At 42.1% G+C, this 576,716-nt stretch overlaps 2 protein-coding genes, 1 non-coding gene and 1 pseudogene across 4 annotated transcripts; 2 read left to right on the top strand and 2 right to left on the bottom strand.

Annotated features, from left to right (window-relative positions):
- Window positions 1-238,056: 238,056 nt before the first annotated feature.
- LOC124551745 (trypsin-1-like) lies at window positions 238,057-490,770 on the bottom strand. Of its 2 annotated transcripts, XM_047126464.1 has the most exons (7): window positions 490,706-490,770; window positions 300,405-300,490; window positions 289,745-289,845; window positions 272,887-273,022; window positions 266,148-266,264; window positions 248,450-248,605; window positions 238,057-238,281 (listed from the first exon to the last, which is right to left on the bottom strand). In XM_047126464.1, the coding sequence occupies exons 1-7, from the start codon at window positions 490,758-490,760 to the stop codon at window positions 238,135-238,137; spliced, it is 798 nt and encodes a 265-aa protein (XP_046982420.1). In that variant the 5' UTR covers window positions 490,761-490,770; the 3' UTR covers window positions 238,057-238,134. The 2 variants fall into 2 exon arrangements, with proteins under 2 accessions (XP_046982420.1, XP_046982421.1); XM_047126465.1 differs by lacking the exon at window positions 248,450-248,605.
- Window positions 257,989-258,106, top strand: LOC124552372 (annotated as a pseudogene).
- Trnad-auc lies at window positions 458,463-458,536 on the bottom strand. The gene has a single exon. It is a non-coding gene; the product is annotated as a tRNA-Asp (tRNA).
- Window positions 490,771-535,427: 44,657 nt separating the features above from the next.
- LOC124597696 (sialin-like) lies at window positions 535,428-575,217 on the top strand. Its single transcript, XM_047135954.1, has 6 exons — window positions 535,428-535,640; window positions 546,974-547,207; window positions 559,129-559,261; window positions 564,807-565,048; window positions 570,266-570,386; window positions 575,120-575,217. Exons 1-6 carry the CDS (start codon window positions 535,428-535,430, stop codon window positions 575,215-575,217), a joined length of 1,041 nt encoding a protein of 346 aa, XP_046991910.1.
- The last annotated feature ends 1,499 nt before the right edge of the window (window positions 575,218-576,716 follow it).

Below are 576,716 nucleotides of genomic sequence, written 5' to 3'. Positions count from 1 at the left end.
TATAGGTCATCGTTACACTTTTCATGTAGATGAACCAAATTTTCGAAATTTAAACTATTCATACAGAAGCGAATTGCAAGCCAGCATTTCGTGGTGACACGCCTACAGTCGTGAACAAATATTTCAAAGTTGAACTAGAGTGACCTGGGTTTTGAAGGCTTCTTTTTTTGAAATAACGTAAGGACGTATGGACAGTGAAACTGATTTATTTTGTAAAACTCATTGAGTAACAAATTACTTATTGGTGCCATTAAATTTTAACCACATAGTATCTGGTGCCCAAAGCATCGACAGGTATTTTCTGGTACGTATTAGGAGATATGAATCTCACACCTATAACGAATATTTTGTAATAGAAAAATAGAGATCCAAAATACACGCCTAACGAAACTAAAGAACAAGATGGAATGGTAGTCTTGTAGGGCGCCTGACTCTTATATGGTGCAAAGAAATGTAGATCCTGTTATTTCCACAGGCTTGGTACATCTAGATTCACATAAATGTCAATATTTATGTTATCAAAAACGATTAAGCTCACTCTCAGATTATTATTATTTGACACGCGCTCCTAACGTAGTGAGACGTAAGAGAGTCTGCTTCCCGAGTGGACACGATTCGTCATGGTGTGCGTTTGGCTACTAAGAGGTCGTTGTTGTCTTCAGTCCAAGATTGATTGGATGCTAGCCTACCCTATGAGGACCTTTTTATCTCAATATAAGCAAATCATCTCCATCCATATGCATTCAAGTCTTTGTCTTCCTCTACGATACTTTTAGTCAAGTTATGCTGCAAATTTCTTTGTATCCACTTCGGTTCAGTACGTTTTCTTTCGTTACTCGATCTACAGAACAAATTTACAATATTCTTCTGTAGCATAAACTTCAAAACTTTCAATTCTCATTTCGACTAACCAATATATCGCGAAGATTTCACTTCCGTACATAGCTGTAATACAGACGAGTACCTTCGGAATAAACTTCGTGATATTCAAATTCATCGTTTTTCAGACATCAGATTCTTGCTGCTGTCAGTCTACATTTTATATTGTCTTGACATCGGCCATCATCAGTTACTTTGATGCTCATGTCAGAGAAGCACCCAGAAATGGAGCCGAAAACGCAATGAAACTTCACTGGTCGAGAGTGTCCCTGGTGTTATTTCAGAGATTACGTAATCGAGTCAAATTTACAAAGAACTTTCCGGTACTATACCACTTTTCAGTTGACTTTACGCATCTTCTCGTCTGGATATAGGAACTACTGTTCCTGCAAATGTGTCATGAAGCCGTTGAAACCCCAGCTGAGGCAACGCGGGCCACAACTGCTGTACCTGGTCCTTGATGTCCTACGTGCTGACACATGGAATAACTTGACGCTCGAGTTGGTCCCACATATGTTTTTGTAAAAGCCTCGTCGGCAGATTTGTAAAGGGCTAGTCGCTGCTACTGTGGAAGCCGAGGTTGTGAGTTCGTGAAACAGCTTCTGGTGCAGTACAACGCAAAGACAATTTCTTCCTGCGTCTATTACACAGCTGTGCCCCAGGGTCAGGTAACATGTTAGAAGAACGAAGGGTATACAACACTCCAATGAATCACTAACAAAATCACACAAATGAGTGTAGGAATGCGTATTTAAATACAGAGATATGTACACTGGCAGAATACGGCGCTGCGGTCGGCAGCGTCTATATACGCCAACGACTGTCTGTTGCAGTTGTTAGATCAGTCACTGCTGTTAGAATGGCAGGTTATCAAGATATAAGTGAGTCTGAACGTGGTGTTATAGTCGGCGCACAAGCATTGGGACACAGCAAGTGGGGGTTTTCCGATAGGCCCATTTCAAGACTGTTTGCTGAATATCAGGAATCTGTTAAAGTACCAAATCCTCGACATCGCTGTGGCCGGATAAAGAGCCTGCAAATCGGGACCAACGACGACTGAAGAGAATCGTTCAATTTGACAAAAGTGCAGCACTTCGCCAAACTTTTACACATTCAAAGCTGGGCCATCAACAAGTGTCAGCTTGCGAACCATTCTTCGATATGAGCTTTCGGAATGGAAGGCGCACTCATGCACCCTTGATCACTGCATGACAAAAAGATTTACGCTTCTCCCGAGCCCGTCAACACCGACATTATACTGTTGATGACTGGAAACATGTTGCGTGTTTGGACGAGTCTGGTTCCAAACTGTATCGAGCGGATGGACGTGTACGGCTATGGTGAAAACCTCATGAATGCATGTACCCTGCATATCAGCAGGGGACTGTTCAACCTGGCGGAGGCTCTACAAGGGGGTGGGGAGTGGGCAGTTTGAGTAGTATGGGATCCCTGAAACGTCTAGATACGACTCAGACATGTGGCTTTAAGGCAAAAATCTCATGAAGGGTGCATCTTGCAGTATTTCCACATCGGAAATGTGTCAACAGTGCATACCACACAAGCACACACATACATACTGTTACACCATGAATTATGTGTTAAGCAGTAATAGCGAACTCTAAGCATGATCTGTTACTGGTATAATGCACAGCAGAGCCTCAATCTACTTTCCTCACCTAAATTCATCTATCATGCTTACCAAGAGTCACGCTGATCTTTAAAAATTTATAAATCTCGAAGAGATGCGTCAGCAATACAAATAACTCAGTGTTTATGTCAAATGTACAATGTTATTGCCCTCATATTAAATATCTTCCACATCTAAACTGTTTTATGAAGCTCGAGAAGGGTCACAATGAACTTTCAACACCTCAAACTCTGCAGTAACACGTCTGCAAGCAAAAAATGTGACGATCACCTCAAGTGTCACATTGTTATTTTACACAAACACACACACACACACACACACACACACACACACACACACACACACGTCAAACTGATGCGTAAAACATCATTTGGGGCTCTCTAAGTAGGAGTCTCAACGTTATTTCCATGCCCGAACACTAGTGGCAATAATACCTTGCTAAACAGACGCTGACATTAGAAGTTAGGCCTAACTAATGACGGAGGAAACGCTTGATACGTAAAATACTGCGCTAATCAGGAAAGCACAAAAACAAATACTCAGTCTGAAATAAGATCAGCCACTGGAAGGAGGTAAATATTTCCGTTACATTGGCTTACTCTTGGTGAAAGATAAAGTGGACCTGCAAATTAAGTACTTCCACATATTACTATTTCTGTTGTAGTTGGTGAGCATTACAGTAGTACTTTTACATCCAAAATTCGTTAAAAGTGTTCTCAGTCCAATCTGAGGTTCATAGAGGTGTAATCACCTGTCAGCATAGAATGTAACGTTTCAGCTAATTAAACCATTAGAGGATGGGGTGTTGAGGTTCTTGTTTTCAGTAGACAATATATTCGTCGATTTTGATATATATTAATTACGTTTTGTTACAACTGATAGGACACAGTAGACAAAAGCAACATCTAAGGAAGGCTACAATATAAAAAAATCAGATATGCGACCTCAGAGCTCTCTAAACCTGCATTACCCACAGTCAGCTATTAAATAAAACCGAAATTTGATCAAAATACGCAATGTAAAAAACATACACTTACTCGCAACGTAAATTATAGAGAAACTGACTAAACACAATTTAAGGACGGGAGGTTGAAACTGTTTTGATTAGATTTTTTAATGAGATACATCATTTAACCTCGCAATATTTCCATAATGTACAAGGAGCACTTCTGCTGTCTTTACATTCATCAGAACACTGCAAAGACAGTACTGGAACAAGATAGAGATGAAGCTTAGCCATAGATGACTGTGCAACAAAACAAAGATGGAAAGTCTATAATTCGAAAGTTACAGTTGGTACAAATATAAAATTATTTGTTATTTATCGGGCACAAACACACACACACACACACACACACACACACACACACACACACACACACTCACTTACATGCATGTTGCTTATCCTATGTATAATTACAGATCTGTGATCATAAGCGAAAATTTGTATCTAAATGAAATAATTACGTTGTTTGTCGTATGGAAGACTTCCAATACAAAACATACGTGGTACTACAGTTGTAATTTAATCATTCTACAAAATTAAAAAATACGCGCAACTTGTGTGCTGGCACTACTGACAAAAATTTCAGATTAAGTAGCACTTGTTATCGACCTAACTTTCTTGAACCGTTTGGCTCTCAAACACCAAAGACGTGCAGTGTGACTGCCCAACGTTTCTGCGATATGCTTCGCCATCATGTCATACCCGCCCTACAGGAGACAGAGTCATTGATCTCAACGTATTTCATGCAAGATATGGCCCCACTTCATATCGCTTCTGAAGTTCCCACGCATCTCTGGAAACTATCGAATTATCAGCCGATAGCTTCCAAATGCTTGGCCGGCACGGTCACCTGCCTGTGTTTTCTGGTTGCGGGGCTACCTGAAGGGCAGGGCTGGGTTTACCATGGGAACATTCAAACAAGTGCTGATCTGCAGCGCAGCATATCAACAGCGGTAGCCACCATACCTACGGACATGTTTTGTTCTGCTGTGAAGAACGCAATCCTGCACTTTCAGACTCTTCTGGGCACTGATGGGAGCCATATTGAGCCCACTTTGTGTAGCAGTAATGATACAGGAATGTAATTGTATGGTGGACTGCAGCAGCACATGGAAAGTGTTTCAATTGAATTGATCCTGCATTACTTCTCTTCCCCATGCCCTTGACATTAAAGCTACCGAGTTCGGTACTCGAGCGGTAATTATTTTCCTTGTTATAACGTGTTAAACACGGAAAGTTTAATGATAACCACCAGGTACAGATAAAGTTTTCAAAACACCCTACAGTGAGTGCGTGAATCTATCCAGAAGTTGTCAGCTGCACAGGTGGAGGAATGGAACACCCCGCCACAAGAACTTGCCAGTCTGTCGGCGAGCGTGGGAGCAAGTTACAGAGCATCTGCTGCTGTCCCTGGTGATCACACACCCTATGAAAAACCACATCTTGTCATTTTTAATGTCCAGGGCAGCATCACAAATGTCGGTGACTTCAGTGTAATGATTGTCCTTAAATTAACAGTAATGTGGCAGATACTGGCAGGACAGGGCTCCTTCGAAAGTCTTGTTGCGGTAAAAAGGGCGCCATTTGCGGCTGTTGGACGGAGAGATAACAAGACTCCAGACCCAGCCACCAAAGAACAGCACACACTGGATGTCCACAGCTGTTGTCCCTATGTGGCCGTGTTCTGTCAACCGTGTGAAATGGTTACCCTGGGCTCGGGCAAAGTTAAACGCTACCTTATGAATCGGGGATTGTTCTTTCAGGCCTTGGTTGGTATTTGGAGCCAAGGGGTCCGGGCCTTGAACAAAGGAAAAGTTTGAACGGTGAAAGTACAAGGCAAACTGCGTCTCGTTGTTAAAAATACAGTTGTGAAGCCATTCTGTGCCTCCACTGACGGCGCCGCGCCAACAGGTGAGCCATTTTTTCCATACAATGAGGAGATCTCGTCATCAGTTTCCCCCGTTGCACACTACATCCTTCCCACTTCTGTTTCGCTCTTGATAAAGCACTCCTTTGGGTTAACAGAAATGGTAGGGGAATGTGCTGTTTCTAGGTTTCCTGTAAAATGCGTGCCACACGCACATGTTTGCGTGTTTGTGTGTGTGTGTGTGTGTGTGTGTGTGTGTGTGTGCGATGCAATCACGTGCTCCAATCTATTGTCCCAGTTAAATTCAAGGTACCCGTTGCCCGCAGGTAGACGCTTTAGTATAACGAATACGGCTGTATGATAGCCCAGTATCAGTTACGTTTTCACTGCTGAAGGCGTTAATAACCTCAACACATCTGCACGGATACAACTCTCATGTGCAATAACAGATATCATTAAGTGAAATACGAAGAAGCAAAATAAAATTTTTCAGTTATACTCGCGGATTCTCATGACCGATAATTACTCTACCATGCAAACATTGGGGTTACACTCGTCTGGTATGAGACGTTCCCAGTGGCTCCACTGGCGGCCGAACCGCCCAATAACCCTGGGTTCGGTATGGGTCGGCGGTGGGATGGGTGGACTGCTGTGGCGTGTTGTGGGCTTGTGAACCACTGACGGCCATGGCGGGACTAAGCCTCTCCGTCGTATCTAGGTCGCCGGTTCAATACACAATACACGAATTGTAAATGTACAGAAACAGAATATGAGTACGTCGAAACGATAAGAAAACTTCAATGAGAGAAAGAAGACGATACCAGTTGAATGTTTTACAGATTTGGTGAAGGGCAAGTGATACTGACATGGATGTATCTTGCAGAACAGTTTGTGATAATAGTAGAGTTGGACCGTTACTATCATGAGGAACCTACTTGAGTACCTCTTTACCGATGGATGAAGGTCTGTTTGTCTTCTTATCCTGTCTTTTTACGTGGCGAGTCAGTCGGGATCACAGTATAGAAATTTTATTAAATAGCGCTGCAACGTAAACTGAAACTGTAAATGATACTCTATGGAGGGAATGAGTTTTTCTGCTCTTCTTTTTTCTGATAGAATGCTTGTTAAGAATTAACAGAAATGGTCGCAATAGTAACCGCTGACACTATGCAGTACCTACGGTTGCATGCACGCTTGTCTTTACGACGATAGCTGCATACAAAGCGTTGACGAAATGACGCTTCTCATGTAAGGACACAAGTGTTGATACCCGAAGCTGATGTATCAGCTGTTCTAAAAGGGCCCAGTACAGTATTTATTTTTGTATTTTTCTAAGTCTCCTAAGGACCAAGTATAGTTTTGTAGTACATATAACGACCTTTTAAGAGTTACGTTGTTAGATCAATACCTAGCACTAGTGATTATTTTCTTTACAAATTTCTCTTCGTTTAATAACATCAGCCGCTTCTAAGCCTCCACACAGTCCACCTTGAACACCACAGCTACCGATCGGATATGAGTACTGGTGGATACCCAACGTAAAGTCATGCTCATCTTTGCTTCGTTCAGTCTCTGTTGACAGTAATGTTTGACTGTTTCGTGATGAGTTCCACTGGACCCTTTGACATAACGATATGATTCAGTATTGTGAATATGGAAATGCAATTGTTACATTCTTACAGATACATCGTGAAGGAGAGTGTTCATGTGAACCAATTACCAATAGAAGTATTGCAATAACTATTGGAAATTTAGACATTCTAGCAGTGTAAGTCTAGTGTGACGTCCTTTTGGGATTCGTCACGTCACATACAAAGGAAATTGCATATATATTTTATATATTTTTATTTTTAATTTATCGGCATGCTTCTTTCTCTCAGGAATATTGTCTTTTCTTATCACTTTTACTTACGTGCATAAGTAAATATGAAACGGGTTCTTGAAGGGCCTCAATCATTCATGTACAAACTTTAGATTTTGAACGTGATGACTAAAATATAGTTGCCGCTAAATGAATTGGATGTAATTTTGATAATTTATATTTATTGATTGCAAAGTAAGGCTTGAGAGAATTTCGATTGTTGCCGTGGAGCGGCCAAGATAAAACTTACTGAACTCATGGAATTTGTATAGTTTAAAAACATGAACTTTAACGTAAATTAATTATCTGTTGCAATTTAAAAAGGTTCTTATAACGAAATCTCTCGCATTTACAGTTACTGTTAACACTGAAAAATAAATTAATACTTCAGCGCGTAGTGGCCGACCAGAGGCTGCATCTGAAGATGAGCTTCTGGCAGCGCAAATTACTGAAAAAATGCTTATTAAAAATAATTAGCCACTGCGAGCATATGAGGTGACAACTATTACAAAGAAATTCATTTTGTAATAATAATAACAAGTTTATTTTAGTAATAAATACTTATAACTTACATAAAATATGTGTAGCCGCTCAATGGCTGCCTTCCATGTAGCGAAACAAAACAGTGTGTGTACCAACAAATACGTCCTTCCTCCTCGGCCGTACAATTGGGTCTCTTTCGATCCTTTTTTTTATTTTCGTACACATTAAATAAAGATGCTATCGCTGCATATCAGTTGTTTCAAGAACATTAACAATATCTTTTACACTAATTATATTCATAAAATACGTAAACTACGATTTATAACCGCTAAAAATGTCAATATTTATGTGACGTACCGTCACACTAGGGACCGATGACCTCAGCCGTTTGGTCCCTTAGGAATTCGCACACACATTCTCATCCACAGCAGTGCTTCCTCCATTCTTATAAAATGATGACCAAGCCATCCGTGTGGTTCAGTAGTCAGTTGAAAAAATTGTAGGTCCGTCGCTTTGTGCCATGTAGAATAGCACGGCAGTATTCCGTGGCGCCAGGACTGTCGTTCCTAGCCACGCGGTACTGGCGCCAGCAGGCGGCTGCCATTGTGAAACATGCGGCGGAGGGGATCGCCACAGTGGCCGTTGCTATAGAGAGGCACGGACAGAGCCGCATTGGCGGACTATGGGCCTAAATTCTGGCAGGCCATGAAACATATAGGAAAACCCCCTTTCCTTCCCTTTTAATGGACGCACATCCAGCACTCCTAACGACCAGTAGTACTACTACTACTGCTACTACTAATACAGTAATAATAACAAAATAATGACACTCATTTTAATTTACAAACAACCTGGTAGTGTGGGCGTATCAGTGTTGTTAGTTGTAAAACAACCTAACTCGAAGATCCCACTTTTTCTGGCTCTTCTGATGACATCTGCATCTACAGCTACATCTACATGATTACTCTGCAATTCACATTTAAGCGCTTGACAGAGGGTTCATCAAACCACAATCATACTATCTCTCTACCACTCTACTCCCAAACAGTGCACGGGAAAAACGAACACCTAAACCTTTCTGTTCGAGCTCTGATTTCTCTTATTTTATTTTGATGATCATTCCTACCTATGTAGGTTGGGCTCAACAAAATATTTTCGCATTCGGAAGAGAAAGTTGGTGACTGAAATTTCGTAAATAGATCTCGCCGCGACAAAAAACGTCTTTGCTTTAATGACTTCCATCCCACCTCGCGTATCATATCTGCCACACTCTCTCCCCTATTACGTGATAATACAAAACGAGCTGCCCGTTTTTGCACCCTTTCGATGTCTTCCGTCAATCCCACCTGGTAAGGATCCCACATCGCGCAGCAATATTCTAACAGAGGACGAACGAGTGTAGTGTAAGCTGTCTCTTTAGTGGGCTTGTTGCATCTTCTAAGTGTCCTGTCAATGAAACGCAACCTTTGGCTCGCCTTCCCCACAATATTATCTATGTGGTCTTTCCTACTGAAATTATTCGTAATTTTAACACCCAGTTGAATTGACAGCCTTGAGAATTGTACTATTTATCGAGTAATCGAATTCCAACGGATTTCTTTTGGAACTCGTGTGGGTCACCACACACTTTTCGTTTTTTAGCGTCCACTTCCGCCTGCCACACCATGCAGCAATCTTCTCTACGCTTTGCAACTGATACTGGTCTTCGGATGACCTTACTAGACGGTAAATTACAGCATCATCTGCGAACAACCTAAGAGAACTGCTCAGATTGTCACCCAGGTCATTTATATAGATCAGGAACAGCAGAGGTCCTAGGACGCTTCCCTGGGAAACACCTGATATCACTTCAGTTTTACTCGATGATTTGCCATCTCTTACTATGAACTGCGACCTTCCTGACAGGAAATCACGAATCCAGACGCACAACTGTGACGATACCCTGTAGGCCCGCAGCTTGATTAGAAGTCGCCTGTGAGGAACGGTGTCAAAAGTTTTCCAAAATCTAGATATCTAGAAATACGGAATCAACTTGAGATCCCCTGTCGATAGCGGCCGTTACTTCGTGCGAATAAAGAGCTAGCTGCGTTGCACAACCATGCTGATTACGTATCAATAGATCGTTCCCTTCGAGGTGATTCATAATGTTTGAATAGAGTATATGCTCCAAAACCCTACTGCAAACCCACGTCAATGACCTGCGCAATTTTCCAATCTGTAGGTACAGATCTATCGTTGGGCGAGCGGTTGTATATGATTGCTAAGTAGGGAGCTATTGTATCAGTGTAATCTGAATGGAACCTAATCGGTATACAATCTGGACCTGAAGACTTACCCGTATCAAGCGATTTTAATTGCTTCTCAACCCCTAAGGTATCTACTTCTAAGAAACTCATGCTAGCAGCTGTTTGTGTTTCAAATTCTGGAATATTCAATTCGTCTTCCCTGGCGAAGGAATTTCGGAAAACTGCGTTCAATAACTCCGCTTTAGCGGCACTGCCCAGCGAAGGTATTGACTGCGTCTTGGCGCTTGTGTACTTTACATACGACCAGAATTTCTTCAGATTTTCTATCAAATTTCGAGACAATGTTTCGTTGTGGAACCTATTAAAGGCATCTCGCATTGAAGTCCGTGCCAAATTTCGCGCGTCTGTAAATTTTAGCCAATCTTCCGGATTTCGCGTTCTTCTGAATTTCGCAAACTTTTTCCGTTGCCTCTGCAACAGCGTTCGGACCTGTTTTGTGTACCATGGGGGATCAGTTCCATCGTCATATCATGGGTCTCGGCTTTCAAGAATTCGCAGTACTGGTTTTTCAGCTGAGGTACAACAAGAGCCGATAAGCGGCTACAACATACCGTTCTTCACACATGTTTCACACACGTTTTAGACAAGGAGGTCTCCTTTCAGCTGAAGTACTTGTTGCAGGAATATTAGCAATTGGGCAAAATAGTCCGTAGGCCCTTACTATAACTTTGCACTCGGCACAGGTCGATAGGGCGAACAAGCGATTGTGACGTGTTGCGAGAGCGAGTGTCGAGATGCGCCAGAGTGGTTGGCGGGAATGGTGTGTGTGTGGTGGCCATTATTGGAATACAGGTTTTTTTAACCGAGAAGGGTGTCACCATCGCCGTGGTTAGACCCTTAAATAATAAATAAATACCGGTAAAGTGATGAAGTATCTTTATAAAAGTGATCAGTGAAGTTACTAGTGCCGATATTTAGTTTCGCGTCTACCGCACCGACCTAACCTTGGATTAGTGTTGGATGCAGTGATGGATTAGCGTGTGACGATAATGGCAAATGAAGAAAGCCTGTGCTGAGATTAGCCGTAAATAGATACGTATGACGAAGGCAGTGGCTGTCTCCTTTATGTGTTTTGAGAAGAATATAAGTTCGTGGATAGTAAAACTGCTTTGGTGTTCCTTATTACAATATATTCAGTATTATAGTATTGAACAGGACGAACTGGAAAGTAACAACTTCCGTAGCAGTCAATTCCGATTACCAGCCCAATTAGGTTCACAGTCATGTTAATAATAAATATTGGGCTGCTATCCGATCAGATCAGGTCGGGATAAAAACGGAGGTGTTAGACCTTGGCTCACTGTGAAAGGACAAGTGCAATCTTCGGACAAAAAGTAAAGAACAATAGGTAATTTTATCTTGCTTAACACGAGAAAATATTTTCCAATTTCGGATGAAGACATCATGTAAACGTTAAACTTGTGGCAATAAATTCATTCGGGTTACATATGCATAGGTAAATGCAAAATTGAAACTTTAAAACAGTGTTTCGATGTGTAGGACCTTATAAATGGTTACCGTAGTTAAAATTGCGTAACCATAACGAATGCTGGACAGTGGACAATGTCTACAGCACGTTTTGCAAAATTAAAAATCGCGACGAGAAACAGTGCATCTTGAACAATACGAATTAATAGCATCTTACGATTGTGAATAAACTGATTTTTCACCATATTAGATAAGAGTAGTAGTGTCGATAAACTGTGTTATAATGTGCAAACGCGTAAATCCGTGCGAAAAGCTGTGAAAATTGAACACCAAAGAAAGACATGTGTGAACATTACCACAGCAAAACGAGCCAAGAATTCGTCACTAAAGCTTTTAAAGAAGTGTTTAATAGTAATGTTATGACCGAAATTGCTTTTAGATTGATGAAAATCGAGCAACTTCATATGGACCCATAAACTGTTATGCAGGCAGCAACTTACGTGGCGACGCAATTGTTGAATGACGTCACACAGACCCATGCAGCAGCGGCGCCAAAGTGCTTCGATCCACGAGGCGATTTCACACATCATCCCAACTACCTGTGCAAGGAGTAGGTCAGATGCAGATGCACTACACTGGACAGCGACCAGCACGACTACGAGATACACCGAGCGTCAACCGAGCATCTAGCAGCCGAACTACAAACTACGCCCGCCCGCAGCGCCACGGAGTGGCCGACTGAGAACTACAGTGACTCACCACAGATCTCCAGCGTGACTTCACACGGCTCCAGCGGCAGTACATTCAGCAGCGCATCACAAAAGCGCCACGCCCACTTCAAATGTCAAAACATCGCGACTCGTGGTAACGTCAGTTGGTGAGTGAAGACAACTTGTTAGCATAACATTAAATTGCAATATACTATCTTCACAATAAATAAACAGTTTTAAACTGTGTTTTGCCTTAGGACAAGTGCCCAGTTACAGTAATGTCAGAAACTATTACGAAAGGTATTCTGAAATATAGCGTGATTACTTATGCATATTGTGCTGCCTAAACAGTGATTATGCAGATATGTTAATTGTTTTTGGAGATAGATTTAGTGAATGGTGTGATTTGTCTTATTTAAATCATTTTACATAAACTGTGTATGTCAAAATTGATATTTGAATTTATTATACTTTGAGAGTCCATATGTTCTGTACTCATATGTATTGTATCAATTTTGGCATTAACTGAAGATACTGCAGTTACTGTTTCATTAGTTTATCGGTAATTAGGAGTGTTTTGGGTTACAAGAGGTTATTTTACATTACTTGCTTGTGCATTAAAAATAAACCAAACATGTCTACTGAAGATCAGCAGGAGGTTTGTGAGGCAGTAGCTGAAAGGAGAGGGATAGGACAGGAAGACAGAGATAATTCAGGAATCAGCGATTATGGATTGTCATTAGAAAACCCAATTAGCACATTCAACTACTTACCCCGAGACACCAGGACAAACAACGAGAGATAAGCCAGTTTGACAGGGTGAGTATGTACGGTTGATGTTAGCAGACTTGTTAAAGGAAACCAAGGCAACAAAAGAAAAATTAGAAGAAACTAAAGAAAGGGAAGAAATGTGCCGTAAATCATTAAAGGATGATTCACAAAAAACCAAAGAAAGCTTAGAAAAATCATTTAAGGAAACTCTAGCTCAAGAGATCAAAACAATACAAAGGAATATAGAATATAATCTGAAGAAGAAAATGTGAGAGCTACAAGAACGACTGAAGATGGAAATCAACGAGAGAGAGAGTAAGCTACAGAAGAGCATAGACCAAGTCCAGGGAGACGCGGGGAAGATGGAAGGAAAGTAACAAAAGAGGTAGAAGGCGACATTAAAGAAACTAAAGCCGAATTGGAAGAAAGAATTACCGAAGTTGAAATAAAGTGCAATCATCAAATCGCTGAGGTGACGCAGATGCAGAAACAATGCAATGATGTGGTTAAGGGGATAGGAAATAGGCAAAACCAACTGGCTGTCCATTTGAAAAATGCAATAGCCGTGCAACAACAATAGTACAACAAGAGGGTCGCCATGGAGCTCAGGTAATTACAACATGGAGTGCAACAATTGGAGAGCAAGACAGAAGAAATTGATAAACGAATTAGCAATGCAACTTTAACCGTTGGGGAAGGTAGAGTCGTTACCTTGATGAGTGGTGGTAGTCGGTACGTCCAAAACAATACAGGGCAGAAGTATAAACCGAAAAGAGGATTGCACCCAATGATATTTATGAAATGGTTAAAAGGAGTTTTCCCAGCACATTTCAAGGACGCAGACAAGATTCAATTTGCAATAGATAGGATGGAAGATGAGGCCTCACTTGGGGAGTCAGGAAGAAGGAAGGGATTACTAATTATGGTCGCTTTGAAGGGGAATTCTTGAAGAAATACTGGTCCAAAAGTCATCAGTGTGCAGCACTTGAGGACCTACTACACTGCAAGGCACTTAATACATGGAGAGGGACGTTGAGAGAGTTTGCCAAACATTTGCGGGAATTAAATGAGACCTTGGAACAACGCCTGAGTGATGACATAATGATATCAGCGATAAAAAGAAGGTTGAGCTGGAGAATGCAAGAAACTGTATCCAGGAGCCTAATTAAAGATAGGGAGATGCTGGAACAATTGGAATCTGTTCAATCACTGGAACACAACCAAGCTAATGATCAAAACCGAGAGGGAAGTGGTGACCAAAGTAATCATTTTAATAATTCGTCTAACTATAGAGGAAGAGGTGGTGGCCGTAAGTATAGAAACCATGGTGGTGAAAGGCAATGGAGAAATGATTAGAGAAGGAGTGAAGAACCGAGAGATCGTGAGAGAGAAAGGGATAGGCGAATGAATGACACAGTGCATATAGCCAGCCAGGGTGGCCGAGCGGTTCTAGGCGCTACAGTCCGGAACCGCGCGACCGCTACGGTCGCAGTTTCGAATCCTCCCTCGGGCATGGATGTGTGTGATGTCCTCAGGATAGTTAGGTTTAAGTAGTTCTAAGTTCTAGGGGACTGATGACCTCAGAAGTTAAGTCCCATAGTGCTCAGAACCATTTGATTTTTGAACAGTGCATATAGAAGAGGCTGAGAGACCAGAAAACTGAACGACATTCCAGATAAGGTCCAGTCAGGAGTGAGAGCTACAAGGACCAGAATAAACCAACTAAGACACGACAATGGTGGAGATATAAGAAGAGATCTACTGGAGGAAAGAAGTAGGATTCCCAAATAACCCATACTACCCATGATAGGGATCAAGCTATGTGGACAGAATATTGAGGCATTAGTTGACACAGGAAGTGAAGCATGTGCAATATCCAAGAGGCTGTATGAACAGGTACTGAAGGTAAACCTTAGCTTCCCTGGTTTCCCAGTGAGTGGAGTGAGAATTGTGAATGCATTAGGTGCAAGGAGTAAACATATTAAAGAACAAGTGTTGATTACCTTCGAGATAGAGGGAGAAGAATACAAAGCAACATATTTGGTGGTGGCTGGACTGAACACATCAATTATTTTAGGAATAATGAAGTTGAAGCGATAGTGAGTTTTGATGAAGGTACTATCAAGGTCAAAGGAAGAAAGCGAGAAGAGAACAGGTTAAAGTTTGCTGAGGGTAGTGCAATAAAAGAAGAGGAAGAATTTAAAAGGATAAGTTTGTGTTATTAAGAGGAACCCACAGTAGTATATGGGGAAGAGGAACTAGAAGAAGAAGTGTTGGTGTACTTTAAGGGATTAGCACGAGAGGGTCAACAAAAGAGGATAAGACCAGTAAAAAGTTGGAGGAAATGACACACCTAGAGGAGGAGATTAAGAGGAAATTAGCCACAGTATTATACAGGCGTTGTAAGGTATTTCCTCAATGTCCAGGTATCATGAAAGGGGTGGAGTGTAAGCTAAAGATAAAGAACCATAAACCGCTCAATATAAAACAGTATTCCATTCCCTAGGCGAAAAGAAGAGCAGTAGATGAGGAGATACCTTGGTGTTATATAAAGGGCCAACAGCCAATATAACAGCCCCCTATTTGTTGTTGATAAGAAGGATGGAAAGGTGAGGATATTTTTAGATGCAAGGAAGGTTCACTGTGATAGGATGTTAAAGTAGTCTACTATTTGCTATTGTAATTATGAGCTGTATAGATTATTTCTTATTCCTTTTTTTGAACTGTCATGTTTTGTATGAGATACGGCAGGTACAATCAACAGCACATGTGTGGGCTGTATATAGAAAAGGGATAAATGTTGATGCTGTATGTGTAGAAAACTAGGGTGTATGACTGTATGTTTTTTTAGAACAAAGATTCATTTATTACCAATTGTAACAACAACAACCCTGTACTATTGTACATATAAGTAATTTTTTTGCCATCTGATTTTTCGATAAACTAGTGTAATTGATGTTCTAATTTCATTTCTTTTTTGTTACATGTCATTGTGTTGAGAGAACTGTAAACAAGTTTCAATGTGAAAATTAATGTTTATGTCAAATGTCAAGCAATATTGTAATAGAATTGAAATGTAACAAATGTTGAGACTGTTGTAAGATGTTTAAAATTGTAACTGTGCGTCTAGTGCATATGTAGGCAATGTGTTAGGATATGTAGAATGCAAAACTTCGGGTGAATACCCGGCCTGTCAGGGAGCGGTAAAAGGTGGATGGCAGGCGAGCGCAGGGAAATGCACGCGGGCACTGCACGGCACAATGGGCTCAGCAGTAGTAGTTGGAGTTTGGCATTGGTCTGAGCAACGCCTTCTGGAGCGAGGAGGCTCTCCTGGAAGACGTAGTTTCACTGAGCCTTGGGTATGCTGTTCCAACGCCCACACAGCATGGCAATATTCCATAGGCACTAAATGGAAAAGTATTGCGATGCTACGAAGAATTAAAGTGCCGATACGTCAAGAGCCATAGCTGTGGTTGTATGTGTACTCTGTGCTGGCTCAAAATGGTTCAAATGGCTCTGAGCACTAAGGGACTCAACTGCTGAGGTCATTAGTCCCCTAGAACTTAGAACTAGTTAAACCTAACTAACCTAAGCACATCACAAACATCCATGCCCGAGGCAGGATTCGAACCTGCGACCGTAGCGGTCTTGCGGTTCCAGACTGCAGCGCCTTTAACCGCATGGCCACTTTGGCCGGCTGTGCTCTGTGCCTCGCCATCTCGCCGCCTGCCAAATGCCGCATCGATACAAGCAGGTTGAAACTTTTAGTACTGTATGCGTATGGACCATAGAGTGAACTGTTCAATAATAACCTAAATTTTACCAGAACTTTCCCCTCATTTAATTATCCTCACAACTAACCTAGGCAGGGTCCTTTCCAAATGTTGTGCAATCCGTGTGTCCCGCAATGAAAAATTAAATTTCGTGTTAATAATATTTACTTGCAGACCTAGTTGTGTTAGAATGGTATTTAAAGAACTGTTTTGTTAATGGACCAGTAAATGAATAACGAAGGTTTAACGCAGTTGAAAGATAACTTTAATATTGATATAGTTATGAAGTTTAATTATTTCGAGACAGATATAAAGGTATTTATATGAGAAGTAAGTAAGATAAAAAGAGTAGTAACTCATATACTGGAAATCTTGAACGCATCACTAATTTCAGTAACCAATTTTTTTATATAGTAATCATAACAGTTTCAGGGTCCCCCCCTTTTTTTATTGATTTGAATTCTGAAGTGTTCCACATTGGTTTGACCAGCAAAAGTTAAAGTCAATATATAAGTCAAAATTGATCAGTGTGTTATCTTTTCAAAATTGACATTTTGTGTGTGGCTCGAAAGTGCTATTCCTTGGGTAACCTATGCCCGATTTTAATTAGATCAATAGACAGTATAGAGTCGTGTAGTATACATTATAGTACAGTGTTATGTATTCACGATTTTTCCATATCAGTACAGAATGTGAAACTATCAGTTCAATAGATTTTCTGGTTCTAAAATTCTACTATATTATGCACTGTTACTACTTGTTGTTTTGCATGAATATACATCAACCTGTACAGGGAGGACACTCAGTTAATGCCTAATTAGGCTGTCGACCGTATTATTATCAAATTGGTAGCATCTTCAGTGTTGCTTTTGGTACATACTGACGTGTAGTTGCATTTTGAACTTACTTGACGGATCATTGTTAGTACAGAGTGGGTGTAAGTCTGATTTGCCACCATTCAGGTACACGCGGTCAATATCTATACGAAAATTCTGCCTCGTAAGGTGAACCCCGCTCACTTACCATAGTACAGGCTTTAATGAGTATTGTGTGCCCCACGCGCACGTTACACAATGTATCTAATAGATCATACATCTAATCAATGAGTATTTAAATACTGTAAGACTATCCTTTTGTCTGTAATGTTGCAAGATGCACGGAAGGGTCTGACTGATTGGGTGGCATAGCGCTGAGGTGCTCATGCAAAACGCTCCCGTACCGCATGAGAGTGCAGGAGGCCAAGCTGATGTCGCCATGGGAGAGGCTACAGAGCCACTGCGCTCCCCACTCCATTGTCAGTCAAGGTACACTCCACACGCCCGCTACAACAGGTCAACGGCCTGGGGCGACACGCACCTACCACTGGCCATTCATTAGTTGCGCCACCCTTACAACTGGACACAGTATCCCTCAGAGGCAACAGCATTTGGTTTTTCTGCTCAACGGCTCGCGTGGCGGCGGCGCGACGGCAGAATGAACGACACGCGGCAGAGTCTGGTGGGATTTTTTAACAGCAAATATTAACTAGTACTGAACTGTGGAGCCGTGATACAAGATGACTGCTCGTATTCTCAATAAGTTTGAAAGTGAAGGACTGGTGGTTCCACATTGCGAGTGGTGGAAAAGATTTTGTCTTTAGCAGACAGGACGATTGTTTTGTTTTGTCCTGACCACTAAACGGTGGGATCCATAAACCTTTGGGAGTGACTTGTTAAGTGTGCTTTGGAAAATGCATGTGGGACACTTGGTATACATAAAGAGGACAGTTGTCGTTTGGTGACTAATTATTGTCTGAACGAAAGAAACTAAAATGGGACATTGACGTTTGAATTTCTAGTAGGAGACATTTCTTTAATTGGTGCGGGAATAAGTGCTGTTTGTTGGAACTTAAGATTCTTAATTACACCCTGGACTGAAAGTACAGGACCGTAGGTAATAGTAGTTGTAGGGCCATTTCTAGACGACCAGATACGTGTGGATGGTAATCTGAGAGTGACTAAGACATTTGTGTTTAATGTGAGATACAGTTTACTGTTCAGTGCGTGTTCAAAATGCCGATTTGAGTGACCTAAAGACTTTCGTCTGGGTAACCATGGGAGAGCTTTGACACTGACACAGTGTTTCTAGGAAAACTGTCAGCAACTTTTTGACCCAAGAAAAGCACAGAATGAAATGATTCTGTGTGACTTGCAAGATAGGGAATGATATATTTATATTTGTAATTGTGTAAATGTTTTGTATGTTTATTCCTGAAGGGACAGCAAGTGTAATTGTATTTCATTAACAATTTTTTGAGAATAGTTAGTGTGTATTTTTTGTTTTATCTGGGTTATCAAGTTCACGTAGCATGTTTATTAGAATATTTGGTACAAGGATGCTTTAATTATTAGCCCGTGGCGCAATAATAACCTAGCGGCTCTTGTTGCATTGGTCAGTAAGTTTGTCACAGGGGACAAGAGTTTGCATTTCATAACAAATATCGGAATTAACTGATGCATTTTGATGTCGTGGACAGTAATAATCTTGTTGGTGTGTTGACTGAAGCCACTTATTTTCATTATCACAGTGGTGATATTTCACATAGAAGTGTAATGGAGGCTAGTCGAAATGCTAGTTCTTGTCGTCTAAATATGTAACAACAGAAAAATGAGCAGTAGAGCAAAATACGAGAGCTACTGGTGGATTCAAGCACTTATTGCTAACTATTTACTGCCTGTATTGATTGAAGTTTGTGGACTGACTGCCTCAGCAGCAGGTATTTGTACTGGTGGACAAGGATAAGGTTAAACTCACAGTCGTGTAGTGGTGGTATTTGCTTAAGTGATGATAGTTAATGAGGTAGGCATGACGTCTTAGATGGACTACATTACACAACCATTATGCAACTTGTGGTATATTTCTTCTTTTCTTTCAGTTTTATTTCTCTGTCGGTTTGATGTACGTTTTAGAGTAATGGTATGGAGCCTGACATTTCACATGTAACTAGTGCACACAATTTCTTCTCTTTTGTTGATTTTGTTTTGTATTTAGACATTGCCGGGCAAAGATTATTACCCTGCAATTTAGGAATGTCAGATTACTTGCTCAGTGTTTGGATGGTGAGCTACTTAAAATTTCCTGAGTACAACTAGTATTTTTTAATTGTTATAGAATTAGTGAAGTTTGGATTACTTCTAAAAAAAATAATGGAGATCCCAATAAATAAGCAAATTTTTATGTCGTTATTATTTTTACTTTATGATGTAATGTTTTATTTGTCATTTGGATTGATGTAAGTTTGTATGTGTATGTTACTCCGGATTGTGGAGAGTATAATAATGCAATAACTGTGTGAATAATTTGGTGAAGTTACAGTATTTGGTCGTCTATTTGAGGTCACCAGGGGCTAAGGTCTCCTCCTGGTTATTATGATGACATGCTACGTTTGTTCGAATACAGTTTTCTTTAAAAAATGTTCCGAACTACCCTCGCATTGCAAGGATAGTACCATGCCATTTTTTACCTGGATGGGTAGCCGGTGGTAAAAGGGTACAGTACCCCCCGACATTGAAAATAGGTACAACGTTCCTCGTTATTCTTGTCAGAACAACATACTTTTTGTAATAATAACTCAATTTCACTTAATACACCGAAGCCGGATGCCAGTGTAGGAAAGAATGACAATTTATTTCTTCAATTGATCACATGTGCAATCCCACAAAATAAATCCCTATTTCCAATTTGGTGAGATCTGTGAAATGAATGAATGTATGGTCGTCTGCTAACGGCAGATAGTGAATGTGCAATATATGATCATCTTTGAGATGGTCCTGTGGTCACCTTTGGTGGAACCAAAGAGATGAAATTTACCTGAGCTTTGAGCACCTGAAATGTGGCTGGCCAATATGGTAGCATGGTGGTCCCCCGCCTTGATGGAGCTGCGAGATGACCTCAAGAATGGCCCTGTTTCAGCACTCTGGCACTGGATATTGTGTTGGTTAGACCTGTCTTAGATGTGCTCTGTAAAGACAAAAGAGTGGAGAAAATGGTATGCGTGTGAAATACTTAATAGTAGTTTGGAATAATTATTTCTGCATTTCAGGAACTTTTTGGGGGGGAGGCGGGAGGGGATTAAATGACAGGCAGGTAATATTAACGGGATCGTAGTAATCTTTGGAAGTGACCAACGGTCACAGTGAAACCACATGTAGCAATAAGTTTAAATACCTGAGAGTGCTAGTACTAAATTGAAATACTTCCGAGTGCTAAAGTTAAGCTGAATTACTGGCGTGTGTACTATAAGTTGGAAATATTTAAGAAATGGCGTGTGCAGGACTTGAAACTAGAGACGAGTACTTCCATGTGGTGAGTACTGTGTGAGTCTCAATCTGTGTATGAGAGAAAGGATAAAGAGAAGTATTCGTCCATGGTATCAGTTGAGGACTCACGTGTTCGACGAATATGTTCTTAATATTACTTTGCGAATTATGATTCCATGTGACACTGGATTAAAACTTCAATACTCTGAGAGAGAAGCAAGGTGAGTCAGCCGTCTATCCAGCAACGCCACTTGGCTTGCATTGCATAGGAAAACGTGCATATATCCTCCAGAGTTCGTAGTAGGAAAGAAAAGTTACGGAGTGGGGCAGTGTCGAGTGAAACTGGGATGAATACTAATTGAAGTGGGAAAGCTGAAAGTGAAGTGATTCTAACGTTGTGACTATTCTTTATGATGTATGTTGCCAGTGTGATGTGTTTCATGTAATTTAAGTATGTGTGGTTTGCATGGGAGAGTAGCAAGATAGGTTCAGAGGCAGTGGGTTATGCATGTTCCTTTTTGTACCGCTCGGTCTGGAGGAAATTTTCGTGAAGATGGGTGTGAGAGTCGAAGTGTGAGATATAGCAAAAGATCCACCATCCTATCCAGAAAGAGCATTGTAGCCTTAGATCATTACGAGACCATAAGATAGAGAATCACCAATGTAAAGCCATGCCCACTGGGAGGAGTTTCTCATGTGTAATTGTTGTATAAAATGTAATGGTGTGTTTAACTTATCTTTGAATCATAATAGAATTTATCGGAATAAGAGAAAGATAGTGAAAAGAAAATGATTGGTGGCCTTGTTCTTCGAATAGTGTGTAATCATGATACCCAGAATTTATAATGTGTGCGCCATTCACATTCAGTGCGATGGCCACGTGTTGATCAAAGACATTGGGTGAGAAAGAAAATCTATTGCCAGAGCGTAGTGAACAATCAGAGTTGTGTAAATTACTAATAGTCAGATGTGCGTTATCCGTTTCCGTTCCGTAATATTAAAACAGGAGAATAATTTGTAGCTTAACTGTGGGTACTAGAGCTCACAATCAGTCATTGACGTTTTGCGATAAATAAGAATAAATCCGCTCGCTTGGCAGACCACTCATATTGCAGTCCTGACTGCTTGATGCCACAGTATGCGCATGGCATGTGGGTGCCTCTCAAGATGATTACTGTGAAGCCGAATAAAAGGTTTTGTTTATAACTCTGGTTTATTTTTGTTTCTGAGACTACTCACTGAACGTTTCAGATGCACCTTGCATATGTAACTTGTATACTGGTCACATAGACGTAAAAGTAGTTAGTTGAGTAGTGTATTGATAGGTGATGTGTAGGTGATTGGGAGACGTTAGTAGCAGCCAGGCTAGAAGTAGCTAGTAGAGATTTTACCCAGCATTCAGTAACAGATAATTCAATTTTTTCTTTAAAATAAGTGACTATTGTCATAATTACTTAGGACTGCAGGCCCTAAATTGCAAAACGTTACACTGTGTAAAAGCTGCCTGTGTGGAACAGGATTTAATGATTTGTATTACTTATTATTATTATTACTTTAAGAGGACGTTTCGTTTTATTGCACATCCGTTCAAGTTTCTTCGAACCACGAACAAGAGTTACATCGTATGTAGTTGTCTGTGTCGGAATATATTGAATTGTTTGTATTATTTAATACTATCATTTTATGAAGAAATTTTATCTTATTCAAGCTCTCTTCACGTTTATTCGTGCCAAAATGGAACTTTGGTTTTACAGTAATGTTTTCCATCTTGTTAAGTTTGTGTTTTGCATGGTAAATAAAGCCTTAATAAACTATCGAGCTCCATGTCTGCACAAGTCACAGCCACAGCCCGAATAACACTCGTCTTAAATCCCCCACTACATCCTTAAAGACTGGCATCGTTTCGCCTTTCAGGCAGCAATTTTTAACGAGTACAAGCAGACGATCCTCACCTACGGTAACATCAACTGAACAACGTAGTGTGGCGCAGTGGGTCCGAATATGTATTAAACTTGATGTGCCTTAGCTACCAATCTCCTCAAGGTCTCCATGAGAGGCACGTGTCTGAGTAATTATCGTGAACCAGCACAAAAAAATTCATCTCCTTATTTCAGTCTGTAGCACGCGCATACATAATCACACGTGGAAAAAATGCGATCTTTAACGTACCTCCATGCTTTGACAATTATAACGACTAGTGATAGTTTCGACTTCCAGTCATATACAAACTTTACATCACATCGTTTTATATTCAGACAACTGCTACTGACTACTGGTGAAAAATATTTGGATAGTTACCGTCGCTTCGTGTGCAATCAAGAACAATGATATCTATGTGTTTAACTCCAGGTCATCACAGAACTTCAAACGTACCCACACCTCGCTGCTGGTTAAATAAATCGATATTTTAACGATCTATATTCTGACTATAAAAGATCCGCGGTGGTTGCCGAGTTGAAATATCTTGGTGAGTCAAATCAATTTTGTTTCGTCATATCGATTCAGTTACGTCGGTGCTGGTAAAAATTTTGATATCCAACATTCGACGGTGCTTAATTAACAGTCGTTTCGGTTCTGTGTTCAGGTAGTCGTCCAGCACAAAAGTTTGCGCCAAGTCATTTCAAGTTAAGCTTGTGGACACTCTGTTACTTGTGAATCAACAGTATTGAAGACTACCCCATTTCAATTGTCTTGGTGCCAGATATTTGCACTATCGAAATGTTAACTAGCATGGCGACTCATTGTCGTACGGAGGATTAATATCTGATGGTTTCTTGTAGTAACCATTTCGTACAGTCAAACGACTGTGCCAAAAAGAGATTATAAGATTTGCAAGGAAGTTGGGTTCTATTGGTTGCATAAAAATCAGGTGGAAACCAATTCAGGTCGTTCTGATACTTTTGACTATGATATTACCGTACATTCCTAGACAAAGCGACATTCTGTTATTTATGAAAAAGCCTGGGATTAAAGCAACAGGCCTCTATTCTAACACTGTTGTAGTGACACACGTAATTTTTTCCTCCTGAACTTTTAAGTCAAATTTAGTAAACATGCCAAGTGAACCGTTACAATGAAGTATAGAATATGGAAGAGACAGAACTGAGACAAAGTTTACATTGAATACTAGGTTGTTTAGTGATTCAGGTGAGAAATTCCCGTGTTAACGATTGCTTAATCTACTGTTGTTAATAGTTTGAAGAATCACGATCGTGGTAAAGCAGTTACATATAACGTACGATCAATAAAAATCTGTGGTACCGACAAAGCGATTGCAGTTTTTTATTATCGGTCCAGGACAACACTCTCAACAATGAATTATCGCGTGATACGTCACGAGCAGTTGCCTGGCATCATTGCGATACTTATTCGTGACGAGTGAACTCTTTCTGAGTTGCTACTTGTGCTGTGTTAAGTGTCGTGCGCTATTTAACTAACATCTTACAGTGGTACTTGGTTTCTAAGCGTCTGTGAACTTTCTCGGGTTCTTGGAAGAAGACAGAAAACCAGTATCTGAGGAGATTCTGTCGAGGAACAGGTAAGCGAGCAGTCATTTTTACTTTCCCCTACGTACAGATGGACTTTTCTGTTGTCAGGTTAACTTGGCGGTCGTGGTGCTGTTGTAAAATTGTACCAGGTGTAGGTACGCAGACTAAAATGGTAGGTCATTCCTGCGAGCACGCTCTCATTGGCCAGCAACGTGTTACGTCACTTTGCAGCCAACGTTGGCGTCACAGGGCACTCGCTAACGGGATTCTCGCGTCTCTTTTCATTCGATTTTCGAAACTTCATTGACGGGGTTCAAAACGAATCGAAAGAATTATTATCTGAAATATGTAAGACGTTATAAATAACATTTTTCAATATCCGAAGCTAGCTGCTGATGCTCATCACAAACACTTACAGCTTAAGAACCTCACTACGTCGAATATTTTATAGTTTTTTGTGCTACTTCGTTCAGACGTGTTTAGAGAATATTAAGATAGAGATGACGAATTTTACATTCTGATGGTGACCTGGATAACTTTACTCAATTCTACTGCCGAAGAGGCAGTCCAGATAACATATCTTTTCGCGAAAGCCCTATTCATTTCATTCCATTTGGCCTTTAACTCAAAAATTTAACACTCATGCAAGTTCTCCTACATGATGAAATTAATGACTTATTCTTTAGATTTAGGGATACCTTGATTGTACAGGTACTGTATTGCGGATGAGGAGGCAGTCTAGAGATCATGTATTTTCGCAGAAGACCGCTTCATTCCATTCCATTTGTCTCTTTAACTAAAAAATCTGAAAGTTCTCATACTTGCATGCAAATTACAGATTTCTTTCTTTGGATTTCATGATATCTTGATTATACGTATACTGTTAATGATTCTATCCCACGTTTGCAGCGTGAAATACTTGCTCCATGAAAACAAGCAAAAATAATTTCCAAATATGATATTGTAGCAATCTACTCAGGTAATTGAGACGTAAGTCCACCTGGATCTAGAGGAATGTTCGGTACTAGCCGTCAGATTTAACCTGTGACGTAATGGCTGCTATGGCGTAACGTTTTGGTGCGTATTCTGAAATGAATTTGTGTGTAGCCTTACATTCTGTCTATCGTAATCTCTTTGATTAGTACAGAAAGTAATTTATTAATCTCTGAGCAGGATTTGAAATTGCTCTTCAAATATTAGTAACGTCGATAAATATGTACCAAAAAAACAGTGGAGTCTTTGTTTTGGGACAGAGGTGCAATCTTCTTTTCTATTTTAATTTTTGCAGTTGCTCCTGTTTCGTTAATTTTGTTTCATGTTAGGTTTTAAATTATTAGGATGGTTACCTATAAACTATTAGAAGTTCATAGGTAGCCTCGATTTCTTGAACGTCAACCTATTGGCGATACTAATCCGCAACTAGTAAGCACGGGTGCGTACTCTGTTACCGTTATTTTCATTTCTGTGCTAGTTTTGTGTAACAGCGACTTGCTCTGCGCCGATTCCTTCATTGAGTTTTGCTGCAGGCAATTATTTGACATGATAGCAATTGAGTACATGCCGAGAGGGGGTGGAGTAAAAAGAGAAATGTACCTCGTGAGAACAGCTTAATGTCGAAACAATGGATTGGTTTTACTGGAGGTCTAGGTTAGAATGTGACGTGATGATTTGGATGTGAGTTGGCAAAGCTAACGAATCCTACTGTTGTGGACACTGATCTGTAGCGTAACCTGAGGTCTGGTTTAGATTACACTGCAACCGTTTGGTTCGGAGTTGGCCAAGCCAACGACCGTGGCAGTGGAAAAGATTCCAGTGGTGACAGACTGTTAGGTAGCGTTGCCCGAGATCTAGGTTAAGTTGGATTGCAGCAGTTTGGTTGTGAACTGGTGAAGCCAACGAACCTGGCAGCGGAAAACCTTTCTGTGGTGACAGATTGATCTGTAGCTTAGTGCGAGGTCTAGGTTAGTTTATAATTAACAGTTTGCTTGTTATAGCCGAGAAAACGACAAGAGACTCACCTGTAGTGTAGCATAAGATATGTGTTAGGTGTAATGTGCAAACTTCACTGAGGTGTCGAAGGAAACGAATGCCAACAAGAATGTATGGTGCCTGGTTGATCTGTATCGTATATCATGATATATGATGCCCTTCGCAGTATCCTACGTGTATTTGCCAGTTTACCGAATATCTGGACTACGTGGTTGAGTTACGAGTTATTAGTAGTAAACTGTAGGTGATGTTATCTACAAATGTGTATTGTCATTGGCTAACAACATACCTTACGGTTTAACGTTATCAGATTGTTCTGTGTGATGCTTGTTTAGCTTACTTCCAAATATGAGTCGATTCACTGTTTCCGAGTACAATAATTATGAGCTACAGTTATTCCTAAAGCAAATATTATTTACGAGAGTCATGGGAGCTATTGTGAACGGCAGCAGACTTTCGAAAAGTTGTTGTTCCTGTGAGTGTAATTCTAGTTCATTTTTTCATCATATTTTTGAGGTTCCCGTTTAGCAGCATAGTTTTTTCCCGATTATTCAGGCTGCCTTTTGAGAAAATTAATGTGTATTTCTTACGTTGGTAGTTTCTGACTCTTTCAACAGATACAGGTAGTTATAGTACTAGGTTACGTTTCAGTTTATTTTCCTACACTTCACCTAAAGTATTTGTAAATTCTTAACGAAATCATCTTTTGTTACAAATATAGCAGAGATGTACTTCGGAGTGGTCTCCATTTTTACCAGAATCATTTCGTTCCACTTCATATTTTACGTTCTGACGTCCAGTATAGTGACAGAGCCTGATTTTACGATAGGGCCTACTGGATGACATTTTCGTTCTAAAAACTATTTCTTTCATTAGAATATTCGTAATCCGAAAGTTTGTTTTGCTTTCCATTTCTTTTCTCGTTTTTTTCACCTTCTGGTTCTGTCCGTTACGTTGAAGAAATCAATATTGACATGACGTCAAATTGTGCATAATATTTACAGCGTTTGACGCATGTTTCTTGTGTTTCTAGTCACCCGCCAAAGCCAACGACTCCAATCGAAGAGCTCTTTTTATCTGCCCACCTTTCATAGGTTCAGATATCCATTCTTGTTTCGCTGTTAATTTTGTATCGGCATGGCTTTTTCCTGTTGTAATTCCTAATGAACTGTCCATATTTTTGCACCTGAATGCGATGTATTCCAACACGTATCTGAGCGCATAGCGAGTAACTTCTTCACTGGAGCTCGCTGAATCACTAAGATCGCAATCTCCAAGAAAATCTTCTTCATCTGAAATATTGTGATGTCAAGTTTCGGTTTCTTTGTTTCGTAACTCACTAGGGAAAATTCTCAAATTCGGCCATTATTTCTTCTGCAGAATTTTGGTCTTTGTCCTCTTCAATGGAAGCACCAAGGGACACAGGTAGATTTGTCGCATTATCAGACAATCTTAGTAGGCGTATTCCACTTTTCACCTCAAAATGGCATAGGATTACTATAAAATGCACCAAAATCATTAATTCTAGAAAAAAATTTCGAGACTATGTTAACACAGTCTGGCAGTCAGTCGTTTTTCACGTCTCCGAAAAGTCCAAATAATTAGCTTATTAATGAAGCAAATTCTTTATGGAACGGTTTGAGACTATTTCTGTACCCTACTCGCATATTCGAGAAAATTTCCAAAAAGCTCTTCAGGGAATTCTCTTGGCTTCTGAGGTTGAAACCACAACCACTTATATGGGGTGTATTCTGATCATGAGTGTAACCCGAGTTCAACATATGGAAATAGTCGTTTGTCAGTTCTATCAAGCTTACTTCACGAGCTTTGTGGAGGACAATCTCACAGATTGGACAGTCTCACGTGAAAATCGCCGTGCAGCCATTCTAACGTTTTGACGTGCACGACCACTCACATTCATGAGAGCTTCCAACATGTGACAGGCGACCGAAAGATCATTTGTCTGATGGTTAGAAGATCTTCTATTACAGTTTTTGTGAATACGATACCGTTAGACAATGTGATTCCATCGGCAAAATAGCGATTTCTTAATAATTGTAGAAATTGCAGTGTGTCGTAAAAAACATTCCGCCGATCACTACTCAATTTATAGAAATGTTTCGTGGTTCATTTTATGCTACATGATTTTTTAAATTTAGTACTACTTGAATGATATGCATAACTTGTGCTTCCTTCTTTACGTGTAATTTAACACATAGCTGTATGTGCTGCGTGATTATAAAAGGGAGAAATTTTAATATCTTATGCGACAGATATTGAGCAGTGTATAGACTCCCGATTTTCTCTGAAGAATAATCACTAAGGTTGCAGCATTTTTTTTTCTGTAATAGAATGACCAGTCAAGCTGAAACCATGTAGAAAGTGTTAACTCAAAACTACGACAGTGACTTCAGCTGGCGACGATGTTGCCACTTATGTTATCCGAGTAGGATCCTGGCTAAACTTATTACTTCAGTTTCAGTCTCCCTCACTCCAACATTTTGTCGTTGTTTGTTATGGTCTTCAGTCCTGAGACTGTTTTGATGCAGCTCTCCGTGCTACTCTATCCTGTGCAAGCTTCTTCATCTCCTAGTACTTACTGCAACCTACATCCTTCTGAATCTGCTTAGTGTATTCATCTCTTGGTCTCCCTCTACGATTTTTACCCTCCACGCTGCCCTCCAATGCTAAATTTGTGATCCCCTAATGCTTCAGAACATGTGCTACCAACCGGTCTCTTCTTCTTGTCAAGTTGTGCCACGAAATCCTAGTCAATTCTATTCAACACCTCCTCATTAGTTATGTGATCTACCCACCTTATCTTCAGCATTCTTCTGTAGCACCACATTTCGTAAGCTTCTATTCTCTTCTTGCACAAACTATTTATCGTCCATGTTTCACTACCATACATGGCTACACTCCATACAAATACTTTCAGAAATGTCTTCCTGACACTTAAATCTATACTCGATGTTAACAAATTTCTCTTCTTCAGAAACGCTTTCCTTGCCATTGCCAGTCTACATTTTATATCCTCTCTACTTCGACCATCATCAGTTATTTTGCTCCCCAAACAGCAAAACTCCTTTACTACTTTAAATGTTCTCATTTCCTTATCTAATTCCCTCAGCATAACCCGATTTAATTCGACTACATTCCATTAACCTCGTTTTGCTTTTGTTGATGTTCATCTTATATCCTCCTTTCAAGACACTGTCCATTCCGTTCAACTCCTCTTCCAAGTCCTTTGTTTTCTCTGGCAGAATTACGATGTCATCGGTGAACCTCAAAGCTTTTATTTCTTCTCCATGGATTTTAATACCTACTCCGAATTTTTCTTTTGTTTGCTTTACTGGTTGCTCAATATACAAATTGAATAACATCGGGGAGAGGCTACTACCCTATCTCACTCCCTTCCCAACCACTGCTTCCCTTTCATGCCCCTCGACTCTTATAACTGCCATCTGGTTTCTGTACAAATTGTAAATAGCCTTTCGCTCCCTGTATTTTACCCCTGCCACCTCTAGAATTGGAAAGACAGTATTCCAGTCAACATTGTCAAAGGCTTTCTCTAAGTCTACAAATGCTAGAAACGTAGGTTTGCCTTTCCTTAATCTTTCTTCTAAGATTAGTCGTAAAGTGAGTATTGCCTCACGTGTTCCAGTGTTTCTACGGAATCAATACTGATCTTCCCCGATGTCGGCTTCTACTAGTTTTTCCATTCGTCTGTAAAGAATTCGTGTTAGTATTTTGCAGCTGTGACTTCGGTAATTTTCACATCTGTCAACACCTGCTTTCTTTGGGATTGGAATTATTATATTCTTCTTAAAGTCCGAGGGTATTTCGCCTGTCTCATACATCTTGCTCACCAGATGGTAGAGTTTTGTCAGGATTGGCACTCCGAAGGTCGTCAGTAGTTCTAATGGAATGTTGTCTATTCCCGGGGCCTTGTTTCGACTCAGGTCTTTCAGTGCTCTGTCAAACTTTTCACGCAGTATCGTATCTCCCATTTCATCTTCATCTACATCGTTTTCCATTTCCGTAACACTGTCTTGAAGTACTTCGCCCTTGTGTAGACCCTCTATGTACTCCTTACACCTTTCTGCTTTCCCTTCTTTGCTTAACACTGGGTTTCCATCTGAGCTCTTGATATTCATACAAGTGGTTCCCATTTCTCCAAATGTCTCTTTAATTTTCCTGTAGGCAGTATCTATCTTGCCCCTAGTGAGATAAGCCTCTACATCCTTACACTTGTCCTCTAGCCATTCCTGCTTAGCCATTTTGCACTTCCTGTTGATCTCATTTTTGAGATGTTTGTATTCCTTTTTACCTGCTTCATTTGCTGCATTTTTATATTTTCTCCTTTCATCAATTAAATTCAATATTTCTTCTGTTACCCAAGGATTTCTACGAGCCCTCGTCTTTTTACTTACTTGCTCCTCTGCTGCCTTCACTACTTCATCCCTCAGAGCTACCCATTCTTCTTCTACTGTATTTCTTTCCACCATTCCTGTCAATTGATCCCTTATGCTCACCCTAAAACTCTGTACAACCTCTGGTTTAGTCAGTTTATCCAGGTCCCATCTCCTTAAATTCTCACCTTTTTGCATTTTCTTCAGTTTTGATCTACAGTTCATAACCAATAGATTGTGGTCAGAGTCCACATCTGCCCCTGGAAATGTCTTACAATTTAAAGCCTAGTTCCTAAATCTCTGTCTTACCATTATATAATCTGTCTGATACCTTCTAGTATCTCCGGGATTCTTCCATGTATACAGCCTTCTTTTATGATTCTTGAACCAAGTGTTAACTATGATTAAGTTATGCTCTGTGCAAAATTCTACCAGACGACTTCCTCTTCTGTTTCTTACCCATAACCATATTCACCTACTATGTTTCTTTCTCTCCCTTTTCCTACTCTCGAATTCTAGTCACCCATGACTATTAAATTTTCGTTTCCTTTCACTGCCTGCATAATTTCTTTTATCTCATCATACATTTCATCCATTTCTGCATCATCTGCAGAGCTAGTTGGCATAAAACCTCTACTACTGTAGTAGGCATGGAATTCGTGTCTATCTTGGCCACAATAATGCGTTCAATATGCTGTTTGTAGTAGCTTACCCGCACTCATATTTTTTTGTTCATTATTAAACCTACTCCTGCATTACCCTTATTTGATTTTGTATTTATTAACCCTGGATTCACCTGACCAAAAGTCTTGTTCCTCCTGAAATCGAACTTCACTAATTCCCACTATATCTAACTTTAACCTATCCATTTCCCTTTTTAAATTTTCTAACCTACCTGCTCGATTAAGGGATCTGACATTCCACTTTCCGATCCGTAGAACGCCAGTTTTCTTTCTCCTGATAACGACGTCCTCCTGAGTAATCTCCACCTGGAGATCCGAATGGGGGACTATTTTACCTCCGGAATATTTTACCCAAGAGGACGCCATCATCATTTAACCATACAGCAAAGCTGTATGCCCTCGGGAAAAATTACGGCTGTAGTTTCACCTTGCTTTCAGCCGTTCGCAGTACCAGCACAGCAAGGCCGTTTTGGTTAGTGTTACAAGGCAAGATCAGTCAATCATCCAGACTGTTCCCACTGCAACTACTGAAAATGCTGCTGCCCCTCTTCAGGAACCACACGTTTGTCTGGTCTCTCAAAAGATACCCCTCCGTTGTGGTTGCACCCGCGGTACGGCCGTCTGTATCGCTGAGGCACGCAAGCCTCCCCACCGACGGCAAGGTCCACGGTTCATTGGGGTGAAGCAAATTTTAGTTTCGTTTCTATCCTTTTCCCCAAGAAGACATTTACTCACTGTCGTTGCAAAAAGGGAAGTATCTGTGTTGAAATAATCGTGGGGCACTCGCAGTTTTTATATGCCTTGCAGTACCGGTAACTTTTGCCTTCTTTTGTAGACTGGCGTCACTTACTGAATTTGTGAATGTTAACAAGCGCAGAATTCAATGCTGTAATATCAAGTCGCCAGAGATACAATCACCATTTTCTATGTTAACGATTGTCTCGTGACAGAGTGATCCAGTTTCCCATAGACTTCAACAAAATGTTTCCTTTATGTGTGACGCGGAAGTTGTCATCCGTTGTTCTGCTACATAGTACCACGTGAGCTGCGAAACAGTAGACAGCACGGGTCTAGCGTAGGACTTTTTCACACATTTGACTATAAGACTCTGAGCAGTTACTTAGCCAGAAATTTATTTCGTTACTTTCGTGTTCCATGGAACAATTTGCATGATAAACCATAATGATGTCATACATTTCATTTTACATTCTCACTGCAAATTAATTTGTACATATAGTTACTTTTAAGTTTGTGTTATGTGAAAAAGATGTTATATGGGGGTTAGTAGCTCCTGGCTACCATCTTTTATACATTACTATAAAAGATATTGTCCTCCGGAATATAAGTAGTTGTTGAGAAGATGTTTTCTCCGTTTGTTTTCAAATGTTACTTTGATTTATATCATTGGGCAAGTGACCAAATATTTTTATTTCAGCCCAGTGCGCCCTTTTTGTGATAAAGGCAACGTTAATGTCGAATAATGAATGTGATTTATTTCTCTTCTGGGACTGTATTTATGTTTGTCATTGTTCCATTTAATCTGTCGTGGATTCCTTACAACAGGCTTCATGACTGTGAAGAAGTAGTCAGAATTCCTTAAAGAGATGTCTACAACATGATATTGGGTGAACACTACATGTCATTCACACAACAAGTTTAGGAGCTACGAGGATTTTGTTTCTTAAAGAATAGTTATCCCAGAACATTATTCCATATCACATTATTGAATGAAAATGTGCAAAATATGTCAAAATTCTGATTTGTCTCTCACCTAGATCTGCGGTGACCCTAGGTGCAAATCTGACTGAACAAAGTTGGTTCAGGAGTTACAAGATGAGCTTTTTCCAGTTTAATTTCTCATCGATAAGGACATTTTAGAATTTCGAAGTTTCTACCCCGTTTACAATTTCCTTACATGTGTTATATTTATAAATGGTAGAGTATCCCTAAATGTGCAAAACTAAGTATGTTGTGTCTTTTTAAAATAAAGACCACTCGCAGAGAAAGCGTTTTTTTCCGGTCATCAGTCTTCTGACTGGCCTGATGCGGCCCGCCACGAATTCCTCTCCTCTGTTTCCTCTTCATGTCAGCCTATGTGCTCAACCTACGTCCTCAATTATTTGCTGGATGTATTCCAATCTCTCTCCCTCTAAAGCTTTTTCCCTCTACAGCTCCCTCTAGTACCATGGAAGTCATTCCCTCATGTCTTAACATATGTCCTATCTTCTTGTCCCTTCTCCTTATCAGTGTATTCTACATATTCCTTTCTTCTCCGATTATGTGCAAAATCTCTTAATTCCTTACCTTAACAGTACACCTACATTTCAACACTCGTCATTAGCACCACATCTCAAATGCTACGATTCTCGTATGTTCCGGTTTTCCCACAGTCTACGTTTCACTACCTTGCGTACCAGACGTACATTTTCAGAAATTTCTTCCTCAAATTAAGGCCAATATTTGATATTAGTAGAGTTCTCCCGGCCAGGACTGCCCTGTTTGCCATTGCTAGTCTGCTTTCGATACCCCCTTGCTCCGTCCGTCATTGGTTGTTTTACTGCCTAGGTAGCAGAATTCCTTAACCTCATCTACTTCGTGACCATCAGTCCTGATGATAAATTTCCCGCTGTTCTCATTTATACCACTACTCATTGCGTTCTTTCTTCGATTTACTCACAATCCACACTCTGTACTCATCAGATTGTTCATTCTGTTCAGCAGATCATGTACTTCTTCTTCACTTTCACTCGGGATAGCAATGTCATCAGTGATTCATATCATTGATAACCGCTCACCTTGAATTTTAATTCCACTCCTGATCCTCTCTTTTATTTCAATCATTGCTTCCTCGACGTACTGATTGAAAAGTGGTAATAATCCTTTTAACAACTTTGGTTATCATTCCTTCTTTTTCTGTATGCATGCTTGAACTGATTGCAATACTAGTGTCATCTCCCAAAATAACTACTTCTGTTTGTTGAATACTGGATGGCTGTTCCCTTACTTATATAAGGAACAATAGTGGCCCTAAGACTGAGTTGGGTACGCCATACATTATTTCTCCCCAGTCAGAACCATGTACTCAGAGCAAAATGGTAGAATTGCTATGTTCTGCTCTCTATATTCTTTTAGTACGATATATTATCCATTCGTTGCTTATATCATCAGTGCGAAGCAACATATTTTATGTGGGAGAATACTATGATTCACATAGTCAAATGCTTCAGATAGGTCACAAAAACAGCAAACAGCACTGTTTTACTATTTAATGCTCCTAAAATCTGGTGAGTGAACATGTAAATGCCATTCTCAGTACAGCAACTCTTCTGAAAACCATGCTGTGATTTGATGAGGATATCATTGTTGGTAGGGTTCTATTCTACTGCTGTTATAGAATATATCCTCTTCTCAAAACTTTTTGAAAATAATGTCAGCAGTGAAACAGTTCAGGAGCTTTTGACAGCTCTCTTATCATCTTTCTTAAAAGAGGTTTTACAGTGGCATATTTCAGTCCCTCTGAAGTTGATGAGAGGTATTTATCCAGCTTGCTAGTGAGATTTTCTCTAGGAGTATTCGACCCTAAACTTTCTACTATACTTATGAAAGGAATACATTTGCCACCTGTGACTCATAATTTATAGCCCTTCCATTCAGTTCAATGGTCATGTTATCCTGTTCTGTACAAATACATTTGCCACCTGTGACTCATAATTTATAGCCCTTCCATTCAGGTCAATGCTCATGTTATCCTGTTCTGTGACTGGTTGTCCTGTCACACATAACCCTACGTTCCGTATAGCCTTCGTTCTGTTGATGAAATTACTGAGTTCTCATATTATGTGCATATTCCCTTAATATTAATAAGCTCTTTCATTAATTCTCAGTTGTTTTTGCAGTGTGCAGCAGTTGAAGGATTTCTACTTCTTCTTGCCAGAACATGAATTTCATCTTTCCTTTTAGAAGATAGTTTAATCTCTCTAGTAGTCCATGGTTTTTTAAATGGCTGTTTAATGTCATTTCTGATTAGCTTGTGCAGAAATTTAATTTCAGATGATCATTTGACTTTATAAGGGAATAGATTAAATTTAATGTTACGATTTGGCTCAGTATAAATTTCATCCCATGTTACTTCAACTGTTCTTAAGAAAATTTGTCCTTGAGTCACTAATTATTCTGATTTCCACTGAGCTGTATCGATGCTCAAAGGCGCTGTGTTATTTATCCTAACTAAATGTGCATTACGTAAGAGAGAGCATGTCTTACTGGGTGAACAGATATTTTCTTCCTTTGAGCTTCACCAAACAAAATGTAATCCATTAGTGTTCTATTGTTGGATAGCTAATTTTTGAAACCAAATTGTACGATATAATATACTTTCCAGGTCATTTTTCCTGACAGAATCCTTTGGAAAATCTACATTCAGGTCACCAAAGACTATTAACTGCTTGCTGTTGTCTGACATAAAGCACATTAAAGTATCCAGACTCCTCATTAACAGTTCAAAATCTCCCCGTATGCATCTATATGCAGTTACATACAGTTGTACATGAATGAGTTTTCTGTTTCTGAAATTCTATTCTGTTTTAATACACGTAACAACTACTTTTTTCTTGTATTAGTTCTGCATGACTAAGCCTTCAGAGTGTAAGTTTTTTGTATATAAGTTAACTAACCCTTTGGTTATATTTTGCTGATACAGGCACAGAATGTCTATCTTTCCATAGCTCTCTAAATTTTCCAAACTCACAAGAAGCTTCTAATTTGTTTCTCAGTTCTGTAATATTTTTATGAAATAAGCTAATCTTACTTTTATGTGTATTCGTAAGCATTTTGCGGGGCGCCTCTGTTGCTTTGATTTCCTTCAAAACAGGCTGATAACAGAAACCTGTTTCCTTCAAAACAGGTTTCTGACATCAGAAACCACTGAGATCTTGTTCTGTGTGATGGTGCGACCCTTGCACCACTGTATACTGTTGTCAAGAAGTTCAGTCAATCTGTCTGTCCCTAGCAACAGCCATAGCACTAATATGAGATTTCATTTCATTCAACAGCACTTCCAACCTCTGCATTCAAATGGTGCACAGCTCCGCACTGAAACACCTAGAACCGGCCGGCCACAGCAGTGTTATCTCACGGCTGGATATGGCGTAGCAGGACCTCCACAATGCTTTTCCTTACACTTGCAAGAGTAGTTGCTACTCCTATTTAATCCAAGTCATTCCTAATGGTTTAATTACCGTTCTTAGCCAAGCTCTTCTCTTATCTGCCAATTACAATAACCTGACCCTCTTTGCCAAAACCTTTGCACAAATGCAGTATGTCTCATGTCACCTGCTTAATGCTAGCACTTGGCTTCACAATATTCGATTGCTTTTGACGTGTAGACATCAGTGCATATGAGGTGAACCTCAGTAAATTCCGGCGCATCCAATAGACCCCATTGCTTCTACTGTTTGAGAGAAATTTCGTAGTTTCAAGCGTGAATCACGTATTATTTAACAGAAGTTGAAACGAAAGGACAAATTTTTTAATGGTGTACTTCTGGTAGTTCTCCCGAGCTATCTTCATTTCATCTATAAAATAGAAACAACAACGGCGAGGTACACGCAGAAGTACACCATTAATCGTAATGGACTAGCTATCGAGATAAAGAGTTCACCCTTTATCAGTCTGAATTAATTTCGTCAAAATATTAATTTTTCTGCCTGCTTAAAACACTCAGTCGCTGTCTTTCTCTATCGTTGCTTTCGATATGGAGTTCCAAACTGTCAGAATATTAACATATCAGCGTTGATAGACATTGTAATAACTCATAGAGTTATCTCTAAGCACTGTCACTGAGTCTCTTTTCAAATAAAAACACAGTAATAACGTTTAACCAGATTGAATACCGTTCGTTAATTATCAAACGAAATCTGTATGTTTGTCTCCCAAAGATAAATTTTCGATAAATTTTTGTACTCATCCGTCAAAATAAACCATTCTATTATTTCACACCAAACTGAATACTACCGGCTGGTCCCGGCGGAGGTTCGAGTCCTCCCTCGGGCATGGGTGTGTGTGTTTGTCCTTAGGATAATTTAGTTTACGTAGTGCGTAAGCTTAGGGACTGATGACCTTAACAGTAAAGTCCCATCAGATTTTACACACATTTGACCACTTTTTTAATACTACCGATCACTACCAAGTGACAGAGCATAGTTATAAGGAAGATATAATTATCTTATGGCCAATGTTGCAGTCCGTGTACTCAGTATACTCAAACTACTAGCGATTTTCGTAGGTTTTAAATCGAAGGTAAACAGCCTTTCTCACAATACGGTAAGAACAAAACAACGAAAACAAAACAAAGTCCTAAATGCCACCGCCACTTTGTACCATAACCTTACATTAACATTCATTCAAAAAGTGCGATTCTAAACATCTTCAACCGTTGTCGATACGCATCCCCTTATAATCATCAGTTAAGCATTCAAGTAGTAACTCGACTTTTTTATAAATTTCCAACTCTGAATATTGCTATGCATTTTGTACTGGTGGTTCCCTGAGGTGTATAAACTTTCAAACAACCAAATCTGTCAAAGGTGCGATTTCAGTTCCTTTAAGATAACAACTTGAAAGCGAGTAAGCTAAATTTGTGGATGTTACTGTTGGTGCCACACCTAAACCACAACCGCAATGGAGACATTACCTCACTCAATGCATCAGTACATCACACAACCCAGTAACATAAATTTTCATCTACACTGTTACCTCTGGCAGAGTGAAAATGCGACCTAAAAGTTCATCACAGAAAATTTGACGATTGCGGCACCATAAAATACCATTCCAATAACAAACACTGACATTTGTACTAACAATCATATACACGTGACCCACTGTCAATACAAAAATTAATGTACCCTCTCACCAGCTTAAAATTTCACAAATGGCCCTTGCCACATCTAAGATATTTCGTAGGAGCTGAACTTTATTTTTGGAACCTAGACAAATAAAAATTAAACATAGGTCTTCACGGGATATCAATCCAAGTAACTAAAATCATTGGTACTCATTTTCATTTCGACATGCCACACAGTGTGTCTGCACTAAAACTTGTATGACCCCAACAGATGTCAACTCCAAATATCTGCTGAACTTCTGCCTACGATTAGCGACATACACAATTCTACGAAATTACGTTTAGCACCCCTCTCGCGCAGCTATAGCGAACAACTCTGTAGTTTCCATGCTAAATTCAAAAGGAAACCATCAAAATTGACCAATGCATAGTACTTATTCGGTTTTTGACACTCCATTAACTATTAGAATCAGACGTCGGGGATTTCTTGAAGAGGTCATCTCTTCGGCAGTGTTGTATCATCTCTGAAGTCTGCGCTGTCCAGTGGGTGATTTCTGCTACGTCTTGCGTTTCACAATGGACAAGGTACAAGGATGGCGGATCTAGAACATGTTCACATCCATACAGTAAACTACTTACACGCATAATTGCGATCATACCACAGCGGTTTTTCGCAAGTGAATGTCAAAGAATTTCTCATATGTGCTTGACACAGCACAACGGATGGAGATGAACGCTAAACTCGGACCAATTAACACATATTTATTTATCTATTTATTTCCTATTAGCCTGACCAGATCAGGTTCTTAAATCTGAAAACGCAAACACGTACAAAAATTTACATAAAAACACAATAATGTTAACGCACTATCAAAAAAATTATAGTAGGAATGCTAATAATAGTAGTAGTACAACTAATAATGATGATCAAATAATGGACGAATTAGGAATGAGATTAATTAGCTGTTACACAACAAACTCAATAACAGCATTATTAACAAAAATAATAATTCTAAATAACAATAATAATAATAGTATCACTAACAATAATAATAAATCAATGGCGGCATTACAATTTTAATGATTAGTTTAGCCTTTTTGAAGCCTTGTTTGGTATTGGAGGAAGTGGAATGGATTATAAAGCAGGAGAGGATTGAAATGAAAGTGTCACTGGATGCTAGGAATGAAGAAAATTTCAATAGAGAACTCTGTAGACAAGGGATGAGAAAAGAGATGGAGGAGGGAGCGTTGATGAGAGTCAGCTCAAGAAGAGAGAACCATTCTGACCGAAGATGGGCCGTTAGCTAACTTTCGAAATTTGAAAGGACTTTAATTTCTCTCATATTTTGAGGGAGATGGTTCCAAAGCCGGGTTCCTGATATACGAAATTAGTTAGAGAATGTGGAAGTGTTGTGTGCTGTTACTGAGAGGATTGTACTGTGCTGAGAACGAGTATTGCCGTTGTGTTGTTCAGCCAGTAGTCTATAAGAGATGAAGATAAATAGAAAGGTACGCAGCGATTGACAAGAACCTGCAGCAAACACGGCGTGTAGTCATGATAAATGTTCATAGCCAGGAGTGATACGATCCGAAGTATCGTACTTCACAAATGTATCCCATGCTAGCATTCATTGCCAGTTCCAAACGATATGAACTCTCGTGTGAAAGTCCTTGGAGAATAGGATCACCATAAACAAAAATGGGGAGTATTTGTGTTACCTACAGCGCTTCTCTTTTAAGCTAGAGACGAAATACTTTTCTATATTTGTGTAATGAATAATGTGATGCCGACACCTTCTTACAGACTGCAGATATGTTTTCAGACCAGTGTAGGTCCTGGTCCAAAATTTTCGCCAAATTCTCTGCAGAAGAAGAAAAGGCAATTTTGTGCTTTTCGGCATTAGGACTACAATAGATTCTTTGAGTTGAGGAGTTACAAGTCTTTTGAGAGAGACTAAGATTGCTTGCACCTTAGATGGGTAAGTCTCAAAACTACATTCTACGCACTTTCTGATAAAGCAAGTAAATCAACTTTCACATTCTGGATGGCTGTGTGCAGTTTTTTTAGGCTTGCACGTTGGTATAACTCAAGGTCGTCAGCGAATATATGATATTTTCAATGGGAAAAAGGGTCATCACATAATTAGCATATAACAAGAACAGTTCAAACGGTTCAAAAGGCTCTGAGCACTATGGGACTCAACTGCTGAGAACTTAGAACTTAGAACTAGTTAAACCTATCTAACCTAAGGACATCACAAACATCCATGCCCGAGGCAGGATTCGAACCTGCGACCGTAGCGGTCTTGCGGTTCCAGACTGCAGTGCCTTTAACCGCACGGCCACTTCGGCCGGCTAACAAGAACAGTAATGACTTCAGTACTAACTCTTGTGGGAGCCCTGATAACTACATTCCTAAATTGCGACCTCTTTATTCCAATCATTACACACTGCTGACGATATGTAAGGTATGAGTGGGACAGTTGTATAGAATAAGGCGTTACTGCGATTCATTTTCCAAAAGAAAAAGTCGGTGCCATGTGGAAGCTTAATCCACATCATACTAGGCAGCCGAGTCTCAGTTACATGTGTCACAATATCGCAAACATTTCGTAACGTTCACACACTTTCACAAGAGATAATATTAGATATAGGCAGGTAGAGTGCACATATTCCGTTACGTGGAAGGAGGGGGACGGGCAAGCGAGAGGTGGCGAGTAATACAGCTAGTCAGCCTCTACCTGTAACATTGACATTTATTTGAGCCATCAGTCTTCTGACTGGTTTGATGTGGCCCATTAAGAACTCCTCTACTGTGCGAAACTCTTCTTCTCTGTGTAGCACTTGCAACCTACGTCCTGAATTACGTGCAGAGTATATTCCAATTTCTGTCTTCCTCTACAGTTTGTGAACTCTACAGCTTCATATACAACCATCGAACTCATTCCCATCCTCTTGTCAGTGTTTTCCACATATTGCTTTCCTATCCCAGTCTGCACAGACCCTCCTCATTCGTTACCTTATCAATTCAACCAATTTTCTACAATATTCATACTTCTGAAGCACCACACCTCAAATGCTTTGATTCTCTTTTGTTCCAGTTTTCCAACGGTCCATGTTTCACTACCATACAGTGCTGTGCTCCAAACGTACATTCGTAGGAACGTATACCTCAAATTAAGGCATATGTTTGACTTTAGTAGATTCCTCTTGAATAGGAATGATCTTTTTCCAGTGTCGGTCTCTTTTTGATATCCTTCTTGCTCCATCCATCACTGGTTATTTTGCTACATTGGTAGTAGAATTCCTTGACTTTATCTACTTCGTGACCATCAGTCCTGATGTTAAGTGCATCACTGTTCTTATTTCTGGTATCTCTCATTACGTTCGTGTGTCTTTCATTTCCTCTCAGTCTATTTTCTGTACTCGTTACACTGTTAATTCCATTCAGCAGACTGTGTAATTCTTCTTCACTTTTGTTCAGGATAACAATGTCTTCAGCGAATCATATTACTGATATCATTTCATCTTGAATTTTAATTCCGATAGTGAACCTTTCTTTTACATCCATTACTGCTTCTTGTATGTACAAACTGAACAAAATAGACGAAGGATTACATCCCTGTCTTACCCCGTTTTAAATCCGAGCACTTCGCTCTTGGTTGTCCACTATTATTAATTCCCTCTTAGTTCTTGTATATATTGTAAACTACCCGTCTCTCTGCATAACCTACTCCAATGTTTCGCAGAATTCCGAACATCTTGCACCACTTTACATTGTAGAACATTTTATCCAGGTCGACAGATCCTAAGAACGTGTTCTGGTTTTTCTTTAGTCTTGTTTCCATTATCAACCGCAATGTCAGAATTACCTGTCCGGTGGCATTACTTTTCCTAAAGCCTAACTGCTAGCCGTCTAACCCATCCTCACTTTCCTTTTCCGTTCTTCTGTATATTATTCTTGTCAGCAACTGGGATGCATGAGCTAGTAAGCTGGTTGTGCTATAATTCTCGCACACGTCAGGTCTTGGAGTCAACCGAATTGTGCGGATGATATTTTCCCGAAACTCTGATGGTATGACGTCAGACTTACACACTCCACACACCAACGTCAATAGTCATTTTGTTGCCATTTCTGATGGAATGTTATCTATCCCTTCTGCCTTCTTTTATCTTAAGTCCTCCATAGCTTACTTAAATTTTCATTCTAATACTGGATCTTCCATCTCTTCTAAATCGACTGCTGTTTCCTCTTCTATCAAATTAGACAAAACATCTGCCTCATAAAGGCATTCAATGTGCTCTTTCCACCTATCTGCTCTCTCCCCTGCATTTCACAGTGGAGTTCCCGTTTCACGCTTATTGTTACCATCCTTGCTTTTAATTTAACGGAAGCTTGTTTTCGCTTTCCTGTAAGCTGAGGCATCCTTCGGAAAAACATTTCTTTTTCGATTTCGTCCCGTTTTTCATGTAGCCATTTTGTCTTAGTCTCCATGCACGTCCTTTTTATTTCATTCCTCAGCGACTTGTATTTCCGTATTCCTGAAATTCACTGAGCATTTTTTTACTTCCTTCTTTCATCGGTCAGCCAGAGTATTAATTCTGTTACCCGAGTTTCTTCGTAGTTACATGCTTTCTATCCATCTTTATTTTTCCAACCCCTGTGATTGCCCTTTTTAGACATGTCCCTTCGTTTTTTTCTGTACTACTTAGTGAGCTATTTCTTATTGCTGTATCTATAGCCTTAGAAAACTGCAAACGTATTTCGTCGTTTCTTAGTATTTTCGTGTCATACTTCTCTGCAAATTGACTCTTCCTAACTAAACACTTAAACTTCAGCCTACTCTTCTTCACTACTACATCGTCTGATTCTGGCGGCGCCTTACAGTCCACTATTTTATTTCGGAATCTCTGTTGACGATGACGTAATCTAACTTAAATCTTCCCGTATCACCCTGTGTTTTTCAAGTATACGTCCTCCTCTTGTTATTATTGGACAAAGTATTCACTACTTGTAGCTGAAGTTTATTACAGAAAATATTAGTTTTTCTCCTCTCTCATTTCATGTCCAAAGCCCATACTCTCCTGCAACCTCTTTTCATCAACTCTTCCCCTACAACTGCACTCCCTTCCCCCATGACTAAGAAATTCTCATATCCCCTTGCGTACTGTATTACACTTTCAGTACCATCATATACCTTCTCAATCTCTTTATTTTCAGCTTGCGACATCGGCATGTATAACTCAACTGTCGTTGTTGCTGTTGGTTTGTTGTCGATTCTGATAAGAACTGTCCTATCATTGAACTGTTCAGAGTAACACACTCTCTTCCCTACCTACCTATTCATAACGAATCCTACTTCCGTTACATCATTTTTAGATGGTGTTGATATTACTCTATACTCATATTACCAGGAGTCCTTCTCTTCTTTCCATTTCACATCACTGACTCCTACTATATCTAGATCGAGCCTTTGCATTACCCTTTCAGGACTTTCTAGCCTCCCTACAATGTCCAAGCTTCTGATATTCCAACCCCCGACTCGGTGAACGTTAATGCTTTCTTTGGTTACTCAGCCTTTTTCTCATGGTCACCACCCCCTTGACAGTCCACACCCACTGATCCGGATGGAGGACTTTTCCGGAATCTTTTGCCAATGGAGAGATCATCATGACACCTTTTTGATTACAGACCACACACCCTTTGGCTATTCTTTGTCTTTTATGCAGTGGTTTGCATTGCCTTCTGCATCCTCATGCCGTTTATCATTGATGATTCTCCTGCCTTTATGGGCAATGCCCCACCCCAAGGACAAAAGAGTGCCCTGAACTGCTGTCTGTTCCTCCGGCAACTTTGACAAGGCCGTTGGGTTAATAACTGTGAATGCTTATGGCGAAGTCTTTGGCCTACATTGCTGATTATTAATCAAAATTTGAGTGGTAGCTGTACTGATAACGTTTTGATTTCTAATCAAGGTCATCACCCCTAGACCACAGGAGCCTCCGACCATTGCCGTATTCACATTAATTTGCCGACCCAGTAAACACACGCGATAAGCCTGAGACAAAAGCAGAAGAATCCGAAACTTGGAAGCTTTAGTTACAGATAAATTTAAACAATCTTAATTACCATCTCAAATTTTGCCACTTGCATTAAAGACGTTCTAGAGCTTTCTTAGAATTTCAGTCAAATCGCAGACTGTGGTGTCAACATAAGACACCACGCTAGAAGTTGCGATAATCGATAGTGGTCCAGCACTTGCAACCTCTCTGGATTCGCTGGCGCTTGCAGCGCCGCGGTATGTCTCCGACAGGGACTTGCAGATCACACCGGCCAAGTAAGCTACTGCTCGTGAGCGAAGTCAGTTTGGAATAGTCTTCCGCTCGCTAGGTTCGCAGCCTCTAGTTCGCACATGTATTACGCACTTAATAACGGGATTGTGTTATCTTGCTTGTTGTATAGTGCAGTTAATGTCTGTTAATGAGTCCTTTGTATTAAGAAGCTGACCGTTGTGACCAAACGGTTCTAGGCGCTACAGTCTGGAACCACGCGACCGCTACGGTCGCAAGTTCGAATCCTGCCTCAAGCATGGATGTGTGTGATGTCCTTAGGTTAGTTAGGTTTAAGTAGTTCTAAGTTCTAGGGGACTGATTGTAACGTCTCCGCTCCGCGTACGTTAACTCTTTAAAGCCTGTACTATGATAAGTTGACGGGCTTCACCTTATAAGAAAGGATTTAGTAAATATGTTGACCGCGTGTACCTGAATGGAGGCAAAATCAGACTTACGCCCACTCAGTAACAACAATGATACGTCAAGCAAGTCTAAAGTGCAACTACACGTTAGGACGGGCAAGAAACATACCCAGCAGATGCTACCAATTGTTAGTAATACGGTTGCCAGCCTAATTAGGCATTAAGTGAGTTTTTTCCTTGTACAAGTGGATGTACGTACAAGCATAACAACACGTAGTAATACTGCATTATATGGTAAATTTTAGAACCAGAAAAATCTACTGAACTAATATTTTCCCTTTTTGTACTAATTTGGACAAGCTATAAATACACAACATTACACTATAATGATTACTACAAACTGCGTTTTGTCTATTGATCTGACTGAAATCGGGCATAGGTTACCCTAGAAATAGCACTTTTGAAACACATAAGCAATGTCAATTTTAATAAGGGTAAAACACTGATAAATTTAGGTTTTATATTGACTTTAACTTTGCAGGTCAAATCAGTTCAGTACACTCCAGAATTTAAATGAATAGAAAAGAAAAGAGTGGAGGGGGGGGGGGGGGGTGCCTGAAACTGTTATGATCACTGTGTTGAAACTATTAACTATTGGAAACATTAAGCACTCAAGATTTACAAAATATGAGTTACTACTCTTTTAGTCTTATTACTTCCTCATTTAACTACCATTATTTTTGTCTCAAATTATTTAAGCTTCATTACTAAACCAATTCCAAAATTATCTTCCAACTTTGTCAGACCTTTGTTCTTTGCTTATATTTTCATTAACAATAAGGCTCCTTAAACATCTTTCTAGCATAGATAGGTCTGCAGGTAATTCTTATTAACATAAACTTTAAATCTTCATTTCGGGACACTCGGATTGCACAACATGTGGAAAGGACCCTGTCTCGGTTAGTGATGAGGATAATTAATTGATAGGGCAATTCTGGTAAAAGTTAAGTTATTATTGAATAGTCAGGAACAAAATTAGCACTGGTCCACACGAATACAATTCTAAAGATTCAACTTGTTCGAGTCGATGCGGCGGTTGGCGGGCAGCGAGATGGCGAGGCGCACAGCACACATACAATCACAGCTATGGCTCTTGCTGTATCGGCACTTTGCTTCTTCTTAGCGTCGCAATCCTTTTCAATTCCGTGCCTATAGAATATAGCCATGCTGTATAGTCGTCGGAAACGGCACATCCGAGACTCAATGAAACCACTTTTTCCAGGATAGCCTCCTCGATCCGGAACGTGTTCCTCAGACCGATGCCCAACTCCGACTGTATTGCTGAGCCCGTTATGCCGTGCCGCGCCCGTGTGCATTTTCCCGCGCTCGTATCCCATCCACCCTTTACCGCTCCCCTACAGATAGGGTATTCACCAAAGGTTTTACATTCCACATATCCTAATACATTGCCTACGTATGGACCAGGCGCACAATTACAATTTTAAACATGTTACAATAGATTCAACATGTGTTACACTTCAATTCTGTTATAGCATTTCTTGAAATTTGACATAAATATTAACATTCACATCGAAAGTTGCTTACAGTTTCTTTAACATAATGACACGAAAAGAAAAAGAAATGAAATCAAAACATTGCTTACATTAATTCATCGAAAATCAGAAGAAAAATTATTGTATGTACAGTTGTTGTTGTTACATGATGACCTCAGAAGTTAAGTCCCATAGTGCTCAGAGCCATTTGAACCATTTTGTATTCAAGAAAGATAGTTGTTATTAGTTATGTTCCTGGAGAGCAGTAGCAGGACAAAGTTAAGTAAAAGCTATTTACTAACGTATTCCAGTACAAATTATTACAGAATGTTCCAGAACCCTACAACCACCCCACTTGTGCTAGCCTCTATCATCCCACTGCAAATCCCAGGGGTACTGATCGAAAAGCATCCAGCATTTGTGTGAGGTCATGACATGCTGCCATCGACCTTCACATCACAGACCTGATGACAAGAGAAAGGGAAACTGGGATGAGCACCACACCCACAGTCTGACTGGACAACGAAGTGACAGTAAAGGGACATATCTCTTTCGAACCCAATTCTAAATTAATAAGACACGTGTGTGCCAACCATCTTACCAAAGTACTAGCTGTTCTTACTCAATCACAACACAATAAATACGCCACATCGTGGTTCTGATTCATTAATAAGATGGGGCTGGTGTGTTTACAACAGGTGTCTCGGTTTTGTTTTGGTGCAATTTTGGGACAGACAGACCGTAACGCTTTTACATATCATAATTGCTTTTTACTGGCAAGTCTAACTGAAATGAATCTTCTCTTTTTCTTAATGAACAAAACTCAACGTGTTGTTGTTGTTGTGGTCTTCAGTCCTGACACTGGTTTGATGCAGCTCTCCATGCTACCCTATCCTGTCCAAGCCTCTTCATCTCCCACTACCTACTGCAGCCTACATCCTTTTGAATCTGCTTAGTGTATTCATCTCTTGGTCTCCCTCTACGATTTTTACACTCCACGCTGCCCTCCAGTACTAATTTGGTGATCCCTTGATGCATCAGAACATGTCCTACCAACCGATCCCTTCTTCTAGTCAAGTTGGGCCACAAACTTCTCTTCTCCCCAACTCTGTTCAATACCTCCTCATTGGTTATATGATCTACCCATCTAATCTTCAGCATTCTTCTGTAGCACCACATTTCTAAAGCTTCTATTCTCTTCTTGTCTAAATTATTTATCGACCATGTTTCACTTCCATACATGGCTACACTCCATACAAATACTTTCAGAAACGATTTCCTGACACTTAAATCAACACTGGATGTTAACACATTTCTCCTCTTCAGAAACGCTTTCCTTGCCATTGCCAGTCTACATTTTATATCCTCACTATTTCGACCATCGTCAGTTATTTTGCTCCCCAAATAGAAAAACTCCTTTACTACTTTAACTGTGTCACATTTCATAATTTAATTCCCGCTGCATCACCCGACTTAATTCGACTACATTCCATTATCCTCATTTTGCTTTTGTTGATGTTCATCTTATACCCTCCTTTCAAGACACTGTCCATTCCGTTCAACTGCTCTTCCAAGTCCTTTGCTGTCTCTGACAGAATTACAATGTCATCGGCGAACCTCAAAGTTTTAATTTCTTCTCCACGGCTTTTAAAACCTACTCCGAACTTTTCTTTCGTTTCCTTTAGTGCTTGCTCAATATACAGATTGAATAGCAACGAGGAGGGGCTACAACCCTGTCTCACTCCCTTCCCAACCACTGCTTCCCTTTCATGTCCCTCGACTCTTATAACTGCCATCTGGTTTCTGTACAAATTGTAAATAGCCTTTCGCTTCCTGTATTTTACCCCTGCCACCTTTAGAATTTGATAGAGAGTATTCCAGTCAAACTCAACGTGATCACGTGTTATGGCGGTTCTCCAACTCTACAGGCTCTTTGGTTCTTTCAACCGACTGACCCTGGGTGCTTCGAGATGTACTCACCAACTTAGGGATAAGCCACACAAAACGGTGTCTTAGTATGAGATCCCGAGACTACCACGGTATTACTAATTATTCATAAGCCCTGACGTGACTTACTGAAATGCACCTAAGCAGAAGAAGTGGAGGGAGAGAAATTTCATAACTATGACAGGATTCGGAAAATTCACGGCTAACACTCAATAAGCCCTGACTTGACGTACTGAAATGTGTCTAAGCAGAAGAAGTGGAGGGAGAGAAATTTCATAACTATGGCAGTATTCGGAAAATTCACGGCTAACACTCATTTAACAGACTTTCTGTAAACGTGACTTGGTTTTGACGTCACGCACAATAACGAAAACAGTAGTAACTGCTGTCGACATTCGGTAGCTTTCGATACGGGGCTCTCAGACGACTTCATGTACGTGTGTCCGAGATTTATGAAAATACGACGCTCTTAGTACGATTTTTTATAATTATTGTTGCAATTAAACTTTATACAATAGCCCGCATCTCGTGGTCGTGCGGTAGCGTTCTCGCTTCCCACGCCCGGGTTCCCGGGTTCGATTCCCGGCGGGGTCAGGGATTTTCTCTGCCTCGTGATGGCTGGGTGTTGTGTGCTGTCCTTAGGTTAGTTAGGTTTAAGTAGTTCTAAGTTCTAGGGGACTTATGACCACAGCAGTTGAGTCCCATAGTGCTCAGAGCCATTTGAACCATTTGAACTTTATACAATAGTTTTTCGAAGGTTATCTCCTTCATACAAGAATTTTCTCTGAGGAGTAAGCTGCTGTCAATAACAATTAACAAGTGAGACACACTTTTATTATAATTGCTGTATTCTACTTAAAGAAACGATCCATTCATAATTTATCACAAACATGCCACCAATATTGTTAAATGGCAGTTAAATAGTGCATCAACGATATAAGCCTTCAGGACATAGTAAGATAACCAAGAGAGGGGACTAAAACTCCATGACAAACTGCGAGCGTAATAGATAATGTGGTGGTATATGGAGTCGCAGGATGTAGGAACGCATCCCACTACACGTAAATATATGTGTTTTTTTTTCCTCTTAGTGTTTTTAACACATTTTGTGACATTTAATACAAGTATGTTTTGCGATAGTCGACTATATTTACATTTCCGTTTGATTACAGAACGAAAAATGAAGTGCATATCTGGTTTACCTTTGAATACATCACGGGAAAGGCAGTGATCAATGTCTTACAAATATTTACTATTAAAAACAGTGTTGATCACGATTTATTTATCAAGGTGACCGGTTTCGACCATTACTGTGGTCATCTTCAGAGCATTGAGTAGGAACCTCTTTCTGTTGGAGAAAAATAAAAATGTTTGGTGAAATAAAATTACAGTGTAAAGATAAAATATTTCCTAAAAGTCTTAATAATTTTTAAAAAAATTTAAAAAACAAAGGACAGAAGGGTAAACATTCTAAAGCGGATCATCGAAAAGCTCAAAGAAATGTTTGTTTTTGAACTGAAGTTGTTCGTTTAAAACAGACAATGTATTACTTTTATGAAGTGAAAAGATTTCGATTTCTTCTAAGGTATTTAGCAGTGGTCCTTTTGGCACAGTATGTAATATTTTCAAATTGTTGGAGATGCAACCCTCAGAATGATTGTATCCATCAAGATGTTGACCAAATATTGATTTGGTACGTTCAGTACCAGTAGTATGTTCTTTGAAACGCGTTAAAAAGTTACGGCCAGTTTGGCCAATAGTAGTGATTCTCCAGCAGAAAGAGGTTCCTACTAAATGGTCTAAAGATGACCACAGTAGTGGTCGAAATCGGTCACCTTGATAAATAAATCGTGATCAAGACTGTTTTTAATAGTAAATAAATATCTGGTGATTTCCGAGTGTGTGGTTAGACAGGACCCGAAGAAAACAACCAGAATTGCTGGGCGGGAAATGAGGAGCATTAACATTGATATTCATCCTTGTGACAAACACGATAGCTGGTCTTGCGGTTGTCGATGCTGCGCGTCGTGTATTTTCAGAACGAACTGTAACATGAGTGTTACACAAAATTCACCGAAGTCGAATAGTAACATTTTTAGTTAAGTTCGTATTCTTTCATCAGAAGAAATCACCCAAGTCCAAGTTATTAATCACTTCCAACAGAATTAAAAATCAACATTTCTTTATTTTCTGGCCACGAAAACATTATCGTGGAACTGAAAATCCTAACTATATTTCAGTTTCAGTGCAACATTAAAGAAGAAACCCATATTTATAATTTGGCTGTGTATGGATTCGAACATGAACTAATGCAGCACAGCACTGAATTTTATTTTTCTAACATATTATGAAGTCCAATGTGCGGCATACGCGATTATTTGTTCTTTAACGCTCGCCACATTCTCGCTCGGCCGTGGGCTATCCGCGGTGCTTACTGATAAAAACTGTGCTTTCTGCAACATATATTTCGCATTGATTAAACATAGAATCTCCCGCATTTTTGACCTTGGCTGCGCTCTCAACTGTCCCTTTATCAACCGTCATCTCCAAACTAGCAAGTCACAGGATTGCCTTAAAATGTAAATTACGTCAGTTTGGTGGTTCACTTTTCTCGCGCATACTACGTGCCATGTGAAATTATTCAGCTATTTGCTTGCCACTCATGTCAAGTATGACATATTTTTTTACATGTCTTCCGGTTTTATTGACTCTGTTTCAAAGGACACTATCGGGTGAATCTTGTTTTGACGTTGACACACCATTGTTTTGTACGTATTTCACTTCTGAAGACGACAGTGTAAACTGTCGAAACCAGTAAAGAGAAACAAACATGGTTTTCCTGTCCATTTGACAACTGAACTTTTTGTCCTGGTAGTAAATTACAACAATCTACATCTACATCTACATTATTACTCTGCAATTCACATTTAAGTGCATGGCAGAGGGTTCATCGAACCACAATCATACTATCTCTCTACCATTCCACTCCCGAACAGCGCGCGGAAAAAACGAACACCTAAACCTTTCTGTTCGAGCTCTGATTTCTCTTATTTTATTTTGATGATCATTCCTACCTATGTAGGTTGGGCTCAACAAAATATTTTCACATTCGGAAGAGAAAGTTGGTGACTGAAATTTCGTAAATAGATCTCGCCGCGACGAAAAAGTCTTTGTTTTAATGACTTCCATCCCAACCCGCGTATCATATCTGCCACACTCTCTCCCCTATTACGTGTTAATACAAAACGAGCTGCCCTTTTTCGCACCCTTTCGATGTCCTTCGTCAATCCCACCTGGTGAGGATCCCACACAGCGCAGCAATATTCTAACAGAGGACGAACGAGTGTAGTGTAAGCTGTCTCTTTAGTGGACTTGTTGCATCTTCTAAGTGTCCTGCCTATGAAACGCAACCTTTGGCTCGCCTTCCCCACAATATTATCTGTGTGGTCTTTCCAATTGAAGTTATTCGTAATTTTAACACCCAGGTACTTAGTTGAATTGACAGCCTTGAGAATTGTACTATTTATCGAGTAATCGAATTCCAACGGATTTCCCTGGGAAATCATGTGGATCACCTCACACTTTAAGTTATTTAGCGTCCACTGCCACCTGCCACACCATACAGCAATCTTTTCTAAATCGCTTTGCAACTGATACTGGTCTTCGGATGACCTTACTAGACGGTAAATTACACCTGATATCACTTAAAGTTTTACTCGATGATTTGCCGTCTATTGCTACGAACTGCGACCTTCCTGACAGGAAATCACAAATCCAGTCGCACAACTGAGACGATACCCCGTAGGCCCGCAGCTTGATTAGAAGTCGCTTGTGAAGAACGGTGTCAAAAGCTTTCTGGATATCTAGAAATACGGAATCAACTTGAGATCCCCTGTCGATAGCGGCCATTACTTCGTGCGAATAAAGAGCTAGCTGCGTTGCACAAGAACGATGTTTTCTGAAGCCATGCTGATTACGTATCAATAGATCGTTCCCTTCGAGGTGATTCACAATGTTTGAATACAGTATATGCTCCAAAACCCTACCGCAAACCGACGTCAATGATATAGATCTGTAGTTCGATGGATTACTCCTACTACCCTTCTTAAACACTGGAGCGACCTGCGCAATTTTCCAGTCTGTAGGTACAGATCTATCGGTGGGCGAGCGGTTGTATATGATTGCTAAGTAGGGAGCTATTGTATCAGCGTAATCTGTAAGGAACCTATCGGTATACAATCTGGGCCTGAAGACTTGCCCATATCAAGCGATTTGAGTTGCTTCGCAAACCCTAAGGTATCTACTTCTAAGAAACTCATGCTAGCAGCTGTTCGTGTTTAAAATTCTGGAATGGCGACAATCGATCTGTTATAGTGTCCATGGCCCCTGGGCTATCATATAAATTGAAGAAACCTACTCTCTGACAAATATGATATGGGAATGGTTTCTAGACTCCGTTGTGTTTCACGTTAAATATATCGTGGAGGCTTTAATGAAAAAAATTGGTTACACATATATCATTCAAAGTATTTTCCATGGTTGGTCACTACTTTCTCCCATCTTTCGGGCAGTGTACGAATCCAGCGTCGAAAAAATTGTTCATCTTTTGAAGCGACCCACGAATTAATCCGAATTGTGACTTCTTCATAAGATGGGAAGTGTTGGTCAACCAGGACATCCGTCACTGATCTAAACAGGTGATAGAGGTAGCAATGTCTGGAAAATGCGGCGGGTGGGGTAGGACTTCCCATATTAACGTTTCCAAGTAGGTCTTGATCTCTTTTGCAACGTGGGGTCGACCGTTGTCGTGCTGCAAAATCACTTTATCGTGCCTCTTGCTGTATTCGGCCGTTTGTCTTTTAATGCTCTGCTCAAACGCATTAATTGCATTCGATAACGAGCACCTGTGATTGTTTCCCTCTGTTTTAACACCTCACAGTACACGACGCCGAGCTGGTCCCACCAAATGCAGAGCATGATCTTGGAGCCGTGAATATTCCATTTGTCCGTCGACGTGGAAGCATGTCCGGTATATCCCCACGATTTTTAGCGTTTTGGGTTATCGTAATGAAACCATTTTTCGTCACCGGTCACAATGCGATACAGAAATCCCTTCCGTTTTTGCCTCTGAAGCAACTGTTCACAAACACACAAACGCCGTTCGACGTCTCTCGGAATCAGCTCACACGGGACCCAAGTTGCTTCTTTCTGAATCCTGCCGAGAGGATTGACATGTTTCGATATGGCTTGCTGTGTCACTCCTACTAATCGTGCCAATTCTTGTTGAGTTTGAAGCGAGCCTTCTCTCATCAATCTCTTCAATTTAGCATCTTCGAAAACTTTCTCTTTTCAGTCACTATTCCGGTATACGACACTTCATATATGTATACAATTCTTTTATCTTCGCAGATGTTCCGCAGAGCTCTCGCCTTTTTCTGTCTCCCTTGTGGACGGGAGACAGACCCCGAAGATCTTCGTGTCGTAGCGGTCTGCGACGACGACGCAGACCCTGTACTATTGGACCCACAGGTGAGCAGCGTCGAGGAGTGCGAAGAATGTAACACAGGCTTAGGGGAACACAGATTCTACATTATCACGGTGGTGATTAATTAACACATCACATTTGAGATTACCGCGAGAACGTCTGCATTTCCTAAAGTTGGCACAAGTATCGGTAGCTAAAAGCGAGCAATCACTTACTGATAGCTCTAAGGTTTGCTTCTGTACTGGGCTAGAACTTAATTTTACTGGCTTACTGTTACCGGGGCCAATGGGTCATTAGATGTATCACACGGAAAACCTCGGTTCAGCTTCCGGAAATTTCAGTGAATTTTCTTAGACGGGAGGACGGGAACGGGTTACTCAGCCTCCTGAGACCAATCGAGCAACTACTGACACCGAGAAGTGGAGGCTGCAATACACGGACACTGACAATGACCTGGAAAACGGTGTGCTTATCCCATGCCCTTCATAACGCATTCAGTGACGCCAATTGCAGGGGATGGTCCGGCGATTGGACGGTATCCATGGTCTGTGGGCGGAATCGGCGTTTTTACTGTGTTGCCACTGTGTCGGCACGGAGGGGTGTCGGACGTGATGGAGGTGCCTCTGTCCACCGGTGATCCCTGAAGAAACTCCGTCTGGTATATGACCGATCCGTATATTTTTGTCTTTTATACAGTCAGTTATCTCCCAGCCTCGATTTTACCATTCCTACAACATTCTTCCATTCATGTTAGATTTCATCTTAGCTCCAGATGGAGTATGCAATGAATGGGTGAATGGAGACTTGCTTTTTACGCACTTAATTGCCAGCTAACCACACATCTTTAAATAGAATACGCCGACTATTCATTGTCTGTGTTAGTTTCCTCTCAATTATGATGTAACAGAACATTAATTACATCCACATTCCCTGAAATATGATCAGAATTTGATGCCGGATAAATGGAAAATCTTGAGGAGGGTGGGGAGGGGGGTGGCGGGGGGGGAGGGGTAAGGCAAGCTAAAAAGCTAAACTAAAGCACCATTTATTATTGTTATCACTTTGCTTTGTGGACAGAATACATATTAAGTACGTGTTGTAATCGTTGAAAAAGATGTTTATCGGCAATGGACCCATTTCCGTGAGAATTAGGGTTCATGTTGCTTAAGGGACAAATGCCTCCTCGTTCCCTTGCTGATTAGTGTCTTCTGCACAGCAGCACATCCTGTCGTGTGACCTCCGCCGTGGTCAGGTCATTGACTCCCTGTCCGAACTAAACTGAAATCCGTGAAACGGATGATTCGTGTTTCGGTTTCCTCGCTAAGCATCGACATATAAATGGACATGATTGAACCGAACCGAGGGAGAACACCAGTACTGAGGCCACAGTTAATATTAGCGGGTCACCATACTCGGCATTGCCGTTAAGTATTCCACGAAGTCAACGAGATGCTCTCAGGAAATCGGACTTTTATGATATCCACTGAGAACATTACATGACTCTAGATACGTAATGATAAAAACACAGTACCTTGTATAGGAAAAGATGAGTGTCTTAGATTATGGTTAAATATTGAGAAATAAATAAAGTGAAAGCAATAAATGAAAACATGACGACTCAAACCAAACTCCCACAGGATTTCAACGTGGTGTGGATGCGGTTCCGTTTGGGCCCCGGTCAAGAGGAAGGTGTTCCTCCGAAGTCAGAAGAGCCGCAGAAGATGCCGATGTCAGCTGATGCTGCAGACGTCAGTCCTGGGCTACCGGACACACAGCAGGAGGAGCGCACCATGGGAAAGGTAAGACGACATTGTGATTACCAGGGAGGGCAAGAATATTGAATGTATTATTTGAGCAACCTTGTTTCTTATCAGTCCACCTAATTCTTAACAGTCTTCTATACCACCACATGTAAAACGCTTAGATTCCTTTCCGTTTCAGTTTTCGTACGGTGAATGATTTACTGCTCTCCTCCAAACGCACATTCTTTTTGTTTGTTACCAGTAGGCTTCTCTTGACCACATTTGCTCTCTTTTACTCTGATGCTTTGGTTTTTATGTCCTCCTGGAGTCTTCCATCATGGGTTATTTCCATTCCAAAGCAGCAGAAACCCCTAAATTCACCTCCATCGTAATCGTAAATTTTGACGTCAAGGTTCTAGGTATTTTCGTTTTTCCACTTCTCATTATTTTTCTTATTTTTCAGTTTACTCTCAATCCACGTCCTGCACTCATTAGACTGTTCATTCCATGCAACAGATCTATTCTTCTTCTTCATTTTCACTGAGGATAGCATTGTCATCAACGAATATTGTTATTCATATCCTTTAACCTTGAATTTTAGACCATCTTTTGAATCTTTCTTTAATTTGTGTTATTGCTTCTGTGCTGTAATGATTGTAAAGTGTGGCTGTAAGTCAGCGTCCTTTCGTACACTCTTCCTAATCCGAGACCCGTAAGATTTGTCTTTCGACTTTGGTTTATGGTTTATTCCTATGTCTCTCAGAATTTCGAAAGTCTTACACCATTTCACATAGTTTTACGATTTTTCCACGTTAATTACACTACGACCGTGTCTTGATTCTTCTTCAGCCCTTCTTCCGTTGTCAATCAAAATGCCAGATATTCCTCTCCACTTTTCGGTATATTATATCTATATTCTCGTCAGCTGCTTGAATTCACGAGCTGTTGAGTAAACTGTACGGTAACTCTCGCACTTATTTGCCCTTGCTCTCCTCGGAATTTTATGGATGACATTTTTCCATATATCGTGTTCATGTAAGAAGCCGATAGTATTAGAATGCACATCTACACCCCCAGGAAATTTACAGTTAGTACGATGGAGTATTTACTTCAATGAGCGTCTTTCGCCAATGCATAACGGAGGAAGTTCTTCCACGTACTTTATGCTTCTTTAACAATTGTAGGGAATTGTAAGCACTGTCTTAGAGCAATGAATTTCATTGGTTTACAGCTGAAATGGAATAAAAGAGGGCCAAGAACTTTACATTCACATCTCTTGTTTGAAAGCGCTGTTTGTGGAACACTGTTTTTACTGTTTATAGAAGTTGCTCCTAGTGGTTTAGAACCTTGTACTGCAATGTATTAATAATATTAATGTCATCTTAAACTTACGGTTTCTTTTACTTTGTTTACTATTTGGGAATTTGTTGTTGTTGTGTTATTCAATACGAAGACTGGTTTGATAGAGAGCTCCATGCTATTCTATCCTGTGCAGGAACCTTCATCTCCGAGTAACTTCTGCAACCTACATCCTTCTGAACCTGCGCATCGTATTGATCTCTTAGTCTCCTCTACGATTTTTACCCCCCGTGCTCGCCTTCATTGGTGAATTGGCGATCCGTTAATGTCTCAGAATGTGTCCTAGCAACCGATTACTTATCCTAGTCACTTCTTGCAACGAATTCGTTTTCTTCTCAATTCAGTACCTCCTCATTAGTTACGTGATCTACCAATCTAATCATCAGCATTTTTTTGTAACACCACATTTCAACAGTTTCTACTGTATTTATTTCTTCTATTTTATGCATTTTGGAAGTACCTCATTGTATGGCCAAGTAGTTTTCGATGACAGTGTCCCAAGGAATGAAACGAATTAATTGAAACAGAAAAGAGTAATTAAGTCGACCACTCACAAGTATTTAAAGAAAATCAAAGGCCGAGTGGGATTACATTTATTTTTCAGAAACAGTAGCCATCTGAAACAGGCGTTACTCTCTTCGCTCACAAGTATTTAAAGAAGATCAAAGGCCGAGTGATGTTGCATTTCTTTCTCAGAAACAGTAGCCGTCTGAAACAGGCGTTGCTCTTTTCGCGTACGAAGCAATAGACTATGCACAATGTTGATCACTCATCACTCAGACAGGGTCATCAGCACTTGACCGTTAACGATTCCATTCTAAAGAGCGGGGGAGCGCAGTGGTTAGCACACTGGACTCGCTTTCGGGAGGACGACGCTTCAAACCCGTTTTCGGCAGTCCTTATTTAGGTTTTCCGTGATTTCTCTGAATCGCTTAAGGAAATGCTGGGGTGGTTCCTTCCAAATGGCACGTCCGCTTTCCTTCTCCATCCTTCCCTAATTAGAGCTTGTGCTAGGCCTTGTAAGGTACCCTCTCTGTTATTGTTTTTTTTGTTTGTTATTGTCTTTTGTTATTGTAGATGTAGAGATATGAAATTATTGTAGCGGTTTGTTTAGTCAGCCGTACTTCGGAATTTTTGGACATTAAATGGAGCCTGAAACTTGCTTAATAAATACTTCGCGTGAAGTGCGATTTGCGGCATAAACAAAAATTAATTGCGGAGATGCAATTCACAGAATATTAACAGATAAGCTTTACAACAATGCGCACGACTGACTAGACACATTCAGAGGATACGTACATTCGCGTACGAGTGGTTGCGATCTGATGAGAAAGATCTATCTTAATTTTTTTTGTGTGTGAAATAATTACGTCGTAACACACTCGGAGATTGTGAACGTAAAATCAGGGTAGAGGCACGTACTTTTTGTCATTCCCCGTGGCCTGGGTAAAAGAATTGCAATTATTTAAATTTAAGAATATTCCTTTTTCAATCGGACTCCTATTTTTATACGATAAGGAAGAATGCAGCTTCTGAATGTCTCGGCAAAAACACATCGCAATTCATCTTAGCGGCCACCAAAGGAAAGTAGTGAGCACAATCACGTACCTCTATTGTTGAGCATCGCCGTCGTAAAGATCGTCGCCTCCATCTAAAATTCGCCTTCTCGAATTAACAGAATAATTTGTACTCCATTGGTATGGAATTTAGGCTTGATCTTGACAGAAATTATAATACTAGAAGTAATAAAAGAAACTCGAAATTAGTCCTTTGTCTCTCAGTGATAAAAAGTTTTTTAGAGTATTTCTCTGGTATGACAGTCGAACAAATTTTCTTCTTGTATCTTTGAGATTAAATTACAACATTTTTTAGTTCCTTTTCAGCCTCTGATGACCTCGTTCTTGACGGGATGTTAAACACTAATCTCCTACTGCTCCTCCTCCTCCGATTCCGTTCTGAGCCGCGAAACAATCTCTTGCACGGAAATGCAGAAATATTTTACCACTATTTCGTACCGGGATCTAAATGGCCAGTATCTCCGAGTGCAGTGAAATGCATGATAATCCACACAACAATCGCGAACTATGTAACGTGCCGGCACATGTCCTTATTTTAGTGCCACTTAAAGTTCACGTCACAACCGGATGTACCGGTACTGAAACATTTCCTCACCCAGTAGATAGTGCGCAGTATACTCGACCTACCTTGCTTTGTTTATTCAATATTATCTTCCCGGCAGCTACGTCCGTCTCACCTAAATCACACTGAAATTAAGAAGCCAGGATCCTACGTTAAGTTTTCCAAAATCAAAAGTCAGGATCGTATTCATTGTTTAACATTTATGTCAACCACAGTACGATTTATTTGTTATCACTCGCACACACAATATTCATGTGACCAGGCCTCTTACACTTAATCGTCGCATTAGGTAGGTCAAAAACTTCCAGTCTTTAACAAAGTTCACGATTATAATTACCGAAAAATTAACCGACTTGCCGCATTTTTGCTCCAAGAGAATCTGACCGAGAACTAACTGAAAACTGCACCAGCTCGGGCCTTATATAGACGAGCGCTTGAATATTTGACTATTTCTGTTAATATATTATAGTTTATAATTTCCCAGGGTTAAAATGATCCTTTCTAACTGGTTTTGAAGTTAACTATTGGGTTTTATTATTTAAATAACATGAGTGAGCTGTATCAGTTTAAATACGCGGAACTAACTTATGCATCCACCGTGGGAATTCCCGACTTATAACTATGGCAGCCCTCTTGAATAATAACTTTTACATATCCAAATTTACTTAATTCATGATTAATGCACTTACAAAGTTGATACTGGAGCCATTTTACGTAAAAAAATATAGGTAGCAAAAGTATCAAAACAGATCTCGGAATTATACAGTAGTTTGGTCACAATTGGCACTGAAAGTCATACAGGCTACAGATTTCTAGTCATAATATTTATTTAACTAATATACTTTCGGTTAATTTAAACACTTTGCTGGAATCAGTAAAATTTAGGCTTTCTTTTGGATGCAATCTTATAGCTGAATTCGATCTATTTGCTCACTGGAATTTTACTTAATATGTATTGCACAAAATACGTTATTGTTCATAACTTTTAATAGGATGCATTTCCAATCAAATTAATTAGCTTATTATTTTCAGAATAGACATTAGAATGAACTGAAATAATAGATTTTACTAGGGGAATTTTATTTAAACTATTTCTGAATTTTGTACTATGAGGCTGAAGGCCACAGAATCTGCAGTCGGAATCTGAGTAGTGAAAATAAAAAACATAAAAGTTCATTGCTTAACTAAGTTACTGAAGGAGTGTAAAACCAAAACAGGATAGCAGTATGCAACCCTCCTTCGTTACAACTACGAGACAGTTGTCAACATCTGGAGACATAAATAGTGTGTAGTCAACTGATAGTAATAACACAAGATTTGCGTATTGTATTCTAAATTCAAACTTACGCTCTTAGAGCAACACCCACCGCTAATCTGAAGTAGATCCTCAGCAGTGTCCTATTGCAAAGTCAAATATTCCCTTTCTCCAGAACGCTTCTTGTGTTGTACCTACATAAAATTACATATTCGCGAACAGTCTACTTTTCAGCATTTCAATGTGAGTACTCGTTTTCTGTGCAGGTGTCTGACGCGACTGCTGTCTCGACGGTCGCCGTGGTGCACTCCATCGCAGACGATGGCGCTTCCAGTGAGGGGGAGGTGCCGCCTCCAGCTCGCCGCAGACGCGGCTGCCGCCGTTGCTGGGCGGAGAGACTGGGCGAGAAGGTGGTCGCTCTGCCACACGGTCGCCAGGGCTACCGCCTAAGTAGGAGATAAAACTTTTTCATGGGGAAGGAGAACTGAAAACCTGCAGAAACTTCAAATTTGTGGTCATGTGAAAATGATACAGTTCACAACAACAACAAGGAAGAGAGCTTCTAAATCTTTCCATGACATATTATGGAATAATTTTTTTCGGCAGGACGCTAAGGAAGAAATATTTTAAATTACGGTGGAGAACATAGTTCTGTAAGGAGCAGAGATGTGGCCTGAAACGGGGAACGTTACGGAGATTATCAGAACATTGGAAAAGAAAATATATGAGAAGACGTCTGCAGGCGACGTGACAAGATAAATTACGAAATGAAGTGTGGAGGCCAATGGAGATAACGTGCTTCGAGCAAAATCTTTGCACAATACAGAGTTTCACTGGTACCGGTACGTCCGAAGATTAATTAAAATTAGTCGCCAAGGAAGGTTTTAAACTGGGAGCCGTGTGGAAGAATGAGAAGAGACCAGCGTTAAAATGGGAAGAATACAGACAAGAAGCATTGGAAGACCGGAAGACTGGAACAGCAGCAGCCTGTCGAGGTCGAAAACGGCTAACTGTTAGGATCATGTGACGTCTAAGAAGATAATAACATTTTCGCCGCTCAGCTTCGATTTATCGCGCAAATTGAAAAAATGATAGTGAAGGAACAAAGGGTGATTTTGTGAAGTGTTGGTCACCGGTTCGTTGTTTGTCATCGATGAGGATATTGGCAACCAGTTATGGATGACATTAAATCCAAGTAACAACGTAACAGTTGAGCTTTCGTGTATGCAGCAAGCAGTTAAACGAAGGAAATTGCTTCAGTGGAGCGTCCGTTGTTACTGGAAAGAAGTCAAAACATTTTTGGTTTTGGTGCCACTTTCGGGGGAGTCATGTAAATTGATGTTACTAAAGCCAGTTTTTTCTGTACTAACAAACCATTTGCTAAACACTCAATAAAATTTTAATGGTGATATAACATCAAAGATTATTATCGGTTTTTGTAAAAATATTAATAGAGTCTTACAGCATTAGTTGTTTATGACAATGTGTTGCTATTGAATAGCCAGCCGGAGTGGCCGAGCGGCTGTAGGCGCTTCAGTCCGGAACCGCGCGACCTCTACGGTCACAGGTTCGAATCCTGCCTCGGGCATGGATGTGTGTGAAGTCCTTAGGTTAATTAGGTTTAAGTAGTTCTACGTTCTAGGGGACTGATGACCACAGAAGTTAAGTCCCATAGTGCTCAGAGCCATTTAAAACATTTTTTTTTTTTTTTTTTTTTTTTTGCTATTGAATATTCTGTGAGTTAGTTCAAATGTTCAAATGTGTATGAAAACTTATGGAACCTAACTGCTACGGTCATCACTCCCTAAGCTTACACACTACTTGACCTAAATTATCCTAAGGACATACACACCCACATCCATGCCTGAGGGAGGACTAGAACCTCCGCCGGGACCAGCCGCACAGTCCATGACTGCAGCGCCCTAGACCAATCAGTTAATCCCTCGCGGCTGTGAGTTACTATGTAACTCTCCTTCATAAGGGCTAGGCGAGTCAAGCTGAGAAAATGTCTATGGATTTTAAGATGCTATGACAGAGAATATCACTCTCTCGGAATAATTGGTTTGGCTTCATTCTTTCGCACCTATATGAATTTGGAATGTTTCAGCTGTCATAATTTAATCGGAAATCGGCTGTCGGCATTACGTTCAATTAAATGAAGAGAATTTTCTAAACAATTACACTAAAATACGTAATTATGGCTTCAATGTCCCCTATACAAATTTCGCCCAATCCGGATATTTCTATTTATAAAACAGCACCCACCCAACTTTCACTTGGTAATCTCCTAATAACATAAGAGAGAGATTAATTTTAAGAAAGATAAAATACCAGTCATTACTGGTAGGGTACAGATAATTATTCGCACCAATACATTTTCAAAGATATGTACATCCTAACACACCAGAGCCAGGTAGAAGAAAGAATCGAGGGAACTGACAAAGAAGGAAGAGGCAAATGATAAACATCACTTCAAAGATATAAACTCGATCCATTCCTTTGAAAACAGTACGGATTTCTTTCACCAATAACACTCCTTTCTTGGTTAAATTGCTTAGCGTATAATTCATCAGAATAATTACCAAAGTAAACGTATTAGGACTTCGTTATATGTACTAGCTGAGAATATATTTACAGATAGGACCAGTTAGTTAATTGCTGATGCTAAACTCTGGAAACAAGATGTGCACAAATTAATGAACCACTATCAGTTCACAATCTATAAAACCGTTTAATTTATAGTCAAAACTTTCGATGAGTTTTAAATTTGTCACGAACCACATAGAGGTATAGAAAGAAGTTATCACATTAAAATTGTGGAATGATACAAGATTTCTTTACTTCGTGTCAAAACAAACGTGAAACATCGCTGCGGCTAAATAAATAATTAAATTAATGTTTCACAGTTATTGCAGAAGTATGATACAGGAACACCTTCATCTATATTATTACTCTGTAAATCTCAATTAAGTGCCTAGCAGAGGTTTCATCGAAGCACCATCAAACTATTTCTCCATTACTCCAGTCTGCTCTTGGACAGCGTGAGGGATATAAGAACAGCTAAATCTTTTCGTGTGAGCTCTAATTTCTCTTACTTTATTATAAAAATCACTTCTCTCTGTGTAGCAGAGTGCCAATAAAATATATTCGAATTCGCAGAAGGAAGTTGGTGATTGAAATTTCATGAAGAGATCCTCCCTCATCGAATAACGACTTTGTCTTAATGAAAGCCATCGAAATTTGTGTGATATCCGTGACACTCTCTACCGCTGCACTTATTTGAACATTCCCTACATTCTCATCAAATCTCATTCGATACGGATCCCACACCGCACAGCAACACCCGAGAAGAGGACGAACAAGCGTAGTGTAGGCTGCCTCTCTTTAGCAGACCTGAGTATGACATTGGATACACATCACTATAACTGTTATGCAGGCTGCTTGATGATCAAATTCGACAAGATTGAAGGGGCACTTGTAGCAGAAATTGTGGAACAGAAACGCACATTATACGAAATGAATATAGTAACAGCAGGGATGGTTTTCCATACTGCCTAGTGCTTCGTGATAGTTTACAGAAATTAATTCGAACCAAAACTCAAGTAAACTACCTAGTTTTTTTTCAGTGTAATTACCTACTAACACATAGTACCACTGCATACCATCCTATTCCCCCCACCTTAGACACGCATAGTTTCAAACACGAACACACACCATTCATAGGAATTGTTATAGCTGCTAACACCTTAATTTACGCTGCATGGTTTGAAATAGGTAACCGATAATTTGGGATTACTGAAGAATAGGATACTACCCGTCGGCTTTACCAATGATTTCGGAAGTTATCACAGATAATCTATCTCACAGATTTAACAGCAGCGACGAGTGCTAAGAAACAAAAGAATTCATTATACAGAAAACATATGGTAGACATGTAACTTGTACATTCATATTGCGAACATAATGTTAAGTATATTGCTTCTTTGAGTCCTAGCACCCTATTCTTCAATTGACCTATATAGCTCAAGTGATGAATGGAACAAGAGCGCAAAAAGAAAAAAGAAAGAAGTAACGTTAGCATGGTGCACTGTAGTTGACATATACGAGTTGTATCCTGAACTTCAGCTGACCTTTATAGGTTACCTGCAGTACGGGATGCAAATTTAGCGTATGTCGACTTTTTCGCCTTCGCTAGCACTAGTATCAGCTGAAGAATAGTCTTCAGTTGATCTATAATTATAGGTCGACTGAAGTACGAGATACAAATTTTACAGGTGATGCTTTTTTTGCCTCCGGTGCTACTGACATCCAATTGTTCACCTATGCAGTTGACCTATATAGGTCAACTGAGGTACTGGATAAACGACTCAAAAATATCGTAGTAATAGCAGTGCTAGCGAAGGCACGGGATACACGACTGAAAAATGCCATAGCAAATGTAGTCATAGCGAAGCCGAAGAAAAGCGACAACTGCAAAATTTCTATTCCTTAATACAATTGACGATCCCTGCTTCAAGTTTTCCGTATTCATAGGAATAGGTAAATCCGATACTACAAACAGAAATCAAACAACAAAAATTGTATAGAAATAACAACAAATCTTCCAAAATATCTCAAACTCGCTAAGAATGAGAATCTGCCTTTTAAAAACACATTCATTTATTTCACTTTACAATGATAATGTTACGCCACGAAAGATAACAGATTTATTATCTACGGTTCGAAAATAAAGACTCAAATATCGATGTGTATAATATGACGTCATTGTTCAAAGCTGACGGGTTGTACCCCATTCTTCAGCTGACCCGATAATTTTGATCCAGTATTCTGCAAATAAATATTTATACTTGATAATACCGCTAGTACCATATTTCCATCAAATTGTTCTATAGGTCAACGTTACACTTTTTATGTCGATGAACCAAATTTTCAAAATCTAAACTATTCATACAGAAGAGAATTGCAAGCCAGCACTTCGTGGTGACACGCCTACAGTCGTGAACAAATATTTCAAACTTGAACTAGAGTGGCCTGGGTTTTCATGGCTTTTTAGAAATAACATAAGGACGTATGGATAGTGAACTTGATTTATTTTGTAAAACTCACTGAATCACAATTACTTATTGGCGCCATAAAATTTTAACCACGTAGGATCTGGTGCCAAAAGCATCGGCAGATATTTTCTGGTGCGTATTAGGAGATATGAATCTCACACCTAAAACGAATATTTTGAAATAGAAAAATAGAGATCCAAAATACACGCCTAACGAAATTAAAGAGCAAGATGGAATGGTAGTCTTGTAGGGCGCCTGACTCTTATATGGTGCAAAGAAATGTAGATCCTGTTATTTCCACAGGCTTGGTACATTTAGATTCACATAAACGTCAATAGTTAATTTATCAAAAACGGTTAAGCTCACTTTCAGATTATTATTATTTGACACGCGCTCCTAACGTAGTGAGACGTAAAAGAGTCTGCTTCCCGGGTGGACACGATTCGTCAAGGTGTGCGTTTGGCTACTAAGAGGTCGTTGTTGTCTTCAGTCCAAGATTGATTGGATGCTAGCCTACCCTGTGCGAACCTTTTTATCTCAACATCATCTCCATCCATATGCATTCAAGTCTTTGTCTTCCTCTACAATACTTTTAGTCAAGTTACGCTGCAAATTTCTTTGTACCCACTTCGGTTCAGTACGTTTTCTTTCGTTACTCGATCTACAGAGCAAATTTACAATATTCTTCTGTAGCACAAACTTCAAAACTTTCAATTCTCATTTCGACTAACCAATATATCGCGAAGATTTCACTTCCGTACGTAGCTGTAATACAGACGAGTACCTTCGGAATAAACTTCGTGATATTCAAATTCATCCTTTTCAGGCATTAGATTCTTGCTGCTGTCAGTCTACATTTCATATTGTCTCGACTACGGCCATCATCAGTTACTTTGATGCTCATGTCAGAGAAGCACCCAGAAATGGAGCCGAAAACGCAATGAAACTTCACTGGTTGAGAGAGTCCCTGTGGTTATTTCAGAGATTACGTAATCGAGTTAAATTTACAAAGAACTTTCCGATACTATACCACTTTTCAGTTCACTTTACACATCTTCTCGTCTGGATATAGGCAGTACTGTTCTTGGAAATGTGTCATGAAGCCGTTAAAACTTCAACTGAGACAACGCGGGCCACAACTGCTGTACCTGGTCCTTGATGTCCTATGTGCTGACACAGGGAATAACTTGACGTTCGAGTTGGTCCCACATATGTTTTTGTAAAATCCTCGTCGGCAGATTTGTAAAGAGCTAGTCGCTGCTACTGTGGAAGCCGAGGTTGTGAGTTCTGTAAACGGCTTCTGGTGCAGTAGTACAACGCAAAGACAATTTCTTCCTGCCACTATTACACAGCTGTGCCCAAGGGTCAGGTAACGTGTTAGAAGAACGTAGGGTCTACAACACTCCAATGAATCACTAACAAAATCAGACAAATGAGTGTAGGAATGCGTATTTAAATACAGAGATATGTACACTGGCAGAATACGGCGCTGCGGTCGGCAGCGCCTATATATGCCAACGACTGTCTGTTGCAGTTGTTAGATCAGTTACTGCTGTTACAATGGCAGGTTATCAAGATATAAGTGAGTCTGAACGTGGTGTTATAGTCAGCGCACAAGCGATGGGACACAGCATCTCCTATGTAGCAATTAAGTGGGGGTTTTCCGGTAGGCCCATTTCAAGACTGTACGGTGAATATCAGGAATCTGTTAAAGTATCAAATCCCCGACATCGCTGTGGCCGGATAAAGAGCTTGCAAAACGCGACCAACGACGACTGAAGAGAATCGTTCAATTTGACAAAAGTGCAGCACTTCCCCAAACTGTTACACATTCAAAGCTGGGCCATCAACAAGTGTCAGCTTGTGAAGCATTCATCGATATGAGCTTTATGAATCGAAGGCGCACTCATGCACCCTTGATCACTGCATGACAAAAAGATTTATGCTTCTCCCGAGCCCGTCGACACCGACATTATACTGTTGATGACTGGAAACATGTTGCGTGTTCGGACGAGTCTCGTTTCAGATTGTATCGAGCGGATGGACGTGTACGGGTATGGTGAAAACCTCATGAATGCATGGACCCTGCATATCAGCAGGAGACAGTTCAACCTGGCGCAGGCTCTACAAGGGCGTGGCGAGTGGGCAGTTTGAGTAGTATGGGATCCCTGAAACGTCTAGATACGATTCAGACATGTAGCACTTATATAGGCATCCTGTCTGATCACCTGCAGACTTTCATGTCCATTCCAATGGACATTGGCAATTCCAGCAGGACAATGCGACAACCCGTACGTCCAGGAAAGCTATAGAGTGGCTCCAGGACAACACTTCTGAGTATAAACACTTCCAATGGCCACCAAACTCCCCGGAGATGAACATTAATGAGCGTATCTGCGATGCCTTGCATCGTGCAATGTGTGGTGTCAGGAAAATAAGAACCGAAGATGGCGATTGTGTAAAAATTAAAAAGTAATATATTGCTAAGCAATTCCGATTTTGATTTTATGCCTTCTGCGCTATCTTCCTCCTCATTGCGAATGTAGTATAAAAGTGAAACAATGACAATACACAATTTTAGTAGGCATTCAATGAATTCCCAAGAGTACGCATCTTGGTCGTGCTCAGAAGCATCTGACTTATTTCAATTTTTGCAGATTGTTCAAAAGGTTTTAAGGCAGAAGTCTGAGGAAGGGTGGATCTTGCAGTATTTCCACATCGGAAACGTGTCAACAGTGCACACCACACAAGCACACACACACATAATGTTACACCATGAATTATGTGTTAAGCAGTAATAGCGAACTCTAAGCATGATCTGTTAATGGTATAATGCACAGCAGAGCCTAAATTTACTTTCCTCACCTAAATACATCTATCATGCTTACCAAGAGTCACGCTGATCTTTAAAAATTTATAAATCTCGAAGAGATGCATCAGCAATACAAATAACTCAGTGTTTATGTCAAATGTACAATGTTATTGCCCTCATATTAAATATTTTCCACGTCTAAACTGTTTTATGAAGCTCGAGAAGGGTCACAATGAACTTTCAACACCTCAAACTCTGCAGTAACACGTCTGCAAGCAAAAAATGTGACGATCACTTCAAGTGTCACATTGTTATTTTACACAAACACACACACACACACACACACACACACACACACACACACACACACACGTCAAACTGATGCATAAAACATCATTTGGGGCTCTCTAAGTAGAAGTCTCAACGTTATTTCCGTGCCCGAACACTAGTGGCAATAATACCTTGCTAAACAGACGCTGACATTAGAAGTTAGGCCTAACTAATGACGGAGGAAACGCTTCATATGTAAAATACTACGCTAATCAGGAAAGCACAAAAACAAATACTCAGTCTGAAATAAGATCAGCCACTGGAAGGAGGTAAATATTTCCGTTACATTGGCTTACTCTTGGTGAAAGATAAAGTGGACCTGCAAATTAAGTACTTCCACATATTACTAGTTCTGTTGTAGTTGGTGAGCATTACAGTAGTACTTTTACATCCAAAATACGTTAAAAGTGTTCTCAGTCCAATCTGAGGTTCATAGAGGTGTAATCACCTGTCAGCATAGAATGTAACGTTTCAGCTAATTAAACCATTAGAGGATGGGGTGTTGAGGTTCTTGTTTTCAGTAGACAATATATTCGACGATTTTGATATATATTAAATACGTTTTGTTACAACTGATAGGACCCAGTAGACAAAAGCAACATCTAAGGAAGGCTACAACATTAAAAAATCAGAAATGCGACCTCAGAGCTCTCTAAACCTGCATTACCCACAGTCAGATATTAAATAAAACCAAAATTTGATCAAAATACGCAATGTAAAAATTATACACTTACTTGCAACTTAAATTATAGAGAAACTGGCTAAACACAATTTAAGGACAGGCGGTCGAAACTGTTTTGATTAGATTTTTTAATGAGATACATCTTTTAACCTCGTAATATTTCCATAATGTACAAGGAGCACTTCTGCTGTCTTTACATTCATCAGAACACTGCCAAAGAAAGTACTGGAACAAGATAGAGATGAAGCTTAGCCATGAATGACTGTGCAACAAAAAAAAGATGGAAAGTCTATAATTCGAAAGTTACAGTTGGTACAAATATAAAATTATTTGTTATTTATCGGGCACAAACACACACACACACACACACACATACACATACACACACACACACACACACACTTACATGCATGTTGCTTATCCTATGCATAATTGCCGATCTGTGATCATAAACGAAAATTTGTATCTAAATGAAATAATTACGTTGTTTGTCGTATGGAAGACTTCCAATACAAAACATACGTGGTACTACAGTTGTAATTTAATCATTCTACAAAATTAAAAAATACGCGCAACTTGTGTGCTGGCACTACTGACAAAAATTTCAGATTAAGTAGCACTTGTTATCGACCTAACTTTCTTGAACCGTTTGGCTCTCAAACACCAAAGACGTGCAGTGTGACTGCCCAACGTTTCTGCCATATGCTTCGCCATCATGTCATACCCGCCCTACAGGAGACAGAGTCGTTGATCTCAACGTATTTCATGCAAGATATGGCCCCACTTCATATCGCTTCTGAAGTTCCCATGCATCTCTGGAAACTATCGAACTATCAGCCGATAGTTTCCAAATGCTTGGCCGGCACGGTCACCTGCCTGTGTTTTCTGGTTGCGGGGCTACCTGAAGGGCAGGGCTGGGTTTACCATGGGAACATTCAAACAAGTGCTGATCTGAAGCGCAGCATATCAACAGCGGTAGCCACCACACCTACGGACATGTTTTGTTCTGCTGTGAACAACGCAATCCTGCACTTTCAGACTCTTCTGGGCACTGATGGGAGCCATATTGAGCCCACTTTGTGTAGCAGTATTGGTACCTGGATGTAATTGTATGGTGTACCGCAGCAGCACATTGAAAGTGTTTCAGTTGAATTGATCCTGCATTACTTCTCTTCCCCATGCCCTTGACATTAAAAATACCGAGTTCGGTACCCGTGGGGTAATTATTTTCCTTGTTATAACGTGTTAAATACGGAAAGTTTAATGATAACCACCCAGAACATATAAATTTTTCAAAACACCCTACGGTGAGGGCGTGAATCCATCCAGAAGTTGTCAGCTGCACTGGTGGAGGAATGGATCACCCAGCCAACAGAACTTGCCAGTCTGTCGGCGAGCGTGGGAGCAAGTTACAGAGCATCTGTTGCTCTCCGTGATGATCACACACCCTATTAAAAACCACATCTTGTCATATTTAATGTCCAGGGCAGCATCACAGATGTCGGTGACTTCAGTGTAATGATTGTCCTTAAAGTAACAGTAATGTAGCAGATACTGGCTGGAGAGGGCTCCTTCGAAAGTCTTGTTGCGGTAAAAAGGGCGCCATTTGCGGCTGTTGGACGGAGGGATAACCAGAGTCCAGACCCAGCCACCAAAGAACAGCACACAGTGGATGTCCACAGCTGTCGCCCCTATGTGGCAGCGTTCTGTCAACTGTGTGAGATGATTACCCTCGCCTTGGGCAAAGTTAAACGCTACCTTATGAGTCGGGGATTGTTCTATCAGGCCCCACCCGCCTTGGTTGGTTTTTGGAGCCAAGGGGTCCGAGCCTTGAACAAAGGAAAAGTTCGAACGGTGAAAGGACAAGGGAAACTGCGTCTCGTTGTTAAAAATACAGTTGTGAAGCCATTCTGTGCCTCCACTGACGGCGCCGCGCCAACAGGTGAGCCATTTTTTCCATACAATGAGGAGATCTCGTCATCAGTTTCCCCCGTTGCACACTACATCCTTCCCACTTCTGTTTCGCTCTTGATAAAACCCTCCATTGCGTTAACAGAAGTGGTAGGGGAATGTGCTGTTTCTAGGTTTCCTGTAAAATGCGTGCCACACGCACATTTTTGTGTGTTTGTTTGTGTGTGTGTGTGTGTGTGTGTGTGTGTGTGTGTGTGTGTGTGTGCGATCTATTCCAGCTGCAATCTATTGTCCCAGTTAAATTCAAGGTACCCGTTGCCCGCAGGTATACGCTTTAGTATAACGAATACGGCTGTGTGATAGCCCAGTATCAGTTACGTTTTCACTGCTGAAGGCGTTAATAACCTCAACACATCTGCACGGATACAACTCTCATGTGCAATAACAGATATCATTAAGTGAAATACGAAGAAGCAAAATGAAATTTTTCAGTTATACTCGCGGATTCTCATGACCGATACACGTAAGAAAGGAAGTAGTACAGCAAGAAACAAACGAACTACAACATCCAGAACTAACATCACTTTCTAAACTGACAAACTGATATTATATGGGAATACACAAAAATAAACAGGCAGACAATATGTGGAGACATAACGGACTTGTCCCAGTAGACAAGTTCACACAAAAGCTGAAAAACCTGTACTATCAGGCGCCTGACTGACAGAGAGGAAATTCGCAGAGGCTTACAGAGTATGGTTGTACATATAGACTTGGTATGACTGTAGAGACCGAGATATGAAGGTGGGAAGGACATGTCACCTTGAAAATGAATAAAGAAATTCTTTGAAAGATTACAAGATGTATGAAAATACGTAAATGAAAACCTAATGAACGGTGAATAGATGACATTCGAACAAATTCACGGGCAGTCTCGACGTAAATACTTGAAGACAAATACAGGGGAAAGCCTGATGCACGACTACATGGAGCAGTGGATGTTGCCTGTTAATTCATATCACAATATGTAGTGCAGAATTAGAATTTCTAGAAACGTGTTTGTCCTGGCTGGATGTTATGCACATTTAATAGACAGTTCTAGAGTTGTAGGGAAGAAAGATAACGCAGCGAATATATTAACGTAACATCAGATATAAGCAAACAGCAGGCAGATACCAGGCTTCAAACAGTCACTACGAGGATTGTCAGTGAAGATTTTTGCAAATTGCTAGAGACATCGGCAATGTTTTGCATTTAATATTTGAAATAATGACTAAGGTGCATAGCTACAAACAATTTTCTTAATTATAAAATTCACAGATTTTATTCAACTGACACTAGCCATAAAAGCCTCCTCACTTACACCAAGCAGTACAGACGATATTGTGCGTGGTATACGTGAGGTTATGAAAAAAATTGGAGACAGATAAGAACACACGAGGTCTAATCACTCGAAAGTCAATTGCATTAAAAACAGTAACAACAAACGACAGTGCTTTAGTACCGTAGCACAAGTGCATGTAACACGCTGTCACATTCCTCCGATCTCGAAATCTTGGCCATGTAGTCTGTTTACACCAAGATCCAATGGCTCAGGTAGATTTCGGCTGATGTTGCAAGATTTTGATTTTTCAGTTCCATAAAACATTTTCAAAGGCGAAATTTGTGTTAACTACCGGAAATAGGTTTGAACTCTAAAGTCTCGGACCTGTTTCAATTTCAATCGATGATAATAATTTTTATATTACTGACACTGACAGTCTCAAGGTGGAAAATAATTTTAATAAGTGAAGGTAGTAAGTAATAGTAAATGTTGCCCGCCCAGCTAGACGCACGGTCTAACGCACTGCTTCCCGAGTGGGAAGGAGTGCCGGTCCCTGGCACTAATCCACCCGGCGGATTAGTGTCGAGCTGTGGTGTGCCGGCGAGCCTGTGGATGGTTTTCAAGGTGGTAGTCCATCTGCCTCTGCGAATGCGGGTTGGTTCCCCTTATTCCGCCTCAGTTACACTGTGTCGGCGATTACTGCGCAAACACTGTCTCCACGTTCGAGTACACCATAATTACTCTACCATGCAAACACTGGGGTTACACTCGTCTGGTATGAGACGTTCCCAGTGGCTCCACTGGCGGCCGAACCGCACAATAACCCTGGGTTCGGTATGGGTCGGCGGTGGGATGGGTGGACTGCTGTGGCGTGTTGTGGGCTTGTGAACCACTGACGGCCATGGCGGGACTAAGCCTCTCCGTCGTATCTAGGTCGCCGGTTCAATACACAATACACGAATAGTAAATGTACAGAAACAGAATATGAGTACGTCGAAACGATAAGAAAACTTCAATGAGAGAAAGAAGATGATACCAGTTGAATGTTTTACAGATTTGTTGAAGGGCAAGTGATACTGACATGGATGTATCTTGCAGAACAGTTTGTGATAATAGTAGAGTTGGACCGTTACTATCTTGAGGAACCTACTTGAGTACCTCTTTACCGATAGATGAAGGTCTGTTTGTCTTCTTATCCTGTCTTTTTACGTGGCGAGTCAGTCAGGATCACAGTATAGAAATTTTATTAAATAGCGCTGCAACGTAAACTGAAACTGTAAATGATACTCTATGGAGGGAATGAGTTTTTCTGCTCTTCTTTTTTCTGATAGAATGCTTGTTACGAATTAACGGTAATGGTCGCAATAGTACCCGCTGACACTACGCAGTACCTACGGTTGCACGCACGCTTGTCTTTACGACGATAGCTGCATACAAAGCGTTGACGAAATGACGCTTCTCATGTAAAGACACAAGTGTTGATACCCGAAGTTGATGTATCAGCTGTTCTAAAAGGGCCCAGTACAGTATTTATTTTTGTATTTTTCTAAGTCTCCTAAGGACCAAGTAAAGTTTTGTAGTACATCTAACGACCTTTTAAGAGTTACGTTGTTAGATCAATACCTAGCACTAGTGGTTATTTTCTTTACAAATTTCTCTTCGTTTAATAACATCAGCCTCTTCTAAGTCTCCACACAGTCCACCTTCAACACCACAGCTACCGATCTGATATGAGTACTGGTGGATCCCCAACGTAAAGTCATGCTCATCTTTGCTTCGTTCAGTCTCTATTGACAGTAATGTTTGACTGTTTTGTGATGAGTTCCACTGGGCCCTTTGACATAACGATATGATTCAGTATTGTGAATATGGAAATGCAATTGTTACATTCTTACAGATACATCGTGAAGGAGAGTGTTCATGTGAACCAATTAACAATAGAAGTATTGCAATAACTATTGGAAATTTAGACATTCTAGCAGTGTAAGTCTAGTGTGACGTCCTTTTGGGATTCGTCACGTCACATACAAAGGAAATTACATATATATTTTATATATTTTTATTTTTAATTTATCGGCATGCTTCTTTCTCTCAGGAATATTGTCTTTTCTTATCACTTTTACTTACGTGCATAAGTAAATATTAAACGTGTTCTTGAAGGGCCTCAATCATTCATGTACAAACTTTAGATTTTGAACGTGATGACTAAAATATAGTTGCCGTTAAATGAATTGGATGTAATTTTGATAATTTCTATTTATTGGTTGCAAAGCAAGGCTTGAGAGAATTTCGATTGTTGCCGTGGAGCGGCCAAGATAAAACTTACTGAACTCATGGAATTTGTATAGTTTAAAAACATGAACTTTAACGTAAATTAATTATCTGTTGCAATTTAAAAAGGTTCTTATAACGAAATCTCTCGCATTTACAGTTACTGTTAACACTGAAAAATAAATTAATACTTCAGCGCGTAATGGCCAACCAGAGGCTGCATCTGAAGTTGAGCTTCTCGCAGCGCAAATTACTGAAAAAATGCTTATTAAAAATAATTAGCCACTGCGAGCATATGAAGTGACAACTATTACAAGGAAATTCATTTTGTAATAATAATAACAAGTTTATTTTAGTAATAAATACTTATAACTTACATAAAATATGTGTAGCCGCTCAATGGCTGCCTTCCATGTAGCGAAACAAAACAGTGTGTGTACCAACAAATACGTCCTTCCTCCTCGGCCGTACAATCACGTCTCTTTCGATCCTTTTTTTATTTTCATAGAAATTAAATAAAGATGCTATCGCTGCATATCAGTTGTTTCAAGAACATTAACAATATCTTTTACACTAATTATATTCATAAAATACGTAAACTACGATTTATAACCGCTAAAAATATCAATATTTATGTGACGTACCGTCACACTAGGGACCGATGACTTCAGCCGTTTGGTCCCTTAGGAATTCGCACACACATTCTCATCCACAGCAGTGCTTCCTCCGTTCTTATAAAATGATGACCAAGCCATCCGTGTGGTACAGTAGTCAGTTGAAAAAATTCAAGGTCCGTCGCTTTGTGCCATGTAGAATAGCACGGCAGTATTCCGTGGCGCCAGCACTGTCGTTCCTAGCCACGCGGTACTGGCGCCAGCAGGCGGCAGCCATTGTGAAACATGCGGCGGAGGGGATCGCCACAGTGGCCGTTGCTATAGAGAGGCACGGACAGAGCCGCATTGGCGGACTATGGGCCTAAATTTTGGCAGCCCATGAAACATATAGGAAAACCCCCTTTCCTTCCCTTTTAATGGACGCACATCCAGCCCTCCTAATGACCAGTAGTACTACTACTACTGCTACTACTAATACAGTAATAATAACAAAATAATGACACTCATTTTAATTTACAAACAATCTGGTAGTGTGGGCGTATCAGTGTTGTTAGTTGTAAAACAAGCTAACTCGAAGATCCCACTATTTCTGGCTCTTCTGAAGACATCTGCATCTACATCTACATCTACATGATTACTCTGGAATTCACATTTAAGTGCTTGGCAGCGTGTTCATCGAACCACAATCATACTATCTCTCTACCACTCCACTCCCAAACAGCGCGCGGTAAAAAACGGACATCCAAACCTTTTTGTTCGAGCTCTGATTTCTCTTATTTTATTTTGATGATCATTCCTACCTATGTAGGTTGGGCTCAACAAAATATTTTCGCATTCGGAAGAGAAAGTTGGTGACTGAAATTTCGTAAATAGATCTCGCCACGACGAAAAACGTCTTTGCTTTAATGACTTCCATCCCACCTCGCGTATCATATCTGCCGCACTCTCTCCCCTATTACGTGATAATACAAAACGAGCTGCCCGTTTTTGCACCCTTTCGATGTCTTCCGTCAATCCCACCTGGTAAGGATCCCACACCGCGCAGCAATATTCTAACAGAGGATGAACGAGTGTAGTGTAAGCTGTCTCTTTACTGGGCTTGTTGCATCTTCTAAGTGTCCTGTCAATGAAACGCAACCTTTGGCTCGCCTTCCCCACAATATTATCTATGTGGTCTTTCCAACTGAAGTTATTCGTAATTTTAACACCCAGTTGAATTGACAGCCTTGAGAATTGTACTATTTATCGAGTAATCGAATTCCAACGCAACTCATGTGTATCACCTCACACTTTTCGTTTTTTAGCGTCCACTGCCGCCCACCACACCATACAGCAATCTTTTCTACGCTTTGCAACTGATACTGGTCTTCGGATGACCTTACTAGACGGTAAATTACAGCATCATCTGCGAACAACCTAAGAGAACTGCTCAGATTGTCACCCAGGTCATTTATATAGATCAGGAACAGCAGAGGTCCTAGGACGCTTCCCTGGGAAACACCTGATATCACTTCAGTTTTACTCGATGATTTGCCATCTATTACTATGAACTGCGACCTTCCTGACAGGAAATCACGAATCCAGTCGCACAACTGTGACGATACCCTGTAGGCCCGCAGCTTGATTAGAAGTCGCTTGTGAGGAACGGTGTCAAAAGCTTTCCAAAATCTAGAAATCAACTTGAGATCCCCTGTCGATAGCGGCCGTTACTTCGTGCGAATAAAGAGCTAGCTGCGTTGCACAACCATGCTGATTACGTATCAATAGATCGTTCCCTTCGAAGTGATTCATAATGTTTGAATACAGTATATGCTCCAAAACCCTACTGCAAACCGACGTCAATGATCTGCGCAATTTTCCAGTCTGTAGGTACAGATCTATCGTTGAGCGAGCGGTTGTATATGATTCCTAAGTAGGGAGCTATTGTATCAGTGTAATCTGAAAGGAACCTAATCGGTATACCATCTGGACCTGAAGACTTACCCGTATCAAGCGATTTTAATTGCTTCTCAACCCCTAAGGTATCTACTTCTAAGAAACTCATGCTAGCAGCTGTTTGTGCTTCAAATTCTGGAATATTCAATTCGTCTTCCCTGGTGAAGGAATTTCGGAAAACTGCGTTCAATAACTCCGCTTTAGCGGCACTGCCCAGCAAAGGTATTGACTGCGTCTTGGCGCTTGTGTACTTTACATACGACCAGAATTTCTTCGGATTTTCTATCAAATTTCGAGAGAATGTTTCGTTGTGGAACCTATTAAAGGCATCTCGCATTGAAGTCCATGCCAAATTTCGCGCGTCCGTAAATTTTAGCCAATCTTCCGGATTTCGCGTTCTTCTGAATTTCGCAAGCTTTTTCCGTTGCCTCTGCAACACCGTTCGGACCTGTTTTGTGTACCATGGGGGATCAGTTCCATCGTCATATCATGGGTCTCGGCTTTCAAGAATTCGCAGTACTGGTTTTTCAGCTGAGGTACAACAAGAGCCGATAAACGGCTACACCATACCGTCCTTCACACATGTTTCACACACGTTTTAGACAAGGAGGTCTCCTTTCAGCTGAAGTACTTGTTGCAGGAATTTTAGCAATTGGGCAAAATAGTCCGTAGGCCCTTACTATAACTTTGCACTCGGCACAGGTCGATAGGTCGAACAATCGATTGTGACGTGTTGCGAGAGCGAGTGTCGAGATGCGCCAGAGTGGTTGGCGGGAATTGTGTGTGTATGGAGGCGATTATTGGAATACAGGTTTTTTTAACCGAGAAGGGTGTCACCATCGCCGTGGTTAGACCCTTAAATAATAAATAAATATCGGTAAAGTGATGAAGTATCTTTATAAAAGTGATCAGTGAAGTTACTAGTGCCGATATTTAGTTTCGCGTCTACCGCGCCGACCTAACCTTGGATTAGTGTTGGATGCAGTGATGGATTAGCGTGTGACGATAATGGCAAATGAAGAAAGCCTGTGCTGAGATTAGCCGTAATTAGATATGTATGACGAAGGCAGTGGCTGTCTCCTTTATGTGTTTTGAGAAGAATATAAGTTCGTGATTAGTAAAACTGCGTTGGTGTTCCTTATTGCAATATATTCAGTATTATAGTATTGAACAGGACGAACTGGAAAGTAACAACTTCCGTAGCAGTCAATTCCGATTACCAGCCCAATTAGGTTCACAGTCATGTTAATAATAAATATTGGGCTGCTATTCGATCAGATCAGGTCGGGATAAAAACGGAGGTGTTAGACCTTGGCTCACTGTGAAAGGACAAGTGCAATCTTCGGAAAAAAAGTAAAGAACAATAGGTAATTTTATCTTGCTTAACACGAGAAAATATTTTCCAATTTCGGATGAAGACATCATGTAAACGTTAAACTTGTGGCAATAAATTCATTCGGGTTACATATGCATAGGTAAATGCAAAATTGAAACTTTAAAACAATGTTTCGATGTGTAGGACCTTATAAATGGTTACCGTAGTTAAAATTGCGTAACCATAACGAATGTTGGACGGTGGACAATGTCTACAGAACGTTTTGCAAAATTAAAAATCGCGACGAGAAACAGTGCATCTTGAACAATACGAAGTAATAGCATCTTACGATTGTGAATAAACTGTTTTTTCGCCATATTAGATAAGAGTAGTAGTGTCGATAAACTGTGTTATAATGTGCAAACGCGTAAATCCGTGCGAAAAGCTGTGAAAATTGAACACCAAAGAAAGACATGTGTGAACATTACCACAACAAATCGAGCCAAGAATTCGTCACTAAAGTTTTTAAAGAAGTGTTTAATAGTAATGTTATGACCGAAATTGCTTTTTGATTGATGAAAATCGAGCAACTTCATATGGACCCATAAACTGTTATGCAGGCAGCAACTTACGTGGCGACGCAATTGTTGAATGACGTCACACAGACCCATGCAGCAGCGGCGCCAAAGTGCTTCGATCCGCGAGGCGATTTCACACAACATCCCAACTACCTGTGCAAGGAGTAGGTCAGATGCAGACGCACTACACTGGACAGCGACCAGTGCGAATTCGAGATACACCGAGCGTCAACCTGGCATCTAGCAGCCGAACTACAAACTACGCCCGCCCGCAGCGCCACAGAGTGGCCGACTGAGAACTACAGTGAGTCACCACACATCTCCAGCGTGACTTCACGCGACTCCAGCGGCAGTACATTCAGCAGCACGTCACAAAAGCGCCACGCCCACTTCAAATGTCAAAACATTGCGACTCGTGGTAACGTCAGTTGGTGAGTAAAGACAACTTGTTAGCATAACATTAAATTGCAATATACTATCTTCACAATAAATAAACAGTTTTAAACTGTGTTTTGCCTTAGGACAAGTGCCCACTTACAGTAATTTCAGAAACTTTTACGAAAGATAGTGTGATTACTTATGCATATCGTGCTGCCTAAACAGTGATTATGCAGATATGCTAATTGTTTTAGGAGATTTTACATTTATAGACTTAATGAATGGTGTGATTTGTCTTATTCAAAACATTTTACATAAACTGTGTATGTGAAAACTGATATTTGAATTTATTATACTTTGAGAGTCGTTATGTATCAATTTTGGGATTAACTGAAGATACTGCAGTTATTGTTTCATTAGTTTATCGGTAATTAGGAGTGTTTTGGGTTACTAGAGGTTATTTTACATTACTTGTTTGTGCATTAAAAATAAACCAAACATGTCTACTGAAGATCAGCAGGAGGTTTGTGAGGCAGTAGCTGAAAGTGGAGGGATAGGACAGGAAGACAGAGATAATTCAGGAATCAGTGATTATGGATTGTCATTAGAAAACCCAATTAGCACATTCAACTACTTACCCCGAGACACCAGGACAAACAACGAGAGATAAGGCAGTTTGACAGGGTGAGTATGTACGGTTGATGTTAGCAGACTTTTTAAAGGAAACCAAGGCAACAAAAGAAAAATTAGAAGAAACTAAAGAAAGGGAAGAAATGTTCCGTAAATCATAAAAGGATGATTCACAAAAAACCAAAAAAAGCTTAGAAAAATCATTTAAGGAAACTCTAGCACAAGAGATCAAAACATCACAAAGGAATATAGAATATAATCTGAAGAAGGAAATGTAAGAGCTACAAGAACGACTGAAGATGGAAATCAACGAGAGAGAGAGTAAGCTACAGAAGAGCATAGACCAAGTCCAGGGAGACGCGGGGAAGATGGAAGGAAAGTAACAAAAGAGGTAGAAGGCGATATTAAAGAAACTAAAGCCGAATTGGAAGAAAGAATTACCGAAGTTGAAATAAAGTGCAATCATCAAATCGCTGAGGTGACGCAGATGCAGAAACAATGCAATGATGTGGTTAAGGGGATAGGAAATAGGCAAAACCAACTGGCTGTCCATTTGAAAAATGCTATAGCCGTGCAACAACAAGAGGACAACAAGAGGGTCGCAATGGAGCTCAGGTAATTACAACATGGAGTGCAACAATTGGAGAGCAAGACAGAAGAAATTGATAAACGAATGAGCAATGCAACTTTAACCGTTGGGGAAGGTAGAGTCTTTACCTTGATGAGTGGTGATAGTCGGTACGTCTAAAACAATACAGGGCAGAAGTATAAACCGAAAGGAGGATGGCACCCAATGATATTTATGAAATGGTTAAAAGGAGTTTTCCCAGCACATTTCAAGGATGCAGACAAGATTCAATTTGCAATAGATAGGATGGAAGATGAGGCCTCACTTGGGCAGTCAGGAAGAAGGAAGGGATTACTAATTATGGTCAGTTTGAAGGGGAATTCTTGAAGAAATACTCGTCTAAAAGTCATCAGTGTGCAGCACTTGAGGACCTACAACACTGCAAGGCACTTAATACATGGAGAGGGACGTTGAGAGAGTTTGCCGAACATTTGTGGGAATTAAATGAGACCTTGGAACAACGCCTGAGTGATGACATATTGATATCAGCGATAAAAAGAACGTTGAGCTGGAGAATGCAAGAAACTGTATCCAGGAGCCTAATTAAAGATAGGGAGATACTGGAACAATTGGAATCTGTTCAATCACAGGAACACAACCAAGCTAATGATCAAAATCGAGAGGGAAGTGGTGACCAAAGTAATCATTTTAATAATTCGTCTAATTATAGAGGAAGAGGTGGTGGCCATTGGTATAGAAACCATGGTGGTGAAAGGCAATGGAGAAATGATTAGAGAAGGTGTGAAGAACCGAGAGATCGTGAGAGAGAAAGGGATAGGCGAATGAATGACACAGTGCATATAGCCAGCCAGGGTGGCCGAGCGGTTCTAGGCGCTACAGTCCGGAACCGCGCGACCGCTACGGTCGCAGGTTCGAATCCTCCCTCGGGTATGGATGTGTGTGATGTCCTCAGGATAGTTAGGTTTAAGTAGTTCTAAGTTCTAGGGGACCGATGACCTCAGAAGTTAAGTCCCACAGTGCTCAGAACCATTTGATTTTTGAACAGTGCATATAGAAGAGGCAGAGAGACCAGAAAACTGAACGACATTCCAGATGAGGTCCAGTCAGGAGTGAGAGCTACAAGGACCAGAATAAACCTACTAAGACACGACAATGGTGGAGATATAAGAATAGATCTACTGGAGGAAAGAAGTAGGATTCCCAAATAACCCATACTACCCATGATAGGGATCAAGCTTTGTGGACAGAATATTGAGGCATTAGTTGACACAGGAAGTGAAGCATGTGCAATATCCAAGAGGCTGTATGAACAGGTACTGAAGGTAAACCTTAGCTTCCCTAGTTTCCCAGTGAGTGGAGTGAGAATTGTGAATGCATTAGGTGCAAGGAGTAAACCTATTAAAGAACAAGTGTTGATTACCTTCGAGATAGAGGGAGAAGAATACAAAGCAACATATTTGGTGGTGGCTGGACTGAACACATCAATTATTTTAGGAATAATGAAGTTGAAGCGATAGTGAGTTTTGATGAAGGTACTATCAAGGTCAAAGGAAGAAAGCGAGAAGAGAAGAGGTTGAAGTTTGCTGAGGGTAGTGCAATAAAAGAAGAGGAAGAATTTAAAAGGATAAGTTTGTGTTATTAAGAGGAACCCACAGTAGTATATGGGGAAGAGGAACTAGAAGAAGAAGTGTTGGTGTACTTTAAGGGATTAGCACGAGAGGGTCAACATGAAGAGGATAAGATCAGTAAAAAGTTGGAGGAAATGACACACCTAGAGGAGGAGATTAAGAGGAAATTAGCCACAGTATTATACAGGCGTTGTAAGGTATTTCCTCAATGTCCAGGTATCATGAAAGGGGTGGAGTGTAAGCTAAAGATAAAGAACCATAAACCGCTCAATATAAAACAGTATTCCATTCCCTAGGCGAAAAGAAGAGCAGTAGATGAGGAGATACGTTGGTGTTATATAAAGGGCCAACAGTCAATGTAACAGCCCCCTATTTGTTGTTGATAAGAAGGATGGAAAGGTGAGGATATTTTTAGATGCAAGGAAGGTTCACTGTGATAGGATGTTAAAGTAGTCTACTATTTGCTATTGTAATTATGAGCTGTATAGATTATTTCTTATTCCTTTTTTTGAACTATCATGTTTTGTATGAGGTACGGCAGGTACAATCAACAGCACAAGTGTGGGCTGTATATAGAAAAGGGATAAATGTTGATGCTGGATGTGTAGAAAACTAGGGTGTATGACTCTATGTTTTTTTAGAACAAAGATTCTTTTATTACCAATTGTAACAACAACAACCCTGTACTATTGCACATATAAGTAAATTTTTTTTCTATCTGATTTTTCGATAAACTAGTGTAATTGATGTTCTGATTTCATTTCTTTTTTGTTTCATGTCATTGTGTTGAGAAAACTGTAAACAAGTTTCAATGTGAAAATTAATGTTTATGTCAAATGTCAAGCAATATTGTAATAGAATTGAAATGTAACAAATGTTGAGACTGTTGTAAGATGTTTAAAATTGTAACTGTGCGTCTGGTCCATATGTAGGCAATGTGTTAGGATATGTAGAATGCAAAACTTCGGGTGAATACCCGGCCTGTCAGGGAGTGGTAAAAGGTGGATGGCAGGCGAGCGCGGGGAAATGCACGCGGGCACTGCACGGCACAACGGGCTCAGCAGTAGTAGTTGGAGTTTGGCATTGGTCTGAGCAACGCCTTCTGGAGCAAGGAGGCTCTGCTGGAAGACGTAGTTTCACTGAGCCTCGGGTATGCTGTTCCAACGCCCACACAGCATGGCAATATTCCATAGGCACTAAATAGAAAAGTATTGTGACGCTACGAAGAATTAAAGTGCCGATATGTCAAGAGCCATAGCTGTGGTTGTATGTGTGCTCTGTGCCTCGCCATCTCGCCGCCTGCCAACCGCCGCATCGATACAAGCAGGTTGAAACTTTTAGTACTGTATGTGCATGGACCATAGAGTGAACTGTTCAATAATAACCTAAATTTTACCAGAACTTTCCCCTCATTTAAATGTCCTCACAACTAACCTAGGCAGGGTCCTTTCCAAATGTTGTGCAATCCAAGTGTCCCGATATGAAATATTAAATTTCGTGTTAATAATAATTACTTTCAGACCTAGTTATGTTAGAATGGTGTTTAAAGAACTGTTTTGTTAATGAACCAGTAAATGAATAACGAAGGTCTATCAAAGTTGAAAGATAACTTTATTATTGATATAGTAATGAAGTTTAATTATTTTGAGACAGATATAAAGGTATTTAAATGAGAAGTAAGTAAGATAAAAAGAGTAGTAACTCATATACTGGAAATCTTGAACGCATGATAATTTCAGTAACCAATTTTTTTTATATAGTAAACATAACAGTTTCAGGGTCCCCCCCTTTTTTATTCATTTGAATTCTGAGGTGTTCCACATTGGTTTGACCAGCAAAAGTTAAAGTCAATATATAAGTCAAAATTGATCAGTGTTTTATCTTTATCAAAATGGACATTTTGTGTGTGGCTCGAAAGTGCTATTCCTAGGGTAACCTATGCCCGATTTTAATCAAATCAATAGACAGTATAGAGTTGTGTAGTATACATTAAAGTGCAGTGTTATGTATTCATGATTTTTTCCATATCAGTACAGAATGTGAAACTATCAGTTCAATAAATTTTCTGGTTCTAAAATTCTACTATATTATGCAGTGTTACTACTTGTTGTTTTGCATGAATATACATCAACTTGTACAGGGAAGAAACTCAGTTAATGCCTAATTAGGCTGGCGACCGTATTATTATCAAATTGGTAGCATCTTCAGTGTTGCTTTTGGTACATACTGACGTGTAATTGCATTTTGAACTTACTTGACAGATCATTGTTAGTAAAGAGTGGGTGTAAGTCTGATTTGCCACCATTCAGGAACATGTGGTCAATATCTATACGAAAATCCTGCCTTGTACGGTGAACCCCACTCACTTACCATAGTACAGGCTTTAATGAGTATTGTGTGCCCCACACGCACGTTACAAGTGGCTTCCAAGTGACAGGACATCCAGTGGTTTTCGGTCAGAAATTAAGGTGAATACCGAACAGTGGATGTTCAGGGGCACGAATTGAAATAATATTCATTAAAGTAAATAGCAGTGAACGTCAAGTACGGTAGTAAGGTGTAATTTGCATTCGGTATGGACAAGAACGTAGACACAGTAGATGTGCCGAGCATAATGAAAGATGGCAATGACAGGAGTTTACGCGGCCAGATAACAGATGGCGTTAGCGGTAGACAATTGGCGTACATAGAATACCACGAACATGTTAACGAACAGATTGAAATGTCGAGATTGCCTCGAACACACCAAGGAATAAAACATGTAGTAGAGAATGACTTTGTAGATGATAGTGGGTACGTGAACGAATCCACTGACATGTTTGATTCACCACAGATAAAGAAAGAATGGAAAGAAAATTTTGAAATAGGATCGGAATACACCGATTCCGTAGAACAAAACAGTGTGAAAATTTTAAGCAAGAACGACTTATTTGAACGATTAACCAAACAAGTTGCAGGACAGAGTGAGCAGCTCAAAGCACAGAATGATCAGCTTAAAACACACGTTGACGAGCAGCTTAAAACACAGAATGATCAACTTAAAACACACGTTGACGAGCAGCTCAAAACACAAGTTGGTCAGCTTAAAGCACAGGTCGAAGAACAAGGAATTAAAATTAGTAAACAAATACAACAGGTAGAACCAAAAGTGGGTAATTTAAGCTCTGTAGTAAATACTATGAAGTCTGAAATTGACACAATTAATAAAAATATGAATACTATGCAGTGGGAAATTGACAACATTAACAGTAGGTTTGATGTTGAAATTCTCAACATCCAAGAGAAAGTAGAGCCTCTAGTTGAAACAAAAGTAGACGAAAAAGTTTTCGGTCTTAAAACTGAGATCGTAAACGAATGCCAACATGGAATCTCACAGTTGAAGAAGGTAGTTTCAGATACTGAAAGAAATTTAGGCGAAAAATTTATCGGATGTGTGCAAAAGTGTGAACAAAATACATCGAAAATTCATGGCAAAATTTTCGATCTCGAGAGTAAAATCGAAAATAGGCCTGGTGTGGTCTGTAATGGCACGCCACTTACGAAGCTGTTGGAGGGTGAGGAATGCTTCGATCCCGCCAAAAAATATAAGTGATGGCATTCGTTGGATTTCATCAAAAATTGCGAGAAGATATTTCCTGAACACTTGTCTGGTCAGGAGAAGATAAACGTAGTAATTAGCGCCTTAGCAGGTGCCACTAAGTGCTGGGGAATTAACTTGAATACCGTACTAATGACGTTCGAAGAGTTTAAACAAAAGTTTACGGAAGAATACTGGTCCGAACAAAAACAGGATCATTTGTGGCGCGAGTTTATCATGGCCAAACTTCATGATAACGGGGGCAGGAATTCTTTGAAAGATTTATGTGAATATTGGTACCGAAAGTTGACACATTTAAGAGGAAGAAGATCCGATTCTGAAATCGTATGGGAGCTATATAAAAAGCTTCCAGAAGATTCGAAGAGATATGTGGGAAGCAATCATCACAGCTTCCAAGCGTTTCTCGAAAGGGTCGAAGACGAAGATCACTGGCACGAAAGTCGTGCCAATTATCAGAATTTTAGTAACAGGAATAACCGCAATAATGACGGGAGGAATGACGGCGATGGTTTTCGCGTCAACATGGTAGAGGTGGAGGAAGAGGAAGAGGGAGTTATCCAGGTCGCGGTAGAGGGTATACCGCGCAAAATCATAACGATGCGGGAAACTGATTTCCGCGAACGTTGCGGACCAAACGGAAGAGGACAGAACATACTGGCACCGATTTAAGAAACATTACCGGACTGACAGTAAAGTTATGAGACAGCTTAGAGACAGGCGTGGAACGACGCAGCATGTTGTTGCGAAGCAAGCGTCAGGTGCGTGCGCAGATGACTCATCTCCGCTGTGCAGAGCGATACATGTTAACAGGCAAGTGGAGCATCAGAGGGCAACGGCCCAGCCTAGCAGAACAGCTGTTCAGACAGACGTCGCTAGCAAGGCGGCAGAATTAGGTACGAACATTGCCGTAAGAGCTGGCGAATACGTTACGAGTGGTAATTCCATGGCGAGGGAAATAATAGATGGAACAGTGGATACACAGAGAGGTGCGATTAGCAGTGTTAGCAATGAAGTAAATGGCAAGAACGAATTAGCAGAAGTAACTGATTAGCGTGTGCAGATCGACGATCTGTACAAGGGCCTCAAGCAATGTGAGTGGGAGGATTTTAAGAAGGAATATGAGGCAAGGAGGTTAATTAGGGAAAAAGGAAATAGTAGGGACATCGATAAGGTGACGTGGCCCGAATTTGAAGAGGAGAGAGTAAATAGCGCCGCGCAAAGTACGCGTGATGCCGATAAGACAATGGTTAAAGTTAGGAAGGAATTGGTGGATGAAATCCTAAGCACTGACGAGGAAGTAACTTCCGTTAACGATCCGCCAACAGTACAAGCTGTTACCGAAAGGCACCATGGGGAAGGGGCAGGTAATTACCTAAGAGTAACTGAAGTCCATGAGGATTACACTAAATATGAAGTGACAGTGGATGTGAGTAAAGCTGATAATGAGGTCGTTTTGCCAAAAGAGGATATTGAGTTAAAATCAAAGCCTGACGAAAAGGCAGAGGAACAAATTAGTGCCTGTCTCACAAAAGCTTTCATGTTAGAACGTGAAAGCGATCCAGAATCTTCGGATTCTGAAGATAGTTCAGATGACGAGTATGTTGGTACTAGTGAAAATTATGGGAATACAGCTAATTGCGATATTGTACCTACTGATGACGAAGTTTCAAATCAAAACCCAGATGTTGAGACTGAGCACACAAAAAAGGAGCCACTGGACGACTCAGTGTTATTGTTACAAAGAGTTCAAGTAAGCAAAGACTTTGAACTCCAGAAACCGAGAAATCCACGAGATATAAATGGTTCACAGGTCAGGAACGTTTCTTGGAAAGATGTCACAGTCGACCAAGGTGCGTTGCGGAAAAAACAGGAAGGGGCATGATTTAGAGTCTGGGGCAGATTTATATAGGACTTTGAGAATGTCATGAACACCTTACATCACGAAACTGCTGGGTTCCCACCGGAAGAAATTTTGTTTGGCAGCAGAAGTAAAAGTTTAATTGAGGAAAAATCTAGAGTTTCCACCTTGCACAAGCTTGGGGTTGAGTCAAAAGAAAGAATTAGTCAGAAAAAGGGCAAAACAAAAAGCTGAATCTAGATCTAAAAGACATGATAAAAACCTGAAAGTTTCAAAATTTAAAATTGGAGATTATGTTCTTTTAAAAACCCTCGAAAAATCTGGTGAACTGAACCATGAAATTTCCAAATTTAAATATATTTATAATGGATCGTATATAATACAGAACATTCCACACGATAGTGCTTACTACCTGATCTACCCAAAATCCAAGAGACCTTTAGGTGTAAGACACGTTGTGGACCTGAAACCGTATGTTCCTAGGAGTGAGTAACCTAAGTACAATCAGAAAGCAATTTGCAGTAAATGTGCTGCATCTTATGCTGAAACTATTTTATTCTAAATGTAACAAATCTTTGTAAGTGTATGTATACCAATGTCAGCGTGCCCATGTACTTATGTGAGATTCAGATTACCAAATGTACTATAAATGTAAAGATGTATGGAGAAAAGGGCTGAAAACAAAGGGTAAATGCTGCAAGCCAAATAAAAGATGGGACTGCCAAACACCAAAGAGGGCAGATAAATAATCAAAGGAGAATTGTAAGGGTGGTACAGGTGATGTGATAAAATGGTGTGAAATGGACTGCCAAATCTGAATAATAGGCAGAAAATATGTATAGTAATTTTTCTAAATAGTACCGTGTTTTATTAGTAAATAAGGAAATGACTGCCATTTAATGCAAGCAGCAACAAATTGTCTTATAGTGCATATAGGTATTTGTATCTGCTTTGTAGTTAAGTGTTTGTGTTCCAAATTTTTTTTTTATTTCTCTGAGAAATTTAATAATAATGGGTAATTTGCTACTTAAATGATGTTGTGATAGGAGGTTGGACTGTGCCAAAGGCACTTAAGTAAATGATAGGTAAATGTTCTCGATATATTAAAAAGTATAGACCTATATGATGTGAGTGAAAGGAAGTTTTGTGATATAAAATTTTATGATGGCACATTCACGTAAAGATTCAGAACCCCTGTATAATTATAAAGTTTAGTGTTCCCATCAAATTTGCACTTAGTGAAATTTACTGGAAACAGGGGCATGTGTAACAACAACAACGCTGTACTGTTGTACATATAAGTAATTTTTTTTCCATCTGATTTTTCGATAAACTAGTGTAATTGAGGTTCTGATTTCATTTCTTTTTTGTTTCATGTCATTGTGTTAAGAAAACTGTAAACAAGTTTCAATGTGATTATTAATGTTTATGTCAAATGTCAAGCAATATTGTAATAGAATTGAAATGTAACAAATGTTGAGACTGTTGCAAGATGTTTAAAATTGTAACTGTGCATCTGGTCCATACGTAGGCAATGTGTTAGGATATGTAGAATGCAAAACCTCGGGTGAATACCCAGCCTGTCAGGGAGCGGTAAAAGGTGGATGGAAGGCAAGCGCAGGGAAATGCATACGGGCACTGCACGGCACAACGGGCTCAGCAGTAGTAGTTGGAGTTCGGCATTGGTCTGAGCAACGCCTTCTGGAGCGAGGAGGCTCTCCTGGAAGACATAGTTTCACTAAGCCTCGGGTATGCTGTTCCAACGCCCACACAGCATGGCAATATTCCATAGGCACTAAATGGAAAAGTATTGCGATGCTACAAAGAATTAATGTGCCGATATGTCAAGAGCCATAGCTGTGGTTGTATGTGTGCTCTGTGCTGGCTCAAAATGGTTCAAATGGCTCTGAGCACTATGGGACTCAACTGCTGAGATCACTAGTCCCCTAGAACTTAGAACTAGTTAAACCTAACTAACCTAAGGACATCAAAAACATCCATGCCCGAGGCAGGATTCGAACCTGCGACCGTAGTGGTCTTGCGGTTCCAGACTGCAGCGCCTTTAACCGCATGGCCACTTCGGCCGGCTGTGCTCTGTGCCTCGCCATCTCGCCGCCTGCCAACCGCCGCATCGATACAAGCGGGTTGAAACTTTTAGTACTGTATGCGTATGGACCATAGAGTGAACTGTTCAATAATAACCTAAATTTTACCAGAACTTTCCCCTTATTTAATTATCCTCACAACTAACCTAGGCAGGGTCCTTTCCAAATGTTGTGCAATCCGAGTGTCCCGCAATGAAAAATTAAATTTCGTGTTAATAATAATTACTTGCACACCTAGTTATGTTAGAATGGTGTTTAAAGAACTGTTTTGTTAATGAACCAGAAAATGAATAACGAAGGTTTAACACAGTTGAAAGATAACTTTAATATTGCTATAGTAATGAAGTTTAATTATTTCGAGACAGATATAAAGGTATTTAAATGAGAAGTAAGTAAGATAAAAAGAGTAGTAACTCATATACTGGAAATCTTGAACGCATGATAATTTCAGTAACCAATTTTTTTTATATAGTAATCATAACAGTTTCAGGGTCCCCCCTCCTTTTTTTATTCATTTGTGTTCTGAAGTGTTCCACATTGGTTTGACCAGCAGAAGTTAAAGTCAATATATAAGTCAAAATTGATCAGTGTTTTATCTTTTCAAAATTGACATTTTGTGTGTGGCTCGAAAGTGCTATTCCTTGGGTAACCTATGCCCGATTTTAATCAGATCAATAGACAGTATAGAGTCTTGTAGTATACATTATAGTGCAGTGTTATGTATTCATGATTTTTTCCGTATCAGTACAGAATGTGAAACTATCAGTTCAATAGATTTTCTGGTTCTAAAATTCTACTATATTATGCAGTGTTACTACTTGTTGTTTTGCATGAATATACATCAACCTGTACAGGGAGGACACTCAGTTAATGCCTAATTAGGCTGGCGACCGTATTATTATCAAATTGGTAGCATCTTCAGTGTTGCTTTTGGTACATACTGACGTGTAATTGCATTTTGAACTTACTTGATGGATCATTGTTAGTACAGAGTGGGTGTAAGTCTGATTTGCCACCATTCAGGTACACGTGGTCAATATCTATACGAAAATCCGGCCTCGAAAGGTGAACCCCGCTCACTTACCATAGTACAAGCTTTAATGAGTATTGTGTGCCCGACGCGCACGTTACACAATGAATCTAATAGATCATACATCTAATCAATGAGTATTTCAATACTGTAAGACTATCCTTTTGTCTGTAATGTTGCAAGATGCACAGAAGGGTCTGACTGATTGGGTGGCATAGCGCTGAGGTGCTCATGCAAAACGCTTCCGTACCACATGAGAGTGCGGGAGGCCAAGCTGATGTCGCCATAGGAGAGGCTACAGAGCCCCTGCGCTCCCCACTCCACTGTCAGTCGAGGTACACTCCACACGCCCGCTACAACACGTCAACGGCCTGGGGCGACATGCACCTACAACTGGCCATTCATTAGTTGCGCCACCCTTACGACTGGAGACAATATCCCTCAGAGGCAACAGAAGGTGGTTTTTCTGCTCAACGGCTCGCGTGGCGGCGGCGCGATGGTAGAATGAACGACACGCGGCAGAGTCTGGCGGGATTTTTTAACAGCAAATATTAACTAGTACTGGACTGTGGAGCCGTGATACAAGATGACTGCTCGTATTATCAATAAGTTGGAAAGTGAAGGAGTGGAGTTTCCATGTTGCGAGTGGTGGAAAAAATTTTGTCTTTAGCAGACAGGACGATTGTTTTGTTTTGTCCTGACCACTAAACGGTGGGATCCATAAACCTTTGGGAGTGACTTGTTAAGTGTGCTTTGGAAAATGCATGTGGGACACTTGGTATACTTAAAGAGGACAGTTGTCGTTTGGTGACTAATTATTGTCTGAATGCAAGAAACTAAAATGGGACATTGACGTTTGCATTTCTAGTAGGAGACATTTCTTTAATTGGTGCAGGAATAAGTGCTGTTTGTTGGAACTTAAGATTCTTAATTACACCCTGAACTGAAAGTACAGGACCGTGGGTAATAGTAGTTGTAGGGCCATTTCTGGACGACCAGATTCGTGTGGATGGTAATCTGAGAGTGACTAAGACATTTGTGTTTAATGTGAGATACAGTTTACTGTTCAGTGCGTGATCAAAATGCCGATTTGAGTGACCTAAAGACTTTCGTCCGGGTAACCATGGGAGAGCTTTGACACTGACACAGTGTTTCTAGGAAAACTGTCAGCAACTTTTTGACCCAAGAAAATCACAGAATGAAATGATTCTGTGTGACTTGCAAGATAGGGAATAATATATTTATATTTGTAATTGTGTAACTTTTTTATATGTTTATTCCTGAAGGGACAGCAAGAGTAATTGTATCTCATTAACAATTTTTTGAGAATAGTTAGTGTGTATTTCTTGTTTGTTCTGGGTTATCAAGTTCACGTAGCATGTTTATTAGAATATTTGGTACAAGGATGCTTTAATTATTAGCCCGTGGCGCAATAATAACCTAGCGGCTCTTGTTGCATTGGTCAGTAAGTTTGTCACACGGGACAAGAGTTTGCATTTCATAACAAATATCGGAATTAACTGATGCATTTTGATGTCGTGGACAGTAATAATCTTGTTGGTGTGTTGACTGAAGCCACTTATTTTCATTATCACAGTGGTGATATTTCACATAGAAGTGTAATGGAGGCTAGTCGAAATGCTAGTTCTTGTCGTCTAAATATGTAACAACAGAAAAATGAGCAGTAGAGCAAAATACGAGAGCTACTGGTGGATTCAAGCACTTATTGCTAACTATTTACTGCCTGTATTGATTGAAGTTTGTGGACTGACTGCCTCAGCAGCAGGTATTTGTACTGGTGGACAAGGATAAGGTTAAACTCACAGTCGTGTAGTGGTGGTATTTGCTTAAGTCATGATAGTTAATGAGGTAGACATGATGTCTTAGATGGACTACATTACACAACCATTATGTAACTTGTGGTATATTTCTTCTTTTCTTTCAGTTTTATTTCTCTGTCGGTTTGATGTACGTTTTAGAGTAATGGTATGGAGCCTGACATTTCACATGTAACTAGTGCACACAATTTCTTCTCTTTCGTTTATTTTGTTTTGTATTTAGACATTGCCAGGTAAAGATTATTACCCTGCACTTTAGGAATGTCAGATTACTTGCTCAGTGTTCGGATGGTGAGCTACTTAAAATTTCCTGAGTACAACTAGTATTTTTTTAATTGTTATAGAATTAGTGAAGTTTGGATTACTTCTAAAAAAATAATGGCGATCCCAACAAATAAGCAAATTTTTATGTCGTTATTATTTTTACTTTATGATGTAATGTTTTATTTGTCATTTGGATTGATGTAAGTTTGTATGTGTATGTTACTCCGGATTGTGGAGAGTATAATAATGCAATAACTATGTCAATAATTTGGTAAAGTTACAGTATTTGGTCGTCTATTTGAGGTCACCAGGGGCTAAGGTCTCCTCCTGGTTATTATGATGACATGCTACGTTTGTTCGAATACAGTTTTCTTTAAAAAATGTTCCGAACTACCCTCGCATTGCAAGGATAGTACTGTGCCATTTTTTTCTGCATGGGTAGCCGGTGGTGAAAGGGTACAGTACTGCCCGACATTGAAAATAGGTACAACATTCTTTGTTATTCATGTCAGAACAACGTACTCTTTGTAATAATAAATCAATTTCACTTAATACACCAAAGCCGGATACCAGTGTAGGAAAGAATGACAATTTATTTCTTCAATTGATCACATGTGCACTCCCACAAAATAAATCCCTATATCCAATTTGGTGAGATCTGTGAAATGAATGAATGTATGGTCGTCTGCTAACCACAGATAGTGAATGTGCAATATATGATCATCTTTGAGACGGTCCTTTGGTCACCTTTGGTGGAACCAAAGAGATGAAATTTACCTGAGCTCTGAGCACCTGAAATGTGGCTGGCCAATACGGTAGCATGGTGGTCCCCCACCTTGATGGAGGTTCGAGATGACCTCAAGAATGGCCCTGTTTCAGCACTCTGGCGCTGGATCTTGTGTTGGTTAGACCTGTCTTAGATGTGCTCTGTAAAGACAAAAGAGTGGAGAAAATGGTATGCATGTGAAATACTTAATAGTAGTTTGGAATAATTATTTCTCTATTTCAGGAACTTTTTTGGGGGGAGGTGGGGATTAAATGACAGGCAGGTAATATTAACAGGATCGTAGTAATCTTTGGAAGTGACCAACGGTCACAGTGAAACCACATGTACCAATAAGTTTAAAATACCTGCGAGTGCTAGTACTAAGTTGAAATACTTCCGAGTGCTAAAGTTAAGCTGAATTACTGGCGTGTGTACTATAAGTTGGAAATACTTAAGAAATGGCGTGTGCAGGACTTGAAATTAGAGACGAGTACTTCCATGTGGTGAGTACTGTGTGAGTCTCAATCTGTGTATGAGAGAAAGGATAAAGATAAGTATTCGTCCATGGTATCAGTTAAGGACTCACGTGTTCGACGAATATGTTCTAAATATTACTTTGCGAATTATGATTCCATGTGACGCTGGATTCAAACTTTAATACTCTGAGAGAGAAGCAAGGTGAGTCAGCCGTCTATCCAGCAACGCCACTTGGCTTGCATTGCATAGGAAAACGTGCATATTTCCTCCAGAGTTCGTAGTAGGAAACAAAATTTACGGAGTGGGGCAGTGTCGTGTGAAACTGGGATGAATACTAATTGAAGTGGGAAGCTGAAAGCGTAGTGATTCTAACGTTGTGACTATTCTTTGTGATGTATGTTGCCAGTGTGATGTGTTTCATGTAATTTAAGTATATGTGGTTTGCATGTGAGAGCAGCAAGATAGGTTCAGAGGCAGTGGGTTATGCATGTTGCTTTTTGTACCGCTCGGTCTGGAGGAAATTTTCGTGAAGATGGGTGTGAGAGTCGAAGTGTGAGATATAGCAAAAGATCCACCATCCTATCCAGAAAGAGCATTGTAGCGTTAGATCATTACGAGGCCATAAGATAGAGAATCACCAATGCAAAGCCATGCTCACTGGGCGGAGTTTCTCATGTGTAATTGTTGTATAAAATGTAATGATGTGTTTAACTTATCTTTGAATCATAATAGAATTTATCGGAATAAAAAAAAGATAGTGAAAACAAAATGATTGGTGGCCTTCTTCTTCGAATAGTGTGTAATCATGATACCCAGAATTTATAATGTGTGCGCCATTCACATTCAGTGCGATGGCCACGTGTTGATCAAAGCTGCTCGGTAAGAAAGAAAATCTATTGCCAGAGCGTAGTGAACAATCAGAGTTGTGTAAATTACTGATAGTCAGATGTGCGTTATCCGTTTCCGTTGCGTAATATTCAAACAGGAGAATAATTTGTAGCTTAATTGTGGGTACTGGAGCTCAGAATCAGTCATTGACGTTTTGCGAAAAGTAAGAATAAATCCACTCGCTTGGCAGACCACTCATCTTGCAGGCCTGATTGCTTGATGCCACAGCATGAGTAAGACATGTGGGTGCCTCTCAAGGTGATTACTGTGAAGCCGAATAATAGGTTTTGTTTATAACTCTGGTTTATTTTATTTTCTGAGACTACTCACCGAACGTTTCAGATGCACCTTGCATATGTAACTCGTATACTGGTCACATACACGTAAGAGTGGTTAGTTGAGTAGTGTATTGATAGGTGATGTGTAGGTGATTGGGAGACGTTAGTAGCAGCCAGGCTAGAAGTAGCTAGTAGAGATTTTACCTAGCATTCAGTAACAGATAATTCAATTTTTTCTTTTAAAATAAGCGACTATTGTCATAATTACTTAGAACTGCAGGCCCTAAATTGCAATACGTTACACTGTGTAACAGCTGCCTGTGTGGAACAGGATTTAATGGTCGTATTACTTAGTATTATTATTAATTTAAGAGGACGTTTCGTTTTATTGCACATCCGTTCAAGTTTTTTCGAACCACGAATAAGTGTTACGTCGTATGTAGTTGTCTGTGTAGGAATAGATTGAATTGTTTGTATTATTTATTACTATCATATTAAGAAGAAATTTTATCTTATTCAAGCTCTCTTCACATTTATTCGTGCCAAAATGGAACTTTGGTTTTACAGTAATGTTTTCCATCTTGTTAAGTTTGTGTTTTGCATGGTAAATAAAGCCTTAATAAACTATCGAGCTCCATGTCTGCACAAGTCACAGCCACAGCCCGAATTAACACTCGTCTTAAATCCCCCACTACATCCTTAAAGACTGGCATCGTTTCGCCTTTCAGGCAGCCATTTTTAACGAGTAGAAGCAGACGCTCTTCACCTATGGTAACATCAACTGAACCACGTAGTGTGGTGCAGTGGTTCCGAATATGTATTAAACTTGATGTGCCTTAGCTACCAATCTCCTCAAGGTCTCCATGAAAAGCACGTGTCTGAGTAATTATCGTGAACCAGCACAAAAAAATTCATCTCCTTATTTCAGTCTGTAGCACGCGCATACCTAATCACACATGGGAAAAATACGATCTTTAACGCCCCTCCATGCTTTGACAATTATAACGACTAGTGATAGTTTCGACTTCCAGTCATATACAAACTTTACATCACATCGTTTTATATTCAGGCAACTGCTACTAACTACTGGTGAAAAATATTTCGATAGGTACCGTCTCTTCGTGTGCAATCAAGAACAATGATATCTAGGTGTTCAACACCGGGTCATCACAGAACTTCAAACGTACCCACACCTCGCTGCTGGTTAAATAAATCGATGTTTTAACGATCTCTATTCTGACTAGAAAAGATCCGCGGTATTTGCCGAGTTGAAATATCTTGGTGAGTCAAATCAATTTTGTTTCGTCATACCGATTCAGTTATGTTGGTGCTGGCAAAAATTTTGATATCCAACATTCGACGATGCTTAATTAACAGTCGTTTCGGTTCTGTGTTCAGGTAGTCGTCCAGCACAAAAGTTCGCGCCAAGTCATTTCAGGTTAAGCTTGTGGACACTCTGTTACTTGTGAATCAACAGTATTGAAGACTACCCCATTTCAATTGTCTTGGTGCCTGATATTTGCACTATCGAAATGTTAACTAGCATGGCGACTCATTGTCGTACGGAGGATTAATATCTGATGGTTTCTTGTGGTAACCATTTCGTACAGTCAAAACACTGTGCCAAAAAGAGATTATAGGATTTCCAAGGAAGCTGGGTTCTGTTGGTTGCGTATAAATAAAGTGAAAACCAATTCGGGTCGTTCTGATACTTTTGACTATGATATAACGGTACATTCCTAGACAAAGCGACGTTATGTTATTTATGAAAAAGCCTGGGTTTAAAGCAACAGGCCTCTATTCTAACACTGTTGTAGTGACACACGTAATTTTTTCCTCCTGAACTTTTAAGTTCAATTTAGTAAACATGTCAAGTGAACCGTTACAATGAAGTATAGAATATGGAAGAGACAGAATTTAGACAAAGTTTACATTTAATACTAGCTTGTTTAGTGATTCAGGTAAATTCCCGTGTTAACGATTTCTTAATCTACTGTTGTTAATAGTTTGAAGAATCACGATCGTGGTAAAGCAGTTACATATAACGTACGATCAATAAAAAGCTGTGGTATCGACAAAGCGATTGCAATTTTTTATTATCGGTCCAGGACAACACTCTCAACAATGAATCATCGCGTGATACGTCACGAGCAGTTGCCTGGCATCATTGCGATACTTATTCGTGACGAGTGAACTCTTTCTGAGTTGCTACTTGTGCTGTGTTAAGTGTCGTGCGCTATTTAACTAACATCTTACAGTGGTACTTGGTTTCTAAGCGTCTGTGAACTTTCTCGGGTTCTAGGAAGAAGACAGAAAACCAGTATCTGAGGAGTTTCTGGCGAGGAACAGGTAAGCGAGCAGTCATTTTCACTTTCCCCTACGTACAGATGGACTTTTTTGTTGTCAAGTTAACTTGGCGGTCGTGGTGCTGTTGTAAAATTGTATCAGGTATAGGTCCGCAGACTAAATTGGTAGGTCATTCCTGCGAGTACGCTCTCATTGGTCAGCGACGTGTTACGTCACACTGCAGCCAGCGTTGGCGTCATAGAGCACTCGCTAACGGGATTCTCGCGTCTCTTTTCATTCGATTTTCGAAACTTCATTGACGGGGTTCAAAACGAATCGAAAGAATTAGTATCTGAAATATCTGAAACCAAATGTAAGACGGTAAAAATAACATTTTTCAATATCCGAAGCTAGCTGCTGATGCTCATCACAAACACTTACAGCTTAAGAACGTCACTACGTCGAATATTTTATAGTTTTTTGTGCTACTTCGTTCAGACGTGTTTAGAGAATATTAAGATAGAGATGACGAATTTTACCTTCTGATGGTGACCTGGATAACTTTACTCAGTTCTACTGACGAAGAGGCAGTCCAGATAACATATCTTTTCGCGAAAGTCCTATTCATTTCATTCCATTTGGCCTTTAACTCAAAAATTTAACACTCTTGAAAGTTCTCCTACTTGATGAAATTAATGACTTATTCTTTAGATTTCAGGATACCTTGATTGTACAAGTACTGTATTGCGGATGAGAAGGCAGTCCAGAGATCATGTCTTTTCGCAGAAGACCGCTTCATTGCATTCCATTTGTCTCTTTAACTAAAAAATCTGAAAGTTCTCATACTTGCATGCAAATTACAGATTTCTTTCTTTCGATTTCATGATATCTTGATTATACGTATACTGTTAATGATTCTATCCCACGTTTGCAACGTGAAATACTTGCTTCATGAAAACAAGCAAAAATAATTTCCAAATATGATATTGTAGCAATCTACTCAGGTAATTGAGACGTAAGTCCACCTGGATCTAGAGGAATGTTCGGTACTAGCCGTCAGATTTCACCTGTGACGTAATGGGTGCTATGGCGTCACGTTTTGGTGCGTATTCTGAAATGAATTTGTGTGTAGCCTTACATTCTGTATATCGTAATCTCTTTGATTAGAACAGAAAGTAATTTATTAATCTCTGAGCGGGATTTGAAATTGCTTTTCAAATATTAGTAACGTCGATAAATATGTACCAAAAAAACAGTGGAGTTTTTGTTTTGGGACAGAGGTGCAATCTTCTTTTCTATTTTAATTTTTGCAGTTGCTCCTGTTTCGTTAATTTTGTTTCATGTTAGGTTTTAAATTATTAGGATGGTTACCTATAAACTATTAGAAGTTCATAGGTAGCCTCGATTTCTTGAACGTCAACCTATTGGCGATACTAATCCGCAACAAGTAAGCACGGGTGCGTACTCTGTTACCGTTATTTTCATTTCTGTGCTACTTTTGTGTAACAGCGACTTGCTCTGCGCTGATTCCTTCATTGAGTTTTGCTGTAGGCAATTATTTGACATGATAGCAATTGAGTACATGCCGAGAGGGGGTGGACTAAAAAGAGAAATGTATTTCTTGGAATTATTGATGAAGTTCGGAACTTCCGAGTGCGTAGCTACTTCGTGAGAACAGCTTAATGTCGAAACAATGGATTGGTTTTACTGGAGCTCTAGGTTAGAATGTGACGTGATGATTTGGATGTGAGTTGGCAAAGCTAACGAATCCTACTGTTGTGGACACTGATCTGTAGCGTAACCTGAGGTCTGGTTTAGATTACACTGCAACCGTTTGGTTCGGAGTTGGCCAAGCCAACGACCGTGGCAGTGGAAAAGATTCCAGTGGTGACAGACTGTTAGGTAGCGTTGCCCGAGATCTAGGTTAGGTTGGATTGCAGCAGTTTGGTTGTGAACTGGTGAAGCCAACGAACCTGCAGCGGAAAACCTTTCTGTGGTGACAGATTGATCTGTAGCTTAGTACAAGGTCTAGGTTAGTTTATAATTAACAGTTTGCTTGTTATAGCCGAGAAAACGACAAGAGACTCACCTGTAGTGTAGCATAAGATATGTGTTAGGTGTAATGTGCAAACTTCACTGAGGTGTCGAAGGAAACGAATGCCAACAAGAATGTATGGTGCCTGGTTGATCTGTATCGTATATCATGATATATGATGCCCTTCGCAGTATCCTACGTGTATTTGCCAGTTTACCGAATATCTGGACTACGTGGTTGAGTTACGAGTTATTAGTAGTAAACTGCAGGTGATGTTATCTACAAATGTGTATTGTCATTGGCTAACAACATACTAACGGTTTAACGTTATCAGATTGTTCTGTGTGATGCTCGTTTAGCTTACTTCCAAATATGAGTCGATTCACTGTTTCCGAGTACAATAATTATGAGCTACAGTAACTCCGAAAGCAAATATTATTTACGAGAGTCATGGGAGCTATTGTGAACGGCAGCAGACTTTCGAAAAGTTGCTGTTCCTGTGAGTGTAATTTAAGTTCATTTTTTCATCATATTTTTGAGGTTTCCGTTTAGCAGCATAGTTTTTTCCCGATTATTCAGGCTGCCTTTTGAGATAATTAATGTGTATTTCTTACGTTCGTAGTTTCTGACTTTTTCAACAGATACAGGTAGTTATAGTACTAGGTTACGTTTCAATTTATTTTCCTACACTTCACCTACAGTATTTGTAAATTCTTAACGAAATCATCTTTTGTTACAAATATAGCAGAGGTGTACTTCGGACTGGTCTCCATTTTTACCAGAATCATTTCTTTCCACTTCATATTTTACGTTTTGACGTCCAGTATAGTGACAGAGCCTGAATTTACGATAGGGCCTACTGGATGACATTTTCGTTCTAAAAACTATTTCTTTCATTAGAATATTCGTAATCCGAAAGTTTGTTTTGCTTTCCATTTCTTTTCTCGTTTTTTTCACCTTCTGGTTCTGTCTGTTACGTTGAAGAAATCAATATTGACATGACGTCAAATTGCGCATAATATTTACAGCGTTTGACGCATGTTTCTTGTGTTTCTAGTCACCCGCCAAAGCCAACGACTCCAATCGAAGAACTCTTTTTATCTGCCCACCTTTCATAGGTTCAGATATCCATTCTTGTTTCGCTGTTAATTTTGTATCGGCATGGCTTTTTCCTGTTGTAATTCATAATGAACTGTCCATGTTTTTGCACCTGAATGCGATGTATTCTAACACGTATCTGAGCCCATAGCGAGTAACTTCTTCACTGGAGCTCGCTGAATCACTAAGATCGCAATCTCCAAGAAAATCTTCTTCATCTGAAATATTGTGATGTCAAGTTTCGGTTTCTTTGTTTCGTAACTCACTAGGGAAAATTCTCAAATTCGGCCATTATTTCTTCTGCAGAATTTTGGTCTTTGTCCTCTTCAATGGAAGCACCAAGGGACACAGGTAGACTTGTCGCATTATCAGACAATCTTTGTAGGCGTATTCCACTTTTCACCTCAAAATGGCATAGGATTACTATAAAATGCACCAAGATCATTAATTCTAGAAAAAAATTTCGAGACTATGTTAACTCAGTCTGGCAGTCAGTCGTTTTTCACGTCTCCGAAAAGTCCAAATAATTAGCTTATTAATGAAGCAAATTCTTTATGGAACGGTTTGAGACTATTTCTGTACCCTACTCGCATATTCGAGAAAATTTCCAAAAAGCTCTTCAGGGAATTCTCTTGGCTTGTGAGGTTGAAACCACAACCACTTGTATGGGGTGTATTCTGATCATGAGTGTAACCCGAGTTCAACATATGGAAATAGTCGTTTATCAGTTCTATCAAGCTTGCTTCACGAGCTTTATGGAGGACAATCTCACAGATTGGACAGTCTCACGTGAAAATCGCCGTGCAGCCATTCTAACGTTTTGACGTGCACGACCACTCACATTCATGTGAGCTTCCAACATGTGACAGGCGACCGAAAGATCGTTTGTCTGATGGTTAGAAGATCTTCTATTACAGTTTTTGTGAATACGATACCGTTAGACAATGTGATTCCATCGGCAAAATAGCGATTTCTTAATAATTGTAGAAAATGCAGTGTGTCGTAAAAAACATTCCGCCGATCACTACTCAATTTATAGAAATGTTTCGTGGTTCATTTTATGCTACATGATTTTTTAAATTTAGTACTACTTGAATGATATGCATAATTTGTGCTTCCTTCTTTACGTGTAATTTAACACATAGCTGTATGTGCTGCATGATTATAAAAGGGAGAAATTTTAATATCTTATGCGACAGATATTGAGCAGTGTATAGACTCCCGATTTTCTCTGAAGAATAAATCACTAAGTTTGCAGCCATTTGTTTGCTGTAATAGAATGACCAGTCAAGCTGAAACCATGTAGAAAGTGTTAACTCAAAACTACGACAGTGACTTCAGCTGGCGACGATGTTGCCACTTATGTTATCCGAGTAGGATCCTGGCTAAACTTATTACTTCAGTTTCAGTCTCCCTCACTCCAACATTTTGTCGTTGTTTGTTATGGTCTTCAGTCCTGAGACTGTTTTGATGCAGCTCTCCGTGCTACTCTATCCTGTGCAAGCTTCTTCATCTCCTAGTACCTACTGCAACCTACATCCTTCTGAATCTGCTTAGTGTATTCATCTCTTGGTCTCCCTCTACGATTTTTACCCTCCACGCTGCCCTCCAATACTAAATTTGTGATCCCCTGATGCTTCAGAACATGTCCTACCAACCGGTTTCTTCTTCTTGTCAAGTTGTGCCACGAAATCCTAGTCAATTCTATTCAATACCTCCTCATTAGTTATGTGATCTGCCCATCTAATCTTCAGCATTCTTCTGTAGCACCACATTTCGAAAGCTTCTATTCTCTTCTTGCCCAAACTATTTATCGTCCATGTTTCACTACCATACATGGCTACACTCCATACAAATACTTTCAGAAATGTCTTCCTGACACTTAAATATATACTCGATGTTAACAAATTTCTCTTCTTCAGAAACGCTTTCCTTGCCATTGCCAGTCTACATTTTATATCCTCTCTACTTCGACCATCATCAGTTATTTTGCTCCCCAAATATCAAAACTCCTTTACTACTTTAAATGTTCTCATTTCCTTATCTAATTCCCTCAGCACCACCCGATTTAATTCGACTACATTCCATTAACCTCGTTTTCCTTTTGTTGATGTTCATCTTATATCCTCCTTTCAAGACACTGTCCATTCCGTTCAACTCCTCTTCCAAGTCCTTTGTTTTCTCTGACAGAATTACAATGTCATCGGTGAACCTCAAAGCTTTTATTTCTTCTCCATGGATTTTAATACCTACTCCGAATTTTTCTTTTGTTTGCTTTACTGGTTGCTCAATATACAAATTGAATAACATCGGGGAGAGGCTACTACCCTATCTCACTCCCTTCCCAACCACTGCTTCCCTTTCATGCCCCTCGACTCTTATAACTGCCATCTGGTTTCTGTACAAATTGTAAATAGCCTTTCGCTCCCTGTATTTTACCCCTGCCACCTCTAGAATTTGAAAGAGAGTATTCCAGTGAACATTGAAAAAAGCTTTCTCTAAGTCTACAAATGCTAGAAACGTAGGTTTGCCTTTCCTTAATCTTTCTTCTAAGATTAGTCGTAAGGTGAGTATTGCCTCACGTGTTCCAGTGTTTCTACGGAATCAAAACCGATCTTCCCCGAGGTCGGCTTCTACTAGTTTTTCCATTCGTCTGTAAAGAATTCGTGTTAGTATTTTGCAGCTGTGACTTCGGTAATTTTCACATCTGTCAACACCTGCTTTCTTTGGGATTGGAATTATTATATTCTTCTTAAAGTCTGAGGGTATTTCGCCTGTCTCATACATCTTGCTCACCACATGGTAGAGTTTTGTCAGGACTGGCACTCCGAAGGTCGTCAGTAGTTCTAATGGAATGTTGTCTATTCCCGGGGCCTTGTTTCGACTCAGGTCTTTCAGTGCTCTGTCAAACTTTTCACGCAGTATCGTATCTCCCATTTCATCTTCATCTACATCGTTTTCCATTTCCATAACACTGTCTTCAAGTACATCGCCCTTGTGTAGACCCTCTATACACTCCTTACACCTTTCTGCTTTCCCTTCTTTGCTTAACACTGGGTTTCCATCTGAGCTCTTGATGTTCATACAAGTGGTTCCCTTTTCTCCAAATGTCTCTTTAATTTTCCTGTAGGCAGTATCTGTCTTGCCCCTAGTGAGATAAGCCTCTACATCCTTACACTTGTCTTCCAGCCATTCCTGCTTAGCAGTTTTGCACTTCCTGTTGATCTCATTTTTGAGACGTTTGTATTCCTTTTTACCTGCTTCATTTGCTGCATTTTTATATTTTCTCCTTTCATCAATTAAATTCAATATTTCTTCTGTTACACAAGGATTTCTACTAGCCCTCGTCTTTTTACTTACTTGCTCCTCTGCTGCCTTCACTACTTCATCCCTCAGAGCTACCCATTCTTCTTCTGCTGTATTTCTTTCCACTATTCCTGTCAATTGATCCCTTATGCTCTCCCTGAAACTCTGTACAACCTCTGGTTTAGTCAGTTTATCCAGGTCCCATCTCCTTAAATTCTCACCTTTTTGCAGTTTCTTCAGTTTTAATCTACAGTTCATAACCAATAGATTGTGGTCAGAGTCCACATCTGCCCCTGGAAATGTCTTACAATTTAAAGCTTAGTTCCTAAATCTCTGTCTTACCATTATATAATCTGTCTGATACCTTCTAGTATCTCCGGGATTCTTCCATGTATACAGCCTTCTTTTATGATTCTTGAACCAAGTGTTAACTATGATTAAGTTATGCTCTGTGCAAAATTCTACCAGACGACTTCCTCTTCTGTTTCTTACCCATAACCATATTCACCTACTATGTTTTTTTCTCTCCCTTTTCCTACTCTCGAATTCTAGTCACCCATGACTATTAAATTTCGTTTCCTTTCACTACCTGCATAATTTCTTTTATCTCATCATACATTTCATCTATTTCTGCATCATCTGCAGAGCTAGTTGGCATAAAACCTCTACTACTGTAGTAGGCATGGACTTCGTGTCTATCTTGGCCACAATAATGCGTTCAATATTCTGTTTGTAGTAGCTTACCCGCACTCATATTTTTTTGTTCATTATTAAACCTACTCCTGCATTACCCCTATTTGATTTTGTATTTATTAACCCTGTATTCACCTGACCAAAAGTCTTGTTCCTCCTGAAATCGAACTTCACTAATTCCCACTATATCTAACTTTAATCTATCCATTTCCCTTTTTAAATTTTCTAACCTACCTGCTCGATTAAGGGATCTGACATTCCACTTTCCGATCCGTAGAACGCCAGTTTTCTTTCTCCTGATAACGACGTCCTCCTGAGTAGTCTCCACTTGGAGATCCGAATGGGGGACTATTTTACCTCCGGAATATTTTACCCAAGAGGACGCCATCATCATTTAACCATACAGCAAAGCTGCATGCCCTCGGGAAAAATTACGGCTGTAGTTTCACCTTGCTTTCAGCCGTTCGCAGTACCAGCACAGCAAGGCCGTTTTGGTTAGTGTTACAAGGCAAGATCAGTCAATCATCCAGACTGTTGCCACTGCAACTACTGAAAATACTGCTGCCCCTCTTGAGGAACCACACGTTTGTCTGGTCTCTCAAAAGATACCCCTCCGTTGTGGTTGCACCTGCGGTACGGCCGTCTGTATCGCTGAGGCACGCAAGCCTCCCCACCGACGGTAAGGTCCATGGTTCATTGGGGTGAAGCAAATTTTAGTTTCGTTTCTATCCTTTTCCCCAAGAAGACATTTACTCACTGTCGTTGCAAAAAGGGAAGTATCTGTGTTGAAATAATCGTGGGGCACTCGCAGTTTTTATATGCCTTGCAGTACCGGTAACTTTTGCCTTCTTTTGTAGACTGGCGTCACTTACTGAATGTGTGAATGTTAACATGCGCAGAATTCAATGCTGTAATATCAAGTCGCCAGAGATACAACAACCATTTTCTATGTTAACGATTGTCTCGTGACAGAGTGATCCAGTTTCCCATAGACTTCAACAAAATGTTTCCTTTATGTGTGCAGCGGAAGTTGTCATCCGTTGTCCTGCTACATAGTACCACGTGAGCTGCGAAACAGTAGACAGCACGGGTCTAGTGTAGGACTTTTTCACACATTTGACTATAAGACTCTGAGCAGTTACTTAGCCAGAAATTTATTTCGTTACTTTCGTGTTCCATGGAACAATTTGCATGATAAACCATAATGATGTCATACATTTCATTTTACATTCTCACTGCAAATTAATTTGTACATATAGTTACTTTTAAGTTTGTGTTATGTGAAAAAGATGTTATATGGGGGTTAGTAGCTCCTAGCCACCATCTTTTATACATTACTATAACAGATATTGTCCTACGGAACATAAGTAGTTATTGAGAAGATGTTTTCTCCGTTTGTTTTCAAATGTTACTTTGATTTATATCATTGGGCAAGTGACCAAATATTTTTATTTCAGCCCAGTGCGCCCTTTTTGTGATAAAGGCAACGTTAATGTCGAATAATGAATGTGGTTTATTTCTCTTCTGGGACTGTATTTATGTTTGTCATTGTTCCATTTAATCTGTCGTGGATTCCTTACAACAGGCTTCATGACTGTGAAGAAGTATTCAGAATTCCTCAAAGAGATGTCTTCAACATGATATTGGGTGAACACTACATGTCATTCACACAACAAGTTTAGGAGCTACGAGGATTTTGTTTCTTAAAGAAGAATTATCCCAGAACATTATTCCATATTACATTGTTGAATGAAAATCTGCAAAATATGTCAAAATTCTGATTTGTCTCTCACCTAGATCTGCGGTGACCCTAGGTGCAAATCTGACTGAGCAAAGTTGGTTCAGGAGTTACAAGATGAGCTTTTTCCGGTTTAATTTCTCATCGATAAGGACATTTTAGAATTTCGAAGTTTCTACCCCGTTTACAATTTCCTTACATGTGTTGTATTTATAAATGGTAGAGTATCCCTAAATGTGCAAAACTAAGTATGTTGTGTCTTTTTAAAATAAAGACCACTCGCAGGGAAAGCGTTTTTTTCCGGTCATCAGTCTTCTGACTGGCCTGATGCGGCCCGCCACGAATTCCTCTCCTCTGCTTCCTCTTCATGTCAGCCTATGTCCTCAACCTACGTCCTCAATTATTTGCTGGATGTATTCCAATCTCTCTCCCTCTACAGCTTTTTCCCTCTACAGCTCCCTCTAGTACCATGGAAGTCATTCCCTCATGTCTTAACATATGTCCTATCTTCTTGTCCCTTCTCCTTATCAGTGTTTTCTACATATGCCTTTCTTCTCCGATTATGTGCAAAACCTCTTAATTCCTTACCTTAACAGTACACCTACATTTCAACACTCGTCATTAGCACCACATCTGAAATGCTACGATTCTCTTATGTTCCGGTTTTCCCTCAGTCTACGTTTCACTACCTTACGTACCAGACGTACATTTTCAGAAATTTCTTCCTCAAATTAAGGCCAATATTTGATATTAGTAGACTTCTCTTGGCCAGGAATGCCCTGTTTGCCATTGCTAGTCTGCTTTCGATACCCCCTTGCTCCGTCCGTCATTGGTTGTTTTACTGCCTAGGTAGCAGAATTCCTTAACCTCATCTACTTCGTGACCATCAGTCCTGATGCTAAGTTTCCCGCTGTTCTCATTTATACCACTACTCATTGCGTTCTTTCTTCGATTTACTCACAATCCATACTCTGTACTCATCAGACTGTTCATTCTGTTCAGCAGATCATGTACTTCTTCTTCACTTTCACTCGGGATAGCAATGTCATCAGTGATTTGTATCATTGATAACCTCTCACCTTGAATTTTAATTCCACTCCTGAACCTCTCTTTTATTTCAATCATTGCTTCCTCGATGTACTGATTGAAAAGTGGTAATAATCCTTTTAACAACTCTGTTTATCATTCCTTCTTTTTCTGTATGCAAGCTTGAACTGATTGCAATACTAGTGTCATCTCCCAAAATAACTACTTCTGTTTGTTGAATACTGGATGGCTGTTCCCTTACTTACATAAGGAACAATAGTGGCCCTAAGACTGAGTTGGGTACGCCATACATGATTTCTCCCCAGTCAGAATCATGTCCTCAGAGCAAAATGGTAGAATTGCTATGTTCTGCTCTCTATATTCTTTTAGTACGATATATTATCCATTCGTTGCTTATATCATCACTGCGAAACAACATATTTTATGTGGGAGAATACTATGATTCACATAGTCAAATGCTTCAGATAGGTCACAAAAACAGCAAACAACACTGTTTTACTATTTAATGCTCCTAAAATCTGGTGAGTGAACATGTAAATGCCATTCTCAGTACAGCAACTCTTCTGAAAACCATGCTGTGATTTGATGAGGATATCATTGTTGGTAGGGTTCTATTCTACTGCTGTTATAGAATATATCCTCTTCTCAAAAATTTTTGAAAATGATGTCAGCAGTGAAACAGTTCAGGAGCTTTTGACAGCTCTCTTATCATCTTTCTTAAAAGAGGTTTTACAGTGGCATATTTCAGTCCCTCTGAAGTTGATGAGAGGTATTTATCCAGCTTGCTAGTGAGATTTTCTCTAGAAGTATTCGACCCTAAACTTTCTACTATACTTATGAAAGGAATACATTTGCCACCTGTGACTCATAATTTATAGCCCTTCCATTCAGTTCAATGGTCATGTTATCCTGTTCTGTACAAATACATTTGCCACCTGTGACTCATAATTTGTAGCCCTTCCATTCAGGTCAATGCTCATGTTATCCTGTTCTGTGACTGGTTGTCCTGTCACACATAACCCTACGTTCCGAATAGCCTTCGCTCTGTTGATGAAATTACTGAGTTCTCATATTATGTGCATATTCCTTTAATTTTAATAAGCTCTTTCATTAACTTTCAGTTGTTTTTGCAGTGTGCAACAGTCGAAGGATTTCTACTTCTTCTTGCCAGAACATGAATTTCATTTTTCATTAGAAGATAGTTTCATCTCTCTAGTGGTCCATGGTTTTTTAAATGGCTGTTTAATGTCATTTCTGATTAGCTTGTGCAGAAATTTAATTTCAGATGATCATTTGACTTTATAAGGGAATATATTAAATTTAATTTTACGATTTGGCTCAGTATAAATTTCATCTCATGTTACTTCAACTGTTCTTAAGAAAATTTGTCCTTGAGTCACTAATTATTCTGATTTCCACTGAGCTGTATCGATGCTCAAAGGCGCTGTGTTATTTATCCTAACTAAATGTGAATTACGTAAGAGAGAGCATGTCTTACTGGGTGAACAGATATTTTCTTCCTTTGAGCTTCACCAAACAAAACGTAATCCATTAGTGTTCTATTGTTGGATAGCTAATTTTTGAAACCAAATTGTAGGAAATAATACAGTTTCCAGGTCATTTTTCCTGACAGAATCCTTTGGAAAATCTACATTCAGGTCACCAAAGACTATTAACTGCTTGCTGTTGTCTGACATAAAGCACATTAAAGTATCCAGACTCCTCATTAACAATTCAAAATCTCCCAGTATGCATCTATATGCAGTTACATACAGTTGTACATGAATGAGTTTTCTGTTTCTGAAATTCTATTCTGTTTTAATACACGTAAAAACTACTTTTTTCTTGTATTAGTTCTGCATGACTAAGCCTTCAGAGTGTAAGTTTTTTGTATATAAATTACCTAACCCTTTGGTTATATTTTGCTGATACAGGCACAGAATGTCTATCATTCCATAGTTCTCTAAATTTTCCAAACTCACAAGAAGCTTCTAATTTGTTACTCAGTTCTGTAATATTTTTATGAAATAAGCTAATCTTACTTTTATGTGTATTCTTAGGCATTTTGCGGGGCGCCTCTGTTAGTTTGATTTCCTTCAAAACAGGCTGATGTCAGAAACCTGTTTCCTTCAAAACAGGTTTCTGACATCAGAAACCACTGAGATTTGTTCTGTGTGATGGTGCGACCCTTGCACCACTGTATACTGTTGTCAAGAAGTTCAGTCAATCTGTCTGTCCCTAGCAACAGCCATAGCACTAATATGAGATTTCATTTCATTCAACAGCACTTCCAAACTCTGCATTCAAATGGTGCACAGTTCCGCACTGAAACACCTAGAACCGGCCGGCCACAGCAGTGTTAGCTCACGGCTGGATATGGCGTAGCAGGACCTCCACAATGCTTTTCCTTACACTTGCAAGAGTAGTTGCTACTCCTATTTAATCCAAGTCATTCCTAATGCTTTAATTACCGTTCTTAGCCAAGCTCTTCTCTCATCTGCCAATTACAATAACCTGACCCTCTTTGCCAAAACCTTTGCACAAATGCAGTATGTCTCATGTCACCTGCTTAATGCTAGCACTTGGCTTCACAATATTCGATTGCTTTTGACGTGTAGACATCATTGCATATGAGGTGAACCTCAGTAAATTCCGGCGCATCCAATAGACCCCATTGCTTCTACTATTTGAGAGAAATTTCGTAGTTTCAAGGGTGAATCACGTATTATTTAACAGAAGTTGAAAGGACGAATTTTTTAATGGTGTACTTCTGGTAGTTCTCCCGAGCTATCTTCATTTCATCTATAAAATAGAAACAACAACGGCGAGGTACACCCAGAAGTACACCATTAACCGTAATGGACTAGCTATCGAGATGAAGAGTTCTCCCTTTATCAGTCTGAATTAATTTCGTCAAAATATTAATTTTTCTGTCTGCTTAAAACACTCAGTCGCTGTCTTTCTCTATCGTTGCTTTCGATATGGAGTTCCAAACTGTCAGAATATTAACATATCAGCGTTGATAGACATTGTAATAACTCATAGAGTTATCTCTAAGCACTCTCACTGAGTCTCTTTTCAAATAAAAACACAGTAATACCGTTTAACCAGATTGAATACCGTTCGTTAATTATCAAATGAAATCTGTATCTTTGTCTCCCAAAGATAAATTCTCGATAAATTTTTGTACTCATCCGTCAAAATAAACCATTCTATTATTTCACACCAAACTGAATACTACCGGCTGGTCCCGGCGGAGGTTCGAGTCCTCCCTCGGGCATGGGTGTGTGCGTTTGTCCTTAGGATAATTTAGTTTAAGTAGTGTGTAAGCTTAGGGACTGATGACCTTAACAGTAAAGTCCCATAAGATTTTACACACATTTGACCATTTTTTTAATACTACCGATCACTACCAAGTGACAGAGCATAGTTATAAGGAAGATATAATTATCTTATGGCCAATGTTGCAGTCCGTGTACTCAGTAAACTCGAACTACTAGTGATTTTCGTAGGTTTTAAATCGAAGGTAAACAGCCTTTCTCACAATACGGTAAGAACAAAACAACGAAAACAAAACAAAGTCCTAAATGCCACCGCCACTTTGTACCATAACCTTACATTAACATTCATTCAAAAAGTGCGATTCTAAACATCTTCAACCGTTGTCGATACGCATCCCTTATAATCATCAGTTAAGCATTCAAGTAGTAACTCGACTTTTTTATAAATTTCCAAGTCTAAATTTTGCTATGCATTTTGTACTGGTGGTTCCCTGAGGTGTATAAACTTTCAAACAACCAAATCTGTCAAAGGTGCGATTTCAGCTCCTTTAAGATAACAACTTGAAAGCGAGTAAGATAAATTTGTGGATGTTACTGTTAGTGCCACACCTAAACCACAACCGCAATGGAGACATTACCTCACTCAATGCATCAGTACATCACATAACCCAGTAACATAAATTTTCATCCACCGTGTTACCTCTGGCAGTGTAAAAATGCGACCTAACAGTTCATCACAGAAAATTTGACGATTGCGGTACCATAAAATACCACTCCAATAACAAACACTGACATTTGTACTAACTATCATATACACGTGACCCACTGTCAGTACAAAAATTAATGTACCCTCTCACCAGCTTAAAATCTCACAAATGGCCCTTGCCACATCTAAGATATTTCGTAGGAGCTGAACTTTATTTTTGGAACCTAGACAAATAAAAATTAAACATAGGTCTTCACGGGATATCAATCCAAGTAACTAAAATCATTGGTACTCATCTTCATTTCGACATGCCACACAGTGTATCTGCACTAAAACTTGTATGACCCCAACAGATGTCAACTCCAAATATCTGCTGAACTTCTGCCTACGATTAGCGACATACGCAATTATACGAAATTGCGTTTAGCAACCCTCTCGCGCAGCTGTAGCAAACAACTCTGTAGTTTCCATGCTAAATTCAAAACGAAACCATCAAAATTGACCAATGCATAGTACATATTCGGTTTTTGACACTCCATTAACTATTAGAATCAGACGTCGGGGATTTCGTGAAGGGGTCATCTCTTCGGCAGTGTTGTATCATCTCTGAAGTCTGCGCTGTCCAGTGGGTGATTTCTGCTACGTCTTGCGTTTCACAATGGACAAGGTACAAGGATGGCGGCTCTAGAACATGTTCACATCCATACAGTAAACTACTTGCACGCATAATTGCGATCATACCACAGCGGTTTTTCGCAAGTGAATGTCAAAGAATTTGTCATATGTGCTTGACACAGCACAACGGATGGAGATGAACGCTAAACTCGGACCACTTAACACATATTTATTTATCTATTTATTTCTTATTAGCCTGAACAGATCAGGTTCTTAAACCTGAAAAAGCAAACACGTACAAAAAAATTACATAAATACACAATAATGTTAACGCACTATCAAAAAAATTATAGTAGGAATGCTAATAATAGTAGTAGTACAACTAATAATGATGATCAAATAATGGACGAATTAGGAATTAGATTAATTAGCTGTTACACACCAAACTCAATAACAGCATTATTAAAAAAATAATAATTCTAAATAACAATAATAATATCACTAACAATAATAATAAATCAATGGAGGCATTAAAATGTTAATGATTAGTTTAGCCTTTTTGAAGCTTTGTATGGTATTGGAGGAAGTGGAATGGATAATAAAGCAGGAGAGGACTGAAATGAAAGTGTCACTGGATGCTAGGAATGAAGAAAATTTCAATAGAGAACTCTGTAGACAAGGGATGAGAAAAGTAATGGAGGAGGGAGCGTTGATGAGAGTAAGCTCAAGAAGAGAGAACCATTCTGACCGAAGATGGGCCATTAGCTGTCTTTCGAAATTTGAAAGGACTTTAATTTCTCTCATATTTTGAGGGAGATGGTTACAAAGCCGGGTTCCTGATATACGAAATTAGTTAGAGAATGTGGAAGTGGTGTGTACTGTCACTGAGAGGATTGTACTGTGCTGAGAACGAGTATTACCGTTGTGTTGTTCAGCCAGTAGTCTAAGAGATGAAGATAAATAGAAAGGTACCCAGCGATTGACAAGAACCTGCAGCAAACACGGCGTGTAGTCATGATAAATGTTCATAGCCAGGAGTGATACGGTCCGAAGTATCGTACTTCACAAATGTATCCCATGCTAGCATTCATTGCCAGTTCCAAACAATATGAACTCTCGTGTGAAAGTCCTTGGAGAATAGGATCACCATAAACAAAAATGGGGAGTATTTGTCTTACCTACCGCGTTTCTCTTTTAAGCTAGAGATGAAATACTTTTCTATATTTTTGTAATGAGTAATGTGATGCCGACACCTTCTTACAGACTGCAGATATGTTTTCAGCCTAGTGTAGGTCCTGGTCCAAAATTATCGCCAAATTCTCTGCAGAAGAAGAAAAGGCAATTTTGTGCTTTTCGGCATCAGGACTGGAATAGATTCTCTGAGTTGAGGAGTTACAAGTCTTTTGTGAGAGACTAAGATTGCTTGCACCTTAGATGGGTAAGTCTCAAAACTACATTCTACGCACTTTCTGATAAAGCAAGTAAATCAACTTTCACATTCTGGATGGCTGTGTGCAGTTTTTTTAGGCTTGCACATAGGTATAACTCAAGGTCGTCAGCGAATATATGATATTTTAAATGGGAAAAAGGGTCATCACATAATTAGCATAATAAGAATAGTAATGACTTCAGTACTAACTCTTGTGGGAGCCCTGATAACTGCATTCCTAAATTGCGACCTCTTTATTCCGATCATTACACACTGCTGGCGATATGTAAGGTATGAGTGGGACAGTTGTATAGAATAAGGCGTTACTGCGATTCATTTTCCAAAGGAAAAAGTCGGTGCCGGTGGAAGCTTTTTCCATATCAAACTAGGCAGTCTAGTCCCAGTTACATGTATCACAATATCGCAAACATTTCGTAACGTTCACACACTTTCACAAGAGATAATATAAGATATAGGCAGGTAGAGTGCACATATTCCGTTATCTGGAAGGATGGGGACGGGCAAGCGAGAGGTGGCGAGGAACACAGCTAGTCAGCCTCTACCTGTAACAGTGACATTTATTTTAGCCATCAGTCTTCTGACTGGTTTGATGAGGCCCACTAAGAACTCCTCTGCTGTGTGAAACTCTTCTTCTCGGTGTAGCACTTGCAACCTACGTCCTGAATTTCGTGCAGAGTATATTCCAATTTCTGTCTTCCTCTACAGTTTCTGAACTCTGCAGCTTCATATACAACCATCTAACTCGTTCCTTTCCACTTGTCAGTGTTTTCCACATATTGCTTTCCTACCCCATTCTGCACAGACCCTCCTCATTCGTTACCTTATCAGTTCATCCAATTTTCTACATTCTTCATACTTCTGAAGCACCACACCTCAAATGCTTTGATTCTCTTTTGTTCCAGTTTTTCAACGGTCCATGTTTCACTACCATAAAGTGCTGTGCTCCAAACGTACATTCGTAGGAACGTATACCTCCCGTCTCTCTACATTACCTACTCCAATTTTTCGCAGAATTCCGAACATCTTGCACCACTTTACATTGTCGAACATTTTATCCAGGTCGACAGATCCTAAGAACGTGTTCTGGGTTTGCTTTAGTCTTGTTTCCATTATCAACCGCAATGTCAGAATTACCTGTCCGGTGCCATTACTTTTCCTAAAGCTTAACTGCTAGTCGTCTAACACATCCTCAGTTTCCTTTTCCGTTCTTCTGTATATTATTCTTGTCAGCAACTGGGATGCATGAGCTAATAAGCTGGTTGTGCTATAATTCTCGCACACGTCAGGTCTTGCAGTCAACCGAATTGTGCGGATGATATTTTCCCGAAACTCTGATGGTATGACGTCAGACTTATACCCCCCCTCACACCTATGTCAATAGCCATTTTGTTGCCATTTCTGATGGAATGTTATCTATCCCTTCTGCCTTCTTTTATCTTAAGTCCTCCAAAGCTTACTTAAATTTTCATTCTAATACTGGATCTTTTATCTCTTCTAAATCGACTGCTGTTTCCTCTTCTATCAAATTAGACAAAACATCTGCCTCATAAAGGCATTCAATGAGCTCTTTCCATCTATCTGCGCTCTCCCTTGCATTTAACAGTGGAGTTCCCGTTTCACGCTTATTGTTACCATCCTTGCTTTTAATTTAACGGAAGCTTGTTTTCGCTTTCCTGTAAGCTGAGGCATCCTTCGGAAAAACATTTCTTTTTCGATTTCGTTCCATTTTCCATGTAGCCATTTTGTCTTAGTCTCCATGCACGTCCTGTTTATTTCATTCCTCAGCGACTTGTATTTCCGTATTCCTGAAATTCACTGAGCATTTTGTTACTTCCTTCTTTCATCGGTCAGCCGGAGTATTTATTCTGTTACCCGAGTTTCTTCGCAGTTACATGCTTTCTATCCATCTTTATCTTTCCAATTTCTGTGATTGCCGTTTTTAGACATGTCCCTTCGTTTTTATCTGTACTACTTAGCGAGCTATTTCTTATTGCTGTATCTATAGCCTTAGAAAACTGCAAACGTATTTCGTCGTTTCTTAGTATTTTCGTGTCATACTTCTCTGCAAATTGACTCTTCCTAGCTAAACACTTAAACTTCAGCCTACTCTTCATCACTACATTGTCTGATCCTGGCTGCGCCTTACAGTCCACTATTTTATTTCGGAATCTCTGTTAACGGTGACGTAATCTAACTTAAATCTTCCCGTATCACCCTGTGTTTTTCAAGTATACGTCCTCCTCTTGTTATTATTGGCAAAGTATTCACTACTTCTAGCTGAAGTTTATTACAGAAAGAACTAGTATTTCTACTCTCTCATTTCATGTCCAAAGCCCGTACTCTCCTGTAACTTTTTTCATCTACTCTTCCCCTACAACTGCACTCCCTTCCCCCATGACTAAGAAATTCTCATCTCCCCTTACGTACCGTATTACACTTTCAGTACCATATTCCCTCTCAATTTTTTTTATATTCAGCTTGCGACGTCGGCATGTATACCTCAACTGTCGTTGTTTGCTGTTGGTTTGTTGTCGATTCTGATAAGAACTGTCCTATCATCGAACTGTTCAGAGTAACACGCTCTCTCCCCTACCTACCTATTCATAACGAATCCTGCTTCCGGTACATCATTTTTAGATGCTGTTGATGTTACTCTATACTCATGTTACCAGGAGTCCTCTTCTTTCCATTTCAATTCACTGACTCCTACTATATCTAGATCGAGGCTTTGCATTACCCTCTCAGGACTTTCAAGCCTCCCTACAACGTCCAAGCTTCTGATATTCCATCCCCCGACTCGGAGAGCGTTATGCTTTCTTTGGTTACTCAGCCTTTTACTCATGGTCACCACCTCCTTGACAGTCCACACCCACAGATCCGGATGGAGAACTTTTCCGGAATCTTTTGCCAATGGAGACATCATCACGACACCTTTTTAATTACAGACCACATGCCCTGTGGCTATTCATTAAGTGTCTTTTATGCAGTGGTTTGCATTGCCTTCTGCATCCTCATGCCGTTTATCATTGCTGATTCTTCTGCCTTTATGGGCAATGTCCCACCCCAAGGGCAAGAGAGCGCCCTGAACTGCTGTCTGCTCCTCCGGCAGCTTTGACAAGGCCGTTGGCATAATAACCGTGAATGCTTATGCCGAAGTCTTCGGCCGCCATTGCTGATTATTAAACAAAATTTAAGCGGCAGCTGTACAGATAACGTTTTGATTTCTAATCAAAGTCATCACCCCTAGACCACAGGAGCCTCTGACCACTGCCGTATTCACATTAATTTGCCGACCCAGTAAACACACGGGATAAGCCTGAGACAAAAGCAGAAGAATCCGAAACTTGCAAGCTTTAGTTACAGATAAATTTAAACAACCTTAATTGCCATCTCAAATTTTGCCACTTGCTTTAAAGACGTTCTAGAGCTTTCTTAGAATTTCAGCCAAATCGCAGAATGGGGTGTCAGCATTAGACACCACGCTAAATGTGCGATAATCGATAGTGGTCCAGTACTTGCAACTTCTGTGGACTCGCTGGCGCTTGCAGCGCCGCGGTCTGGCTCCGACAGAGACTTGCAGATCGCACCGGCCGAGTAAGCTACTGGTCGTGAGAGAAGTCAGATTAGAATAGCCTTCCGCTCGCTAGGTTCGCAGCCTCTAGTTCGCACATGTATTACGCACTTAATAACGGGATTGTGTTATCTTGCTTGCTGTATAATGCAGTTAATGTCTGTTAATGAGTCATTTGTATTCAAGAAGCTGGCTGTGGTGGCCGAGCGGTTCTAGACGCCTCAGTCCGTAGCCGCGCGACTGCTACGGTGCACGCCCGATTCCTGCCTCAAGCATGGATGTGTGTGATGCCCTTAGGTTAGTTAGGTTTAAGTAATTCTAAGTTCTAGGGGACTGATGACCTCAGATGTTAAGTCCCATAGCGCTCAGAGCCGTTTGAACCATATTGTATTCAAGAAAGATAGTTGTTATTAGCTATGTTCCTGGAGAGCAGTAGCAGGACTAAGTTAAGTAAAAGTTATTTACTAAAATATTCCAGTACTAATTATTACAGAATGTTCCAGAACCCTACAACCACCCCACTCGTGCTAGCCTCTATCATCCCACTGCAAATCCCAGGGGTACCGATCGAAAAGCATCCAGCAATTGTGTGAGGTCATTACATGCTACCATCAACCTTCACATCACAGACCTGATGACAAGAGAAAGGGAAACTGGGATAAGCACCACACCCACGGTCTGACTGGACAACGAAGTGGCAGTAAATGGGACATATCTCTTTCCAACCCAATTCTAAATTAATAAAACACGTGTGTGCCAACCATATTCCCACCGTACTAGCTGTTCTTTCTCAATCACAACACAATAAATACGCCACATCGTGGTTCTGATTCATTAATAAGATGGGGTTGGTGCGTTTACAACAGGTGTCTCAGTTTTCTTTTGGTGTAATTTTGGGACAGACAGACCGTAACACTTTTACGTATTATAATTGCTTTTTACTGGCACGTCTAACTGAAATGAATCTTCTCTTTTTCTTAATGAACAAAACTCAACGTGTTGTTGTTGTTGTGGTCTTCAGTCCTGAGACTGGTTTGATGCAGCTCTCCATGCTGCTCTATCCTGTGCAAGCTTCTTCATCTCCAAGTACCTACTGCAACCTACATCCTTCTGAATCTGCTTAGTGTATTCATCTCTTGGTCTCCCTCTACAATTTTTATCCTCCACGCTGCCCTCCAGTACTAATTTGGTGATCCCTTGATGCCTCAGAACATGTCCAACCAACCGATCCCTTCTTCTAGTCAAGTTGTGCCACAAACTCCTCTTCTCCCCAATTCTATTCAATACCTCCTCATTAGTTATACGATCTACCCATCTAATCTTCACCATTCTTCTGTAGCACCACATTTCGAAAGCTTCTATTCTCTTCTTGTCTAAGCTATTTATCGTCCATGTTTCACTTCCATACATGGCTACACTCCATACAAATACTTTCAGAAACGACTTCCTGACACTTAAATCTATACTCGATGTTAACAAATTTCTCTTCTTCAGAAACGCTTTCCTTGCCATTGCCGGTCAACATTTTATATCCTCTCTACTTCGACCATCATCAGTTATTTTGCTCCCCAAATAGCAAAACGCCTTTACTACTTTAAGTGTTCTCATTTCCTTATCTAATTCACTCAGCATCACCCGATTTAATTCGACTGCATTCCATTATCCTCGTTTTGCTTTTGTTGATGTTCATCTTATACCCTCCTTTCAAGACATTGTCTATTCCGTTCAACTGCTCTTCCAAGTCCTTTGCTGTCTCTGACAGAATTACAATGTCATCGGCGAACCTCAAAGTTTTTATTTCTTCTCCATGGATTTTAATACCTACTCCGAACTTTTCTTTCGTTTCCTTTACTGCTTGCTCAATACACAGATTGAATTGCAACGGGGAGAGGCTACAACCCTGTCTTACTCCCTTCCCAATCACTGCTTCCCTTTCATGTCCCTCGACTCTAATAACTGCCATCTACTTTCTGTACAAATTGTAAATAGCCTTTCGCTCCCTGTATTTTACCCCTGCCACCTTTAGAATTTGGAAGAGAGTATTCCAGTCAAACTCAACGTCGTCACGTGTTATGGCGGTTCTCCAACTCTAGAGGCTCCTAGGTTCGTTCAACCGACTGATCCTGGGTGCTTCGAGAAGTACTCACCAACTTTGGGTTAAGCCACACAAAACGGCGCCTTAGTATGAGTTTCCGAGACTACTACGGTATTACTAATTATTCATAAGCCCTGACTTGACTCACTGAAATGCGCCGAAGCAGAAGAAGTGGAGGGAGAGAAATTTCATAACTATGACAGGATTCAGAATATTCACGGCTAACACCCAATAAGCCCTGATTTGACTTACTGAAATGTGCCTAAGCAGAAGTGGAGGGGGAGAAATTTCATAACTATGGCAGTATTCGGAAAATTCACGGCTAACACTCAGTAAGCCCTGACTTGACTTACTGAAACGTGCTTAAGCAGAAGAAGTGGAGGGGGAGAAATTTCATAAGTATGGCAGTATTCGGAAAATTTACGGCTAACACTCATTTAAAAGACATTATGTAAACGTGACTTGGTTTTGACGTCACGCACAATAACAAAAACTGTAGTAACTGCTGTCGACATTCGGTAGCTTTCGATACGGGTCTCTCAGACGACTTCTTGTGCGTGTATCCTAGATTTATGAAAATACGACGCTCTTAGTACGATTTTTTATGATTATTGTTGCAATTGAACTTCCGACAATAGTTTTTCGAAGGTGATTTCCTTCATACAAGAATTTTCTCTGAGGAGTAAGCTGTTGTCAATAATAATTTACAAATGAGACACACTATTATTATAATTGCAGTATTCCATTTAAAGAAACGGTCCATTCATGATTTATCACAAACATGTCACCAATATTGTTAAATGGCAGTTAATAGTGCATCAACGGTATAAGCCTTCAAGACATAGTAAGATAACCAAGAGAGGAGAGTAAACTCCATCACAAACTGCGAGCGTAATAGATAATGTGGTGGTATATGGCGTCGCAGGTTGTAGGAACGCATCCCACTACACGTAAATATATGTATATATTTTTTTCCTATTAGTGTTGTTACTACATTTCGTGACATTTAATACAAGTATGTTCTGCGATAGTCGATTATATTTACATTTCCGTTTGATTACAGAACGAAAAATGAAGTAAATATATGGTGATTTCCGAGTGCGTGGTTAGGCAGGAACCGAAGAAAACAACTAAAATTGCTGGGCGGGAAATGAGGAGCATTAACACTTATATTCATCCTTGTGACAGAGACGATAGCTGGACTTGCAGTTGTCGATGCTGCGCGTGGTGTACTTGCAGAACGAATTGTAACATGAGTGTTACCCAAAATTCACCAAAGTCGAAGAGTAACATTTTGAGTTAAGTTCGTATTCATTCATCAGAAGAAATCACCCAAGTCCAAGTTATTAATCACTTCCAACAGAATTAAAAATCAACATTTCTTTATTTTCTGGCCACGAAAACATTATCGTGGAACTGAAATTCCTAACTATATTTCAGTTTCAGTGCAACATTCAAGGGGAAACCCATATTTATAATTTGGCTGTGTATGGATTCTAACATGAACTAATGCAGCACAGCACTGAATTTTATTTTTCTAACATATTATGAAGTCCAATCTGCGGCATACGGGATTATTTGTTCTTTAACGCTCGCCACATTCTCGCTCGGCCGTGGGCTATCCGCTGTGCGTACTGATACAAACTGTGCTTTCTGCAACATAGATTTCGCATTGATTAAACATAGAATCTCCCGCATTTTTTACCTTGGCTGCGCTCTCAACTGTCCCTTTATCAACCGTCATGTCCAAACGAGCAAGTCACAGGATTGCCATAAAATGTAAATTACGTCAGTTTGGTGGTTCACTTTTCTCGCGGATACTACTTGCCATGTGAAATTAGTCAGGTATTTGGTTGCCATTCATGACAAGTATGACATTTTTTTTTAGATGTCTCCCGGTTTTATTGACTCTGTTTCAAAGGACACTATCGGGTGAATCTTGTTTTGACGTTGACACACCATTGTTTTGTACGTATTTCTCTTCTGAAGACGACAGTCGGAACCGGTAAAGAGAAACAAATATGGTTTTCCTGTCCATCTGACGACTGACCTTTTTGTCCTTGTGGTAAATTACCACAATGGCAACAATCGATCTGTTACAGTGTCCATGGCCCCTGGGCTATCATTTAAGTTGAAGAAACCTACTCTCTGAGAAATATGGTATGGGGATGGTTTCTAGACTCCGTTGTGTTTCACGTTAAATATATCGTTCATACAAAATTTCTAAACGAACTTTGGGACCAAACTACAAGGTGTACAACTTTGCTTCCGCCGTTTTTTCCCCAACATTTAAGGCTTTGATGAAAAAAATTGGTTACACATATATCTTTCAAAGTATTTTCCATCGTTGGTCACTAGCTTCTCCCATCTTTCGGGCAGTGTACGAATCCAGCGTCGAAATAATTGTTCATCTTTTGAAGCGATCCACGAATTAATCCGAATTGTGACTTCTTCATAAGGTGGGAAGTGTTGGTCAGCCAGGACATGCGCCATTGATCTAAACAGGTGATAGTCAGAGGGAGCAATGTCTGGAAAATACGGCGGGTGGGGTTGGACTTCCCATATTAACGTTTCCAAGTAGGTTTTGACCTCTTTTGCAACGTGGGGTCGAGCGTTGTCGTGCTGCAAAATCACTTTATCGTGCCTCTCTCTGTACTGCGGCCGTTTGTCTTTTAATGCTCTGCTCAAACGCATTAATTGCTTTCGATAACGAGCACCTGTGATTGTTTCCCTGTGTTTTAACACTTCATAGTACACGACGCCGAGCTGGTCCCAACAAATGCAGAGCATGATCTTGGAGCCGTGGATATTCGGTTTGGCCATTGATGTGGAAGCATGTCCGGTATATCCTCACGATTTTTAGCGTTTTGGGTTATCGTAATGAAACCATTTTTCGTCCCCGGTCACAATGCGATACAGAAATCCCTTCTGTTTTTGCCTCTGAAGCAACTGTTCACAAACACGCAAACGCCGTTCGATGTCTTCCAACATTCTGCGTGCTGTCTGTTGTTCTAAGTCGAGTCCCCCTACCACTTTCGCGCAACGTCGCACTGATCGTGTTTTTTTAGGGAACTGACTGGTTTGAACCTGGGACCTGTTGCTGGTAAGGAGACGCCAGACCACACATGACATGTAGAGTTCAGAAGAGTTCAATGAGACTAGCGATGATATAACCAAATACTTAATGATTTCAGCGTCAGCTCCACTGCACTCCCAGTAAAAGAATCTTAATACTAACTAAATTTAGTGGAAGGGGTTCAAGGCTTTCCTATTTTTAGTTAGCTGGTAAAATAACGTCGAAAAAGCAGTTAAGTTTACCGTTTGAAATTTTATTCTAATCACAAAACATTGTTTACAAATTGCACTATTGATAAAAGGAAATGTTTTAATACAGGATGATAAAAACCAACTGTGTTCAACAAAAATGTGAACGAATATTCCCTGAATGGGTTTCCAAGTTCTACAATGGCTCGAAGGATGACCTATGCCATATCACATCTATAATCTCGGTTTAAATTAAGTTTCACAAAAGAGAAAACTCTCAAAATGTTCTGCAGTGACCCTCAACTATCTTTAATTACTCATCTAACTTGTCGTAAATTACAGTGGCTGGTGTGGCTTCTCAATAATTATATAACAGAAAAATCATTGCGTTTCAGATTTTAACTTACGTAGCAAATGTGAATACCATGAGCTTCAATTGACGATCGACACTAGTATTGCGTAAAAAGGGGATGTAACATATGAGACTTCTGCAGTTCTGAGTGAAGCCTTATGCGCTCAAAAATGCGACATCGTTTGCATTCATTACCTTGGCGGCGGCGGGCGGCGGCCGGGCGCAGCGGGGCGGCGGCCGGCGCAGCTCCATTCAGCTCTCCGTCTCCGAAGCAACTCTCTCCTAACTTCTCGTTACTACAGTTTACCGAAGTTGGTTTAAAATAACTATCTGGCTGTGTTTTCATCTGACCAATCAGGGTCTCAATGTTAACCTTAAGCTCCACCTACAAAAATTCTGTCTATCCAATGAGAAACGTTATACTTTTCGTGGTGGGGCAATGTTTTTAAAGTTTGCAACGTAACAGAGACGCGAAAAAGTCTCACGCTAAAACTTGCAGCTGGTGTGGCCCTTTTAGTGTTATCGTAAGATCTATACTGTTCTTCTGGAGAGCACTATCTTTTAACATGGGCTGGGGGGTGGTCCTGGAGGTTGCTTTTCATGGGGGGAGGGGCAATGTTTTTAACGTTTGCAACGTACCAGAGACGCGAAAAAGTCTCACACTGAAACTTGCGGCTGGTGTGGCCCTCTTTGTGTTATCGTAAGATCTATACTGTTCTTCTCGAGATCTCTAGCTTTTAACATGGGCTGGGGGTGGTCCTAGCGGTTAGCTGGCGACGTGGGTGTCCGTCCCTTATCGTAGGGCCTTCTAGCTTAACACAGTTCTGCTCTCGGCTTCTGTTCTCGTTTCTCCCCTCGGAACTGCGTCTGTCTCACCGTGGGAAGGTATGACATGCATTTAGGCATTCTTGTGTTAGTCTGTGGTATTCCATTTCCTCACTCATTACTCGTATTACTTTGGTTAATTTAATGTCACGATTTATTCGGAGCTATGTGACATTCTACTGGATTTGCTTATCATGTCAGGGTTTTCATGGAAGGTGTTGGATTTGCCTGACACCTTACAGTCTCTCGGATTTAGCTCACACGGGACCCAAGTTGCTTCTTTCTGAATCCTGCCGATAGCATTGAGATGTCTCGATATAGCTTGCTGTGTTACTCCTACTAATCGTCCCAATTCTTATTTAGTTTGACGCGAGTCTTGTCTCAGCAATGTCTTCAACTCTGCATCTTCGAAAACTTTCTCTGTTCAATCACTACTCCGGTCTACGACGTTAAAATCGCCGTTCTTGAAGCGTTGAAACTACTCACGACCCCTTCTTTCACTAATAGGGTCCATACCATACGTACTTGAGAGCATTCGATGAGACTCAGTCGCTGTTTTCTTCATATTGAAACAAAGAGTAGTACCTCCCGCAAACGACGAGAATTAGGCTCGTAAACTTACATTTTCAGTAAAGTGCTGCAACAACTCACTCTACTTGAAACAATAATATCCCTATTCAATAAATACGTGTAACTTTGGTAGTAAGCGCTGCTGATTTGCTCTGAGGTCAAGGCGTGGTTTTTGTAAGAAAATATTTAATGTCGACCAACATCATACATTAACCAGAAATTCTTTAACTTTCATAGCTTCGCGTAGCATGTTGATGAGGCGTGGATTTTCTCGTAAAACGCAGTCGCAGCACCCATCCCAAACATTGAGATTGGCTTACAATCCACCTCTGCGCCGCAGGCATTCTGCTCGGCTAATTTATGAATCTAGGGCAACACTTCATATATGTTTACACTTCTTTTATCTTCGCAGATGTTCCGCAGAGCTCTCGCCTTTTTCTGTCTCCCTTGTGGACGGGAGACAGACACCGAAGATCTTCGCGTCGTAGCGGTCTGCGACGACGACGCAGACCCTGTACTGTTGGACCCACAGGTGAGCAGCGTCGAGGAGTGTGAAGAATGTAACACAGGCTTAGGGGAACACAGATTCTACACAATCACAGTGGTGATTAATAAACTCATCACATTTGAGATTACTGCGAGAACGTCTGCATTTTCTAAAGTTGGCACAAGTATCGCTAGCTAAAAGCGGGCAATCACTTACTGATAGCTCTAAGGTTCACTTCTGTACTGGGCTAGAACTTAATTTTACTGGGTTACTGTTACCAGGGCTAACGGGTAATTAGATGTATCACACGGAAAACCTCGGTTCAGCTTCCGGGATTCCAGCGAACTTTCTTTGATGGGAGGACGGGAACGGGTTACTCAACCTCCAGAGAGCAATTGAGGAATTACTGAGACTGAGAAGTGGGGGTTCCAACACATGGAAGCTAACAATAACTTGGAAAGCGGTGTGCTTATCCCACTGCTCTTCATACCGCATTCAATGACGCCAAGTCAGAGGATGGCCCGGCGATTGGACGGTATCCACGATCTGGGGGTGGAATCACTGTGTCGGCACGGAGGTGTGTCGGACGTGATGGAGGTACCTCTCGCCACAGGCGAACCCTGAAGAACCTCCGTCTACTATATGACCATACCGTACATTTTTGTCTTTTATACAGTCATTTATTATCTTTGGCGTCGATATTACTCTCCCAGCCTCGATTTTATCATTCCTACCACATTCTCCCACTCATGTTAGATTACATCTTAGCTCCAGATGGACCATGTAATGCAAACGTGAATAAAGACTGACTGTTTACGAATTGCCAACTAACCACACATCTTTAACCTGAAGCCGACTATTCATTATCTGTGTTAGTTTAATCTCAATTCTGATGCAACAGAACAGTAATTTCATCCACACTTCCTGAAACATGATCAGAATTTGTTGAAGGATAAATGTATAGATCTTGAGGAGTGGGGGTGGGTGGGTGGGTAAGGCACGTTAAACAGCTAATCAAAATTACGAATTATTTTTGTTATCACTTTGCTTTGTGGACACATTGCCGTGAGAATGAGGGTTCATGTTGCTTCATGGGACTGCACGTTCCCTTGCTGATTAGTGTCTTCAGCACAGCAGCCCGTCATGTCGTGTGACCTCAGCCGTGGTCCGCCATTGACTCCCTGTCCGAACTAAACTGAAAATCGTGAAACGGATTATTCGTGTATCGGTTTCCTCGTTAAGCATCGACATATAAATGGACATGATTGAACCGAACCAGGGAGTGACACCAGTATTGAGTCAAAAGTTAATATAAGCGGGTCAACATACCCGGCATTTAAGACTTCGTGTTGGCTGGGTTTGCCGTTAATTTTTCACGAAGTCAACGAGATGCTCTCGTCCGCATTGCCATAAAAACCCTTCAGCATGCCGTATTAACCTGATATACGTCTTACACAGGAAATCGGACTTTTATGGTATCCACTGAGAAAATTACATGACTCTAGATACGTAATGATAAAAACACAGTACCTTGTATAGGAAAACGTAAGTGTCTTAGATTATGGTAAAATATTGATAAATAAATAAAGTGAAAAACAATAAATGAAAACATGACTAAAACCAAACTCCCACAGGATTTCAACGTGGTGTGGATGCGGTTCCGTTTGGGCCCCGGTCAAGAGGAAGGTGTTCCTCCGAGGCCAGAAGAGCTGCAGAAGGTGCCGATGTCAGCTGATGCTGCAGACGTCAGTCCTGGGCTACAGGACACACAGCAGGAGGAGCGCACCATGGGAAAGGTAAGACGACATTATGGTTACCAGGGAGGGCAAGAATATTGAAGGTATTTTTTGAGCAACCTTGTTTCTTATCAGTCCACCTAATTCTTAACATTCTTCTATACCACCACATGTACAACACTTAGATTCCTTTCCGCTTCAGTTTTCGTTCGGTGTATGATTCACTGCTGTCCTCCAAACGCACATACTTTTTGTTTGTTACCAGTGAACTTCTCTTGACCACATTTGCCCTCTTTTACTCTGCTGCTTTGGTTTCTATGTCCTCCTGCAGTCTTTCATCATGGGTTATTTCCCCTCCAAAGCAGCAGAAACGCCTAAAGTCACCTCCGTCGTAATCGTGAATTTTGACGTCAAGGTTCTACATATTTTCATTTCTCCACTTCTCATTATTTTTCGGTTTACTCTCAATCCACGTCCTGTACTCATTAGACTTCATTCCATGCAACAGATCTATTCTTCTTCTTCATTTTCACTGAGGATAGCATTGTCATCAACGAGTATTGTTATTCATAGCCTTTAATCTTGAATTTTAGACCAACTTTCGAATCTTTCTATAATTTCCGTTATTGCTTCTGTGCTGTAATGATTGTAAAGTGTGGCTGTAAGTCAGCGTCCTTTTTTACACTCTTCCTAATCCGAGACCCTTGAGATCTGTCTTTCAACTTTGGTTTATGGTTTATTCCTATGTCTCTCAGAATTTCGAATGTCTTACACCACTTCACATAGTTTTACGATTTTTCCACGTTTAATTACCCTGCGACCGTGTCTTGATTTTTCTTCAGCCCTTCTTCCGTTGTCAATCAAAATGCCAGATATTCCTCTCCACTTTTCGGTATATTATATCTATATTCTCGTCAGCTGCTTGGATTCACGAGGTGTTGAGTAAATTGTACGGTAGCTCTCGCACTTATTTACCCTTGCTGTCCTCGGAATTTTATGGATGACATTTTTCCATATATCGTGTTCTTGTAAGGAGCCGATAGTATTAGAATGCACATCTACACTCTCACGAAATTTAAAGTTAGTACGATGGAGTATTTCCTTCAATGAGCGTCTTCCGCCAACGCATAACAGGGGAAGTTCTTCCACGTACTTTATGCTTCTTTAAGAATTGTAGAGAATTGTACGCGCTGTCTTAGAGCAATGAATTTCATTGGTTTAGAGCTGAAATGGAAAAAAAAGAGGGCCAAGAACTTTACATTCACATCTCTTGTTTGAAAGCGCTGTTGTGGAACACTGTTTTCACTGTTTGTAGAAGTTCCTCCTAGTGGTTTAGAACCTTGTACTGCAATGTATTAATAATATTAATGTCATCTTAAACTTACGGTTTCTTTTACTTTATATACTATTTGGGTATTTGTTGTTGTTGTGTTATTCAGTACGAAGACTGGTTTGATAGAGCGCTCCGTGCTATTCTATCCTGTGCAGGAACCTTCATCTCCGAGTAACTTCTGCAACCTACAACCTTCTGAATCTGCGCATCGTGTTGATCTCTTAGTCTCCTCTACGATTTTTACCCCCCGTGCTCGCCTTCATTGGTGAATTGGCGATCCGTTAATGTCTCAGAATGTGTCCTAGGAACCGATCACTTATCCTAGTCAGTTTGTGCAACGAATTCGTTTTCTTCTCAATTCAGTACCTCCTCATTAGTTACGTGATCTACCAATCTAATCATCAGAATTTTTCTGTAACACCACATTTCAAAAGTTTCTACTCTATTTATTTCTTCTATTTTATGCGACTTTGGAAGTACCTCATTGTATGGCCAAGTAGTTTTCGATGACAGTGTACCATGGAATGTAACGAATTAAATTAAAACAGAAAAGAGGAATGAAGTCGACCACGCACAAGTATTTAAAGAAGATCAAAGGCCGAGTGATATTACATTTCTTTTTCAGAAATAGTAGCCGTTTGACACAGGCATTACTCTTTTCGCGTACGAAGTAATAGACTATGCACAGTGTTGATCACTCATCACTCAGACAGGGTCATCAGCACTCGACCGTTAACGATTTCGTTCTAAAGAGCAGGCGATCGCAGTGATTAGCACACTGGACTCGCTTTCGGGAGGACGACGCTTCCAAACCCGTTTTCGGCAGTCCTTATTTAGGTTTTCCGTGATATCTCTGAATCGCTGAAGGAAATGCTGGGGTGGTTCCTTCCAAATGGCACGGCCCCTTTCCTCCTCCATCCTTCCCTAATCAGAGCTTGTGCTAGGCCTTGTAACGAACCCTCTCTGTTATTGCTTTTTTTTTGTTTGTTATTGTTTTTTGTTATTGTAGTTGTAGAGATATGAAATTATTGTAACGGTTTGCTTAGTCAGCCGTACTTCGGAATTTTTTGACATTAAATGGAGCCTGAAACTTGCGTAACAAATACTTCGCGTGAAGTGCGATTTGCGGCATAAACAAAAAGTAATTGCGGAGATACAATCCACAGAATATTAACAGAAAAGCTTTAGAACAATGCGCACGACTGACTAGACACATTCAGAGGGTACGTACATTCGAGTGCGAGTGGTTGCGATCTGATGAGAAAGATCTATCTTAATTTTTTTGTGTAAAATAATTACGTCGTAACACACTCGGAGATTGTACGTTCGCAATCAGGGTAGAGGCACGTACGTTCTATTATTCCCCGTGGCCTGGGTAAAAGAATTGCAATTATTTAAATTTAAGAATATTTCTTTTTCAATCGGACTCCTATTTTTATACGAAAATGAAGATTGCAGGTTCTGAATGTCTCGGCAAAAACACATCGAAATTAATCTTAGCGGCCACCAAAGGAAAGTAGTGAGCACAACCACGTACCTCTATTGTTGAGCAACGCCGTCGTAGAGATCGTCACCTCCATCTAAAATTCGCCTTCTCGAATTAACAGAATAATTTGTACTCCATTGGTATGGGATTTAGGCTCGATCTTGACAGAAACTATAAAAACACATTTTTCGTCATTTAACATCCTCATTTAACACCGACATAGACATGAAACTATACAGTACGTCTTTACGCCAGTACATTTAGGCTTGATCTTGACAGAAACTATAAAACACATTTTTCGTCATTTAACACCTTCATTTAACACAGACATAGACATGAAACTATACAGTACGTCTTTACGCCAGTAGATCAGAACAGGTAGTTAATACTAGAAGTAACAAGAGAAACTCGAAATTAGTCCTTTGTCTCTCAATGATAAAGAAGTTTTTTAGAGGATTCCTCTGGTGTGACAGTCGAACAAATTTTCTTCTTGTATCTTTGAGATTAAATTACAACATTTTTTAGTTCCTTTTCAGTCTCTAATGACCTCGTTCTCGACGGGATGTTAAACACTAATCTCCTACTGCTCCTCCTCCTCCAATTCAGTTCTGAGCCGCGAAACAATCTCTTGCACGGAAATGCAGAAATAATTTACCACTATTTCGTACCGCGATCTAAATGGCCAGTATCTCCGAGTGCAGTGAAATGCCTGATAATCCACACAAGAATCGCGAACTACAAGACAGTTGTCAACATCTGGAGACATAGATAGTGTCTAGTCAACTGATAGTAATAACGCAAGATTTGCGTATTGTATTCTAAATTCAACTTACGGTCTTAGAGGAACACCCACTGCTAATCTGAAGTAGATCCTCAGCAGTGTCCTATTGCAAAGTCAAATATTCCCTTTCTCCAGAACGCTTCTTGTGTTGTACCTACATAAAATTACATATTCGCGGACAGTCTACTATTAAGCATTTCAATGTGAGTATCCGTTTTCTGTGCAGGTGGGTGACGCGACTGCTGTCTCGACGGTCGCCGTGGTGCAGTCCGCCCCAGACGATGGCGCTTCCAGTGAGGGGGAGGTGCCGCGCCCAGCTCGTCGCAGACGCGGCTGCCGCCGTTGCTGGGCGGAGAGACTGGGCGAGAAGGTGGTCGTTCTGCCACACGGTCGCCAGGGCTACCGCCTGAGTAGGAGATAAAACTTTGTCATGGGGAAGGAGAATTGAAAACCTGCAGAAACTGCAAATTTCTGGTCGTGTGAAAATGATACAGTTCACAACAACAACAGGGATGAGAACTTCTAAATCTTTCCATGACATATTATGGAATAATATTGTTCGGCCGGACGCTAATAAAGAAATTATTAAAGTGTGTCGGAGAACATAGTTCAGTAAGGAGCAGAAATGTGGCCTCAAACGGGGAGATTTAGGGAGATAATTAGAACACTGGAATGGGACTATATGAGAAGACGTCTGCAGGAAACGCGACAAGATAAATTTCGAAATAAAGTGTGGAGACCAATAGAGATAACGTGCTCCACTGCAAAATCTTTGAAGAATACAGCCCTCCACTGGTACCGGTACGTTCGAAGATTAATCAAAATTTGCGCCGAGGAAGATTTCAACGTGGAAGCGCGCGGAAGAAAGAGGAGAGACAAGCGTTAAAATGGGAAGAATACAGACAGGAAGCACTGGGAGACCGGAAGACTGGGACAGCAGCAGCCTGTCGAGGTCGAAAACGGCCAACTGTTGGGATCATGCGACGTCTAAGAAGAGAAGAACTTTTTCGCTGCTCAGCTTCGATTTATCGTGCAAATTGGAAAAATGATACTGCAGGAACAAAGGGTGATTTTGTGAAGTGTTTGTCACCGGTTCGTTGTTTGTCATTGATGAGGTTATTGGCAACCAGTTATGGATGACACTAAATCCAAGCCACAACGTAACAGTTGAGCTTTCGTGTATGCAGCAAGCAGTTAAACGAGGGAAATTGGTGCAGTGGAGCGTCCGTTGTTACTAGAAAGAAGTTAAAACATTTTTTGTTTTGGTGCCGCTTTCGGGGCAGTCATGTAAATTGATGTTCCTAAAGTCAGTTTTTTCTGTACTAACAAACCATTTGCTAAACACTCAATAAAATTTTCATGGTGATATAACATCAAAGTTTATTACTGGTTTTTGTAAAAATATTAATAGAGTCTTACAGCATTGGTTGTTTATGACAATGTGTTGCTATTGAATATTCTGTGAGCTAGTTCAAATGTTCTAATGTGTGTGAAATCTTACGGGACTTAACTGCTAAGGTCATCACTCCCTAAGCTTACACACTACTTAACCTAAATTATCCTAAGGACAAACACACCCATACCCATGCCTGATGGAGGACTCGAACCTCCCCCAGGCCCAGACGCACAGTCCATGACTGCAGCGCCTCAGACCGCTCAGTTAATCCCTCGCGGCTGTGAGTTACTATGTAACTCTCCTTCATAAGGGCTAGACGAGTCAAGCTGACAAAAAGTCTATGGATTTTAAGACGCTATGACAGAATATCACTCTCTCGGAATAATTGCTTTGGCTTCATCCTTTCGCACCTATATGAATTTGGAATGTTTCAACTGTCATAATTTAATCGGAAATCGGCTGTCGGCATTACGTTCAATTAAATGAAGAGATTGTTCTAAACAATTACACTAAAATACGTAATTATGGCTTCAATGGCCCCTATACAAATTTCGCGCAATTCGGTTACTTCGATTTATAAAACAGCACCCACCCAACTTTCACTTGGTAATCTCCTAATAACATAAGAGAGATTAATTTTAAGAAAAATAAAATACCAGTCATTACTAGTAGGGTACAGATAATTATTCGCAGCAATACATTTTCAAAGATATGTACATCCTATCACACCAGAGCCAGGTGGAGGAAAGAATCGAGGGAACTGACAAAGAAGGAAGACAGGCAAATGATAAACATCACTTCAAAGATATAAACTTTTGTGGCGGTGTTCGTAGCGACAAACACTTGGCTGTAGAAATGGCTTACGAAGTCACCGCCACACTTTTAATAGCGGCCGACCGGTCCGCTGGAACAGTAAACAGAAAGATGAAACCCCAAACACTCTGATTAAATAAGTCGGTACTTATCTTTATTCATGAAGATACAGAAACACAGTAGTGAACTCGGTGTCTACAGAAATCTGTCTAGTTCGAGTCGGAGCGGCTAGGTCAGCGTCGGCTGACGACAAACAACAACTCTGCTGCGATGAACACACAACTGACTAGCAAGTCCACAATTTGGTGGCGAGTATACAACTGAGCGGCGAATTCAGAACTGTCCTAGCGCTCGCGACTCCAGCGCCTAAGAAACCAGAAGCCAGCGGTGGCGCGCGCAGACTTGCGGCGATTTGCTGTCTCGCTGGCGCTGCTTATGCGGACGGCGTCCGGACTTTGATGCTGCCAACCTTTTGGCAGCGGGCTCGGTTGGCATTACTGGCTAGGACATAACACTCCTCCCCCCCAAATCGCCGCACCGTCGTGGAATAATGACGTGGCGAGCGTCGACGGCGGGGGAGGGGTCTGGCCGCAGGCGTAGCAGAAGAGACCGGGGCGGAGACTGTTGTCGGTGGCAGTCCCCGGTCCGCACCCCAGCATTGGCTGCGCGGGGCCTCGGGAAACACCGACTGAAAACCGAGGTCAGGGCGCACGCCTGTGACCACGGACGCAGCTTCTGGTACTGGACGCGACGGGGCGTCGGGACCCACGAAGAGAGGCAGCGTCTCCTGACGCTGCGTCGACGGCTGCTGAGTGGGCGCCGGACAAGGCGCTGCGGTGTCAGACTCCTTGGGGGTGCCCAAGGAAAGCGGCTGCAGGACAGGCTGCACAGCCACCGCTTGGGAAGGCGGCCCGGCTGAGGGGTCGACGTCCATCTGCTCCGAAGGCGGTGGCGACTGAAGGGGGACCGCAGGCGCCGGAGCGACCGCTTGGGGCGCTCCCGGATGAAGCTGCGCGGGAGGCATCAACGGGACGGGCTGTCGGCGTGGTAGCGGCGACGGCGGCTGCTGCTGCCCTGGAGGCGGCAGCGAAGTCGGAAGGCGCGGCTGGAACCCGCCGCGGACCAAATCTGTGGACAAAGAACGAGCGGCAGAATCCGGGCGGCCAGCGCGGCGCAACTGGTTCTGATGCCTCCTGTGCACCCCAGTAGCACCTTGAACAGTATAAAAACCGCGACCCTGGACACTTATCACGGTGCCTCGTTCCCAACGACGGCGACCGTGATAAACTCTGAAAAAAACGGCGTCGTTGCGCTGAAAACGCGTGCGATGCTCAGAAGCGGCGGGACGATCCGGGGGGTGCAACAACCGTAGTAGGGTGCGATGACGACGGCCGTGGAGAAGCTCCGCAGGCGAAGGGCCGTCGCGTGGCGTGGTCCGGTACGACGACAGGAACGTGATGAGGGCCTGCTGACGAGAGTGCGTAGCACGAAGGCGGTCCATATGATCCTTGAATGTGCGTACAAAACGTTCCGCTGCACCATTCGATTGAGGGTGGAACGGCGGAGTAAGAACATGGGGAATGCCATTGGCAGAACAAAAACTTTCAAATTCAGCAGAGGTAAATTGTGGACCATTGTCAGACACTAAAACTTCTGGAAGACCCTCAATACAAAAAATTGAAGTCAACGCCTGTATAGTTTGTGCAGACGTTGTAGACTGCATGGGCACAACAAACGGAAAATTACTAAATGCATCTATCACGATGAGCCAACGAGAATTCCAATATGGACCAGCGAAATCAATATGTACTCGCTGCCAGGGACCGGCAGGGCGTGCCCACTCAGAATAGCGTTGAGGCGGAGCATCTTGGTGTTCGGCACACGTCGAACAATCTGTAGACATCTGCGTAATCTGCTTATCAATGCCGATCCATGTACAATGACGGCGGGCAAGCTGCTTGGTGCGGACCACTCCCCAATGACCTTGATGCAATAAGTCGAGGACCTTGGATTGGAGCACTTGGGGAACCACTACACGAAGCTGGTCATTCTCGGTGAACAGCAAAACTCCGTGCGAAACAGACAACAGATGACGTTGCGGATAATAGCGACGAACCACAGGATCCGATATGTCCTTTGCCTTGGACGGCCAACCACGTTGAACAAAACGTAATAGTAAACTCAGATGAGGATCCGTAGCTGTCTCACGTGCCACCTGGCGATTATCAATCGGAAAATCCCGGAGGGATTGATGCTCATCGGCGTCAATCTGATGGCAAGAGTCTTCGGAGGAATCAAAGACATCATCCGCAGCAATCGGCAATCGAGAAAGCGCGTCAGAGTTTGCATGCTGAGCTGTAGGGCGATACAGTATCTCATACTGGTATTGTGATAACAAAAGAGCCCAACGTTGTAGTCTTTGAGCTGTCCGCTGAGGAACTGGTTTAGACGGATGAAACAGTGACGTCAGGGGCTTGTGATCCGTTACTAAATAGAATGGTCTATCATAGAGGTAGTGATGGAATTTTGTGACACCGAACACAATAGCCAACGCTTCCTTGTCCAATTGGCTATAATGACACTGAGCTTTGTTTAGCAATTTGGATGCGAACGCAATAGGACGTTCGGTGTTACCGACTCGGTGAGACAACACAGCACCGAGGCCGAAAGAAGAGGCATCACAAGCTAACACCAGAGGCTTGTTAGGGTCGTAATGGACCAGACAACGATCATTCAATAAAGCCTCTTTAAGCTGCTGAAAGGCTGACTGGCAATCAGCTGACCACACAAACGGAACATTCTTACGGCGGAGACGATGCAACGGTGCAGCAATCTGTGATGCATTAGGGATAAACCTAATATAATACGTCAATTTGCCAAGAACTGCTTGCAATTCATGCAGATTGCGAGGGGCGGGCAAATCACGAATAGCTGCTAAATGTGACTGGGAGGAATGAATGCCTTGAGCATTAATAACATGTCCCAGATACTCCATCTCCGTAAGGAAAAATGAACATTTATCGATGTTGCAACGTAGGCCTGCCTGAGAACACTTTAAACAAACACTCCAAATTACGGAAATGTTCAGCAGGCGTCCGACCGGACACAACAATATCGTCTAAATAGTTGCAACACGATGGCACATTAGCCAGAAGTTGTGACAAAAAACGCTGAAAAACAGCTGGAGCTGACGCACAACCAAAAGGCAAACGCAGAAAACGGAACAACCCCAACGACGTGTTTATGACAAAATACTGTTGTGATTGCTCGTCGAGGGGCAATTGCAAATATGCTTCACGGAGATCAATTTTGGAAAAGAAACGAGCTTCCCCTAACTTATCCATCAGCTCGTCCGGTCTAGGCAAAGGAAAAGAATCAATGACAGTCTGAGGATTAACTGTCGACTTAAAATCAGCACACAAACGTAACTTGCCAGATGGTTTCTTTCTAATAACTAAGGGAGAAGCCCACTGGCTCGCTGAAACGGGTTGAAACACCGTTGTTTTGCCAACGACGAAGTTCATCTTCTACAGGTGCCCGGAGGGCGTGAGGCACTGGACGAGCACGACAAAATCGAGGCTGAGCATTATCTTTTAACGTAATATGAGCGGCAAAGTTCGCAGCACAACCCAGTTCGTCTTTAAATATGTCACTGTATCGTTTACACAAATCGGTTATGCTGTCTTGAGGAACAACAACAGAATTAATTTGCAACACATTGTCTTGAATAGACAGGCCAAACAAGTCAAAACAGTCCAATCCGAAAATGTTTACACTGTCTGTAGCGCGGAGCACTGTGAATGAAACTGTTTTTGTATTGCCACGGAATGTGGCTGGCACGCTACATACACCTAACACAGGAATGTGTTCTCCACTATAAGTAGCCAAAGAATGTTTTGCCGCTGAAAGTTTAGGACGGCCGATAGCCGCATACGTAGCACTATTTATGAGAGTCACAGACGCACCAGTGTCTAATTGAAAATTGAAAGTCTTATCCTGGATGCGTAGCTTCACAAATAGTTTATTACACTGTCTCTGGATCGGTGCAGTGGAGGCGGAAGACACCAAATCAGCGCGTTTAGCGCGTGTTCGCTGCTTACGACATCTCGTGGGTTGGGCGGGTGGAACAACAACTCCCGCTTCACTTGCAGTCTGTACATTACTTTTTACAGCGTTTGAATTACGCTTGGGTCGCATAGCAGAGGGCTGGGTGGGTGGCTTATTGCGAACAAGTTTATTACCCACACGAACCGTGGAAGAGTCTGTAAACGCGACCTTCTGGGCGGGCTGGCTTTGAAGAACATGAATATCCATGGGCTGGGCAGCACTAGAATTGTTCTTGCGTTTACGCAAACAAACAGTCTGGATGTGTCCTTTCCTTTGACAAAAGTGACAAACCGCGTTTCTTAACGGGCAACGTTCACGAGGATGAGCCAGAACACACTTAGGGCAAGACTTAACTCTATCATTTTGCACACGCGGCTGACGAATGTGTTTAACATGACGCGGCCGGCTAGTGTTTACAGTCTGACTCTGCCCGTGGGGCCGCGGGTGTGACAGAACTTGCTTAGCACAGGCAATTTGAGAAATACATGGCTGATCTAACTCACACTCAGCATAGTCAAAAGTATCTTGGGTTTCAATGATGTTCATCACAGTCTCTAATGACGGGTCCGGCAACTTTAAGATAGCAGCACGAATACGAGAATCTGCAATGTTTTGAGTAATAGCGTCTCGTAGCACGACATCACTGTAGGAAGATCCACACACACAAATCGGCACTGACGGGTGAGGCCCCGTAAATCTGTTAACCACTGTTTATTAGATTGATGTGGCAGTTTCTTTAATCTGAAGAACTTGAATCTGGCTGCTGCCACATGAACTCGCGACTCGAAATACTCAGCAAGCTTGTTAACAACAACGTCATAGTCTAAAGCTTCTGGCTGGGATTCCGGGAACAATTTACAAAGTAGTCGATAGATTTCCACGCCTGCAGTGGAAATTAAATAAAGCTGCCGCTCAGTACCTGTGATTTTGTAGACTGACATGTGCGCCTGCAACTGCGCGAAATATTCTCGCCATTCTTCTCTGGATTCATCAAAAGCCCGGAACGGTGGTGCTGCCTGTGCTTGTTCCTTTTGTGTTGGAGGATTAGCCGCTTGTTTGGCGATTGCTTCCACCAGACTTTGTATTTGCTGACTCTGTAACAAGATCAACTGTTGTAATTCGGCAGACATAGTGAACACAAATTAAACCAGCCCCCAAAAGTTTATCGCTATAATTAGTATAACAAGAACAAGTTGAACCAGCCCTGCACACGAGTTCGGAAGACCTCGTCGCCAGTTTTGTGGCGGTGTTCGTAGCGACAAACACTTGGCTGTAGAAATGGCTTACGAAGTCACCGCCACACTTTTAATAGCGGCCGACCGGTCCGCTGGAACAGTAAACAGAAAGATGAAACCCCAAACACTCTGATTAAATAAGTCGGTACTTATCTTTATTCATGAAGATACAGAAACACAGTAGTGAACTCGGTGTCTACAGAAATCTGTCTAGTTCGAGTCGGAGCGGCTAGGTCAGCGTCGGCTGACGACAAACAACAACTCTGCTGCGATGAACACACAACTGACTAGCAAGTCCACAATTTGGTGGCGAGTATACAACGGAGCGGCGAATTCAGAACTGTCCTAGCGCTCGCGACTCCAGCGCCTAAGAAACCAGAAGCCAGCGGTGGCGCGCGCAGACTTGCGGCGATTTGCTGTCTCGCTGGCGCTGCTTATGCGGAAGGCGTCCGGACTTTGATGCTGCCAACCTTTTGGCAGCGGGCTCGGTTGGCATTACTGGCTAGGACATAACACAAACTCGACCCACTCTCTTGAAAACAGTATGGATTTCTTTCACCAACAAGACTCCTTTCCTGGTTAAATTGCTTAGCGTATAATTCATCAGAATAATTACCAAAGTAAACTTATTAGGACAGGAAACGGAAAAACGTTAGTACTTCGTTATAAGTACTAGCTGAGAATATATTTACAGATAGGACCAGTTAGTTAATTGCTGATGCTAAACTCTGGAAACAAGATATGTAGAAATTAATGAACCACTATCAGTTCACAATCCGAAAACCGTTTAATTTATAGTCAAAACCTTCGATGAATTTTAAATTTGGTACGAACCACACAGAGGTTTAGAAAGAAGGTATCACATTAAAATTGTGGGATGATACAAGATATCTTTACTTCGTGTCAAAACAAACGTGAAAAATCGCTCCGGCTAAATAAATAATTAAATTAATCACTTCTCCCTGTGTAGCAGGGCGCCAATAAAATATTTTTGAATTCCAAGGAGGAACTTGGCGATTGAAATTTCATGAAGAGATCCTCCCTCACCGAATAACGCCTTTGTTTTAATGAAAGCTATCGAAGTTTGTGTGATATCCGTGACACTCTCGAACCAAAACTCAAGTAAACTACCTAGTTTTTTTCAGTGGAATTACCTACTAACACATAGTAGCACTGCATACCATCCAGTTCCCCCTACCTTAGACACGCATAGTTACAAACACGAACACACACCATTCATAGGAATTGTTATAGCTGCTAACACCTTAATTTACGCTGCATGGTTTGAAATAGGTAATCGATAATTTGGGATTACCGAAGAATAGGATACTACCCGTCGGCTTTACCAAAGATTTCAGAAGTTATCACAGATAATGTATCTCACAGATTTAACAGCAGCGACGAATGTTAAGAAACAAAAGAATGCAGGACACAGAAAACAGATGGTAGACATATAACTTGTACATTCATATTGCGAACATAATGTTAAGCATATTGCTTCTTTGAGTCCTAGCACCCTATTCTTCAGTTGGCCTATATAGCTCAAGTGATGAATGGAACAAGAGTGCAAAAAGAAAAAAGAAAGAAGTAACGTTAGCATGGTGCACCGCAGTTGACATATACGAGTTGTATCCTGAACTTCAGCTGACCATTATAGGTTACCTGTAGTACGGAATACAAATTTAACGTTTGTCGACTTTTTCGCCTACGCTAGAACTAGTATCAGCTGAAGAATAGTCTTCAGTTGATCTATAATTATAGGTCGACTGAAGTACAGTATACAGATTTTACAGGTGATGCTTTTCTTTGCCTCCGGTTCTACTGACATCCTATTGTTCACCTATACAGTTGATCTATATAGGTCAACTGAGGTACGGGATAAACGACTCAAAACTATCGCAATAATAGCAGTGCTAGCGAAGGCACGGGAAAATGCAATAACAATTGTAGTCATAGCAAAGGCGAAGAAAAGCGACAACTGCAAAATTTCTATTCCGTAATACAGTTGACTATCCCTGCTTCAAGTTTTCTATATTAATAGGAACAGATAAATCCGAACCTACAAACAGAAATCAAACAACAAAAATTGTCATGAAATAAAAACAAATCTTCCAAAATATCTCGAACTCACTAAGAATCAGACTCAGCCTTTTAAAAACACATTCATTTATTTCACTTTACAATGATAATGCTATGCCACAAAAGATAACCGATTTATTATCTACGGTTCGAAAATAAAGACGCAAATATCTATGAGTAAAACATTACGTCATTGTTCAAAGCTGACGGGTTGTACCCCATTTTTCAGCTGATCCGATAATTTTGATGCAGTATTCTGCAAATAAATATTTATACTGGATCATACCACTAGTACCATATTTCCATCAAATTGTTCTGTAGGTCATCGTTACACTTTTTATGTAGATGAACCAAATTTTCGAAATTTAAACTATTCATACAGAAGCGAGTTGCAAGCCAGCATTTCGTGGTGACACGCCTACAGTCGTGAACAAATATTTCAAAGTTGAACTAGAGTGACCTGGGTTTTCAAGGCTTCTTTTTTTGAAATAACGTAAGGACGTATGGACAGTGAAACTGATTTATTTTGTAAAACTCACTGAGTCACAAATCACTTATTGGTGCCATTAAATTTTAACCACATAGTATCTGGTGCCCAAAGCATCGGCAGGTATTTTCTGGTACGTATTAGGAGATATGAATCTCACACCAATAACGAATATTTTGTAATAGAAAAAATAGAGATCGAAAATACACGCCTAACGAAACTAAAGAACAAGATGGAATGGTAGTCTTGTAGGGCGCCTGACTCTTATGTGGTGCAAAGAAATGTAGATCCTGTTATTTCCACAGGCTTGGTACATCTATATTCACATAAACGTCAATATTTATGTTATCAGAAACGGTTAAGCTCACTCTCAGATTATTATTATTTGACACGCGCTGCTAACGTAGTGAGACGTAAGAGAGTCTGCGACACGATTCGTAATGGTGCGCGTTTGGCTACTAAGAGATCGATGTTGTCTTCAGTGCAAGATTGACTGGATGCTAGCCTACCCTGTGTGAACCTTTTTATCTCAACATAATCAACATCATCTCCTCCATATGCATTCAAGTGTTTGTCTTCCTCTACAATACTTTTAGTCAAGTTATGCTGCAAATTTCTTTGTACTCACTTCGGTTCAGTACGTTGTCTTTCTTTATTCGATCTATAGAGCAAATTTACAATATTCTTCTGTAGCACAAACTTCAAAACTTTCAATTCCAATTTCGACTAACCAATATATGGCGAAGATTTCACTTCCGTACATAGCTGTAATACAGACGAGTACCTTCGGAATAAACTTCGTGATATTCAAATTCGTCCTTTTCAGACATTACATTCTTGCTGCTGTCAGTCTACATTTTATATTGTCTCGACTTCGGCCATCATCAGTTACTTTGATGCACATGTCAGAGAAGCACCCAGAAATGAAACGTCACTGGTCGAGAGTGTCCCTGGTGTTATTTCAGAGATTACGAAATCGAGTCAAATTTACAAATAACTTTCCGGTACTATATCACTTTTCAGTTGACTTTACACAACTTCTCGTATGGATATAAGAACTACTGTTCCTGCAAATGTGTCATGAAGCCGTTGAAACCTCAACTGAGGCAACGCGGGCCACAACTGCTGTACCTGGTCCTTGATGTCCTATGTGCTGACACAGGGAATAACTTGACGCTCGAGTTGGTCCCACATATGTTTTTGTAAAAGCCTCGTCGGCAGATTTGTAAAGGGCTAGTCGCTGCTACTGCGGAAGCCGAGGTTGTGAGTTCGTGAAACAGCTTCTGGTGCAGTACAACGCAAAGACAATTTCTTCCTGCCACTATTACACAGCTGTGCCCCAGGGTCAGGTAACATGTTAGAAGAACGAAGGCTATACAACACTCCAATGAATCACTAACAAAATCACACAAATGAGTGTAGGAATGCGTATTTAGATACAGAGATATGTACACTGGCGGAATACGGCGCTGCGTTCGGCAGCGCCAATATATGCCAACGACAGTCTGTTGCAGTTGTTAGATCAGTCACTGCTGTTACAATGGCAGGTTATCAAGATATAAGTGAGTCTGAACGTGGTGTTATAGTCGGCGCACAAGCAATGGGACACAGCAAGTGGGGGTTTTCCGGTAGGCCCATTTCAAGACTGTGTGCTGAATATCAGGAATCTGTTAAAGTATCAAATCCTCGACATCGCTGTGGCCGGATAAAGAGGCTGCAAAACGGGACCAACGACGACTGAAGAGAATCGTTCAATTTGACAAAAGTGCAGCACTTCCCCAAACTGTAACATATTCAAAGCTGGGCCATCGACAAGTGCCAGCTTGCGAACCATTCATCGATATGAGCTTTCGGAATCGAAGGCGCTCTCATGCAGCCTTGATCACTGCATGACAAAAAGATTTACGCTTCTCCCGAGCCCGTCAACACCGACATTATACTGTTGATGACTGGAAACATGTTGCGTGTTCGGACGAGTCTCGTTTCAAACTGTATCGAGCGGATGGACATGTAAGGGTATGGTGAAAACCTCATGAATGCATGTACCCTGCATATCAGCAGGTGACTGTTCAACCTGGTGGAGGGTCTACAAGGGCGTAGGGACTGGGCTGTTTGAGTAGTATGGGATCCCTGAAACGTCTAGATACGACTCAGACATGTGGCACTTATATAGGCATCCTGTCTGATCAGCTGCAGCCTTTCATGTCCATTCCGACGGACATTGGCAATTCTAGCAGGACAATGCGACATCTCGTACGTCCAGAAAAGCTATAGAGTGGCTCCAGGACAACACTTCTGAGTTTAAACACTTCCACTGGCCCCCAAACTCCCCGGAGATCAACATTACTGAGCGTATCTGCGATGCCTTGCATCGTGCAATGTGTGGTGTCAGGAAAATAAGAACCGAAGATGGCGATTGTGTAAAAATTAAAAAGTAATATATTGCTAAGCAATCCAGCTTTTGATTTTATGCCTTCTGCGCTATCTTGCTCCCCTTTGCGAATGTAGTATAAAAGTGAAACAATGACAATATACAATTTTAGTTGGCATTCAGATGAATTCCCAAGAGTATGCATCTTGGTCGTGCTCAGAAGCATCTGACTTATTTCAATTTTTGCTGATTGTTCAAAAGGTTTTAAGGCAAAAATCTCATGAAAGGTGGATCTTGCGGTGTTCCCACATCAGAAATGTGTCAACAGTGCATACCACACAAGCACACACACACATAACGTTACACCATGAATTATGTGTTAAGCAGTAATAGCGAACTCTAAGTATGACCTGTTAATGGTATAATGCACAGCAGAGCCTCAATCTACTTTCCTCATCCAAATGCTTCTATCATGCTTGCCAAGGGTCACGCTGATCTTTCAAAATTTATAAATCTCGAAGAAATGCGTCTGCAATACAAATAATTCAGTGTTTATGTCAAATGTACAAGGTTATTGCCCTCATATTAAATTTTTTTTCCACATCTAAACCGTTTTATGAAGCTCGTGAAGCGTCACAATGAACTTTCAACACCTTGAACTCTGCAAGTGTCACATTGTTATTTTACACACACACACACACACACACACACACACACACACACACACACACACACGTCAAACTGATGCATAAAAGATCATTTGGGGCTCTCTAAGTAGGAGTCTCAACGTTATTTCCATGCCTGAACACTAGTGCCAATAATATCTTGCTAAACAGGCGCTGACATTAGAAGTTAGGCCTAACTAATGACGCAGGAAACGCTTGATACGTAAAATACTACGCTAAGCAGGAAATCACAAAAATAAATACTCAGTCTGGAATAAGATCAGCCACTGGAAGGAGGTAAATAATTCCGTTACATTGGCTTACTCTTGGTGAAAGATAAAGTGCACCTGCAAATTAAGTACTTCCACATATTACTGGTTCTGTTGTAGTTGGTGAGCATTAGAGTAGTACTTTTACATCCAAATACGTTAAAAGTGTTCTCAGTCCAATCTGAGGTTCGTAGAGCTGTAATCACCTGTCAGCTTAGAAAGCTTTTCAGTAATGTTTCAGCTAAGCAAACCATTAGAGGATGGGGTGTTGTGGTTCTTGTTTTCAGTATACAATATAGTCGACGATATTGATGTATGTTAATTACTTTTTGTTACAACTGATAGGACCTAGTAGACAAAAGGAACATCTAAGGAAGGCTACAATATAAAAAAATCAGAAATGCGGTGGCAATGCTCTCTAAATCAGCATTGCCCACAGTCAGCTATTAAATAAAACCAAAATTTGATCAAAACAAGCAATGTAAAAAACATACACTTACTTGCAACGTAAATTATAGAGAAACTGACTAAACAAAATTTAAGGACGGGAGGTCGAAACTGTTTAGATTAGATTTTTTAATGAGACACATCATTTAACCTCGTAATATCTCCATAATGTACAAGGAGCACTTCTGCTCTCTTTACATTCATCAGAACCCTGCCAAAGACAGAACTGGAACAAGATAGAGATGAAGCTTAGCCATAGATGACTGTGCAACAAAACAAAAAAGGAAAGTCTATAATTCGAAAATTACAGTTGGTACAAAAATAAAATTATTTGTAATTTATCGGGCACGAGCACACACACACACACACACACACACACACACACACACACACACACACACTTACATGAATGTTGCTTATCCTATGTATAATTACAGATCTGTGATCATAAGCGAAAATTTGTATCTAAATGAAATAATTACGTTGTTTCTCGTATGGAGGACTTCCAAAACAAAACATACGTGGTACTACAGTTGTAAATTAATAATTCTACAAAATTAAAAATACGCGTAGCTTGTGTGGTGGCACTGCTGATAAAAATTTCGGATTAAGTAGCACTTGTTATCGACCTAACTTTCTTGAACCGTTCGGCTCTCAAACACCAAAGACGTGCAGTGTGACTGGCCGGCGTTACTGCGATATGCTTCGCCATCATGTCATACCCGCCCTACAGGAGACAGAGTCATTGATCTCAACGTATGTCATGCAAGATACGGCCCCACTGCATATCGCTTCTGAAGTTCCCATGTATCCTGAAATACATTTGGAAACTATCAAACTATCCTGCATTACTTCTCTTCCCCAAGCCCTTGACATTAAAGCTACCGAGTTCGGTACCCGTGGGGTAATTATTTTCCTTGTTATAACGTGTTAAATACGGAAAGTTTAATGATAACCACCCGGTACAGATAAATTTTTCAAAACACCCAACGGTGAGGGCGTGAATCCATCCAGAAGTTGTCAGCTGCACTGGTGGAGGAATGGAACACCCCGCCACCAGTACTTACCAGCCTCTCGGCGAGCGTGGGAGCAAGTTACAAAGCATCTGTTGCTCTCCGTGGTGATCACACACCCTATGAAAAACAACATCTTGTCATTTTTAATGTCCAGGGCAGCATCACAGATGTCGGTGACTTCAGTGTAATGATTGTCCTTAAAGTAACAGTAATGTAGCAGATACCGGCTGGAGAGGGCTCCTTCGAAAGTCTTGTTGCGGTAAAAAGGGCGCTATTTGCGGCTGTTGGACGGAGGGATAACCAGAGTCCAGACCCAGCCACCAAAGAACAGCAAACAGTGGATGTCCACAGCTGTTGTCCCTATGTGGCCGTGTTCTGTCAACCGTGTGAAATAGTTACCCTCGGCTCGGGCAAAGCTAAACACTACCTTATGAGTCGGGAATTGTTCTTTCAGGCCTTGGTTGGTATTTGGAGCCAAGGGGTCCGAGCCTTGAACAAAGGAAAAGTTTGAACGGTGAAACTACAAGGCAAATTGCGTCTCGTTGTTAAAAATACAGTTGTGAAACCGTTCTGTGCCTCCACTGACGGCGCCGCGCCAACATGTGAGCCATTTTTTCCATACAATGAGGAGATCTCGTCATCAGTTTCCCCCGTTGCACACTACATCCTTCCCACTCCTGTTTCGCTCTTGATAAAGCACTCCTTTGGGTTAGCAGAAATGGTAGGGGAATGTGCTGTTTCTGGGTTTTCTGTAAAATGCGTGCCACACGCACATGTTTGTGTGTGTGTGTGTGTGTGTGTGTGTGTGTGTGTGCGATGCAATCACGTGCTCCAATCTATTGTCCCAGTTAAATTCAAGGTACCCGTTGCCCGCAGGTAGACGCTATGTTTAGTATAACGAATACGGCTGTGATAGCCCAGTATCAGTTACGTTTTCACTGCTGGAGGCGTTAATAACCTCAACACATCTGCACAGATGCAACTCACATGTGCCATAACAAAGAGCATTAAGTGAAATACGAAGAAGCAAAATAAAATTTTTCAGTTATACTCGCGGTTTCTCATGACCGTTACACGTAAGAAAGGAAGTAGTGCAGCAAGAAACAAACCAACTACAACAGCCAGAACTAACATCAGTTTCTAAACTGACAAACTGATATTATATGGGAAGACATAAAAAATAAACAGGCAGACAATATGTGGAGACATAACGGACTTGTCCCAGTAGACAGGTTCACACAAAAGCTGGGTAACCTGTACTATCATGCGCCTGGCTGACAGAGAGGAAATTCGCAGAGGCTTACAGAGTGTGGATGTACATATAGACTTGGTATGACTGTAGAGACCGAGATATGAAGGTGGGGAGGACACGTCACTTTGAAGATGAAAAAAGAAATTATTTAATAGATTACATGTATGAGAATACGTAGACGAAAACCTAATGAACGGTGAATAGATGACATACGAACAAATTCACGGGCAGTCTCGACGTAAATACTTGAAGACAAATACATGGGAAAGTCTGAAGCACGACTACATGGAGTAGTGGATGTTGCCTGTTAATTCATATCACAATATGTAGTGCAGAATTAGAATTTCTAGAAACGTTTTTGTCCTGGCTCGGTGTTATGCACATTTAATAGACAGTTCTAGACTTGTAGGGAAGAAAGATAACGCAGCAAATATATTAACGTAATATTACATATGAGCAAACACCAGGCAGATACCAGGCTTCAGTCACTACGAGGATTGTCAGTGAAGATTTTTGCAAATTGCTAGACACATCGGCAATGTTTTGCTTTTAATATTTGAAATAATGACTAAGGTGCATAGCTACAAACAAGTTTCTTAATTATAAAATTATCAGCTTTTATTCAACTGACACTAGCCATAAAAGCCTCCTCACTTACACCAAGCAGTACAGACGATATTGTGCATGGTATACGTGAGGTTATGAAAAAAAATTAGAGAGAGATAAGAACACACGAGGTCAAATCACTCGAAAGTCAATTGGATTAAAAACAGTAACAGCAAAGGACAGTCCTTTAGTACCGTAGCACAAGAGCGTGTAACGCGCTGTCATATTCCTCCGATCTCGAAATCTTGGCCAAGTAGTCTGTTTACACCAAAATCCAATGGCTCAGGTAGATTTCGGTTGATGTTGCAAGATTTTGATTTTTCAGTTGCATAAAACATTTTCAAAGGCGAAATTTGTGTTAACTACCGGAAATAGGTTTGAACTCTAAAGTCTCGGACCTGTTTCAATTTCAATCGGTAATAATAATTTTTATGTTACTGACACTGACAGTCTCAAGGTGGAAGGTAGTAAGTAATAGTAAATGTAGCCCGCCCGGCTAGCCGCGCGGTCTAACGCACTGCTTCCCGAGTGGGAAGGCGTGCCGGTCCCTGGCACTAATCCGCCCGGCGGATTAGTGTCGAGCTGCGGTGTGCCGGCGAGGCTGTGGATGGTTTTCAAGGTGGTAGTCCATCTGCCTCCGCGAATGCGGGTTGGTTCCCCTTATTCCGCCTCAGTTACACTGTGTCGGCGATTGCTGCGCAACCACTGTCTCCACGTACGCCTACACCATAATTACTCTACCACGCAAACATTGGGGTTACACTCGTCTGGTATGAGACGTTCCCAGTGGCTCCACTGGCGGCCGAACCGCACAATAACCCTGGGTTTGGTATGGGTCGGCGGTGGTATGGGTGGACTGCTGTGGCGTGTTGTGGGCTTGTGAACCACTGACGGCCATGGCGGGACTAAGCCTCTCCGTCGTATCTAGGTCGCCGGTTCAATACACAATACACGAATAGTAAATGTACAGAAACAGAATATGAGTACATCGAAACGATAAGAAAACTTAAATGAGAGAAAGAGGATGATACCAGTTGAATGTTTTACAGATTTGGTGAAGGGCAAGTGATACTGACATGGATGTATCTTGCAGAACAGTTTGTGATAAAAGTAGAGTTGGACCATTACTATCTTGAGAAACCTACTTGAGTACCTCTTTACCGATGGATGAAGGTCAGTTTGTCTTCTTATCCCGTTTCTTTACGTGGCGAATCAGTCGGGATCACAGTATAGAAATTGTATTAAAAAGTGCTGCAACGTAAACTGAAACTGTAAATGATACTCTATGGAGGGAATGAGTTTTTCTGTTGTTCTTTTTTCTAATAGAATGCTTGTTAAGAATTAACAGTAATGGTCGCAATAGTACCTGCTGACACTATGCAGTACCTACGGTTGCACCCACGCTTGTCTTTACGACGATAGCTGCATACAAAGCGTTGACGAAATGACGCTTCTCATGTAAAGACACAAGTGTTGATACCCGAAGTTGATGTATCAGCTGTTCTAAAAGGGCCCAGTACAGTATTTATTTTTGTATTTTTCTAAGTCTCCTAAGGACCAAGTAAAGTTTTGTAGTACATATAAGGACCTTTTAAGAGTTACGTTGTTAGATCAATACCTAGCACTAGTGTTATTTTCTTTACAAATTTCTCTTCGTTTAATAACATCAGCCTCTTCTAAGTCTCCACACAGTCCACCTTGAACACCACAGCTACCGATCGGATATGAGTACTGGTGGATACCCAACGTAAAGTCATGCTCATCTTTGCTTCGTACAGTCTCTATTGACAGTAATGTTTGACTGTTTTGTGATGTGTTCCACTGGACCCTTTGACATAACGATGTGATTCAGTATTGTGAATACGGAAATGCAATTGCTACATTCTTCCAGATACATCGTGAAGGAGAGTGTTCATGTGAACCAATTAACAATTGAAGTATTGTAATAAGTATTGGAAATTTAAACATTCTAGCAGTATAAGTCTAGTGTGACGTCCTTTTGGGATTCGTCACGTCACATACAAAGGAAATTGCATATAATTTTATATATTTTTATTTTTAATTTATCGGCATGCTTCTTTCTCTCAGGGATATTGTCTTTTCTTATCACTTTTACTTACGTGCATAAGTAAATATGAAACGGTTTCTTGAAGGGCCTCAATCATTCATGTACCAACTTTAGATTTTGAACGTGATGACTAAAATATAGGTGCCGCTAAACGAATTGGATGTAATTTTGATAATTTCTATTTATTGATTGCAAAGCAAGGCTTGAGAGAATTTCGATTGTTGCCGTGGAGCGGCCAACATAAAACTTACTGAACTCATGGAATCAGTATAGTTTAAAAACATGAACTTTAACGTAAATTAATTATCTGTTGCAATTTAAAAAGGTTCTTATAACGAAATCTCTCGCATTTACAGTGACTGTTAACACTGAAAAATAAATTAATACTTCGGCGCGTAATGGCCGACCAGAGGCTGCATCGGAAGATGAGCCTCTCGCAGCGCAAATTACTGAAAAAATGCTTATTAAAAATAATTTGCAACTGCGAGCATATGAGGTGACAACTATTACAAAGAAATTCATTTTGTAATAATAATAACAAGTTTATTTTAGTAATAAATACGTATAACTTACATAAAATATGTGTAGCCGCTCAATGGCTGCCTTCCGTGTAGCGAAACAAAACAGTGTGTGTACCAACAAATACGTCCTTCCTCCTCGGCCGTACAATTTGGTCTCTTTCGATCCTTTTTTTATTTTCATAGACATTAAATAAAGATGCTATCGCTGCATATCAGTTGTTTCAAGAACATTAACCATATCTTTTACACTAATTATATTCATAAAATACGTAAACTACGATTTACAACCGCTAAAAATGTCAATATTTATGTGACGTACCGTCACACTAGGGACCGATAACCTCAGCAGTTTGGTCCCTTAGGAATTCGCACAAACATACTCATCCACAGCAGTGCTTTCTCCATTCTTATAAAATGATGACCAAGCCATCCGTGTGGTTCAGTAGTCAGTTGAAAAAATTGTAGGTCCGTCGCTTTGTGCCATGTAGAATAGCACGGCAGTATTGCGTGGCGCCAGCACTGTCGTTCCTAGCCACGCGGTACTGGCGCCAGCAGGCGGCAGCCATTGTGAAACATGCGGCGGAGGGGATCGCCACAGTGGCCGTTGCTATAGAGAGGCACGGACAGATCCGCATTGGTGGACTATGGGCCTAAATTCTGGCAGGCCATGAAACATGTGGGAAAACCCCCTTTCCTTCCCTTTTAATGGACATACATCCAGCACTCCCAATGACCAGTAGTACTACTACTACTGCTACTACTAATACAGTAATAATAACAAAATAATGACACTCATTTTAATTTACAAACAATCTGGTAGTGTAGGCGTATCAGTGTTGTTAGTTGTAAAACAAGCTAACTCGAAGATCCCACTATTTCTGGCTCTTCTGAAGACATCTGCATCTACATCTACATCTACATGATTACTCTGCAATTCACATTTAAGTGCTTGGCAGAGTGTTCATCGAACCACAATCATACTATCTCTCTACCACTCCACTCCCAAACAGCGCGCGGGAAAAACGGACACCTAAGCCTTTCTGTTCGAGCTCTGATTTCTCTTATTTTATTTTGATGATCATTCCTATCTATGTAGGTTGGGCTCAACAAAATATTTTCGCATTCGGAAGAGAAAGTTGGTGACTGAAATTTCGTATATAGATCTTGCCGCGACGAAAAACGTCTTTGCTTTAATGACTTCCCTCCCACCTCGCGTATCATATCTGCCACACTCTCTCCCCTATTACGCGATAATACAAAACGAGCTGCCCGTTTTTGCACCCTTTCGATGTCTTCCGTCAATCCCACCTGGTAAGGATCCCACACCGCGCAGCAATATTCTAACAGAAGACGAACGAGTGTAGTGTAAGCTGTCTCTTTAGTGGGCTTGTTGCATCTTCTAAGTGTCCTGTCAATGAAACGCAACCTTTGGCTCGCCTTCCCCACAATATTATCTATGTGGTCTTTCCAACTGAAGTTATTCGTAATTTTAACACCCAGTTGAATTGAATGCCTTGAGAATTGTACTATTTATCGAGTAATCGAATTCCAACGGATTTCTTTTGGAACTCATGTGGATCACCTCACACTTTTCGTTTTTTAGCGTCCACTGCCGCCTGCCACACCATACAGCAATCTTTTCTACGCTTTGCAACTGATACTGGTCTTCGGATGACCTTACTAGACGGTAAATTACAGCATCATCTGCGAACAGTCTAAGAGAACTGCTCAGATTGTCACCCAGGTCATTTATATAGATCAGGAACAGCAGAGGTCCTAGGACGCTTCCCTGGGAAACACCTGATATCACTTCAGTTTTATTCGATGATTTGCTATCTATTACTATGAACTGCGACCTTCCTGACAGGAAATCACGAATCCAGACGCACAACTGAGACGATACCCTGTAGGCCCGCAGCTTGATTAGAAGTCGCTTGTGAGAAACGGTGTCAAAAGCTTTCGAAAATCTAGAAATACGGAATCAACTTGAGATCCCCTGTCGATAGCGGCCGTTACTTCGTGCGAATAAAGAGCTAGCTGCGTTGCACAAGAACGATGTTTTCTGAAACCATTCTGATTACGTATCAATAGATCGTTCCCTTCGAGGTGATTCATAATGTTTGAATACAGTATATGCTCCAAAAACCTACTGCAAACCGACGTCAATGATCTGCGCAATTTTCCAATCTGTAGGTACAGATCTATCGGTGAGCGAGCGGTTATATATGGTTGCTAAGTAGGGAGCTATTGTATCAGTGTAATCTGAAAGGAACCTAGTCGGTATACTACCTGGACCTGAAGACTTATCCGTATCAAGCGATTTTAATTGCTTCTCAACCCCTAAGGTATCTACTACTAAGAACCTCATGATAGCAGCTGTTTGTGTTTCAAATTCTGGAATATTCCACTCGTCTTCCCTGGTGAAGGAATTTCGGAAAACTGCGTTCAATAACTCCGCTTTAGCGGCACTGATAAGCGAAGGTATTCACTGCGTCTTGCCGCTTGTGTACTTTACATATGACCAGAATTTCTTCGGATTTTCTATCAAATTTCGAGACAGTGTTTCGTTGTGGAAGCTATTAAAGGCATCTCGCATTGAAGTCCGTGCCAAATTCCGCGCGTCTGTAAATTTTAGCCAATCTTCGGGATTTAGCGTTCTTCTGAACTTCGTAAGCTTTTTCCGTTGCCTCTGCAACAGCGTTCGGACCTGTTTTGTGTACCATGGGGGATCAGTTCCATCGTCATATCATGGGTCTCGGCTTTCAAGAATTCGCAGTACTGGTTTGTTATGTGTGTGTTATATTCAATATGGACTGTAGAAGATTATTGTTGCTTGATTGAAAATTGTGATTTGGACAATGCCATGTTTGTGAGATGTAATGACCTTTTGTAGAATATTATTATGGAGGCAGCCCACTACCAGAGTCGATGGATTATTTGGTAAATTGTAATTTCATTAATTATTTACACTGTGTGTTTTGTTCAGATGTAATAATATCTAGTTTCTTTGCCGATTCTTTTAGGCCAGAGGCTCCAAAGAAGTCTTCTAGGGCGGGGATGTAAGGGGTCCGTAGGCTTTTAGTATAACTTTGCACTCGGCACAGCTCGATAGGGCGAACAATCGATTGTGACGTGTTGTGAGAGCGAGTGTCGAGATGCGCCAGAGTGGTTGGCGGGAATGGTGTGTGTGGTGGCCATTATTGGAATACAGGTTTTTTTAACCGAGAAGGGTGTCACCATCGCCGTGGTTAGACCACTAAATAATAAATAAATACCACAAAAGTGATGAAGTATCTTTATAAAAGTGATCAGTGACATTGCTAGTGCTGATATTTAGTTTCGCGTCTACCGCGCCGACCTAACCTTGGATTACAGTGTTGGATGCAGTGATGGATTAGCGTGTGACGATAATGGCAAATGAAGAAAGCCTGGGCTGAGATTAGCCGTAATTAGATAAGTATGATGAAGGCAGTGGCTGTCTCCTTTATGTGTTTTGAGAAGAATATAAGTTCGTAATTAGTAAAACTGCGTTGATGTTCCTTATTACCATATATTCAGTATTATAGTATTGAACAGGACGAACTGGAAAGTAACAACTGCCGTAGCAGTCAATTCCGATTACCAGCCCAATTAGGTTCACAGTCATGTTAATAATAAATATTGGGCTGCTATTCGATCAGATCAGGTCGGGATAAAAACGGAGGTGTTAGACCTTGGCTCACTGTGAAAGGACAAGTGCAATCTTCGGGCAAAAAGTAAAGAACAATAGGTAATGTTATCTTGCTTAACACGAGAAAATATTTTCATTCGGGTTACATATGCATAAGTAATCGTAAAATTGAAACTTTAAAACAGTGTTTCGATGTGTAGGACCTTATAAATGGTTACCGTAGTTAAAATTGCGTAACCATAACGAATGTTGGACGGTGGACAATGTCTACAGCACGTTTTGCAAAATTAAAAATCGCGACGAGAAACAGTGCATCTTGAACAATACGAAGTAATAGCATCTTACAATTGTGAATAAACTGTTTTTTCGCCATATTAGATAAGAGTAGTAGTGTCGATAAACTGTGTTATAATGTGCAAACACGTAAATCCGTGCGACAAGCTGTGAAAATTGAACACCAAAGAAAGACATGTGTGATCATTACCACAACAAAACGAGCCAAGAATTCGTCACGAAAGCTTTTAAAGAAGTGTTTAATAGTAATGTTACGACCGAAATTGCTTTTTGATTGATGAATATCGAGCAACATCATATGGACACATAAACTGTTACGCAAGCGACAACTTATGTGGCGACGCAATTGTTGAATGACGTCACGCAGACCCATGCAGCAGCGGCGCCAAAGAGCTTCGATCCGTGAGGCGATTTCACGCATCATCCCAACTACCTGTGCAAGGAGTAGGTCAGACGCAGACGCACTACACTGGACAGCGACCAGCACGACTTCGAGATACACCAAGTGTCAACCCGGCATCTAGCAGCCGAACTACAAACTACGCCCGCCCGCAGCGCCACGGAGTGGCCAACTGAGAACTACAGTGACTCACCACAGATCTCCAGCGTGACTTCACGTGGCTCCAGCAGCAGTACATTCAGCAGTGCGTCACAAAAGCGCCACGCCCACTTCAAATGTCAAAACATCGCGACTCGTGGTAATGTCAGTTGGTGAGTGAAGACAACTTGTTAGCATAACATTAAATTGCAATATACTATCTTCACAATAAATAAACAGTTTTAAACTGTGTTTTGCCTTAGGACAGGTGACCAGTTACAGTAATTTCAGAAACTTTTACGGAAGATATTCTGAAATATAGCGTGATTATTTATGCATATTGTGCTGCTAAACAGTGATTATGCAGATATACTAATTGTTTTTGAAGATTTTACATTTATAGATTTAATGAATGGTGTGATTTGTCTTATTTAAAACATTTTACATAAACTGTGTATGTGAAAATTGATATTTGGATTTATTATACTTTGAGAGTCGTTATGTTCAGTACTCATATGTATTGTATCAATTTTGGGATTAACTGATGATACTGCAGTTACTGTTTCATTAGTTTATCGGTAATTAGGAGTGTTTTACGTTACAAGAGGTTATTTTACATTACTTGCTTGTGCATTAAAAATAAACCAAACATGTCTACCGAAGATCAGCAGGTGGTTTGTGAGGCAGTAGCTGAAAGGAGAGGGATAGGACAGGAAGACAGAGATAATTCAGCAATCAGCGATTATGGATGGTCATTAGAAAACCCAATTAGCACATTCAACTACTTACCCCAAGACACCAGGACAAACAACGAGAGATAAGCCAGTTTGAGAGGGTGTGGATGTACGGTCGATGTTAGCAGACTTGTTAAAGGAAACCAAGGCAACAAAAGAAAAATTAGAAGAAACTAAAGAAAGGGAAGAAATGTTCCATAAATCATTAAAGGAAGATTCACAAAAAACCAAAGAAAGCTTAGAAAAATCATTTAAGGAAACTCTAGCACAAGAGATCAAAACATCGCAAAGGAATATAGAATATAATCTGAAGAAGGAAATGTAAGAGCTACAGGAACGACTGAAGATGGAAATCAACGAGAGAGAGAGTAAGCTACAGAAGAGCATAGACCAAGTCCAGGGAGACGTGGGGAAGATGGAAGGAAAGTAACAAAAGAGGTAGAAGACGATATTAAAGAAACTAAAGCCGAATTGGAAGAAAGAATTACCGAAGTTGAAATAAAGGGCAATCATCAAATCGCTGAGGTGACGCAGGTGCAGAAACAATGCAATGATGCGGTTAAGGGGATAGAAGATAGGCAAAACCAACTGGCTGTCAATTTGAAAAATGCTATAGCTGTGCAACAACAAGAGGATAACAAGAGGGTCACAATGGAGCTCAGGTAATTACAACATGGAGTGCAACAATTGGAGAGCAAGACAGAAGAAATTGATAAACGAATTAGCAATGCAACTTTAACTGTTGGGGAAGGTAGAGTCGTTACATTGATGAGCGGTGATAGTCAGTACGTCCAAAACAATACAGGGCAGAAGTATAAACCGAAAGGAGGATGGCACCCAATGATATTTATGAAATGGTTAAAAGGAGTTTTCTCAGCACATTTCAAGGACGCAGACAAGATTCAGTTTGCAATAGATAGGATGGAAGATGAGGCCTTTACTTGGGGAGTCAGGAAGAAGGAAGGGAATACTAATTATGGTCAGTTTGAAGGGGAATTCTTGAAGAAATACTCGTCTAAAAGTCATCAGTGTGCAGCACTTGAGGACCTACAACACTGCAAGGCACTTAATACATGGAGAGGGACGTTGAGAGAGTTTGCCGAACATTTGTGGGAATTAAATGAGACCTTGGAACAACCTCTGAGTGATGACATAATGATATCAGCGATAAAAAGAAGGTTGAGATGGAGAACGCAGGAAACTGTATCCAGGAGCCTAATTAAAGATAGGGAGATACTGGAACAATTGGAATCTGTTCAATCACAGGAACACAACCAAGCTAATGATCAAAATCGAGAGGGAAGTGGTGACCAAAGTAATCATTTTAATAATTCGTCTAATTATAGAGAAAGAGGTGGTGGCCATTGGTATAGAAACCATGGTGGTGAAAGGCAATGGAGAAATGATTAGAGAAGGAGTGAAGAACCGAGAGATCGTGAGAGAGAAAGGGATAGGCGAATGAATGACACAGTGCATATAGCCAGCCAGGGTGGCCGAGCGGTTCTAGGCGCTACAGTCCGGAACCGCGCGACCGCTACGGTCGCAGGTTCGAATCCTCCCTCGGGCATGGATGTGTGTGATGTCCTTAGGATAATTAGGTTTAAGTAGTTCTAAGTTCTAGGGGACTGATGACCTCAGAAGTTAAGTCCCATAAGTGCTCAAAACCATTTGATTTTTGAACAGTGCATATAGAAGAGGCAGAGAGACCAGAAAACTGAACGACACTCCAAATGAGGTCCGGTCAGGAGTGAGAGCTACAAGGACCAGAATAAACCTACTAAGACACGACAATGGTGGAGATATAAGAAGAGATCTACTGGAGGAAAGAAGTAGGATTCCCAAAGAACCCATACTACCCGTGATAGGGATCAAGCTATGTGGACAGAATATTGAGGCATTAGTTGACACAGGAAGTGAAGCATATGCAATATCCAAGAGGCTGTATGAACAGGTACTGAAGGTAAACCTTAGCTTCCCTAGTTTCCCAGTGAATGGAGTGAGAATTGTGAATGCATTAGGTGCAAGGAGTAAACCTATTAAAGAACAAGTGTTGATTACCTTCGAGATAGAGGGAGAAGAATACGAAGCAACATATTTGGTGGTGGCTGGACTGAACACATCAATTATTTTAGGAATAATGAATTTGAAGCGATAGTGAGTTTTGATGAAGGTACTATCAAGGTCACAGGAAGAAAGTGAGAAGAGAAGAGGTTGAAGTCGCTGAGGGTAGTGCAATAAAAGAAGAGGAAGAATTTAAAAGGATAAGTTTGTGTTATTAAGAGGAACCCACAGTAGTATACGGGAAAGAGGAACTAGAAGAAGAAGTGTTGGTGTACTTTGAGGGATCAGCATGAGAGGGTCAACATGAAGAGGATAAGATCAGTAAAAAGTTGGAGGAAATGACACACCTAGAGGAGGAGATTAAGAGGAAATTAGCCACAGTATTATACAGGTGTTGTAAGGTATTTCGTCAATGGCCATGTATCATGAAAGGGGTGGAGTGTAAGCTAAAGATAAAGAACCACAAACCACTCAATATAAAACAGTATTCCATTCCCTAGGCGAAAAGAAGAGCAGTAGATGAGGAGATACAGAGGATGATGGACCTTGGTGTTATATAAAGGGCCAACAGTCAATATAACAGCCCCCTATTTGTTGTTGATAAGAAGGATGGAAAGGTGAGGATATTTTTAGATGCAAGGACGGTGAACGAGATCATCGAGCTGGAGCAGGACAAGCCTGAGACAATAGAAGAACTGATTCACAATATTTCGAGGAGCGAAGGTACTTAGTAGTATCGACTTAACTGCGGTTACTGGCAAATACTATTGGCCACAGAGTCCCACCAGTACACAGCATTTACTTATGGAGGGAGGTGCTATCCATTTAGAGTGTTGCCATTTGGGCTTAATGTATCAGTGTCTGAATTCATAAGAGCAATGGATAAGATACTGGGTGAGGAGTTACTTAAGAAAGTCACTGTTTATGTGGATGACCTCTTGATAGCAAGTGAATCATGGGAAGAACATTTGGATAGGTTGGATGCAGTCTTGGAAGCCTTTGAAACTGCAGGGGTAACCGTAAATCTGGACAAGTTGGAATTTAGCAAATCAAAGAGAAAATTCCTGGGCTATATAATATCAGAGGAAGGTAGCTATCCTGATCCTAGTAAAATGGAGGCTATTAGAAATTTTCTGACCCCCCATAGTAAGAAGCAGTTGCGAGCGTTGTTTGGGGTTTTCGAGTTTTATAGAAAATTTTTCAAGGGATCCGTACTTAATGCCCCGAATATGAGGGAATTGACCAAGGCAAGAATGATGTGGCATTGGAGTGCATAGTGCCAAACCGAGTTTGAGAATATGAAGGAAGCACTATGTAGTGCAGACATATTGTATCACCCAGATTTTTCCAAGGAGATTTATTTGGGAGCGGACGGTTCTGACTATGGACTGAGGATACATTTGTACCAAATGGGGAGGAGCAGAAATGGTGAGAGAGTAAGAACAATAACGTTTGGTAGCAGGAGTTTAAATGCTTGGGGATATAAAATATTCGATTACTGAAAGTGAGGCATTGGCAATCATATGGGGGTTTCAGCGATTTCGTTATTATTTGGCGGGGCGGCATGTGAAAATGGTGACTGACCATAAGGCCCTTACATTTCTGACCACAAGCAAATTGAGGCATAGCAGACTAACACGATGGGCCCTGGCATTACAGGACTATTAGTTAGAGATAATTTATGATGCAGGAGCAACCCATATAATACCTGACGCCTTGTCAAGATTAGCAGCTGTCTTGAGAGGAATGTTGGTGGACTGGCCAGAAGGAGAAGAATTTAGAATTAACTTGATGAAAGGAGTACAGTACGAAGAATTCCTAAAGAATGTGTGCAAAGAACAGAACGAGGACAAGAAATTAAAGACAATTAAAAACAAATACAGGTGTGTGGGAGAGGAAAGAATTTGCACATTTTATTATATTCACAATGGGATACTTTATAAAAGAAACAAGGAGAGTGAGGAGAACTGGAAACTCTGTGTGCCTGAGCATGTGGTAGAGTAATTTATTTGGTATACGCACTATAGTAATGCGCATTATGGATCAAAGAAGTGTCTGGAAAAGTTGAACTCAGATTGTGCATTCAGCAACATGGGAAGGTGTATACATAAGATACTAAGTACATGTGACACTTGTCAAAAATCTACAACGACTACAGTACAGCACAAAGGGTATATGCACCCAGTTGTACCAACAGTGATTAAGGACATAGTAGCAGTGGATCTCTTTGGGCCACTTCCTGCCTCACAAGGGAATTACACACAATTCTCAGTAGTGGAAGAACTGGTTTCCAAGTACATAAAATTTTACCCGTTAAAGAAAGCCACTAGTAGAGACATCATTAACCAGTTTGAGAAAGACTATTTTCAAGAGGTGTGTATTCCAAAGCAAATCTTGAGTGATAATGGGTCACAATTTAGGCCAAAGGAGGGGAGAGAGATGCTAAATAAACATAAAATAGAGCAAATTGTCATTTGTAGATATAGCCCAGCTTCTAACCCAGCAGCACAAACAATGAAGGAATTGAACCATTTATGCCGAACATAATGTCATAGGAAGCATGGTTCATGGAAAGAATGTTTAGAAGAATTTGAGCAGGTCAAGAATCACCTCCCGCATGATTCTACAGGGTTTGTACCATGTGAAGCATTGCTAAATCAAGAATCTGACAGTATTTTTCATGAGTTGCTAGTCTACCCACCAGGAAGTTCATTGACTTGGGAAAGGGATTTGGAACTAGTGGAATTAAGTAAGAAGGAGAAGGCTAGGAAAAGATGGGAGAGACACGACAAGCTAGTGAAACCTATAACTTACCGAGTGGGAGACTTAGTACTAGTAAAGGTTCATGCAAAATCAAAGAAAATAAACTCTGAAATACACAAATTCAACCACCTTTATAAGGGACCATACGGGATTATAAAAATTGGGCATACTAACACGGTGGAGTTGGAATATGCAAGACCAAGAGAGTGCATGGTAAGGAGCATGTGGTAAACATAAAAAGGTACTACTCAGACGAGAACAGGAATAACCCAGATGAGGAAGTGGAATTCGATTAGGGCGAATGTCTGAAATGGGCTGTTCAAGCTCCATGATGTAGTTGGGTAAGACATGTTTGGAACGTTTAGTTGTTAATCGGACATTTGAAAAAGGGGAATGTTTATGTGCATTGTATTTTCTGACGTATTATAAATAGAGCTTCATATTTCATATCAATAATTACTTGAGAATGGCTGTAAGACCTGTAACAACTCAATTGTAATATAATAACTCATATGTCATATGTTCACACAATAATTTTTGATTGTATGTTGTGTGTTATATTCAATATGGACTGTAGAAGATTATTGTTGCTTGATGGAAAATTGTGATTTGGACAATGCCATGTTTGTGAGATGTAATGACCTTTTGTAGAATATTATTATGGAGGCAGCCCACTACCAGAGTCGATGGATTATTTGGTAAATTGTAATTTCATTAATTATTTACACTGTGTGTTTTGTTCAGATGTAATAATATCTAGTTTCTTTTCCGATTCTTTTAGGCCAGAGGCTCCAAAGAAGTCTTCTAGGGCGGGGATGTAAGGGGTCCGTAGGCCTTTACTATAACTTTGCACTCGGCACAGCTCGACAGGGCGAACAATCGATTGTGACGTGTTGTGAGAGCGAGTGTCGAGATGCGCCAGAGTGGTTGGTGGGAATGGTGTGTGTGTGTGGAGGCCACTATTAGAATACAGGATTTTTTAACCGAGAGGGGTGACACCATCGCTGTGGTTAGACCACTAATTATTAAATAAATACCACAAAAGTGATGAAGTATCTTTATAAAAGTGATCAGTGACATTACTAGTGCCGATATTTAGTTTCGCGTCTTCCGCGCGGCCTAACCTTGGATTGCAGTGTTGGATGCAGTGATGGATTAGCGTGTGACGATAATGGCAAATGAAGAAAGCCTGTGCTGACGAACTGGAAAGTAACAACTTCCGTAGCAGTCAATTCCGATTACCAGCCCCATTAGGTTGATGATAATATTGGCGGACCGAGTAGTATCGCTTAATTTAAGAAAAAGCAGCTTATCACAATGTGAAAACTTTGTTCCCAGTTGTGACACAATATTATCCAGTTCCTAGAAATACTCCGGTTGTAGTTTGACATCAAGGGATTCCCAATGTTTTCTTCCATCATTTCAGCTCTATTCATGGAAGCTTCAGCTTGCGAAGCACTCAAGTGCATCGTGGAATTTAAAAAGTCAGTCAGTTTATATTCATGTCTTGAATTTTTTAATGTAAGCTATGCATCCTGTGAAAGAATTGTTGCAAAACCGTTCATCACTGTTTTATTTTTCCGAACAAGCATTTAAATCTTTAAAACTATGGTTTCATAACGGAGAGAAGAAAAAAATTCAAAGTCTAGGAGCTATTTTTCAAACCACAGGCTTCTGTTGAAGCCGTTGGTCTATAAAGTCTGGACTGCTCGATAATAGCAGTTAAAACCTAAATTAGTCCCGGATTGTTTTCGTGAATGACAGATTTTTTGGTGTTGCAGTTATGGCTCGTCTCCTTCATAGTTCGTGTTTTCTATCAGCAGCCTGAAGTGATTCCAGTCACGTATTATTTCTTCTGTAAAACATATTTTGTTGCTATGTTTCCTTACTGCTTCTATTCATCCTACAGTTTTTTTCAGCTTACTAACGTAACTAAATTTTTTTGTAATCCTTGTTTCTTCCACTCTTGTTCAATGTTCATAAACTTTTATTTGTCTCTTCCTCAGTGTATCTGTTATCTTTTCTGTATTTTTGTATAAATCTTCATTTCCCCTTTTAATCCATCTATTTTCATTGTTTTTTTTCAGAACCTAGAATTTTTCTTACTATTTTTTTCTCTCTTTTTTCTAGTTCCCTTAATTCGCCTTTCTTATTCTGATTTAGGCACTCTCATCCATATGTTTCTTCTGTCCTAGTAACTGAACTATAATGTCTAATCTTAGCTTGTATGGCTTGGTTTTTTATTATAGTAGTTTTGTGTTCATTTCTTTGCAAATTCTTTTTTATTTTTTCTTTATGTGTTGTGTTATCCAGTCCATTGGCTTGAATCCACACTCCAAGGTATTTGAATTTATCAACTCTTTTAATTTTTACATACTTTGTTTTCATACACTTTTCTATAATATGTTTGTGTTCTATATACTTGGGTTTATCATAGGAAATTTTTAGCAAAGACTTTTCAGCAATCTCATGTAAGAGATCAAGCATAACTGTGTCGTCAGTTCGGTTTTCAGTTATCAATGCCATATGATCCACAAAGGCTAAACGTTTCACATCAATTTTATTTTTTCCTTAGCCCATGCTTGTATCCTTTGTGCCTCTGTTTTTTAATGTGCTTTCCAATGGTTTTATCTAAAACCAAGTTAAAGAGAATTGGGACAGTCCATCACCTTGTCGAACTTCTGTTTTGATTTTGAATGGTTCAGAACTATCGACTTGAAACAAAAGCCTTGATGTTGCATCTGTGAGCGTTTGTTCAACAAGTCTTCTGGTGTTTTTGTTTATCCCTCATTCATAATGTATCTGGAATAGTGTTTGTCTGTCATTTGAGTTGCAGCTTTCTTGAAGTCTAAGAAAGACACTACTGTATTATTATTTTGTATAGCTCTCATTCTCAAAATTGTTTTTAAATCAAGAATCTGTTGTGCACATAATCTACCTTTTCTAAATCCTGCTTGATAATCTCCTGTATTAGATGCTACTTGTTCTCTACTCTTTTTAAAAGCGCTTTAGACAGTATTTTTTATGTTACTGGTAACAGGGACATACCCCTGTAGTGAATGGTATCTGTTTTGTCTCCTTTTTATGGAGAGGATGGATCATTGTTTGTTTCCAAACACTTGGTATGATTCCTTTTGTCCAAATGTCTTTAATTACTTTGCAAATTTTCTGCCATGTGGATAAGCCCATTAGTTTCCACATTTCTGCTACTATCCCATCCACTATGGGTGCTTTGTTAATCTTCAATGCTTTGATAATCTTTTCAATTTCTTCTACTGTAGATGGATCCAATGGTGGAGTTTCATATTGTGGATTTGAAATTTTAGTGTCATTAGGCTCTTCACAATTTAATACATTATCAAAGTATTCATCTAAGATTTGGCAGTAATCGTTATTGCTTTAAAACATTTTCCATTTTTATCTTTAAAATGTAAACTGGGTGACTGGAATCCTATTAAAACTTCTTTGTAAGTCTTGCCGAAGCCTGTAGTGTTGTTCCTTTTAAAGACTGAATCCATTTCTTGTAATGTGTCTTTGTCATATTTTCTTTTCACTGATCTGATTATTTTTGCTGTCTTTTACCTTTCTTCTTTAAACTCTTCCCAGTATTCACGTTTCTTATTACAGTTCCATTTTTTCCATGCCTTTAGTCGATTGTCAATTGCTTCATCACACAGCTCGTTCCACCATCTGTGTCTTGGTGTTGTTGGTGGTTGTCTCATTTCCTTAATTGACTCTATCATAGTTGCTTTAATTTCTTCCCAGTCCTTTTTTTCTTTTCTTCAATATGTCACAGAATTTGTCCTGATATTGCATGGGAAATTTAGTGTTTACCGTTGGATATCTTCTTGTTTTGGTTTAGGTTTTTTCGGTTGGAACATGGTCTTTAATTCCATCAGATAATAATCTGAGTCTATGTTTACACCCTTCCTCCCACTGACATCCAAGATTTCCTTGTAGTTACGAGTCGTTATATTCACATGATCTAATTGATATTCACCTTGATTTGGATTATGTGATTCCCACGTTTTTTTCTTTCCTGCAAGTTTCCTGAAAAATGTCGACATTAGTTTTAGGTTAAATTATTTACGTAAATCTACGAGTCTTTCCCCATTTCTGTTTATATATTTTTTTCACAAATATCCTCATTTATGCATTCAGCCAGTTCGTCCTGTATGGAAAACCCCAGATCTAGCCCATTTTCTTCCAGTGTACTTTCAGATCTTCGTCTTTGTTTAGTACAACTTTAAAAATGGATTTCTGGGGACAGGCGGTTCTCCATCAATATTCAGCATGGGACCAGCAGGATAATGGTTGTGGCCGAAGTTGGAGGCTCACCTCCTCTCGGAGATGAACGGTCAGTGATGGGTATTTCTGGAGAGACACCAAAGAAAGGAGTTCTGCACGAAGATAATCTAAGACTCTCGATGCATTTTCATGTGTATCGACTCTAGATTAACATGCTAAGCATGGTCAGATCTGGCGTGTGGACAACAACCTGTTGGAGCAGGTCCCGATTTTCCTGTTCACACACACAGCATTACAGGAGGTTGAGGAGCAGCTCCAGCAGGTCTCAAGGAGCACAATCAGAGCGATTTTCCAGTCAGTCTGGTATGCAGGTGCTCTACTGTTCCTGCCAATTAACAGTGTAACATGCATGGGTGCATTAAGTGGAGCTACTTGTAGTCCACATCATAAAGAGAGTTGTGAGTGTTGAGTTGCGGCTTGTTGTATCTGTTGCACATGCGGCTCTCCTGAGTGAATACTGCGTATTGCACGTAGCGTATGCTGAAGTGAATATTGTGTCCCAAAGAAAGTTGTGTTATTGTGCTACACGCAGCGCACATGATTAGGCAAAATTTAAACGTAAATTAAAAACTCGTTACAACTGTGGATCTCTTCCATACTCTGTGGTATTAATGTTGATTCAGTATGGAATTTTTTATTGTACCTGCGGTTCAGTCGTATGTATTGTGATTTGGTGTATTATCTTATAAGAATGACATCTTTATACAAGGTGAATATGAGAAGTTTGCTAAATTGTGCCATAACAAAACGAAAACTAGACCTACAAGCAAAGTACCTTTACTGGCGTTCAAAGTAATCACCATTAGCTACAACACACTTCCGACTTCACTTTAAAGCCGTTGGAAACTGTCAGCAAGCATTACTTGTGGAATAGCTCGAAGCATCATGCGACGCGTTGTCGAACCCTCGCATCATCATTGATGCTATGACGTATTTGGGTTCCTTTGGGGGACTAGACTGAATTTCTTGAATTAATTATTGTTATTATTTTAAGACGATATTTTATGTTATGCAACGCATTTTGAAGTTTGTTCAAGCCACAAATGACAATTGGCGTTAAAGGACTGTTTTGAATCTTGGTACTAACATTACAATCCTGAGACAAAGTGATAGTCAGTGGCACGGTGCTCATCGTCTTGCCCGCCACCCAAAAGTATCGTCTGACGAAATTAAATATTAATATAATGATTATTTTCTTTAATTTAATACACTGAAGCCAGATACCAGTGTAGGAAAGAATGACAATTTATTTCTTTAATTGCTCACATGTGCACTCCCACAAAATAAATCCCTATATCCAATTTGGTGAGATCTGTGAAATGAATGAATGTGTGGTCGACTGCTAACCGCAGATAGTGAATGTGCAATATATGATCATCTTTGAGACGGTCCTTTGGTCACCTTTGGTGGAACCAAAGAGATGAACTGTAGCTACACTTTCACTGCATACCTGACTTAATCCAGACTTGCCCGCGTCGTCGGGAAAAGCCCTCGATTGTGGACAAAGCCCGCCGCCTAAAGGATCACCAAGCCGCGGTCCGCTGATCAATTCAGCCCCTTCTGAATGTTTACCGTTCTCGCTCATTAACCCGAAGTCTACACGTACTTCCTGCTCCACTATGCCGCCCGCTACGTTCACCCCAGAATCACTCTTCTCCATGGTGACTACACTTTTCGACTGTGACCTAGTTACAACAGACAATATGCAAAAAAAAGTTTATAGAACGATTTACCAGCCTTAGGCGACGTAGTAATCAATTAAAAAAAAACAAAGATCCTCACCAATCCAGAAAGAAATTGCAAACAAAAAATTTTACTTCTCAGCGCTACCACAATATACGTAAAAATCTTGACAAATCCCATCAAAAAAAATCTTAACAGCAAACTCTGACAGCACAATCCTGGCAGGGTCGAAATTATGAGAGGCACCCACATGCCTTACTCATGCTGTAGCATCAAGCAGTCAGGCCTGCAAGATGAGTGGTCTGCCAGGCGAGTGGATTTATTCTTATTTATCGCAAAACGTCAATGACTGATTCTGAGCTCTAGTACCCACAATTAAGATACAAATTATTCTCCTGTTTGAATATTACGGAATGGAAACGGATAACACACATCTGACTATTAGTAGTTTACACAACTCTGATTGTTCACAACCCTCTGGCAATACGACATTTTCTTTCTTACCCAATGGCTTTGATCAACATGTGGCCATCGTACTGAATGTGAATGGCGCACACATTATAAATTCTGGGTATCATGATTACACACTATTCGAAGAACAAGGCCACCAATCATTTTGTTTTCACTATCTTTCTTTTATTCCGATAAATTCTATTATGATTCAAAGATAACCTAAACACACCATTACATTTTATACAACAATTACACATGAGAAACTCCGCCTAGTGGGCATGGCTTTACATTGGTGATTCTCTATCTTATGGTCTCGTAATAATCTAATGCTACAGTGCACTTTCTGGTTAGGATGGTGGATCTTTTGCTATATCTCATACTTCGACTCTCACACCCATCTTCACGAAAATTTCCTTCAGACCGAGCGGTACAAAAGGAACATGCATAACCCACTGCCTCTGAACCTATCTTGCTACTCTCCAGTGCAAACCACACATACTTAAATTACATGAAATACATCACACTGGCAACATACATCAGAAAGAATAGTCACAACGTTAGAATCACTACGCTTTCAGCTTCCCACTTCAATTAGTATTCATCCCAGTTTCACACGACACTGGAAGCGATGGATAAAGATAATAAGGAAAGATTGGAAGCGATTAATAAAGATAGTAAGGAAAGATTGGAGGCAATCGATAAGGGAAATAAAGAGGCAATGAGGAAGCTACACTCAGTTATCGATGAGCGTCTGTCCACAGTTAATAATCGGTTAGATGAGGGGGAGAAGGATCTGGGTGTGTTGAAGCAAGTATGTGACGCCATAAAAGAAAAAACCAATAATTTGGAGGTACGAATAATTGCAATATAGAGTAATATTACAGAACGCAGGGACGTGTTGCCAGATGAGCAAATTAAAGAGTTAGTGGAGGACTTACTTGCAGCCGGCCGAAGTGGCCGTGCGGTTAAAGGCGCTTCAGTCTGGAACCGCAAGACCGCTACGGTCACAGGTTCGAATCCTGCCTCGGGCATGGATGTTTGTGATGTCCTTAGGTTAGTTAGGTTTAACTAGTTCTAAGTTCTAGGGGACTAATGACCTCAGCAGTTGAGTCCCATAGTGCTCAGAGCCATTTGAACCATTTGACTTACTTGCAGATAAACAAGGGGCATTAGACAGCGTGGAAGCTCAAGTCATCCAGCAGGAAGTGGCGCTAAATAAACACAGGGATGAAGTCGCGGAGGTAGTGGTCAGAACGAATACGATTAGTGCAGATGTAGAAAAGATCAGTATAAGAGGCGAGACAGGCTCTGACAGTACGCAGCGAGAGGTTCATGCCGACCAGGAGGAGATACAATCACTATTACAGTTTAAAGAGGAGCAATTAGAAATAAGTAGGAAACATAGGGAAGAACTAGCACAGTTGCAATTAGCGTGCAGTAGCGAAGGTGACACACCACCAGGTAGATTGCAGAGGGAGAGTGAGATAAATTCAAAAAAAGAAAATAGGCAGAAAGAGGTAGACGAATTCAGAGAGTTCGAAGAACGGTTGTGTCGCATAAAACAGGTGGCAAACCCAACTGGGTATAGTCCAAAGTCGGAAAACGTAAATGTGGAAGAAGAATGTAGGCAGCACTTCGTGTCGGTACAAAAATACACTTGTTTTCCGCATCCTGATAACTACCACCATCCATGCCTGTGGCTGTCTCAATTTCAAGATCCATTACCTTCATCGTGGGGACCGCTCCTCAAAATGAAGTTTGTGTGTAACCATTTGAGGGACGAGGCTAGAACGAAAATGCTTGAAGTTATTAAGGACTGTAGTAGCTACAAGAAATTTTGTGACAAGTTTTTAAATGAATTCTGGTCGAAAAGTAAGCAGGACCAGGTTAAGCAAAGCATATTGGTGATGCCAAATTGTACAAAGGTGGTATAAGAGATCCAGTGGCTTGCCATCAGGAAATGCTGAGACGAAATAGGTATCTGGATGTGCCATATGAACCTGGGGAGCTCATTAGGATCTCTATAACGAAGTTGCCAGTGAAATTGCTCAGAGATGTAGCGATAGCAGGTAGAGGCTTAGACGGTTCTGCGTCATTTCAGCACTTGTTACAGGAACTGGGTAATGAGAGCAACATCGTTAATGGAGAAACGACTCATAGGTCAGACAGAGTCGAGGACAGGAACTGCAGAAACTATCAGAATGGCAGGAGAGCATGGAATCCTGGCATTTCATTCTTGTCATAATGGATTGATGGATAGGAGAAAGTAATCCAACATATCAGCCTTAGCATGTCGCCGTAAAACACATGTCGCTGGCACTGAAAATTGTCTATGTAGCAGACATACTCTACTGATATGTAGGAACGCAAATACAATATTTCTGATCATAGAATAAGAAATCAGTAATGGCATCTGTTAGGCTGGTCTCTCAGAGAAAAAAAGACATTAAGGCTTACAAAAATTTGCAAATTTTGATTTGGAACACTAAAGTAAAAGGACTGTTTCCTCAAAAACCAGTTACTAAAAACGTTATGTAATAATGCCAATGAGTCAATTTTAATTAATGCGATTTGACTATTGCAGGTGCTTAACACGTAATGTAAAAAGTCAACATTGTGATCTGTATAGGATGGGCTATATTTATACTGCTGTTACAGGTAACATCAACAACGTGATCGAATTTTTTAGATTAGATGCCATCTGAACTATAGTATCTCATTGTAGTGGTGACAATTATAATTTAATGCTGCATATGGTTGTTCGGAATCTGGTGTTAGGAAAAGAGGCCATTGGCACCAAAGTTTCTAACGCTTGTGCTGTCCCTTTCTCCCGGTTTGTATATTCTCTGCACTTATTTAATTTTCATGTAAGCACAGATTCCTAACTAGCAAATTCTTTACTGTGTAAAGTGGACCATTCAGAGTGAGGCGGATTGTCCATGAAAATGCTGTACTGACTGAGGAAAACGATCGCGTGAGCTTCATCACGTTTCTAACATCAAATTATGGAAAAGTAAGTATAGATCAAAAGTAGGCAAGTTATGGTAGATAGTCAGTGTATTTATTTGTGGTGTTTAATGTTGTGCAGGGTCAAATCGAACATAAGAATTTTCAGGCGGGATGTCAGGAACTATGACGGAACAAACTGGTCGAATGAGTCATGAACAGGAGTCGACAGAGTGATGTATGTACGTATTTTTTGTCATATGAATAAGGATCAAGCAGAGACGACGTGGTGATTAGTGAGTGGATGAAGATGGTGGATAGAGAGAGAAGCAACGTGATAAATAGTAGTGGATAAAGGTGTTATTTAAGGAGAGAAACGACGTGAAGCAGTATGATTAATAAAGAGAGATTCGACGTGATGAAACAGTGGTAAATAAGGGTGAGTAGAACTGAATAATGTGGAGATGTCTTAGATGTGTGTTACAGAGAGGCCTGTTTATGCTGCAATCGAGATTGATGGGAATGGCGAAGGAAGACCAGGAAATGATGGAGTAATGGATGGACGGAGAGCCGAAATACGAATGAAGAGATGAGGACAACTGAACAACGTGAAAGGACATAAAGGGAGTATGAGATCCAGGTGGTGAACGTTGTGGAATACTGACGTAAGATGTAATATAAGTGTAAATCTAATTCTTACCATAACATTTGCAATATGGCAAAAATACAGTATAACTAATAAAAACGGTAACAAGAATGTGTACAGTTATTTTGCAGGATGAATAATTTGTGTATTTTTTTTCTTAGATGAAATGTCGCAGTCCTAAGTTGATATTTAGTAGGATAAATAATCGGTAAAGTGAATGCAGAGGTTAGCCGATGGATAGTGGCGCCAGAGTGAAAGGACGAAATCGGAGACTGGAATGCTATCTCCAAAAGAATTCCATGTGTTATGTGGTTCAGTATAAGGGAGCAAAGGTATGGTATGTTGATGTGAGTGTGGTGGTCTTAAGGTTAGCTAACTTCTAGACCTATTCTGTTGCTGTATTAATGGATTGAATGAGAAGGAAAGTGCGGTGTCAGCTGAGTGAGAGTCGTAGAGTAGTGTGATAAATGGACACACTCCTGTAAAGGGGATGCTACCGATCTATAAGTAATACATTATTGTACTTTATTGTTCGATTTGGATGAACCTCGATGGTAGGTCAGGATATCACCTCATGTGGATGGTACATACATGTCCTAGAAATGTTGATATATAAAATAAAAAGTAAAATATGTAAAGAGATACCAATTTCTGTCTGTCACAAGAACAGAGGTGCATTGTATGTTGTAGATTTAGAGTCATCAGTTTCTAAAATGTTTATTGTGTTAGGATGTTAAAGTAGTTTATTATTTGATATTACGTAATAGGTAATTGTGAATTGTATAGATTGTTTCTTATTTTTTTGTTAGAACACTTTCAAGGGGTATTAATTTCAGTCTGTCACAAGCTCAAAGGTGCTGTAGTTTTAGAATCAACAGTTTTTGATATGTTCACTGTGATAGTCTACTATTTGCTATTGTAATTATGAGCTGTATAGATTATTTCTTATTCCTTTTTTTGAACTGTCATGTTTTGTATGAGGTACAGCAGGTACAATCAATAGCACAAGTGTGAGCTGTATATACAAAAGGGATAAATGTTGATGCTGTATGTGTATAAAACTAGGGTGTATGACTCTATGACTTTTTAGAACAAGGATTCTTTTAATACCAATTGTAACAACAACCCTGTACTATTGTACATATAAGTACATTTTTTTCCATCTGATTTTTCGATAAACTAGTGTATTTGATGTTCTGATTTCATTTCTTTTTTGTTTCTTGTCATTGTGTTGAGAAAACTGTAAACAAGCTTCAATGTGAATATTAATGTTTATGTCGAATGTCAAGCAATATTGTAATAGAATTGAGATGTAACAAATGTTGAGACTGTTGTAAGATGTTGAAAATTGTAACTGTGCGTCTGGACCATGCGTAGGCAATGTGTTAGGATATGTAGAATGCAAAACCTCGGGTGAATACCCGGCCTGTCAGGAAGCGGAGAAAGGTGGATGGCAGGCGAGTGCGGGGAAATGCACGCGGGCACTGCACGGCGCAACGGGCTCAGCAGTAGTAGTTGGAGTTTGGCATTGGTCTGAGCAACACCTTCTGGAGCGAGGAGGCTCTCCTGGAAGACGTAGTTTCACTGAGCCTTGGGTATGCTGTTCCAAAGCCCACACAGCATGGCAATATTCCATAGGCACTAAATAGAAAAGTATTGCGACGCTACGAAGAATTAAAGTGCCGATACGTCAAGAGCCATAGCTGTGGTTGTATGTGTGCTCTGTGCCTCGCCATCTCGCCGCCTGCCAACCGCCGCATCGATACAAGCAGGTTGAAACTTTTAGTACTGTGTGCGTATGGACCATAGAGTAAACTGTTCAATAATAACCTAAATTTTACCAGAACTTTTCCCTCATTTAATTATCCTCACAACTAACCTAGGCAGGGTCCTTTCCAAATGTTGTGCATTCCGAGTGTCCCAAAATGAAAAATTAAATTTCGTGTTAATAACAATTACTTGCAGACCTAGTTATGTTAGAATGGTGTTTAAAGAACTGTTTTGTTAATGAACCAGTAAATGAATAATGAAGGTCTACTGCAGTTGAAAGATAACTTTAATACTGATATAGTAATGAAGTTTAATTATTTCGAGACAGATATAAAGGTATTTAAATGAGAAGTAAATAAGGTAAAAAGAGTAGTAACTCATATACTGGAAATCTTGAACGCATGATAATTTCAGTAACCAATTTTTTTTATACAGTAATCATAACAGTTTCAGGGTCCCCCCCCCCTTTTTTATTCATTTGAATTCTGGAGTGTTCCACATTGGTTTGACCAGCAAAAGTTAAAGTCAATATATAAGTCAAAATTGATCAGTGTTTTATCTTTATCAAAATTGACATATAGTGTGTGGCTCGAAAGTGCTATTCCTAGGGTAACCTATGCCCGATTTTAATCAGATCAATAGACAGTATAGAGTCTTGTAGTATACATTATAGTGCAGTGTTATGTATTCATGATTTTTTCCATATCAGTACAGAACGTGAAACTATCAGTTCAATAGATTTTCTGGTCCTAAAATTCTACTATATTATGCAGTGTTACTACTTGTTGTTTTGCATGAATATACATCAACTTGTACAGGGAAGAAACTCAGTTAATGCCTAATTAGGCTGGTGACCGTATTATTATCAAATTGGTAGCATCTTCAGTGTTGCTTTTGGTACATACTGACGTGTAATTGCATTTTGAACTTACTTGACGGATCAGTGTTAGTACAGACTGGGTGTAAGTCTGATTTGCCACCATTCAGGTACACGCGGTCAATAACTATACGAAAATCCTTTCTCGTAAGGTGAACCCCGCTCACTTACCATAGTACAGGCTTTAATGAGTATTGTGTGCACCACACGCACGTTACAAGTGGCTTCCCGGTGACAGGACATCCAGTTGTTTTTCGTCACAAATTAACGTAAATACCGAACAGTGGATGTTCAGTGGCACGAATTGCAATAATATTCAGTGCAATAGCAGTGAACGTCAAGTACAGTAGTGTGGTGTAATTTGCGTTCGGTATGGACAAGAACGTAGACACCGTAGATGTGGCGAGCGTAATGAAAGATGCGGCTGGCAATGACAGGAGTTTACGCGGCCACTTAACAGATGGCGTTAGCGGTAGACAATTGGCGTACTTGCAATACCACGAACATGTTAACGAACTGATTGAAATGTCGAGATTGACTCGAACACACCAAGGAATAAAACAGGAAGTAGAGAATAACTTTGTAGATGATAGTGGGTACATGAACGAATCCACTGACATGTTTGATTCACCACAGATAAAGAAAGAGCCGAAAGACAATTTTGAAATAGGATCGGTATACACCGATTCCGTAGAACAAAACAGTGTGAAAATTTTAAGCATGAACGACTTATGTGAACGATTAACCAAACAAATTGCAGGACAGAGTGAGCAGCTCAAAACACAGAATGATCAGCTTAAAACACACGTTGACGAGCAGCTTAAAACATAGAATGATCAGCTTAAAACACACGTTGATGAGCAGCTTAAAACACAAGTTGGTCAGCTTAAAGCACAGGTCGAAGAACAAGGAATTAAAATTAGTAAACAAATACAACAGGTAGAACAAAAAGTGGGTAATTTAAGCTCTGTAGTAAATACTATGAAGTCTGAAATTGACACAATTAATAAAAATATGAATACTATGCAGGGGGAAATTGACAACACTAGAAGTAGGTTTGATGTTGAAATACTCAACATTCAAGAGAAAGTAGAGCCTCTAGTTGAAACAAAAGTAGACGAAAAAGTTTTCGGTCTTAAAACTGAGATCGTAAACGAATGCCAACATGGAATCTCACAGTTGAAAAAGGCAGTTTCAGATACTGAAAGAAATCTAGACGAAAAAGTTATCGGATGTGTGCAAAAATGAGAACAAAATACATCGAAAATTCAAGGCAAAATTTTCGATCTCGAGAGTAAAATCAAAAATGGGCCTGGTGTGGTCTGTAATGGCACGCCACTTACGAAGCTGTTGGAAGGTGAGGAACGCTTCGATCCCGCCAAAAAATATAACGGATGGCATCCGTTGGATTTCATCAAAAATTGCGAGAGGATGTTTCCTGAACACTTGTCTGGTCAGGAGAAGATAAACGTAGTAATTAGCGCCTTAGCAGGTGACGCTAAGCGCTGGGGAATTAACTTGAATACCGAACTAATGACGTTCGAAGAGTTTAAACAAAAGTTTACGGAAAAATACTGGTCCGAACAAAAACAGGATCATTTGTGGCGGGAGTTTATCATGGCCAAACTTCATTATAACAGGGGCAGGAATTCTTTGAAAGATTTCTGCGAAAATTGGTACCGAAAGTTGACACATTTAAGAGGGAGAAGATCCGATTCTGAAATCGTATGGGAGCTATATGAAAAGCTTCCAGAAGATTTGAAGAGATATGTGGGAAGCAATCATCGCAGCTTTGAAGCGTTTCTCGAAAGGGTCGAAGACGAAGATCACTGGCGCGAAAGTCGTGCCAATTATCAGAATTTTAGTAACAGGAATAACCGCAATAATGACGGGAGGAATGACGGCGATGGTTTTCGCGTCAACATGGTAGAGGTGGAGGAAGAGGAAGAGGGAGTTATCCAGGTTGCGGTAGAGGGTATATCGCGCAAAATAATAACGACGCAGGAAACTGATTTCCGCGAATGTTGCGGGCCAAACGGATGCGGACAGAACATACCGGCCCCGATTTAAGAAACATTACCGGACTGACAGTAAAGTTATGAGACAGCTTAGAGACAGGCGTGGAACGACGCAACGTGTTGTTGCGAAGCAAGCGTCAGGTGCGTGTGCAGATGACTCATCTTGGCTGCGCAGAGCGATACATGTTAACAGGCGAGTGGAGCATCAGAGGGCAACGGCCCAGCCTAGTAGAACAGCTGTTCAGAGAGAAGCCGCTAGCAAGGCGGCAGAATTAGGTACCAACATTGCCGTAAGAGCTGGCGAATACATTACGAGTGGTAATTCCGTGGTGAAGGAAATAATAGATGGAACAGTGGATACACAGAGAGGTGCGGTTAGCTGTGTTAGCAATGAAGCAAATGGCAAAGAATGAATTAGCAGAAGTAACTGATTGGCGTGTGCAGATCGACGATCTGTACAAAGGCCTCAAGCAATGTGAGTGGGAGGATGGGAGGATTTTAAGAAGGAATATGAGCAAGGGGTTAATTAGTGAAAAAGGAAATAGGGACGTGGATAAGGTGACGTGGCCCGAATTTGAAGAGGAGAGAGCAAATAGCGCCGCGCAAAGTATGCGTGCTGCCGATAACACAATGGTTAAAGATAGGAAGGAATTGGAGGATGAAATCCTAAGCACTGACGAGGAAGTAACTACCGTTAACGATCCGCCAACAGTACAAGCTGTTACCGAAAGGCACCATGGGGAAGGGGCAGGTAATTACCTAAGAGTAACTGAAGTCCACGAGGATTGCACTAAATATGAAGTAACAGTGGATGTGAGTAAAGCTGATAATGAGGTCGTTTCGCCTAAAGAGGATATTGAGTTAAAATCAAAGCCTGACGAAAAGCCAGAGGAACAAATTAGTGCCTGTCTCACAAAAGCTTTCACGTTAGCACCTGAAAGCGATCCAGAATCTTCGGATTCTGACGATAGTTCAGATGACGAGTATTTTGGTACTAGTGAAAATTGTGGGAATACAGCTAATTGCGATATTGTACCTACTGATGACGAAGTTTCAAAACAAAACCCAGATGTTGAGACTGAACACAAAAAACGGAGCCACCGGACGACTCAGTGTTATTGTTACAAAGAGTTCAAGTAAGCAAAGACTTTGAACTCCAGAAACCGAGAAAGCCACCAGATATAAATGGTTCACAGGTCAGGAACGTATCTTGGGACGATGTCACAGTCGACCAAGGTGCGTTGCGGAAAAAACAGGAAGGGGCATGATTTAGAGTCTGGGGTAGATTTATATAGGACTTTGAGAATGTCATGAACTCCTTACATCATGAAACTACTGGGTTCCCACCGGAAGAAATTTTGTTTGGCAGCAGAAGTAAAAGTTTAATTGAGGAAAAACTAGAGATTCCACCTTGTACAAGCTTGGAGTTGAGTCAAAAGAAAGAATTAGTAAAAGGGCAAAACAAAAAGCTGAATCTAGATCTAAAAGACATGATAAAAACCTGAAAGTTTCAAAATTTAAGATTGGAGATTATGTTCTTTTAAAAACCCACGAAAAATCTAGTGAACTGAACCATGAAATTTCCAAATTTAAATATATTTATAATGGACCGTATATAATACAGAACATTCCACACGATAGTGCTTACTACCTGATCTACCCAAAATCCTAGAGACCTTTAGGTGTAAGAAACGTTGTGGACCTGAAACTGTATGTTCCTAGGAGTGTGTAACCTAAGTATAATCAGAAAGCCATTTGCAGTAAATGTGCTGTATCTTATGCTGAAACTATTTTATTCTAAATGTAACAAATCTTTGTAAATGTATGTATACCAATGTCAGTGTGCTAATGTACTTATGTGAGTTTCAGATTGCCAAATGTACTATAAATGTAAAGATGTATGGAGAAAAGGGCTGAAAACAAAGGGTAAATGCTGCAAGCCAAATAAAAGATGGGATTGCCAAACACCAAAGAGGGCAGATAAATAGTCAAAGGAGAATTGTAAGTGTGGTACAGGTGATGTGATAAAATGGTGTGAAATGGACTGCCAAATCTGAATAATAGGCAGCAAATATGTGTAGTAATTTTTCTAAATTGTATTGTGTTTTATTAGTAAATAAGGAAATGACTGCCATTTAATGCAAGCAGCAACAAATTGTCTTTTAGTGTATATAGGTTTTTGTATCTGCTTTGCAGTTAAGTGTTTGTGTTCCAAATTTTCATTTTTATTTATCTGAGAAATTTAATAATAATGAGTAATTTGCTACTTAAATCATGTTGTGATAGGAGGTTGGGCTGTGCCAAATGCACTTAAGTAAATGATAGGTAAATATTCTCGATATATTAAAAAGTATAGACCTATATGACGTGAGTGAAAGGAAGTTTTATGATATAAAATTTTATGATGGCACATTCACGCAAAGATTCAGAACCCCTGTATAAATATAAAGTTTAAGGTTCCCATCAAATTTGCACTTAGTGAAATTTACTGGAAACAGGGACATGTGTAACAACAACAACGCTGTACTGTTGTACATATAAGTAATTTTTTTTCCATCCGATTTTTCGGTAAACTAGTGTAATTGATGTTCTGATTTCATTTCTTTCTTGTTTCATGTCATTGTGTTAAGGAAACTGTAAACAAGTTTCAATGTGAATAATAATGTTTATGTCAAATGTCAAGCAATATTGTAATAGAATTGAAATGTAACAAATGTTGAGACTGTTACAAGATGTTCAAAATTGTAACTGTGTATCTGGTCCATACGTAAGCAATGTGTTAGGATATGTAGAATGCAAAACCTCGGGTGAATACCCAGCCTGTCAGGGAGCGGTAAAAGGTGGATGGCAGGTGAGCGTGGGGAAATACACGCATGCACTGCACGGTACAACGGGCTCAGCAGTAGTAGTTGGAGTTTGGCATTGGTCTGAGCAACACCTTCTGGAGCGAGGAGGCTCTCCTGGAAGACGTAGTTTCACTGAGCCTCGGGTATGCTGTTCCAACGCCCACACAGCATGGCAATATTCCATAGGCACTAAATAGAAAAGTATTGCGACGCTACGAAGAATTAAAGTGCCGATACGTCAAGAGCCATAGCTGTGGTTGTATGTGTGCTCTGTGCCTCGCCATCTCGCCGCCTGCCAACCGCCGCATCGATACAAGCAGGTTGAAACTTTTAGTACTGTATGCGTATGGACCATAGAGTAAACTGTTCAATAATAACCTAAATTTTACCAGAACTTTTCCCTCATTTAATTATCCTCACAACTAACCTAGGCAGGGTCCTTTCCAAATGTTGTGCAATCCGAGTGTCCCAAAATGAAAAATTAAATTTCGTGTTAATAATAATTACTTGCAGACCTAGTTATGTTAGAATGGTGTTTAAAGAACTGTTTTGTTAATGAACCAGTAAATGAATAATGAAGGTCTAACGAAGTTGAAAGATAACTTTAATATTGATATAGTAATGAAGTTTAATTATATCGAGACAGATATAAAGGTATTTAAATGAGAAGTAAGTAAGATAAAAAGAGCAGTAACTCATATACTGGAAATCTTGAACGCATGATAATTTCAGTAACCAATTTTTTTATATAGTAATCATAACAGTTTCAGGGTCCCCCCCCCTTTTTATTCATTTGAATTCTGAAGTATTCCACATTGGTTTGACCAGCAAAAGTTAAAGTCAATATATAAGTCAAAATTGATCAGTGTTTTATCTTTATCAAAATTGACATTTTGTGTATGGCTCGAAAGTGCTATTCCTAGGCTAACATATGCCCAATTTTAATCAGATCAAGTCTGACTTGCCACCATTCAGGTACACGCGGTCAATATCTATACGAAAATCCTGCCTTGTAAGGTGAACCCCGCTCACTTACCATAGTACAGACTTTAATGAGTATTGTGTGCCCCACGTGCACGTTACACAATGTATCTAATAGATCATACATCTAATCAATGAGTATTTAAATACTGTAAGAATATCCTTTTGTCTGTAGTGTTGCATGAGAGTGTGGGAGGCCAAGCTGATGTCGCCATGGGAGAGGCGACAGAGCCGTTGCGCTCCCCACTCCACTGTCAGTCAGGTACACTCCACACGCCCGCTACAACACGTCAACGGCCTGGGGCGACATGCACCTACAACTGGCCATTCATTAGTTGCGCCACCCTTACGACTGGAGACAGTATCCCTCAGAGGCAACAGAAGGTGGTTTTTCTGCTCAACGGCTCGCGTGGCGGTGGCGCGATGGTAGAATGAACGATACGCGGCAGAGTCTGGCGGGATTTTGTAACAGCAAATATTAACTAGTACTGGACTGTGGAGCCGTGATACAAGATGACTGCTCGTATTCTCAATAAGTTGGAAAGTGAAGGACTGGTGTTTCCACATTGCGAGTGGTGGGAAAGATTTTGTCTTTAGCAGACAGGACGATTGTTTCGTTTTGTCCTGACCACTAAACGGTGGGATCCATAAACCTTTGGGAGTGACTTGTTAAGTGTGCTTTGGAAAATGCATGTGGAACACTTGGTATACTTAAAGAGGACAGTTGTCGTTTGATGACTAATTATTGTCTGAACGCAAGAAACTAAAATGGGACATTGATATTTGCATTTCTAGTGGGAGACATTTCTTTAATTGGTGCGGGAATAAGTGCTGTTTGTTGGAACTTAAGATTCTTAATTACACCCTGAACTGAAAGTACAGGACCGTGGGTAATATTAGTTGTAGGGCCATTTCTGGACGACCAGATTCGTGTGGATGGTAAGCTGAGAGTGACTAAGACATTTGTGTTTAATGTGAGATACAGTTTACTGTTCAGCGCATGTTGAAAATGCCGATTTGAGTGACCTAAAGACTTTCGTCCGGGTAACCATGGGAGAGCTTTGACTCTGAGACAGCGTTTCTAGGAAAACTGTCAGCAACTTTTTGACCCAAGAAATTCACAGAATGAAATGATTCTGTGGGACTTGCAAGATAGGGAATAATGTATTTGTATTTGTAATTGTGTAAATTTTTTATATGTTTATCCTGAAGGGACAGCAAGTGTAATTGTATTTCATTAACAATTTTTTGAGAATAGTTAGTGTGGATTTTTTGCTTGTTCTGGGTTATCAAGTTCACTTAGCATGTTTATTAGAATATTTGGTACAAGGATGCTTTAATTATTAGCCCATGGCGCAATAATAACCTAGCGGCTCTTGTTTCATTAGTCAGTAAGTTTGTCACATGGGACAAGAGTTTGCATTTCACAACAAATATCAGAATTAACTGATGCATTTTGACGTCGTGGACAGTAATAATCTTGTTGGTGTGTTGACTGAAGCCACTTATTTTCATTATCACAGTGGTGACATTTCACATAGAAGTGTAATGGAGGCTAGTCGAAATGCAAGTTCTTGTCGTCTAAATATGTAACAACAGAAAAATGAGCTGTGGAGCAAAATACAAGAGCTACTGGTGGATTCAAGCACTTATTGCTAACTATTTACTGCGTGTATTGATTGAAGTTTATGGACTGACTACCTCAGCAGCAGGTATTTGTACTGGTGGGCAAGGATAAGGTTAAACTCAAAGTCGTGTAGTGGTGGTATTTGCTTAAGTGATGGTAGTTAATGAGGTGTGACATGATGTCTTAGATGGGCTATATTACACAACCATTATGTAACTTGTGATATATTTCTTTTTTTTTCAGTTTTATTTCTCTGTCGGTCTGATGTACATTTTAGAGTAATGGTATGGGGCCTGACATGTCACATGTAACTAGTGTGCGCATTTTTTTCTCTTTTGTTGATTTTGTTTCGTATTTAGACATTGCTGTGTAAAGATTATTACCCTGCAATTTAGGAATGTCAGGAATGTCAGATTACTTGCTCAGTGTTTGGACAGTGAGCTACTTAAAATTTCATGAGTACAATTAGTATTTTTTAATTGTTATAGAGTTAGTGAAGTTTGGATTACTCCTAAAAAAATAACGGAGATCCCGGTAGCTAAGCAAAATTTTATGTCGTTATTACTTTTATTTGTATGATGTAATGTTTTATTTGTCATTTGGATTGATGTAAGTTCGTATGTATATGTTACTCCAGATTGTGGAGAGTATAATAAAGCAGTAACTGTGTCAATAATTTGGTAAAGTTACAGTATTTGGTCGTCTATTTGAGGTCACCAGGGAATAAGGTCTCCTCCTGGTTATTATGATGACATGTTACGTTTGTTCGAATACAGTTTTCTTTAAAAAAATGTTCTGAACTACCCTCGCATTGCAAGGATAGTACCGTGCCATTTTTTTTCTGGATGGGTAGCCGGTGGTAAAAGGGTACAGCACCGCCCGACATTGAAAATAGGTACAACATTCCTCGTTATTCTGGTCAGAACAACATACTTTTTGTAATAATAACTCAATTTCACTTAATACACCGAAGCCGGATACCAGTGTAGGAAAGAATGACAATTTATTTCTTCAATTGATCACATGTGCAATCCCACAAAATAAATCCCTATAGCCAATTTGGTGAGATCTGTGAAATGAATGAATGTATGGTCGTCTGCTAACCGCAGATAGTGAATGTGCAATATATGATCATCTTTGAGACGGTCCTTTGGTCACCTTTGGTGGAACCAAAGAGATGAAATTTACCTGAGCTTTGAGCACCTGAAATGTGGCTGGCCAATACGGTAGCATGGTGGTCCCCCACCTTGATGGAGGTGCGAGATGACCTCAAGAATGGCCCTGTTTCAGCACTCTGGCGCTGGATCTTGTGTTGGTAAGACCTGTCTTAGATGTGCTCTGTAAAGACAAAAGAGTGGTGAAAATGGTATGCATGTGAAATACTTAATTGTAGTTTGGAATAATTATTTCTCTATTTCAGGAACTTCTTTTTTTTTGGGGGGGGGGGGGGGAATTAAATTACAGGCAGGTAATATTAACGGGATCGTAGTAATCTTCGGAAGTGACAAACGGTCACAGTGAAACCACATGTAGCAATAAGTTTAAATACCTGAGAGTGCTAGTACTAAGTTGAAATACTTCCGAGTGATAAAGTTAAGCTGAATTACTGGCGTGTGTACTATAAGTTGGAAATATTTAAGAAATGGCGTTTGCAGGACTTGAAATTAGAGACGAGTACTTCCATGTGGTGAGTACTGTGTGAGCCTCAATCTGTGTATGAGACAAAGGATAAAGACAAGTATTCGTCAATGGTGTCAGTTGAGGACTCACGTGTGTGACGAATATGTTCTTAATATTACTTTGCGAATTATGATTCCATGTGACGCTGGATTCAAACTTTAATGCTCTGAGAGAGAAGCAAGGTGAGTCAGCCGTCTATCCAGCAACGCCACTTGGCTTGCATTGCATAGGAAAACGTGCATATATCCTCCATAGTTCGTAGTAGGAAAGAAAAGTTACGGAGTGGGGCAGTGTCGTGTGAAACTGGGATGAATACTAATTGAAGTGGGAATCTGAAAGCGTACTGATTCTAACGTTGTGACTATTCTTTGTGATGTATGTTGCCAGTGTGATGTATTTCATGTAATTTAAGTATGTGTGGTTTGCACTGGAGAGTAGCAAGATAGGTTCAGAGGCAGTGGGTTATGCATGTTCCTTTTGTGCCGCTCGGTCTGAAGGAAATTTTCGTGAAGATGGGTGTGAGAGTCGAAGTATGAGATATAGCAAAAGATCCACCATCCTAACCAGAAAGTGCACTGTAGCATTAGATTATTACGAGACCATAAGATAGAGAATCACCAATGTAAAGCCATGCTCACTGGGCGGAGTTTCTCGTGTGTAATTGTTGTATAAAATGTAATGGTGTGTTTAGGTTATCTTTGAATCATAATAGAATTTATCGGAATAAAAAAAGGTAGTGAAAACAAAATGATTGGTGGCTTTGTTCTTCGAATAGTGTGTAATCATGATACCCAGAATTTATAACATGTGCGCCATTCACATTCAGTGCGATGGCCACGTGTTGATCAAAGCCGTTGGGTAAGAAAGAAAATGTATTGCCTGAGCGTAGTGAACAATCAGAGTTGTGTAAATTACTAATAGTTATCCGTTTCCGTTCCGTAATATTCAAACAGGAGAATAATTTGTAGGTTAATTGTGGGTACTAGAGCTCACAATCAGTCAGTGTGACGAATATGTTCTTAATATTACTTTGCGAATTATGATTCCATGTGACGCTGGATTCAAACTTTAATACTCTGAGAGAGAAGCAATGTGAGTCAGCCGTCTATCCAGCAACGCCACTTGGCTTGCATTGCATAGGAAAACGTGCATATATCCTCCATAGTTCGTAGTAGGAAAGAAAAGTTACGGAGTGGGGCACTGTCGTGTGAAACTGGGATGAATACTAATTGAAGTGGAAATCTGAAAGCGTACTGATTCTAACGTTGTGACTATTCTTTGTGATGTATGTTGCCAGTGTGATGTATTTCATGTAATTTAAGTATGTGTGGTTTGCACTGGAGAGTAGCAAGATAGGTTCAGAGGCAGTGGGTTATGCATGTTCCTTTTGTGCCGCTCGGTCTGAAGGAAATTTTCGTGAAGATGGGTGTGAGAGTCGAAGTATGAGATATAGCAAAAGATCCACCATCCTAACCAGAAAGTGCACTGTAGCATTAGATTATTACGAGACCATAAGACAGAGAATCACCAATGTAAAGCCATGCTCACTGGGCGGAGTTTCTCGTGTGTAATTGTTGTATAAAATGTAATGGTGTGTTTAGGTTATCTTTGAATCATAATAGAATTTATCGGAATAAAAAAAAGATAGTGAAAACAAAATGATTGGTTGCCTTCTTCTTCGAATAGTGTGTAATCATGATACCCAGAATTTATAACACGTGCGCCATTCACATTCAGTGCGATGGCCACGTGTTGATCAAAGCCGTTGGGTAAGAAAGAAAATGTATTGCCTGAGCGTAGTGAACAATCAGAGTTGTGTAAATTACTAATAGTTATCCGTTTCCGTTCCGTAATATTCAAACAGGAGAATAATTTGTAGCTTAATTGTGGGTACTAGAGCTCACAATCAGTCATTGACGTTTTGCGATAAATAAGAATAAATCCACTCGCTTGGCAAACCACTCATCTTGCAGGCCTGACTGCTTGATGCCACAGTATGAGTAAGGCATGTGGGTGCCTCTCAAGGTGATTACTGTGAAGCCGAATAAAAGGTTTATTTTATTTTCTGAGACTACTCACCGAACGTTTCAGATGCACCTTGCATATGTAACTCGTATACTGGTCACATACACGTAAGAGTGGTTAGTTGAGTAGTGTATTGATAGGTGATGTGTAGGTGATTGGGAGACGTTAGTAGCAGCCAGGCTAGAAGTAGCTAGTAGAGATTTTACCTAGCATTCAGTAACAGATAATTCAATTTTTTCTTTTAAAATAAGCGACTATTGTCATAATTACTTAGAACTGCAGGCCCTAAATTGCAAGACGTTACACTGTGTAACAGCTGCCTGTGTGGAACAGGATTTAATGGTCGTATTACTTAGTATTATTATTAATTTAAGAGGACGTTTCGTTTTATTGCACATCCGTTCAAGTTTTTTCGAACCACGAATAAGTGTTACGTCGTATGTAGTTGTCTGTGTAGGAATAGATTGAATTGTTTGTATTATTTATTACTATCATATTAAGAAGAAATTTTATCTTATTCAAGCTCTCTTCACATTTATTCGTGCCAAAAAGGAACTTTGGTTGTACAGTAATGTTTTCCATCTTGTTAAGTTTGTGTTTTGCATGGTAAATAAAGCCTTAATAAACTATCGAGCTCCATGTCTGCACAAGCCACAGCCACAGCCCGAATAACACTCGTCTTAAATCCCCCACTATATCCTTAAAGACTGGGTTCGTTTCGCCTTTCAGGCAGCCATTTTTAACGAGTAGAAGCAGACGCTCTTCACCTATGGTAACATCAACTGAACCACGTAGTGTGGTGCAGTGGTTCCGAATATGTATTAAACTTGATGTGCCTTAGCTACCAATCTCCTCAAGGTCTCCATGAAAAGCACGTGTCTGAGTAATTATCGTGAACCAGCACAAAAAAATTCATCTCCTTATTTCAGTCTGTAGCACGCGCATACCTAATCACACATGGGAAAAATACGATCTTTAACGCCCCTCCATGCTTTGACAATTATAACGACTAGTGATAGTTTCGACTTCCAGTCATCTACAAACTTTACATCACATCGTTTTATATTCAGGCAACTGCTACTAACTACTGGTGAAAAATATTTCGATAGGTACCGTCTCTTCGTGTGCAATCAAGAACAATGATATCTAGGTGTTCAACACCGGGTCATCACAGAACTTCAAACGTACCCACACCTCGCTGCTGGTTAAATAAATCGATGTTTTAACGATCTCTATTCTGACTAGAAAAGATCTGCGGTATTTGCCGAGTTGAAATATCTTGGTGAGTCAAATCAATTTTGTTTCGTCATACCGATTCAGTTATGTTGGTGCTGGCAAAAATTTTGATATCCAACATTCGACGATGCTTAATTAACAGTCGTTTCGGTTCTGTGTTCAGGTAGTCGTCCAGCACAAAAGTTCGCGCCAAGTCATTTCAGGTTAAGCTTGTGGACACTCTGTTACTTGTGAATCAACAGTATTGAAGACTACCCCATTTCAATTGTCTTGGTGCCTGATATTTGCACTATCGAAATGTTAACTAGCATGGCGACTCATTGTCGTACGGAGGATTAATATCTGATGGTTTCTTGTAGTAACCATTTCGTACAGTCAAACGACTGTGCCAAAATGAGATTATAAGATTTGCAAGGAAGTTGGGTTCTGTTGGTTGCATATAAATAAAGTGAAAACCAATTCGGGTCGTTCTGATACTTTTGACTATGATATAACGGTACATTCCTAGACAAAGCGACGTTATGTTATTTATGAAAAAGCCTGGGTTTAAAGCAACAGGCCTCTATTCTAACACTGTTGTAGTGACACACGTAATTTTTTCCTCCTGAACTTTTAAGTTCAATTTAGTAAACATGTCAAGTGAACCGTTACAATGAAGTGTAGAATATGGAAGAGACAGAATTTAGACAAAGTTTACATTGAATACTAGCTTGTTTAGTGATTCAGGTGAGAAATTCCCGTGTTAACGATTTCTTAATCTACTGTTGTTAATAGTTTGAAGAATCACGATCGTGGTAAAGCAGTTACATATAACGTACGATCAATAAAAAGCTGTGGTATCGACAAAGCGATTGCAATTTTTTATTATCGGTCCAGGACAACACTCTCAACAATGAATCATCGCGTGATACGTCACGAGCAGTTGCCTGGCATCATTGCGAAACTTATTCGTGACGAGTGAACTCTTTCTGAGTTCCTACTTGTGCTGTGTTAAGTGTCGTGCGCTATTTAACTAACATCTTACAGTGGTACTTGGTTTCTAAGCGTCTGTGAACTTTCTCGGGTTCTAGGAAGAAGACAGAAAACCAGTATCTGAGGAGATTCTGTCGAGGAACAGGTAAGCGAGCAGTCATTTTCACTTTCCCCTACGTACAGATGGACTTTTTTGTTGTCAAGTTAACTTGGCGGTCGTGGTGCTGTTATAAAATTGTATCAGGTATAGGTCCGCAGACTAAAATGGTATGTCATTTCTGCGAGTACGCTCTCATTGGCCAGCGAAGTGTTACGTCACACTGCAGCCAGCGTTGGCATCATAGCGCACTCGCTAACGGTATTCTCGCGTCTCTTTTCATTCGATTTTCGAAACTTCATTGACGGGGTTCAAAACGAATCGAAAGAATTAGTATCTGAAATATCTGAAAGCAAATATAAGATGGTAAAAATAACATTTTTCAATATCCGAAGCTAGCTGCTGATGCTCATCACAAACACTTACAGCTTAAGAACGTCACTACGTCGAATATTTTATAGTTTTTTGTGCTACTTCGTTCACATGTGTTTAGAGAATATTAAGAGAGAGATGACGAATTTTACCTTCTGATGGTGACCTGGATAACTTTACTCAAATCTGCTGACGAAGAGGCAGACGAGATAACATATCTTTTCGCGAAAGCCCGATTCATTTCATTCCATTTGGCCTTTAACTCAAAAATTTAACACTCATGAAAGTTCTCCTCCTTGATGAAATTAATGACTTATTGTTTAGATTTCGGGATACCTTGATTGTACAAGTACTGTATTGCGGATGAGGAGGCAGTCCAGAGATCATGTCTTTTCGCAGAAGACCGCTTCATTTAATTCCATTTTCTCTTTAACTAAAAAATCTAACGCCGACGAAGGTTCTCCTACTTGCATGCAAATTACCGATTTCTTTCTTTCGATTTTATGATATCGTGATTGTACATATACTGTTAATGATTCTATCCCACGTTTGCAACGTGAAATACTTGCTCCATGGAAACATGCAAAAATAATTTCCAAATATGATATTGTAGCAATCTACTCAGGTGATTGAGACGTAAGTCCACCTGGATCTAGAGGAATGTTCGGTACTAGCCGTCAGCTTTCACCTGTGACGTAATGGCTGCTATGGCGTCACGTTTTGGTGCGTATTCTGAAATGAATTTGTGTGTAGCCTTACATTCTGTTTATCGTAATCTCTTTGATTAGTACGGAAAGTAATTTACTAATCTCTGAGCGGGATTTGAAATTGCTCTTCAAATATTAGTAACGTCGATAAATATGTACCAAAAAAACAGTGGAGTTTTTGTTTTGGGACAGAGGTGCGATCTCCTTTTTTATTTTAATTTTTGCGGTTGCTCCTGTTTCGTTAATTTTGTTTCATGTTAGGTTTTAAATTATTAGGATGGTTACCTATGAACTATTAGAAGTTCATAGGTAGCCTGGATTTCTTGAACGTCAACCTATTGGCGATACTAATCCGCAACTAGTAAGCACGGGTGCGTACTCTGTTACCGTTATTTTCATTTCTGTGCTAGTTTTGTGTAACAGCGATTTCCTCTGCGGCGATTCCTTCATTGAGTGTTGCTGTAGGCAATTATTTGACATGATAGCAATTGAGTACATGCCGAGGAGGAGGTGGACTAAAAAGAGAAATGTATTTCTTGGAATTATTGATGAAGTTCGGAACTTCCGAGTGCGTAGCTACCTCGTAAGAACAGCTTAATGTCGAAACAATGGATTGGTTTTACTGGAGGTCTAGGTTAGAATGTGACGTGATGATTTGGATGTGAGTTGGCAAAGCTAACGAATCCTACTGTTGTGGACACTGATCTGTAGCGTAACCTGAGGTCTGGTTTAGATTACACTGCAACCGTTTGGTTCGGAGTTGGCCAAGCCAACGACCGTGGCAGTGGAAAAGATTCCAGTGGTGACAAACTGTTAGATAGCGCTGCCCGAGATCTAGGTTAGGTTGGATTCCAGGAATTTGGTTGTGAACTGGTGAAGCCAACGAACCCGGCAGCGGAAGACCTTTCTGTGGTGACAGATTGATCTGTAGCTTAGTAAGAGGTCTAGGTTAGTTTATAATTAACAGTTTTCTTGTTATAGTCGAGAAAACGACAAGAGACTCACCTGTAGTGTAGCATGAGATATGTGTTAGGTGTAATGTGCAGACTTAGCTGAGGTGTCGAAGGAAATGATTGCCGACAAGAATGTATGGCGCCTGATTGATCTGTATTGTATATCATGATATATGATGCCCTTCGCAGTATCCTACTTTGCTGAATATCTGGTCTATGTGGTTGAATTACGAGTTATTAGTAGTAAACTGCAGGTGATGTTATCTACGTTTGAGTATTGTCTTTGGCTAACAACATACTAACGGTTTAGCGTTATCAGATTGTTCTGTGCGATGCTTGTTTAGCTTAATTCCAAATATGAGTCGATTCACTGTTTCCGAGTACAATAATTGTGAGCTACAGTTATTCCTGAAGCAAATATTATTTGCGAGAGTCTATCTAAAAACTATTTCTTTCATTAGAATATTCGTAATCCGAAAGTTTGTTTTGCTTTCCATTTCTTTTCTTTTTTTTTCACTTTCTGGTTCTGTCCGTTACGTTGAAGAAATCAATATTGACATGACGTCACATTGCGCATAATATTTACAGCGTTTGTCGCATGTTTCTTGTGTTTCTTAAGTCACCCGCCAAAGCTAACGACTCCAGTCGAAGACCCCTCTTTATCTGCCCACCTTTCAAAGGTTCAGCTATCCATTCTTGTTTCGCTGTTAATTTTGTATCGGCATGGCTTTTTGCTGTTGTAATTACTAATGAACTGTCAATATTTTTGCACCTGAATGCGATGTATTCTAACAAATACCTAAGCGCATAGTAAGTAACGTCTTCACTGGAGCTCGCTGAATCACTAAGATCGCAATCTCCAAGAAAATCTTCTTCATCTGAAATATTGTGATGTCAAGTTTCGGCTCCTTTGTTTCGTAACTCACTAGGAAAATTCCCAAATTCGGTCATTATTTCTTCTGCAGAATTTGGTCTTTGTCCTCTTCAATGGAAGCACCAAGGGACACAGGTAGATTCGTCGCATTGTCAGACAATATTAGTAGGCGTATTCTACTTTTCACCTCAAAATGGCATAGGATTACTATAAAATGCACCAAGATCATTAATTCTAGAAAAAAATTTTCGAGACTATGCTAACTCAGTCTGGCAGCCAGGATGTAGGTTGCCCCGTCGTTTTTCCCGTCTGCGAAAAGTCCAAATAATTAGCTTATTAATGAAGCAAATCCTTTTTGGAACGGTTTGAGACTATTTCTGCACCCTACTCGCCTATTCGAGAAAATTTCCAAACACCTCTTCAGAGAATTCTCTTTGACTTCTGAGGTTGAAACCACAACCACTTTTAATGGGTGTATTCTGACCATGAGTGTAACCCGAGTTCAACATATGGAAATAGTCGTTTGTCAGTTCTATCAAGCTTACTTCACGAGCTTTATGGAGGACAATCTCACAGATTGGGCAGTGGGACGTGAAAATAGCCGTGCAGCCACTCTAAAGTTTTGACGTGCACGACCACTCACATTCATGTGAGCTTCCAACATGTGACAGGCGACCGAAAGATCATTTGTCTGATGGTTAGAAGATCTTTTATTACAATTTTTGTAAATACGATACCGTTAGACAATGTGATTCCATCGGCAAAATAGCGATTTGTAAATAATTTTAGAAAATGCATATGTCGTAAAAAACATTATGTCGATCACTACTCAGTTTATAGAAATGTCTTTTGTTTCATTTTATTCTACATGACTTTTTTAAATTTAGTACTACTCGAATGATATGCATAACTTGTGCTTCCTTCTTTACGTGTAATTTAACACATAGCTGTAAGTGCTGCGTGATTATAAAAAGGAGAAATTTTAATATCTTATGCGACATATATTGAAAAGTGTGTGGACTTCCGATTTTTTCTGAAGAATGAATCACTAAGTTTGCAGCCATTTGTTTGCTGTAATAGAATGACCAGTCAAGCTGAAACCATGTACAAAGCGTTAACTCAAAACTACGACAGTGTCTTCAGCCGGCGACGATGTTGCCACTTCTGTTGTCCGAGAAGGATCCTGGCTAAACTTATTACTTCAGTTTAAGTCTCCCTCACTCCAACATTTTGTCGTTGTTTGTTGTGGTCTTCAGTCCTGAGACTGGTTTGATGCAGCTCTCCATGCTACTCTATCCTGTGCAAGCTTCTTCATCTCCCAGTACCTACTGCAACCTACGTCCTTCTGAATCTGCTTAGTGTATTCATCTCTTGGTCTCCCTCTACCATTTTTACCCTCCACGATGCCCTCCAATGCTATATTTGTGATCCCCTGATGCCTCAGAACATGTCCTACCAACCAGTCCCTTCTTCTTGTCGAGTTGTGCCACAAACTCCTCTTCTCCCCAATTCTGTTCAAAACCTCCTGTATTCTCTTCTTGTCCAAACTATTTGTCGTCCGTGTTTCACTTCCATACATGGCTACACTCCATACAAATACCTTCAGAAACTACTTCCTGACACTTAAATCTATACTCGATGTTAACAAATTTCTCTTCTTCAGAAACGCTTTCCTTGCCATTGCCAGTCTACATTTTATATCCTCTCTACTTCGACCATCATCTGTTATTTTGCTCCCCAAACAGCAAAACTCCTTTACTGCTTTAAGTGTTCTCATTTCCTTATCTAATTCCCTCAGCATCACCTGACTTGATTCGACTACATTCCATTAACCTCGTTTTGCTTTTGTTGATGTTCATCTTATATCCTCATTTCAAGACACTGTCCATTCCGTTCAACTGCTCTTCCAAGCCCTTTGCTTTCTCTGACAGGATTACAATGTCATCGGCGAACCTCAAAGCTTTTATTTCTTCTCCATGGATTTTAATACCTACTCCGAATATGAAAGAGCGTATTCCAGTCAACATTGTCAAAAGCTTTCTCTAAGTCTATAAATGCTAGAAACGTAGGTTTGCCTATTCTTAATCTTTCTTCTAAGATAAGTCGTAAGGTAAGTATTGCCTCACGTGTTCCAACATTTCTACGGAATCCAAACTGATCTTCTCCGCGGTCGGCTTCTACCAGTTTTTTCATTCGTCTGTAAATAATTCGCGTTAGTATTTTGCAGCTGTGACTTATTAAACTGATAGTTCGGTAATTTTCACATCTGTCAGCACCTGCTTTCTTTGGAATTGGAATTATTATATTCTTCTTAGAGTCTTGCTCACCAGATGGTAGAATTCTGTCAGGACTGGCCCTCCGAAGGCCGTCAGTAGTTCTAATGGAATGTTGTCTACTCCCGGGACCTTGTTTCGACTCAGGTCTTTCCGTGCTCTGTCAAACTCTTCACGCAGTATCGTATCTCACATTTCATCTTCATCTACATCCTCTTCCATTTCCATAGCACTGTCTTCAAGTACGTCGCCCTTGTATAGACGCTCTATACACTCCTTACACCTTTCTGCTTTCCCTTCTTTGCTTAGAACTGGGTTTCCATTTGAGCTCTTGATATTCATACAAGTGGCTGCCTTTTCTCCAAATGTCTCTTTAATTTTCCTGTAGGCAGTATTTATCTTGCCCCTAGTGAGATAAGCCTCTACATCCTTACATTTGTTCTCCAGCCATCCCTGCTTAGCCATTTTGCACTTCCTGTCGATCTCATCTTTGAGACGTTTTTATTCCTTTTAACTTAACTTAGGCCCCGGTTAAGTTAAAATTCGTTGTTTTTAAAAAGGCCTATGATTGCATACATCGCAAGAGCCTACTAAACTTTTTAAGGGAGTTTGGCATAGCACAGAAACTCATCTATCTGATAAAGATCTGTCTGAACGAAACACGTGCAAAGGTGAAAATGGGATATCGCGTAACTGAGGAGTTTGAAATTGTGACAGGACTCAGGCAAGGAGAAGATCGTACGCGAGACCTTCCAAGAGAACGAAGGGATTGAAATCGAAGGAAAGAGACTGGCATACTTATCCTATGCAGACGGCATCTGCTTACTCTCTACGTCGGAAGAGGAGTTGGAGCAAATGACCAAAACACTAAAGGAGGCTGCCAGCAAATTTGGGCTAAACATAAACAAAGCCAAGGCAGAGTACCTCGTTATGACGCGTGGTCATTGTCAGACTGCTGATCATCTACAATCACTGCAGATTGGGGACCATTCCTACAAGAGAGTGCAAGAATTCAAATACCTAGGGGCACTTTTCCCTGAGAGCTCGTCACGTGAAGCAGAGATCAATGCCAGAATACAACAGGAAACCGATCTTACCACAGCCCAGCACAACTGCTTCGGTCCAAATATCTCTCCAGGCAATTCAAGATTCGACTGTACAAAACCCTGATCCAGCCTGTTGTTCTATATGGCTGTGAGACATGGAGTATCCGGAAACAGGACTTCCATAAGCTCCTTGTTTTTGAGAGAAAAGTGCTTCGGAAGATCTTCGGTCCGGTTCTGGATGCAGATACAGGGAAATAGAGGATCAGATACAACCAAGAGCTTGAGGAACTATACCAGCAGCCCAGCATAGCAGGAACTGTCAAAGCCAAACGAATGCAGTGGGCCGGCCATGTGGCCCGGATGGAGGATGACAAATGGCCTCGGAAGCTCCTGGATTTCACACCTACAGGAGGGAGAGCGCCAGGGAGACCCAAGATGCGTTGGAGGGATTAGCTCCATGAAGATTTAAACCAAGTGTCAATAGATGTGGACGATTGGCGGATAGCAGCAATGGACAGAATACAGTGGGGGAGGAAATTGTAGATGTGTGCGGTCCACTGGGCCTGATAACGTAGAAGTAGTAGTTGTATTCCTTTTTGCCTGCTTCATTTACTGCTTTTTTATATTTTCTCGTTTCATCAATTAAATTCAGTACTTCTTCTGTTACCCAAGGATTTCTACTAGCCCTCGTCTTTTTACCTACTTGATCCTCTGCTGCCTTCACTACTTCATCCCTCAAAGCTACCCATTCTTCTTCTACTGTATTTCTTTCCCCCATTCCTGTCAATTGCTCCCTTATGCTCTCCCTGAAACTCTGTACAACCTCTGGTTCTTTCAGTTTATCCAGGTCCCATCTCCTTAAATTCCCACCTTTTTGCAGTTTCTTCAGTTTTAATCTACAGTTCATAACCAATAGATTGTGGTCAGAGTCCACATCTGCCCCTGGAAATGTCTCACAATTTAAAACCTGTTTCCTAAATCTCTGTCTTACCATTATATAATCTATCTGATACCTTCTAGTATCTCCAGGATTCTTCCATGTATACAGCCTTCTTTTATGGTTCTTGAACCAAGTGTTAGCTACGATTAAATTATGCTCTGTGCAGAATTCAACGAGACGGCTTCCTCTTCCATTTCTTACCCCCAGTCCATATTCACCTACTATGTTTCTTTCTCTCCCTTTTCCAAATCTCGATTCCAGTCACCCATGACTATTAAATATTCGTCTCCCTTCACTACCTGAATAATTTCTTTCATCCATTTCTGCATCATCTGCAGAGCTAGTTGGCATGAAACGTCTACTACTGTAGTAGGCATGGGCTTCGTGTTTATCTTGGCCACAATAATGCGTTCACTATGCTGTTTGTAGTAGCTTACCCGCACTCCTATTTATTTATTCATTATTAAACCTACTACTGCATTACCCCTATTTGATTTTGTATTTATAACCCTGTATTCACCTGACCAAAAGTCTTGTTCCTCCTGCCACCGAACTTCACTAATTCCCAATGTATCTAACTTTAATCTCTCCATTTTCCTTTTTAAATTTTCTAACCTACCTGCTCGATTAAGGGATCTGACATTCCACGTTCCGATCCGGAGAACGCCAGTTTTATTTCTCCTGGTAACGACGTCCTATTGAGTAGTCTCCGCCTGGAGATCCGAATGGGGGACTATCTTACCTCCGGAATATTTTACCCAAGAGGACGCCAACATCATTTAACCATACAGTAAAGCTGCATGCCCTCGGGAAAAATTACAGCTGTAGTTTCACCTTGCTGTCAGCCATTCGCAGTACCAGCACAGCAAGGCCGTTTTGGTTAGTGTTACAAGGTCAGATCGGTCAGTCATCCAGACTGTTGCCCCTGCAACTACGGAAAAGGCTGTTGCCCCTCTTGAGGAACCACACTTTTGTCTGGTCTCTCAACAGATACCCCTCCGTTGTGGTTGCACCTGCGGTACGGCCGTCTGTATCGCTGAGGCACGCAAGCCTCCCCACCAACGGCAAGGTCCACGGTTTATGGGGGGAAGCAAATTATAGTTTCGTTTCTATCCTTTTCCCCAAGAAGACATTTACTCACTGTCGTTGCGAAAAGGGAAGTATCTGTGTTGAAATAATCGTGGGGCACTCGCAGTTTTAATATGCCTTGCAGTACCAGTAACTTTTGCCTTCTTTTGTAGACTGGCGTCACTTACTGAATGTGTGAAAGTTAACATGCGCAGAATTCAATGCTGTAATGTCAAGTCGCCAGAGATACAACCACCATTTTCTATGTTAACGGTTGTCTCGTGACAGAGTACTCCATTTTCCCATGGACTTCAACAAAATGTTTCCTTTATGTGTGTAGCGGAAGTTGTCATCCGTTGTCCTGCTACATAGTACTATGTGAACTGCGAAACAGCACGGGTCTTGTGTTGGACTTTTTCACACGTTTGACTATCAGACTCTGAGCAGTTACTTAGTTAGAAATTTATTTCGTTACTTTCGTGTTCCATGGAACAATTTGCATGATAAACCATAAAGATGTCATACATTTCATTTTACATTCTCACTGCAAATTAATTTATACATATAGTTACTTTTAAGTTTGTTTTATGTGAAAAAGATGTTATATGGTGGTTAGCAGCTCCTACCTACCATCTTTTATACATTACTATAACAGAAATTGTCCTACGGAATATAAGTAGTTGTTGAGAAGATGTTTTCTCCGTTTGTTTTCAAATGTTACTTTCATTTATATCATTGGGTAAGTGACCAAATATTTTTTTTTTCATTCCAGTGCGCCCTTTTTGTGATAAAGGCAACATTAATGTCGATTAATGAATGTGGTTTATTTTTCTTCTGGGACTGTATTTATATTTGTCATTGCTCCATTTAATCTGTAGTGGATTCCTTACAACAGGCTTCATGAATGTGAACAAGTACTCAGAATTCCTTAAAGAGATGTCTACAACATGATATTGGGTGAACAGTACATGTTATTCACACAACACGTTTAGGAGCTACGAGGATTTTGTTTCTTAAAGAAGAGTTATCCCAGAACATTATTCCATATTACATTATTGAATGAAGATGTGCAAAATATGTCAACATACTGATTTGTCTCTCACCTAGTCTGCGGTGACCCTAGGTGCAAATCTGACTGAACAAAGTTGGTTCAGGAGTTATAAGATGAGCTTTCTCCAGTTTAATTTCTCATCGATAAGGACATCTAATAATTTCGATGTTTCTACCCTGTTTACTATTTCCTTACATGTGTTGTATTTATAAATGGTATAGTATCACTAAATGTGCAAAACTAAGCATGTTGTGTCTTTTTAAAATAAAGACGACTCGCAGGGAAAGCGTTTTTTTTTCCGGTCATCAGTCTTCTGACTGGCCTGATGCGGCCCACCACGAATTCCTCTCCTCTGCTAACCTCTTCATGTCAGCCTATGTCCTCAACCTACGTCCTCAATTATTTGCTGGATGTATTCCAATCTCTCTCCCTCTACAGTTTTTTCCCTCTACAGCTCCCTTTAGTACCATGGAAGTCATTCCCTCATGTCTTAACAGATGTCCTATCTTCCTGTCCCTTCTCCTTCTGAGTGTTTTCTACATATTCCTTTCCTCTCCGATTATGTGCAGAACCTCTTAATTCGTTACCTTAACAGTACACCTATATTTCAACACTCGTCATTAGCACCACATCTCAAATGCTATGTTTCTCGTATGTTCCGGGTTTCCCACAGTCTACGTTTCACCACCTTGCGTACCAGACGTACATTTTCAGAAATTTCTTCCTCAAATTACGGCCAATGTTTGATATCAGTAGACTTCTCCTGGCCGGGAATGCCCTTTTTGCCATTGCTAGTCTGCTTTCGATACCCCATTGCTCTGCCCGTCATTGGTTGTTTTACTGCCTAGGTAGCAGAATTCATTAACCTCATCTACTTCGTGACCATCAGTCCTGATGTTAAGTTTCCCGCTGTTCTCATTTATACTACATCTCATTGCGTTCTTTCTTCGATTTACTCACAATCTATACTCTGTACTCTTCAGACTGTTCATTTTGTTCTGAAGATCATGAACTTCTTCTTCACTTTCACTCAGGATAGCAATGTCATCAGTGATTTGTATCATTGATAACCTCTCACCTCGAATTTCAATTCCACTCCTGAACCTCTCTTTTATTTCAATCATTGCTTCCTTGATGTACTGATTGAAAAGTGGTAATAATCCTTTTAACAACTTTGTTTATCATTCCTTCTTTTTCTGTATGCATGCTTGAACTGATTGCAATTCTAGTGTCATCTCCAAAAATAACTACTTCTGTTTGTTGAATACTGGATGGCTGTTCCGTTACTTATATAAGGAACAACAGTGGACCTAAATCTGAGTTGGGTACCCCATACATGATTTCTCCCCAGTCAGAATCATGTCCTCAGAGCGAAATGGTAGAATTACTATGTCTCTACTTTTAGTAAGATATATTATCCATTCGTTGCTTATATCATCAGTCCGAAACAACATATTTTATGTGGGAGAATACTATGATTCACACAATCAAATGCTTCAGATAGGTCACAAAAACAACAAACAGCACTGTTTTATTATTTAATGCTCCTAAAATCTGGTGAGTGAACATGTAAATGGCATTCTCAGTACAGCAACTCTTCTGAAAATCATACTGTGATTTGATGAGGATATCATTGTTGGTAGGGTTCTATTCTACTGCTGTTATAGAATATATCCTCTTCTCAAAAATTTTTGAAAATAATGTCAGCAGTGAAACAGTTCAGTAGTTTTTGACAGCTCTCTTATCATCTTTCTTAAAAGAGGTTTAACAATGGCGTATTTCAGTCCCTCTGAATTAGATGAGAGGTATATATCCAGCTTGCTTGTGAGATTTTCTCTTGGAGTATTCGACCCTAAACTTTCCACTATACTTATGAAACGAATACATTTGCCACCTGTGACTCATAATTTATAGCCCTTCCATTCAGTTCAATAGTCATGTTATCCTGTTCTGTACAAATACACTTACCACCTGTGACTCATAATTTATAGCCCTTCCATTCAGGTCAATGGTCATGTTACACTGTTCTGTGGCTGGTGGTCCTGTCACACGTATCCCTATGTTCCGTATAGCCTTCAGTCTGTTGATGAAATTACTGAGTTCTCAAATTATGTGCATATTCCTTTAATTTTAATAAGCTTTTTCATTAATTCTCAGTTGTTTTTGCAGTGTGCAACAGTTGAAGGATTTCTACTTCTTCTTGCCAGAACATGAATTTCATCTTTCCTTTTAGAAGATAGTTTCATCTCTCTAGTAGTCCATGGTTTTTTAAATGGCTGTTTAGTGTCTTTTCTGATTAGCTTATTCAGAAAGTTAATTTCGGATGATCATTTGACTTTATAATGGAATAGATTAAATTTAATGTTACGATTTGGCTCATTATAAATTTCATCCCATGTTACTTCAACTGTTCTTAAGAACATTTGTCCTTGAGTCACTAATTATTCTGATTTCCACTGAGTTGTATCGATGCTCAAAGGTGATGAGTTATTGATCCTAACTAAATGTGCATCACGTAAGAGAGAGCATGTCTTACTGGGTGAACAGTTATTTTCTTCCTTTGAGCTTCACCAAAGAAAACATAATCCATTAGTGTTCTATTGCTGGATAGTTAATTTTTGAAACCAAATTGTAGGATATAATATTGTGTCCAGGTAATTTTTTCTAACAGAATCCTTTAGAAAATCTACATTTAGGTCACCAAAGACTATTAACTGTTTGCTGTTGTCTGACATACAGCACATTAAAGTATCCAGACTCCTCATTAACAGTTCAAAATCTCCCAGTATGCATCTATATGCAGTTACAGTTGTACATGAACCATTTTTCTGTTTCTGAAATTCTATTCTGTTTTAATACACGTAAAAACTACTTTTTTCTTGTATTAGTTCTCCATGACTAAGCCTTCAGAGTGTAAGTTTTTGTATATAAGTTAACTAAACCTTTGGTTATATTTTTCTGATACAGGCACAGAATGTCTATCTTTCCATAGCTCTCTAAATTTTCCAAACTCACAAGAAGCTACTAACTTGTTACTCAGTTCTCTAATATTTTTATGAAATAAGCTAATCTTACTTTTATGTGTATTCTTAGGCATTTTGTGGGGCGCCTCTGTTACTTTGATTTCCTTCAAAACAGGCTGCCTGAATCCTAATTATAACCCACAGAGATCGATCTCTGACATTAGAAACCACTGGGATCTTACTTTGTGTGATGGTGACACCCTTGCACCCTTGTAAACTGTTGTCAAGAATTTCAGTCAATCTGTCTTTCCCTACCAACAACCATAGCACTAATACGAGATTTCATTTCAGTCAACAGCACTTCCCACCTCTGCATTCAAATGGTTCAAATGGCTCCAAGAACTATGGAATTAACATCTGAGGTCATCAGTCCCCTACAGTTGGAACTACTTAAGCCTAACTAACCTAAGGAGATCACACACATCCATGCCCGGGGCAGGATTCGAACCTGCGACCGTATTAGCAGCGCAGTTCCGCACTGAAACACCTAGACCCGCTCGGCCACAGAGGCCGGCCTCTGTATTCACACAGCTCACAGCAGTGTTAACTCACGGCTGGATATGGCGCAGCAGGACCTCCACAATGCTTTTCCTTACACTTGCAAGAGTAGTTGCTGCTCCTATTTAATCCAAGTCACTCCTAATGCTTTAATTACCGTTCTTAGCCAGGTTCTTCTCTTATCTGTCTATTACAATAACCTGACCCTCTTTGCCAAAACCTTTGCACAAATGCAGTATGTTTCATGACAATTTGACCTGTACCATTTCGCCTATATCCATCCTATGGCTATTACCTAGCAGGAAGCCTCTTTTCTCCCTACTGTTCTTGATACTAACCTACATTGAGTAGATGAAGTTGAAGAGCTCCTCCCATTTCGTCCATTGCTTGGTACCTTTACCCAGTCCCCATGCTTTATTTTGCCCATTAACCTATCTTGTACAAATTTCGCGACGTCTGCTTGGGCCTCAAGACCACCAATCTTTGCCTCCTGTACAGCGATTCTCTTCTCTTTTTTGAGAGTCTACAGTTTCATGTGAAAGCGTCTTTGAGATACCCATTAATTTCCATCCTAAAACCACTCCAGTGAAATTAGAAGCAAAGTCTGCAGATATCTCTCCTTCTCTGAGTATCCGACAGTATTATCAATCATTTTCGTAAGCAACAACAGAGATTGCACGCTTAAAAATAGAATGAAATCACCGAACTCACTTTACACTACATGAATTTTTATAATTTATTAACAGCATGTTAGCCTTCGTATGTACGATATAACGAAAAAAGTATTTATTTCCTCTCTCAGCAAGGTCTTTGTGCTCACTTATATGCAGTATTTGTTAATTATTCACAGTAGGATGTAATTTTACTGTGGACAAACTGTATATAAACAAACGAATAGTGTTAAAGTTTCTAAATGAAACAACTTAAGACTTTCGCTTTTTTCCCCCTGAAGTATGAAGTTAGTAATGAATGGACACGCTCAAATTAAATTGTTGAAAAAAAAACAGAACAATTCAACGGGATTCTTTACATTTAGCGTACCAAAACGTAAATGAAAGTGTGATGGCAACCGGATCTTACGATCTTTTCGCCTTTTTTTTGTGGACTAATACGTAAAGGAAAGTGATGCCTTTAGTATTAAACATGAAAACGCACTAATAAACGTATTTATGATTAATTTGATTAAACTAATTCTTGTTACATTCTAAGTAACTTATCTTTACGAGGGCGTTAAACATCGGAAGTCTCGCCTCGCGCTGGGCTGCCACCACATGAAGATATTTACGTGTATTTCTTTGAGAAAAGAAGGGTAATCATTTATTGTGCTGCCCGACTACGTCTCTTATCATCTTTTATCGGTTGCTTTTGACGTGTAGACATCAGTGCATATGAGGTGAACCTCAGTACCAGATACCGGTACTCGTAAATTCCGGCGCATCCAAAAGACCCCATTGCTTCTACTGTTTGAGAGACATTTCGTAGTTTCAAGCGTGAATCACGTATTATTTAACAGAAGTTGAAACGAAAGGACAAATTTTTTAATGGTGTAGTTTTGGGAGTTCTCCCGAGCTATCTTCATTTCATGTATAAAATAGAAACAACAACGGCGAGGTACACGCAGAAGTACACCATTAATCGAAATGGACTAGCTATCGAGATAAAGAGTTCTCCCTTTATCAGTCTGAATTAATTTTGTCAAAATATTAATTTTTCTGTCTGCTTAAAACACTCAGTCGCTGTCTTTCTCTATCGTTGCTTTCGATATGGAGTTCCAAACTGTCAGAATATTAACATATCAGCGTTGATAGACATTGTAATAACTCATAGAGTTATCTCTAAGCACTCTCACTGAGTCTCTTTTCAAATAAAAACACAGTAATAACGTTTAACCAGATTGAATACCGTTCGTTAATTATGAAACGAAATCTGTATCTTTGTCTTCCAAAGATAAATACTCGATAAATTTTTGTACTCATCCGTCAAAATAAAGCATTCTATTATTTCACACCAAACTGAATATAACCGGATGGTCCCGCCGGTGTTTCAAGTCCTCCCTCGGGCATGAGTGTGTGTGTTTGTCCTTAGGATAATTTAGTTTAAGTAGTGTGTCAGCTTAGGGACTGATAACCTTAACAGTTAAGTCCCATAACATTTTACACACATTTGACCATTTTTTGAATACTACCGATCACTACCAAGTGACAGAGCACAGTTATAAGGAAGATATAATTATCTTATGGCCAATGTTGCAGTCCGTGTAGTCAGTAAACTCAAATTACTAGTGATTTTCGTAGGTTTTAAATCGAAGGTAAACAGCCTTTCCCACAATACGGTTATAACAAAACAACGAAAACAAAACAAAGTCCTAAATGCCACAGCCACTTTGTACCATAACCTTACATTAACATTCATTCAGAAAGTGCGTTTCTAAACATCTGCAACCGTTGTCGATACGCATCCCCTTATAATCATCAGTTAAACATTCAAGCAGTAACTCGACTTTTTTAAATTTCCAAGTCTAGATATTGCTATGCATTTTGTACTGGTGGTTCCCTGAGGTGTATAAACTTTCAAACAACCAAATCTGTCAAAGGTCCGATTTCAGTTCCTTTAAGGCAACAACTTGAAAGCGAGTAAGCTAAATTTGTGAATGTTACTGTTAGTGCCACACCTAAACCACAACCGCAATGGAGACATTACCTCACTCAATGCATCAGTACATCACATAACCCAGTAACATGAATTTTCATCCACCCTGTTACCTCTGGCAGTGTGAAAATGCGACCTGAAAGTTCATCACAGAAAATTTGACGATTGCTAGACCATAAAATACCATTCCAATAACAAACACTAACATTTGTACTAACTGTCATATACACGTGACCCTCCGTCACTACAAAAATTAATGTACCCTCTCACCAACTTAAAATCTCACAAATGGCCCTTGCCACAACTAAGATATTTCGTAGGAGCTGAACTTTATTTTTGGAACCTAGAAAAATAAAAATTAAACATAGGTCTTCACGGGATATCAATCCAAGTAACTAAAATCATTGGTACTCATCTTCATTTCGACATGCCACACAGTGTATCTGCACTAAAACTTGTCTGACCCCACCAGATGTCAACTCCAAATATCTGCTAAACTTCTGCCTACGATTACCGACATACGCATTTCTACGAAATTGCGTTTAGCACCCCTCTCGTGCAGCTGTAGCGAACAACTCTGTAGTTTACATGCTAAATTCAAAAGGAAACCATCAAAATTGACCAACGCATAGTACAACTTCGGTTTTTGACACTCCATTAACTATTAGAATCAGACGTCGGGGATTTCGTGAAGGGGTCATCTTTTCGGCAGTGTTGTATCATCTCTGGAGTCTGCGCTGTCCGGTGGCTGACTTCTGCTACGTCTTGCATTTCACAATGGACAAGGTATAAGGATGGCGGATCTAGAACATGTTCACATCCATACAGTAAACTATTTACACGCATAATTGCGATCATACCACAGCGGTTTTTCGCAAAAGAATGACAAAAATTTTCTCATATGTGCTTGACACAGCACAACGGATGGAGATGAACGCTAAACTCGGACCGCTTAACACATATTTATTTATCTATTTATTTCTTATAAGCCTGACCAGATCAGGTTCTTACATTTGAAAAAACAAACATGTACAAAAAAATTACATAAAAACACAATAATGTTAAGCACTATTAAAAAAAATTATAATAGGAATGCTAATAATAGTAGTAGTACAACTAATAATGATGATCAAATAATGGACGAATTAGGAATGAGATTAATTAGCTGTTACACAACAACAGCATTATTAACAAAAATAATAATTCTAAATAACAGTAATAATAATAGTATCACTAACAATTATAATAAATCAATGGAGGCATTAAAATGTTAATGATTAGTTTAGCCTTTTTGAATCCTTGTTTGGTATTGGAGGCAGTGGAATGGATAATAAAAGAGGAGTGGATTGAAATGAAAGTGTCACAGGATGCTAGGAATGAAGAAAATTTCAGTAGAGAACTCTGTAGACAAGGGATGAGAAAAGTGATGGAGCGTTGATGAGAGTAAGCTCAAGAAGAGAGAACCATTCTGACCGAAGATGGGCCGTTAGCTGTCTTTCGAAATTTGAAAGGACTTTAATTTCTCCACATGGTTCCAAACCCGGGTTCCTGATATACTAAATTTGTTAGAGAATGTGGAAGTGTTGTGTACTGTTACTGAGAGGATTGTACTGTGCTGAGAACGAGTATTGCCGTTGTGTTGTTCAGCCAGTAGTCTAAGAGATGAAGATAAATAGAAAGGTACGCAGCGATTGACAAGAACCTGCAGCAAACACGGCGTGTAGTCATGATAAACGTTCATAGCCAGGAGTGATACGGTCGAAGTATCGTACTTCACAAATGTATCCCATGCTAACATTCATTGCCAGTTTCAAACGATATGAACTCTCGTGTGAAAGTCCTTGGAGAATAGGATCACCATAAACAAAAATGGGGAGTATTGGTGTTACCTACCGCGTTTCTCTTTCAAGCTAGAGACGAAATACTTTTCTATATTTGTGCAATGAATAATGTGATGCCGACACCTTCTTACAGACTGCAGATGTGTTTTCAGCCCAGGGTAGGTCCTGGTCCAAAATCTGCAGAAGAAGAAAAGGCAATTTTGTGCTTTTCGGGATTAGGACTGGAATAGATTCTCTGAGCTGACGAGTTATAAGTCTTTTGTGAGAGACTAAGATTGCTTGCACCTTAGATGGGTAAGTCTCAGAACTACATTCTGCGCACTTTCTGATAAAGCAAGTAAATCAACTTTCACATTCTGGATGGCTGTGTGCGGTTTTTTTAGGCAACCACGTAGGTATAACTCAAGGTCGTCAGCGAATATATGATATTTTCAATGGGAAAAAGGGTCATCACTTAATTAGCATATAACAAGAATGACTTCAGTACTAACTCTTGTGGGAGCCCTGATAACTACATTCCTAAATTGCGACCTCTTTATTCCAATCATTACACACTGCTGACGATATGTAAGGTATGAGTGGGACAGTTGTATAGAATAAGGCGTTACTCCGATTCATTTTCCAAAGGAAAAAGTCGGTGCCATGTGGAAGCTATTTCCACATCAAACTAGGCAGCCTAGTCTCAGTTACATGTATCACAATATCTCAAACATTTCGTAACGTTCACACACTTTCACAAGAGATAATATTAGTTATAGGCAGGTTGTTGTTGTTGTGGTCTTCAGTCCTGAGACTGGTTTGATGCAGCTCTCCATGCTACTCTATCCTGTGCAAGCTTCTTCATCTCCCAGTAACTACTGCAGCCTACATCCTTCGGAAGCTCCTTAGTGTATTCATCTCTTGGTCTTCCTCTACGATTTTTACCCTCCACGCTGCCCTCCAATACTAAATTGCTGATCCCTCGATGTCTCAGAACATGTCCTACCAACCGATCCCTTCTTCTAGTCAAGTTGTGCCACAAGCTCCTCTTCTCCCCAATTCTATTCAATACCTCCTCATTAGGTATGTGATCTACCCATCTAATCTTCAGCATTCTTCTGTAGCACCACATTTCGAAAGCTTCTATTCCCTTTTGTCTAAACTATTTATCGTCCACGTTTCACTTCCATACATGGCTACACTCCATACAAATACTTTCAGAAACGACTTCCTGACATTTAAATCTACACTCGATGTTAAGAAATTTTTCTTCTTCAGAAACGCTTTCCTTGCCATTGCCTGTCTACATTTCATATCCCCTCTACTTCGACCATCATCAGTTATTTTGCTCCCCAAATAGCTAAACTCCTTTACTACTTTAAGTGTCTCATTTCCTAATCTAATTCCCTCAGCATCACCCGACTTAATTCGATTACATTCCGTTATATTCGATTTGCTTTTGTTGATGTTCATCTTATACCCTCCTTTCAAGACACTGTCTATTCCGTTCAACTGCTCTTCCAAGTCCTTTGCTGTCTCTGACAGAATTACGATGTCATCGGTGAACCTCAAAGTTTTTATTTCTTCTCCATGGATTTTAATACCTACTCCGAACTTTTCCTTTGTTTCCTTTCCTACTTGCTCAATATACAGATTGAATAACATCGGGGATAGGCTACAACCATGTCTCACACCCACTGCTTCCATTTCATAGCCCTCGACTCTTATAACTGCCATCTGCTTTCTGTACAAATTGTAAATAGCCTTTCGCTCCCTGTATTTTACCCTTGCTACCTTCAGAATTTGAAAGAGAGTATTCCAATCAACATTGTCAAAAGCTTTCTCTAAGTCTACAAATGCTGGAAACGTAGGTTTGCCTTTCCTTAATCTTTCTTCTAAGGATAAGTCGTAGGGTCAGTATTGCCTCACGTGTTCCAACATTTCTACGGAATCCAAACTGATCTTCCGCGAGGTCGCCTTCAATCAGTTTTTCCATTCGTCTGTAAAGAATTCGCGTTAGTATTTTGCATCTGTGACTTATTAAACTGATAGTTCGGTAATTTTCACATCTGTCATCACCTGCTTTCTTTGGGATCGGAATTGTTATATTCTTCTTGAAGTCTGAGGGTATTTCGCCTATCTCATACATCTTGCTCACAAGATGTAGAGTTTTGTCAGGACTGACTCTCCCAAGGCTGTCAGTAGTTCTAATGGAATGTTGTCTACTCCCGGGACCTTGTTTCGACAGTGCTCTGTCAAACTCTTGACGCAGTATCATATCTCCCATTTCATCTTCATATACATCCTCTTCCATTTCCATTATATTGTCCTCAAGTACATCGCCCTTGTATAGACCCTCTATATACTCCTTCCATCTTTCTGCTTTCCCTTCTTTGCTTAGAACTGAGTTTCCGTCAAAGCTCTTGATATTAATGCAAGTGGTTCTCCTTTCTCCAAAGGACTCTTTAATTTTCCTGTAGGCAGTATCTATCTAACCCCTAGTGAGATAAGCCTCTACATCCTTATATTTGTCCTCTAGCCATCCCAGCTTAGCCATTTTGCACTTACTGTCGTTATCATTTTTGAGACTTTTGTATTCCTTTTTGTCTGCTTCATTTACTGCATTTTTATATTTTCTCCTTTCATCAATTAAATTCAGTATTTCCTCTGTTACCCAAGGGTTTCTTCTAGCCCTCGTCTTTTTACCTATTTGATCCTCCTATCCCTTCACTATTTCATCCCTAAAGCTACCCATTCTTCTTCTACTGTATTTCTTTCCCCCATTCCTGTCAATTGTTCCCTTATGCTCGCCCTGAAACTCTGTACAACCTCTGCTTTAGTCAGTTTATACGGGTCCCATCTCCATAAATTCCCACCTTTTTGCAGTTTCTTCAGTTTTAATCTTCAGTTCATAACCAATAGATTGTTGTCAGACTCCACATCTGCCCCTGGAAATGTCTTACAATTTAAAACCTGGTTCATAAATCTCTGTTTTACCATTATATAATCTGTCTGATACCTTCTAGTATCTTCAGGATTATTCCATGTATACAACCTTCTTTTATGATTCTTGAACCAAGTGTCAGCTATGATTAAGTTATGCTCTGTGCAAAATTCTACCAGACGGCTTCCTCTTTCATTTCTCCTCCCCAATCCATATTCACCTGCTATGTTTCCTTCTCTCCCTTTCCTACTCTTGAATTCCAGTCACCCATGACTATTAAATTTTCGTCTCTCTTCACTACCTCGATAATTTCTTTTATCTCATCATACATTTCATCAATTTCTTCATCATCTGCAGAGCTAGTTGGCATATAAACTTGTACTACTGTAGGAGGCATGGACTTCGTGTCTATCTTGGCCACAATAATGCGTTCACTATGCTGTTGGTAGTAGCTTACCAGCACTCCTATTTATTTATTCATTATTAAACCTACTCCTGCATTACCCCTATTTGATTTTGTATTTATAACCCTGTATTCACCTGACCAAAAGTCTTGTTCCTCCTGCCACCGAACTTCACTAATTCCCACTATATCTAACTTCAACCTATCCATTTCCCTTTTTAAATTTTCTAACCTACCTGCCCGCTTAAGGGATCTGACATTCCACGCTCCGATCCGTAGAACGCCAATTTTCTTTCTCCTGATAACGACGCCCTCCTGAGTAGTCCCCGCCCAGAGATCCGAATGGGGGACTATTTTACCTCCGGAATATTTTACCCAAGAGGACGCCATCATCGTTTAACCATACAGTAAAGCTGCATAGGCAGGTAGAGTGCACATATTCCGTCACCTGGAAGGAGGGGGACGGGCACGCGAGATGTGGCGAGGACGACTGCCAGTCAGCCTCTACCTGTAACACTGACATTTTTTTGAGCCATCAGTCTTCTGACTGGTTTGATGTGGCCCACTAAGAACTCCTCTGCTGTGCGAAACTATTCTTCTCTGTGTAACACTTGCAACCTACGTCCTGAATTTCGTACAGAGTATATTCCAATTTCTGTCTTCCTCTACAGTTTCTGAACTCTACAGCTTCATATACAACCATCGAACTCATTCCCTTCCACTTGTCAGTGTTTTTCACATATTGCTTTCCTATCCCATTCTGCGCAGACCCTCCTCATTCGTTATCTTATCAGTTCAACCAATTTTCTACATTCTTCATACTTTTGAAGCACCACACATCAAATGCTTTGATTCTCTTTTGTTCCAGATTTCCTACGGTCCATGTTTCACTACCATACAGTGCTGTGCTCCAAACGTACATTCTTAGAAACGCATACCTCAAATTAAGGCCTATGTTTGACTTTAGTAGATTTCTCTTGAATAGGAATGATCCTTTTGCAGTGTCGGTCTCTTTTTGATGTCCTTCTTGCTACACCCATCACTGGTTATTTTGCTACATAGGTAATAGAATTCCTTAACTTTATCTACTTCGTGACCATCAGTCCTGATGTTAAGGATATCGCTGTTCTTATTTCTGGTACCTCTCGTTACGTTCGTGTGTCTTTGATTTCCTCTCAGTCTATTTTCTGTACTCGTTTCACTGTTAATTCCATTCAGCAGACTCCTTAATTCTTCTTCACTGTTATTCAGGATAACAATGTTTTCAGCGAATCATATTACTGATATCATTTCATCTTGAATTTTAATTCCGATAGTGAACCTTTCTTTTACTTCCGTTATTGCTTCTTGTATGTACAAACTTAACAAAATAGGCGAAGGATTACATCCCTGTCTTACCCCGTTTTAAATCCGAGCACTTCGCTCTTGGTTGTCCACTATTATTAATTCGCTCTTAGTTCTTGTACATATTGTACACTACCCGTCTCTCTGCATAACCTACTCCAATTTTTCGCAGAATTCCGAACATCTTGCACCACTTTACATTGTCGAACGTTTTATCCAGGTCGACAGATCCTAAGAATGTGTTTTGGTTTTTCTTTTGTCTTGTTCCCATTATCAACCGCAATGTCAGAATTACCTGTCCGGTGCCATTACGTTTCCTAAAGCCTAACTGTTAGTCGTCTAACTCATCCTCAGTTTCCTTTTCCGTTCTTCTGTATATTATTCTTGTCAGCAACTGGGATGCGTGAGCTAGTAAGCTGGTTGTGCTATAATTCTCGCACACGTCAGGTCTTGCAGTCAACCGAATTGTGCGGATGATATTTTCCCGAAACTCTGATGGTATGACGTCAGACTTACACACTCCACACACCAACGTCAATAGTCATTTTGTTGCCATTTCTGATGGAATGTTATCTATCCCTTCTGCCTTCTTTTATCTTAAATCCTCCAAAACTTTCTTAAATTTTCATTCTAATACTGGATCTTTTATCTCTTCTAAATCGAGTGCTGTTTCCTCTTCTATCAAATTAGACAAAACATCTGCCTCATAAAGGAATTCAATGTGCTCTTCCCATCTACCCGCTCTCTCCTTTGCATTTAACAGTGGAGATCCCGTTTCACGCTTATTGTTAGCATCCTTGCTTTTAATTTAACGGAAGCTTGTTTTCGCTTTCCTGTAAGCTGAGGCATCCTTCGGAAAAACATTTCTTTTTCGATTTCGTCCCATTTTTCATGTAGCCATTTTGTCTTACTCTCCATGTACGTCCTGTTTATTTCATTCCTCAGCGACTTGTATTTCTGTATTAATGAAATTCACTGAGCATTTTGTTACTTCCTTCTTTCATCGGTCAGCCGGAGTATTTATTCTGTTACCCGAGTTTCTTCGCAGTTACATGCTTGCTATCCATCTTTATCTTTCCAGCTTCTGTGATTGCCCTTTTTAGACATGTCCCTTCGTTTTCATCTGTATTACTTAGCGAGCTATTTCTTATTGCTGTATCTATAGCCTAATAAAACTGCAAACGTATTCCGTCGTTTCTTAGTATTTTCGTTTCATACTTCTCTGCAAATTGACTCTTCCTAATTAAACACTTAAACTTCAGCCGACTCTTCATCACTACTATATTGTCTGATACTGGCTGAGCGTTACAGTCCACTATTTTATTTCGGAATCTCTGTTGACGATGACGTAATCTAACTTAAATCTTCCCGTATCACCCTGTGTTTTTCAAGTATGCGTCCTCCTCTTATTATTGGACAAAGTATTCTACTTCTAGCTGAAGTTTATTACCGCAAGCATTAGTTTTTCTCCTCTCTCATTTCATGTCCAAAGCCCACACTCTCCTGTGACCTTTTTCATCTACTCTTCCCCTACAACTGAACTCCCTTCCCCCATTACTGAGAAATTCTCATCTCCCCTTGCGTACTGTATTACCCTTTCAGTAACATCGTATACCTTCTCAATCTCTTTATTTTCAGCTCGCGACGTCGGCATGTATACCTCAACTGTCGTTGTTGCTGTTAGTTTGTTGTCGATTCTGATAAGAACTGTCCTATCATTGAACTGTTCAGAGTAACACACTCTCTTCTCTACCTACCTAATCATAACGAATCCTACTTCCGTTCCATCATGTTTAGATGGTGTTGATATTACTCTATACTCATGTTACCGGGAGTCCTTCTGTTCTTTCCATTTCACTTCACTGACTCCTACTATATCTAGATCGAGCCTTTGCATTACCCTATCAGGACTTTCTAGCCTCCCTACAATGTCCAAGCTTCTGATATTCCACCCACCGACTCGGAGTACGTTATGCTTTCTTTGGTTACTCAGCCTTTTTCTCATGGTCACCACCCACTTGACAGTCCACACCCACAGGTCCGGATGGAGGATTTTTCGGAATCTTTTGCCAAAGGAGAGATCATCATGACACCTTTTTAATTACAGACCACATACCCTGTGGCTATTCATTAAGTGTCTTTTATGCGGTGGTTTGCATTGCCTTCTGCATCCTCATGCCGTTGATCATTGCTGATTCTTCTGCCCTTATGGGCAATGTCCCACCCCAAGGACAAGAGAGTGCCCTGAACCGCTGTCTGCTCCTCCGGCAGCTTTGACAAGGCCGTTGGCATAATAACCGTGAATGCTTATGCCGAAGTCTTCGTCCGCCATTGCTGATTATTAATCAAAATTTAAGCGGCAGCTGTACCGATAACGTTTTGATTTCTAATCAAAGTCATCAGCCCTAGACCACAGGGGCCTCTCACCATTGCCGTATTCACATTAATTTTCCGACCCAGTAAACACACGCGATAAGCCTGAGACAAAAGAAGAAGAATTCGAAACTTGCAAGCTTTAGTTAGAGATAAATTTAAACAACCTTAATTGCCATTTCAAATTTTGCTACTTGCATTAAAGGCGTTCTAGAGCTTTCTTAAAATTTCAGCCAAATCGCAGACTGTGGTGTCAACATTAGAGGTTGCGATAATCGATAGTGGTCCAGCACTTGCAACCTCTCTGGACTCGCTGGCGCTTGCAGCGCCGCGGTCTGGCTCCGACAGAGACTTGCAGATCGCACCGGTCGAGTAACCTACTGGTCGTGAGCGAAGTCAGATTAGAATAGCCTTCCGCTCGCTAGGTTCGCAGCCTCTAGGTCGCACATGTATTAAGCACTTAATAACGGGATTGCGTTATTTTGCTTGTTGTATAATGCAGTTAATGTCTGTTAATGAGTCATTTGTATTCAAAAAGCTGGCCGCGGTGCCGAGCGGTTCTAAGTGTTTGAGTCCGGAGCCGCGCGACTGTTACGGTGCAGGCCCGAATCCTGCCTCAAGCATGGATGTGTGTGATGTCCTTAGGATAGTGAGGTTTAAGTAGTTCTAAGTTCTAGGGGACTGATGACCTCAGATGTTAAGTCCCATAGCGCTCAGAGCCATTTGAACCATTTTGTATTCAAGAAAGATAGTTGTTATTAGTTATGTTCCTGGAGAGCAGTAGCAGGACAAAGTTAAGTAAATACTAAAGTATTCCAGTACTAATAATTACGGAATGTTCCAGAACCTACAACCACCCCACTCGTGCTAGCCTCTATCATCGCACTGCAAATCCCAGGGGTACCGATCGTAAAGCATCCAGCAATTGTGTGAGGTCATGACATGCTGCCATCGACCTTCACATCACAGACCTGTTGACAAGAGAAAGGGAAACTGGGATGTGCTCCATACCCACGGTCTGACTGGACGACGAAGTGACAGTAAATGGGACACATCTCTTTTGAACCCAATTCTAAATTAATAAGAGATGTATGTGCCAACCATCTTACCACAGTACTATCTGTTCTTTCTCAATCACAACACAATAAATACGCCACACCGTGGTTCTGATTCATTAATAAGATGGGGCTGGTGCGTTTACAACAGGTGTCTCGGTTTTCTTTTGGTGTAATTTTGGGACAGACAGACCATAATGCTTTTACGTATCATAATTGCTTTTTACAGGCAAGTCTAACTGAAATGAATCTTCTCTTTTTCTTAATGACCAAAACTCAACGTGTTGTTGTTGTTGTGGTCTTCAGTCCTGAGACTGGTTTGATGCAGCTCTCCATGCTACTCTATCCTGTGCAAGGTTCTTAATCTCCCAGTACCTACTGTAGCCTACATCCTTCTGAATCTGCTTAGTGTATTCATCTCTTGGTCTCCCTCTACGATTTTTACCCTCCACGCTGTCCTCCAGTACTAAATTGGTGATCCCTTGATGCCTCAGAACATGTCCTACCAACCGATCCCTTCTTCTAGTCAAGTTGTGCCACAAACTCCTCTTCTCCCCAATTCAATTCAATACCTCCTCATTAGTTATATGATCTACCCATCTAATCTTCAGCATTCTTCTGTAGCACCACATTTCGAAAGCTTGTATTCTCTTCTTGTCTAAACTATTTATCGGACATGTTTCACTTCCATACATGACTACACTCCATACAAATACTTTCAGAAACGACTTCCTGACACTTAAATCAACACTGGACGTTAACAAATTTCTCCTCTTCAGAAACGCTTTCCTTGCCATTGCCAGTCTACATTTTATATCCTCTCTACTTCGAACATCATCAGTTATTTTGCTCCCCAAATAGCTAAACTCCTTTACTACTGTAAGTGTCTCATTTCCTAATCTAATTCCCTCAGCATCACCCGACTTAATTCGACTACATTCCATTACCCTCGTTTTGCTTTTGTTGATGTTCATCTTATACCCTCCTTTCAAGACACTATCCATTCCGTTCAACTGCTCTTCCAAGTCCTTTGCTGTCTCTGACAGAATTACAATGTCATCGGTGAACCTCAAAGTTTTTATTTCTTCTCCACGGATTTTAATACCTACTCCGAACTTTTCTTTCGTTTCCTTTAGTACTTGCTCAATATACAGATTGAATAGCAATGGGGAGAGGCTACAACCCTGTCTCACTCCCTTCTCAACCACTGCTTCCCTTTCATGTCCCTCGACTCTTATAACTGCCATCTGGTTTCTGTACAAATTGTAAATAGCCTTTCGCTCCCTTTATTCTACCCCTGCCACCTTTTGAATTTGGAAGAGAGTATTCCAGTCAAACTCAACGTGGTCACGTGTTATGGCGGTTCTCCAACTCTACAGGCTCTTAGGTTCGTTCAACCGACTGACCCTGGGTGCTTCGAGATGTACTCACCAACTTAGGGATAAGCCACACAAAACGGCGCCTTAATATGAGTTCCCGAGACTACTACGGTATTACTAATTACTAATAAGCCCTGACTTGACTTACTGAAATGTGCCTAAGCAGAAGAAGTGGAGTGGGAGAAATTTCATAACTATGGCAGTATTCGGAAAATTCACGGCTAACACTCATTTAAAAGACTTTCTGTAAACGTGACTTGGTTTTGACGTCACGCACAATAACGAAAACAGTAGTAACTGCTGTGGACATTCGGTAGCGTTCGATACGGGGCTCTTAGACGACTTCATGTACGTGTATCCGAGATTTATGAAAATACGACGCTCTATGTACGATTTTTTATAATTATTGTTGCAATTAAACTTCATACAATAGTTTTTCGAAGGTTATCTCCTTCATGCAAAACTTTTCTCTCAGGAGTAAGCTGTTGTCAATAATAATTTACAAATGAGACACACTTTTGTTATAATTGCAGTATTTCATTTAAAGAAACGGTCCATTCATAATTTATCACAAACATGTCACCAATATTGTTAAATGGCAGTTAATAGTGCATCAACGATATAAGCCTTCAAGACATAGTAAGATAACCAAGAGAGGAGACTAAAACTCCATGACAAACTGCGAGCGTAATAGATAATGTGGTGGTATATGGAGTCGCTGGATGTAGGAACGCATCCCACTACACGTAAATATATGTATATATTTTTTTCCTTTTAGTGTTGTTAACACATTTTGTGACATTAATACAAGTATGTTCTGCGATAGTCGATTATATTTACATTTCCGTTTGATTACAGAACGAAAAATGAAGTAAATATCTGGTGATTTCCGAGTGCGTGGTTAGGCAGGAACCGAAGAGAACAACCAAAATTGCTGGGCGGGAAATGAGGAGCATTAACATTTATATTCATCCTTGTGGCAAAGACGATAGCTGGTCTTGCGGTTGTCGATGCTGCGCGTGGTGTATTTGCAGAACGATCTGTAACATGAGTGTTACCCAAAATTCACCAAAGTCCAAGAGTAACATTTTTAGTTAAGTTCGTATTTATTCATCAGAAGAAATCACCCAAGTCCAAGTTATTAATCACTTCCAACAGAATTAAAAATCAACATTTCTTTATTTTCTGGCCATGAAAACATTATCGTAGAACTGAAAATCCTAACTATATTTCAGTTTCAGTGCAACATTCAAGAAGAAACCCATATTTATAATTTGGCTGTGTATGGATTCGAACATGAACTAATGCAGCACAGCACTGAATTTTATTTTTCTAACATATTATGAAGTCCAATCTGCGGCATAGGCGATTATTTGTTCTTTAACGCTCGCCACATTCTCGCTCGGCCGTGGGCTATCCGCGGATGGTGGGCAGTTGCCGGTAGTAAGTCTGAAAGCGGTGCTTACTGATACAAACTGTGCTTTCTGCAACATATATTTCGCATTGATTAAACATAGAATCTCCCGCATTTTTGACCTTGGCTGCGCTCTCAACTGTCCCTTTATCAACCGTCATCTCCAAACGAGCAAGTCACAGGATTGGCTTAAAATGTAAGTTACGTCAGTTTGGTGGTTCACTTTTCTCGCGCATATTACATGCCATGTGAAATTAGTCAGGTATTTGGTTGCCACTTATGACAAATATGACATATTTTTTGAGATGTCTCCCGGTTTCATTGACTCTGTTTCAAAGGACACAATCGGGTGAATCTTGTTTTGACGTCGACACACCATTGTTTTGTACGTATTTCACTTCTGAAGACGACAGTGTAAACTGTCGAAACCGGTAAAGAGAAACAAATATGGTTTTCCTGTCCATCTGACGACTGACCTTTTTGTCCTAGTAGTAAATTACAAGAATGGCGACAATCGATCTGTTACAGTGGCCATGGCCCTTGGCTACCATTTAAATTGAAGAAACCTACTCTCTGAGAAATATGGTATGGAGACTCTGTTGTGTTTCACGTTAAATATATCGTTCATACAAAATTTCTAAACGAACTTTGGGACCAAACTGCAAGGTGTACAGCAGTGTCTATTCGGTTTGGCCGTCGACGTGGAAGCATGTCCCGCATATCCCCACGATTTTTAGCGTTTTTGGTTATCGTAATGAAACCATTTTTCGTCCCCGGTCACAATGCGATACAGAAATCCATTCTGTTTTTGCCTCTGAAGCAACTGTTCACAAACACACAAACGCCGTTCGACGTCTCTCGGATCCAGCTCACACGGGACCCAAGTTGCTTCTTTCTGAATCCTGCCGATAGCATTGAGATGTTTCGATATGGCTTGCTGTGTCACTCCTACTAATCGTGCCAATTCTTGTTGAGTTTGACGCGAGTCTTGTCTCAGCAATGTCTTCAATTCTGCATCTTCGAAAACTTTATCTGTTCAATCACTATTCCGGTTTACGACGTTAAAATCGCCGTTCTTGAAGCATTGAAACCACTCACGACCCGTTCTTTCACTAATAGGGTCCTTACCATACGTACTTGAGAGCATTCGATGAGACTCAGTCGCTGTTTTCTTCATATTGAAACAAAACAGTAACACCTCCCGCAAATGAGGAGAATTAGACTCGTAAACTTTCATTTTCAGTAAAGTACAATTTTATGATGCAGACACAGATCGACTAATTTTTGAATGAGTTTATGTTGACCGAGGTCCTAGCTAATTGCTTGACATCGGCGATATGTTTCTTTCGACCGCTACGTACCGTTGTCGCCACCTATTGGCAAGTGGCGGAAGCAAAGTTGTGCACCTTGTATCTTTACGTGAAAATAGTTTGTTTTTCCATTTATTCGTTAGTATAGTGCTGCAACAACTCACTCTACTTGAAACAATAATATCCCTATTCAATAAATACGTATAACTTTGCTAGTAAGCGTTGTTGATTTGCTCTGAGGTCAAGGCGTGGTTTTTGTAAGAAAATATTTAATGTCGACCAACATCATACATTACCAGAAATTCTTTAGTTTTCGTAGCTTTGCGTAGCATGTTGATGAGGCGTGGAATTTCTCGTAAAAGTCGCAGCACCCATCCCAAACATTGAGATTGGCTTACAATCCACCTCTGCGCCGCAGGCATTCTGCTCGGCTAATTTATGAATGTAGGACCACACTTCATATATGTATACACTTCTTTTATCTTCGCAGATGTTCCGCAGAGCTCTCGCCTTTTTCTGTCTCCCTTGTGGACGGGAGACAGACACCGAAGATCTTCGTGTCGTAGCGGTCTGCGACGACGACGCAGACCCTGTACTGTTGGACCCACAGGTGAGCAGCGTCGAGGAATGTGAAGAGTATAACACTGAGGGTTAGGGGAACATAGACTATACATAATCAAAGTGATCATTAATTAACACATCACATTTGAGTTTAGCGCGAGAACTTCTGCATTTTCTAAAGTTGGCACAAGTATCGGTAGCTAAAAGCGAGCAATCACTTACTGATAGCTCTAAGGTTTACTTCTGTGCTGGGCTAGAACTTAATTTTACTGGGTAACTGTTACCGGCGCTAATGGGTAATTAGATATATCACACGGAAAACCTCGGTTCAGCTTCCGGAAATTTCAGAGAATTTTCTTAGACGGGAGGACGGGAACGGGTTACTCAGCCTCCTGAGACCAATCGAGGAACTACTGAGACTGAGAAGTGGAGGCTGCAATACACGGACACTGACAATGACCTGGAAAACGGTGTGCTTATCCCACGCCCATCATACCGCATTCAGTGACGCCAATTGCAGAGGATGGTCCGGCGATTGTACGGTATCCATGGTCTGTGGGCGGAATCAGCGTTTTTACTGTGTTGCCACTTTGTCGGCACGGAGGGGTGTCGGACGTGATGGAGGTGCCTCTGTCCACCGGTGATCTCTGAATAACCTCCGTCTGCTATATGACCGATCCGTACATTTTTGTCTTTTATACAGTCAGTTATCTCCCAGCCTCGATTTTACCAATCCTACAACATTCTCCCACTCCTGTTAGATTTCATCTTAGCTCCAGATGGAGTATGCAATGAATGCGTGAATGCAGACTTGCTTTTTACGCACTTAATTGCCAGCTAACCACACATTTTTAACCTAAATACGACGACTATTCATTGTCTGTGTTAGTTTCCTCTCAATTATGATGTAACAGAGCAGTAATTACATCCACACTCTTTGAAACATGATCAGAATTTGATGCCGGATAAATGTAAAATCTTGAGAAAGGGGGGGGGGGGGGGTAAGAAAAGCTAAAAAGCTAAACTAAATCACCATTTATTTTTGTTATCACTTGTCTTTGTGGATAGAATACATATCAAGCACGTGTTGTAATCGTTGAAAAAGATATTTATCGGCAATGGACCCATTTCCGTGAGAATGAGGGTTCATGTTGCTTAATGGACAAATGACTCCACGTTGCCTTGTTGATTAATGTCTTCTGCACAGCAGCACATCCTGTCGTGTGACCTTCGCCGTGGTCAGGTCATTGACTCCCTGTCCGAACTTATCTGAAAATTGTGAAACGAACGATATGTGTTTCGGTTTCCTCACTAAGCAAGGACGTATAAATTGACATGACTGAAAAAAAAAGAGGTTCAAATGGCTCTGAGCACTATGGGACTCAACATCTGAGGTCATCAGTCCCCTAGAACTTAGAACTACTTAAACCTAACTAACCTAAGGACATCACACACTTTCATGCCCGAGTCTGGATTCGAACCTGCGACCGTAGCGGTCGCGCGGTTCCAAACTGTAGCGCCTGGAACCGCTTGGCCACACCGGCCGGCGACATGACTGAACGTAACCGGAGAGTGACATAGGTACTGAGTCCACAGCTAATATTAGCAGGTCAACATACTCGGCGTTTAAACTTCTTCTTGTCTAGGGTTGCCGTTAAGTATTTCACGGAGACAACGAGCGGATGCTCTCGTCCACTTTGCCATATAAACCAGTCAACATGCCGCATTAACAAGATATATGTCTTACACAGGAAGTCGGACTTCCATGGTATTCACTGAGAAAATTATATGACTCTAGTTACATGATGATAAAATCACAGTATCTTGTATTGGAAAATATGAGTGTCTTAGATTATGGTAAAATAATTGGAAACAGCTGGCCAGGGTGGCCGAGCGGTTCTAGGCGCTACAGTCTGGAGCCGCGCGACCGCTACGGTCGCAGGTTCGAATCCTGTCTCGGCCATGGATGTGTTTGATGTCCTTAGGTTAGTTAGGTTTAAGTAGTTCTAAGTTCTAGGGAACTGATGACCTCAGAAGTTAAGTCCCATAGTGCTCAGAGCCATTTGAACCATTTGAAAATTGGAAACAAATAAAGTAGAAACAATAAATCAAAACATGAACACGAAAACATAACCCCCACAGGATTTCAACGTGGTGTGGATGCGGTTCCGTTTGGGCCCCGGTCAAGAGGAAGGTGTTCCCCCGAGGTCAGAAGAGCCGCAGAAGATGCCGATGTCAGCTGATGCTGCAGACGTCAGTCCTGGGCTACAGGACACACAGCAGGAGGAGTGCACCATGGGAAAGGTAAGACGACATTATGATCACCAGGGAGGGCAAGAATATTGAAGGTACAATGAAAGTAAGGGCAGTCAAATTCCAATTCTGAATTCGTGCACGCTGGGGAGTAAGCTGTTCTTCTATCTCGTATTTACTGTGAGTGCCTCCCGCTTGGGTCACGACCACATTATTCGAAAAGCACGTTGGTAGCTCTCGTAAACATAATAACTTTAAAAAGGGATCCTCGGAAATACAGTTCAATGTCACTGTCCGGAGCATCTTGCTGACGCAACATTTTAATGCAACAAAGTCATGAGATAATTATGGAAGTTTCTTTTGCGACAGGGTACAAATATAAGAGACTAATTTGGGAAAAGTTCTTTATTTTTGAGTATCTATACCTTGAACTGCAGGGGAGCAGAAACTAAAGAAATACCGTTTCTAAATCTAAACCATATCGATTTAATGTGACACAAAATCTAGAAGAGAACCAAAGCAAATTTTTTATGTTTGAAAGTGTGCATCCCTGAAATCAAAATGTGCTACTGAATGAGTCTACATTGCGCAGCTGAACTGTCTATTGTACGTTGCTAGGAACATCCTAGGTATGCTGTCCAGAAGATGGTCGTAATATACCTGCATAAGCCTCTGGCAGTCCTCAACATTGTTCATCCAGACGTCATACAGTGTTTGGAGACAGTACTTCCAAACGGTCGCTGCACGTTGCAACACGTCCCAAGCATGTTCTACTGTTCTGAATTAATAGTCTACTGACTGCTTTGCTGCGGCGCTCCACGAACTCCTCTTCTGCTATAACCTCCTCATGAAGAAGCAGGATATGCACCCAACGCCCAAAATTTTTCGCTGAATGTACCCCACCTTCTATCTTCTACAAGGATTCTGTTCTTTTCCGCACTGGTTTTCGTACAATGTATGATTCACTACCATGACAATGCTGTCCTCCAAACGCACATTCTTTTTGTTTGTTACCAATAGACTTCACTTGGCTGTATTTGCCCTCTTTGACTGTGCTATTTCCGTTTCTATGTCGCCTTGTGGTCTTCCATCATGGGTTATTTCCCTTTCAAAGTAGCAGAACCCCCTAAATTCACCTACGTCGTAATCCCGAATTTTGATGTCAGGTTTCTTGGTACTTTCATTTTTCCACTTCTCATTTTTTTCTCATTTTTCGGTTTACAGTCAATCCACGTTCTGTGCTCATTTGACTGTTAATTCCGTGCAACAAATCCGTTTTCCTTCTTCACTTTCACTGATGATAGCATTGTCAGCAGCGAATATTCTTATGCATATCGTTTTACCTTGAATTTTAGACCAACTTTTGAAGCTTTCTTTAATTTCCATCATTGCTTCTGTGCTGTAATGATTGAAAAGTATGGCTGAAAGACTGCGTCCTTTCTTATACTCTAAACCGAGACCTTTAAGCTTCGTCTTTTAATTTTGGTTTATGATTTATTCCTATCTCCCTCAGAATTTAGAATGTCTTACACCACTCCACATAGTTGGACAATTTTTGAATGTTTACTTACCCTACGACCGTGTCTTGATTTTTCTTCAGCCCTCCTTCCGTTGTCAATCACAACACCAGATATGCCTCTCCACTTTCCTGTATGTCATTCCCGTCAGCAGCTTGGATGCAAGAGCTGTTGAGCATATTGTGTGATTTATCAAGCACTTATTTACCCTTGCTGTCCTCGGAATTTTATTGATGACATTTTTCCATATATCGTGTTTATGTAAGGAGCATATACCATCAGAATGTACATCTACAACTATCATGAAATTTGCATTTAATATGACGGACTAATTTATTCAATGAGGGATTCCGACGTTGCATAAAGGAGCGAGTTTTGCCACTTACTGAAAGCTTTTATAACAATTGTACGCAATTGTATGCACTGTCCTAGAGCAATTAATTTCAGCAGGCTTAGAGCAGAAATGAAAAAAAAAGAAGGCTTCAACTTTACATTCACATTTCTTGTTTGAAATCTCTGTTTGTGGGTCACTGGTTTTATTGTTTACAGACTCTCCTTGTATGGGTTTAGAATCTGCCACTGTAATGTATTAATAACACAAATGTCATCCTAAACTTACAGGTATTTTATTTACTATTTCGGTGTTTGTTGTTGTTGTGGTCTTCAATCCGAAGACTGGTTTGATGGAGCTCCTCAAACTACTCTATTCTGTGAAAGGACCTTCATCTCACAGTAACTACTGCTACCTACATCCCTCTAAATCTGCTTATCGTATTGATCCCTTGGTCTCGTCTACGATTTTTACCCCTCCCCCCTCTCAAAGCTCCACACCAGTGGTAAACTGGTGGTAAAATTTATCCTGTGCAACAAATATGTTTTCTCCCCAATTCTGTTCAGTACCTCTTCATTAGTTACATGATCTACCCATCTAATCTTCATCGTTTTTCTGTAACACCACATTTCAAAGCTTCTACGGTATTTATTTCTTCTATTAAAGCGATTGTGGGAGAACCTCAAATAGTTGTCGATGACAGTGTCCCAAGGAATACATCGAATTAAAAGAAAAAAGAAAAAATTAATGAAGTCGGCAACTTACAAGTGGTTTGAAGGAGACCAAAGGCCAAGCGATATTACATTCCTTTTTCAGAAACAGCACTAGTTTGAAACAGATCTTGCGCTTTTCGCTTACGACGTAATAGACTATGCTCAATGTGGATCATTGATTACTCAGACAGAGTCATCATCACATAACCATTAACGATTCCTTTGTACCGTGCAGAGTAGCACAGTGGTTAGCACACGGGACTCGCTTTCTGGCCGTCCTGAGTTACGTTTTTCCTGGTTTCTCTAAATCACTGAAGGAAATTCTGGATTGTTCCCTACGGAAGGGAACGGCCGCTTTTGTCCTCCATCCTTCCGTAATCAGACCTTGTCCTCGGCCCCCGATGACCATGTTCTCGACGGGACGTTAAACACTAGTCTCCCGTCATCCCTCCTCCTCTGATTCCGTTCTGAGCTGCGAAACCATCTCTTGTACAGAAATACAGAAATATTTTCCAAAACGCTTCTTAAGCCGTGCGCACATCAAATTACATCTTCGTGAACATTCTACTACTAAGCATTTCAAAGTGAGTACTCGTTTTCTGTGCAGGTGGGTGACGCGACTGCTGTCTCGACGGTCGCCGTGGTGCACTCCGCCCCAGACGATGGCGCTTCCAGCGAGGGGGAGGTGCCGCCCCCAGCTCGCCGCAGACGCGGCTGCCGCCGTTGCTGGGCGGAAAGACTGGGCGAGAAGGTGGTCGTTCTGCCACACGGTCGCCAGGGCTACCGCCTAAGTAGGAGATGAACTTTGTCATGGGGAAGGAGAACTGAAATCCTGCAGAAACTGCAAATTTCTGGTCGCGTGAAAATGATACAGTTCACAACAACAACGGGGATGAGAGCTTCTAAATCTTTCCATGACACATTATGGAATAATATTGTTCGGCAGGACGCTAATAAAGAAATTATTAAAGTGTGGTGGAGAACATAGTTCTGTAAGGAGCAGAGATGTGGCCTGAAACGGGGAGATTTAGGGAGATAATTAGAACACTGGAATATGACTATATGAGAAGTCTGCAGGTAACGTGACAAGATAAATTTCGAAATAAAGTGTGGAGACCAATAGAGATAACGTGCTCCACTGCAAAATCTTTGAAGAATACAGACATTCACTGGTACCGGTACGTTCGAAAATTAATCAAAATTTGCGCCGAGGAAGATTTCAACGTGGAAGCCGCGCGGAAGAAAGAGGAGAGACCAGCGTTAAAATGGGAAGAATACAGACAGGAAGCATTGGAAGACCGGAAGACTGGAACAGCAGCAGCCTGTCGAGGTCGAAAACGACTAACTGTTAGCACCAAACGCTGTTGAAGAAGAGAAGAAATTTTTCGCTGCTCAGCTTCGACTTTGGTGCAAATCGAAAAAAAATTATGCTAACGGAAAAAGGGTGATTTTCTCAACTGTTTCTCACCTGTTCGTTGTTTGTCTTTTATGAGGCTATTGGCAACTGGTAACGGAAGACATTAAATCCGAACAATTACGTAAGAGTTGAAATTTCGCATATCCAGCAAGCAGTTAAACTGTGGAAAATGATGCAGTCCGGTGTTACTGAAAAGAAGTCAAAACGTTTTTTGGTTTTGTACCGCTTTCGGGAGAGTCATGTAAATTGATGATACTAAATTCAGTGTTTTGTATATTCACAAACCATTTGCTTAACACTTAATAAAATTTTAAAGGTGATATAACAACAAATTTTTTTGTTTTTGTAAAGTATTATTAGTCTTACAGCATTTACGGTTTATGAAAATGTGATGCTATTGAATATTCTGAGAGTCAGTATTTAACTCTCCTTCATAAGGACTAAGCGAGTTAAACTGACGAAATGTCTACGGATTTAAAGATCCTAGGACACAAAATAACACTCTCGGAATAACTGGCATGGTTTCGTCTTTTCGCACCTGTATGAATTTTTAATGTTTCTACTGTCATAATTTACTCTGCAATCGGCTGTCTGCGTACGTTCAATTAAATGAAGGCAATTTTCTAAATAGTTACGTAAATATGTAGTTATCTCGTTGAAATGGCCACAATGGCGGCTGTACTAATTTCACGCAAGCCGGTTATTGCGGTTTATGAAACAGCTTAACCCACTTTTCACCTGGTAATCTCTTAATAACTTAAGAGAGAGATTAGTGTTAAGAAAAATAAGATATCGTTCATGACTGGTACGGTACAGATAGTTATTCGCACCAATAAATTTTCTAAGATATGTAGAGTCGTGCTCAAAAGTATCCGAACGACCTGAATTGCATTTCGCCTGATTCACATGCAACCCACATAACGCAGGTGTCTAGCAGGTCCTCTAATCGCTCCTCGGTACAGTCGTTTGACTATTAAAAATGGTTCCAACAAGTCACCATTAGAAAACACTGCTCTGTATCGCAATAACTGTCTAGCAGGTCCTCTAATCGCTCCTCGGTACAGTCGTTTGACTATTGAAAATGGTTCCAACAAGTCACCACTAGAAAACACTGCTCTGTATCGCAATAACTCAAGATGTAAAGTAATACCAAGGCACTACAAATATCAGGGAACACCTTATCACAGATAAGACTGTTCTTAAGGCTTGTAAGCTCACATTTATTACAATAAATGACACACCTAAAATGCTACCATTCTCATCATTATGTCAGATAGGTAATGCACATAGTAAATTCGTCGTATCCATGATTTTCTCTTCAATGTGACATACCGTACTTATTATTTAACACAAAATGACATTAAAAATTTAAGCTATTCACGAGGAGCAAGTTGAGAATATGTATGAACTTCAAATGACACCACGAACCGTCTGTTCTGCATATGGATTCAAACCCAGATCATGCAAACTAAGCGAAGACTTCGCGACTGACGAAAACTAACAGTCATTCCTGACTAGGCATACAGAGAGTGATATACCTCGATTTCAGACAGTATCAACTTAAAATAACATAACGTAAACATTTTTATCGGATGCGAAATTCTACGTAGCATCTACTGTCCTTTTAACGAACTACGAGAGATCTTAAATATTGCTTCTTCACAAGTAACTTACTTGAGATGCCGTGAGGTAAAGCTTTGTGGTGGACAGGGATTCGAACCCAGAACTTAATCGGATTGTTATCGAAGCACGATCTACTGTGCCATATCGGATTTTCTCGGCAGTAGCTAGATGTTCTAACTGAAATGACGAGACGAAACATAAATTTTTTCCTTCCCAGTGTAATTTTTCCTCCTATCTACGTAATTCTGTAGCTCTCAATTCGTTCGAGCAATCAATCATTCATGATAGGAAATACAGTCATAGCTCAGTCACTCAAAATGATTCTGAAATTTTACTTGTTGGAATGAAATCAGGCGATGATTCTTCTTCTCTGCAGGCTCGTGCTTTGCGGCAGTCTGCTAATCTGCACAAATAAAATGCCTCGTAATTTTGGGAGCGTTGTATAATCAGTCGGGAAACCTCAGATCAAGCGGATATTTGGCTTTGATGAAGTTTAACCTTCCGAAGAAGCAATGGAGCTCTTGGATTATTAAGTGCAGGTTCGTATCCAGTCTTTCGGAAGTCCCTTCTGATTAACAACTACGCAATATATCGATAAATATCATTAATTCTCAAATTTAAAATACACACCATTTACTTGAAGGAGCCATCTATATATATTTCCATTTAATCGTACAGTTCATATCAGTTATCTTCTGTAATAAATCTCAATAATCAGATTACAGTTCTTCCAAACCAAGCACAGGCTAATCGGCACGAAGACAATCTCGGAAGCTCCCTTTCCTTTTTTTTTTTTTAACAACCACCAGAGAGAGTACTACATAGAATACTTATGCGCTCATGGCATAGCTATTGTATGAGCTACTTTTCGCATGGATTCCGCGAGTATGAAGATAGAAAATTAGTAAACGGCATTCAAGGGTAGAATTGTATCTGAATAATTCATCGAATATAAAGAGATATTACAATTGCCCCTCGCAGCGAGCAAAGTTAATGATAATACACTTTGCGAGCTAACAGAAAAAAATTTGTTGGGTTGTTTATTCAAAAGAGGAATATTTTGAATTCGTAGACTTTTACTATAGAGAGTATGGGTAACATGTTAAGACAATAAGTTACGAGAATACCTAAGCTGTAGCTTTTACATGTACCGGGGTATACCCGCATCCCGAGTACATAACCAGGGAAGATGTAGATTGGTGTAATTACGAAAAAGGTCTACCCATTTGAGAACTGGCCTTCACAGGGAAACCCTGGAAAACCCGGAAGAATAGACCCCAGCTCAGGTATTAAAGAAGATAGGAAAGCCTAAATCCAGTAATTTTGAAATATATAGAAGCTCTATAGATTAGATCGAAGGAAAAGTGCCTCATAGCCAAAAAAAATTTTTACAATATTGCTCAAAAAAAATTTTCAAAATTCTTCTTTCGACGATGTAGCCGGCGATCTCGTTGTGAAGTCGATGGAACAGGAACACTGGGTACGGACACCGGGTAGGCGACGTACAGCGTTTGGTGGACGCGGCACGGAGGACAGGCGATGGCTTATGGTACAGGATAGAAGCTGGTAACGTGCCGTAGAAACAGGAAGATGATCTCAGGAACAGATGGTCAGGTACGTGAACATGAAACAGGTTTAAAGTGGAATAAGAAAAGGTTCTGACTGAATAAATCCCTGGAAGAGAGTGGATTAAGGCAACGAAGTCCATATTTCATCGTTGAACTCAAAATCGGAGTGGATCCCTACATTCTTCCATCTGTACTAGACTGGAACATCCATCAGTCCTGACAATCGCGATTTTTTTTTTTTTTTTTTTTTTTTTTTTTTTTTTTTTTTTTTTTTTTTTTTTTAGTCCTCAATACCAAAGTTGTTTTGCATAACAACTGCTGATTGTCCAAAACATTGCCATATGGACCGTGGGCATTTAAATTTTGTTGTAGCTCATATCGAATGTATTCCTCTCAAAAAAAATTTTTTAATCATATCTTCGTTTTGTTATAGTGCAGGTGGAAGTAGAGCATTGAATCTGTCCGAGGTTTGCTTTCAATTACGAAATTATGGATAAAATTTAAGTTTACACCTGATGAAAAATTTTAAACATAGGCATATGACACTGACTCCACAAAAGGAATTATTTGAAAAATTTTCATTATTCTTATAATTAATTGATTTATAGATCCACTTGCAAATAAATATCATTAATGATGACGTATGTTCATTTAACAAATCATCCACTCGTAGAATCTTCTTCATCCTCTCATGAACATTTATGGAAATATATTTCAACAATTATGTCCATAACATGAAACACACAAACTGCTATTCTTAAAATGTTAGTTAAAATTCTTAAATTAATTCTCCTGGTAAAGAAGGCATAATTAAAAAATCAAAAAATTATAATAATTTTCTCTCGCGCAACCAGAGAGTTTCTTCAATTGTTTGCAACAGTGACATTATCGACTGTTGCTTCATTTCACAGTTCATTTGTTTTCTTGCGCGAACAGCGCACATCATACACACAGCGTATTTACCTACATATCCCACACTGTTCAAGTTTCACACGCAATTCTCACATAAGTGCCGTGTCTTGAGGAAATGTAGATGCACTTTCATTGTATATCACTGTGGCTCCTGCTCATAGTCCACACTTACAAACACTAGTAATTAACAAATTCTTCTACCTATCTAAAAAATTTTGTGCTAAACTATCACAGGAGTAATCTCACTGTCTCTTAACCTATCACAGGAGTAATCTCACTGTCTCTTAACCTATCACAGGAGTAATCTCACTGTCTCTTAACCTACCACAGGAGTAATCTCACTGTCTCTTAACCTCTAGACAACATAAACTTCTTGATATTTATACGCACATTCGACTCATAGTCAAATTCCACTCTAAATTCTTCTCCATATTTGGTATCACAGATCTACGATCCTTCAAAAAATTTCTTAATATCATTATGCGGGAATAATCCCTTTATTCTTTTCGATTTGGGATATGCCAACAAGTATGATCCAGGATTTGGTATATTTACAATAACATATGGTCTGGTAGAAATAAGATTCCATTTCTTTATGTTCTTCACCAGTTTCGAGGAATGGATGTGTCGCCTCAATAAAACCTTTTCTCCAAGATGAAACGTCTGAATCCGGTGAATCCGTTTTTCATATATCAATTTCCATTGTACTGCCATTTTAGTTAAATTGGCAAGTGCGAGTCAAATCTTTTCTTCCCATTTTAAATTCTGGTCTTCATACTTTTCGTCCGTTGCCTCCAGGTTTTGGAACGACTAAGAGCGGAGAACAATATGGACTAGTTGATGGCTCAATCAAGTTCCATCCTAACATTCTATTTATCTCCCTTTGAACGGATTGTTCTAAACGCCAGGGGATCGGATAGTGCTTGTAACAGTAAGTCTGATGTGGCTTCACTTGTAGGTGACAAATATACCCTTTAATAATTCCTGGTTTCTCATCAAAAATCTCTTCATATGCCTATAACAAACAATGAAGCTGCTGCATTTGTTCTCCGGTAAGCTGATTTGAGTCACTAGCTTTTATCATTGTTGTTTGGTTAAAGTCCTCCTGTTGTATCAAATCCTTTGAAAGCTCCTTCCAACGACCGTTTGTAGTGTCAATTAATTGAATTATGGCACCGCGACAATATTTCTCATGCACCGTATCCTTTCTATTTAAATCCAGTGCTATCTCTTCTCCATTTAATCTAAATTTAACTATTCCTTCCAAAAAATCTATCTGACAATCGTACTCCTGCATACTCCCAATACCAAGAATACAGTCCACTAATAACTTCTCCACTACAAGGAACGTGCATTTTATTGCTACATTTCCCATTTTCATCTCTAATTGTGTTTGTATTTTGACATTGGGAGAGCGTGCTCCAACAGCTCCGATGATTTTGCAGTTCTGTACTGGCAAAATTTGTACCTTCTTCTTCCTAATAATTCTCCGAAAAAGAGCGCCTGAGATGACATTGGCGGAAGCGGCGGAGTCCAATATCACATTCGTTGGAACTTCCTCTATTTCAACACATACTTCCGATACCGGAACACTCGATCTGTCATTATGACACGTTATTAAATCCTTTGTTAACTCTTCAGTCAACAGCTCACCATCATTATATCTTAACATTTGTAATTTTACTGTTTCGCCCCTAACAGATCCCCTGACCGCTCCTCCGGGGCACGATGCGGTCATGTTTAGTTTGACTGATTATTGGTCCGATTGGTATTTATCTCTTCAGCTACTTCAGTGATTATTGGTTGTTGTGGTGAATTCGGTCTATATTGTCTTGCTTGATTCGTGTAATTATTGTTGTTGTTTTGCTGGTGTTGATAGAACTGTCCTGTGTTGCCATACATTGGATCATATCGATTAAAATTCCTACTGTTCCTAAAATAGCCCCTCGCTGCACCATTACTAAAGTTTTCATTATGGTAATAATTATTGTTTGCATTTTGTCCATTTCTAAGTCTCCTCGGAGAGTGTAGTTGGTTATGATTATTGTTACTGCTACCATTACTGCCATTCCCACTCGAGTTGCAGCTCGGATTCGCTTCTATTGCTCTTCTTTGATATGACATTTCTCTTGCCCTTTTATTGTCCTCCTCAATTATATCAATACGATCAAGCGTTGTCATAAATGAGTCTATATCCTTATCATTTGTATATAACAGCTGATTCCTTATACTGGTGGGTAGTCTGGACTTGAGTAGTCTAAGTATATCCGGCAAAGGAATCGGTACATCCCAATACAAAGATTTATTAATGTATTTCTCAAAATATCTCTTTAGAGATCCTCTAGAAAACGAGAAAGGCTCAGGATATAATACTTCCTGCCTAAGTCTTTCTTGTATTCCAGCAGACCAATATTTTGCTAGAAAAGCCTGCTCAAATTCTTTGTAACAGTTACAAGAAGATGTTTGTTCGGATGCCCACAATGCTCCTGTTCCTTGTATATATCCAGATGCAAAACTAATCTTTTGCCATTCTGTCCAAGATCGTGGAAATAGACCATTGAAACTTCGAATAAAGACTACAGGATGAACATTCTTTTTGTCGGGGTTAAAGATTTGAAATTGTCTCTGTTTAATCATCTTCTCCTCAACGCTACTACGATTCCAAAAATCATCCTGTTCGTACTTTTCCCTGTGGCTATCCGTTATATCGAATCTTACTTGTGACGTTCCAGTTCTGTCTACATCGGATCTTGACGTGGACGGAATGTCACGCACAGATTGAGAGTTTTGTTTCCTACTTCTCGGTGTTTCTAAATCCTCCTGCGAGAGATTTAGTGACCTTTCGATATTTTCTTTCCAACGCGAGAAATCTTCGCCAAGTTGTTCTCGAACTTCCTTTAACCCTTTGTTAAAAAAATTATCCTCGGAACTCTCTGAAATGGACTGTAAAGCTACTTTCACAGTTTCTTCTATGGTTTCCGAAGGAGAATTTTGCCGCTCTAATGTCATTTCTGAAAACTTTCCCGCAAGTACATTCATTCTATGTTCCACTGTCTCCTGTTTTTCCTTCACTTCGTCAAATTGCTTCTTTAGATTATCTTGGGATTCTGTTATTTCTGGTATCATAGCTACGGAACACTGTATGTCCTCTTGAGCTTGTATTACTTGAGGAAACAGTTCTACTTGTTTTTGTATCGTGTCAATTTTGACGGATACATATTCGGTTAGTTCCGCTTTTAATTTACTATTGTTTTCTTGGCATTGTCGGCGGACCTCCTCAATTCGAGCAATAAGATTCTGTTCGGTCTTTTCTGCCTGTTCTTTTATTTCCTGTGTCTGGGTATTTAATCTCTGATCTAATTCGGTAAAGGTTGCTCTTAACTGATTTTGTAATTCTGTTTGATTTTCGGCTAGTTGATTTTTGAATTCATTTTGTATAACGGATAAGTCTCGTTTTACCTCTGCTTGGCCTTCGGCTAATAGAGACAACTGTTGCATAATAACAACTAATGTGTCAACAACAGTCTGATCAGCTGTTGTATGAATGTTTTCTGAACCAGCGGGATTATTTATGTTGCTACCGCTAGCCACAACAGTCTCAGAATTGCTATCCGTGGCCTCTGCTTCTGTGCAAACAGCTGAAGGCTGTTGCACGTCTCGTTGCTGATTCAATGACATTTTAAATGCCGCTCTAGTCAATACCATTAAATAACTGTCAATATCAGGTTCCAGTCACTAAATACAGTTTCAAATTTACTGTCGTAGACACACTTAACTTTCAAATTACTTCACAGATGGTATAAAGTTCAATGTCCAGATACGAAAATCACACAATATACAGTTCTACAATCTAACTACTATCTGGAAAAAAGTTCTTTCTAAATTGATTTCAAACTATATTAACTACAGGAAAAAAAAATTAGATTTCTCTGGCCTTGTTCTGTAGTCTCGGTGTTGTCCAATAGTTGAAATCGTTTCTTGGTATCAGCAATCTTTTACTATGGGCACCGAATCTCTCTTCAGATTAGTTACCTCTCGTTCTCGTTGGTTTTCATGAAACAAAAAATACATATATTATATAACAATCCAAGAGAGTCCTGTCACACTGGCGCCACTGTAATTTCTCCTCCTCATATCTTTTCTACGTGATTATGTAGCTCTCAATTCGTTCGAGCAATCAATCATTCATGATAGGAAATACAGTCATAGCTCAGTCACTCAAAATGATTCTGAAATTTTACTTGTTGGAATGAAATCAGGCGATGATTCTTCTTCTCTGCAGGCTCGTGCTTTGCGGCAGTCTGCTAATCTGCACAAATAAAATGCCTCGTAATTTTGGGAGCGTTGTATAATCAGTCGGGAAACCTCAGATCAAGCGGATATTTGGCTTTGATGAAGTTTAACCTTCCGAAGAAGCAATGGAGCTCTTGGATTATTAAGTGCAGGTTCGTATCCAGTCTTTCGGAAGTCCCTTCTGATTAACAACTACGCAATATATCGATAAATATCATTAATTCTCAAATTTAAAATACACACCATTTACTTGAAGGAGCCATCTATATATATTTCCATTTAATCGTACAGTTCATATCAGTTATCTTCTGTAATAAATCTCAATAATCAGATTACAGTTCTTCCAAACCAAGCACAGGCTAATCGGCACGAAGACAATCTCGGAAGCTCCCTTTCCTTTTTTTTTTTTTAACAACCACCAGAGAGAGTACTACATAGAATACTTATGCGCTCATGGCATAGCTATTGTATGAGCTACTTTTCGCATGGATTCCGCGAGTATGAAGATAGAAAATTAGTAAACGGCATTCAAGGGTAGAATTGTATCTGAATAATTCATCGAATATAAAGAGATATTACACCAGGACTCCAACGTGACACCTATGTCTGTTATATTCCAGAGAAAACGAACGTTAAATATGGGTTTACTACACCAGCAGTGACATGTGAACATGTTTGAACTACAAAAAATTTGACGAAGAGTTCAGTGGTGACTGGGAATCGAACCCCACAAATATCGTTGTTGATTGCACACAAAGAGACGTCAGCTACCGAATTTTTCTCCACCAGCAGCTCGGAATAACATCCTTGAACTTACAGTGATCTCCAAATAGTTCTGTGTCTCACTGGGAGTCAAAAACGTCATATATCGTTAGTGTTGATGTTGAGGAATCTGCAGTTTTAAACAAACAACAAATTGTAGTCGAGCTCTATTGTCACGAAGGGATCAAATTCCGCGTTAAGGGCGAGCTGAGTTGCATTCCCAGTGTTCCGTCACTAGAAATAAATAACTAGTATAAGGAAGGTTACTGCTGATAGAGTTTCTACATGTCGCCACTCATGACTTTATTGTAGTTCAAACTAACGTCTACTTCGTAAAGAAGGAATATCATGATTAATGTGAATTTCAGACCACAATGCCATTATACCTTTTTCACTTGGCGTAGCCAGAGGAGAATAGAATCTGTCTCTCCTTATCAAAAATCATCAGTAGAGGTTGGCATCGAACCCATACCTTGAAAATACGAACCTATCATCAATCCAACAGACCAGCAAAACTTCTTCCGTATGGCTCATTTTTCTATCAAAACACCGTTGCGCCACACTGGATGAGAATTCTGACACACAGGCTCCCTGTAGTGGTATGCAGCATGTTCAGTAAATTCATTTACTTGGTTGACCGAATCGCCATGAACTTGCTGCCTCAGCTACCCAGTGCATACTTTGGATTCTATTTTGTAATCAACGAAATAAAATCATATAACTGAAACCTACACAGAACTGTCAGCAGTGCAGGATGATGAAATTTAAATAGGAAGTGTTCCTTTCCAGTCTAGTGCGCTTACTGTTTGTTGAAAACGTCGTGCATTGCAAAAGAAAAGCTGTAACTGTCTGTCTCTCAGAAGTCTAGATCCGACCATATGCATTATCTCACAGCACTGTGGTATGCGGAAGTTCTGGAGAAATTGTTGTTGACTTCTGCAACTGCTGTAGCTACATCTGGGCTAGTAGCTTAACGGTCGCCGGACGGCATAGTGTTAATGTACCTCGCTCGCCGCTAGACCAGCCGAAACGAAACTGCGCGACTCACCTGCACTTTGTTAAAGAACTGCGCTACCTTGTTGCCGGCTGGGGTGGCCGAGCGGTTCTAGGCGCTACAGTCTGGAACGGCGCGGCCGCTACGCTCGCAGGTTCGAATCCTGCCTCGGGCATGGATGTGTGTGATGTCCTTAGGTTAGATAGGTTAAAAATGGTGGCACGGTAGCTCAGCGTGTTCGGTAAGAGAGCCGGTTTGCCTCTGTAATAAAAAAAACTGAGTGGAAGGATCAACCACCGAACTTGAACAGGATGTCTTGCGACGTATGAAACGACCAAGCACAACGATCAATAACGAACAAAATGAAAAAAAAAGAACGGTAAGTGTCGGCCACTGAAGATGAGATGTCGTGAGTTCGAGTACATTCACTGCTACATTTTTTAAAACGCAATGCTGCTGTCTGCTGAAGTTATCAGTTTAATGGAACTTTGAACATAATTCTCTTCACTTCTCAACACAAAATAGTCGCATGTGGAAAAAGGGCTAACTTCTGCGACATTTTGTTCTTTTCAGGTTTAATAGACTGCCAGGCAGCAGATGCATCTCGAAACTTTGGTAATATGTATGGCGAGAACGCATCGTGCCAAAATACGTCAGAAAAGTATTTTCTACATTAGCTGTCGTATGTTTGTGGCATTTTATTCTTCATCAAACCTTGTTTGACAGCTTTAACTCAGAACAAGTTTTCTACATGCATGTAATCAATAAACTGCATGTGCATTGTCAGACTGTTATAGATAACATAAGAGAATTCGCATATATCGTTGATGATTAATTTCTCTCTCGTGTTTACTATTGTTTTAACAACACTAAAAGAAACCTTACGAAAATTTTGAACTGCATTATAAGAAATGGAATAAAACTACCCACGATAATCGTACGGCGAAAGTCTGTTTCAATAAAACTGAGTATCTGTACACAAGCTTGCCTCTATCGCCACGAATTAGTAAAATACTACTCACTAAGATTTCGACTGAGTCTGTGTTTGATTGGTATGCTGTGTCATACTCAAGTGGTATGCAAATGTGGCATTTCATAAATAAAGTTATGTGTTCCTACAAAACCAAAATTTGCTTGTCAGCAGCGGAGAGAGGCGTTGCCTGTTATGCAGCATTGTAAGTTTTTCAACATTTCACTATGAGCCGAAAGTACTTCCTTGCGATTTCCTTATCGATGTTTGATCTGACTGCTTGTAGCTCTTTCACAGAAGAGATAGAAACGTTACACTCGACAAAACTGGAACGACAAACCACAACAAACGATTCTTCGCAAGTCAGCACGTTACCACATAGCTAGGGAAGAGACCTGTGGCTACATGTCCTCTTACGAGGCCAATAGTGCCTAGAACTCGTAAACCGCTACTTAAAGGAAGAGATTACTTGCGATTTACGCGTGCAACGACTTTCCTGGGCTGAAAACCATAAATTTACAATCTTTTGTTACACCTCAAGCGGTAATAACTCAGATTATTCAATGGAAATGACAGGAAAAATCAAGTGAACTTTGAGGCTCAATTCCGTGCACACCAGGAAGTAACTCGTCGATCACAGAGTTGCCAAACATACCTTGCCTTGTTGCCAAATCTTAGTTACATTGCCTGGAGGAAGAAGACAAACCAATGTGATCCTACAGCGGGCTGGGAAGTGACCATAGCTGGCGTCTCAAAGCTGCTATGGCCTGGAATACGTAATCCGACTGATTCACATTTCTGTAACTAGGTTTAGGGACTGGAGCGTAGTTACTAATAATACTCAGAATTGACTGCAAACTAAGCATCATAAATCAGTAACTCTCATAGTTGTTTTTATATTTCTTTCGTAAGTGTACTCAAAACTAAGAAACTCATTGACGGACGTTTTCGTGCCTCGCAGATAGTCCAGCACAACAAACAAATAAAAATAAGAATGTGTGTGTGTGAGACAGCGAGAGAAAGAGAGAGAGAGAGAGGGGGAAATAAAAAAGAATGAGAGAGAGAGTAAAAAAATTGTTGTAAAGAAATTGAATCATGGTATGTAAAGAAATCTTTCATTAAAATGACACGTTCCACATCATTACGAAATGTCGTATTCATGATCTATGGAACAAGTACTAATCTAATCAAATCTAATGTAATCTAGTCATATCATATTACTGACTAGCCATGAAGAGGCATGAATTACCGAAATTTTTGCCAATATCAATAATCAAATCTAAACTTGAAAATAAAAGGTGACAGTTTTTGTAATGACTCCTATCAAGACCCTTTCGGCCCTGTTAACTAACCACAAAAGATTTCTGATATACCTCCGTTCAAAAGTAACAATGTATGCTTGCATTTAAAGATGAATCGCATGGTGTGAAGTTCTGTGAGGGAGATACGAACCCAACACGTAATTGGATTGTTAACTAAGTAAAATCAAATGTTACATATTGGTTTTTCTTACCAGCTGCTAGGTGTTTGAATCTAAAGTAAGGATACAAATTTTTGTGCCTGAGCGACAATCGAACCGCACACCTACCGTCCTTCTTTATCATCCACGAATACAAGGTAAGTATCAATTGCTTACTCACCAACAGTAAGATGTGTGCGTGTTTGACCAGTAATAACGACACCTATTGCAAATGTTGGCAACACATGAACAGACATTAAAAATGCACGTTAATTTTCAGTAGCGGGCCGGTGTGCACGTGATAGGGCTTGAAATGAAATTATGAATATTTTTGTACTGGATCAGGATTCGGACGCATATACTTACCTTTGGAGTATTGCAATCTTGGGAAAAGGAACGAAATGATTGAACTATACTGTTCCGAGAGATTCAGATCCTCGAAAGAGGAGATACGAATTCGATTTACAGTCCAGCACCAAATTTTTCAACGTCTCTAGTTGAATCAGGTACGAGTAAAATAAGAGCCCTGTTCCTTTAAATGGCAATCGGTTCATCAAATAAAATAAAATTTTCTAATGTAAGTAAGTTTACTGGCGACTGTATTTCTGTTTACCATGACTTCCGCCTATGTCATTCCCCAGTTGGTATTGAAGGAACGTGATGTTTAATGCGGATTCTGGATTATAACATCTTTCTCTTGAGCTTACCAGAGGTAAAGTAAGTCTGTTTGTGCCTCTTAAAATTAAACGCCTGAACCCACGCATAGCACCTGTGATAGTTCGTTCCACCAGACCATTTTGGCCACATTTCCCAGCCCCAAGAGTGTGCTGTAACGGATGATCTGCTTAGCTTACGAAATTAGTCACGGTGGAAAACATGCGAGTCTATTAAATGTTTAAGTAGAAGCAAGCTTCTGACGCGGGGATTATGCTATTCTCATGTCAGCAGGATGTAAAGACTCTTCTAGGCATCATAGCCTCGATGTGAGGCCATTTGGAAATTTTCATTAATTCAGCAAATTTCGAGAAAATCCACTGTGAAGCGTGAAGTTACCGGATAACTCGATTAATACCGTCGTTATTACTATCATTTTCTTCATACCGCTGCTGAAACACATGTGTTTGAAGATCGTATAATGCCTTTTGGTCATTATAGAAGTAGTTGCCCAAGAATAGGTTCTTTTCCTGTCACGGAATCCCTTTCATCTTAATATCAAACATCAGAAATTACTCGTAGATTACATTAAAACTAAAGTAATTGATGAAGACTTTACTTGAAAACAAAAACGCGTTGCCTTTCTTCATTTACTAGCTCCTAGAAATGGCTGTCGAATACTGCCAAACCAAAAGCCAAGGAATCTTACTGCCTTCCCATATACGTCGCTGTCATTTCTCCCACATGATTAGGCCGACGTTACCTGCTGAAAAACACGCATCTGACTCATTGACCCTACACTTAGTCGCTGACCATAAATTCTAGCTCAGAGTGACACCAGTATAAGTTTTCATTATGTATTATTAAGCTCTAGCATGAGGACACCTATCTGCTGGTGGATAATAATTTTGATTTTTAATGTATTTTCTTTCGTTGTCAACACTATCGATATATGACGTTTTTGACTCCAAGCAAGACACAGAACTATTTGCGAGATCACTGTAAGTTCAAGGATGTTATTCCGAGCTGCTGGTGGAGAAAAATTCAGTAGCTGACATCTCTTTGCGTGCAGGCAACAACGATATTTATGGGGTTCGATTCCCAATCACCACTGAACTCTTCGTCATATTTTTTCTAGTTCTAACATCCTCACATGTCGCTGCTGGTGTAGCAAACCCATATTTAACGTTCGTTTTCTCTGAAATATAACAGCGATAGGTGACACTTTGGAGTCCTGGGAAGGAAAAAATTTATGTTTCATCTCGTCTTTTCAGTTAGAACATCTAGCTACTGCCGCGAAAAACCGATATGGCACAGTAGATTGTGCTTCGATAACAATCCGATTAGGTTTTGGGTTCGAATTCCTGTCCAAATCAAAGCTTTACCTCACGGCATCTCAAGTAAGTTACTTGTGAAGAAGAAATGTTTAACATCTCTCGTAGATCGTTAACAAGGACAGTAGATGCTGGGTAGGAATTCGCGTCCGTTAACAATGTATACGTTATGTTATTTTAAGTTGATATTTGATAACTGATACTGTCTAAAATCGAGGTATATCACTCTCTGTATGCTTCGTCAGGAATGACTGTTAGTTTCCGTTAATCGCGAAGCCTTAGCTTAGTCTGCATGACCTGGGTTTGAATCCATATGCAGAACGAGACGGTTCGTCGTGTCATTTGAAGTTCATACACATTCTCAACTAGCTCCTCGTGAATAACTTAAATTTTTAATGTCATTTTGTGTTAAATAATAAGTACGGTATGTTACATTGAAGAGGAAATCATGAATACGACGAACTTACTATGTGCATTACCTATCTGACGTAATAATGAGAATGGTACCATTTCAGGTGTGTCATTTATTGTAATAAATGTGAGCTCACAAGCCTTAAGAACAGTCTTATCTGTGATAAGGTGTTCCCTGATATTTGTGTTGCCTTGGTATTACTTTACATCTTGAGTTATTGCGATACAGAGCAGTGTTTTCTAGTGGTGACTTGTTGGAACCATTTTCAATAGTCAAACGACTGTACCGAGGAGCGATTAGAGGACCTGCTAGACAGTTATTGCGATACAGAGCAGTGTTTTCTAGTGGTGACTTGTTGGAACCATTTTCAATAGTCAAACGACTGTACCGAGGAGCGATTAGAGGACCTGCTAGACACCTGCGTTATGTGGGTTGCATGTGAATCAGGCGAAATGCAATTCAGGTCGTTCGGATACTTTTGAGCACGACTATACATAAGTAGCTTGAAAATAACCTGCTCGTCGATTTCTACTGTGTTTCTCAGCAAAAGTTCTATAGTTTTCTAATATTGCATGTTAAGTAACGTTTGTTCTACGCAATAACGAGACTGCTTAGTAAAATAGGATGACGTGTGATGTCTAAGTGGTGGAACACACTCTTGACTGAACTGAATTACATTTTGTATTTTATTGTCAGTTGTTCACATGTTTGTACTTATGACAAGATGGCATACGTAATACATTAAAACTTTGCTGTAATCAGGAAGCGACCCACAGCCATTGTTAGGCGGTGATGTACTGGTTGATCCAGTCCACATAGCTGGACACGCGCGTGAATACGTCTGGATAGGGTGGCTCGCCGCAGTTGTAGGACCACGACACGATGCCCACCAGGACTCCCTCGTGGAACAGCGGCCCTCCAGAATCAGCCTGTAGGTATCATTTCCAATGTAAAATTTTCAATATTTCAAAGTGCATAATTTTGCTGTATTTATATGTGGTGTCTGTTCTTTCTGACATCATTCTAGTTCTGAAGCCACTGTGAGTCAAAGCACACAGGAATTAAAGACATTAGCTGCCAATAGTCACTGATTTATATCAATGGGGCAAGCTGAAAATTTGTGCTGGATCGGGCTTCGAAGCAGGGTCTCCTGTTTACTAGGTAGATTCGCTGACCACTACGTCGTCATGGCACGGACTATCCTACCCCACCTCCTGTCGGACCCAAATTCTCAGCTTATCCACACATTCCCCATTATCCTCATTACTCGTGACATTTCTCTGATTGCCGTAAGCGTACGAGCTTGGTGTGCATCTACACTGAAGGAATCATTGGCTTTTCTCGCCTTAGTTACGTACAGGATGACAATTCCAGAACCATATAAGGAAAAACGTAAATTAGTTACAAACTGCGGCGTACACACACCTTATCTAACATGTTAACGACACTACAGATATTCAGATTTAGGTTATGACATGCTCGATATGCCTGCCATCATTGGCAATGATGTAGCGCAGATGAACAGCGAAATTCCGCATGACCCGCTGATGTGTCGGAACATTGATACTCTCGATGACCTCCTGAGTGGCCGTTTTCAGTTCAGCAGTGGCTTTGGGGCTATTGTTGTACACCTCCTTTTTAATATAGCCCCACAAAAAGGAGTCGCGTGTGTTCAGATCTGGAGAATATGGCTGCCAATCGAGGCCCATGCCAGTGGCCTCTGGGTGCCCCAGAGTCAGAATGCGGTCGCCAAAGAGCTCCTCCAGAACATCAAACAATCTCCTGCTTCGATGGGGTCGAGCTCCGTCTTGCATGGACCACTTTTTGTCGAAATCAGGGTCACTTTGGATAATGGAGATGAGATGATCTTCCAAACCCTTCACTTACCGTTCGGTAATCACCGTGCCGTCGAGAAATATCGCACCAATGAGTGACTCGACATTACACGCCACATAGTCACCCGTTGAGGCTAAAGAGACTTCTCGGCCGCGAAATGCGGTTTCTCAGTTCCCTAATGTGCCAATTTGGCTAGTGACGAACCCATCCAAATGAAAGTGGACTTCGCCTCTAAGGCAAACCATACGGCGCTTACTAATTCCCAACACGCCCCGCGGCCAACCGTGCAGTTTGAACGTCATAATGCAAAACGTTCAGAAGTTATGACGATTTTACTTCATGTAGTTCAATAATTGTCACCCTGTATGTCTGAAATACATATATAGGGTGGTCCATTGACCGCGACCGGGCCAAAAATCTCGCGAAACAAGGGTCAAACGAAAAAACTACAAAGAACGAAACTTGTCTAGCTTGAAGGGGGATGGCGCTTTGGGTGACCCGCTAGATGGCGCTGCCATAGGTCAAACGGATATTAACTGCGTTTTTTTAAATAGGATACCCCATTTTTTATTATATATTCGTGTAGTACGTAAAGAAATATGAATTTTTTAGTTGGACCACGTTTTTCGCTTTATAATAGTCACAAACATATGGTTCACAATTTTACACGAACATTTTATTTCGGTTGTTCAAAAAAATGTTCAAATGTGTGTGAAATCTTATGGGACTTAACTGCTAAGGTCATCGGTCCCTAAGCTTACACACTACTTAACCTAAATTATCGTAAGGACAAACACACACACCCATGCCCGAGGGAGGACTCGAACCTCCGCCGGGACCAGCCGCACAGTCCATGACTGCAGCGCCGCAGACCGCTCGGCTAATCCCGCGCGGCTTCGGTTGTTCCAGTGTGATACATGTAGCTTTGTGTACGCATGCTGTTACAGCGCGATTACCTGTAAAACCCACATTAACGTAATAAATGCTCAAAATGATGTCCGTCAACCTCAATACATATGGCCATACGTGTAACGACATTCCTCTCAACAGCGAGTAGTTCGCCTTCCGTAATGGTCGCACATGCATTGACAATGCGCTAACGCATGTTGTCAGGCGTTTTCGTTGGATCACGATAGCAAATATCCTTCAACTTTCCCCACAGAAATAAATCCGGGGACGTCATGTCCGGTGAAAGTGCTGGCCATGGTATGGTGCTTTGACGACCAATCTACCTGTCATGAAATATGCTATTCAATACCGCTTCAAACGTACGCGAGAAATATGTGCCGGACATCCATCATGTTGGAAGTACATCGCCATTCTGTCATGCAGTGAAACATCTTGTAGTAACATCGGTAGAACGTTACGTAGGAAATCAGCATACATTGCACCATTTAGATTGCCACCGATAAAATGGGGGCCAATTATCCTTCCTCCCTTAATGCCTCACCATACACTAACCCGCCAAGGTCTCTGATGTTCCACTTGTTGCAGCCATCGTGGATTTTCCGTTGCCCAATAGTGCATATTATGCCGGTTTACGTTATCGCTGTTGGTAAATGACGCTTCGTCGCTAAATAGAACGCATGCAAAAAATCTGTCATCGTCCCGTAATTTCTCTTGTGTCCAGTGGCAGAACTGTACACGACGTTCAAAGTCGTCGCCATGCAATTCCTGGTGCATAGAAATATGGTACGGGTGCAATCGATGTAGATGTAGCACTCTCAACGCCGACGTTTTTGAGATTCCCGATTCTCGCGTAATTTGTCTGCTACTAATGTGTGGATTAGCCTCGACAGCAGCTAAAACACCTACTTGGGCATCATCATTTGTTGCAGGTCGTGGTTGACGTTTCACATGTGGCTGAACACTTCCTGTTTCCTTAAATAACGTAACTATACGGCGAACGGTCCGGACACTTGGATGATGTCGTACAAGATACCGAGCAGCATACATAGCACACACCGGTTGGGCATTTTGATCACAGTAGCCATACATCAACACGACATTGACCATTTCTGCAATTGGTAAATGGTCCATTTTAACACGGGTAATGTATCATGAAGCAAATACTGTCCGCACTGGCGGAATGTTACGTGATACCACGTACTTATACGTTCGTGACTATTACAGCGCCATCTATCACAAAGTGAAAAAAGTGGTTCATTCATATTTCTTTACGTACACCACGAATATGTAATAAAAATGGGGGTTCCTATTTTAAAAAAACGCTGTTGATATCTGTTTGACATATGGCAGCGCCATCTAGCGGGCCATCCATAGCGCCATCTGGTTTCCCCTTCAAGCTGGACTAGTTTCGTTCTTAGTAGTTTTTTCGATTGATGCTTTGATGCTTATTTCGTGAGATATTTGGCCCGGTCACTGTCAATGGACCAAATGGACCACCCTATATATATATATATATATATATATATATATATATATATATATATATATATATATATGTATGTATATAGCTCGAATTCTTACAGGAATCAGAGAAATGTAGCGGGTAATGAGGATAGGGGGACTACATGCGTAATGTGTGGATAAGTTGAGAATTTGGGTGCTAGGGTAGTCCGTGCCGTGACGGCGTAATGGTCAGCGGATCTACCTAGTACACAGAAGACCCTGCTTTGTATCTCGGTCTGGCACAAATTTTCAACTTGCTCCATTGATATAAATCAGTGCCCACTGGCAGCTAATGTCTTTCATTCATTAGTGCCTTCACTATTTTTGTGTCATCAAAGATGTTGATAATTAACTACCTTACCCATGGCAGTAACATATTTTATTTATTTACTCATTCTACTAATGCATTTATCTTAACAGAAGTGATTAGGGCTCACATGCCCTTTTTTATATATAACCGAACTACCTGGTGAGTAAACGTTACAATATGTATAGAACTGTGTAATATACAGGCTGATTCAAAAGTAACTGTACACGTTTTGTGGATGTAATGTATGCATCAAAGTAAGAGTAACACTTAAAGCAACTATTTCAGAGTTATGCAGTAGAATAGGGATCACAAGTGCAACGGAAGCAACACAGAATTGATTCTTTTCAGAAAACAACGACGCGAAGAGACCTGAAATTCAATTCAACTACGTACTGTATGTTTACCTCAGGACACGTTCAGAGTGATGCCCATAGAGATGAAGACACTGACGTGCTTGAAGTCTTACCGCTCCTGGGGGCTCCGCTCATCCCATTCTGCACAGTTCACTGCCGTAGTTGTGCTACATTCTCGATTACAGCACAATACACGAGCTCCTTACAACAGCCCCGAGGGTAGAAGCCCAGGGGTTAAGATCCAGAGATTTGGCGGCCCCAGCATCTGGTCCTGCGCGACTTGTCCACTTATCGGGATAAGCAACTTTGAGATATTCTCTGGCACTCGTCCGAAATATGCAGGGACACTATCGACAAAGCAACATCAGTCGATACGCAGGCGTACACGACACGCTAGAGCCTTTACTGGCCCATGATCTAATGTCTACCACAAATGGCATTATGAGTCATAACTCGGAAATAAAGCAATTTCAGGCAAAACTTTATGTAACATTTTATTCTTATATTGAACCATACATTACACCAACAAAGAGCTTACGGTTACTTTTGAATCGCCCCGCATAATGATAATAACAATAGTGAACTCATCTGCTGTGATTACTGTTTCAATCAATATGTATAATAATAATAATCCATAACATATAGTAGTGAATATCAGGAATTTAAAAAATGTCGCCCATTCATCCCTCTTGGACTATATGTTGTATAGTGATATAATTGTGTAGGCACATTCAGCAGCATACGTGAATACTGTCTGAAAAATGTGTTACGAGTAGAGGCCGGCCGCGGTGGTCTCGCGGTTCTAGGCGCGCAGTCCGGAACCGCGCGACTGCTACGGTCGCAGGTTCGAATCCTGCCTCGGGCATGGATGTGTGTGATGTCCTTCGGTTAGTTAGGTTTAAGTAGTTCTAAGTTCTAGGGGACTGATGACCACAGCTGTTAAGTCCCCTAGTGCTCAGAACCATTTGAACCATTTTTTTGTTACGAATAGAGTCAGTAGCAGCGAAGAAACTAATTTTAACGTCATGTACGATGCGGTAGTTTTTCACGTATCTCATTGTTTATTACGGCATACCTCCTAAACTATGTGCCGTACAATGTTATAATTTTTCAAATAGTTCAAATGGCTCTGAGCACTATGGGACTTAACTGCTGAGGTCATCAGTCCTCTAGAACTTAGAACTACTTAAACCTAACTAACCTAAGGACATCACACACATCCATGCCCGAGGCAGGATTCGAACCTGCGACCGTATCAGTCACGCGGTTCCAGAATGTAGCGCCTAGAACCGCTCGGCCACTCCGGCTGGCTATAATTTTTCACTTATACTAAGTGTGCTATAGTGCATACCGTCTGTAAAATGTGTCGCGAACATATTCAGTGATAAAGAATTAATAAATTATAACGTCATGCCTCATACGGTACTTTCACTGTATGAACAGCGGAAAAGTAGCATGTGTTAAAAAAAATTCCTGTCGAAATAATTAAAATGCCAAGATCGCTTAAATACTGTTTACTAGATTACCGGTTTTAACACACTAAAGGTGGCATCATCTGATCTGAATGTAGCTTAACATGTATAAATCATTTGGATGTAACGATATATTTATACATGTTAAGCTACATTCAGATCCGATAATGGCACCTTTAGTGTGTTGAAACCAGTCATCTAGTAAACAGTATTTAAGCGATCTTGGCTTCTGAATTATTTCTACAACAGAGTGATCGCCCCACAACACACTATGTGTTCACCGCAAAATTTTTCCTGTCGTCATTTAGTAGGGATTGTCAGCAATAAAAAGTTTCGTTAAGGTTTGAAGTTATGTGTAAAGTTCGTTGAAAGTCGCTAAGTGCTCTCATTCTGAAATATTGGATGAATAAAGTCTGGGAATTCATCCTTTGCGGGTTATGCTCCTTCTACTTCCCCCACCCTTATTATAGGTACGTGGTTCTTACCTCCACAACGATATTCGCCTGACAGTAAACTATATGAGTATCAAGTTTGATTGAAAGCGGTCCATAGGCTTAAGAGGAGATGAGAAACACACACACTCACTGACACACACACACACACGCACACACACACACACACACACACACACACACACACACACACACACAAACACATAATATGTATGGATTAGAGTTGGTTCTTATCCAATTGGTTGGGGGGGGGGGGGGGGGGGGGGCATGATTACTCAGAAATTCACAGTTAAGCTCCTGGCAGAGGCTTCCTCGAACCACCTTCAAACTATTTCTCTACCGCTCCACTATCGAAACGTGTTTTTGAAAAACGAACCCTTAAATCTTCCCGTAAGAACTCTGACTTCTCTTATTTTATTATTATGATAATTTCGCCCTATGTATGGTGATAATTTCGCCAACAAATTATTTTCACGCTCTTAGAAGAAAATTGGTGAATGAAATTTCAAGAGAACATACTGCTGCAACGAAAAACGTTTTTGTTTTAATGATTGCAACCCTAACAAGCGTATCATATCTGTGGCACTCTCCTCCCTATTTCATGGTAGTACAAACCGAGCTGCCCTTCTATCAACTTTTTCGACGTCCTCCGTCCGTCTGATTTTGTCATATTATGTGACCAATCTGTTCATATCTCCTTCGCTTTATTTATTTCCGCTGACTGAATCAACTGAACTCCGACGGTCACTGTGCTTACACCTAAGTGTGACCTGCCTGCACCATTTTGTTTGTCTCCACAAGCTGAAGTACGAAACGAACATGTGGGTGTGAGGGGTGTACGCCGCCATGGGATGAAAGAATTGGTTGACGAGTAGGAAAAGAGACACAAAGTGGAATTAAGTGAATGATATATGTTTCGTATGCGTCGTAGTATTGGGCATTAGTCAGTTACAAATGTGTAAATAAGAGAGCCACAGAAAATTACTGTTATGGTCGTGCGCAGCAGGCACAAGAACTGTATATATAACGTATACATAATCATTGTATTCCGGTTAATTATATGCTCCACTATATAACTTACTTTATACTATCACAGATCTGATTATGACTTCAATAGAGACATATTCGCTTTTAGAGTCAATAAACAGCGATGCTTACAGAACAATCGTTTGCAAGTCATAGGCCGAGAACGCAGAATAAGGACTATAGAATGTATCGTACTGGAAGTAAAGACGAAGAGTTTGATTCAGGACACTTGTGATCTATAAAACCGGGGAAAAACCTCAATTTTTCCTGCAGGGGCCACCTAAGCTGACCACATGAGCATCATGCGACATTTTGAATACCCTCTCGCCCTCTTTATGCAATCGGCTTAGTTGGCCAGATTTTTGAATTTTTTTGTTTAGTTTGTTAAGTAGTTTAAACTTTCCCAAGAGGGTAACGAGGAGAAAAAAGACATTTGTAAACATAATGCAAAAACTAATTAAGAAACAAAACGGTTTAGCTGACATAAAGTTTACGCAAAAAGTCAGTTGTTCAATTTGTTAGCGCAACAACAACGTGTGCTTAACATTCAAGGATGATTTTAGCGAGAAAAAGAAATGAGCTTCAAACAGTTAGGACTGGCTAAGCTGGTGACGTAAGAGGTTCTAGAGCATTTTAAAATCTCGCTCAGAGTGCATGCGCCGCAGTTTAGGTGCATTTTATAGGCGAGTTCTGTGCTGTTTCCCTGACTTGATAGACCACAGTGTCCTATATCAAATTGCTTCTTACGACTTATCCGACATCATAGTGGTACGATGTTCTACAAATGATACAGTGAAAACTTTCAAGAAAAAGGAAAAAGATACACCATCACCTATTCAAAAGAAATCCGTACCTATGACTAACGTTCCTAGTGTTATTACACTGCCATTATTTACGAACATCTAGTCAAAATTCGTTTTTCAATTAGAAATTTCACTTTGAAGCTAAAAAATAGTTTTCACAAACAGCACATATAGACTGAAAATAAATGTGCACACAGCTCTAGAACATTTGCCATACTTGTTCAAATACTGAATGTGTAGCCACCAAATTTATGTTATATACACAGAGAACTGTACTCTATCTGCTGAGTTACTCATTATTGTCACATTTACTATATGGAGGTAATTATAAAGCAGTCAATATAATCCTTAAACACGATACGATCCATTCAAAAATTCACACGCACTGTTGCCTATGGTTAGGCCACCAACCACACAATGGTGTAGTGCTGGTTGCCGCCATTCGCATACGCCAGCCGCACTAGCGCGGGAGACCGACCACACCTGCGGCAGTAAACCCATCGCTGTAAAAAGAAAAGCCTCCCAACAAAAAAGGAGTAAATCAAAAACAAGAGAGCCAGAAAACTATGCCTGTGACCAAAGCTGTGGCAAGTACACAAAAAAAAGCAAATATGAGGAGACTGACTCCGATTCTGACATCTTTTTAAAAATGGACGAAAGCATGGAGGTTCGCTTCAGAAATTCCACACCATAATCAGCACATGTAGGTGGAGGAAATTATATCTGCCTAAATTTAGAGGGGGAAAGACGAATTAATGCAGCTACAGAGATGTCCGTACCATACAAAAAATACTGGAAGAGTACCTAGAAGTCATGTCTCTAAAGCCTCTGGACAAGGACAAAATAGTTTTCCAGTTAAATTAAAAAAGATATTTCTCTTATCAATAAGAGTTATGTGATATGGAAATGGTCAATTCCTCATATTGGTACTGGGGGTGAGAAATATCAAACGAGGACTCTACTTTGTGCATAATGGTTCTGCTGATTTTCATGAAAGAATACAAGTCAGTGATTCTCTTTTGCGTATGTCTTTTTTCTATATTATTGTCAATATATTAAGTAGAATTGTAAATACTTCTTGCCCATTGCTGGTTGAATTCATAGTTGTATTTCTCTCCGAAGTACGTTTCGCACCGTAAATATTCTAGAAGCATCGCCCACAAAAAAAATCCCTGTTATACACATGTATTATTTCGTGTGTTCTCTACCTCATTTATAAGATCTCAATTTTCTATCTTTAGTGTACATAACGATATCACACGTATATTATATATTTGATGAAACATTATTAAGAATTTCTGTCCCAAAAAATACACTGCTACTATTTTTTCTAGTCTTCATTTGTAACTTCAGAAATTAAATACTCTGTAATAATTACATTTTTCCCCAACAGTTACTCTTTTACTTTCAAAAATACAGAATAATTTTTTGATTTTGCATCATATTTAAGAGGGGAAAGGACGTCAAACGGGCCGACTTGGAGCACGAGAGGTAGCACAGGACATTTTAATTTCCACTGTCTATGTTTTTACAATAAATTCATAAAACTTTGTCAGCATGACCAGGAAGGATTTACGATTCACACTCATAGCAGTGGAAGTTCAAAACCATAGTAAAATAATTTTTTTACATGTCAAATTTCATCATTTTTTCACTTACTATTGGCTACATTTGTTGCTATAGGTACACTATTCTTCATAAGTAAGAGAAATTCTTCTATGAATTTTGCACAGCATCCAAAACATACTTACAGGTGTACAAAACTCTAGAATTTTTTTAATTTATGAAAAAGTGAATGAGCTGTTACATTTTAAACTTAATGGTTAGAAAAAGCTCAAATTTTATAGTCTGTTTGTAAACACAGAGCGATAAGCAGGTGCGTAATCACTGAGGTCAACGCTCACACAGAGTGACTCCCATGTGGCTGATGCAACACGCTCAATAATTAAGTAAGCAATGAGTAGTTTTTTGTAAGGGTAAGGGAAAGGGAATAGGCCTACTTTATTTGATAGGTTTGGAAAATTCTAGAGTTTCATACACCTGTAAGTATGGTTTGCATGCTGTGCAAAATTTATTGAAGAATCTCACTTACTCATGAAGAAAAGTGTACCTATAGCAACAAATGCAGCCAACAGTAAGTGAAAAAATGATGAAGATGCACACGCAAAAAATTTATTTTGTTATGTGTTTGAACTTCCACTGTTATGAGTGTGAATTCTGAATCCTTCCTGGTCATGCTGACAAAGTTTTATGAATTTATTTGTAGAAGTATAGACAGTGGAAATTAAAATATCCTGTGGTGCCTCTCCTCCTCCAAGTCGGCCCGTTTGACGTTCTACCCCCCTTAACTGACCTTGCCCTGTACACCCCGAAATGTAGAAACTTAAGCTACATTTAGGCAACGTTTGCACACTAATATCTGTGCACACTCACACTGCAGGAGCCAGCTTGCTGCTCGACGCCACCTGCGCAGATCATGGTGGGGTAGACCGGGTACTCGAAGCCGTCCCAGTAGAGAGACGAGCATAGCTCCTGGTTCCACACCACGATGTCCACTTTCTGCAGCTCAGCCGGAGAGCTTCCACCGAACTGCAAAATGTGTTACTTCTCGTTAGAGCGTCCCGAAACTACAATGAAACTGTTTACAGCTCGAGCCGTGGTAAAATTTCCTGTTTTGAGAGAGCGCCGCAGCGCGTAGTGTGTAGCAGTCGCCCTCCGTTTCTGGCGGTGGCACCGCTGTGGCAATCACAGCTTTGGTGTCTCCCTCTGGTGGAAAGCGGGAAAGTTTGCCTGTTCACGTGCATTTAAGGGGCGCTATAAGCTCGCCAGGAGATCCCTCCAAAACCCAGGCAATCATTGTAGGCAAAACCACCCCTTCCTTCCGCCTCCTTGATTTCTACATCACCATATATGGCCGTCCTATCGCCCTCACTCCCACCCTTAAGTACCTTGGCGTCACCCTTGACCGTCGCCTCTCCTGGACTCCCCACCTCCAGACAATCCAAGCCAAGGCACGCTCCCGACTCAGTCTCCTCAAGCTCCTCTCCAGCTGTACGTGGGGTCTGGACCCCTCCACCATCCTCCACACCTATAAATCCCTCATCCGCCCTATCGTTTGTTATGCCCATCCGGCTTGGATCTCCGCCCCCCCTCCCTTTTATAAATCCCTCCAAATCCTTGAACGCCATGCTCTCCGCCTCGCCTATCTCATCTGTCTCCCCTCCCCCACACGGATCCTGTATGATCTCATCCCCTTCCCCCACCTCCTCCTTTTCCTTGAAAGGATACGGATCCTGTACACCTCCCGTAAACTCGACCCTCCTCACCCGCTCGTCTCCCTGATCCTCACCCACCCCCGCCCGCTGCCGCACCTGTATTCCCATGTCCCACCCGGTCTCCATCTCTCCACCCTCCTTACCCTCTCCCAAGGTGGCTTCCGCCAGCTCCCCCTCCCTGATGATGTCCTCCTCCCCTGCATCTACCCCTCCTATCAACTTTGATCCTCCCCCCCCCCACCTCCTGTGTCCTTTCCTTTAGGCACCCTCCCTCCCCCCCTTTCCCTTCCCTTCTCTTTCCTTTCCCCCCTCCCTCCTCCCCTCTCCCCCGGGCTTCCCCTCCCCCTTCCTCCCTCCCCCTCCCTCCTTTGCCCATGGCATCTCTGCTCTCCCCTCTCCCATTTCCCCTTCCTCCTCCTCCACCTCCTCTCTTGGCAGGTCCCCGGACTCGTACACGCTCAGTGAACATTCGCGCGCCGGAGATCATCGCCATCAGTGTTTAATGTGTGTGCATCGTTTTGTGTTTCGTGCAGTTACAACTCAACTGTTCACATGTGCCGTCGCTGTTCTCCGTGTTTTGTGCGCCGTGTCTCCAAGTGTTAGTGTTTTTTTTCGTCCAACGTGAACGGCTTCTTGTTTGTTTTTTTTTTTTTTTTTTGTATCTCCATTTTTTTGCCCGCCGTTTTTTGTATTGTATATATCACCTCTCTGTCATGTTTATTGTTCCACTTAAGGCTGAAGAGCAGCGTACTATGCTGCTGACAGCCCGCCTGTATAGGTGTTTAAAATTACAATAAAGGAAAAAAAACTCGCCAGGAGTCAGTTTGGACTCTCGGCGAGTATAGGCAGTTGGTCAGTCACTCGTCACCGGTTGCTGGTCTGTCTCTCGTTCGCATTTGTGCGGCAGTCAGTGTCTGGCTGTCGTCCGGAATGCTAATATGTGTTAGGCCGCCAGTCTGCTCGAGTTTGTTCAGGCAATGGGCATTGGCGGTTGGATCGATCGGTTGGTGGGTCGCGCAATGGGACACAAGATGACTTGTCCGTCTTGAGCGTCGGTGCATGTGAGGTCGCCACGTGAGTCCAGTGGGCCGCGCCGTATAGCGAGGGGTAGTAGCTTCGCGGCCGACACGAGAGCAACAGGAGCCAACCTACGACATCGGTCTGGCCGGTGCGAGCTGCGACGCCGTGAGATGGGAGATCGGCGCGCCTTCCTGCGTCCGTTGAAGCAGCTAGCAGCGGACGGTTCAGGAGAGCGTTTTGGGGGTGCTGCGCCATGTCTTCGCCAGACATCGCAATTTATTAGAAGTGATTCGAGATATGTTGTTTCATTAACTTGTTAAATTCTACTTGTTCTCTTGGTCAGTCTCTCGTCCCCAGCTTGCTCGTCTGTCTCCCGTCCGCATTCGTTAGGCAGTTGGTGTCTGTCTGTCTGTTTGTCGATCTGCCGTACGATCATAGCTGCCTCTGTCATGTTTGTCGGATTCGGTGTTAACGAATTTATTGCTTAAGGTGTAAAGGCCGAATTCCTGAAATATGTTTTATCTTGCTTATCATCTTGAGAGGCGGTATATGTGTAATATAGAACATGTTTGTACATTTTATGTAAGACTGCATTTCATGGGATTTTATTCGCCACCCTTCCACCGTAAGAGTTTTCTTTAAAATCAAGTACCACCTTCGGTGGCAAGTTAATTTTTTAATGTTAGTGTTTTGTACCATTTCCATCCCTCTTACGGTGTGCATAGTTTGTGTTTGTGTGAGTTGTTAAAATTTTTAGTTTAAAGTAATCTGGTGTGTTGCAGATTTGCATCAGTGTAGTCTTTCAGAGGTTGTTGTACGCGGTCGTGACTACGGCCGTGTTAAAAGGGAGCGGCAAGGTTCTCAGCCCAAAAACTCATACTATATAAAAAAAATTGTTATTTCTGCCTCTGAATAAATTGTAACTTGCTATTTACAGGGTGCTTTCTGATTATAATTTTAAATCTATTTAAAAAAAAGGGCTTTTATGAATATAATTTCCATTTATTAACAATTATTTTTTAAATTTGTTTCATCAGTTACCAATTGGCAAATACTTCCACATTCACATAGTGTGATTAAATGTGTTAATGTTCTTGATGAATCGCTAGTAAATAAATTCTTAAGAAAAGGTTTTGAAATTAAAATTCACGGTTCAAAGCTATCGAACACTCACACTCAAAAACAGTTTCACTCCAAAGAGCTGAGTAAAACTGTCAAAATGTTTTGAGTAATTCACAAATCAATCGATATTCAACCCATCCTTGTAAACTGTTCGCTATTCAAAACCAATTTACACAACATCTATATGTGTGACAGCTTGTAGACTCAGATTGAAAGAAAACGGAGTCTGAAAACATACTCTTTATGAAACACAATAGATATTACCATGAAATGAATATCAGAAACATGCACTCCAGAACACTTCTTAGAGGATATTAAAATGGGGTGTGTCGACCTTTCACCTTTGTGACGGCTTGAATGCTACAGGGTGCACTCTCAACGAGGTGCCGAATGTATGTCGAGGAACGGCGGCCCATTCTTCCTCATAAGCTCAAACCAGAGAGCGTAGTGATGTTGGTCGCTTGGGGTTTGGAAGAAGTCGAAGTTGCGACTCATCCTAAAAATGCTCCATTGTGTTCAAGCCGAGACTCTGGATAGGCCAGTCTAATTCAGGAATGTTATTGTCTACAAACCATTGTCTCAGTAATGCCTTTTTATACAGTAAACGTTGTTCATATTGATACAAACCATATCGTCTCCGCACTGTTGATATACTGGATGCATCACACAATGTTGTAAAATGTGTTCTTATCCAGTTTGTTTGCTTGGTGATCAGCTGATCTGAGTTTTGATTTAAATGTTCTGTGGAGGGGTTCGTGGACAACTGAGTGAAAAAGTGTCGGGTGATATTATTATTATTATTATTATTATTATTATTATTATTATTATTATTATTATTATTATTTTCTTTTGGAATTTAATTCTATTATTTTATCTATAAATGTAAACAATGAATTGTTTGGCAGTTGTACTTGATCATTCAACAGGGTTTTCCTTTCTGCTGATAAATCATCAAGTATATAGGCCGAACAGTTCATTGTTTACGCTAATAGATACAATAATAGAATGACACTCCAAACGAGGATTATTATTGTAGTAATAGTAATAACACAGAAAACCTTTTCACTCAGTCCTTGAACCCTCTACAGAACATTTAAACCAAACTCAAAGTTGATCACCAAGGCTTTCAACCACTCTCTAACAGCTATTACATTCACATTCAACACTCTAAAACACAAACCATCAAACCCATCCCACACACATTATGTATGTATACTGGGTGATCAAAAAGTCAGTATAAATTTGAAAACTTAATAAACCACGGAATAATGTAGATAGAGAGGTAAAAATTGACACACATGCTTGGAATGACATGGGGTTTTATTAGAACAAAAAAAAACAAAGTTCACAAAATGTCCGACAGATGGCGCTGGACAGCAAAACGTCAGTGACTACGCATGACAATCGTGTATAAAGTAGAAAAGCAGCTGTAATGAGAGAGAGAATCAGATGCGCCAGCAGTCGCAGCATGTTGACATTACCTGAAAAGGAGCTTTTAGTAAAGCTGTATTATCAGAATGGGGAATGTGCCAGTTCAGCGTTACGATCCTATCGCCATAGGAAGGGGATTCGAACGGGTAAAGGTCCGTTGACAAATGCAGCTGTGGCGAGAATGATTTCGAAGTTCGAAGCCACGGGTTGTTTAGACGATAGACCCCGTAGTGGCCGACCGAGCACAAGGCGTAATGCTGCTGAGACAGTTCAGGGCTACGGTCGCAGGTTCGAATCCTGCCTCGAGCATGGATGTTTGTGATGTCCTTAGGTAAGTTAGGTTTAACTAGTTCTAAGTTCTAGGGGACTAATGACCTCAGCAGTTGAGTCCCATAGTGCTCAGAGCCATTTGAACCATTTAGAACAGTTCAGGAAGAAATGGAGACTGTAGCGGGCTCGTCTATGCACGGGGAAGTCAGTGCTCGTGCAGTCGCACGTCGCACCGGCATTCCACACACTACTGTTTGGTTGGCACTGAGGCGTACCCTCCGATGCTATCCGTACAAAATCCATCGGCATCATGAACTGTTACCTGGTGATTTAGTGAAGCGGAGGGCATTTGCGGTGTGGGCGTTTCAAAAGATGGCGAAAGAGACGATTGGTTGAGTAACGTGTTGTGGACCGACGAAGCTCATTTCACGCTCCGGGGGTCTGTCAACGCCCACAACTGCAGAATTTGGGCTACCGAAAATCCTAGAACTGTCGTGGAAACTCCTTTGCACGACGAGAAAGTCACGGTATGGGTTGGATTTACCACATCTACCGTTATCGGGCCTTTTTTCTTCGAGGAAATGCGTGATTCTGTTTTTGTAACTGCTACCGTGACGGGTGAGAGGTGCGCCGATATGTTACAGAATCGCATCATCCCCAGCCTGGCTGATAAGGACCTGCTGGAATGCACGATGTTGATGCAGGATGGCGCTCCACCCCATATTGCTAGACGCGTGAAAGATCTCTTGCGCGCGTCGTTTGGTGATGATCGTGTGCTCAGCCGCCACTTTCGTCATGCTTGGCCTCCCAGGTCCCCAGACCTCAGTCCGTTCGATTATTGGCTTTGGGGTTACCTGAAGCCGCAAGTGCATCGTGATCGACCGACATCTCTAGGGATGCTGAAAGACAATATCCGACGCTAATTCCTCACCATAACTCCGGACATGCTTTACAGTGCTGTTCACAACATTATTCCTCGACTACAGCTATTGTTGAGGAATTATGGTGGACATATTGAGCATTTCCTGTAAAGAACATCATCTTTGCTTTGTCTTACTTTGTTATGCTAATTATTGCTATTCTGATCAGATGAAGTGCCATCTTGCGGACATTTTTTGAACTTTTGTATTTTTTTGGTCCTAATAAAACGCCATGTCATTCCAAGCATGTGTGTCAATTTGTACCTCTCTATCTACATTATTCCGTGATTTATTCAGTTTTCAAATTTATACTGACTTTTTGATCACCCGGTATATACATAGATATATGCTCTTCAGCTCACTCTCTCTCTCTCTTTCACACACACACACACACACACACACACACACACACACACACACACACACAAATGTAACATCATGAATAGACGTTCGCTTTCAACATATACTTCGTCAGTTTGGCAACATGTAGGTGAACAAACCAAACAGGAGGAAAAACACATAATGAACTCACAAGAATTACGCCTTTAAAAGCACAATGTTCGAACAAATGGCTATAACTAGGGCAAAAGAATAATAGTGCAGCACAAAGAAGAAGGAAAACATGGTGAACAGCGTGAAATAATAAAGTTTGGAATAGAAAATTGTGCTTACGCTTCGGAATTGAAGCAGTACTGCGACCTCCAGACCAGATGAGAGGAAACGCAGATGCCAAGAACCTGCAAGTGAGTACTTACTTAGGTAAAAAAGACGCGACGTTAACTGTTTGATAATCTAAAAATAACAAAAATGCATCGTTCAAGATGCCACTGAAGATGCCTTAGAGTAAGAAAAAGACGAAACGCGTCTGGGAAAAATAAATTAAGTCGCAGTGGACTACATCTTGGACATTTTGAAATTAAGTCGCAGCAAGGAAAGGCGGTTTTATTTACAAAAGAAGTTTTCATGTCCTTCCACTTTTAGAGTTTTCTTGTGCGCGATAAGAAGACCACGTAGTAATACCCCAAACACCACAACGCCACTTCCTCTGCGCTTCACCTTTGGCACTTCACATGATGGCAAGTAACGTTTCCGAGGCACTCGCAAAACCCAGCGCCTGCCATCGGATTGCCACAGGGCGTAGGGTGAATGATCATTCCAGATGACGCGTTCCCAGTCATCCACTGTCCAGTGGCGTCACTCTTTCCAGCGCTTCAAGTGTCGCTAAGGACTAGCTACAGAGATGTGTGACGTATGAGGAACCGCGCGACCATTGTACCACACACTCTCGTAACTCGCTAGGCACAGCCATTGTGTGAGCTGGACTGCTGGTTGCATTTTGGAATTCGCGAATGATGGCATACGCTGGTTTCCTGTTATTTTTTACAACCATTCCATCTATGAAGCTTTTTGAAATATATAAACAAGTGTGAGCCTTGGCTGACGTAATGTGTGACTTCGTAACAGATAAATCAACGTCAGCTGGCTTTAAAACGTTAAAAATAACCTTCCCTGATTTTCCGAACATACGTTTCGCATCAACTCAGTCAAGAGCAGAAGTGAAAGATGTGTTAAAACGATTTGCACCTGCAACCGATTCACTACGGTACCTCGCATGGGATACTTCCTAATACTGTGCCAGTGTAGTGGAACAGCTTGACGTGGCATGGGCTCAACAAGTCTTTCAAAGTCCACTGCAGAAATACCGAACTGCGTTGCCTCTACAGCCGTCCATAGTTGCCGAAATGTTGCTGGTGCAGTGTTTTGGGTACGAACTGACCTCTCCATTATGGCCCATAAATGTTGGAATTAAGTCGGGTGATGCTGAGGGAATTAGATTAGGAAATGAGACACTTAAAGTAGAAAAGGAGTTTTGCTATTTGTGGAGCAAAACAACTGATGATGACCGAAGTAGAGAGGATATAAAATGTAGACTGGCAATGGCAATGAAAGCGTTTCTGAAGAAGAGAAATTTGTTAACATAGAGTATACATTGAGGAGTAAGTAAGTCGTTTCTGAAAGTGTTTGTATGGAATGTAGCCATGTATGGAAGTGAAACATGGACGATAACTAGTTTGAACAAGAAGAGAATAGAAGCTTTCGAAATATGTTGCTACAGAAGAATGCTGAAGATTAGATGGGTAGATCATATAACTAATGAGGTGGTACTGAATAGGATTGGGGAGAAGAGAAGTTTGTGGCACAACTTCACTAGTAGAAGGGATCGGTTGGTAGGACATGTTCTGAGGCATCAAGGGATCACCAATTTGGTATTGGAGGGCAGCGTCGAGGGTAAAAATCGTAGAGAGAGACCAAGAGATGAAAACACTAAACAGATTCAGAAGGATGTAGGTTGCAGTAGGTACTGGGGGATGAAGAACTTTCACACGATAGAATAGCATGGAGAGCTGCATCAAACCTGTCTCAGGACTGAAGACCACAACAACAACAACAAATGTTCGATGGGATTCAGGTCGGGCTATCTGAGTGGCCAAACCATTCGCTCGACATGTCCAAAATGTTGTAGTCCGGTGACATGGTGCATTGTCATCCATAAAAATGCCATCGTTCTTTGGGAACATTAACTCCATGAATGGCTGCAGATTGTCACCAAATAGCTGAAAATAGCCATTTAAAGGCAGTTATCAGTTCAGTTGGATAAGAGGACCTAATCTATTCCATATGAAAACAGACTACACCATTATGAAACCACTAACAGCTTGCACAGTACTTTCTTCATAATTTGGGTCCACGGCTTCGTGGGGTTTGCGCCACACTTGGACGCTCTTGCTAACCGATATCGGGATTCATCCGACTGGACCACAACTTTCCAGTAGTCCAGGGTCAAATCGATGAGGTCTTGTGCCCAGGAGAGGCGGTGCTGGCGATGTCGTACTGTTAGCGAAGGAATTATAATTAAATAAAGACCCTAATCTGCCGACAGGCGTTGATATACATCAACGGGGACAGCTGAAAATGTGTGCCCCGACTGGGACTCGAACCCGGGATCTCCTGTTTACATGCATGAAGCTCTATCTATCTGAGCCACCGAGGGCATAGAGGATAGTGCGACTGCAGGGATTTATCCCTTGCACGCTCCTCGTGAGACCCACAATCTTAACTTAATGTCCACACACTACATTCGTAGTGCCCCTGCCCATTACACTCATTACTCGCGGCAGACCATCTTACCAAGTCCCGTAAGAGTTCGGGCAATGCGTGTGCATCCAGCACAGAAGAAGAAGGTCAATGGCCGGCAAGCCTTAACTATATGAAGATGGTATCCGTTCTTTCGGACATGTCATCTTCGTATATGTTAGCGAAGGCTCTCTCGCCGCTCGTCTGCTGCCATTGTCCATTAATACCAGATTTCGCCACACTGCCCGAACGGATACGTTCGTCGTACATCCCACATTGATTTCTGCGGTTATTTCCCGCAGTACTGCTTGTGTGTTAGCACTGACAACTCTATGCAAACGCCACTGCTATAGGTCGTTCAGTGAAGGCCGTCGCCCGCTGCGTTATCCGTAGTCAAAGGTAATGCCTGAAATTTGGTAAACTCGGCACGCTCTTGACACTGTGACTCGCGGAATATTGTATTCCCTAACGATTGAGGAATAAATTTCTGAGAACTTACGTTTGGAGCACTTTATTGTATGCCAGTGAAACAGGGACTGTAAGAAAACCGGAACAGAGGAGAATCGAAATGGGGTGCTACGCAACAACGTTGAAAATTAGCTCAACTTATGATGTAAGGAATCAGGAGGTTCTTCGCAGAATCGGCGAGGAAAGGAATATATGCAAAAGTCTGACAAGAAGAAGCTACTGGGTGGTAGGACATCTGTTAAGACATCAGAGAATATCTTTCACGGTACTGGACGGTAAAAACTGTAGAGGAAGGAAACAGATATTGGAATGCATCCACCAAATAAGTGGGGGCAACGGCCTTGCCGCAGTGGATACACAGGTTCCCGTGAGATCACCGGAGTTAAGCGCTGTCGGGCGTGGTCGGCACTTGGATGGGTGACCATCCGGGCCGCCATGCGCTGTTGCCATTTTTCGAGGTGCACTCAGCCTCGTGATGCCAATTGAGGAGCTACTCGACCGAATAGTAGCGGCTTAGATCAAGAATACCATCACAACGACTGGGAGAGCGGTGTGCTGACCACACACCCCTCCTATCCGCATCCTCAACCGACGATGACACGGCGGTCGGATGGTCCCGATGGGCCACTTGTGGCCTAAATATGGAGTGCTTTATCCACCAAATAATTGAGGACGTTCGTGCAAGAGCTAGTCTGAGATGAAGAGGTTGGTAAAGAAGAGGAATTCGTAGCCGGCTGCATCAAACCAGTCAGAAGACTGATGATTCAAAAAAAAAAAAAAAATGCGAACTGGAATATTTCTTGCGTCTAGCTTCAACTAACATTCCGCATGCACTGCGTCGGTTAGGGAGTGTGTCATAGAACTGTTGTATCTTCACCTGAGGCAAGCTTGCACACAGCTATTGTGACTGGCCCTTGATATAACGGATACTGGCGCTGGGCGAAACTGACGCTCTAATTGGCTCCACACTCTTTCTGTCTGGGGCAGATCTTCGCAGCTTAAGTGCCTATTACACAATGCGCGTAAACCGTACACGTATGCACCAGCGCCCCAAGCGCGCACATCTGTGACTACAGGCTGGTTCACGTAGACCTATTACACCATCCACGCGTGATGTACCCAGCGCACATGCGCAGGAGACAGTGATAACGCGAGAAACGCAAATAGGTCTGTCTGATCTCTTGTAAAGTCTTTCGGTCTAACGCGCCAAACACATCCCGGCTTGGAGGAAGAGACCAAACAGCGAGGTCATCGGTCTCATCGGATTAGGTAAGGACGGGGAAGGAAGTCGACCGTCCCCTTTCAAAGGAACCATCCCGGCATTTGCCTGGAGCGATTAGGGAAATCACGGAAAACCTAAATCAGGATGGCCGGACGCGGGATTGAACCGTCGTCCTCCCGAATGCGAGTCCAGTGTGCTAACCACTGCGCCACCTCGCTCGGTGCGCCAAACACAAGCGGGACCGAGTGACATATTTTAACGTCATTCGTTCAAATTATTTAATTGAGCTCAAGGTTACTATTTAATAAGAAATTTTTTATCATTATCTGAATTACAGACTCAACAGTTAGTTTTATATTATGACACTTGGTCACTCAGGTATGTGTATATCCAAAATTTTCATTTATACAGCATTTTTCACATGAGGGATCCACTTGTTTTTGGAGCTATTGCCCTGGCAGTGACAGTAAATCTTCGGATTAGGGCAGAACGACGATGAAAACGAAAAACCAGACGTTGTTGAGTTCGACCCTGACTGAAAAGAATGGACGAAGGCAGGGGATTATATTCACTGCCAAAGAAAGAACTGAGGCCCGAAGATCCGCAAGAATTTCGGAACTTCGTGAAGATGGACATGGCCTGTATCGAGAAGCTGCTGTCTATGATAGAAGGTGGGATTAGGAAGTGTGACACAGCCAACAGGGAGGCTGTCTCACATTCTCGAAAGTAAGAATTAAATCATTTGTTTATACGTTTCGTGATCATACCAGCCAAGATCACGAATAAAATTCTGATAAATGCCCTGTTATGATGCAGGCTGGTTGTTACACTGCATTTCCTGGCGACTGGGGAATCTCTTACAAGCCTGGTTTTCGGCCACCTTTCATTTGGCCACCATTTCAGAAGTTGTTATGGATGTACGCACTCGGCGATCACTGCCAATTTCTCTTTCCTGGTGTGCTGAAATAAAGCAAGAGATGCAATCAAATCAAACATGAACTTACGTAGGCTAAGGCATTACGACACAAATCCAAAATCACCGTGTAACGTTTTATGCATATTACTCAGAAAGAAACGATTGTCGACTGGAAAAAATACTTTTCTGCATTTATGAAAACCTACTTACTGAAAAAAAATGTGGAAAACCCCCAACACAAAAATCTGAAATTAGCCACTAGTCACCTAATAATAAGCAAATAACAAGAAGAAAGCACTGCGATGCCCCTTCTGCGCATTCGCAAGTTATCGCTGCCTACTGCGCATGCGCGAATCGACGGCAGTTTAGAACTGCTCTCTATTCTGACGCGCAGATTATGAGTTTGCGAATTTTCGTAGTTTCACCCGTTCTACCGCTAGATGGCTGTCGCGCTAGACCAGTGCCGTTCTGGCGGATCTTCTTGTAATACCCCCTTTACTGACCATGGGAGTCCCTCCCCATCAGGCGGACAGCTCATATAAAAAACTATCATGCGTGGACGACCGTTATCCTGTTGGAAAATGTCACGACGATACAAGCACAAGAGGTAACACGGGATGACTCAGCATGTCCGTGACATACTGTTGTGCCATCAAAATCCCCTGAGTAATTATCAGCACTGACCTGAAGTCACACTCGATTGCACCCCACTCAGTGACGTCAGGAGTAACATCGCAGCGTCTCTCTAAAACAGCGGAAGTATGGAATCTCACCCCAGGTCCCTGCCATACTCGCCGACAGTCATCATCCGGGATAGTACAGAACGAAATGCGACGCCGTTCGTCAGCATTCCATGCTTCCCAATCACGGGACCACTCCAAATGCAGCCGTTTGTGTTGTGGTGTTAATGACAGGCTCCGCGCGGGATAGTAATATCCTACTACAGTTACTGCCAGTCTCTAAACAATAGTGCGACGTGGCACAGAATTTTGCAGTGTGTCCATTACTTGATCACTCACCACACTCCCCCTGAGATTCATCTCTGCTCGCACGAATCGCTAATTACGAGGACAATATTTTCGCACAGACAACGTGCTGTAGACCAGCGTAGAGGATTGGAGGAAAGCACAGGCGGCTGACCTTCTGTGACAAGGGTGTTGAAAAGTTGGTACTACCTACGACAAATGTCTAAGTTGGAGTGGCGAGTATGTAGAGAAGTAGCTGGAAGGTTTATGTAACTGTTGCAAATAAAACCTTTTTGACTTTCGTCGTGGTTTCCATTTCGGCACCTATCGGACCTTACATTCCGAATAGCCCTCGTACGACGTGCTTGGTGCACAATAAATGAGGGAGTACTCTTGAGTACGCACATTACTACTTCGAACAATTTGTAAAAACATGTCAGTAGTGGAATTAGGCGATAATTGTTTAAATCTCTCGTGTCACTTTTCTCATAAACAGACGTACTTTAACCGGTCGGGAAAAATTACCTGTGCCAGTGAGGCCTTACATACTTTATTGAGGATATTATTTACTCAGTTAGAACAACTTTTCAGAGCTCTGTAATGCCAACAACACCAAATGAACCTTTGCTTTTGTGGAACTCTTATAATTCTGTTAATTTTATTGAAGGATGTTGATGATACTTCTAGTTGTTTAAAGTATTGTGGAAAGACATTTTTAGTATAGTCTCTTGTCCTTCAACTGAACCATTTTATGCCGGCCAGAGTGGCCGAGCGGTTCTAGGCGCTACAGTCTGGAACCGCGTCCGCTACGGTCGCAGGTTCGAATCCTGCGTCGGGCATGGATGGATGTGTCCTTAGGTTAGTTAGGTTTAAGTAGTTCTAAGTTCTAGGGGACTGATGACCTCAGCAGTTAAGTCCCATAGTGCTCAGAGACATTTGAACCTTTTTTTAACTTTGTCATCCTTTTGCTGCTACATTTAGAAAGTGTAAGTGTTGTTGAATGTTGTATGTTAACCAGGGACCTAGAAACGACAGAAAGGCTCCGTCCCCTCCGCAGCCGAAGTGGTCCACAACCCCACGATGACTACCGCAGTCCACGTCACCCCTCTGCCGCCCCACTCCGAAATACTCTTTCAGGCTTATTGTGCATTTCCCCTGTGGAGCCCTCCTGGGAAAACCTCACACCAAACAAGTGTAGCCCCTGTATTTGCGTGGTAGAGTAGTGGTGATGTATGCGTACGTGGAGAACTTGTTTGCGCAGCAATCGCCGACATAGTGTAGCTGAGGCGGAATAAGAGGAACCAGACCGCATTCGCCGAGGCAGATGGAAAACCGCCAAAAAACCATCCACAGACTGGCCAACTCACCGGACCTCGACACAAGTCTGCCGGGCGGATTCGTGCCGGGGACCAGGCGCTCCTTCCCGCTCCGGAAAGCCATGTGTTAGACCGCTCGGCTAACCGGGAGGGCAAATGTGAGTAGTCTTTACTTGTGATTGTGTTATCGTAAATACGAACCTGGAAATGTTAATTGACAACGTAAATGTGATACTGAACTCAAAGCCACATCACTTAGATGAATCTGATTTTATTCATAAGCAAATAAATAAACAAACCAATAATTTCACCCTCAGTAGACTTCCTCAGTGCGAACTGTTTGAAAAAAACGTAACTGCACAAAAAAGCACACCAAATTATAATCTCGACCTATATAAGAATGTGCCCTGTAACACACGACAACACTGACATATGGGTCTGGTAAAATAAAGAAACTGACAGAACCTACATTGCGCAAAGGAAACTTATTATGAATCTCACCTGCAAAATAAAGTACTGGCAGAAACAGCAACATAGAAAGAGTCCACAATAGTCCGCAACAGCTAAAAAAATACTGCTAATACTTAACTACAGTTGGTCGAGGGAAATTGGGCTCATAATCTTGAGACAGAATGCCACTGAAGCACATGACCCAACCTTTAAGTACTGAAATTTCAGTTAAGAAGGAACTTATTAAAAAAAAGTTATAGAATATGACAAATATAGAATATGAAAATTCTTTTAATCTAATAACTTCTGTGGTACAGTAAATTAACTCAGAAGATCAATCAATAGAATAGTTATCAAAAACTCGACTGTGACGAAGGTGAAGTGACCAACAATACAAGTCTACAAAAATAAAAATAAACTTTTTACATTATCAAATAATACTTTGTTCTTCATTTGAAAACCTTTTTTATGTTTTTTATGCCATCCAACCATTGTTATGAGTCATTATTCCTCCTCGTAATATATCTGAAACTCACATAGTTCCGAAAGTAGGTCCATGCATAATACTGTACACTCAAGGAATCGCGCCTGCTGCACACCGCAGCTTTCCACTGCTGACTGCCAAAGATTTTAAGATTCCACAGTGATGCCATCGAAGACACACATAGTGTTGGCTAACAATTGTTTCTCTGACCACAATTCTTCAGACACATTATTTTCCTTTACAAACATTAATACATCCAATAACTTCATCCTAAATAGCCATATTACAAAATTGATTGTTACAACCACTTGCAACTTTTCACTAATCAGTCACAATTTTGTCAGTTAGTTTAATTGTTATGGTACCTTGTTCTCTGACTGGCTGCCCTATCTCCCGTTTGACAATATCCCATACAGATCTGATGTAATTAAATTTTCCTTGAAAAATTTGAGTCTCATTGTTATCTACGTTAATGACAGAAGCTAAATAAATGAGTTGTTGATATTTGCGCCATGGCCAGGACTTAAACCCGAGTTTCCTTACAACTAGCTGGGAATTATACCCGTTACACCACTGTAGTAATACAGGTAAATTCATTTCTTCAGCTTCAATCATTATGGTAGATAAAGTTAAGACTCAAATGCCTCAATGAAAATTAAATTGTATCAGACATATAAACCACCTACGCTTGAGGTACTGGCAGGATTGCCCCGCTATTTCCAGTGGTGGTGTGCTATTCCAGAGACTCGACAATAGTGAGGACTTAAGAAGGGGAAAAGTAAGCTGAAGACTAGAAGTTTGTGTTGGAGGAGGGGGGGGGGGGGGGAGCATTGGACTAGGCTAGTCCGTGCAGCAGTGTTACCTATAGTGCAATGGGGCTGTAATGGCTAGCTCCACTTCCCTAGCAAGCAAGAAATTTCAGGCTCAGGTCCTAGACGCGACACAAACTTTGATTCATTTCTTCAGCTTCTATCATTATTGTATATCTCATATAGTTTTAATCTTACGATCTGCGTTATTCATATCTGTCAGGACCCGTATACTTCTGAACATTTTAATGACTTTCCTTAAAACATAAACAGCATTATCTGTAGTACGCAAGTAAAATCGGATCTTGACTTATTCTGGCCTTTATATAATTTCCCTCATCCTCTTACACGAGATTTTAGTTCCAATAGTTATCCGTGGCTTAATTGTTGGTGTAATTAATTTTCTGGATAACTCTTCAGGAAAGCTACTTTCAAATACGGACACAAATTTACGATGGAATACACTGAATTTGACATTAGCGTTTCTTTCTATATATACTTTATCCCACAACACCTTTTTAACTTACAGTGGCCCAGACCCCTGTCGAATCCCCGCGGCGCATTCACGACCGTGGCTGAAGTACTGGCCAGCCTGACTGCGGTTTTCCAGTCGGTTCCCACGCCCGTTGAAGCAAATGTTTCGTCTCATAATACACGATGGACCAACAGTTAAAAAAATACTATTACACAGAGAGCAAAGTTTTCGCTGTTCATCGATAGGGGTCACATACAGTGATGAGCCAAAAGATTATGACCACCTGCTTCATGGCTTGTTTGTCCGTCTTTGGAACGAAATACATCACTGATTCTGCGTATCAGGAATACCACAGTTTGTTGGCAGGTTTTTGGAGGTATGTGGCATTAGATGTCTACGCACAGGCCATGTAATTCGCGTAAATAACCCGCCCCTGACTATTGTACGCGGTGATGGTGCCAGATAGCGACCCAGGTGGATTCCATAGGATTTACATCAAGCAAATTTGGTCGCCAAGACATCAACGTGAGTTGACTATTATACTCCTCAAACCACTGCAGCGCGGTTCTGCCTCCGAGACACGGACAATTATCCTATTGGAGGATAACATCACCGGTGGGAAGACATCAAGCATGAACGGATGCAGGTGGTTCGCAGCCGTCAGCGTGTCTTCGATTACCACCACAGGTCCAATGAAAGTGCAGGATAATGTCTCATGTAGCATAATCCTACTCCCAACAGAATCCGTGCGTGGCGCGCTCCATGTTCCGAGCCGCCGCTTATCTCGATGACGGCGTTTGTGGAGACGACCATCGACCTAGTGTAGCAAAAGTGTGATTCAACCGGACATTGATCGACGGTCGAATCCTGACGGACCTGTGCCCACTGCATTCGTGATTGACGACATCGTTGGGTCAACATGTGGACACGTAGAGATAGTCTGCTGCAGAGCTCCATGTTCAACAAGGTACGGTGAATGGTGTGCTCCAAAACACTTGTGCGTGCACCAGCATTGTGCTTGGTTCAAATGGCTCTGAGCACTGTGGGACTTAACGTCTGAGGTCATCAGTCTCCTAGAACTTAGCACTACTTAAACCTAACTAGCCTAAGGACATGACACACATCGATGTCTCGGGCAGGATTCGAACCTGCGACCGTAGCGAGCATTGTGCTTTTTGGACAGGGATACCACAGATCACCATCTATCCTACTTAACAGAGCAAACAAGCCTCCGAACCACACATTCTGTGAGAGTCGTGGACGTCCGACCATTTAGCGCCTTTTGACTGCCTCTTTCCGAACATGCTCACGACAGTAGCACGTGAACATTTGACCAGCTTCACCGTTCTCGAGATACTCGTTCACAGTCACTGCTTAATAATAATCTGCCCTTCCTCAAAGTCGCTTGTCTCAATTTATTTCCCCCGTTTACAGCCCATATCTTCGCTAGAGTGATCCCACGTCCGTCTCTGGTCCGCTTACATACTTTTGTTACCGCGTCACGCGCCCGCAACACCAGCAAGCGACATCCAATGTCGCGGTGGACAGCCCTCAGAGATTTTTGGTGATCATTGTATACAGAGACTTCCCTCCCTTAGCTTACTGATCAATGCGGCAACAGGAAGACATTCGGCCACAAAGTTAAATGAAATACGTTTGTGTAAAATTGAGTACAGTGGAGACTGTCGTAGATGGGGTGGGGGAACGCTAACGAGAAGAAGAAGATAGGAACCTCGTTGGTGATAATCCAACAACATTTTCTTTGATGATTAACTTCAAAGGCTTCTACAGTTTCCTACTCACCACAAAGTGAGGAATCGCAATGAAAGAGCAGTAAGGAACACATTACGTACGGAGGTTGTACCCCAGCCGATAACAGTGACACTGGAGCCCTCTGGAGTCTCCTGTCCTTGCGCTGGAAGCTGTACAGTTCCCATCGTGGTGCCGTCCAGGACAAAAGGTGTCGCTACCTGTAAAAATATTATCGGGTCAGATAATGGTAGACAATTACTCGACACAGAATACGGAGGACAGCAGACTGCAGCTAGCACTCAGAAAGGCTGGCTCACCTTTTAAATAAAATCGCCGTGTAACATATGAAGGCTGTTCGGAAAGTAAGTTCCGATCGGACGCGAAATGGAAACCACTGTGAAAATCGGATGGGTAGTGCCTCTCTAGTACGTCCGTCAATTGCGCCACTTCGCTCTTTTCAGTTCTAACCGTGCAGTGACCACGTAAAGATGCCTAGAAAGTAGTGTCCCCTGCCAAGTGTGAAGGCCTGCTGAGAGATTTCAACTAATGGCGTGCAGCCCACACAACGTAACTCTCATGCATGCCCTTCTTGATGACAATTCTCGGCCGCACTCTTAAGGAGCAATGAGAACGGTTGGTTGGTTGGTTGGTTTGGAGGAAAAGGAACTGAACGGCAGAAAAAATGCTCCTGCAGCGTTTTCGATGGGAAGTGTTTGGTCAGCCACGACACAGCCCGTAATTGGCTGATCCTGAGTTTCATCTCTGCTCACGTGAACCGCTGGCTATGATTCAAATGGCTCGGAGCACTATGGGACTTAACATCTGTGGTCATCAGTCCCCTAGAACTTAGAAATACTTAAACCTAACTAACCTAAGGACATCACACACATTCATGCCCGAGGCAGGATTCGAACCTGCGGCCGTAGCGGTCACGCGGTTCCAGACTGAAGTGCGTAGAACCGCACGGCCACACCGGCCGGCCGCTGGCTATGATGACAACATTGTGACACAGACAACGAGCTGCAGACGAAGGTAGAGAAATTGGCGGAAAGCACAGGCGGTTGCCTTCTATGAAAGAGTATTGGAGAGTTGGTACAACACTACGACAATTGTCTAAGTCGGATCGGCGACTGTGTGGAGAAGTAGCTGTAAGGTATAGCTAACTGTTGGAAAGTTTTGGTTTTCAGAGTGGTTTCTTGTTTCGCGACCGATCGATTAGTCCTCGTATTGGTAGCACGCAAAAATGGCACAGCGATCGCTAGGAGCGCTGTGGGTGGTGTATAACTGGTACCTGGTCACGTGACATAAAACCGTTGGCGTAAATGACAGTGAAATGCAGCGTGCGTGTCGTCCGGTTGTATGGAATCACAGCAGTACGATTGGTCGAAAATGGCTCTGAGCACTAAGGGACTTTTAACATCTGAGGTCATCAGTCCCCTAGATCTTAGAACTACTTAAACTTAACTAACCCAAGGACATCAGACACATCCATGCCCGAGGCAGGGTTAAAACCTGCGACCGTAGCGGTAACGTAGTTCCAGACTGAAGCGCCTAGAGTCGCTCGGCCACACCAGCCGGCTACGATCGGTCGACGTGACAGGGAGGCAGAAAGAAGCTTTCGCATTTGGATCATACTGCAAATGAAGCTGCCCGATTTGTTGCTGTACCAGCGCGGAAAATCCATTTATCTTCGAGCGAACATTAACAACTGAACTGCATGCTGGTTTACATGTTGCCAAGGCTCTTCGGAGTACGCTGCAAAAGTTTCGCTGGGAACACGACAGCCTACTGTAAAGGGAAGACACACTTTATTCAATCACCAAACACGCGACTGCGTACGCACAGGCGGCGGCTAATATCTGGTCATATTCGTATTGACAGCTGAAATCATCTACATCTACATCCACACCCACATGGATACTCAGTAAATCACATTTAAGTGCTTGGCGGACGGTTCATCGAACCATCTGCACAATAATTCTCTAGCATTCCAATCTCGAACAGCGGGCAGTAAAAACGAACACCTATATCTTTCCGTGCGAGCTTTGATTTCCCTTATTTTATTACGGTGATCATTCCTCCCTATGTAGGTCGGCGGCACCTGAAATAAGTTTGCAACCCAGCGGCCCAACTTCCCCGAACGGGGTCTCCCGGCAATGAATGCCACACGACCATTTCTCCATAACGTACACCTACTTCTGTTCATTCTTCTCTTAGTTCTTTCAAACTTCCGCCAGTAACAGGATTACAAGGTCTGAGCTTCTTAGCACATATTGCAACATACTTTGCTGTTACACTACTTTTTTATTACTCTAGGTATACTTGAAGGAGCTCTATCAGTGTGTCTTTTTTTTTTTTTTTTTTTTTTTTTTTTTTTTACACTTCTAGTTCCGTAGGACCAAATTGAGGAGCAAATCTTCATGGTTATGGAACGTGTTATTACATGAAATTACAACCTAAAAGTAATAACAGATAAAATAAAACGTTAAGGAACCCAAAAAATACAAGCCATAAGTATATATAAACGCAATCAACAATATAAGATAGGAATGAGCTTAATTTTTCAGGGAACTCCTCGTAAGAATAGAAGTGACCCATGAGCAAACTCTTCAGTTTAGATTTGAAAGCGCATGTATTACTGCTAAGATTTTTGAATTCTTGTGGCAGCTTATTGAAAATGTATGCAGCAGTGTACTGCACACCTTTCTGCACAAGAGTCAAGGAAGTGCGATCCAAATGCAGATTGGATATATATATATATATATATATATATATATATATATATATATATATATATACGACAGAATAAAATTCAGAAACATCATTAAGAAAAGTAAACCACATGAGATACAACGTGACAAACGAGCAGGCATAAAATGGACCGAAGAACGCAAGCAAGATCACAGCCAGAAGATGAAAGAAATATGGGCAACCAAAAAGGCAATCAAGATGAAGCCGAAGACACAAATCCGACAAGAAGCATGGACAGAGGACCGGAAACAGAAACACAGCGAGCGAATGAGGGAAGTTTGGGCAGCAAGGAAGGCAGCAAAAGGAACTGGCCATGTAGTTCAGTCCAAATGCGCTCTTTGAGGGCAAAACACCAATAATATATATATATATATATATATATATATATATATATATATGGTGTTACAAAAAGGTACGGCCAAACTTTCAGGAAACATTCCTCACATACAAATAAAGAAAAGATGTTACGTGGACATGTGTCCGGAAACGCTTAATTTCCATGTTAGAGCTCATTTTAGTTTGTTTTGCCACCTACGCTCAATGGAGCACGTTATCATGATTTCATACGGATACTATACCTGTGTTGCTAGAACATGTGCCTTTACAAGTACGACACAGCATGTGGCTCATGCACGATGGAGCTCCTGCACATTTCAGTCGAAGTGTTCGTACGCTTCTCAACAACAGATTCGGTGACCGATGGATTGGTAGAGGCGGACCAACTCCATAGCCTCCACGCTCTCCTGACCTCAACCCTCTTGACCTTCATTTATGGGGGCATTTGAAAGCTCTTGTCTACGCAACCCCGGTACCAAATGTAGAGACTCTTCGTGCTCGTATTGTGGACGGCTTTGATACAATGCGCCATTCTCCAGGGCTGCATCAGCGCATCAGGGATTCCATGCGACGGAGGGTGGATGCGTGTATCCTCGCTAACGGAGGACATTTTGAACATTTCCTATAACAAAGTGTTTGAAGTCACGTTGGTACGTTCTGTTGCTGTGTGTTTCCATTCAATGATTAATGTGATTTGAAGAGAAGTAATAAAATGAGCTCTAACATGGAAAGTAAGCGTTTCCGGACACATGTCCACATAACATCTTTTCTTTCTTTGTGTGTGAGGAATGTTTTCTGAAAGTTTGGCCGTACCTTTTTGTAACACCCTGACGTCGGCCTCGAGGCCGATGTCAGGATACCCACACTAGTGAATGGGTGTCGACCAGGGGTTCGCGAAGTGACACCACTAACTGCCCGAACCGCCAGTTTCTGAGTCAAAAATATCCTTTGAGAATGGGAAGAATTATCCCAAAACTTATAAGCGAATGAAAATAAACAAAGTAGACTACTTTTCGTGTCGAACTATTACATACTTCAGATACCGTTCGAATAGTAACTGGCAGCATGAAGTCTCTGAACAAGATCCTGAACGTGGGCTTTCCACGACAAACCCGATCTACTGGTAGACTCAACTGGCGCTACTGCAATGTGAGCCATGCCCTCCGCCATCAGTGCCTTCTCCAGCCCCATGGTAACACACCTAACAGCAGCATTAAGATGTGGCCGACGCTGAAACACGTGCACGGAGTGAACATTAGTGCCACTAATCTGAGTAGCTATCTTTACCAACTGTATTTTTTTACATGAGTCCTTTGCCACGCGGAGTGGCCGCGCGGTTTGAGGCCCCATGTCACGGGTTCTGCGGCCCCTCCCGTCGGAGGTTCGAGTCCTGCCTCGGGCATGGGTGTGTGTGTGTGTGTTGTTCTTAGCATAAGTTATTTTACGTTAATTTAAGTAGTGTGTAAGTTAAGTACCGTTGACCTCAGAAGTTTGGTCCCTTAGGAATTCACACAAATTTGAACGTTTTGAACATGAGTCCTTCCCGACAACTACGCAAAGCAGTTTGTGCGCTATACGTTTCCATTAGACTTCCGGTTTTCGTGTACAACCAACAGAAATTTATTCATTCGTCGCTTGTTAGATCCCTTCCGCCCCTTCAGCGTTCACACATTGGTTCCTGTCTCGCTTCATAGTTTACTGATTTCCTCACGCTACACGATTACAGACACACACAAACCATCAATGAGGAACTTGTGCTGGCTGTTGCTGTACGCGAATAACGACGCGATTAAGGTCTTTGGAGTCAAACATGACGTTGGATTTGGTCATGGCTCCTACGCTCCGCCACGAGAATTAGTGCGGGCAGCCTAGTAAATTAGGATGTGTTCGGCCCTCCTTGTATATTGTGCTCGTTTATTCGATCATACAGGGTTTTAGTTCAGCTACTACAGTTATTATAGCAGTGGATGTGTACATTCAATATTTTTAACTGCTTATATGAATGTTGATATCAGAAAACCTCGTAAAACCAGGTCTCAATGTAACAAATCTTCCTGAAAAAGAAAGTGGGATACGTTTCTGGGCATTATACACATCTCAAGCTATAGACTGTGACGCTACAACGCAGTCCTTGCTATGAATTTTTTCCCTTACTTAACACATGAAACTGTTTGTATACGATGTATTGCCTAGTGTAAATATGTATTGTAAATACTATGTTTAAATTATGTAATATTTAACACTGGCAAGTCAGGGCATATTTAGTTAACGTTGAAATCAGAGAGATTGTTTTGTCGTGCCGTTGGGCGCGGGAGCGCGCCAGCGGGTAATAGTAGCAGTAACGCCGTGCTCGGAGGAAGAAGTACAGTTGAGTGCTGCTAGTCCTAGCTGTGTTACTCGTACATCTAACGGCTAGTGTGTGGGTCTAAGTACGACGGGAAAGTAATGGTCGGCATATCTCGAAGCATGGCCGGGCAAGTTATTATGGATTAATGGGCATAGTGCTGAAGAAACGAGGACTTAAATGTGAAGCGCACTGTGGGCCCAAGTCGCAACAGTAAAAGCCCGATGCCACATTGTGTCGCAGCCGTGGACTTCCGTCGATCCACCGAAAACGAGGGAAGTAAGATCTACGTAATTTTCGAAGGATAAAATTGTAGAAGGCTTGCCAGTGACTGTGCTTTTCTCTAAAGTTGAACAATTAATAACAAGCACTTTATAATCGAAGTGTTGCAGTTACATTCCGCACGACAATAACACCAAGTAGGTTCCTTCCAATCCTTACGTTATTGAACCGAGGGTGTCACGCCATTATCAAGAGAAACTACGTTAATTATCAAATTATTTGCATAGACGGTGAAGAGTAAATTTCAGACTGATTATCGTAGTTAATTGTTGCACTTAATAATCTTACGCCAACCGTAGTAACTTAATAATAGACTGAAGTAATAAATTTGATTATTAAGATTTATTTCAACCCATATTCAGCTGAAGTTAATTCAAGGATATTTCATGAAACTATAAAGCTTATTCCACCTGACGATACCCCAATTAATGAATTATTATCACTCAAAACATAGTTAATCCATTATTGACAATATATTTCATTATTAGTAGATTAAACTGTGCAAAGTACCTAATTTTAAAGACAGAATGACAGTCCATTATTCAAAATCTCGATAGATAATTATCTGTGTTGTCAGCATTGCACTTAGCTGACAAATTATGAACAAAATAAGTGTAGTTAGATTGTTATGACATTGTTTTATATGACTACTGAGCCTGACACAGCACTTACGTAAAAGTCCCCGTTCCACCTGCTGCGCTACAAGCAGGTAAACTTTATTTTTGACACAATTATTCACGCACTTAACAGTACTGTCGCTCATCAGTTGAGCTGGCGACCGATTTTTTAATTGCTTTTAGAACTTAATCATTTCTTTCGGCAAAATTTCCACTGGCAAAATGTATTTCCAAATTATTTCCATTATCTCATTTACCGATCGTTATTGAATGAAATTACTCATTCAATAAAGATCAAGTTATAACGTCTCCTGTTTCCCGCGGAATAATCATTATTTATTTCGGATTCGGATGCCTTATCCCGACACTGGTCAAAATTCATAATTCACGGTCATTGTCAACTTGCAATTTCGCAAATCCCGGGAAGCAGGGGGGTGTTATAAGACCAACGGCGAAACTTAATCTAATAAAGATTTTGTCTTACCGTCATATGTTAAGTTCTGTGCCTACCTTGATTAAGGCGATGTCGTTGATCCAGGAATTAGAACTGTCGTATTGAGGATGGATTATAGTCTCACTGATGTTTATCATGGAACCACCCTGCACGAGACTGGTTGTTCCTGCTAGGATCGCATAGTAGCCACCCCTACAAACAAGAAAACAAGACATTACAAGAGAAAGGAGATTGCCACACAGTGCCGAAATTTGTTACTTCGCTACGATATTGTAAGATTTGTATCATAATTGACAGTCCAGAGATCCACCGATCATATGCCGAATTTCTCTCTTTGATGATGGAAATGTTACGTCTCGTGTATATTTGTGCATAAGTACATACTGATCGTTTGTTGGTGTGACTGTATATATTACATTTAATTTTACGTTTGTTTTATCAAATAAAACACACACACACACACACACACACACACACACACACACACACACACACACACACACACACACACTACCTCCTAAAATATGTATAGTGTGTACAGAGATGACCATCAAAAATGATTTCAGTTAATTTGACAGATTTTTATTCTTGACTATCTGCACATCACGTACTCATAACACGCTAGGTTCGTGTGTGGGCCCCTTCTGCCTGTCATTTGCGATATGCACTCTTTCATCAATTTGACGGCCCTGTGGCCTCTATTCTACTTCGCAGCTGTTGGTATGCATAACCCACTGCAGTCCAGTCCACACCTGACTGTAACATGGCGCAGAATATTGCACAAAACTAACTTTCCCTATCCTAAACAGTGGTGGCGCTACACTGTAAAGAAAAGTAAAGGTGTCATCGTTGAAACTTGTTGTAATACTGTATCTTTCATAGCATTTGAGCTGTTATTTATTCATCAACCCTTCTCAGCATCAAATGGTCATTAACGTCATTGTCTGGCCAATTTCAATTTCGGATTAATTATACAATAATTCGAAGCTATTTGGTCACTTACCTAAATACCCGGCCATTGACGTTGCTTTCTGCTTTACTTAATTGTCCAAAACATATACTGGGCTGTTATAATTAAACTTTCCCTATATAACACGTTATAACACGGAAACTAATTACTGTACGAGTACCAGACTTGGTAGCATTAAGGTCCAGAATATAGGGTGCACGATTTCCATGCATCACAGCGCCACTGTCCAGTTCCAACTATGGCCACCAGATGCCGTGATTAGTCATCGTGATTCATAGTCTCACACACCCTACCAGTCGCAGTGCACATGTTGATGTGTCCACATGGGCTTGAACGAAAGGAGGAGGGCATTATTGCTAAAGCTCTATTATCAAAGCAAAGTAATGCTGCAGCTGCAGCTGAGAATATCGGCGGCTGAAAGGATTATGGAAGGGTCCTCTTTCTCCACCTGCTGTGTGCAGCATGATGAAGAAGTTCGAATCCACATGAGAACTGGGCGTCGCTCCGAGAAGAGGCCGACGACTGGTTGCATCACAGGTGTCTGACAAAATCGCTGTTACTATGGCAGACAACGCTGCGCGTAATTCCCAATTGTCAGGCAGGGCTCGTGCTGTTGAACATCCCGTGGTCCACTGTACGGAAGGTGCTTCGAACCATTCTCAAATGGTGTCCGTACAAGATCCATGTCGTACAGCAGCTTGCACCACAGGACGCACAACGATGTGTTGACTTGGCTCTCCATTTTCTCGCAAGGATTGAAACTGACTAGGGCTGCCCCTGGACAATCCTATGGATAGACGAAGCTCTGACAGGTGAGGTGCACTCACAGAATTTCCTAGTGTGGGGGGTCTTCACCTCCAGTCACTGTTCATGAAGTACCTCTGCATGATGAATGTGTCACTGAATGGCGTGGATTCAGAGCTACGTTCATCGCTGGCCCATTCTTTTTGGAAAAAGTTGGTGCTCAGAAACAAAAGATGTGCAGTGCGACTGGCCAACGTTACTTCGATGTGCTTCGCCAGCATGTCATACCCGCCCCACAGGAGAGAGACACATTGAGCTCAACAGTTTTCAAGCTAGGTACGGTCTCACCGCACACCACTCGTGAGGTTTACCTGCTTCTCCAATACACATTTGACGGTACGATCACCTGATCTCACTCCCTGTGATGTCTGGTGGCGAGGCTACCTGAAGGACAGGGTTTACCAGGGAAACATTAACACATGTGCTGGTCTGAAGCGCAACATATCAAGAGAGGTAGTCAGTATACCTACGAACATGCTTGGTACTGCTGTGCAGAATGACATCCCGAGCTTACAGACGCTTCTGGACACTGATGGGCGCCATATCGAGCCCCTTTTGTAGCAGTAACCGTACTGGTGTATAATGGTAGATGTACCGTAGCATCACATTAGAAGTGTTTCAATTGAACTGATTCTGCATTATTTCTCTTCCCCATGTCTTTGACATTAATGCTACCGAGTTTGTACAGTAATTAGTTTCCGTGTTATAACGTGTTAAATAGTGAATTTTTAATTATAACCACCGGGGTGAAAAGTATTTTAACCGACAAACTCTGAGAAGTTATAGGGGGCATCAAAACAAACATTTTTCCCTAATGTCATTTTCTCCTATGATGAGTATTTAAACCGGTAGAGGAAGATTCCTCTGGCGGCAAATTAATTAAACCAGCAAACACTTTTCCATTTTTTTACGACCAAGAGACAACACATTAACACAACCCAATTTCAATTACAGTATATTTTCAAAATTGCCTCCATTGACACGTAAACAGAGGTTACACCGTCGGATCATGTTCTGTCTGACAGGGCAAAAAACCCCGGGAGTATCCTGAATTGTTCCTGCTGCTGCTACTATCCGGGCTACCAGATCCTCTTTTGATGCAACACGAGTTGCCTAAACAAGGTTGCGCGTCTCTCCCCACACAAAAAATTCCAGAGGGGACATGTCTGGGGATCGAGCAGGCCATGGTACAGGACCACCTCTGCCAATCCGCGTTTCTGGGAACCGTCGGCCAGGAATCGACGCACACGACGACTGAAATGTGCCGGCGCCCCGTCATTTTGGAACCACATGCGTTGTCTTGTAGGGAGCGGGACGTCTTCCAGCAATTCTGGCAATGCTCTGGCGAGAAAATTGTAATACTGCCTGCCATTTAATTGCCTAGGTAGCAGATACGGCCCAATTAAACAGTCCCCAACAACACCGACCCACACATTAACGAAGAACTGCACTTGACGAGCGCTAGTAACTGTGGCATGTGGGTTATCCTCACTCCAAACATGCGAATTGTGCATGTTGAAGACTCCATCACGCCCGAACGTTGCTTCATCGGTAAACAACACAGGACGCATTTCACATTGTTCCAGGTACGACTGCGAAAACTGTGCTCTGGGTGGATAATCAACTGGTTCCAGGTTGTGGACACGCTGTAAGTGAAATGGACGTAACAATTGCTCTCGAAGGACTGTTCTTACATTCGTCTGATTCGTCCCCATGTTAAGTGCAGTTGCACGAGTACTGATCGAAGAATCCCGCTCCACATGCTGCAAGACAGCTTCCTCAAATTGCAGCGTTCTTACCGTGCGACGGCGTCCCTATCCAGGCAATCTGTTAAATGACCCGGTCTCAAGCACCAACCATATCAGAGTACTCACTCCAGGTGTATCGCTCCATTAGTAAACAGAGACAATGCACTACTACACTGTTTGACAGTAGTTGCCTACAACTGAAGAGCGTAATACGCCCTCTAATAACTGAAGATCGTAATTCGGCCTCTAACAGCTGAAGAGCGTCAAATCGAAGACTTGCACCCGGCGAACGGTCTACCCGACGGGAGGCCCTAGTCACACGACATTTTTAACAGATGTTTGAGATTTCGCGTTTGCACTGTGTAACTGGAGTCAGCCCCAACAAATGTCAACAGAAAGAGTCGGTTTGTTTCCCATTACAAACAAAAAGTTTGTAAAAACCGGAATATTACGTGCCCATTCGATAGAACGCTCCCAAATTAGTCTATTCCGACATTCGTTTCAGCGATATATATTAGCAAGTACAATAAAAAACACGAAGAAAGCGATCCACCAGCGATTCAGTACTGCTGCGTGCAGCCATCGCGGGCCAAGGCAGTGTCGTCATTGCTCGAGTACTGGATAGTCTTCGAGTTTTACTGTTATTTGGATGGGCGTCTAAATTCCAATTTACAAATCATTTTGTTTCTAACGGGAAATAATCCGACGCTTTCCGTGGACACTGGGCGATGCATGAAAGACGTGATAAGCGGTGTTTGTTTGGGCTGACTTCATCTACGCAAAGCAAAAATGAAACTGCAAATATCTGATAAAACACCGCAGAAAATGCGCCTGGCGTCTATCAGGGGAGACACCCCGAATATATATGTTCTTATCCCGTCTATATATACAGAAGAGCTAAAGAAACTGGTACACCTGCCTAATATCTTGTAGAGCCCCGCGAGCACGCAAAGGTGCCGCAACACGACGTGGTATGGACTCGACGTCGTATGAAGTACTGCTGGAGGGAACTGACACCATGACTCCTGCAGGGCTGTCCGTAAATCCGTAAAAATACGAGGGGCTGGAGATCTCTTCCGAACAGCAAGTTGCAAGGCATCCCAGATATGCTGGGTAATGTTCATGTTTGGGGAGTTTGGTGGACAGCGGAAGTGTTTCAACTCAGCAGTGTTCCTGCAGCCACTCTGTAGCAATTCTGGATGTGTGGGATGTCGCATTGTTCTCCTGAAATTTCCCAAGTCCGTCAGAATGCACAATTGACTTGAATGCATGCAGCTGATCAGACAGGATGCTTACATGAATGTCACCTGTCAGAGTCGTATCTACACGAATCAAGGGGCCCATATCACTCCAACTGCACACGCCCCACACCATTACAGAGCCTCCACTAGCTTGAACAGTCCCCTGGTGACATGCAGGGTCCAAGGGTACACGAGTGGGCCTTCAGCTCCGAAAGCCCATATTGATGATGGTTTGTTGAATGGTTCGCACGCTGACTCCTGTTGATGACCCAGCATTGAAATTTGCAGCAATTTTCACTTATGTCACGTTGGACGATTCTATTCAGTCGTCGTTGGTCACGTTCTTGTAGGATTTTTTTCTGGACGCGGCGATGTCAGAGATGATGTTTTAGCGGATTCCTGATATTCACGGTGCACTCGTGAAATGGTCGTACGGAAAAATCCCCACTTCATCGCTACATCCGTGATGTTGCATCCTATCGCACGTGCGCCGACTATAACACCACGTCATTCATATCTTGATGACCTGCAATAGTAGCTGCACGATGGTCACGGGACGTGGTAGGAATTGGTATGCACTGTATGGTTTGGTTTAGCGACGAAGCCCACTTTCATTTGAATGGGATCGTCAATAGCAAAACCTGCGCATCTGGGTGTCTGAAAATACGCATTTCGCGATCGAGAAACCTCTTCACTCTCAACGGGTGACTGTGTGGTGTGCAATGTCCAGTCACAGATTAATCTATGCGATGTTCCTTGATGGTACGGTGACTACCGAACGGTACGTGAAGGTCTTGGAAGATGATTTCATCCCTATTATCCAAAGTGATCCTGATTTCGACAAGATGTGGTTCATGCAAGACGGAGCCGGACCACATCGAAGCAGGTTGTGTTTGATGGTCTGGAGCAGCACTTTGAGGACCGCATTCTGGCTCTGGGGTACCCAGAAGCCACTGGCATGGGCCTCGATTGGCCACCATATTCTCCGGATCTGAACACTTGCGACTCCTTTTTGTGAGGCTGTATTAAAGACAAGATGTACACGAATAACCCCAAAATCATTGCTGAACTGAAAACAGCCACTCACGAGGTTATCGACAGCATCGATGTTCCGACAAATCAGCGGGTCATGCAGAATTTCACTATTTGTCTGCGCCACATCATCGCCAATGATGGCAGGCTTATCGAACATGTCATAACCTAAATCCGAATCTTTGTAGTGACGTTTACATGTTGAATGAAGTGTGTGTTCGCCGCAACTTGTAATTAATTTAGGTTTATATATGAAAAAGGTGTATATACCCAATTATTGAACCATATCGAAAAAATGTAAATTGGTAATAAACTACGGCGTGCACACAATTTATTCAACATGCAAACGTCACTAGAGAGATTTAGATTTAGGTTACGACATGTACGATATGCCTGCCATCACTGGCGATGATGTGGCGCAGACGAATAATGAAATCCTGCATGACCTGTTGACGTGTCGGAACATCGATGCTGTCGATATATACATACTTACTTAACACAGTACACGACAGATATTCGGTTCCAGACATATCGTTATAGAAACTTTTCTTCTAGTTTTGACCAATACTACTTCCTGTAGAAATATGTGACATTTTTAAACTCCCTTTGTATGCAGGCAGACAACATCAAAACAAATAAATTTAGTTATAGCATGCGGTCCTCCCTCCCTCCATGAACCATGGACCTTGCCGTTGGTGGGGAGGCTTGCGTGCCTCAGCGATACAGATAGCCGTACCGTAGATGCAACCACAACGGAGGGGTATCTGTTGAGAGGCCAGATAAACGTGTGGTTCCTGAAGAGGGGCAGCAACCTTTTCAGTAGTTGCAGGGGCAACAGTCTGGATGATTGACTGATCTGGCCTTGTAACACTAACAAAAACGGCCTTGCTGTGCTGGTACTGCGAACGCCTGAAAGCGAGGGGAAACTACGGCCGTAATTTTTTCCCGAGGGCATGCAGCTTTACTGGAATACTGTCTTTAAAATTCTGAAGGTGTCAGGGGTAAAAGACAGGGAGCGAACGGCTATTTACAATTTGTACAGAAACCAGATGGCAGTTATAAGAGTCGAGGGACATGAAAGGGAAGCAGTGGTTGGGAAGGGAGTGAGACAGGATTGTAGACTATCCCCGAAGTTATTCAATCTGTATATTGAGAAACCAGTAAAGGAAATAAAAGAAAAATACGGAGTAGGTATTAAAATCCATGGAGAAGAAATAAAAACTTTGAGGTTCGCCGATGACATTGTAATTCTGTCAGAGACAGCAAAGGATCTGGAAGAGCAGTTGAACGGAATGGACAGTGTCTTGAAAGGAGGGTGTAAGATGAACATCAACAAAAGCAAAACGTGGATACTGGAATGTAGTCGAATTAAATCGGGTGATGCTGCCGGAATTAGATTAAGAAATGAGAGACGTAAAGTAGTAAAGGAGTTTTCTATCTGGGGAGCCAAATAACTGATGATGGTCGAAGTAGAGAGAATATAAAATGTAGACTGGCAATGGCAAGGAAAGCGTTTCTGAAGAAGAGAAATTTGTTAACATCGAGTTTAGATTTAAATGTCAGGAAGTATTTGTATGTAGTGTAGTCATGTATGGAAGTGAAACGTGGACGATAAATACTTTAGACAAGAAGAAAATAGAAGCTTTCGAAATCTGGTGCCACAGAAGAATGCTGAAGATTAGATGGGTAGATCACATAACTAATGAGGAAGTATGGAACAGAATTGGAGAGAAGAGAAATTTGTGGCACAACTTGACTCGAAGAAGAGATCGGTTGGTAGGGCATATTCTGAGGCATCAAGGGACCATCCAATTTAGTATTGGACGGCAGCGTGGAGGGTAAAAATCGCAGAGGGAGACCAAGAGATGAATACACTAAGCAGATTCAGAAGGATGTAGGTTGCAGTAGGTACTGGGAGATGAAGAAGCTTGCACAGGATACAGTAGCATGGAGAGCTGCATCAAACCAGTCTCTGGACTGAAGACCACAACAACAACATGCGGTCCTCAAAGTGCTCCTCCAGTCCATCAAACACTGCCTGAAGGCAATTTCTGAAGCTGGGGACGAGTTACACAGAAGGCAGTTTAGCATGCTAGTTACAGCAGTGGTATTCACGGGAATTGTTCGAATGTGCGACCATTGGCCTTTATGTAGCAGTGCATCGTCAGACCATTGACTGTCCGTTGGAAGATACCTGACATGTCCGCAATACTAGCAGCAAGGACGACAGTTCTAACAACAGAGGTGTTCTTCTGTTTCGAAAACGGTTTCATACACCAGCTGCTTCATATGCCCCTACAGGAAGAAATCCAAGACACGTGAGGTCACGTGACACGTGGGGAGGCCATAGGGCCACTTCGGCCGATCCATCGATTGCCGAAGGTGGCTCTCAGATGATTCCTCACAGAACTGCTGAAATGGTTTGGCGCATCATCGCGTTAATACTCCTTTGTCTAACATTCAGAGGTACATCCTCCAGCCGTTCTGGTAACACATGTTCCATAAAGATGAGATATCTCCGACCGTTGGGGCAGAATGGAACAATGTATGGGCCAGTCAAGCTACAACTGAGAATGCGGACCCACACACCACCGAATCGCTGTTGACGAGCACGAAGCCGAGTGAGTCATGGATTCACACGTGCTCAAACATGCGAATAGTGGACGCTGAAAAGCCAAGTGAGTGCACAAGACCTCGGTTGGAAATATAGCGTACAGCGCAGTCCGTTCTAAAAACAATTGTACGAACTGTACGTGTTAGGGAAAATCTTCGGTTGGTTGTGCTACCACACAAAGAATATGGAAAGCGTGAAGCCGCTGTTCATGTAATACGTTCCACACTAGGTTATGTCTGACGCCAAGAATGTGTCAACACGTCGTGTAGGCTAATTGTAGATGGGGAGTCTTCAACATGTCGTCGCAGAATCTCGTCTTCCATTTCGGGAGTTCACACTGTTCGATTCCGACTTGCATCATACAGTACTGCGCGGAGAGTATTTGTTTCACGTAGCACGTGATGAACAAGTCCGAACGTTTGGTGGAAACCGTTACTTTGGAAAGCGCTATCGATACTGCCTCACTGCATCACGTCCATTTCCGTTCACAGTCACGTATAATAGATGCATGTCAGCCATTTCATCGTACGCGAACCGCTCTATGTACGCTGTTGCTGTCACAGGCCGATAATGACTGCGACTGAATTGGTTTGTTTACAAAATAAGTCACCTTTGTTATCCCAAGGCGGTGATGCTTGCGAATGTATCGATGTGTTTCCAAGCAGACGCCAGAACCAACCATTCGTACACATAGCAGTTTTGAATGGCAGTACGCATTTCCAGTCAGTGACATCAACAAACCACTTTACTTCAAAACCACTAACAAAATATTCACTACCATTAAAAAATGACTTCAGAGACCGTACTTTCCTAACCTAAATACACTGAAAAACCAAAGAAACTGGTACATCTGCCTAATATCGTGTAGGGTCCCCGCAAGCACGCAGAAGCGGCGCGCGTGGTAGCTGCGCGGTCTGAGGGGTCTTGTCACGGTCCACGCTGCTCCCCCCGTCGCAGGTTCGAGTCCTCCCTCGGGCATAGGTGAGTGTATTGTCCATAGCGTAAGTTATTTTAAGTTAAATTAAGTATTGAGTAAGCTTAGGGACCGATGCCGCAACACGATGTGGCATGGACTCGACTAATGTCTGAACCAGTGCTGGAGGGAATTGACACCATGAATGCTGCAGGGCTGTCCATTAATCCATAAGTGTACTAGGGGGTAGAGGTCTCTTCAGTACAGCACATTGCAAGGCATTCCAGATATACTCAATTATGTTCATGTCTGGGAAGTTTGGTGGCCAACGGAAGTGTTTAAACTCAGAAGAGCATTCCTGAAGCCACTCTGTGGGAATTCTGGACGAGTGGGGTGTCGTATTGTCCTGCTGGAATTACCCAAGTCCGTCGGAACGCACAATGAATATGAAAGGATGTAGGTGTCCAGGCAGGATGCTAATGTACCTGTCCCCTGTCAGAGTTGTACCCAGGCGCATCAGGGGCCGCAAATCTCTCCAATTGCACTCGCCCCACACCATTACAGAGCCTCCACCAGCTTCAACAGTCTCCTGCTGGGATGCAGGCTCCATGGATTCATGATGTTGTCTCCATACCCGTACACGTAAATCCGCTCGACACAATCTGAAACAAGATTCGCCCGACCAGGCAACATGTTTCCAGTCATCAAGAGTCCAATGTCGCTGTTGACGGGCGTAAAGCTTTGTGTCGTGCAGTCATCAAGGGTACGTAAGTGGACCTTCGACTCCGAAAGCCAATATCGATTATGTTTCGTTGAATGGTTCCCACGCTTACTCTTGTTGATGACCCAGCACTGAAATTTGCAGCAATTTGCGGAAGGGTTGCACTTCTGTCTCGTTGCACGATTCTCTTTAGTCGTCGTTGGTCCCGTTCTTGCAGGCTCTTTTTCCGGCCGCAGCGAAGTCGTAGATTTGATGTTTTACCGGATTCCTGATATTCACGGTACACTCGTGAAATGGTCGTACGGAAAAATCCCCACTTCATCTCTACCTCGGAGATGCTGTGTGCCATCACCTGTGAGCCGACTATAGCACCACGTTCAAACTTACATAACCTGCCATTGTAGCAGCAGTAACCGATCTAACAACTGCGCCAGACGCTTGTTGTCTTATATAGGCGTTGCCGACCGCAGCGTTGTATTCTGCCTATTTACATGTCTCTGTATTTGAATATCCATGCCTGTACCAGTTTCTCTGGTGCTCCAGTGTATATAACCGCGCTGTTGTTCTCTACTTCCTACATTAATTTGGACGAATAGTTTCGCAACGCCTTGTATAACCCTCATAAAGAAAATTGTGCCACGTCCTTATAAGAGATACACAGGTCAAAAAGTAGAAATAAAGATTCTATGAATTATTGCCCAGGAAAAATAATCGTTGACACATAGGCCAGTCATGTTAGCCACCGTCTATTGACGCTACAGGAGCTGCCCGTTGTGCTTACTATTCGTTCTTACATATCCTCAAGCCCTTTTCCTCAATGAGTCACAAAATAGTGCGAAAAACTGGCTGCCCTCGAACTTGGGCGCATGCTTGGGAGACTCCGTGCTGTGAGTTGTGCACTTTGCTGACGAGCATGGAATACACCAGTGTGTTTAAAATGTCCCTTCAACAATAAATTTAAGGAATTAGGATCAGGTGAATGGGGAAGCCATGCTTTTGGTTTTCCTCGATCAATCCATCCCTCATTAAATATTTGTGTTAAGCACTGTCGTACTGGGCGTAGAAAACGTGGTGGCACCTCTTCGTCCGAAAACCACATCCATTGACGTTCTCGAATAGCCGTGGTAAAATGTCGCAATGCGCTTCGTGATAAGCAGCGGCGTCTGCTTTCTTGTCTGCTAAGGTGTATGGCTCTGTGAGTCTGTCGCATAATTAGTCCGTGCCTACTCATCAATATTGAAGCAATCCTGATATCTTGCTTCCATAGTCACGCAGCATTTTGCATCTTCCACACGTCGCTGCTGTGAGAAGTTATTACATCTATAAATGGTCTTTTGTTGGTTATTTTCTCAGCAGTTATTGTTGGTTTTCCCGTCTTAAGCTTACTGCTTTCATTGATGAAGCACCTTCTGTGGTCATTCTGGAATTGTAGCAAGAATAAAACGGCTGTACATTTTGGTATTTCCGGATTAAAAACAGTCATCCAGTAAAATGCTTTTTTAGCGATCTTGACTTGTGATGTTACATTGCAGATCGTTCCCAGACTGATCATGTAAGGAATAAATTACTTAGGTTGTTTTTGCCTCTTGTTTATATTGTATGAAGTCCATTGTTTTTCCTTCATTTTTAGCGAAACTTGAATTTGCAAGAAACCTGTTTGCACACATTTACTTACACTGCATTTGTGGTTTTTTTTCTTCGTCTTACTTTTGCAAAATTCATAAGAGAAATAGTACCATAGTTTCACGTATTCTACACTCGACGTAATGTTTTACGTTTATTCATTTGTGTTCCGTCTAGGTTGTGAATATCGCCACCTTGTAAATTAAACTGTTTTTTTCTTGTGTGTGTGTGTGTGTGTGTGTGTGTGTGTGTGTGTGTGTGTGTGTGTGAGAGAGAGAGAGAGAGAGAGAGATAGATATGTAACGCCAGTCTGCAGTCTGCGGAGATTGTCATCACAATGGTATTTAGCGTACCATGCCAGCAAGTCAGCCAGTGGATGACTGAAGTCAGTTAGAAGATGAAAATCATTAATGGGAGAACAAGGGTGACTGACAAGGTAGACGAAAAATCCACCAGTGATTTTCACTAAGAGAATCAGACCACTTCCCTTAGGGGCAGATTTTTATCTGTTTCGCTCCCCACTTGTGCACTCTCTGAGATACCATCGCTCTTCTAGTTTTGTCCCCTTGGTCGTAACTAATCCAGTTTTCTCACAGTGGTTGAACCTGTTACTGATAATTTAGTTCGGCACTACATGTTCTGTAGATTTCTACAATTTCTTCCGAAATAATATGGAATCACATACATGATTTGTTGCTGTGTATGGCTGGCTTCTTGCAGATGACTAAGTAGAGCACAGTGGCTTCCATGTAAACAAATTAACATAACTGTCTTTGTCACTACTCACACTACATCTGAAATACAATTTTAACGGCAAAGTAAAGATCTTTGTCTATTACACTCACACGGATTGACATGTTACCAGCAAACAGAATGTTGCACTTCGGTCCCAATGGAGAAAAATCTTCAGCAGTAACAATAGCTTCGGGGATACCGCAAGAAACTATTCACTAACTCCACTGAAGAGCCAAAGAAACTGGTATAGACATGCGTATTCAAATACAGAGATAATTAAACTTAAGACAACAAGTGTCTGGCGCAATCGTCAGATCAGTTATTGCTGCAAAAATGGCAGTTTATCAAGATTTACGTGAGTTTGAACGTGGTGTTATAGTCGGCGCACGAGCGATGGAACACAGCAACATCGAGGTAGCTATGAAGTGGGGATTTTCCCGTACGACCATTCCACGAGTGTGCCGTGAATATCAGGAATTCGGTAAAACATCAAATCTCTGACATCGCTGCGGCTGGGAAAAAGATCCTGCAAGAACGGGACCTACGGCGACTAAAGAGAAACGTCCAACGTGAAAGAAGTGCAACCCTTCCGCAAATTGCTGCAAATTTCAGTTCTGGGCCGTCAACAAGTGTCAGCGTGCGAACCATTCAACAAAACATCGTCGATATGGGCTTTCAGAGCAGGATGCACATTCATGTACCATAGATGACTGCACAACACAAAACTTTAGACCTCGACTGGGCCCGTCAACACCGACATTGGACTGTTGATGACTGGAAACATGTTGCCCGGTCGGACGAGTCTCGTTTCAAATTGTATCGGGCAAATGGACGTCTACGGGTATGGAGACAACCTCATGAATCCATGGACCCTGCCTAACCAGCAGAGGACTATTCAAGCTGGTGAAGGCTCTGTAATGGTGTGAGGCGTATGCAGTTTGAGTGATATGGGATCCCTGATACGTCTAGATACGAGTCTGACAGGTGACACGTACGTAAGCATCCTGCCTGATCACGTGCGTCTATTCATGTCTATTGTGCATTCCGAACGACCTGGGGTAATTTCAGCAGGACAATGCGACACCCCACACGTCCAGAACTGTTACAGAGTTGCTCCAGGAACGCTTTTCTGCGTTTAAACACTTCCACTTGCCAGCAATCTCCCCAGACATGAACATTATTGAGTATATCTGGGATGCCTAGCAACGTGTTGTTCAGAAGAGATCTGTACCCCCTTGTATTCTTACGGATTTATGGACAGTGCTGCAGAATTTAAGGTGTCAGTTCCCTCCAGCAGTACTTCAGACATTAGTCGAGTCCATGCCACGTCGGGTTGCGGGACTTCTGCGTGCTCGCAGGGGTCCTACACGATATTAGGCAGGTGTACCAGTATCTTTGACTCGTCAGTTTATGTAAATGATCTTTTTGGACCATGAGTGTTCTGATCGGTTTCATGCGGAGCGCCACGAATTACTCTCCTGTGCCAACCACTTCATAGTAGAACACAACCGACGTCTTTCAATATTCGTTGGAGATATTCAAATCTCTGTCTTCTCCTACACACTCCCTCAAGTACCATACAAATTATTCCTTGGTGTTGTAAAGCATGTTATGTCGTTCTGTCCCTTCTTCTTGTCAATGTTTTTCTACAGCCGCGCGGAGTGGCCGCGCGGTTTGAGGCTCCATATCACGGATTGCGCGGCCCCTCCCGCCGTAGGTTCGAATACTCCCTCGGGCATGGGTGTGTGTGTTGTTCTTAACGTAAGTTAGTTTAAGTAGTGTGTAAGTCTAGTGTGTAAGTCTAGGGACCGATGACTCAGCAGTTTGGTTTCTTAGGAATTCACACACATTGGAACATCTACATCTACATCTACATACATACTCCGCAATCCACCATACGGTGCATGGCGGAGGGTAGCTCGTACCACAACTAGCATCTTCTCTCTCTTTTCCACTCCCAAACAGAACGAGGGAAAAATGACTGCCTGTATGCCTCTGTACGAGCCCTAATCTCTCTTATCTTATCTTTGTGGTCTTTCCGCGAAAAATAAGTTGGCGGCAGTAAACTTGTATTGCAGTCAGCCTCAAATGCTGGTTCTCTAAACTTCCTCAGTAGCGATTCTCGAAAAGTACGCCTCCTTTCCTCCAGAGACTCCCACCCGAGTTCCTGAAGCATTTCCGTAACACTCGTGTGATAATCAAACCTATCAGTAACAAATCAAGCAGCCCGCCTCTGAATTTCTTCTATGTCCTCCCTCAATCCGACCTGATAGGGATCCCAAACGCTCGAGCAGTACTCAAGAATAGGTCGCACCAGCGTTCTATAAGCGGTCTCGTTTACAGATGAACCACATCTTCCCAAAATTCTACCAATGAACCGAAGACGACCATCCGCCTTCCCCACAACTGCCATTATATGCTTGTCCCATTTCATATCGTTCTACAATGATACGCCCAAATATTTAATCGACGTGACTGTGTCAAGCGCTACACTACTAATGGAGTATTCAAACATTACGGGAATCTTTTTCCTATTCATCTGCATTAATTTACATTTATCTACATTTAGAGTTAGCTGCCATTCTTTACACCAATCACAAATCCTGTCCAAGTCATCTTGTATCCTCCTACAGTCACTCAACGACGACACCTTCCCGTACACCACAGCATCATCAGCAAACAGCCGCACATTGCTATCCACCTTATCCAAATGATCATTTATGTAGATAGAAAACAACAGCGGACCAACCACACTTCCCTGGGGCACTCCAGATGGTACCCTCACCTCCGATTAACACTCACCATCGAGGGCAATGTACTGGGTTCTATCACTTTAGAAGTCTTCGAGCCACTCACTTATTTGGGAACCAATTCCATATTCTCGTTCCTTAGTTAGGAGTCTGCAGTGGGGCACCGAGTCAAACGCTTTCCGTAAGTCAAGGAATATGGCATCCGTCTGATACCCTTCATCCATGGTCCGCAAGATATCATGTAAGAAAAGGGCGAGTTGCGTTTCGCATTAGCGATGCTTTCTAAAGCCGTGCTGATGCATGGACAGCAACTTGTCTGTGTCAAGGAAATTCATTATATTAGAACTGACAATATGTTCGAGAATCCTGCAACAAACCGATGTTAAGGATATTGGTCTGTAATTTTGAGGATTCGTCCTTCTACCCTTCTTATTTGTTTCTCTACATGTTCCCCTCTTCAACGATTCGACGAGATACATCCTTATTGCTAATCAGTCCACATAATTTTCTAGGTTCTTCTATGCAACCTACCCAAACTCTTCGATTGTCTTCTTTTCCGGTTTCCCTATAGTCTGTGGTTCAGACTCATCCAACACTGTGCTCCAAGTGCACATTTTCAGAAATTTCTTCCTCGGGTTAAGGCCGATGTTTGACACTAGCAGATATCCCTTGGCCAGGAATGGTCTCTTTGCCTGTGCTAGTGTGTTCTTTATGTCCTCCTTGCTTTGCCTGTCATTTGTTATTTTGCTTGCAGTGAAACGGAATTCCTTCACTTCGTCCACAGCGTGGTCATCAATTTCAAAGTTAAGTTCATCAGTAGTCTCATTTCTGCTATTCCTGATTACTTTCTGTTTACTCTCATTCAGTATTCTGTACTCATTTGTACATTCTATTGAACAGGTCCTGTAATTCTTCTTCACCTCCACTGAGGATAGCAATGCCATCAGCTGACATTATCATTGATGTCATTCCATCCTAAATTTCCCACTCCTAAATCTTTCCACATTGGTACTTCGATGTATCGACTGAACAGTAGGGACGAAACTTTTGTGTCTTATTCTCTTTCTAACCCGAGCACTTTTTTCTTAGTCTTCTTATTTTTCCCTCTAGGTTCTTCTATCTATTACATGTCACCCGTCTTTATCCGTAGCTTACACCTATTGCTTTGAGAATATCGGTCTTGCACCATTTTTGCATTGTCTAACGCTTTTTCTTAATCAACAAACCCTATGAACGTCTCTTGATTTATCTTAAGTCTTGTATCCATTATCTAGAACAGTTTCTAAATCATATCTACTTTAAATTATCCATTTTTTAAATCTTTATTCCTACTTCCAGATTTTGCATTGTCTAACGCTTTTTCTTAGTCAACAAACCCTATGAACGTCTCTTGATTTATCTTAAGTCTTGTATCCATTATCTAGAACAGTTTCTAAATCATATCTACTTTAAATTATCCATTTTTTAAATCTTTATTCCTACTTCCAGATTAAAAAGATTTTCATATGCACATGCACAACTTACCTATTCCTTCTTTTTTGATGGTTCCTTGGAGTTCTTCACTTACGTATTCTTTTTCGTAGCTCTTCATTTAGTGCTTTGTCGGCCCCCACAGTTCAGTGCAATTGGATACCATCCTGACATGCTCTTGCACTGTTTCCCCACTCTCTCCCTTTCTCTTTCGCGTACACGAGGCTACATCACCTACGATTTGGGAATGAATCTATTGTCTACATTAGTCGTTTCGTTTCACACGTACTTACATTTCGAAACAGTGGGCCGCGCTAACAGCCCAGAACTCGTTGAGGATAGACGCGCCACAGGCGTGAATGTAGGTGCCGAGAAAATCAAGTTGCACCGACAGCTGCAACAAAACACAACGCGTTCTAATAGAGAAATAAAAAGCGCTCAGTTGTTGCTACCTACTAGGCTGCGAAGCAAAAATAGAGAAAAATGCATTTCTGAACACTGAGTGCGAGCTGAAGGTCTCTGTACGTCTTTGAAACCCTATCAAGATCTGAGGGAATATTTGTGCAGCTTTTTTTAGGACAGTATTTTTTTACAGATAACTGCATTATCTGCAAAAGGTCTGAGGATTCTATCAATATTGTCTGTCAGGTCATTATTATTCAGTATAAATATCAATGGTCCCAACACATTTGCCTGGGGTGCTTCTGAAGGTACTTCCGTATCTGTCAATGACTCTTCATACAAAATAACACATCAACCCTCGCATAGTAAACCTCTGTGGCATTCAATACAAACTGGTGTCCAAAATTAAAGCAACAAACTGCTATTTCCCTGCCCTGTGTCTAATTCGCGATATAACCATGCAAACTGTCAACAGATGTCCGTACGATCGTGTTGTGCACGGACTACGGCATTCCGAACGACAGACAACCACGCCAGCAATGACGTCAGGGCACCTATCAAGCGAGGTAGTATTTGCAGGGTAGTCTAACATCCACAGTCGCTGTGTACACAGTCGCAGACGATGCATTGTGGCACAGAGAAGACGCCTAAGACTCTCTGATGTGAAGGGCCAAAGCAAGTGGCCCGATGGCTAAATGTGAATCGTCCTGTTGTTTCTCGTAGCTGTATCCCGGAGACCAGGACAGGACCAACCACGTGTGACATCAGAAACAATGGGTCGTTATTTGGCTGTAAGGGGCTGACGGTACCGCCTTACTACTGCACTGTAACTGGCATCTGACCTCGCAGCATCCTCTGGACGTGTTGTATAGAGGCAAACAGTGTACAAAAGTCTTCAGAAGAGTTGCCTTTAGTGTTGGAGACCTACTGTCTGTTTACCCCTGTCGTGTCTTCACAGAAGGGAACGTCTATATCGGAGCTGTCAACCTGTCGCCTGGATGGTCGAATGGTGGGCCAACGTTCTTTTGCAGATGAGAACCGATTTGGTCTGGAGAGTCATTCTGGACGGATTCGCATCTGGAGAGCACGTAAAACACCTTTTCGGCACTCAAACATTGTGGAAAGAGACCGATATGGAGGAGGATCCCTACTGATATTGACAGGGATTATGTTGAAACTTCCTGGCAGATTAAAACTGTGTGCCGGGCCGAGACTCGAACTCGGGACCTTTGCCTTTCGCGGGCAAGTGCTCTACCAACTGAGCTACCGAAGCACGACTCACGCCCCGTCCTCACAGCTTTACTTCTGCCAGTACCTCGTGTTCTACCTTCCAAACTTTACAGAAGCTCTCCTGCGAACCTTGCAGGACTAGCGCTCCTGAAAGAAAGGGTATTGCGGAGACATGGCTTAGCCACGGCCTGGGGGATGTTTCCAGAATGAGATTTGCACTCTGCAGCGGAGTGTGCGCTGATATGAAACTTCCTGGCAGATTAAAACTGTGTGCCGGGCTGAGACTCGAACTCAGGACCCTTGCCTTTCGCGGGCAAGTGCTCTACCAACTGAGCTACCCAAGCGCGACTCATGCCCCGTCCTCACAGCTGTACTTCTGCCAGTGCCATTCTGGAAACATCCCCCAGGCTGTGGCTAAGCCATGTCTGCAAGGTTCGCAGGAGAGCTTCTGTAAAGTTTGGAAGGTAGGAGACGAGGTACTGGCAGAAGCAATGCTGTGAGGACGGGGCGTGAGTCGTGCTTGGGTAGCTCAGTTGGTATAGCACCTGTCCGCGAAAGGCAAAGGTCCCGAGTTCGAGTCTCGGTCCGACACACAGTTTTAATCCGCCAGGAAGTTTCATATCAGCGCACGCTCGGCTGCAGAGTGGAAATCTCATTCAGGGATTATGTTGACCACTCGAATACTTCTTCATGAAATTGTACAGGTGAATCAGGAAGATTCAACTGCTGTCAGGTACCAGGAGATCTTAGAATATCATCCACGGTTGTTGCGAGATGCTGTGGGCCCAGACCTGACTTCGTACTGATGGAGGATAATGTTCGACCTCATAGAGCAACAGTGGTTGATGGTTTGTTGGACACTGAACGCATGGCGCGGGCTGCTCGCTCTCCCGATTTGAATCTTATAGAGCATGTCTGGGATGCACTAGGGAGACAGGTTGCGTCACGTCAGTATCCATCAACCACTCTCTAAGACTTGCGAGCAGCTCTGCAGGAAGAATGGGCGTTATTGCCTCAACATGAGACTGGTGACGCAATTCACAACATGTCCCGTTGTTGTCAAATGGTTGAAATGGATCTGAGCACTACGGGACTTAACTTCTGACGTCATCAGTCCCCTAGAACTTAGAACTACTTAAACCTAACTAACCTAAGGACATCACACACATCCATGCCCGAGACAGCATTCGAACCTGCGACCGTAGTGGTCGCGCGGTTCCAGTTTGTAGCGCCTAGAACCGCTCGGCCACCCAGACCGTCCGTTGTTGTCAGGCCCGTATTGGTGCCAGAGGTGGTCACACTCCATACTGAGAACATTGACGGGTTGTCAGAATGTATGTACATACCTGTTAACTTGGAAAAAAAAAACGAAGAACATTTATGTCTACTGTTATGCATGTTGCAGTTAATTACGTTCTGTATTCTTTACATTGTCTCTACTTAAGTATCTCCTGTTGATACTGTTTTGTGGCAAAATAAACGCAACCTTGCTGAATTTCCGTTTGGTGCTTTAATTTTGGACACAAGTGTAGATTTCATTCTTATTCATTCGAGAAAAATTCTGTAAAATGAACCGAAACGGATAATTACGGTATATTATTCTGATATCTAAACAATAACCAGACTCAGTAGTACACGCAAAGTACTTCTTTTCATATGATTAATAAGAATATGGATGTCACGTTTTTGAACAAAGAACCTCAATTACATCCCCACATGATTAAATCCACAGTATCCGAAAAATTGTGGAATACAGCTACAAAATATTCACAAAAATATTTATTCATATTCTCATAAAGTTAGGCTGAGAACGAACATCAAAGATATGAAATAGAAGAGAAAGTCAGAACGACTGAGATATTTCTGTTGGATATTAACAACAACAACAAAATGTACTCATCGAAGTGGAGAAACAGAGAGTAATCCATCCTACAAGGGAACTGTTAGAACTTCACCTCAGTGATTTGGTTGGTACTGACAGGGCGCGTGGTGCTTCAACATCTGTAAAAAGGAACTCGCAACTCTCAAGGGTTATGGAGAAAACCGGCTTTGAACATTTTAGGCGTACCTATATACTTTGTGTGGTCGCAGCTGAGCGGTCTCATAAACGCAGTGTCTCTTGTTCGGATCTCGCTGCCGGCGCTACCACTTTTTGTGAACTATCTACACCAATATTCCGTGCTGCGCTGCGATATTTGCGGTACGCCATGAAATTGTGTGACGACCGAGAACCGTTTATGAATACAAATCATGTTTGTTTTGAAATAGACACACAAAAAAAACACGAATATCCAAAAATTCAGCGTTCATTACATCTGCTGTAGGTCGCGATGATTATTGTTATCCATGTTCTTAAGCCAGTATCATCCTGATTCGTGCAGTCCGGCACAGGTTACACGTTATACTTGTGGTAAATGTGGATACAATAATGCAAATAAAGTGACTACACTGATATGAATGAAAGTTCTCGTGTATTCTGTTTTCATTTCCAGTCTCCGTAACAGAAAGGACTTTTTCTCCTTTTTTCGTGTTGAAGATTAGGAAAACAGTAAATGGCTCAAATGGCTCTGAGCACTATGCGACTTAACTTCTGAGGTCATCAGTCGGCTAGAACTCAGAAGTAATCAAACCTAACTAATCTAAGGACATCACACACAACCATACCCCAGGCAGGATTCGAACCTGCGACCGGAGCGGTCGCTCGGTTCCAGACTGGAGCGCCTAGAAAACAGTAAATGCCGGTCGGGGTGACCGAGCGGTTCTAGGCGCTTCAGTCTGGAACCGCGCGACCACTACGGTCGCAGGTTCGAATCCTGCCTCGGGCATGGATGTGTGTGATGTCCTTAGGTTAGTTAGGTTGAAGTAGTTCTAAGTTCTTGGGGACTGATGACCACAGATGTTAAGTCCCATAGTGCTCAGAGCCATTTTTTGAAAGCAGTAAATGTATGATTAAATATTGACACTTTGCAGGGTCATAATAAATCTGTTGTTAGAATGACGTTGAAACGAAAAATAAAGTATCGGCAGCGAGATCCGATACGGAGACCTCGCATATGTGAAACTAAGCGCTTATTCCCTCAGCTACCGACTTTCTAATCACTAGCGCTTGTACTAAGTACACACAGTATAAGCATGCCTGCAGTTTTCAAACTCGGGTTTTCCAAAAACGCTTGAGGGTTGCGTCTTACTGTCTACGTATGTTGAAGCCTAGTTGTGCCCTTGACACACTGTGATTATGAATCGAATCGGTACGCCTTATTAGACGCCATCTACAACACTTCGTTTGTTAACAAAACTTCTCGTTTGATGACTTTACTGGATTTATTGCATTATTTTTGTGCCTTCTATTTATTTCGTTAAGGTAACTGACAAGAGAATATCCTCATCGTACCCCCCCCCCCCCCCCGCCCCTCAGATTTAGTGGTAAGAGGGTCCAGTGGACCGCCCGTCTAAAGCTGAAAACAGGGGGAAGTGTTCTGAACTGTGAAAAAAAAGCAAAATACACTACTGGCCATTAAAATTGCTACACCAAGAAGAAATGCAGATGATAAACGGGTATTCATAGGACAAATATATTATATTAGAACTGACATGTGATTATGTGGTGTCACCGCCAGACACCACACTTGCTAGGTGGTAGCCTTTAAATCGGCCGCGGTCCGTTATTATACGTCGGACCCGCGTGTCGCCGCTATCAGTGATTGCAGACCGAGCGCCGCCACACGGTAGGTCTAGAGACACTTCCTAGCACTGTCCCCAGTTGTACAGCCGACTTTGCTAGCGATGGTTCACTGACAAATTACGCTCTCATTTGCCGAGACGATAGTTAGCATAGCCTTCAGCTACGTCATTTGCTACGACCTAGCAAGTCGCCATTATCATTTGCTATTAATCTTGTGACGCATGTACCGTCAGACCGATGTTCACCAATTATGGATTAAAGTTAAGTATTCCAGAAGCTACGTACCATTTTTGCTACTACAACTGTTCCAGACCTCACGCCAGCCTGCGTGAGCTTAAACGCGTGCCTTTCGGCTACCCGTCACAGTGGATTGGCTGTCTTGCCAGTCCACAAAAGATTACATTTTCACGCAGTTTAGGTACACAGATCCTGAGAAATCGGTACCCAGAACAACCACCTCTGGCCGTAATAGCGGCCTTGATACGCACGGGCATTGAGTCAAACAGAGCTTGGATGGCGTGTACAGGTACAGCTGCCATGTAGTTTCAACACGGTACCACAGTCCATCAGGAGTAGTGACTGGCGTATTGTGACGAGCCAGTAGCTCGGCCACCATTGACCAGACGTTTTCAATTGGTGAGAGATCTGGAGAATGTGCTGGCTGGGGCAGCAGTAGAACATTTTCTGTATCCAGAAAGGCCCGTACAGGACCTGCAACATGCGGTCGTGCATTATCCTGCTGAAATGTTGGGTTTCGCAGGTATCGAATGGAGGGTAGAGCCACGGGTGACCGAGACGTGTAACCAATGGCACCCCATACCATCACGCCGGGTGATACGCCAGTATGGCGATGACGAATACACGCTTCCAATGTGCGTTCACCGCGATGTCACCAAACACGGATACGACCATCATGATGCTATTAACAGAACCTGGACTCATCCGAAAAAATGACGTTTTGCCATTCGCGCACCCAGGTTCGTCGATGATTACACCATCGCAGGCGCTCCTGTCTGTGATCTAGCGTCAAGGGTAACCGCAGCCATGGTCTCCGAGCTGATAGTCCACGCTGCTGCAAACGCCGTCGAACTGTTTGGCAGATGGTTGTTGTCTTGCAAACGTCCCCATCTGTTGACTCCTAGATCGCGACGTGGCTGCACGATCCGTTACAGCCATGCGGATAAGATGCATGTCATCTTGACTGCTAGTGATACGAGGCCGTTGGGATCGAGCACGGCGTTCCGTATTACCCTCCTGAACCCACCGATTCCACATTCTGCTAACAGTCATTGGATCTCGAGCAACGCGAGCAGCAATGTCGCGGTACGATAAACTTCAATCGCGATAGGCTACAATCCGACCTTTATCAAAGACGGAAACGTGATGGTACGCATTTCTCCTCCTTACACGAGGCATCACACAACGTTTCACCAGGCAACGCCGATCAACTGCTGTTTGTGTATGAGAAATCGGGTGGAAACTTTCCTCATGTCAGCACGTTGTAGGTGTTGCCACCGGCGCCAACCTTTGTGTGAATGCTCTGAAAAGCTAATCATTTGCATATCACAGCATCTTCTTCCTGTCGGTTAAATTTCGCGTCGGTAGCAATTCATCTTCGTGGTGTAGCAATTCTAATGGACAGTAGTGTAGTATCAATTAACGGTCCAAGAATAAAAGTGCAGTAAAGAGCAGCTTGGAACAGGAACGGCGTCGTAAGTGATCATGGTGTTGGATTGCCAAACGAGCGAGCCCTGTTCGAAACTACCTCGTGCAATTTTTTTTATTTTTTTTCACATCATCAGCTGCTTGTCCGGTCATTGAAATATTTCTCCTCTTTCTGTAGTCTTGGCAATTGTCATACTGTGCATTGGTTATAGAAAATGAGTCATGTGGTAAGAACACGTTACTGTCGCAAGTAAATGTGATGAATAGTGAGAGCAAGCGAGATACCACACAGACGTCTCACAGAAATGAAAACAACAATTAAACGAGTGTGAACTATGTTACGACAAATGAATTCAAGAGTCAAAACTTCCAAAAGCTAACGCAACTTCAAAAACGTTAAAAGCCTGTGTTTTGACAGAGCACAGTAAAACTGTGTGATTGTGAAACTGTTGCGTTCATTTGCTGCAGCTTATATTTTCATCTTTTCCTTGGGAGTGTTCACATTCACAATCATATATGTGCAAGGTACAAATTAGGTGCGTCGGTAAGAGATTCCTATCACATGACACACTTACTGTCACTAATGCCATGTATGACAAACCAGACGTGTTTTCTGGTAGAGTATTCGGTTGACTTGTCGCCTCGTCATCAAACGTTTGCGGTTCCCACTCGAAAGCAGCTTCCGTTCGGCTACTAGCAGAGTAGTTCTGCAGAATCAGCTGTCATTGTAGGTCCCCTATCTTACATCTCGCTGTTGCAAACGGACATTGCACCACGACACAGACCTGAATAAAGGGAACACTGAAAAAAAAAAATTGGTAGAAGGGAGGTTTGAACGCGTCTCGCCCGTCCAACACAGCAATCCCTTAACCACGACGACATTTAACTTCCCGCTTGCATCATATTGCACTTCTTATTTTTGAAACCTACACTGTTTCTGTTCCGCCTTTTTTTCACTGGTTAGTACATCACCTTATTGTTTTCATGTCTGATCTAAATTCAGTTTTTGACGGGCTGGCCAATGGGCTCTCTTACCACTAAATCTGAAGAGGGTTGCAATGGGGAACTTCCCTTGTGAGAAGTGGCGATGGACATGTGCACTGCTGCCATATTTTGGTTGTGTTGGCAGTCCGTACATCAGCGTGTTCGATGGGTCCCTTTCTGCAGCTCGATAAGGGCGATACGAGGAAGTACCAGAGAAACACTGAAGGCACTGTTTCAGCACAGTCCCTCAAAGGTTCACATCCTCCTTGACTAGTGAACAGTGCCAAAACCGGTTCTCCAATTAGGAATCGGTGTAATTTCTCTGGAACAGCGTGAAAACTAAACAAAGGCAAGTTATATGTAGTGACTGCTAAAGTCACGGCATTTGACGCTGTGGTTGTTAGCTTCAACTATGCAGTTTAGCAGAGTCCTAGACAGTCATGGCTAGATCTCAGCGAGAATTCTGTGATGACTAAAAATCCTGTTGCTAGATTCTACCAGCAAAGGCCAAGAGCACCCTCTTTCCTTCCCTTTTGGACGCCTATGAGATCGCCAGGAAGTGCAAAATGGCTAAGCAGGGATGGCTAGAGGACAAATGTAAGGATGTAGAAGCCTATCTCACTAGGGGTAAGATAGATACCGCCTACAGGAAAATTAAAGAGACCTTTGGAGATAAGAGAACGACTTGTATGAATATCAAGAGCTCAGATGGAAACCCAGTTCTAAGCAAAGAAGGGAAAGCAGAAAGGTGGAAGGAGTATATAGAGGGTCTATACAAGGGCGATGTACTTGAGGACAATATTATGGAAATGGAAGAGGATGTAGATGAAGATGAAATGGGAGATATGATACTGCGTGAAGAGTTTGACAGAGCACTGAAAGACCTGAGTCGAAACAAGGCCCCCGGAGTAGACAATATTCCATTGGAACTACTGACGGCCGTGGGAGAGCCAGTCCTGACAAAACTCTACCATCTGGTGAGCAAGATGTATGAAACAGGCGAAATACCCTCAGACTTCAAGAAGAATATAATAATTCCAATCCCAAAGAAAGCAGGTGTTGACAGATGTGAAAATTACCGAACTATCAGCTTAATAAGTCACAGCTGCAAAATACTAACACGAATTCTTTACAGACAAATGGAAAAACTAGTAGAAGCCAACCTCGGGGAAGATCAGTTTGGATTCCGTAGAAACACTGGAACACGTGAGGCAATACTGACCTTACGACTTATCTTAGAAGAAAGATTAAGGAAAGGCAAACCTACGTTTCTAGCATTTGTAGACTTAGAGAAAGCTTTTGACAATGTTGACTGGAATACTCTCTTTCAAATTCTAAAGGTGTCAGGGGTAAAAGAAAGGGAGCGAAAGGCTATTTACAATTTGTACAGAAACCAGATGGCAGTTATAAGAGTCGAGGGACATGAAAGGGAAGCAGTGGTTGGGAATGGAGTAAGACAGGGTTGTAGCCTCTCCCCGATGTTGTTCAATCTGTATATTGAGCAAGCAGTAAAGGAAACAAAAGAAAAATTCGGAGTGGGTATTAAAATTCATGGAGAAGAAATAAAAACTTTGAGGTTCGCCGATGACATTGTAATTCTGTCAGAGACAGCAAAGGACTTGGAAGAGCAGTTGAATGGAATGGACAGTGTCTTGAAAGGAGGATATAAGATGAACATCAACAAAAGCAAAACGAGGATAATGCAATGTAGTCTAATTAAGTCGGGTGATGCTGAGGGAATTAGATTAGGAAATGAGGCACTTAAAGTAGTAAAGGAGTTTTGCTATTTGGGGAGCAAAATAACTGATGATGGTCGAAGTAGAGAGGATATAAAATGTAGGCTGGCAATGGCAAGGAAAGCGTTTCTGAAGAAGAGAAATTTGTTAACATCCAGTATTGATTTAAGTGTCAGGAAGTCATTTCTGAAAGTATTCGTATGGAGTGTAGCCATGTATGGAAGTGAAACATGGACGATAAATAGTTTGGACAAGAAGAGAATAGAAGCTTTCGAAATGTGGTGCTACAGAAGAATGCTGAAGATTAGATGGGTAGATCACATAACTAATGAGGAAGTATTGAATAGGATTGGGGAGAAGAGAAGTTTGTGGCACAACTTGACCAGAAGAAGGGATCGGTTGGTAGGACATGTTCTGAGGCATCAAGGGATCACCAATTTAGTATTGGAGGGCAGCGTGGAGGGTAAAAATCGTAGAGGGAGACCAAGAGATGAATACACTAAGCAGATTCAGAAGGATGTAGGTTGCAGTAGGTACAGAGAGATGAAAAAGCTTGCACAGGATATAGTAGCATGGAGAGCTGCATCAAACCAGTCTCAGGACTGAAGACCACAACAACAACAACAACAACAACATGATATCGAACGATGTCTATTTGTGACTGTGAGAGACAATGAAGCCTTTGTTGAAAGAAGCTGTGATCGTAATATTCTTCTACATGTTAAGCCTTTTGCATATTTTTTAAATGAACACACCGCCATTTGACTGTATTGTTATCTATTTAATTACGACCCAGGCTCGGCCTTTTATGCCATTTTCAAGCGATTGAGTGTTTGTCATTAACATACGAGTATACTGCAGGACATCAAGCTCGAAATTGGCCATAATTTAAGAAAAATATTGGTTCCCCACGAAATGCCAAAAGTAAAATCACCATCTTGTTAAAAGATCATTTTCTTAATTTATGGCCAATTTTGAGCTTTATGTCCTGCGATATATGTTAACGACATAAACTTAGTCACTTGAAAATGGCATAAAAGACCGAAATCTGTGTCGTAATTAAATAAACAATAATACAGTCAAATGGTGATATGTTTCCCAAAAATTATTGTATGACTGTTGCTCAGCAACATCAAAAACTGTCTTTTACATATCATGTGTGGTTTAAAAGAGCTTTCTATTAAAGTTGTCACACTAGCCATGCAATATATAAGTTGCATATTTTGTTATATTTATGTTGCTGGGGACCTTGACCTGGAAAGGGAACTCTCCTGGGGCTGCGTCCACGCCGTTGATAATTCGCCCCCGCTCAGTAGACACCGTCCGTGGTACAGCGCCACCTGCAACACACAAGAAGTAGAACTACAACCTAACATAATATTATACAAGTGCGATGCGCGCTGCGTTGAAAGCTGTCGCCGTCCGGCAGCTGGAGCGAGGGCTAGCGCTGCAGTTGGCGAGAAGACCAACCATACTTTAACGCCATACAAGCTGTAAAGACAATGTTTGTTTTTATTTCTGTTCTCCCTGATTTACGAAGTAATTATTGTACACGATGTATCAAAAAGAATCATCCGATTTTTTACAAAAATCATAACTATTATGCTATGTGAGATATGTGCGTGAACAACGTACTGGTAGAAAGAGCAAACTCTCGGGTTTTACATGGTTACCGCTAGGTAGCAGCACTGTGTGCCCACTTCAGTTCTAGTAAAAATGGTATCGGGAGAACAATAAGCGTTTTGTGTTCTACGTTTTGCACAGTGAGAGTCAGTAATAACTGATGACTAACTGACACCCTCAGCTGCCGACAGGTGTTGTTGTTATACTCGTACCTCGATGTGGACAGCTGAAAATGTGTGCCCCGACCGGGACTCGAACCCGGGATCTCCTGCTTACATGGCAGACGCTCTATCCATCTGAGCCACTGAGGACAGAGATGAATAGCGCGACTGCAGGGACTTATCCCTTGCACGCTTCCCGTGAGACTCACATTCCCAACTGTCCACAATTCTACATATGTATTGTTCCTTATAGACATTTGCCCACCCACTCGTTACTCGCGCACGCTTTGGCGATTCCCGTAAGAGTTTGGGCAACCTGTGTGCATTCGCACAGACGAAGGTCAATAGCTGGGTAGCCTTTAAGGCTACCACGGATTCGTCTCCTGTGCCAACCTTTCCATCTTGGAGTAGCAGTTGGAACCTACGTCCTCAATTATTTGCTGAATATATGGCTCAAATGGCTCTGAGCACTATGGGACTTAACATCTTAGGTCATCAGTCCCCTAGAACTTAGAACTAGTTAAATCTAACTAACCTAAGGACATCACACACATCCATGCTCGAGGCAGAATTCGAACCTGCGACCGTAGCAGTCGCCCGGTTCCGGACTGCGCGCCTAGAACCGCGAGACCACCGCGGCCGGCTGCTGAATATATCCCAGTCTCAGTCTGCCTCTATAGTTTTTAACCTCTGCAGCTCCCTCTAGTAGCATGGAAGTCATTCCCTGATGTCTTAACGGATGTCCTATTGCCCTGTCCCTTCTTCTTGTCAGTGTTTTCCACATATTCCTTTCCTCTCCGATTCTGTGCAGAACCTCCTCATTCCTTACTTTACCAGTCCACCTATCTTTCAACATTCGTCTAAAACGCCACATCTCAAATGCTTCATTCTTTTCTGTTCAAGATCTACCACAGTCCACGTTACACTACCGTACAATGCTATGCTCCAAACGTACATTCTCAGAAATCTCTTCCTCAAATTAAAACCTAAGTTTGATACCAGTAGACCTGTCTTGGCCAGGAATGCCCTTTTTGCCAGTGCTAGTCTTCTTTTGCTGTCCCTCTTTCTCCGTCCGTCATTGGTTATTTTGCAGCCTTGGCAGTAGAATTTCTTAACTTCATCTACTTTGTAACCATCAACTCTGATGTTAAGTTTCTCGCTGTTCTCATTTCTGGTATTTCTCATTACCTTTGTACCATTACCATTACCTATTCGGCACTCATTAGACTGTTCATTCCACTCAGCAGATCAAGTAATTCTTCACTTTCACTCAGGATAGCAATGTCATCAGCGAATCTGGTCATTGATATCCTTTCTCCTTGAATTTTAATTCCACTCAGGTGCCTTCTTTTATTTCCATCACTGCTTCTTCGATGTATAAATTGAACAATAGGGGTGAAAGACTATATCCCTGTCTTACACCCTTTTTAATGCGAGCATTTCCTTCTTGGTCTTCAACTCTCATTATCCCCTCTTGGCTCTTGTACATGTTGCGTATTACCCGTGTCTGCTAATACATTACCCCTATTTTCCTCAGAATTTTGAACATCTTGCACTATTTGTCCTCGTCGAACGCTTTTTCCAGGTCGACGAATCCTGTGAACAGAGGCAATATTTATTTACACAGGGCGATGACTGATTTGAATGTTTTTCGAAAAACCGTTAAAAGACAGCGCCTAAGCCATTAATCAATGACAATGAGGCCCTCTCACACACACCATCGGCGCATGCGCAAAGCCTCGCCAACGTCCGCAGTTCTAGACAGGAGTCTTTGCCTTCGTTCATCTTCTAAATCTATATCGCAGGTCCCACTCACACCACTCTATATTGGCGGCGGTGCTGAGCGGTGTTTCAAACTTGTGACGCCATGCTACCAAGGTAATGAATAGCTCAAGATGATCGAGTCTGCCGAGCGAAATTAAAATTAAATAATACGATAACTTTAGCGGCTTATCTCTATATTAGTCAAAGCCGTCACTGTGTCTCCTGCAGACGATCCCGGTCTTTGCTAAAACGAAATAGTTGTCTTCCTCCTCCAAAATCAGAATGAATCCACAATAAATTTACACGTTATTGTTTATCACTTTAAATTAACGCCTTGTAGCAATTCAATCCAGGATGGTTTGACGCAAATCCAGGGTGGTTTGAAGCACAAACGTCACCGCAAAGCACTCTAACGAAGCTTCACACTAGTAGTTTAGGTGAAAATTTTACGCGCCATCTGTACTTCCGCTGAGAAATGTTCTCAAGCAGGAACGCATCAAACTGAATAACGCAGGACTGACTTGTTTCAGGGGTAGTCGCATTCCGCCATTAACACGTGGAGTTTGACAACAAGCTATATGTACGTATTAATTAACTCTTCTATTCACAATTTCCCCCTAAATTGTAGCATTATTCTCTTGATTTTTTTATATAATATAGTTTTTTTCCTAAAATAACCATCCACAAGACGAGCTGCATTTCGTCATTTATAGAGGTATCGCGGAGGTGCAAAATCCATTTCCTATTTACCCGTTGCGACATATTTCTTTTATTTCCCTATTCCACTATGAAATCATTAAATTCTGCATAAGACAGCAATCAACTTGATGCTCAAAACTGAGACATCTTACACCTTATAACAACTGCTTAAGCTCGTAATAACAATCCAAATTCACGATCGCCTAAGTGGCAAAAATTTTATTTCGACGCTCTCATATTGCCGCGCGTTTAGGGCCGTCATGTCACGGATTGCGCGGCCACTCCAGCCGGAGGTTGGAGTCCTCCCTCGGGCATGGGTGTGCGTGTTGTTCTTGGCACAAGTTAGATTAAGTAGTGTGTAAGTCAAGGGGCCGATGACCTCAGCAGTTTGGTCCCTTAGGAATTCACACACATTTAAACATTTTTGGTCTCATGTTTTATCTGTCATACAATGAGGCAGTCAGTTAGTAACATAGAAAATAGCTGCTCATCAGTATTTTTTTGGCTTTCACAAGCCAAAGACTTCACACAGCCCTATCCTGCGATTGGAATATCTGTTGTTCACGTGCTCATAGATATAAATATCGAAGTGGGGTGATGCATTGCCGTGTTGAAATCTCATCCTCTCGCAGGCAACGACTTAAGCTCGTAGCAGCGATCCATAGTCAAGATCGCCCAAGTCTCCAAACTTTGTGGAGGCGCATCTAGAATGAACTGCAGGTAATAAGATACCATTTCTTAATCCTGTGCAATTCCTGCAAACAAGTTTATAGAGAATCATTGCAGATCATCTGAAATCAGCATGTCGTACTGGTTTTTACCACTCCACACGAGGATTTTGTGGTAGTTGAAAATGCCGAGGCGCCCTCTGTGAAGTTGCTTTCACTGCAGTCCTACACTGGATAATACTTTGAAATGTGGAATCGTTTGGCTGCACTGCTAGAGCGCCCTAATTGGGATACGGACGTACTGTATTTTCAGTGTGTGCATTTCACGGACAAGGTGACTGGTACATTTTGATCCAGTACAATCTCCTCAAATGTTATTGTTTGAACGATCCTTTGTGTAGACGTTTGGCCAGCATTTCGAAACTTGCATGACACAGTTCCCTGTGGTGCTTTACATGAATGAACAAGAAAGATAATCGTCATTTCTTTCTGTTTTCCGTCGTTCCTTAGTTGCTTAAAAGTTGGTGGAGGTATGTTCCGTCCATGCAACTAGCTGAAGACAGTTTGTTTATTGCCATACGCGTTCCGCTTCTTTTATTTGTGAAGCACCTTCAGTGGCCTATAACAGATATTTCTATTTATACATATAATAAATGTATTATCTGGTAGTTACAGTGCGTTAATATGTCACATTTTCTCATGTTTTTCTCTTGTTTCTTAGGTCAAAATCAACTTCTGCAGCACAAATCTCATGATGTGAAATTATCGTTCGTTGTTACTTGCGACTTCCAGTGTCATTAGGCCACTTGTGTGAACCTGGTGATGTGTTCATTAGATTCCATGCTCCATTTGGCGGATTTCCAGCTTCTATCACCCACATTTGATTCAAACACGTCGCATACATCACTTACACGTTATATTTGTGTTCGACGTGTATCTGTTTTCGGCGTGTAATGTTTCCAACTGTGGCTATGTGTTTATCCCTCGCCTTTTGTTTGTACCGTATGTGTGGTTTGATATTTTCATTTGTTTTGTATGTGTGCGTGTGCGTATTTTGTTGTGTGTAAATGTGTCGTTCTTTGTGAGAGTATAATTTTGATTTCTTATTAATTAAACGGATATTTGTGTGCGTATCTGCGTGTGTGTGTGTGTGACAGAGAGAGAGAGAGAGAGAGAGAGACAGAGAGAGAGAGAGAGACGATCAACATAATATAAAAAACTGAACACATCGCAGCAAGAGCACCGCAATATACACAGAACAAACACAAATCATAACACTCTCTAACAAAAACAGATAGAAAAGCACGAAAAAGTACAACACTCACACCAACATAAATTTCACACAAAACTCATAAATCCTACAGATACAGAATTAACAGAGAAAGAAAGACACTTAATAGAGGAAGGGCTCAAACACGACAGCAGTACAAAAATAGATACCCACTTCATATAAAATCTGATTCTAGGGACAAAAAGAAGGGACAAAAGAAGAGAAAAGAGAAAATAACAGTATAAATATTGGGCTAACACGAGAACTAGTGAAGAAATTAATAAACAACGTAATCACCATGTTAAAGAACGAGCAAAACAGGAAACTTCAAGCAGAAAACAACACCACTAAGAAATTAAAAGAACAACTACAAGCTGACAACATAATCGTTACAAGAGCTGATAAAGGGAACAGCACAGTATTGATTAATAAAGAAAAATATAAAGAAAAAAATTAAAGATTTCATCTCCTCTAACAATATCACACAAGTGGAATCTGATCCACCAGCACGTTTCCAGACATACATAAAGAACAAACTCAAAGACAGCAAAGACATACTCACTGATAAACAAAAATAACACATCACACAGAAGAAGCCAAAAGCACTGACACTCAGAAACCAACCCAAGGTCCACAAACCCCTTATTCCATTTAGGTCTGTCATTAATTTCATGAACGCACCACCATGCCATGTGGCAAAACACTTGAACAAAATTATAATGCAACATTATGAAATGAAGGACAGCAGAACACAAATGTTCTCATAACACATCACACAGACAGCATCGCCTATTTCTTTCAACACAGAGAACATGTACATTTTAACAACCATTGCTGACACAATAAACTAATTCAAGAAAACTTACTGACATACAACAAACTACCTACAAACAATGTTAATGAAATATCTAAAACGCTCAAAGCAGTCACATCCTAAAATTACTTCCAATTTGAAAAGGTTTTTCTCACACAAGAAATTGTGCTTCCAACAGGAGCCCCACTATCAGGAACATTGGCAAAAATATTCATCAGCCACGTAGAAAACACAATTTTTGATACAGTCGTCACAAAGAAAGGATGCAAAATTGTTCAGTAGTACAGATATGTGGTTGACATAATCTGTATGGTAGATGAACCAACAGAAAAAATTGATAAACTTCAAACAGACATAAACAATATACATAAAAATTTCAATTCACCATGGAAAGAGAAACCCAAAAGCAAATACATTTCTTAGATATAACAATAAAGAGAGACAACAACAAACACACATTGGACACCTTCAGAAAGCCTACATCCACAGACGCAATTGTACATGCTTCATCCAACCACCTGCAAAATCAAAAATTAGCACTCCTACGACACATGTTACACTTACTAAATAAGATCCCACACAGCAAATAAACCTATGAAAAAACAATACAACTCATAGCCATAAACAGTGGTTACAGCACCCAAGTAGCAAGAAAACTCAACCTCAACATTACAATACAATTAAAGAAAAATGAAAACAAGCAGAGAAAACAAACACCTAACAACCCCACAGACACTGCAGCACACGGAAACACAAAATAGTAACACAAACAACAGACAAACCAGATAAATACCAAAGAGCAGATATATACAAGCTAGAGCGCCAAGAATGTAAGTCATTATATCTAGAGATGACAGGTAGGAACTTAAAAACTAGATACATGTATAAAGAACATATAAGAAGTTGGAAACACGAAAATAGCGATTCTACCTTCGCCGAACACCTGATAAAACATGGACATGAACTATCCAACATTGAACTTATGACGGTTGTCAGATTGAATAATCACAACAAAAAGCTCCTGACATTGCAAGAAAACTTTCACGTTCAAAGAGCCATCGCATGAAAAAGAAGGTACTCGATCACCAAAATCATATAAACAATATCTCAATGATCATGTTAGCCACATAAACAATAACAAACGGAGATCTTGAAATAACCAGATTAAATAATTAATTAATCTTCCTCTCTTAGCCCCTTCTCTCCCTCCCTCCCTCCCTCCCTCTCTCTCTCTCTCTCTCTCTCTCTCTCTCTCTCTCTGTCTCACACACACACACACACACACACACGACACAAACAAAAAACAAAAGACGAGAGGTAAACACACGGAGAAAGTTGGTAACGCTATACACCGAAAACACACACACATTCAGTACAAATATAAAGTGTAAGTGGTGTATGTGATGTGTTGAATAAAATGTTGGTGAAAAAACGTTGGAAATCGGGCAACTGAGCATGGAAACTAATGAACACATCTCCAGGAACACAGAAATGGGGTAAATACGCTGTGAATCGGAAGTAACAGCGAACGATAATTTCACATCACGAAATATGCGCTACAAAAGTTGATTCTAACCTAAAAAACAAGAGAAAGACATGACAAAATGTAACACAGCAACATAATGTAACTACCACATAATACATTTACTGTATGTATTAAAAGAAATATGTATTACAGGCCGCTGATGATGCTCCACAAGTAAAAGAAGCGAAACGCGTATGGCAATAAACAAACTTCCTCAATTAGGAATTGGGAAGAAGTGATGAATAAAGCAGGAAGAAAAGAAAGATTTTGTTTTGTTGGCTCGGACTGGGGAAGGAATTGGAAGAACTGATCGTGTCTTTTGCAGAGGAAACATCGCGACATTTGATATAAGCAGTTTACGACATCTACATCTAAGTTTACATCTCGAATATATATCTAAGTCTACATCTACGTGATACTCAGCAGTTCACAATTAAAGTACCTGGTAGTTGGTTCAACGAACCACCTTCAACGTATTTCTGTATCGTTCCACTCTCGAACAGCACACTGAAAAAACGGACACTTGAATCTTTCTGTGCGATCTCTGATTTCTCTTATTTCATTATAGTGTTCATTTCTTCGTATGTAGGCGGGCCCCAACGAAATATTTGCACACTCAGAGGAGAAACTTGGTGACTGACATTACTTGAGAAGATCCTGCCGCAACGGAAAACGCCATTGTTTTAATGATTGCCATCCTAATTCGCGTATTATGTCCGTGGGACTCTCTTCCCTATTTCGCAGTAATACAAAACGAGCTGACATTCTTTGAACTTTTTCAATGTCATCCATCAGACCTATCGGATGCGTATCCCACATTATGCAGCAATATTTCAACAGAGAACGGACAAGCGTAGTGTAGGTAATCTCTTTAGTAGACCTACTGCATTTTTTGTTCAACCAATAAATCGCAGTCATTGGTTCGCTTTCCTCAGAACATAACCTATGAGATCGTTCCAATTTAAGTCATCCGTAATTTTAATCTCTAAGTATCTAGTTGAATTGACAGCCTTTAGATTTGCTGGCTTCATCCTGAAACCGAAATTTAACGCATCCTTTTTAGTACTCATGTGGATGACTTCAGTCATCTGATGAATTTATAGGATGATAAATGACAGCAAAATCAGGAACGGTAGAGGGCCTGTAATACTTCCTTGGGGAACTGCAGAGATCACTTCTGTTTTGCTCGATGACTTTCGGTCAGTTACTACGAACTGTGACCTTTCTGACAGGAAATCACAGATCCAGTCGCGTAACTGAGGCGATACTCCGCAGGCGCGCAATTTTATTAGAAGTCGCTTGTGAGGAACGGTGTCAAAATCCTTCTGGAAACCCAGTAATATGGCATCAATTTGACGTCTCCTGTCGATAGCAGTCATTACTTCGTGAGAATGAAGACCGAGTTGTGTTTCACAAAAACGATTTTTTCTGCATCCCTGTTGGCTATTTGTCAATAAATTCTTTTCTTCGAGGTAATTCATAATGTTCGATCACAGTACATGTTCCAAAATCCTACTTCAAATCGACGTAAGTGATATGGGCCTATAATTCAGCGGATTACTTCTATTTCCTTTCTTCGGTACTGGTGTTTCCTATCCAGCTTTCCGGTCTTTAGTTAGGCCTACGAATCTTTCGACGAGCGAGCTGTTGTAAATAATTGCTGAGTATCCGCAAGAGACCTAATTTGGATATATGAACAAGGTTATCCCCAACGCAACAGCAGTGTCTCAATGTTCTAGCAGTGATCGAAAAATATGTGGATATTCCAGCAACTCGTCAATGGTCTCTGGTCAAAGTACTTGCAAGCGTGCAACTAACCACACGTAACAAAAAGTTATTTAGCCCTACGAGACATCACAGTAACACCGCGTAACACCAACTCTAGTTTAGATAACAGCTTCAGTTCGTCGAGGAAGAGAGTCCACAAATTCTTCAGCTGTGTCATATCGAGCTAAAGTAACTCATCGATGATTGCACCCTGTAGAGCTTACAAATTGCGAGTATATTAATTGCTACGTTTCGCCCGTTGTTACCAGTAGTTCGAGGCGTTTATTGGCTCTGAGCACTATGCGACTTAACTTCTGAGGTCATCAGTCGCCTAGAACTTAGAACTACTTAAACCTAACTAACCTAAGGACGTCACACACATCCATGCCCGAGGCAGGATTCGAACCTGCGACCGTAGCGGTTGCTCGGTTCCAGACTGTAGCGCCTAGAACCGCACGGCCACTTCGGCCGGCCGAGGCGTTTATTCTGGGGTTGAGGTCGGGTTAATTGGGGGGCTCAGACGATGTGCGCTAACGTGCGAGAGTGTTTGGCGACCAGAAACGGATACTTAGTCCTGTGAACAGATCTCTTCCGAAGGCAGGAATGTCCACAGCCCACTCATCATGAGGATGAGAAGATTTAGAAGAATACTCAACATATACTCACCGAAGCGCTCACTGTTTCATGTTAACGGCAACCTAGATTAGATTAGATTAATACTAGTTCCATGGATCATGAATACGATATTTCGTAATGATGTGGAACGAGTCAAATTTTCCAATACATGACATAATTAAGTTAATTTAACAACATAATTAAGTTAATATAACACCTTTTTTAATTTTTTTGTTTTTTTTAATTTTTTTTTCTTAATTTATGTCTAAAAATTCCTCTATGGAGTAGAAGGAGTTGTCATTCAGAAGTTCTTTTAATTTCTTCTTAAATACTTGTTGGTTATCTGTCAGACTTTTGATACTATTTGGTAAGTGACCAAAGACTTTAGTGGCAGTATAATTCACCCCTTTCTGTGCCAAAGTTATATTTAATCTTTAATAGTGAAGATCATCCTTTCTCCTAGTATTGTAGTTATGCACACTGCTATTACTTTTGAATTGGGTTTGGTTGTTAATAACAAATTTCATAAGAGAGTATATATACTGAGAAGCTACTGTGAATATCCCTAGATCCTTAAACAAATGTCTGCAGGATGATCTTGGGTGGACTCCAGCTATTATTCTGATTACACGCTTTTGTGCAATAAATACTTTATTCCTCAGTGATGAATTACCCCAAAATATGATGCCATATGCAAGCAATGAGTGAAAATAGGCGTAGTAAGATAATTTACTAAGATGTTTATCACCAAAATTTGCAATGACCCTTATTGCATAAGTAGCTGAACTCAAACGTTTCAGCAGATCATCAATGTCGAGTGCCGATCTTTTTATTTCATATCATACACTGAAGCACCGAAGAAACTGATATAGGCATGCGCATTCAAATACAGAGATATGTAAACAGGCAGAATACGGCGCTGCGTCGGCAACCCCTGTATAAGACAATAAGTGTCTGGCGCAGCTGTTAGATCTCTTACTGCTGGTACAATGGCAGGTTATCAAGATTTAAGTGAGTTTGAACCTGGTGTTATAGTCGGTGCACCAGCGATGGGACACAGCAACTTCGAGGTAGCGATGAAGTGGGGATTTTCCCGTACGGCCCTTTCACGAATGTACCGTGAATATCGGGAAACGGTAAAACATCAGACCTCCGAAATCGCTGCTACCGGAAAAAGATTCTGCAAGAACGGACCAACGACGACTGAAGAGAATCGTTCAACGTAACAGAAGTGCTATCTTTCCGCAAATCAGTGCAGTCTTCAATGCTGGGCCTTCAACAAGTGTCAGCGTGCGAATCATTCAACAAAAGGTCATCGATATGCGCTTTTGGAGCCGAGGGTGCACTCGTGTACCCTTGCTGACTGCACGACACAAAGCTTTACGCCTCGCCTGGGTCCGCCAGCACCGACTTTGGACTGGAAACATGTTGTCTGGTAGGACAAGTCTCGTTTCAAATTGTATCGAGCGGATGGACGTATAGGGGTATCGAGACAGCCACATGAATCCATGGATTCCTGCATGTCAGCAGGGAACTGTTCAAGCTGGTTGAGGCTCTATAATGGTGTGGAATGTCTGCAGTTTGAGTGGTATGTGATCCCTGATATGTCTAGATACGACTCTGACAGGTGACACGTACGTAAGCACCCTGTCTGATCACCTGTATCCATTCGTCTGCATTCCGATGGACTCCGGTAATTCCAGAAGAACAATGCGACACGCAAAACGTCCAGAACTGCTACAGAGTGGCACCAGGAACACTCTTCTGAGATTAAGCTATTCCGCTGTCCACCAAACTCCCCAGACATGAAAATTATTGAGCGTTTATGGGGTGCCTAGCAACGTGCTGTTCAGAGGGGATCCTCATCCCGTGGTATACTTACGGATTTACGGACAGCCCTGCAGCAATCATGGTGTCAGTTCCCTCCACACTACTTCAGACATCAGTCGAGTCCATGCCACGACCTGTTGCGGCACTTCTGCGTGTTCGCTGTGGCGCTACACGATTTAGGCTGGTGTACCGGTTCTTCAGTCTATTTTTTTCCACAATTTTCGGTAAGTATTTGAAGCTGTTCTTTTGAAATTGTAGTAGATCATAATTTTACTGTCACTGTATGAAGGAGTCTTACCACTTTTTTAGCTTTCATCAGGTCCGACCTTTATCTTTGACTGCGTGAAGCAAGTATATGTGGCACAAATGAAGTGCGATTGCACTGGGCGGTGGCGGTATGAATGGGATAAGATTTCCAATGTGAAGAAATTGTACAGCAGCTGCATTAAAACAAAAACTTTTAACGCAGCTAGTGTGCTATTTCTTCACGTCGGCATTATTCGAAAACAGTTGCTGAAAGCGATGAACAAAAATGTAAATGACAAGTGTGGGCTTTTAGGTGGGTGGAGACGTGTGAGGGGAAATGCTGACGTAAACTGCGCTCGGTGCTACCACCAGAAACTGTAATGTTTAGATTCTCCGCGACATTTTGACACTACAGCTGCTAGGTCGTTGGCGTTGGCAGGAATGAAAAAAACAGGAAAGTCGACATGCAAGTGTTCCGGACACATACGACATGTGACGAAACCGAACAACGGTCCCATCGGACTTATTTTGTTGTGCCACTTATGTGCAGCTGCTATCGCTAGGAGAGTGGTTATCGCCGAAGCGTGAATGTGCTTCCTTTTTCTTTCGATTCTTGCTCTAAGGGGGATAGGCTGGTTGCCAGCTTGTCGATGTACAGAATATCTAGTAACAAATCAATGCTTAAATATACAGCTCTAAAAGCGGCCGTATATCTACAATCTGGTGCCGATATTTTTATAGCCAGGGTCGTCGATACTTTTTTCGTCGATGTATCGATGCTATTCTTCCATACACCAAGAGCATATAACGTTGTTTTTTAAATATCGGTGTATCTGATTCCTGATAATTTTTAAAATATCAACAGTCCTAACAGGAAGATTCGCGTATTCAATGCGCCAAACCACACATAAAATGGACAATAGCCGACCGAAGGATTGTAACGGGGTCAGATGAATTTCGATTTTGCCTCTTTTCAAATGATGTGAAGCGTATAGCGTAACGGCGGGCCAGTGAGGTGTCTAACTCACAATGTGTGGAGGGTCTAGTTCGAGCTGAAGTCGTTCAGTGACGTTTCAGTGTCGCTTTTCTTACCGTGACTGACTCAGTTATATGGGTCCTTTGTTGTTCTTAATACACTCCTGGAAATTGAAATAAGAACACCGTGAATTCATTGTCCCAGGAAGGGGAAACTTTATTGACACATTCCTGGGGTCAGATACATCACATGATCACACTGACAGAACCACAGGCACATAGACACAGGCAACAGAGCATGCACAATGTCGGCACTAGTACAGTGTATATCCACCTTTCGCAGCAATGCAGGCTGCTATTCTCCCATGGAGACGATCGTAGAGATGCTGGATGTAGTCCTGTGGAACGGCTTCCCATGCCATTTCCACCTGGCGCCTCAGTTGGACCAGCATTCGTGCTGGACGTGCAGACCGCGTGAGACGACGCTTCATCCAGTCCCAAACATGCTCAATGGGGGACAGATCCGGAGATCTTGCTGGCCAGGGTAGTTGACTTACACCTTCTAGAGCACGTTGGGTGGCACGGGATACATGCGGACGTGCATTGTCCTGTTGGAACAGCAAGTTCCCTTGCCGGTCTAGGAATGGTAGAACGATGGGTTCGATGACGGTTTGGATGTACCGTGCACTATTCAGTGTCCCCTCGACGATCACCAGTGGTGTACGGCCAGTGTAGGAGATCGCTCCCCACACCATGATGCCGGGTGTTGGCCCTGTGTGCCTCGGTCGTATGCAGTCCTGATTGTGGCGCTCACCTGCACGGCGCCAAACACGCATACGACCATCATTGGCACCAAGGCAGAAGCGACTCTCATCGCTGAAGACGACACGTCTCCATTCGTCCCTCCATTCACGCCTGTCGCGACACCACTGGAGGCGGGCTGCACGATGTTGGGGCGTGAGCGGAAGACGGCCTAACGGTGTGCGGGACCGTAGCCCAGCTTCATGGAGACGGTTGCGAATGGTCCTCGCCGATACCCCAGGAGCAACAGTGTCCCTAATTTGCTGGGAAGTGGCGGTGCGGTCCCCTACGGCACTGCGTAGGATCCTACGGTCTTGGCGTGCATCCGTGCGTCGCTGCGGTCCGGTCCCAGGTCGACGGGCACGTGCACCTTCCGCCGACCACTGGCGACAACATCGATGTACTGTGGAGACCTCACGCCCCACGTGTTGAGCAATTCGGCGGTACGTCCACCCGGCCTCCCGCATGCCCACTATACGCCCTCGCTCAAAGTCCGTCAACTGCACATACGGTTCACGTCCACGCTGTCGCGGCATGCTACCAGTGTTAAAGACTGCGATGGAGCTCCGTATGCCACGGCAAACTGGCTGACACTGACGGCGGCGGTGCACAAATGCTGCGCAGCTAGCGCCATTCGACGGCCAACACCGCGGTTCCTGGTGTGTCCGCTGTGCCGTGCGTGTGATCATTGCTTGTACAGCCCTCTCGCAGTGTCCGGAGCAAGTATGGTGGGTCTGACACACCGGTGTCAATGTGTTCTTTTTTCCATTTCCAGGAGTGTATATATTAATGACTTGCCATTCTATATTCATGAAGAGGCAAAGTTAGTTCTCTATTACACCGCCATCTATCACAAAGCGAAAAAAGTGGTCCAACTAAAACATTCATATTTCTTTCGTACTACACGAATATGTGATAAAAATGGGGGTTCCTATTTAAAAAACGCACTTGATATCCGTTTGACCTATGGCAGCGTCATCTAGCTGGCAAACCATAGCGCCATCTGGTTTCCGCATTCAAGCTAGACAAGTTTCGTTCTTTGTAGTTTTTTCGTTTGACGCTTATTTCGTGCGATATTTGGCCCGGTCACGATCAATGAGCCACCCTGTATGCATATGTTTTGGAAAAATCATCGACATTTTATCAACAGCCCTACCTTATCTGGTGCTGTGAGCAACGCCTTTTGCGACATACGTGACAAACGATGTCCACAGCAAGCAGTTCACTTAGAAATCTCCTCTCGGAAACTGGTTGAGACGGAGCGCATGCGCTGATAGCAGCGGTTCCTGTCCGACTGCCACTGACGAGGCGTGACTCCGGCGTGGCTCCCATTCTCCGGTCTATATCGGTTCTTATCGTTTTACGACCATTACTCTTACGACGTGTCACATGGCCGCTGTCGTTCTGTCACTTACCATCGAAGACCCATCTCACTGTGCTGATACAACGCAGCACAGTGTCAAGTACACACCACTTCACTCACATGACTTGCATCACCGATGGAGCGTCACGCGACCACCTGGTACATCTACATCTACACGGATACTCTGAAAATCACACTTAAGTGCCTGGCAGCGGGTTCATCGAACTACCTTCACGTTAATTTTCTATTACTCCTCTCTCCAATAGCGGCGCGTAAAATACGAACACCTATATCTTTTCGGGCGAGCTCGGATTCCTTCGTTTTACTATGATGATCGTTTCTCCCTATGTAGGTCGGCGTCAGTAAAACATTTTCGAATTAGGAGTAGAAAGTTGGTGATTGAAATTTCGTGAGAAAATTACGCCTCAACGAAAAACGTCTTTGTTTTAAGGGGAGATTTACTATCTTTGGTTCAAAAAATCGATTTTTTAATTGCATTTTTGGATCCATAAAAGTGTTTAGAATCCACCCCTGAAACGGTTTTTCCGAATGCGTAACGTAAATGTTTGTTATTCGCGGTTGAACAAAAAAAGCACCTGCCTGAAATCGGCCTTTTTCACAACCAGTTTTTTTTTCGGGAATGTGCTTGCCCATGACTGAAACTGATAAAGTGATCAAGTAGCTTGGCAATCCGACGGCATTCCAATTCGGAGGAACAGATAGGCAATTTGGGCTACGTATTTCCACAAGTGTTCCACGGATGACCACCCACAACACCAAAATTGTCCGGCTGGGGAAACTAGTTGGTGCAAGTGGCGCACTGCAGAGGCTACCGGACATATGGACGAATATCAGCACGACCAGCCGCTTTCCAAAGAGATTCAAAAAGTGGTTCATCCGATCTACGAGGCCCTTTCGGAGGACGAGTTATTGTATGGGTGCCTGGGAGGAAACACACAAAATTCAGATGAAAGTTTGAACGCATGTGTTTGGAAGTTAGCCCCCAAGCATTTGCATTCTGGTGCGAAGACTGTGGAGATTGCGACTTTCCTGGCAGTGAGCAGCTTCAATGGTGGGTATTCAGCAATTCTGAAGACCGTGACAACGATGGACGTCACCCTAGGACTCTAATCGACGCAGTTCGCCAAGCATTCGAACGACCACCGGACTCAAGCGGCCGTAAACCGCTTGTCACCGGCCGTGCGAGCGACTCTGGAGCAACGCAGGATCGCCTAGATCGAGCAGAACGCCCTCTGTGAGGGATAGGAAGGACTATTTTGTGGACTCGAATAGCAGATTGAACGTAAGTTGCATAATATTGCATTTATATGCAGTCGAAACTTCAAACGCGTTTTTCTCGAAATGACCTTTTTTTTTATCACGCGGTATGGTAACTTCAAATCTACTGAACCGATTGGCATGATTATTTGTTTCCGACCAAGGCTAAATAAATTGTCTAGGAGTTGTACAACTTTTATGCCGATCCATCAACTATAAATATTATTACTTGGCCGGCGAAGTCGAAAAATCGATGAAAAAAACCCTATTTTTTCAAATGGCCGCCATTTTGTTCCCTATGATCCAAATAACTTAAGCGAGGTACAACTCCAATAGAATCTTATCTACTTCGCTAACGTCAACTCAATTTTGATTTATGACGACCCGGCTGACCTGTGACATACCGCGCGTGGAAGTCTACATCGAAATTTTGTTTCGTTCCGACAGCACTTCCGCCTTTGCTCGTTGACATTTCGGATCGAAAAAATTCCAATTTGTAGAGGAAATATCAATAAACATTTTGACCAAATTTGACATTGATATCTATAACACATCCCGAGAAAAAATTCTCATTCTTATCCTTTTTTTCGGGCCAAATATAGTAAACCTCCCTTTAATGGTGTCCATCCCAAATCCTGTATCATGTCCACGACGCTCTCCTACTTCGCGATAATGCAAGACGTTCTGCTCACCTTTGTAATTTCTCGATGTACTTCGTTAATCCTATTTGGTAAGGATCCCAGACCGCGCAGCAGTACCCCAAAAGCGGACGGGCAAGCGTACTGTAGGCACTTTCTTTAGTAGATCTGTTACATATTCTAACAAGGGAACCTCCCCATCGCACCCGCCTCAGATTTATTTATAAGTCGGCACAGTGGATAGGCCTTGACAAACTGAACACAGATCAATCGAGGAAATAGGAAGAAGTTGTATGGAAGTATGAAAAAAAAGCAAAATATACAAAATGAGCAGTCCATGTGCAAGATAGGCATTATCAAAGACAACATGAACTAATGTGCGCCGTGGTCCCGTGGTTAGCGCGAGCAACTGCGTCACGAGAGGTCCATAGTTTTATCCCTCATATGAAAAATTTTTTATTTTCAGACAATTATCAAAGTTCAGGCACTCACACATAATCAACTTCGCTCTCCAAAATTCCAGGACATGTTCATATTTGCTTGGACATATGCAGGATTTGACGGTCTACACACGGAAAATTTTGAAAACTTCAAAAACATATGTTTTGACAGAGCACAGGGAAAACTGTGCGACTGTGAAACTGTTGCATTCATTTGTTGCAGTTTATGTGACAAACTCTTATGTTTTAATCACTTTTTTGGGAGTGATTATCACATCCACAAGAAAACCTAAATCGGGCAAGGTAGAAGAATCTTTTTACCCATTTGCCAAGTGTACGAGTTAGGTGGGTCGACAACATACTCTTGTCATGTGGCGCACATGCCGTCACCAGTGTCGTATAGAATATATCAGATGTGTTTTCCTGTGGAGGAATCGATTGACCTATGACCTTGCGATCAAATGTTTTCGGTTACCATTGGAGAGGCACGTCATTTCGTCTACTAATCGCACGGTTTTCCGGTGCGGTCGCAAAACACAGACACTAAACTTATTACAATGAACAGAGACGTCAATGAACGAAGGGACAGATCATAACTCTGCGAAAATAAAGAAAGTAAACTCTTCACTCGAGGGAAGACTTGAACCAAGGACCTCTCGCTCCGCAGCTGTTCACGCTAACCCCGGGACCACGGCACTCCTGCTCTCACGTTATCCTTGATGTTGCCTGTATTGCACATGGACTACTCAGTTTATATATTTTGCTTATTTTTTCATAGTTCCACACAACTTCTTCCTGTTTTCTCAATTGATCTGTGTTCAGTTTTTCAAGGCCTATCCATTGTGCCAACTTATAACTAAATCTCAGGGGAGTGCGATGGGGAGGTTCCCTTGTAAGTGTTCTGCCAATAAGACGCAGTCGTTGGTTTGCTTCCCCCCCTCCCCCCCCCCCCACAACATTTTCTATGTGTTCTTTCCAATTTAAATTGTTCGTAATTGTACGAGGGTCGTTCAGTAAGTAATGACCCAATTTATTTAAAAAAAAGTCATTAATATACATAAACAAACGTCCTTGTTGATGCTTCACATTTTATGTTTCTTGTGTGCGCCGGTGAAGTATCGAACCGTTCTGGTAGATGGCAGAGTCATAGTACAGCGTCAAAATGGCGTCTACATACGACTCACGTTACAAGCATCGTGCTGTTATCGTATTCTTGTGTGCAGAAAAAGAAACCGTGGTGAATACCCATAAACGTTTCTGTGCACCGTATGGCGATGCTGCAGTTGATAGGAGTACAGTTGGGCGGTGGGTAAAGGAAGTTACAGCCACAGGAAATGCAGAAACTGAGCTCCATGATCAGCCACGCCAGGGACGTCCTGTCACAGCCACTACTCCAGGAATGCTGAATCATGCGGATGCCATTATTTGTGCCAACCGGCGGGCTCATCACAACGGTTTTGAGATGCTCTACGGCAGGGGTGGGCACGAGAGCTGCCCGCATGGTTGCCGCGAGGGCAACGCGGAGCAGACGTGAGGGCACGTACTGCGGATAGCAGAGCTGTGCGATGTGGTTGGCCGCTTGGGTATGTGCAATGCACGGGGGCAACCGTGCCGCTGCGAGAGCGCGTCGGGCACACAGCTGAGTATGGACCAGCTAACGTACGTAGAGCAGGTGGAGCACACATACGTCAGAGGTCGTTTCACGCATATGTGGCGTCCGTGAACTCGGCACCGATACACGGTTGTCGGGGGGCCTATCATATGTGCACAACATGCGTGTGTGGGACGTAAGTGTAAAATGTTGAAACCTTCCCGTCTCCTTATATCTCTTTTGCTACGCAACCTTCCCTTCTACAATAACCTATGAAACCTTCCCTTAGGATTTATATCTCTTGCTTAATAATAACAAATGAAATCTTCCCTTTGAAATTAATTCTCTTTCTCAATAATAATAAGTGCAGTCTTCGCATGCAAATTTAAATGCTGCTTATTAAAAGTGATTTGCTGATTATTTCGACGAAACATAAAATGTGTCGTCGTCGTGGCCCTCAGTCGTTACCTACAATAACCCAAAACTGTTCCTTACCCTTTTTACTGTTACTGGATCGCCATCTGACTGCTACATCGAACTGCGGCATGAATATAGTTACTCTGTTTTACTATGCTATATTAGCTGCTGGTGGGCTGTCATAATAAGTGGCTGTATTTATTACCAAAGCTGACGTTTTTCTTTAATAGCAAAGCTGACATTATTCTTTAATTAATTTGACTGAAGTTACGTAATTCATAATTAAATTTTTTCTTGACAACAATAAAATTTTGCAAAGTTCTAAGTTGATGGTTTTTGGGATTGATTATAATCAGTAATGCAATATTGCTAGCAAATATTAATTATAGCCCGCCGCGGTGGCCGTGCGGTTCTGGCGCTGCAGTCCGGAACCGCGGGACTGCCATTGATTAGCCAAGCGGTCTAGGGCGCTGCAGTCTGGAATCGCGTGACCGCTGTGGTCGCAGGTTCGAATCCTGCCTCGGGCATGGATGTGTGGGATGTCCTTAGATTAGCTAGGTTTAGGTAGTTCTAAGATCTAGGGGACTGATGACCTCAGAAGTTAAGTCCCATAGTGCACAGAGCCATTTGAACCATTTTTCTCCCGCCAACAATGCTTTCTGGTGCAGACAATCCCTGCTACCATTACAAAATGTATCAATGCGCGGCCTTTCACGCTCTTTTTAAAATTATATTAATGTGCGGTCTGTCCCGCCAACAATACTTTGGTACAGACATTCCCTGCTACCACAATTATTTCCAAAATGACAAATATTAATTATTCCTGCTTAAACCTATTAATAAAATATAAACATCTTTCATAAATTGTGGTTTGACAATAGACAATAGAAATATACATGTCTTACAATGTGCTTACCCGAAGTTTGTGTATCCTGTGCCATGCAACGGTTGGCCATGTACGGATGAAACACAGTTTCGAACCATTGTGTAGGATACAGATATAAAGATTAAGAAACGAACAAACCTGTATCAAAATGTTACGTTATATTTACACAAACGTGTGTAGTTCAGAAGAGGGGTGCTACGTACGAATAGAACACAGGCATTAATTTACATCATCCTGGATGTTGTTAGAATGACTTTGAACTAGCATCGCGATATTTGGTGTGAAACTACTGTTCATTAGGCGCACTGCACCAGTCAGATGAACATCCGTTAGACTACTACTAAGCTTCGATTTTGTCAGTTTCATTATGGAGAAAACACTTTCGCACAGGTATGTTGTTCCAAGAAAACTATACACGCAAGCAGTTATTTTAAGTAACAATGCAAACTGTTCAGATGGTTTAAATGGCTCTGAGCACTATGGGACTTAACTTCTGAGGTCATCAGTCCTCTAGAACTTAGAACTACTTAAACCTAACTAACCTAAGGACATAACACACGTCCATGCCCGAGGCAGGATTCGAACCTGCGACCGTAGCTGTCGCGCGGTTCCAGACTGTAGCGTCTAGAACCGCTCGGCCACCCCGGCCGACCTGCAAACTGTTCACGTGCGAAATATTTGTAGAAGTTTCCCAAGGTTTCTGCAGTGCGAAACTTCTCCTTCAGCACCCGTTTGCATTGAAAGTCAATGAGTTCCAACTGAATTTCAGAAGGCACATTTTCAACGTAAACTGCAAAAGGCGTCACAAAAAGGTTGACAACGCATTCCAGTTGATCTAAGTCCTCAAATCGACTATCCAAAATGCCTTCGAGATACTATAGCACGGTTACAAACCCATCAAAATGTTCTTTGAGCCTCTCCTGTTCCAAATTGTTTTCACTATCAACTAGTGCAACGCTCGGGAAGCGTACACACAACATTTCTGACAGTTGCTTTGCCCACAAAAGCAGTTTACTCTTGAATGCCAAGACAGTGTCAAACACTTCGCTCATTGCCTTATTTCAACTTTGCAAAGCTGCTTTCACGCTATTCAGATGCGAGGTTACGTCAGTTAAAAACGCAAGGTCTAAAATCCACTGTGGGTCGTCCAATTCTTTCGCCGATTTTCCTTTGGCATCCATGAATAACGCTATATCTTTATGTAAATTAAAAAATCGTTCTAAAACAACATCTCCACTCAACCAGCGTACTTCACAAAAATATGGAACATCGCCGTATTCACACTCGACATCTGCCAGGAACGATTTGAATTGTCTGTGTCACAAACTCTGCGATCTGAGAATGTTAACTGTTTTTATAACCACGTCCATGACGCCAACTAGTTTCGCGCATTTTGCTAGAAAATTGAGACGGTGAAGAACGAAATGTATTGCTGGTAATTCCTGCTGGACACCGACGACTTTCAACTTTTCTCGTATCAAAGCAACCAGACTTATGACCAATAATTGCAGGAGCCCCATCTATTGCAGTCGATGAAAGTTTTTCCCAACATAGCTCGTATTTCTCTACTAAATGTTCAACGCACGAAAATATATCGTCGGTTATTTTTGTGTAATGCATTGACACTAAATTGAGGAGTTCCTCAGTCACATTAAACTGAACATCAACTCCTCGCAAAAAGACTCCAAGTTGAGCAACATCACATACATCAGAGTTTTCGTCCAATGCTAATGAAAAGAAAACCAAATCTTTGATCTTGTTTCTCATATGAACTTTCACATCGTGTGGCATTTCTACAATGCGCCTGTAAACGGTTCTCCGTGAAAGAGAAACAGTACCAAAAACAGGAAGACATGCCGGGCACAAAATTGTTGCGGCAGCAACAAAACATTATTTCACAAATTCTGCATCGCCGAATGGCCGTGCTGTTTTAGCTACACACATGCTCATAAATTTAGGATAATTGCAGAATGTGGTGCCACACACGCGGCACTACACAAAACTGGTGCTAATAGCATAGGCACATACGGAACACACACGAGACAGATTTGTAAGTCCACGGTATTGGTGATAAGTTGAGAAAACCATCCCGAAACACATGTGCTACAAAACGCCACTGTTTCCTGCGCATGTACTCCGACAACAATATGGGATATGACCACCACGCACACGTGCACAGGCCGCACAAGGGGTTGGCGTACTCTGGATCAGGTGGTCGAGTAGCTGCTGGAGTATAGCCTCCCATTCTTGCACCAGTGCCTGTCGGAGCCCCTGAAGTGTCGTAGGGGTTTGAAGACGTGCTCGATGGGGTTTGGGTCTGGAAAACAGGCAGGCTACTCCATTCGCCTCATATCTTCTGCTTCATCAGGAGGTGGGACACACTGCAGCCCTGAAAAGGCGGACATACCGGTGCAAAATGACGTCCCGATACATCTGACCTGTTACAGTTCCTCTGTCAAAGACATGCAGGGGTGTACGTGCACCAATCATAATCTCATCCCACACCATCAAACCACGACCTCCAAACAGGTCCCTTTCAAGGACATTAAGGGGTTGGTATATGGTTCCTGGTTCACGCCAGATGAAAACCCGGCGAGAAGCACTGTTCAGACTATACCTGGACTCGTTAGTGAACATATCCTGAGACCACAGGTCCAATGACCATGTACTCCGTTCTTGACACCGGGCTTTACGGGCTCTCCCGTGACCAGGGGTCAGTGGAATGTACATTGCAGGTCTCCGGGTGAATAAATCATGTGTGTTCAGCCGTTTGTAGACTGTGTGTCTGGAGACAACTGTTCCAGTGGCTGCGGTAAGGTCCTGAGCAAGGCTACCTGCAGTACTCCGTAGCCACCTGCGGGCACTGATGGTGAGATATCGTTCTTCTTATGGGATTGTACGCTGTGGACGTCCCGTACTGTGGCGCCTGGACACGTTTCCTGTCTGCTGGAATCATTGCCCTAATCTTGAGATCACACTTTGTGGCACACGGAGGGCCCGTGCTACGATCTGCTGTTTGACCAGCCTCCAGTCGCCCTAATATTATACCTCTCATAACGTCATCAATATGTGTTCTTTGAGCCATTTTCAACACACAGTCACCATTGACACGTCTGAACACTTACTCGCTGCACCGTACTCTGACAAGCACCAACACACCTCTGAGTATGTGGACTGCTGCCAGCGCCACCGTGCGATGACCGCAGGTCAGATGCACCGCATGGTCATACTCCGAGGTCATTTAAACCCGCAAACTGCCCACCAGAGCGTTGTTCCACCATATATCAGCATTATCCTTAATTTATGAGCATGAGTGTATTTTAAGAGCTACATGATAGCTTAGTGTCATCGCTGCATCGTTGTGGATGATGAGATTTTCGTCCTGTACATACGTACAGGAAAAGGTAAAAATGATGGAAATGCACATAACATATTATTAATAACAATAATAATGTGAATCAATGTCATAATTATCTACATGTATTCGCACGTCTTTCTCCTTTTTCTGGCCGGCCACGATGGCCGAGCGGTTCTAGGCGCTTCAGTCCGGAACCGCACGACTGCTACGGTCGCAGGTTCGAATCCTGCCTCGGGCGTGGATGTGTGTAACGTCCTTAGGCTAGTTAGGTTTAAGTAGTTCTAAGTTCTAGGGGACTGATGGCTTCAGATGTTAAGTGCCGTAGTGCTCAGAGCCATTTGAACCATTTGAACCTCTTCTGCTTCGGTTCGATAAGATTGGCTTTTCTTTCTTCATTATTCAAACCCACTGTATCCTTCTCGTGAAGCAGTTGTCGCTTCACATTGTACTTCTTCCGTGAAAACAATGTTGCATTGCACATAAGTACCGAGGTCCTCTTTGCGTTCAACAAAAAAGTACTCTTCTTCCCACTGTGGATTAAAGATCAAAGGACTTTCGTTTCGACGATTTTACTCCTCCTCAGCCATTTTCCACCCACTAGTTCTGTTTCATCACAAACACAGAATGCGAAGTAAACGGACCTAGTGGCTCCGTGCGGCGCAGTGACGTGCGTGGGTGGCAAGGCGAGTAGGTGGTGGGGGTACTGCTGGCTGGCGGAGTGGGGGAGAGACGCGGGCAGGCCATGCGGGGATCCGCGAGCACCCGTGCTCGCGAAACGGTATTTGCACAGCCCTGCTCCACGGGGAACACACTTAGAAGATGACGAGAGTGTCAGTCATACAGTGAAAACATGGCAACGCATATAGCACAAGAGCTTCTCTCTTCCACGGCGTACGTCCCCATAGAATGTGATGGAGACTGTGTAGAAAAATAGGGCATGGACAAGACATATTGATGCATACACCAAATTCTGTTTCTTAACAACAAATATGTTCCGAGGGCATTGCTTATTGAACGACCCTCGTAGTTTCTAGGTACTGAGTTGAATTTACGGCCTTTAGATTAGACTGATTTATCGTGTAACCGGAGTTTACAGGATTACTTTTAGTACTCATATGGGTGACTCATAGTCATGGGTGACTGGAATTCCATAGTAGGAAAAGGGAGAGAAGGAAAACTAGTAGGTGAATATGGATTGGGGGGAAGAAATGAAAGAGAAAGTCGCCTGGCAGAATTTTGCACAGAGCATAACTTAATCACAGCTAACACTTGGTTCACGAATCATAAAAGAAGGTTGTATACATGGAAGAAGCCTGCAGAAACTGACAGGTTTCAGATAGATTATATAATGGTAAGAAAGAGATTCAGGAACCAGGTTTTAAATTGTAAGACTTTTCCAGGGGCAGATGAGGACTCTGACCATAATCTACTGTAGATTAAAACTGAAGAAACTGCAACAAGGTGAGAATTTAAGAAGATGGCACCTGGATAAACTGAAAGAACCAGAGGTTGTAGTGAGCTTCAGAGAGAGCATTAGGGAACGATTGACAAGAATGGGGGAAAGAAATACAGTAGAAGATGAATGGGTAGCTTTGAGAGACGAAATAGTGAAGGTAGCAGAGGATCCAGTAGGTAAAAAGACGGGGGCTATTAAAAATTTTTGGGTAACAGAAGAGATATTGAATTTAATTGAAGAAAGGAGAAAATATAAAAATGCAGTAAATGAAGCAGGCAAAAAGGAATACAAACGTCTCAAAAATGAGAGCGAGTGGAAGTGCAAAATGGCTAAGCAGGGATGGCTAGAGGATAAATGTAAGGATGTAGAGGCTTATCTAGCTAAGGGTAAGATTGACACTGCCTACAGGAAAATTAAAGAGACCTTTGGAGAAAGGAGAACCACTTGCATGAATATCAAGAGCTCAGATGGAAACCCAGTTCTAAGCAAAGAAGGGAAAGAAGAAAGGTGGAAGGAGTATGTAGAGGGCCTGTACAAGGGCGATGTACTTGAGGACAATATTATGGAAATGGAAGAGGATGTAGATGAAGATGAAATGGGAGATACGGTACTGCGTGAAGAGTTTGACAGAGCACTGAAAGACCTGAGTCGAAACAAGGCCCCGGGAATAGACAACATTCCATTAGAACTACTGACAGCCTTGGGAGAGCCAGTCCTGACAAAACTCTACCATCTGGCAAGTAAGATGTATGAGACAGGCGAAATACCCTCAGACTTCAAGTAGAATATAATAATTCCAATCCCAAAGAAAGCAGGTGTTGGCAGATGTGAAAATTACCGAACTATCAGTTTAATAAGCCACTGCTGCGAAATACTAATACGAATTCTTTACAGACGAATGGAAAAACTGGTAGAAGCCGACCTCGGGGATGGTCAATTTGGATTCCGTAGAAATGTTGGAACACGTGAGGCAATGCTGACCCTACGACTTATCTTAGAAGATAGATTAAGGAAAGGCAAACCTACGTTTCTAGCATTTGTAGAGTTAGAGAAAGCTTTTGACAATGTTGACTGGAATACTCTCAAATTCTCGAGGTGGCATGGGTAAAATACAGGGAGCGAAAGGCTATTTACAATTTGTACAGATAATAGATGGCAGTTATAAGAGTCGAGGGACATGAAAGGGAAGCAGTGGTTGGGAAGGGAGTGAGACAGGGTTGTAGCCTATCCCCGATGTTATTCAATCTGTATATTGAGCAAGCAGTAAAGAAAACAAAAGAAAAATTTGGAGTAGGAACTAAATTCCATGGAGAAGAAATAAAAACTTTGAGGTTCGCCGATGACATTGTAATTCTGTCAGAGACAGCAAAGGACCTGGAAGAGCAGCTCAATGGAATGGACAGTGTCTTGTAAGGAGGATATAAGATGAACATCAACAAAAGCAAAACAAGAATAATGGAATGTAATCGAATTAAATCAGGTGATGCTGCGTGAATTAGATTAGGAAATGAGACGCTAAAAGTAGTAAATGTGTATTGCTATTTGGGGAGCAAAATAACTGATAATGGTCGAAGTAGAGAGGATATAAAATGTAGACTGACAATGACAATGAAAGCATTTCTGAAGAAGGGAAATTTGTTAACATCGAGTATAGATTTAAGTGTCAGGAAGTCGTTTCTGAAAGTATTTGTATGGAGTGTAGCCATGTATGGAAGTGAAACATGGCCGATAAATAGTTTAGACAAGAAGAGAATAGAAGCTTCCGAAATGCGGTGCTACAGAAGAATGCTGAAGATTAGATGGGTAGATCACATAACTAATGAGGAGGTATTGAATAGAATTGGAGAGAAGAGAAATTTGTGGCACAACTTGACTAGAAGAAGGGATCGGTTGGTAGGGCAAATTCTGAGGCATCAAGGGATCACCAATTTAGTATTGGAGGACAGCGTGGAGGGTAAAAATCGCAGAGGGAGACCAAGAGATGAATACACTAAACAGATTCAGAAGGATGTAGGTTGCAGTAAGTACTGGGAGATGAAGAACCTTGCACAGGATAGAGTAGCATGGAGTGCTGCATCAAACCAGTCTCTGGACTGAAGACCACAACAACAACATGGATGACCTCACACTCTCACACTTTTCATTATTTACGGTTAGTCGCCAATTTTCACGCCTTTCAGATACCTTTTCTAAGTCGTTTTTCAGTATGCTTGGATCTTATAAGGAGTTTACTAGACGATATACGACAGCATCATCTGCAAACAACCTAAGACGGCTGCTCAGATTGTCTCCTAAATCGTTTATATAGATACGATACAGCAGAGGGCCTGTAACATTGGCTTGGAGAACGCGAGAAATCGCTTCTGTATTACTGGATGACTTTCCGTCAGTTACTACGAACTGTGATCTTTCTGACTTGAAATCACGAATACAATCTTATAATTGGTACGAGTGCTACTGGGTGGTAACGAGTATAATTAAATTTTCGCTACTTGAGACGTCTCCTACGAAAAAGGAGTGATTGTACGGCAAAGAAACTTTGTGGAAGCAGTTGTAAGGAGATTCGGAAGAGAAATAACAAATAAACCATTAACAAGGAACACATTGTAATTTCCACTTGAGAAGGTAACATTCGTTAATTGAGAGCCATGGTTACCTTCCAGGTGACAAACTTTGCTCAGTGTGACAACCATCTCCATTCACGGCAGCCTGGAACCGCACTAGAGACTGCTCTACTGCTGCCCGAAACGTCTCAGTTGGGATATTGGCTTTCTCCCTCACTATGCCCATGTTCCATCTCCAGCATCTCTTAGCGTCTCGTTGACGAACCCTGTCTTTCAGGCCATCCCACTGCCAGAAGTCATATGGTTCCAAATCCAGCGATCTTGATGGCCACGCAATTTGAGACGGTAGGCCAACGATTCCGTTATCTACATATGTTTTACGTATTAACCGAGCGACGTACGAGCAATTTGAGAGGAGCTGCTTCGTGCATCAAAACAGTTGAGTCCAAGGCACCTCTCTGCCATAGATCAGGGATCACATGTTGTGAAAGCAAAGCTGCATGTCGTTGGTCATTGGGGTCCGAATTCCTCAAAGAAAATTGGAACAATCAGGAACTATACCGTGAAGCCACACCATACAGTGACGCGTTCATCATGCAAGAGAACGTGACGAACGTTCGTTGGCGATGACGATCCAAAAATGCAACAATTGTTGGTGTTCACTGCCCCATTGAGCGTAAAGTGTGCTTCATCACGCCACACAATTTTCCAAGGCCACATGATTGTCGTCAGCTTCAGCCCTTGCAAGAAACGTAAGAACAAAGTCTACTCGAATGTGTGCGTCACGTGGCGAATGTTGACTGGTAATCTGAATTTTGTACTGATACTGTGCGGCGGTGGATAATACGCACATCAAAAAAAGTTTTGCATCACCCCAGTTCCCAGAACTCCTGAAGATAGACGTTGACTGTGGATATTGTATCACAGACACAGACCCTTTGCTGTTTAGGGATGTCACTAAACCCACCCAAAGATGTAAACAACCGTGCAAGAGCAGCACCTATTAGACGGAGTAGGTCGGACAGCCGATCAGTTCCAGTCATTCCACCAGGAAGGAGGTACACGGCTCGTGTTGTCTGTAGTTCATCCATGCCTAGACGGTCAATACCGCGGTTCGATCGCGTACTCAGTGTTACTTTGTGCCAGGAAGGGCACTGAACAAGGGAAGTGCCCAGGCGTCTCTGTGTGAACCAAAGCGATGTTGTTCGGACACAGAGTAGATACAGAGAGACAGGAACTGCCGATGACATGCCGCTCAGGCCGCCCCAAGGGCTACTATGGCAGTGGGTGACCGATACCTATGGATTATGGCTCGGAGGAACCCTGACAGCAGGCCACCATCTTGAATAATGGTTCTCGTGCAGCCACAGGACGTCGTGTTACGACTCAAACTGTGCGCAATATGCAACTTTATTCCCGACGTCCATGGGGAGGTCCATCTTTGCAACAACGACACCATGCAGCGCCGTGCAGATGGGCCCAACAACATGCTGAATGGACCGCTCAAGATTGGCATCACGTTCTCTCCACCGATGAGTGTCGCAAATGCCTTCAACCAGACACTCGTCAGAGACGTGTTTGGAGGCTACTCGGTCAGGCTGAACGCCCTAGACACACTGTCCAGCGAGTGCAGAAGGTAGAGGTTCCCTGATGTTTTGGGGTGCCATTATGTGGGGCCGACGTACGCCGCTGATGGTCATGGAAGGCGCCGTAACGGCTGTACGATACGTGAATGCCATCCTCCGACCGATAGTGCAACCATATCGGCAGCATATTGGCGAGGCATTCGTCCTCATGGACAACAATTCGCGCCAGCGCACATCTTGAGTGAATAACTTCCTTCAGGATAACGACATCGCTTGACTAGAGTGGCCAGAATGTTCTCCAGACATGAACCCAATCGAACACGCCTGGGATGGATTTAAAAGGGCTGTTTATGGACGACGTGACCCAACAACCACTCCGAGGTATCTACGCCGAACCGCCATTGAGGAGTGGGACAATCTGGACCAGGAGTGCCTTGATGAAATTGTGGATAGTATGCCACAACGAATACAGGCCTGCATCAATGCAAGAGGACGTGCTACTGGGTATTAGAGGTACCGGTGTGGACAGAAATCTGGACCACCACCTCTGAAGGTCTCGCTGTATAGTGGTACAACGTGCAATGTGTGGTTTTCATGAGCAATAAAAAGGGTGGAAATGATGTTTACGTTGATCTCTTTTCTTATTTTCTGTACAGGTTCGGGAACTCTTGGAACCGAGGTGTTTTATGTTTGTAGTAAGAATTGAATTACTGTATTTGATCGTTCGTTGGCGTCTTTTACAAGACGCGGTCAGCCACAAAGCGATGGAGAACATGCTGACGATATTTTCCAGTCTGCACGTCTCCATTCTTCTTGTGCTCACTGAAAGAAATGTTTCTACTCTCTATTTATTGCATGGGATCAGGAACTATGGTTATAAATACAAGTTTTGAGTTCTAATTGATTCATATATTCAGTAAAATTTCACACTCACAAACACAGTAATCTCTCTGATAATAATAATAATAATAGTAATAATAATAATAATAATGATGTCTCTATCATAAACAGCATTATGAGCATTTCGGAAGTGACCTCTACGGCAAGTTCCAGTTAAATAGACTTTCGCCCTGACTTCTAATCATCAAAGTTAATTGCTCACCACAAAAGTGGAAACTAATCTCACCACTTGTGACGCGGGTTTGCTAACATTATGGGCGGCACACAATTATTCCGCAAAATCTAAGCGACAGTGTACAGTCCTGGCTAGTTCGCTTCCTGTTTTTATCGAAAAACAAGCGTTTAGCAGCAGACTGCCTGTGACGTCATTCGTGGCATTGCGTAAGCGGCGATTGGCTAACGCGGACCGGCTGATAGCTAGGTGTGCAGTGTGTCTCTCACTGCCTCTCAGGTCGTATTTATACAGGGTGATACGTTGATCGTGACCGAGCCAAATATCTCACGAAATAAGCGTCAAACGAAAAAACTACAAAGAACGAAACTTGTCTAGCTTGAAGGGGGAAACCAGATGACGCTATGGTTGGCCCGCTAGATGGCGCTGGCATTGGTCAAACGGATATCAACTGCGTTTTTTTTAACAGGAACCCCCTTTTTATCACATATTCGTGTAGTACGTAAAGAAATATGAATGTTTCAGTTGGACCACTTTTTTCGCTTTGTGACAGATGGCACTGTAATAGTCACAAACATATGGCTCACAATTTTAGACGAACAGTTGGTAACAGGTAGGTTTTTTAAATTAAAATACAGACCGTAGGTACGTTTGAACATTTTATTTCGGTTGTTCCAATGAGATGCATATGCCTTTGTCAACTTATCATTTCTGAGAACGCATGCTGTTACGGCGTGATTACCTGTAAATACCACATTAATGCAATAAATGCTCAAAATTATGTCCGTCAACCTCAATGCATTTGGCAATACGTGTAACGACATTCCTCTCAACAGCGAGTAGTTCGCCTTCTTTAATGGTCGCACATGCATTGACAATGCGCTGACGCATGTTGTCAGGCGTTGTCGGTGGGTCACGATAGCAAATATCCTTCAGCTTTCCCCACACAAAGAAATCCGGGGACGTCAGATCCGGTGAACTTGCGGGCCATGGTATAGTGCTTCGACGACCAATCCACCTGTCATGAAATATGCTATTCAATACCGCTTCAACCGCACGTGAGCTATGTGCCGGACATCCATCATGTTGGAAGTACATCGCCATTCTGTCATCCAGCGAAACATATTGTAGTAACATCGGTAGAACGTTACGTAGGAAATCAGCATACATTGTACCATTTAGACTGCCATCGATAAAATGGGGGCCAGTTATCCTTCCTCCCATAATGCCGCACCATACATTAACCCGCCAACGTCGCTTATGTTCCACTTGTCGCAGCCATCGTGGATTTTCCGTTGCCCAATAGCGCATATTATGCCGGTTTACGTTACCGCTGTTGGTGAATGACGCTTCGCCGCTAAATAGGACGCGTGCAAAAAAATTTGTCATCATCCCGTAATTTCTCCTGTGCCCAGTGGCAGAACACCTGCTTGGGCATCATCATTTCTTGCAGGTCGTGGTTGACGTTTCACATGTGACTGAACACCTCCTGATTCCTTAAATAACGTAACTATCCGGCGAACGGTCCGGACACTTGGACGATGTCGTCCAGGATACCGAGCAGCATACATAGCAAACGCCCGTTAGGCATTTTGATCACAATAGCCATACATCAACACGATATCGACCTTTTCCGCAATTGGTGAACGGTCCATTTTAACAAGAAGCAAATACCGTCCGCACTAGCTGAATGATACGTGATACCACGTGCTTATACGTTTGTGACTATTACAGTGCCATCTATCACAAATCGAAAAATGTGGTCCAACTAAAACATTCATATTTCCTTACGTACTACACGAATATGTAATATAAGTGGAGGATCCTATAAAAAATTTTTAAAAAAAGCAGTTGATATCCGTTTGACCTATGGAAGCGCCGTCTAGCGGGCTAACCATAGCGCCATCTGGTTTCCCCCTTCAAGTTAGACGAGTTTTGTCCTTTGTAGTTTTTTCGTTTGATGCTTATTTCGTGAGATATTTGGCCCGGTCACGATCAATGGACCACCCTGTATATGGGCGCAGCGGCCGCCCAAACGAAACATCTGCCATCATCTGCTCTATGCCCAGGTAGCAGCATCTGAATGGCCACTTTCTCGGACACATTATTTCATAACACTGTTATGTTCAGTTTACAATCTTCATGTTTTTTATATGAATGTAGTTAAGTTGGGTTTAGTTACAGAAAAAGTTCCAGCTCTACTGCATTTAAACTTTGCAGCTAGAATTTTTAGAACGGAATCGATAGTAGAATATGACCTCTCAACAACATGTTTAAGAGACTATGTATTGATTGGTATTTGCATCAAAGTTTGGAAATTTGTAATATCTTTATTATTTAATGGATGTAATCAAGTGTTCTAGTCAGAACTTTCTATCATTAATATAAATGATACAAATCTATTAAAAACAAGGAAGTTTTTGTTCCAGATTTAGTTTTTAGTAAATTACTTGAAAACTATTAGAGATATCTTAATGGGGTCACACAGTTAAAGTTTTTACATCAAACTTAAGCTTCATAAGAATTTTCATATTTCTGAGTCTAATATTTATGCCTTCAATTTTTCGTAAAAAACTCGAACTTTAACAAATATGTTGCTCCGATCAAGTTGAGACTGGAAACATTTTATTGTGGCATACATTTGCCGATTCTGAGCAATTTTTGGTTTTCTAGCTTCATTATTTGCCGCAACATAGTTTTTATTTAAAACGATGTATTTAGGGAAACATCTTCATCTGATCACATAAATATACTGAAGCATATGTTGACAAAGTTTGGAAAAGCTACTTTAATTTTTTATTTCATTCCTTGATTATGGCACAATACTCCTGTATCCTAAGCACAGGCGCGTTCTGATCACGTGGCGCTAGTGCCAGTGAACTGGGGTAAGTCCCCGCGCACTCGCTCGCCTCTGAATCTCCCAAATGATAACAGCGCTTGTTTCATCATAACACCATTTCATAGCAGGGGCGTTTGAAAAGTCAGAGAGATTGCACCACCGGTGCCTATCGAGATCATGTTTAGTTAGTAGCATCTTTGGAAAGAACTCACACCAAGTTTCAGCCATATTGGCCTATTTCTTTGTGTTTGGCATTCGTGTGAATCAAGGAAGTCTAGTGATTGTCAAAAAAATGGACGAAAAAGAATTTCGTGTGGTGATTAAATATTACTTTATGAAAGTCAAAACGTCTCAGGAGACTAAAGAGAAGCTCGAAAAATATTACGGTGACTCTGCACCTTCGATTAGAACAATTTATAAGTGATTTCAAAATTTGCGGAGTGGCCATATGGACACAAGTGATGCTGAACGTTCTGGACGCCCTGTGGAGGTTACGACTCCAAAAATCATTGATAAATTCCATGATATGGTGATGGATGACAGAAGAATTAAAGCGCGAGAGATTGATAGTGCTGTGGGCAACTCGAATGTATGGGTCAGAAAATTTTGCGTAAACATTTGGACATGAGAAAGTTATCCGCAAGTTGGGTTCCGCGATTTCTCACGCTTGATCGAAAACGGAATCGTGTGAAGTGTTGCAAGGATGGTTTGCAGCTGTTCAGAAAGAATCCGCAGGACTTTAAGCGTCGTTTCGTCACTGTGGATGAAACATGGATACATTACTATACTCCTGAGACCAAACAACAATCTAAACAATGGGTTACCAAGGGAGAATCTGCACCAAAAAAGGCGAAGACCATTCCTTCGGCCGGAAAGGTTATGGCGACTTGGCGACTGGTTTGGAATTCGCAAGGAATAATCCTCATCGACTATCTGGAAAAGGGTAAAACTATTACAGGTGCATATTATTCATCGTTATTGGACCGTTTGAAAACTGACCTACAAGAAAAACGCCTGCGATTCGACCGCAAAAAAGTCCTTTTCCATCACGGCAATGCACCAGCACACACCTCAGAAGTTGTGGTTGCAAAATTATTGGAAATAGGATTCCAACTCGTTTCACATCACCACCTATTCTCCAGACTTGGCCTCCTCGGACTACTATTTGTTCCCCAATTTGAAGAAATGGCTGGTGGGACAAAGATTTTATTCAAATGAGGAGGTGATTGCAGCAACTAATAGCTATTTTGGACCATTCCTATCATTCGGAAGGGATCAATAAATTAGAACGAAGTGTATAAGTCTAAAAGGAGACTATGTCGAAAAACAAAAGAGATTTACCCCAAACAAGTAAGTAGTTTTTATTTTGCACCGACTTTTCAAACGCCCCTAGTAGTTGTTCGTAGTACTTTTCGAAAGCTAGACCACGGAATGTCCAGCTGTTGTGACAGCTCGAGCACTGCTCGAAGATCGCACATTGCGCTCAACATTCTCAGCCACGACAATAGTAAATTATTCAACAGTTTGTGGCGCAATGGGACGTCGGCATCTCTCAGGAGCGATTCACAAATCGCCAGTTGATTCGCATTCGCGCGTCATGTTCTTCAACCCCGAAGAGAAAAGAGGACTCTTACTACTCCTTTAATGCATAGAGACTGGCGAAGAACAGCATCACCATTGGTGTTGTTTGGATAAAACAGTTTTACGAGTAAAGTCCCGTTTACCTTATCCAGGCCCACACTGACTATGTGCAACTGTAATGCACGTTGATGCTTGTGTTCCAACCCTACGTCGCCGTACCAGAATCGGCGCATACACACTGACTATGTGCAACTGTAATGCACGTTGATGATTGTGTTCCAACCCTACGTCGCCTTACCAGTATCGGCGCCTAACGACAAGTCAAGAGACTAACACTATTAACAACACAAATCGTGCAGCCCACAGTTTGAATAACATTCCTATAAAATTGGGTCCCCAAATGATAAAAAATCGAAAGACACCAGTGTGATTTTTTAAGGCAATCACTAATAAATGTCCGACGAGATTATCTACAGTCAGTGACACTGTGTCATACACTGAAGCGTCAAAGAAACTGGTATAGGCACGTGTATTCAAATACAGAGATATGCAAACAGGCAGCATACCGCGCTGCGGTCGGCAACGCCTAAATAAGAAAACAAGTGTCTGACGCAGTTGTTAGATCGGATGCAGCTGCTACAATGGCAGGCTATAAAGATGTAAGTTAGTCTGAACGTGGTGTTATAGTTGGCGCACGAGCGATGGGACGTAGCATCTCCGAGGTAGCGATGAAGTGGGAATTTTCCCGTACAACCATTTCACGATTGTACCTTGAATATCGGGAAAAAGATTCTGCAAGAACGAGACCAACGACGACTGAAGAGAATCGTTCAACGTGAAAGGAGTGCAACCATTCTGATTTCAATGCTGGGCCATCAACAAGTGTCGGCATGCGAACCATTCCACGAAACATCATCGATATAGGCTTTTGGCCGGCTGCGGTGGCCGAGCGGTTCTACGCGCTTCGGTCCGGTACCGCGCCACTGCTTCGGTCGCAGGTTCGAATCCTGTCTCGGGCATGGATGTGTGTGATGTCCTTAGGTTAGTTAGGTTTAGTAGTTCTAAGTTCTAGGGGACTGATGACCTCAGATGTCAAGTCCCATGGTGCTCAGAGCCATTTGATCCATTTGATATGGGCTTTTGGAGCCGAAGGCCTACTCGTGATCCCTTGATGACTGCACGACACAAAGCTTTACGAATCGCCTGAGCTTGTCGACACCGACATTGGACTGTTGATGACTGGTAACATATTGCCTGGTCGGGAAAGACTCGTTTCAAATTGTGTACGGGTACGGAGACAACCTCAGGAATCCATGCGCACTGCCTGTTCAAATGGTTCAAATGGCTCTGAGCATTATGGGACTTAACATCTATGGTCATCAGTCCCCTAGAACTTAGAACTACTTAAACCTAACCAACCTAAGGACATCACACAACACCCAGTCATCACGAGGCAGAGAAAATCCCTGACCCCGCCGGGAATCGAACCCGGGAACCCGGGCGCGGGAAGCGAGAACGCTACCGCACGACCACGAGATGCGGACAGGCACTGCATGTCAGCAGGGGACTGTGAGGCTGTGTACTGGTGTGGGGCGTATGAAGTTGGAGTGATATGGGACACCTGATACGTTTAAATAAGACTCTGACAGGTGACACGTATGTAAGCGTCCTATCTTATCACTTGCATCCATTCATGTTCATTGGGCATTCCCCGGACTTGGGCAATTCCAGCAGGACAATGCGATATTTAAAAGGTCCAGAATTGCTACAGAGTGGCTTCAGGAACGCTCTTCGGAGATTAAACACTTCCGCTGGCCACCAAACGCCGCAGACATGAACATTATTGAGCATAGCTGTGATGCCTAGCAACGAGCTGTTCAGAAGAGATCTCCACTCCCGCGCACTCTTACGAATTTATGGACAGCCCTGCAGGATTCATTGAATCAATTCCCTCCAGCACTACTTCAGACATTAGTCGAGCCCATGTCACGCCGTGTTGCGGCACTTCTGCGTGCTCGTGGGAGCGCTACACGATATTAGGCAGGTGCACCACTTTCTTTGGCTCTTCAGAATATATTGCAATGCGACAACCCACCTGCAGCGTAGTGTACTGCCGCCAAGATCACCAAGACCAACGTAAGCAGCGAAGACCTCGCCATAGTGTCTTCTTCAACCTAGTACGTCCACAGTGATTGTGCGCTTGCAACGTACGACGTTAAACTCGCTTCGGTTTATATACAGTTCCATTAATACGACTGAAATCGCGTCGTTTGATGATTATCGATAAAAGCACAAAGTTCAGAGATAATGACTTCGCCTCTCTGTAAACACTTGGAATAATTACCGTCGCTATAAAAGCGTTCATCTATATCTACATCCTATCAAATACGTTTATCCTCTTCTGATGAGCATCTATAGGGTCATCGAACGCAGAAGGGCTACATTTCGTTTGTTATCAAAAGCGCTTGTGCTCGTGGTCGTGCGGTAGCGTTCTCGCTTCCCGCGCCCGGGTTCCCGGGTTCGATTCCCGGCGGGGTCATGGATTTTCTCTGCCTCGCGATGACTGGGTGTTGTGTGCTGTCTTTAGGTTAGTTAGGTTTAAGTAGTTCTAAGTTCTAGGGGACTGATGACCATAGATGTTAAGTCCCATAGTGCTCAGAGCCATTTGATTTGAACCAAAAGTGCTTGTGTGATGTTAGGTGGACTTGCTGCAAACTATCTAGTGCGCCAGACTGTCTTCCCAGACAACATACGACCTACTAAATCACACTATCTACAAGACACAATTTATTTATGACTGAAGGCAGAAGTGCATGGTAATCAGAGAAGAGGAAACTCGAAGACCTTGTGATGTGGTGCCGTAGATGGATATGAAAGCCATGTCAAAAAGGAAAACACGAGATGAAGAAGTAGTGCAAAGAACGAGTGAGGACAAAAACTCAGACGAGCAGAAAGGAAAAAATAATGATACCTATGCGAGAGTTCCCAGACGAAACTGGCAGGAATAATATAAAAGAATAGTTTACTATGTGCGGTCTTATTGGATGGGGTCATGCCTTCATCGCTAAAAAATGAGAACTTCTTCACCCAGCCAATTATACAGGGATTTACAGCGTGAAGGCGGGAAGGAAAGCACCTCGAAGGATAATAATGTGCTATGCGAGCTTCTCGTGCAGTTTCAGTAGCCACTAGCCGCTTTTTCGGCCTTAAGGGCCAGCGATAGTTGACAATGAATCAACCATTCAACCATAGGGTCTCAAAATATACGATCGAACCAGAGCATGGAATACGAAGATCCTGACACAGATGTCAAATTTAGTCTGGAATGTCTTTTACAACGAGTATATTTAGCAAAAACGTGTTTTCTAGTGTAAGGAAAGAGGACACTACTCAGGAGACCAAAAAATTGTTAACAAATAATTCGATGGGCTAGATAAGGAACCGTACCGTAGTAAAGTTTTATGTAATGACTTGGCAGAAAATCCTAAGAGATTTTGGTTATATGTCAAAGTGGTAGGTGGGTCAAAACACAATGTAGACACTCAGTGACCGAAATGGTACTGAAACAGAGGATGACAGACTAAAGGCCGAAATACTAAATGTCTTTTTCCAAAGCTGTTTCACAGAGGAAGACTGCTCTGTAATTCCTTCTCTAGACTGTCGCACAGATGACAAACTGGTAGACATCGAAATAGACGACAGAGGGATAGAAAAACGATTAAAATCGCTCAAAAGAGGAAAAGCCGCTGGACCTGATGGAATACCAGTTCGGTTTAACACAGAGTACGCGAAGGAACTTGCCCCCCATCTTGCAGCGGTGTACCCTAGGTCTCTAGAAGAGCGTAGCGTTTCAAAGGATTGGAAAAGGACACAGGTCATCCCCGTTTTCAAAAAGGGACGTCGAACAGATGTGCAGAACTATAGACCTATATCTCTAACGTCGATCAGTTGTAGAATTTTGGAACACGTATTATGTTCGAGTATAATGACTTTTTTGGAGACTAGAAATCTACTCTGTAGGAATCAGCACGGGTTTCGAAAAAGACGGTCGTGTGAAACCCAGCTCGCGCTATTCGTCCACGAGACTCAGAGGGCCATAGACACGGGTTCCGATGTAGATGCCGTGTTTCTTGACTTCCGCAAGGCGTTCGATACAGTTCCCCACAGTCGTTTAATGAACATAGTAAGAGCATATGGACTGTCAGACCAATTGTGTGATTGGATTGAAGAGTTCCTAGATAACAGAACGCAGCATGTCATTCTCAATGGAGAGAAGTCTTCCGAAGTAAGAGTGATTTCAGGTGTGCCGCAGGGGAGTGTTGTAGGACCGTTGCTATTCACAATAGACATAAATGACCTTGTGGATGACATCGGAAGTTCATTGAGGCTGTTTGCGGATGATGCTGTGGTATATCGAGAGGTTGTAACAATGGAAAATTGTACTGAAATGCAGGAGGATCTGCAGCGAATTGACGCATGGTGCAGGGAATGGCAATTGAATCTCGATGTAGACAAGTGTAATGTGCTGCGAATACATAGAAAGATAGATCCCTTATCATTTAGCTACAAAATAGCAGGTCAGCAATTGGAAGCAATTAATTCCATAAATTATCTGAGAGTACGCATTAGGAGTGATTTAAAATGGAATGATCAAATAAAGTTGATCGTTGGTAAAGCAGATGCCACACTGAGATTCATTGGAAGAATCCTAAGGAAATGCAATTCGAAAACAAAGGAAGTAGGTTACAGTACGCTTGTTCGCCCACTGCATGAATACTGCTCAGCAGTGTGGGATCCGTACCAGATAGGGTTGATAGAAGAGACAGAGAAGATCCAACGGAGAGCAGCGCGCTTCGTTACAGGATCATTTAGGAATCGCGAAAGCGTTACGGAGATGATAGATAAACTCCAGTGGAAGTTTCTGCAGGAGAGACGCTCAGTAGCTCGGTACGGGCTTTTGTTGAAGTTTCGAGAACATACCTTCACCGAAGAGTCAAGCAGTATATTGCTCTCTCCTACGTATATCCCGCGAAGAGACCATGAGGATAAATTCAGAGAGATTAGAGTCCACACAGAAGCATACCGACAATCCTTCTTTCCACGAACAATACGAGACTGGAATAGAAGGGAGAACCGATAGAGGTACTCAAGGTACCCTCCACCACACACCGTCAGGTGGCTTGCGGAGTATGGATGTAGATGTAGATCAGTCAATTGTAAGGACATGCAGGGGGAGAGAGACTTGGGAACACTTTACTGTTATACTTGATGTGAGGGATTTCAACTTCTGCTATAAAGTCTTCTACGTCTTTAGCTGTGAATACAATCACTGTCTATTACAGTCACTCCTAGTTAACACTTGGTAGTCGATGCGCTAACATACTCAAGTAAGTGTAATAAAATGGAACTCAAGTAAAAGTCCTCCTGCAGTTGTTCTGTTCATCATCGAAGTACTTGCAACCGTTAAAGTGACCATGAGAGTAACAGAATAGCGTGTTATTCATCTATTTCATGTCGATCCTCTTCTTCATTTCCGCCGCCTCATGCAAGACACTGTTTGAGTGTTTTACTTTTCCCAAAGATATTACAGTATATTTTTGTGCTATTATCATTAGGATATTTTTATTTTCCACTCTGAAAATTATTGTAATATATTTACATTTGAATTTCAAACTGAAGTTGAAGGAGTGATAATAAGACATAATTTTGCATTGGTTTACGTATGTAGTTAATTGCACACGTCACTTAAATTCTAACTCACCTCCACGTGGTGCACCCCGGGCAACGCTGCCAAGCGGCTAAAGAGTTAGAAACCTAGGCAATCCGGATTGTCTTACGACCTCCAGGATAACGGGACACAATGCAAGCGAAACAAGCGAATGGCCTTTCCCAAGACCCTAGGACAAAGACCGTGGGACCAATCTTGCACGTCAGCCAGTTCAATAAAGAAAACATAAGCGGACCAAAGAGTGAATGCTTATCGAAGCTTCTTTTAGACCATGACATTGACATCCTTTTAATACAAGAAACACACACTGCAGACGAAGCACAGCTCCAGTCGAGAGGAAAAATCCCAGGGTACAGATTGATTAGCGCAAAATACCACCCAACTATGGCACCGCTACTTACGCAAAGACAAGTATTGATAATACGAAGCTAGTCTCTACATCTGACAGCGATAACATCCGTAAAACTACAATAAAAGTGGGAGATTTAACTATCATTAACATCTACAAACCTCCGTCGTTTCCTGGCCAGCAAACCAGCCCCTCATCGTCGACCACCCTGCCCTAATTGCAGGTGATTTCAGTAGCCACCATACTGAATGGATGTACAGGGAAAACGACGCAAACGGGCTCAGAATTATGAAATGGGCTGAGATGCAGATCACGCACCTAATTTACAGCCATAAAGACATGGCAACATTCATATCAGCCAGATAGGGTCGGAGACAAACCCCGACCTATGTTCTGTTTCCACCGACCCGAGGGCTTAGCCTGTCCCTGTTAACCGTCACATCGTTAAACACATCCCGCACAGCCGGCACAGACCAATCTTTCTTGAGGTGGGCATATAGATCCCCGTGATCCTTACTTCTCCAGTACACCGGTGGAATTTCTCCAAAGCTGACTGGTCTGGCTCTACTAGAGACCTGGACTTTAATATACGATTCATACCCCTTCATCCTCAGCATGACCAAAAATTTGCCGACACTGTTATAAAGACCGCTAAAAAACACTTTCCTAGGGGTATTAGACAGCAGTATATACCAGGATGGACTGAAGGTAGTGAACGGCTGTATGAGGACTACGAGAAGAGCGGAAGATCTGAAGTCGCAGATGACCTCCTGCGTAGCCTGGACAAAGATAGTAGGGTGAAGTGGAGGAACACCATCGAAAAACTGGATTTTAGACGCTCTAGCAGAAAATCATGGAGCCTTCTGAAGAAACTGGGAGCAAATGCACATTACCAGAAACTAAACCAAGTATTATACCAGACCAAATTGCCAACAATATCGCCAAAACGTCTAGAGAGACTGTCTATAAAGAACACTCACGTAAAATAAAGATAGAACTAAATACATCAAAGAAAAACTGCCTTGAACAACAAGACAAAACTGTTCACAGTCACAGAAACGCTACAGGCCCTACAAGGCATAAGAAACGGCAAGGCCCCTGGTCTCGACAACATACACCCACAATTCCTAACAATCTGTGGACCAACAACAAAAGAATGGCTGACGACTTTTTACTCCCACATACTCCAGTCAAGAGTTTTGCCAAAAGAATTCAAGGAGGTCAAAGATCATTGCCATCCTCAAATCAGGAAATCCAGAGCATAACCAGAAAACTGTAGACCAATCGCTCTCTTAAGCGTAGCATATAAACTGCTTGAGCGTCTCCTTTACAACAGATTAAATTCAGTCGTACTGGAGTCTCTGCCTATCGACCAAGTCGGCTTCAGACCCAGTCGAAACTGCGAAGATCAGGTCCTCACATTAACAACGTTCATTCAGGGGGGAACGCTTGGAAACTGGTGCGGTTTACGTCGATTTGACAGCGGCATATGATACTGTCTGGAGAGAGGGTCTAACATATTAGTTCCTAAAAGCTACTAGATGTAAAACGATGACGTCTCTTTTTGCGAACATGTTGTCAAATAGAGTCTTGCAAATCTCAATGGGTGGCTCTTTCAGCAAATCAAAACTCCTGAGTAGTGATCTCCCCCAAGGATCAGTGCTTGCGCCTCTGCTGTTCAATCTCTATGTAGCCGACCTACCAACTACCGCATCTAGAAAACTTATTTACGCAGATGACATTACTCTTGCATGCCAACATACTAATATGACTGCTCTTGAACAGACTCTCACCCAAGATCTAGAACTGATGGCTGAATACTTCAGGAAATGGCGACTAATCCCAAGTGTACTTAAAACGGAGACTTCATGCTGCCATCTAAATAATGGGCTGGCTAGAACACCTCTACAGATATCTCTGAATGGTACTGCGCTTCCTTACATATCCCATCCAAAATATCTGGGCGTAACATTGGATCGCACCCTCTCTTACATAAAAAACACCTATCAAACCTGGCGGGTGGTCAAAGCAAAGTGCTCTCAACTGGAATAACGCCGAACTGAGTACAGCAAAGGTAAAAGGGAACGCTTCTTTAATGATCAGTTTTTCATTAATACATTTGACCATCTATTTCAGATTGACACTGACCGGCCGGTGTGGCCGAGCGGTTCTAGGCGCTTCAGTCCAGAACCGTGCTGCTGCTACAGTCGCAGGTTCGAATCCTGCCTCGGGCATGGATGTGTGTGATGTCCTTAGATTAGTTAGGTTTAAGTAGTTCGAAGTCTAGGGGACTGATGACCTCAGATGTTAAGTCCCATAGTGCTTGGAGCCATTTTGAACTGACGTTGATAAACAATTGAACGAATAAGCGCGTTATTAAATGGTTGGTCATGAATGAAGTTATACAGTGTTGTGTAAAAGACTGAAAAGCAGCCGACTTGTGGCGGCACACCTCGCTTCTTCCCCATTTACTCTGAAAAGTCGTACCTAAGAAGTTGACACCGTGCCGTGCTGCCTTCGAAGCTCGAGGCTACTTACAGGCGTAACTCAAGAAGTCATTCGAACATCGATTAGTAAAGGACCGAACTACAATGATTACTATGGGAACAGCCCAAACGTGTCTCGTTAATTAAAATGTAGTAATCGTCATTAGGCTTCACATGCGATCAAATATCAGTTAAAAACAAAACTTAAAAAATATTGACGAAGCAAATATAGGGTTGAGACGAGCAAGACAGAGAAATACTAACAATGAGCAGTAACAGTGGAGGATGATGGCTTATTATCTACACTGTAGGCCGTAGCGCCTAGTAGCAGTAGTAGTAGTAGTAGTAGTAGTAGTTCTATTTATCCGTAGATCTCTTTTACGATGTGTTTTGCTATTGCAATTTAAAAATAACAAAACTAAAGTAATTCACATATACAGACATTTACAGGTTTACGGGTATAGAATGACAAGGGTGGAACAGGTAACCTGCTGTGGCCTTATAGTAGGAACCATGCCGGTATTCACCTGAAATAATTTAGAGATACCACGGAAAAACTAAATCAGTATGGCCGGATAAATATTGGAGCCCCCACCCTCAAGAATACGAAACCACTCTATCCTGGAAAACTGAGTCAGCATCCCTTTATGACGGATGAGATGTTGAGCTCAGAAAGAGGATAAGGTGCTAGTATTATAAATTGAGGTGACAAAAGCCATAGGATACCCCCTATTATCGAGTCGGGCCTCCTTTTGCCTGGAGTAGTGCAGAAACTCGACGTGGCAGGGACTCAACAAGTCGTTGGAAGTCCCCTGCAGAAAAACTGACCCATGCTACCTCTATAGCCGGCCATAATTGTGACTGGGTTGCTCTGCTCTCAGTCATTAAGTGAAGGCCGTCGGCCACTGCGTTGTCCGTGGTGAGAGGTAATGACAGAAATTTTGTGTTCTCGGCAGACTCCTGATGCTGTGCATCTCGGACTACTGAATTTCGGAACGATTTCTAAAATGGAATTTCCCATGTGTCTAGCTCCAAGTACCATTTCGTGTTCAGAGTCTGTTAAATCCCGTCGTCCCTCCACAATCAATTCGCAAATCTTTTTACATCAATCCTCTGAGTGTAAATAACAGCACTGCTAATGCACTACCCTTTTAACTTTTTTCATGAATCACGTGAGTACAAATGACAGCATCGCTAATGCACTGCCCTTTTAAATCTTGTGTATGCGATACCACCGGCATCTGCATATCTGCATATCGCTATCCCATGCCTTTTGTCACCTGAGTGTGCATCGCACAGCTCTGGGAGTAACTATTTGCAGAAAAGAAAAAAAGTATAGTGTGGAAGTGCTATGGCGAATGATAGATTTTATTTTCGGTATTATTATTATTTGTGTCACATTTTTTTAAGAAACCTGATACTCTTCAGTCTATGAAATGTATCCCCGAACAGGTACTTTGTAACTGTTTTAGCAGTTTCTTTAACCTCCTTTAGCAGCTTATTGTATCGTTTTATTTCTTGGTATAAAACGCTATTTTGATTTTTATGTTTATTCTTTATTCCAGTCTAGATTTTGTTCCAACGACCTCGACATAGCTGCTTGTGCAGTAATCATATTATCTTTTATGCACACAGCCGACCGGTGTGGCCATGCGGTTCTAGCCGCTTCAGTCCGGAACCGCGCTGCTGCTACGGTCGCAGTTCGAATCCTGCCTCGAGCATGGATGTGTGTGATGTCCTTAGGTTAGTTAGGTTTAATTAGTTCTAAGTTCTAGGCGACTGATGACCTCAGAAGTTAACTCGCATAGTGCTCAGAGCCATTTGAACCATTTTATGCACACAACTAACTGGTAAATGCACTCACACAGTGCAATTAAAATCTCCACTATTTTGAACAAATTTTTTCAATGAGCTCGACTAGTATTTTTGGTTATTGTTCTTGTGAACTATTCCTGCAGTTTGAAAACTGTGTTCATACTTCCTGTACTCGCGAGGAAGGAATTCATAACTAATAATTGATTGTACATATGAATAGTATGTAACCAAAAATAACTGGCTGTTACATACAGACAACAGGATTCTAAGATTGTGATAATGTTGTTGGCATTCTTTTTGTAGATACCTTTGTGTATTCACACCACTTCAACAAAGAATCAATATTCATTACTAGAAATTTTACATTCATTACGAAATCTATAGAGGTTCCATCTACATTTAATTTAACGTGGCATTAGTTTTCTTAATATTCAGTTTTAGTTCATTGCTTATTGATCAATTGTAAACTTCGTTAAAGTTTTATTTTCTTTTTCTGCAAGAAGTTCTTCTGTTTCCGCAATGGCTATAATACTGCTGGCATCAGGAAAGAGAACTTTGTCCCAGTTACTAATACTACTGGCAGTTTCACTGTTGTACATCAGGAATAATATTGGTCCTCTTATACTAACTTGACGAACTCCTATGTTAACGTATTTTGGTTCTGATCAGTGTTTTACCAAAAATTTAGAGTTATTGAGGTATTTATTACCTCTGCTGTTTGTACCCTATCTACTAGGTATGGTCTCTCCCTGTGGAGCATATGGCAGCGGCGGTTGTCCTTGGACCACGTGCATCAGCTAGACTATTTATGCCTATTGAATAATAAACGTTCTACTCGATTTTCAAAGACTCTCACTACACCTTTAAGTGTGTGAGGCCTTACAGCCACGCTTGGAACCTACCAACGTGGCTCCTAGCACCAGGTTCTCTGCGATGGTCACTGATCACACGGACACTGCGTCCTGACTGCCCCCAAGACTCCGACCAAAGTGAGGCTGGGTGATCCTGCTGGGTCCTCTTCAAAAACTGGGTACCAGAACGAAAACAGTACCATTTGCTTTTGCCACCTACTTGACTATTCCTGCAAAAAGCTATGCCCGTCTTACAAATGGCGTTTGTGGGAACCCACCAAATCTTCTAGGTTAACATAAATTTACACTTGTAAGAAGGGAAAGATTATATGTAATTTTCGTCTTACTTTCGGATTGGAATATACAGAAAATATGAAAGCAGCATTTCTTTATAAAAATTAATTTGTAACTTCATTCCCTAAAATGAAATAAGCATCCCGAGGCGTCAGACTCTATGTTGGATGGTGCTGATGAGACACTGTCTTGAGGATCTAACCAATTCACCACCTCTAGGTGCAGGTAACAGCGACACAGTCTGTGGCAGTCTGTCAGATTCTCAGAGGAGCCAGTGAGACGTCATTAGCAAAGTAAACATTTATTGCTTAAGGACGAACATTATGAAGTACCTCGAAGAAAACGATTTATTGAGACATAGTCAGTACGTTTTCAGAAAATATCGTTCTTGTGAAACACAACTACCTCTTTATACTTATGAAGTAATAAGTGCTATCGACAGGGGATGTCAAATTTATTCCATATTTTTAGATTTCCAAAAGGCTTTCGACACCGTTCCTCACAAGCGTCTTCTAACCAAATTGCGTGCCTACCGAGTATCGCCTCAGCTGTGCGACTGGATTCGTGATTTCCTATCAGAAAGGTCACAGTGCGTAGTAATAGACGGAAAGTCATCGAGTAAAACAGTAGTAATATCCGGCGTTCCCCAAGGAAGTGTTATAGGCCCTCTATTGTTCCTCATCTACACTCCTGGAAATTGAAATAAGAACACCGTGAATTCATTGTCCCAGGAAGGGGAAACTTTATTGACACATTCCTGGGGTCAGATACATCACATGATCACACTGACAGAACCACAGGCACATAGACACAGGCAACAGAGCATGCACAATGTCGGCACTAGTACAGTGTATATCCACCTTTCGCAGCAATGCAGGCTGCTATTCTCCCATGGAGACGATCGTAGAGATGCTGGATGTAGTCCTGTGGAACGGCTTGCCATGCCATTTCCACCTGGCGCCTCAGTTGGACCAGCGTTCGTGCTGGACGTGCAGACTGCGTGAGACGACGCTTCATCCAGTCCCAAACATGCTCAATGGGGGACAGATCCGGAGATCTTGCTGGCCAGGGTAGTTGACTTACACCTTCTAGAGCACGTTGGGTGGCACGGGATACATGCGGACTGCACATACGGTTCACGTCCACGCTGTCGCGGCATGCTACCAGTGTTAAGGACTGCGATGGAGCTCCGTATGCCACGGCAAACTGGCTGACACTGACGGCGGCGATGCACAAATGCTGCGCAGCTAGCGCCATTCGACGGCCAACACCGCGGTTCCTGGTGTGTCCGCTGTGCCGTGCGTGTGATCATTGCTTGTACAGCCCTCTCGCAGTGTCCGGAGCAAGTATGGTGGGTCTGACACACCGGTGTCAATGTGTTCTTTTTTCCATTTCCAGGAGTTTATATTAACGACATAGGAAACAATCTGAGTAGCCGTCTTAGATTGTTTGGAGATGATGCTGTCATTTACTGTCTTGTAGTCATCAGATGTCCAAAACTACTTGCAAAATGATTTAGTGGCAATTGACCCAGAATAAGGAAAAGTGTGAAGTTATTCACATGAGTACTAAAAGAAATCAGCTAAATTTCGATTACGCGATGAGTCGCACAAATCTGAAGGCTGTAAATTCAGTTAAATACTTAGGGATTACAATCACAAATAACCTTTTTCGGAACGATCACGTAGATAATATTGAGGGTAGAGCAAACCAAAGACTGCGATTCATTGGCAGAACACTTAGAAGGTGCATCAGGTCTATTAAAGAGACTACTTACAGCACGCTTGTCCGCCCTATTCTGGAGTGTTGCTGTGTGGTGTGGGATCCGCATCAGTTGGGATGACGGATGACATCGAAAAAGTACAAAGAAGGGCAGCTCGTTTCATATTATCGCGAAACACGGGAGATAGTGCCACAGATAGGATACGTGAATTGGAGTGGCAATCATTAAAACAAAGGCGTTTTTCGTTGCGAGCTCACCTTCTCATGAAATTTCAACCACCAGTTTTCTCCTCCAACTGCGAAAACGTTCTGTCGGTACCCACCTACATAGGGAGAGATGATCATCACGAGAAAATAAGAGAAATCTGGGCTCGCACTGGAAAATTTAAGTGCTCGTTTTTCCCGCGTGCCGTTCGGCAGTGGAACGGTAGAGAGACAGCTCGAAGGTTCATAGAACTCTCTGCCAGGCACTTTATTGTGAATATCAAAGTAATCACGTAGATGTAGACTTAGATGAAGGATATGCAGTTATCTTGAGTCTCAGACTGCCTCCAGCTCCGGCCATCCTGATTTAGGTTTTCCGTCATTTCCCTAAATCACTCCAGGCAAATGCTGGGATGGTTCCTCTGAAAGGGCACGGCCGACTTCCTTACCCATCCTTCCCTAATCTGATGAGACCGATGACCATGCTGTCTGGTCTCCTTCCCCAAACCAACCAACCAACCTCCAGCTGAGGAGCAGGAGTGGCGTGCACCACGCCTGGAATGCGCTGATACCAAGGCGCGGCCCGCAGTCTCGTCCCGTAGCGGTGACGGAAGTAGCGGTTTCAGTTCCCATTACGTCACGAGGCCATAGGCGACACTGTGCGGCCATCGTCGTCTGCTCCGGCCACGGCTGCTAGCGGCTCCTGAATGTGTATGACCCTGGAATGCCTGATCGTACAGTAGACTGTGTGCAACAAAGGCACCACCAGCTCCGCATGACTTGCGTGGTCTGGTCCCTGGCCGCACTGGTTAGGCCACCTGAAGGCCCAATGGATGACAGCTCCCACAGGTCGGCACAAGTCTCGATTCGAACGACAGCGACATACAAGCCAACGAGACGATCGGTTGCACCAACACCCCAAAAAGGACTTTACTGACCATTTCACATCGTTGTAGGAACTCCCTGTGAGTGGCCTTAAAAGTTATGAACACTTGTTCATTACAAAAGTTGTGTTCCAAAGTACAGAAGATCAACAGGTGCTCATAGCTATTAAGGTATGCATTTTAGAGCACATGTTTACTGAACATTTTTTTCTTGTTTTGGCCCATACTACCTCTTCCCAAAATATAGAAAGCAAAGGGCTTGCAGTAGAAGAGATTCACTTCACAATATTGAAAATCAAGAATATCTCATAGCTCTTCAGGTATGCGTTTTAGAGCCCATCTTTACTTGACATTTGTGCTTCTATTATCGTGTACTTTCAGCCGTGTAAGTTTGTGCCTCCTTCTTGATACACCCTGTACGTAGAAGGCTGCTGAACTCGTTCAGCGTCATTACTTCGTACAACTACTGAGCTAAAACACACTGTTATTGGCGACTCCATGTTGTCTTGTGCACTAGGACCAGATAACAGGTATACTTGAAAAAAGAGACAGCATTGGTCGTATATTTTTTACTATTGCAAAATCGATTTTCTGTCACTCAGTGACAGAAAATCGATTTTGCAATAGTAAAAAATATACGACCAATGCTGTCTCTTTTTTCAAGTAAAACACACTGTCTGACAAAAAAAGTGAATCACCCATTAAGAGAGGTGGGAATGAAACTTTAAACAGTGACAGTGTATAGGATGTTAATGCAGTGATTACAAAATCGAGTGAAGTTTAGAAGTATGAGCTCTCTTGTCAGAATGAAATTGCAACCTCTCTGGCTAGGACGCATGCACTGATTGCAACGGGAAATATGTCACAAAGTCATTTCATCCTCTCCTGAAGCGAGCTGGCCCACGAATCTCGTAGCTGCTCGTTGATATGGTGGATACTGGCACTGGGATGGAATTGCCATCCTAGCTGGCCCCATAGATGTTCTGTCGAGCCGGCTAGAGTGGCCGAGCGGTTCTGGGCGCTACAGTCTGGAACCGCGCGACCGCTACGGTCGCAGGTTCGAAACCTGCCCCGGGCATAAATGTGTGTGATGTCCTTAGGTTAGTTAGGTTTAAGTAGTTCTAAGTTCTGGGGGACTTATGACCTCAGCAGTCATAGTGCTCAGAGCCATTTGAACCATTTTGTTCTGTCAAGGACAGATCTGGGTATCTTGTTGGCCACAGGAGTACGGCAACAAGACGATGACAATTCATAAAAACACTTTTGGAAAAATGCCACCACCAACCTGCCGCACTAGAGATAACACATGAGGACGCAGGATTTCTGTGATGTACCGCCGTACCCTCAGAATTCCCTCAATCACTACCAGCCGCAACCAGAAGTCACACCTGATGGCTCCCCACACCGTGAAGCCAGCAGCAACACCGCTGAGCCCCTCTAAAACATTGGGAGACTTGGACCTCTCACCAGGTCGCCACCATATTCGCCGACGATGTTCATCTGCCGTATTATACCCCGCGTCATCATGCTGGCCTGCTGATTGCTGTCAAATGGAACTTGTGTACATCCCGGTCAAGGCGGAGAGAACAGTGCGCTGTTTATAGTCCATTGGCCTCGCTGCGTAGCGCTAAAGGGAAAAGGAAGACATGCGCGGAAAAACGGGCTAACTCTCAAATATGAATGCTTGAGGACAAGTGATGCCATCTGTTGTTGGGTGCGGGACCTATCAAAATCGACATTAGTCTCACCACTGAATATCACATTAAGATATTTAGGGGCGAGACCAATGTCAATTTTGATAGTTCCCGTACCCAGCAACAGATGGCAACACCTATACGTTAAGTTTTTACATTTGAGGATTAACAAGTTGTTCTGCATGTGTGTTCAATTCACGACGAATGAAGGGCAGACGGAAGGCAATTTTTATCCCTACACTGCCAATGCTATTTCACTCTTTGTATGGGTGCACTTTACAAAAGAACTATAAGTGTCAAAACAGTGAAATTTTTGCTGAATGTATACAATATAGATGCCTGCATTTACAAAGACAATGAACAAAATACCTCTCAAGCATTTGAAGAAAATTTTTTTAGTCTTTCACTAATAAAATTTCACGTCTTTTAATGCATAAGCTATTAGAAAACAGTTTTTGTTGTGTTGTAGATCTCAATGTATTTGTAATAACTTATTACCATCCTGAGCACAAACTGACCAAATTTCTATTTCTAACCCAATTACTTTAGAAAGTAATGGTACCTGAAAATCAAAAAATATAGTTTTGAGAAAAATCAATTTAAAGCTTAGCATTGCTGTTTTAGTATAGTTATTGATGACAATTTTTATATTGTATTGTATTGAACTGGGGACCTATAAACAACGGAGAGGCTTCGTCCCCGCCGTAGCCCTCAGTGGTTCACAGCCCCACAACAAGCCACAGCAGTCCACTCACCCCACCGCCGCCCCACACCGAACACAGGGTTATTTTGCGGCTCGGCCCCAGTGGACCTCCACAGGAACGTCTCACTCCAGACGAGTGTAGCCCCATTGTTTGCGTGCTACAGTAATTATGGTGTACGCATACGTGTAGACGGTGTTTGTGCAGCAATCGCTGACATAGTGTAACTGAGGCGGGATAAGGGGCACCAGCCAGCATTCACCGAGGCAGATGAAAAACCGCCTTAAAAATCATCCACAGACTGCCCGGCACACCGGACCTCGATACTTATCCGCCGGGCGGAATCGTGCCGGGGACGGGCACGCAGTCCCGCCCGGAAAGCAGTGCGTTAGACCACGTGGCTAAACTGGCGGGCTTGATGAGAATTACTTATCACTAGTATCTTCCTGCACCGTACTGAGAATCATCTAAATCATATTGATCTTCTTTTCTTCTCTTGGACCCTCTTGTTTTCTGTCTAGTTTCTTTTGTGTATTTTAAATTAGCAATTTCTACCTTACTGATTCTCTCTTAAGATCAAATAAGGCAAAATGGATAGATAACATTCCAACAGAATTTCTAAAGTCATTGGGGGAAGTAGCAACAAAATGACTATTCACTTTGGTGTGTAGAAAGTAAGAGTCTGGCATCATACCATCTGACATTCGGAAAAGCATCATCCACACAATTCCGAAGACGGCGAGATCTGACAAGTGCGAGAATTATCGCACAATAAGCTTAACAGCTCATGCATCCAAGTTGCTTACAAGAATAATATACGGAAGAATGGAAAAGAAAATTGAGGATGCGCTAGATGACGATCAGTTCGGCTTTAGGAAAGGTAAAAGCAGGAGAGAGGCAATTCTGACGTTTCGATTAGTAATGGAAGCAAGACTAAAGAAAAATCAACACACGTTCATAGGATTTCTCGACCTGGAAAAAGCGTTCGACAATGTAAAATGGCGCAAGACGTTAGAAATTCTGAGAAAAATTGTGGTACACTATAGGGAGAGATGCGTCATATACAATATGTACAACAACCAAGAGGGAATAATAAGAGTGGACGACCAAGAACGAAGTGCTTGTACGAAAAAGGGTGTAGGACAAGGAGGTAGTCTTTTGCCCTACTGTTCAATCTGTACATCGAGGAAGCAATGATGGACATAAAAGAAAGGTTCAGCAGTGGAATTAAAATTCGAGGTGAAAGGATATCAACGATACGATTCGCTGATGACATTGCTATCCTGAGTGAAAGTGAAGAAAAAGTACATGATCTGCTGAATGGAATGAACAGTCTAAAACGCACAGAATGTGGATTGAGAGTAAATCGAAGAAAGGCGAAGTTAATGAGAAATAGTAGAAATGAGAACAGCGAGAAACTTAACATCAGGATTGATGGTCACGAAGTCAGTGAAGTTAAGGAATTCTGCTACCTAGGCAGTAAAATAACCAATGACGGACGGAGCAAGGAGGACATCAAAAGCAGACTAGCTATGACAAAAAGGGCATTCCTGGCAAAGAACAGTCTACTAACATCAAATATCGGCCTTAATTTGAGGAAGAAATTTCTGAGAAAGTACGTCTGGAGTACAGCATTGTATGGTAGTGAAACATGAACTGTGGGAGAACGGGAACAGCAGAGAATCGAAGCATTTGAGATATGGTGCTACAGAAGAATGTTGAAAATTAGGTGGACTGATAAGGTAAGGAATGTGGAGATTCTGTGCAGAATCGGAGAGGAAAGGAATATGTGGAAAACACTGATAAGAAGAGGGACAGGATGATAGGACATCTATTAAGACATGAAGGAATGACTTCCATGGTACTAGAGGGAGCTGTAGAGGGCAATGACTGTAGAGGAAGACAGAGTTTGGAGTACATCCAGCAAATAACTGAGGACGTAAAACTTCCTGGCAGATTAAAACTTCGTGGCAGATTAAAACTGTGTGCCAGACCGAGACTTTGCTCTGGTAGAGCACTGGTAGAGCACTTGCCCGCGAAAGGCAAAGGTCCTGAGTTCGAGTCTCGGTCCAGCACACAGTTTTAATCTACCACGAAGTATATCCTTCTCTACTCTCAATTGTTCTCATTTATTTTTTTATTGGGTCATCAGTCTTCTGACTAATTTGACGCGGTCAGCCACGAATTCCTCTCCTGTCCTAACTTCTTCATCTCAGAGTAGCACTTGCAACCTACGTCCTCAGTTCCCAGAATGAGATTTTCACTCTGCAGCGGAGTGTGCGCTGACATGAAACTTCCTGGCAGATTCAAACTGTGTTCCGGACCGATACTCGAACTCGGGACCTTTGCCTCTGTAAAGTTTGGAAGGTAGGAGACGAGGTACTGGAAGAAGTAAAGCTATGAGGACGGGGCGTGAGTCGTGCTTGGGTAGCTCAGTTGGTAGAGCACTTTCCCGCGGAAGGCAAAGGTCCCGAGTTCGAGTCTCGGTCCGGTACACAGTTTTAATCTGCCAGGAAGTTTCATGTCAGCGCACACTCCGCTGCAGAGTGAAAATCTCATTCTGGGAACTGAGGACGTGGGTTGCAAGTGCTACTCTGAGATGAAGAAGTTAGCACAGGAGAGGAATTCGTGGCTGACCGCATCAAATTAGTCAGAAGACTGATGACCCAATAAAAAAATAAATGAGAACAATTGAGAGTAGAGAAGGATATTCTATGTCAGTCTCTATACTTCTGTACGGAGAAAGCACTCAAAGCAGAAATTGCTTAGCAATCGATTTTTCATGAGAGCAATGATAAACTCCTTTTCCTAACAACGGAGTTCGTTTATGGATGTTGGTGCTACTGCAACCAGTACCCCTCCGAGTGCCTTCTAACCAATATAAACCAGAGATAAGCATGTAATCAGTTCAAGGACGCGTCATCAAACATCTGCCGCCAATACGATAAATTATTACTCGATAACGTTTATTTCATTGCTTCAAGGCCACCGAGACACAGTGAGATTGCGCTATGCACATGATATGATAGAGATCTCGAAAAGGGCGATTACATTTAAGTCTCTTCATTGACGATCAAGTTCGGCACTTATCAATGTCATTAAAGACAGTAAGTAAACATATAACTTGTGTTTTTATCAAGACACTTGACACTAAATCCTACTTTGAATGGAACTTAGATCTATCATCGCCTGCAGATTCATTCACAAGTAGTAGTGCAGTGTGCTGTCTCGTCTTGGAGCATTCCAAAAACAAGTCGTAATTTCTCTCTCTCGACTAATAATACCAGCAGAAGTTGGTACATCTCGCCTCTGTCAGTCATTATGGCCGGTGGGACGTCGTCTAGTACGTATTTCTTGATTCAAAAATCTTTACCAACAGTCGTATGTTTTGGTTTATTTTATTTTATATCTGAAATGCTACCAGTTTCGTCAACTCAGTAGTACCATATTCAGACCCCATACGCTTTTATCGTATTAACATTCTAATCGAATGGTACCATAAAAATGGAATCGTAAATCCGATCGTTATGCAACAGATTCCTGTGATCGGGTGACGCTGACTGAGCCTACATACAGTCCTCGAAAAGAAAAGCAGTTGGTACATGGTCGATCTAGTCAAGCCATACTTATAAAAAGTATCAGTAACTCCCGGAAATTCGTAATACAGTGCAGGTGCACTGCTAAAAGACTGTTTTAGGTAGATTCCCTCGACTTCAGTTCCTAAATTTGACCTAGCCTCCTCGCTGCTAGTTTGTCCCTTAATATACCCTTTCGGAGTACGACACATCTATGAGCACTTCTTTTTTGGCAGAGGTATCACGTTTTACTTTCAGAGTCAGGGTCCCAATGAGTACATTTATAGCAGAAACAGTGCGGCCAAATACTTCTTCTACATAGACCCAACAATTCACAGAACAAATCGACAACATTTTGTTGCAAATCCTACAATTGAAGCCACAGAGATGTGGCTGTTTTGTGATCTAGTTGCGGACAGTCTCTGATACTACTGAAGCGCCACGGAATAATATGCTTTGTATAGTGGAGTAAAATTTTGAAGCCTTTCTCTAGTAGCCCAAGGAGTGAGCAAAGTACGGCAGTGCGCAACATATGGGCAAGGAAGGATCACTGATGTTGCTTGTAATACGGCTGCAAGACAGAGTTAATTGCTGCACGTTGTAAGGGCTGTATCTGCAAGATGCCAATGCATCAGATTGTCATCAGAGGGAGAGAGGGATACTTTCATTGTGATGACCATGCAGACTGGAGTAAGAAGGCATTAGTCAGACACAAAGATTCTATTCAGTACACTGACTTCGCAAAATACGAGTACCATCCACCATCGCACCTGAAAGACGAGGTCGAGATACCTTTCCAACCAGGGCGACTAAAAGAGCTGACCAGAGAAAAAAATCAGGCCAAGTGATTTCACTGACGACTCACAGTAGCAGAGCATACGGGCCAGTCCTGCATAAATATCAGTACTGTTTTAGTCTAGTCGGGAAGCGACTCGGTTCACAGCCATCCAGCCTGGAGGTTGGACCTGTCTCGGTTTAATCCTGCACGCCTAGTCGTCTACAACCTTGCACGGAGCAGCGAGTCCCACCTGGAGGACATAGCCCCCACAGCTGACTAGTCGAATGCAAATCCACTGTTTGCAGTTGTAAGTTCAGGTTCTCAGCATATCTAACTGCACTGGTGTCAGTTGTACCCAGGAATAGAATCAGTCTCGGAACGTTTTGGACGGAAGATGTAGTCTATCATGTGCAAAACACTTTATGTCACGAATAGTTACTGCTACCTACGTCCACCTGTGACAGTTTACTGTATTCAGTCCTTGGTCTCACTCTACAATTTTTTACCCCCCTCCCCACACTTCCAGCCGGCCGCGGTGGCCGAGCGGTTCTAGGCGCTTCAGTCCGGAACCGCGCGACTACTATGATCGCAGGTTCGAATCCTGCCTCGGGCATGGATGTGTGTGATGTCCATAGGTTAGTTAGGTTTAAGTAGTTCTAAGTTCTAGGGGACTGATGACCTCAGATGTTAAGTCCCATAGTGCTCAGAGCCATTTGCACCATTTGAACCCACACTTCCCTTCATTACGAAATTGAGTAGTGCTTGTTGCCTTCTTCGGTCTACCCGTCTCAACTTCAACAGCCTTGTGTAGCACCACATTTCAAAAGCTTCTATTCACTTCTTGCCTGAACTTCTTATTATCCACGCTTCGCTTCCATACAACGCTAAACTCCAGACAAATACCTCCAGCGAAGACTTCCTGACACTTAGATTTATATTAAATTTTAACAAATTCTTCTTTTTCAGAAATGCTTTTCCTGCTACACCCAGTCTACATTTTATATCCTCTCTCGTTCGTCCACCATCAACTATTTTGCTGCTCAAATAAGTAGGAGAGGTGGATGGGTTCTGTAACAAAGGGTGCATTGTTCTTTCTTGTACACAAACTTGACACTTGCCCTAGCGTTCTTATATAAACAAATCGCTCACTTGAGTTCTTGTTCTGTTTATTTAGGACTGATTAACCGCCTATAGCTGTCTTTATAATTACCTTAATTTATGACCCAAGATGGCCCCCGAGTAGAGGACTTTCGCTCTTGTTCATCCATGCGGTACTTAATGGTCCAAATCTTTTAGTGTAAAGTGATAACTGTAATCTTAATTATCATAATTTGCTGCTCAAAAATGTCGGTCTAATTGTCCCTCCTAATGTAACGTACTCCTTTTGGTCCCCCGTCATAAGTTCTATCCACTCTCTCCTCGTATGGAGCGCAGAAAGCAGAAACGATGACTATTTAAATGTGTATGTGTGTGCTGTGATTAGTCTACACTTGTCTTTGCTGTTCCTACAAGAGTGTTGTATATGGAGCTGCAATACATTCGTACTGTAGCTTGCTCACTTAACACTAACTACGGGAACTCTGTTCTGCAAAAAGCATCATTTTACTATCATGAATTTTTAAAACTAGTCGCCAATCTTTGGATAACTTTGACTTATTGTTAATATACACTACTGGTGTGGTTACGTCAGAAGCCATGTTGGTACAAAAGTGAAAAACAGTAAGTGGATGCAGTGAACTATTACGCACCAGGCTATGTCTTTATTGGGTACATCTGAGGAAGGTGGTCGATTCATTTGTTCCTTTGACCACGTATGATTTCGCACCCGTGGCTTTGGGGTAGCGTCTGTAACTTGTAACCAAAACACCTTCAGTCCCTAGTTCGACCCTCGCCGGTGCAGAGATTCAGGGAATTGTCTTGTCCTTGGGGTAAAAAACTGCTCCTAAAAAGAAGAAGAATCAGCAATGATCAAAGGCATGAGACTACAAAAATCAATGGAAACCACTACATTACACCCACATAATGTGCACCCACAGGACACGTGATCTGTGGTTGAAAAATGTGTCATGATGATCTGTCCATTGGCAAAAGATTCGGGACTAATCTCCCATTCGGATCACCGAGAGGGGACTGCCAAAGGGGAGGTGACCAGGAGAATAGGTGCAGAAACTCGGTCTAATTATAGTGGGGGTCAGTGAAGTGAACTGGAAAGAAGACAAGGATCTGGTCATATGAGTATAGAGTAATATCAATAGCAGCAGAAAGTGGTATAACGGGAGTAGCATCCGCTATGCATAGGAAGGTAAGGCAGAGAGTGAGTTATTGTGAACAGTTAAGTGATAGGATTGTTCCCTTCATAATCGACAGTAAACCGACACCAACAACAATGGCTCAGGTACACATGCCGACGTCGCAAGAACAGGATGAAGAGATAGAGAGAATATTCCGCCGCAACGAAAAACGCCTTTGTTTTAATGATGTCCACCCCAAATCCTGTATCATTTCAGTGACACTCTCTCCCCTATTTCACGATAATACAAAACGTGCTGACCTACTCTGAACTAATTCGATATACTCCGTCAATCCTATCTGATAAGGATCCCACACCGCGCAGCAGTATTGCAAAAGAGGACGGAAAACCGTAGTGTAGGCGATCTCTTTAGTAGATCTGTTACATTTCCTAAGTGTCCCGACAATAAAACGAAGTCTTTGGTTACCTTTTCGCACAACATTTTCTATGTGTTCCTTCCAATTTAAGTTGTTCGTAATTGTAATTCCTAGGCATTTAGTTGATTTTATAGCCTTTAGATTTGACTGATTCATCATGTAACCGAAGTTTAACGGATTTGTTTTAGCACTCACGTGGATGACCTCACACCAAACTTTTCGTTATTTAGGGTCAACTGCCAATTTTTCCACCATACAGATACCTTTTCTAAATCTTTTTTCAATTTGTTTTGATCTTCTGATAACTTTACTAGACGATAAACGACGACATCATCTGCAAACAACCTAAGACAGCTGCTCAGATTGTCTTCTAAATCGTTTATGTAGATAAGGAACAGCAAAGGGCCTGTCACACTACCTTGGGCAACAACAGAAATCACTTCTGTTTTACTCGATGTATTTCCGTCAATTACTACGAACTGTGACCTCTGACAGGAAATCACGAATCTAGTCGGACAACTGAGACGATATTCCATAAGCACGCAATTTTACTACAAGCCGCTTGTGTGGTACAGTGTCAAAAGCCTTCTGGAAATCTAGAAATCTAGAAATACGGATTCAATTTGAAATCCATTGTCGAAAGTACTCAACACGTCGTGTGAGTAAAGAGCTACAGCAGTTGTGTTTCACAAGAACAAAGTTTTGTAAATCCGTGTTGACTATGTGTCAGTAGACCATTCTCTCTGAACACAACATATGTTCCAAAATCGTACTGCACATCGACTTTAGATGCGGGCTGTAATTTAGTGGATGCGTCCTGTGCAACTTTCCAGTCTTCGGCTACGACTCTTTCGTCGAGAGAACGGTGTGTATGATTGTTAAGTATGGAGCTATTGTATCAGCATACTCTGAAAGGAACCTAACTGGTATACAGTCTGGACCGGAAGACTTGCCTTTGTTAAGTAATTTCAGTTGCTTCGGTACTCCGAGGATATCTACTACTACGTTACTCATGTTGGTATCTGTTCTCGATTCGAATTCTGGAATATTTACTTCGTCTTCTTTGGTGAAGGAGTTTCTGAAGGCTGTGTTTAATAACTCTGCTTTGGCAACACTGTCGTCGATAGAATTTCCATTGCTATCGCGCAAAGGAGGCATTGATTGTGTCTTGCCGCTAGCAGACTTCACATACGACCAAAATCTCCTTGGATTTTCTGCCAGGTTTCGAGACAAAGTTTCGTTGTGGAAAGTATTAGAAGCATCTCGCATTGAAATCCGTGCTAAATTTCGAGCTTCTGTAAAAGATCACCAATCTTTGAGATCTTGCATCCGTTTTTCATTGTTCCTGCTAGTGTTCTGACCAGTTTTGTGTATCAGGAAGGATCAGCTCCGTGCTAAGTGCGATATTCGGTAGCCGGTTGCCGCACTTTACGTCTAAATTTGACAGAAGGATTAGGGTCGACATAGTTGCATTCTCTCATTCCACGTGGCAGTGAAGAGAAACTTGTATTTTAACTCAAGATATTGCTGGACAAAAGGTAACCGGGTCTCCTCCCCTTGCCGTCCAAATTCTGGCCACACCAATTTGTTTCACAGCCGGGATTTGAAACGGCTACCTCTAAGACGAGTGCTACCGATCAGGTATGAGATAGGGACTTCTGTTACGGAGTCTAGGGTGTTAAGGAAATCACCTCAGTATTTGCATTTAGGGAAATCACAAAAAAATCAAAAAATCGCAATGATTGGACGGGTTTGAACCCCAGTTCTCTCGGCTGCCGCTAAAAAAAAAAAAAAAAAAAAAGTGTCATGTAATATTTTGTGTAATGTAATATCTTGTATAGACACCTTTTATTAACCTGCACCTTCTTTCGCCCCTACTGTTCAATCTGTATAGCGAAGGAGCAATGATGGAAATAAAAGAGTTTCTGGAATTGAATTAAAAATCCAAGGTGAAAGGATGTCAATAGTATATCGCTGGTGGCGTTGCTATCCTGAGTGAAATTGAAGAAGAATTACATGGAATGGACAATCTAATGAGTACAGAATATGGATTGAAAGTAAATCGAAAAAAAACGAGAGTAATGAGAAGTAGCAGAAATGAAAATAGCGAAATCTTAACATCAGGGTTGATGGTCACGAAGTAGATGAAGCTAAGGATTTTTACTACCTAGGCAACAAAATATACAATGGCGGACGGAGCAAGGAGGACATCAAAAGCAGGCTAGCACTGGCAAAAATGGCATTCCTGGCCAAGAAAATTCTACTAGTATCAAACATAGGCCTTAACCTGAAGAAGTAATTTCCGAAAATGTGCGTTTGGAGCACAGCATTCTATGGTAGAGAAACATGGAAAAAATGGTTCAAATGGCTCTAGGCACTATGGGACTTAACATCTGAGGTCATCAGTCCCCTAGATTTAGAACTACTTAAACCTAACTAGCCTAAGGACGTCACAGACATCTATGCCCGAGGCAGGATTCGAACATCCGACCGTAGCAGCGCCGCGGTTCCGGACTGAAGCGCCAAGAATCGCTCGGCCACAGTGGCTGGCAGTGAAACATGGACTATGAGAAAAGCAGAAAAGAGAAAATTTAAGCATTTGAGACGAGGTGTTACAGACGCCTGTTGAGAATTAGTAGGATTGATACGGTAAGAAATGAGGAGATTCTGCGCCGAAACGGAGAAGAAAGGAATATGTGGAAAACACTGACAAGAAGAAGGGACGGGATGATAGGACATCTGTTAAGACATCTGTGGAATAACGTCCATTATACTAGACGGATCTGTAGAGGCAGAAACTGTACAGGAAGACAGAGGCTGGAATACATCCATCAAATAATTCAGGACGTAGGTTGCAAGTGCCACTTTGAGATGAAGAGGTTGGCCCAAGATAGAAATTCGTGGCGGGACGCATCAATCCATTCAGAAGACCGATGACTCAAAAAAATATAAAAAAATAAAAAACGGGGCCTCCGGAGACCGTGGGTTCCTTGTACGAAAATACTCAGATAGTATCCCTTGAACATCCTCTGAAAGTTTTTCGGTGAATTTCTAGTTCACCCTAGACATGTAATGAACTGATAATTAGAACAGCTGGCACAATAAACACGAAAAACATCTGAAGCAATAAGCGCAGTTCAGACAGCACGTGTGTTTTGCTGTTGTCATTATGCTCCAGGTGTCGTTTGGTAGCGCAGACTGCTAATGTATCTGGACGGATATCGGAGGGCCTCCGATTTCAGTACGACTTGTTATTGTGTTTTCGACAGGCACTTAATGTGGTTTTCACATGTACCGGAGACTGGGGGAGTCAAGAATGCGAAGCTCTTCCGTGCTTAGGATCCTGCGTTAGGTGGAGATTCTTTGCATCCACTTTCGAAAATCTAATGGACTATAGTAACAGAGAACTGGAAGAACCTACCGTTCTGTTACTGTGGTGCAGAGGAAAAAACTAGCCACATTGTCATCCCATATCCCCTGCAATCAAAAAAATAAATCGTTGACTACAGCTTCTGGTCAACAGTCGGACGGGGGGGGGGGGGGGGGGGGGGAGAACTTTGCATTTGTGTGAAGACTTCGTAAGTAACAAATGATTTATTCTTATTTTATTTACCCGTCAAGTTCCGTAGCATCAAATTGAGGAGCAAATCTCCAAGGTCATGGAACGTGTCACTACATGAAATTACAATATAAAAGTAATAACAGATAAAAATAAATGTTTATGAACCCAAAAAAGTCAGTCCACAAGTATAAGCAAACGCAATGAACAATACAACAAGAATAAGCTTAATTTTTCAAGGAACTCCTCAACAGAATAGGAGTGGACATAAAAGTTTTCTGGGTATGGCACCCAGAAGAAGGCCGCTGCAACCGTGGCCGAAACGTTGGTTTTTCTCCAGCAACAGTAGTTTTTATACATTATGTCGCGGTATCACACCCAGAAAACTTTTATGTCGACTGACTCTGGCCGCGGAAGCCTATGCAATTAGAATAGTAGTGATCCATGAGGAAACAACGCGTGGATTACTGCTAAGATTTTTGAATTCGAGTGGTAGCTTATTGAAAATGGATGCAGCAGTATACTGCACATCTTTCTGCACAAGAGTTAAGGAAGTCCGATCCAAATGCACATTCGATTTCTGTCGAGTATAACTGAGTTAAAGCTAATTATTCTTGCGAATAAGATAATATTGTTAACAAGAAATGACAGTAAGGAATATATATATTGAGAGGCCTATGTCAAAATACCCAGACTCGTGGACAGCGGTCGACAAGAGGTTCGTGAACTTATACCACTTATTGCTCGAACCTCCCGTATCTGAGCCAAAAATATCCTTTTAGAATGGGAAGAGTTACCCCAAAATACAAGGGTTGACTGGAAAGTAATGCCTCCACCTTTGTAACTCTTCATCAGTTAGCAGCATTGGTATGCGGCAGATACTGGCTTCTTCCGTAGCCTCTTCTCTACAGCTCCAGTTGGCGGGAAGCCTTAGCATTGAACGGTTGTGTTGTTACCGTGTAAAGTATGGAACCCTGCGCAGACAGTGGGTCGATGCTATTGAAGCAACGTGCAGTCGTTGAATTCTTGACAGCAGAAGGCGTCACCCCAAAGAAGATTCATCAGAGAATGAAAGCAGTTTATGGTGATTGTGTTGATGTGAGTACTGTGCGTCTTTGGTCGAGTAAGTTTGAAGATGTTGAGGCGGGAACATCTGACCTGCGTGACAAACCAAGGTTTGACGTCCTTTGACAGCAACCACCGGGTTTCAAAAACAAAATGTTGACAGATTGATTCAGGACGATCGTCATATCACTAGTGAATATTGGTAATTAATGATCACATTCTAAGGATTATTTCTGCGTTTGGTTTTTTAAAATATTCCCATCCAAGCTCAATTAACGAAGGTGGAGGCATTACTTTTTATTCAACCCTCGTATAATGCCATACGACATAAGCGATTTAAAACAAGCAACGTAGACTAATTTTCATGTCGAATGATCACTTACTTCAGATACTGTTCAAATAGTAAAAATGGCAGAATTAAGTCTCTGAACAAGATCCTGAACGTGGGCTTTCCATGACAGTTTACTATCTGTCTGAACACCTAGAAATTCGAACTGTTCAGTTTCACTAATCATATGACCGTTCTCTGAAATTAAACGTCAGATTTTGTTGAATTGTGTGTTAGAAAATGTAAAAACTGAGTCTTATTGTGATTTAGCTTTAGTTTATTTTCCACAAGCCACGAACTTAGGTACTATTTGAAACCTAGCCAATGTTGCAGTCAACATCCTTTACTATCAAGCTGATGTCATCAGCAAACAGAAAAATTTTAGAGTTACCCGTAATACTAGAGGGCATATCATTTATATAAATAAGGAACAGGAATGGCCCCAATACTGATTCCTGGGGTACCCCTCACTTGACCGTACCCCACTCAGACCCCACATCACAGCCATTATCAACATTGTGAATAATGGCCTTTTGCTGTATGTTGCTAAAGTAAGAGGTGAACCAATTGTGAGTTACTCCCTGTATTCAATAATGCTCCAACCTTTGGAGCAATATTTCGTGATCAACACAATCAAATGCCTTAGTTAAATTGAAAAATATGCCTAGCGTTCGAAACCTTTTGTTTAATCCATCCAGTACCTCACAGAGAAAAGTGAATATAACATTTTCAGTTGTTAAACGACTTCTAAAGCCGAACTGTACAATTGATAGCAAATTGTGTGATACAAAATGATCAATTATCCCTACATACACAGCCTTTTCAATAACTTTAGCAAACACTTATGGCATAGAAATAGGTCTGAAATTATCTACATTATCCCTTTCTCTCTTTTTATAAACCGGCTTTACTACTGAGTGCTTTAATCGTTCAGGAAACTGACCATTCCTAAAGCAAAACTTACAAATATGGCTAAACACAGGGTAACATGTGCAGCACAGTACTTTAATATTCTGCTACACACTCCATAATAACCATGAGAGTCCTTAGTTCTGAGACTTCGAGGGATCACCAGTTTAGTATTGGAGGGCAGCGTGGAGGCTAAAAATCGTAGAGGGAGACCAGGAGATGATTACACTAAGCAGATTCAGCAGGATGTAGGTTGCAGTAGGTACTGGGAGATGAAGAACCTTGCACAGTATAGAGTAGCATGGAGAGCTGCATCAAACCAGTTTCTGGACTGAAGACCACAACAACATCAACAACAACGTGTGAACGTCTGCCATATTGCTCTTTTCTGTCAGTTTTAGTGTAGCTTGACATACTAATTTTTCCCCATCACAAATGATAATTTTGACGCAACGGCTAAATTTACCCCGATAAGCCAAAACATTACGACCGCTGCGCACCGCGAGTTTAAATGTCGCCTGGTGACGTTTCAGGAACGTGACGACACGGTAAGGAATGTACGCAAGTGGATCAAAGGCTGATGGGGAATCATTCTAGCGACGACACGGCCGCAATTTGGGACATGTACTGACATAAACGATTTTGATAAACGTGTTATTATTGTTACCCAGAGCCTGTGAACGACTATCTCGAACACGGCGAAGTTGGTCGAATGTTCACGTGCTGCTGTCGTGCGAATTTTATGGACAGTGAAATTATCACTAGCGATAAGTGCTTGGACACCCACGATTCTTCAAAGAACGTCGGATTTGGAGGCTTTCATGCTCTGTAAATCAGGATGGAGGATAGTTGGTGATCTGTGGCATCTCTACCGAAAGAGCACAACGCTGGTGCATGCATTAAGTACATTGTTCTGCGTAGGGCTCCGCAAGCAGACAGCCCCTACGTGTTCACATGTTGGCCCAACGACACCGTCAATTACGATTCCAGTGGCCATGTGATAGTCGAGATTGGACCGTATATCAATGGAAACGTGTCTCCTCGTCAGATTACTCACGTTTTTGCTACACCAGGTGGATGGTCGTCTCCACAAACGCCATCAGCCACGCGAACGGCGGTTCGAAACGTGCACTGCGCGGTTGTAGGCTGATGGGAGCAGTATTATGCTTTGGGAGACATTCTGATGCGCTTGCATGGGACCTGTGGTAGTAATCGAAGAAACGCTGACAATTGTGGACCACCTGCATGCCTTCATGCTTGATGTATTTCCCGCCGGTGATGTCATCTTCCAGCAGGAAAATTGACAGTGTCTCAAAGCCAGAAGCATGCTATAGTGGTTTGAGGAGCATGATATTGTAATCATGTTGATGTCTTCACGATGAAATTCGCTTGAGGTGAATTCAATGGCACCCTTTTGGGTCAACATCAGGCGCCATCACCGCAAACACAAATAGCGTCCTGCTGTTTAAGCAAATTACATGACTTGTGCATGGACATCTGGTGCGATATACCTCCTCAAACCTTCCGACAAACTGTTGAATCTATAATACGCAGAATTGGAGACGTATTGCGTTCCAAAGATGGACCTACAAGTTATTAAGCAGGTGGTCATAATGTTTTGACTCGTCAGTGTATATTTCATAGCCTCTTTGCTTTATAACATATAAACAATTTCTGCATTCGAATGAATGGAAACCCACAATGTTAATCTGTTTACGGCGTAAATAGATATTTTCCACAAGCTACTTTTGTTGCAGACGAAAATCATGTCAGATCTGCTATTTAAGGGCAGTACTGACGGCCATAATCTGATGCGCATACGTGTCGTGTTCGCTACCAAGGATAAACGTACATCCACAACTCAAACTGAGTTTTATCAAACAAGAAGTCCTCAATTTCGTCTCGGATACGCTTCGATTCTTCGTAAGTGTGCATATACACCTCATGAGACTGTATCAGCAGTCTTCTAAAATCAAGAAATGTGCTACACATCTGATCACCCTTAACTAATCTCGTGAATGAAGAGCTGGAAGTCACACATTTATTCGTTATATAGCCCCATCTCACCCCAACAGGGGTGGTAATCAGTCAAGGGAAATGCCAACAAAGAATGTGATCCATAATTCTACAAAAAACTATTACCATGGTAACGCTGTGCCTTTCTCCAAATCAGTCCCGTTCTCCAAATCCTCTTACCCTCTTTCAAGTTATTAGTTTTACCACTAGCGTCACATCTTGCTATTTTATACAAAGGTTTCCATATTTACACATGTTTAACGTCAAACATCACAATATTGTATTTTACATATTGTTTTGTCTGTGATTAGAATTTCTCTCTTTCCAGTGACAATTGTGCAATTAATAATGAAGAGGAAAGGCTTCCTATTGTTCTGCAAAATCGTATTTATTTGCCTCAGAAATCGTCTTTCCGCTTCTTAGTCCATCTTCAGGTGACAAGGGAATGTCGCAAACACAGATAAAACGACATATGATTTGCACAGATATCCTTAATACAGAAGATACATAAATGATGACTTGTAAAAGTGCTTAGATTGGAAAGCATTATACGGGGTGATTCAAAAAGAATACCACAACTTTAAAAATGTGTATTTAATGAAAGAAACATAATATAACCTTCTGTTATACATCATTACAAAGAGTATTTAAAAAGGTTTTTTTTCACTCGAAAACAAGTTCAGAGATGTTCAATATGGCCCCCTCCAGACACTCGAGCAATATCAACCCGATACTCCAACTCGTTCCACACTCTCTGTAGCATATCAGGTGTAACAATTTGGATAGCTGCTGTTATTTCTCGTTTCAAATCATCAATGGTGGCTGGGAGAGGTGGCCGAAACACCATATCCTTAACATACCCCCATAAGAAAAAATCGCAGGGGGTAAGATCAGGGCTTCTTGGAGGCCAGTGATGAAGTGTTCTGTCACGGGCTGCCTGGCGGCCGATCCATCGCCTCGGGTAGTTGACGTTCAGGTAGTTACGGACAGATAAGTGCCAATGTGGTGGCGCTCCATCCTGCTGAAATATGAATTGTTGTGCTTCTTGTTCGAGCTGAGGGAACAGCCAATTATCTAACGTCACCAGATACTGTAGTCCAGTTACAGTAGCACCTTCGAAGAAAAAGGGACCAAAAACTTTATTGGCTGAAATGGCACAGAAAACGTTCACCTTAGGCGAGTCACGTTCATACTGAGTTGTTTCCCGCGGATTCTCAGTGCCCCATATACAGACATTGTGACGGTTGACTTTCCCGTTAGTGTGGAAAGTTGCTTCATCACTAAACACAATCTTTGCATCAACTGACGCTGACGCCTAGTCAACAGCGCCTCAAGCGAACAAATGTGCAACTAAATGAAACTTTATAGCTCCCTTAATTCGCCGACAGATAGTGCTTAGCTCTGCCTTTTGTCGTTGCAGAGTTTTAAATTCCTAAAGTTGTGGTATTCTTTTTGAATCACCCTGTATTTTTATCACAAAATAATAGTTAGGTCTACTTTAACAGAAAAAGGAAACAAAGTTTTTTACATTGAGATACAGTTAACGAATTATGAAAAATAAAATTTAATTTACGATTTATTTGTAACTAAAAATGAATTTAAGAGAGGAGAAAAGGCAAACTAAGTTTGGTTAATATTAAGCTTGCATTTTGTGTCCTATGTTTGTAAATAGGTGTGGGATGGCAGGTAAAAATTTAAGGTTTTCCTTAGTTTTGACAGTTTTTAAGTTGAAATGTTTGAAAGTTTTACGTTCATGCGAATACCACTGCCTTTCGCAACGGCGTGAAAACGAATTGTGCAGATAGCCAGAAAGCGATGGAGAATGCGCTGTCCATAATCTTCACTCTACAGGTCCACAACTCATCTCACTGAAACTGAACTAAAATCTTTCAACTCTGTAAGAGTAATGCATAGTGTGCAATCCTCAAGCATCGACCGGTCACAGAAGCACCGTCAAACGGCATCAAGAAGACGCTGACCCCCGCGCCAGAGGAAAGAGTCGTATCTTGACGTATCAGGGGTCCCATATCACTCCAACTGCACACGCCCACACCATTACAGAGCCTTCACCAGCTTGAACAGTCCCCTGCTGACATACAGGGCCAATGGATTCATGAGGCTATTTGCATAACCATACACGCTCATCCGCTCGATACAATTTGACGCGGTACTCGTCCGACCAGACAACATGTTTCCAGTCATCAACATCCAATGTCGGTGTTGGCGGGCCCAGGCGAGGCGTCAAACTCTGTTTCGTGCAGTCATCAAGGGTACACCAGTGGGCCTTCGGCTCTGAAAGCCCATATCGATGACGTTTCGTTGAATGGTACACACGGTGACACTTTTTGATGGCCCAGCACTGAAATCTGCAGCAATTAGTGGAAGGGTTGCACTTCTGTCTCGTTGAACGATTCTCTTCAGTCGTCTTACTTGCAGGATCCTTTTCCTGCCACAGTTTTACCACATTCCTGATATTGATGATGATGATGATGATGTTTGGTTTGTGTAGCGCTTAACTGCGAGGTTATCAGCACAGGTAGAAAATCTCAACCTTTGCTCAGTCCAATCTCGCCACTTTCATGATGATGAAATGATGAGGACAACAGAAGCACCCAGTCATCTCGAGGCAGGTGAAAATCCCTGACCCCGCCGGAAGTCGAGCACGGGACCCCATGGAATTCCTGATATTCACGGTACACTCGTGAAACAGTCGTACCGGAAAATCCCCATTTCATCGCTCCCTTGGAAATGCTGTGTCCCATCGTTCGTGCGCCGACTATAAAAACCACATTCAAACTCACTTAAATGTTGATAGCCTGCCATTGTGGCAGCAGTAACCGATTTAATAGCTGCGCCAGACACTTGTCTTATATAGGCGTTGCCGACCGCAGCGCCGTGTTCTGCCTGTTTACATATCTGTGTATTTGAATACGTATGTCTATACCACTTTTGCGCTTCAGTGTAATTGAATGTAGGTGGCACAAAAAACTCAGGAAGTCCCTCACCGCGAGAAGTTACGTTTTGTTTCTCTCTTTAACAGAAATATAAAGTTTTTTTTATAATTTGAAAATATGTTTGGGCAGGTGATCTTGGATTTCTGCCACCGGCCATCGCAACTTCTCTTCTTCCTTGCTTGTGTCGGTGCTGACTTCCACAGTAGCCGCCACAACATCTGGGAACGAGGATTCCAGAACCAACGCTGCCTTCGCTCTTAGCTGCTCCGTCACAGCGCGTCACTAATATTTCCCTCTTTTCTTTCAGAGGAGCATTGCTACCAATTGTGTTCTTTCTTGCAGATTAGCCGCAGCGGTTGAGCTATTTTTATATTTTCATTGTTTCTAATTATTTTGTTGCGGCGCTCCTCTCAATAAAATGGCCTCTAACCTGCCTTCTACACCTCCTCCACCTGCGCCTATGCCTTCTGGCTTTGATCTAACACAGTTTATTCAGTTTCAGAACTACCAAGTGGCGCCGTTGATGAGGTTAGTCCAGCAGCTCATTAATGCACAAGACGCTGTTGCATCAACTCCACCATAATAGCCAGTCACATCCACAACATCGCCTCCATGCATTCCATCGTTCCAAGGTTTCGTGTACAAAAAGAGGAAAGGAATGAGTGGTGTGCTCAGTTCAACGCTCATTGTGCTGCAACGTACTGTGAAACTTTCTTAGTTCTTGTCAACAGCTGACGCAGGAGTTTACGGCCTCGCTCAGAAAGTTATTCCCGACTAGTAGGCTGGAGTTGCTAGTTGTTACAGATTTAGTTTCTGCCCTCACTAAGGATTACGAGGATGAGGTACAGATTACTGCAGCTTGTTACAAGTTCTTTCAATTGCGGAGTATAATAACTTTTCTGGAGACTAGAAATCTACTCTGTGGGAATCAGCATGGGTTTCGAAAAAAACGATCGTGTGAAACCCAGCTCGCGCTATTCGTCCACGAGGCTCAGAGGGCCATAGACACGGGTTCCCAGGTAGATGCTGTGTTTCTTGACTTCCGAAAGGCGTTCGATACAATACTCCACAGTCGTTTAATGAACAAAGTAAGAGCATATGGACTATCAAACCAATTGTGTGATTGGATTGAAGAGTTCCTAGATAACAGAACGCAGCATGTCATTCTCAATGGAGAGAAGTCTTCCAGAGTAAGAGTGATTTCAGGTGTGCCGTAGGGGAGTGTCGTAGGACCGTTGCTATTCACAATATACATAAATGACCTTGTGGATGACATCGGAAGTTCACTGAGGCTTTTTGCGGATGATGCTGTGGTATATCGAGAGGTTGTAACAATGGAAAATTGTACTGAAATGCAGGAGGATCTGCAGCGAATTGACGCATGGTGCAGGGAATGGCAATTGAATATCAATGTAGACAAGTGTAATGTGTTGCAAATACATAGAAAGATAGATCCCTTATCATTTAGCTACAATATAGCAGGTCAGCAACTGGAAGCAGTTAATTGCATAAATTATCTGGGAGTACGCATTAGGAGTGATTTAACATGGAATGATCATATAAAGTTGATCGTCGGTAAAGCAGATACCAGACTGAGATTCATTGGAAGAGTCCGAAATCAAAGGAAGTAGGTTACAGTACGCTTGTTCGTCCACTGCTTGAATACTGCTCAGCAGTGTGGGATCCGTACCAGATAGGGTTGATAGAAGAGATAGAGAAGATCCAACGGAGAGCAGCGCGCTTCGTTACAGGATCATTTAGTAATCGCGAAAGCGTTACGGAGATGATAGATAAACTCCAGTGGAAGACTCTGCAGGAGAGACGCTCAGTAGCCCGGTACGAGCTTTTGATGAAGTTCCGAGAACATACCTTCACCGAGGAGTCAAGCAGGATATTGCTCCCTCTTACGTATATCTCGCGAACAGACCATGAGGATAAAATCAGAGAGATTAGAGCCCACACAGAGGCATACCGACAATCCTTCTTTCCACGAGCAATACGAGACTTGAATAGAAGGGAGAACCGATAGAGGTACTCAAGGTACCCTCCGCCACACACCGTCAGGTGGCTTGCGGAGTATGGATGTAGATGTAGATGTACATCCAGAACAAACATACCGTCAGTGTGTCACTGAAGTTCAGGGTTTTACACAACAGTGTCGTTTTCAATATGACTGTGGACTGAACTATAGTGACGCAATGATGCGTGATGCAATTGCGTATAGTGTGCCAGACAGCAGCTTGGTTGGTTGGTTTAAAAGTGGGGGAAACAGACCAAACTGCAAGGTCATCGGTCCCTTGTTCCCAGTAGAACAATTACCTAAAGGAAAGAAGAAAACAAAGAAGACATACGGCACAATAGGGACCGATGACCGTAGCAGTCTGGTCCCTTTAATCCCACAAACCAACCAACGGCACAATAACAGGAGAAAAGGAAGAGACAGAAGAACGACAGAATGACAATGGACAAAACAGGATGCGGCAGCGCGGTTCTTTCCGTCCCTTTATGACGGACCTGCACCTACCTGTGAACATTGTCTCAGCAGATCATCAGTAGGATAGCCGAGTAAAACCTACTGTACTTAGACGTGAACCAGGCAGCAATTAAAGTCACTAATCTACGTTTCAGGAGAAACACGAAATTAAAGGTTGGAAATTTTGTCCTCAATTAATATATTCTGAAACTTAGGTCAACAAGTATCACTGCCAAGCCCGTGCTAGTCTTAACACAGGCACTCACAATCCCCTTCACTCACGTTAGCACGTTTATGGTGTTGCATTTCCCGAAAACGTAATAGCTACAAAAATACTGATTGTTTTAGATCGATAATGCTCGCCAAAGTCTGTCGGTACCAAAAGCAGTTACAGTTTTTTGCCACCGACCTGCTCAATACACCACGCGGAATATATGTCTTTTCTCGTCGCAAAATACACTTAAAAGTTCCGAAATTTCTACACACACATCGGAATAATTATGCCGTCACTTTCCAACACTTTTGACATATGAAACACTGCTAGATCCGGCAACTTATTATTTCCATCGGAACTACTACTGCACACGTCCGATCTCTTTCATGGCTAGACTTCGACTCTTCCCTAGAATACTTTAAGTCTTCTCTACCAGCAGAGAAAGGGGCGCGAAGAATATTGCTTTACCATTGGTCAGTTTAATCGACAGCCAATAGCAAAACAACACTCTCCCGCGTCAGTCCGCGCTTTTCATCCATAACCAATCGCAAAATAGTAGCCCTCACGACTGCACTTTTTACCGACGTAATTATCGAATATGCTGAAGTTTTGCTTATGCATAAAGTTATTTACTGTTGTTCTTTATACCTGAATTAACTTTCCCTTTACCATAAACTTACTTTACAAATCTATTCTACAAAAATCCCCTTTGTCCATATCCATACTTCTTCGAAATGTTCCCACACTATATCCTACTACATAACTCGTTAAACAATTATCTTCATATTAACCTTAAACCACACTCACGCATCATTCATACAGCTAAAACACATTTATTACATTTTACATACATAAAAAGACATAATAACACTTTATGAAAATACTAGAACAGTTTATGAAAAACATTCTATTACTTTAGTGCACTCTAGTGGGCACAATCGAAACTAAAATCTCAGTCCCCCTACCCAATATTGTCCTCTATCGGCTGATACATAAACTACGTGCGCGTCCAGTCTCGCGTCAGCATCTGTCACTATCCAGCTCTGAGACACATCTCCCACTTAACTGCCTCCAAGGCAGGATCGTTATACGGCGCTACACCTCAAGGACACCCTAAAAGCCCTAGGGTGGGGGACACAGACGGACTAAAGACATGCGCTAAAACTTAGATCAAATGATAAAACTCACTCTCACGAATAAAACGTAAAACTAAAGCTGCTGTTGAGGCATTGCCCCCAACACCGAAAGTAGGGTGCTGGGGAAGTTAAAAGTCCGCCGCAGAACGGCTAAAAGTGGGCTGTCCGGCATGTTTTTTTTTTTTTTTTCTTTGCCTGGAAGGGTTGTCCTAAGTGTTGGTTACAGACAACGGACCACAGTTTATGGCTCGGGACTTTGAACAGTTTTGTACAGTCAATGATGTCACACGCCTTACCAGCGCTCCATTTCATTCTCAGTCGAACGGAGAAGCTGAACGATTTATGCGTACGTACAAGCAACAGAGGACCAAACTACGTGCCTCTCACATACGGGAGCAAGCGCTGCTGCTCTTCCTCGCAACATACCGTCCCAGCCTCGAGACGGTCCGTGGCCGGCGGAGCTCCTACAAGGAGCTGTCACCAGATTCATATCGTCCCGGGATCTTGAGGCCAGCGCTGTCCCGGAGGATACAGTAGAGAAATTAAGTTTTCTTTCTTCTCTTAATAGAAATAAAGTTTTCTATTAATTTAAAAGTGTTCTCTACCGCACGCCGCTCCACCTGCTGCACGCTCTGCAGCGCGCGGCATCTCCCGCGTTCCACAAGTATCGCTTTGCGCCTAATGATTCTCTTCTTTTCAGAGATTTTGGTCGCACCCGGTGCTGGGAGAGAAGAACGATTCTTCGAAATTTGGGCGCTGGCATGTATTTAATTCAATGTCCCGCTGGGTTACTGCGCCGCCAACAGAATCAGATTCGTCCTTGTCGACTGCGAGATTCTTCTGCATATTTTCTGTCACCAGATTCATATCGTCCCGGGATCTTGAGGCCAGCGCTGTCCCGGAGGATACAGTAGAGAAATTAAGTTTTCTTTCTTCTCTTAATAGAAATAAAGTTTTCTATTAATTTAAAAGTGTTCTGTACAGATGACTTTGGATTCCTGTCACCGTGTAACGCCGGAAATGCATATCCTCCTATTGCCATCTATTGCACTATTTTTTTTCCTTATTTTGTTACCTGAAGGTATGACATTTCTGTGTCTTTATATATTATAATTGTTTTACTATTTGTAGACATATATTTATGCACTTATGCCGATATATAATTGGTTTGTTTTGTAAATACTATTTGTATTTTTATGCTGGATCTTGCCTATCGAAAACTATGCTATCGAACGATTACATCGATAGGTCGTGTGTAGAACCAAAGTGTTTAGGATCTTTGGTAGTGTTAACTCTGTCGCGTGTAGCGCAGGCAGAGCGGAGACTGGCTGGAGTAGGGCAGTGGAACAGGTGAGTGACGCTTCCGCGAGTTGCCGCGCTTTCGGGGTTTGGCAGCGTGTAATTGCGCTCGACTTGCTGGCACGGTGTCGCGGACGCGAAACAATAGCTGGCACACATCAAGAGCCCGTGTCGAGAAGAAGGCGCGCCGACATCCAGCTTCTGCAACAGCTACGGCCGACAATGAGTGATTGTCGCCACGTCCTCGATCGACGACTTCAAACCTTCAATCAACCAACAAGGAAGACTGAAAGCACGTAAAGTTTTAGAACTGTATGGCAGACCTCAGCTTTTCAAACTAATCCATTAGCATTACTAAAATACAGCAACTTAGCATGAACCTTTGTTGCTCATTGGCCCAATTGCTTTACCAAGCAGGGTCCCTTCCTTTTCCGAAATGAACTCGAGTGTAGTTGAAATTCAAACGCCAGCATTAAAGTAATATCATTCCATTTCACTGCTTTAATTTCAAAGTTCAGTTGAGGTATTCATAGCTGGCTACAATATTTAGATTACACAAGCACAAATTAAGAGTGCGAGTTTTGTCACCATATTTTAGCTTACCTGTGACTGCAGCTCAGCTTGGTACATACTAAATTTTACTATTGTTAATTGTTCAAAATCATTTAATTCAAGTTCAAAGTTAAATCTCTTATTTCTAAATTGCGTAGATTCAAGTAGCTTTTAAAATGATTGTTGCGGTAGCCATGGACTAATCATATATTGTTGCATTTCGTAGTGCTTCAGAAACAAAGTTCACTATTAATTTCAGTCACTAAATTAAGTTTCAACTTTACGGTTTTATTAATTCTTTTGCTAAATTAAGTCAGAGTGTAGCGAAATTTATTATTTCTGACAAACATTTAGTTTTCACACAGCACGTGTCAACCTTCAGTTGCCACGCTTTTAGTGCTAATTATATGTGCAATAACCTTTCTTTTTCAGTTATTATTGTAGTTGTCCATAGGACTGGCGACCGTAATTTTCCCCAAATCTCAAGTATGTAATTAGCGCCAGTTAATTGTTAACGTAACGACCGCACATTTACTTTCTTTATTAACTTTCCCCCTTTTCAAAATTAATTTCCACCAGTTTCATTTGCATTTTTCCTTTCATTTAGATATAACCCTTTCATCCCTCTTTAAAGACAGATTAACTTCGGTGACCATTGCTTTTCCCAAATTTCCATTAGGTACACACGGTTTAATTTTTACTGTCATTAAGGTCGATAAGTGAGGGGCAGGTTGTCAGCTACCACAACTTCTCTCCTTCCTTGTTTGTGTCGGTGCTGACTACCCCAGTAGCCGACACAATGCACAGGAGTCAGGAGCAACGCCGATACATAAGTCCACTGTCGTTTAAGGACGCTGTTGTTGTTGTGGTGGTGGTCTTCAGTCCAAAGACTGGTTTGATGCAACTCTCCACACTACTCTATCCTGTGCGAGCTTCTTCGTCTCCGAGTGCCTACTGCAACATACATCCCTCTGAATCTGCTTACTGCATTCATCTCTGGTCTCCCTCTACGATTTTTACCCCCCCCCCCTCCCTTCGCTCCAGTATTAAATTGGTGATCCCTTGATGCCTCAGAATGAGTCCGTTCTCTTAGTCATGTTTGACATAGATTTCTCTTCTCCCCAATTCTATTCAGTACCTCCTTATTAGTTACGTGATCTACCCATCTAATCTTTAGCATTCTTCTGTAGGACCTCATTTCAAAAGCTTCTATTCTCTTCTTGTCTAAACTGTTAATCGTCCATCTTTCACATCCATACATGGCTGCACTCCATAAAACCACTTTCAGAAAGGACTTCTTGACAGTTCAATCTACAGTCCAAGTTAACAAATTTCTCTTCTTCAGAAACGCCTTTCTTACCATTCCCAGTCTACGTTTTATAACATCCCTACTATGACCTTCAAAGTTATTTTTCTTCCCAAATAGCAAAACTCATTTACTACTTTAAGTGTCTCATTTTCTGATCTAATCCCCTCAGCATCACCTGATGTAATTCGACTACATTCCATTATTGTCCATTATTCCATTACTTTCTAATAAATGTTCACGTGCAGAAGTATTAATTTTGCGAGTCATTAAAGTTTATCGCCGGCCGGTGTGGCCGAGCGGTTCTAGGCGCTTCCGCCTGGAACCTCGCGATCGCTACTGTCGCAGGTTCGAATCCTGCCTCGGGTATATATGTGTGTGATGTCCTTAGGTTACTTAGGTTTAAGTAGTTCTAAGTTCTAGGGGACTGATGACCTCAGATGCTAAGTCCCATAGTGCTCAGAGCCATTTCAACCATTTAAGTTTATCCTCGCTCGACACAGTTCAGAGTAAATTGCTACTCTAAGTTCAAATTACAAATAACCATTATTTATTCTGTTAATTATGCACAGTTAATTGCTCGCCTTTAAAGTGGAAAATAATCTGCGCCATTTACCACGCATAGTGCTCAGAGCCATTTGAACTTACAACGAAGCTTTTCTATCACATCGTGGGCAGCACAGGAAAGAAAGGCTTTCCAGTAAACTATTAATCCCAGTAAGTTCACTTTTACGTATTTGTATTAAACAAGCGCTATATCTAATTCAATGAGAAAAACTGTCAGGTCATTCTTCATAAACGCCATCCGAGGTCCAGCGGACACGTTCGCAGATAGAATTACGGCACATACTGCAGCGTTGCGAGACACATGACGTTCGGCTGGCAGTCATCGAATAATGTTTTTAAATGAATAAACGTCGGTTTTTACATACACTACTGCCCATTAAAATTGCTACACCACGAAGATGACGTGTGCTACAGGCGCGAAATTTAACCGACAGGAAGAAGATGCTGTGGTATGCAAATGATTAGCTTCTCATAGCATTCACATAAGGATGGCGCCGGTGGCGACACCTACAACGTGCTGACATGAGGAAAGGTTCCAACAGATTTCTCATACACAAACAACAGTTGACCGGCGTTGCCTGGTGAAACGTTTTTGTGATGCCTCGTGTAAGGAGGAGAAATGCGAACCATCACTGTTCCGACTTTGATAAAGGTCGGATTGTAGCCAATCGCGATTGCGCGTATCACCCGGCGTGATGGTATGGTGTGCCATTGGTTACACGTCTCGGTCACCTCCTGTTCGCATTGACGACACTTTGAACAGTGGATGTTACACTTCAGATGTGTTATGACCCGTGCCTCTACCCTTCATTCGATCCCTGCGAAACCCTACATTTCAGCAGGATAATGCAATACCGCATGTTGCAGGTCCTGTACGGGCCTTTCTGGATACAGAAAATGTTCGATTGCTGCCACGGCCAGCACATTCTCCAGACCTCTCACCAATTGAAAACGTCTGGTCAATGATGGCCGAGCAACTGGCTCATCACAATACGCCAATCACTACTCTTGCTGAACTGTGGTATCGTGTTGAAGCTGCATGGGCAGCTGTACCTGTTTGACTCAATGCCCAGCCATATCAAGGCCGTTATTTCGGCCAGAGGTGGTTGTTGTGGGTACTGATTTCTCAGGATCTATGCACCCAAACTGCGTAAAAATTTAATCACATGTCGGTTCTAGTATATTTGTCCAATGAATACCCGTTAATCATCTGCATTTCTTCTTGGTGTAGCAATTTTAATGGCCAGTAGTGTACTTTCGGTGCCTACGGCAAACAGAACAGCTGCTGTTAGATCGCTTCCAGCGTCGGAAGTTGTGTCCATGTAGGACCAGTTTTTACTACAAAATCATTTACATCGTTGTTATTTGAAGACGAATAACGTTCTCAATATTGCTGAGTAAATCTGTACTCTGTTAATGTTGTGTGAAACTTTCATCTCGATTGGTCTAATACATTGATTTCCAGAATTTTTCAAACGAAACCGAAGGTAGATAGTAGCCTCTGAACTGCCTCTTTTCTACTTTGTGTACCCTTGCTAAATGCCATTGTCACCCTGAAAGTTGGCACAGCTTCATCATAACATACGTCAAACAGAGTGCTGTCATTATAGGTTTGTAGTTTGATTACAAAGGTTAGTTACTCTAACTCATTCTTGCAGTTTCGTACGATTATTGGTTCCTACGTAATAAGTCAAAAAATAAAACAGGTAGCTTCATAAAAACCTCCACGATATGTTTCTATATAAAACAGACCCTAATTCCAAAAGCACAACTGTTTAATTTTAATGTTACGCGCTTTCGAAATTTCGTAAGAAGTTTATTTTTGTGGAAAGTAATGAGTGTATCATGATGAGACTCAAAACATTTGACAGTGACATAGTTTTACATAAGCTGGCCAAGTTTTGTGAAAATATATAAACATTTAATTTCACATAAAATTACTGCGCAACTCTTGGTTCATTTGTTGTCTGTGCATGGCACTGCTATGTTGATCTTGGCCGAGTGACCCGTGGGGCAGGGGGGGAGGGGGTGGAACAGAGACGGCGCCTTGCTTCACTACATCATATCTTCATATCTATGTAAGTCGCATGTCGCTTTACCTGTATTTGCAACATTCGGGCCTCACCTGAAGATGGCATAAGAAGCCAAAAGCCGATTTGTGACCAAATAAATACAATTCTGGAGAACATTAGGATTTTTCCTACTTAATATTATTATGTTCTGTCAGTCACTGGCGTAAAATTCAGTTAATATCAATTATACAGTTCCTGGAATCGTTCATTAAATTTTTAACATCCTTATATAGCACCACATGTCCAACGCTTTTGGTTCCCTTTTTCTTTACTTTTCCTCTTTCTTCTTCCTCAGCCAACCTTTCTCTTCCGCACATTACTGAGCTGCAGTGACGATCAATGATTTCTTGGTATGTGCCAATCGGCATCTTACACCGTCTGCTCAAAAATATCTGGACACCTATCAGTGCACATTAATAAGGGGTGTGTCCACATTTCGTCTCTATGCACTCTGCTGGGGACGCTTCAAATGAGGAGTCTGGATGTCTGTGGGGGAATGGCAATACACTCTTCCTCAAGAGCCGAAACTATACAAGATAGCAGTGGCACCGGACGCTGCAGTCAGTAGCCAAGTCAACGTTCTAGCCCATTCCAAAGGAATTGTATTAAGTTCAGGTCACGAGTCTGGACAGGTCAGTCCCTTTCAGGCATCTTACTGTCCACAAACCATTGCCTCACAGGTGCTCCTTCATGACAGGGTACACTGTCAAGCTGGTGCATACAATAATTGTAACAATAACTGCTACTCTACTGTACGCAGTACATACACTACTGGGCATTAAAATTGCTACACCAAGAAGAATTGCAGATGATAAACGGGTATTCATTGGACAAATATATTATACTAGAACTGACAAGTGATTACATTTTCACGCAATCTGGGTGCATAGATCCTGAGAAATCAGTACCCACAACAACCACCTCTGGCCGAAATTAACGGCCTTGATAAGAATGGGCATTGAGTCAAACAGAGCTTGGATGGCGTGTACAGGTACAGCTGCCCATGCAGCTTCAACACGATACCACAGTTAATCAAGAGTAGTGACTGGCGTATTGTGACGAACCAGTTGCTCGGCCACCATTGACCAGACGTTTTCCTATGGTGAGAGATCTGGAGTGTGTGCTGGCCAGAGCAGCAGTCGAACATTTTCTGTATCCAGAAAGCCCTGTACAGGACCTGCAACATGCGGTCGTGCATTATCCTGTTGAAATGTAGGGTTTCGCAGGGATCGAATGAAGGGTAGAGTCACGGGTCGTAAAACATCTGAAATGTAACGTCCTGTGTTCAAAGCGCCGTCAATGCGATCAAGAGGTGACCGAGACGTGTAATAAATGGCACCCCATACCATCACGTCGGGTGATACGCCAGTATGGCGATGACGAATACAGGCTTCCAATGTGCGTTCACCGCGATGTCGCCAAACACGGATGCAACCATCATGATGCTGTAAACAGAACCAGCGTCAAGGGTAACCGCAGCCATGGTCTCCTAGCTGATAGTCTATGCTGCTGCAAACGTCGTCGAACTGTTCGTGCAGATGGTTGTTGTCTTGCGAAAGTCCCCATCTGTCGACTTGTAACACTACGCTACTGCACACGATACTTATTAAAGCCTGTACTATGGTAAGTTGACGGGCTTCACCTTATAAGAAAGGATTTTGGTATATATGTTGACCGCGTGTACCTGAATGGAGGCAAAATCAGACTTCCACCCACTCAGTAACAACAATGATACGTCAAGCAAGTCTGAAGTGCAACTATACGTTAGGACGGACAAGAAAGGACACAGCAGATGCTACCGAATTGTTAATAATAAGGTCGCCAGCCTAATTAGGCATTAACTGAGTTTCTTCCCAGTACAAGTTGATGTACGTTCATACAAAACAACACGTAATAGCACTGCATAATATGGTAAATTTTAGAACCAGAAAATCTACTGAACTAATAATTTCACTTTCTGTACTAATATGGACAAGCCAAATATACACAACAATACACTATAATGTTTACTACGAACTTCATACTGTCTATTGATCTGATTAAAATCGGGCATAGGTTACCCTAGAAATAGCACTTTCGAAACACACATACAATGTCAATTTTGAAAAAGGTAAAACACTAATAAATTTTGGTTTTATATTGACTTTAACTTTGCTGGTCAAACCAGTTCAGTACACTTCAGAATTTAAAAGAATAGAAAAGAAAAAGGGGGGGGGGGGAAGGGAACCCTGAATCTGTTATGATCACTGTACTGAAAATTTTGATTATGGAATCGTTAAGCACTCAAGATTTCCAATATATGGAGTTACAACTCTTTTTGTCTTATTCCTTGCTCATTTAACTACCATTAATTTTGTCTCAAATTAATTAAACTTCATCACTAAACCAATTTCAACATTATCTACCAACTTTGTCAGCCCTTTGTTCTTCACTTATTGATTCATTAACAACAAAGTTCTTTAAACTTCATTCTAACATAGATAGGTCGGCAGGTAATTATTATTAACATAAACTTTAAATCTTCATTTCGGGACACTCGGATTGCACAACATGTGGAAAGGACCCTGTCTAGGTTAGTGATGAGGATAATTAAATGATAGGACAGTTCTGGTAAAAGTTAAGATGTTATTGAACAGTCAGAAACAAAAGTAACACTGGTCCACACGAATACAGTACTAAAAGTTTCAACCTGTTGGTATCGATGCGGCGGTTGGCGGGCGGCGAGATGGCGAGGCGCAGGACACACATACAATCACAGCTATGGCTCTTGATGTATCGGCACTTTACTTCTTCATAGCGTCGCAATATTTTTCCATTTAGTGCCTATGGAATTTTGCCATGCTGTATAGTCGTCGGAAACGGCACATCCGAGGCTCAACGAAATCACGTTTTCCAGGAGAGCCTCCTCGATCCAGAACGTGTTTCTCAGACCGATGCCCAACTCCGACTACTACTGCTGAGCCCGTTATGCCGTGCAGCGCCCGTGTGCATTTTCCCTCGCTCGCCTGCCATCCACCTTTTACCGCTCCCCTACAGACGCTTACGCTTTACAGACGGGCCTTCCTTGGCCCGAGGTAGCGGAGTTTAAGCTGTTTGAGCTGTTCCTCCTGAAGTCCTCTCGGTTTGGAATGGTTTTTCTTCGCGTGTTGGTCTGTCCTCTGGTTTCTCTGGTTGCAGCAGCTTATCTGCCGGCTGATTCCGGCGGCTTCTTGTTCTTCTTCTTCCTATTACTGCTTCCTGGCTGCCCGAATTCTATTCTCTTCAGGCGAGACCAGTCCACTGGCGGCGTCTGTGTTCGGATATACTTGACTGCTTCCTCAGTCATGTATTTCCAGTCCTCGTCCGTGAAGATCGGGTGCTTGTTTATGAGCTCCAGATCTCCACGGCTGACGATTGCCCTCCCGCGCAGCTTCTGGTTTAAGGGTTCGCACCCCCAGTGGAAATCGTAAGGTTTGTGAGGAAGGGGAGGGATGTTGTCCGCCGTGAAAGGGTAGGGATGGTCATGATGGGGGTGGCTTCCGTCTCGCAGGGAATCGGCGATCTTGGTGAGCACCTCCCTCACACAGTTCTTGTTAGGGAGGGGGAGGCACTCGAACGGCTCGTCTTCTTCTTCTCCCTCGGCCTCCATCGGCACTTCCTGTGTCGTCTGCGTTTCCGCAGACACAGGAGTGACGACTGCTTGTATGTCCTGCAGGTGCTGCTTCACCACTTCCGGCGGCGGCGGCGAGACGGACTGTACCACGTCCATGGGCGTCTCCCCGGTCTCCTGTATTGCTACAGGTTCCGGGGCGACGTCCGTTTGCGCGGACACATCCGTCTGCGTGGACACATCCGTTTGCGTGGACACATCCACCCCAACTTGTCGTGCCACCGTGGGGTTGGCAACGGGGGCGGGTGTCTTCTTCTGCGCCGTCCGGATTTCTTCCCGCAACTCTTGCAGCTGCCGGTGGAGACCGACGATCTCCTTCTGCATGGCCGCTCTCTCTGCCGCCATCGCGGCTTTGAGGGCGGCCACGGCGTCGTCGGTAGCGGCGCTGGGCGGGATTGCGGCCGCCCGGTTTTCCCCCTTGGGCGGGGGTGGCGGGACGGCTGCCTCTTCTTCATGTACCGCCTTATTGGCGGTTGTTGGTGTCCGTTGCTTCAGGTATGCGCAGCTGCGTGCGTTTGCGGCGTGCGCGCCGCCACAGTTAACGCACGTTGGCGCGACGTGTGGTGGCTTGTCGCAGTCGCGTGTATCATGTGCCTTTGCACATTTCAGACACGCGACCGCGTCCCTGCACGTCCTGGCGACGTGTCCCTCTTGTGCTGCGGTCGACTGCGCTTCTTCTTCTTGTTGCTGCCGCGGCCGTCTCCTGCCAGCATGAGCAGAAGCTTTTCCACAGCAGCAGGTTTGCCTCCCTTTCCGCGTCCGGACATGGCGATGGCTAGTAGCGAGCGAGCGACGGTGTAAACGATGCGAGCCGCAGCGAGTCGTGCAGCGGAGTGCGTGCGTGCGTCGCGTGCGTGGAGGGTATTCACCAAAGGTTTTGCACTCCACATATCCTAATACATTGCCTACGTATGGACCAGGCGCACAATTACAACTTTAACATCTTACAACAGTTTCAACATTTCTTACATTTCCATTTTGTTATAATATTGCTTGCAATTTGACATAAACATTAATATTCACATCGAAAATTGTTTACAGTTCCTTTAACATAATGGCACGAAACAAAAAAGAAATGAAATCAGAACATCGATTATACTAATTTATCGAAAAACAGAAGCAAAAATTATTATATGTACAACAGTATAATGATGTTGTTGTTACCGACTCAGGGATCGAGACGTGGCTGCACGATCCGTTTCAGCCATGCGGATGAGATGCCTGTCATCTCGACTGCTAGTTATACGAGGCCGTTGGGATCCAGCACGACGTTCCGTATTACCCTCCTGAACCCACCGATTCCATATTCTGCTAACAGTCATTGGATCTCGACCAACGCGAGCAACAATGGCGCGATACGATAAACCGCAATCGCGATAGGCTACAATCCGACCTTTATCAAAGTCGGAAACGTGATGGTACGCATTTCTTCTCCTTACACGAGGCATGACGACACCGTGTCACCAGGCAACGCCGGTCAACTACTGTTTGTGTATGAGAAATCTGTTGGAAACTTTCCTCATGTCAACACATTGTAGGTGTCGCCACCGGCGCCAACCTTGTATGAATGTTCTGACAAGCTAACCTTTTGCATATCACAGCATCTTCTTCCTGTCGGTTAAATGTCGCGTCTGTAGCACGTCATCTTCGTGGTGTAGCAATTTCTATGGCCAATAGTGTAGTGTTGTATAATGTGTTCATGTCCTTCCGCATTTACCGTTTTCTTAAGCGCAATAAGGGAATCATAGGCTAGCCACGAAAGATCCGCACCCACAGACTGGAAAGTTGCACAGGTCATATCAGTATTCAAGAAAGGTAGTACGAGTAATCCACTAAATTATAGACCCATATAATTAACGTGGATATGCAGCAGGATTTTGGAACATATATTGTGTTCGAACATTTTGAATTACCTCGAAGAAAACGGTCTATTAACACACAGTCAACGTAGATTTAGAAAACATCGTTCTTCTGAAACGCAACAAGCTCTTTATTCGCATGCAGTGTTGAGTGCTATTGACAAAGGATTCCAGATTGATTCCGTATTTCTGGATGTCCGGAAGGCTTTTGACACTGTACCACACAAGCAGCTTGTAGTGAAATTGCTTGCTTATGGCATATCGTCTCAGTTATGTGAGTGGACTCGTGATTTCCTGCCAGAGAAGTCACAGTTCGTAGTAGAAGTGATTTCTGGCGTTCCCCAAGATAGTGTTATAGGCGCTTGGCTGTTGCTTATCTATATAAACGATTTGGGAGACAATCTGAGCTGCCGTCTTAGGTTGCTTGCATATGACGCTGTCGTTTATCGACTAATAAAGTTATCAGAAGATCAAAACAAATTGCAAAACGATTTAGAAAAAATATCTGAATGCTGCGAAAATTGGCAGTGACTCTAAATAACGAAAAGTGTGAGGTCATCCACATGAGTGCTAAAATGAATCCGTTAAACTTCGGTTACGCGATACATTAGTGCAATCCAAAGGCCGTAAATTCAACTAAATACTTAGGAATTACAATTACGAACAACTTAAATTTGAAGGAACATATAGAAAATGTGATGGGGAAAGCTACTCAAAGACTGCGTTTTATTGGCAGGTCTCTTAGAAAATGTAACATATCTACCAAGGAGGCTGCCTACACTACGCGTGTCCGTCCCCTTTTGAAGTACTGCTGCACGGTCTGCGATCCTTACCAGATAGAATTAACGAAGTACGAAGTTCAAAAAAGTGCAGCACGTGTTGTATTATAGCGAAACAGGGGAGAGGGTATCACGGGCATGAGGCAGGATTTGGGATGGACCCCAATAAAACGAAGGCGTTTTTCGTTGCGACAGAATCTTCTCACGAAAATCCAATAACCAACTTTCTCCTCCGAATGCAAAAATATTTTTTGACACCGACCTCGATAGGGAGAAACGATCACCACGATAAAATAAGGGAAATCAGAGCTCGGAGAGAAAGATACAGGTGTTCGTTCTTTCCGAGCGCTATACAAGACCGGAATAATAGAGCATTGTGAAGGTGCTTCGATGAACCCTCTGTCAGACACTTCAATGTGATTTGCAGAGTATCCATAGAGATGAAGATGTAGAACACCCCTCACTCCGCCTAAGATGGCTATTTTTTGATGACGTTATTAGATGAGTAAATATTTATAAAGGGAAATGATTTACGAGGGTTATTCGGAAAGTAAGGAACTATCGGTCGCCAAATGGAAACCACAGTGAAAATCCAATGAAGTTTTGCACAGGTGTGTTGGGCAGTGTCTCTAGTATTCCCGTCGATCGCATTACGTCCTTCATTTTAGTTCTGAGCGCACAGGGAGCACATAAAGATACCTTGAACAATAGTGTCAACCACCAAGTACGAGGGCCTGGTGAGAAATTTCGCCTGAAGCTACGCAGCCAACATTACATAACTGTCGTGAGCTTTCTTCTTCAAGACAATTCTCAACCGCATTCTGCAGGGGCAGTGAAGATGCTCCTGCATCGTTTTCAACTGGGAATGTTTGATTACCCACCATACAGCCCGTCATTGTCTCCCTCTGAGTTTCATTTCTGCTCACGTGAACCATTGGCTATGAAGACAACATTCTGGCACAGACAACGAACTGTAGGCCAGCGTAAAGAATTTGCGGAAAGCACTGGCGGCTGCCTTCTATAACGAGGATATTGGAAAGCTGCTACAACGCTACGACAAACGTCCAAGTCGGATCGGCGACTATGGAGATAAGTAGCTGGAAGTTGTAGCTAACTGTTGCAAATAAAACAGTTTTGATTTTCACTGTGGTTTCCATTTCGCGACCTATCGTTCCTTAGTTTCTCAATAGCCCTCGTATTTGAAGAATTGTGGTCAGAGAAACAGTTGTTAAGGCAACAATACTTGTGTCTGCGGTGGCAGCACTGTGAAGTTGTAGAATCTTTGACAGTCAGTAGTGGAAAGCTGCGGTGTGCAGCAGGCGGGGACTCGTGGAGTGTGCAGTGTAATGCATGAACGCACTTTTGGAACTATGAGAGTTGCAGATATATTACGAGGAGAAACGATGACTCAGAACAATGTCTGGACAGCGTACGGACATAAAAAGGTTTCGAAATGAAGAACAAGCTATTGTTTGATGAGGTAAAAAGTTTATTTTATTTTTGTAGACTTGAATTGTTGATCCAATTCACCCTCGTCACAGCCGAGTTTTTAGTAATTATTCTATTGATTGATATTCTGAGTTAATTTACTGTACCATGGAAGTTACGAGGGCTATCCACAAAGTACATTACGTTTTCGTTTGTGTCCGTTAGGGGCGGGGCTAGCGCGGCCATCTTGGTGTCACGGCATTCCGCCGCTCAGTCGGCATCCTGCCGTGCTAGTGAGAGGTTCGTGCTGTACTCCGTTTAGTTACTGTGACAGTTTGAAATGTCAGCGTTAATTGAAAATGCCGCAAAGTGTGAAGTGCGTGCTGTAATAAGGTTTCTGACTGCAAAAAACTGTACACCGATAGAAATCTATCGGCAGCTTTGTGAAGTGTATGGGGACAACATAATCACTGAAGGTGGAGTGCGTCAATGGGTCATAAAATTTAAAAATGGCTGAACTAACGTTCACGACGAAGAGCGAAGTGGAAGACCCAGCATAGTGACTGCCGAACTTGTCGAAAAAGTCGATGCCGCGGTCCCTGAAAACCGTAATTTCACAATAACGGAACTCTCTATGAGTTTTCCACAAATTTCACGAAGTTTGTTGCACGAAATCATTACCGAAAAGCTTGGTTACCACAAGTTTTGTGCAAGATGGATACCAAAAATCTTGACAGAGATTCACAAAAATTAGCGAATGGCTGCAGCGTTAACGTTTTTGGACGCTTACGAGAAAGATGGCGACTCATTACTCGATCGCATCGTTACTGGTGACGAAACATGGGTTAAGCATGTGAACTGCGAGACAAAATTGCAGTCAGTGCAGTGGGGGCACACAAATTCCCCCCAAAAATCCAAGAAATGCATGCAGACAATGTCGGCAAGGAAGGTGATGGCGACTGTCTTTTGGGACAGAAAAGGTGTGATTTTTGTGGATTTCGCCGGCCGAAGTGGCCGTGCGGCTAAAGGCGCTGCAGTCTGGAACCGCAAGACCGCTACGGTCGCAGGTTCGAATCCTGCCTCGGGCATGGATGTTTGTGATGTCCTTAGGTTAGTTAGGTTTAACTAGTTCTAAGTTCTAGGGGACTAATGACCTCAGCAGTTGAGTCCCATAGTGCTCAGAGCCATTTGAACCATTTTTTTTGTGGATTTCCTGGAAAGAGGCACTACAATAAACTCTCAAAGGTATTGCCAAACTCTGAACAACCTCAGAAGAGCAATACAAAACAAGCGCACGGGAAAGTTGGGCTCAAAGATCTTGCTGATTCACGACAACGCCCGGGCCCACACGGCAAATGCCACTCGTGAAGTTCTCGAATCTTTTAAGTGGGAGTTGTTTCCTCATCCGCCGCACAGTCCCGACCTGGCACCGAGCGACTTCCACTTATTCCCAGCAATGAAGAAGTGGTTGGCTATGCAGCGTTTTGATGACGACGCACAGCTTCAAGAAGAGGTAACCACGTGGTTGAAAGCGCAGGCGGCCGAATTTTACGACGAAGGAATTTCCAAGCTCGTCCATCGCTACGATAAGTGCCTTAATTTAAATGGCAACTATGTAGAAAAGTAGTATTTAAGTGTGGCTTTCATATGTATATAATAAAAAAATTTCCAATACTTTATTTATTTTTAATTCCAAAACGTAATGTATTTTGTGGATAGCCCTCGTATTAGGTTAAATGAATTTTCATATTTGAGTCTATAATTGCTTTCTTTGATAACTGAAATTTCAGTACTTAAAGGTTGAGTCACGTGTTTCATTGGCATTATTTGTCAAGATTAAGAACCCACTTTCCCTCGACCAACTGTAGATAGTTTTTAGAAGTATTGTTTTAGCTGCTGCAGAGTCTTGTTGTGTTGCTGTTTCTGTTACTACTTCATTTTGCAGGTGAGGTTCATAATACGTGATTGCTTCGTTTCCTTTGCGCAATGTAGGTTGTGTCAGTTTCTCTATTTGACCAGGGCTATATGTCAGTGCAGAAATTTTCGTGTGTTTCAGATTACATTCTTATAGAGGTCGACATTACAGTTTTTTTTTATACAGTTGCGTTTTTTCAAACAGTTCACACTGACCAAGTCTACTGAGCAAGGAATTATTAGTTTGCTTATTTATTTGCTTGTAAATGAGCTCGGTTTTCACACGCAGAATTCTTTTCAGTTTTTTGTAGGTAATGTGGCTTTGAGCTCAGTAGCGCATTTAGGTTGTCAGTTCACGTTCGCAGATTTGTACGGCCATCCTGATTTAGGTTTTCCGTGATTTCCCTAAATCGCTTCAGAAAAATGCTGGCATGGTTCCTTTGAAAGGGCATGGCCGACTTCCTTCCCCGTCCTCCCTAATTCTATGAGACCGATGACCTCGGTGTTTGCTCTCTTCCCTCAAACAATCCAATCCAAATCCAGATTTGTATTTAAGATAACAACAACCACAAGTAAAAACTACTCACTGGCAACCGTAACACCATCTCCTTCGTACTTCACTTTTGGCAGTACACATGATCACAGGTAAAGTTGTCGAGGCATTCGCCAAACACAGACACAGGAAGATAAGTTTTTGTTAAGTGTAGTCATAACATTAATAAAGCTATTTTGAAGTTTCTTCTCTTCATTATTCACTGGGAGGCTTTCAAAATAGCAATGACAGAGCAGGTAGGTAGCAAGCAACTTCTTTTGTTATTTGATAGGATCTGATCCAGCACATTTTCTTGTTAACGCTGAGGTGGTAGGAATTGCCTCTGTACCTCATTTTTGCAATGTAACGTTTAAAAAGTCTGCATTCACTTGACCTTGATTGACATTGTTACCTGGCTCCTACTTTTCTTTCAGTGGGTCTAGATTGTGCTCCGTCCTAAAAACAAATATACACAAGTGTCTGAGGAATAAAACACGGTAAAACCTGAGCTAACCCACTATGTCTAACGTTAGTGGCAAAGTAATGCTAACCCTCAAACAAGTTCATTATAGGTTTCTCTATGCGACAAGGTAAGACAAAGCAATGACTCTAGCCATCTTATAGGCGTTCACTGACTCACATTACATTAAATTTAAATGCTGCTAACATTAAAGAATTTCGCAAAATTTAGTAGATGCTATGTATAAAACTTTATGAGATAAGATAAGTACAGTGTAATGCTAAGACACAATTGCGGTATTTTCAAAGTGTGAGGAATTCCTGGTGCCTAATCAGGATATTCATCTCTGTCATCAAAGAATAGAGCTCTGTTGTCATTATCACTCTCTCCAAAGAACCATCTCTTTACTCGATTGCAAGATTTCGACGTTACTGCCATATTGTCATTGTGGAATGGCACTGTTTTCATTCAAAGACAAGAAGATAAACATGGCAAGGTGAAACATTGTATGCAGCCGACAATGCTTTCTAGCAGTTCAAATGGAACTTATTGTTGCCAGCTTGTCCTGTAGCTGAAACCACGACAGATAGCGCAATGACATTAATTCTCACTAAATTGAGGTGTAGCACTTCCTTCCACTAAACCCTTCGATTATTTTCACGTAAAGACACAAATTATATATTATTTTCACATAAATTTTGATCACATATTAAAAAGAACAGTGAATTTTATACACTAATCAGTAGGTTTATTTTGAGCCAGATTCATGAGTTCTTTGTGTGCAGCATAGTCGCGTAGGAGTTACACCAGTATTAATTCGGCCACTGCTGTTTGCTCCTGGCGTTCCAAATTAGCCATTATTTTGTCTAGCTGCATTGCATTTCTGTACGTGTCATAATGTCTTCAGGTTGAACGACAGTTTCGTTAGCTAACCTTCACTTTATCTTCATCGTCTGCAGGCGCAAAACGGCGGTAATATCGTCGTCAGTAAACGTACCGTATCCTATGTCTTTCTCGTTTCACAGTCTTTTACGTCAGCGAAACCTATGCCGGAATCATTGTAAGCACGTTATACATCAAATTCAACAGCAATGTTTTTTAGCAAATTCTCCTAACCTAAGGACATCACACACATCCATGACCGAGGCAGGATTCGAACCTGCGACCGCAGTGGTCGCGCGGTTCCAGGCTGTAGCGCCTAGAACCGCTCGGCCACCACGTCCGGCACTTACAAGTTCGTGGTGCCTTCCATAGGTAATGCTGCAGTTCACCCTTAGCCTTGATGACAGCTTCCACTCTTGCAGGCATACGTTCACTCAGGTTCTGGAAGGTTTCTTCGGGAATGGGAGCCCATTCTTCATGGAGTGCTGCACTAAGAAGAGGTATCGGTGTCGGTTCCAAACCAACCCAAAGGTGTGCTATAGTCAAGACTCAGTTCAGTCCAGTCCATTACAGGTATGTTATTGTCGTGTAACCACTCCACCACAGGCCGTGTATCATGAAGAGGTGCTCAATCATTTTGAAAGATGCATTCGCCATCCCGGAATTGCTCTTCAACAGTAGGAAGCAAGAAGGTGCTTAAAACATCAATGTAGGCCTGTGCTGTGATAATGCCAAGAAAAACAACAAAGGGTGGAACTCCCCTCCATGAAAAACACGACAACACCATAACACACTGCCTCCGAATTTTACTGTTGGTACTACACATGCTGGCAGATGACATTCACCGGGCATTCTCCATACCTAGAGTCTGCCATCGGATCGCCACATTGTGTACCGTGATTCGTCACTCCACACAACATTTTTCAACTGTTCAATTGTCCAATGTATATGCTCCTTACACCAAGCGAGGCGTGATGCGTTGTTCATGAGAAGCCGCTCGACCATGAAATCCAAGTTTTCGGACCTACCGCCTAACTGTCATAGCACTTGCAATGGATCCTGACACAGTTTGGAATTCCTGGATAGATGTCTGTCTATTACACATTACGATGTCTGCCTATTACACCTTACGACCCTCTTCAACTGTCGGTGGTCTCTGTCAGTCAACAGATGAGGTCGGCCTGTACAATTTTGTGCTGTACGTGTCCCTTTACGTTTCCACTTCACTATCATATCGAAAACAGAGGACCTAGGGATGTTTAGGAGTGTGGAAATCGCGTATACAGACATATGACACAAGTGACACCCAATCACCTGACCACGTTCGACGTCGGTGAGTTCCACAGAGCGCCCCATTCTGTTCTCTCACGATGTCCAATGACTACTCAGGTCGCTGATGTGGAGTACCTGGCAGTAGGTGGCAGCACAATGCACCTAATATGAAAAACGTATGCTTTTGGGGGTGTCCGGATACTTTCGATCACATAGTGTATTTTGACAGTTTATTAATTTGATCCACGCTTTCTTTCGTTGTTATTACGAATTTGTATACTGTATTTGTACATGGCTGTTGTTTTCTTGCTTTCTTATATTGAGAACAATTACGTAATTTTCGTATGATCTGAGAGTTGGTTCTATACTGACAGGTTTATAGCTTGATCAAGAGATGCTGTACGTTTACATTTGTTTGTGGTGGATACTGTGGTTGGAGAATGGAGGTGATGCTCGTAAAAGAAGATAGACGGTGCTATAGACTTACACTGTACCAAAGCCTAATACATACAGTCACGACACTCTCTGGTGTGAAGTTGTTATCGTTTGATAGATGGAACGATACTCGTGCTCCAAGCTGTGAGAAAGCAGTCACACGCTTCGGAAGGATAATGTTGCCCGCCCGGTTAGCCGTGCGGTCTAAGGCACTGCTTTTCGGGCAGAAGGCGTGCCGGTCCCCGACACGAATCCGCCACCATAATTACTCTACACTCGTCTGATGTGAGACGTTCCCGGGGATGTTCACGGGGTGCAAAACCACAGAATAACCCTGAGTTCGATGTGGGGCGGCGGAGGGGTGAGTGGACTGTTGTAGCCTGTTGTGGGGTTGTGTACCACTGCGAGCTACGGCGTGGACGAAGCCTCTCCATCGTTTCTAGATCTCCAGTTCCATACAGTGCAATACAAGGATAATGTTTGTTTTTAATTATTTTTCTCTTAACTGACGGAATAGTAGTTATATTTTTGAGTTTCCTGCGTTAGTAAGTTTCCAAGACACATGAATTATCGTGAAATACGTGCAAAAACAGTCGAATCACACTGATCATTGATGTAAGCTACAACTCATTCATGAGAAATACTTTCGAATATGTCTATATTTGCCGCTTATGCTGCTCAAAGTAAGAGAATATAAACGCATTTCATACATTTATTTCTGTTGTCTGTTGTTATTATCATAGGCACTTTAGTTGACACTTAATATATTTTACAGAATCCAATGATTCTCCCTGTCTTTCACTTTACTCGACTTTCTAACGGATATTTTTGTAAATGTAATTACTTTTGCTTCAAAATTTGGAATGTGCTGAAGATTCTCACGGTTTCTGGCTCATATTTCGTAACAATTATGGAATTGGCTTCTCCTCTGTTAGGAAACAGTTTTACTGCTTTTGACTATTTATTATCACATCTGTGTGGTTTCCCTTAAGCTATAGTTGTGGTGGATTATTTGGAGCATTAAATGGTGTAGGTGTTACATTCAATATATACTGTGTGATCAAAAGTATTCGTACATGTGGCTGAAAATGACTCACAAGTTCGTGTTCGTGGCGCCCTCCACCGGTAATGCTGCTATTCAGTATGGTGTTGGCCCACCTTTAGCCTAGATGACAGCTTCCACTCTTGCAGGCATACACTCAGTCAGGTGCTGGAATGTTTCTTGGGGAATGGCAGCTCATTCTTCATGGCGTGCTGCACTGAGGAGAGGTATCGATGTCGGTTGGTGAAGCCTGACAGGAACTCGGCATTCCAAAACATCTCATCGGTGTTATATAGGATTCAGGTCAGGACTCTGTGTAGGCCAGTCTATTACAGTGATGTTATTATCGTGTAACCACTCTGCCACAGGCCGTGCATCATGAACAGGTGTTCGATCGTGCTGAAAGATGCAATCGCCATCCCCGAATTGTTCTACAACAGTGGGAAGCAATGAAACGTCCCCTTAGAAAAATTATACATGACTGTGTTTAAACTGACACAATTTTTTTTTTTTTTTTTTTTTTTTTTTTTTTTTTTTTTTTTTTTTAACGCAACGCAATCTGACTTTCAGTAATGCCTACAAGAGAATGGCCCTGACTAAATTAATCTATACGTTTCACAAATCACTTACCTCACAAAAATCTTCGTTACTCGAACTACTGCAATATAGCGAGCGCCACTACTCAAAATGGCTCAAATGGCTCTGAGCACTATGGGACTTAACAGCTATGGTCATCAGTCCCCTAGAACTTAGAACTACTTAAACCTAACTAACCTAAGGACAGCACACAACACCCAGCCATCACGAGGCAGAGAAAATCCCTGACCCCGCCGGGAATCGAACCCGGGAACCCGGGCGTGGGAAGCGAGAACGCTACCGCACGACCACGAGATGCGGGCAGCGCCACTACTGCCAGCTAAATAAAAGATTCAAACTACAGAAGGCACTAACTACTGATAGGCATAGTTAGCAAATAAAAGATTTTAATAGAGAACAAACAATGTATTTACCTTAATAGTCATGATATGTATAGCAGTTCATGCCATCCAGTCTTACAAATTTCAAAACTCCGCCATTTCTCTCCCCACATCTACCACTGCTGGCGGCTCACCTCCAACTGCGCAACGCTACGCGCTGTTCACATCCAGCTGCCGCTGCCCAACACTACAATGGCAGACAACAATGCAAACTAGCCACAGACTGCACACAGCACAGCCAGTGATTTTCATACAGAGCGCTACGTGGCGTTACCAATAAGAAAACCTAAACAGCCTACTTACAGCAAGAAGGTGCTTAAAACATCAGTTTAGGCCTGTGCTGTGATAGCGTCACGCAAAACAACAAGGGGTGCAAGTCCCCTCCATGAAAAACACGACCACACCATAAAACCACCGCCTCCGAATTTTACTGTTGATACTACACAAGCTGGCAGATGACCTTCACCGGGCATTCGCCACACCCACTCCCTGACATCGGATCGCCACGTTGTGTACCGTGATTAGTCACTCAACACAACGTTTTTCCACTGTTCAACAGTCCAATGTCTACGCTCATTACACCAAGCGCGGCGTCGTTGGTATTTATCGGTGTGATGTGTGTTTCTTGAACAGCCGCTCGGCCATGAAATCCAAGTTTTCTCACCACCCATCTAACTGTAATTGTACTTGCAGTGGAATCTTATGCAGTTTGGAATTCCTGTGTGATGGTCTGGATATTACACATTACGACCCTCTTCAACTGTCGGCGGTCTCTGTCAGTCAACAGACGCGGTCGGCCTGTACGCTTTTGTGTTGTACGTGTCCCTTCACGTTTCCACATCACTATCACATCAAATTGACCTAGGGATGTTTAGGAAAGTGGAAATCTCGCGTACAGACGTATGACATAAGTGACACCCAATCACTTGACCACGTTCGAAGTCCGTGAGTTCCACGGAGCGCCCAATTCTGCTCTCTCACGATGTGTAATGACTGCTGGGGTCGCTGTTATAAAGTACCTGGCAGTAGGTGGCAGCACAATGCACCTAATATGAAAAATCTATGTTTTTGGGGGTGCCCGGATAGTTTTGATCACGTAATGTAGGTCTCCTACGTTTCACATTCACTGATTGGCTGAAAGTGTGGCGAACAAAACTCTGCGATTTTGGATAGATATAGGACAGGGCTTGCCAATGTGTGGTCTGCGGACCAATAATGTCGGCCGGCTCTTTCTAGGGGGTCCGCGGCCACCTTGAACCAAATCGTGTAAAATAATGAGTAAAATTATTGAATAAAAATGTGAAAATCAAATTCATCACTATTTTTTTTTTCGTGTGATAAACATGTGTACTTTTACTTCAGGTCGTATTCCGAAGCAGCTGTTTTCAGTTCCTAAGTGAGAACGCATACACAGTTTAGTGCCGGAGAATGTCGCTTCTCTGATCGACTGTTTCGCAACAATACGGGGGCAGTTCGTGCGCCGGCTCACGGCGCTAGATGCGCTGAAACCTTTTACACATGCGCGGAGCCAGCTTTGTCGACCAATCACAGCGCTCGCTGGCACGTATGCGGCCCCAGGTATCATTAAATGTTAAACTTGCTCTGTCAGTGCACTACCTATTTGATAAGTCGATTTTTGACCAGTTTATTACTTCTAACAGGGATCGGTGGCTGAAGTCAGGATCATTCTAGAAAGGTGCAGTTTCTCCATCGCCTTCACAACAAGGGAAGTTTCCAGTTGAAATGAATGAGGAGGGAGGACGACCAAAGGAAGAACAATCACAAGAAGCTCCACAGCCGGATTTATTACGTGAAAACGCTGCAAGTACTCCATTGGATGCAATATCCTGTGGAAGTGGAATAACCAAGAAGCGCTAGTACAACAAAAGCAATTTAGAAATGGGCTTTATGGAGACAAAGGAGGGTAAAGCTCAATGTGTAATTTTTGCGCGAGTCCTTCCGAACAGTTCAGTGGTTCCAGTTAAATTGGGCCGTCATTTTGAAGGTACTCATCCGGATTTCCGGGCTAAAGACATCGATTTTTTTAAAAGGGACATTGCTAAACTAGCTGCTTCTCAGCGTTGCATGAAAACTCATGCAAAAACAATTGATGAAAATTTATTAAAAGCTTCTTTCTTGGTTAGTTATCGAGTGGCAAAAACAGGCAAAGCTCATACCACTGCAGAAAATCTCATAAAGCCGTGTGTTAATGATATTGTTTCTTGCATTCTAGACGAAAAGGCAGTGAAGCTTGTATCTTCGGTGCCATTATCAAACAATAGTGTCAAGAGACACATTGTTGACATGTCAAATGATGTGAAAGACACTCTTGTTTCTCGCATCCAACACAATTAATTTTCTCTGCAGATAGATGAATCCACTGATGTTGCAGGATTAGCGATTTTATTGGCTTTTGTCCGTTATGAATATTCTGGATGTTTTGAGGAGGACCTCTTATTGTGCAGACCACTACCTGCCAACACAACAGATGCTGAAATATTCCGTCTATTGGATGATATTTTAAAAACTAACGAAATTTCATCGCCTAATTGCACAGATGTGTGCACAGATGGTGCAAAAGCTATGACGAGTCCTACAGTCGGAGCAATAACGACAATAAAAGAAAACGTCAAGAATTGCAGCAGTAGTCATTGTGCTCTCCACAGATATGCTTTAGTTACGAAACAAATGCCTGTTTCGTTCAAGAAAGTTTGAGACGAATCCATTCAAATCATTAACTACATAAAATGAAGGCCGTTGAAGTTAAGACTTTTCACAATACTGTGTGAAGATATGGGAAGCCTTCATCGTTCCCTGCTTCTCCACACAGAAGTGAGGTGGCTCTCACGTGGTGATGCACTCTCTCGGTTGTACGAATTAAGATTGAAGTCTTAGTTTTCCTTTTGGAGCATAACACCAAATTAGCAGACCTTATTAATGACGAAAATTAGCAGTGTATACTTGCCTATTTGTCAGATATTTTCTCCAAAATGAACGAAATGAATATTTCACTCCAAGGGCAAAGCTAAACAAAGGTCACTATTATCGACAAAGTTCGAGCATTCAAGGGGAAAATCCATTTTTGGACAGAGAGTGTCGAGGAGGGGGAGGTCGAGTGTTTTCCTCTTCTCAAGGAGTTTTTGAAAAACAAAACATTGGCGCTTGGGAAGAATTTGTTTCATCAAATCCTGGAACATCTCAGAAGCTTGATGTCATTGTTGGAGCATTATTTCCCAACAGCTGAAGATAAGAAGCTGCAGAAATACGAATGGGTGGTCAACCCATTCACTGTATCCAAAAAGCCGAACATTATGTTATCAAATGAATATGAGTTGTTGATAGAAATTGCCACAGACCCTAGCCTGAAATCAAGTTTTGACATTGATGGTTACTCACACTTTTGGATCCGTTTGGATAACAAGAAATACTACCCCCTTGTTGAAAAGGCAAAACGTGTACTTCTTCCGTTTGCCACAACGTACATGTGTGAATCTGGATTCTCGATCTATGCTGTCCACAAAACGAAGTACCGAAGCTGTCTAGATGCGGAACCAGACATCCGTCTCCAGTTGTCAAGAACTGAACCCAACTTTTCAAAATTGTGTTAGCAGAAGCACCCTCAACCATCACATTAGGATTCTATTGTTATTCCTACAGGCGTATCTATAGTAAAGAAGAAAGCATTTTTCTTCGTAGATGCTCAGTGAACGTACCTGAACTATAACTCTGTAGGAATTTTGTATCTGTCTTCTATCATTTAGAAAATAATTATTAATTGAATTCTGTTGGCACTGATATTTTTGTTACGAAAATTAAAATGATCTCTAAAGCTAATTTCTTTTTTTATAATATATTCCGTCCTCTCAGTTAAAAATATGACCTGCCTATACTTCAATTACAATTACTTGCTATTACTCTGACACTATATTGTGAGAACTGGGTGCGAGCGTAAACCAATGAGGACTTTTCACGTGCCACCTTGTAAAAGGTAAACCTCCTCTGCCAGAATTGTTTCCTTCAAGAAAAAAGGTCTTACGTTCTGTGAAATGCTTTGTCTTCTTACATAGAAATAAGACAGTCTGTTTGTTTTCCTAATTTGTTTACAGTCGAGGCTGACTGCCACGATATAGTGTCCGAGTAGTACTTGAAGTTGTCAGCTGTGGCTAAACTGTTGCCACGCCGCCTGCCAGTTGCCAGCTACCAACTGACAGTACACTGTTGCAACGCCCCCTGCTAGCTGCCGTCTATGGACTGACAGCTGCCGCACAGTAGATACGCAAAGACGTAAAAATAACTAGTCTTTCCGAGCTGTTTACAAGGGCACGAAAATCGATTGTGGAACTGGAAAACGGCTTTATAAAAACAGGTTTCCAGAATCGATTTTGAAGTGTTTTCCTGACCAACCAAAAGCTGAACTGGGACATCGGCTTACGAAATCCGGCTTTGGAAACGCATGAATACTGGGTGAATGTATTCCCACACATTGCAGAACAGATGTCACAATAGTCCTTTAAAGGCAATTCCTTGGCCTCTTTTCTTTCGTAATGTGTTTGTATCCCGAATCATGGGTCTGCCTCTTTTCTTCACAGCCGCGCGGAATGGCCGCGCAGTCTAGTGCACCATGTTGTCGTGGATTGCGCGGCCGCTCCCGCCGGAGGTTCGAGTCCTCCCTCGGGCATATGTGTGTGTGTGTGTGTGTGTGTGTGTGTGTGTGTGTGTGTTTTGTCCTTAGCGGAAGTTAAACTTAGAATAATAGTGTGTAAGACTAGGGACTGATGACCTCAGCGGTTAAGTCCCATAGACTTTACATACGTTTGAACATTTTTCTTCGGATTTCACGGAAAACCACACACACACACACACACACACACACACGACTGTTACGAAATCTGCATGCTCCTTACACAACAATAGCCAAACAGTAGAAGTAAACAGACCACAAGCGACAGCTTGTCAATAGCGAACAGTTTGGACGTGACGTTGATTGCTCTTGGAGGAAGGCAGCTCCAACGTGTAAAATGTTAACTACCAAGTAATTTTAATCAGGCTGTAGTATGTTGAACAAGGGGAGTAAATCCACTAGTAAGTGTCTGGATACAGTGGGAATTCAAATTGGATCGTTAATTTCAAGTTGTTTTAATTCATCTCCAAAACCAAAGACTGCTGATACTTCGGGTGGAGGGGGGGGGGGGGGGGCATTGGGAACATAGCACTTGCATTAAGAAGCTTTCAGTTCCCATGGGTTTCGCTCTGAAATTTAAAGTTACTGTGCTCTTGACTGACTAAGGGTCCGCCATTGATTTTCGTCTGAAGAAGGGGTCCTTCAGCTGAAAAGGTTGGGAAGCCCTGACATAGGACTTCTTTCTGTAAAAGTTCAGGTCTTCTGGTGCTTACTAGCAGTCTTTTTTTGTTTGAGGAAAACGACATTATTCAGGAAATGTCTGTAGGTTACAAGAGAATCGTAAATAAACTGTCCTGTAATACACCGTTTCGTACGTCCCAGAGCCTTAAGAAACTATATAATCACAAATGTGGTGTAATTTTTTAGTTATTGTCGATTTTTATGGCACTACATACACTCCCTACTGTAAAAGCTATGTTACAAATGAACACGAACGTTAGTGTTCACACTCGTGCGGTATCGGATTCAGAAGTGTCGCTTCCTGGCTACTTGGTGCGCTGCAGACGGAGTGTCCCGAGTGCCTTACGATGTTTTGAAGGCAGCCTGCCACTGTTTTAAATAGCCCAAAAACATTAGCAGACTAGTGTCTACGATTGTTTCTTGTTCAATATTTCTGTCGTGTGTATGCAACAACTGTTTTAAATACCAAAAATTACAGAGTTTACATGAATAAAATAACGTAAGGAAGGCAATTTCGAACGTTTTTCTGTTCTTGAACGCGTATTTGGTCCAGTATTAGGACACATTAGGCTTCGTTAATGTAACTTTTTTTCTGCTGATATATTTCGAATAACCAAGAAGAGAAGAAATTGAAGTGAAAAGCATGCTTTCGTAATCCATTTAATTCCACTTTTACTGTATTTGTGTCGACAGCAAAGAAAGATGGAACTCCGAAAACAATGCTTGTTTGCTTACTGGTATTGCTTCTTGTTCGTTTTCAACTCGTACGCACAACATTTTTAATGTTCACGTTTGAAAATACAAATAAATAAAAAGAAAATAGTTTCTGGGCCAATCACTTTTTTATTTTGCCACTACGCGTTTCGATCGTTTACACCATCATCTTCAGGTGAAGAATTGTTTATTTACATTGCTGGTGTCTGTGAAGAGTACAGACGTCTTTTCACCGCCGGAGATCAAGGGCAGTGAGGGTTATTTCACGTCTTTTGCTAACGATGAAAATTGTTTATTTAGAAAAGGCACATTAAAAAGTTAAGAACTATGAATTTCTGACATTAAGTTAAGTTTATAGGGACGGTAGAGTTGTAAAAGGTCTACGTACCGTTGCCTGATGTATGTCCTCTGCACTGCACATTACATTTACATTGTCCTTACAAAGGTGTTGTACATGTTGAAGGTATGATTGTTTATATTGGATACATAGATAAAAAATTAAAAGGTTTCTACAAAAATTCGTTGTTCTTTTTTAAATTTAGGAATGGGCTGCATCAAAATACTTACGCATGCACAACCCAGTTATTGTATTAGGTGGTTCATACAAATAATCTTCTTTTTCTAATGTGAATATGCTGCAGGACTGGATACAAAAATGATGATTAAATTATCATGTACAAAAACATGTTTTCCTTTTGTATTAAAAAACGTTCATGGGCTACTCTTGAATAAAGATTGAGCATACTTCAATCCCATTTAAACAAACATATCTGTAATATATACATCTTTGAAACGACAGTGTTAACGTAATGTGCAGTGCAGCAACACTATGAAGACCTTTTACAACTCTACGTCCCAATAAGTACATTCCACTGTCAGAAATTCATGTTTTTTAACATCTAAAGTGCTTTTTCTAAATAAACAATTTTTATTATTAATAAAAGACAGGAAACAACTTGCACTGCACTTCGTCTGCGACTGTGAAAAAGCGTCTGTACTCTTCACCAATACCAGCCACGTAAATAAACAATTCACCACCAGAAGATTGTGTAACCATCGAAAAGCGTAGTGGCAAAATAAACAAGTGACTGACGCATAATCTGTTTCATTTGTATTGATCAACAGCCGCAGCCATCATAACGCCGTCGCTTATGGACGAAATATTCATGCAAGACACTTACCTACGTGTTCTTTGCTAGCCCATAAACGTGTGCAATGGGGTAAGAAGCAGGGGATGCTATCGTATCTTTTGCATGCCAACAAAGTGAACTGTTATTGAAATGTCAAGAACTGCGTAGAGGCACACCTTCATACAGAATAAAGTTCTCGTTCTATTAGACGTTAGTTGTATTAATTTCACTGTAGTCTACACATCTTCTCACTCTGAAATCTTTCCTATGATGCGTCATTCTGTGTGTGACCAACAGTAGCAATTTACAAGGTTAAAAAAACCGATGTGTTGTTGTTGTGGTCTTCAGTCCAGAGACTGGTTTGCTGCAGCTCTCCATACTACTCTATCCTGTGCAAGCCTCTTCATCTCCGTGTAACAACTGCAACCTACGTCCTTCTGAATCTCCTTACTGTATTCATCTCTTGGTCTTCCTCTTCGACTTTTACCCCCCCCCTCCTCCCACCAACGCTTCCCTCCAGTACTAGACTGGTTATCCCTTGATGTCTCAGAATGTGTATCATTAATGCCAATGAAACATATGACTCAACCTTTAGGTACTGAAATTTCAGTTATCAAAGAAAGCGATTATAAACTCTAATACGAAAATTCGTTTAACCTAATAACTTCCACGGTACAGTAAATTAACTCAGAAGATCAGTCAATAGAATGTTGTTGTTGTTGTTGTGCTCTACAGTCCTGAGACTGGTTTGATGCAGCTCTCCACGCTACTCTATCCCGTGCAAGCCTCTTCATCTCCCAGTACCTACTGCAACCAACATCCTTTTGAATCTGCTTAGTGTATTCATCTCTTGGTCTACCTCTACAATTTTTACCCTCCACGCTGCCCTCCGATACTAAATAGGTGATCCCTCGATACCTCAGAACATGTCCTACCAACCGATCCCTTCTTCTGCTCAAGTTGTGCCACAAATGTCTCTTCTCCCCAATTCTATTCAATACCTCCTCATTAGTTATTTGGTCTACCCACCTGATCTTCAGCATTCTTCTGTAGCACCACATTTCGATAGCTTCTATTTTCTTCCTGTCCAAACTATTTATCGTCCATGTTTCACTTCCATACATGGCTACACTCCATACAAATACTTACAGAAACGACTTCCTCATACTTAAATCTATACTCGAAGTTAACACATTTCTCTTCTTCAGAAATGCTTTCCTTGCCATCGCCAGTCTGCATTTTATATCTTCTCTAGTTCGACCATCATCAGTTATTTTGCTCCTGAAATAGGAAAATTCATCTACTACTTTAAGTGTCTCATTTCCTAATCTAATTCCCTCAGCATCACCCGATTTAATTCGACTACATTGCATTATCCTCGTTTTGCTTTTGTTGATGTTCATCTTATATCCTTCTTTCAAGATTCTGTCCATTCCGTTCAACTGCTCTTCCAGGTCCTGTGCTGTCTCTGACAGAATTACAATGTCATTGACGAACCTCAAAGTTTTTATTTCTTCTCCATAGATTTTAATTCCTACTCCGAGTTTTCTTTTGTTTCCTTTACTGCTTGCTCAATATACAGATTGAATAATAACTGTCTCACTCCCTTCCCAACCACTGCTTCCCTTTCATACCCCTCAACTCTTATAACTGCCATTTGGTTTCTATACATATTGTAAATAGCCTTTCGCTCCCTGTATTTTACCCCTGCCACCTTCAGAATTTGAAAGAGAGTATTCCGGTCAACATTGTCAAAAGCTTTCTCTAAGTTTACAAATGCTAGAAACGTAGATTTGCCTTTCCCTAATCTGTCTTCTAAGATAAGTCGTAGGTTCAGTATTGGCTCACGTGTTCCAACATTTCTAAGGAATCCAAACCGATCTTCCCCGAGGTCGACTTCTATCAGTTTTCCCATTCGTCTGTAAAGAATGCGTGTTAGTACTTTGCAACCGTGACTTCTTAAACTGATAGTCCGGTGAGTTTTACACCTGTGAACTCTTGTTTTCTTTGGCGTTGGAATTATTATATTGTTCTTGAAGTCACAGGGTATTTCGCCCGTCTCATACATCTTGCTCACCAAATGGGAAGAGTTTTGTCATGACTGGCTCACCCAAGGATATCAATAGTTGAAATAGAATGTTGTCTATTAGATGCTGGCTTCAAGCCTTAACACAGCAGAGATAGAGACTTGCGTGGTCTATGTTATATGTGGTCTATGACTCATATCCATGAGTTATGCGCTCTGTGAAATGGAGCTAACACAATTTTTCTCATTTACAGCTGAAATCAAGCACCGATTTTGACAGTTCAACGAACTGTAATATTACTGTTACATATGTAGCAGTGCAGTTAACCTGGTTTCTCCAAAATTCCTGATAATAAAGCAATGGTTTCAATTTTTCATGTGATCAAGTCGAAATGTATTGACAGTTCTTGTTAACAGGTGATGGGATCGCTGTTCCTTAGTGAATACTTTTTTTTCCTGTGAATTCTTGTAGTTCACAAAATAACAATTTCGCACGCAGCATTAGTTCTCTAACGATTCGACAAGGTTATGTGTGAAACGCTTTTGAAAGAAAGGAAATTCGTTTCTGTGCATAATGTCAGGTATTTACGCAAAATAAGCTCATACATTTTCTGACTTTTGCTTAATTCAGTACGGATACGGAAACGATATCAAGATAGGAAGCGAAATATATTACAAAACGTTGATTATAGTTGTGTAGTGAGTTAGATACTAGCGATATGTCGTCTCAAAATCTTAGTCACTCTACGAGTTTTAAATGCAGAGACCAACGTCCATCCTAGCTTTCAACTCATGGAAAAAGCTCTGCAAGGATTTTGAACTAGTTCCGTTTCACAATTGAGATTTTCATCCGTTTGTGAACTGTGTAGCGTTAAAAGAATACTTATTTGGGCATATATGGAGGTCATTAATTATGCTGCTAATACAAAACACAAAATTTGATCTGTAATAAAATTACAGTGAAGATGGAGAACCCTCAGGGATGTGGAACGAGTCAAGATATACAGTAACAACACTCCGTATTAACGTTAGTATACATATCTCTATACAGCATAGTTAAATTCATACCTACAGCACCTAGTTAATTAAAGTAAAAAAAAAATTGCTACTCTGAAAAATAGCTTCTGCATCCACAGTTACACTAAATACTTACTGTTTGCCTCTCACTGGTAGCTTAATAATAAACTCAATTACACTTGAATATTTCAAGCAAAATAGTTACTTATATCTGCAAAAACTAAGTCTTGCTTGCAAAGGATTACTATTTAACATATAGCTTTACAACATGCATTCGTACCTACCATGTAATCACTGAACTTTTTAATTATTGAATGTAGATCTTCAAGTAACGAAAAGAGTGGCTAATTTAAGCATGGCTTTCTTATGAATTAGTAAAAATTCCTAATTTCTTGCTTCAAGTCGGATGGGAGCTTGTTGAGTACCATACCTTTGTAGCAGATACATTACTTCTGTCAGACCACTGGGCAAGAATCCAAAGTGCACATGAAAATGATTTTGATTACTTTGTATTGTATTAAGTATATCACAATTCAGCTGGCACTTGTTTCTATCATCAGTAAGAAAAACCATTAAGGAGTACAGGTATCGGGGCGTAAGCATTCCAAGAGTCTTAAAAAGCACTCTACACAATGTGTGGTTATCTGCTTGTAACACCATAGCTCTAATGCTGTACTGATTTATTTTGCTTTTGTTTCATTTAATGTTACATTGTTGTGCTTCTGTAAATGTGTGTGATTGAATCGATAACATAAAATTGTATACTGCTTTCTTTATACAAACTTTGATGTCATGGTTTGGTTCTATGCTGTGTAGCATATCTTTCATTTAAACTCTTTGTCCCTGTCCGCCCCAGTAGCTGAGTGGTCAGCGTGACGGATTGCCGTCCTCTGGGCCCGGGTTCGATTCCCGGCTGGGTCGGAGATTTTCTCCGCTCAGGGACTGGGTGTTGTGTTGTGTTCATCATCATTTCATCCCCATCCGGCGTGCAGGTCGCCCAATGTGGCGCCGAATGTAATAAGACCTGCGATATGGCGGCCGGACCTGCCCCGCGAGGGGCCTCCCGGCCAATGACGCCAAACGCTCATTTCCATTTCCAACTCTTTGTCCCATTTGGAGGGAACAAAACTTACTGTATATAATTGTAATTTTGTGTGAAAATTTTTTTGTAGAGATGACAATATGTGTAAATGTTTTGTTTTATTTAATGTATTTGGTTGCTGTTATGTAAACTGCTGATCCTCACTTAGGATTCTTAGTTATTCTGTATGTAAAAGTTGTTGTGGTTCCCCTCGGGAACGGAACTGTGTAGCGCGCGCAAATTGTGGCTGGCCTAGGTAGGAAAGGTGGAACTGATAGTCAGTCGGGGACGAGCTACCAAACCGTGCACTGCCATGTAAAAGATGCATATTGTGCTGGTTCTGAGAGAGGCTTTTTCTGCTTCTTTCCAATGCCTCGGATGGATGGATAAATAGCTGGAACTATTCTGGAATTTGTATCTATCATCGCCACCAAGAAATGACAGAGTCCAGCAATTCTGCCTGCAATTCCACCTACCAACATGCAGTTGCCACCACATTGCGCAATCATTGCATCGGAATGCTATAATGATGTACAGTGAAGGATCAGCTTACTGGATGTGTTAGTGTGTTCAAACATAAGGTAATTTATATCTGAATTTATATACCAACCTTGATTTTTCTCCTCATCATAACACCTCTCAGGTTCCACTCCATTTGAACTAAAGTGATTTCTGAGTGTCCTTACTGAAAGAAATTAAAGCCTAGAGTTTTGCTAATTGATGCCTCTTGAACATAGTAAAAAGAAAGTTAAAGTTAATGTGGCAAGAGAGTGGGTTAAAGTTAATGATGCTTGCTGAAAATAATTTTCCTAGTAAAACTGCTTATTAATGTGTTGTTGCCTACTTCAAAATTAAAAGTTCTGAAGATTGAGGCTTATAAAGTTTTGCTTAGTGAATGATCACATTACTGCCTGTTGTAAATCGCAGAAGGTGAGTCAGTATCTTACGTATATGATAATTTTGTGTTTCACTGTAGTAAAAATGGAGAACTGCAGTTGTGAAACGTTATATACTTATGTTTGCTAAGTGTATGTTTCTCTTGTGTATAGGAAGTGCATATTAATAACCTAATAGGATCCACAGTTTGTCTATTGTATTAATGCTGGGTAATTAGTAATGGAAAGACCACTAATTATAAAAAACCATAATTTCTTTAAAGCCTGAAAGTAATAGGGTGTTTCAGTATCTCTTGTAATTTTGCAAATAGTTTCTGCTGCTCTAACTGTTAGTTTCAATCTTACCGTAAACTTATGTATGTGTCAGAGTTCATTGCACTCGCGTGTGACAAAGTATAGGTTGTGTTTATTCGTTAAAATTACTAATAACTATTTTCTTAAACGAGAATGTTAATCATTGTCTTGCCTAGTTAGGCTGGCGACCGTTTTCTTTATCAGTTGAACACTACAGATAGGCAAAATTTTGTTCGTACTGTTCAAATATTTACGTAATTCTGACTTTCATTTTCGATAAGCCATTCCCCAGCACGGTCAACCTAGCAAAATTCCTCTCAGAGGGTAACACTGCTCTGTTGCTTTATACCATAATTGTTTTACTAGATAATTATATATCACGACCTGCCTCCTAATTTAAGGTTATGGTATAGCAGTAGCAGACAGGAGTGTTATATGCTTTACACAATAATTTTGCTTCTCCCTTCTGGTGAACAGACACTATTTACTACACGTGCCCAAACACTTTATTTACTTAAAGTGTCCTTCCCCAGACGATTCATTTAGTAACAGAGTGAAAATATACCAATGTCTTAACACTATTGCATATTTCTTATAGATGGACTACTCTCTCGGAACTTCTGTAGGATCTGGAATTGGCTACATTATCTGTATTAAGGTTGCAACCTTTTCTGGTAAAGTGTCAGGGGAAAGTACATTTCTGATGACAACGTTTTCACTTTCTGACCCTGTGCCAAAAAGTTGAACAAATCAGAAAATCCGCGATTAACACAAAAGAACAATGAATGCACTGATGGTAATAATACAATTTATCACGGAAAAACAACACTTATGCAAAATTTATATCATCGTATTGTGGAAATTTATTACCGCATCATTTAACACAGATCTTTCAGAATCAACTTCATTTAACCCAATTTTAGCTGAATTGAAAACTCTCATGGGAGGGAAGAAGAAAAAATTGTTAAGTCATCTTAGAAAGTAAGATGATAACACAGTTTTAAGGCATAGACATTTGGAAACTGAGTTACACACTGAAACAAATATAAGGCGTTAGTTTCTCACTTGTCAGCAACAGAGTTAAGGAAAATACAGAGCACGTCTACAGAATGGGACACAAATTCATTAATTTATTTCACACAAATAAACTAAAAAACTACAGCTCAGCTGTTGGTGATTTAACTTCTGAAGCTGTAGTTGCCACCATATGTGTATGTAATTCTGTTTTCAAAACAGTCACAAAATCACTGATTACTAAACAAAACTATTTTTGCGTGGACACTTCTAATCAGAGCACGGTGTAGCTTGTTCCTGTGAAGTCCTGCTTCATCATATAGCCTTATTTTACATTCTCAATGAGTACAGCTTTTTTTCCGGTGATGAATGGGATTATCAAGGCAAGGACTATTTGGACCATGATTATTCAGCTGAAGGAAAACATCATTCCTTATTTCCTGCAGAGCTAAAGTAACTAATTCCTTAAATGATTTTTCCCAGTTAAAGTTGACATCTAACACTTTTGGCCCATCTTACACAAATAATTGCGAAATCATTGGATTTGATAGATAAGCCACCACTGTTTTTTCTGTTCAGGATACCGATACTAGAAATTTTAGAACACAGTCATATTTGCCACATGTGGCATTCCAGTTTTTTTTTTTTTCAGTGTCCTAGCCAAGTACAAAGTGTAATGAAACTGGATGAGGTATGTAATCATAGTCGTTATTTATTCCAATGGCAGAGCAATTGGCACTAGCAGATGTACCAGTCTGAATGTGTACCAAAAATCCAATGGAAGTAGCTTCAGAGTATTGGGTTGACATTATGCTCCTCAACGATTTATCACAGCATTAAAAAACACTTCCAACAGTAGGAAAGTCCTTCGTGGTGCAGATCTGCTTGTGACAGCGTCATTCACAACGAGAGATGAATGTAAACTGTCGAATGTACCTAAAAAATATGTTCTTGTTGAGTGAACCACTTAAGTTCCCTTAGGAGACTCTTTTAACGTAAACTGCCAATCTTTTACTTGCTTTACACACCTGCATCAATAAGTGAGAAGAGTCATGAAATACGAAAGTTTAAATTGCGTAAAAAGCGGATCTTATGGTTATAAATGGATTTCATTTCTTAAAAAAGCATAACAAAACATTTCACACATTTGTTAAGGAATCGTCAGAAAAGTAACGTTGCCTGCCAAATTGATATTTTGTGTTTCACTCTTGTGGAATCGGTGCACTAAAAGACTCAGAATGCAACAAAAACAGATATTCACTGAAGAACCGTAATTTTGTTGCTTGTAAACAGTACTGACTGTACATCTCACCTCCCTACATGTAAAAACGATGGTCGTCGTATTAATATCAGAAATTTCGGATAAATCAGATTAACTGCACTACTACATATTGGTTGGTTGATTTTTGATTTTTTTTGGGGGGGGGGGGGGGGGGGGGAACAGGGAGGCTATCAGTCCCATCAGCCGGCCGCGGTTACCGTGCGGTTCTGGCGCTGCAGTCCGGAACTGCGGGACTGCTACGGTCGCAGGTTCGAGTCCTGCCTCGGGCATGGATGTGTGTGATGTCCTTAGGTTAGTTAGGTTTAAGTAGTTCTAAGTTCTTGGGGACTTATGACCTAAGATGTTGAGTCCCATAGTGCTCAGAGCCATTTGAAGCCATCAGTCCCATCGGATTAGGGAAGGAAGTCGGCCGTGCCCTTTCAAAGGAACCATCCCGGCATTTGCGTGAAGCGATTTAGGGAAATCACGGAAAATCTATGTGATTACATAGGCTTTCCCGGCGTAATAAGTCATGAAAGTCTCTTTGGGTTTGCTGCCGGATCCTAAAATCAACTTGCCTTGATATTTCGGCAATCCAACTGGTCGCCATCTTCAAGAAAATGCTGCTTCTGCTGATGAGTCCCGCTGAGAACTGACGCCAGGTTTTTTTTTTTTTTTTTTTTTGTATTTCAATTCCCCATCGGGGCGGGCGGGCTGGCAGCAGCATATGCGCTGCTCTTCAGCCGAAAGACATAGAACAAAACAAGAGAAGACATTTAGAAACAGCAAAGGAGAGAAGAAGGCGAACATAGATATAAAAAAGGGAGAACATCATGGAAGGCAATAGACAAAAAAACGGGGGTGACTGTAAAATGGAGATAAAAAACTGTTTAAAAGTAGCACACACAAAAAGCCTCACCCTGCGACGATTAAAAGAACACAAGGCACAGTATGACTGGAGCATAAAGGTGTTGACGGATGGCATAGCACATAACGTAACACTGACAGCGAACCTCAAGGCAGTACACAATTAAAATCACACCTCTTGACGCACACGAGAAACAGCACTAAACACAACACTGATGTGGCACACTGATGATGATCAGTGCATAGGATCTGCCAGGTTCTAGGAGAGGAGGGAGACCTGAAGAAGGGAGGGAGGGGAAGAGATGGGGGAGGGGAATGGGGGGCATGCGGAAGAGGGCCAGGTAGGGAGGGATGTGGGAAGGAGAGAGGCAAGTATGGGGTGCAGGGTCTCAGGGGAGGGGGAATGGAGGAAAATCCGCTCTGGGAGAAGGAGGAAAGAGGAGAAGGGGGCCCTGGTGAGGGGGGGGGGGGGGAACAAGGCCAGGTTATAGTTGGAAGGAAGGGTAAATGTCACGGTGAAGTTCGTCATCCGGGAGGGGGAGGCATTGGAAATTGCCCTGATGAAGGAGATGGAGGGTGTGGAGGTGGAGAGAGGGAGGGATACAGCGATAGAGGCGCGGCAACGGGCAGGGGGTGGAGAGGAAGGAGGAAACCAGAGGGTGGGGGGATCAACCCTGCGAACAATGTAAAGGATGCGGAGATGTTGGAGGAACAAGAGGAGGTGGGGGAAGGGGATCAGTTCATACAGTAGCCGTGTGGGGGAAGGAAGGCGGATACGGAAGGCAAGGCGGAGCGCATGGCGTTCAAGGATTTGGAGGGCCTTGTAAAAGCGGATGGGGGCGGAGATCCAGGCGACGCTGGCATAACAGAGGATAGGACGGATGAGGGATTTGTAGGTGTGGAGGATGGTAGAAGGATGCAATCCCCATGTCCGGCCGGACAGGAGTTTCAGTAGGCGGAGGCGGGAATGGGCTTTCTGCTGGATGGTCAGGAGATGAGGGGTCCAGGTGAGGTGTCGGTCAAGGGTGAGGCCAAGGTATTTCAGGGTGGGGGTGAGTTCGATAGGACGACCATAAAGGGTGAGGTAGAAATCATGGAGGCGAAAGGAGCGAGTGGTGCGGCCTATGAAGATTGCCTGGGTTTTGGAGGGGTTGAGACGGAGAAACCACTGGTTACACCAAGTGGTGAACTGGTTAAGGTGGGTTTGGAGGGTACGTTGAGACCGTTGAAGGGTAGGATAGAGAGCCAGGAAGGCGGTGTCATCAGCATATTGGAGAAGGTGGACTGGTGGGGGTGGCTTGGGCATATCAGCTGTATACAAGAGATAAAGGAGAGGGGAGAGGACAGAACCCTGGGGGACGCCAGCCGTGGGAGTTGGTGTTATGGACGGTGACATAGGAAGGACGGTGCGAGAGGAAGGAAGCGACCAGACGGACAAAATTGATAGGCAGGGCGTAGGTTTGGAGTTTAAAGAGGAGACCGGGATGCCATACATGGTCATAGGCATTTTGGAGGTCAAGGGAAACATAAATGGCGGAGCGATGGGAGTTGAGCTGGAGGGACAGAAGGTGAACAAGGTTGAGGAGTTGGTCGTCAGCACAGAAGGAGGGTCGGAAGCCACACTGGGTAAGGGGGAGGAGGTGGTGTTGAGCAAGGTGCCGATGGATACGGTGGGAGAGGATGGATTCAAAGACCTTACTGAAGACGGAGGTGAGGCAGATGGGACGATAGGAGGAGGCGGCAGAAGGGGGTTTGTTGGGTTTGAGGAATAAGAGGACGTGGGAGGTCTTCCACAGGTCAGGGTAGAAGCCAGTAGAGAGGACGACGTTATAGAGATGGGCAAGGACAGTCAGGAAGGAAAGGGGCTTTCTCGAAGGTGACGGTAGGTGACACAGTCGTGACCAGGAGCCGAGTTGCGTTTGGACTGGAGGATAAGTTTAATGTCTTGTGCTGTGATGGGAGTGTTTACGTCGGAGGGGTGGCAACTGCCCCAAGTACTGGAGGCTAGGAGCAAGTGGAGCGACCGATGTATCGGCACGTTCCATGACGGTGGGGAAAAGAGAATAATCAAAGTGGGGATCATCGGGGATGGAGAAGACCTCGGAAAGGTGAGAAGCGAAGTGGTTGGCCTTACTGAGGTTGTCTGGAAGGGCGCGATCGTTATGGAGAAGGGGGTAGTGGCTGTATAGTGAGGCGATTGAAATTAGGTTGGCTGATAATTTAATCAACAGAGACAATGGGTTTCCTCTTAGCAAGACGTGGAATCCTGAATTATCTCGCATCAAAACTGAACGTTCTTCGGTGCGGCCTTGATTGCGATATATCGTTGCCATCAGTGTTTCACTAAGGGCGGCGCCACCTCCCTGTCTTGGAAGGCAGAAACCGTGATGGGCGGCGCATGCGCCGTGTACTGAACGGTGGCCTATATAGGACGTCGATTTACAACCTGGCGCCAGTTCTCAGTGGGACTCATCAGCAGAAGCAGCATTTTCCTGAAGATGGCGACCAGTTGGATCGCCGAAATATCGAGTCAAGTTGATTTTAGGATCCGGCAGCAAACCCGAAGAGACTTTCAACACGGCAAATCTAAATCAGGATGGCCGGACGCGGGTTTGAACCGTCGTCCTCCCGAATACGAGTCCAGAGTGCTAACCACTGGGCCACCTCGCTCGGTCTACTACACGTGTAACAGCAATAATGCAATTTTTTTGTTAAAATCATTGCTTAATTTCAATTATAAATGAGAAAAACTGTAACTATCAACTCCACTCCACACATTGCGTAATAAGAGCAACTCGGCGTCCTGCCCCGGGTCACGTGACATAGATGACGGTTTCAGTGGAGGCCCACTGGTCACTATCTCGCCTGCCTCGGTTTCAGTGTAATGATGCCACTTGCAGTCTATCTTATCTATGGCCTATGGTCTGAGTTTCTGTTCGTGTAACCTTTGGCTTAAGGTGCAATTTGGTTTATCGTTTCAAAATGCTAATGCGCTAATGATGTTTTCTAAGAACTGTGTCTTTTAGGTCTGTTTGTTCGTTTAGAATATCTTTAGGGTTGTTTTTTATGTGTAGGTAAATATTCATTTCTTCTAGCATGTTTATGTTGATTCCTTGAGACATTTTTGTGTTTTCTGTTTCTTAGATGTAAAAAGGAGGTTAATTTCGGAAACTGTTGTGTGTTCGCTGTATCTGAAGTAGAAGTTGCGTCTCGTTTCTTCTATGCAAAATTTTTCGCAGTTTCCGCAATTTTATATATTCCAGTATATTCCGGGTGATCAAAAAGTCAGTATAAATTTGAAAACTTAATAAACCACGGAATAATGTAGATAGAGAGGTAAAAATTGGCACACGTGCTTGGAATGACATGGGGTTTCTTTAGAACAAAAAAAAAAAAAAAAGTTCACAAAATGTCAGACAGATGGCGCTAGACAGCAAAACGCCCACAACTTCAGAATTTGGGCTACCGATAATCCTAGAACTGTCTTGGAAACTCCATTGCACGACGAGAAAGTCACGGTATGGGTTGGATTTACCACATCTACCGTTATCGGGCCTTTTTTCTTCGAGGAAATGCGTGATTCTGTTTTTGTAACCGCTACCGTGACGGGTGAGAGGTACGCCGATATGTTACAGAATCGCATCATTCCCAGCCTGGCTGATAAACACCTGCTGGAACGTTCCACCCCATATTGCTAGACTCGTGAAAGATCTTTTGCGCGCGTCGTTTGGTGATGATCGTGTGCTCAACCGCCACTTTCGTCAAGCTTGGCCTCCCAGGTCCCCAGACCTCAGTCCATGCGATTATTGGCCTTGGGGTTACCTGAAGTCGCAAGTGCATCGTGATCGACCGACATCTCTAGGGATGCTGAAAGACAACATCCGACGCCAATGCCTCACCATAACTCCGGAGATGCTTTACAGTGCTGTTCACAACATTATTCCTCGACTACAGCTATTGTTGAGGAGTGATGGTGGACATATTGAGCAATTGCTGTAAAGAACATCATCTTTGCTTTGTCTTACTTTGTTATGCTAATTATTGCTATTCTGATCAGATGAAGCGCCATCTGTCGGACATTTTTTGAACTTCTGTATTTTTTTGGTTCTAATAAAAGCCCGTGTCATTCTAAGCATGTGTGTCAATTTATACCTCTCTATCTACATTATTTCGTGATTTATTCAGTTTTCGGATTTATACTGACTTTTTGATCACCTGGTAAGTATCCTAGTATTCTGGCTTTTGCAGAATAGATTTTTGTGCTTGTTAGATGTTTTGAAAGTTGATTTTATAGCTGTTTTTTTAAGGTGGCATTGTTTATCTGATAGTTTACGAATCTAAGTGGCAGGTATGTATGTGTTTTCCTTTTTTGGCTGTATTTCTCATAAGAATGGCATTTTTTGGTTGATAGGTTGGTGTTAGTTTAGGTTTTATCGCTGTATGATCATTGTACTACGCCTGGATCGAAGGCATTTTTATCTGCTACTCTAGTATTTTTATTTCGTTGTGTGCGGCATGTAGTTCTAGTGGTACGTGTATCACTCTTTTATGATAGGACTGAAGAATTATACCCTTTCCACTCGAACTACAAGCCATGCCCAGTGGAATAAGAACATTAGAATACGTATCTTATAAAAATGCCTTCGATCCAGGATAGTACGACGATTCTAGAACGAAAAAAAAAAAAAAAAAATTCAGACAATCCTAAAACATAAACAGTTTTTTGAAGCTTTATTAGCATTTTGAAACGATACACCAAATTACAGCATACACCAAAGATTACAATTCCAGTATATAAATACGTTATTACAACTTAACGTTAGTAAACCTGGATCAAGTTGATAAGCTGTCAAAATAGAACCAACTATCAAATCTTATGAAAAATACATGCTTGTAGACTAGTGACCTGACGCTAATTCGTACGTTATGAACAACGTAAGTACGCTCCTGTGTATATTCTGTGTGAAATACTGTCTGATTGACGATACCTATATGTGTATAATGGTTGCAAGGTGTACTATAAAATGGCAATAACGCCGAAGTACATTTGCATTACGAAAGAGTATAAAACTTTAAGCAGTTAACACGAATTAACTATTCATTAAAATGTCATACTGTGACCTATATTACACTGCAGGGCCTACTAAGCGGGAACATAATCGTAACTCATATGCTCACAAAATACGTAATAGCCGCACAGGGTGCCAAATGTTATGCCGTCATTTAGTCTGTCGAAGAATGCTACATCATTGATGGTTACAATATCTGTCTTCGTACACTATGTGATCAAAAGTATCCGGACGCCCCAAAAAACATACGGTTTTCATATTAAGTGCATTATGCTGCCACGTACTGCCAAGTACTCCACATCAGCGACCTTAGTGGTCATTAGACATCGTGAGAGAGCAGAATGGGGCGCTCCGCGGAACTCACGGACTTCGAACATTCTCAGGTGATTGGGTGTCACTTGGGTCATACGTCTGTACGCGACGTTTCCACACTCCTTAACATCCCTAGGTCCACTGTTTTCTATGTGATTGTGAAGTGGAAACGTGAAGGGACACGTACAGCACAAAAGCGGACAACCGGACGGAGTGGCCGAGCGGTTCTAGGCACTACAGTCTGGAACCGCGCGACCGCTACGGTCGCAGGTTCGAATCCTGCCTCGGGCGTGGATGTGTGTGATGTTCTTAGGTTAGTTAAGTTTAAGTAGTTCTAAGTTCTAGGGGACTGATGACCCAAGAAGTTAAGTCCCATAGTGCTCAGAGCCATTTGAACCATTTTTTGAACAGAAGTGTACAGGCCTACCTCGTCTGTTGACTGACAGAGACCGCCGACTGTTGAAGAGGGTCGTAATGTGTAATAAGCACACATCTATCCAGACGATACACAGGAATTACAAACTGCATCAGGATCGACTGCAAGTACTATGACAGTTAGGCAGGAGGTGAGAAAACTTAGATTTCATGGTCGACCAGCTTTTCATAAGCCACACATCACGCCGGTAAATGCCAAACGACACCTCGCTCGGTGTAAGGAGCGTAAACATTGGACGACTGAACAGTGAAAAAATGTAGTGTGGAGTGAAGAATCACCGGACACAATGTGGGAATCTGATGGCAGGGTGTGGCTATGGATAATGCCCGGCAAACGTCATCTACCACCTTCTGTAGTGCCAATAGTAAAATTCGGAGGCGGTGGCGTTATGGTGTTGTTGTGTTTTTCATGGAGGGGGGTTGCAGCCCTTGTTGTTTTGCGTAGCACTATTACAGCAAAGGCTTACATTGATGTTTTAAGCACCTTCTTACTTCCCACTGTTGAAGAGCAATTCGGGGATGGCGACTGCAACTTTCAACACGATCGATCACCTGTTCAAAATGCACCGCCTGTGGCGGAGTTGTTACACGACAATAACATCACTGTAATGGGCTGGCCTCCACAGAGTCCTGACCTGAATCCTATAGAATCCCTTTCGGATGTTTTGGAATGCTAGCTTCGTGTCAGGCCTCACCGACCGACATCGATACCTCTCCTCAGCGAAGCACTCCGTGAAGAGTAGGCTGCCGTTCCCAAAGAAACCTTCCAGCACCTGATTGAACGTATGCCTGCGAGAGTGGAAGCTGTCATCAAGGCTAAGAGTGGGCAACACCATATTGATTGAATTCCAGCATTACCGATGGATGTCGGCACGAACTTGTAACTCATTTTCAGCCAGGTGTCCGGATACTTTTGATCATATAGTGTACGTTGGCCGCGCGGGGTAGCCGCGCGGTCAGAGGCGTCTTGTACGGTCCGCGCGGCTACCCCCGTCGGAGGTGCGAGTCCTCTGTCGGGCATGGGTGTGTGTGTTGTCTGTAGCTTAAGTTAGCTTAAGTTAGATTAAGTAGTGTGTAAGCTTAGGGACCGATGACCTAAGCAGTTTGGTCCCAGAAGATATTACCACGAATTCACAATTTACAATTCGTACGCTGTCTGTATGTACACTACACAATGTCCTTCAGACAAGCATGCACATCTGAAGGAACAGACACTGTTCTGTCGACTACAACTATGGTAAATTACATGAAATGCATTCAAATTTGGGATTCCTAATGGACGTCACCTGTTGGCGACACATGAAAGTTTCTGCTAAACCGTGACTCGAACCCGGAATTTCCGCTTATAGCGAGTTGGTAATATACTTCCTAGGTAGAGAAAGTGATCCACTTGTTCCACAGGTATACTGAAAATAAAAATACTGAAATCCGGAAACGCGATTCCAGGAGCTGGATGTATGAGTCCCTTTGTGTCAGGGATGTTGTTGTTCAAGCAAACCATTCATATGAGTACCGAAACAGTTTACATACAATTACAGCTCTGTGGGCGGATGATATGAAAAAGCATTGTCGTCTGCATATTGCAGTTCACTTATTTCTATGAGACTTATGAACCTTATAGAACAGAGTCTGTCCTCCGTCAAATCTGTATTTAAGTACAAAACCTGCTCTTTTTACTGATGTTATCTTAAGCATGACTGGGAGGTGCAGGACAAACAATGTTGGTGCGAGGGAACATCCTTGATTAAGCCTATTAGTAATAGGGAATTTGTCAGATATTTGGTCCTGATAAACAACACATGTCATCGTGGAGAGCTTGAACAAAGTGTACAGGACAACGGAAATATTTAGAGACTTTCCACGAAGCTATTCTGGACACTATCAAAGGTATTTCCTACCTCACAAGTCACTAACAGAGAAAGGCTGACGTACAGTATATTTTACGGACAAATGGTTCAAATGGTTCAAATGGCTCTGAGCACTATGGGACTCAACTGCTGTGGTCATTAGTCCCCTAGAACTTAGAACTACTTAAATCTAACTAACCTAAGGACATCACACACATCCATGCCCGAGGCAGGATTCGAACCTGCGACCGTAGCAGTCGCACAGTTCCGGACTGCGCGCCTAGAACCGCGAGACCACCGCGGCCGGCTACGGACAAATAACCCTCTTTCAAGTATGTGAGAAGAGTCATTGCCGGATTATCTGGGGTAAAACACGCACAAAGTAGCTTGGCGCGATACGTGTGCTACCTGGCCAGACGTCATATTATCTAGTGGGAGGCGGTGGGATCTAATGTGCCTGTTCGTTCCCTCTCCACCACACTAATAGCTCTCGTGCTGTCTCCGTAGCAACGCGCGCCGTCAGCTTCCTCGCACAGAAGACAGCATGAGTCCGAGAATGCAGGACAGCACAGGTAGGCAGGCATTACCGGCGACTGTAGCTTGTACATCTGCATGCATGCTCTCTAAATCGCTCCAAACTGCTTCATGGACGTGGTCCTCCCATTGTACTAGTCTTCCCGATCACGTGAAAGAAGACAGCTTCTACACATGTCTAAAAGTCGTCGCTAGTAGTAACTTACCTTCATTATAAGTTTGGAAGCTGTGTGTAGGAAATAGCGGAGTATTCGTGTTCTCCTACCTCGAAGAAAACCATTATTGACACAAAGTCAGCACGGTTTCAGGAAATATCGCTCGTGTGCAAACAAAGTTAGCTTTTTATTCTCATGAAATAATGACTGCTATCGACAGGGGATCTCGAATTTATTCCATGTTTATAGATTTCCAGAACCACCTCACACCGTTCCTTAAAAAAGGCTTCTAATCAAATTGCGTGCCTATCGAGTATCGTTTCAGTTGTGCGACTGGATTCGTGATTTCCTGTTCAAAAGGTCACATTTCGTAGCAACAATAGATTTACTATTGAAATTTGGGGACAGCACTTTTCAGGAGCAGTCGGACAACATATTGCTTCCCCCCGCAAATAACCCGCGTATTGTCCGCAGCTCGTGGTCGTGCGGTAGCGTTCTCGCTTCCCGCGCCCGGGTTCCCGGGTTCGATTCCCGGCGGGGTCAGGGATTTTCTCTGCCTCGTGACGACTGGGTGTTGTGTGATGTCCTTAGGTTAGTTAGGTTTAAGTAGTTCTAAGTTCTAGGGGACTGATGACCATAGATGTTAAGTCCCATAGTGCTCAGAGCCATTTGAACCAACTCGCGTATTGATCACGAGGAGAAAATTCGAGAAATTAGAGTCATTACAGAGGCTTACCGACAATCATTCCTCCCACGCACTATTCACTAGTGGAACGGGGTTGGAGAGATCAGTTAGTGGTACCGAAAGTACCCTCGGCGAAACGCCATTAGGTGGCTTGCGGAATATGATGTAGATGTAGATGAACTGACGAAAAGTCATCGAGTAAAAGAGAAATGATACCTGCCGTTCGCCAAGGATGTGTTATAGGCCTTCTGCTGTTCCTACCTAATCTATATAAACGATTTCGGTGATAATCTGAGCAACCATCTTTGGTTGTTTGCAGATGATGATGTCGTTTATCGTCTAGTACAGCCATGGAAAGATCAGACCCGATTCCGAAATAATGGAGCGAAGACAGCTGTATGGTGCAGAAAGTGGCAGTTGATCGTAAATACTGAAAACTGTGAGTTCATCCATGAGAGTACTAAAATAAATCCGTTAAAACTTCCGTTGCACGATAAATCGCAGAAGACTAAAGACTATGAATTCAACTAAATATCTAGGAATTACAATTGTAAACAACTTTTGGAACGATCACATAGATAATGTTGTGGATAAGCAAACGAAAGACGGCGATTTATTGGCACAACATTTAAAAGATACAAACAAATTCACTAGACTGCCTACACGTCGTCTTCCAGAATACTGATACGCGGTGTAGGATCCTTACCAGACAGGATAGACGGAGGAGATCGAAAGAGTTCAAAGAAGGTGAGCTCGTTTTGTACTGTCGCGAAATAGAGGAGAGAGTGTCACCGACGTGATACCCGATTTGGCACGGTAGTCATTAAAATAAAGGCGTTGTTCGTTGCGGCGAGATCTTTTCAAGTAATTTCAGTCGCCGACTTTCTCCTCCGAATGCGAAAATATTCTGTTGACCCCCACCTACGTTGAGAGAAATGATCATCGTAATAAACAGAATCAGAGCTCGCACGAAAGCTTCAAGTGTTAATTTTTCCCGCGCGCTGCGGAGAGTGGAACGGTACAGAAGTAGTGTGAAGGTGGCCCGATTAACCTTTTGCCAGGCACTTCATAGAGTAGTCATGTAGATGTGGATGTAAATGATTCTTTGATGGGAATCGTCCGAAATAAATCTATAAAAAGTCTCTCTTCAAATGTGATTAAGTTCACTTTTGTGACACTCTCTTTAAAGTTTAATCGTCCGTTCTATAATTATTATTCTGTGTTTAATTTCCATTGTAAAGTTTCGTGGAATTTTCTTTTCGTTGTGGGAACTCGCCTACAAACTCTTTGACAGTTTTACTGGCTTAAGGATGGTCGAAAAAAAATGGCTCTGAGCACTATGGGACTCAACTGCTGAGGTCATTAGTCCCCTAGAACTTAGAACTAGTTAAACCTAACTAACCTAAGAACATCACAAACATCCATGCCCGAGGCAGGATTCGAACCTGCGACCGTAGCGGTCTTGCGGTTCCAGACTGCAGCGCCTTTAACCGCACGGCCACTTCGGCCGGCAAGGATGGTCGAATTCGGCCTAAAAAGGTTCCAGTTAAAAAATAATAATATTTTATAATATTTATAATATTTTTATCCCAACACTGTCAAAATATTAAAGATTTTTCATTTTATATTTTGTCTTTATCAGTGGCTAACACACATCACTGATCGGCAACTGTTTGAGTATGTGCTGTCGTTAAACAGGTAGTAATGCGTGTCAGAAGAAAAGCATTTCTCGTACTTTTCTACTTCCCATTCTCTAACCGACGTGATAGGAGGGGCTGTTTCTGATCTCGTTCCTTTAAGGAAATCGAATCTTTCCCGGAAAATCACAACGAGCTGGAAGTGGAACGAGAGGGTTCCCAGGTGGGAAAATTTGTGAGGCGGTAGGGTAGATTTGTCCTTCGTCTTACTTCCAGTTGGAACCTCCCGAAACATTTGCCTAGAGTGTTTCAAATTAGAACTGTGGAAGTTTTAACCTGATTAAGTATATGTAAGCCAGATGTGCATGAGTGCGTGGAGGTGTTTTTATGTGTGTGAAAGAGGTAGGTGGATAACTTACTTGAGCTATAATGACGCGCACTTAGACAAGGTGTTTCGTATCCACAAAGGGGCATTGTAGCGCTGAAGCGCCCATGTAGTATCGCATTGGTTCCAGCGGGGAAAGCAATCTGCCATTTAGTGTTCGCTGTGACGAATTCCGTCTTATTCAGTTCTCTCATAAATATGGTTTGCGAGTAACGAAGTTGATACAAGCAGAGATAAATTTCCGGACCTTCGTCCTGAACTATCTCTATCAGTAGTTGCTGATTCAAAGAGGGACTGCAAAAGACATCTTGGTCAACTGACAATCAAGGCAGAAGCAAACCACCATTACCCGTAAGTGTATCATCCACCGCACTGGACAGCGTACGAGACCAATTGCACAACTAGAAAATGAATATTCCAAATGTAATAGTTTACGTTTATGACTTATTTTTGTGTTTTATCTATTCTGTTGTGGGCGTTGGACAGACGGAATGTCTGTACGGCAAATTTTCAAACGAACCATTGCTGGCACCGATGGCCAGTGCTGCGAAGCCGCAGTGAAGTGTGAAAAGTATTATTATATCATTTCTTAACACACATCATAACAACAAACAAACAAAGATTATCAACACAAAGGGAAAACAGCCAAAGTTGCAAATTTGCTTGATGACTAGTTCCGGGTCGGGATCCATTTTCAAACCATCCAGATAGTCAAAATGGTATTTCCCAAAGTATGAGAACCATGTCAAGATAACAAACATATACATATAGCAGAGCTGTTCGTTATCTTGACATGATTCTTTTATTTTGGGAAATACCATTTTGACTATGTGGATGATTTGAAAATGGGTCCCGACCCGAAACTAGTCTTCAAGTAAATAAAAGTGAAATCTGCAACTTTGGCTGTTTTTCCGTTGTATTGATTAACACAAGTTGCTGCCCTGCAATTGCTCCAGCATACTGGGAAGTTCGAAAATAAATTGTAACTACAGCAGCAATTCTAGCGTCCTTGTAGTACCAGAACCAGTAGCTTCGTATGTAGCCCACACTGCAGAACAGTATTTCACCAGTGGGTTTATAAGAAAGATAAGAAGAAAGGAAGGTTAAAGTTTAGGGTCTTGTCAATATCGAGGTTATTAGAGATGTATTCCTAGTCCGGTCAAACGAGGATGCAAACAAATCAGTCTTGATAGCTTAACACGATGTAGAGAAACCATGGCAAACGTAAATCAGGTAACCTAGTACTTGTCATCTTCCTTTTGCTGCTACCGTACTATCTCTTTCATAGGCATATTCTAATTTTGCTTCACGTACGACAGAGCATATGTGATGATGTAAATACTATATTACCTTACTCATCTACATAAACATCTGAATCCCGCTCATCACTATGAAGCCCAGGCGGAGGCTAATTTCATTTTATCCTACTGTTACGCTTTCTTTTTCCATTCCGCTCACGAATGAGACGTGGAAATGTGTCTGCTTACTTCTCAAAGGGCAGTGCGTAGCAGTACACACAGAACTCTTATATACTTTAGAGAAATTCACGATTCCAAAAAACAGAATTTTTAATCTTCTCTTTCGTACACTAAGTGTAGACTACAGTCAATCAAGTCTAGGTGAAGATACCGTTTCATACCCAACGAATTTTTAATGCCATGCTTTTTCTTTGAAGTTCTCGGTCCTGCACTTTTACTTTTCATGTCGTACGATGCTTTTTTTCCTTCATTTACCGACAATGACCGGTTTCTGTGTTGGGTAAATTATTGTAGAGAAAATTATTGTAGAGACTGGAATTACTTCTATATTTCTGTTCCAACTAAGCTTTGGCATATGTTACAGTGTTACCTACGAAACATTTGAAGATACACCCAGTATTATGTAATTGTTCTTACTGTTGACAAATGACAGCAGAGTTCACAAATCGACTTATTTTCGCGTGTTTTTGGGCGTCAGAGGCCAAGGTGTGAACTACTACACGTCTGCCTACCGAGGTCTAAACAGCTACAGTCACTTCTAGATAGACAAAACACGGGGAGGCCAAGGTGTGAACTACTACACGTCTGCCTACCGAGGTCTAAACAGCTACAGTCACTTCTAGATAGACAAAACACGGGGTGCCACAATAAGTGTCCGCTAATCTTAAATGGTCCCTGTCTATAAGTGATAGTTAATGACACTGAAATGCCTCAAGTATCACACATCTTATGAAAGAAGAGCTCCAGTCATTTTTTATTCAATGACAAAGAGAGAGGATGGTTTAAATATCTGTTATTGTATAATCTCCTCCTCCTAACGAGTTCACTGACATCCATTAGGAAAGCGTACTCTCTCATCATTAACAGTATTACGACAGCACTGATAACCTCACTTCGTCGTGCAGACGAAACCCGACAGCCGATTTACATACCCTAGCAAAATCGATTCAGACTTAACACTTATTGTCATTATAGGAGTTGGTAGCTCTGATAGAAATGTAATGTAATTTAGCTAATTACGTGAGTTACGAGGGCTATCCACAAAGTTTTGGAATTAAAAATAAATGAAGTATTGGAAAATTTTTTATTATATACAGATGAAAGCCACACTTAAACACTACTTTTCTACATAGTTGCCATTTAAATTAAGGCACTTTTCGTAGCGATGGGCGAGCTTGGAAATTCCTTCGTCGTAAAATTCGGCCGCCTGCGCCTTCAACCACGTGGTTACCTCTTCTTTTGGGACAGAAACGGTGTGATTTTTGTGGATTTCCTGGAAAGAGGCACTAGAATAAACTCTCAAAGGTATTTCCAAACTCTGCACAACCTCAGAAGAACAATACAAAACAAGCGCAGGGGAAAGTTGGGCTCAAAGATCTTGCTGATTCACGACAACGCCCAGACCCACACGGCAAATGCCACTCGTGAAGTTCTCGAATCTTTTAAGTGGGAGTTGTTTCCTCATCCGCCGTACAGTCCCGACCTGGCACCGAGCGACTTCCACTTATTCCCAGCAATGAAGGAGTGGTTGGCTATGCAGCGTTTTGATGACGACGCACAGCTTCAAGAAGAGGTAACCGCGTGGTTGAAGGCGCAGGCGGCAGAATTTTACGACGAAGGAATTTCCAAGCTCATCCATCGCTACGATAAGTGCCTTAATTTAAATGGCAACTATGTAGAAAAGTAGTATTTAAGTGTGGCTTTCATCTGTATATAATTAAAAAAATTTCCAATTCTTTATTTATTTTTAATTCCAAAACGTAATGTACTTTGTGGATAGCCCTCGTACAAACGTCATCCGGCATCCGCAGTTGTCGATAAGCGAAACCACTATTTGTTTGGGGGTAACCCGTTGACAAAGCACATCATGATGTGTATCGAAATCGAAACACCGCTTTTGAAATTGATCTTTTCATAGATAACACACGACTGCGCTATTAGCACTTTTTCCTTTTGCCGTGTGGCTAGCGCCTTCCGCCAGGTAGACCGTTCGCCTGGCGCAAGTCTGTCGAGTTGGCGCAACGTCGGTGACTTGTGTGTCGATGGGGATGAACTGATGATGAGTAGAACAGCACAACACCCAGTCCCTGAGCGGAGAAAATCTCCGACCCAGCCGGGAATCGAACCCGAGCCGTTAGGTATGACATTCCGTCACGCTCACCACTCAGCTACCAGGGGCGGACGTTAGCACAGTCATCTATTGTAAATTACGATATGCAGGTATTTTTCGTGTATAAAACATTTTACTTGCGTAAAAGATACTGTGTATTTGGATAAATATACAGGGTACTCAAAAAGTGTCACCGAGCGAGATGGCGCAGTGATTAGCACACTGGACTCGCATTCGGGTGGAAGACGGTTCAAATCCGCGTCTGGCTATCCTGATTTAGGTTTCCCGTGATTTCGTTAAATCGCTTCAGGCAAATGCTGGGATGGTTCCTATGAAAGAGCGCGGCCGAGTTCTTTCTCTAATCCGATGGGACCGATGACCTCGTTGTTTCGTCCCCTCCCCCAAAACCAGCCAACCGAAAAGTTCCGAATATTTCGACAGGTGGTAGTACCACCACAGCAAGAAAAATGCCCAATGAAAATGGGCTCTAAAATGCATATCTCATGAGCTAGGAGCACTTGCTCATCTTCTGTACAGTGAAACATATCTCCTCTGCTGGAAGCTCTCTGTTTTCCATATTTTGGGAGGAGGTAGTATGGACCAAAAGAAGGAAAATATCCAGTGAACATAGGCACCAAAATACATCCCTCAAGAGCTATGAGCATTTGTTCATCTTCGCTACTGTGAAACACATCTCTTCTATTGAAGAAGTGCTCATAACTCAGATTTTCTAACTTCCCTACCACATTCAAACTTCCGGTATTCCATGCCCAAACTTGTAGGACGCTATCCTTTCCTCCAATCATTTCCTCATGGTTACCTCCCCATTGGCAGTCTCCTCCCGAGTGGGGACTAGTCCGCCAGAGGAAAGATAATGATGACACTTTTTCAGTTACAGGCCACATGTTCTGTAGCTACGCTTCATGTGTCTTTAATGCAGCATTTTCCATTGCCTTCAGCATCCTCATGCCGTTGATCATTGCTGATTCTTCCGCCTTTTAGGGCAAGAGAGTGCCCTGAAACTCAGTGGGCTCCTCCGCTCTCTTTGACAACGCCGTTGGCAGAACGAGGGTGACTTCTAATGCAGGAAGTGTTCGGTCGCCATTGCTGATTATTTTTATTCAAAATGTAAGTAGTGTCGAGGCTCGAACCAGGGACCGAGGACGTTTTGATTACTAATCAATGACGCTACCCTCTACTACGCGTATACCAAATGGGAAAGCGACAAGGCACAGTCGCCACCCTAATGGTCCCCCGAGTCACCCTATTGCGCATTTCCCTTTGTAGGGAAAGTGTTCACGAAATAGAACGACAAGAGGAAAAGCTTGGTCGTCCTAAATGGCTGTTACAGTTCTTTAGCGGAATATTATGCACTACGTAATAATAATTTATAACACCCTTAGGATGAGCTCACACTACTTACATTTCGTGTTCATTTACGTACTTAAGGCTAGAGCAAGAGATAAATACACAATTTTATAGTTTCGCTAGGTATTAATTGCATCTCTCTCTACTTCAGCTTCATTAAATATTCCATATTAAGAGCCTCTTGTAATCTCCAGAAGACCACTATAAACCACAGTAGTTTCAGTGTAATTATCTTTGAATAAAAGTGTCATTTCTGTTCGTCTCGCTGTGTATTTCTTTGCCACCTTCCGTGACATTCTGTAGTAGTTCTAACGAGTGTATCTGCATAGCTATCCTCAGCAGCAAGCACAGATATACTTGTTTTGTGAATAAAACCGCATTTTCTTGCTGCAACTTAATTTATTTTTCCCAGACGCGTTTCGCCTTTTTCTTGCTCTAAGGCATATTCAGTGGGATAGTTTGTTGGCATCGGTGTTTCCTCTCATCTGGTGTGGAGGGCGCATTACCACTTCGTTTCCGGAACATAAGCACAATTTTGTATTCCGAACTCTTTCTATAGCACTGTTCACCATGTTTCTCCTTCTTTGTGGTGCACTAGTACTCTTTTGCCTCTAGTTATAGGTATTTGTTCGAACGCTGTGCTTTAACGACGTCGATATTCTGAGTTCATTATGTGCTTCCTCCTCCAAACAGGAAGTGGTAGTGCGACCTCCAGACAAGATGAGAGGAAACGCCGATGCCAAAAAACTCTCCCACTGAAAACGCCTTATAGTAAGAAAAAGATGAAACTCATCTGGGAAAAATAAATTACGTTGCAACAAGAAAAGGTGGTTGGTTTTATTCAAAAAACAAGTACTGTATATTGTAATAGTTCTTTCTGTGTGTGCTATGGGTTTCATCGAGCTATGTTGTCTGGTGGTCACACATCGTGCAAAACTTTCACACCAGTGTATTTAAATTGTTGCATAAGAGGACTGTACCGTTTCACAGTGAAAAATTTTTCATTGACCGACTTCGAGCGCAAAGACAGTGCTTTACAGCTTTCGGTCACCAAGCTATGCTACTGACTTGGGTGTACGATGACCTTTCCGACGTATCTTACAGAGCAAAGGTATACTGTACAGAGGAGAGATACACTGTCGACAGTGTTACCTTATGTCCCGTCAGAATAGAGCTAGTGTCACTGTTTTGTGTAATAATATATTCAATTCGAGTCGTCAGTAACATGCGCTCCTTAGACCCATATGTGCAGGTGCAGATTGACACTGGTCAGTACTGACAAGGTGTGGACATATTTCGTGAGCCTTCAGTCAGAAGATTTCGTGTTTAATACGGAAGTTTGTTCAGTATACAGGGTACAGCTCGGAGTGCCACAAATGATTTAGGAAGGAAGCACGTTCTGGACAGTGAGAGCTTGCGGTTTTGGTTACTGCTGTTCGATGGGGGACAACTGTCAGCACGTGATCCGTACCTACCTGCTCTATTGGCTACAAACATCGAGTGCATAACGGACAGATGCGACATTAGCATTTCATGGCGACAGACAACTTCCGATGAGGCAACGATCGTACTTGATGCGTAGGCCACAATCTGTATCGCTGAGTGGCCAAAATGGTCGCTAGGTTCCAGTTGCGGATTGTCTATCTAACCGCTTTTAGGGGGGAAAAAAATCTGAGTTTCAACTTTTCATTTAATTACGGACCGAAATGAAAAATATAAGATGCCCTCATAACCCACTCATTAAGACGTATAACCTTCCGTTAAAAGTTTAAAGAGCCAGTCCAGTACTAAAGTTAGAAACTGTGTGTACGTCGTGAGGCAGCATAACTCATATTACGCAGACTATATCCACACATTGAAAATTTGAAAACAAGAGCTCTCAGCGACAACCAACAAACCTTACGCGTAATTTGAAAACTTTTCGAAACTTTTTATCGCTGACATCTCCCTCGCCCCCTCCCCAGCAAAATAATGAAACGGAAAAAGTTTGTCGCTTTCTACATTTTCACTGTTCACGTAGTGAAACTTCAGCATTAAGAACGATATTTAATTTTTTAACTTCTTCACTACTAACTTTATTCGTAACACAGTTTTCAGACTGTTTCCAAATGTACAATCTCAGGAGATATGGCTTCATAAGCATTTGAGACGCCTGAAAAACTAGATTTTCTTAAAACGGGGCGGAAATTACACTATACGCGTCCAGCGTTTGACAATGGGAGCATTCAGCGATTCTCAATAACCTTTGAACATAATTTCAGATCTTTACTAAACTTTTTCTCGCTCACAGCCCCACAAAAAAAGGAAAGAAAAACAGTTTGTTTGTTTAACTGTTTATATTAAATGTACAATTAAATGCATCTGTATATTGTAATATATGCTTCACGTAAAGTAAAAAAAATATTATAACGTCATAATAGCACGAAATTATGTTGTTAAACTACATTTAATGACTTTACTTTTATATCTTACTTTTGCTGTGACCAAGTCTAAAATTAACAGTTTGACACTACGCACTATTTGCCAAAAACGTCTTACAGGAACGTATAAAGGAGTTATCAGTTTCCTGATTTACCAGCTTTGGTTTTGACTTTTTCTTTAGTGTGCGATTCAGTAATCCGAAAGTAATGAAACAATATAATTAGTGTTTTGTATCTTTAACGTCAAACATTTAACTCTAGTTCTTTTGTGAAGTATCGGTTTCATGTATGAGAGTTCGAAAGAATCGGGTGTGGGAGAGGCTTACTGGTGAACTGTACTTGAACAATGCACGAAAATATATTAAAGGAAAATTGTGGATAATAGTTAGACTGGCCGGAAGACCTGTAAATACCATTCATACCTCGCGGAGAAGAAGTTTCAATGGCGCCAGTGGCATATCACCTCTGTAATTCTGCTTTTTTATTAAGCGCAAGGGGCTCCCAAATCCGACGATTCAAAACGTCGTATCCTCTGAGTTTTATCGAGCGAGGGGGCGCAGAGGTGAAGACATCGGGCTCGTATTGTGAAAGAGAAGGATTCAGAATTTCATAAGACCTTTTCTTTACGTTTCCCATGGATTTTTTAAATAACTTCAGGAAATCGCCTATATGGATCGTTTTGACATTAATGACTTTCCGCATTCAGGGAGAGTTTCGGGGTTGGATGAAGATCGTTGAAACGCATTAATCCACAACTATCCATATCAGTGTGCTCGAGAACTGGAAGATGCAATGAACTGTGAGCTTTCCACCGTCGTGCGATTTTCTCATGCAGGAGAGAAGGTTCAAAAATTGGGTGTATGGGTACCGCATGCTCTAAGCCAAAACCGCAAAAATATGTGCATCTCTGCATGCATCAACTGGCTCGTGAACATTCCTATCCAGTATCGTCACTAGTGACAAGAAATGGTATCTTTACGCTAACATAAGGGAAAGAAAGAATGGCTGAGCCCAAACGAAGCAACATCTCTCCGTACAAAGACCTGCACACGTCCACAAAATACAATGTTATGCATCTGGCGAAACAGCGACGGTGTGGCGTACTACGAATTGCTTCCCGAGGTGTAACCATCACTGCTGACATTTACTGTCATCAACTGAGAAGTCTTCCAGACGCAAACCAAGAACAACGATCAGGAAGACCGCTTAAAGTTATACTACTCCTCCATAATGTCGCCCCGCATTCTGCTAGACTGACAAAAAAACACCATACAAGAGTTGGGCAGGGAAGTCATTATGCATCCACCTTATTCACCTGATCTTGCGCCCTCAGATTTTCACCTTTTCCGCTCTCTATCGAACAACTTTCAAGGAGTGCTAGTTCTGCAAGGTTCGCAGGAGAGCTTCTGTCAAGTTTGGAAGGTAGGAGACGAGATAGTGGCAGTAGTAAAGCTGTGAGGACCGGGCGTAAGTCGTGCTTCGGTAGCTCAGATGGTAGAGCACTTGCCCGCGAAAGGCAAAGGTCGTGAGTTCGAGTCTCGGTCGTGCACACAGTTTTAATCTGCCAGGAAGTTTCAACTTTCAAGGAGCTTCTTTTCCGGATGAAAATGTGTTCCTAATATGGTTCGACGAGTTCTTCGCCTCAAAACCAAGTGATTTCTACAGTCGCCTAATCTAAAAGATACCCCAGCGTTGGGAGACTGTTATGAATAGTGAAGTAGAATATATTGATGACTAAGGTCTCTGTTATGTGTGTCTGTTCTGTTTAGTAAGTCATCGAAAAACGCTACGAACTTACATATCAACCCAATAATAACCAGCTAACACTGAACAAAAGTGCAAGCAAAAGCCATTCCTACCTACCCATGTGCAAAAGCGCTATAAGAACAAGAGAGCTACTAGTTATGTGAGAAACATGAAATGACAGACTAATAAGCAAGTTTCCATAAATCCTTGATAGGATGACAAAATTGCCACTAGATGACAGCAGGGTAAAGGTGGTGGCGCCGTGTCATATCTACTATGATATTAAGTTACATAAAATGACAAAATGAAAAGTGGTACATCAGGGAACATGGAAATAATACAGTGTAATGAGCTGTTTTAACAACGTAGTAAAAGAAAGTTAAAAACATTACGTATACATCATATGATCCAAGTCCGTGACGCTGTGTGTCCAAAGACATAGCTAGTTCATTGACCACTACTCGTAAGAATGGTGGAAGTACCTCAGTGTACCACTTAAAGTCTCTGTCTTGCAATAGAATCGGTAGTTTCACGCGAATGGCATCAATAATTCAATATTCAGAAACCACGGGGGGGCTCAAAGGGCTAAAGAGTTGTGGTCATCACCAAAGCTAAACTCGTAACCTTTAATGTGCTCAGACCGCAAATGCTCTGTTATTTTCTGGGGCGCGCACGGCTTTCTGTACTTCTCCGTTCCTAAACACGGGTAATGAGATGTCACATTTGTGAAACGAGTGTCATCACGGCTATAGCTTCATGGTGGAAAATATTAGCCCTTAACCTTGAGACCTCGTACCACGTTTTCCTGCTGCTGTTGGAAAAGGAATACCCTTGGCGTTAAGCGATTTCGGGAAATCAACGAAAACCTAAGGTTGTACGTTTGGAGTTGAACGCCCGTCTTTTCGGGCCTAGTGTGTTAACCTCTGGACAACCTCGCTCGCAATTCCCGATGGCGCAGCGGCCACCATTTCGGCGTCATACGCTACTTTGCAGCCCAGTTACTAGTATAGACTAACTTCAGGTCAACAAAAATGTGTATCTTTCTCCTCTTCTGCCACCGAGGAACTGAAATTCATTCAGCACATTCTGACAGTGTGGCCAACATTGATTTCCATAAACACCGATAGATCCAAATTTGCGTTAGAGATGAATCGGATATCCGGAAACTATCCGGTATGCGGCTTATCCGTCGTGATTTTACTATCTGGCCGGATACTTGTTACCAGATCAATACTCGTCTGAGACCGGATTTTCAGCAAATTATAAAAATTTTATAAAATCGACTTTATTTAATTCACTCGTAGGATACTCTGAACACAAATAAAACCACAATATCTTTAAATCAAAACACCGTTTCTTCTTCTTCTTCTTCTTTTCCTTCTTCTTCTTTCATTTCACCCTGTTTGGAATACCTTATTTTTTCGTCTTTCGTTCTTATGTGAGATGGTATATCGAGTAATAACTTTTCTGTAACTTCTTGTTCTCTTAAGTGGATTACTAACTAAACCCTCTGCAGCTTACCTGGTATTGTTCACTACAAAATGTCATATTTTGCAATTTTCGTAAACCAGTGACGTTTTGTTATGCGGTTTTAGAAGAAATCAAAGATTCTGAGAAATGGCCGTAAAGATTTAATCTCCTTTTTCGCATATTAGAGTATTTCAATTTTTTGTGGAGAGTTTCATTCTTAATGTATACTATTTTATTATCCTGAAATTTTGTTCGTATGATTTTTTCTTTTTTTTCTTTTAGTTCTAATTATTCTAAATGGCCAATGTGATTCATGGTTAGTGTTTTGCTGCGTACATTGCTTCTGGCTTCATCACTGTTTTGTAATGCTTAATTTTGGACCCTCATAAAAGGGATTTCTTGCTGTATGTCTCTTCTGTCATATTGAAGGCCAGTTCATGTTTGTTTTTCCCGAACGCTTTGCATTCTGTTGTATTCCAACTAATCCATTCCCCCAGATATTCAAATTCTTTCACTATTTCTATTTTCTGTTGTTGGAATTTTAGGTATTTGTTTGGGCGCTTGTTGTGTGTCATGAGTTTAGTTTTGTCAAAGGAAATGTTAAGACCTATTTAGCTGCTTGTTTCTCTAGGCCAAGGTTTTGTTCTTTTGCTTCCTCCGTTCTTCCAGCAAATAGGGCGTTGTCATCTGAAAAGGCAATGCATTTGATTTTGAGATTCTTCTTTTTGCAACCCCGTCTTACTCCACTCTTCATATTTTTATTCCTTTCTCTGATCACTTTCTCAGGTCCACAATTAAACAATAAGGGGGAAAGCCCTTGTCCTTGTCTTACTTCTGTTTTTATTTCAAATGGGTCTGATACTTCGCCCGTGAATTTAGCTTTTGAAAACGTGTTTGGAATAGTGGCTTCTATTATGTTAGTTCGTTTTCTACCCTTACCAAGTTCTCTATTACTAATACTACGGATTGTCTGTCAATCTAATAATACCCATTCTTGGTATCAATGAAGGAAATTATGTATGTATGTGCCCTTGATTTTTGGTATGCCATGTTGGTTTCGAGATTTTGTATTTGTTCAGAGCAGGATCTTACCATTTATGAACCATACCTGTTAATCACCCAGTTGTGGGTGCAATTGCGGCTCTGCCCTATTTAAAAGAACTTTTGAAAGAAGTTTTGAGTTACATCCAGCAATGATATTCCTTCGTAATTGTTTTGCTCTCTTTTGAAGCCGTTTTTGTAAAGAGAGTGCATAAGATCTGTTTTCCACTCCACTGGGATCTCTTCTTCTTTCTATATTTTATTGAAGATGCATTGAATGGATTTAACAGAATTTTTATTATCTTTTCTCCATACTCCGGCCACTATTTGATTTTCACCCAAAGCTTTATTTATTTTTTTAATTCTGAAATGTTTTTTGTGATTCTTCAATTGTTTGTGATTCTGAATATGGTTTATCAGAACTATTTGGAGTGAATTCAAATTTTTCAAGAATTCGTTCACAATTCCATAGTTTCTCAAAGTATTCTGCTAATATCTTACAATTTTCTGTTTTGTTGTGAACAGTGCTGTATTATAGCAATTTCCGGACCCCCACCCTCACCCCACCTGCAAACGCACTACACTAGTTTCACACTGCGATGCCCAGTTTTATCGTCAGCTAAAGAATTTCATCAAAAAGCTTCAAAGCTTCTGTTGTCTCGTCGAGAGAGAGAAAGAAATAACTTCCTGAGAAGACTGCGTCACAATAAATTCCACTGTACATTACCACTTACCCTCACCGATATCTGGCGGCATACTGCGTTGGGTGAACTTTGATGCCAAACTGTGCGATGAGAGTGAACCTCTCACGAAGCAAACCATGTTTGTTTTTGTACAGAAACTTTGAAATAGACATATAATTGTAAAAATTCAGCGTTTATAAAATGTGCAAGATGCCGAAAAAATTACTGCTTCCCCTGTTTTTACGACGAATATTACCCCAGCATGTCTAAATTATCGAAGTAGCTAATTTTATGTACGAAGTTCTCCTGATGTATGCCCTACAATCCCTTCCTGCAAATTTATTTGCAACCCCACATTTTCATTCATTTTTACTTTTATTAAATATTAGTAAATAGAATGTACTGAGCTTTATTTCAGTTTATTCCTGGCAGATTAAAACTGTGAGCCGGACCGAGACTCGAACTGGTAGAATTAAAGTTGTGAGGACAACTCGTGAGTCTTGCTTGGGTAGCTCAGTTGGTAAAGCCCGCGAAAGGCAAAGGTCTCGCGGTCGAGTCTCGCTCCAGCCAACAGATTTAATCTTCCAGGAAGTTACATATCGGCGCACACTCGGCTGCAGAGTGAAAATTTCGTTCTGGAAGTAAAGCAAAAATTGAAAATAAAGAAGTTTCCTCATACAGACTCGACCCCACTACCGTGGTGTTACCATTCTGTACACTTTCCGCTGCGAAAACTGCCGTTTGGAAGATACGCTAATATGGCTGAAGCTGCGCCAAGACTGCTATTTTTTCTAAACGCCTGTCTGTTTGGAGCTCCCCTTCTGTCATTTAATTTCCGGCAAAGCTCTGCGTATTCTATAAATTTTGTGCATGTGCGGTCTTGTGAGACCCAAACGTTATGTGCCACATCCGGCATCTGGATCCTGCCAAAGAGCTATCCGTTTCGTCTCTATAGTCTACATCTACATCTACATGGATACTCAGAAAATCGCGTTTAAGTGCCTGGCAGAGGGCTCATCACACCACTTTCACGATAATTCTCTATTAGTCCAAATTCGTACAGCGCGCGGAAAAAGCAAACACCTATAGCTTTCCGTGCGGGCTCTGATTTCACTTATTTTATTACGGTGATCGTTCCTCCCTATGTAGGGCAGCGTCAACAAACTATTTTCGCATTCGGAGGTGAAAGTTGTTTATTGAAATTTGGTGAGAAGCTTCCGACGCAATAAAAATCACCTTTGTTTAAATGGCGACCACCACATACTATTGTCGCACTACGGAAACCACACCGTGTAGGAGCTTCCTCTCGGAGCGAGTACCTTTACGGCCATCGTTCTAGTAATAAGAAAGGCAATCGGAAACGTACTGCATAATACCATCGGCATTCTGATCACAACACATTCGCGGAACGCCCTGGAAAAACTAGATCATAAGTTCTGGAAATTGAAGATGAACTATTACCTCTTTCGGGTAAAGGAGCTGATTAATCTGTCCGTCAGGAGAAAAGCGTTCTACTTGTAGAGGTCAAAGGACATGCCGAAATCATACTGTCGACAAATGAGCAAAGAGCTCAATCACGGAAGAGATACCTTTCTTAATGTGTCTCCCCTTGTCACACTTTTGAGGTTGAATAAATAAAGGAGTTTTCCATGAATGGCGCCGATTTTGGGAAACCTGACTGATGACGAGAGGACGATATTCAAGAATTTAGCCGTTGATTACTTTTAAAAAATCGGATCAGAGTTCGCATTTGCTTGACGTCACATAACATCAACAATAATAATCTGACATGAACACTGGTAATTGCCCTGAACATCGCCATAGAATGAAAATTTTAACCTCTCCGTATTACGAAGATCATCGTACACAAACAGGATATACTGGTACGTCATCTGCTGCTCGACTGTTCCCGCTACGCGAAAGAGACAGCAAGCTAAACTCCATAAAGCAACCGCATCGAATGGTAATTCCTCTGCTGACAAGTCTCATTGATCTTGCAGAACAGCCGAAAACTTATGTTCATGTCGCAAGACATTTTCAAAAAAACTTGCATTCGTCTGTAATTCCCAAGATATTTTCAAGGAAAGCACATCCGTCTGTAAATACCAAGATGTGAAGGCACTGAACCACAGTAACCACATTATTTGATAGACTAAAGACAGGTGCGTGTTGGTCAGCAGATTCCATAGGAACGAATCGTCTGCAGCTATTTTCTCGTTAACTGGTTATCTGTATTTACACCGTTAATCTCTAGTCTTTAATGGCTATTTATCTCTAATGGCAGGCCCCATAAAATATACTACGAATACCATACGGTTGTCAGTTACGATACATTCTCAGCACAAAACTGACGCATTGGAAACTTATGGCACAATAACGTAGAATCTAAAAAAAGAAAATAAATATGTACACTGGTGTGCAAAAGTTAAAGTGATAGCCCTCTTTTAACGCATGAAAAATACGCTATTTCTGTGATTTTTTTAAGTGAAACAAAAAGTAATCCTAAATCTGATGACATAGTTTTATTCCTTACATATTTGTCTTTAGGCAGTGCTATCTGAGTCCACACAGGATGCTCCCAGTAACCACTGTACCAGGTGGAAGGACTCATTTCAACCGGAACACTGGTCATCGACGCAAATTCTCGAAGCACTCCTTTTGAACCTGCAACCAAGTAGTTTTGCACAAGTCATTTTCGATACATTTTCTATAAGCTTACCTAGGTAATAGAAAAATATTGATTTATAACAAAATGATGACATGTTGAAACAAATGTCATTTTCTTCGCCCACAAAATCTAGAGGAAATCACGCACGCTGATAGGAGAATTCAATTTAGAACGCCAGCAACAAATTCCAGTCAGAATCGTATGTACTGTTCTCTAGTCATGTTTCCAGTCAGTTTGATAAATACGGTTTCGAGTAAAACGGTTTTTAAAGTTTTGGGTTACATTTTTTGTACACTGAAGAGCCAAATAAACTAGTACAGTCACGAGTGTTCAGACACAGAGATATGTAAACAATCAGAATACAGGCTGCGGTCGGCAACGCCCACGTAAGACAAAAAGTGTCTGGAGCACTTGTTAGATCGTTTACTGCTACTACAATTGCAGGTTATCAAGGTTTAAGAGAGTTGGGATGTGGTGCTATCGTCGGCGCACGACAGATGAGACACAGCATCTCCAAGGTAGCGATGAAGAGGGGTTTTTCCCGTACTACCATTTCACGAGTGTGCCGCGAATATCAGGAATCCGATAAAACATCAAATCTCCGACATCGCTACGGCCTGAAGAAGATCCTGCAAGAACGGGATCAACGATGACTGAAGAAAATCGATCAACGTGACAGAAGTGCAACCCTTCCGCAAATTGCTGCAGGTTTCAATGCTGGGCCATCAACAAGTGTCACCGTGCGAACCATTCAACGGAACATCATCAATAAGCCTTTCGGAGCACGACACAAAGCTTTACGCTTTGCGTGGGCCCGTCAACACCGACACTGGACTGGAAACATGTTGCCTCGTCGGACAAGCCTCGTTTCAAATTGTAACGAACTGATGGATGTGTACGGGTATGGAGACAACCTATGAATCCATCGACCTTGCATGTCAACAGGGGACTGTTCAAGCTGTTGGAAGCTTTGTAATGGTGTGAGGCGTGAACAGTTGGAGTATTATGGCACCCTAATACATCTAGACACGACTATGACAGGTGACACGTACGTAAGCATCCTGTCTGATCACCTGCATCCATTCATGTCCACTGTGCATTCTGACGGACTTGGGAAATTCCAGCAGGACAATGCGACTCTACACACATCGAGAATTGCTACAGAGACGCTCCAGGAACACTATTCTGAGTTTAAACACTTCCGCTGATCACCAAACTCGCCAGACATGAACATTATTGAGCATATTTGGGATGTCTTGCAACGTGCTGTTCAGAAGAGATCTCCACCTCCTCGTACTCTTTAAGGATTTGTGGACAGCTCTGAAGAATTCTTGGTGTCAGTTCCTTCCAGCACTACTTGAGACATTAGTCGAGTCCATGCCATGTCGTGTTGTGGCGCTTCTGCGTGTTCTCTGGGGCCCTACACGATATAGGCAGGTGTGCCAGTTTTTTTGGGTCTTCAGTGTAGTTACGTTAAATTTACCTCTAGTCTTCAATCCTTTGACCGTACAGCAGTCCTTCCAGATCCTCTTTCGTGGCCATGGCGGTCCCGCGGGCCTCTTTGGCAGCTTCTATCACACGCTGCTCTGCTTGTTCCATACGCTTTACGTCCGCTTTTGCGCAGAAGTTGTAACAAGCTGGATCGATCTCACGTTATAGCACGTTCGGAACTTCCATAGTGTCTGCTAGGCCGCCGTTGAAATCACGTTCCAACTATTTTTTCCCACTGTTCATGGTTTTCAGAGACATTTTTTCACGAATCGACTTGTATTTCGACAAAGCAGTTACTGGCGAACCTGGGATGAACACCACAATCAAGTAGACATCCCGGAGATTGTAGCAATATAAAAAGAAAACTCGATTTCTTCAAATATTCAAACTGGACTACCTCCATAAGGACGAAAGTAAGTTACACATTATATGTCACTGGCAAGTATCATAGCTCGAAGAAATTGGGCCATAAATAGAAATGACTGCCACAATTTAGTAGGAAAGGAGACGGAAAGAAACACGTAGTGAGATGAACAGAAACGACCATTTCATTCAAAGACAATAATTGCTCTGAAGTCTCAGCGACTTACGACAGTACCCTGTACATAACATAAGACGGGACATGGTTCTTATTATGGTTCGCGATCGCCAAGGACGGAAATACAAGCTCTTCGACATCCTTCGATAATGGCCACAGGGTTGGTTAGGAGTTCTTGTAGTAGGACGTTCCATTCCTCCAGTAGCGCGGTCGAAAACTGCTGGATGGTTATTGGTGCATGCGGATGTGCTGCCGTGCGTCTCTCCTCAATGTACCCCACATGTGCTCGATGGGACGTAAGTCGCGGGAATGGGTAGACGAGACCATTCGCCGAAAATTTTCTCGTTCTTGGTTCTTGCGGATATTTTATACTACCTGTCTTCCCCTACAACTTGTACCTATCTTTCACAGAATTTCGAACGCCTTGCACCATTTTGAGGTGACGGAACCTAAAAGAAATCTCTTGCTGAGTTCTTGTAATGGCGTACCACTCCCATTTGATGTGCCGCATCCAGTGTGTATAAGAATAGGGGAAACTGGTGGATAGCTAGACGACTGGAAGAAGTCTCTCTTCATCCACTATAGAAGAAAGAGTCAATCAGAAATGGCTCCAACTACCGAGCCATTGCTCTCATACACCAAGCAAGTAAAACTTTTATCTACAGCCTGTGAGGTAACGGGCGAGTTGTGGCGCCCTGAAAATATTGTAAGTTCGGAGCTGGCGTGGCCGCACGGGCCGCTCGGCAAGCCGGGGCTCGTCAGCAACCGTGTGGTGCTGAACACTAGCCGGGGCAAGTGGGGTAGCCCCAGCGCGTGGTCCAGGCCGACCGCGTGGCTGGGAATTCCGTGTTGACGCTGTATCGAGGAAGGTGCTTTGTGTTGGTGAAGGAGATTTGTATGCCGGGAGTGCCAAAGATAGCGGACTTTGTGAAACCATAATGGCACACATTTCATAGTTCATGTAGAAATTAATAATAGCCAGCGGAATCATGATAACTTAAAAAGAAACATGTACATTACCATTATTTGCACGACGATTCTGATGGTGTACTCAGATATTCAATATCTTTATTAGTTTAAAGTTTAGTATCTGACTGTAAATTATACAAGTAACATCCAGCAACGAAATAACAAATTATAAAAGTTTCATCCGATTTTGTCTGTCGACATGTGTTTAGAAAGCTACTAGTGTAAACCGAAATTGGTATGAATTACAGGCATGTAACTTGAATAGTACCTGAGTTGTTGGAGGTCAAAGTGGCCGATTACTATTGATCGCGTCAGGCCATAAGTATTCCACAGTTACACGAAAAAACGGTAGCAGCATGCTTATAAATATATTTATTCGTCTATGTCTTTGTTTATATCCTATATATACCGTTCATGAAGAAATTGGTCAAATATTTACTCTGTTTTAGAAAGCACAAGGACATTAGGTTACTGGCCTACTTTTGTTTCTGTTCCTTTGATATATGTTTATTTGATTTGTTTATGTATTTAATAATTGTGTAAGAGCGTGTTTACGGTCCAGCCGTAGGGATATTTATTTAATTTCAGGTCATGTAAATGTAAATCCAGTATTTCGAATGTGTTTCAATATGTTTGTGAGTGTGTATAGGCTTGGAGACATGGCGGGACGCTCTAGCCACTCACAGCTTTCGTTACTACGGTAGGCGACTACCGAAGTGAATGAAGGAACAGGATGGAAATGGGGGAGGGTTGCACGGGACAGGAGAGAGCTGGACGGGAAGGCGCGATGGTCGGTCGCAGGAAATACTTGGAGAGTGTTGAGCAGTTTGCGCGTGGTCGCGGGAGATAGAAATATTTCGTTGTGCCAACTTGCGGCCGGCCGTTGTGGTCGAGCGGTTCTAGGCGCTTCAGTCTGGAACCGCGCGACCGCTACGGTCGCAGGTTCGAATCCTGCCTTGGGCATGGATGTGTGTGATGTCCTTAGGCTAGTTAGGTTTAAGTAGTTCTAAGTTCTAGAGGACTGATGACCTCAGATGTTAAGTCCCATAGTGCTCGGATCCATTTGAACCACTTTTTTTTTTTTTTTTTTTTTTGCCAACTTGTGCACTTGTGAGATTTCCGTGGCTTCTGCAGTGGCTAGCTATGTTGTTGCTCATAACTAATTATGTGAAGTTGGAATCTATTGTTTCCCTATTATTCAACTTATATTTTATATAATTGCTGGACCATCGACACCAATAAGTGTTTTCCAGTAATAAATGGCATTCTTAAAGGTACTTCTGCTATCATACTCATCATTTAAAGTCGTTAAAATAGTAGCTGCAGATTTTATTTATAAATTCCTATGTTACATTCAAAATTCGCAATTACCGAGTGATAGAAACCTTAAGCACCCAGACAACGAAACCAGCCAAAACTATTAATATTTTAACTCTGAGACTGAGGGTAAGTAGTTGAGGGCCAGTTTTTTTTTTACTTTTTTTTAAGCCCTCAATCCTGAGCCAACGTTTGTACCCATACACCCAACCTCAAATATCCACAGAAAAAGCAGGTGCTGTTGAAGGAAAATGGACTCGTGAACAGATACCCAACAGATGACAAATAATCGAGAATTGGCGAGAGTTCTGTGCTCCTGACTTCATCTGCTTCCTTGACTATATGAAAGCCTTTGACTGGCTTGTCTGGGAAACGTTATCTGCCAAACTGTGCAACATCTGTGCTGTACTTGTCATTAGGAGTGCTGTTGGTGTTTGGACTAAAGGCATCTTACACTGAAGAGACATATAAACTGGTACACCTGCCTAATAGCTTTTAGGACCGCCACGAGCACGCAAATGTGCTGCAACGTGACATGACATGGCATGGACTCGACTGATATCTGGAGTAGTGTTAGAGGGAACTGACGCCATGGATCCTGCTGGGCTGTCCATAAATCCATAAAAGTACGAGGGGGTGAAGATCTCTTCTAAACAGTATGTTGCAAGGCATCACAGACATGCTCATAATGTTCATGTCTGGGGAAGTGTTTCACTCAGAAGAGTGTTCCTGGAGCCACTCTGCAGCAGTTCTGGACATGCATGGATGCAGGTGATCAGAAAGGATGCTCACGTACGTGTCACCTGTCAGAGTCGTATCTAGACATATCAGGGGTCCCATATCGCTCCAACTACACACTCCGTACACCATAACAGAGCCTGCACCAGCTTGAACAGTCCCCTGCTGACATCCAGGGTCCATCGATTCATGAGTTTGTCTCCATACACGTAAGCGTCCGTCCGCTCGATATAATATGAAACGAGACTCGTCCGACCAGTCATCAATAGTCCAATGTCGGCGTTGACTGGCGCAGGCAAGGCGTAAAGCTTTGTGTCGTGCAGTCATCGAGGGTACACGAGTGGGCCTTCGATTCCGAAAGCCCATATCGATGATGTTTTATTAAATGTTTCTCATACTGACACTTGTTGATGGTCCAACATTGAAATCTGCAGCAGTATGTGGGAGGGATGCACTTCTGTCACGTTGAACGATTCTCTTCAGTGGTCGTTGATCCCGTTCTTGCAGAATCTTTTTCCAGGCGCAGCGATGTCCCCAGTTCATCGCTATCTCGGAGATGCTGTATCCCATCGCTCGTGCGCCGACTGTAACACGACGTTCAAACTCACTTAAATCTTGACAACTGACATTGAAGCAGCAGTAACCGATCTAACAACTGCACGCCGGCCGTTGTGGTGGAGCGGTTCTAGGCGCTACAGTCTGGAACCGCGAGTCCGCTGCGGTCGCAGGGTCGAATCCTGCCTCGGGTATGGATGTGTGTGGTGTTCTTAGATGATGTGTGTGGTGTTCTTAGGTTAGTTATGTTTACGTAGTTCTAAGTTCTAGGGGACTGATGACCTCAGAAGTTAAGTCCCATAGTACTCAGAGCCATGTAACAACTGCGCCATACACTTGATGTCTTATATAGGCGTTATCGACCGCAGCGCCATATTTTGCCTGTTTACGTATCTCTGTATTTGAATACGCATGCCTATACTAGTTTCTTTGGTGCTTCAGTGTAATTGGTGTTAGAGCTATTAACAATACCTCTTTTCTGATGACACCGTCCTCTTATCCAGCAGCTGGTAACAAAAGTAAAGGACGTAAGTCTGTTTTATGTATTGGGCATCAATCTCAGCAAGTCCAAAGTCATGATAACTGATCGAGGCGTGCTGGTTCAACTTACATGTCTTTCATCTAACTTGGGTCACTTATCTGTGACACGGAAAGCTTTGAAGACGAGGTAAGAAGACGAGTCACGCTACGGCCAGTGGCTATGAAGCAGCTCACCAAGATCTGACAGGACAGAGCGATAGCAAGCATCACAAAGGTTCACCTTGTTGAAAAACTCGTGTTTTCTCTCTTTTTTTATGGTTGCGATACATGGACCCATAAAGCCAGAGACAAACAGCGCATCGACGCATTTGAGCTTAGGCGGGGCATTAAATGGACTGAAAGAAGAACAAATATGTCCATTACTGAGCAACTCAATATCTTGACGCGCCTTCCTTCTCGTGTCAGCCAAAAAATCTCCAGTTCTTTGGCCATATTGTGAGAAGAGTTGGAGAAAACCTGGAAGTAAAGATCGTGGCCATGGGACCGAGAGGAAGAGCAGCGAATAGGTGGACTGATGAAATCAAAAAGATCTTTGGCCTGCCTCTTCAGCAGATCCTAAGAGAAGCTGATAACCGTACGGGATGGAGACGCTTGGTTCATGGGGTCACGAGGCTCAGCAATCAGCATAACGACTTGTGATGATGCAGGATTTGACATTATTGAACGCTTTTTCTCAGTCAACAAATCCTATGAACGTGTCTTGATTTTCCTTGTCTTACTTCCATCAAAAAGCGTATGGTCAGAACTGCCTCTCTGGTGCCTTCACCTTTCCGAAACTCAGACTAATTATCATTTAACAAATCCACAATTTTCTTTTCGATTCTTCTGTGTGTTATCCTTGAGGGCAGCTTCGATACGTGAGCTGTTAAGCTGATTGATGATAGTTTTCGCATTTATCTCCTCTTCCTGTCTTCGGAGTTGTGCGGATGACATCATCCCGAACAAGACAAACTTTAAGCAGTCATGGTTCTTAATGAAGTTTCCACCGGGTGATTGGGCCTTAATTTCGAAGGTAAGCTGAAAAAGTGGCAAACGAAACAAGAGGCGATTCGCAGTCACCACTGCCGGACAGAAGTTTAACCACTTCTGCTACCAAGGCTATCACCACAGAATTCACGTCATACCACCAGCACGCTTCGACTATAGGTACATCCAAGACGTCAAACATACATACTTTGGCATTTGGCAGTCGTAGAGACAGAAATGAATCGGATCGGCTGCTTAGGGGCTGATTAAAATGAAACCAAAAGTTCCCCCAGCTTGATGGCACGCGTGGGAACAATGAGTATAAACACACATAAACGGCTCGAGGAATTTCTGCTAAAAGTTGGCAATAAATTAGGAGTATATTCTGTTACCTTCGTGCGTGTGAACGTGTCTGTGCGCGCGCCTTTAGGCGTGTTTTTGTTAATGTTACTGATTTTTTAAAATTATTCATCATCTCGTTGAAAAGAGAGATTACTGCCTTCGACTGGAAAGCAGACATGAAAGTTCCTGGCATTACCAAGAGACCAGTTGTGTGAGAAGTCGCTCGCGGACAACAGGCCTTGTCATTCGCTATGTTCGACATGCTTCGTTCAGGCTTTTTAGTACACCTTAATAGCACTACTTTACAAAATAATTTCAGATAGGCAAAGGCTTTATTGGTATTATGAAATGAAATTTCATGTGCAGAGTATTTTCCAAATGTTTGTTGAGGAATGAAAGAAATGTATTCTGTCGCACGCTCGAAAGATTATCTTGTTAACAGGAGCTGTCGAGAACTGAAACGAATTACGACGTCCGTTTAATCTGTATAGGTTACTTGTGGCGTCCGCTTCCTGGTCCTAATGTGTTTACCTGTCCATTACCAGTCTGCACCTGGTACCAGATAATGGACGACATCTGTTCGGCGCGCTTCGGCGACCCACCCAGGTGCGGTTTGGTTTCGGCGACTTTACGAGCCATCCTACATTTCAGCGCACCGCAATAACAGTACGTCTCTTCCTTCCCAATAGCCCGTTTTAATGGTACGTTTTCTCCGCAGCTACGATGTTACCACCTTGTCAGTCCCCGATGCTTACCACTCGAGTTACAGTGAAGAGCTGCCGTTTATAGAAATTGCGTATTCTCCGCCCGCTGTCCTGTCGACGTGTGTGTCAAGGTTGAGTTGTCGGATGAGTGCTTTTAAATATCAATTATCCTGTGAGATGCTAGTTATAATGTCTGAAGAACCAGTAGGCCCATATTCCGAAGGTGTTATAAGCCCGTAACCTTTATACACACTTCTTGGGATATCTGTCTCATAATTTCTTCCAGGTTTCATCGATTTACTTAATATGGAAGCAACGCTTACGTTGGTTCATCTGCATCTACATACATACTCCGCAAGCCACAGTACGGTGCATGACGGAGAATATCTTATACCTCTACTGGTCATTTCTTTCTGCTCCACTCGCAAATAGAGTGGGGGGGGGGGGGAAACAACAATCTATATGCCACCGGACGGGTCCTAATTTTCCTTATCTTCGTAGGCCTTGCAGAAAATTTACTTTGGTGGTGTCAGAAATGTTCTGCAATCTGCTTTAAATGCCGGCACTCTAATTTCTTTTCAGTAGTGTTTTTCTATAAGGACGTCGTCTTCCCTCTAGCGGTGCCGATTTGAGTTCGCGGAGCGCCGGCCGTTGTGGCCGAGCGGTTGTAGGCGCTTCAGTCCGGAACCGCCCTGATGCTCCGGTTGCAGGTTCGAATCCTGCCTTATGCATGGATGTGTGTGATGTCCTTAGGTTAGTTAGGTTTAAGTAGTTCTATGTCTACGTGATGATGACCTCAGATGTTAAATCCCATAGTGCTTAGAGCCATTTGAACCAAGTTCACGAAGCACCACCGAAATACCTGCGTGTTTATCGAACCTACTGGTTACAAATATAGCGGTCCGCCTCTAAACTGCTACGATGTCTTCCTTTAGCGCGATCTGATGGGAATCCCAAACACTCAATAATCAGTCGCGCCAGTGTTCTACAAGCGGCCTCCTTTATAGATCAGCTACTCTTTCCTAAAATTGTCCCAATAAACCGAAGTCAACCATTCACTCTCCCTTCTATCCTCATTACGCGCTCGCTCCATTTCATATCGCTTTGCAACCTTACGCCTAGATATTTAATCGCCGTGACTGTGCAAGCAAAGCATTACTAATGCTGTAATCCTACTCGTATGCAATAACTTACGTTTTTCCACATTTAGAGCAAGTTGCCATTCATCAATAAGTGGGGTACAACACGAAAATTTTTCTGTTTGTTTTGAAGATTCCGCTGTACATTCCAGTGATGTTATACGTCTATAAGCTTCATATCGGTATATACTATTCGGGACGTCCGTCGCACGTATCCTAGGACACATCCATTTAATTAATATTGAATCTAAGGCAACGCTATTTAACTAAAGTAGTACCGCCGTTTTCCACTAATGCAGGAGACAAATATGTGGTGAACGCAAGCGAAAATATGAAGCAGCTGTAACGCCCATTACGTCCATACCGTCCTTGAAACTGGAGTTGTAGCTCCGAAACGCGTTTGAAACTAAGTAGAAAATAAAAACTTCGCTATGAGACATGAATCATGCAGTGTAGCGTACTGGTTAGCGGCGCTGGCTGGGCGGGTTATGGACCACCGCTTCAAACCCAAACACCACTAATTATTTGTTATTTAGTGATTATAGTTTCTGGGAGGTTCTCGAAATTTATTTGCAATGTTTCTCATATTCTGGAATATCCGATGTTTGTATAAGTTGGTTGGTTGATTTGGGGGAGGGACCAGACAGCTACATCATCGGTCCTATCGGATTATGGAAGGAAGTCGGCCGTACCCTTTCAAAGGAACCATCGCGGCATTTGCCTGAAGTGATCTAGGGAAATCGCGGGAAACCTAAGTCAGAATGGCCGGACGCGGGTTTGAACCGTCGTCCTCCCGAAAGCGAGTGCAGTGCGCTAATCGCTCGGTTTGTAAAAGTTAAATTGCTTCCTATGAAAAATCGCTAACCGAGTCTGAGGCTTCTTCTGTCCAGTCAGTCGTTGACCAGAAGACAGCAAACCGAAAGCAAAAGTTTTCCATTTCGCATTTAAGAAATCGGTCGCGCAGGAGAATCGTCAAACAAACCATCGCACAGAGTCTCGTACGGAGGACACTGTAATAAGCATCCCTGGCGCAGAGAAACAACTGAAAGAGTTAAAAGCAAATCAGTCACCAGGTCCGGATGTAATCTCATTTCGTTTGTACAAAGAGTACTCAACAGCATTGGGTCCTTACTTAGATCGCATTTATCGCGAATCTCTCGCCCAGCGCAAAGCCCCAAGTGGCTGAAAAAAAAGCGCAGGTGACTCCTGCGTACAAGAAGGGTAAAAGAACGGACCCGCATAATTACAGACCAGTATCCTTAGCGTCGGTTTGCTGCATATTCCTTGTACATATTCTCAGTTACAAAATAACAAATTTCCTTATGAGGGATAATCTTCCGTCCACAAATCAGCACGGTTTTAGAAAGCAGCGCTTCTGCGAATTTCAGCTTGCCCTTTTCTCACTGTGAACTGCGGATGAAGGGCAACAGGCGGATTCCATATTCCTAGATTTCTGTAAAGCATTTGACACGGTGCCACACCGCCGACTGTTAACGAAGATACAGGGTGTTTCAAAAATGACCGGTATATTTGAAACGGCAATAAAAACTAAACGAGCAGCGATAGAAATACACCGTTTGTTGCAATATGCTTGGGACAACAGTACATTTTCAGGCGGACAAACTTTCGAAATTACAGTAGTTACAATTTTCAACAACAGATGGCGCTGCAAGTGATGTGAAAGATATAGAAGACATCGCAGTCTGTGGGTGCGCCATTCTGTACGTCGTCTTTCTGCTGTAAGCGTGTGCTGTTCACAACGTGCAAGTGTACTGTAGACAACATGGTTTATTCCTTAGAACAGAGGATTTTTCTGGTGTTGGAATTCCACCGCCTAGAACACAGTGTTGTAGCAACAAGACGAAGTTTTCAACGGAGGTTTAATGTAACCAAAGGACCGAAAAGCGATACAATAAAGGATCTGTTTGAAAAATTTCAACGGACTGGGAACGTGACGGATGAACGTGCTGGAAAGGCAGGGCGACCGCATACGGCAACCACAGAGGGCAACGCGCAGCTAGTGCAGCAGGTGATCCAACAGCGGCCTCGGGTTTCCGTTCGCCGTGTTGCAGCTGCGGTCCAAATGACGCCAACGTCTACGTATCGTCTCATGCACCAGAGTTTACACCTCTATCCATACAAAATTCAAACGCGGCAACCCCTCAGCGCCGCTACCATTGCTGCACGAGAGACATTCGCTAACGATATAGTGCACAGGATTGATGACGGCGATATGCATGTGGGCAGCATTTGGTTTACTGACGAAGCTTATTTTTACCTGGACGGCTTCGTCAATAAACAGAACTGGCGCATATGGGGAACCGAAAAGCCCCATGTTGCAGTCCCATCGTCCCTGCATCCTCAAAAAGTACTGGTCTGGGCCGCCATTTCTTCCAAAGGAATCATTGGCCCATTTTTCAGATCCGAAACGATTACTGCATCACGCTATCTGGACATTCTTCGTGAATTTGTGGCGGTACAAACTGCCTTAGACGACACTGCGAACACCTCGTGGTTTATGCAAGATGGTGCCCGGCCACATCGCACGGCCGACGTCTTTAATTTCCTGAATGAATATTTCGATGATCGTGTGATTGCTTTGGGCTGTCCGAAACATACAGGAGGCGGCGTGGATTGGCCTCCCTATTCGCCAGACATGAACCCCTGTGACTTCTTTCTGTGGGGACACTTGAAAGACCAGGTGTACCGCCAGAATCCAGAAATAATTGAACAGCTGAAGCAGTACATCTCATCTGCATGTGAAGCCATTCTGCCAGACACGTTGTCAAAGGTTTCGGGTAATTTCATTCAGAGACTACGCCATATTATTGCTACGCATGGTGGATATGTGGAAAATATCGTACTATAGAGTTTCCCAGACCGCAGCGCCATCTGTTGTTGAAAATTGTAACTACTGTAATTTCGAAAGTTTGTCTGCCTGAAAATGTACTGTTGTCCCAAGCATATTGCAACAAACGGTGTATTTCTATCGCTGCTCGTTTAGTTTTTATTGCCGTTTCAAATATACCGGTAATTTTTGAAACACCCTGTATAAGCATACGGAATACGTTCCCAGGCATGTGAGTGGCTCGAAGACTTCTAAGTAACAGAACCCAGCATGTTGTCCTCCGATGACGAGCGTTCATAAGAGACAAGCTTATCGACAGGAGTGCCCCAGGGGAAATGTGATAGGACGGCTATTATTCTCTATACACATAAATGATTTGGCGTACAGCGTGGGAAGTAATCTACGGTTGTTTGCTGATGATGCTGTGGTGTACGGTAAGATGTCGCCGTTGTGCGGCTGTAGGAAGATACAAAATGACTTAGACCAAAATTCTAGCTCCAAATGTAGAAAAATGTAAGTTAAAGCATTTGGTTAGGAAAAACAATCCCTAAATGTTCGACTCGAGTATTAGTAATGTGCATCTTGACACGGTCACGTTGATTAAATCTCTTGGCGTAACGTTACAAAGCAGCATCAAATGGAATGAGCATGTAACGGTTCTAGCAGGGATGACGAATGGTATACTTCGGTTCATTGGGAGAATTCTTAGGAAAGTGTGGTTCATCTCTAAAGGAGACCGCATATATGACACGTGCGAAACATCGTTGAGTATTGTTCGAGTGTTTGACATCCGTACTAGGTCGGATTAAAGGAAGACAGCGAAGCAATTCACAGGCGTGCTGCTAGGTATGTTACCGGTCGGTTCGAAACAACGCGCTGTTATTACTGAGATGTTTCGGGAAATCTAATTGTAATCACTGAAGGGAAGGCGACGTTCTTTTCGAGAAACAGTATTGAGAAAATTTAGAGTGCCGGCACTTGATTCCAATTGGAGAATGATTCTACTACCACCAACTTACATTTCATATAAGGACCACGAAGGTAAGGGAAATCAGGAGCTGTCCGGAGACATATAGACTGTTGTTTTTACCTCGCTCTATTTGCGAGTGAGACAGGAAAGGAAATGACTAGCAGTGGCACAGGAAGATGTAGAAGTAGCTGCCTTCTCCATCAAGGAATTTGTTTTTATTCTGGCTGAACGTTGGTGTCCGTAGTAAATAGCTCTCAATACTAGGTGCTGAATTTTGTTGCCTTCAGGTTTGCACTTGATTGTGGTTTAAGAGCTGACAGTACTGGAGCTGATGACAGAAAATCCATACTAATAAAAAATGTTATAGATTCATTATCTATATGGATATTCCGTCTTCTGTCCCAGTACTATCAGGTCTGTCCGTTTGAACGCGCTAGTCTCTAAAAATACTACAGGAGTTTTCTAGGGGTTTTCACACGTAACTTGAGCATTGCTTGGGTCATCGTGTAGGCTTCATTTCATCAAAATCGAATTATGTAAAAAGATATCTTAACTGAAAGTTTTATCAACACTACATCCATACTAACATTATAAACGCGAAAGTAACTCTGTCTGTTACATTTTACAAAGTGTGTAGTACGGTATATTTATTGATTTTGAGCAATATGACACCAAAAATAGAACAAAACTCTTTGAAATAGCTAATTAATCTTTGACTTTTGAACTTTATCATATTTGTGAAAATGCTCTTATTGTTTGATATGTTCTACATAATACGATTCAACGTAATGAACACAATGTTTAAAATATCCTCTACGTAATTAACACATACTTCCATTCTAATACCAGTAATATTAACTGCGAAAGTAATTCACTCTGTTGCGTTTTCACTCCTCTTCCGCTGAACATTTTCCAGTGGTATTTGGTACGGAAATAGCTTAAACTCTGAGGAAAACCATAGGCTACGTTAAAAAGTTGTATCTTTTTGAGTATTATTAACATTTTTAACCATAGTATACGTGAGTGGTATGCAGACGACGCTGACGCGATGGTCGGCGACTCTTAAGAGTCTATAGATTAGAGAGCAAACCCAATGTTATTATGCGCGTGTTCAAGCGATTGAGTTCCTACACCATCTGGCATAGCTGGAGAGCTTTGGTGAAGATACAACAATTAAATCGGTAGGTAGGCCTGACAACCGTATTGAAAACTATTATTATAAGCATCGCAAATGTTACGTCTGATTTGGAGCACAGTTTTAAGAGAGTTCAAACTGCTAAACTTACTCGAATACAACAAATCTCAGAACAACCTCGTGCCGTCGGGAACTTGGACGCAGAACGTCAGGCAGCCCTCAGAGCTGCACAGACATTGGAACAGCAACAAGCCCGTAGCGTTTCAGACGCTGAGTGAGTGTCACGCGCCTTTCAACAGCTTGCAAGACGCTTGAAGACTCATAGCGACAGCGTCATGTAAAGGTTGTGCGACGAACAGAGAGTCGCACCTTCATATGCTGCATTTGATTATGATCTATTAACTGACTATGTTGATCATAAATTAGTTATCAAAGGAAGATAGATCAAAAATGTAGCCGCGGTACCATAAAGTATCAAAGTTGAAGGTAGAAACGGTTGGTATGTGTTGCTCTGATGGCGAAATGTCAAAATGGCTCTGAGCACTACGGGACTTAACTTCTGTGGTCATCAGTCCCCTAGAACTTAGAACTACTTAAACCTAACTAATCTAAGGACATCACACACATCCATGCCCGAGGCAGGATTCGAACCTGCGACCGTAGCAGTCGCGCGGTTCCGGACTGAGCGCCTTAACCGCGAGACCACCGCGGCCGGCACGAAATGTCACTTCCAGTACTAGATGAACCAAAGAAACCCCTAAAAACTTCTGTACGAATATAATGAATCGAGAATTTTTTAAAGTATAATTAGAAAATATAGTGTATGCTTTCTTATTCGAGATACAGCAAAATAATATAAACATATTCATTATGTACCTACAGGATGACAATTACTGAACTATATGAAAATAAACGTAAATTACTCGTAGTTATAAATTACGGTGCCTCTACAGATATTCAGATTTAGGTTATAACATGTTCGATATGCCTGACACCATTGGCGATGATGTGGTGCAGACAAATAGCGAATTTCTACATTACCTGCTGAAGCGCCTGAAAAATAATGCTGCCGATGACCTTCTGAACGGCTGTTTTCAGCTCAGTAATGGTTTTGGGGTTATTGCTGTACACCTTGTCTTTAATATAGCCCCACAAAATGGAGTCACACGTGTTCGGATCCGGAGAATATGGCGCCCAATCGAGGCCCATGCCACTGGCCTCCGGATACCCCAGAGCCACAATGCGGTCCCCAAAGTGCTCCTCCAGGACATCAAACGCTCTCCTGCTTCGATGGGGTCGAGCTCCGTCTTGCATGAACCACTTCTTGTCGAAGTCAGGGTCACTTTGGATAATGGGGATGAAATCATCTTGCAAAACCTTCACGTACCGTGCAGTAGTCACCGTGCCATCTAGGAATATCGCACCGATTACTCCGTGACTGGACATTGCACACAACACAGTCACTCGTTGATGGTGAAGAGACTTCTTGATCACGAAATGCGGATTCTCAGTCCCCCAAATGCGCCAATTTTGCTTATTGACGAACCCATCCAAATGAAAGTGGGCCGGCCGTTGTGGCCGACAGGTTCTAGGCGCTACTGTCCGGACCGCGCTGCTGCTACGGTCGCAGGTTCAAATCCTGTCTCGGGCATGGATGTGTGTGATGTCCTTAGGTTAGGATTTTGGATTGTTTGGTGGAGGAGACCAGACAGCGAGGTCATAGGTCTCCTTAGGTTAGTTAGGCCTAAGTCGTTCTAAGTCTAGGGGACTGATGACCTCAGATGTTAAGTGCCATAGTGCCTAGAGCCATTTGACCCATTTGAAATGAAAGTGGGCTTCATCGCTAAGCCAAACCAAGGTTCGCGCGCATGCATCTACAAATTGCCATCATGCACCGCGGCCAACCACGCAGTTTGAACGTCCTTACGCAAACTGTTCAGAATTTATGACGATCTTATTTCGTGTAGTTCAATAACTGTCACCCTGTAGATACTGGCACTCCATACACTTTTTAGACATATGTCTCTACATCGCTATATACACAGATGATTCATAAAATTACTAGCTCGCTTACTCACCATTCACTCATTATAACAAAACTACTGATGTTCGAGCGAAGCAGCGGGTAACAGCAAGTCACGTTATAAATGCGAAAGTAACGCTGCCTGTTACTTTTTCACGACTAGCCCGTTGAACCGATTTAGATGAACTTTATGTGGAGATAGCTTGAACTGTGAGGATGGACATAGGCTACTTTAGAAAGTGTGCATTGCAAGATGCTTATTGATTTGAAGAACATTACGCCAATTAGGGAAAGATTTACTCTATGAAAAAGCTGCTTACTATTTGCCTTTTGATCTTTACTATATTTTTGAAAAAGCCTTTAATGGTTGGTGCATGCTACATAAGACTATTCAAAGTAATGAATACAACCTTCATAGAATGTTCGGCGTGTTTAATCCATACTTCCACATTATTTATTACATATTGTACACGCTGTATACCGCGCCGGCCGTGGTGGTCTAGCGGTTCTAGGCGCTCAGTCCGGAACCGCGCGACTGCTACGGTCGCAGGTTCGAATCCTGCCTCGGGCATGGATGTGTGTGATGTCCTTAGGTTAGTTAGGTTTAAGTCGTTCTAAGTTCTAGGAGACTGATGACTACTGATGTTAAGTCCCATAGTGCTCTGAACCATTTGAACGCTGTATACCGTACAGCTACTTGAATAGCACAATGCACAGAGGCTCGCTCCTGCCCGTGTGCCCCTCCATACGAACAGCTCGGCAGCGCCGCCGCTGACGCCGACTCATAGTGCATTGGGACAGCTTGGAATGGAGGGAAATCAGGGAGAAAATAACTACACCGCTGTCCAAAATTAAAGCAACGAACTGCTATTTCCCCGTCCTATGTCTAATTAACGATATAACCGTACAAGCAGTCAACAGATGTCGTTACGGTCGCCTTCTGCACGGAAGATGGCATTCCGATCAACCGACAACCATGTCAGCACATCAAGGCACCTGTCAAGCGGAGTAGTGTTTGTAAGGTAGTCCCATACCCACAGCCGCTGTGCACAAACGGTGCAGTACGGCACAGAAAAGACGCCTACAGACTCTCTGCTGTGGAGGGCCGTAGGAGGAATGGAAGCAGGAGAGTCGCAAACAGATGTGGCCCGATGGCTTAATGTGAATCGTTCTGTTGTTTCCCTGACGACGCGACAGTTTATAGAGATCGAAACTGCATCCCGATCACGTGTGGACCGTTATTTGGCTGTAAGGGCACGACGGTACCGCCTTAGTACTGCACTGCAACTGGCATCTGATCTCGCAGCATCCTCCGGACGTGTTATATCGAGGCAAACGGTGTACAGAAGGCTTCAACAGAGAGGCCTTTATTGTTGGAGACCTGGAAATTGGAAATTTTTGGTAAGCTTCTATAGGACCAAACTGCTGAAGTCATCGGTCCCTAGACTTACACACTACTTAATCTAACTTAAACTAAAACTAACTTACACTAAGGACAGCACACACACCCACGCCCGAGAGAGGACTCGAACCTCCGACGGGGGGAGCCGCGCGGTTGAAGACCTGCTGTCTGTTTAGCTCTGCCGTGTCTTCACTGAAGGGAACGTCTAGACTGGAGCTGTCAACATGTCACCTGCACGGTCGAACGGTAGGTTAATGTTCTTTTCACAGATGAGTCTCGATTTGGTCTGAAGAGTGATTCTCGACAGATTCGCATCTGGAGGCCACGTGGAACAGGGTTTCGGGACTCAAATATTGTGGAAAGAGACTGAAATCGAGGAGGATCCCTAGTGGCGTGGGCAGGGATTACGTTCACAACTCGAACACTTCTTGATTAAATTGCATGGGTGAATCAGCAAAATTTAACTGTTGTCAGATACCATGTTGAGATCTTGGGGTGCGGTTGTTGTGAGAAGCTGTGGGCACAGAATTCGTATTGATGGACGATAATGCTCGAATTCATAGAGCACAGGTGGTAGATGTTTTTTTTTTTTTTAAACGTAAGATATAGCAGGCATGGCGTGGCCTGCTCGCTCTCCCGATATGAATCGCATGAGCATGTGTTGGATGCATTAGGAAGACGGGTTGCATGACGTCACTTTCGCCAACCACGTTCCAAGACCTGTGAGCAGCTGTGCAGGAAGAATGGGCGTTACTACCTCAACATGACATTGACGACATTCACTGCTCGTCCCGTCGTTGTCAAGCCTGTGTTGGTACCAGAGGTGATCACATCCCACACTGAGCACATGAACCAGTTGTCAGGATGAGTGTGCAAATCCGTTTAAGTTTGGAAAAACGGAGAACATTTTTGTCTATCGTTATGCATGTTGCAGTTGATTATGTTCTGTATCCTTTACATTATTTATACTTTACTATCACCTGTTTATACTGTTTTATGGCAAAATAAACGCAACCTTGCAAAATTTCCGTTTGTTGCTTTAATTTAGGACAGCAGTGTAGTGTCGCTTACCCGAACAGCCAGACTCGTGAGGGAGTTGATGTTAATGCACATACAGTAGCCTATTTACTTACCATCACTCATCATAACAAAACTAATGATAAGCAAAGCCACGGGTAACAGCTAATTAATAATAAAATGTTACACATCTGAAAAAATGAATCTTCTCTATATATAAAAGGCAACGTCCTGACTGACTGAATGACTAATTCATCATCGACCAGCCCAAAGAGTTAAGGACAAAACTTAAAATTTGGAGAAGGTGTGGTTCTTATACTGTAGGCGTCGTTTAAGAAGGGATGTTTCGGTATTCCAACCATAAGTGGTAAAATAGGGGATTAAGGGTTTTTCTCTTTTTAAAAAAAATGTCGTTTTTAAGGCAATTTTGAAGTTAGACCTACGAAAATTGTTATTTGGTTTGCCAGTCAGAAATAAAGAAATACGTGTTTCAGCATTTTTGGAAATTTAACCTTTGGGGGTGAAATAGTAAATGAAAGCTTTTTGAAAACATATCATTATTAAAGAACTACTTAAGCAACGCCCCTGAACATTGGTATTTAACCCTTCGATTACAAATAAAAAAATGTGTTACAGTGTTTTGGAAATTGAACTTTTAAGAGACTGGAACATGGTATGAAAATTTTTATGAAAATATTTTATTATAAAAGCATTTTTAAGGCTAAATATACGAAAATTTGCGTTTTCCTTCTCTGTTAAAAATAAGACATGCGCTTGTCACTGTTTTTGGATATTCAGCCCCTACGGAGGTGAATTAGGGGTGAAACGTTTTATGAAAATGTTTCGTTGCGAAAGTATTTTTAAAGCTGAATCCTTGAACACTGGTGTTTGGCTTCTTGGTTTGAGATGAAAAAATACGTGTTTCACGGTTTTTGGAAATTCGACCCCTAAGGGTGCGAAACAGGACCAGGACTGATTCACTGACTCATTATCACCCAGCCTAAACCGCTAAGAATGGAAACTGGAGTTTGGAGAGGGTGTGGATCTTACACTGTAGGCATAGTTTAGGAAGGGATTGTCGTAATTTCACTTCTAAGGGGGTGAAATAGGAGAGGAAAGGCTTTTTGAAAGTATGTCGCTATCAAGGGAATTTTGAGGTTAGAACTACGAAAACCGGTATTTGGTTTCCCCGTCACAAAATAAAAAATATGTGTTTCAGCATTTCTGAAAATTCAACCACTAAGAGAGTAAAATAGTGGGTGAAAGTTTTCTTGAAAATAACTAATTACCAAAGAACTGCTAATGGATTTGTAAGGCTACATCTATGACAGCTGATATTTGACTTCTCAGTTAGAAATAAAAAACACGTGTTTAAGTGTTTCTGGAAATTCATTCCCTAAGGGACTGCAATAGCGGATGAAAATTTTAAAGAAAATATGTCGTTACTATAAAAAAAATTTTGAAGCTAAATTTATGTAAATTGATATTTCACTTCTCGCTTGGATATAAAGAAATATTTGTTTGGGTATGAAAGTTACTGTGTAAATATCTCCACAAAAACACAAAAGGCATGATTAACAAAAACTTTGGACTTCAGCTACCCGAATCTCCTTTTGGTCAGAAGGCGATGCGTATATGGCCATAATTAGCGTGAAAATCTTAGAAGGTGCTGCAGTTTATCCACAAGATAAAAATTCGATTGAATAACAACAACAAAATCTCTGCAGGCCATCAGTCTACACGAGCGAAGCAGCGGGTGCTAAGCTAGAGTTGTTATAAGTTTACAACCTTCAAATCGATATACAGTATTTAGGATGTCCGTCTCATGTTTTCTTCCGGAGTACATCAATTTCATTCATTTACATGCTACGCTAACGTTCAAGTGAGGTAAAGAAACAGTTTTGTTCAGTTTATCTCTAATGGCACAAAAATTAAGTTTCAAAATAATATGAGTAAAGTACAGGGTTACTAAAATGATTCGTTCGTTTTCAGAGTTCTGTATTTTCAAAAGTATTACACGCACAAATCACTAACAGGTGAATAGAACAGTAATCCCACAGAGTTTTCTTGTGCCCATCAGTTGACTTTATGTGTGGAATATGCAATATGTTTATCTGATACATCAGTGCAGCGTGCATTCACAAGAAATTATGGAAAACAGTCGCTATGTAAAACAGAGGACTGTGCATTGGTATGGACACAGCTTTTCTCTACAAACAGAAAATCATATATGGTAATACGAAATGAAATATGAATGTTTAATGTTGCATTATCTACAGTAAGTTTCAAGTACTGGTCAACCAAGTCAGTCAGATGCAACCACGGAGAATGTGAAGAAAAGTTTCGGATGGAACCATGGAGAATGTCAAGATAAGTTTCGTACGCAGTCCAAAGAAATCGAGCGTCCACAAAAGCCACGAACTTAGAGTATCACAGCAAACTGTGTGGAAGGTTACGTTTCAAACCGTACCGTCTGCATATGTGTAACGATTTAAACCGGAAGATCATGACGCGGCCTTCAATTTTCCATCATAATGCAAGAGGCACTTCAGGATAAACGTTTTGCTTCAAAGCTGATATTCAGCGACGAAGCAACCTTCCATTTATCCAGAAAGGTTAATGGCCATATTGTGAGAATACGTGGCACTAAAAATCGTCATGAAATTCTGGCGCATGAACGGGATTCGCCGAAGTTTAATGTTTTCTGTGCAATGTTACAGACAAACCTATATGAGCTGTTTTTCTTCTGTGATGAGACTAAGACGGATACTTCTTAGCTCGATATGTTGCACCTGTGGTTGTTTCCACAACTGACTGCTGATTCCGAGAATTTCATCTTCCAGCAAGACGGGGCACTCCTCTCATTGGAGCATCGCTTAAGTCGCTACCTAAACGACAAACTTCCGCTTGCCTCTCCACCCCCTCCTCTCCCCCTCCTCCACCAACATCTTGTGACTTTTGCCTTTCATTTGGGATTACATTAAGGACCGTGTTTACGACCTCTCACTACCAAGGACACTAGAACAGTTCAGAAAACGCGTCAATGCTTCATTGATGGTCATTGACAGGATGTTGTCACAGAAGGTATTGAACGAACTTAACTACTGCTGGGACGTGTGTCGTGGGACCATAGAAACATGCATAGAACATTTGTTGAGGGGAGTATGCCAACTTGACAGGATTGCGGTTCTATTCATGCATCAATAATATTTGCACGTGTAATACTTTGGAACATATACTGATGAGTCAAAACATTATGATTATCCGTTTAATAGCTTCTTTGTCCATCTTTGGAACAAAAAACGTCACTGATTCTGCGTATTAGGGATCCGACTGTTTTCTGGTAGATTTGCGGCGGTAGGTGCCATTATATGTCTGCGCACATGTCATGTAATTCGCGTAAATAACGGTTCGCTGATTTGGCTACGCGCTAATGTCGCCCGATAGCGAGCCAGATGGGTTCCATAGGATTCACATCAGGCGAATTTCGTCGCTGAGACGTTATAAATGTCGTGTGACGAGGGCCTCCCGTCGGGTAGACCGCTCGCCTGGTGCAAGTCTTTCGATTTGACGCCACTTCGGCGACTTGCGTGTCGATGGGGATGAAATGATGATGATTAGGACAACACAAAACCCAGTCCCTGAGCAGAGAAAATCTCCGACCCAGCCGGGAATCGAACCCGGGCCCTTAGGATTGATAGTCCGTCGCGCTGACCACTCAGCTACCGGGGCCGGAAGCTGAGACGTTAATGTGAGTTCACTACAAAGTTGCTCAAATCACTGTAGCACGCTTCTGGCTCCGAGAGACGGACAATTGTACTGCTGGAAGATGACATCGCCATAGGAAAGACATCAAACATGAAGGGGTGCAGACGGTTCGCAGCTGTCAGCGTGTCTTCGATTACTACCACAGGACCCACGCAAGCGCAGGAGAATGTATACGTGGCGCACTGCACGTTTTGAGCGCGTTCACCTCGATGACGGCGTTTGTGGAGACGACCAGTGACCTAGTGTAGCAAAAATGTGATTCACCGAAAGAGCCGACACGTTTCCATTGATTGACGGTCGAATCCCGCTCCCACTGCAGTCTTAACTCACGATATCATTGGGTCAGCATGTGAATACGTAGGGGTGGTCTCCTGCAGAGTTCCATGTTCAACCGTGTACGATGAACAGTGTGATCCGAAACACTTGTGCGTGCACCAGCATTGTGCTCTTTCGGCAGAGATGCCACAGATCACTATCTATCCTACTTTACAGAGCAGACAAACTTCCAAACCCCACGGTTTGTCGCGTACGTCCAACCATTTAGCGCCTACTGGTAGTTTCATTGTCGTCCCAGCTCTTTCCATAGATGCTCACGCCAGTAGCACGTGAACATTCGACCAGTTCGCCGTTGTCGAGATAGTCGTTCACAGGCTCTGCGTAATAATAATCTGCTCTTTGTCAAAGTCGCTGACCTCAACGGATATCCCCGTATGTTCGCTAGGATGATCCCCCGTCCGTGTCTGAACCGTTTACATAGTTTTGTTACCGCGTCACGTGGCCACAACACCTCCAGGCGCTATCCAGTGTCGCGGTGGGCAGTGGTTATAATGTTTTGGCTTATTGGTGTAGAGAGCTTTGAAAACGAATGAATCATTTCCAGCAGTCCGGTGCTTTTTTTCAGTATTTCTTGACCAATCCTGCATATTAAAATAATTATTAATGGTCATTTATAAAAACTGCGGAATGAAGGGTCAGGCAGTCATTCCTCTCAGAGTCCATATGTAAAAATGATACTGGGGAAAACTCTTAATACGTTATATAAAGTGATGCTCCCTCTTCGATGGGGTTCAAAGTGGTTTGTGAATTATGGATGTAGATGTAGAAGCATTGTCTTTATGATGTCCATACTTGAAAATGCTATTGCAAAGATTAATTATGAAGTTCAAGAGGATACTTTTTCCAGTTTTATAGCTTTCATTTGCATGACAAAGTTCGCGCTAATTTGAACAGGTAAATTTATTTATTTATTTATTTATTTTTTTTTTTTTCTGTTGAGGTACAGAAAACGTCTCAAGTATGAAAGGCGAGTAGCGTTAGACTCAACATCAGTTTTATTGCCTGGACGATTCAAGATATTGAAACAAACTTTTCAAAAAATGATTAAGTGCAGAAGAGTATTTCATTTTGTTTCATGGTTAATATTCTTAACTTTTGCATCAGCGAGAAAATTCGAAAAGAAAAATTATGCACTTTTAAAGGCACTGAAAATCGCTTAAAAAGGAGAATACAGTGCTACGACATTCGTTAACGCTTACAAAACTATATGGGAAAATTGTTAAAGCTGAAAAGCAAGGCGGACGGAATCCGCTAATGCGGCATAAAAAGCCAAGTCGGCTGGCGTCACTGTTTACAACGTACATTAAATATCAGGAAATACACAAGATCACTCCATATTACAAATTAAAGACCCTCGACGAATTTTTCTGTCTGCATGCGAAGGCAAATCTCAGGGAAGAGATTTTGATACGGTTTTCACTAACAGATAATGTACGAGAATGGTTTGTGTATATAATTTATAAATACGCTGACGGAAAGAATAGCTACAGCAAAAAATAATTACTGTAGAGTAATTAAATTTTGAGAATACATTTGTCTAGGTAACGTATTTAAGTGACTAACATTGCAAGATGACAGGTTAGTGTAAGCACGAGATTAGCCATTGCAATTCAAAAGTGAAATGCTGGTACATTAATAGTCGGTGTAGCTCCCAAAATGTGCAATTCAAGCATACAACCGTGCATGCATTGTGTTGTAAAGGTGCCGGATGTCAGTTTGTGGGATAGAGTTCCATGTCTGATACACTTGGCCGGTCGGTATAAGGATGGTTAATGCTGGTTGTGAATGACGCCATAGTTATCGTCCGATGATGTCCCATAAGTGCTCGTCTGCAGACAGATAAGGTGATCGAGCAGGCAGAGGCACCACGTTGATAGTCTATAGAGAGTGCTGGATTACAACAGCGGTATGTGGGCGAGCGTTATCCTGTTGGAAAACACCCTCTGCAATGCTATTCAACAATGGCAGCACGACAGGTCGAATCAACAGATTAACGCACAGATTTTCAGTTAGGGTGCGTGGGATAACCAAGAGAGTGCTCCCAGTGCCGTACGAAATCCCACCCCAGACCACAACTCCAGGTGTAGGTCCATCGTGTCTAGCACGCAGACAGGCTGGCTGCAGCCCCTGTACTGGCCTCCTTATAACCAATGCAAGGCCCATCACTGGCACCGAGGCAGAACCAACTTTCATCAGAGAACGCATCAGGACTCCACCGTGTTCTCGAATGAGCTCTCGCTTGACACCACTGAAGTCGCAAATGACTGTGGCTAGGGGCCAATGGACTGCACGCTACAAGGCGTCTGGTCCGTAGCTGTCCTTGAAGTAATCGATTTGTAACAGTCTGCCGTGTCTCTGTGGTACCAACTGCTGCTGAAATTGGTGGTGCAGATACAGTACGATGTTCCGGAGCCATACGGCGAAAACTACTCTCTCGGTAGTGCCGCGATGGCCGTCCGGAGCTCGGCCTTCTTGCGACCATACATTCTCGTGACCACCGCTGCCAGCAAGCATGAACAGTACTACGTTCCGCCCAAACCTTTCCGCAGTGTCGCAGAAGGAACAACCAGTTTCTTGTAGCCCTATTATCAGACCTCGTTCACACTTCAGTTTATGTCGTACAACTCTTTCTTCGTGTCGCGATTTTTTTTTTCGGTTAGTGTATTTAATAGTTGAGTTAACGCTCCTCATATCTCAATTTTAGCACATTTCTCAGTCACTGTTGCGAAATGTTTCAACTCCAATTAGCAACAAATATCCGTAGTTGCATGTTTAAGAGTTTTAGAATGCTGTTAAAAGCACTATCCTATTCCGTTTATAAAGAAAATGTGTAATCGCTTCGGTATATTGGATGAGACGAGAAAAATAGTATGAACCTTATAACAAAATTACGAGCCCATCACCATTCATTTTCTTGAAACCTCGTTTCCATATCCTAAACCGTTCAGGAAATAAAATGGCCTTTACTTCGCATGCGTCTTACCCAGCATAATTTAAAATGATACAACACAGTGGTAAATTGCCTTTCCCCACAACCGCAAGAGCGGACTCCAAATCCCCGTACAGCCAGTCGCATTTAGTATTAATGCAATTTTGTCACATGATAACATGGTTGGAGACCGTGGCTGTCATTTGAAGACAAATATTGATGGTGTTAAGACACCAACCAGCCACAAATTTATTTTCAGTTCCTTTATTCCAAAGCTACCGTTACCGGATTCGAATCATTACGATTCATCTTCAGACGATTTTCATACTTTCATTACAACATGTGCTCCATTTTTTTACAGATTAATTGCCCTAAAATATAAATAATTTCATAATTATAAGCACGCCACACAGATGGTTGCGTTACAGATTTGCATTCGATGTGACTTACGTGAAATGCCGGTTTGGAGTGTTTGTTTTCATAGTTCTCGTTCAACAGATGTCAATAGATTCCCGCTGCATTCTTATCGTTGCACACGTAAATTTTTCTCACTGGAAACTTTAAATTTGTCACGGAATAGATTTCTAACATGCACCACATGTTTTGATACGTTAGGTCATGCAGAAACCGGAACGGCTCCATTAATAACCAGACCAGTAAAATTCGAGTTTTGAGTTCAAAAACGTGGTGGAATTCTCGAAGCTGTTTTAATCACTCAAACATGCCACCTTTACGATTCAGTTCGATGAAAGGGTATTGCAGAATGTATTAGTACTTAATTGACTGAGAGTGTATGCAGACTACATTTTATGTATGGGTGTCAAAAATGGGTCAAATGGCTCTGAGCACTATGGGACTCAACTGCTGTGGTTATCAGTCCCCTAGAACTTAGAACTACTTAAACCTAACTAACCTAAGGACATCACACACATCCATGCCCGAGGCAGGATTCGAACCTGCGACCGTAGCAGTCGCACCGTTCCGGACTGCGCGCCTAGAACCGCGAGACCACCGCGGCCGGCCTGTATGGGTGTACTTCTGCATTCATAGCTTAGTTTCTGAGAAACAGAAGGAAAATTGGAACGTGTACAAAAAATTTGGTGGGCTATTTTTCCATATGACAGCGTTAGCTCCACTCGGAAATTGGGGCAAACTCAGAATATTCATAGACGAGGTACAGTTGGATTATTAAAATTGTTTCTAGAACTTCACGTACAGGGTTCCAATTATTGAAGTATATGAAATAAAATCGTCATTACTTCTGAGTGGTTTGCGTTAGAACGTTCAAACTGCACCGTTGGCCGCGGGTCATTTGCACGTGAAAATGTCACGATACAGCGTGTCTGAGTGTATTAGCGCTTGTGAAGACCTACTATGTGAGCAATAACAGCCCACCTGAGGCTCAAAGGAAGTTTGCGACCTAGTTCAAGCTGTACAACCGGTCCAAGTGTGCTAACAATCAGAAATTTGATCCGCAAGTTTGAGTGAATGGGTAGTGTTCGTGATGACAGTGTTGGCAATGCCGGTCGTCCAAAAAGGGTGGAAACGCATCAAAACGTCGAGAAGACACACGCTGTGTTTCAAACCAGCCTCACGAAATCGATCAAACGAGCTGCACGACAGGTGGGAATCAACCAGGCGACACTGCGACAGTTTGCTGTTAAGAGCCGGCCGGAGTGGTCGAGCGGTTCTAGGCGCTACAGTCTGGAACCGCGCGACCGCTAAGGTCGCAGTTTCGAATCCTGCCCCGGGCAGGGATGTGTGTGCTGTCCTTAGGTTAGTTAGGTTTAAGTAGTTCTAAGTTCTAGGGGACTGATAACCTCAGAAGTAAGTCCCATAGTGCTCAGAGCCATTTTTTTTTTTTTTTTTTTTTTTTTTTTTTGTTGAAAACTGGCGTACAAAATTCAAACCCATCGGCCATTAAGCCCCAGGTCCATGGAACAGTAGTTGCGTTCGCCAACACTATTGTCCACAGAATTGACGAACAGGACTTTGATGTGAGTATGGTTTGGTTTAGCGACGAAGCCAATTTTCATTTGGATAGGTTCGTCAGTAACTAAAATTGGCGCATTTGGGGCACTGAGGATCTGCATTTCGTGATAGAGAGGTCTCTTCGCCCTCAATGGGTGACTGTGTGGTGTGCAATATCCAGTCACAGAATAATCAATGCGATATTCCTTGATGTCACGGTGACTACCAAACGGTACATGAAGATGATTTAATCCCTGATATCTAAAGTGACCCCGATTTCGACAAGATGTGGTTCATGCAAGACTAAACTCGACACCATAGAAGCAGGAACGTGTTTGATGTCTTGGGGGAGTAGTTTGGGAACTGCACTCTGGCTCTGGGGTACCCAGAGGCCACTCGATTGGCCGTCATTTTCTCCGGATCTCAACACATGCGACTTCTTTTTGTGGGACTATATTAAAGACAAGGTGGTACAGCAATAACCCCAAAACCATTGCTGAGCTGAAAACAGCCATTCAGAAGGCCATCGGCAGCATCGATGTTGCTACACTTCAGCGGGTCATGCAGAATTTCGCTATTCGTCTGCGCCACATCATCGCCAATGATGGCAGGAATATTGAACATGCCATAACCCAAATCCGAACATCTGTAGCGACGTTTACATGTTGAACGAAGTGTGCGCACCCCATAGTTTGTAACAAATTTACTTCTTTTTTTCATATAGTTCAATATTTGTCACCCTGTATTTTCTGAAGGCGTGCCCTTTTTTGGATCTAGTTTTACAGGCGTAAGGACTACGACCGATGGCTCTGAGCACTATGGGACTTAACTGCTGTGGTCATCAGTGCCCTAGAACTTAGAACTACTTAAACCTAACTAACCTAAGGACATCACACACATCCATGCCCGAGGCAGGATTTGAACCTGCGACCGCAGCGGTCGCACGGTTCCAGACTGTAGCGCCTAGAACCGCTCGGCCACTCCGGCCGGCGACTACGACCGAATTTTTACCTCCCTCTACATCTGCATGTGCATGACCAATCTGGACTTCACAATTAAGTGTCTGGCGGAGGGTTCATCGAACCACCTTCAGAGTATTTCTCTGCCATTCCACTCACGAAGAATTATAGGTAATATGAACACTTAAATCTCTCCGTGCGATCTTTGATTTCTTTTATTTTATTACGACGATCATTTCTGCCTATGTAGGCTGGACTCAATAAAATATTTTTACATTCAAAGAAGGAAGTTGGAGATTGGAATTTCGTTAAAATGTCTCGCCGCAACGAAAAACGCCTTCGCTTTAATGACGGAATGTCTTCGCATGGCCGGCCGGTGTGCCCAAGCGGTTAAAGGCGCTACAGTCTGGAACCGCGCTACCGCTACGGTCGCAGGTTCGAATCCTGCCTCGGGCATGGATGTGTGTGATGTCCTTAGGTTAGTTAGGTTTAAGTAGTTCTAAGTTCTAGGGGACTGATGACCTTAGAAGTTAAGTCCCATAGTGCTCAGAGCCATTTGAGCCATTTTTTGTCTTCGCATGGTGAACGACGCCGGCCCTTACGTCAAACGTTTTGTGCTCTACCATCAATGAATCAGTTGAAATACGATTGTCTAAGTCCCTTATTAATCGAGGCGGCGGTTTCCAATTAAATTCTGTGTGGAATCGCGTCACAGAAAAACTTCGCGCTCTGCGTAGGCGGCGTCATTTACCGTGCGAAGACAAGAGGACGCGCGGCGCAGCGCACAGACTTGCAAACAAATAGCTCTTGCGCAACGGCAACTGGACGGACCGCGCATGTGCCAGCGGGGTCTTAAATACGTGAGCTCAGTGCCTTTCGTGTCCCCTCTGGCAGGCCTCCGGCTTTTTTGTGTGAACAGTGCGCCGGAGATCGTCGCCGCAGTGCTCGTGTTTGTCGTCCCGTCGGTGCATCAGTGTCTCTCCGTCCGAGCTCCTCTGTTCACGTGTGGCATTCCGTATTCTCCTCCGTTGTGTGCAGTGTTGAACTTTTTTTTTTATCCGAGCAGTACCTCGGTGAACGATATCGCTTATTTTTGCTATGTTTGTGTCCAGTTTTTGTCCTCCATGTATGTTTGTTTCTCTGCATTTCTGTTATGCTGTGTGTCTTTCCTATGGCCGAAGAGCTGCGTAAATAGGCCGCTGTCGGCCTACCTTGTTTGTAAGGTATCAAAATGACAATAAAGGAAAAAAAGCCTTTCGTGTCAGTATTCGCCTGAAGATGGCCAGAAGACTCTGCGCGGAAATATCGTGGCAGGAAGCTGCAGGTACCCGGCAGTTCACCCGAAATTTTATGCAACTACCTCTGACCTGTCGTCCACGTCGAGACTCGGTTTGGGCGGAGAATCCGAATCACTGTCGGATACAAAAATCCTACTTCTCTACTGTTGCTTCTCTACGAATGTCACTGTAGGCTACATGTTAAACTACTCCTTGCTTCCACAACAGAAATGTTAGACCAGTTATGGTACAGCAAGAACAAAATGGCTCTGAGCACTATGGGGCTCAATTGCTGTGGTCATTAGTCCCTTAGAACTTAGAACTACTTAAACCTAACTAACCTAAGGACAGCACACGCATCCATGCCCGAGGCAGGATTCGAACCTGCGACCGTAGCAGTCGCACGGTTCCGGACTGCGCGCCTAGAACCGCGAGACCACCGCGGCCGGCTACAGCGAGAACAGACAGCAGTTCCACAGTGGCAGTCTGCCGAGTCATGCTTACTCAAAAGAAATTTTGAGTAACCTTTATGATCATTTCTTTCGAATTTTTTGTACCAAAAATCTATGCGGCCATTAGTTCCTGCATAACATAGCATCTAAGCAGATCATGTACGTTACATATAGTATGTTCTAAGACACTACAGAAAAGTCCAGGCTAATACTGAATATCTGTCCGTCTTGATGTGGCCTGGAATAAAAATTTTCAGAGTAAAACTCATACGAAATCATAGTCTCAGCTTTCCATTATTCACACTGGGAGTGATGGTCCAGTGCTTAAAAGAATGGACTCGCATTCGGGAGTACTGCGTTTCACATCCACGTTCAGATACCCAGATTTACAGGGGATAGGCAATATAATTTGAACAGAAGTAGTAATGGGATGGTTGTGTTTGACGGTCAACAATGCAGGGAAGGCACGTGTAGCGCTGGACAGAGCGTGTTCTGTATGGACTAGGTATCAGTACAGGTTGTTTATGAGTAGTGCACACTTCGTATTTGCATTCAGAGGCCAAGGTCGACACACAATGAAAGACCTAACAGAAATCCAAAGAGGACAGATTGTGGGGGCCCAATTAGCAGGAGCATCAGTAACAAAGACAGCCAACTTATTGAATATGAAGATGGTATCTGTTCTTTCGGCCATGCCTGAAAACAGAGATACCATCTTCATATCTTCTTTAGTGCCGATGCACTCACATTTCTCGAACTCTTATGGGAATCGGTAGATTGACTTCCGCGAGTTAAGAGCATAGTGGACAGGGGCACTACAATTGTAGTGTGTGGATAGTAAGCTGCAACTGTGGATCTCACGGGGAGCGTGTCAGAGATAAGTCACTGCAGTCGCACTATACTCTGTGCTCTCGGTGGCTTAGTCGGATAGAGAGTCTGCCATGTAAGCAGGAGATCCTGGGTTCGAGTCCCGGTGGGGGCACACATTTTCAACTACCCCCGTTGGTATTTATCAACGCCTGTTAGCAGATAATGGTCTATATTTCATTGTAACTTCATTCAACTTATTGAATGTTTCAGGAGCTACTGTTTCAGCAGTCATGACAGCCTACACAATAGATGGAAAGACATCATCGTGGAAACGTAATAGTGGGGGCAAATCAAAATTAAATGACAGAGATCGTCTGAACGGTAACACGAATTGTGTCAAAACAACACAAGACTGTGGCGGCTAAAGTGACTGCGGAGCTCAATAGCCGTGTTCGAGACCCCGTATCTACCGACGCTGTCCGCCGAGAACTCCATAAACCGAATAGTCATGGACGAGCTGCTATACCGAAACCATTAGTGACGACAACCAACGCAAAGAAGCGTAAAACACAGTGCCAGGACCATAAATCCTGGACGGTGGAAACACGTCATATGGTCCGACGAGTCAACATTTCCGTTATTTCCGACATCGGGCCGGGTTTACGTCTGGAGAACGCCCAAAGAAGCCTACAACCCTGATTGCTTGATTCTAACGTTTAAGCATGAAGATGGAAGAGTGATGGTGTGGGTAGCCATATCATGGTATTCTGCTGGTCCCATCATTACTCTCAAAGGCCGTGTTACAGCCAACGATTATATGAACATTTTAGATGATCAGGTGCACCCCATGATGTTGTTCCCCAACAATGATGCCATATTTCAGGTTGATAATGCATCAAATTGTTCAAATGGCTATTCCAAGAAGAATCGCAGCTGTATTGCGGGCAAATGTGGGTCCAACCCCATATTAATAAACCATTCCCAAATAAGTACAGGTGTTCACATTACTTTGCCTATCCACCGTAGGTTTTTCATGGCTTCTATCAAACTCCTAAAGTGATATGAAGAGTAGTTAATTCGAAAGTGTGTCCTTCTGAGCTTAAGTCTCGTCTCAGATAAACTGCCGCGCGGGATTAGCCGAGCGGTCTAAGGCGGAGGTTCGTGTCCTCCCTCGGTCATGGGTGTGTGTGTTTGTCCTTAGGATAATTTAGGTTAGGTAGTGTGTAAGCTTAGGGACTCATGACCTTAGCAGTTAAGTCCCTAAGATTTCACACACATTTGAACATTTCAGATAAACTCATCGTAGAAAGGACATTAACTGTTAATCTTCTTTCCTTTATAACTTTTTTGTCTGGAGCAGAAGATAGATAAGGAGGACGTATTGACCAAACTTTCAGTCTGTAGCATTCACAATCTGTGTGACAAAATATTTTACGGCAACAGTAATGGGAGTCCCCCGTTTCCCTGTTTCTTTTTATTCTAGTTTATATTTTCATAATCACTGTACTTCGATTTCTAAAAAGATGATCAGACCATTGACCCAAAACTTAATTTTTTTTTGTCGAAAGATTCCCTTTGTACAATGTACGTTTCGATATTAATTAATTCCGCCAATAATCTGAAGATCAAACGATATACAATCTCTTTCTTCTCGTTTAGTCGATTTCGACCCTCCTTGACACCGATTTCTATCGTCCTGCACCATCCCGCAATGACTTCTAGGTTGGAGTCCATTACTACTGTAATGCCATCAGTCTACCTCATACTTTGCCGCCCTCTTGTTCTTGTGCCTCCTATCTTCCCCAGCATTTAGGCCTTTTTCAGCGAATTACGTCTTCTCATGACGTCCCTAGATCAATTTTTGTTTAAGTATCAGATCTTCCAAGGCGCAGTCCGGTTTTTTTTGCTGTAATACTGACATACTCGTTCTCTTTCCGGCCCGTGGAAATCTAAGGAGTTTCCTCCAACACCAGAAGTCGAAGGAGGTCTAGTCTACACCGTTCAGTCTTTCTTATAGTCCATGCCTCACATTCCTACATCACAACTGGAGAGACCGTAGCCCTTAACGTACCCATATTTGCTGTTAAAGCTTTGTCTGTAATCCTTAAACCATTGTCAATTTTGAACATTGCCTTTCTATCAAGTAACAGCCTTTCCCTTGTTGCAGTCACCATTAGCAGTCTGGGAGCCAAGATAATTGAGCATGGTTCAAATGGCTCTGAGCACTATGGGACTTAACATCTGAGGTCATCAGTCCCCTAGAACTTAGAACTAATTAAACCGAACTAACCTAAGGACATCACACACATCCATGCCCGAGGCAGGATTCGAACCTGCGACCGTAGCGGTTGCGCGGTTCCAGACTGAAGCGTCTAGAACCGCTCGGCCACTAAGGCCGGCTAATTGAACATAAAAACTACCTCCATTGTTTCTCCTCCTATATACCACGAAGCGACGACTGTAGTGGCCATAATTTTCGTTTTCTTGTCATTCAGCACTTTGCCAGCTTTGCACTTCCTTCTTTCACCGTCAGTCAGAGGATCTTTAACTCTTCTCCACCCTCTGCCATCAGGATGGCATTATCTGCGTACCTAAGGTAATTTATATTTATCCGAGGTATTTTGAATTCGGTTTCTTCTTCCTCTAACTCGACATTCCTCATAAAGTGCTCTGCATACAGATTGAATAAATAAGCTGTCAATATGCAGTCACGCCGTACTTATTTGTGGATCTTGACCCCTTTAGTTGGTTGGTTGGTTGGTTGATTTGGGGAAGTGGACCAAACAGTGAGGTCGTCGATCCCATCGGATGAGGGAAGGATGGGAAAGGAAATTGGCCGTGCTGTTTAAAAGGAAACATCCTGGAATTTGCCTGATGCGATTTAGAGAAATCACGGAAAACCTAAATCAGGGTGGCCGGACGCGAGTTTCAACCGTCGTCCTCCCGAATGCGAGTCCACTACTCCACCTTTCTCGGTCCCGTTTAGCTGCTCCACATAGGATGATCACTTTGGCTTCTTGGCCAGAGTACAAATTCATAAATTCCGTATGAGGTAAATGAGGTGATGTGGTACCCCCAAGTTTTTGAGTGCTTTCCATAATTTATTGGTGTCGACAGAATCAAAAGCTATAGCGTTATCAATAAAGCATATATAAATGTATATATACAGTGCTCTCTTGCCTCCTCCATAATCCATCTGAAGTTGACAATTTGATCTCTGATCCCTCTTTCGTTATGAAACCTAGCTTAGTCTTCAGATAGATCTCTGTCTGTGTGCTGGCGAAGTCTGTTTTATAAGATTTTAAGCATGGCTTTGCTTGTCATTTGAGGTAAGTGTGATTGTTCGGTAAATCGAACGCCCTTTAGAAATACCCTTATTTGGAATCGGAATGAATACTGAACATTTCCAGTATTTTGGCAACTGGTGGGTTCTCCGTATTTACTAACACACTGAACCCAGCGCTATCACCGTGTTCTCCTCTGTAACTTCGAATAATTCTGCTGGAATGCCATCATGTCCACTAGCCCCGTTTTTAGCAATATTTTCAAGACCATTTGACTTCACTTTCGTTCTACTTCCGAAATCTCACTAACTTCATCTGAAAGAGTATGCGGCTATTTCCCATCTCGTCCCAACTTGTTTTTTGTGATTTCTTCGAATATGTTGGCGTATTAGACGATGAAAAAATAGCAAGAAAGTCTTACATTAAAAAATTAATGGGTAAAGCAGTAGCACGATCGTGCAGGTCATGTTTTATTCCGGCTTGATTGTCCAGTAACTTACTGCAAAATATTTGATATTATGGGGAGTAATAACGACTAAAAGCTTGATCTGATTTTACTTTTATTTGATGGAAATGCTATCGAAATGTTACACGACATATAACTCACATTTTCTGGTATGAAAACCAGAAAATGTGCAGGTCATGTTTTATTCCGGCTTGATTGTCCTCTAACTTACTGCAAAATATTTGATATTATGGGGAGTAATAATGACTAAAAGCTTGATCTGATTTTACTTTTATTTGATGGAAATGCTATCGAAATTTTGACCACTGGTGGGTTCTCCGTATTTACTGACACACTGAACCCAGCGCTATCACCGTGTTCTCCTCTGAGTTAATCACAACAAATTTCTAGTTCTGGAATACAAATACATGGTACAAACTGCTTCACTTCTTGCGAAGCGTTTTGAGCAATCCATTTGCTTCGCAAGATATAGGAATGGGTTGCATTTTATACACTTCGTTTTAGTTCTACTATTTCAGTGCTCAAATCGACATGTTCGTCGCGACAAAATACCATCCGCTGTGGACCAGCGATATACTCGTACCTATCGTACCGCTTGTGAAGGCCTTGTTTTGGAAGATGTTTGTATATTTTTCTCTTTTTTGAGACACCTAAGTCATTTTCTTACAGTGCCTTGCACTCTTTGCTCTCCACCGTCTGTATTGACAAGCCGAAAGTCACCCTAAATTTAAGAATATCTATGATGCTCTTTTTCACAATCTGGTTTTCACTGCTGTGATCTCTGTTCTGTCATCTCAAACAACTACTAAGTGCACCAAACACAGACGAAACGCCGCACAAATCGGAATCTTCTAAAAGAAGGCGAATATAATCTTTTGTTAGTCCTGCATGTAACAAATCTAATCTGCATCAAAGTTTTCCTGTAAAAATGTTCAAAAAGCTGTGTCAGAGCGATCACGGAAGCGTTTCCATTCGAGGCTAAAGTTATGCAGTAAATACCTAACTCGTAAAAACGTGCTGATAGAAATTTAATGCAAAATTGCTCTGCCTAGACAAGAGATTACTAATAACTGTCATAGAATGACTCTATATTTTCCTTCCCAAACAATCTTACACTGCCGACCGTCGAAACAACTCGTTTTAACGCAATTACGAGTTACTCACCTGACTACACTGTGATACATTCGTTTAATCAAATCTCAATTACATGTGCTGTGATCTACTGGCATCCAGAGATAGCCTAAACAAGAGAACGTGCACAATCGTCGCATGTCGGGTACGAGCAAGCAAAGAGGCTCAGTCCGCCATAAAAAAATGAAAATCGGAGTCACAGTATTGATTGGATTCGGGTGAAAAGGTTTATGCAGATCTCCTAAACATTCTCTCCATCTTTCTGTAATGGTCTCTGCTTTTGTTAGATCTTCAGCGTTTCTATCATTTATCGTTCCAGTTTTCGCCTAGAATGTTCCTTTTAAGTCATTAATTTTCTTGTAAAGGTGCCTTGTTTTCCCCATTCTGTTATTCTCTTCAAATTCTTCGCACTGTCCATATAAGAAGATGTTATTGTCCCTTCTATCTAATTTCCGGAGCTCTGTATTAAATTTAAGCATTGTTGATCCATATCCTTCGATTTCTGCTTTCCTTCGTTCTGTTGCTATGTGCAATGCCTCAGCCCATACCATTTGCCCTGGTTGTTATTACTTTTCTGGGAATGTGTTTTTCTGCTGCCTACTTGACAGTATAGGCTACGTTTTTGCACAGCTCTTGTGGGTTTTTGTCTTCTCATGCATTAAGTCTGTTCCTGACTTCCACTGTATTATTAGACATACAGTATGGTGTAATAACTGACTTTATTTAAATGATCCAAACTATTTACTAAACAAATTTCGCATTGCTCCTCTCCCCACAACTTTTTGTCGTGAAAGCGAAATAACTCCTTGTAGTAACAATATTTCAACAAAAAGCAAGGGACGTTTTGGACGTGTTTATCCTAAGAGGATTGACGTCTGTCGTTCTCTAATTGGAGATAGTGACCAGATGTCGCAAGTCGTAATTACTGGCAGAAGTCTTGCATTAGCTGCAGAACGTTTCACGCGTCTGGCACATCCCTCATACAGCATTAAATACCGAATACTCATGACAAAGACGGCACAAAACGTAACTGCAACTCTTTTATTACCTTTAGTTAAACCCTACTTAAATGCAGTGTTCTCTTTTTTATGTTTCCTTCCGTTCCTTAGTTTCTTTTACGTTCTTGGAGATGTGGTCCGTCTACGCAACTAAATGAAAGGTTGGTTGTGCTGTGGCCCAAACACTCTTTCATTTAGTCGCATAGACGGACATCTCCAAGAATAAATAACTCAGTACGTAAGGTGGTCATGTCATTTTGGTTTTTGTATGTTACCGATGTGCACGTCGGAGAGGGAGCAAGTTACGTCACTGTTAAACAATCTTTGGTCTGGTCGTGCCACAGTCTTTGTCTCTGTGCACTTCGATATATTCTTAGTCGAAGTGTGGTACGTGATGAAGAAAAGAAGTTTGATGTAAGACTGCAACATCGCGCAGCTAATTTCTATGAATGATTGTTGTCAGCTGTTTCACGTGTTCATAACTGGGGAATGACCAACCTACTTCCCTGGGTCATGCATTAACTTATTAACTGATTCAGCTGTTAGATTTTTATGGAAATTCTCTGTTAATATTGTACCCTCTTTAAGTGATTGTTCACTTTCTTAAGCTTAGTATTGTTGAGACGTATGTTACGTGCGAAATGACGCAGAGCTTTACTCTGTCTTTCTGGATATATACTTTTGTCTAAAATCGTTGTGTTGGAATATCATTTCATAGGAATAGTAACTCTCCCCATCCCACTGTTTATCATTGCCCATTATAGCATCTCACAGTTTGAATATAGTTTGGAAATTTTATTTAGAAATAGTAATCTAGCTTAGCCGCTACCTGCTTGCTGCTTGCTGTTGTGTTTTCGAGAAATCTGCTACAACGTTGTCAAGACGTGAAGTAATTGGAGATTGTGATTAAGAGTAGATAATTGCTTTATTTCTGTTACGCATTTAATATAAAGACAAGCTGCATTCAGATCAGTTACACTTCAGTTTAAATTAGGTTCTGGTTAGTCAAAGGTTGGTCTACAAGTTTGAAACCAGTTTGTGGGGACATAGTTTCGGTAATACGTAGACTTTTATAGAGTGGGAGGTAAAGTTGCGCTGAATTTCATACAGAAACAAATATTTCTTTTTGGATGATTTATTCTGATGAGTGTAGTGATTTACAAATTCCACATGTAATTTAATAAAACGAGAAAGAGAAGAATTGTATTTTAATATGCCGACATGTTGAATTCTAACAAAAACGCAAGTATTTCGTTTTTTAAAATAAAAGGGTGGGGGGGGAAGCAAAAGAGGGGAAGTTGAGGTAACCCATGTAACTGCAACCACATCACATCGGAACACTCCATTCTGGAGATATCGCATGACGTAACCACAAGGTTAGGGCTGTTATGATAAGCTCACGAGGACTGCTAAGCGTGTGGACAAGGTCACAGGGAGCTAGTCGTTCCAACTACTGCTCCGTCGAAGTTGTCGGCACTCTGGAACTAATGTCACACAGCGTAATACGCAGTCCTTACGTCAATGCAAGATGATTTGTCACAAATCCCTTGCCTGGTCGCTGGGCTAAGAGGACGCTCGTGTTTGACAAAAAAATCGCGCCATCGGCTGAGGGCGTGCTACTGTAGCTGAACTTAGTTTCGGAAAATCACTGACGCTGAATATACATGTATAATGGCTCGTATCTCACGCTTTTAAGTTGTAGAAACATATTACCAATAATGGTTCAAAAACGCAGTAGTGAATTCTGTAGGAAAACCTAACTCTTTAAAATGGTTCTATCATGCAGTATCAATAAGATGAGGAGAACGTCTTTTTTTGAATTGTACTCTTCATTACTATATGTATAATATAAAATTAATGTGCAACATGGAAAAAGCGTTTTTCTTGCAGAATACTGCAAATTATTTTTTTTTATTTGAGCAACCACATGGGGTTCATGTTTCATCAAGGCGTCTTAAAAAAAAATGGCTCTTAGTACTATGGGACTTAACTTCTGAGGTCATCAGTCCCCTAGAATTTAGAACTACTTAAACCCAACTAACCTAAGGACATCATACACATCCATGCCCGAGGCAAGATTCGAACCTGCGACCGTAGCGGTCGCGCGGTTCCAGACTGTAGCGCCTAGAACCGCTCGGCCACTCCGGCCGGCAAGGCGTCTTCAATGGGCGTCCTGTAATATTATGCTTCTTTTTTTACTATCACATTTGGGTTATAGATTTATAAATAGTTCGTTGAAGTTTTCTGTAATACTGAGTGCTTATAATTAAACTTTCCCTATTTAACACATTATAACACGGAAACTAATTACCGTACGAGTACCAAACTTGGTAGCATTAATTTCAAGGACGTGCGGTAAAGAAATAATGCAGAATTAATTCCATTGAAACACTTTTAACGTGCTGCTGCGGTACATCATACCATTACATACCGGTACCATTACTGCTACAAAGGGGGCTCAATATGGCGTCCATCAGTGTCCAGAAAGGTCTGAAAGCACAGTATTGTATTCTTCACAGCAGAAGGAGACATGTCCGTAGGTATGTTCGCTACCTCCCTTGATATGCTGTGTTTCAGATCAGCACATGTGTGTGTGTTGGCTTGGTAAACCCTGTCCTTCAGGTAGTCCCACAGCCAGAAATTACAGGGTGTGAGATCAAGTGATCGTGCCGGCCAAGCATTTGGAAACGATCGGCTGATAATTCGATCGTTTCCAAATGTGTTCCGGAGAAGCAGGTGAACGTCACGAGCGAGGTGCGGTTTTCTTGCATGAAAACTGTTGAGTTCAGTGCGTCTCTCTCCTGTAGGGAGGGTATGACATGCTGGCGAAGCATATCGCAGTAACGTTGGTCAGTCACATTGCACGCCTTTGAACCTTGAGCGCCAACCTGTTAAAAAAAGGATAGGCCTATGATGAACGTAGCTGTGAAGCCACACCATACGGTGACACGTTCACCATACAGGGAACTTCATGCAGTGCTTGGAGGAAGATATTTAATCTTGGCAATTCTGTGTGTTTACTTCGCCCCATCAGAGAAAAATGAGCTTCGTCTGTCCATAGGATGGTCCAGGGTCAGCCCTCGTCAACTTCAATCCTTGCGAGAAAGTGGAGAGCGAAGTCAACACGTCGTTGTGCGTCCTGTGGTGCAAGCTGCTGTACAATATGGGTCTTGTACGGATGCGATTTGAGAATGGTTCGAAGCACCTTCCATACAGTGGACCACGGGATGTTCAACTTCGTGATACAGCACGCGCAGTGCCTGACGATCAGGAATTTGGCGCAGCGTTGTCTACCATCAACCACCTGTGGTGCAACCGGTCGTCGGCCTCTTCAAGGAGCGACGCCCAGATCTCCAGTTAGTTCGAATTTCTTCATCATGCTCCGCACAGCAGCTGGAGAAAGAGGACGCTTCCGTAATCCTTTCAGCCGGCGATATTCTCGAATTGCAGCTGCGGCATTACTGTTGTTTTGATAAAAGAGCTTCACAAATAATTCCTTGCTCCTTTTGTCCAAGCTCATGTTGACACGTCAACAAGTGCACTGCCTCTGGTCAGGTGTGTGAGACTATGAATCACGTTGGCTGATCACGGCATCTGGTGGCCATAATTAGAACTGGACGCTGGCGCTGTCACGCATGGAAATACTCCGGACGTTAATGGTACCAAGTTTGGTATCGACCGCTAATTACTTTCCGTATTATAAGGTGTTAAATAGGGGAAGTTTAATTATAATCACCCACTAAAACAGAAACGTATTTGCAGTAAAATGCCTAACCCTTTTTTTTTTTGACGATCATGCAGCTCACCCTCATGTGGAAAATCGGTTGAAAGCCTTCACTTTTTCGTGTAGTTAATGTGGTTTCGTAACATAGCATTTCAACTGCTATTTTCGATGTCCAAAGTTATTTGTTTTGTAAATGTTACCAGTTTTCTCAGTTTTTTGCTTTCTCTTCTTTCCTGTCTGACTGTGTGTGTGTGTGTGGTGTGTGTGTGTGTGTGTGTGTGTGTGTGTGTGTTGATGTGACAGTGAAAGTGGCCCGAGTTTGGACAGCATCGGAACGTGAGAACAGGCATACATACCGTCAAGGTTTTGGTGCATCACGTCTGATCTTCGCAAGGGAGAATCGCCTTATTGTGCATGAAGCAGATCATAACCCCTTCACATCCGTGTCTGCTATCCTAGAACAAGTAACAGACCCTACGTAACAAGCTGTGTTATCCTGAATCACTTGTTGGAAAACAGCAGCACCGGGGCTAGGAATTACCGTCCTATGCGTAGACTGCCGTTAACACCACAACACAAATGTCTTGTTTGGGGTGGTGCTGCAATTGAGGGTAAATGGCGACATACTGTGTTCAGCGATGATTCGCTGTGTGCACAACCCTGGTTGGACCACATAGGACAGTATGGTGACCACATGGGGAAACGCCTCATTCTTCCAATGTTCTGAAGAGGCACAGTGGTGGTACCTCATTCCACTTCCCATTAGAATCTTTTTCGACACCAGAGTAGCCCTGCTTGGCGGTGTCCTGGTGTCAGTGGTAGCCCGGCCTGAGGTTCACTATAGCCCTGCTGCAAGCAACAGTTGCCAGTGACACAGCAGGTGAAACATGTGCCCGGATTTCGTCCCTGCATGATATTCGAACGACCACCACTGCTCGCACAAAGCGTCGATCTCACCATGCGTCTGTACTACGCCTACGTCCAGAACCTGGTGTGGGAACGCCCCACAGACCACTGCTGAAAGCAGAGACACACCACGGATTACATTGTACCGAACATGTGCAACAATCTGTCAAGACGTTTATCCGGCTTCCTGCAGGCCCAAAATGCGTCCCCGTTCAAAAAAATGAGCTGTTCAACTGTGGGTATGTCAATTCTGACGCTGCAGTTAATAATAGAAGTAAGACCAAAGAAAAATCAAGACACATTCATAGGATTTGTCCACCTGGAAAAAGCGTTCGACATTGTAAAATGGTGCAAGATGTTCCAAATTCTGAGAAAAATAGGAATAAGCTATAGGGAGGGACGGGACATATACAATATGTACAAGAGCCAAGAGGGAATAATAAGAGTGGAAAACCAAGAACGAAGTGCTCGTATTAAAATGTGTGTAAGACAAGGATGTAGTCTTTCACCCCTCCTGTTCAATCTGTACATCGAGGAAGCAATGATGGAGAAAAAAAGGTTCAGGAGTGGAAGCCGGCCGCTGTGACAGAGCGGTTCTAGGCGCTTCAGTCTCGAACCGCGCTGCTGCTACGGTCGCAGGTTCGAATCCTGCCTCGGGCATGGATGTGTGTGATGATCTTAGGTTAGTTAGGTTTAAGTAGTTCTAAATCTAAGGGACTGATGACCTCAGATATTAAGTCCAATAGTGCTTAGAGCCATTTGAACCAGGGGTGGAATTAAAATTCAAGGTGAAAGGATATCAATGATACGATTCGCTGATGACATTGCTATCCTGAGTGAAAGTGAAGAAGAATTACATGATCTGCTGAATGGAATGAGCACTCTAATGAGTACAGAGTATGGATTGAGAGTAAGTCGAAGAAAGGCAAAGGTAATGAGAAGACACGTGGCGCCCACGTGTGCTAACTGTGGTGGCGCGCATGCTGCAAACTCGCGCAGCGGCGCGTACCTAAAGAAGAGGACACAGGCCGCCGCAAGAAAAGCGGCAAATAAGGAAGAGGTTGCGGTCCCACAAGGACCGCGCCAACAAGATGTCAGCGAGGTTGGAGTCCCGCCCAGCGCCGCCACCGACGACACAGTGGCTGCTCTCAAAGCCGCAATGGAGGCAGAGAGGGCAGCCACCTTCGACCATAGATACTAATAGACTGGGCAAGCAGTGCAGCGGCTATACGTCTGGCGTGGCTGCAACATAGAATCACGTGACTGTTGGCAGAACGTCGGCGGGAGTTCAAGGCACCATTCTGATTCCTGATTTCACTTCCAGTATTTCTCAGTGGATTTCCTCCTAACTTCACCACATTAAATGTAGCTTATGTAAACACAGCTAGAAGTGATAAATTATTGCGTAACCACTGTACAAATTTAGTTTTACACCCATTACTTCACAATGAACTTTGTGAACTGCTGAAACACTTTCGATGTTCGGCAATATATTGGCCGCGAATATTTCAGTGTTACCAATTATGAGATGCATTCTCTACTCACAATACGCGTTATGCACTGCATAAAATGTAAATATTGCGTGTGTGTCTTTTAGTGCCTTGGTTGTAGAAAGTGTTATAGACTTCATAAATCGGCATAAACAACAAAACCTGTAACGTAAACAACACATCGAATGTAACGAACTCAATTGTGTCGTTCACCCACAAAACGTAAAGCAGTTTCATTTGAAAGCTCTTTTTTGGTTTAAACAGTTTGTTTCGTAGATGTATCAAATAAGATATCTACAAAATCAGTACCTACTTACATGAATACTTGTTCCACAGATCATGAATACGATACTTCACAATGATGTGTCAGTTTAATGAAAGGTAGACCTATCATTACATGACAATTCTTCCAATCACTTATTTATACCTAAAAAATCGTCTACTGAGTAGGTGCTGTCATTCACAGATTCTTTTAGTTTGATTTTAAATGCTGGTTCGCTATCTGTCGGGCTTTTAATGCTTTTTGGTAAATGACCAAAGATTTTTGTAGCAGCATATTATTTATCCCATACATTACAGCTTATTATCTGGAAACTAACATAGGTCATACAACTACCTTTTTGCAAATGGTATTCAGTATTTGTTTCTGATACTTGTATGTTTTGTAACTGGGAAGTACAAAATAAAAATAAACCCTGATGAGAAATCAAACCCCTAACTTGTTTTTACAAATTGTTCTCTAAAATAATACCAGCATAATTCACCCCTTTTTGTACCAAAGTCAGATTTAATCCAGGATAGCAAAAATCATCCTTTCTTCTTATGTAGTAGCAATGCACATTGCCATTGCTTTTGGAGTGGGAAGGGTTATTGGTAATAAATCTCTCTCTCTCTCTCTCTCACACACACACACACACAAACACACTATATATCTTCTTCAAAGTGCTTCGAACAGATGCGTGTGTACGCAGTAGGCTTGAAATCTTTTCGTTTCACTGCCTGTATCCACATCTGCCTGCGCCCTTCATCCTTTGGAAACCTATACGAAAGAGAAAAAGCGGCTTTGTAGCTTACCATTTCAAGAAATATATACGATTGCAATGTGCGCCTAGAAACACACACAGCACTTCAAACCGCCAATTTACGTAACTGTGGCGTTCTGGGTAAGGATATGATACACACAATAGTTTATCAGTATTCAAGAAATACCGCTAAATTATACTAATAATACTTACACGTGAAATTTAATGTTACTTCCCTTCACAAAACGCTCGGTACAACCATAAGCACAACAGGATACCACCATGTGCCACGAAATATACGTCATGACCAGTCTACCAATATCTATGGTCGAAGGCAGCCACTCAGAAGGAGCTCGTCGCCGTTCACCGGCAGCTCCAACAGCTGAGGGAGGAACTCACGATGGCGACGAAGAAGACACTCGCCTCCGACGCCACCCCCACGGTGGTTCGACAAGTAGGGATGGACGCGGCGACCCAGACGGGTGTTTCGCCGCGGACGGACGCAGCAACACAACGGACGTCGCCCCGGAACCTGTAGCAATACAGGAGACCGGGGAGACGCCCATGGACGTGGCACCGTCCGCCCCTTCCCCAACTCCCGACGTGGAGTTGAAACACCAGGGGAAACACGAAGAAGAGGGTGGGAAACAGCGCACCGATGTCATCCCTTTCCCAGACTGCAGCAACATGCCGGCGGTGCTGAGGAAGATCGCCACCATGCTGCGGGATGGGCGCTTCAACGCGCAGAAAAACCCATACCTCTTCGCCCAGGTAGAAGGGACACAGAAGCCTTCGCTACCACACAGGCCGGTAGACTTCCGTGGCGGACACCGAGCAATAATGCTTGAATTCCCCACAAGAAAGGATCTCAACGTCATCAACGCGAACCCCGTATTCACGCCGTGCGACTGGGACTACATCCTAGAAGACGTAGTCGTACGGCTGAGGAAGGATGTCCGCGACGGCGAGAGGCAGCTGGGCAGCTGACAGCAGAGCTCGAGGCAGCAATACAGCAAGTCATGCGCGAGGAGAAGAAAACGCAAAAGAACAAAGTACACCGCTAGCATGTTCGCATGCCAGCAGCCAGGAGACATCGACAAACAGTGCCAGGACAAACCATCAAGAGAGGAAACACCTTCACACACCCAACAAGGAACAGGAGGCAAGGCCGTAACAGGCTAGAACTCCACCATCCTCGGGCCAAGGATAAGGCCCGCCAGTTTAGCGTCAGCGTCAGAGAAGTGATAGAAATGAGAACAGCGAGAAACTTAATATCAGCATCGATGGTCACGAAGTTGATGAAGTTAAGGAATTCTGCTACCTAGTCCAGTGACTGCCGGAGTAAGGAGGACTTCAAAAGCAGGCTAACAATAGCAAAAATGGCATTGCTGGCCAAGAGAAGCCTACTAATATCAAACCTCGGCCTTAATTTGAGGAAGACATTTTTGAGAATGTACGTCTCGAGTACAGCATTGTATGGTAGTGAAACATGGAGTGTGGGTTGGGCATATGACAAAAGCATAACCACGGAAGCTATCACATTTGATTGGGAGCGTAAGAGTCATATCGATATTTAAGAACCACATACTACCATAAACTTCTACAGTGAAGAGCCAAAGAAACCGATACACCTGCCTAATATCGTGTAGGGCCACCGCGAGCACGCAGAAGCACCGCAGCACGACGTGGCATGGACTCGACTAATGTCTGAAGTAGTGCTGGAGGGAACAGACCCCATGAATCCTGCAGGGCTGGCCATAAATCCGTAAGAGTACAACGGGGTGGAGATCTCTTCTGAACAGCACGTTGCAAGGCGGCCCAGATTTGCTCAGTTATGTTCATGTCTGGGGAGTTAGGTGGCCAGCAGAAGTGATTAAACTCAGAAGACTGTTCCCGGAGCCACTCTGTAGCAATTCTGGATGTGTGAGGCGTCGCATTATCCTACTGGAATTGCCCAAGTCCGTCGGAATGCCCAATGGACATGAACAGATGCAGTTCATCAGACAGGATGCTTACGTTCGTGTCGTCTATCAAAATCGTATCTACAGGCATCAGGAGTCCCATATCACTCCAACTGCATACGCCTCGTGCCATTGTTTCGCACGCTGACAATTGTTGATGCCCCAGCATTGAAATCTACCGCAAGTTGTGGAAGGGTTGCAGTTCTGTCACGTTAATCGATTCTCTTCAGTCGTCGTGGTCCCGTTCTTGCAGCATCTTTCTCCGGCCGCAGCAGTGTCGGGGATTTGATGTTTTTGGCGGCTTCCTGATATTCACGGTATACTCGTGAAACGGTCGTACGGGAAAACCCCTACTTCATCGCTACCACGGAGATGCTGTGTCATATTGCTCGTGCGCCGACTATAACACCATGTTCAAACTCACCTAACTCCCGATAACTTGCCATTGCAGCAGCAGTAACCGATCTAATAAATGCCCCAGACACTTGTTGTCTTATATAGGCGTTGCCGACCGCAGCGCCGCATTCTGCCTGTTTACATATCTTTGTATTTTAATACGCATGCCTATACCAATTTCTTTGACGCTTCAGTGTATAACACCTCATTAATTAGCAGGAAATCCATTTAAATACAACACACTCTGTTCCTTTAATAAATTTCGCTGGTTTCTCTTCTTTGCCGTCAATGTCTCCAGTTCTTCTAATGCATTTAACGACGAGCTTTTATCTGCTGTGCGTATTACGCTCATCCTATACTGGGTTTCATCTATGGATAGCTCGGTGACGTTTAAATATGTTCATCTAAAACCGCACAGGTAGAACTAGCGTCACAATATTCTTTCTTCGTTACAATGAAACTATTTTCGTGTCTAGCCATTATAATACCTGCTTCCGTGATCTCGGCAAATGATTTTCCACACTTCTTACTTACTGTATTTATCCCTGGGCAAACTCTCTCTTTTTTTCATAGTGAGTCCAAGAAAATTATTAATCCGAAATGCGACTTTAACCTTCGGCCTACAAAAGCATCTCGCTGTGCGCTCTCTTGCTGGAACTTATACACGAGTGTAACGTGACGTTTGCGACCACGTTTCTCGCGTTTACATTTTTCTTTAAAGGGTGGTGTAATTTGGTTTATCACATTCTTGATACCCTTTTCTGAAAGAAATCTCTTTAACAGTATGTAGTTCCTTGTTCGTTCCTCATCTACACGGGGTACCTTAAACATCCTGTGTAAAAGACGATTAAAAATATGCGTTCTAATGTCGTGCCGTGTGATTGTGATCGCTTCTAACAGTTATTTCAGAGAACGCATGCTTTCTATACACCTTACGTGCATCTTTACCCTCCGGTCTGCCAACTAAAGCGTCGAGAGAAATTTTACACTAGCTTTAAGTTCGTGATTAAGCCTAAATGCAAATTTTGGTGCATGAGAATAATATAAGAAACATTGTTTGTTTAAGTAATTCACCAAACCAGTTCCGGTGGAACACCGCCATCTTCAGTGGGTTTCTTTATCCTAAAACACTGAAATATTACATCTTAATCTCATTACGAAAAAAATTACTATTCGTGTACTGTTTGGTTCCAGATAGGTGTTATTTTTTTATTTATTTGGAACGCCGGCCGCGGTGGCCGTGCGGTTCTGGCGCTGCAGTCCGGAACCGCGGGACTGCTACGGTCGCAGGTTCGAATCCTGCCTCGGGCATGGGTGTGTGTGGTGTCCTTAGGTTAGTTAGGTTTAAGTAGTTCTAAGTTCTAGGGGACTTATGACCTAAGATGTTGAGTCCCATAGTGCTCAGAGCCATTTGAACCATTTATTTGGAACATCCTCCATTGAAATATTTGTAATACAACATGTACAGGGTGACAATTACTGAAATAAAACCGTCATAACTTCTGAACGGTTTCCATCAGGACGTCCAAACTGCACGGTTGGCCGCTGGCCATGATGGGTGATAGTATGCGCGTATGGTTTGGTTTAGCGACAAAGCCCACTTTCATTTGGACGGGTTCGTCGATAAGCAAAATTGGCGCATTTGGTGTACTGAGAATGCGCATTTCGCGATCGCGAAGTCTCGTCCCCTCAACGGGTGGCTCTGTGGTGTGCAATGTCCAATCACGAAATAATCGGTGCGATATGCCTTGATGGCACGGTGACTACCGAACGGTACGTGAAGGTTTTGGAAGATGATTTAATCCGTGTTATCCAAAGTGACCCCGATTTCGACAATATGTGGTTCATGCAAGACGAAATTCGACCCCATCGAAGCAGGAGAGCGTTTGATGTCCTGGAGGAGTAGTCTGGGAACCGCACTCTGGCGTACCCAGAGGCCACTGGCATGGGCCTCGATTGGCCGTCATGTTCTACGGATCTGAGCACATGCGATTCCTTTCTTTGGGGAAATATTAAAGACAAGGTGTACAGCAATACCCCCAAAACCACTGCTGAGCGGAAAACAGCCATTCAGGAGGTAATCGACAGCATCGATGTTCCAACACTTCAACGGGTCATGCAGAATTTCACTAATCGCCTTTGCCACATCGTCGCCGAAGATTGCAGGCATATCGAATGTATCAACCTAAATCCGAGTAACTGTAGTGATGTTTACATGTTGAATAAACTGTGCGCACGGCGAAGTTTGTAACTAATTTATGTTTTTTTCATATAGTTCAATAACTGACACCTTATATGTATTGTGTGTGTGTTTGTGTTTGTGGAGTGCAGTGTAATGTTTACGTTGTATGGTGACGATGATGTGCGAAGGCAGAGGGTGAAACCATATGCCGGCCCAAAGCCTACTTCTCACGAATAGCACGAAGAGGGCCGCCAACCTTAACGTCCCCATCCGATGGACGGTTCATCATCAACAGAGTCACACCCCCTTAATCCATGACACACTACGGAGAGGTTTCGTATTTAAATGAGGACATTGGAGCAAAGTCCGGTGATCAGGAACTTTACACCACCACCTCCCCTCCCCTTGACGGCTGAATACTGCCAGTGAAAATTTTTTCCACCACCAGGATTCGAACTGGTTTACGCACGGGTCGAACGCCGCCGCACTGCCATGCGCTAGTGACCTCGGCCACAGAGTGTGAAAAATTTTATAGTTCCGTTTTACTTCAAAGTCATTGCATGACTTCTATATTTGTTGTCATTTTTAGGCATACAACATGTCACCTGCAAAGTTATCAGCAGCTGTCCTTAATAAATATAAATGCCCCTCATACCTTTGCAGGTGTCATGCTGTATGTCGGAAAACAGCAACAAACACAGAAATCATGCAATGACTTTAAAGTAAAAAGGTAATAGAGAATTACTCAGACATACGAGGGACGTTCAATAAGTAAAGCAACCCCTTTTTTTTTGCTGGCCAATTTCGGTTGAAAGAATGTGGGACATGCTTTCCAAGCAGAGAGCTGTCACTGAGTTTCTTTTGGCGGAAAACCAGATCATTGCAGATATTTATAGGCGCTTTCAAAATGTATGCTGAGATCTAGAAGTTAACAAAAGCACGCTGAGTTGTCAGGCAAGACCGCGAAAACCTGTCAGATTTTCGCGTGCCGGTCTGCCATATGCACCGACAGGCTTCAGCGCGAGCGTCACCACAAAAACGCAGACGAACTTCTCCTTCCCCATGACAACGCAAAGCCTCACGTAATGCTGCGCACTTCAGAGGAGCTCACAAAACATCAAAACTCATCCGCCCTACACCCCGGAACACACAGCTTCCGGCTCCCATCTGTTTGGCTCAATGAAGGATGCACTCCGCGAAAGGCAGTACGTTGACAATGGGGAGGGTACTGATGCAGCAAGATGTTGGTTCCGACGTCAACCATTAGAGCGATACCATGCTGGTTCAAAATGGTTCAAATGGCTATAAGCGCTATGGGACTTAACATCTGAGGTCATCAGTCCCCTAGACTTAGAACCACTTAAACCTAACTAACCTAAGGACATCACACACGTCCATGCCCGAGGCAGGATTCGAACCTGCGACCGTAGCAGCAGCGCGCTCCGGTCTGAAGCGCCTAGAACCGCTCGACCACAGCGGCCAGCTACCATGCTGGTATACAGGACCTACCACTAAGGTGGCGTAAGGCCATCGCATTGAACGGAAATTAAGGTGAAAAATAGCTTTTTGTAGCGAAAAGAGTGGGGAATAATATGGAGCTTTGGAATCCTGAGTAAAACTAACGTGCGTTCAGAAAAAAAGTGTTACATTACTTATTGAACGGCCATGGTATCTCTGCAACCGAACGGTACTCGTATTATGTTTTCTCGCAATCTAATTAACAATTATAATTTTTCTTGCTTTAGTGTTAAGAGGCCCACTGAAGATGGCGGTATATCGCCGAAACTAGTATGGAGAGTTCAATAAGCAAAAAGTCTTTTTTATCCAGGCGGACCCAAGTCTCGTATTGTTTTTCGCAGACACAAACCAACAAAACAAGAGTTCAAGTTCAAATTACAATTATTGGGCACATTTGGTTAACTTTATGGCCAATGGCATTGTAATTCTGTCAGAGCAGCAAAGGACATGGAAGAGCAGTTGAACGTAGGATATAAGATGAACATCAACAAAAGCAAAACGACTATAATGGAATGTAGTCTAATTAAATCAGGTGATGCTAAGGGAATTGGATTAGGAAATGAGACACTTAAAGTAGTAGGCGAGTTTTGCTATTTGGGAAGCAAAATAACATGATGGTCAAAGTAGGGAGGATATAAAATGAAGAGAGGAAATGGCAAGAAAAGCGTTTCTGAAGAAGAGAAATTTGTTAACATCAAGTATTCTGAAGAAGAGAAATTTGTTAACATCGAGTATAGATTTAAGTGTCAGGAAGTTCTTTCTGAAAGTATTTGTATGGTGTGTAGCCATGTATGGAAGTGAAACATGGACAATTAACAGCTCAGACAGGAAGAGAATGAAGCATTTGAAATGTGGCGCTACAGAAGAATGCTGAAGATTACGTAGGTAGATCATGTAAGTAATGAGGAAGTACTGAACAGAATTGGGGAGAAGAGGAATTTGTGACACAATTTTACCAGAAAAACGGATCTGTTGGTAGGACACATTCTGAGGCATCGAGGGATCACCAATTTAGTACTGTAGGGAAGCGTGGGGGGGGGGGGGGGGGGTAGAAATCGTAGAAGGAGGCCAATAGATGAATACACTAAGCAGATTCAGAAGGATGTAGGTTGCATTAGTTACTCGGAGATGAAGAGACTTGCTCAGGTGAGCTCTCATGGAGAGCTCCATCAAATCAGTATTTGAACTGAAGACCACAACAACAACAGCGTGGGTTATTTCATCCAACTCCTGTCTAGTACTAGTAATTAAATTTATACTGACATCTAAATAGCCGTAGTGGTACAATGTTTTCTGTTTTATGTCTGAGTACGGTAATTTTCGCAAAATTTAATTCTTCTGTAATTTAGAAGTACCTCTCACAGGGAGCTCGTCAGACATGTTGCCTGTCGCTACAGCAGCCGCCATCTGATAGACTTTCCCCATTCAAGCTACAAATTCGGAATCGTGAACCAAATTGTAAGATGTCTAACAACTGGGATGTCTCTCAAGTGTCTGTCTTCTCCTTGGAGTGAAGAATGTAAGCTGTAGAGAAAATGCTGTGATCCGTGACGTCTGTGTCGCAGGCTGCTGGAAGACCCGGTACACCGTGGCTCTGCTGAGCCTCATGGGTCTGGCCATCAGCTTCATGACGCGCGTCAACATCTCGGTGGCCATCGTCGACATGGTCAACGAGACGGCGCTCGAAGAACGCGCTCTCAGATCCAGCGACGCCTTTCACTTCGGTGCGGCCGTCGGCAGTAGAGACGACCCAGATGTGTGTCCAGGAAAGCTGGTGCTGAAGAATCAAGCTGGTGGCAGGGTGAGTCATTCCAACCAGAGGGGACACACCTCTGGGTTTTACGTTGTCGCTCCGCAACTCCACGTAACGTTCCTTAGGCTAACCTAGTCATTCAGGCGTCGCAGTTTGGTAACTGAGATTCTGATTGGCTCATTTAATACTGTGAAGTGAAGGGAGTGGACAAGAATATGGAATCACTACAAACGCGACATAGGCAAGTAACAACAATATAACTTAACAGTCTGGGACTGGCGAGCAATCATATAACTACTACGCCGGTTAAAGTGGAAGTCTGCGACCGGCAGCCGATAACGTAGCTTCTCTTTGTCGATTATAGCGAAAAATCTGCAGTTCCTTAATGTCTTGGCAGCGTATAATTTCGTGTACAATAGTAAACACGTGACCTCAAAATGATCATGTTCCATGAAAACTATTTGTTGGACAGTGTAATTTTAGCGATTGTAATGCAAGTTATATCGTGTGCACTGTGATTTCACATTTCTGATTATGCCACTGTGAAATTCAAATAAACGTTGTGTCGCTATTTAATGCTTGGATTACTTATCTTCCGAACATATTTATGTAGGAGGAGATGTGAGTCTCTATAGCTGTCTGACTATGATCTGTCAAACTGGAAGTGGGTATCGACAACGTTATAATGCAAATAAAGTAGGAAAATCTATTTTAAAATTTATTTGTTGTGTGGTCCACATCAGTTGGTAATATCCTTTACGGAATCAGTTTGCAGCATATTATTTGAGAACATCAAGATACAAGACTTCAAGATATGTGAAACCGAGTGCACCGACGGATGAGGGAAACTTCGAAAGTGCTGCATCGGTTCTGTATTTGCGTCCATTACTCGCACGAAGAGGAAATTGTATTCGTAAAACCTTCTATATCAGTAACAGCATTCTGACGAACTGACTGAGTGAATAAGGTGACGATATGAACAGCATGTACAAAGTACGTTCAGGAGGCAAAAGTCATGAGATACCTCCTAATATCGTGTCGGACCTCCTTTTGCCCGACGTAGTGCAGCACCTCGACGCGGCGTGGACTCAACAAATCGCTGGAAGTCCCTTGCAGAAATATTGACCCATGTTGCCTCTATAGGCGTCCATAACTGCGAAAGTGTTGCCGGTGCAGCATTTTGTGCACAAACTGACCTCTCGATTGTGTCACATAAACGTCCGATGCCATTCATGTCGGGCGATCTGGATAGCCAAATCATTCGCTCCAACTGTCCGGGGTTCCGGTGACATGGTGCATTGACATACATAAAAATTCCACCATTGTTTGGGAACATGAAATCGCCGAATGGGTGCAGATGGTCTCCAAGTAGCCGAACATAAACATTTCCAGTCAATGGTCGGGTCAGTTGGGCCAGAGGACCCAGTCCATTCCATTTAAACACAGCCCACGCCATTATGGAGCCACCATCACCTTAACAAGGCTGACGACTTGTGTCCATGGCTTCGTAGGGTCTGCGCCATATCATCAGCTCTTGCCAACGGAAATCGGGACTCATCTGAGCAGGACATGGTTTCCCAGTCGTCTAGGTCCAAGCAATAAGTTGACGAGCAGAGGATAGACGTGGACCCCCAGGGGTCCGCGTGCTATGACAGAGGGATCCTCAAGATGCTGTTAGAATAAAAAAAATATATATATAATATATTTCGTATGATAACAGATTTTTTGTTTTGCCCGCTCAATATTTTTTGAATAATGAATGTGTCAATGTTTTTTCTAAGCACCAAAAAAAGAAAACATATAAAAGACTCTTAATTTGGCTTTTTTAGGTACTTGATACTGTGATATGACAAGGTACCAATCATACTCGATGAGGGGGTCCTCGAGAAAATTTTGTTGGGAACCCCTGTCCTAACGGATACGTTCGCGGTACGTCTCACGCTGATTTCTGTGGTTCTTTAAGCGTAGTTGCTTGTCTATTAGCACTGACAACTCTACGCAAACGGTGCTATTTTCGGTCATTAAGTGAAGGCCGTCGGCCACTACGTTGTCGGTAGTGAGAGGTAATGCCTGAAACTTGGTACTCTCGGCACACTCTTGACACTGTGGATCTCGGAATACTGAATCCCCCAACGATTTCCGAAATTGAATGTCCCATGCGTCTGGCTCAGAGTCTCTTCATTCCCGTAATGCGGCCATAAACAGGTCGGAAACTTCCTCACATGAACCATCTGAGAAGAAACGACAGCTCCGCCAATGCAGTGCATTTTGTACCTTCTGTAAGAGATACCACCGCCATCTGTATATGTGCATATCGCTATTCCGTGACTGTTGTCAACTGTCAGTGTAGAGAATGGGTCTATGTGGGTGTACCACAGGTGCTGCACGACAGAATTCTTGAAACAGTTGTAAAGCCGATAAGAAGGAAACTGAGCGTCAGCTACGGAAAAGATCTCGCAGCTAAGGCTCGAGGTTGCACTGTTGCAGAACGGGGAGTTCGCGTGGGACAAGCAGAAGCAGGGGGAGATCCTGGCGGCGTTCTACTACGGCTACGCGGCGGGTCACATACCTGGTGGGCTTCTGGCTGACCGTTTCGGCGGCAGGATCGTCTTCGGGATCGGCATATTCCTCTCGTCCCTCCTCACCGTCCTCACGCCGATTTCGGCGTGGACCGACGCCTATCTTCTGTTCGCCAACAGGGTTGGACAAGGATTTACGCAGGCATGTATTAGCCCTATTGACTTACGTGATCTATCTACATATACGAGGATTGGAACTTTAATAGTGGCAACTAATTATTTGCAGCTCGTACAAAATAGGTACGTGTTTCAAAGTTTTACTGACCTTCAAAGTAGTCACCAGCATTGTGTGTACCCCGCTGCCACCGATCTGGAAGTCGTAGGATACTGTTAGCAGTGCCAGTTGTGTTGACAGTTCGAGCTGCGCGGTCTATTGCCCGACGAATTTGTAGCAGTTCTGAAGCGAATGCCGTGAAGTGTTTCCTTCAGTTTAGAAATCGAGCTGAACTCACGAGGGCTTAAGTCAGGGGAGTGCAGTAGGTGGTATAGCAATTATCCATCAGTCAAACAAATCAGTAACAGCTTGCACTGTACGTGCTCGAGCACTGTCCTGTAAAATGATGGTCAGATCCTCCAAAAATTGCCGGCCGCGGTGGTCTAGCGGTTCTGGCGCTGCAGTCCGGAACCGCAGGACTGCTACGGTCGCTGGTTCGAATCCTGCCTCGGGCATGGGTGTGTGTGATGTCCTTAGGTTAGTTAGGTTTAAATAGTTCTAAGTTCTAGGGACTTATGACCTAAGATGTTGAGTCCCATAGTGCTCAGAGCCATTTTGAACCTCCAAAAATTGTCATCACTTCTGTCTCTAAGCTGGTCGTAGGTTGTGTTCCAAAAATGAACAGCATAGATACAGAAGTGACGACACTTTCTGCAGGACCTGACCGTCATCTCGCAGGACAATGCTCAAGCACGTATAGTGCAAGCTGTTACTGATTTGTTTGACTGATGGGGCTGCTAAGTGCTATAACACCTACTGCACTCACCTGACTTAAGCCCTCGTGAGTTCAACTCGATTTCTAAACCGAAGGAAACACTTCACGGCATTCGCTTCAGAACTGCTAAAAATTCGTCGGGCAATAGACCGCGCAGCTCGAACTGTCAACACAACTGGCACTGCTTAGAGTATCCTTCGACTTCCACATATCTGGCAACGGGCTACACACAATGCTGGTGACTACTCTGAAGGTCAGCAAAACTTTCAAACACGTATCTATTCTGTACGAGCTGTAAATGAAGAGTTGCCACTATTAAAGTTCCAACCCTCGTATAAAGAAAAGTATGTGTTTATTTGTTTGGTTGTTTGTAAATCTACAGTTTTAAATCCGGTACTGTTGAAATTTTGCACTCTTTACCTCAAAGACTAGAGTAGGGTCACTGTCTACATAAGATTTCATAATCTAATTTCAAACATATATTTAGTAATATATAAAGGTGAAAAGCTGTTACCAGAAACCTCCAAAGGTTCTTGGTCGATCTAATTCAAATGTATACACGATCCACTAATGAACATTTGGGAGGACATAGACCACACATTATTTAATACTCACAATAAATAAATAAGTATAATATAAAATAAAGGAGAACCGTTTTTACCAAACATTTCTAAATGTGTTTGACCGGGTTACTTCAAAATTCTTTCCCGATTTAGTAAAATGAAACAACGAAGAAAATTAATGAAAAATTAAATGCTTAGTAAAGAAAATACGTCGTTGTAAACTAATTCCTATCGCGAGGATAGATTTCAACTGTCTTGGAGATAGTACCATCAGACGTCACTAGATCCCGAAAGACCTAACAGAACCCGGACTGTGATTTAAACTGTTCCAACAGTTCGAGTCGTGCTCAAACACAGCCCTATTTGAAACAGTGAAAACTGAGCTGTAACAAAAACACAATGAGATACCTATCGCAAAATGTAACAACAGATCGCGCAACTGATCATCTTTTCACACAGGTGAAGATGTACTCACTCGCCGCAATCCGTTTACACCCAATGATTCAAATATGCCCTTCGATTTAATGTGATTGTAGTTTACCCATGCGGCTTCCATTCGGTACGAGTATGAACAAGGCACAGGGCCAATCACTTTGTGCGGCAGGCATTAAACATCCCGGGCAAAGCTGGGCACTCCTGTTGGTGAGTAATGAGACCTCTCCACGCTGTCACTACCAGCATTCTGGGAGAAATGTTTTAATTCAAATTCCGTAAATCAATATGAAGTGCAGCGCAGAAGGTACCTACTTTACTTGTACTTGAGATCCAAAAAGCATTTGTCTCAGTACAATTTTGGTAAACATTTTTGGAAAACAGTGATCAATTAATTATTATATTTTGACTAAAGTTCAGTCTTGATCACACCATTTATGTTTTAATGATATAGGTAACCGGTTTCGGTTCTTTTTACAAAACCATCATCAGACCCATGGCTCCCTTAGGATGGTAGGCGGAGCCCTCCTCGCTACGCAACGAGGAGAGCTCCGCCTACCATCCTAAGGGAGCCATGGGTCTGATGATGGTTTTGTAAAAAGAACCGAAACCGGTTACCTATATCATTAAAACATAAATGGTGTGATCAAGACTGAACTTTAGTCAAAATATAATTTGTCTCAGTGAAACAAAGCTTATTACCGTGTCTCATACAGTCTGTCAAATGAAATTTATTACTGTATTAAGGATTCCCTGGTAAGGAAGGCGTAATGTGTAATCTTTGAAGGCCAAGAAATGTGACCGTTTCTGCCGGTCCTTCTGGAGAATGTTAAATTTAGATGTGTCGCCAGTCGACTAGAATCTGCAGGGACGCCATCATACTGCCACAACATACGCATCCTTGCAGCCAAAAACGCTCTTCCAATAATACTGGAGGAGGAGGAGGAGATTAGTGTTTAACGTCCCTTCGACAACGAGGTCATTAGAGACGGAGCGCAAGCTCGGGTGAGGGAAGGATGGGGAAGGAAATCGGCCGTGCCCTTTCAAAGGAACCATCCCGGCATTTACCTGTAGCGATTTAGGGAAATCACGGAAAACCTAAATCAGGATGGCCGGAGACGGGATTGAACCGTCGTCCTCCCGAATGCGAGTCCAGTGTGCTAAAATAATACTGGAAGCTCGTTTTCAAGAAAGTAGAAATGACTTCAAGAAAATCACTTCAACTTTCTTGAAAACGAGCTTCCATTTTTATTGGAAGAGCTTTCTTTGCGGGGAAATGGAAGTGGAAGAAAATATGAAAACGGAAGAACTGATTTAGCCTACAAAACAGCAAATCAATTTTTTAACAAACATAAAACAACCCTCTCAGGCACAACAGAAAATAAAGAGGGGAAGACATGGTGAAGAGATGGAAAGAATACATAGACGAGTTGTATGCCAGTACAACTCTTTCGGAGGAAGTAATAGGAAGAGAAGGGCAAGTAGACGAAGATGACAAGGGGGACGATATTCTGCAAGAAGAATTTGACGAAGCTCTAAAAGAACTACGGGACAACAAAGCAACGGGTATTGATGACATCCCTGCAGAACTAATAAAGAATGCTGGTAACAGCATGAAAACGATGCTGCTTAAACTTATTAGGTCCCTCTATAACACAGGAGAGATACCGACAGACTTCCAGAAAGGCATCATTGTTCATATACCAAAGAAGGCAGCAGCTCCAAGCTGTGAACACTACCGAACTTTAAGCCTAATATCACATGCATCAAAAATTCTCATAAAAATAGTTCTGAAGAGAATTGAAGAGAAGGTGGAGGATATGCTGAGTGAAGATTACTCTGGATTCAGAAGGGGACTGGTAGCAAGGGAAGCGATTCTGGAACTGAGACTCATTATCGAAAAGCAAATACAGAAAAATAAACGATCTTATATTGGCTTTGTAGACCTGGAAAGGCATTTGATAACGTTATCTGGCAAGAGATGTTCAGAGTACAGATGAAAAGTGGAATGAAGTACAAAGACATCCGTGTGATATTCAGTTTCTATAAGAATGAGGTGGCAGTGGTTAGGAACTGTCACCAGGAACAAGAGGCAAATATCAGAAAAGAGGTGAGACAAGGATATGCTCTCTCTCCTCTTACATTCAAGGCTTACAACCAGGAAGCTATAGACCAAGTTCGAGAAACTACTGAGGTGGGGATCAAAATTAATGGGCAGAAGATAGACATGCTACGTTGTGCAGATGATATTGCTATAGTCACGGAGACAAAAAATATCTAGAAGAAGCCCTCAGAACAATGGAAAGGATTCTATGCAATCAGTGTGGAATGAGAATAAACAAGAAAAAGACTAAAGTGATGATATGCAGTACAGGAGTAGAATATGAACCTCTGAGAAAGAGAATTGGAAGAGAGGAGCTGGAACTGATAGAGGAATTTACTTACCTGGGAAGTAAAATCACGAGAGATGGTAAAGCCGGAAAGAAATTGCGAGCAGGATACAAAAGGCCAAAATTGCATTTAATCGAAGAAGGAACTTATTCGCCAGCAAGAACATCAGTCTGAAAATAAGGAAACGTATCATGAAAGCTTTCTTTTGGACTGTGGCCCTATACGGATGCGAAACTTGGACAATTGGAAGAGAAGAGAGAAGACCGCTAGAGGCCCTGGAGATGTGGAGCTGTAGAAGGATGATGAAGATCAGCTGGAGAGACAAAGTAACAAATAAAGAGGTGCTTCGAAGAGTACAGGAAACCAGATCTCTGTGGAGGCACATCCAAACAAGAAGAGACAAACTCGTAGGGCACATCCTATGACACGACAACATCATTGGAACAATAGCAGAAGTAACTACTGAAGGAAGGAAACGGAGGGGGGCGACCAAGGATATCATACATGCAATAGATCATGAATGATGTCGGATGTGACACATACGACGAAATGAAGAGGAAGGCAGACAGAAGAGAGGAATTGTGTTCTCCTGCAAACCAACGTCAGGATTGAACTCGAAAAGAGGAAGAAGAAGTGACTTTAGACACACCACAGGGGAGTGAGTTGGGGACCTTTACTGTCCATGCTGTATGAGGAAGTGATGAAAAATGATGCCTCCGAATTTTCTATTCTGTTCTAAAGTGTGTCGCAGAGTGAGAAACAGCGTTTTGTAATCGAGATTCCAAGTGCAGAAAAAGCGTCGACACATGGGGCACACTCTCCATCAGCTTGCCAGACCACGCCTGAGCGCCGCCACGTCTGCAGCAATCCGCTGCCCTAGGCTCACTGTCGTCTATGATGATGATCTTTGGTTTGTGGGGCGCTCAACTGCGCGGTCATCAGCGCCGGTACAAAATTCCAATTGTTACACAGTCCATTTTTTCAAATGGCTCTGAGCACTATGGGACTTTACATCTATGGTCATCAGTCCCCTAGAACTTAGAACTACTTAAACCTAACTAACCTAAGGACATCACACAACACCCAGCCATCACGAGGCAGAGAAAATCCCTGACCCCGCCGGGAATCGAACCCGGGAACCCGGGCGTGGGAAGCGAGAACGCTACCGCACGACCACGAGATGTGGGCAGTCCATTTTTTACACAGTCCAATCTAGCCACTGTCACGAATGATGATGGTGATGAAATGATGAGTACAACACAAACACCAAGTCCCCGGGTAGACTCCCAGTCCCCTGGCAGAGAACATCCCCAACCCGGCCGGGAATCGAACCCGGGACCCCGTGATCCAGAGCCAGCAACGCTTGCCACTAGGCCACAAGTTGCAGGCTTCACTATCACTGTCACCTATCATCCTCCGCGCAGTCTCGACTTGACTCCATCCGATTTTCATCTGTTTCCTAAAGTTAAAGAATACCTTCAATGACTTAGTGATGAAGTGGTGCCGGCCGCGGTGGCCGAGCGGTTCTAAGCGCTTGAGTCCGGAACCGCGCGATTGCTACGGTCGCAGGTTCGAATCCTGCCTCGGGCATGGATGTGTGTGATGTCCTTAGGTTAGTTAGGTTTAAGTAGTTCTAAGTTCTAGGGGACTGATGACCTCAGATCTTAAGTCCCATAGTGCTCAGAGCCATTTTGATGAAATGGTGCAAGCAGGGGTGAGGTTGTGGCCCCATCAACAAAGTGAAACATTCTACAGAGACAATATCAACATAATGGTCTCTTCTTGGGAAAAATGTGTTCGCCGCCACGCTGACTAAGATGGGAAATAAATATGCAGACATGGAGAATAAAGATGTGGAATATTAATACAGTTTGTTTTACTTAAGGAGCTTCAAGAGTTTCACATAAAAAATTCGGAGGCATTACTTTTCAGCACATCCTCGTACATTAATGACGTGGCAGAAAATGTTAACTGAAGACGTTTCGCAGATGATACTGTTACTATAATGAAGTACTATCTGAATAAAGATGCCAAATATTTATGAAGATAATGATGAAATGATGAGTACAACACAAACACCCAGTGATTCAGAGGCAGATATGCTTTGAAAGTGTTGTAAAAACTGGCGGTTTGCTTGAAACGTACAGAAACGTAAAATTGTGCACATCTGGAAACATAAAAATGACTATCGTATCAGCGACTCACTACTGGAATGAGTCAATTCATTACTTTGACCTGGGTACCACAGGGATACTGAAAAAGCAGAACTGGTAGATACTTGAAAACAGACGGCAACTATTCCGAGAAAGCTTATTGATAACCGGAGTAGTGTGAATGAAATAATATTGGTAGTACATCCGCTTGAAGCCGATTGTTAGCAAGAGAACGCCGTTTTAACAGGGTGGTTTAAAGGGGAAGTCTCACGAGGGACAGTAAATATTTTAGGATGGTAGCATGGACTAAGAATTTTAAGTAATTTTGACTATTTTTCGACCGTGATTGTCTCAAGAAATACGTAAAGGCTTTTTAAATTACCGCTACCAGTCACGGACTTTGTTAGCTATTGTATTATTTATTTATTTTGCTACTTGTTACGAGGGAATACCTCATCTTCAGGCTAAATGGCACTCCAAAATCAATTTCGCGATAAAATTATACTGATGTTACATAGTCTTTTCATAAATGCTGTGATTGTCCTATGGAAGAAGAGGAAACTTAGTAAAAGGCGATGTCACTTTGGAAGCTGGACTGATGTTTGCATGAAAAATAGCAAAATAAATAAATAATACAATAGTTAACAAAGTTTGTGACTGGTAGCGGTAATTTAAAAAACCTTTACATATAGCATGGACTAATTCGAATAAAACATTCCATATAAACGTGCCCAAATTTTATTGGTTAAAGAGATAAAGCTGTTGGAATATAACAAAAACGAATGTTCACAGGAGATGTTAAGCAAAGACAAATGATGATGTTCAAATGTAATTTTCAAAAAATTTCACCTCCGATTTCCATGCGTATTCAGATTCACTTAACATCACGTGTAGCTATTTTGAGGCCGTCTTGGAGCTCTTTTGTGAGGGCGGCTCTATTTGTAACCTGGACGATTAAATTCATCTCTTGTGCTTACTTTTTCTTCTCAGACTTCCCCTTTTAACCACCCCCACAGCCAAAACTTTAAAGGAGGCTAACGTCCAGGGACTTTGCTGGCCAAGAAATGTGACTATTTCTGCCGATATTTCTTTCAGGGGCTGTTAGGTTTAAATAGTGTATTAATATGTCGACTATGCAAGGGCCCCGTCATGTTCGAATAACGCATACATTCTCGAAGCCCAATGAACTTCTTCTAACAATACTGGAAGCACGTTTTGAAGAATGTCTAGAAAACGGGACCCTGAAGACATTGCGATTGTACACAGGCAAAAACAACCGATTGTCATAATGCATCATACGTTTCTAGAGGGGCATTCTTGAGAATGTGTCCACGGAAACATTTGGAGTTTCGTCGGACGATTACTGTGAATTAACAACTGTTTCTGGTAGCGTCACGAGTGAAAGTGGCTGCGTCAATAAACAGTATTAGCGGGATTGCTCGGCGATTATCAATTGGGGAATGACAACGTTCCATTCGTCTACTTTCATCCCGTTTTCGAAGGTACTGAATCCGCTGTAAGTGATAAGGATGGACGCCGCACATACGTAATGTCCGTCATTCTCTTGGATGTGGAACACCGTTAACTGTAGAAGTTATGTGTGTGCTTATCGAAGGGCCGCGTTCTGCCAAGTGAACCATCTTTCTTACTTCATCAACACTCCGTTCATTTACACTTTCAGACGAAATATGACTGTTGTACGCTGCGCCAGTTTCACTGGTACTCTGCGATAGGAAATCACCTGCCGTAATCTTTACGGCAGCGACTATCAGCAGCACCCTTTCCATTCCGAAACCCTTACACAAATACCATATGGGCATATTCGGCATTTAGAAATACGTGCGTCATGCTTAAACGATGTAGTTGAGTTGACTAACAAATAACGATTATAGTTGGAAAATTCAATTATGTAATCCCAAGTACAACTTCACGACTTGACGTTTACTACAAAAATGACAATTGCCAAATAAAGCCGTAAGAATTGCAGTACTAACAAGTGAAATGAAAACTTGTCTCTGCAACCAGCTGTATCTCTGTAACAAATACAACTTGGACACTATTACTTGGAATGTTGTAAAAACAGATTTGTTATTGTCCATCCTCGGATGGCTCATCTACATCTACATCTATGTGATTACTCTGCTATTCACAATGAAGTGCCTGGCAGAGGGTTCACTGAACCACTTTCATGCTGTCTCCCTACCGTTCCACTCTCGAACGGCATGCGGGAAAAACGAGCACTTAAATTTTTCTGTGCAAGCCCTGATTTCTATTGTTTTATCGGGATGATCATTTCTCCCTATGTAGGTGGGTGCCAACAGAACGTTTTCGCAATCGGAGGAGAAAACTGGTGATGGAAATGTCATGAGAAGATCCCGTAGCAACGAAAAACGCTTTTGTTTTAATGATTGCCACCCAATTCACGTATCATGTCTGTGACACTATCTCCCCTATTTCTTGGTAATAAAAAACGAGCTGCCCTTCTTTGTACTTTTTCGATGTCATCTGTCAGTCCCACCTGATGCGGATCCCACACCGCACAGCAATACTCCAGAATAGGGCGGACAAGCGTAGTGTAAGTAGTCTCTTTAGTAGACCTGTTGCACCTTCTGAGAGTTCTCCCAATGAATCGCAGTCTGTGGTTTGCTCTACCCACAACATTATTTATGTGATCGTTCCAATTTAGGTTATTTGTAATTCTGATCCCTAAGTATTTAGTTGCATTTACAGCCCTCAAGTTTGCGTGACTTATCGCGTAATCGAAATTTAGCCGATTTCTTTTAGTACTCACGTGAATAACTTCACACTTTTCTTTATTCAGGGTCAATTACCACTTTTCGCTCCATACAGATATCTACATCATTTTGCAAGTCTTTTTGATCATCTGATGACCTTACAAGACGGTAAATGACAGCATCATCCGCAAACAATCTAAGAGGGCTACTCAGATTGTCTCCTATGTCGTTAATATATATCAGGAACAATAGAGGGCCTATACCACCTCCTTGGGGAACGCCGGATTTTACTTCTGTTTAACTCGATGACTTTCCGTCTATTACGACGAACTGTGACCTTTCTGACAAGAAATCACGAATCCAGTCGCACAACTGAGGCGATACTCCATATGCACGCAGATTGGTTAGAAGACGCTTGTGAGGAACGGTGTCGAAAGCCTTCTAGATATCTAAAAATATGGAATCAATTTGACATCCCCTTTCGATAGGACTTATTACTTCATGAGTGTAAAGAGCTAGTTGTGTTTCACAAGGATTTTCTGAATCGCTGCTGACTATATGTCAATATCGTTTTCTTCGAGGTGCTTCATAATGTTCGAATACAGTATATGTTCTAAAACCCTACTGCAAATCGACGTTAGTGATATAGACCTGTAATTCAGCGGATTACTCCTACTTTCCTCTTTGGGTATTGGTGTGACTTGAGCAATTTTCCAGTCTTTAGGTACGGATCTTTCTGCGATCGAATAGTTGTATATAATTGCTAAATATGGAGCTACTTTATCAGCGCACTCTGAGAGGAACTTGACTGGTATACAATCTGGACCGGAGGCCTTGTCTTTATTAAGTGATTTAAGCTGCTTTGTTACACAGAGGATATCTACTTCTATGTTTCTCATCTTGGCAGTTGTTCTTGACTGGAATTCAGGAATATTTACTTATTGAACCGTAACTGGTCATTTTAAAATATTAAAGTAATCAAGGAAGGCAATAATAAATCTCTCTTACAACCGGTGATTGCGGATATTCTCCGACGTCATTTTTTGCGATGTTTTATCCAAATTAGTCTATGCTAACACCTCTTAAAATTATTATTGTTCTTCTTGGAACATGTCGATATATACACTGGCGGAAAAAAATCTTAACACCGAGAAACAATTAATGTAGGGTAATAAAATTTCCGGGAAGACATCTGTCTAGGTAACATACGTACTGAAGTGATTAACGTTACAAGGCGACGGCTTGATTAAGAGCGAAAAAAGCCATTGCAAATTTGAAATGCTGGTACATTAATAACCCGTGTAACCGACAGAATGTTGAATACAAGCATGCAAACGTTCATGCATTGTGTCGTATAGGTGCCGGATGCCAGTTTGTGGGATGGAGTTCCATGGCTGTTGCACTTGTGCAATGAATACAGGGATGGTTAACGCTGTTTGTGGATGATGCTGGAGTTGTAGCCCGATGACGTCACACAGGTGCTCAATTGGAGACAGATCTGTTGATCTAGCAGGCCAATGCAATACGTCGATAGTCCGCAGAGCGTGATGCGTTACAACAGCGGTGTGTGGACGAGCTTTATCCTGTTGGAAAACATCCCCTGGTTTGCTGTTTATGATTGGCAGCACAACATGTCGAGTCACCAGACTGGTGTAAAAATCTGCAGTCGAGGTGCGTGGAAGAACAACGAGAGTGCTCCTACTGCCATACGAAATCGCATCCCAGATCATAACTTCAGCTGTAGGTGCAGTGTGTCTAAGCTGCAAATAAACGTATTGCAGGCACTCGCTTCCCCTCCTTCCAATCAGCACATGGCCTTCACTGGCGCGGAGGCAGAACCGGCTTTGATCAGAAAACGCAACGGACCTCCACTCTGCCCTCCAACTATCTCTCGCTTGACACCGCTGAAGTCGCAAACGAAGGTGGTTTGAGATCAGTTGAATGCACGTTACAGGGTGTCTGGCTCTGAGCTGTCGTTGAGGTAAGTGATTTGTAACAGTTCGTTGTGTCACTGTGGTGCCAACTGCTGTTTGAATGGCTGCTGCGGATGCAGTGCGATGCGTCACAGCCATGCAACGAACAAGATGGGCTTCCCTTTCTGTAGTGCCACGTCGCCGTCCGGAGCCCGGATTTCTTGCGACCGTACCTTCCCGTGACCACCGCTGCCAATCACTTACAGTGGCTACATTCCTGCCAAGTTTTTCTGCAGTATCCCAGAAGGAACATCCAGCTTCTTGTAGATTTATTACACGGCCTTGTTCTAATACAGTGAGCTGTTGATAATGATGTCTTGTCGTCTTAAAGGCATTATTGACTAACATCAACTCACCGCGTGCAACCTCAAAGATAACTAAGGCTCACGACTGCTACAGCGCTAATTAAAACAATCTTGATTGCGCCACGCTTACGCGACTGGCGCGAAATTTGACTTCGTCTTTCAGGTATAGAAACACGACTACCATCTTTCGTTTATCACACACAACTCCTTCTTGGTGTTGGGAATCTTTTCGCCATTGTGCATAAATATATTTGATGATTACCTGACGTCGTCCGGATACTTATTTTCTCAGAAAATAAAAGATTGGAAAAGGATTTCTTACACATTTAGTTCTTCTAAAAGCTTCTACACAATTTTCATAGTTGCCAAAAATTTCGTACAATTCTATAGTGCTCTGTTAGTTTTACACGACGAATCTTGAACTCAGGTGTCATTGGAACTGCCAGCAATCACCCTAAAAAATCCAAAAATTATGGACTCAATTGATTTTAGAGGGACGTTTGAAAAGTCCGTGCAAAGTACGAGAGATGGCACCACCGGAGCGTATCGAGGTCATGTTTAGTTAGTAGCCTCTTTGGAAATAATGCACACCGAGTTTCAGCCATATTGGTCTATTTCTTTGTGTTTGGCATTCGTGTGAATCAAGGAAGTCGAGTGATTGTCAAGAACTGCACGAAGAAGAATTTCATGTGGGGATTAAACTCCTCAGTAGACTAAAGAGAAGCTTAATAAACCTTACAGTGACTCTGCACCTTTGATTAGAACAGTTTGTAAGTGGTTTCAAAATTTTCGGAGTGCCCATATGGGCACTAGTGATGCTGAGCTTTCTGGACGCCATGTGGAGGTTACGACTCCAGAAATCATCGATAAAATCCATGATATGGTGATGGATGACAGAAGAGTTAAAGTGCGTGAGATTGCTAGTGCTCTGGGAATCTCGAATGAACGGGTACATAATATTTTGCATAAACATTTGGACATGAGAACGCTATCCGCAAGATGGGTTCCACGATTGCTCACGCTTGAACAAAAACGGAATCGTGTGAAGTGTTTTAGGGATGGTTTGCAGCTGTTCAAGAAGAATCTGCGGGACTTTAAGTGTCGTTTCGTCACTGTGGATGAAACATGGATATTTTACTATACTCCTGAGACCAAACAACATCTAAACTATGGGTTACCAAGGGAGAATCTGCACCAAAAAAGGCGAAGACCAGTCCTTCGGCCAGAATGGTTATGGCGAATGTCTTTTGGGATTCGCAAGGGATAATCCTCATCGACGAACTGGAAAAGGGTAAAACTATTACAGGTGCATATTATTCATCGTTATTGGTCCGTTTGTAAACCGTGCTGCAAGAAAAAAGCAGGCGATTGAAACGCAAAAAAGTCCTTTTCGATCACGACAATGCACCAGCACACACCTCAGCAGTTGTGGTCTCAAAATTACTGGAAATAGGATTCCAACTCGTTTCACATCCCCCCTATTCTCCAAACTTGGCTCCCTCGGATTACTATTTGTTCCCCAATTTGAAGAAATGGCTGGCAGGACAAAGATTTTATTCAAACGATTAGGTAATTGCAGCAACTAATACCTATTTTGCAGACTTGGACAATTCCTGTTATTCGGAAGGGATCAACAAATTAGAACAGCATTGGACGAAGTGTATAAGGAGACTATGTCCAAAAATAAAAAAGGTTCACCCCAAACACGTAAGTAGTTTTTATTTTTGCTCAGACTTTTCAAACGCCCCTCGTATATGTCACCATATTTCCGGTTACAGTACCCCTCCAGGGATGCTATGCGTATATTACTCACTCCCTATTTTTTCCCAGTTAATCTGTCAAATGTGTATTAAGTTTTGTTGTAATTGCTTCAGCTATTTTCGAAACCCCATACCCTTCTGCATTCCTAACGGCTGTTGGGGTATCGTACCCCCAAAGCATTTCTTTTCAGATATGTGTACTAAGTAGAAACTGCTTCTGGGGTTCGAGACCTCATATGTTGGATCAAATTCGGTTTTTTCCTGTAAAGATATCGCATTATTATTTCTTTCGATATCTTGAACAGTTTTGTCGGACGCTCTGCGTAGATGTCATGTAATTTGAGCACAATGTTAATTTAACTGTAAAATCAGGTCAGCTGTAGTAATATTCGGTACATCTGTAACGTAGAACTTGCAAATCAGCATATTAATACTGTCAATACACACACATCAAAAAAAAGTTTTGCAACACCTGCATTTCTGCCCTTTTTATTGCTCATGAAAACCACACATTGCTTGTTGTACCACCATACAGCGAGACCTTCAGAGGTGGTGGTCCAGATTGCTGTGCCCACCGGTACCTCTAATTCCCAGTAGCACGTCCTCTTGAATTGATTCATGCCTGTATTCGTCGTGGCATAATATCCACAAGTTCGTCAAGGCACTACTGGTCCAGATTGTCCCACTCCTCAACGGCGATTCGACGTAGATGCCTCAGTGTGATTGGTGGGGCAAGTCGTCCATATACAGCCCTTTTCAATCTATCCCAGGCATGTTCGATAGGGTTCATATCTGAAGAACACGCTGGCCACTCTAGTCGAGCGTTGTCGTTTTCTTGCAGGAAGTCATTCACAAGTTGTGCACGATGGGGGAGCGAATTGTTGTCCATGAAGACGAACGCCACGCCAATGTACTGCCGACATGATTGCACTGTCGGTCTGAGGATGGCATTCACGTATCGTACAGCCGTTACTGCGCCTTCCATGACCATCAGCGCCGTACGTCGGCTCCACATAATGCCACTCCAAAACAGCTGGGAACCTTCAGCTTGCTGCACTCGCTGGACAGTGTGTCTAAGGCGTTCAGCCTGACCGGGTTGCCTCCAAACACGATTGTCTGGTTGAAGGCATATGCGACACTTATCGGTGAAGAGAACTTGATGCCAATTCTGAGCGGACCATTCGGCATGTTCTTGGGCCCATCTGTACCGCACTGCATGGTGTCGTGGTTTCAAAGATGTGCCTCGCCATGGACGTCGGGAGTGAAGTTGCGCATCATGCTGCCTATTGCGCACAGTTTGAGTCGTAACACGAGGTCCTGTGGTTGCATGAAATGCATTGCTGTCAGGGTTCCTCCGAGCAATAATCCGTAGGTAGCGGTCATCCATTGCAGTGGTAGCCCTTGGGCGGCCTGAGCGAGCCATATCGTCGACAGTTCCTGTATCTCCTCCATGTCCGAACAACATCACTTTGGTTCACTCCGAGACGCCTGGACACTGCCCTTGTTGAGAGCCCTTCCTGGCACAAAGTAACAATGCGGACGCGATCGAACCGCGGTATTTACCGTCTAGGCATGGTTGAACTACAGACATCACGACCCGTGTAGCTCCTTCCTGGTGGAATGGCTGGAGCTGATCGGCTGACGGACCACCTCTGACTAATAGGCGTTGCTCATGCATGTTTGTTTACATCTTTGGGCGGGTTTAGTGTCATCTCTGAACAGTCAAAGAGACTGTGTCTGTATTACAATATCCACAGTCACCGTCTATCTTCAGGAGTTCTCGGAACCGGGGTGATGCAAAACTTTTTTTGATGTGTGTATATAGTTTGTGTTTTTCTCATTTGGACAAACCTCGTAGCTTGTCCTTCTACCGTAATTACACTCTAAGGCGAAATAACGACTCACCACGTAGAAATTATCCGAATACGAGATGTGATAACGCATTGGTCCACCTCTGGCCCTTATGCAAGCAGTTATTCGGCTTGGTATTGACTGATAGATTTGTTGGACGCCCTCCTCAGAGATAACGTGCCAAATTCTGTCTGACAGCGCGTTAGATCGGCAAAATCGAGCTGGTTGGAGGGCCCTGTCCATAGTGTTCAAAACATTCTCAATTGGGGAGACGTTCTGTGACCTTGCTGACCAATTTAGGGTTTGGTATGCATGAAGGCAAGCAGTAGAAACTATTGCAGTGTGCGGGCGAGCATTATCTTGCTGAATCGTGAGCTCAGGGTGTCTTGCCATGAAGGGCAAGAAAACGAGGTGTAAAACATCGTCGGCGCATACCGCTGTGCTGTAAGGGAGCCACGGATGACAAGCAAAGGGGACCTGCTATTAAATGAAGTGAAGCCCCAGACTGTCGCTTCTGGTTGTCGGGGCCATATGATGAGCGACAGTCAGCTTGGTACCTCACTGCTGACCTGTGAGTCTCTGGACACGTCTCTGGCCTGGAATAGCATTGACTGGAGCAGAATAGTCTTCAGTGATGACCCTGCTTCGAACTTATCTCCAGTGACCATCAAAGACGTGTCTGGAGATGTTCCAAACAGTGGTTGGAGACGAACCTGGCTGTGTCCCGCCATACAGCCCGACAACCAGTAATGATGGTGTAGGGTTCAATTTTCTTTTCATAGCAGGACCTCTCCTATATCATCCGCGGAACACTTACAGTACAGTGGTATGATGACGATATTCCACACCGCGTTTTGTTGCCCATCATAAGCCATCCAGGGCTAACATTTCAGCAAGATATTGCCCGCCCGCACACGGCGAGAATTCCTAGTGCTTGTCTTCATCTTCGCCAAACCCTACCTTGGCCAGCATGGTTGCCGGTTCTCTCCCCAATGGAAAACGTTTCGAGCTTTATGCGCAGGGCCCTCCACCCAGCTCGGGATTTTGACGATCTAACGCGCCAATTGGACAGAATTTGGCACGACATCCTTCAAGACATCCAGCTAGACTATCGACCATGCCAATCTCTATAGCTGCTTGTATAAGGGCCAGAGGTCGACCAACGTGTTATCGACTTGTTGAATTTGTGAGGCTCTCTCTCTTTCATTAACCATCCAGTTTTTTTCTAACTGTAATCATTTGTTTGTCTGTACATGTACATCACATCTACAGGTTTCCGTCCCATTCCGATAATTTCTTCGTGGTGCGCCCTTTATTTGTCGTAGATGCATTCTTTATATTGATTATATGTCAAAGTATATGATGGGGTGGGAACATTCATACAAACTGTCCACTAAGTACAATTCATAAGTCGTTAAAGAATATACTTTCGTGTATCTCTATAAAACGTAATAGATCATTGACAGTTATAGAAATTATTTCAGCACTTGTCCAGAACGACTAAATAACTAAAGCAGAAGTAACAATTTCAAGAGACTTGAAAATTTAAAAGTATAGAGCGAGCCGTGTCGCCACCCATATTTGGTACGAGCAGAAGATTCACTGTAAAAGCCCCCTGATGACACACACAGGAAATCCCACTGGATCGGTTGTTTGTTTAGCACAGCTATTAGCGCCTGCTGCACCAGTATGCGGGGCTAACCTGGACTGACTTGAAAAGACTGGCAGCCACTTAAATGAATGCAAATGGCACCTCATCCTAAACGTGTCTCTCTGGCTGATGCAACTGTGTGTAATTACAATTCTCAAGGCTATGTGAACAATTCACTAGTTGTGTGCTGAGAGAAAGCTTTAAAAGTACCTTATTTTTACAATATAGCTAGAAAAATAATTGCAACACTATGCAGGAAATTTCTTTCCTGCACGATTAAGTGCGAAGAAAAAAAAAAACCAAATGCGGAATTGTCGCCTGATAAAATTTCCGAACGAAAGACTTTCAAATAGCTTTTAATTTACAAAAATATACCATTGCGTTCTTGGCGAAATGTCAAATTTAATAGTCGTAGACCAGAACTGATGAGTTACAGCTAGAATCACTCACATCTGAAGAATATCTGAGAGTAACGGTTTACGTGATTATGAGGAGAAGCCATCGTATGGGCTCAGTTGTAGGTACACTGCCAGGCTGCCTTTGAGATTGTCTGCTTAAGGTATTACACACAGAGCATTTATACGATCTATGCTGGAACACTCTCATGCATGGTATTCATATCAGGTCGTAAAGGGGAAATGGCTCTGAGCACTATGGAACTTAAAATCTGTGGTTATCAGTCCCCTAGAACTTAGAACTACTTAAACCTAACTAACCGAAGGACATCACACACATCCACGCCCGAGGCAGGATTCGAACCTGCGACCGTAGCAGTCGCGCGCGGTTCCGGACTGCGCGCCTAGAACCGCTGGACCACCGCGGCCGGCCGTAAAGGGGAAATCGAGCTTATACAGATAATATCTGCAGTAATAGCAACTGCCTTCTGTGCCTCTTGGGAGATTACAATCAAAATGCTTAAAATCGCAGATGGCAAAAATTTGAAGAAAACTTAAATCCTGTTTAGAAAGTTCCAAAAATTGGTGTTAAGGGCTGAGCTGGTGAATTTACTGCAGCATCCTATGTGCCTGAAATCATGACGATTTTATTCAGGACTCGAATACATCATATTATTTTCCACTCTTTTGACTACAAAGCGCTATTTTTCAACATAATCTCCGTTCAACGCGACGGCCACACGCCACGTTACTGGGAAGACATTATGCCTGCATAGTGCAACTCTGGTCGACGTCGAAGGCAACATCTTGCTGCATGAATAACCTCGCCGTCATCCACGCTCTGCTTCCCATGGGGTGCATCCTTCATTGGGCCACACAGATGGAAGCTGGAAGGTGCGAGATCCGGGCTAAAGGGTAGATAGGGAAGAACAGTCCAATGAAATTTTATGAGTTTCTCTCGAGTGCGTAGACTTGCGTGAGGTCTTATGTTGTCATGGAGAAGGAGAAGTTCGTTTGCACATTTGTGGCGACTGTAACGATACAAGTGTCATTACCACCGTGGATAAACTGTTTTATTTCAATAATACATTTTCTTTTTCGAAACTTGTTATTACAAGTATTAACTGTGCGTAGATGGATAAAAATATACACTCCTGGAAATTGAAATAAGAACACCGTGAATTCATTGTCCCAGGAAGGGGAAACTTTATTGACACATTCCTGGGGTCAGATACATCACATGATCACACTGACAGAACCACAGGCACATAGACACAGGCAACAGAGCATGCACAATGTCGGCACTAGTACAGTGTATATCCACCTTTCGCAGCAATGCAGGCTGCTATTCTCCCATGGAGACGATCGTAGAGATGCTGGATGTAGTCCTGTGGAACGGCTTGCCATGCCATTTCCACCTGGCGCCTCAGTTGGACCAGCGTTCGTGCTGGACGTGCAGACCGCGTGAGACGACGCTTCATCCAGTCCCAAACATCCTCAATGGGGGACAGATCCGGAGATCTTGCTGGCCAGGGTAGTTGACTTACACCTTCTAGAGCACGTTGGGTGGCACGGGATACATGCGGACGTGCATTGTCCTGTTGAAACAGCAAGTTCCCTTGCCGGTCTAGGAATGGTAGAACGATGGGTTCGATGACGGTTTGGATGTACCGTGCACTATTCAGTGTCCCCTCGACGATCACCAGTGGTGTACGGCCAGTGTAGGAGATCGCTCCCCACACCATGATGCCGGGTGTTGGCCCTGTGTGCCTCGGTCGTATGCAGTCCTGATTGTGGCGCTCACCTGCACGGCGCCAAACACGCATACGACCATCATTGGCACCAAGGCAGAAGCGACTCTCATCGCTGAAGACGACACGTCTCCATTCGTCCCTCCATTCACGCCTGTCGCGACACCACTGGAGGCGGGCTGCACGATGTTGGGGCGTGAGCGGAAGACGGCCTAACGGTGTGCGGGACCGTAGCCCAGCTTCATGGAGACGGTTGCGAATGGTCCTCGCCGATACCCCAGGAGCAACAGTGTCCCTAATTTGCTGGGAAGTGGCGGTGCGGTCCCCTACGGCACTGCGTAGGATCCTACGGTCTTGGCGTGCATCCGTGCGTCGCTGCGGTCCGGTCCCAGGTCGACGGGCACGTGCACCTTCCGCCGACCACTGGCGACAACATCGATGTACTGTGGAGACCTCACGCCCCACGTGTTGAGCAATTCGGCGGTACGTCCACCCGGCCTCCCGCATGCCCACTATACGCCCTCGCTCAAAGTCCGTCAACTGCACATACGGTTCACGTCCACGCTGTCGCGGCATGCTATCAGTGTTAAAGACTGCGATGGAGCTCCGTATGCCACGGCAAACTGGCTGACACTGACGGCAGCGGTGCACAAATGCTGCGCAGCTAGCGCCATTCGACGACCAACACCGCGGTTCCTGGTGTGTCCGCTGTGCCGTGCGTGTGATCATTGCTTGTACAGCCCTCTCGCAGTGTCCGGAGCAAGTATGGTGGGTCTGACACACCGGTGTCAATGTGTTCTTTTTTCCATTTCCAGGAGTGTATATAAGGCAATGAGGAACTAGAGCAAGCACGATATGGTTATGCCATCTAGTGGTAACGGTGATAAACTGAGCTCACCTGCCATTGCACAGAGCTCCAACCAGACAGAGAAACGAGCAATCGTAAATCGTAGAGATATTTTTGAACGTTACTGTTTAAATAACGACTTGTGTATTGTTATATGTATTTTGCAAAACTGCTTTTATCATTATAATTGTCATGGGCTTATGTAACTACAACTACTTTAGTTTTAAGGCTTAATTAATAGCGACTTACCTACAGAAGGGTAGGTTGCCTTCGACGTCGACCAGAGCTGCACTATGCAGGCATTACCGTCTTTTTTTACTGGCTAGAACATTCTCTAAGGCCGGTATTACACTATTTCCGGTCAGGACTCTGTGCAGGCCAGTCCATTACAGGGATGTTATTGTGTAACCACTCCGCCACATGCCATGCATTATGAACAGGTGCTCGATAGTGTTGAAAGAAGCAATCGCCATCCCCAAATTGTTCTTCAACAGTGGGAAGCAAGAAGGTGCTTAAAACATCTACGTAGGCCTGCACTGTGATAGTGCCACCCAAAATAACAACGGGTGCAAGCCCGCTCCAAGAAAAACACGACCACACCAGAACACCGCCGCCTCCGAATTTTATTGTTGGCACTACAGACGCTGGCAGATGACGTTCTCCGGGCATTCGCCATACCCACACCCTGCCATCGGACTGCCACATTGTGTACCTTGATTCGTCACTCCACACAACGTTTTCCACTGTTCAATCGTCCTTTTTTTACGCTCCTTACACCAAGCGAGGCGTCGTTTGGCATTTTCAGGCGAGATGTGTGGCTTATGAAAAGCTGGTCGACCATGAAATCTAAGTTTTCTCACCTCCCGCCTAACTGTCACAGTACTTGCACTGGATACCGATGCAGTTTGGAATTCCTGAGTGATGGTGTGGATAGATATCTGCCTATTACACATTACGTGTCCCTTCACGTTTCCACTTCACTATCACATCGGAAACAGTGGACCTAGGAAATCTCGCGTACAGACGTATGATACAAGAGACACCCAATCACCTGACACGTTCGAGGTCCGTGATTTCAGCGTAGCGCCCCATTCTGTTCTCTCACGATGTCTAATGACTACTGAGGTCGCTGAGTACCTGGCAGCAGGTGGCAGCATAATGCACCTAATATGTAAAACGTATGTTTTTGGGGGTGCTCGTATACTTTTGAACACGTTTGGTGTATATCAGTAGTCTGACACCATATTAAATGTGTTTTGGGTAATGTTGGAAGGTGGTTCTGAATTTGATCTATGGTATGGCTCCGAATTTCCTGGCGGAAGCCCACAGGCTCGTTACGCAAAAGGGAGATCCTTCAATTTCGTCCTTACTTACCACTGATACTAAAGCGAGCCTTATTATACCGTATTACCTTATCAACTCGTCAGTCATGAGCGTTATTGTCGTGATAACTGGTGGGGGAGGGGACTCTATTTATCTTACTACGTTAGCACTCTGGGCCAAATCGGAGCTATTTACTTTCATTAAGCGTGCATTTTCTTTGACAAACTGTTGGTAGCATACCAATACTCTCTGAAGGTGAAGGCAGTTGGAATAACCTTAACTGACAGTTAACTACGTCCAGATATATGTATATTTCTTACAAATCTTGATACCAGATTGAACATAACTACACAAACCGTAGGTAATCTTATACTATTTTAGTCCCTTATGTACACGCAAACAAGAGGTCGACTTCATTAGATGGGAATGAGTATGCGCATGTGTGGTTTGATTTAGCGACGAAGCCCACTTTAATTTGGAAGGGTTCGTCAATATGCAAAATTGCCGCTTTTGGGGGACTGAGAATCGCACTTCGCGATCGAGAAGTCTCTTCACCCTCAACGGGTGACTGTGGTGTGCAGTGTCCAGTCATGGAATAATTGGTGCGATATTCCTTGATTTCACGGTGTTGAAAGGTTTTGGAAGATTATTTCATCCCCATTATCCATAGTGACCCTGATTTCGACAAGATGTGGTTCGTGCAAGACGTAAATCGACCCCATCGAAGCAGGAGAGTGTTTGATGTCCTGGAGGAGCACTTTGGGGACCGCATCCTGGTTCTGGGGTACCCAGAGGCCATTGGCATGGGCCTCGAATGGTCAACATATTCTCCAGATCTGAACACATGCGACTCCTTTTTGTGGGGCTATATTAAACACAAAGTGTACATCAATAACCCCAAGACCATTGCTGAGCTGAAAACAGCCATTCAGGTCATCGTCAGCATCGACGCTCCGACACTTCAGAGGGTCATGCAAAATTTCGCTATTCGTCTGCACCACATCATCGCCAATGATGGCAAGAATATCGAACATGTCATATCCTAAATCCGAATAGCTGTAGTGACGTTTACATGTTGAATAAAGTGTGTGCACGCCATAGTTTGTAACTAATTGATTTTTTTCATATAGTTCAATACTTTTCACCTTGTACAATGACTATTGGTACTCATGGGTCTGAGATCTTTCAGATATAGTGGTTAATGTCGAAGTTGAAATGACCGATGACCACGTGGCGTCCGACACCATAGTAAGAAAAATTATAAGACTCACTCAACACTGAGTTTAGAACAAATGGAATTAACACTTTGATCGCCTAATTACATGTGAGGATCTCGGGGTGGAAATTTGCAAATTTAATCACCGATTTCATAGTGCGACCGTGTTACTTAGTACGCCCTGCGCGCTAGCATAATTTCATCACTCTAAATTCCATGTGAAGTGACTAAACTTTAAACGCAAAAATCTAATCCTGACTTACTATCAAATTCCACGTTCCGGCAGAACGAGTATACTCACCGTCTAGTCGGGTCCGGGTGTCGAAAATTCACATATCTCTGTGGACGGTGTGTCCAGAGTTAGTTCTTTGTGGAGGGGGAGCAATTGACCAATCCTAGGCACCTGTAAAAAAGCTTGGCTGCTAAGCCAATCAGAGAGGCTGCAAAAGTGTGGGCGGTCGTCGTTCCTAGGTTGTTTCTGAACAGAGAAAAGATGTAGAAGATTCTAGAAAGTTCTGCGCTGGATACTAATGCTCCAGTCAAGGGATTCGATTTTGTAAATGGCGAGAAGACTCGTTTGTGCCATTGGGACTTGTTCTCCTCAGGCAGGCGTAAAGACAACCAACAAACTCTTCCACAGCTCCCAGAGAAAGAAAGCGAGGGACTGCCTCTAACCTGAAGCTATGTCGCCATGTTCTCATCTCAATCAAGTGACTACAGTGGGACTTGGCATATGGAAATGAATGACACTGCTGCTCTCAATGACTAAATATAAAATAAACCCAAATGTCAACCTGGGAAGGATAAAATTATGAATGGGGTACGAAAATAACGAACACCTGTCAATGTGACGTAGAGTAAAAGTAAGTTAAATCATTTTCTTTTAGACTACTCCACTGAAGAATTTCTTCAGAAAAATTCTCAAAACTAATTTTTAGGTTACTTTGTAATTAACATTAGCGTTGCAATACAACAATATTCCCTAACATCCAGTCATTTCATTGTATTTATAATTAAATAAAATGTACATCTTTGACTTCTTCAGGCATCCCAGAGACTCCTGTTCTTGAAATCCAAAGAGTACAACAGCTGTAACGCATTGTAGATGTACTATGGAGCACGTAGTAACACAGTCGTGAATTTAACTCGTACAAATATTAAAACGTATTTGTTTTTCTCGAGACTCTTCCTGTACCGAAATTTTACTTTCAGAAAAACTCGAATATTTATGTAACCTGTTGACACCAACTTGTCGTCATTTCTAGGGCGGCATAGTACCGGCTATTCAAACGCTGACTTCCAGATGGGCGCCTGACCACGAAAGGAGCAAGTTCTCTGTCATTTTCCTGGGTGAGTTCACAACGTTCAAAGCTCCATTTTTCCCCCCAAGATCGTTTCTTTTATGAAAACACTTATGTAACTACAACTTCTATACTGTAACTTCGTTAGACTACCCCACAAGTGCTGTACTGAAACTATAACTTATTTGTAGTTGGGTAATGACGATGGAGACGCAAGTTTAATTATAGTTTCCAGTTTAGTTTAGTCTGTTATTATGTTTGGAGTATTCCAGAAGCTAATGAGGAAGTGTACACGTGATAGTGACACGAAGGGAAAGTAGATCTCAGATGTACTCCGTTTCCCATTTTGAGATATCGTCATCCTTAAGGACAGCATTTTTACAGTAATGGCGATCACAGTCTTCTTTTTCCTTAGCGCTGTCGCCGATTTGACAAGTTTCTAAAACTAAAGTCCAGTCACAGTCATCATGAATTTTCTGACAGGGAGAAAACTTTTATTTTCACTGTAGTCGCATTTGACCCGTTCCCAGCAGACTGCATTTTAGTGATGTAACTGAGAGCACGAAGCACATTAGTCACTCAGAGATTGCTCTTACACAACACTTAGAGTGTAGCAAATCAGAGTAATGGATGTGTCAAGCAATTTGTTTTAACAAGCTTTATGTTGAAACGCCTAACATACGAACGAAAAATTCGAACCTAAAAACGCTGCATCTACATTTATACAGTTAATTGTTTGTCAAAGGGTAAAAAACCTATTTTCCACACATGGCTGGGATGGTACAGCAACCAGTAATATACGATGAAGGAACAAACAGTTAGTCTTCGTTGCAGGAATGTATTTATTATCTATTTGCCAATGATGCGTTTCGTCTGATTCAGGCACCTTCAAATTGGCATACACAAAAAATTAGATTTTGACACAAGTGACATGACTGCATTTTGAAACACAGGAGTAACTAGCAAGCAACTGCAACATGACTTACTGAATATTTGGTGGTGGTAGGTACGAGGGTAGTTCAATAAGTAATGCAACACATTTTTTTCTGGGCCAACTTTGGTTGAAAAAACCGGAAGTTTCTTGTGGAATATTTTCAAACATTCCCGCTTCGTCTCGTATAGTTTCATTGACTTCCGACAGGTGGCAGCGCTGTACGGAGCTGTTAAAATGGCGTCTGTAACGGATGTGCGTTGCAAACAACGGGCAGTGATCGAGTTTCTTTTGGCGGAAAACCAGGGCATCTCAGATATTCATAGGCGCTTGCAGAATGTCTACGGTGATCTGGCAGTGGACAAAAGCACAGTGAGTCGTTGGGCAAAGCGTGTGTCATCATCGCCGCAAGGTCAAGCAAGACTGTCTGATCTCCCGTGTGCGGGCCGGCCGTGCACAGCTGTGACTCCTGCAATGGCGGAGCGTGCGAACACACTCGTTCGAGATGATCGACGGATCACCATCAAACAACTCAGTGCTCAACTTGACATCTCTGTTGGTAGTGCTGTCACAATTGTTCACCAGTTGGGATATTCAAAGGTTTGTTCCCGCTGGGTCCCTCGTTGTCTAACCGAACACCATAAAGAGCAAAGGAGAACCATCTGTGTGGAATTGCTTTCTCGTCATGTGGCTGAGGGTGACAATTTCTTGTCAAAGATTGTTACAGGCGATGAAACATGGGTTCATCACTTCGAACCTGAAACAAAACGGCAATCAATGGAGTGGCGCCACACCCACTCCCCTACCAAGAAAAAGTTTAAAGCCATACCCTCAGCCGGTAAAGTCATGATTACAGTCTTCTGGGACGCTGAAGGGGTTATTTTGTTCGATGTCGTTCCCCATGGTCAAACGATCAACTCTGAAGTGTATTGTGCTACTCTTCAGAAATTGAAGAAACGACTTCAGCGTGTTCGTAGGCACAAAAATCTGAACGAACTTCTCCTTCTTCATGACAACGCAACACCTCACACAAGTCTTCACACCCAAGAGGAGCTCACAAAACTTCAGTGGACTGTTCTTCCTCATGCACCCTACAGCCCCGATCTCGCACCGTCGGATTTCCATATGTTTGGCCCAATGAAGGATGCAATCCGTGGGAGGCACTGCGCGGATGATGAAGAAGTTATTGATGCAGTACGACGTTGGCTCCGACATCGACCAGTGGAATGGTACCGTGCAGGCATACAGGCCCTCATTTCAAGGTGGCGTAAGGCCGTAGCATTGAATGGAGATTACGTTGAAAAATAGTGTTGTGTAGCTAAAAGATTGGGGAATAACCTGGTGTATTTCAATGCTGAATAAAACAACCCCTGTTTCAGAAAAAAAATGTGTTGCATTACTTATTGAACTGCCCTCGTACATCTTGATACCGAGCACATTATTTGCTGGGACGTTCTGTGATTTCGGTATCTTATGTACCTAAAACCATTTAATATTGCAGTTGCTTGCTATTAACTCCAATAAAGCAAAATGGGGTCAAAACACTTATAACGGAAGTCTGAAGATATCTGAAGCAGGCGAAACGTGTCATTGGTAAATAAATAGCAAATACGTCCCTGCAACCAAGACTGACTGTTTCTTCATAAATAAAACTACTATCAGAATATTTATGTACCATTCCACTCTCGCATGGCACATGGAAAAAATGAATGTTTAAATCTTTCTGTGCGAGCCGTTGTTTCTCTTATTTTACACTCTAAGAAAAATAAGGACGAACCACAAAGAATTATCCGTTAGACCTGGTGTACATGTATTTGTATAGACAAACAAATTATTACAATTTCAGAAAAAAATGGATGATTTAGTAAAGAGAAAGAGCTTCATAAATTGAACAAGTCAACAAAGCGTTGGTCCATCTTTGGCCATTATGCAGTAATTTATCGCCTTGGTATTGGTTGATGGGGTTTTTAAGTTATTAGATGTCATCCTGAGGGATATCGTACCAAATTCTGTCCGACTGGCGCGTTAGTTAATCAAAATCCTGAGATGGTTGGAGTGCCCTGCCCATAATGCTGTAAACGTTCTCAACTGAGGAAAGATCTGGCGAACTTGCTGACCAAGGTAGGGTTTGGCAAACACGAGGACAAGCAGTAGAAAGCCTCGTTGTGTGCGGGGTGGCATTATCTTGGTGAAATGGAAGCCCAGGATGGCTTGCCGTGAATGGCAATAACGTGGAGCGTAGAATATCGTCTAAGTACCGCTGTACTGTAAGGGTTACGCGGATGAAATCCAAAGGGGTCCTGCTATGAAAAGAAATGACACCCCAGACCATCACTCTTCGTTACAGGGCCAAATGCAGGCGACATTCGGGTTGGTATCCGACTGATGTCCAGAGCTTCCCCAAACGTATTCTTTCTTTTGCTTACACCATAGTCCCTCAGCGATCGCAGGGTCGGCGTGGTTACAGCGGATTTGGCAATGTTAGTGTTAGGGATGGCCGGATGCCCTTCCTGCCGCCACCCCGTACCCCCAACTGTCTGCGTCTAGTGTAAATCGTGAAAGAGTGCGGACGTGTTTCAAATGTCTGCGACCTATGTAACTGAGGCGGAACGTGGGGACCAGCCCAGTATTCACCTAGCGGGATGTGGAAATCCGCCTAAAAACCACATTCAGTCTGGCCGGCACACCGGGCCTCGTCGTTAATCCGCCGGGCGGATTCGATCCAGGGCCGGTGCGCCTACCCGAGTCCAGGAAGCCGCGTTAGCGCGCTGCTTCCCCAAACGTATCTCGGGCCTGAAATCTCACTGACTTCAGTAGAATTGTCTTCAGTGATGAGTCTCGCTCTGAACTGAACCTGGATGACAAACGAAGACGTTTGCCCTGGACAGCAATGGGATGTCAACCCGACAGTCGCCCTCCAACCAGCTCGGGAATTTGTTGATCTAACGCGCCAATTGGACAGAATTTGTCACGATATCCCTCAAAACGACATCGAAGAATTCTATCAGTCAATGCCAAGCTGAATAATTGATTGCGTAAGGGCCGCGGTGGACCAACGCGTTATTGACTTCCTCTTTTTTGTCTTAATGTGTATTATGAAGCCTCACGGAGTGGCCGCGTAGTTTGAGGCGCCATGCACAGACTGTGCGGCCTCTCCCGCCGGAGGTTCGAGTCCTCCCTCGGGCATGGGTGTGTGTGTTGTTCTTAGCATAAGTTAGTTTAAGTAGTGGCTAAGTTTAGTTGAAGTAGCGTGTAAGTCTAGGGACCGATGACCTCAGCAGTTTGGTGTCTTAGGAATTCACACACATTTGAACATTTGTATTATGAAGCCAATTTCTTCCTATGTAGGTGGGAGTCAACAAAATATTTTCGCTTTGGCAGGAGACAGATGGTGATTCAAATTTTGTGAAACGATTTCACCGCATTTGAAAGCGCCTTTGTTTTAATTATTGCCACCCCAACTCACATATTATAACTGTGGCTATTTACCCCCTGTTTCACTATAATACAAAACGAGCTGCCCTTCTTTGAACTTTCTCGATGTTCACGGTCAATCCTATCTATTGATGATTCCATATAACGCAGCAGTGCCGCATAAGAGGACCGGCAAGCGAAGTTTGGGCAGTCTCTAATAGATTTGTCGCATCTCCTTAATCTTCTGCTAATAAAACGTAGTCTTTGGTTCGTTTTCCCATAGGAAATACGGGTATTACGAGATGGTTGCAATTTAAGTTGTTTGTTATTATAATCCATATACTTAGCTGAATCTAATAAATTTAAATTTGTGTTATTTATCGCGTAAACGAAATTTAAAAGAAATTTTTTCAGTTCTTATGCGGAAGATGTCACACTTCCTATTGTTTAGGGCCAACTGACACTTATCGCATCATGCAGATATCAATTCGTTTTGATCTTCCGATGAATTGACTAGACGGTGTACGACAGCGTCATCAACGATCTAAGAGGGTTGCTCAGATTGTCCCTAAATCGTTTATATAATAGTAGAGGGCCTATAAAACTTCCTCGGACAAGTCCAGACATAACTTATGTTTCGCTAGATGACTTCCGTCAATTACTATCAACTGTGGCCTTTCTTTCAAGACATCACGAACCCAGCCGCACAACTGATACGATACTCCATAGGCACGCAGTGTGGTCGGAAGGCGCTTGTAAATAACGCTATCAAAAGCGTACTGGAAATTTAGAAATATGGAATCAACATGAGACTACCTGTCGATAGCCGTCATTTCTTCGTGTGAAGTAATAGACTTAAGCACAGCTGGATAACACGCGTAAGGACTTAACCGAGTAGTAGTCATCAGAGTTAATCAGCGCGCTTCCTCCTTATTTAGAATTGAGTAGGACAGGAAGAGACTTCAGAAAAAAGTACGATAAAAATGTGTATTTCACAAACACGGAAAATAAGAATAGTGAAAGACTGTCCTCCATTGACAGGAGCAGACCGTCATGGTAAGCAAGGCCTCTCATCGCAGGAAAGAGTTCCAGACTCATAAAGTTACTAGACCTGATAGCATCATTACACTTCCAAAGAAACAGCAGTGTTAAAACTTCGACATGTCTAGGGATGGAGTCCAGCTCAGTTCCATGTGAGGCGAAACCTAGAATGGTTTCTTCGCGAAATTTATTGACCGTTCTTTTCCTACTCACTTGTTCACCTGAGCTAAATAAGAATCGCGCTGATTAACTCAAATGACGTCTTCTCGGGAAAGTTCCTTTACACGATGATAGAGTGGTTCTCCGAATATGCTGAAGTCAGTTACTTTCTCATCGTCTGAAAACGAGTCAGTGCTCCCTCATTAAAGGTGTCCAGGGGATGTTGAATACTAACATGGCCTTCTTCTTTCACCAACTCTAATATTTCCTTGCTTTCGGTTCTGCTTCGAGTGCTTGATGAAAAACACGACAATGCCACCCTTTGAAGCCAATGCTGTTTCACAGTTATTTATTTATCCGCTGTTTATCCAAAACTCCAGAAAAAATTACTATTATTATGACCAAAGCTCTCTCTCCACCATCGCTACTATTTTATATGACAGTTTTAAACATGCCTGTTACTCAGCAACCGTATACTGGGTACAACATCAGTCTGATGTTGTTCCCAGTTGGGCACACGTGGCAAACGCTAGAACGTTATATTTCACTTTTGACTTGAGAATAGCTGCTCTAAATTCTGACCATTTCTTTTTAGCAACGTAATTTTACGCTTTATCGAAATTTCGGTGATTAAGACACCCCTAGTAGATGTCGAAACCTAGATCAATGTACCTACCAGTTATGTGCAACCGGTTGGCTGTATAATCCTATGTATTTTATATGAAATAAATACATCACGTTATATTTAGTTGTGTTTATTATTATCTGTCTAACATCTTGTTCATTTTAGAATCTATTGTGTTTCGGAGCAGAAGGTCCATGTTTAGTGTTCCACAGTTTTCATTTGTGGAATTGTAGAGTTGTATTGTGCGCTGATAAGTAACCCATATTTGAAAGAGGTCACACTTCTAAGCAGTTGAGAATTCGGTGCAAAAGCGTAACGCAACAATGATAACAGTTTTAAGTATCTTTCTGATTCGTGACAAGCCTGATTAATAGTTAGTTCACAATGGGATCCCTTCACAGCGCTATTTTGCACATTGATTATACATAAACTGGTGAACAAAGACAGCAGTCACATTGCTTATATGTTTTTGAGGGATATCTCACGCCGTTTAGGAAGTTTACAGATTGATCATGGTGTCGTTATCATACACTGAAACGCCAGAGCTACTGGTATAGGCATGCGTATTCAAATACAGAAATATGAAACACTCAGAATACAGCGCTGCTGACGGTATCCCCTACATAAGACAACAAGTGTCTGGCGCAGTTGTTACATCATTTACTGCTGCTACAATGGCAGGTTATCAAGACGTGAGTGAAACTGAACGTGGAGTTATAGTCCACACACGAGCGATGCCACACAGTATCTCCGAGGTAGCGATGAAGTGGGGATTTTCCCGTACGACCGTTTCACGAGTGTACCGTGAATATCAGGAATCCGGTAAAACATCAAATCTCCGACATCGCTGCAGCCGGAAAAAGATCCTGCAAGAATGGGACCAACGGCGACTAAAGAGAATCGTTCAGCGTGACGCTAGCGCAACCCTTCCGTAAGTTGCGCCAGATTTCAATGCTGGGCCATCAACAAGTGTCCACATGCGAACCATTCAATGAATCACCATCGATATGGGATTTCCGAACCGAAGGCCCACTCGTGTACCCTTGATGAGTGCACTACACGAAGAGTTACGCCTCTGCTGGGTCCGTCAACACCGACTTTGAACTGTTGATCGCTGGAAACATGTTTCCTGGTCGGACGAGTCTCGTTTCAAATTGTATCGAGCGGATGGACGTATATTGGTATGGAGAGAACATATGAGTCCATGGACCCAGCATGTTCAAATGGTTCAAATGGCTCTGAGCACTATGGGACTTAACATCTATGGTCATCAGTCCCCTAGAACTTAGAACTACTTAAACCTAACCAACCTAAGGACATCACACAACACCCAGTCATCACGAGGCAGAGAAAATCCCTGACCCCGCCGGGAATCGAACCCGGGAACCCGGGCGTGGGAAGCGAGAACGCTACCGCACGACCACGAGCTGCGGACGACCCTGCATGTCAACAGGGGACTGTTCAAGCTGGTGGGGAGTCTGTAATGGTGTGGGGCGTATGCAGCTTGATTGATATGGTACACCTAATACGTCTAGATACGACTCTGACAACGTCTAGATACGACTCTGACAGGTGACACATACGTAAGCATACTCTCTGATCACCGGAACCCATTCATGTCAATTTTGCATTCCGACGGACCAGGGCTATTTCATCAGGACAATGCGACACAGAACACTTCCAGAATTGCTATAGAGTGGCTCTAGGAATGCCCTTCTGAGTTTAAACACTTGCGCTGGCCACCAAACTCCCCAGACATGAGCTTTATTAAGCAAATCTAGGATGCCTTGCAACGTGCTGTTCAGAAGAGATCTCCACCCCCCTCGTACTCTTACGGATTTACGTACAGCCCTGTAGGATTCATCGTGTCAATTCTCTCCAGCACTACTTCAGACCCCCGTCGGAGGTTCGAATGCTCCCTCGGGCATGGGTGTGTGTGTCGTCCTTAGCGCAAATTAGATTAAGTAGTGTGTAAGCTTAGGGACCGATGAGCTCAGCTGTTTGGTCCCATAATACGGCAAATTTCCAGATTACTACTTCAGACATTAGTCGAGTCCATGGCACGTCGTGTTGCGGCACTTCGGCGTGCTTGCGGGGCCCCTACACGATATTAGGCAGATGTACCAGTTTCTCTGGCTCTTCGGTGTATCACAGATGCAGAATTTATTACGAATCAGCTAGAAGTAACGAGTGTAATGTTGACGAAACGTTAGTCTACATGACGTTTCTTCGTTTGTAATTTCGTACAGATCTGCGTAGATTACGCTCAGAGATAAATGAAAAAATTCGAGTGGTTAACAAACATAACCAATTCGGATACTCTTTCTTCGCCAGACACAGCAGATCTCTCAAAGTAAAATTTGTTGAATGTTGAGAATACAATGTGTATGGAATCCAAGGAAACGTTAGCTAAGAGCAATTGACGAGTTTGTTGTAACTTTTCTGTTCATTTTTCACTGTCTCTATTTACTATCCAAAGCCGCCTATCGAAAGCCGCAATGTGGTGTTAGGCATTTAAATTTGTGTACCGCTCAGATGGCACTTCCTTCGTCTGAGGTCGCATTATTTCTAATACCATAATAATTGCATTGTGGAATCTCTTAATCCATATTAGAAGTCTCGTGCGTCCTTTCTCCATGCAACAGTTTCAAAAATACGTTTCCTTGAAAATTTTGTCCTATGTTATTTTAGATACTTGCAGTTAAATTCAGTGGACCACATATCGAACAGCCACACGGAAAGTGGGCCGATTTCCATATACGGCTTTAGCTCACACGCTTTCATGGATATTCCGGTTCGTCTGGAATACAGAGAAATCTGCGTCTTCATCATGCATATTCACTTAACTACTCCGAACTCATTTCCTTAACGACACAGAATCTTCAAATGTATGTGGTAAACCCCTTGACACCTACGTCGGGCATCTTCAGAAATGTGTTTTCTCGCGCAAGTGCATCAGCCAACGGTTTCATAAGAAGCATTTCTGACACATGGCATTCAAATAACGTCTGTTACCAGAACATCATACTAACATGCTTTTCCGTCTAACATGAAAAGATATTCAACTTCCTGGAAGATTAAAACACCAAGACTCTTGCTCGGGATCTTTGCCTTTATGGGACAAGATCACAATCGACTTCAGTTACCCAAGAACGAACCAGGACCGGACCTCACAGTTTTACTTCCACCCTACCTCATCTCCTACGTTCCAAACTCCGCAGTTTTGCTGCGAAATTTGCATGACTAGCACCCACGGAAGAAAGGATTTTGTGGAGATGCAACATAGCCACAGCCTAGAGGAGGGGGGGGGGGGGGGGTTGGAGGATGTTCCAGAATGAAGTTATCACTCTGCAGCGGAGTTTGCGCTTCCTGGTAAATTAAATTGTATGCACCGGAGCGAGATTCGAATGCTGGACCTTTGCCTTTCGCGAGTAAGTGCTCTACTGACTGAGCTACACAAGCGCAACATGGACCCGACCTCACAGATTTGCCTCCGCCGCTACCTCATCTCCTGCTTTCCTTCCTTCCAGGAGTGCTAATCCTGTTAAGTTTCGGAGGAGAACTTTTGTGCAGTTTGGATTATAGGAGACGAGGTATTGGCGGAAGTAAAGCTATAAGGAAGGGTCGTGATTCGTGCTTGGGTAGCTCAGTTGGTAGAGCACTTGCCCGCAAAAGGTAAAAGTCCAGAACTCCAGTCTCGGTCCGGCACGCAGCTTTAATCTCCCAGGAAGCTTCGTATCAGCTCACACTCGGCTGCAGAGATAATACTGATCAAAGTTTCCAAAAAATCGACAGCTGCAGCAAAGCAGATCCAAATAGAGAAAAACAAAATGGAAATAATTACAATTTATGTTACACAGATCCAACCAATTTAGTGTTTCCGACATTGCAGGAGGTTATGTAGACTCAACAATATGCACAAAAGCTTCAAAGATCCCCGCAAGGTTCAAGTGATCTTATTTCATACGCATATGATTTTCCTTAAATGTCTTCCAGGCTGCGAAAAAGTTGTTTAATTGGTTCAGAAATACAATAACAGAATGTAGAAATCCAAACACGAGTACTAGAAATCAAAACCGATAACATTAGTGCATACCTCAAGACGGGGTTGATACGAGTGTGGTAGAAGCTTCTGTTTACCATGTGTCCTCCAGATGCTTCTTCGTCCATCGGACAGCAGGATTCGCCAGCTATAAATGACATGGAAATTATTTCTGACACCTCCACATGGCCTGGCAGGAAATATAATTTTGGCTGTGGTGCTTTTCCCACGAGCGATTTCCCTATATCGCCAGTGGCGAACGACGCTATGATTCCTTTGAGAAGAACACTTTCCTTATCATGAAATTTTCTCGGGTAATCCACCGATTGGTGGCTTCGATGAGTTCCATACTCATCATCTTCAGGCGAAGATGATGGGCTGATCACCCGAGAAGATTTCATCATTGGAATACGCAAAGAAAGCCTGCACTGACATACACTTCCCCTATCCCTACCCAATCCCGTCTTTCTTTAAAAAGTGGTCATCAACAGGAGGTTAAATCCCAAATTTCCGCCCCGTGGTATTTTTTTTGTTGTTGTCGTTTCTGTCCGGTTGTTAGTAAAAATAATCGCACCACCAATATCCTAGAAGATTGTTTCGACTGCATTAGATAGGAATTTCAATGTGAACAGGAGGCTCGTAATATTTTAGATGAGTGTAATTTATACACTGAAGAGCCAAGGAAACTGGTACACCTGCCCAATATGTGGTGTCACCGCCAGACACCACACTTGCTAGGTGGTAGCTTTAAATCGGCCGCGGTCCATTAGTACATGTCGGACCCGCGTGTCGCCACTTTCAGTGATAGCAGACCGAGCGCCACCACACGGCAGGTCTAGAGAGACGTACTAGCACTCGCCCCAGTTGTACGGACGACTTTGCTAGCGACTACACTGACGAAGCCTTTCTCTCATTTGCCGAGAGATAGTTAGAATAGCCTTCAGCTAAGTCCATGGCTACGACCTAGCAAGGCGCCATTAGCATTATATTGCATTTATCTAGAGAGAGTCTCACTTGTATCATCAAGAACGCTGTATACAAATGATGGATTAAAGTTAAGTATTCCAGCAGCTACGTACTTTTCTTTATAGCATTCATTACGATCCTGTTTCAGACCGTCACGCCATCCTTCGTGTGCTTATAGCGTGAATTGCGGTCACCTCAAATCACACTGTGTCGGCACTTCTGTCGACACATCACAATATCGTGTAGGCTCCCCACGAGCACGCAGGAGTGCCGCAACACGACGTGGCATGAACTCGACTAATGTCTGAAGTAGTGCTGGGCGGAACTGACACCATGAATCCTACAGGGCTGTCCATAAATCCGTAAGAGTACGACGGGGTGGAGATCTCTTCTGAACAGCACGTTGCAAGGCATCCCAGATGTACTCATTATTTTTCATGTCTGGGGATTATGGTGACCAGCGGAAGTGTTTAAAATCAGAATAGTGTCTCTGGAGTCACTCTGCAGCAATTTCCGACGTGTGGGGTATCGCATTGTCCTGCTGGAATTGTCCAAGTCCGCCGGAATGCACACTGAACACGAATAGATGCAGGAGATCAGAAAGGATGCTTACGTTCGTGTCACCCGTCGGAGTCGTATTTAGACGTATCAGGGATCCTATATCACTCCATCACCACTACAGAGCCTCCACCCCCTTCAAAAGTCCCCAGCTGACATGCAGGGTCCATGGACGCATAAGTTGTCTCCACACCCGTACACTTCCATCCGGTCGCTACAATATGAAACGAAACTCGTCCGACCAGGCAATATGTTCCCAGTCATCAATAGTCCAATGTCGGTCTTGACGGGCTCAGGCGAGGCATAAAGCTTTGTGTCGCGCAGTCGTCAAAGGTATACGAGTGGGTCTTCGGCTCCGAAAGCCAATATCGATGATATTTCGTTGAATGGTTCGCACGCTGACACTTGTTGACGGCCCAACGTTGAAATCTGCAGCAATTTGCGGCAACGATTCTCTTTAGTCGTCGTTCTTCCGTTCTTGCAGGCTCTTCTTCCTGCCGCAGCGATATCAGAGATTTATTTGACGTTTTACAGGATTCCTGACGTACACGGTACACTCGTGAAATGGTCGTACGGGAAAATCCCCACTTCATCGCTACCTCGGAGATGCTGTATCCCATCGCTCGTACGCCGACTGTAACACCATGTTCAAACTCATTTAAATCTTGTTAACCCGCCACTGTAACAGTAGTAACCGATACAACAACTGCGTCATACACTTGTTGTCTTATATAGGCGTAGCCGACCCCAGCGCCGAATTCTGCCTGTTTCCATACCTCTGTATTTGAATATGCATGCCTATACCTGTTTCTTCGGCTTTTCAGTGTAGCATCGTAAAATAGTTGTACCCGGGTAGCACCCTTTCTTAGTACGCTATAATATCCTCTTTTTCCAGGGATATCAAACTGAAGTGACGAAATCCTTGTACACACTATGTCTGTTGCTACTCTGTAACCAAGATATAAGTGTTTGGTGTATTTACACCTTAAGTTGATTGTGAAACGTGTATCTGAGGAGGAAATGACGTTCGAGACCTAAATGGGTTTCGTAAGCCCCTGAAAACACTTCGCGTGTATTTTGGACCACAAAATTGGTCATTAACCTGGCACACATATCAGATGTCTATCTCGTTCAGCTGCCTGACACAACAGCAGTCGCTGAACGACGTGGCGCAATAAAAAAAAATGGTTCAAATGGCTCTGAGCACTATGGGACTCAACTTCTGAGGTCATTAGTCCCCTAGAACTTAGAACTACTTAAACCTAACTAACCTAAGGACATCACACACATCCATGCCCGAGGCAGGATTCGAACCTGCGACCGTAGCAGTCGCGCGGTTCCGGACTGAGCGCCTAGAACCGCTAGACCACCGTGGCCGAAGTGGCGCAATCGTTACGACACTTGTCTAGCAGTCGGAAGCAGACGCAATCCATACATCTCGATTGAGTGGTCTGTTTTTTTGCTAAAACGCTTAGAGTCAGCATCAAGACGAGTCCGCCGAGAAGACTGTAGCCCATTTGTGCCTCCTTCCTTTTTAGATTCTGACCTGATATCTTTGATCTAACACGTAACACTAAATAAAAAATGTCGTGTGACCAGGGCCTCCCGTCGGGTAGACCGTTGGCCTTGTGCAAGTCTTTCGATTCGACGCCACTTCGGCGATTTGCTCGTCGATGGGGATGAAATGATGATGATTAGGACAACACAACACCCAGCCCATGAGCGGAGAAAATCTCCGACCCAGCCGGGAATCGAACCCGGGCCCTTAGGTTTGACATTATGTCACGCTGACCATTTTTTTTTTAAACTCATTTTGTTCGTTTTCGTTCGTTATATCTGCTCGGGGCGGACGTCGAAAGACACCCGTTTCAGTTCGTTGTTGACCTATTAACTCAGTTTTTTTATTACAGAGGCCAACCAGCCCTCTGACCGAACACGCTGAGCTACCGTGCCGGCACCACTCAGCTACCGAGGACGGACACGTAAGACTTACCTGTCCGTTTAGATATGTAACGGAAGAAAAACTTTTTTTAATAGGTTAAGAATTATTAGGCGTCGTAATAGTCATGCGAAATATGTCATTAGCAAAACATTTATCTCGGTTGTGTCCTGGTGTATCGATGGGGCCGATTTAAAATCGATCTGTTACATCTTTTGTATACAATAAACTCCTTGGCCATAATGAAATCTGTCTACTGACATTAATAATAATTGCATAATTAAATATAAGAACTTAATGTAAAACAAACAGCAAAATCTTGTTTAATTGGAATAATGTACACTGAAGCGCCAAAGAAACTGGTATAAGCATGCGTATTCAAATACAGGGATATATAAATAGGCAGAATACGGCGCTGTGGTCGGCAACCCCTGCATAAGACAACAGCTATCTGGCGCAATTGTTAGATCGGATACTGCTGTTACAGTGGCAGGTTGCCAGGATTTAAGTGAGTTCGAGCATGGGGTTACAGTTGGCGCACGAGCGATGGCACTCCCATCTCCGAGGTAGCGATGAAGTGGGGATTTTCCCGTACGGACATTTCACGAGGGTACCGTGAATATCAGGAATCCAGTAAAACATCAAATCTTCGACATCGCTGTGGCCGGAAAAAGATCCTGCAAGAATGGGACCAACGACGACTGAAGAGAATCGTTCAGCGAGACAGAAGTGCAGCTCTTCCGCAAATTGCTCCAGATTTCAGTGCTGGGCTGTCAACAAGTGTCAGCGTGCGAACCATTCAACGAAACATCATCGATATGGGATTTCCAAGCCAAAGTCCCATTCGTGTGCCCTTGATAACTGCACTACATGACGATTTACGCCTCGCCTGGGTCCGTCAACACCAACATTGGACTGTTGATCGTTAGAAACTTGTTACCTGGTCGGACGAGTCACGTTTCAAATTGTATCGAGCGGATGGACGTGTACTGGTAGACAACGTATGAGTCCGTGGACCTTGCATGTCATCAGGGGACTGTTCAAGCTGGTGGAGGCTCTGTAATGGTGTGGGGCGTGTCCAGCTTGAGTGATATGGGGCACCTGATACGTCTAGTTACGACTCCGACAACGTCTAGATACGACTCTGACAGGTGACATGTACGTAAGGATCCTCTCTGATCACCTGCATCAGTTCATGTCCATTGTGCATTCCGACGGACTTGGACAATTCGAACAGGACAATGCGGCACCCCATAGGTCCAAAATTGCTACAGAGGGGTTGCAGGATCACTCTTGTCAACTTAAAGACTTCCGCTGGTCACCAAACACTCCAGATATGAACATTATTGGGCATATATGAGATGTCTTGCAACGTGCTGTTCAAAAGAGATCTCCACCGCCTCATACTCTTACGAATTTTTTGGACAGCTCTGCAGGATTCACGGTGTCAATTCCCTCGAGCGCCACTCCAGACATTAGTCGAGTCCATGCCACGACGTATTCTGCCACTTCTGCGTGCTCGCATGGGTCCTACATGATATTATGCTGGTACACCAGTTTCTTTGGCTCTCCAGTGTCTTTACTACAATAATGTATTTAAGTTATAAACGATTCCGAACATTCCAGCACAAGCTGCATATATGCCACCTATACAGGAAACTAGCAATCTACCTGACAAGTTTCTTCGCCATTATGGTTGTTGTGGTAATAATATTACGGTATCAGAGCTAAACTGTTCCTATTAGCGGATTACTCTACAGCGCACTGCAACCAGAGTGTGCACAATATATGTAAAACACCTGAGAATAGGATGATATGCTCGATTTCGATCATGCTTTAAATAAAATAACTTCTTTCAGCAAATTTGGCCTGTTGACATCACCGTTATTCAATCTGTACATCATTACCAGAATGAGATTTTCACTCTGCAGCGGAGTGTGCGCTGATATGAAACTTCCTGGCAGATTAAAACTGTGTGCCGGACCGGGACTCGAACTCGGGACTTTTGCCTTTCACGGGCTAGTGCTCTACCAACCGAGCTCGAGTCTCGGTCCGGCACACAGTTTTAATCTACCAGGAAGTTTCATATCAGCGCACACTCCGCTGCAGAGTGAAAGTCTCATTCTGAAAACAGCCCCCAGGCTGTGGCTAAGCTATGACTCTGCAATATCCTTTCTTTGAGGAGTGCTAGTTCTGCAAGGTTCGCAGGAGAGCTTCCGTAAAGTTTGGAAGGTAGGAGACGAGGTACTGGCAGAAGTAAAGCTGTGGGGACGGGGCATGAGTCATTCTTGGGTAGCTCAGATGGTAGAGCACTTGCCCGCGAAAGGCAAAGGTCCCGTGTACATCAATACAGTCGAGAAATCACCCGAGCACTACGGAGAAGACATTCTTAGGTACTAATGCAACAACATACTTCGCTCCCTATTCTCTAAAGGATTCCTGGTAAAAGTAAGCCATAAAACTCTTGCCACTTCTCTGTGAGATTGCGCAACCCGGTCACATATTACTATGTTACAAATGTTCTGCTATGCGAACCGCCTAATAAAATATCGTTATCTTCGGGATCATTGTTCCTTACCTACGTAGTGCAATTTTAAGCTTGCTTAACTTAGAACTGGCGCCACCCCATACCTACAGCTCAATACTGTTTGCAATTTATCAATTTAAATCCTAGCTTTCAACCAATGGAATACAGAGAAACATGAGGTCACAAGCGCACGACGAATTTTAGATACACTGGCTGACAAAAAGAAGTGAACTATTCCGAAGGGGAAGAGGAAATTTTAGTGGTTTAGGGTACGTTGTGTCATTTCAGTGACTATAAAATCGAATCAGATTTACAAAGGACTTGGCAGCGAGAGCCCACTTGTCAGTACGACATTGCACCCCCTGTTGGCCTGGATCCATGCACTGATTCGGTTAGGAACGGCGTTATAAAACCACTTCCCTCTCCTGGGGCTAGCTGTCCCACAGCTGTTGTGATTGGTTCTTGACATTCTGGATACTGGCTCTGGGATGATGTTAACGTCAGATCTGATGCCACAAGTCTTGTATCGGGGACAGATTTAGGACTTTTCACACCACTGGAAAATCTCAACATATCGCGTAGAGTCCATAGAGGGACGCGCCTCATGTGTAGACGAGCATTGTCCTCCTGAAAATTTTCCATGGTGTAATGTGTAATTTAAACGGTAAGAAACAAGTTTGATGCAAACACTCTATGCAAGTGATTGAATCTTTTCTTAAATGTTTAGTTGCGTAAGAACTAGTCTTCCTCTCAGACGCTAGTCAGTCATTTCCTGATGACGGCCTAATAAGCCGAAAGTAGTCAAAGAAACAATAATCAGTAGAACAAAAACATTGTACTTGTTATTCAACCTTAAATATGTAATTTTTCTACCAAAAAGTACTGGAAGAATCCATGAATAAGAAACAATTAAATTTATGAACTTTAAAAATGACTTTAGCTGTTGTTTAAAATGAAATACTCCATTGCAGCAGAGACATCGCCAGTGTAGTGCAGCCAAAATGAATGAGAAAGAAGGTCACACAATAAAAATTCAACTCTTCATCTGTTTCCTGTCGGTGCTCGAGGAAAAACGTGGCTCGCTGAAAGAATAAGTTACGTCTGGGTAGTACCATCCAGACACGAACACCGCCTGGTTAAAATACATTTATCTGCTGTTTTACTGCTTTCACTTCATGTACAGTAACTGTTAATCTTTCCAGGTTGTCTTCAAACTCGGAACTTCTTTATAAATGGTCACAACGGTCCCTTCTCTTCAAAATAAGTTTATCCAAGTAAAACAATACCACAACGCGAAATTACACTCTCTATTTTCATCATGCAGAAGCATTTGAATTGGCTTCCAAGAATAAAAATCATAAAATCAGAACTGAAATACTTGGCAGTATACGGCAAAAATTACGTCTCACTCCTACCAGCAACGACTTCCAACTACTAACCAAGAGGATCAAAGACAGTTTATATATTTAAGAAAATATTTTGTGTGAAAAATGGCTATCTTATTAACAATCGTTAAGGTATTCGGAAAGTTCATTATTAACAATATTTAGTGTTGATAATTTCAAACATAAATAACGTTATATAAACAAATTTCGAAATAAATTCAGTATATGAAAAACACTTAAGTTACTTGAAAAATTATAAAAGTCATATTACTAACTTTACTTAAAATATACGAAATGTGACATAATAACAATTTTGAATATGTTTGTATTGTATAGTATACAATGTAAGACATGACAAAAAGACGACACACCACGAAGGAATTATCCGAATTGGACGGAAATCGTTAGATGTGATGCACATGTACAGAGAAAGAAATAATTATAATTTCAGGAAAATTGTATGATTTATTCAAGAGAAAAAAAGTTTCTCAAACTGAGCGAGTGAATAACGCGTTGATCCATCTCTGGCTCTTATACAACAGTTATTCAGATTTCACTGATTGCATGAGTTGGTGGAAAAATCTGTACAATTGGCACGTTAGATCATCAAAATCCGGAGCTTGTTGGAAAGCCACGCCCATAATGCTCCACACGTTCTCAACTGGGGACAGATCCATCGGCCTTGCTTGCCAAGATAGGCTCTGGTAAAGACGAAGATAATCAGCAGAAACTCTCGCCGTGTGCAGGGGTAATTATCTTGCTGAAATGTAAGCCCAAGATGGCTTGCCATGACGGACAACAAGGCGGGCGTAAGATATCGTCGAGGTACACTGTGCTGTAAGGGCGTCGGATCACATCTAAAGTGGTCCTGCTACAAAAATAAATGGTGGGCGACAGTCACATTAGTATCACACCGCTGTTCCGGGCGGCTCCAGAGAAGTCTTCGGTGTGTACTGTCATTGACTGGAGTAGAATTGTCTTCGACCAGTGAAGACCTGTCCGAAGACGCTCCGGACAGTGGTTGGATGTCAACATGACTGCCATCCACCATTCGGCTCAACAATCAGGAGTGGTGGCCTGGACTGCAATGTCTATTCACAGCAGGACCCCTTCCGTTGTCATCCGCGCCATCCTTACAGCACGGCGGTACCTCGACGATTTTCTACGCCCCGTTTTGTTGCCCTTCATTGCAAGCCATCCTGGGCCTACATTTCACTTGCCAAACCTTGCCTTCGCAAGCAACGTCGCCAAACGTCTCCCCAGTTGAGGATGTTATGAACATTATGGGCACAGCCTTCCAACCAACTCGACATTTTGACGATCTAACGCGCCAGTTGGACATAATTTGGCACGACATTCTTCAGGCCATCCAACAACTTTATCACTGCTTACCAACCCGAATGACCGGTTGTATAAGGGGCCAGAGGTGGGCCAACACGTTACTGACTTGCTCAATTTGTAAAGCTCTTTCTCTTGATTAAATCATCCAATATTTCTGATATTGTAATCATTTGTTTGTCTGTAGATTTACATCACGTGTATTGATTTCCGCCCCCATTAGGATAATTCCTTCGTGGTGCATCGATTTTTTCCTTGTTTTTTTTTAGTATATTTATAAAGTGTATCGGGTAATCCTTTCTTAACTGTATCGACAAGTACTCTAAGTGGCGAAATATGATCTATTGTTCAGTTCCATTACACATAATAAATCTTTAAGTTCGGTTAATAATTGTATGAAATAGAGCAAGTCAGATGTTTGTTATTAGATAGGCAACCTACAACTGGACCATTAGCTCCTGTGCCCGTTTTAGCACTTGGTAATACACACTGAAGAGCCAAAGAAACTGGTACACCTGCCTAATATTGTGTAGGACCCCGCGAGCACGTACAAGTGCCGCAACACGACGTCGCATGAACTCGACTAATGTCTGAAGTAGTACTGGAGGGAATTGACACCATGAATCCGGAAGGGCTGTCCATAAATCAGTAAGAGTACCAGGCGGTCGAGAACTCTTTTGAACAGCGCATTGCAAGACATCCCAGATATGCTCAATAACGTTCATATCTGGGGAGTTTGGCGGCTAGCGGAAGTGTTTAAACTCAGAAGAGTGTTCCTGGAGCCACTCTGTAGCAATTCTGGACGTGTGGGGTGTCGCATAGTCCTACTGGAATTCATCAAGTCCGCAGTGGACACGAATCGATGCAGGTGATCAGACAGGATGCTTGCGCGTGTTTGACCAGGCAGAGTCGTATCTAGACGTCTCATGGGGTCCCCTATTACTACAACTGCACACGCCCCACAGTTACAGATCCTCCACCAGTTTGAACTGAGTCCTGCTGACATGCATTCATGAGGATTCACGAGGTTGTCTCCATACCCTTACACGTTCATCCGCTTGATACAATTTGAAACGAGCCTCGTCCGACCAGACAACATGTTTCCTGTCATCGACAGTCCAATGTCAGTGTTGATGGGCCCAGGTGAAGCATAAAGATTTGTGTCTTGCAGCCATCAAGAGTACACGATTTGACCTTCGGCTCCAAAACCTCATATCCATGATGTTTCGCTGAATGGTACGCACGCTGACACTTGTTGACGGCCTAGCATTGAAATCTGCAGCAACTTGCGAAAGGGTTCCACTTCTGTCATGTTGAACAACTCTCTTCAGTTGTTGATCCCGTTCCTGGAGGGTCTTTTTCCGGCCGCAGCAATGTCGGAGATTTGATGTTTTGCCGGAGTCGGGGTCGTATCTAGACGTATCAGCTATCCCATATCACTCAAGCTGTACACGCCCCACACCATTACTGAGTCTCCACCAGCTTGAAAAGTCCTCTGCTGACGTGCAGGGTCCTTGGACTCATAAGTTGTCTCCACACCCGTACACTGCCATCCGATCGATACAATATGAAACGAGACTCGTTCGACCAGGCAACATGTTTCCAGTCGAAAACAGTCCAACGTCGGTCTTGACGGGCCCAGGCGAGGAATATAGCTTTGTGTCGTACAGTCATCAAAGGTACACGAGTGCGTCTTCGGCTCCGAAAGCCAATATCGATGATGTTTCGTTGAATGGTTCGTACGCTGACACTTGTTGACGGTCCTGCATTGGGATCTGCAGCAATCTGCGGGAACGATCCTCTTTAGTCGTCGTTGGTCCCGATCTTGCAGGATCTTTTTCCGGACGCAGCGATGTCGGAGATTTGACTTTTACAGGGTTCCTGATATTCAAGGTACCCTCGTGAAATGTCCGTACGGTAAAATCTCCACTTCATCGCTTCCTCTGAGATACTGTGTCCTATCGCTCGTGCGCCGACTATAACACCACGTTCTAACTCACTTCAACCTTGAAAACCTGCCACTGTAGCAGCAGTAGCTAACAATTGTGCCAGACAGTTGTTGTGTAATATAGGCGTTGCCGACCGCAGCGCCGTGTTCTGCTTGTTTACATGTCTCTGTATTTGAATACGCTTGTCTATACCAGTAGCCTGTACTTTTACGTGTGGTCACCCTGTCAGAGTACCTCTTATTGGTTGCGTTCCCCGGCAGGGATGTACATCGGCATCATCGCGTCCATGGCGCTGACGGGCGCCATGTGCGAGATGGCCGGCGGCTGGCCACTCGCCTTCTACTCCTTCGGCGCCATCGGCCTGCTCTGGTGCGTCCCCTGGTTCCTGCTGGTCGCCGACTCGCCGGCCAAGCATCCAAGCATCGACCCTGCCGAGCGCTGCTACATAGAGGCCTACGTCCTGCCCATCAACAAGGTAACGCCAGCTGCAGCGACATTAATCGCAAAAGCTCGCTAGCTGCACACAGGATGGGTCACCTATTTCTCTTCGCTTATTACACTACTGGCCATTAAAATTGCTACACCACGAAGATGACGTGCTACATACGCGAAATTTAACCGACAGGAAGAAGAGGCTGTGATATGCAAATGATTAGCTTTTCAGAGCATTCACACAACGTGTGGCGACACCTACAACGTGCTGACATGAGCAAAGTTTCCAACCGATTTCTCAAACACAAGCAGCAGTTGACCGGCGTTGCCTGGTGAAACGTTGTTGTCATGCCTAGTGTAAGGAGTACCATCACTTTTCCGACTTTGATCGAGGTCGGATTGTAGCCTATCGCGATTGCGGTTTGTCGTATCGCGACATTGCTGCTCGCGTTGGACGAGATCCAATGACTGTTCACAGAATATGGAATCGGTGGGTTCAGGAGGGTAATACGGAATGCCGTGCTGGATCCCAACGGCCTCGTATCAGTAGCAGTCGAGATGACAGACATCTTATCCGCATGGCTGTAACGGATCGTGCAGCCACGTCTCGATCCCTGAGTCAACAGATGCGGACGTTTGCAAGACAACAACCATCTGCACGAACAGTTCGACGACGTTTGCAGCAGCATGGACTATCAGCTCGGAGACCGTGGTTGCGGTTACCCTTGAAGCTGCATCACAGACAGGAGCACCTCAACGACGAACCTGGGTGCACGAATGGAAAAACGTCTTTTTTTTTTTTTTTTTTTTTTTTGATGAATCCAGGTTCTGTTTACAGCATCATGATGGTCGTATCCATGTTTGGCGACATCGCGGTGAACACACATTGGAAGCGTGTATGCATCATCGCCATAGTGGCGTATCACCCGGCGTGATGGTATGGGGTGTCATTGGTTACACGTCTCGGTCACCTCTTGTTCGCACTGACGGCACTTTGAACAGTGGACTTTTCATTTCAAATGTGTTACGACCCGTGGCTCTACCCTTCATTCGATCCCTGCGAAACTCTACATTTCAGCAGGATAATGCACCACCACATGTTGCAGGTCCTGTACGGGCCTTTCTGGATACAGAAAATGTTCGAATGCTGCCCTGGCCCGCACATTCTCCAGATCTCTCACCAACTGAAAAGTCTGGTGAATGGTGACTGAGCAACTGGCTCATCACAATACGCCAGTCACTACTCTTGATGAACTGTGGTATCGTGTTGAAGCTGCATGGGCAGCTGTACCTACACACGCCATCCAAGATCTGTTTGACTCAATGCCCAGGCGTATCAAGGCCGTTATTACGGCCAGAGGTGGTTGTTCCGGGTACTGATTTCTCAGGATTTATGCACCCAAATTGCGTGAAAACGTGATCACATGTCAGTTCTAGTATAATATATTTGTCCAATGAATACCCGTTTATCATCTGCATTTTTTCTTGGTGTAGCAATTTTAATTGCCAGTAGTGTAGTTAATGCTACCGGATGGTTACAACTGAAGTGCAGGTACTCACAGATGTCCAGTGTGGGCAGTAATTATCGTTTGGCAGCGAAACATGCTAGATATACAAACGCGTTAATGCGGAACCGGTTTACACTGGAAAAAAATAGTTCCAGTTTTGGCCACCAGGTGCCATGTTCCTAATGGATTAGGAACATGGCATGGGCAGACAAGGTCAAATACATCTACATCTACATCTACATACGTATACCGCAAGCCACCATACGGTGCGCGGCGGAAGGTACCTTGTACCACTACTAGAGACTCCTTTTCCTTTTCCACTCGCAAACAGAGCGAGTGGAAAAACGGATATGTGTACGACTCTGCACTACTCGTAATTTCTATTACCTGATTTTCGTGGCCCTTGGGCGAACTGTAAGTTCGCAGCAGTTTGATGGTACTGCAGCTAGCTTCAAATGCCGGTTCTTTAAATTTTCTCAATCGCCTTCCTAATAAATGACGTCGCCTTACTTCCAGCGGTTCGTATTTGCGCTCCCGAAGCGTCTCCGTAATACTCGCGTGTCAATCAAACCTATTGGTAACAAATCAAGCAGTCCGCTGTGGAGTTTCTGCCGCACTTCTCGCCCACATTACATTTATATTTTACGTCTACTTGCTATCAGTCGGACACAAACACCAGAAGCAGGAAGAAAGGGAGAGAGTGCCGTGCATTAAGTTTTGCAGTAGACGGTTCCAGTGCGTGGAAACGCGGGTGGTAGAGGTGACTGTACCATGCTGGAGTTCCGAATAGACAGCCGGGAATCACATACTGAGCGTGGCGCGAGCAATACAACGTTGTTAATTAATATTTACTATTTTAACACCGCTATGCTTCTCCGGCCATATCGTCAACACTAATTGTACTGATAGGAGGTTAATAATAATTTCACAAATTCAAAAATAGGAGAAAAAATGGAAATGAGAATAACATATTAACTTAGTTGTACTGGCGGACGACGATGGACCCATCAGAAGTGTGCATGAATAAGCAGGCGCCAAACCATTATTGTAGCTCACTACGAGTACTTTACGAAGTACGGGCGAGTGATAAAAGCATAATGTTGATTTTGTTATTAACCACAGCTTACACAACTTGATCAAAATGAGCACTTGAGACGTCGAAAAGATACTGCACCTCTAAAACGACATGATCTACAGTTGCCTTCAGATCAGGTAGAGATCGAACGTGTGCCTGTTAAACACGTTCGTTTAGATATTCCCCAAGCCAAAAGTCACATACATTCATATCAGGAAACCCTGCAGGCTATGCATGTGGAAAAACCTCTAGAGGTTAAACGTTCTGGAACTTTGAATTAAGAAGATCTTACATGAAAACTGTGGTTTCCACACGGTTTCAAGAAGTTGTCGATAACGTGCAGACCTATATCGATACTGGACTGGAAAGACATTGGTCCCAGCAATTCTCTGACCGTATCAAAATCTCTACAGTAAGTCCGTAGACTAGCGCGGACACATACAAAGGAAAGCGCAGAGAATTGCAGTTTATATACGTAGAGAGACAAGATTTAATAAAATCTGTCTTTTTTTGCTTACTGAAACATGACTACAATTTATATTCGCATGCTGTAGTGTTCGTCTACAATGCCTTCGATGTATCATGAATGCGATGTATGTTCGAATGGCAAAAGGATATTTTCATGGGATATAATTACAGTTTTCAGATTTTTTTCTTTACTTGTACTGTAAGAACCTTGCTTTCTGCCGAAGCCGACCGGAGTGGCCGAGCGGTTCTAGGCGCTACAGTCTGGAACCATGCGACCGCTACGGTCGCAGGTTCGAATCCTGCCTCGGGCATGGATGTGTGTGATGTCCTTTGGTTAGTTACGTTTAAGTAGTTCTAAGTTCTAGGGGACTAATGACCTCAGCAGTTAAGTCCCATAGTACTCAGAGCCATTTTTTTTCCTGCCGAATTTCGTGAGTTTAGACCAACGAAAAGTATCCTATAGACTCCGATGAAGAGGTCGCAAGTATCAAAATCAGTAACATAAATGGCCGAATCTTCTGATCGCATTGACCTAGAAGCTTAAATGATTTACCCTGCCAACGGATAATAAACCTCAGTAGGTGACATAAATTTGAATTTGATACAGCAGCCTGTACAAGAGAAAAACGTGTATTAACAGACGGACAGACAAACAGAGGGAAGGATAAAAAATGATAAAAATATTTTTTCGCGTTCTTGTTGTTGTTGTTGTTGTGGTCTTCAGTCCTGAGACTGGTTTGATGCAGCTCTCCATGCTACTCTATCCTGTGCAAGCTTCTTCATCTCCCAATACTTACTGCAACTTACATCCTTCTGAATCTGCTTAGTGTATTCATCTCTTGGTCTCCCTCTACGATTTTTACCCTCCACGCTGCCCTCCAGTGCTAAATATGTGATCCCTTGATGCCTCAGAACATGTCCTACCAACCGGTCCCTTCTTCTTGTCAAGTTGTGCCACAAACTCCTCTTCTCCCCAATTCTATTCAATACCTCCTTATTAGTTATGTGATCGACCCATCTAATCTTCAGAGTTCTTTTGTAGCACCACATTTCGAAAGCTTCTATTCTCTTCTTGTCCAAACTACTTATCGTCCATGTTTCACTTCCATACATGGCTACACTCCATACAAATTCTTTCAGAAACGACTTCCTGACACTTAAATCTATACTCGGTGTTAACAAATTTCTCTTCTTCAGAAATGCTTTCCTTGCCATTGCCAGTCTACATTTTATATCCTCTCTACTTCGACCATTATCAGTTATTTTGTTCCCCAAATAGCAAAACTCCTTTACTACCTTAAGTGTCTCATTTCCTAATCTAATTCCCTCAGCATCACCCGACTTAATTCGACTACATTCCATTATCCTCCTTTTGCTTTTGTTGATGTTCATCTTATATCCTCCTTTCAAGACACTGTCCATTCCTTTCAACTGCTCTTCAAGTCCTTTGCTGTCTCTGACAGAATTACAATGTCATCGGCGATCCTCAAAGTTTTTATTTCTTCTCCATGGATTTTAATACCTACTCCGAACTTTTCTTTCGTTTCCTTTACTGCTTGCTCAATATACAGACTGAATAGCAACGGGGAGAGGCTACAGCCCTGTATCACTCCCTTCCCAACCACTGCTTCCCTTTCATGTCCCTCGACTCTTACAACTGCCATCTGGTTTCTGTACAAATTGTAAATAGCCTTACGCTCCCTGTATTTTATCCCTGCCACCTTTAGAATTTGAAAGAGAGTATTCCAGTCAACATTATCTAAAGCTTTCTCTAAGTCTACAATTGCTAGAAACGTAGGTTTGCCTTTCCTTAATCTTTCTTCTAAGATAAGTCGTAAGGTCAGTATTGCCTCACGTGTTCCAAAATTTCTACGGAATCCAAACTGATCTTCCCCGAGGTTGGCTTCAACCAGTTTTTCCATTCGTCTGTAAAGAATTCGTGTTAGTATTTTGCAGCTGTGACTTATCAAACTGAGAGTTCGGTATTTTTCACATCTGTCAACACCTGCTTTCTTTGGGATTGCAATTATTACATTCTTCTTGAAGTCTTAGGGTATTTCGCCTGTCTCATACGTCTTGCTCACCAGATGGTAGAGTTTTGTCAGGACTGTCTCTCCCAAGGCCGTCAGTAGTTCTAATGGAATGTTGTCTACTCCCAGGGCCTTGTTTCGACTCAGGTCTTTCAGTGCTCTGTCAAACTCTTCACGCAGTATCACATCTCCCATTTCATCTTCATCTACATCCTCTTCCATTTCCATAATATTGTCCTCAAGTACATCGCCCTTGTATAGACCCTCTATATACTCCTTCCACCTTTCTGCTTTCCCTTCTTTGCTTAGAACTGGGTTTCCATCTGAGCTCTTGCTATTCATACAAGTGGTTCTCTTTTCTCCAAAGGTCTCTTTAATTTTCCTATAGGCAGTATCTATCTTACCCCTAGTGAGATAAGCCTCTACATCCTTACATTTGTCCTCTAGCCATCCCTGCTTAGATATTTTGACTTCCTGTCGATCTCATTTTGAGACGTTTGTATTCCTTTTTTCCTGCTTCATTTGCTGCATTTTTATATTTTCTCCTTTCATCAGTTAAATTCAATATTTCTTCTGTTACCCAAGGATTTCTACTAGCCCTTGTCTTTTTACCTACTTGATCTTCTGTTGCCTTCACTACTTCATCCCTCAGAGCTACCCATTCTTCTTCTACTGTATTTCTTTCCCCTATTCCTGTCAATCGTTCCCTTACGCTCTCCCTGAAACTCTGTACAACCTCTGGTTCTTTCAGTTTATCCAGGTCCCATGTCCTTAAATTCCCACATTTTTACAGTTTCTTCAGTTTTAATCTACAGTCCATAACCAATAGATTGTGGTCAGAGTCCAAATCGGCCCCTGGAAATGTCTTACAGTTTTAAACCTGGTTCCTAAATCTCTGTCTTCCCATTATATATTCTATCTGATACCTTATAGTATCTCCAGGATTCTTCCATGTACGCAACCTTCTTTTATGATTCTAGAAACAACTTTTTCGTGTTATACATTTACAAATCAACTATTTTCGGACTTTCTTCCTTTACTTTTGGTGTCAAACCTGGCTTCTTGCCAAATTTCATGATTCTAGATCAGCGGGAAGTAACCTACAGGTTCTGACAACTGAGTTTTCGAGTATCAAAATACACTGAAGCGCCAAAGAAACTAGTAGGGGCATGCGTATTCAAATACAGAGATATGTAAACAGGCAGAGTACGGTGCTGCGGTCGGCAACGCCTATATTAGACAAGTGTCTGGCGCAGCTGTTACATCAGCTACTGCTGCTATAATGGCAAGTTATCAAGGATAAGGGAGTTAGCACATAGTGTTATAGTCACCGCACAAGCGGTAGGACACAGCATCCCCGAGGTAGCAATGAAGTGGGGATTTTCCGTACGGCTATTTCACGATTGTATCGTGAATATCAGGAATCCGGTAAAACGTCAAATCTCCGACATCGCTGCGGCCGGAAAAAGATCCTACAAGAACGGGGCCAACGACGAATGAAGATAATCGATCAATGTGACAGAAGTGCAACCCTTCCCCAGATTATTTCATTGCTGGGCTACCAACAAGAGTCACCGTGCGAACCATTCAACGAAATATCATCGATATGTACGATATTGCAGGTCCTGTACGAGTATGGAGAAAGCGTCATAAATCCATGGGCCCTGCATGTCAGCAGGTGACTGTTCAAGCTGGTAGAGGCTCTGTAATGGTGTGGGGCGAGTGCAGTTGCAATGATACGGGGACCCCGATACGTCTAGATACGTCTCTGACAGGTGACACGTACGTAAGCATCCTGTCTTATCACCTGGATCCATTCATGTCCATTGTCCATTCCGACGGACTTGGACAATTCCAGCAGAACAATGCAACACTCTACACGTCCAAAATTGCTACACAGTGGCTCCAGGAACACCCATCTGAGTTTAAACATTTCCGCTGCCCACTAAACTCCCTAGACATGAACACTGTTGAGCATATCTGGGATGGCTTGCAACGTGCTGTTCAGAAGAGACCTCCAGCTCCTCCTACTCTTATGGATTTATGGACAGTTCTGCGGGATTCATGGTGCCATTTCCGTCCAGCACTACTTCAGACAGTTTTCGAGTCCATACCGGTCTTGTTGTGGCACTTCTGCGTGGTCCCGGGTACCCTACACGATACTAGGCAGGTATATCAGCTTCTTTGGCTCTCCAGTGTATGTGACATATATGGCCGTATCTTTTGATTGAATTGACTTAGAAGCTTTTTGAGCTACCAAACGACCATTGAACTCAATATGTGACATGGGTCTGAGCACTATGGGACTTAACATCTGAGGTCATTAGTCTCCTAGAACTTAGAACTACTTAAACCTAACTAACCTAAGGACATCACATACATCCAAGCCCGAGGCAGGATTCGAACCTGCGACCGTAGCGGTCGCGCGGTTCTAGACTGAAGCACCTAGAACCGCTCGGCCACACAGGCCGGCAATATGTGACATGAATTTGAAACTTGTTACCTCTACCCATCCCTGAGAAGAAGAGTTCTTAACCGTCGGACAGACAGGCAGAGATAAACGCGGACGGACAAGAAAGCAATCCTACGAAGGTTCCGTATCTCAACCTGTAAAAACGTTCCGTTATTACAGGTTGAGATACGGAACCCTAAAAATGACGTCCGAGCTGAATGGACCACTGGAAAGAGGCAGATGGGGAAGCAGTACAGTGGTATAATAACGTAGACTGTTGAATGTAGCGTGTTAAAAGATCTGTGATGATGTCAAGAGCTTATGGCCTGGACCAATTAGGAGTTGGGTCGCGAACTCTTCTAGGATGAGATCGGATTCAGTCTGCATAGTGATTCTGGACGTACCCGCTTATGACGAAAGCTTGGAAGTGAAGCTTTGAGGGCGGTTTGTGAGTCGTGCTTGGGTAGCTCTGTCGATATAGCACTTGCCCGCGAAAGGTGTAGGTCCCCGGATCACTGACGCCTTAGCTCAGCGTGTTCAGAGGGTTAGCCGCCCTCTGTAATAATAATAATAAATAAAAAAAAAAAGCGATCGCGTTTCGGTCTCGCACATAGCTTTCATCTGCCAGGACTGTGTCATATCTTCTGCATTAAACTGTTTGGGAAAGCGCATATTTACAGTAACTGTGATTCCGTAAATGATGACTGATTTTTGCTCGATCAGTGCCAGTATTGCGCTAAAATTAATTTAAAGTGTCCGTCTGATGATCAGGGTGATGAAACCAATAGCAAAAGTATTATTCAGTCAGTAGCTTCAGGAAGTTTGCTACAGCATTCTTCAAACATTTGCAAGCTGAGAGATACCGGCATCCAGCACTTCGATATACAGGGTGAGCACAAAGTCTTGCCCTGATTACAAAAATTTATAACAGAATAACCGTTTGACAAAATACGTTACATTTGATGCCGTTACTTAGGTTAGTGTTAGTAGTTGTTGTGACCAATAGTTGGCGCTAGTGCTCCACAACACCGACCCGGTCTGTTAGGTCACGTTAGCTGCTGGCGAAATGGCGTCGAAGCAGGAGAAAGCGCGATGTGTGCTTTGGTTTCACGAAACGAAATCGCATATCAGTGTTCAGCGTAAATTTCGGGCTTCTTATGGACGCAGCCCTCCTGACGTTAAATCAGTAAAGCGATGGTATGCAAAGTTTAGCGAAACAGGCAGCGTTGAAGATCGTCCTTAAAGTGGCAGCCTCGTGTGACTCATGCAACTGTTGATCGAGTTCGGCAATCCTTTCAACGGAGTCCGTCTAAATCAACTCGTCAAGCATCACGTGAACTTCAAATGCCACAAGCAGTGTGGTGAAGATTCTCCATGAAAGGCTTAGATTGCATGCTTACAAAGTGCAAATCGTGCTGTCCTTTGCAACCGAATGATTTGCTGACACGTGCTGAATTGGCAACTGAGCTTCTCAATAGGATTGATGGCGCTAACGATTACTTAAATCGCATATGCTTTACCGATGAATCCACCTTTCATGTCAGTGGAATGGTAAATAGGCATAATGTTCGTATATGGGGTTCAGATTCTCCACATGCTACTGTACAGTTACAGCGAGACAGCGAAAAAGTGAATGTTTGGTGCGGCCTCATGCATAACAAATTTTTGGACCGTTTTTCTTCGCGGAAAAATCCATTACCGCTAGCATTGCCCCACAGTTAGAAGAATATCAACCATGGATAATTTTCCAGCAAGATGGAGCCCCCCCCCCCCCCCCACACACACACACACTGGGCTTTGATAGTGCATGATTTGATGGATGAAACATTTAAACATTTCCGGATCGGTGGATTGGAAGGAACGGTCCAACACCCTGGCCACCCCGCTCTCCAGACATTACGCCCCTTGACTTTTTTTTCTGGGGCTATATCAAGGGCAGAGTCTTCGTCACACCAGTTGCTGACGTCGACGAACTGGTGGCTAGGATACAAGCTGCTGTGGGTACTGTGACAAAACACATATTACGAAACACAAGGCGGGAACTTAAATACCGCCTCGACATTCTCCGAGCTACCAAGGGAGCACACGTTGAGGTTTACTTACGTAAGTGGTCTTAAAAATGTTCAAATGTGTGTGAAATCTTATGGGGCTTAACTGCTAAGGTCATCAGTCCCTAAGCTTACACACTACTTAACCTAAATTATCCTAAGGGCAAACACATACACCCATGCCCGAGGGAGGACTCTAACCTCCGCCGGTATCAGCCGCACAGTCCATGACTGCAGCGCCTAAAACCGCTCGGCTAATCCCGCGCGGCCGTAAGTGGTCTTAAAAAAACTAGTAACACTAACCTATGTAACGGCATCAAATGTAAATTATTATGTCAAACCGTTATTCTGTAATAATTTTTATAATCATGGCAAGACTTTGTGCTCACCCTGGACAAACACTGATGGTCAGGCACTAACAGAGAGAGTATGAAGCACTATAAAACACTGAGCACGAGGGACTTCTTCTCAAAGCATGAGCTACCGTTACTCCTCGAGAAAACTGATTGCCGTTTCTATCTCTTCTTATTGTGACGTCTTCTGTCGCTTCAGCTACAGCCGCGACGAATCTGTTATAATCCTTCTACACGATCGACTTTATCGTCTCAGTTAACTAGTCGAGACAAGTTCATCTCTTGCAGCGCCCCTGGCTTTGTCTTCCCATACTGATTGTGAGTCTTGTCTTTTCCGAGTGGCCATTTCCGTTTTACGTCAGCGCCAAAATTGCGGGTGGTTGTGAGAGCTGTCTGTTGTGCAGTTTGACTTGTGATTGGTGAAAGCGAGGTTGTGAGAGACTGTCGTGCGCACGAAAAAATCGAAATACAGTAACCAGAAGTAGGAACAAGCAATGACAATAGAGTTTATTGATCACCAGCACAGAATTCATAGCGGAAGTTCTTGTCAACGGTCGTGTGGAAAATTCTCTACACTCCTGAGAACTGAAGGAATAGGAACAGTGTCATCCAAACATTTCAGAACATATGCATGTATTCGCTCGAGAAAACATGTACTTGCAAACACGTCAGACAGTACGTAGAAAGCAGTAAATAATGGCTTTTTGCTTTATCCTTTGTATGTTGCTTTCTTGTTGTGCGCCAAATAACAACCGAAAATTATTTTTCTTGTCCAGCACTCTGACTTCTTCCCCATTCAGATAATTTTCATTAAAACAGTGCTATCTGTTTACATTCTTATTTTTGCATTTTCTCTGTAAAACGTAAATACTTTCTGCTTTCAGATATTTCGTCTCTCTTGTAGGAGGACGTTGGTAGGAAAAAATGCCAGGACATCCTGTAACTTTTCAATGTGCTACGAGAACAAAACAAAAAACATAATAAAGATTAAGAAGACACGGAAGCACAAATTTAGTTGCTATAATGGGAGTAACTCGACCAGAATAGGTTATAATTTCAGACGTTAGCTGATGCTCCCACATGGGGTCTCTCTGCCCATGCGCAGCGTGCATCATACTCGGAAATTTAGAACTCCATACTCGGCACAATCCATAGATCATTGACGCTATATACGTACTCGCCTGTTGGTAGGTTGCCGATTTACACTCGCGTCGTGGTTGGTTGCTGATTTACTCGCAGGCACGCAAGGCGCACGCACTTTGAGTAGTCGATTTTGACCAGAAATGTGTAAAACGGGCGGTTCTTTAGAACCGGTTCTATCTACTGGACTTGTGTGCAGATGCACAGGATGTTACGTCCTCGTTCATCTTCGATTTCACACTGCAGTGCTTTTATACTACAATTTGCATGCCTGTATTTTATATGCAACTCTCCGCCCTTAGGAAAGCGACGAGCATGCTCCGCAGCTGTTTCTCATGTTCACGGAAGAGACTTTCTCCACCGTGCGTGTCGTTACGTTGCAGAAGCGACTGCCCGTGCCGTGGAAGAGCGTGCTGACGACCCCGGCGCTGTGGGCCCTCATCGCCATCATGGTGACCTTCGACTGGACCTTCTATATCTACATCTCCTCACTGCCCCTCTACCTCGCCAGCGTCCTCCACTTCGATATGCAAAGTGTGAGTACAGTGACTCTTAGAAGCATTCTGACACTTACTTATATCTATTCTGGATGAATCATGCTGCAAACAAACCCATACCTTCAAGAAAATTTCACATAACGATATTTCTCTATTTTTATTTGTGTACTTAATTTTTATTTGTTCTTCCTTTGACAGTTTAACACAACAGTAGAAGGGGGTGTCAAAAATAACCTTTTTTTTTTTTTTTTTTTTTTTTTTTTTTTTTTTTTTTTTTTTTTTTTTTTTTTTGCGCCCGCGCTTGAGATTGGTGTTGGCAGTACCGAAAAGGTCTGACCTTGAGTGACGTAATACCACATGCATCAGTCGGCTGGTGCTACACAGTTGGATGGAAGCAGGGAAAGCGTACGTGCGTGTTTACTGTACACAATATGGATCTCAAGTTGCAGCAGCGCGCGTCTATTAGATAAGCCAAAAGGTCGCCGACAGCGCATTGTAGGCCTTGTTAGCGAGCAAGCCGCCAAAAGAAATGTAAACGCTCTGCAAATGTCCGTGGGACAGGAAAACTGGCGCCCAGACATGCAGACTCTGTTTCAAAACATGTTTTGTCATTGCTAGTTTATGGCTATTCTTTGCAAACTTTGAAATGGACGCAACAGGGGAGATAACAAGCAGTTTATGGAGGGCTGTGCTTCCACCCTGTATTGTGTTAGCAAAAGACACGGCAAACATGTGGGAAAGAGGCCATAAAGCTGAATTTTTTTCCGTTTTCTGCCAATTAACTTTAAGTCTCTGATTGGTCAAATCGGTTTGCAGTGCAAAGACCATTCACTGAGCTTAGAATGCCGAGCTCCAGCTCGTGATTGGCTTATGTGAAATTGGGGGAAGTCAAAAAAAAGAAATGTGCTTTCGGAACCGAGCTGAGAAGGCAACACACAGAAAGGGAGATCGACTCTTGTACAAGTCTCTTGTACTGGCACTTCGCCAGTAAAGAACTGCAGGTCTCTACCTAAACGGTGAGACTTGTGTCCTTTACTAGGGCGCGACTTAGAGCCTGTGCCAGTCACCTTCTGAACCGTCAGAGGTACTGCATATATCATCACGGTCACAACGAGTGACGCTTGGGTGTACTTATTTGTCCTTAGTCGGCCGTCTAAACGTTTGACGTATTCCGACACGCACAGTCGTCGCACGGAGTCAAATTGGTTTGGCAGACCAGTAAACGGGACCACCTGCACACTGGAATCCGTCGGGGTTTCAGAGGCTCTTAGGGAAGTACCTGCATTCTGAATTAACCGAACGCAAGACCGCGTACTTGCATTTTTCGGGAACACGCGTTTAATAACAGATTGCCGCCGTCCGTGACTTCAGTCGGCGAACGCATCGTAGTGTGGCGCCTTGACCAGTAGTATGGTAAAGTATTCGCTGCTGCGAAGTAGGGCTATAATATCTATTTCTCAGCACCCTGTCCTTTCGAACCATATTTTTCCTTTTTTTGTACGGTAGAATGTAGATGCTCGGTGGTGGCGTAATTTGATGCCATAACTTGGATTCATGTGTATGAAGTGAGATAAGGCGAGTAGTGTTCTGGTTAGTGTCGTGTGTCGATCCCCAGCAGATCACTTTCGCCACTATAGATCCCATTTTAGTAAGGCTTTTGTTGAATAAATATTTTTTGTATGAAGTTTCTTTAATAATTTTGTTGTCTTGTCTTGTTTAATCGATTGTGAATTAGACTACAACTTCTCCCTGAGTTCTGATTAACAATTTCTTCGCATTTTTATGGCAGTCTAGATCAGAAATATAAGGAGTAGCGTTTTCATTTGGTGTCCACTGCGTGAATTTTTACTTCATAAACAGTAATCGTCTTTCACGTTAATGGGTGGCATTATACTGCATGGCTTCCAATTTTGCATTAAGTTCTTTATTAAGCTCGGTGTGTCTTTGTTGATAGTTTTATGCATACGGTTGATTAGTAAGGTCCGACATTTATGTCTGGCGCTGATGAGACCAAACCCTCCTCTTGAAGTTGGTGGGGTAAAGAAACCACCAGCCTATGAACGGAATGGCAGTGAGGGTGAAAAAGCAGTGTAGCCCGCGACACGACAGTACCCATACTTTAATTATCCACTATTTGAGAATGGGGGAACTTAGAGACTTACAAGAAATTTTACACATAATTTCAAACACCTAAGAAACTTTTTCTCGCTGTCGACCGCCACAAAATGCAGAAATCAAAAACTGTTCGTGGCTTACTACATTTTCGCTGTTCATGTAGTAAAACTGCCACATGAAGCACGCCATTTTTTAAACTGTATTCGTGACACATTTTGCAGACACTATTCGCATATACCACTGAATGTACCAGAAACATTACATCATTGTACGACACTTATTATGGGAGATACGACTTCATAAAAACCGAATGCAAGACGTTTAAATTTATTACTTCTTTACTACTAACTTTATTCAGAACACATTTCGCAGACAGTAGGCGCGGATACGAGAGACACGGGGGATGGCTAGAGAGAGAGGGAGAGGAGGAGGTGGATAGAGAGAGGGCGAAGGCAGGCCGGAGGGTCACCCATCCAAGTACTAGCCCAGTCTGATAGCGTTTAAGTTCGGTGATCTGACGGGAACCGGTGTTACCACTGCGGCAAGGCTGTTGGGCCATATATACAGGTAATAATAATAATTTCGTATGGCTCAATAGCCTGGTACAAGTCTTTCTATTGGACGCCTCTTCAGCGACTTGCGAGTCCCTAACCCGAACCAGTTATCCAACTGGGGAAAGGGGACCTACAGTTTAACGTGGAATTAGAAACACGTGTTGTTTCTGGTGACTTCCACATCGTCGAGTGGCCAACGGTAGCTTAAAACGAAGACTGACAGATCTTAAAGGTTTCAACCAGTGAGTTTGCTTCAAAATATGTGACAAAAATGGTCATAGCTTTTGATTTCATTGAATTACAAATTTAAATTTTTTACACCGCTTATAGAAAGTAGACTTCAGTATTTCACATAAATTTTAACTTAACATCGCTACCTGATTCCGAGAAAAAAGTGTCTTAACAGACAGACAAATGGACAAAAAACGGTAAAAAAATATTTTATAAGTTATATAATTACAAATTAACGATTTTCGGATTTTGTATTGTGAAACCCTGCTTCTTTTCAAATTCCATGATTTTAGGCAAACGAGAAGTGCATTATAGGTTTTGGTCAGCGATTTTGCCAGTATCAAAATGATTGTGACGTCTTAGAAGCTTAAGGAACCGAAAGACCTTATGTGATGCACATTTCAGCTTGGTACCTCTCTCTATCTGTTCCTGAGAAACTGATAGACAGACAGACAGACGGAATAGAAAGTGATCCTATAAAAGTATAATGGTTCTGTTTTTATCACTTGAGGTCTGGAACGCTAAAAACACAAGTTATGTAACGCTTACTAAAGACACAGTGTCTCCCGTTTCATTCGTCAGTACTAAAAGATTTAGTATAATGACAGTCAATCATTTCTAGATATACTTGATAGTTCTGTGATGAATAAAGTCTGTACCCCAGTTTCCAAGAGGGGAGCGAGCAGGATATAGAATCGACAGAGGTCGTGTCAAAGCAGACACCTCAAGCTCTTTAGGGAAACCCCTTAAAACGAGATGGCTAAACAAAAGCTCTGTGACCTACTTCTTTGCCCCTGACCGGACTCTCTTCTTCGCACACAGAATGAGATGCGACAGTTGTGGGGCAACAAGATTCGGCGTTACAACGTTTGTTGAGACCACAGTAAATGAGTGTCTGCGACTTAATGTGAAGACCGTCCAGAAAAGCTAAATCCTCTTGCCTAAAGTTGCTTGGAAGCACAATCAACAGTGTTCTCTTTTAGTAACCACCAGTAATCCCAAACCCGATCATTCATAGGATCGAACTCCCAAGTATAAGAAAGCTTTAAACGTCTGATTATTTTACAACTTAATTTATGTGTTAAACATGAGATGGCGCCGAGATCGGAATGCAATATCTTCATGGTTGAAGACACAAAACTTTAATTATGTTAACCAGGCTCCTTGGCTGTGCATTATATCTACACTAATATTATAAATCCGAAAGTAACTGTCTATTAGGTTTTCAGGACTAAACCGGTGAACCGATTTTGATGAAATCTAGTATGATGATAGCTCGAACACTGAGGAACAACATAGGCTACTGTAGAAAGCGTGAAGCACAACATATTTATTGTTTTGAAGAATACAACGCGCAGTATGGAACAATACACCGAAGAGCCAAAGAAACTGGTACACTTGCCTAACATCATGTAGTGCCCCTGCGAGCAAGCAGAAGTGCCGCAACACGATGTGGCATTGACTCGACTAATGTCTAAAGTAGTGCTGGAGAGAACTGACACCATGAATCCTGCAGGGTTGTCCATAAATCCGTAAGAGTACGAGGGGGGTGGAGATCTCTTCTGAACAGCACGTTGCCAGGCATCCCAGATATGCTCAGTAATATTCATGTCTGGGGAGTTTGTCGCCAGCGCGGGTGTTTAAACTCAGACGAATGTTCCTGGAGTCACTCTGTAGCAATTCTGGAGATGTGGGGTGACGGATTGTCCTGCTGGAATTGCCCAGCTCCATCGGAATGCACAACGAACATGAATGGATGCAGGTGATCAGACAGGATGCTTACGTACGTGTCACCTGTCAGAGTTGTATGTAGACATATCAGGGGTCCCATATCACTTCAACTGCACGCATTCCACACTATTACAGAGCCTCCACCAGCTTGAACAGTCCCCAGCTGACATGCAGGGTCCATGGATTCATGAGGTTGTCTCCCCTGCCCATCCACACGATGCAATTTGAAACGAGACTCGTCCGACCAGGCAACATGTTTCCAGTCAACAACAGTCCATTGTCGGTGTTGACGGGCCCAAGCAAGGCGTAAAGCTTTGTGTCGTACAGTCATCAAGGGTACACGAGTGGACCTTCGACTACGAAAGCCCATATCGATGATGTTTCGTTGAATGGTTCGCACGCTGACATTTGTTGATGGCCTAGCAATGAAATCTGGAGCAATTTGTGGAAGCGTTGCACTTCTGTCACGTTGAACGATTGTCTTCAGTCATCGTTGGTCCCGTTCCTGCAGGATATTTTTCCGATCGCAGTGGTATTTGGTGTTTTACCGGTACGCTCGTAAAATGGTCGTACAGGAAAATCCCTACTTCATCGCTACCGCGGAGATATTGTGTCCCATCGCTCGTGCGCCGACTGTAACGCAACGTTCAGACTCACTTAAAGCTTGATAACCTGCCATTGTTGCAGCAGTAGCTAACAACTGCACCAGATACTTGTCTCGTATAGGCGTTATCGACCGCAGCGCCGTATTCTGCCCGTTTACACATCTCTGTATTTGAATAGGCATGCCTGTACTAGTTTTTTTGTAACTTCAGTGTATTATAAATGTGAAATTAACACGGTCTGTTACGTTTTGGTGACTAAACCGGTGAACCGATATCCTTGAAATTTGGCATGGGACAGCTTGAGTCTTAAGGATGAATATAGACTACTTCACAAAGTGTGTAGTACAAGATACTTATTGATTTGAGGAATATTTGCTCTTTCACTTCTGAACTTTGTCATATTTGAAAAAATGTTTTTATTGTTTGATATGTTCCACGTAATACGATTCAACGTAATCAATACCATGCTTATTCAATTGTCAACGTGTTTAATCCACAGGAATACCAGTATCATTAATTGCTAAAGTAACTCACTGTGTTACGTTTCCACGACTCTACCGCTGCACCGATTCCGATGGTATTTGATATGGAGATAGCTTGAACCCTAAGAAAGATCATGGGCTACTTTAGAAAGTTGTACCTTTTTGAGGGTTATTAAAATATTTAAATCTCAAATACGTGAGCGGTACGCAGACGACGTTGGCGCTGTGTCTATAGATTATTACGTGAAAGTGCAAATACAGTGCTATTGTGGGCGCAGTTTATGATGCTGAGTTGTTACACCATTTGGCATAACCGGAGAGTTTTTGTGGAGATACAGAAAGAAAATCCGACTGTAGGTCCGAGAACCATATTTAAGATTATTGCAATAAGCGTCGCAAATCTGATTTAGAAGAGATACATCGTTCTAAGAGAGTTCAGCTGTGAAAGTTACTCGAATCCAACTAACCTCGGAGTAACCTCACGTCCGCCGGAAGTTCGATGCAGAACGCCAGGCGACCTAAGAGCTACAGACACACAAATACACTCACCCTAGCCCGTCGAATTTTAGACGCCGAGCTTCACGCGTCTCTTACAGCTGCCGAGACGCTTGAAGACCCACAACGACGGCGACATTTAAAGGCTGTACGACAAACAGGGAGACGTGGCATCTTTACACGTGGAACGTGAGACGGTTTTTATGAGGCTGAATTTCATTGCGATCTATTGATTGATTATGTTATTTATAAATTATTCATGTTGCGGGATGGATCAAAAATGTAGGTGCTACAATGCATTGAAATGGAAGGAAGAAACGTTTGGCATATTTTGCTCTGGTGGAAAAACCTCACAGCCAATGTTTGGTGAGCCGGACAGACCTCTAAGGACTCTGCTTCTCTACAAATGTAATGAATCGAGGCGTTTTTTAAATACAGGGTGTATCAAAAACAATCACCCGATTTGGCTCATCTATATTTCTGAAACTACTAAACAAATACAATGAATTTTGTTTTTTGATGAACGGGAAACTAAAAAAGTTTTTTTTTTTATACCTTTTCATAGGTGTTCAATATCCCCCCCCCCCCCCCCCTTGAGCTGCAGGGCATATGTCAATGCGGTATTCAAATTGTTCCCACACGGCAGCGAGCATGTCTTGAGTTACAACTTCCACAGCTGCTGTTATTGTTGTTGGTAACGGAGGCACATAAACAAAGTCTTTTATAAATCCCCACAAAAATTGATCACATACAGTCAGGTCCACTGACCCTGGAGGTCAGCAATGTAAGGCTGAATATTTTGCTCCAGGGCTACCAATCCATCGTTCACTAATCCTTTGATTTGAAAATTCCCGCACTTCCAGATGCCATTGTGGCGGTGCCCCATTCTGTTGGTAAATGAAGTCATTCGAATCTGTCTCCAACTGTGGGGAAAGAAAGTTCTCAAGCATATCGAGATATGTGCTTCCTGTGACAGTGTTCTCGGCAAAGGAAAATGCACCATACACCCCTTCCCGTGAAACTGCACAAAACACATTATATTTTGGAGAGTCCCTCTCATGTTGTACAACTTCATGTCGTTGTTCCATACCCCATATTCTCCCATTACGATGGTTCACCTTTCCATTTAAATGGAATGTTGCCTCATCGCTAAACACTAAGCATGGAAGAAAAGTGTTATCCTCCCTCTTGTCAAGAACAAAATTATGGAACTCTACACGTTGTTGTTTGCCACCTTCGCCAAGAGCTTGCAGTAGCTGAATTTTGTATGGTTTCATATGTAAACATCGACGCAACACACGCCAGACGGACATGGGGGCATGTTGAGCTGTCGAGCTGCACGACGAACGGATTTCTACGGACTCGTTGTGAAACTATGGCGGATACGTTCGACGTCTGTGTCAGACAATCGAGGACGGTCTACGCAAACAACCTGTTTCTCGGAATTGTTCATGCCATCGTCTAATAATCTGTGCTATAGGAGGACCCACACCATACCTATTACGAAAGTCACGCTGAACGGTTATTATTGACCCGCGCTGTTCAAAACGTAGAAAACAAAACGCTTTCTGTTGTCCCGACATTATTTTTACTAGAAATGAAATGGGCGCACACTGCTGCTACCTAACGGGAACCACGTAAAACTCGAGAGTTTGCACTTTCCAACAGTACGTTTTCACGCACATATCTCGGATAACCTAGCAGTTTTTTTTAATCAGATGATTCTTTTTGATACACCTTGTATAATTAGAAAATATAATGCATGCTTTCTGATTCGACATGCAGCAAAATAACAAAAGCACATTTATTATGTGGCTACATACCCGCACTGCATGCATTTTTTTTATTCATACTTCTCTACACCACTGTATACACATTTACAAATTACTAGCTTGCCTACTCAGCATAGCACTCGTCATAACAGAACTACTGATATGCTAGCGCAGTCGCGGGAATAGCTACTTATTTTAATAAATACAGCGACCAGCCACTTTGTTAACTATCTTTAGTAAAGATAAGACGCATTTCGGACTTTCATCCACCTTCAATTAGAATGATACATATTTGAGTCTTTAGTCAGGACGTAGTTGCATCATCGACAGCAGATTAGATGCTGCAGCTGGCCAGTGAAAAATAACAGTTTTCCTAGTTACTACATTTCGCGAGTTGCGTATTTATGAGATATTGCTTTTTAGCTATGCTTTCTTTCTACTCTGCTTGTAGTTGTTCCGATTATCGTCTTTATGGGGGCGTGGGGTTGTGCAAAATAGATCCATAAAGCACGAACAGCGAAAATGTAGTAAGCTACAAATTTTTTTCGTTTCGTTATTTGGGGGGGGGGGGGGAGGGGATTTCAGCGAGAAAAAGTTTCTAAAAGTCTCAAAATTGTGTGTAAAATTTTTTGGTAGTCGCTAAGTGGTCGTATTCTCAAACACTGTATGAAAACAGTGTGGATAATTTGCGCGCCGTGACATACACGATCTCAAGAAATAATATTATACACAGTTTAACTTTAAATGCGAACATTTTTAGGTTAGGCTTTACCGTGACTGTTACTGACATTAAATGAAACAACAAGTTTACTGTTACCAGTCACCGTTTTATTTTTTCCGGATTGTTAGCAGAAATATTTATTAGTAACCTAGAAGACAAAATCTTGAATTCCAATCACCACCTCCTCAAAAATATCATCTACTACTATAGATATGTAGATGATATCATAATTTTAATCAAAGGCACTAAAGATGACATCAGTGAGTTGAATCAGTTTTTCAACAACTCCCATGAAAGCATAAATTTCCTAGACCTTACCATTACAATAAAGAATAACAGACATCAGTTTGAAATTTATCGGAAGCCTACCACAACACATACTACAATCCACAACTCCTCTTGCCACCCCGCAGCACACAAAATGGCAGCATACCGGTACATGATTAATAGAGCTATCCAACTACCACTTTCAGTGATAAACGTGATCAAGAAATTGAAATAATAAAACAAACAGCTATTGAAAATGGCTATAACAACTCCATAATAGACACTCTAAAACACTCAATAATGGCAAAGCAATCACAACACAAAAAACAAAAAGAAAATAATGTTTTGCATACAGTCCCCTTTCTGTGTAACATTTCATACCAGATTGCTAATGTCTTCAAACGGAAAGGCATAAGTATATCCTTTACAACAGACAACAAGATTGGACAGAAGTTACCCCACAACATCGGCACACGAAACCCACTTCATCACACAGGTGTGTACAAAATTGAATGTTTGGACTGTGACTGCTTCTACATAGGCCAGACAGGCAGATCATTTGAGATTAGGTTCAAGGAACACATGGCAGCACTAAAAAACAAAAAATACCACACATCAGCAATAGCTACCCACCTACATGAAACAAAACACCATGTTAACAACACAAGTATTAGCATCCTACACATCCAACCAAAAAGCAGAAAACTAGATATCCTTGAAACACCCCAAATATACAAACACCAAATGAAACAACCAGAATCCATCTTAAATGACAAAAATGACAATATTTACAATAGTATCATCTCTGTTTTCAGCAACTGCCTACACTCTGAAAATACACACACACACACACACACACACACACACACACACACACACACACACACGTGCACATATCCTAATATTTACCATAAATATTGACAGCCGCCAAGAGTACAAGAGATTGACCTCATTCACAGATAATTCATCACACCAACAGCTTGTACCCCCTGTCAGCTTAAAACTGTATGTACATCATCTACTGGCACAAATGTATATCTATCTGCATATTTTATAACATTAACCAGTGTATTACCCCAACCTTTAGGCAGCTAATATATGCAACATGTAATCTTAAGACTCCTTGCCATGTAAATGTTTGCTCTCATATAATCACTCCTTCCTCTCTCTCTCTCTCTCTCTCTCTCTCTCTCTCTCTCTTTCTTCAAAGAGTGTCATCTATGTATGATTTTACTGCTGTAGCCAATATGATCATTGTAATTGAAGCCTATAACATTTTACCTAATTGTTATTAGCAAGTATGAAGTTTAAGCCATTTTAAAATTTCACCTGATTGCATAAACGAGTACGAATGTTTAGCTGTTTTAACCTTTCAAAATTGGATTTATATACCACCTGAAGTACACACACATATATTTGACAACTCAAAACAAACACCTCCAAATGGTTTAAACGATTATTCTGTAATAATGTTGTTACAATGTATATTCTTTGCACTTTGCGATTATGTCTTCTCTTCTGCTGCTTGCACCCAGCTGATTCCAGACGCCATATTTGTTTACAAATGTGGCAGTATACATGTGAAGTGTTACGACAGAAAAAGGAACTTGTGACCACTGGAGGTACTCTAGTTTACTTATTAAAGTTTACCATTAAATATCAGTTTAATTTTTTGTCAAAAGTTTCCAAAACCATATTCTGAAATAGTGTCTTGTTTCTCCACTAGGCAGTGCCACAAGTTCCTCCAAATGTCGTAACACAACATACACACATATGTAATACTAACTAATGTAAATCCACCCGATGATGGAGGTTTAAACCTTCGAAACGCGTCGTGGAAAAAATAAAACGGTGACTGGTAACAGTAAACTTGTTGTTTCATTTAATTATACACGGTTTCTAGCTTCAATACTTAATGTGTTAAACGTTTAAATGAATTAATGAAGATCGCGCCTTACATTCAAGACGAGTAAACTTATGTTTAACTTAAGGCTTGCAGGAGTAACAAAAATTTTTGTTGTATAACTTTTATGAATAAGGTACAACAGCATTACAAATTTTTAAATTCAATAAATAATTATGTGAAATACTGAAAATAATTTTTTTTTTTTTTTTTTTTGTTTGCTTCTGGGAGCCGATTCGGCATAGTGAGTCCGGTATGTGACTACATGTCTAATGGGCAGTATGGTGTTAACCCGAAACTCTTGCTAAAGTAAATGCCACCGCTGCCGAACTCAAAAGGCATCTTGCGGCATTTCTAGATCGCAGATCCCGCCACCTCACATCAGTTACAAGCCTTCTCCATTTCGTTTCAATATTTTCCTTGGGAAATTTAATTCCGACGATTAACATCGATTAGGGACTTTACGAGTAACGGAAATTGGAAATTTGTGGTAAGGTGTAATGGGACCAAACTGCTGAGGTCATTGGTCCCTAAGCCTACACACTACTTAATCTAACTTAAACTAACTTACACTATCGACAACGCACACACCCATTCCCGAGGGAGGGGACTCGAACCTCCGATGGGGGAGGGGGGGGCGGGGGGAAAGGCCGCACGGACCGTGACAAGGCGCCCTAGACCGCGCGGCTACGAGTAACGGCTGCTCCCTATACGTAGTGAGCAGACAGTAAGACGGATATCACTGTTCACTCAATATTCAGCCGCAATGCACCCATCGTTCGCCTCAAATGTCTATAGGGGTCTACTCAAGCCTGATAAAGAAAAGGAATTATCGTAGTCGCGTATCAACATGGCGAGTTTTTACGGACTGCCCTCAACAAATACGAACACAGTTGCCAGCGAACATTAATCAGTTTGAAGAGTATAAACATCCACCGAAAACTTCTAATACCAGTTCTGTTCAATTGTTTTCATTTGGTGGGACAACTTGTAGGCTCTCGATGTCATTTTATAGCTTACTATGTTTGTAATCTGAGAAGCGCTCACTCACGTATCTGTCTATGTATGTGTCTATTCGTTGCAGAACGGCTTCCTGTCGGCCGCGCCCCACGTTATAAGTGCGGGCGGCAGTCTGTTCTTCGGATGGCTCACCGATTTTGTGTTCCGGAAGGGCTACATATCCAAACTTCACGGATTTCGCATTATAAACGGAATGGGTAAGTTCAAGCCGATCGTTCATTGTTTTAGAAACCAAATATACCACAAGACAAACATAGTTTTGTATGTTGCATTTAAACTCCGCTAAATCGTGCGAGGCAAAACAAAATTGCTCGTATACGAATGAACTGTTTGGCAGCGATATATACTGATAAAATTCTCTCGAGCTTCCAGCTGCGTCAAGTGGTTTGCACACTCTGATGCCATCGTATTTTTTGTACGATGGAGAGAATATTTGAACCAGATGGTCGGCTAATGGGTCCCCTTAGCGACGGCTAAGGGGAGCCCACTAGCTCCATTTGCAGCCAACCTGTTTACGGAGCTCTTTGACGACATCGTCCTGGACATAGCCCCTGCAGAGTCTAGTTGCTTTTAACGTTTCATCGACGACACGTTCATTATCTGGTGCCGTGGACTTGGAAAGATGGGAGAATTTTTGGATCACATCAAGGATATCCGTGGCAACATTAAATTCACCATGGGGGTAGAGACAGATGTACCTTGCTGTTCCTTGACGTCTTCATCCGCCATGAAGCAAATGGATATCTCAACCACAGTGTTTGCCGGAAACCCACCCACAACGGACCGATAGCTGTACGCTATCAGCTATCACCATCCGTCACTGAATCGTTCTGTTCTGAGGACCTTGGTGCATCAAACGGAAGCCGTCTCAGAAGCTGAAAACCTGCCGAAGGTACCGAACTACTTACGGAAAGTATTAAAGCAAAACGGCCACAACTATTGCCAGATTTCTCAAGCCATCTTTCCGAACACACGTGAGCAGGAGGACCCCGAGAAGGACTCGAAGAAGTTTCCATTTTTGCCACTCTGTAGCTCAGTAACAGGAAAAATATCTGGCTCCTAAAGAGGCATAAGTTCAATTCGGTCATCAGGGTTCCAGCAAAAATTCGACAAGTCATGAGGCCTGTGAAAGACGACGTAGACCTCGGAACGCCAGGTGTATATAAAATACCGTGTGGGTGTCGACAGTTTTATGTTAGACTGTGTGTATTACTGAACAGCGCTGTATAGAACACGAGAGATGCTTTCGTCTTCGTCACCCTTACAAGAGAAGGCCGAAGTTGAAGAAATTAGTCGTGGAAAACCAGTACGCAAAGAAGTTAGATACAGCAGTACTAAGATACAGCAATAACCATTAGCTCAGTAGGCATTACAGTTGAAGAGAAAGAAAAACGTAAAAAATGGATAGCAGAAGAAATTCTTCAGTTGATCGATGAAAGAAGGAAGTACAAAAATGTTCATGGAAATTCAGGGATTCAGAAATACAAGTCGTTGAGGAATGAAATAAATAGGAAGTGCAGGGAAGCTAAGACGAAATGGCTGCATGAAAAATGTAAAGAAATCGAAAAAGACATAATTTTCGGAAGGACAGACTCAGCATACAGGAAAGTCAAAACAACCTTCGATGACATTAAAAGCAACGGTGGTAACATTAAGAGTGCAACAGGAATTCCACTGCTACATGCAGAGGAGAGTGTGAATAGGTGGAAAGAGTACACTGAAGGCCTCTGCAAGGGGGAAGATTTGTCGGATGTGATAGAAGAAAAAACAGGAGTCGATTTGGAAGAGACCGGTGATCCAGTATTAGAACCAGAATTTAAGAGAGCTTTGCAGGACTTAAGATCAAATAAGGCAGAAGGGATAGGTAACATTTTTAAAATCAAATGACTATTCACATTGGTGTGTAGAACGTTTGTATCTGGCGACATATCATCTGACTTTCGAAAAAATATCATCCACACAATTCCGAAGACTGCAGGAGATGACAAGTGCGACAATTATCACACAATTAACTTAGCAGCTGATGCGTCCAAGTTGCTGACAAGGATAATATAAAGAATAATAGAAAAGAAAATTGAGGATGCTCTAGAAGACTATCAGTTTGACTTTAGGAAAGGAAAAGGCTCGAGAGAGGCAATTCTCACATTGCGGTTAATAACGGAAGCAAGACTAAAAAAATCAAGACACGTTCATAGGATTTGTCGACCTGGAAAAAGCGTTCGACAATTAAAATGGCACAAGATGTTCGAAATTCTGAGAAAAATAGGGATAAGCAGTAGGGAGAGACGGGTAATACGAGCCAAGAAGGAATAATAACGAAGTGCTCGGATTAAAAAGGGTGTAAGACAAAAATGTAGTCTTTTGCCCCTACTGTTCAATCTGTACATCGAAGAAGCAATGATGGAAATAAAAGAAATATTCAGGAGTAGGATTAAAATTCAAATTGAAATGATATCATTGATTCGATTCGCTGATGACATTGCTATCCTGAGCGAAAGTGAAGAAGAATTAGATGTTCTTCTGAACGGAATGAACAGCCTGAGTACAGAATATTGATTGGGAGTAAATGGAAGAAATACGAAAGTAATAAGAAATAGCAGAAATGAAAACAGCGAGAAACTTAACATCAGGATTGATAATCACGAAATAGATGAAGTCACGGAATTCTACTACCTAGGCAGTAAAATCACCAACGGGGTACAGAGGAAGGAGGACATCAAAACCAGACTAGCACTGGCAAAAATGGTTTTCCTGGCCAAGGTAAGTCTACTAGTATCAAACATAGGGCTTAATTTGAGGAAGAAATTTCTGAGAATGTGCGTTTGGAGCACAGCATTGTATGGTAGAGCACTTGCCCACGAAAAGCTAAGGTCCCGAGTTCGAGTCTCAGTCCAGTACACAGTTTTAATCTGCGAGGAAGTTTCATTTCCTTCTGATATTCAAGGGCACTTTGAACTTCAGAAACTACATCACTGAAAGGCAAACACTCATTTCATTACTATTGTTAAAAACAGTATTAACAAGCTTCTGTGAACCCTCCTCATTACTGCCACGACCTATTCTTTTCGCCACCTTGATTGTTTGCTAAGATCACCTACCACGTGACACACTTGCCCTGCGTTTCAGTTTACAAAACATTTAAGAACTATCTATTACCTAGAAATTGAACTACAAGTATGATTTGTTAAGTCTTGTTTTGTGAATAACTCATCTTGCTTCTCGACATCGTCTGTTTTGAGGAATATTCACTAGGTTCAGCGATCCTCCAGCTTTTTAGTCCCGTCGGTAAAATAGATTCTGTCAAACTGTGCAAAGTTCTCGATGACTGCAACTATCACTTCCTCTTTTTATGAAAATTTCTTCCCAGCAAGCCAATGTTTCAAATCAGGCAACAGGAAGAAGTTACTTGGGGCTAAGTCTGTTGCGTAGGATGGATGATGAACCAATTCAAAGCCCAGTTCATGCGCTTTCGCCATTGTCATCGTAAACAAAGAGTATTTCATCTCAGATTCGAGAGGAGCAAAAACCTAGCTGACAAACGAAAACTGAACGAAGCGAAATTGACCTGCAGAGCACTGATGACTGGTGCAGGCTCTGGCAGTTGACCTTGAAAGTAAATAATTGTAACATATTGCGCACACATAGGAAAAGAAATTCACTACTGTACAGCTACACTACTGATGACAGCGTCTACCGTAAAATATCTAGGCGTAACTATCCAGAGCGATCTTAAGTGGAATGACCAGATAGAACACATAGTTGGAAAAGCAGACACAAGATTCAGATCAATCGGAAGAATCTTAAGGAAATGTAAGTCATCCACGAAAGATGTGGCTTATAAGGCGCTTGTTCGCCTGATCTTTGAGTATTGTTCATCTATCTGGATCCCTATCAGGTAGGACTGATAGATACAACGAAGAGCTGCGCGTTTCGTGACGGTATCGTTTAGCTGGCGAGAGAGCATTACGGAGAGGCTAAACAAACTCTGTTGGCAGACATTACAAGAGAGGCGTTGTGCATCACAGAGAGCTTTACTATTGGAATTTCGGGTCAGCACTTCTCAGGAGGAGTCAGACAACATACATGCATCTCGCTTCTTGACCACAAGGACAAAATTCGAGAAATTAGACCCAATACAGAGGCTTACCGACTATCATTTTCCCCACGCAGCATTCGCGAGTGGAACAGGGTTGGAGGGATCAGATAGTGGTACCGAAAGTACTCACCGCCACACACCATTAGGTAGCTTGTGGAGTATGATGTAGATGTAGATGTCATCGCTGATGTGTGGGATGGTGCATTATCCTTTGAAAGAGCACCTGTTTGCGTTCCAGCTGTTGTCTTTTATCAGCCAATGTTAAGTTCCAAACGATCCAACAATGAAACATAATAGGATCCACTTATGGTTCTCCCTTCTTCCAGATAGTCTATGAAGATTATTCCTTGAGAATCCCAAAAAACAGTGGCCATCACCTTACCAGCTGACAAGATGGTCTTTCCTTCTTTGGTGCACTTTGACCATTCTATGTCCATTGTTCTGACCCTGGTGAATAACGATGTATCCAGATTTCCTCAACAGTCACAAATCGGTGCAAAAAGCTTTGCGGATTGCGATCCATAACTCTAACCTATTATATTTCATTGTTGGATCGTTTGAAACTTGCATTGGCTGAAAAAATACAACAGCTGGCACGCAAAAAACTGTTCTTTCAAAAGATAATGCACTACTCCACACATCATTGTGTTGAAATGTTGTACCTGATGCGTTCTTGGTCGACTGTTGGCAATCGCGCCGCCTACCTTGCACACAGATTCTGCAGAACCAGTTCTGTGTGGGCGATATTAAGCGTTCGCTCACTTGAGATGCCTACAGCCTCAGCAATCTTATGTATTTTTATTTATTGATCTTGCATTACCATATAATGGATTTTGTATATGGTTCAGCTTGCGGTGACCACGTTTAAATTCGTTAATCCAAAAGTTAATGGTCTTCAATGATGGTGCACAGTCCGCGTGATCTTCATCCAATTATGTTTTGATTTCCCCAACCTTTCAATAGGAAATGCTTAATAACATCCCGAAACTCCGTATTCTCCATTTCCAAACGCAGTCGACACACTGACCAATGTAGACGGCTGTCAAGAATGAACTGTACGGTATACATTGTTGAAATTCGTTACATGACCCTCAGAATAGTCAAGTTTACCAACCGCGAAGGTACAACAAAAATGTTCCATTCTTTCATAGAAATTTACCAGACTTACCAAATCACACTTATAGTGACGCGCGATATTTGCGAGCTGAGCGCTTCATACGATTTTAAATGCTGTCGCAACTTCATGTGACTGGCCACTGTGACCGAGCGTTTCAATGCGCTTCAGTCCGGAACCGCACTGCTGCTACAGTCGCAGCTTCGAATCCTGCCTCGGGCATGGATGTATGTGATGTCCTTAGGTTAGTTAGGTTTAAGTGGTTCTAAGTTCTAGGGTACTGATGACCTCAGATGTTAAGTCCCATAGTGCTTAGAGCCATTTGAACCATTTTGAATGGACTTTATGTGACTACAGCTCGTCATTTGATGCGATTAAGTAGTCGAGACAAAGGTTAATTTCTCTGTCATCGATGTAGACATTTCATCATCTTCTGACTGATGAGAAACGGATCATACTGTTGTTAAGTGGCCCAAAGCAATCATCACTAAATACTGCAGGCGACGATAAGACTGAAATCGGCTTTTTGCAGGTACTCTGGTGCCGACAGCGACGCTGATCGTGGTCTCGCAGGTGGGCTGCAACGCGCCTGTGATCGTGGCTGTGCTGGCGATCAACGGCTTCCTCATGTCCACCAACTGCTCGGGGCCCTACATGAACATGCATGTCATCGCACCCAACTACTCCGGGACGGTTGTCGGCATTGTCAACACATTCGCCAACCTGACAGGGATCGTCGTCCCGTATATTGTCGGCGCCTTCACCAGCGCCAATGTACGTCATCATTTCTCTAGTTATGTAACTAACATGTAGCCTAAGTAAACACACACGCACATACACAGGTACAGGCTGACAATTATTGAACTATACAAAAAAAACTAAATTATTTACAAACTACGACGTGCATACACTTTATTCGACATGTAAATATCGCTAGAGATATTCGGATTTAGGTTATGACATATTCGATATGTCTGCCATCATTGGTTATGATGTGGCACAGGCAAATAGTGAAATACTGCATGACCCGCTGACGTGTCGGAACATCGATGCTGTCGATGACCTGAATAGGTGTTTTCAGATCAGCAGTGGTTTTAGGGTTATTGCTGTACACCTTGTCTTTAATACATCCCTACAGAAAGGAGTCGCATGTGTTCAGATGCGAAGAATGTGGCGACCAATCGAGGCCCGTGCCAGTTGCTTCTGGATACCATAGAGCCAGAATGAGGTTCCCAAAGTGCTCTTCTAGGACACCAAACGCTCTCCTGCTTTGATGGGGTCGAGCTCCGTCTTGCAAGAAACCACATCTTGTCGAAATCAGGGTAACTTTGGATAATGGGGATGAAATCATCTTTCAAAACCTTCACATACTGTTCGGTAGTCACTGTGCCATCAAGAAATATCGCACCGATTGTTCCGTGACTGGACATTGCACACCACACAGTCACCTGTTGAGGGTGAAGAGACTTCTTGATCGCGAAATGAGAATTCTCAGTCTCTCAAATGCGCCAATTTTGTTTATTTATGAATCTATCCAAAACGAAAGTGGCTTCGTCGCCAAACCAAACCATACTAATTCCCATCACGCCCCACGGCCAACCGTGCAGTTTAAACGTTCTAATACAAACCGTTCCGAAATTATGACGATTTTATTTCATATAGTTCAATAACTGTCACCCAGTACATACGCACGCATGCATACGGAACACGTGCAGGCAAAGATATCTTTTTTTCAGGCGATTACCACTTGAGCTCGTTAACTGGCTCCTTAAATCGATGTAACGAACAGTTAAAAAGAAAGAAAGTAAACTCTTTGTTATTTCAAACATAAACGCCACAGCTGTTAATACATTTATCCCACTGTCATACAGGACGGTCAATCATGACAGAAAAATGTTTGCGGTTGCCTGCGGAACCATGATTGTACCCATGTGTGCACGTCTTCGCACAAAACAAATCGGCAGCAACGAATATCTTTCTTCAGGGCTCCAAAAATGTGGAAATCGCATGGAGAGAGATCGTGACTGTGTGGAGGGCTTCCCAGCGAAACTTGTGCGGCGTCGTCGAAACAACCTTGGCAGGCGGCCATTACCCAGCAACAAAATGCCGTCCGTCAACATTTCTGGGCGTTTGGACTCGACGGCGCGCTTCAGTTTTTGCAAGGTGGCCATGTACCGCTGGGCACATCAACAGACAGCATCATTCTGTTGTAGGATAATGCCCGAACACATGGTGTCGTGGATGTTTCGACTTCGCTGTGGAAGTTTCTGTGGGAAGACCTTACACATCCTCCATACAGTCCCGATCTCTCCCATGCGATTTCCATATTTTTGGAGCCCTGAAGAAAGACGTTTGTGGCCGTCAATTTACTTTGGACGAAGAGCACCACCCCTGTTTAACAATCATGGTCTGGCAGGCTACGACAGACATTTTTACATGAAGCCATTTATCACCTTTTCTCACAATGGGATAAATGTACAGGGTGACAATTACTGAACTACATGAAACAAAATCGTCATAACTTCCGAACGGTTTGCGTTAGGACGTTCAAGCTGCACGGTTGGCCGCGGGGCGTGATGGGAATTAGTATGCGCTGTAAGGATTGGTTAAGTGATGAAGACCACTTTCTTTTGGATGGGTTCGTCAATAAGAAAACTGGTGCCTTTGGGGGACTGAGAATCAATATTTCGCGATCGAGAAGTCTTTACACTCTCAACAGGTGACTGTGTGGAGTGCAATGTCCAGTCACAGAACGATTGGTGCTATATTCTTTGATGGCACGGTGACTACCGAACGGTGCAGGAAGATGATTCCATCCCCATTATCCAAATTGACCCTAGTTTCGACAAGATGTGGTTCATGCAAGACGGAACTCAACCCCATCGAAGCAGGAGAGTGTTTGATGTCCTGGAATAGCACTTTTGGGACCGCGTTCTGGCTCTAGGGTACCCAGAATCCACTGGTATGGTCCTGGATTGGCCACCACTTTCTCCAGATCTGCACACATACGACTCCTTTTGTGGGGCTGTATTAAAGACAAGGTGTACAACAATAACCCCAAATCCATTGCTGAGCTGAAATCAGCCATTCAGGACGTAAACGACAGCATTGATGTTCTGACACTTCAGCGGGTCATGCAGAACTCCACTACTCTTCTGCACCACATCAATGCTAATGATGGCAAGCATATTTAACATGTCATAATCTAAATCTGAATGTCGGCAGTGACTTTTACATGTTGAATAAGGTGTGTACACGCCTTAGTTTGTAACTAATTTACGTTTTTTTTTCATGTACTTCAGTAATTGTCATCCTGTATTAGCAGTTACGGCGATTACTTCTGAAATAATGAACAGTTTACTTACATTTTTTCTACCTGTCTCGTTTTCATTTGCCGCCCCTTATAATTCTGCTACCTGCCTTATAGTATACAGTATTTCTTGACAGCCCGCCCAGTTGGCCGTGCGGCCTAACGCACGCCTTTCCGGGCGGGAAAGAGCGCGTGGTCCCCGGCGCGAATCCGCCCGGCAGATTTGTGTCGAGATCCGGTGCACCCGCCAGCCTGGGTGGTTTTTAGGCGGTTTTCCATCTGCCTCGGCGAATGCGGGCTGTTTCCCCCTATTCCACCTCAGTTACACTATGTCGGCGATTGCTGCGCAAACAAGTTCTCCACGTACGCGTGCACCACCATTACTCTACCATGCAAACATAGGGGTTACGCTCATCTGGTGTGAGACATTCCCTGGGGGGTCCCGCAGGGGCCGAACCGCACAACCGCACAATAACCCTGGGTTCGGTGTGGGGCGGGAAAGGAGTGAAGTGGAACTCCGGCAGTCGTCGTGGGGTTGTGGACCACTGCGGCTGCAGTGGGGATAGAGCCTCTCCATCGTTTCTGGGTTCCTGGTTAACATACAATACAATACAAATGCCTGACAGCTGGAGGATGTCCGTACAAGCGCAGATACCAAACTCAAAGTAGCTCAGAAGAAAATTTACTCCAATCCATTAGGGAAGAAGAATTTATCTTTAGGGATACATTTAGATGCTGTGACCTAGAATGCATCTGAAATTTCAAGCTAATCCTAATGGTTAAGTAATACATGAGGGGTGTTAAATAAGTAATGCAACACTATTTTTTCTCAGCTACTTTCGGTTGAAAAAATGCGGAATTTGTTGTGGGACATCGTTCAGTATTCCCGCTGCAGCCCCCACGGTTTCATGAAGTTCCGATAGGTGACCGCGCTATACATAGCCTTCAAAACGGCGTCTGTAACGGAGGTGCGTTCCAAGCAGAGAGCTGTCATTCAGTTCAGGAAATTCAGAGCATCGTAGATATTCATTGGCGCTTGCAGAATGCCTACGGAGACTTGGAAGTGAACAAGAGTACAGTGAGTCATTGGGCGAGGCTTCTGTCATTATCGCAACAAGGTAGCGCAGCTCCCGTCTGCCAGCCAGCCACACAGCTGTGACTCCTGCAATGTCGGAACGTGCGGACACCCTCATTCGAGGTGATCGACGGATCTCAGTCGAACACCTCGTAGCACAACTGTACATCTCTGTTGGCAGTGCTGACACACCCGTCCGGCAGTTGGGGTGCTCAAGTGTGTGCTAGCCGAGTTCCTCTTGCCTAAGAGAAGACCATGCAGAGCAACAAAGGACCATCTGCGCGTATTCTACCAATAAACCGAAGTCTACCACGTTGCTTTACGCATTCCATTTCATATCTCTACAAAGTGTTACACCCAGGTATTTGTACGAGTTGGCCAGTTCCAGCTGTGACTCTTTGGTATTGTAGGTGTAGGATACTCCTTTTTTTTCGTTTTGTGAAGTGCACAGTTTTACGTTTTTGTACATTTAAAGCAAGTTGCCACCCTGAGGAACAGAGAGACTCGGCCATAGCATTTCAGTACATCGTGTAGAAGACTACAAATTTGATAAACCATTCGGGTTTAAATCGATGAACAAGTAATAAAATTCTGCTGACACTGAAGCTCATCCCAGTCTCGGAAATGTCACAGAAAATCAGATCTTCTATAACTTTTCCCAGATGCTTGCTGTGAAACTCCCACATTGCTTCATTGAAAAAAATATGGTATTTTATGCTTATCCATTACGGATATATTAGAACCGTGACTGTATATTGAATGTAAATAAGATATACAGAACTCCAACCAGTCACTTTTTTGAATAATTATGTTTTATTCCATGAACCGGTTTTCGAACCTTTTCAGGTTCATCTTCAGATGTTTTCAGGAAGGTACATCATTATTGCTAGCACAATGCTGGGTGCTGGCTCTATGACAAAAAGATGGAACACACTATACTGTATCGCCATGACTATAGCTTATCTGTCGATATGGATGTAAATTTAGTTTTTCACTTACTGCGACAGTATAGGCAGATTTTTTCGGTTATACTGTCGCAGTAAGTGAAAAAAGACTCGGCCATAGCATTTCAGTACATCGTGTAGAAGACTACAAATTTGATAAACCATTCGGGTTTAAATCGATGAACAAGTAATAAAATTCTGCTGACACTGAAGCTCATCCCAGTCTCGGAAATGTCACAGAAAATCAGATCTTCTATAACTTTTCCCAGATGCTTGCTGTGAAACTCCCACATTGCTTCATTGAAAAAAATATGGTATTTTATAGGCAGATTTTTTCGGTTATACTGTCGCAGTAAGTGAAAAATTAAATTTACATCCATATCGACAGATAAGCTATAGTCATGGCGATACATTAAAGTGTGTTTCATCCTTTTTTGTCATAGAGCCAGCACCTAGCATTATGCTAGCAATAATGATGTACCTTCCTGAAACCATCTGAAGATGAACTTGTAAAGGTTCGAAAACCGGTTCATGGAATAAAACATAATTATTCAAAAAAGTGACTGGTTGCAGTTCTGTATAACTTATTTACATATATATGGTATTTTAGTTACTAGATAGAGTGGATGTATAGTGCTGAGAGAGTGTTGTTGTGCCCTCAGCAAACGCGGGCAGGCTGGAACAACGTGTTCTACGTGACTGTGGCGCTGTCAGTGGTGGCATACCTGGTGTATGCCATCTTCACATCAGCGGAGGCTCAACCTTGGAACGATCCACCCTCAGGTGAGTCTCTTTGCTTTTGTTCTTGTCGCATTTAATTGCGCTCCAAACAAAAATGAGTATACGTCAATCCAAGGCATCAGCTTATGTCGTTGGAGGCGTTTTACCTTTAACTTTGTTTTCTTGGTACCAAATTGTTCGTGCCTTATCGTGCCTTAGTCTTTGATCTGAATAGTCAGAAGACATACAGTGTTAAATATCTTATTGCTCTGGAGAGTGGTTTTGGATAGTGTGGCTTACAACTCAGTCCCATCAGAGTACAGTCCTAATTAATACTGGTCTTCCTTTGGAATCACTCTTTGAACATTAAAGAACCAGATATATCAGTACATAGTTTAGCAGTGGTGGAGTACTGATAAAATTCACTCAGGGTTTCAGATGCGTCAAGTGGTGTAAAGATCATGAGCTTTCGACCAAGCTCTCCTTGGCCATTATCAAGTGGTGACTACCGTCTGTGACGTCACTGGATCCCAGTTCATCCCATATAAGGAACTGTAACTTTTTGGTCACACCACCACCACAATTGCTTCAACCTTCCAGTAGACAGGTCCCAACCTGCATATCACTACAAACCGTCATCTTTATTGAATGTGTTTTCAGAAATTTTCATCTCGACTGCTTCGTTTATGATGCTATTTCAGAAACTATTTGTTGTTTTAATAAGAGATATTTCATCAAATGCAGTTCGATATTCCAGAGTATGTTCTGATACTGCTAATTTCTCGGGATACCGTAGGCGTAAACGCCACTCATGTGTTACGTGGCTCTGATCAATACTGTGTATAATCTAACATAAAACTGTCCATACTGCCACAGGATTCTCTATGTTCCTAATATCATGAGGCCTACATCGTCTTTCACAGCGCTAGTGAGTTTTCGAAATTTTGCTGAAGGCCTGAATCGATTTTCTGCCTTCTTAGTGAGCCTCAGAACGCCAAAAACTTAATCTGCTTCAGGTTCTCCTTGTTGGGTCTTCTGCTTACAAGTCTTCAGTGGAATGATTCGCGAAATATGAACATGAGAGGTGTTTCTACCACTGGTATTCTGAGAAATTAGCATTAGCAGAACATGGTAAGGAAACCGAATTGCGTTCGATGAAACATGTGTTATGAAAAGGACAAGTCGTTTCTGGGACACTATCAAAATGCTGAGAACACTCTGCATTTAAACACAGCTTGGGACTTGACCATCGTAAGGTTAAAGTGAGTGCATGGTTGCATGAAGAAACATTACTCATATGGCACTGGACTGTGCCACAGTGAAGTCACAGGAGGTAGTGCTCCTATAGAAGGATGGCAGCAGCAACCACACGTTAGTCACCAATTGACGATGGCCAAAGAGAACTCAGTCAAAAGCTTGTGGATTTTAAACCACTTGATGCAGCTGGGGACCGAGCGAGGTGGCGCAGTGGTTAGCATACTGGACTCGCATTCGGGAGGACGACGGTTCAATCCCGTCTCCGGCCATCCTGATTTAGGTTTTCCGTGATTTTCCTAAATCGTTTCAGGCAAATGCCGGGATGGTTCCTTTGAAAGGGCACGGCCGATTTCCTTCCCAATCCTTCCCTAACCCGAGCTTGCGCTCCGTCTCTAATGACCTCGTTGTCGACGGGACGTTAAACACTAACCACCACCACCACCACCACCACCAGCTGGGAACCAGAGAGAATGTTATCAGTAAACACACAGTTTTGAAAAGATTGCCTTTTGTATAAAATAAGATAGCTGTATGCGTCCAGTGAAGTGGTTTCACACAGGCCGTCATGACCATTGCTTCTTGACCTTTTGACTGGTTCATTCACCACCAGCTAAGCCTTTTGTCCTTGATTCTTGAACTTTTGAGTGGTTCACTTGCCACCAGCTAAGTATTGTTCCCCAGGTAGACACATTCATCATTTGTCATATCAGGAAAGAAATATAAATCACAGCTGAACCTGCTAAAGTCGTAAAATAATCAAACATTTTTTGTATGATGTATAGCAGAGTGAATATTCTACAAGTTTTATTTATTTGTACTCAGAGATTCAGAATCATTGAATATATTACACAAATTCTAATGTAGCCAATTTGACAACTGCAGTTTATTGACACTGCATACTTAGACAGAAGTAGTACATTTGTAATAGTGCATATTCCTCCCTACCTTCAGCACCACACCACTGTATGCTGGCTAAATTTCTATTAACATAATGAGGAGAATAATGAGAGTCTGCTATTACAAATGTTGATTTAGTTTTGATGTATTTTGTGTGCAACACAGTATCCATGTGTTGCCAGTCTGATCCAAAATATTGTTTAAATTTTTCTCCTTCATAATCGATGTCTTGTCATTAGTGTACTACAAAGTAATGTATAAATACTTATTGCAAATGACCTGTATTGAAAAAGTATTTCAATAGATTTAAATTGTAATTTAATTGTGGCGTTTTGTTTATGTATAGTTGTTGCCAGCCAAACCCGATTTTGGTATGAACTAGTTTCAAACTCGTTCATCCTGTTACCAATAGGATAAAACAGTTTAGCTTAGGTCAAATCGGTTTATCCTAGTTTGTATCCAAAGTATATTGAATAAACTGTCAATATGATTCATTAAATTAATTTATTAACTAATTAATAATTTCATGTCTATCACTAGATCAACTTATATACATCTATCTACAGAAATCACCTTATCTGCAATTTGCTTATTTATTTATTTTTGCAAGGTTTACTTTGGTGGCACTTAGAACTGCAGAGTACTTCGTTTTTCTTACAATTGCATTTGTTTGTTGTACAGTTTTTCATGCAACTGCATTTCACGAAGCCTTGCCCTGATTCAATAGTGGTTGCAGTCATTAAAGGTATTTCAATATCCTGGTTAACATCTACCACATCTAAAAACTTCTGAATGCAGGCCTCTAAATCAGTTCTAAAAAATAAAAAGGAAGTAAAACAAATATTTTTAATATTTTATTGCAAACAATTATGTAAAATTTTAATAAAACTATGCCTGCAATAATGTTTTTGAAATACGCCATGTTTGGTGCCAACTTTGTAGAGGCTCTCACCAGTTTTTGAAGTATTACTCCAATTATGTTTTGAAGGTCACCTCTGCTTTTTCTGCATCTGGAATAGTTATGATTATGTTGCCTCCAATGTCTGTTGGTGGATGGGATTTGCCAGAGGAAGCTTTCATTCTTTTACCTTGTTTTTTTAAATTTTCTGTCGCAATTTTTCTAGCATTTTGAATGTTGTTTGTGTCAATTTTTACAAAGTTATCATCATCACTATCTTTGTACTGCTCAGTACTGCTGTCATCTTTGATTGCCTTCTTTAAGTCATCTTCATCCTGAATATCATTTACGATTTCTTGAGGCAATGAGGAAGTGGAAAGTCCCACTCTAGGTTCGATTGTGAATAATGCTTTGTAAGGTGATTGTTTTATGCCACAGTGGTAAGCTCCATTTTTCATGAAATGGACATACCTTTATCCTTCCGACCACTTCGTCGAATTGTTGTCCTTTAACCAAGAACTTATATTTGCAGTCTCCCATGGCATGTTCAACAGAACCCTGGCTTTGGCTGTGCCTTGGTTTTCCATGCACAGTTTTCAGTTCTGGCCAAAGCTTTGCAAGTTCACTTATAACATTATTGACAAATTCTCTGCCATTATCAGATTCAAGAATGCATGGTGCCCCTACAGTTACGAATATGTCGTTCAAATGATAAGCCACTTCTATATCCTCTTTGATGTTAACACACAAAGGAGAACAAATTTTGTGAAATGGTCTTGGTAAACTAGAATGAATTTTAAAGTTCCATCTGGTTGTGTCTGGAAATCAATCAAATCGACTTGGCATCTGCTATTCATTTCTGAATGGAGAATTGGCTTTGAAACTAGCCTAGATATAAAGTTCATCAGTTGGAACGAAGTATTTTATATTCCCTTCACGCCGTGCAACGAGTTTCTTCACATCGCCAATTTTCAAAACAGCAAATTGTTTCAGTATTCTTTTTTGTAATGATGTTCTTTTTTCCAACTTTTCCGCGTCTTCTACTTGTTTAACCAAATCCGCATATTCGTCTACTGATAACACTTTATAATGAGAAGACTTTTTGTTTTCACTCTGCAAAATTTCCTCCATAAGCTTTTCTCTGTACAGCTTTTGATTGGCTTGTCTACTACACGAAGGCTCATCCATAACGAAACACCTCATAATAATTACACTAGGATTACAATAAAATCTTTTAAACGCAACCAGCAACTTAACATGTGCACTCGTCGACGCAAAATACCATTCAAAACAAAGAACAGTATTAGCAAAGAGTGGTTGAGAGGCCTGAGGGGCGAGCCAGAGATGATTCAGTGATTCCCCGATCATACAGGCAGCGACATGCTTTCCGACTAGGCAACATTAGTTCAGACTAGGACATAGCAGTTTATCCTAAAGCATGTAGGATAAACCAATTCGACCTAGGCTAACAGGATGAACGAGTTTGACCTAGACAAAACTAGTTCATCCTAAAATCGAGTTTGGCCAGTAACATAGTCACTTCATTGTCCAGCCTTCCTCTGATACGATTTGATACTTTTGGATGTTGCACTGTTTGTAGTAGTATAACTTGTGTGATAGTTTCCCGTGCATTTCGTTTTTGAAATTCAAAGTTGTCATCTGATAATTATTGTGTAAGAACAGTACAATTTAGAATACACAATAGATATTGTAGCATCCATTAACTACATTTTTCTTGTTTCAGAGAAAACAGCTGAAGTGAAACGCCAGGATGGTATTGATAATGTAACATTCAACAGCGAGGATGTGCGCCATGGAGGACTGCGATCTTTTGACACATAGCTTTTGTAATTTGTGCATCAACATTCCTGATTCATTTGATTACATCATGTGACAGACACAAAAAAGGAAACTCTGTAATGCAAATTGCTCACCTACATCGCAGTACAGAGTCCTTCATTCATCAGTTGAGGGGCTAGAATTCTAAAGGAACATGTCATCAATGTTTACAGACTTTAACAACTTTTAATGCATTGTAAATGTATTCTAAACTTAGTTCTTGTTGTGATAATTTGTGTTGAGGCAGTTGATGTATGCTAGACCCAAGTACCCATGGGCATTACCAACACTAAATGGCTGGAGGGAATGTCTCGTTAGATAGGGTATAGATCACAATGGGGTCTAAGCAGGAGGAGAAATAATATGTATAGACCATATTAGGCTATATGCTATATTTAGATCAGTTTAAAACACTGTTGTTAAATTCCTATAAACTAGGCATTCTACTACATTGTAGTTGAAAAACTGAGTAAACTGGAATACCTTTGTAATAAATATTTACTTAGCGTCATTCCTTTGATTTGATGGAATAACATTTTTCTGGATACATAAGCAGGAGACCCAGGTTCAAGTCCCAACCATGGCACAAATTTTAGTTCATTGCTTCAACTTCTATCGTTATAGAAGAACCATTCTCTGGCTTTTTTTTTTAAAAAAGTCAACAATGAATAAATAGCAATTCCTCTTGACTATGACTTTGTCATTATACAACACTGGACTGTAAGTGATTGTTGTGTGGCATCTGACTGTTAGCCAGCTACCACCTGGCCACCCCTCATACATACTTACAGCACAACCAAACAGATTCATGTTTATCTACCCTGCTGCCTCCTCACTTGTAGTCACGCCAACACAATTCATTGAAACTAGGAATATTGTCTTTTTAGTGAATAATACAAATGGATCTGATTTAGTAGAATGTTAGTAAATCCTGTAAACCATTAATTCTTACTGCACATGAGCTTTTAATATGTGTGATTAATTAAGCTTGGAAATATTCATTTAATGTTATCTTTTGTCAACTAAGTACAAAAAATTGAAACTGCTTTTCAAAAAATATTGGAAGGGACACATCTCCCCTGTCCCCCCATGGCAGTGATGCCCATGTAAAGTACCTGTTATTTTATTGATGACAGAGCTCCGACACATTGCTTAGGCTTGTCTTAAGCAATCGGTTAGTGGAATAATTTTTTTTAATCTCATTGGAGATGACTATAAAAACTCCAGGTATATACAAGAGACAATTACTATCAGTCTCTGATGATTGCTTTTGTCTGTATTGTTGTGGAATCTTTGGATGATATATTTCAGCTATGCTTGATCAGTCTCTATTTCATAGCTGGAATTGTCTATTTATACTGTGCCATTAAAACCTGATTTTTCATGCTTGTCTTGTGACAGGTGTAGCTAAGACGCATATTTTCATCCTCAAAAATTGCACCTTATCATTAATTTAAAAAATAGATTTTTTTCTAACATGGCATATAGTGGAAAATTTTTTT

This window comes from Schistocerca americana, chromosome 1 (assembly GCF_021461395.2).
Source record: "Schistocerca americana isolate TAMUIC-IGC-003095 chromosome 1, iqSchAmer2.1, whole genome shotgun sequence".
Taxonomy (NCBI): domain Eukaryota; kingdom Metazoa; phylum Arthropoda; class Insecta; order Orthoptera; family Acrididae; genus Schistocerca; species Schistocerca americana.
The sequence above is the reverse complement of the archived record's forward strand: the minus strand, read 5'-3'. Positions and strand labels throughout refer to the sequence as shown.

Excerpts from the sequence above, each read along its gene's own strand:
- LOC124551745 (XM_047126464.1), bottom strand. The coding sequence starts at position 490,760 with ATGCCGATCCCGAAGACGATCCTGCCGCCGAAACGGTCAGCCAGAAGC. Across the intron at positions 266,265-272,886 it reads ACGACATCGCCTTAATCAAG|GTAGCGACACCTTTTGTCCT; the intron begins GTAGGCACAGAA and ends ATATTTTTACAG. Across the intron at positions 248,606-266,147 it reads TCGGCTGGGGTACAACCTCC|TTCGGTGGAAGCTCTCCGGC; the intron begins GTACGTAATGTG and ends CACATTTTGCAG.
- LOC124597696 (XM_047135954.1), top strand. The coding sequence starts at position 535,428 with ATGTACATCGGCATCATCGCGTCCATGGCGCTGACGGGCGCCATGTGC. Across the intron at positions 565,049-570,265 it reads GCGCCTTCACCAGCGCCAAT|CAAACGCGGGCAGGCTGGAA; the intron begins GTACGTCATCAT and ends TTGTGCCCTCAG. Across the intron at positions 570,387-575,119 it reads TTGGAACGATCCACCCTCAG|AGAAAACAGCTGAAGTGAAA; the intron begins GTGAGTCTCTTT and ends TTCTTGTTTCAG.